Below are 538,601 nucleotides of genomic sequence, written 5' to 3'. Positions count from 1 at the left end.
CTTCTTCAACTTCAGCTTTCTGGAACAACCTTCCTTCCCATGTATTTTCTAAAAATTACAATCTACAGAAATTTAAGTCTAACGTTGATAAATGTTATCTGTCTTCTCAACCTTCATCCCATGCATGGTGCTAAGTACAATAGATTTTAATACCTTTTGCATTTGGTATTTTCATAGGAAAAAAAAAAAAAAGAGGTCCATGAAAATTATAAAAAAAAGTGGTGATAAGATGCATCCCTGTCTTATCCATGTTTAATATTAAATCATTTTACAATGCTTTCCTTCAATGCCTAATGCAAATTTGCCATTTTTATATAAAACTTTTTAAAATAAATCTGCTGATTTTATATAAAATCAGCAGATTTCTAGGTACTCCATTCATATGCTTTTTTGGGATCAACAAATCCTAAGGGCAGGTTCTTGTTATACTAAAAAAATATATATATGTAATCTGTCTTAGTGTGAATATTTAATCCTGGCATCCTCTGTTTGGCTTAGTACTATTCTTCCACAAAGGTACATTTATAAGTATTTCTAACCCTCTTCCCTAAGATATTTGTGTAGATTTAACCTCATACAGTAAGGAGTGAAATTCCTCTGTAATTTTCACTTGGTTGCTTTGTTTCCCTTTTTATATATGGTAAAGTAATGTCTTTGTCCAGTTTTATGGAATTTGTACTTTGGAAAGTGATGTTGGGATAATGTGATATGAGACCAATTAAATAAATTTAATTTGTTTCGTAAATTTCCTGCTTTATTTATTCTTTATTTATTTCCATGTCTAACATTCCATCTTCATTAAACATTGTTCCTAGATACATAAAATTAATAACCTGTTCCAATTTTTGGTTATTTAATCTTCACTTTCAAATTTTCTTTGGCTCTCTCAGTTTTGACTTTTTTTTTATAATTACTGTTCTATTTTTGCCACTGTGATACTATTTTCCCTACAGCTTTTGCCATTTCAGATCTATCACCTAAACTGCTGTTTCCATACATTTTTTCTAAGACCTTTTCTACCTCAGTAGTACAGATAGAATCCAAAATTTCTCCATTTCAGTTTTTTTCTTCTTTAGTAAAAGCTTCAGCACCTTCCTTTATCAAATCATCAGTTTATTTACTTCTTGCTTTTAAAAATCATTCTCTTCCCTTCTCTTTTTGCCCTTAACATATTTGGTTACCTTAGTTATAGTTTTCTCTCCCCCTCCATTCTGTGTGTTTTAACTAAGCACCACTCAGTGCATTTTATTAAAAGACTCACTGTAGAAAGACTCCTTGAACTGTAGCTTCTAGATAAATTAATTTAGAATTGTATAGTTTGTACAATAGCAATTTATAATTATATTTACATTTAATTTAGAATTGTAGTTTGTACAAAAGAAATTTAGAATTGTATTTACAATTAATTTAGAATTGTATAGTTTGAAGCAGCTATTCTGATATCTTATATCAACTAGTTCTTTTTTCAATTCTATTTCTTTGTTGTTTAAGCTTCTGACATTGATGATTAAAGTCAATTTCCTGAATCAGCACTTGCCAGTAGCCCTTGCTGACTCAAGAAATTGCAACGCTCATGCAAAGTATGTGTGAGCTTCTTAAGATTCAAAAGTTTTCAATAGTAAATTATGTCTATATTTTAAAAAAAAAATCCAAACTAAGAAACATTTTAGAGAGCAATCACAAGGCTTTTATGAGTACTAGGCTTGTCACAGTTGTACTATTATTCAGCTGGCTTTGTCTCTAGCATGCCTTGCTTTATATTTTTGAGAGGGCTGTTAAAATGACAACAATTATTGAGTGCAGTTTTAATTTTTGTCATTAAAATAACATTTATCACATCCAATTCCACTTGTGAAAGAACATTATAGAATTATGGCATTAGAAGAAATCAGTTATTCTATAATCCCTATGTAGAGGTCAGGAGTGAATTACGTACAATATTATTGTATGTATTTCACACCTGACTTTCAAATAATATTCTTAAACTAGAGAATATGCAGGAACAGTAGAGGCTGAAGGCTTTCACACCCCTCACCCTGTATTGGAGCTTCCTTCAGTTTAGTGGGAAGGAGCAGCAGTGCATAGCACACGCTTCTTGATTAGACCGGGGTTCGAGCCCGTCACCAACAAATATGGAGGATGCGGAAAGGTCAGGGAATGACCACCGCATATCCGGAGCAATATGGCCTTAGTTGCTAATGCTCCAAAAAAAAAAACCAAACAAACAAACCTTCAGTTTAGTCAACTTTACTTTTTTTTTTTTTTTTTTTTTATGTGAACCCCAAACACGAGAGGTATTAGAATCTATAGTACTTAGTACCGTGCTTGGGTTGGAGGTTGAGAAGACGAAAGAAGATATTTGTTGACATTGGACTTGAACTTCTGTAGATTGTAATTTTCAGGAAATAGGTATGAAGGAAGGTTGTTCCAGAAAACGGCAGTTGAATGAATAAACGAGGGAGATGAAAAGCTGGTTCTGTGAGTTTGAAGTTGAACAGTAAATGGATGTTGGCTGGTGGTGGCACGTGTTCGGACTGTTTTGAAAGAGAGAGCAGGAATTATAGAAGCCAATTCAGAAGAACAGTGCCCATGGAAGTATCTGTAGAAGAGGCATGCAGCAGAAACAGTACGTCTATGAGAAAGCAAGTGGAGAGACTCTGCTAGAGATTAATCATTAATTAACCTAACTGCCCTCTTCTGAATGGAATCAAGAAGCCTGAGAGAGGTTTTGGGGGCACCACCCCAGATGTGGGAACAATATTCCATGGCAGGGCGGATTTGCGATTTATACAGAGTGAGCAGCTGTTTGAAAGAAAAGTAACGCCGAGAAGGAAAGAGAAAACCAAGTTTTTTAGATGCAGAGGAAGCAATATTTGTAATGTGCTTGTGCCAAGAGAGATTAGAAGTCAGGGTAATCCCCAAAAGAGATATATCATTTTGCCTAGAAATCGGAGTGTCACTAAAGATAAGCTTAGGAGCAGAAGAATCCTTTTTGCGAGATATAAGACAAGACTGAGTTTTAGAAGGGTTGAAATCAACTAAGTTGTCTTTGCCCCACTGGAGAATTACCTGAAGATCGGCATTTAAGGAATTGGTGGCAGATTTTCAAGAAGTTGAAGCTGATTGAGCAGGACAAGGTTTCTCAAAATGGAAAGTGGAATGCAATGTGCTATCATCGGCAAAACTATGGATAGGATTTCCAATCAATGGAAGAAGGTCATTAATATACAAGAGGAAAAGAGTGGGGGGAAAGAACTGAACCTTGGGGGACACTGGCATTAGTGGAGAAGTTAGAAGACAGAGAGCCATCTACCATCAACCTCAGTGAGCGATCAGAGAGAAAACTGGATAACCAATTACTAAAACCAGTTGGCAAACCATAAGATGGAAGCTTGTTTAGAAGATCTTTATGCCAAACACGATCAAAAGCCTTTGAGATGTCAAGAGCAACTACTTGTGTTTCACCGAACCTTTCCATTGAATTAGTCCATAAATGGGTAACATAAGCCAGAATATCACCAGTGGATCGACACTGACGGAATCCATACTGGCAATCGTTGATCAGATGGAAGGTTTCTAGATAGTTTAAGAGTTGGCGATTAATTGATTTCTCCATTACTTTAGAAAGAGTAGAAGTAATTTCAATGGGAGGGATTTGTCACCCTTTTTAGGAACTGGCTGGATATGAGCAAATTTCCAAGCAGAAGGAAAAACACCTTTGGAATAAGAAAGTGAAAAAAGGTGGCAAAGAATAGGAGTAAGTTCAGGAGCACAGGTTTTGAGAACAAGCGGAGAAATACCATCAGGACCTGAAGCTTTCTTAGCGTCAAGATTCATCAAAATCCTTTTGATATCCTTTTGACGGAAGATCACAGGAGGCATTGAATGGAGTTTGTTGGGAATGGTGGGAGGTGTTTTACCAACATCATTAATACATGAGCTGGAAGAAAAATGGGATGCTAGCAGGTCAGCTTTATCCTTGGCTGAAATGACAACAGAACCATCTGGTTTGGACAGAGGTGGGAGCAGAGATTGGGAAAAGTTGCGGCCAATAGCTTTGGCAAGAGACCAGAATGCTGGCTACCCTTAGGGCAAGAAGCAAGTTTTCTACTCTTAGCCTGTTCAAACTCTAGTTTGGACTGATTAATAACTTTACAATTGTTGCGAGCTTTGGTGTAGGCAGAAAATGAAACTGAAGAATTAGAAACAAGCCAATTACGATATGCAACATTGTTCTCTTGAACAGCCTTAGCACATTTATTGGAAAACCAAAGTTTAGATAAAGAACGAGATTTTAAAGTGGAATGTGGGATAAAGGATTCCATTCCTGCAAGAATAATTTCACTGACACGATCTGAACAAACATTGACATCAGAAGTTTTGAAACAGTAATCCGACCAAGGAAAAGAAGAAAAGAAGTCTCGCAGGTCATCCCATTTTGCATTCTTGTAATGCCAAACAACACGAGGTTGGGAATAGTCATGAGATAAAGGTTCCATTGGAGAAGAGACAATCACCAAGTTGTTTTCTGAAGTGCCTAAAGGACCTCTCACTTCGACCGTGTACTTAGAAGGGTTGTTTGTGAGAAAAAGATCAAGCATATTGGCTGTATGATTAGGATTGTCCGGTATTCTTGTATGTAAATGAACAATCTGTGCAAGGTAATTAGTAATTGCAAAAGCTTCAGCGTCTTGACCTGCTGGGTTGGTGTGACTAGAAAACGGAAGCCAGCTGGAGTTGTGAACATTAAAATCACCAAGGAAAATTACGTCACTGTTAGGAAAGTTGGACTGGAGAAAGTCAAGTTGCAAAGAGAGGATGTCAAAGAGCTCCAAGTGATTAATGGAGTTGGGAGAATGGTAGAGACAACAGATGAATTTGACACAATGAGGTAGAGAGATTTTAAGCCAGAGAAGATCAAAGAGAGGAGATTCCAAATTGCCAAGTCTCTGACAGGGAATATCAGAACGGACATGTGCACAAGTACCACTTTTGAGGCGAAAGGAATCATACAGCGAATAATTTGGGCATCTGAGATGAGCAGTAGTTGAATCAATCGATAACTGAGATTCTGTCAGAAAAAGTACATAGGGTTTGGCAGACTGCAAGTGGAAATGGACATCGCTGAGATTAGAATTGAGACCACGTATATTTGTGAAATGAATTAAGAAGTGCCTTGGGAAGTTTAGATCTTTTCGCAGATAAGCTTGCTCTATTAGTTTGACAATTCATGGTGTATTCAATAGTAAGATAAAGTGGGTGGGACATGCTGTATGAAGTAATGAAATTTTTGGATATGGCATACACGTGGTAAGAATATACCCAGATCCTTCACATAACGTGGCCTCGACAATGCTCCCTGCATACACACTACTCGGACTCCCTCCAGTCACTATCTGGCAGAGTAGAGGTAGCAAGATTATACACTAGCTGATCCGGAAGCCTCCTAGAGAGTTGCCAATAGGTTCGGTCTGGTGTACTAACTAGCGGCCGGCCTGCGAACACCGTTTTAGAGCTGTACCCTCGAAATGTAAGGAATATTGGATCTCACCACGACGTTCATCATAACCTCAAAAGTCATCAGTCATACTGCATGATGGAAGAGATAGGGAAGGGTTGACCGGAACTTAGCTCTAGAGACTAAACATGGGTTCCACCACTTCAAGCCTCCAATAAGCAAAGTGGTGTTATTTCACCGGTTGATGAGTCATCTACCACCTAGTACTGCCTGGTAACATAGAGGGGCGGCGTTCCTCCATGTGGTGTGGGTGCCACACCTCGACCCCTGCTTACGTTGGTTCACACCTGGGTGGTCACCCACCATGTACTTGTGCATGGAGGTTATACCCAGGATTACTAACAGTCCCACCATCGTGAAGGTGCAAGCAGAGGATTTGGTTGTCACAGACCGTCTGGACTTCGCTGAAATCGGGTCCACTTGACTTGAGTGTCACCCGAATATCAGTTCCATCAGCGTTTTAGACTCCCAGGTAGCAAGTACATCTTGTCTTGCAAATCTGAGAGAATGTCTATGACAACCTCAAGGACCAATTGCTTTCTGTGCATTTCATTACAATATAGCGGTCTTTTCTAATCCATCTGGTGGAATATTTTACGTTAGCACATGATTGTGCCATCACTGTTTCAGACTTGGTTGTTATTGTAATGTTATTTTTAATGTATTGTGTATTCCTTGGTTCCTTTTTTGTTAAAATTTAATTTCATATTTTAGTAATTACTAAGAAATATTAAATTTATCCTCACTAGAGGCACTCTGTTTTTAGATATTTATATATTTTTTGAGCATTTTTTATCGCATTTTTGACAGCTTTGAGTGCTTCACTAGTCAGGACTCTGCTTCATAATCCCTCAATCCAGAATTGAGCCCACTCAACTCAGGCTTTTCTGGATTGGGGGATTACGAAGCACTCATTGTGCCTTCGGCTGCTGGGGCACCTTGTAGCTTTTTGTCTGAAGAGATGAGGCATCAGTGGCCAAATCCTCCTTCCCTCCAAGTATTTCCATATATTCTTCAATAGGCGATCTTCATTTTATTCTCTCTAAATTTTAATTTCAGTTTTTGACACCTTAGCCATTCAGAGAGACATATCGTCTTACTGGCATTCCAGAGTTTTCAATGCTGTCTTTCCTTCATTTATTTTTTGTTCATCTTAAACCTGCAGAGTTGACTCACTAGCTGTTTGGGTTTGCCTTATTTTCCAGTCATTCTGTCTGTATAGACAGACTTTATTCTACCACTCTAAAAATTTTTTTTCTGGCTGCATTTCTTGCATGGTTGGTGTCAACAAGAATATTGTATGTAAATCAGTTTTTTTTTTATTCCTAGCCTTTTTTGGTGTAAATCAAAAAGCTGGGAATAAAAAATTAGGATTGCATGTGTAGGTAGGTGTGCTGTCATCTTTGGAATACTGATAAGTTGAAACACTTGAAGTATTTTATGCACATAACTTTATAATATTACCTCTGCATATTTCTGTTTAAGAATATTGTTTCTGGATTTTTCATCTCATTGGAAATGTATCCCCCACCAATGCTGAGATATTTACCTGAGATATCTTTTGTTCATCGGCCCCTAACTCCTGTGATCAGTAAAGGTTACCTGTATGTCAATATTGAAAGTGAAAACAGAGTTGATTTTTTTTTGATATAAGTGGTATTGTCCATTCAGAAATAATCCCTCACTGTCAGATGTTTAAGCAGGCTCCTTATTTGGAAATCTTGATAGATAAGACATTCTTTTTGATTCAAAAGGAAGGAGCTTTGGCCTGAATGGATCTTCACAAAGACAATTTGCAAATGCAAAGTGCTTTCTGAAAGAATTTTTTTCATTGAAGAGTTGGGTTTTAAATAAAGCAATTTTAAAAGTGTTTTGAACAGTTGGAGCAGAAGTGTTTTGAATAAGGGGCAAGTTAATTTTGAGTTCAGATTATGTTTATTAAGTCTCATTATGTTGTGATTTCACTTTGCTTATCCCACTGTGCTGTCAGAACCATAATCTTAAATACAGTTTTTTCTAAAATTAGTCGCAGACTAGGAATTTCTTTAGAAATTCCTAGCCTATGAATATAGTAGAATAACTATATTTTACTATAGGGACTGATGTGGTGATATTCTAAACTTACACACAAAAAAAAGAGAGAGACACTAAATCACTTTGCAAATACAGCAAATTCCTGCCATCTTTTAAAAGATAGACTTGGTAAGGTGTAGTTCTGCTGCTGTGTACTAAGCCAATATAAAAATAAAATGAAATAAACTGAAACAAAGAAGACAAAACAGAGCAACACTCACCTCCAGCAGTGTAAATGCATGATCCCTGGCCAAGGAGATACTTGTCCACTTCCACTAAAGAATGATTACCACATTTTTATAAATTAATAAAAACTAAAACTGAAAATCACATGCACTACCTCCTCAGGGGAACTTTAGTGCTTTTGAACTCCAAAAAGGATCATATTTCAGTCATTGACAGCTATCCAGAAAAGTGCCAATGGATGTTCTTAAATATCTGTATGATCCTAACCAGATAATAAATAACAAATATAAATCAAACTTCAGAAGTAAAAAATGTGGCCACTGCTCTCTATAGGTTAAATAAGCAGGTATAACAACCTAAAATGCAAATTTAAACAAACTAAATAATAATAATTAAATTAAAACCAAGTGATCAATTAAATAGAATAGAAGTTGAGACAGAAAAAAATATAAATCAAAGAGAGAGAGAAGGTGGGAGGGCAATGTAATGAACCATGTTATTTTCATATCTAAAATCACTATACTTTACTATAGGAACTGACATGCAATGTTTTAATGTATTCTATCATTTGGTTTATGTTAATTAATCATTTGATTTTAATTTAGTTATGTTAAATCTGTTTATATCACTATAAAAGTGATTTAGAATTCAAAATGTAAAGCTACAATAGAATGAATGAAATAATCAGACAGCACTTTGGAAAACAAATAACTAGAGTAACTCATCTAAGGCTATGTACCATCACATTAAAAGCAGCTCTTATAAATCCGGCTTTGAAGCAAAGGGATAGACAAAGACTGGAAGCAGCACAGATAATTCTTACTATCCCTTTGGGGTATAATAAGGCTAGATTGAATGAAAAACAGAGAAATAAAAAAACAAAATGTAAAGAGTATAAGTAAATGAAAATTTTCGTACTAAGTACTATAGTACTTTGTCCCTATAGGTACTAAGTACTATAGTACTTAGTACTGTGCTTGAGTTGGAGGTTGAGAAGATGAAAGAAGATATTTGCTGACATTAGACTTGAACTTCTGTAGACTGTAATTTTCAGGTGCCTCCGTAGCCAGGTGGGAAGGAGCAACAGTGTGTAGCACACGCTTCTTGATTAGACCGGGGTTTGAGCCCGTCACCACCAAATACGGAGGATGCGGAAAGGTCAGGGAATGACCACCACATATGCCGGAGCAATATGGCCTTAGTTGCTAATGCTCCTAAAAACCAAATAACAAACAAACAAACAAACAAACTGTAATTTTCAGGAAATATGTATGAAGGTAGGTTGTTCCAGAAAACAGCAGTTGAATGAATAAACAAGGAAGATGAAAAATTGGTTCTGTGAGTTAGAAGTTGGACAGTAAATGGATGTCGGCTGGTGGCGGCATGTGTTCGGACTGTTTTCAAAGATAGCAGGAATTATAGAAGCCAATTCAGAAGAGCAGAGCCCATGGAAATATCTGTAGAAGAGGCATGCAGCAGAAACAGTATGTCTATGAGACAGCGAGTGGAGAGACTCTGTTAGAGATGAATCATTAATTAACCTAACTGCCCTCTTCTGAATGGAATCAAGAAGCCTGAGAGAGGTTTTGGGGGCACCACCCCAGATGTGAGAACAATATTCCATGGTAGGGCTGTTGTTGTTGTTGTTTGGTTTTTTAGGAGCATTAGCATCTAAGGCCATATTTCTCCAGGGATATGCGGTGGTCATTCCCTGACCTTTCTGCATCCTCCGTATTTGGTGGCTCACGGGCTCAAACTCCTGTCTAATCAAGAAGCATGTGCTACGCACTTCTGCTCCTGCCCACCTGGCTACAGAGGTGCCACCCATGGTAGGGCGGATTTGCGATTTGTACAGAGTGAACAGCTGTTTGGAAGAAAAGTAACGCCGAGAGCGAAAGAGAAAACCAAGTTTTTTAGATGCAGAGGAAGCAATATTTGTAATGTGCTTGTGCCAAGAGAGATTAAAAGTCAGGGTAATCCCCAAAAGAGGTATCATTTTGCCTAGAAATCGGAGTGTCACCAAACATAAGCATAGAAGCAGAAAATCTTTTTGCGAGATATAAGACAAGACTGAGTTTTAGAAGGATTGAAATGAACTAAGTTGTCTTTTCCCCACTGGAGGATTACCTGGTGATCGGCATTTAAGGAATTGGTAGAGATTTTCGAGAAGTTGAAGCTGATTAAGCAGGGCAAGGTTTCTCAAAATGGAAAGTGGAATGCAATGTGCTATCATCAGCAAAACTATGGATAGGATTTCCAATCAATGGAAGAAGGTCATTAATATACAAGAGGAAAAGAGTGGGGGAAAGAACTGAACCTTGGGGGACACCAGCATTAGTGGAGAAGTTAGAAGACAGAGAGCCATGTACCATCACCCTCAGGGAGCGACCAGAAAGAACTGGATAACCAATAACAAAAAACAGTTGGCAAGTCATAAGATGGAAGCTTGTTTAGAAGACCTTTATGCCAAACAAGATTGAAAGCCTTTGAGATGTCAAGAGCAACTGCTTGTGTTTCACCGAACTTGTCCATTGAATTTGTCCGTAAATGGGTAACATAAGCCAGAATATCACCAGTAGATCGGCACTGACAGAATCCATATTGGCGGTCGTTGATCAGACAGAAGTTTTCTAGGTAGTTTAAGAGTTGGAGGTTAATTGATATCTACATTACTTTAGAAAGAGTAGAAGTAATTTCAATGGGAGGGATTTGTCACCCTTTTTAGGAACTGGCTGGATATGAGCAAAATTCCGAGAAGAAGGAAAAACACCTTTGGAATAAGAAAGTGAAAAAAGGCGGCAAAGAATAGGAGTAAGTCAGGAGCACAGGTTTTGAGAACAAGTGGAGAAATACTATCAGGACCTGGAGCTGTCTTAGCATCAAGATTCGTCAAAATCCTTTTGACGGAGGACCACAGGAGGCATTGAATGGATCATGTTGGAAATGGTGGGAGGTGTTTTACTAAGATCATTAATACATGAGTTGGAAATAAAATGGGATGCTAGCAGGTCAGCTTTATCCTTGGCTGAAGTGACAATAGAACCATCTAGTTTTGACAGAGGTGGGAGCAGAGATGGGCAAAAGTTGCGGCCAATAGCTTTGGTAAGAGACCAGAATGCTCGACTACCATTAGGGCAAGAAGCAAGTACTCTTAGCCTGTTGAAAATCTAGTTTGGACTGATTACTAACTGCTTTACAATTGCTGCGAGCTTTGGTGTAGGCAGAAAATGAAACTGAAGAATTGGAAACAAGCCAATTATGATATGCAACATTCTTCTCCAGAACGGCCTTTGCACATTTATTGGAAAACCAAGGTTTAGATAAAGGACGAAATTTAAAGTAGAGTGGAATAAAAGATTCCATTCCTACAAGAATAATTTCACTGACACAATCTGAGCAAACGTTGACATCAGAAGTTTTGAAACAGTAATCAAACCAAGGAAAAGAAGAAAAATCTCGCAGGTCATCCCATTTTGCATTCTTGTAATGCCAAACAACATGAGGTTGGGAATAGCCATGAGATAAAGGCTCCATTGGAGAAGAGACAATCACCAAGTTGTGATCTGAGGTGCCTAATGGACCACTCACTTAGACTGTGTACTTAGAAGGTTGTTTGTGAGAAAAAGATCAAGTGTGTTGGCTGTATGATTAGGATTGTCCGGTATTCTTATAGGTAAATGAACAATCTATGCAAGGTCATTAGTAATTGCAAAAGCCTCAGCTTCTCGACCTGCTGGGTTGGTGTGACTAGAATACAGAAGCCAGCTGGAGTTGTGAACATTAAAATCACCGAGGAAAATTACCTCACTGTTAGGAAAGAGCTCCAAGTGATTAGTGGAGTTGGGAGAATGGTAGAGACAACAGATGAATTTGACAAAATTAGGTAGAGAGATTTGAAGCCAGAGAAGATCGAAAAGAGGAGATTCCAAATTGCCAAGTCTCTGACAAGGAATATTGGAATGGACATATGCACAAGTACCACCTTTGAGGCGAAAGGAATCATACAGCGAATAATTTGGGCAACTGAGATGAGCAGTAGTTGAATCAACTGATAACAGATTCTTTTAGAAAAAGCACATGGGGTTTGGCAGTCTGCAAGTGGAAATGGACATCGTTGAGATTAGATTTGAGACCACGTATATTTGTGAAATGAACTAGGAAGTGTTTGGGAGGTTTAGATCTTTTCGCAGATAAGCTTACTCTATTAGTTTGACAATTCATGGTGTATTCAATTGTTAGAAAAGGTGGGGAGGGGACATGTTGTATTAAGTAATGAAATTTTTGGATATGGCATACACATGGTAAGAATATACCCAGATCCTTGACATATCGTGGCCTCGACAATTCCTCCCGCGTACACTGCTCGGACTCCCTGCAGTCACTGTCTGGCAGAGTAGAGGTAGTAAGATTATATACTAGCTGATCCGGAATCCTCCTAAATTGCTACCAACAGGTCCGGTCCGGTGTACTAACTGGCAGCTGGCCTGCGAATGCCGTTTTAGAGTTGTATCCTCAAAATGTAAGGAAGATTGGATCTTGCCATGATGTCCATCATAACCTCAAAAGTCATCAGTCATACTGCATGATGGAAAAGAGATGGGGAAGGGTTGACCGGAACTTAGCTCTGGAGACTAAACATGGGTTCCACCACTTCAGGCCTCCAATAAGCAAAATGGTGGCATTGCACCGGTTGATGAGAGTCATCTGCCACCTAGTATTGCCTGGTAACACAGAGGGGTGGCATTCCTCCATGTGTTGTTGGCACCACACCTTGACCCTGCTTACATTGGTTCAGCAGATTAGAAGATTATCAGAAAACTCCCTTAACCATGTGCAAATAATGAATAAAAATATACTTCCACAACAAGTGCTAGATTATTAACCTATAGGAAGAAGAGACCATGGACAAACAAGAGAATGGAGAGACCAACTTCATCTCTAGAGCTAGAAACAGGCTTTTTTCTGAAGGCTAAGTACAGTGTTAAAAGAAGAAATCTGTTGATTATGATTTAGTTCATTGTTAATTTGCATAAATGCATTTGATTTAGATCTGTAAATTGACTGGCTGACATTGACTGGGTGGTGGCCATGACGTGCTTTCTATTTCTTAAGTTTGAGTTCTATTTATTATTCAATATCTGGTTCAAATCATATAGGAACAAGATTTGGCACTTTGCTGGATAACAGCAAAATACCAAAAGGAGGAATTTTCTGTACTTGTAATGTGGTTTAGTGTTTCCTGTTTTCACCAGTTGTGTTAACAACTGCTCAATCTGAATTATCATCACAGTATTTTTGTGTTTACTTCTCAAAGTAATGTTTCTTCCTGATGTACTTTTCCCAAAAATATATTTTACATTTTTTAATATAAAAATAGAAGTTATAAGATTATAAAAAAGCCATTCTTTTGTTTCTTAATTTTAGATATTTCTAAAGTTCAGGATAATGAAGTTGGTGATGGTACCACATCGGTAACAGTCCTGGCAAGTGAACTACTTAAAGAAGCTGAAAAATTGATTGCTATGAAACTTCATCCTCAGACTATAATTGCTGGTTGGAGAAAAGCAGTTGCTGAGGCAAAGGATGCCCTTACTGCTTTTGCAAAAGACAACAGGTATTGTGAATGTGCAGAAATATTTTTATACACATTCAAGATTGATGACAATGTGTTGTTGTTATCCTTGAAAAACATTATGTAGGAATGGATAAATTTCCGCCTGCTTTGAATAACTATTCTTATCTACACTTTATTTCTTGACTAACCATTAATACCATTCTAAAAATTTCTACTATTCTGTTTGGCAACTTAGTATCGCATCTCCATCCTGTGCCTATCTGCTCTCCACATACAGTAGCTTCTGTCTATACATGGAATTGTGAAAATTATTGATTTTGCTACAGGGGATTCCCAGATACTTGACTTGCTCTTTAATAGTACCTAAAATTTTTCTACCTTCCAGTATGACTCTCCCTTTGTACCTGATCATCTTCATGTTACGAGGGCTGTTAAATAAAGAATGATCATAATTTTTCATGAACAACCGTATTGCTTGCTATTTCTAGCTGAGCTGTGGAATTTAAGACTAAACCAAGCTGCTCACATAGCAACTGTGCAGTTGACAAGTGCACACGATGTGACCTTGGCAGTTGGTCAAGTTTATGCCTGTTTAGTTTCACCCATGTAACAATGGACGTGATATGCAAAGACAGTATGCTGCTCTCAAATTTTGTTTCCATCTCAAGAAAACATCTGCTGAAGCATATGAAATGTTAGAGGCTTATGGTGAATCTACACTTCTATATAGCACAGCTTGCAGGTGGTTTAGAATGTTTAAAGATGGACATAATTCAATCACAAAAATTTTGTTCCTGAAGCTCCAACCACTGCTCTTACTACAGAAACCATGAACACTGCTTCTGTAATCATGACAGAAGATTGTCATATAACAGTAAAGCAACTGGCAGAGATATTGAGAATTGTGTGAGAGATGTTGATCAGTAGGAAGCATGCATGGTATTCTCCATGGCCATTTGCATATGATGTGTTTGTGCACACTGTGTTCCTAGACTACTCATACCTCGGATACAGCAAGTTCGCATGGAGGTTTATCATGAGCTGCAATGGATGATTACTTAAGATGGTGAGGTTCTGCACAAGGTGATAATGGTGGATGAACATGGATTCATTATTTTTACCCAGAGAGTAAGTAACAAAGCTCTGTCTGTGGCATCACCAACACTGATAAAAGCAAAAGTTGTGGCTTCTGCACGAAAGGTTATGGTCATCTCTTTTTTGTCATTCAAGGAATGGTTTACCAGCATGTTTTGCCATGTCATATCGCTGTTACTGGACCTTACTACAGAACTGTACTGTAGTAAGGGTCAGGATCACTTTCATTGCAAATGACCACAACACAGGTGGGTGGATGTCACATCACGACAGTGCAAGATCTCACATTGCTCATACTGTCATCAGTACTTAGCTAGCATTAATATCAAGTGTTTCTCATCCGCTCTGTAGCCCTGACTTACGCCTGCCCCTACATTCTGTGATTTTTTTTTTATTTCCACAGTTAAAAAAGGAGCTATGAAAAAAACATTTCCATTCATCAGAAATTGTAAAGATGTTGGAGGCTATTCCCAAATGCATAACAAAAAATGGCTTCCACCGTGTTTTTGAAGAATGGCAGAAACATTGGAGTAAGTGCATTTCATCAATTGGGGATTACTTTGAAAAGTACCATCAAAATATGGATGATTAATGGTATGTTTGCAAAAAAAAATTATGATAATTTTTTATTGAATAGTTCTTGTTAGATAATTTTTTATTGAATACTCCTCATACATTCCCCTCACAGTTAATGAAATGCATGACTCCTTTACCCCTCAACACCAAGCAAAAGTGTGTTTAAACATTTCTTCTTGCCTAAATTTCTGAATATTTTTATAGTTTCTGAACTCTCTGTTCTCTTACCCTCGAATATACTGATAGAATATCCAGTTGATTTAGCCATTGTTCATTTATATTCCTGGCTTTCTAGAAATTCCTCTACAATATCTATTATCTCTATGAGGCCTTAGTTTTGCTGGAATTCTGAACTTAGAAACTTTTTACTTGAAGCAAAAATTCTTTAGAATCAAATTTAGGTCTCCATGCATTTGGAGTGGGGTGAGGGAGTATTCAGCTCTTCCTTAACTCTAACCTCCTCTCTGGTAAACATACCCTTGTCTCTTCTAAATCATTGTCAGCTGTACTGTACTCTGACCCTAGTATCTGATTAGACCATATCACAAAAGTTGATTGCCTTAATAGTGTCCTTAGTGGTCCAAATGTTTTTCCAAACCACTTCTTAGTTTCAGCTTTTCCATTTTGTCCAACCTGAGAATGTTAAAAGCCTTATTAATATATTAACTTTTTTAACTTTGTGAGCCCTCATAGCATACCTGGCTTTGTCATAAAACTTGCTAGTTAGCATTAGCATTAGTAGAGGCATTTGATGCAAGAAAGCAAGCTTATGCAGTATCAGCCAAAAAAAAAAAAAAACCCACTTCACCCCTCTGTTCGTTCAAAATACCTGTCCAGCTGAGCCTTAAACTTATTTAGGCTATCAACTTCCACTACAAGGGATGGAAATCTGTTCCACCAACCAACCACCCGCTGGCTAAAGGCAAATTTCCGCACGTCTATCCTACATCTGTCTTTCCTCAATTTGAATATATGCCCTCTCAGGTGATTATTCTGAGCTAGAGGAAGAATCCCATCAGCATTGAGCATGCTCAAACCATTCAAGGCTTTATACACCTCTATCAGATCACCTCGCTGGTGCCTATTCTCCAGACACTGTAATTTGCAAAACTTAAGCCTTTCTTCGTAAGAGCACCCCTTTGTTCCATTCACTAATCTTGTTGCCCTTCTCTGTACTCGTTCCAGCAGCTCTACATCCTTCTTGAAATGAGGCCTCCAGACCTGTATACAGTACTCTAGGTGTGGCCTGACCATTGCCTTATACAAGGGAATAATCACCTCCTTATCCCTGCTGGAAAAATTCCTGTATATCATTGACAATACTCCATGAGCTACTCTTGCAGCCCGTCTGCACTGCTCAGAGAACTTCATATCTGCCTGCACAACCACCCCCAAGTCCCTTTCATTCTCTACCACTGTCAGTGTAGTACCACAGAGTTGATACGTTGCTCTGGGGTTGCTGTTTCCCATGTGTAGTACTTTACATTTGTCAATGTTAAATTCATTTGCCACCTCTCAGCCCATCTGCTCAACTTTTCCAGATCCTGTTGCAGCAGCATAGTGTCAGTAGTGTCCTTGACAACCCTGCCAACCTTTGTATCGTCTGCAAACTTGGACATTAAGCTTGATATACCATCATCAATATCATTTATAAATACAGAAAACAATAATGGACCCAACACTGAGCCCTGAGGGAATCCACTAATAACATTAGTCCATATATTTTGCATCCTAGTGTCTCTATCTTCAACTGCTGTTTAAAGCTTTGGCCCTTTCTCTCCTCATAAAATATGTATAATGTCTTTCAAGTAACAAAAGTTAAAAACTCCTCCTTGCCTAAGATTTCAAGCCTGCGCTTCAATTCTAAAACTGATGCATAAAGCTGTACTGATCCTGCAAGCCAGATTCTCTGAAATTTATATCCCGATATATGTTATGGAAAGAAGGGGGCATCTGCAGTTACTCTTTGCATAATAACTTCTTTTAATGTGTTTGAACGTAAAGCTCAGCTAGATATAGTTTATATAGATGCATTTGATTCACATGGCACTAATTGACTATTTTTCCTACTTGAGAGCTTCTGTGGTATCACCGGCAATATTCTCTTTATTATTAGGGTCTTGATAATTAAGTGTACTCTGAATTTTTCCTATAAAGATGGTTTGTTAACCAAGTCTATCTTCACTGGCATACCTCCAGTTGGTACCCTGTCTATACTAATTTTTTTATTCCCTTATTCCCCCACTAGCTGTTCTTGCTATTCAATTTATCTTTTGTGTAGATGATCTCAAAATGTGGACCTTCTTACATCTTTTTTCTGGATCACTGTCTAACAATATATTAATCAATACATTTTTAAGGAACTGTTGCTGAATACTTTGTGGATTTTGGTCATAAAATTAATGTTCAGAAACTTGTTCATATCTCTTTTACCAAAAAAAAAAAAAAAAAAGAAAAGAAAAGGAGGATTTTTCCTTTCTTTCCATCTGTTAATTTCCAGCCTGTTCTGAGTCTGTCTGCAAAACCCCGGGGATTCATTTTTACTATAAAATGTTCTTCCATGTTAACCTGGATCAAATTAAATTCTGAGACAAAATGTGGTCCATATTGACAACCCTAATATTCTTCCATCATACTGATTTTGTGAATAACATATGGCTCTGAAATCTGGGCTTGTGCTCTAGTATTTAGCAAAAAAAGAAAAAGTGCTGTTATCAGTATACCATATCAAGATCTCATCTCTATATCAGTCTAGTTTGCCCTTCTCTTAACAGGGTTATTCAGTTAAAATCTCTTTTCACATTTAGCAAATGGTGCAATAATGTTGATCTTTCATCCTTGATTTGGATCAAGGTAGTATGTCATATCCTACCCTAGAAATACTAGAATAAGACCACCTTTGATTCCTATCATCTTAAAAATCATCTATGGAGCACTGACAAGATTTTGTCTATCTCCTTATTCCAGCTAATCAAACCTGAATATTGACATTAATCTACTTCTTATAGATAAAAAAAAAAAAAAAACATGAAGGTATTAAGAAAATTCTTTATACTGACCACAAAAATGATTCTTAATTAAAATGTTCTGGCTCTTATCTAAAAATAGTACGGTCGACTTAGTTATAACAAGCATCAAGGGACTGACAAAATTTCCTTGTTATAACCGTTACTCGCTATATCAGTGATAGCGGAGATGGAGAAACCCCTGGGGCTGTTAAACAATGAACACTATATCAGTGAAGAGTCAAATCTACCTCCAATTTTTTTTTAAATTCCCAATAACTTGATAAAAAGATAGATTCAAAAAACAAAAGAAATATTAGAGAGGAAAAAAGTATATAAAAAAGTATGTAAGTATATACCTACATATTATTTGTATTAATATGCTTGTATAAACTACAATACACTTAACATTAAGCACAATTTATTTGACTGTAATTTTAAAACCATACACTTAATACTAAACAATTTATTTCTCTGTAATTAAAAACAATACTATTTAATAATAAACACGATTTCAATTAGTCTTTATTTATGAATCTTAAAATTGATGTTTGTTTTAAAGCTTTCACTTTGATATTTCTTAAGTTTCCCATTAAAACACTCAACACGTTAAGTCTCAACTTGCCTCAGTTCCTTCAAAAAAATTGACTAATGTGTCCATTGCACCTTGAGCTTGTGAGATTGTCGGCACTGATTTTGATTCACTTTTAATTGTCACCATATCATCACAATCATCGTCATTATCGTCTTTGTTGAGCACAGCATCTACAATGTCTCTCTCTGCAGGAAGACCACCAGTTAATAAGTGTCATCGATGTTATCTGTATTAAAACCTACAACATTGTTACGTAGCCCCCATTCAGATAATGGTAAGTTTTCTTCGTTTCCATCTTCTTCATCTACAATTGAAATTTCATTTTAATTTAATTTTGATTTCTTGAAGCAATTTGATATGGTTGTCGAAGTAACATGTTCCACACATCATTCAATAAATTTGTAGCATCCAATATTGATATAGACTCAGTAAGTTTCTGTTCTCTTTGACTGATCAGATGTAGAACTAGAAATCTTTTATAAAATCCTCTCAAACTCTTGATTACACATATGTCCCTTGGTTATAAAGTTGATGTTGCATTGGGAGGCAGAAACACTAGCTTAATGTTGGACAAATTTTGAATCTGGGGATGTGCAGGACAGTTATCAACTAACAAAATATTTTTCTTCTTTTTTGAATAGCTCCTTATTCCAATCATTTAGGTATTGCTGAAAAATATCCAAAGTCATCCAAACATTTGCAGTGTAATCCACAGGAAGTTTCCTTATGTTTTTTAAACACTGAGGTTTTAATGATTTTCCGATAACAAACAGTTCTTTTTATCAGTTTCTGTCATATTTTGCATACGAGTATTGGCAAGCGAGCCTTTGATTTTTTTCACCAACACATTTTTCCCCTTTGAATTTAAATGTGTTGTCAGGTGTCAAATTATAAAAAAAAGTCCTGTTTCGTTGGTGTTGTAGTAGTAGTAGTAGTAGTAGTAGAGATATGTGATGCAAGAAAGCAAATGTATGAGCTTTTTTTTTTTTTTTTTTTTTTAGCATCACCTAAAAAAAAAAAAAACAATTTACACAACCATTCCCTCTAAAAGTTTGTCCAGTTCCTCCTTGAATTTATTTAAGCTATCAACTTCCACAACGACAGATGGAAGTCTGTTCCAGCAAGTAACTACCCGCTGGCTAAAGGCAAATTTCCGCACATCTATTCTACAACTGTCCTTCCTCAATTTGAATTTATGCCCCCTTAGGTCCGTAATCTGAGCAAGAGGAAGAATCCCATCAGCATTCAGCTTGCTCAACCCATTCAAGGCCTTATACACCTCAATCAGATCACCTCGCAGATGCCTTCTCTCCAGGCACTGCAATTTTCAGAACTTAAGCCTTTCTTGGTAAGAGCACCCCTTTGTTCCCCTCACCAATCTTGTCTTTCTTTGTTGCCCCACTCGTTCTAGCAACTCTACATCCTTCCTAAAATGAGGCCTCCAGACCTGTACACAGTACTCTAGATGTGGCCTGACCATTGCCCTGTATAATGGGATAATCACCCTCCCTGTCCCTGCTAGCAAAATTTCTATATATCATTGACAAGACTCCATGGCCTGCCCTGGCAACCCATCTGCTCTGCTCAGTGAACTTCATATTTGACTGCACAGTTACCCCCAGGTCTTTTTCCCTTTCCACTTCCCTGAGTGTAGTACCACACAGTTGGTATGTTTCTCTCGAGTTATTGCTACTCATATGCAGTATTTTGCATTTGTCAATGTTAAACTTCAGTTGCCACTTCTCAGCCCATTTGCCAAACTTATCTAGATCCAGTTGGAGTAGCATACTGTCTTTATTGTCATTAACAACCCTGCCAACCTTTGTATCAACTTAGACATTAATCCTAATATATCTTCATCAATATCATTGATGAATACACAAAAACAACAATGGGCCCAGCACCGAACCCTGGTGAACTCCACTAAAATTTTGTTTTTATTATTACCATTATGGCTAGTAAGTGTCCTCGTAGTTCTAGTGGAAGTGATGGTAAGCACTCAAGGAAATCGATTTTGCTTGAAATGAAAGTAGAGGAGCTTAAGCACTACAAACGAGGTGAGAGCACGGCACGCATTAAAATGCTCTAAGACTGAGCGAAAATACATTATGTACTATTTGTGATAGTGCTGATAAAATTAAAGAAAGTGTTAAGAGTGGTGTGCCCTTAACTGCATAAAAGTGGTCATATGATCGGTCAAGTTTGATGCAATGCATGGATGAGTGACCAAAATAAAAAAACACATTAACGTTAGCCTAGTGCAAGAGAAAGCTTGTAGACTTTATGATAATTTAAAAGAATGTGAGGATGGGGAAGTTAAACCCTTTTCAGCAAGTTCAGGATGATTTGTAAATTTTTGTCAATGGTATGATTTTCATAATGTGAAAATGTGTGGAGAAGCTGCATCATTTGATAAAAATGCTGCTGATGCGTTCCCTGCGAAACAAGCCGATCGTAGAGGGGGGGGAGTACATACCCAAACAAATATTCAACCTCAATGAAACAGGTTTATATTGGGGGGGGGGGAATGCTCAATCCCTTATAGTTCCATTGTTGAAAAGATTGTGCCTGGCTTTAAGGCAGCAAAAGATTGGCTAACATTTCTGTTTGGTGCTGATATAGAGGGTCATAAACTGAAACCTGTGTGCATTTATCACTGTCAAAACCCTCGTGTCCTTAAAGATTACGACATCTTATACAAGTTTTCTTTCCTCCCTGGGAAACTCATTTCACAGGGAGGAGGGCGTGCAGATAGTAAGGGAGGCCTTGCCCTCCCTCTGCTAGGGACGAGTACCTGGAGGCCTCATACAGAGAAGAAAAGAACAACAACAATAAAGCTTAGTGACAAGCTTGATATAATCCAAACTATTACATTAGGGTCACCTTGAAAGTTAATTCATATACCCATGTGTATTGTTTCTGTAAATTATGTGTGTTCTCTGGTTGATTTGCCTGTTTTGATGGGCGAAAAACCTCAGTTTCTGGGGGGAAAAACCTTACTATCTAGCCATGGAATGGAAAAAGCCCATAAAAGTTTCTCACGTCATTGACTGGATTTGAACCTGTGCCTTTTCCACCTGATGTGGAGAGGACGGTGACAATACTGGTGTCCTACCCACACAGACTAAACTTGAAATAATAAAGAAAATAGAATGGGGTGTAAGCAGGAGTACATTAATGGCAGAATATGACATTGGATTGCCAACATGTTTGTTTTTTATGTGCAGTTAATAAAATTACATTCTCAATCTCTCTATTTCTTATTTAGCTTCATTATTTCTCTATTAAATAAATTAAAAATAAAACTTTATAGGTAACAGAAAATTTTAAATAACGGCACCTTGAATCCCCGAATGTGCCGTTATTTTGAAAGTCTACTGTATTTTGAAGGAATGAAGAATTAATCTACATGATCTACATATCTGTTTATTTCTGGTTGGAAGTTGTGTACAAGGTATCTGACTTTTGGGGACTGACTTTGTACCTTGAAATTGTGGTGTTGTAGCAAGTTGACTTGTTGCAACGTTTCCAGTGACTCATCTGGACATGGTAATGCATTGAATTGGTGTTTTACATGTTTTATTCCATTTTAAATTGAATTATTTTAATGAGCAGCAAATTTGCATCAAATTTTGTTTCAATTAGAGAAATGCGCAAAATGTTAAAAATAGCTTTCAGAGAATGTGCTGTATTGTTGGAAGGCTTTTCAGTGGTTCACAAAGTATAAAGAGGGATTCTTGTCCATCAAAGATGAACAATAGCAACTGTGGCTACCCTTCAGCTTCAAAAACCAAGGATTCAATCACTTGTGTCTGTGATCTGATCAGAAGTGATTGGCATTAGTATTTAACTATCCATAAAGTGTTAGTGAAAATTAGTATTTCTTATGTTATTCAGTTTTAATACAGGATTGGGGGATGTGAAGCTTTTCTACTGAGTTTGTGCCTCACATTCTTGCTGATGATCATAGAGATCATAGTCTTCTTATGTGTCAGGATATTCATCAGCATTCTGTTGTTGACCCACAGTTTTTATCCTATCATTACTGGTGATGGATTGTATGGCTATGGCCTGGAAACAGCCTAGTTCTGACAATAGAGGACGCCATCAACAAGGCCCAAAAAAAGCAAGATAATCTCAATCAAATGTAGAAATCATGTGCATCGTATTTTTTCATTCACAGGGCATTGTTTATTATGAATTTATCCCTTACAGTCAAACAGTGAAGCAATAATACTACAAAACAGTTCTATAGACATTGTACAATGTTATTCAGATAAAATGGCCAGGAAAAGTGGGATTCAAGAATTCCTGTGATTCTCCCAAGTTTTTTTTAATCTCAAACCTCCTTGAAAGGTCACCAATTTGCAGAAATCAAGAAAATTGTTCAGAATGCAACACGGGAACTATTATCATTTCCAACAGAAGCCTATCGGGAATGCTTCCAGAAATAGTTGATGTTGGAATCAGTGTATGCAGTCAGGGAAGGAGATCCATCAGAATGGCTGGTAAGCTTCACCATTTCCCAAGTATTAGTTCAATCTGAATTTTTTGATCACATTTCATATGTCAAACCTTTAGCCATTCTGTTCTTTGTAAAAGTGAAGCTGCAATGACAACAGTTACAGATGAAGTGGTAGGGATATGCCACAAAACATCTGATTTCCATCTGTATATAATTTACAACATGAAATTAACAACTAGTTAGATATCACATAAGTTAAAAGTGTGTCATTCCTCCTTTCAGTATATTCATCCAGGTGTCTGTTCAGTCCTTTCTTAAATTTACATAACCTGTTTCACTTTACAAGATCAGGTAATTTTTTCCAACTGTTTAATGACCTTTTGGCTAAAAGAGCATTTTTATTTAATATCCAGTCTACAGTTATCCCTCCTTAATTTAATTACATATGTCCTAGTTTTTGCAACCTGCAACAGAAAAAAAAAAAAAAAAAAATATATATATATATATATATATATATATTTAATTTAAATCTTTCAAAGCCTTGAATACCCCAACCCCAATTTCTCCCATGAAGTATCATATAATTGTTTTTCTTAGTATAACTTCAGTTCTCTCTAATAATTGGCAATTTTTTTTTAATGTTTTAATAGTGATGATCCTGAAAAATTCAGGAAAGATTTACTCAACATTTCAAGAACAACATTAAGTTCAAAGATCCTATCACAGCACAAGGAATTTTTTGCCCAGCTTGCTGTCGATGCTGTTTTGAGGTTAAAAGGTTCTGGAAATCTTCAGGCTATTCAGGTTATTAAGAAATTAGGTGGCAGCCTGACAGATTCCTTCTTAGATGAAGGTGAGAAATAAATATTAACAATTATTTTTTAGTTAATATGCAAATATAATAATTAATCCTTTCAGTTTAGTAAGAGAACTATATTAAGGTACTACTTAAAACAATATACTAGCAATTGTTATATAGCAGTTGCAAGTAGTACATTGTTTCTATGCATAGATAAAAAAATTACTTTGTCACAAAAACATCAGACATCTCATATTTTAAAATAAATTTCCACAGATTACCTCAACCATGTCTTGAATAAATGGCACCCCCTCACAGAGGGAGAAGTATGTTGTTATTTATTTTTAATGAGCCATTACAGAGATTATTGCCCTTCTCTTAATGATATTGATTAGAGATTAATAGCAGTATACTTCTTTGTGGAGAAGTGATGTTTATTTGTAGTGTAAAACAGGAAATTTGCAGTGATTTGTTTCACAATTTGAGATGTCTGATACTCTTACGGCAAACCTTGTTTGATTTTTAGCTAAGCACAGAAATTATTCTTTAGCACCACTTGTATATAAGAGAATAGTTTAAATTTAGTAAATAAGATTTTCTAATACTATTAAAAATGTATACACAACACAATAAGTTTGACAAAACAGAATTAGACTTTTAGTATAGACACAGAATGTCAGCTTTTTTTTTATTTCCCTAAATTTTTTTTTAAGGTTTTCTGTTAGATAAAAAAGTAGGTGTAAATCAGCCTAAAAGAATTGAGAAGGCTAGAATTCTTATTTCTAATACTCCAATGGATGCTGATAAAATTAAAGTCTTTGGATCTCGTGTTCGAGTTGATTCTGTTGCAAAGGTTGCAGAACTGGAATTGGCTGAAAAGGAAAAAATGAAAGACAAGGTATGATTATTTTATTTCACTATTATTTATTTATCTTTACTTCCTATTATGGCAATTAACATTTTGTCTTGTCTAATTTGGTAACCACTAGTTCACAGGAAACTACTCCTATTTTGACAATTAACATTTTGTTCTGTCTAGTCTGATAACCACTAGGAAAGGAAAATTACAGTGTAAAATATGGATGGGAGGAGGGAGAGGGGGTTAGTTAATATGAAAAATTAAACATACAAAAAATTATGCTTAAGAAAGCTGTGGGGGTAGGGGTGTAGTTATCCCCAGTGCAAAAATCACTTTTCTCATACAAAAATTTAATGTTCATCCATAGCAGATCCTTCATGAATACCATTAAACCAGAGTATAGGTTTGAGTTGATAGCAGCTTGTGTAGTGAAGGTGTGTGTGTGGCATGGCCTTGGTTCAAAGATTGTAACAACACTTGTGTAACTTCTATAAAATATATTTAATTTTTATATTTCTTTTTGGTAAAGGTAGTAGTAGTGGCATGTGATGCAAGAAAGCAAGTGTATGAGCTTATGCAGCATCAGCCAAAAGAAAAAAAAAAAAAAAAAAATCACACCATTCCCTCCAAATGCATGTCCAGTTCCTCCTTAAATTTATTCAACCTATCAACTTCTACAATGACAGATGGAAGTTTGTTCCAGCAATTAACCACCCGCTGGCTAAAGGCAAATTTCCACACATCTATTCTACACCTGTCTTTTCTTAATTTGAATTTATGCCCCCTTAGGTTCGTAATCTGAACAAGTGGAAGGATCCCATTAGAATTCAGCATGCTCAACCCATTCAAGGCCTTATACACTTCAATCAGATCACCGCACAGGTGCCTAGTCTCCAGCCACTGCAATTTGCAGAACTTAAGCCTCTCTTGGTAAGAGGATCCCTTCATTCCCCTCACCAATCTTGTTGCCCTTCTCTGTACACGCTCAAGTAAATCTACATCCTTCCTAAAATGAGGCCTCCAGACCTGTACGCAGTATTCAAGGCGTGGCCTGACCATTGCCTTATACAGAGGGACAATCACCTCCTTCTCCCTGCTAGTAAAATTCCTATATATCATTGACAAAAACCCCATGATCTGCCCTGGCAGCCTGTCTGCATTGCTCAGAAAACTTCATATCTGACTGCACAATTACTCCCAGGTCTTTTTCATTTTCTACCACCTTAAGTTTAGTACCACACAGTTGGTACGTTTCTCTGGGGTTACTTCTACCCATATGCAGTACTTTGCATTTGTCAAGGTTAAACTTCAGTTGCCACTTCTTAGCCCATCTGCCCAAATTATCTAGATCCTGTTGCAGTAACTCACTGCCATTACTGTCAGGGTCTGAGGCTGTCTAACTAGGAGGAGTGCTTATGCCTCCTAAGCCAGCTATGTGGGCAACTGGGGTCCATATCCTCTAATATGGGACCAAACCAACTAAATTGGATATATTATAGGCTAAAATCTTATTACCATGGTGAAACAAAGCAACCAAGATTTGTATCATCTGAGATACCTGGTCAACAAGAACCCTCGGGAACCTTTAGCTGTGAAGTTAAAACAGAAGAGGGGGGTATTTTAGAAGAATGGAGTAAATACTTTGATATCAGGAAATCAGGACACAGTGCTACCTATGCTACTGGAACAGTCATGAAGATAGAAACTATCAATCTCAGAATCTTAAATGGTAAAGAAGTGATATTAGCAGAAGAACATGGTTGATGTAGTAGTAGTATGTGATTCAGGTATTACAGAAACAAAAGGATTAATACAAGAGAGCTGCAGCAAAGCAGTAATTATAAATTGATTTATAACAAAGAACTGTTTGGAAGAAAAATTAATTGGTTGGAAAGCATTATCCAGTAATATTAGCAAAATTTAAAATGGAAAATTAGGTGATGAAATTTGATTGTGCAATTTGATCAGTTTGAAGTGTCCAAAAAAAAAGATGAAATAGAAGAGCTCTTTAATATTATATAAATAATAGGAAATGATAATTACATCTACAGATATATTTTAGGAAAATTTGGAGAGAAAGGTACTCATAACAATAACGGTAAATGGTTGCTAGAATTTTGTGTATTTCATGCATCATTAATTAATTAATTAAAATCATACTTCATTAATTAAAAGCACAAAGATAGCCACAAGTTCATGTGTAGTGAGTAATAGAAAGAAGAAAAGCAGTTGAGTATATCATTATGGAAAAGAATCTTAAACAACTATTTGAACAAATCTGTATAGAGAATTTGAGATTGGAGGTGACCATCATTTTGTTAGTGCTAAAATAGGTATAAAAAAGTTTTAAAGTGGGCAAAATTCAAAATCTCTCAGATTTTCCAATGTTATTTAAATATAGAAACCTTCTTGCTCAAAAGTTAAATGGAATTTCTGATGTTAATATGACAGTGGTGATAGTACACTGGTGTGCAAAATTTAAGGACCAGTCAGGTTTTCACCTGTAGCTTCTCATAGGAGAAGTGGCCTGGATATGGGAAAAGCATACCAAAGGAACCTCGTGAGGTACAGAAATGATGAAGGAAACAACACCAACATAATGGAAACAAAACGGTACAAAGAGACTTTATTCAAAAATGGCAACATAGCACTGGCTGCCATGATACAGATGCATCACTGCCAAAGATGGAACAAAGGGAAGAGGTAATCCTCAGTAGGAGATATGGCCACCCCTAATGTCGATGCAGGCTTTGCACTGCCTGCCCATACTTAGAACAATGTTGTTGATAAGTTCTTGCAGTAACGTCGTCCATTCCTCTGTCAGTGCCATCTTCACATGGTGAACATTTTCTGGTGGGTGTGGATGTGCCACTAGGCATCTCCCCAGAGCATTCCATATGGGTTCAATGGGATTTAGATCGGTGAAACGGGCAGGCCAATCCATACAAACAATGTCCTCACTTTCCAAAAGCATATCAATAGCTGCAGTGCGATGGGGTGTGGCGTTATCATCTGTAAACACGAACTCGGGGCCAATGGTGCAGTACAGTAGCGTGCGCCGGTTACAGTATCGCCTTCCAATATCTGGAGTTGTGTATGTCCATCCAAGATAACACCTCTCCAGACGAGAACACCTCAATCGGCATATCGATCCATTTCAGTGATGTTTGCGGGGCGATACTGTGTGCCAACCACTTGCCAGATTAGCTGACGTCCAGAATCACTGGTGAGACTGAATCTACTCTCATCACTAAAGAGTACCTTAAGTAAAAATTTTGTGGTTGTAACCTTTAGAAATAGTGTAGGTCCATAAGTTTTGCACACCAGTGTAGTAGAGGCATGTGATGCAAGAAAGCGAGATTATTCAGCATCAGTAAAAAAAAAACCTATTTCACACACCCATTCCCTTTAAACATTTGTCCAGTTCCTCCTTGAATTTATTTAAGCTATCAACTTCCACGACAACAGATGGAAGTTTGTTCCAGCAATCAACTACCTGCTGGCTAAAGGCAAATTTCTGCACATCTATTCTATAACTGTTTTTCCTCAATTTGAATTTATGCCCCCTCAGGTTCGTAATCTGAGCAAGAGGAAGAATTCCATTAGAATTGAGCCTGCTCAACCCATTCAAGGCCTTATACACCTCAATCAGATCACCTCGCAGGTGCCTTATGCAAAGGGATAACACCTTTTGCCTACTAGCAAAATTCCTGTATATCATTGACAATACTCCATGACCTGCTCTGGCAGCCTGTCTGCACTGCTCAGAAAACTTCATATCTCAGTGCATAATTACTCCCAGGTCTTTTTCATTTTCTACCACCCTACGTGTAGTACTTTTCTCTGGGGTTACTTCTACTTTGCATTTGTCAATGTTAACCTTCAGTTGTCACTTATCAGCCCATCTGCCCAACTTTTTTAGGTCCTGCTGCAGTAGCACACTGCCATTACTGTCATTAACAACCCTGCCGACTTTTGTATCATCTGCAAAGTTTGACATTAAGCCTGATATACCTTCATCAATATCATTGATAAATATACAAAACAACAGTGGGTCCAACACTGAACCTTGGGGGATTTCACTAATAGCATTATTCCCCGAAGAGCCATTAGATGAAGAATGTCAAAAATTTAAGAGCACTTTATTAGAAGCTGCAAAAGATGTTTGGAGAGAAGATTTCTAACAACAGGAACTTCAGAATGCTATGGTGGACACAAAAATTTAAAGAGGCAGTAAGAGAAAAGAATAAATATTATGAGAAATTTTTAGCAAATAAATGTTATTGGAATATATAAAGAAAAAGGCAAGGGGTTTAAGAGGTGTGCTAAATAAAACCTTGGGAATATTTTGTCAACGGCATGGGAAAACAAGTAGGTGGAAAAGTGTTTTGGTATTTAATTAAAAAAACTTTAGAATAGGAGACAAAACTATAAGGTTATCTAAAGTGATAAAGGTGAAGTTAGATGAGAAGAGTATTTTAGAAGTATGGAGTAAATAGTTTGATACCATCTACACAAAGGAACTGAAGACACCACTGAAGAAGAGGGGGAAAAGGTTGAAATGGGGGAATTTGGACACACTCTTTATTAATGAGGTAGAAAAAGTTATAGACAAGGTTGGATGAAGACATTAATTATACCAATGCAGTAAATTCCTATTACAGCACTTTGAAATAGACCAGCCTGAGAAAATATTAGCACCAAAGCGTAATTTTGGATTCCCCACTTCACATCATGTGACCAGAAGAAAAGGGTTCTAAAAGTGAGAGTGTTATAATGGGAGTTTACTGTTTATGAAAAAGAGAACTGAAGCTGAATACAGAGATTACAGAATTTTTCTCCTTAGTTTACTAGTAAAAATCTATAAGTATTTTTAGATAAGATTAAAAGTTTGTTGATTGGAACCTTTGGGAAGAACAATTGGGTTTTAGGCCAAACAGGAAATGCCAAGTCAAATATTCACATCAAGACATGTTATAGAAAAGTCTTTTCCACTTGACAAAAACCTATATTTATGAATTTTGATCTTAAAATGGCATATGATGAAGTACCTTAAGATCTACTCTTTTAACTTTTAAAACAATATGGCACCAGGGAGAATTGTGTAGCAAAAATAAAAAAGTTTCTATAAAAGTGGCAAATCTGCAGTACTTGAAGTGTGTCAGGGCTGCATCTTCATCAGTAACTTTCATTCTTCTAATAAAAGAACGAAAAGTATTGACAAGTGTAATCTGAGAGAACATTAAAATATTAAGGAATCTAATCATGAATACTAATAGACTATCTCAGGAAGTATGATTTTGATCAGTGAATGATTAATCACATTAAACACCTTGAGATTTCAGTAATTACTTTCCACAGATTGAGTGCTTAATGAAACTTAGAGATTGGAAAGGTATTTATTGTCAGTTAATATGGCATAATAATAGGAATTTTTTTATTTGTGGATGCAGGAAAAGCCTAGCAGGATGCATCATTTGGCTGTTCTCATACTAATACTAAAAGTCTTGCAGAGAATGAGAAGATTGCTTGAGAAGCATTTTGAACCATTGCAGTAGGAAAGAAAACAAATTTTTCTAAATATCTGTTGGCATTTCATTATTTCATAGCTATGAGCTAATTCAGCAATCTAGTTCAATATCAGATATGAGGGTGACATACATTAACTAACTTTTAAAAAATATTAATACCAATCACAGGCTTTACTACAAAGAATAAAGGTTTATACACTTCTTCTTTTGAGAGAGAAAAAAAAATTGTATTTGTGGCTATATTTAATGCCTTGCCTTGCATATATGGTTTTTTTTGCTTTTCCACATATGAATGCTATACCAATTAACCTGATAGGAAAATGTGGTGATATTTTTGCTGCATCACTAAAACTAGTCCTGTCCAGATAGATCAAATTGTCAGAAACTAACAATTGACAGAATAATTTGTAATGGTTGAATTTTCTTTGTATGTATTGTATTATAGCAGAGGGTATATGAGTTGAAAATGAACACATTTCTTGGACTAGTCATGCACACACACACACACACACACACACACACACACACATGATTTGTGACTAGTGTAATGAGATGATTTCTTCAGAGTGTGAATTGAATAAAGGCTTCTCATAAGTTCAGGCTTCTCATAGGTTTAGAAGAATCATATGATGCAAGAAACCAAGCTTATACAGCATCAGCCAAAAAAAAACTCTTCCCATTTCACCTGTCCATTCACTCCAAATGTTTGTCTAGTTCTGCCTTGAATCTATTTAAGCTGTCAACTTTCACAATGACAGATGGAAGTTTGTTCTAGCCATCAACCATCTGCCGGCTAGAGGCAAATTTCCACACATTTATTCTACAAAGGAACTTTCTTTCCTCAATTTGAATTTATGTCCCCTCAGGTGATTAATCTGGAATTATTCTGGATTAATCTCCTTGAAGAATCCCATCAGCATTGAGCTTGCTCAAGCCATTCAAGGCCTTTTACACCTCCATCAGATCACCTCGCAGGTGCCTAGTCTGCAGATGCTGCAATTTGCAGAACTGAATCGTTTCTTGATTAGAGCACATCTTTCTCCCCCTCATCAATCTCGTTGCCCTTCTCTGTACTCTTTCCAGCAGCTCTGCATCCTTTCTAAAATGTAACTCAAGACCTGTACACAGTAATCAAGGTGTGGTCTGACCATTTCGTTATAGAAGGGGATAATCACCTCCTTATCCCTGCTAGAAAAATTCCTGTATATAATTGACAAGACACCCATGAGCTACTCTTGCACACTGTCTGCACTTCTCAGAAAACTTCATATCTGACTGCACAATTACCTCCAGATCTCTTTCATTCTCCACTACCCTGAGTTTAGTACCACACAGTCAATGTGTTTGGGGTTACTGTTACCCATATGCAGTACTTTACATTTGCCTATGTTAAACTTCAGTTGCCACCTCTCAGCCCATCTGCTCAACTTTTCTAGATCCTGTTACAGTAGCATACTGTCATCAGTATCATTAACAACCCTGCCAGCCTTCGTATCATCTGCAAACTTAGACATTAAGCCTGATATACCATCATCAATATCATTAATAAATACAGAAAATATCAATGTGCCCAACACTGAACCCCTCAGATCTCCACTGATGACGTTAGTCCACGAAGAGCAGTGTGTATTGATTACCTCTCTCTCTCTCTCTCTCTCTCTCTCTCTCTCTCTCTCTCTCTCTCTCTCTCTCTCTCTCTCTCTCTCTCTCTCTCTCTCTCTCTCCCCCCCCCCCTCCTACTCAACCATCCCTTTATCCATAGCAGCAATTTGCCCTTAATGCCATACTGCTCCAATTTGTACAGTAGTATTCCATGTGCAACAGTATCAAAAGTTTTCCTAAAATCCAAGTTTATGCATTCAATTCCTTTGTGACCACATCATAGTATCTAGTCAAATTGGTCTGACAAGACTTCCCCTTAACAAACTGATGCTGTGTCTGAACTATACAGGGTGATTCACTACCAGTGCGACAAACTTGCAGGAGGTGTAGGGGGCACAAAGACGAATCGAAATCACATAGCATTGCAGGGTCCGAAATGTCTTCGTCATGCAGTAGAGGACGTTGAACGGAAGGTCGCGTGAACAGCGATCCCGCTGGAAGTCAGCATTATTTGAACCGGTTCCCGAGGCAGTAGGATGGACGAGTATTCAAATGTTGAACGGGCTGACATGCACCTTGCGTATGGAGCTGCGGACTGTAACGGGCGCGCCGTTCTGCGCTTGTACCAGGAACGTTCATCATACAATTTTTGCACATGTGCACAGAAGATTACGTGAGACTGGTTGTTTCACGAGAGATACCATGAATCGAGAGTGAACGACGAGGACGCCAGACAATGGGGAGAATGTCCTACGTCTTGCAGAAGGCAATCTGAGTACAAGTACTCGAGCGATAGGCCAACGATTGGGTATTTCCCAATCCACTGTATGGAGGATACTGTCAACAAACCAAATGAGTTCATACCATCTGCAAAGCATCCAATCATTGGAGCCTGCAGATTATCCACTCCGGAGGACTTTTGCTACTTGGTTTCTTCAACAGAAACGGTTTGCAAATGCTGACTTCCAGCGGGATCGCTGTTCACACGACCTCCCGTTCAACGTCCTCTACCGCATGACGAAGGCATTTTGGACCCTGAAATGCTATGTGATTCTGATTCATCTTTGTGCCCCCTATACCTCCTGCAAGTTTTTAGCACTGGTAGTGAATCACCCTGTATAACTGCAGTCTTATCTAGATGATCCTGCAGTGCTTCTTTAACCAGTGACTCCATTATTTTCCCTGGAGCAGAAGTTAAACTAATAGGTCTCTAATTACTTATGTCACCTTTCGATCCCGCTTTGTGAATTGGGGTCACATTTTTGCATCTCCAGACCATGAGGAGATTCTCTGACTCTCATAATTATGGCTAAGGGTTTGCTTACTTCCTTTGCTGCCTCCTTTAATATAACTGGATAGATCCCACCCACCCCAGGTGCCTTTCTTATGTTTAACTTAAACAATTTCTCCTCCACTTTGCTCTCAGTTATTACAAAATCATTTAGCTTCCTGCCAGAGTTTGATAAACTCTGGCATTCCCCTCCTTGAATAACCCTTCATGCGTGAATGTAGATGCAAAATACCCATTCAGTTTGTTAGCTACCTGAGCAGGATCATGAACAGTCGAACCATCGATATCAAGTGGACCAATCTAATTCCTTCTAGAGTTTACATAGGTAAAGAAATCTTTGCTGTTTTTCTTTGCATCTTTTGCCAAAGATTTCTCATAATATGCCTTTGCCTGCCTAACCTCGTTTATGAATTGATTACAGACCAGCTTATATCTACCATAGGCTTCTGTGTCACCTTAAAATTTATATGCATCCCATGAATTTTTCTTTGCCATGAGTCTCATTAGTTCATTTGACAACCATTTAAGCCTAAATCTTGAACAATATTTCTTAGTTGTTATGAAAAGTCTAGTAGTTTCCAAGATTAATTTTTTGAATGCTTCTCATTTAGAATTTGCTGTTGGTAAAATCATCAGTTGATCCACTGTATAGAATCTAAAAACTCTGAGATCACAAAAACAAAAACCCTTCCCTTTACTCTTAATGGTTATTACATCTTTGAGTAAATCCCACAACAGCACACTGATCACTTACCACTCAGTGGTTCCTTTATCTGCAGATTTGCATGAAGAATCACTGCTGATAATCAGATCAAGAGTATTACTCCCTCTGGTTGCCTCTTGAACATGACATGCCACTTAGAAAACAATCATCCAATAAATCCACAAAAGCCTTGCTAGTGTGCGAGTGACCAATCCACAAGTTCCGGTCAATATCTGGGAAATTAAAATCCCCGTTATAAGACAGTCTGATTTACTGGCCCACTCTTTCTCTGTACAGTTGTTCATTTGCTTTACTAACGTTTGGTTTGGCTGTAATTTATTTCTTACAGACACCATCACTTTCTTTTAATGATTGTTTATATGCACCTGTGAAATGTTCCAGTTGATAGAACTTTTGTATCTTTCTAAATCCTGCTTTCGCTGATTTTGTTGTTTGAAATTTTAGAAAACAAAACCTTCTCAGGTTTTTTAATAGCAATAAACACATGAAATTCAGTAACCTTTGATTGTATGGACTGATAGGGCAAGAATATCTCTCGTGGAATATCTGTTTAGTCAAGTTTTTTTTGAGAAAATTTGTATCCCACATAACTGAAAATTTAAACAGATACTCTATGTATTAGATACACTGAAATAAAGTTAAGCAGTAAAAAATATGCTTTTATTTACCATGATTTTATTGGTTTATACATAGTATATATATAATTAAGAGAGGATGATTTACTGTTTGTCAGCATGAACTTACATATTTTACTTATATACTCTTATATATAAACTATTGTTACTCTTATATATAAACTTAAAAAGAAAATATGGTAAGTACTGTAATCCATTAAGAAAAGATATCAATCTTTTAAATATTGACACTGTTTAAATAGAATACAGAAAATCTAAAAGAAAGTTGGGCACCTGTCAGGTGGCCCACAAGCATTTTTCTACATTTTGAGTACCACCACCACTGCTGGTAAATGGATGCTTCACTTCCGTACACTGCTTGGCTGTTCATTTAATGAAATATATTTTTCATAGTTTGGCACCACCTGCCAACTGATGAGAACTAGTAAGCTTCAGAACAGCTGTCCTGGTGGTGTCTCAGATTTTAAAAGTTTGCTCCAATAAATATTATAATAGATTGAATTTTAAGTCAGTTTGGTTTTATTGTTACTCCTATCTCTTTCTGCCTTCTCTTCTTTTGCTAATTGTGTCTTCTGGAGAAGAGCGGCTTTATCAAGGAATAACCCTTGATTTCGTTATTTGTTCTTAATATTTATATATATTACTGTATTGATTTTTTTTTTTTTCTTTTTTTTTCGAGAGGAGTTTCTTCCTTGCCTAAATTGTCTTGTGTTTTGGACGCAGAGTTTTTGCGTCTTTTTCTGGAGACTTGTTTCAGGTTTTTGCCTGGCCGAGTGGGAGAGATGGACCTCCCCTCTCCCACTTCGAACTCTGTCCGGGTTGCCTGAAATGATTTTCTGTGTTAAATTGTATGTATTTTGTAAATACTGTAATTATCTTGTTAATATCATGGTGCTTTTGTTTGATTTGTTGTTTGCTCTCAGAATTGAGAGTAACTGATTTTATTGTGTTTTAAATCAGCAGTTAATCTTAAATGTTTATATTGTACATTACTTGTGTAGTTAGCTCATTATGTTGAAGAGACAGTTTTTCTCTTCTTGCGTTGTCTGTTTGGCTCTGAGGAGTGGGATGGACCTCTCCCTGCTCCCTCAGATCCAACCTTCAGTTGGCTGTTCTGGTTGAGTGAGATGATTTTCCTCTCTAGCCTGTCTTACTGCTGGCTGCTTTTCTTGCTGCTTGTGTTTTGATTTAATTTTGTTTTCCTGCGGGGCTGATTATTTGTTGTATTTTTCTTTCCTGCCTGATTGCTGCTGCAATCAGTTGGGTTTTTGCTAGTACCATATAGTTCTTAGTCTAGCATTTTTTGTTGTAAATGGGTTTTGGTTCTGAGGGGTGGGATGGACCTCTCCCCGCCCTCTCAGATCCAATTGCTTTGTTGGCAATTGACATCCTTTTTTTTTTTTTTTTTTTTTTTTTTTAATGCTTACCTATGCATTATTGTTAATTCTACGTGTCTTGTTATTTGAAACAAGTTTTGTTTTTCGCAGCTTGTGGTAGCAGCTTTGCACTTGCTGGTTATGTACATATGTTTATAGATTAGATTACTTGTGCAGAGACATCTTCTCTGCATATTAATTAATTATTGTTTAATACTTAACTTATTATTTTGATCTGTTGTACTTAGATTTAAATTTAGAATTGCTTTTGATTCGGTTAACTAATTTATTTGTACAGTATTTATTGGTTTTGCCTTTGGCATATATTTGCCTTGGGTGAGTTCTGTTTGTCTCTTTGTGTTTTGTATATATGTTTCTACATTTCTTCTGGATGACTATTTCTGTTAATTTCTTGGTTGACTAATTTTCAGCCAAGATTTTAATTACTTTGTAAATATTGTATATTTTACTCTCTGCTTATGCAGTGTAATTTGTTAATATGTTTACTGCTATGTTTCATATCGGTGACATAAGTATTTATTATTTATCTTAATTTATTCTTTTTTTTTTTAAGTGGCTATCTAATAGCCACTTGTACATTACCTATGTTCTTTCCTTGAGACTTTTCTTTTTCCCCTTGTCGGTGCAAGTTGGGCTTCCTTCCCGGCTTGGGGAATCTTTCTTTCAAATGTACAAGCCTTCAGGCTTCAAAATTTTACCTCTTCAAGCTCTCTCGCTTGTTAGATTTTCCAACTAGTGTTTTCCTCTTTCCTGTTTCTTCTTTTCCTGAGAGAGTGTTTTGCTCTCATTTCTTCTTCTACTTTCTTTTCTCCTACTTTATCCTCCCTATTCATTATTTACTATAACCGGGATTCCACTTGTTGGAATCCCACTAAGTGTAATTTAGATAGTTCCTGGAGCGCCTCCACGTGGCTAGGGATGGGAGTCGGGACGCAGGTAGCTTGCTCCCTGCCTCCCGGCTGCTAAGACTCCAGGGCCGGCAAACAACAACCATCACAACACACATATATACTTACACACACACACACTTACACACACTTGCCGGCTATAAATAACCTACAGATGCTACAGCGGTATATAGGGGTAACCCTGGAGGCCGCAATCAATACAAGAATACCTTGTCCCTTGTCCCTTGTCCCTACTCCTATGAATAAAGGGAATCATTGGGCAATTGTATAGTTGATTCACCATTTCAATTGATGCTATACAACTTAAAAAAAGATATTAGCAATTTAAGCAGAACCATAGATAATATTGTTTGTCTCTAAATTGAATATAAGCCTAAACTTAATGCCAGTTACTTGGACTTGGTGGGGGCTAGAATGATCCCATGATCCAAAATCGAATGTGTTTGTTATAGTTCAAAATAAAATGAAATGGATTTGACTTTTGCCCCACTCTATACATATTATTCATTTCTTGGCATATGTATTATATTTTATACATTTGTATTATATGTATTATATTTTATATATATATAGTCATATAAATTAGAATAAGGTTTAAAATACTAAAATAATGCCAGCAGTACGGCAAGACAAGAGCGAAAAAATAAAATTAAACCTAAATTCAAATCTAACAGGGAGGGAAGAGAAAGGTAAAAATATATTGCAACGGAAACTCTAAATTAATTTAGAAAATCTAATTATACCAATAATAATTCATTGAAATTTAAAGCCAATTAAATAGAAATTTAGCGGTGCCCCCTCTGATGGTCACCAGGTCCAAATTTATGTGAAATATCACCAAACAGAGATTTAAACCATTCACAATAAAACAAAACAAAACAAAACAAAAATAGAAAAAAAAAATAGACTGACCATTATGCCCCATCTCAACAGAGGACCACAAGGCCAATAATGGTCAGGGAATCGCTGCATTTTGAATGCTAAACAAATCGCCGCAAAGGCGAAATGATTGCAAGATCAGCCCGCCACACCGATCCCCAGATCGAACCGCCAATGCAGGGAATTGAACAGCAGTGGTCCTGATGCAGCGAAAATCAAAAACAGAACAGACAAGAGCACTCCAGTGCAAAGCCACACTACTGACAAAAATAAACTTAACCCGTTTATATAAACAAATAATAAACTATAGATGGCAGTACAGGTGCAGTGTTAGCAATTCGCCCAATACTATCATGTGACATAATTATATTTAAATAATGTTGGAAAAGAAGTATTACTTAATAAAAATAAAATGGACGGTACAGCACACATCAAAGGCAGCAAAAAGCATATTCCTCCACATGATGCTTGAAACATAGTCATATAAATTAGAATAAGGTTTAAAATACTAAAATAATGCCAGCAGTACGGCAAGACAAGAGCAAAAAAATAAAATTAAACCTAAATTCAAATCTAACAGGGAGGGAAGAGAAAGGTAACAAGAATAAAAATATATTGCAACGGAAACTCTAAATTAATTTAGAAAATCTAATTATTCGGAATAATAATTATTATTCGGTTTATATAAACGGGTTAAGTTTATTTTGTCAGTAGTGTGGCTTTGCACTGGAGTGCTCTTGTCTGTTCTATTTTTGATTTTCGCTGCATCAGGACCACCGCTGTTCAATTCCCTGCATTGGCGGTTCGATCTGGGGATCGGTGTGGCTGACTGATCTTGCGATCGTTTCGCCTTTGCGGCGATTTGTTTAGCATTCGAAATGCAGCGATTCCCTGACCATTATTGGCCTTGTGGTCCTCTGTTGAGATGGGGCATAATGGTCAGTCTATTTTTTTTTTCTTTTCTATTTTTGTTTTGTTTTGTTTTGTTTTATTGTGAATGGTTTAAATCTCTGTTTGGTGATATTTCACATAAATTTGGACCTGGTGCCCATCAGAGGGGGCACCGCTAAATTTCTATTTAATTGGCTTTAAATTTCAATGAATTATTATTCGTATAATTAGATTTTCTAAATTAATTTAGAGTTTCCGTTGCAATATATTTTTATTCTTGTTACCTTTCTCTTCCCTCCCTGTTAGATTTGAATTTAGGTTTAATTTTATTTTTTCGCTCGTCTTGCCGTACTGCTGGCATTATTTTAGTATTTTAAACCTTATTCTAATTTATATGACTATGTTTCAAGCATCATGTGGAGGAATGTGCTTTTTGCTGCCTTTGATGTGTGCTGTACCCTCCATTTTATTTTTAAGTAATACTTCTTTTCCAACATTATTTAAATATAATTATATATATATATATATATTTGAATAATGGCTATAAAGTTAAAATATGAAATAAGAAGATAAATAAATATATATATAATAGTCTTAATATAAAATGTTTTATATTAAGATTTTTTATATCAGTCAATATAATTTTTTTTATATATATATATATATATGCATACACACACACACACACACACACATATATATATATATATATATATATATACACACATATATATATTCATTTTGTAGGTGGACCTGATCTTGAAACATAATATAAATGTATTCATCAACAGACAACTTATATATAATTATCCAGAACAGTTGTTTGCCGATTCTGGTGTTATGGCAATAGAACATGCAGATTTTGATGGAATTGAAAGATTAGCTTTGGTAACTGGTAAGTGTACATCTTTTTTACTTAAGATACTTATTTTTTTATCATTAAAAAAAAAAATAAACAAACAAGTGAAATAAAATTATATTGTTTAGAAGTAAGAGTTATTTTCTTGGAGAAAATTGCAAGAAAGTTCAGAATTATACACTATTTCTGAACTATTTATTTCTTGCCCTTTTCCCTCAGGAATGGTACAGAATGATGCACTTTAAAATTTTATTCCTTATAGCATGATATTCGATTAGAGTAACATCAGTCTTAATATAAAAAAGAGCAAAAAAAAAAAAAAACTACTACTTTATGGACTTGGGGTCACAAAGTATGTGAAATTGAACTAAAACCAGACTTTATAGAAGATTAATACGTGTTGGCAAAAAAAATTGCATTTTATGCATGCACACAGAGCTGTAAAGATTTAAAATTATATTTGTCCAATAAAAAAATAACCAGTAATGCAGATTGCAACTTAACACATACATTAGGAATACTAAAATTCACAATTTTTAAGTATTTTTTCTAAGTTGTTAGGGTAGTACAGTGTGGCTGCAAGTTGGTTAAAAGTACATGTATCTGTGCCCTTTTATGCAAATTTATGAGCCTGCAAAATATGGGAAAAAGCCCAGTATAAAGTCATTGCCTTAATTGCGAAATTTCAATAATTATGTATGCATTTGCATTTTTATCTCTCTCTCTCTCTCTCTCTCTCTCTCTCTCTGCATTGTTTTCCTCACCAGCTTGTGTTATTTTAACAACAAATAATATTGCTTGTTTAATACTTATGTAATTTGAAGATCTGGACAAAATCATTTCAGTTTTAAAATAAAAATCAAAATGGTTAGTTTGTGAAATATGTGCTGCCGTGTGTATGTTAAGTGAGTGAGAGTGAGGTAACAATAAATGGACGAGGCTTTAAACTGATAGGTATTTGAAATTTTTTCATATTGCATTTGGCATTGTATACTTTGCAAATATAGATTTGAAATAGAGAGCAGAAAAGTAATCAGCTGAACCATGAGATCAGAAAAGCCTGGTATCAATTTTGATCTGACTGCTGCATGATATATTTAAGAAAATAAATGCTGGGCTGCTGAGCACTAGAACTGGGTTGCTAAGTTTAGTTTAGTTATTTGGTTTTTAGGAGCATTAGCAACTAAGGCCATATTGCTCTGAGGATATGCGGTGGTCATTCCCTAACCTTTCCGCATCCTCCGTGTTTTGTAGTCACGGGCTCGAACCCCGGTCTAATCAAGAAGCGTGTGCTATGCACTGCTGCTCCTGCCCACCTGGCTACGGAGGCACCTTGGGTTGCTAAGAACAGGTAAAAATGAACGATTAATGAAATGACAAAGGTAAACTGAGAAATCATCTATCTTGGAAGACTTGAAGGTGGGTATCTCAAACAAGATAGATTCTACTGACAAATATTTTGGTTGAATTTTCAGGATACTAAAGATCTCGAAATCATTGTCTTAATTTGGTATAAAATGTATCAAGTAATCTTCTGTGGTTGCTTTTTTTTAGACTTGCAAGTCTTGTAACAACTGACTTTGGTAATGACTACCTACATGGAAAAATTATTACTTTAACTTCATGACTCATTCTGTTTTATGTAGTCAGATTTATTGGATAAAGCATAAAATTTGCCAAGTTTTTATGGTTGATGTTTTTGGTATGTTAGAATAACATTGCTTTTATTAGCATTTAACTACTGGTAGTTTTTCATTTACAAAATAGATGCATTCTTAGAGAGTCTGATCTGAATTGAAATATTTTTCAATTGAATAAATTGTAAATACAGGATGCAGTCCTGTGCGATGGTATGTATCCTATAATTTGAAAATTAACATTTTTTGTTAATTTTCACAATCCAGACTCACTGGCATAATGGTAAGGATGCATGGATGGCATATTGGCACAAACTAAGGATTCTGGGTACCTTTCTAACTTTATTCAACTCAATTGCATGTATTCAGATTTTCCATGGGCCATTCCACTCTTGACCATACCACTATCTATGATCTATGCCATTCAGTTGCCTTATGGTCCAGACGTGGCAGTAAACCTTAGGCTGTGATCCTGTTAGCATTTGACTGGCGCACTTGAAATGCAAAGTTCATTTCGAAATGTAACTTTCTTTTTTTCTAAATTACTATCCTAACAGACTTTCAACATCGTTTTCTGTATAGCCTCCATTTTTTTTCAGACTAATATCTTCATTCCTTCCCATTGTTTCTACAGGTGTGCATTTCATTTCTTGTATATTGAAATCATCCCTGAATTCACACATTTAAGAAATTTCTTAATATAATTTTATGTTGTTTATATCGCTGTTACCTAATCATTGAGCAATCTTGCCACAATTAATGGAGAAGCAGGACAACTTACTAGTTTGGGATCAGTTCCTGCCATTAACATTAAAAAAAAAAAAAAAAAAAAAAGTAACATCAATAACTACTTTTAATGAGAGGAGGTGTTAATTTGGTAAAACTCTACTTGCATCCACATATACATCTACAAGTAGGATGATATATTTGTGAATTCCAATTTTATTCTGTTAATCTTAAAGGAAACAATATTAGATGCTTCCACTAGTTACCGTATTTCCCCATGTATAAGATGCACCTTTTTTCAAAAAATTTGGGGTCTAAAAACTGGGTGCGTCTTATACAGTGGTTGTAGATTTTTTTTACTTGCATTTCCTGCTTTTTCGCATTTACTGTCTTTGCGCTCATTGTTTCGCACTTGTTACCAGTATATTAGGTTACGTTTTGCCACGTTCTGCCCAGAAATGGCTCAGAAAAGATTTTCGTACAGTGAATTCAAGTTAAAAGTGATCCAGTTTGCAAAAGTGAATGGAAATCGTGCTGCTGAACGTAAGTTTGGTCCTCCTCCAACTGAGAAAACAATCCGAGACTGGCTATGGGAAGAAGCAACCCTACTGAAAATGCCACGGCAGAAGAAGGCCATTAGAGGCAAGTCGGCAAAAATGGCCTGATTTAGAGAGGGAATTGAAGATATGGATTGAGGAGCAAAGGGCAATTGGAATTCCTGTGTCCACAAAGATGGTTCAGCATGAGGCAAGAATTGTTGATGAAAAAGAAGGTACTGATTTCAAAGGAGGACGCAATTAGTGCTTCAGGTTCATGAAACGGAATGGACTAAGCATGCGTACACGCACCAGACTTACCCAAAAGATGCTTGAAAGCTATGAGCAGAAGGTCCTTGAATTTCATTGTTTTGTCATTCAATGTCGGACGACACATCAGTTTGAGTTGGGACAGATTGCAAATATGGACGAAGTCCCCCTTCAGTTTGATGTCCCAAGTAACAGAACTGTTGATAAGAAGGGGGTGAAAACTGTAACTGTGAAGACAAGTGGAAATGAAAAGAGCCGTTATACAGTTGTTCTAGCTTGTGCTGACGGAACCAAGCTACCTCCTATGCTGATTTTCAAACGCAAAACAATGCCAAAAGAAGATATTCCTCGAGGAGTGATTGTCCACGTTCATGACAAGGGTTGGATGGATTAGGATGGGATAAAGATCTGGTTTGAGAAAGTTTGGAGCAGGAGACCAGGTGGGCTCCTACGCAAACCTGCCCTATTGGTGCTTGATCAGTTCGGGCACACATAACAAAAAATACAAAGAAGATTGCTGCAGATCAAAAAACAAAACTTGCCGTCATACCTAGAGGCTTGACATCCCAGCTCCAACCACTTGATATTAGCATTAACAAACCCTTCAAAGCTGCTGTGAGAGACGAATGGAACCAATGGATGAAGTCTTCTGGGGACAATTTGACACCAGCAAGAAGAGTGAAGAAACCAACTATAGGAGAAGTTTGTACTTGGGTGAAAAGATCCTGGGATAATATCAAGATTGAGATTGTTGTCAAGTCATTTAAGAAGTGTGGCATTTCAAATGCCATAGACGGAACTGAGGACGAGGCAATATATGAAGACAGTGATTCGTCATCTGACACAGATGAGGACAAGCTAATGGATGGGAGTTTTGACAGTGATGAGTTGTATGAATTTTATGATGAATAAAACTTGAGTTCAATAATATGTAATACATTTTTTTTTTTTCAAATTTCGGGCCCCAAAATTAAGGTGCATCTTATACATGAGGAAATACGGTATGTCAGATTTTTTGTCAGTTTCAGATGCAAATGTTAAGGCCATGACATTATGTCATACTTAAAAAAAAGCTGCTGTAATAGTTAATAGTAATCCGTTCAGCAATACCCCACATAGCACTGATAATTGATACTGAAACTGTTCTGTGTTATGTGAAACCGTGCTGATTGAGGTATAATTATAATGGGTTTTAATTGAATATGTACCAGAGAAACAGTCTATAAACAAATTATAATAAATCTATAAACAATTTGCACTTGTTAGCCAATTAAAAGGATTTGAAATAAAAAATATTACAAAAATTTTATTACTGAAAAGGTAACATCATGAGAGATCAGAAAAAAAGTTTTATTGTTCATTTAGGTATTTCAATAATAAAGTCTGGTGAAGTCGTCTGTTCTTTTTCTTGGCGTACAAGTCTTTTTAGCATCGAATCCCATCTTGTAAAATTTGCTGTATCTTGATGCTATGTTCAACATCTGGATCTCCATTCATAATTGCCTCGCAGGCCATGTCAACCCTCCAAAAAACTTTCTCCAATTCTTCTGTTGAAAATTCTTTTAGTGCTACTTCAGTGTTATCCACTTCAGAATTGTTTTCCTCTTCTTCATATGCAGTTTGCTAGTCAATTTCAAGGAGAGTTGCATCTTCTAAGTCATTTGCATATGTGTCAATGCAGTCACGTACATTGGCAAAGTTTCCAAAGTGGCCAAAGTTTCAAATACCAAATCTTTTCCAATCTTCACATCTTCTGAAATTGTCTGAATTTGTGATTCAAAACCAGTGAAATCATTTACCAAATGGGGCAAAATATGCTTCCAAACAGAATGCCTGTTGTTGGCAGTGATTTCTAGCCAAGATGCAAATATTTTCAATTGTATTTAAAGGGATAAAAAATAAATTGTGAAATGAAAAGTTTGAAAAGCTATCAGATCATCTCATCAGGATGGAATTAAGAATGCTGAACACTGCTGCACGTTGCTGCTGACTGCCTGAGGGGTGCTATTGGTGCATGTGAGACAATAGTTGGCATTGCAGCATATATGTAGAGTACGTGTCTAGGCTACTGAATGAGTTTTAATATGTACAGTAAATTTTCAATTTAAACTTTATTGAAAACTGTTATAGTGAAACCCATGCTATTTGAAGCCGTGCTAAGCGAGGTATTGCTGTATTTGTTCTATTTCCCCTCATTCAGGGTGGGACAGGGAAATGGACAATTTTAAAAACTGGCTTTTTTAGTGACAGTGTGATGGGGAGAATTATAGCATAAACTGTATTTATAGTATTTATAAATACTATAAATTTAAAGTATTTATAAATTATTTATATTAATTTAAAGTATTTATAAAAAATATAGTATAAATACTATATATTTTTTTATATACAGATTTATACAAATTTAACTTTGTAAAATATAATTTAAAAAAAAAAATTGTTTGAATTGTAAAATTTAAAAAAAAAATGCAGTTCATTCAAATTATTAACAATTCCAAGTGGATGAAATGCCTCATTATTCAAAACTTCTTAATATTTATAAAAACACCTATGAATATAGATAAGTAATCAGAATATGGTAATTATATGTCCTTACCCAGATGAATTTTTCTGTGATAATTCACACTTCTCCAGTGCCTTGTAAGCCAAGGCTTTGAATATGAATTATTCCTTATTGACCTAAACTTCAATGAATTGTAGTGCTAAATAATAATTGATTAAACAGTTATCATTTTCATGTAAGGTGTCCTAAAACAAACTTTTTAAAATGTTTATGGACATTGGGGAGGTGGCTTATAAATACTAACAGATGTTAAAGGCAAAGTTAAAAGATAGAATAGGGATAGTGAGAATGCTTTCCTTGTTTTTAAATAGTAGTATTGTAAAGCTAAAATCTAAAGCTAAGAAAGACAAAAAAAATCTTAGAAATTAATTGCTTTACTTGGGCTCTTTGGGATTACAAACCTCTTGCCTACTAGTGAAGGCCACAACTGGTGATACCTAAATGGGATATTAAATAACTGGATGTGTATTACCATGAAAAACAAAAGGAAAATTTCATCAGAATATTTGTTAAGCTCATAATGATTAATTTCCTTGTGCTTAATTATCAACTAAAAACAGCAAAGCCCATAAAAAGTTGGAAGGTTTCACATTAATGAGGCATTTCCACATGTTTGAAATTATTTTTAAGTTTACTGAGACATCAGCATGAATGTACATTTAAATTAGTTGTTAGATTAACAAATTGTTCACACGAAACAGTAGCAATAAGAGTGGCTGCTGGGGTTAGATTTTCAAATAGAAACAGCAGTGACAATTTTAAGTAAAAACCGCTGTGTGCCTACATATATATTTCTTTTAAATTATGCAATGAGTCATCAGCATAATGTAATTAGTCTATTGTACTTATTTGATTTGTTGTATATGACATCCCTTATATAAACTTGCCATTAAAGGGCAGTTTCCATAAAAAATCTTTTGAAGATCTATGATAAAATTCTTTTTGATCTTCAGTAATAGTGAAACAACAAATATTCAGTGTTCTTTATGTTAAATATAGGTTTTTAATTAATTGGTATTAGTAATTAAAAAAATCAGAGTAAAATATTTTATAAAGTATATTATTTTTGTCTTTAAAGGTGGTGAGATAGTATCAACTTTTGGAAATCCTGAAAAGGTAAAATTGGGACATTGTGATCTTATTGAAGAAGTTATGATAGGAGAAGATAAACTCATAAAGTTTTCTGGTGTACCTCTTGGTGAGGCATGCTCTATCATAATCAGAGGTGCAACACAGCAGATTCTGGATGAGGCCGAAAGATCTTTGCATGATGCCCTTTGTGTTCTTTCTCAGACAGTGAAAGAAACACGTATTGTATTTGGAGGTGGTAGTGGCGAAATGTTGATGGCCAATGCAGTTACTCGATTAGCACAGCGAACTGCAGGAAAAGAGTCTCTTGCAATGGAATCATTTGCTACTGCTCTTCAGCAGGTTTGTAATACTATTCTGTTATTTAAATGATATAAATTAAGAGAAAAATATTTAATTCCATAAGTAGTTGTACAGTTAAATTAAGGTATCATAATAAATACTGTCACTAATTAATACAAAAAATTGCACATTGGGAACACTTTAAGGAAATCATATGGAAATAACTGCTATCTGTGTACAGCGGTCAATTTTTTTAGATAAAGTTGAAAAGACAGGATAGCATTTTAGATCATGGTGAGCAGCTAATCTTTGTCAGTGCCATTATTACTAAGGAATGTCAGACCAAGTTTTCTGTTATACTAAAAATCCTACACGTGTTAGAATTTAGGAATACTAACACATTTGGGAGAGATCTTAATGTATGAAACAATCCTCAAATGTTCCTTGCTCTTAAAGTGTTACATGAAAAGCACAGCCACAGTTTGGTGGATGTAATTTCTCTATAAGAAACTGTAAAAGATGGGAGGTGTTTTTCCCAAAAGTGAAAGCGAAGGGAATAAAAATACAAGAATTACAACCTACTCACATAATGCTGTGCAGTGGCAAAATGATTTTTGAAATCACTTACGAAAGTACACATTGCCTGCTGGGATAACCTTCTCTTGTTTGTGGCACGTGATTCTTTATTTCACCATATATAATATATAGTGAAATAAAGAAACAAAAAGAAATTTGTCAAGGGTCTCACTCATCAGAAACCAAAAGGTGCTGGCATCTGAAGGGACGTCATTTCAATAACCTCTAAACTTGTCAGTGGGTTGGGAAGACTCTGATCCTCTGCTTTTAGAGCAAACCACTAACAAAGTGAACACCCCTCCACACACACACACACACAGAGTACCTTCTAATCTGATTAATCTTTTGTTAGAGGCCACTATATTTTGGGATCATTGAAGAAATTCTGCTCATGCTCTCTTTTTCCCTTCAGCCTTCACTTGGCAAGTACTTTGTTAGTAGTTTTTATAGCATAGGGCAGGGGTGGCAAACCCGTGGCATGCATACAAATTTTTTGGGCATGCAGAATTCAGTGTCCCAAACAAATTTAAAACTTCATGCAGCGATTTGTTTGAAGTCAAAGTGGTGAGAAGAAATTGTGAAAAGAAATTACACCATATATTAAAATATATTTATAAAAGTATGGTTCTGTTCGTGAAAAATTTTTAAGAAAAAAATTTGTATATTTCACACATTTATTCAGATCATAAGTTATTGGTAAAGTTATGTGAGATACATTATCCACATTCAGTATTTAGTGTAGCCTCCTTCATTATCAATTACGGTTTGTACATGGTATGGAGATTGGAGATATTCATTAATTCTCATTAATATTTTAATTGCTATTTGCCCTTTACAGATTGTTTTAGAATGTCAGCTCAACCAGCAAAGAAACAAAAACATTCAAATGAAGAGGGGAGTAGCAGAGAATTTCAAGAACCTTGGAGTGAAAGATTTGGTATGATTAAGAAGGATAAAAAAGCATTATGTATTTTGTGTTCTGAAACATGAGGGTAGCTTTTTAAAATATTTAGCCAGTTTTGTGTTCTGGGCATGGGAGAGTAGTTTTTTAAAAGATTTGGCCAATTTTGGCACACACTCTTAAAAAGGTTCACCACCTGCTGGCATAGGGACACAGCCTTTTCAGATTTAAGGGTTATTGAAATTTTGTGCCCCTTGCTTGTCTTGGGATGCTGGTGCATTGTTCCTGATGAGATGGGACCCCAATAAATGAAATTATTTATTCCATCATATATTTTAATTGTATTAATTCTTTTTTTTTGGCATTTTAGTTTACAGATCCAGCAACTTGAAAGCATGTGCTGCAAAGGAGGCAAAGTCATCTCTATGGGAAGCGTTTACTTTTTTATATATATGTATACATCTTCGGTATATTCAAAGTCCTTGTGTGTGTGTGTGTGTGTGTGTGTGTGTGTGTGTGTGTGTGTGTGTGTGTGTGTGTGTGTGTGTGTGTGTGTGTGTGTGTGTGTGTGTGTGATATATATCATATAAGGCCTCTGTAGCCAAGTGGTCAGGAGCAGGAGTGCAATAGCGCACATTCATTGACTACACTGGGGTTCAAGTCCCTGATTACTAAATATGGTTGATCTGCCAACCTGCACTGGACCAGCTGGCAGATTATGATCCATTCCTTCAACATGACTTGTTGAGGAGGCATCTATCCTGCAGTGGATTGACAATGGCTGCAAATTTACTTTATATATATCATATATAAAGTTTATCTGCTGTTTGCCTCATTTTTCATGATTCAGTTGGGTACATTTAATTAAGCAAAGGAAATATTATATTTTCAAATTTTTTTCTGCATGTGACAAATAAATGCAGCAATTTATTTGTTCATATGAATTAGCAGCAGTTCAGTAGAATTCTTGATTAATAACTATTGTATTTATACATTATCTTTTTAATGTCTATTTTGTTACCATATTAAAATGCCTGTGCTTAAGTCTTGGTTCTGTTTCAGCACTTATACAGAAAAAACCCAAGAGTAAATGCTATTTTAAAGTAAGTCTCTGCCTTTTAAAAATGTAGAAGCAGATGGAAATGATATAAAGGGTGTGACCTGTTTTGTTAGTATGGTTCTGTTCATGATAAAAGCTTTGAATCTCCACTTTATCCATACTAATAATAGTTCCTTTAATATATTTACAAAATTTAATTTTTCTCAAATGTTAAAACATGGCTTACAAAAAAGAAAGGAAAAAAGGAAAACGTTCTGTTAACATTATAAAATGTGTGGACAAAAGGGTGGAGGAAATACTGTTTCAGGTAAATATCAGCATTCATAGCTATCTTCAAATCAGTGTTCGTTTAAGATTCCAGAACGTATCAATGTAGATAAATTATCAACCAATACCTAAGGTTTTTCTTGACTGCTAAAAAGTAGTAATGAAAAATTATTCTAATCTTGCAATATAATCAATGTGTTTATCATCAGATGGTTAAGTATTTATGCCCATTGCCATACTTTATGGATATCCTTGCACAAAAGTCATATATTCAGTATTTGTTGTCACCCTGTTTGGTAAAAATTTAAGTCCTTGCAATATAACCTGCCACATTTGTTTCATGGAGTGAGTTTATTGTGCTTTTTTATTTCTGTTGTTAATAGGCAACTGGAGAATTGTTTTAAAGCTATCGTGTGGAAAAGTGGCAGAAGCATTTTTTCACAGGACACTTTCGCAAGTGGAAAAGTGTCAGAGGCATATTATCACTATGACACTCCTCTCAGTGTATTGAATGGTGTGAAAGAGAGATTTATGTAATGAAGGAATAGGTTTAGAAGTGTGAATACAATTGCAGAAATACAGGATGAGTCGTGGCAAAGGGCTAGATGATTTTGAAAAGGCTTAAAATCACCAGATGCTACATCAGCAATTTCTTACTGCATGCAACAGCCACACTTTGAATGCCACCAAGTTATCTATAGCTGATGTAATGAAAAGATATAAGAAGAAAGAAGCTGATATAGGTGTATACATCCACCCAAACTTAAAACCAAAAGTTCCATATCGTATACTAACACCTTGGATAATTATATGGCACCCACACTTGCATTTATGTGGAAATGGACCCTCCATGTTCCAGCGTGATAATGTTTCATTCCATATGACAAGTAGAATAAAATCTGGTTTGAGGAAAAGGAAGTCCAACAACTCTCTTGGCCAGGAGCACATTTACAGTGAAGGAAAAATGGACATCTGCTACAAAGTGTTGGTTGAAAATGTTACACAATATCGATGTCATTGTGCCAAAGTTGATCCAACCTTGTCATTAAAAACTCATGTTTTTCATGGATAGTGTATTGGTACGTTATAATACCCTCGCGGTTGCATACTGTCTGGAAAAGGTGGGTTTAGGCCCCATCTAAATGGGAGGAATTCGTATGGAGTTTTTTCCCACATCATGTTCAAGTTAGGTGAGGGTTGCATGGTTCCCCCCACTCCCATGTAAATTCCAGTTTTTCATCAATCAAGTGAAATCAGTCATAGAACCTATGCAATTTATAAAACAATAATCATAATCAGTACCATGTGGCCTTAGTTTCCTTGGTTCAAAACAAACAACAGCAACTTTATCAATGCAACTGTGCATCCTTTTTAATCCTGTGTGTATTTGTTGCACAGGGTTGATTTAACTGTGCAAAACTAGCATTTTGTGCTTTGTCTACTCCATCCACACAGCTGCAACTCCTGATACTTGTTGAAAATTGCTTCTTTGAATTGGTAACAGAAAATTCTAGAAATGTTTGTTAATTATCACACTTGGGCGTGTACAGAGAAGGGCAACAAGATTGAAGAGTGGAATGAAGGGATCCTCCTACCAAGAGAGGCTTAAGTTCTGCAAATTGCTGCAGCTGGAGACTAGGCACCTATTAGGTGATCTGATTGAGGTGTACAAGGCCTTGAATGGGTTGAGCACGCTGAATTCTGATGGGATTTTTCCACTTGCTCAAATTACGAACCTAAGGGGGCATAAATTTAAATTGAGGAAAGACAGATGTAGAATAGATGTGCAGAAATTTGCCTTTAGCCAGCAGGTGGTTAATTGCTGGAACAAACTTCCATCTGTCATTGTGGAAGTTGATAGCTTAAATCAATTCAAGGAGGAACTGGACAAACATTTAGAGGGAATGGTTGTGTAAATTTTTTTTTTTTGACTGATTCTACATAAGCTCATTCACTTGCTTTCTTTCATCACATTCCTCTATTACTATTTACTATATGAAAATATGATGTAAAGTTAGCCATTACTGAATAACTTAAAATATTCCAAAATGAAAGAGTTTCATGTACTATCTTAATGTTTCATAATCTGATAATTGGATCACAAAATCCCTCCCCATATTGGAAGGGGGGAGTGATTACATTTACACTCTTCTTAGGTTTTATTTGTATTAATAAATGATTCTGATGTAAAAAAGTTAAGTTATTTTATCAGGTAACTTAAAAACTAAGAAATTAAATCTTTCAGCTAAGTTAAATCACTGAGTAAAATAGTTGCTTAAAGTTTATTTTGACTTGGATATTTGCAAATCGCAATTTCTTGGAAGTTTTTGCTGTATAGGTGATTAACCTGTAAGTCATTCACCTTGAAATTTTGTTTAATAGGCTGTGGGCTATTAAGAACAAAGTGGAAACCAACATGGTATTAAATTTTTCCTTTATAAAACTTTCTGTAAATTTGGAAAGCTACAGACAGAAATCAAAATCAGTATTTTGTATAACATTAGCATTAGTAGAGGCATACGATGCAAGAAAGCAAGCTTATGCAGCATCAACCAAAAAAACTCCCATTTCACCCCTCCATTCGTTCCAAATGCCTGTCCAGCTCAGCCTTAAATTTATTTAGGCTATTAGCTTCCACAACAAAAGATGGAAGCCTGTTCCACCAATCAACTACCTGCTGGCTAAAGGAAAATTTCCATACCTCTGTTCTACAATTATCTTTCCTCAATTTGAAACTGTGCCCCCTCAGGTTCTCTTAGTCTGAGCAAGAGGAAGAATCCCATCAGCATTCAGCTTGCTCAACCCATTCAAGGCCTTATACACCTCAATCATATCACCTCACAGGTGCCTACTCTCCAGGTGCTGCAATTTGCAGAACTTAAGCCTTTCTTGGTAAGAGCACCCCCTTTGTTCCCCCTCACCAATCTTGTTACCCTTCTTTGTACTCATTCTAGCAACTCTACATCCTTCCTAAAATGAGGCCTCCAGACCTGTACACAGTACTCTAGGTGTGGCCTGACCGTTGCCTTGTATAATGGGATAATCACCTCCCTGTCCCTCCTAGCAAAATTCCTATATATTATTGACAAGACTCCATGACCTGCCCTGGCAGCCCATCTGCATTGCTCAGTGAACTTCATATTTGACTGCCCAATTACCCCAGGTTTTTTTCACTTTCCAGTTCTCTGAGTGTAATACCACACATTTGGTACGTTTCTCTTCGGTTATTACTACACATATGCAGTACTTCGCATGTGGGTAGTAATAACATAAGTAGTAGTAATAGCTTGTATTGCATATTAAAATGTAAAATAATTTAAAATCACAATACAAAGGTATAAACCTTAAAATTCTAAAATCAACTTCTGGCTAAGAATTTTCCCCTCTCCCCTCCTCACTGCTTTCATTAGTAAAGGTAATCAGGACATGTAAGAGAATTAAAAAAATTTTAAAATTTCAAAGAATGCATATAATGTATTTACATTCATTTTAATGAAAAAAAGTTAGCTATTTTATCAGGTAACTTAAACTAAGAAATTAAAGCTTTCAGCTAAGTTAAATCACTGAGTGAAATAAAGTTGCTTAAAGTTTATTTTGACTTTGATATTTGCAAATCAATTTTCTTGGAAGTTTTTCTGCATAGGTAATTAATGTTTCATAATCTGATGATAATTGAATCACAAAATCCCTCCCCATATTGGACATATTGGAAGAGGGGGAGTGATTACATTTACACTCTATAAACAAATGCATATAATGTATTTACATTATATGCATTTGTTTATTTTATTTTTAAAAAAATTGTAATTTTTAATTCACTTTCAAGAAATATGTAAAATAATCTAATTGATGTCTTGAAAGAAATATGTTCAAAGTCAGTTTTTTCATGAATTTTCTGAGAATTTTTTCAACTCATGGCTAGGGGAAAATAACTTTTTTTTTGCAGGTTAGGAGGTATAAAATATATACTTGAGTGTATTTTATGTTTTCAGATACCTACCATTATTGCTGATAATGCTGGATATGATAGTGCCCAGTTAATTTCTGAATTACGAGCAGCACATGCTGAAGGGAAGCGTTCATATGGTCTTAGTAAGTACAGATTTTGGATTGAAAAATATTAAGCAGTTAAGTGATTTTAAAAAAGATTAATGTGTGTAATAAAGCTGAAATTTTTTGAAAATTTTACTTAAAAAAATTCAAACAAAAAATCCAGAAATCACTCTAAGGTCCTTTGCTTCTTCAGTTGCTATTGTCTTAGTTATTGTAAATCATATATGATCATGGGAAACTTTACTGTAACATGCCAAGTAGCATGTTTCCTGATGTGTATCAAACTAATACAGTGTTTTTCTGTTTTAACAACTGTTGTTCTAACTATACATCATATAAACTCAGTAAGCAAAATATATATATTCTTTTCTATTTTGGTGGCAGAAGCTACTTCATTCTTCATTTGTTTTTCCTTTGTGGGCTGGGAGTTCAGTATGTTGCTTACCTTGGGAAACTTTTCCATTGCTGTCAAAGCATTTGCTTTAAATTCAAAATTTAAGGGGCTTAGAATGCAATCAGTGAAAGATACATCATGGAAAAGTTTGATTAGATCAGTCAATCACAATTAGAAGCAAGCGATGAGTGATGCACTTAATTGCTATAATGGCAATGTTGCTTTTTGCCTCCATTGGAACGTTATATAATCTTTATCAGCAGTTGGTGAGCTATACACTTTATTGCTAGCAGAACTATTGTTTTAGGTTTTAGAAATCTGGCAACAGTTAAGTCCCAGTGTTGAGATGTGTATGTGAGGTTTGGTTTTCTGGAGAATCCCCCTCATATCCTTGTAAAGCAAGCCACTTTTGGTTCAGATCAAAACAAATTTTTGCTTTCTGCAGATTTAATTCAAACTTGTGATAAATTTAATATAGATTTGATAGCATCTCTGTTAACTTGTCATGTTTTTAAAAAAATTGATTTTATAATCATTTAATTTATTTTTTGTTTTATATTTTGTGTGGTCGATTACTTAAAAGTTGCCACTTAATTGATTAATTAAATATTACTATACTTAAAATAGAATTGTGAAAAAAATAATTCATTTGCTTTTTAAAATAACATGTTTTCCTTTTTAGGTATGGATGAAGGGAAGATTGATGATATGGAACAACTAGGCATTACAGAATCTTATATTGTCAAAAGACAAATGTTACTAAGTGCTGCCGAAGCTGCTGAAATGATTATTCGTGTTGATGACATTATCAAATCAGCTCCAAGAAAGCGTGTACCAGATCGTAGCCATTAAACAATTTTTGATTACTTTGTTCAGGAACAAACACAGTAAAAGAAAATCAAATTGATCTTTGGTACCTACTAGTATGGAAATAAAATGTTTTATTTTTGTTTGAAAATGATTTCATGTAGAATTTTGGCATACATTTTATTTACAGCATTGCTGGATGGCAAATTTTTAATTTATTGTGCCTTAGCAAAGCATAAACTTCATCATGCTTGTATTTGAGTCAAGTATGTTTTGAATAAGCATATTAATAAGTTTCTTATGAGCTGCAATGCCGCACCCTGCAGGTTCTATAAAGGTCATCACTGAATTGGACATTCCATATGTTCAAAAGTTTTTGTAATTTTTTTTAATGTTATATATATATATACACATATATATAAAATAAATGCTTTGTACTTGGAATTCTTGATGCTGTCTCTTGTATTGAGTTTTTTGGCATTGAGACTAGGGAAAAGATATACCCAAATATAAATTTGCATTCTTCCTAGAAATTGTAAGATGTGGGTTTGATAGAAACTTGTTCGAGGGCATTTGCCTCTGACAAATCAGGCAGTGGAGTTCAACATAAAGATATGCTGAACTTCATTGCCTGACTGGAGTCACCTGGCAACTATAAAACAGTATGCCGGTTCTAGTTCAGATAGTATTGGAGTCTGTTAGGCTGTAAATCATTCTCAACGAATTTGAGAATTATTTCCTGTCAGAATGGAAGGATTTTTTTTTTTGTTTGGCTGTAAGTTATAACTTTTCTTAAGTATTGTTGCTAACCACTGCTCTTCAGTACATGCAACTCACTGATGCTATGGTCTACCCTGCTGATAGACAAACATGGTGGGAGATGGTACAGTATTTCCAAAATTCTTTGCTCTGAACAAGTTTTTAAAGGACTTAACTATAGGTTTATCCTCATGTAGATTGGATATTTTATTATCAGTAATGTTAATTATCACTTACTATAATTGTAAACCTTATGACAGTATCTTACAGGATAAAAAAAAAAAAAGTGAAGATAATTCACCTAATTAGAAAATCTGATAAATGCCATTTTTGTTATGCAAATTTCAGTATGTTTTGGTATTTAAACAGCTGACTGCATAGTTGCATAATATTTAGAATTGTATTAAATGTGAAAATGTACTTGTTTAAAAGATATTGAGAAACTGATTGTGAATGGATTTCGTGTGTTCTAGTTACTTTAAAACTATTTTGAAGTAATTTTGAATAAGATATTGAGGAATGGAAAAAAAAAAACAGTTACAAATAGTTCTGTACTAGGAAAAGTTATAAATTTATGCATCATTTTAATTTAAATTTATTTGATACATTCTAATTGTGCAGGAGCTATGCAATGACCATCCATTGTTTCTGTGGGCAAACCAGTGGAAAATCAAATGGTTGTCTTGGTTAAACAGCCTCATTCTAATTGCTATTGTTGAACAAAGTTGAATTACTGCCTGTCAGGATTTGTGAACTTTTTTTTTTTACCCTAGATCGTGGCTAAGTTACTTGATCTCATAAGGATTGCATTTTTGCATTTTTTTTTTTTTTTTTTTTTGCATAGTGGGCAAGCCAACTAACTATAGAGTACTCACAAATTATGATGTTCTAGCCCTCCATGGTAGTTTAGTATGATACATTGCCAACTGCTGCTCATTTGGAGAGGTCTGGGTTCAATTCCCTTTTTATGGAGGAATTTTTAAATTCTTTCAGTTACCTTTCTTTCATTGAGGCTGTAGTTAACCAGTCTCAGGTGGAGGGAGTATAGGTTTTCCTAGTGAGATATTCCAGGTTTTTTAGCCCATATAACATGCAATTTTTCCCACAGAAGTACACATCTACATACAAACAGATGCACGCATACAACAAGCTGTGCTACTGTTAAACTAATAATAAAATAAATATGACATTGATGGATATGAGTGAGAGAGAGCTCAGGTATCATCCTTAGAATAATTCAAATTGATCTAGCCAAGATCAGGAGTAATGGCATTATCATTTACACTTGGAATAACTATACTAGAATACTTAGTGCTAATTTACTAAAAAAAAAAAATAAATTGAAAAATCTTCAGGGTGTTGCACTGCTGCTATCCAAAAGATTTTGACACTGCATTGAGATGGGAAGTTCTAGAGTGTTCCTGTGGCTGCTGCATAGTTAGATTTGCTAAAAACTTCATTATGTAAACCTTTTATACCAAAAGTGAAAATTAAAACAATTGACAAAATCCTCATCTTTCTTCCCCCCCTATGTCCACTTCTTCCTTTTGTGAAAAAAAAAGTTCATTCTCAAGCACAGACATAGGAAGAGGATACTTAAAAGCATTAAGTTGTTCACACAGACCCACACTGCTCTGTTAATCATGGGCCATATGTTTTTGCAGCATCTTTTACATTTAGTACACAGCAACTACCTTCAAACATCTTCGATACTCGTGCTGAATTGAAAGTTCTAATGCTATCCTCAAATATCCATAATTCTTAATTATCTGGTAACCTCCTGTTCCAACAGGAACTGTATAAACAAAAATTTACTGCCCATAATTCTTTTAGATCAAATATTGAATGCATATTTTGAAACCCAATTGCCATAAGAAATAATTTCAGACTAAAAACATTAATGTGTGCGCTGCATTTAAAATCAAGTTTTGGTTTAACCATAGTAGTGTATTTCAATGTTTCTCAAAATTTAGGTAACAGAACATATTGTGAAAATCTGTGGAAAAATACACAAATTTTGCAAATAGGTGGATTTTTAACGAATGCTATGAAGTTTGAGGCCCTCACAACTCATACAGCTTTGTGTATCATTGTGTTTGGTTATCATTGTTTGGTTATCAATGTTTGGTTATCATTGTGTTGTATCATGAATTAATCTGGTGACTTATCACTATATGAGTTTGCATTGTGTAACAGTGCAAAATGATATAGTAATAAGACTTGAATGAGCATCTGCTAAGTCCCTTGATACTAAAATGAGGGTGCCGTATCTCTTTTTTATTTTAGCATTAGCATTAGTAGAGGCATATGATGCAAGAAAGCAAGCTTATTCAGCATCAGCCAAAAAAAAAAAAAAAAAAACACACCACTCCCATTTCACCTCTCCGTTCGCTCGAAATACCTGTCCAGTTGAGCCTTAAATTTCTTTAGGCTATCAACTTCAACAAGTGATGGAAGTCGGTTCCACCAACCAACCACCCGCTGGCCAAAGGCAAATTTCCGCACATCTATCCGACATCCGTCCTTCCTCAATTTGAATTTATGCCCTCTGAGCTGATTATTCTGAGCAAGATGAAGAATCCCATTGGCATTGAGCATGCTCAAACCATTCAAAGCCTTATACGCCTCTATCAGATCACCTCGCCGGTGCCTAGTCTCCAGACTGTAATTTGCAAAACTTAAGCCTTTCTTCGTAAGAGCAACCCTTTGTTCCATTCACTAATCTTGTTGCCCTTCTCTGTACCCGTTCCAGCAGCTCTACATCCTTCTTGAAATGAGGCCTCCAGACCTGTATACAGTACTCAAGATGTGGCCTAACCATTGCCTTATACAAGGGAATAATCACCTCCTTATCCCTGCTAGAAAAATTCCTGTATATCATTGACAAGACACCATGAGCTACTCTTGCAGCTCGTCTGCACTGCTCAGAGAACTTCATATCTGCCTGCACAATTACCCCCAGGTCCTTTTCATTCTCCACCACTGTCAGTGTAGTACCGCAGAGTTGATACGTTGCTCTGGGGTTACTGTTTCCCATATGTAGTACTTTACATTTGTCAATGTTAAACTTCATTTGCCACCTCTCAGCCCATCTGTTCAACCTTTCCAGATCCTGTTGCAGCAGCATAGCGTCAGTGGTGTCCTTAACAACCCTGCCAACCTTTGTATCATCTGCAAACTTGGACATTAAACTTGATATCCCATCATCAATATCATTCATAAACACCGAAAACAACAACGGACCCAACACCGAACGGACCCAACAACGAACCCTGAGGAACTCCACTAATAACATTAGTCCACGTTATTCTGGATTTCCAGAATGGTACACAAGCAGTGGTTTTAATCTGTAATCTCTAGCCCCAAGAAGGACCTTGGCCCTATCTTTTGACACCTTGAAACCTAGCATTGTATTTTCCTCTTTGGCAATGTATGTTTGATCCGGCATTTTTTTCCAATAGAGAGCAGTATCATCGACGTTAAAAATTTGCTGCATTGAATAGTCTTGAATAATTTTTTCCAATGCATCACAAAATTTCTCTGCAGCAGCAGAATCTGCACTGGTGACTTCACATACTTTAACATTGTGGAAAAGTGTGCGATGCTTGAACCTATTAAACCACCCGTTGCTTGCCGCAAACTTTGGTTGGTGTTCGCCGTACTTAGCCTTAATATCTTGATAAATACTTGTTGCTTTTGCTTGAATGGTCGTTAGACTCAGGGGCACTCGCTTCTGAATCTGATTTTCCATCCATATTATTAACAGCTGTTCTATCTTCGATATAGCACCTGAACACTTTTGTGATCACTGTTGATTTTAAGTGCATTGATCCTTTACCATGTTCTTTTATACGCGCATTGTCCTTTAAATTGTATTCACTGTTGAAGCAGCGAGACCTAATTCCCTTGCAATAGATGACAAACTTTGTCCTGCTTCACAGTTAATCATTTTCATCTTCATTTCTAAATCTCAATTTTGTTTCGTTTCCTGGCACTACCACCATTTGCACTTTTTGTTGATCACTTTCCCTTCATCATTGTAATACGTAAATAGGAATGAAGAGAAGTTTCTGAAAATTTGTTTTATATATGATTGAAGATTTCAGTGAAGGGGAATACGTTTCGCAATAATAGCGTAAAAACTCACAATTGCAGTTATCAGTACTATCGCAAATGCAATAAGATCGAGTTAACTACCCGTTTATAATTAGATGCACTAACAGAAAAGCCCAATAAACTGGAAAGTGCAAATTGTTTTTCGTGACCTCCAGAAATGTGCTTTAGAAAAATACAGGCAGTTCTCGCTTTACGAGTTCTGGGTTTGAGTTTTTTTCCCAAGTATCAACAAAATCGAAAATATGAACATTAATTGCATTAATGTTCATATTTTAAACATTAAACATTGCATTAATGTTTATATTTTCGATTATTTGTGAATGTTTAACATTCATTAATGAATGTTAAACATTCACAAATACCGCATTCCAAACTACATGCGTAGCTATACAATACAGTGTACCACGCTTTATGATATTAATCAGTTCCAGAGACACCATCGTATCGTTAGAATATCGTAATGTGAACCCAATGACATTGTTATTTTGGTAATTCGTTTCAAGATCTCGAAAATTGAAATGTTCGCTGTATAACTAAGCTATTTATCTCTCTAACATGTCATTTTTAATGTGAGCGTGACAGTAAGGCCATATAAAAGGTCATGAGCGTGGTTTGTAAATTGTATTAATTACCAATTTAAATCATTAAAATGCACTACACTTTCATCGTTATCATATGTTCCGTTATAAGAATCAATTTTAACCGCCTTTGTGATATTTTTCTAAAGCACATTTCTGGAGGTCACGATCATAAAACAAAAACAATTTGCACTTTCCAGTTTATTGGGCTTTTCTGTTAGGGCATCTAATTATAAACAGGTAGTAAACTCGATCTTATTGCATTTGCGAAAATACCGATAGCTGGAATTGTGTTTTTTTTTTTTTTTTTTTTTGGGTTATTATGGTGAAATGTGTTTCCCCTTTAATGAAATCTTCAATCGTATAAATAAATTTTCAGAATCTTCTCTTCATTCCTTTTATTTTAAGCTATGTAAACTTGTTACTCCACACGAATCATGTTAGTTGCAATTTGTGTGTGCTGTTGAAAAATGCTTATGCATACAATCATGAAATTTATATAAGAGAAGATTATCTTGGAAACAAACGCCTCTTGAAGCATTTCTGAGGAAGATGACTCCTGTGAAACAAACCAACGAGTGCCGAGCCAATAATGAGTGATCAACGAGTGTGCATTTAGTTGATGATGATGAAGAATAAACATTCTTTAACATTTGTAAGTCGTAAATAATTTCTCTATTAATATAATTTGCTTGATTTTATAGGCCATGTTTTAATTTCTTTGGATAAATCAATCATTGTTTAAACATGATTGTTTTACCTAATTTCACTATAAAGCATTTAGGGCGTAAGCCTCAAGCTATGGAAAAGTCTAGACTATGTATAAGTATATTCGCACGCATCAATAATACATAGCCAAATCTAAATGAACAGAATATTAGCAAAGCGGCATCGTTTTAAGTTATATTTCATATTGTGAATACCTTCACAACGAGTTGCCATGATATTGCACTACTTCGAATAAGTAACGCTTCACCTCAGGAGAAGACTAATGTTACTTATTCTCAGATGGATACCACCACCCAGACGGCACCGTTTCAGGGCTATTTGGCCCTTCTTCGGTGGGTGGGTAGGTACCCGACTGATGCAATGATGGCAAAACAGTTATGAAGTATAACTCCACAATATGAGAGATGCCTGATGGTGTAAAATGATGCCGCTTTGCTAATATTCTGTTCATTCAGATTTGGCTATGTATTATTGATGCTTTTGCACTATACTTATACATAGTCTAACTAATTTCATTATTGAGAACGTAACCCCTATTTTTAACCTCATGTCTATGGGAAATTAATTTCCGCTTTACGAGCAAGTGCTAGGAACAAATTAACTCGTAAAGTCGAGAATCACCTGTATCACAGTCGTTCAAAATTGATTCTTATAATGGAACATGATAACGATGAAAGGGTAGTGCAATTTCCATTATAAATATGACCTTTAAAAGAGATAAATAACGAAATTTTCAATTTCCGAGGAATTGGAACGAATTACAAAAAAAAATAAATAAACAAACAGTGTGTTATTGGGTTCACATTACGATATTTTCACGATACCACCATTTATTTCTATGGGTGCAAAATACGTTTCTACTATTTTTTAAAGTTTGCAGTGGCCGGCAAAAATTTCCGTAAAGTTGAATTTCCGTAAGTCGCATATTGCGTAAGTCGGGGAGTTCCTGCACATTGTGGTAGTAGCCAAACAGATTTATCAGACAGAGACAGGACCCCCTTTAACGAATCTGTGATGTGATTGCTGCATTCCTGTTGAAATGTCTCTGTATTAATTCTTTAACCAGTAACTTCGCTATTTTCCCTGGAACAGAAATCAAGCTGACAGGTCTATAAATACTTCTCCATTTGATCCACTTTTATGAACAGGGGTAATGAAATAAGGATGTGCTCATAGTTATGGCTAAAGATTTACTTATCCATTTTGCTGGTTTTTTTTTTTAACACAACTGGATAGATTCCATTCACCCCAGGTGTCTTATTTATTTTAAGCTTCAACGATTTCGCTTCCACTTTCTTCTCAATCCATCCATCAGTATAACATTCACCAACGTATACATCAGTTCCTGTTGCACATCCTGTTCATATCAAAGAAGACTCTAAATGCAAAGTGTTAAGAGGTCAACTATGACCAGAATAAATGGGAAGCCTGTGGGAATTTCGAGATGATATGGTTTCTGTTGAGTTTTCAATCTGGTTTCACTGAGTTGTTTTACTTTTTCTGCCTCTGAGAGCATACAGAAGAGAATGGTCTGCCAAAATTGAGTTCCAGCATGGAACACAGTATAGTAAAAATCTATAAGCTAATATAAATTAATAAGCTAATATAAGATAAATCTAACTGGCTTTAAGAAACAGTTAGCTTTTTCTACCACTGCATATCAAGCTGGGACTAGGCAAACAATTTGTTAAAGCATTTGATTCTCAAGGTGAAACCTTCAAGCATATGCAATCTGTTTCCAAAACTGTCTGATTCAAAAAAGTGCCATATTCCATTCTCCACAAGTTGGATAAATGTTGGCTTTCCAGAACTGGAAGACAAAATGACTGATGTTGAGTAACATTTTTTGCCCATCGTTTTGTCTTGTAGTGAATCACTTTCTTTGTAATATTAGTGAAAATTACAAAGGACTAGTTGAAAAGTTGATTAAAAATTGAAAAAAAAATGGGTTGCAGAATGTCAATCAATTAGTTTTCATTACTTGCACTATCACTGGGATTTTGTTAGACCAAATCTCGATGATATTTAAGAGCATGAGGAGAACAAAAAAACCTGCATCACTTGTGACTTTTGCAAATAATGTGTTTTGTGCTGCATTGTGGGTTGCAGAAATATTCTAACTGCATTTGTTAGATGGGATATATAGCTGGAATTGTGTGAATGAATCTGTGAATGAAATCCAATAAAAAGACTCCACCTGATATACCTAATTGCCAAAAATATCTTCCCAAAGGGTAAAATGCGTAATTAATGGAAATATGAGAAATGACAGCCAAACATACATTTTATTGCATTTACGTGTACAAACTGAAATGACAACATAATAGTATTATGTACTATAAATCAGCAAAATAGGTCCTCAATATTTTGTTGTTGCTCCTCGAGGTGCAATTACAGCCTTACAACGATCTGGCATAGAGTTAATCAACTTCTGGATATATGGTTGCCCGATTTCGTGGTACCACACCCTTACAATGCTCTCCTACAGCTGAATCTTACTTGTTCGCTTCTGAGAAATTTTAGATGACATGTACCAGCAATTTTCAATAGGATTCAAATCTGTACTGTTGCCGGTTCAGTCCAACACCGTAATGCCAGCATTTCTGAGGTATGACTGCACTTTAAGGGAGAAAAACGAGGGAAAACATTGATGTAAGTATGTTTTATTTTGTGTAAGTATATTAGTGTAAGCCTTGTGAGACAAGAAGACAAACTCATCATTAAATCTAAATAGTATAAAACTTACCAATTTTGCTGTGTGGCAAGGTGCTGAGTCCTGTTGGAAAATGCAGTTTTGGATGTCTGTGTGGTGATCCCTAATAACGGATTTCAGGCACTCCTCCAAGATAGCAGTGTAGGTTTCTGCAGTTGCCGTTCCATTAATAAACCTAATTCGCCCCACCCCTTTGCTTGTTATGCATCTCCGGACCATCTGACCGGCGGGGAACTTTACAGTCGGTGCTATGCAGTCAGGATGGTATGCCTCCGATTTTCGTCTTCTGACGTATCGCTTCCCATCCGAGTCATGCAGCCTGAATTTCGATTCGTCAGAAAAGAAGACGGTGTCCCATTGCTATTTTGTCCATGAAACGCGTTTTCGCCCAATCAAGTCACTTCTTCCTCATTTGTTGGGTCAACAAAGGCTTTTTCTTGGCCCGATAGGCATGCAGACCACATTCCGAAAGCCGTCTTTGGATAGTTTGTGCACTTGTTTCAACACCAGAGGCCACCTCAAAGTCCAGTTTTAGATCAGGAGCACTAGCATGGTGATTATGAAGGCAGAGCGTTTCAAATATCGATCTTGGGAAGGCGTAGTCACTCTCTTACGGCCTGATCCAGGTCTTCTCTTCACATCACCGGTTTCACGCTTTAATTTCAGCACCCGGGATACTGTTGACTGGTGGCAGCCTATTTTATCAGTGATAAGCACGCGTAGAAAGCCCTTCCTGTGACATAGCAACAACTATGCCTTTTTTCTTGGTGTCAACTGAACATATGGAGCCATGCTTACACCTCTGCAAAACAGGATACTAATGAGCATCTATACCCTTCCCACGCCGGATTTATAGAAACGGCTGATGCAATACCTTTCAATTACTGTCTGATACAATAGAAGCGTTATCTGACGCAATACCTTTGCTTTGCGACAAACAAAACGACTGTAATCAATATCTTATACGCTTCACTACAATTGCTACTTTTTTTAAGGTGATGCAATTTTTTTGTCCGCCATGGTACCTCTTCTCCATCGTACAATCGATGGAGAAGAGGTACCATGGAATGCAGAAAGAAGTTATGATGGGCAAAAATATCTGGTTCTTGGTCTGGGATTATTACACTGACCAAAAGATGAAGATGCTCAAATGTTCATTTTTAAGGAAATTTTTTTGATTAACCCTGTGAGGGGTTTTTTAATTTATGATTTTTTTAGGTTTTTGGTTATTTGTAACAAAGTTAATGTTCTATAGAAGTTTAACATTATTAGTAAATCTGATGTGTTATTGCACATTTACTTTTCTTTCATTTCTGGACAAACTTAATATTTTTGAGCAAAAACTAAATCATATTCGGAATCAGCGTATCCATATTAGTATTGGTAAATGATTCAAGAAAGCAAGCTTATAAAGCATCAGCCAAAAAAAGAAAGAAAAAGAAAACCTTCCACCCTTCTAATAATTTATCTAGTTTTATTCCTTGAATTTATTTAAACTATCCACTTCCACAAGGGATGGAAGTTTGTTCTAACAATCAAGTGAAGGCATATATCCGCACATCATCTGCCCTGCAATCACCCTTCCTCAATTTGAATTTACACCCTCCTCATGTGAGTGGCCTGAGCAAGCAAGAGGAAGAATGTCATCAGCATTGAGATTGCTCATTTCATTAATTTTTTTTAACTTACAATTTATAAAGAAACATCAGTTAATGCAATAAACAGAACCTTTTTGAAAATTTCAGATTTCGTAATAATTTGTCTTTAATCAAAGAGAAATCACTCAATGGAATAAGTTACTGCTCAATTTGTAGAGGCAGTAGCTTATGTGGATTTAAAATTAGTGCAGTTTAAATGAAAACTTTTCCCTTCGATAGATATCGGAAGGGAAGCAGAATTTAGAATGTAATGGCACATTGAGCATTTTTTATGTTAAAGGCACTCCCAATAAGTGTTTATTAATTATTAATAAAAATAATTTATTAGTATTGGGAGTGTCCTTAAATATTTTGGTAATATACAGAGGTAAAACAAATAACATACGTAAATTTTTGTAATTGTCTTTGCCTATATGGCAAAGACAATTACAAAAAAAAAAAAAAAAAATACTATGATTTTGAGTTGGTAACCCTTATTTCATAGTAATAAATCAACAAAAGCAGAATCAGAGAAAGAGAGTTTTGTAATGTGTACCAAATTAAAATCCATCTCAGTAGTTTCTAATTCAAACCTACACGAGTTAACTCCTTTATCCTTTTTTTATTTACAGCAGCTGAAAATGGTCGCTATCAATGAAAACGTTTTTTACTGAACTTCGTTCTATTAACACCCCCATTCTATTTGTTACTTATCTAACTGATAATGGAAATCAGCAACAAGTTTTAACCGATAAAAGTGGCATTTTTCTTCCTAGTAGCTCAAAAGACGTATTAATTGCTCTAAAGTTGTTTGCAGTCAGCAGAAGCGATGTTGTATAAGGTGAGTGCTATAAAAAGTTGTGGTTCAGTTAACACACTTTGAAGTTAATGATAATATTGTATTCGGAGCCCAATTATGGTATATCTGGAAGACCGTTTCATTTTTCTCCCTTGTAGTTGGGCGCTGGCCATTTCAGCTTTTTTTTTTTATTTAGTTTAAATTGTTCACTTTTTATTTTTTTAAAACATAGTTAAAAGGAAAAAAATCTCTTAAGCGGTATTTTGAGAGAACCAAATCTGCCAAGAATTGGCAGATTTGGTTCTCTCAAAACTAATTGTGCAGGATAGGAACGTTGGCACAGAGAAAGAAAGGGGAGAAGGGAATCAGTTGCTCCCGTGCTAGAGAAGGGGGATCTGGAGAGGAAAAGCCGGCCTGATGAGGCTGTTATTTCTTGGGCCACATGGCCCGCGATGCCTCTGGTGATGAATGGATATTTTCTTTAGAGTCATAAGTTTTTTCCACACCCCAACGATATCGAAACTTTGTTAGGTCATGGAATGTTGAGGCGGCTGTAGCCGAGTGGTCAAACGCGAGGGTATAGTATACACTCGTTTGAGATGATCATGGTTCTAGTTAATATGACTACTAAATATGGTGATGCTTTGGTATTAATTGTGGTAAATGATGCAAGGAAGTAAGTCAAAAAAAAAAAAAAAAACTATCCACCTCTTCTGTCCACACTATCTAATAATTTTTGCAGTTAAATTTGTTCTAACAATCAGTTACTCTGTTTGAAAGCGATTTTTCACACATCTATCCTGAAACCATCCTTACTCAATTTAAATTTACCTCCCCTTATGTGTGTTGTTTGAGAAAAAGTAAGGATGCCATCAGCGTTTAGTTTACTCAATCTAACAACTTAAAGCCATAAACGTTTCAATCAGGTCTCCTCGTAGGTGCCTAATTTCCAGACGCTATAATTTTCAGTACTGAAATCTTTTAAGGTAAGCGAATCCTTTCTTTGTCCTTGACTAATTCTGTTGCTTTCCTCTGCACTCATTCCAAAAGATACACATCCTTCTTAAAATTAGGCTTCCAGACCTGTATGAAGTACTCATGATGCAGCTTACCTATCGCCTTGTAGAGCCGGATAATCATCCCCTTATACAGCGGGATAATCGTCTTGTTTCTGGCAGTCTATGCAGATAGCACACCAAGTGGAAATAGTCCGGGTTCGAATCCTGTTCAATGACCTGAGAAACTTTTAGTTTTTTGTAGTCCATGGTCCAGTTAGTCGGTCTCAGGCATGGATCGCAAGATCTCCCCCCCCCCGCAACCCTGGCAATCCGGTTTTTCGTCTAGAAAAACAGGCAAATCGACCAGAGAATGCATGCAATTTATGGCCTTAATACACATGGGCAGATAAGATAGTTTTCGGGAGGCCCTAATATGATAGTTTTTTTTTTTTGTCCCTAATGGCAAATTCCTGTGTACCGTCGACAGAACTCCATGAGCTATCTTAGAACCGGCACTGCTCGGAGAATTTGTCGAACTTTTACGCTTACCTCTGTCTTTTTTGTTCTTTACAACCTTGAATGTGGTACCATCCAACTGGTATGTTATTCTGAGATACTCCTACCCAAATACAGTACTTTTTGTCGTTCAGCGTTAAACTTAAATTGTCACTACTCATTCTTTCTGCCTAGTTACTCTAGGTCTTGTTGCAGTAGTCTACCACTAATTCCTGTCATCATCCCTGTCAACCTTTGTATCGTTATCAAACTTAGACATCAAACACCTTTGAGCCTGGGGCTGTCCCGCAGTACAGAAATAAAATTTATTTAATTGTCTAATTGCTATTCGTGAACAAAATTAGCCTCTCAGTGATAAGTGATGAAGGATTGTTTAGCATTTCTGCACTTAATGATTCGTACATGAAGCATTAGACTAAGGTAACAATTTATTAAACAAGTTTACTGTTAGTTTTTTCGTTAAGAACTTTTAGATTGTCAATTATAGACATCAACACAGAAACTTTTTGCCTTTCCTAAGCGCGTTTGAATATATATAATATACCTAGTTCCTGCTTATACAATCATTATATACAGTAGAACCCGGATAAGAAGTAAGGGAGTGGAGGTTTAGAATTTCTTACGAGGAAAAACTTCTTAGAACGGAAAATGATCTAAGGGTATGAAATATAATTACACAAATAAAAATGAAAAAGATACACATGCATAAGTAAAAGATCATTTTTAAGTACTATTTCAGAATTTATAAATATTTTACTCTGCCTATGGGAAACATTTTTAAACTGAGGATTTCTAATTGCGTAACATTCTCTTCATTAAACTCATTACTAAGTTGGAAAAATGGACTCCTTTGGAGTTGCAACATACCTTAAAAGGTCACAATTACAATAAGACACAGCAACAATCCACTAAGTAATTCAGAACTGTTCACAACCATCAGAACTTAACGCTTAACGTGGTCGACGTATCCAATTATCATATCAATGAAAACAATTGCAATATGTCACTTCACTTCCATTATATCAAAATGTTTATATTAATAAGGCGCTGAAAGCCTCAGACCCTGATATTGAACTACCATCGATAGTAGATTCTCGAATAGGCAACATTTACACCAGTAGATTCTTGGCGCCGGCCGATACCACCACCTCTGGCTTGTATCGGTCCAAAATAAGTTTTTTTTTTTTTTTTTTTTTTTTTTGATTTGGTAGTTGTTGGCGCATCGGCTGCTGTGGCCATATTGCACCTCCCAAGGTTTTTGCAGTACTTTGATCCAAGCCCGAGGCGAGAATCGAACCCGCGACCTTTGGGTTGCCGGGCAGGTACTTTACCCACTCGGCTAGCCCGGTCGGCCCAAAATAAGTAACAATCGTCTTCACCAGTGGAGAAGCATTGCTTAATGGAGGTAGTGCAATATCAGAGCAACTTGTTGTGAAGGCATTCACAATATAAGATGTCAAAAACTCTGCCATTTCACCTACTTCGATGGTTTACTACGAGCTATAATGATGCTTGGCATTAACTTGTTCGATTACCAAAATGTTAATATTGTTTTATATATTTTTAATATAAAAATAAAGAATTTCTATATTTTAAAAAACGTATTAAATGAGGAAACGTCATTATAATAATACACCGTGTATTCTTTATCACGTACTTTTTATGTAGGAATATGTATATATATATATATAATATCATATTAGATATTTCACACCTTTTTTTTGGCCTCGGCGTGGTCAGGTGGCGCCGGTCTAAATTTATTATTTATTGGCTTAAACTTTGGCTGTATTTGCCTCATATTTAATATTTTCTAAAATTTTTATATACATATTCTTTCCATTCTCCTTCCATTTCTTCTTCTTCTTCTGACTTCATTATTTATTTGTTTCTTCTCTCTTGTCCGCATTTTCCCCCATCATATCTTCTATTTTACTTATTATGTTCTTTATTGTGCGACGTGTTGTAGGATATTGCTTATGCAGTCATCTCTTTCTTTCCTTCTTTATTTAATCTTCTTCATATTATTTTTAGCTATATATATTTGTTCTTTAAAACAAATTTGTATTTTATTTTTTAAGAACGTGTATGCAGAACATAAGTTTTGTGCGATGATTCTGTTTCTGCATTCACTTACAAACTATTTCAGACTGAACCTTTACACATTTCGTCTTCCAAAATACACGACCGCCAAAAATGTATCCAGAACATCCCTGTTTCCATACTCCATTCGATCTTTCTGGATAAAAGTGACTTAGACTGGTATATGAGGAAGAGACGTGTGAGTTACCCAATTAAATGTTCCTGCCGTGGCAATTACATACAAGGGTCTATCGAAAACTTCAGAGACCAATATACATTGCCCTCCAAAAAGAGTATTCGGAAAACTTTTCATAGTTCGATCTTCCTGGATATACAAACAACTCAGACCGGTATATAAGGACGATATGTGATCCACGAGAGTTAGTTGTTCTCGTTTTGGCATGTGGAAACGAGCTGACTGATTTCGAGAAGGGTATTTTATTGGATGTCGTATTACTAGCATGTCAGTCGATTTGCGTAATTGATGAGAGCTTGCACCATCCGACGGTCGACGGATGGTGCAAGCTCTCATCAAAGTTGACCGTCGGTGATGTTATCATGAAATGGAAGCACCACCGTCCAGCAACGCATAGGAAGACAACGGAAGCTTACTCCACATGACCAGAGGATGCTCGAAAGGATAGTACGGCAGTCTCATCAGACGTTCTTGAAAAATATTAGCTAAGAATTTAAGGCACCAGTAGGGGTTGAAATCTGATTGGCTGGTTGCTGTATGTTTTAGGCGCATCATTTCTTTCAGAGAGTTAATACGGTATGGGAAGCCAAGTGAGCGACCTCGAGACACCTGCTTATTTCACCCTGCTTTAGTAACGGAATTGAAGGTTTATTTTTCATTTGGTTGTATTGATTGCTAAGTTTGTCATCATAAAAGAAAAATCCAACTAGAAAAAAGTGCGACTCTGTTGCTCAAAGCTTATGATGGCAATCTCAGCAAACCTCAACATATAGTTTCAGCAGCATGTGATCGGTGAACTCAAAATATTTAATGAATCTGAAAAATCCACCTTGTGAGCGGTTTATATTCTTAAAATCCTCCTATTTACACTCACCGATCACTAAATTATGACAACCAACTGATACCGTACTGGGTCACATTTCGCACAAATAACAGCCGCTATTTGACTAGGTATTAATCCCATTAGACTCCAAAGTAGGGATCTGCAGCCATGCTGCCTGCAACGCTATCCACAGAATCGGAACAGATGACAGTTGCGTGTCCATACGTCTCACTTCCCCGTCCGAAACATCCCACAGCTGTTCAGTTGGACCGAGGTCAGACGAATTTGTACGCCAATCAAGATTAGAAATATCTTCGCTGTGTTCCTCGAACAGCTCGTCTACACTGCGGGCCCGATGACACGGCGCATTATCGTCTTGGAACATGCCGTTTCTGTCCAGGAAAAAATGCAACGTAGCAGGGTGCACATGGTCTCCTAAGAGCTGCCGGTAGACCTCACCAGTGAAAGGTTGGTCCATGAGCACCAAGGGTCCTAGTTCTTGCCGGAAAAATATGCCATTATTAAGCAACCACTGCCACCTGCCTAGATATTGGGTACTATACACGATAGATCCATGGATTCGTGTTGTTTGCGCCACACACGAAGACGTCCATCGGCGTGTTGCGTCGGTTATTTGGACTCATTCGATTAGCACACTCGTTTCCAGTTCTCCAGTGTCCAACCAGCATGTTGTTGTTGTTGACACCACAGCATTCGCCGTTGACGACGATCAGTGGTGAGGAGAGGGTGAGTCATTTGTTGTTCAATCCCATATGTCTGAGTGTGGGGGCCTCATTCATTTGAGATATTATTTTTGTATTCCTCATATGTCTGCTTGGGTAGCACAGTGTATTGTCACTGTCCTCCACACTGAGTGGAAAATTCCTCGCATCATCCCGTCGATGATGCGAGGAATTTTAATGGTTTTTTTTTTTCACTCTGTTTCTGAGTCAGTCGGTCTCAGACAAAGACAGCAAGCTTTCCCCCCAGAAACTGGAGTTTTTTTCGTCCAGCGAAACAGGAAAATCGACAAGAAAACACACGCAATTTACAGATATAACACATATAAGAGCACATATAAGAAATCATAGGTGGCCCAAATATAATAGTTTGAGGGTTTTTTTTTTTTTTTTTTGCATTCCTCATATTGTATTGCGATGCTAACTGTCGCACAGTGACCTACCGTTGAGCCCGTACAACGCACTGCACCCTTCGCTCAATACAAATATCTACCTTGCGTAATCCTTTACTATTCTATTGGCAATAGGTGGTTTGTCGTTCAACACTATTCTTTGTACATCTTAACCACAGTGGAGCAACGGACAAGACGTGGGGTTTCCGATATGGAAACATCCCGACTCGTGAGCTCCACAATTATGCCCGTTTGAAACTCCGTGATATCTTTTTTTACTACATCTCATAACTGCTACTCTATCACTTTGACTTGCACGACCAGATGAAATTGCCACTGCTCTAGCAGTGGTAATTTTATACTGCGATCTATGCGGCATCTTCCATTACGGATGGGATGGTCATAATTCAGTGATCATTGAGTGTATACATTCCGTGTGTTTGTATGTATTTCACAGTATAAATTGACCGGGCAGTTGAAAATTATGTGTAGCTCATACTGCTATCTCCAAATTATAATTATTAATAATTTAATAATCCTCAAATGTAGAAATTGAGTCACAATTGCTATCCTTTCATACCATGATGGAATAAATTACTTTCCACTGTGGTTGAAACAAAAAAATTGTTCAATTTCAAATTATGAACTGTTTAATCACTTTTAGCTATGGAGAAAGTGTGAATGACTTGGGAATTTTCCCCCTTTTTTGACAGAGGTAGAAAAAGTTTGCGTCCTTGTGTTATTTAGCCATTCTAATATTAAGACGGGAGGAATTTTAATGGGCTTTTTCACCTGCAGCCGAGTTAGTCGGTTTCGCGTGAGTGTTGGTTTTTCCCCTCGGAAAACTCGAGTTTTTCATGCAACAAAACAAACAAATGGGCTATAGAATACACGCAGTTTATAAGTACAATGCGCCTCATAGCCTAATTGCTTTGGTGGAAAACACACAAATAATTCAAATATTTGATTTGCTTTTTTCCGATTTTCATGAAAAAAAATTAACGTACATCTTGTTTAGGACATTAAGACATTTTTATTTTTATTTATTAATTTACAAAACAAAACAGGCCTAGACACCCCATTAACGTTGCATGCATAAACGGCAATAAAATCAGTAAAAAAGTATATATATATATATAATAATAAAATAAATAAATAAATAAAATAAAAAGTACAATATACGAAATTAAAATACAGTTGAGTTGAATTTCGCATATATTGAATATTCTGCGGTCAATATGTGAAATTCTGAGTTTACATGAATAAAAACAAAAATCTAAAACTAAATATACATTTAAAGAACCTTAACCGGATAGAGATAGTTGATAAAGGAATTCAAATCTAAAAAGAATCTAAGGTATTATACTTAAAATTTTGTTTATTGGGCCTAAAGGCCCACAGTCTGTTTTAAATTCGATTATAAAGTGACTTATTTCTTTTACGTGTTGTAGGTATATGAAAACTTTATCAATTTCAATAAGAGTACAAGACCTTATGGAGAAGCCTGCATAATTAACTGAAACGTGGGGCATAAATGATCTTAATGCAGTTGAACACAACGCTAGTTCAATTTTAAGAGAGATTGTCGAGTATACTCGTGTTCACAGTATCCACTATGAATTTAAATTCAACAGTCAGCTACAATTAATATCATCTGTTCGCGTAGGAGAAACAAGGGCTGGAATAATATTACGATATAGGCAGCACATGCGGGTGGAAGTGGTAAAATTTCAGTGGATGATCAACGTGCCAACGTTGATCATCCACTAATTGCTACCAAAAGGTGTGTCAGTTAATCTGCTACTAAAAAGTTGGCAAGATTTTTAAAATGGAGTAGAATAAAGACAAAGTTATGCTAAAGTTTTATTTATACACAAAAGCATCATCCACTTAGAATTCATACCAGAAGCAAACCCGCGTAATAAAGAGTGTGTCTTAATCTGAGGGATGTGATCAAAGAAAAATGCTGGAGAATGGGATGAAAGGGAAAACTGATTTCTGGTTTTGTTGCAACTCAGTACACTACACACGGATCCACTTTGGTTGGATGGCACCTTATTAAAGGCAGAATAAAAGTGCTAAAGCACGACCTTACTCACGTGATCTCCAGTTTACGATATTTGCTGGAAGGTTGTCGTTTGAAAAATGCTACCGAAATGCAAGCTGCTTCAACGAAAACGTTTAAATTAGTCTTACAAAATGGCTTCCTAAATTTCTTCCAACAACTTTACAATTTTTAGCAGAAGTGACGTTTCCCTAGTTATAGATACGCTTTCAACCTTTCATTGCACTAGTCTCATAATTCTAAATGTCAACCTTAGATGTCAAAATATGAAATATTATAATATGAAAATTATACTTTCAAATATATGTCGAAATGTTGTAGAACCTTTCAGGGTGAACGTCCCATGGACTATGTAACCTTTTGCTCATGGGGTCTGCTTCACACCTTCGAATATATCCCATACCCTTCTAGCCAAAGGCTGTCCAAGGGGTGTCTTGCCAGCGGAGAAATAAACTGATAAAATAATAAATAAAATTATAATGTACTGTAAACATGGAACTAACAGACTTCTGTAAACAATAGATATGAGATCAACAAAGACAATTTCAGCCCATAATAGTAAATAATGATGGCTATAATTATAATTAAATATTTTGTTTCAGTAATGTAAAGCAGAAATTTCAAAAGAAAGTGTCTTACCAATGTTTTCTTTTTTGATTTCAGGAAAGCACAGTTCCGTCCATATTGATTTTGTTCTTGGGGATTGTCTGTGGCCAGCAGTTGTGTCCAGATAACAACAATTTAAAGGTGTGTAAATGCAGTAACTCCACTTTTGGTCTTCAGGTTAAATGTGATCAAGTTTCCTCCCTTCGAGAGCTATCAAAACCATTGAAACTATTTAAAAATAGGGACATTTCTTTACTCGAGATTACTAATTCAAAAATTGACTATTTGACTGCAACGTTCTTTGATGGTCTCGTTATTAAATCTCTTATTTTTAACGTCACCCAGATTACTTACATGGGAACATTCACCCAACCCCCTTTTATGGGCCTTGAGGATTATCTGGAAAATTTGAAATTCACCAACTGTTTTAACAATTACGATCGACCTCTTAACAGATTAGCCCTTTTACACCTAAACAAACTAGAAAGTTTGACCTTAGATTCGAATGCCTTCAGGGTAATTTCCAATGAGTGGTTTGAAAATGGACCTTACAATCTGAGAGAACTTTATATCACTGGAAATGCTATAGAAGAAGTAGGTGACGAGGTCTTCAGTTCACTGCCAGAACTGAAAATACTTGCTTTTACTGGAAACAAGATTGCGACCATTGATAGAGACATGTTTCCAAGGCCTTCTAAACTAACCATTTTAGATCTGAGGTAAGTACCCATTAATACTGTAGATAATTTATTATTATTTAATAATAATAATAATAATAATATTCATATAAAATATAATTTATATTTAATTATTTGTTTCATTTATTGTAATTAATGCAATAATTAATTACGAGAGTAGCTCAAAATGAAAACAGCAAAAGTTAAATAACAATATTTTTCAAAACAACTTATTTTTCGTTATACAGTAGTTTCTTCTTGTTGCAATGCGGGTCTTCCATTGCGAAAATAATTCCTGGATACCATCATAAAATTTTTTTTATCGCTTGTTAAGCTATCAAAAACGCCACTTCTTCGAATTTCTCATCGGTATGGGAGTTCTTTCAACTCTAACACCACTTTGAGCGATATAAAAAGATGAGTGATGTAGAGCCAAGTAAGAAGAATACGGAGGGGAAAAGTACTCTCCTGGGCGTCGGCGAGGGAGGCTGGTGCTTTAGGGCACCAGGCCATAATTCCAATTTCGGACCCTCTCAGGGTGAAAGGCTGGCCAGTCCAGTGAGGCTGTTTGTCTTATGGCCTGCGCTGGCTCTCTATGCTCTTAACTACATTAACGATGTTTTTGTAGTCAAGCCTCCACTTTTTTATTGGAATTGCAGGCTTCAGATGGCTCATAAACATATTTCAGTACGAAGTACTGAAATATGTTTATGAGCCATCTATTTATGAGCCATATGTTTATAAGTACTGTTAATAGTTGTCCATTTTTCATTAACTCTCCAAAATATATTCTATATTTATACGAAAATAAGATTAGCATCACCCTGTAGATAGTATCGTTTAGAGTTTCCTTGAGCAGCTGGAATAACGACACTCTTCCTGACTTGCTTGCTTTCAGGTTAAAGTAATGTGTCCACAGCACTTGCTTTATGTAAATTAGCGTTAGCAGTGGCAAATGATGCAAGAAAGTAAGCTTATACAGCACCAGCAAAAAAAAAAAAAAAAAAAAAAACGCACGAGACGGTTCGGTTTTTGAGTGAATACGTCAAAAAACCCATTTGACGCATTCACTTCCCTCAATAGTTTGTCTAGTTCTTCCTTGAATTTTTTAAATTATCAACTTCCACAACAACAGATGGAAGTGTGTTCCAACAATCAACCCTCCGCTGGCTAAAAGCAAACTTTCGCACATCTATTCTGCAACCGTCATTTCTCAATTTGAATTTGTGCCCCGTCATGAGTGTGGTCTGAGCAAGAGGAAGAATTCATTCAGCAATGAGCTTGCTCAATCCATTCAAAGAATTAAACACCTCAATCACCTCGCAGGTGCCTAGTCTCTAGACGCTGCAATTTGTACAATTGAAGCCTTTCTTGGTAAGAGCGCCCTTTGTTCCGCTTACCAATCTCGTTGCCCTTCTCTGTACTCCTTCCAGCAGCTCCATATGATTCCTAAAATGAGACCTCCAGGCCTGTATGCAGTCCTCAAGGCGTGACCTGACCAATGCCTTATACAAGGGGATAGTAACCTCCTTATCCCTGCTAGCAAAATTCTTGTATATCATTGACAAAACTCCATGAGTTGTCCTGGCAGCCTGTCTACATTGCAAAAAGAACTTCATATCTGACTGCACAATTACCCCCAGTACTTTTTCATTGTGACTTGATTACAGACAGATTTGATTACGCCTGATAATTTATATGCATTCCATGCATTTTTCTTCTCTGTTACAAGTCTGATTAGTTCATCTGACATTCATATTTCTGAGTTGATACAAAAAACCTAGTAGCCTCCATGATTAATTCTTTGAGCGTTTGCCATTTAGAATTTGCTGATGGTAATGTCATCAGTTAGTCTCACTGTATAGAATTTAAAAACTGTCTGAGACCACTGTAGTGATCTTTATGCAAGCAAAAACTCCTCTCTTTACCCCCGATGGTAGTTACATCTTTAAGTAAATCCCAAATCATTACGCTGTGATCATTACCACCCAGTGGTTCTTCTACCTGCAGATTCCTAATACAAGAATAATCACTGCTGATAATCAGATCAAGAATATTAGTCCTTCTTGTTGCCTTTTTAACGTGTTTCTCTAGAAAACAGTAATCCAATCATTGTTAAATATTCTTGTATTCTTAACTTCTCATACCACGAGTAAATAGCGGACAAGGTTCCGAAGTTGAATGAATGTGCTTGACTCAGTTTAGTGGGAGAAAAAAAAAAAAAGAAAAAAAAAGAAGGCACTTTTTCTGTACTGGTGTCTGTTATAACTGCAATCATCTTATTGCTCCTATAACAGAATACAGCGTCACCTGCTGATGCAAGATTAGCATTAGCATTAGCATCAGCATTAGCAAGGGCAAATGATGCAAGAAAGCAAGCTTATACAGCATCAGCCTAAAAATAAAACACACACACACACACATGCCCTTCTCATTTCACCCATCCACTCGCTCCAAATGTTTGTCTAGTTCTGCGTTGAATCTGTTTAGGCTATCAAATTCTACAACGACAGAGGGAAGTTTACTCCAGCAATCAACCACCCGCTGGCTAAAGGAAAACTTTCGCACATCTATCCTACAATTTGAATTTATGCCCTCTCAAGTGATTATTCTGAGCAAGAGAAAGAATCCCATCAGCATTGAGCATGCTCAAACCATTCAAGGCTTTATACACCTCAATCAGATCACCTCGCAGGTGCCTAGTCTCCAAACACTGTAATCTGCAAAACTTAAGCCTTTCTTCGTAAGAGCCTTACGAAGCCCTGCTTTGTTCCATTCACTAATCTTGTTGCCCTTCTCTGTACTTGTTCTAGCAGCTCTATATCCTTCTTAAAATGAGGTCTCCAGACCTGTATCCAGTACTCAAGGTGTGGCCTGACCATTGCCTTATACAAGGGGAAAATCACTTATCCTTGCTAGAAAAATTCCTGTATATCATTGACAAGACACCATGAGCTACTCTTGCAGACCGTCTGCACTGTTCAGAAAACTTCATATCTGCCTGCAAAATTACCTCCAGGTCCTTTTCACCCTTTATAACTGTCTATAACTGTCAGTGTAGTACCACACAGTTGATATGTTACTCTAGGATTACTGTTTCCCATATGCAGTACTTTACATTTGTCAATATTAAACTTCAGTTGCCACCTCTCAGCCCATCTTCTCAAATTTTCTAGTTCCTGTTGCAGCAGCGTACTACCATTAGTGTCATTAACATCCCTGCCGACCTTTGTATCGTCTGCTAACTTGGACATTAAGCCTGATATACCATAATCAATTTCATTGATGAATACGGAAAACAACAATGTACCCAACACTGAACCCTGGGGGACTCCACTAATAACATTAGTCCATGAAGAGCAGTGTCCATTGATTACCACTCTCTGTCTTCTCCCACTCAACCATCCATAGCAGCAATTTGTCTCCAATGTCATACTGCTCCAATTTGTGCAGCAGTCTTCCATGTGCAACAGTATCAAAAGCCTTTCTAAGATTCAAATATATGATATCAAAATTATTCTTTGCATCCAGTTCCTTTGTGACTACATCATAGTATACAATCAAATTGGTAAGACAAGACTTCCCCTTAACAAACCTATGTTGTATCCGAGCTATAACTGAAGTCTTGTGTAGATGATCCTGCAATGCTTCTTTAACCAGTGCCTCCATTAATTTCTCTGGAATGGAAGTTAAACTAACAGGTCTGTAATTATCTGTGTCTCTCCTTGAGCTTCTTTGTGGATTGGGGCCACATTTGCACATCTCAGTCCATGGGTACCTCCCCCGATTCCAAGGAAGCTCTCATAATTATGGCTAAGGGTTTGCTTACTTCCTTTGCTGCCTCCTTTAATATAACTGGATAGATTCCATCCACCCCAGGTGCCTTTCTTATGTTTATCTTCAACAATTTCTCTTCCACTTTACTTTCAGTTATTACAAGATTATCTAGCTTACTTCCAGAGTTTAATACACCTCGAATTCCCCTCCCTGAATAACTCTAATGTGTGAATATAGATGCAAAATATTCATTTAGTTTGTTAGCTACTTGAGCAGGATCATCAACAGTTGAACCATCGACATCAAGATGAATCGCTTCCGCGAAAAATGAATAAAGTTCAAGAGATTTCGTTTTGTTTGACGCGCAGAATCTCTTCCACTGGCATTACAAAACAATGTAATTAATTTCAAAGAATTTGGAATAAATTTATTTCAAAATAACAACAAAAACGGCCAATCTGCTTGTCGTGCGGTCTGACAAATCCGAAATAAGCCACTGCCCATCCACTCCTTCTTGAGATCGGCTAACTACAATTCCGATTGAATAGGAGCATAAGAGTCCATCCAGTCTAAGAAGGGACACGAACCGATACCTCTTCAAATGAGTGACATTACGGTGAAACGCACGGTTATGGATAACAACTCCAGTCACCTCTTGTAGCTCACAATATATCTGTATTTTGTGATTGTCCAGACCGTTGATTGTAAATAATGCTGTCTGTGTCCAAATGACATTAAGCTATAGATGGTAATAATAAAACACTCTTAAAACCTGTGAAATATTCTTTAGACTTTTATTACAAAATTGGTGCATTTAATTCACTTTAAATTGTTAATGTTCATCCGGTAAAACCTTTTTTTTCTCTTTTATTTATTGTTGTTGGATTAGTTTATTATCTTGCATTCCATCTCTCTTAGTCAATTTGGCTGTCCTAAGGAATATATGTACACCAAAAAAAAAAAAAAAAAAGAAAAGAAAGAGCCATTATTGCAAATATTGTTAGTCGACTTAAAGTGAAAGTTCTGTCGTCCCTGCTCAGCAAGATGACAGCCTTTAACACCAGGCACGATGCCAATTTCTGTTATTCAGACTTCCCCTTCAGTTAAGAATGCCGTGATGAAATCACGTTTAGAAATCAGACTGAATTTGTTGGAGCTTCGTCATATGAAAAGCAGTTTGTCACTACTAAAATTAACAGAGTTTATCCCTACTAAAATCAACAGTTTTAATGCTACAGCATTAAAACTGTTAATTTTAGTAGGGATAACAAAACTCGATTACATTCTGCCATACTCCCAGAAAATCTTCAGTCTTTCTTGGTGGAAGAAATTCCTTACTTAAAATCATTTTAGCTAAATACATCTGCATTCGTTGTGTCTGGCACAAAGTAAAGTCATCATCACCACTACCCTGCTAGAAATGCATTTTCAACACCATCTGGCTACTTGGAGACTTTAATCTTTCTTGAAGACATTCAGATGAAATTGTTCACCATATTTTCAGATTGTACTTGCGTGCCATTCAGTTTCATGCTACATGATACTTTTCTTCCATTCACTTTTATGTCGAGTTGAGATTGACTTCAAGTTTTTGAGAAATTCTTTACAGATAACAACCCTCTTGGGAACATTACATGAATATTACAGGTGGCCACCTGTAATATTCATACTGAGTACATGTTCGACAATAATACTAGGTGGATTTGGACGAGAGTCTTGGGGCAACGATAGAACAGAAACACAGATGACGATCATGATGATGACCCTCTTGGGAGATCTGCGCGGGTAGCACAGTGGTATCGTCACCGTCCTCCCCACACCGGTTGGAAAAGGCCTGGATTCGAATCCCGTTGACGACGCGAGGAACTTTAATGGGCGTGTTTCACTCCGTGGCTCAGTTAGTCGGTCTCGGGTGTAGATAGCAAGGCCCCCCCCCCAGAAACTGGGATTTTTCGTCCAGCAAAACAGACAAATACATCATAGAACACACGCAATTAACATATATAAGACACACAGCACGGCAGATGAATTTAATTATTCGGGTGGCCTAAAAATAAGTTTAGTTTTTTGGACCCTCTTGGGAGTGGAAGGCTTTTTCTTCTACTGCAGATTTTCCTTGACATATTAACCTGTTTCTCGAAACTTGTTACAAGACAGAATATTATAGAATGATGACGTCGTATTTTTGAGGTAATTAACCTTTGGGAATAACCCATATTACAACGAAAAATTGCTACAATTTTTACCTGGAAATTCACATAGAAATTGTTATTATTGAGTAATATCATGGAAATCTCTAGACAATCACTAGATCATGGTAATAGCTTATAGAAACGAAAATAGACTGTAGCTATCTTTGGGGAATCAATATTGATTTTATTATTATACGCACTTTGAGAGGTGTTATGTAATTTTCAGGAAAATTTAGGTAATGCGTGTGTAGTGCTGCATTTCAGGAGTGTCGAATTATTATTAATTTTGTATTATTTTTATTTAATTATTTTAAATAATTTATTTAAATCATTTAATTCTATTCTAAATAGATTAATTATGAGAGTTTTTGATGCAAAATTCAGTGAAAATCCGTTGAATATTACGATATATGTGATTATTATAATTAACAATAATTTTATCAATTATTAATTTATTAATAATTATTAAAGATAAATTGATTGCCTAATTCTACGGATACATTTATATTCCCGTTAAGTAGGATAACAAATATTTATTTTCTTTCTTTCGTTTTTGCAACGCATTACTCTCTGTTCCATCGGTTTGAATTGTTTTACTAATTCAATAGTCTAATTTATATTTTTTAGTACACAACTATCACTGTTTACATTATTATTTTGTTTATTCTGTTTTTCTTTAGCGATAATGACATTTCGTCCCTACCAAATAACATTTTTGAAGAAATGAGACTGCTAAAGAAAGTTTATTTGAATGGTAATGGAATTGCTGTCCTTGAAGAAAAACCTTGGATTGATCTGTGGCCCATCTTAAACGCCGTAGATCTCTCAGGTAATTCTGTTTTGTGTTTTTATAGTTTTGTATGATTTCATTGCTTTTCATTGCTGAAAAGACCTGGATTCGAGTGGCGTCATTGACGGGAGGAATTTTTATGCTCCTTTATCACAACGTGGCTGAGTTATTCGGTCTCAGACGATGGTAGCATGGTTTTTTTTCTCTCGAAAACTCGGGTTTTTCATCCAACAAAACAGAAAATCGACCTCAGAAGCAGAACACCTCAGACTTTATAGGCAGTACACGGAGCAATATGGCCTTTGTCGCTGATGCTCGTTAAACACTACTACAAAACCTTATTTTTATGTAATAAAATTCAGTTTTAATAATCAGCAAAAAATCTGCAAACTTTCAATCTACAACAAAATCTACTATTACTACTACTACACCTACTAAATATACTATTACTACTACTATATCTACTAAATCTATTGCTACTACAACAAATCTACAAGTAATAAAAGTGTTTTTATTTTATGGATTTATTATATATTAGAATTGACTCCTTGCTTAACTTTCACATCTACATGTGGACACATATGCACACCCAAACACATCTACAAACACATGGAGGGGGCCGTCATGCATCAACGGGTCCAAAAATGGCTCATTATAGGCATTTTGGACCTGTTGTCATACGAAAGCAGCAACAAGCAAGCAAACTGATAGTCTCTGGAATTTGTTGTCGGCCGTGAACTAACGTGGAATCCATTTGCTCACTTTGTGCAGATTTTTCAGTCAATGCAAGTGCAGACGAATGATTCATCACTCACGTTGAATCTTTCTGCAACCACCTGGCATGTCTAGCTTGAATCTGACTCAATGGTGAACTTCAGTTCATCGTTATCAATGGCGGTCAGTCGTCCCTCACGGGGTTGAGTCATCAAGTGATTTATTTTTGAGTTAAGTTTAAGTTTTTTTTAAATTCCTCCAGTCATCGACTAGACCGCTTTTAATAAACTAGATCATTTAATCTGTTTTTAACCTTTTTTTTTTCACCATAGAGACGGGAAAAACGAAATTCAAAAAAATACAAAAAATATGGAAACTCACACCACGTCTACCTTCAAAGAAATTCCACATCCATCATCGTATTCCATGTTATAATTAAATTCTATATTACTTCTATAAATACTGATTGATCTTCTATAGCAACTTAGGAGAATATCAACAACCCGAAATATTTTTTTAGGCACATTAGCATACATACATGCGTAATTGCCTTCGCCATGTCTGTACATCCGTCTGCATGTACTAACTCGGCTCCCAGTGGATGGATTTTCATGAAATTTATATTTCGCTCTTTTAGAACGATTTGTTGCCTTCCCAAATTTCATTAAAATCGGAACAAGATCATCTTGTTTAATTAAGATCATGCCAATTTAATTTTGGCTCTGTACTGTTTGTTCATACCAAATTCCATTTGATTTGATTAAGATTTTGTAGTAATAAAACTAAAAGTTAGGCGCTATCACTGTTTATAAATGTGATTCAAGGGCAGGGAACTGAAAACTGACTTGATAGTCAGGTGGGTGCACGGTAGCCTTACTAATTTACACGAAAGTATAATAAAGTGATTTCAGAGCGGTCATACGGTCATTAATAGAATGAACAGAAATAATTACTAAAAGCACCACGCATACAATATTAATGTCGCATGATACCACTGCCGAAGGCGCCTTAGTTTAATGTATATTAGAGAAATAATTATTACACAGGTTTGAGCTACGTGTGTGGACATGTTACTTGAAAAGAGCTCGCTGCTCACACTGTAGAGAATTTATAGCTAACAGATGCTTCATAAATAGCACTCAAGAGACCAAGAGATGGTGACAAATGTAACGTATTAGAGGGATAAACACAAGAGTGGGACGGCAGGCGCAGACCAGAAGGGAATGAAAGTAAACATAAAACATCACTACAGGTGGTAAAATAAAATCTAGGAAATTTTGAGGAGCTGAATAATTAGATCGCGAGAGTGGGAAAGAAGTTGAATTGGAACTAAGGTTTTCTTTCTCATCTGAGATGGAAATGGGGTCTCCGGAAGTATCCTGGTGATCTCTTGTTAGAGAATGTCTAAAGCTTCTTCTTAAATAAAAAAGGTGTGGTTACTGTGTTTGAAGCCTTGAAGTAATTCATCAGTTACACCGAGTATGAACTGTGGAAAATTAGTGCGTTAAAGAGTTAAAATTGGACCTTAAAAGTTCTTGTTTTTTCAGAGAATATCATGTGGGCTAAAGTATTTTTTAATGCAAAACAGAATTATGCAGAAATATTCTCATATGGGAATATTTATAAATAATATGTGTAACTTATTCTTGGCGTGTGTAATTTGAAACTTGATCGCAAAAAATCCTCTTCGTGCTAATAATATCAAAATGTTTTGATTAATTTTGGGCCTCCAGTCTGTTCTATGCTCATTAACATAGTATCTATCAAAAACATTCTGGTCACGTGTTCCAACTGCAGATGACGTGCACTTTGAAGTTTCTGCAATTTTCAAGGATACTCCTTCTCATCGATCATTATAAAATGTTACCCAACTACACCCGAACGTGAAACAAGATAAGTCGTTAGAGATTTTTTCCTCTTAGAGATTTTTAGAGCTGTAAGTACTAGAATACTTGTAGATAAAGGTATATTCCTTGGCGCTAGCAAGTGCAAAACAAAAACATAAAAAAAAAACAAAAAAAACCTAGATAAAATCATTAAAAGACACTTATAAAAGAATAATCCTACAATTTTTAAACTGGAGAGAGAGTAAACTAATTTCTAAATAAATACCATTTGGAATGTACAAAAAATCTTCCTCTGACAACTTCGATTGCTATGTGACTGGCAGGACTCAACGAGGGGTGGTCAAAAAATAGCTTTCGGGACGTAATTTTCTATTTGCGCCTGCGCTAAACATTCAAGTCAAAGAAAAAGCAATTAATAGAGCAGAAGAATATAAAATAATGAAATTACATAAATTATGAGTTCAATTAATAGTTTCCTAATTAATTAATTTGCATTATTAATTAATTGAAATATAAATTAATTGTTATTTACTTTTAATGTTTTATACCTTATTATGCACAAGAATAATAAGGAACCACTATGAAACCTTATTCGGTTAATGTATGCGTGTCACTTGACAATATGTTTAAATTTTAACTTTGCTCCACTTAAAACTGTTGTACTCTCGTGAGTAGCACAGTTGGTAGGATCACTGTCCTCCTCACTCCGGGTGGTAAACATCTGAGTTCCAGTCTTGTTGATGACGTGAGGAATTTTTATGGGTCTTTTCACAACGTGGCCGAGTTAGTCGGCCTCAGGCGTGGATAGCATGGTTTTTTCTCCCGGAAACTCGAATTTTTCGTCCAGCAAACACAAAATCGACCTTAGAATACACGCAATTTACTGACAATATACAAGGAGCAATATGGGCTTAGTCGCGTATGCTCCTAAAACCCAACAACAACTTAAAGCTGTACGTAAAAATTTGCAATTGAAACTTGATCGCAAATGCAAACATACTCTTCCTTCCTCTTCATACTAGTAGAATGTAATTAAACTGAGTGAAAGGTGGACTGATGTTTATAAGAACGTTTCAATTTATTGTCTTTGGTATAATGTTAATTAGAAGTTTTTTTTTTTTTTTTCGGAAAGTTGGTTCCAAAATAGCTCTTTCCTCTGTTTAGTTTTTATGTATTCTTTGCAGCCAGTGACCGTTTTAGTTGGTCTCAATCAAGGATTGCACAGTCCTCCCCACGGCCATTTTGGGTAGTACAGTTGGTATAATCATTGCCCTCCCCCCACACCAAGGGGAAAACACCTCTGTTCGAATCTCGTCACTGAGGGGAGGAATTTTTTTTTTTCGATCTTTTTCAAGCGTGGCTGAGTCAGTCAGTCGGTCTCAGGCGAGAATAGCATGGTTTATTCTCCTGGAAAAAGCAAGTCGATCACAGAACACACACACAATTTACAGTCATATTATATACAGCGCAAAATGGCCTAAGTTGCTGATGCGCCTAAAACTCTACAACAACATCCTCCACAGGCAACTCAACTTTTTCATCCTGCAAACGAGCAAACCAAGTTGGCTCTTTCAGCCAATTTGACAAGATTCGCTGAAAGTCAAAGAGCAATATCATTGATAGATAACAGTATAACAATGTTTGTAGGCTACTTCTGTGCTAAATTCACTGGCCAAAAAATTAGAATCTTTATTCAATATCTAGTAGGGCCACCTTTTGCCCGAATTACAGCCCGTACATATGGTGACATAGTCTGCGAAGTATCAGAGGAAATCTAGCTTCAGATTTTACCATTCTTCCATCATCGGTAGAGAACTGTGAAACCGAACTGCCCTTTCCAGCTCACCCCTAACGTTCTCAACTGGATTCAGATCTGGAGAATTAGGCAGCGAGCATAGATTTATTTATTTATTTATTTGTTCAAGTAAAGGAAAAGATATATAGAACAGTCAAATTAATTACAGCAGGCTAAGACAAATCTGTCCAAGATAAATGTTCTAAATAAATTTAGCATCCCTCCAAGCATGGCGCGGAGATGTCGGAAAGTTGTCGAGGAATAGGAGAAGGAGCGCAGGTTATCATCAAACACTGAAGCTTACGGAGAGGGGAAGTGACTTGAAACATCTGAAATGTTGGAAATCTTCCGATTGTTCCTCAAACCATTTAGATATAGTTTTTGCATGGTGGATAGGTGCGTTGTCGTCTTGAAAGAATCCATCACAATCCGAGTAAAAATGAAGCATTGTTGGGTGAAGTTGGCCTGATACGACAAAGGTACTGCACGTAACACGACCTTCTAACGGTATGAGTGGACCCAGTATCAATAAAACCTACCCCATACCGTGATGCCGCTTCCATGATGTGGACACCAGACAGCCTAGATGCATGACTTTACGAGGTTCATGCCACACTTTCACGCTACCACCGTCCAAAAAGTGTAAATCAAGACTCGTCAGACTATATGATCTTTTTATAGTGTTCAACAGTACTGTCTTGACGTTACCAGACCACTCTAGTCAAATATTTCAATTTTTCAGAAACGAATGGCTTTTGCATAGGCACAAATCCCAGGACGTTCAAATCCAGCTGCATACTTCGGTTGGAAATTGTTCTTTCTTGCCTAAATTAAAATTTTCAGTTATTTGCTACACACTGGCCATTCTATTCTGTTGCCCAATTCGCTTTAAATTTCAGTGGTCTCTTTCTTGGAGTACTGACTTTCTATCGCATTTCTTCCTTTTAGAGGTGCGTTTTTCTTTCGTCTTCCATTAATTGTATACTTTTGAAATGGTTGCTTTCGATACACCAGTGATTTCCTTTGTTTTACTTTATTTTGCTTTTCAGTGATTTCCACAACTGATTATTACTTCCGTCAATTGTGGTCCCTGCTAAACAAGCTCCAATAACAACACCTTTCTGAAAATTGGAAAGGTTTTCTCTACCTTTAACGGCTCTCAACTACACTGGTGTGCAAAACTTAAGGACCAAGACTATCTCTAAAGGTTACAACCACAAAATCAAACGAAACAGCCTGTGGCGATATTCATAACTATGGCCGTTCAGTAGAAAGCTGCATGCAAAAATTTGAATCGTGATGAGAGCGCTCACATAAACAGATAAAAGCAGCAGTTCAGCAGTTGTGTGCAAATTACCGAATGGTGAGCACGATTGTTACAGACGTTCGATTGGTTTCATACAGTGCTACAGACAACGAAATGGCCAGTAGACAACATCAGGGATAACCTTTACCCGGGGTCGAATAATTGGGAAGCTCGAGGAAGGTCGAAGTGCGAGGAGTGCGGCTGCAGAGTTCGGTATTGCCCATAGCATCGTCTCACGTGCATGGTCGGCCTCAGAACAACAGGTACAGCTGTTTGAAGGACTAGTGGTGGTCTCCACGAAAAACAACCCCCAATGATGACCGCTATATACTCCTACAGGCAAAGAAAGACCGACACCAGACAGCGGGATCCATTGCAAACCAGCTGCACAGGAGCACAGGACGCAGGATATCGCAGTTTACTGTGGCCAGGCAATCCACAAAGGTGAACTGTTTGTCCGATGGCCAGTACGCTGTGTCCCTTTAACACCTGCCCATCGGAGACACCGTTTATAGTGGTGCATCGAACACAAGGACTGGACAGCACGCAATGGGGTAAGGTACTCCTTACTGATCAGAATAGATTCAGTCTCAGCAGCGATTCTCGACGTCAACTAATCTGGCGAGAGGTTGGCACACGGTATCACCCGGCAAACATCACTGAAAGGGATCGATATGGCGGTCGAGCTGTTCTCGTCTGGGGAAGCGTTATCTTGGATGGGCGTACAAAACTCCAGATACTGTAAGGCTGCACTGTAACCGGTGCACGCTACTGTACTGAGGTAATTCTTCCCCATGTGCGTCTATTCCGAGGGGCCAATGGTGCCATTGGCCTCGAGTTCGTGTTTATGGATGATAACGCCACACCTCATCGCACTGCAGCTGTTGATATGCTTTTAGAAAGTGAGGACATTGTTCGTATGGATTGGCCTGCCCGTTTCACCCATCTAAATCCCATCGAACACATATGGAATGCTCTGAGGAGACGCCTAGCGGCACGTCCACACCCACCAGAAAATGTTTACCCGGTGAAGATGGCGCTGACAGAGGAATGGACGATGTTACCGCAAGAACTTATCAACAACATTGTTCTAAGTATGGACAGGCGGTGCAAAGCCTGCATCGACATTAGGGGTGGCTATACCTTCTACTGAGGATCACCTCTTCCCTTTGTTCCATCTTTGGCAGTGATGCATCTGTATCATGGCAGCCAGTGCTATGCTGTCATTTTTGAATAAAGTCCCTCTGTATCGTTTTGTTTCCGTTGTTGTGTAGGTGTTGTTTCCTTCATCATTTCTGTATATCACGAGGTTCCTTTGGTATGCTTTTCACATATCCAGGCCCCTCCTATGAGAAGCTGCAGGTGAAAACCTGACTGGTCCTTAAGTTTTGCACACCAGTGTATAAACAACTTTCCAGGACATCATTAATACTAATCACTTTATTGTTTTATAACTCCGGTTATGAATTGTATTATGACACTTTCCACATATTAGAACTGTGACTTTCAGTGTACATATTTTACACTGAAAGTCACAGTTCTAATTTGAGGATTTATTCAAATTTATTCAAATTAGAATTTATTCAAATCCTCAAAATAAACAATGTATTCTGTATTTTTCTGAACTTTCACTTTCCATTTTTTTTATCTGCCTCAAGCCTTATCAAAAACCGGTATAAAATGTGTTCAAAGTGATATAACTGAATCTCAATTGCCGTTTTGTTTTCACGTTCATAACCGTGCAGGGCCGATGGGGGCGGAAAACGACAAGCCTGGTAAGTAGGGCATAGGGACGCCAACGTCTGGAGATGCCGAAATTAAAATTTTTTTATTATAATAATATTTTATAAAAATATCTCAAGGGCGCTAAGTACATTTCTGCCTAGGGGCGCCGAAAACCCTAGGACCGCGTTTGTAACCAAGTTATTTACTATTAATATTTTCAACTGCTTGATAACACCTTTTATTATTGCCTCCATTATGATTGCCTATTTGACCTTCTCTTCTAACTGTACAGCTTTATGATTTGCAGAAAACCCCATCGTGTGCAATGCCAGCCTGAAGTGGGCGTATGTTGCGAAACAGCGTTTCAGGCCCGAGTTGAAGGGAAAATGTGCCAGTCCAGAAAAGTTGAAGGGAAAAGAGCTGAGTGACATGACAGAGAAGGACCTCAGTGCAGATTCCTGGTTCCTGTGGTGGTAATTTAATAATTTGTACCACTTTTATTATGAAATATTTGTAATATTTAAGGGCATAATAAACTGTGGAAATTATTGATATAAAAATTAGTGCAGTTATTTATTTATACATGCTACTTATATATACACGAAGTGTGATCAAAACATTCCCAGTAATACTACAATATGCACTGGCCGTCGTGGATAGCACAGTTGGATAGCACGGTGGAAAAGACCTGAGTTGGAATCCTGTCAATGATGCGAGGAATTTTTATGGGCCCTTTTCACAATGTGGCTGAGTTAGTCGGTCTCAAGTGAGGGTAATATGTTTTTCTCCCGGAAACTCAGGAAGTGAGCATTGTGTGTACTAAGAACATTTCGTCCAGCAAAACACACATACATAACACCCACACTTTTCACAGACATATTATATGGTGCAATATGCCTAAGTTGGTAATACGCCTAAAACCGTATAGCAACAACAATAACAACAAAGGAGACTCCAAGCTTATGCTGAAACTGCTCCCCAAAATGTTATTGGATATAAATTTAAGCATGTCCGGAAAGCAACCTGTTAAACTCAAAAGAAGCGTTTTAAGCTTTTAGCAGGTATGACTTTTAGCAGTTTTCAAAAGGCGTTGGTATCATCTCTCCACGTCTGATCCCACAACATAGACATCCACACCAGACGTTCCTGAAACCGCTATGATCTCTCCTCGTATATGCTCTTCCCTCATCACCGGCCACTATCAGAACTGAATGAACACCTAACTGGACATCTTCCGCGTTGGAATGGCGGCACTGAACTGATATATATCAAACTCAGACACTTCCCGTTGCACCTTCCCAACTTTGCAGCCTCCCTTGTTCTGCAAGCTGTCTTCCTTTCCCTGGCCTTCGGTGGGCTCCCAGACCAGGGTTGATTCCTACTTCTCCCTTCCTACCTCTTCTTTCCGCTGGAGGATGCCTTCTTTCCTCCTCCTCCTCCTTTTGCCTACTTTGACTCCACCACTTCTACTATCTTCCCCACTCTCTTCCCTTTTTTTTTTTTTTTGGTCTCCGTCCAGAAAGCTCGGGCGACCCTGGCGGAGATCAGCCAGAGTATCAAGGCAGCCTGGCTCACCTCCCAGTGGTGGTGGTGGTGGCGGGCAACGTAGAGTTACAATTGCCAACGACACCAACCAAAGTATAAAAGAAAACAAAGCAAGAATTTATAGGGACATAGGCACAAAATGGCAGGATATCTGGCAAACAACAACTAAGGGAAGAGACACCTTCACCTTCTTCCCACAAATATATCTGCGAGACAAATCCAGGAACTGGTGGACACCAAGCATGCATACTACTTTTCTAATCACAGGACATGGTAGTCTCAACTCCAAACTCCACAAATTAGGCCTAACTCTCTCCCCCCTTTGTCAATGCGGCGAAGAAGAAACAGTGAAACACCTCATACTTGACTGTTACCTCTACACAGATCTGAGACATCCCCTGCTATTGGGGACTAACGTAACTAACGCTGGAGAATTCCCACAACTGATAGCTGGGGCAGAATCGCTCAAACTTCTTTCAGCTTTTGCAGGAAAATTATTCAGGCGAAGGGCGGCCCTCCAGCAGGAAGTACAGAGAGACAGTAGGTAAATGGGAAAATGAAAAGAAGGAATGAAGTGGAAGGGACTCAACAGAACAAGAAAATAGGAAGTAACGCAGAACGGAAGCACAATTATACTGAACTGAATAAGAAGCAAAAGTAAGGACTCAAGAACAAGACATCCCACAGCCTAGGAGCAGCGGAGCACACATAACTGTGATGTAGCTTCCTTGAAATTAGTGACTAACACTGAACATGCCCTAAAGAACTGGGTCGATGTCATAGGCCACATAGTGTTTTCAGTATGTGCGTTTTTTTTTTTTTTTTTTTATTTATTAGTGAGGACCCTACCTTCATAGGACAGGACCGAGATCTACGAGAAGCTGAGCAATCGAGAATTTCACTTGGTTATAGCCCTACAGGACTGGGTCGAAGCCACTGGCAATAATCATGTTTCCCGTTAACTACCCTGCCACACTGGCTTGTCCGTCCTTCTACTCGCAAAACACACAATGAACTCATCTCCACACACTCTAGGACAGGATTGAGCCCTGCAAGAATGTGTGTCATGAATGCGGTGCTTCCCCTCAAGATGAAATTAAACCCTGTAGGACGAGCAAAGATAACTGTGAACTGTATAGCTATGATAATTATAAGATATTCTTAACTACCTTAGAACTGTTAAGTTGCTGTTGCGGTAGCGCTGTGGTTAAGGACACTGGTTGTGTCTTCGGCCGTAGTGTTGTTGCGACAGTGGCTGTTTTGCCAAGTATTTATATTGTCAACTGTAAAATTGTAGTAATTACTAACTTAGAAGTGTTCACTTTTGTTCAGGTTTGCTGTGGCTCCGGGGGTGCCGTGGTTGTGGTGCACTGGTTTGTGTCTGTCGCCGCGGCTCCGTCGTGGCTGCCGCAGGTGCATGGAATTGATTGTTACGCCGTGCCCTCTTCTGGCAGGATGGGCCCCTACAAGGGCCAATATTTGGTATAGATCATTGGACAACCTAAACATTGAACATGCTAAACTCACTAGAAACACCCACTACTTTACTGCTCCCCTTAACTAAATCTAAATTCATCCACACGCTATGTTTTAATCTCCTGACGAAACTTAACTTATTTTAAATTATTACCATATTGTATGTAAAACACACTAGAAACATTCACTCCATTAATTGATCCCCACTCAACTAAACCAACCCTATCCACACTTGATGATTTACTCTTTTATTGCTATATTTATCTCTATTTTAATATTATTGTATAAACATATAGAGGTTCAAGAACCTCCTTTTGTGAAAACCAGACTCCCTGGAGCGCCTCCACGTGGCTAGGGACGGGAGTCAGGACGCAAGATATATCTGTTCTTGCCTCCTGGCTGCAAAGTCTCCAGGTGCCGGCATACAACACTCAACAAAACAAACACTCAAACAAAAACCTCCCCATACACACACTCGCCGGCTTAAAAAAAAAACCTACAAGAATCATTGCGGCAATAGGGGAAACCCTGGAGGCTGCAGTAAACAAAAATACTTTGTACTTTGTACTAGGAATCCTGCAGCCAAGTAGCCAGAGACACAACAACAGAACATAACACAATACTGCATAAACCAGACACCACTTTTTTCTGGCTTATGCAGTAGTTCTGCATTTCATCACAGAGTACATACGGCGCAGATGTGGGAAACCACAGGTGGCGCCTAACCCTAAATACTATGCCACTATGCTCTCCATAATGGAAAAGTTACTGTATGGCGCGGTTTTTGGTGCATATTTTTTGGGGGAAGGAGTTAGTGGTGCACTTAAAACTGTTAGAACAATTGGAGACAAGAACACCAGAACGTTGTCAGGCATAGTTTTTTTTTTTTTTTCTGAATTAAGCAAACGAGAGATCCTTGATCTCTCGTTTCCAGATTCTAGATTCGTCTCGGTTTTAGACTTTTCGGACACCCTACAGGTTGTCCGAAAAGTCTATAACCAATGGGATTTATTCTACTTATGCATATTCTCATTTACAATATGGATTCAACGTGTCCACCCTGACTCGCCACGCATTTTCTCAGCGGGTGTACCATGTTTCTTTGGATTCTTCTCAGCATACTGGGATCAACAGCAGCACAAGCCTTCGTAATTTTCTCCCTAAGATGACAAAGATCTCTTATTTTTACAACATACACCTGTGCCTTCAGGAATCCCCAAAATGCAAAGTCCAGAGGATAAGGTAAGGTGATCGTAGTGACCAATCCATTAGTCCTCTCCTCCAAATCTATCGATGAAGAAATATGTCTAGCCAATGACACACTCCGATTGCTTAATGCGGAGGAGCGCCGTTATGCATGAACCATTTGGGTGGTTTGCCAATTAAATCAGGTTCTGGTGCCATTTCATCACTCAACATTTTCAAGTATTTTTTTTCGCTATCCACTGTTTTTTCGAAGAAGAACGGTCCGATGACACGTGGGTCCCATACACTGCACCACACCATACCTATCTTCACGCTATCATCCAGTGTTAATCGTCAATGCTTTTTTTCGCTTGTAAAGAAAAACATTTTTACCATTGGTTCCAGACTTTTAGGACATCCTGTATATTCCAGCAAGATGCCGCACCACTTCATTTCCATAAATGTAACTAGACCAGGGGTGGGCAACCTTTTTTGAATAAAAGGTCATATTCGGAAATAGTGGAAAGGCCACACCGATCCTTCGAACCACTACTTACGAAGTAAAACATACTTTATTATCAGTGTTAAATTTTATTACATATAAGTATAGAAAAGGCAAATAAATTTCAATAAGACATACATATTTACAATATTCTCATTATAATACATCCACTTACATTTTATATGAACACAAAATTTAAAAATATATAATTATAAAGATAATAAATTATTTTCTAAATTGTTATTCAAATGAAAATTTATAGCAATTATTTAACATTCTCTCTGTGATACAAGAATAATTAGAAAAAAACTGTACTATTGTAAAAAAATAATTTAATATGAGTTAACTAACGAGTTGAAGATTTGATGCTTTGGTGGTTGAGTTGTTTACCAAAAAAGATGTCTCGGCTGATTGCACATTTTTAATGAGCTAAACTCATCAGAATGCATTGGTTTCAGCCGAAACATCTTTTTTGATAATTAACTAATGAGATTTTTCGGTTTGTTTTTTTTTTATTAGATAACAACTGGATATTAGGCTCCATCTTAGTTGTACGCAACTTGAGTTGGTCTTCTAAATGAATATCAGATATCTGAGTAAGGTATGAAAAGGTTGATGGCAACAATACGTAGTTGCAAAGCAAGACAGCAGTCGACGAGCATGTTGACCTAAACGTGGGTATTCAACTGCATTTTTCCATATTTCAATAGGATCTTTTTTTGAATAAAAAAAAAGTCTTTATCTTATTATCTTCTCCTAATTCAATTAATTCCATCTGTAGTTCGGTTTTTTTAAATGAGGAAAATGTTCCCCAGATATTTCTGATTTAGAGAAAAGAGTTTTGTAAAAGATTAATTTTTTTCGAAATACCTGAATTTTTTGTCACATGTCATATATATGTCTTGTTTTTTCCCTCAAATAAACATTTCATTCATTTTGCTTTTCCATAATATCACACAAAAACGCAGCATTTCTACAAAATTCTTCATCTAATAAATCACATTTTTGTTGTTATTCCTCGTAAAATTTTTAAAATTGTTCTCGCAAAGCAAAAACTTTTACTAAAATTTGTCCTTTTGATAACCAGCGCACTTTACAATAATATGGCAAGACGACATTATATGTCTCATCATCCAATATAAGCATGCTTCGAAATTGGCGAAGTCTTAAAGCATTTACTCGAATAAAGTTAACAATTGCAATAATTTTGTCCAAAGTATTGCTCAATGTGGAGGATTTATCGCAAAGATTTTGTTGGTGTAATATAGTGGAACGAAATTAACTTTTCTAAATTGGGCTTTTCTTTTTTTAATAATGAAACGAATCCTTCTCGCTTTCCTCTCATGGAAGGTGCACCGTCCGTTCATACACTCACCAGGTTACCAAGGTTTAGTCCTCTCTCAAGACACATTTCTTTAAAGTTGTTAAAAATATCAATTCCACGAGTCCTTCCAGTGAGCGTACCCAAAGCCAGTAGTTCCTCGTAACAATGAAAATCTTCAGTTATAGCACGAATAAAATATAATATTTGAGCAGAGTCATTTCTATCAGTGGTTTCATCTAACGCTATTGAAAAAATACATCTTTAGAGTGAATTATTACCTGAAGTTGTTCTCCTACATTCTGAGCTAATTCGTGTTGTCTATTAGTTATAGTTTTTCTTGAGAGAGGTAATTGTTTGTATTTGTCAACTTTTTCCAGATCTAAACATCCTACTGCTTCAACAATACATTCTTTTATCATTTTCATGTCACTAAATGGTTTGCTTTTTTTCCCAAGTACTTGCGCTATTTTGTATGTAACATCGGTTGCAGAAGTTCCTTGCTTAATAAAAGCACCAAAAGCATTTTCCTGGTGCTGTTTTTCTTTCTTCATTTTTTGAAGTGCAGATTTAAGAGCTTCTCCTTCTAATTTTACGTATTTATGGTCCTTGTGAGATAGATAATGTTGATTTGCATTGTATTTTTTTAATGTTGTTAGTGCTGTATTACATATCAAACAAACCATTTTGTCTTTCACAGAAATAAGAAAATACTGCATCTTCCAATCTTCTTTAATGTTCTGTTTTCTTCATTCAACTTACTTTTAACTTTTTTGGACACGATGGGCAATCTAAAAATTAAGCAATTGTGAAATGAAACATAAGAAATTACAGGATTACAAAATTCAAGACAAGAATACATACGGTTGTCAAAATATTCACAGTTACAAATATGCACATAAAAGCAACAGATAAAAAATCACGATGTCACAATTTAAATTTTAAAATAAAAAACTATTTTCGTCAAATTATTAACTCTGTTAAAAAAATATATATATTTTTTAGCAAACTTAACAGAGGATTAGAATTTTTCTTTTATTAAATAGCTTTCGTTTTTTATCATTTGTGATACATAAAAACGATTTTTAAATAAATAGAAAAAGTTAAACATGATATATTTTACTTTTTGGATAAAAAAAATTGTATTTTCCTTTTTTTAATTATCTGAATAATGTTTCTATATTGTGAAAAAATATATAAAGCTTTTTATTATTAAAACGTTTTGAATATTTAATTTTAAAAAATAGTTTAAAAGTAGTAGGATTATTTAATGATTTTATTTCATCTTTGTGTGACAAAGGCCGCATATAAGATTTTGGAAGACCGCGGGTTGCCCACCCCTGAACCAGTCTTTTTAAGAATGTATTCACCAATAATCTCTTGGTCGGAGTTTTGATCTAAAATGGCCTTGTTGAAGCATCGATTTAAATCCATGCAACTTTTGGTTGCCAGTATTCAAAAACATTTACCTCACATAAATTCTAAAGCCTTAGAATTTATTAGAATCGAAATATGGTCTAGTGCGGATAGCAGTCGTTATAATCACCGTCCTTCCCACCACGGATGGAAAAGGCCCGATTTCGAATCCTGTCAGCGACACGAGTAACTATTATGGGTATCACTTTGTGGCCAAGTTAATAGGCGTCAGGCGTAGATGGCAAAGTTTTTCCTATTTGGAATTTCCAGCAGGATAGGCAAATCGATTAGAGAAATTCGAGGACATAATACACGTGATATATAAATTATTTCTTGGGTAGCCCTAATATGAGAGTTTAAAATTTAAATATGATTTAGGACAGAGATTTTCAAAATTGGTCCAGAGCAGTTTTTTAATGTTTTGTATTCCTTTGAGATAATAAATAAATGTCCATTTATGAAGTGTAAATTCATAATGGAAAGTTATTTTATTCTCATTCTGTACAATTTGCATATGTTCTTATTATTCAAAACAATTCATTGTCCTTGTTTGACGAAACTGAAGAAAGTAAATGGCTATTACTTCAAAGAATTACTTCGGTAAATTCTGGAAATTACTTCTTTCAGTTGCAATCTGACAATTATTTCTGTCATAGTCGTATAGGGATACCAATGTTCTTGGCGTTGAAAAGGGTTTCAAGCGTATCAGCGACTTAGGCCATATTGTGAGTATATATAAAGTCTAAATTACGGGTGGTCTGTGGTCAATTTGCCTCTTTTCTGAAGGAAAAACTCCAGTTGACGGGAGACAAAACCATGCTACCCTTTTCGGAGACCAACTCACTCAGCTACTCTGTGAAAAAGACCCATAAAAATTATTCGTGTCATTGACAGGATTCGAACTCATGTCTTTTTACACTTGGTGGGGGAGGAGGGTGATTCTACCAACTGTGCTACCGCGAGGACGGGGCACCAAAGAATGCTTGGCTCTTTGGAAATACGACCTTTTGGGTATACAGTTGTTGATGATTTCCCCATGAAATCACATCTCTAGTTCCCTTATTTTTTGTTCACTTTTCATTATTTTTAATGAGATGTCTGAGTTCACTTGTTTTTACATCCTTAGGTTGTCTTCTGCTTGAATACTGGCAGCAGTAGCTCCATTATACCAAAATGTTGTTGGGTACTTGTGACATTTATCTCTATAATTTTCTTATTTTCTATTAACAATTAATTAATTAAGAGCTCCATTACTTTTTTTATTTTTGATTTCATACAGGTAACAGTAGTTCTTGGTAAATATAGCACTTGCTGTAGTTCGTCAATGTGTACGTGGGTAAAATAGAATTTAATTTTTAAGTTAAAAATGACAATTGTTTTATAGAATAACCGTACACTGCAGCTTAAAGTATTTAATTGATGGAGCAAAACTCTAATAATGATAACGATCGAATATTTTTTTCAAGTTGTCCAGAATGGGCCTTTTGAAGTTTTCATAAATGTATACAAATTGTTTTTGATGCAATTTCTGCACAATATTTGGATCACTCCTCTTCGAAGGCAACTTTTATAGCGCTCGCTTAAAGCTAACTTATTCTCTGACTTTAGGACCATCTGTCAGAATACCTTTCAGCCTCACTTTTCCTCCAGGTGTCAGGTCTTTCTATTTCCATCGCTTCCTTGTTCTTTCTTTTATATTTCCAGCCCATCTTTTAAATGGCTACCAAGTGGCATATATCTCATTTTATGAATATTGGCTGCACAACTGCAAAACTTTCTTTCTTGACCGCGAGCGGTAATTGCACTCTGAGGATCAATATTCATTCACCATAAACGGAAGAAACACCTAACCCTCCAGTCCACTGTGGGTGATTGCTTCGTTAGCTAGAGTGATGTTTCTTCTGCACAGCGGTGACCCCGGCAGTAAATGAAACAGAACAGGTGGGGGTCACCTTGTGGATTACATCTGTAAATTGCTCGTGTTCTAATGATCAGTTTGTCTGTTTTGTGGGTAAAATGAAAGGAAGTTTTTGTACAGTAGAAAACTTTACTACCTCTACCTGTCTGAGATTGATTAACTCAGTAATTGGTGGAAAAGCTTGACTAATTTTCTGGTAGTTATTAATGGAAGCTGTAGATTTTCCATAACGTACAAATCAATACTAACTAAGCTAAATATGAAATTTCTTTTACCTTTTTTTGGTTATCTGCAGCGTCATCATGGCAGCTCGTCCGATGACAGCATATTATTCCTAATGAATGCATGTTTACGCTTAGTTTGAAATTTGATTTTTATTTCTTTATTATGACTTGCTGGGAAAACTTCAAAATAAATCTTATATAAGGTAGGTTTAATAGAACTCATTTGAAATGCGGAAAATTTGAAATGGAAGTAATAATAAGTGCCAATAGATATGTTGTCATTGAGGTCTTTGCAGTAGACTTAACATCAGTGTAAGAACTATATATATATACAGTGGCGAAACTACCATACCGACCCTTTCACATACGTGCTCGTATCAGTGGGAACTAGGTATTAACAGCAAAGTGATGTTCGAAGTCGCAGGGACTCAACTCGACTATAAAACTCTGCAAGAACCAAGAAACATTGAAGGTGATGCTGATCATTGCCTATGACAGGAAGGATGAGGCTGTCATTCTTTATTATGCCGTGCTAAGCAGTACTAAGGCCAATGTATGATCATTCCTGTATCATCGAAACTGGGAACAAAACTGCTTCGAAATGGAAGACATTTATTAGCCATTTTGTTCTTTGTTTTGCTAGCAATAAAAAATGCCATGGCGCGGTGCCTTTCAAGCACCTTCTGAATCGTGTTACTGGGAAATATAATCCACCGTACTCCACCTGACACGAGTTTCTGCGACTTCGAACTTAAAATAAAAATGAAAGAATTTCTCCTGCGCTTGCATTCTGAAAGCAATTAGGACATCAAACATACCAGCGATGAGCAAAACGAGTTATTTGGTTGAATCGACTCAGTCGAGTCATCACAGAAAAGTGGCTAGAGTCGCTTTCCATCGATCGTCTGTAACCTCTTTCGAGAAAATTCTTTCGAAAATTTGGTACTGAACTTACAAGCATGGAAATCTTCTTCAGACCAATTCAAAAAGCCAAGGATCTGTGATTTTCGTGTTTTAACAACAGGGCTGATATTCAAATGCGGTTCTACTTCAGTGCTTGATGCTCAATGATTTTCCATGTGAACAAAATGTGCCATAGTAGAATCAAATTCCTGCGAAATTGAGTTGGATTGGTTCGAAGATTTAAAGCTTAGGACGATGTGCGTAGTTGGATCTGGTCATTTTGTTGTATGTGGCTACTGGTCTGGTCAATGACACCAGTCATTAGATTATTAATGTCTCGAGTTATTGAAATCGATAAAAACTGCTCCTTAGATTGAACTTCTCGATTACCACTGTTATGAAGAAAGACTATACAGATGGGTGGTGATTGTATTGAAAATTAATTGATCAATAAGAAAAGTAATTAATCAATAATATAATAAATTGTTCTTTATAGTGCCTGTCTACCACTGCTTTTTTTCCTCAACCAACCCCTCATATGAATTCTACAGTAGGCAGCATACGCGTGTATATTCGCGCAGATTAAAACTTAACCTAACTTGATGTAATTTCAAAATATAATCTTGTTTTTTTCGAAAAATATACATTAATAATAATACTTTGAGTATTTACACTTTATTCCGTTTTTGAGTAAAGAGCATTTTGGAACATTCGATAGGTAAAATCGTTGTAACACCATATACTATATGGTTCAACAACAATTGAAAAAGGTTGAAAACACTAGTATGAAGTGTTTTTCAACCATGTTTTTCAACCGTAGCTGCAAGGCAAAGCGCTCTTTGACCACTTTGCCTTGCAGCTACAGTCCATACCACGAGCGGACTTTCATTCTACAAAACAGTTCTGAAAACTATATAAATTACACAAGTAACACACTAGTCCTTCTTTTCTTCACTTAAGAAAATTAGAATGATAGCAGTAACTAGCATTTAGGTAAACGCGCATAATCTACATCTAGAAGATCCAGATTAGTAAAACCGGATTAGAAGAAAGTATGTAATCAAGGAGACAGGGTATTTGTGTATCCGTGGCAATTATTCAGAACTGATATCCCTGCCCAAACTAATTATATCACATAAAACTATAATATTACATCACTAACCCTAACAACTGGGATTTACCATTGAGGATATGCATACCAACTCACAAAGGAATCCTTCTGCATGACAATGCTCGTCCACATTTGGTGAACTTAATCTGGAATTGTTGGAGCATCCTATTTATATCCCAGAACTCTTCCATTGCATTTCATTATCTGCCGTTCTCTCGAAAGACATTAAAGGTGAAATTAAATTAGGTGTGTATGTGTTAAGCGCCAAAGCAAATAAGGCAGTGAGGCATCAGTATATTGTTTCTGTAAATCGAGTGTATTTTTCTGTCGATTTGCTGTTCTCTGGACGTACTGTCCAGCGAACCCAAGTTTCGAGGATAAGACACCATGCTATCCGAGCTTGAGCCCAACTAACTCAGCTATGTTGTGCAAAAAAAAAAAAAAAAAAAGTCTGTAAGATTTGCTCGAGTACTGATGAGATTCCAACTCAGGCCGATTCCAGTCGAATACAGAAACCTGTATTTCCGGTTGCAGTATTTCAGATGGGTATATTATAGCTAATAGAATTGCCATTTGCTGAAGAATTGCCATTATCTATTTTGATAGACATCCCACTGCCTTTGCAGCAGTGGCTTTCGCAGAATGATGGTTGTAATTGAGATTTAAATCATTTAGCGTGGTCTTGTTGCATGGTGTGTTGGTATATTCTAATAATAATAAACTTTCTCCCTCTCTCTCTGATTTTTTAGATGGCCATGTTATCTTTATTTAATTTGCCTCGACGCCTTGCAGATTTTTCGGTATCCCTTTTATAAAACCCATGAGTTCCCAAATCAATAATTTCTCACCTCTTTCAATTAAACTTGAATACTCAGGTTCCGCCTTTCTGATCTCCTGTGGATTGTTGAGACTTTTTGCTCAGTAGGGGATGGTGATTACTCTGTGTTACCGTTCGATATCATGCAGACAGGAGAGAGAGAGAGAGAGAGAGAGAGAGAGAGAGAGAGAGAGAGAGAGAGAGCATGTTTTCCGAGAATCTAAAGGTGACGGCATTATCTTTAAGCTACAAAGCTACTTTATGTTATTGAATAATTTGTATTGAAAACTTTATGGAATTTGATTTTAACTGCCACAGATTTCCAAGGGTTGCTGTTTTTTATGCGTTACCTTTCACTCATTAACCACTATTGTTTTAGGTTTACAATCAGCTTTGTCATTTTCTCAGGTACAGCACATGCTCATATCTGAATTCATGGTTCTGGGATATCCTTGTTACTTCTTGAAATTCATACGATTTCCGCACGGTATGTGAATGTAAATATTGTGAATGTAGAGAAATTCGCTCAGGATTCCACGATGCTCAGGACAGCAACGAGGAAGAAAAAAATGCTTAAAACAATGTACGAAGGAACAACAACAAAAAAACATTCACCTTTAGAAGATAGAAGTTATTTTTTTACTTCGTATTTTTATATTTTAAATTATCTGATAGAATTTCGTATCTCTCGCAATATAAATAGGCTTCCTCTTATGTAAATTATGCTACAGGCATGAAATACAAGTTATATGCAATAGTTTCAATGCAGACAACTGTTTGCACGTGTTGCAGAGTGATGTTTAAATAGATTTATGGCCCGCGGACAACTGATACTAAATTAAATATAAAATTCGTTTTGAAGCAGTAAAACAAAACTATGCCATAAAGATATCTGAAATATGCATTTCGTGTTTCAGATAGTGCAAAACAAAAAAGAAAAAACACACGAATGAACAAGCAAAAGTAATAAATGGAAAGAAAGAGAAACTGATGGCGAGCATCACTTTTCTAGAATATTGTGTGGCAATCAACCCATTGTTTACAGCGGGTTGTGCGCTGTAATTTATGACAGTCTTCCCTCTGGAGTCTATTTAAGCCATCCAAGAAGGAAATTTATGAACCTGTTTGTTTGCCTTTTTTTCCCTTCTGTTCTTTCTCGGAGTAGCTGACTTAATTACAGATTGGTACACGACCGTGGGGGTGTCATGCCGAGAAGAGCGACATCCTTGGAGGTCAGCATCTTAGAGTCGTTTTCTGACGAGGCTTAAGGAAGATAAATGAGTCTCTACCTTTCACTTTTACTGACATTTTGCATTGTTTCGTTTGGCCTTTACATCCTTCAAAAAAGGTGAAATCGTTTAGAATGCATTTGACCACAGAACCCATGACGAAATGGCTGTTCCGTTGAAGAAAGACTGTTGGACATCGCGAAAGGTTCCACGAATCTCGCAGGTGTGACTTATCAGAGGATAGATTACTCGAATTTATCAAACTCTTTTAGCGAGCCAGGTGCTCTGATGGGTCATAAATCTAACCGTGCGCTGGAGCACTCTACGAAATTCACTCGTCTGACCAATAATACCAGAAGGACAACTTTTTGAATAGTTTTGAAACTTTTACTGACCGCAAGGACTAAACGAACATTTGACAATCATTGTCTTTGTTTATTGGAAACAGTAGCGAACTTCACGGTTAAAAATGCTTTTAGATAGAGAGTGGTTGAAATAAGTAGACCTTTAAACTATATACAAATCTAAAAGCTTCATTTTTCCAGTTCCATTTGCCTCTGGGAGTTAAACGCTGGTTCTTTTCCTTCCTTGTTTTTAATTTGTTAAAAACCTTTCACGGGTATCACGCGTGTCCAATTTCAGCGGTACAAACCCTTGACTTACATATTTCCCAGGAGGCATTCTACCGGATTGCAATCTCTAAGAACTTTTTGATGTAATGAGGATGTCGAAGAAAAGCTATTACGTAGAATGAACTGAAGCACAAATCGAAAATCAGTCCGCAGCCGCAGGGAGGGGGAGGGGAATTTTAAAAGAACTGGAAAATAAACGCGATCACTTCACCTCCTTAATATAAAAACTTTATAAAGCGTTTTGCCGCAGCGTCACAACTATATTCGTTTCCATAAGTTAAGCAACAGAATTCAATCTCGATACTTTTCTGATCCGCACTCACGATTTTCCTGCTGCTCAAAAGATATTGATTTTGTTTCATATCGTTTGATGTCATCTTAAATCTTTATTAAATATTCTTGTGTTTGCTACTTAACTTTCGGAGAGCATTTTTCTCTTTCTTTCTACACGGATAAGATATTAAAATACAGCAAAAGAAAATTGAGAACGAATTGAAACAGTTCTGTGGATAAACCAATATTTGTTCGAAAGCAACTTTTATGTTACTTTCAGAAATACTCGATGCTGTGAAAAGAGATCTTTCTGTTTCCACTTCTGGACAACTGCAAATCCGCTCTAGTCCACTTAAGGAGTTCAAAACTGACCAAATATCTACGAAGCGTCGTAGATGGAGAACGCCTCTCTGTCGGCTGTGCTTTCTGGAAGGATGTTGTAGTTTAGGAAGCGCAAGGAAAACCCGAAAACTTCGAGCTTTTCCTGCCACTTACGAAACACTATCGAAAGTGGACTCCTCTGAAGAACAGTTCAGCTTTCGGATTTCCAATAACTGACGTCACACTTAAGCCACGCAAATCCTATTTCGGTTTTCCAGAGTAATCTCGTCTGTCTCCACACCATTCCTGCACAATTCACTTTTCTTCGCCGACTTGTCAACTGTCTGTGAGCTTGCCGGTTATATTAGACGTTATATCTAAATTAGATCCACAGGAAGGGGCGACATCCTTTTCATCCTCTCCTTTTCTTTTCAGTAGGAAATAGGAAAGGCAATTAATTCAGTTCCGTGGAGAGATTTGGCAATATATATCACCCAATAGTACAATTTACGTATATACGAAGGTCATATTTTTCTTTTTTTCCTTTTATTGCTTTTTTTTTTCGGCTCACGTAAGAGGACCTCAGTCCCAATGGCAATATGCCTGGTGGTCAGCGAGATCGAAACTCGTGTGGAGAGTTTACACGACACTAATAAATATGGTTCCATTGTAAACAGTAATCACTCCAGTAAACTCTTCTGGAGACGTAGTACAATGTAAACAAAATCAGGATAATATTAGCGGCAGCCATCTTGTTTTAAAATGGTTGGTACTTAATCTCAATTAATCAATATTTTCAATAATCAAGTAAAATTAGATCATAGGCTTTAAGCTCATGAGAGCCCGTTTTAAGTAACTTTAATATCTGTCAACGATTTTTCAATCCATTTTCCATTCTCTATCCTTTATATACAGAATATCTTTAGTTGTATATACACACAGTCGAAGCTCTTTATAGTGACCCTCCAAGGGGAATAAGAACAGGGTCATTATAGCGAAAAAGACGTTACAGCGATAGTTCATAATATCAGAAAAATATAAAAGTTTGAATATTTAATGTAATTCTACTGACACCGTATAATCTAATTCAGAATTTATACTGAAGTATTAAATAAGAAAATGAATATTGTACATTTGTATTAATTGTACGGTGTAGTAAAAGTAATTTGTAAATTACGTAGCTAGAGTAATTACTGTATCCAATAGTACACATGTACAGTATTATTGTATCCAGTGGTACATGTGTACAGTGTCTGTACACATAACTCTGTTATGTGTGTATACGAAGTGTGGTAATATAAAGTCCTCAGACTGCTGCAATAAAAAGCACAAAAAAGTGAAATTGGTTTTATTTTTATTCCAAGAAATAACCACCTGATTGAATGCAATTATTACACTGTTCTAAAAGTTTCTGAAAAGAGTCAGCAAAGGCGTCCAAGGAAATGATGTTCAGTTCGGCGGTAAAGTTATTCTTTATGTCCTCAACATCTTGAAATCGCTTTCATTTGAGAAAAGCGATTTCTTAGGATTTCAAGACCTTAGGGAAGAAGAAGTCCAAGAAGACCTTGGGAAAGAAGAAGTCCATTGGTCGTAGATCAGAAGTGTAGGGCGGATGATGGTCTGTTCAATGCCATGTTTCATCAGAAATGTCTTCAAAACAAGTGCGAAATGGGCGGGGAAATTATCGTACAAAAAGAACCAGCTGCTGTTCTCTCGAATTGCGGCCTCACACGGGAAATGAGCTTCAATAGTCTTTGAAGCACCTGTACGCAGGTTTGCCTCTCTCTCTCTCTCTCTCTCTCTCTCTCTCTCTCTCTCTCTCTCTCTCTCTCTCTCTCTCTCTCTCTCTCTCTCTCTCTCCTCTTCATGTGCTGTGGCGGACTCCTTCGAGGTCCGCCACAGCACATGTTCAGTTGTGGCCCACCTCCCCGTGGTGTAGACGGACATTGGGCGGGCTTTCCAGGTGATCGCCTGCCTGGTGACAAAGAGGCCAGAAACAACTAAACAACACAACATAACAAAACATAACACTATACGCACATTTCTGGCCTTTTACAGAGTTCTGTATCCGTTACAGTGTACCAAGGTGGAGATGAACTGACGTTCAGGTGCCGTTCTACAGAAGATAATATACATGTCTACATGTCATGTCCCTTTCAGGTACAAATTCTTTGTGAATCATACTCTGTTTTTCAAAAAACATGATGAACATCATCTCGATCCTTGCACTTCTATAAATGGAACTCTTTGGGCCTTGGTGATGATTTTGAAGTCCACAAACACCCAACACTCACCTCCAGTGACAATACAATACAGTCGAGCAAATTAGGATTATCTTAACAAGTCCGGGTGAAGTTATTATTATTATTGTTATTATCTTTATGTTCTCCTAAGAGGCACCCGCTTACGGCTATTAACCAGAGGGTTAATAGCCGTAAAAGCCGTAAGCGGGTGTCTCTTAGGAGAATGTTCTTGGTGACAATTATATGAGACCAAGGCGTGACATCCAAGTTGGCATATAAAATAGCTCTTGAGATTGTAAATGGCTGCGTAGTGATCCTGTTTAAACATCTCAGCATCCAATACTCTAAACCCAGGAAGGCCTTGATGGTAGCATTTGGGGCAGAAGGCCAAATCTGAGATGCGTAGAGAGGGATGGGGATGACGCATCGTAAAATATATTGTTTAACCAGGTCAGGGTTCCTGATACCTACCAGCTCCTGTCGGGAGGTCCATAGTGCTGCGTAAGGTTTCTTTTTTACATGCCCGAAATGCGATGTGAAGTTTAGGTTTTCGTCCCATTTCAGACCAAGATCAGTACGTGTTCTGACTTTTTTTATCACGCTGCCATTCACGCTTATTGATATATGGTTCTTTATTATACTTTGTTGGTGAAAACCATTTGTGCTGTCTTGCGTTCATTTAGTCGGAGCTCCATGCAATTAAGGTATTCTTGCAACTCGGCGATTTTGGAGTTTGCTTCGTTGTTGCGTTGTAAGGATGTGTTTTGGTCGTTCGAGGTGATGAAAAATTTCAAGTCGTCTGCATATACGACAAATTGTTTTTGATTTTGGGTCAGGAAAGGATGCAGTGCTGTTGCAAAGAGCGTAGCAGAGAGGACACTACCTTGTGGGACTCCCCTGTTGACTCGGAAGGTCTCTTTGGAAATTCCATTTATGGCAGTGATGTGTCTCTCCCTCAAAGAAATCGTTATTATAGCTAATACGTGCCCAGTTATATGGAAATATTCCTTCAAGATGATAGTAATAGCCGAGTTGGAGATACTGTCAAAAGCGGATGCAACGTCTAAGAAGACAATATCTAATTGCTGTCTGAAGTTAAGGGCGTGTTGGATTCGAAATAGAGACTCCATGAGATTCGTGATAGTAAATCTTTGTGGGATCACTGAATGAAGGTACTCCGGTCTGTGCCCGAAGCAGTGATGGTTGATGGTATTTAAAATGGATTTCTGAAATATTTTTTGAAGCGAACATCCAATTGCAGTTGGCCTGTAGTTTTTGGCGGATTTAGGATTGTTCTTTTTTGGGAACCGGTTTAACGAAGTACGTATTCCATATCCTCAGAAAGTGGTTTTCAGTTAAAATTTTGTGGAAGATGTGAAGGAGCAGATCTATAATGTACACGCTGCCGATCTTAATCATGAAGAGCGGGAATTTATCAGGCCCAATTGTGGCTTTATTCCTGAGGCTATTCACAGCGGATTTAACGTCATCTCTAGCGATATTGATTTGAGACAGTTTAGCATAGACCCCTGTCTTCAGTTTGCTGATTGCTTCACGGATTTTCTCTGTGTTGGCTTCACTGTCAACTTGATTTTCTGCCAGAGGAGTTCTAAAGGTGGCTTGGGTCTATTCTGAGAAGATGTGCTCGGGCATTATATCGGTAAGCCTTTTCTTATTAGATATCCTGCTTCCTTTCTTTAAATGTGATCGCACCATGTCATGGTGAGCTTGACGTTTCAGTCGGATGAATCGTGCTCTAGCTTCTTTATATTGAATATAGTGTTCAGTTTTTTTCCATTTCCTGAAGAGTTTTTGATTGTTCTTGAAAGCATATTTTACTTGTGGACTAAACCAGGAATTTGCCCGATCTTAAATTTTAATGCGTTTTGATGCCCCCTCAAGAGCAATAAAATGTAATGTATCCGAAAGTGCTTCTAAGGCATCGTCTAAGGGGAGTTGGAAAAGATTTTGCCAGTTGAAATTCATGAGCCGTTTCAAAATTACGTCTGGTTTTATATACTTGGTTGAGAAGATAACATCAGTGTTGTTGTCCCACCTCCAGTTCTCTTTTTTGTTTACGTCTACAAGTTTGACTTCTTAGAATTGGATTGGATTGAAAGATTGGAAGGTTGGATTGGATTGAAAGAGAGATGTGATCAGAAGCGAAGCGAGTCGTACTGTCGGTTAATGTGATGTCTAGAGTATTATAGTATACCAGGTCAAGGCGCTGTGTGCCTCTTGTGGGGGGCGTTTCGAGTTGTTTCATCGAGAGGGTTTCCATAGTACCATTCAATTCGCTCTTTGCATCTTTGTGCTTAGGAAGAGGCATGTTCAAATCTCCCATCACGATAGATTCTACATTTGGGTTCAAGTTTTCGACGAGCCAAGTAAGGAGTATTTCTGATTTCGCTGTCATGGTTGGGTGGAAGGTATAGAATATAAATTTGTACATTCTTTGTACCTTCTCTGAAGGTTGCTGAGACGGCTTCAAAATTTTCCGAGTGCGACTCTTGGTTTTTAATTACAGAGAAATTATTCTAATAGAGTATCATTACTCCTCCTCCTCTTTTGTTTTCTCTTCCTCTTGTAACGCAATTAAAACCAAAATTGTCAGCCAGAGCATCTAGCTGTCTATTATTTCGAAGCCAGGTTTCTGTCAGGCAGATGAATTCATATTCCGAGCTTAATAGAAGGTTTTGCAAGGTGTGAAGTTTATTGACTATGCTGCGCACATTTTGAAGGAAAAGAGAGACTTGCATATTTTCTTTCGAGTCGGATGAGGAATTCCTTAATTGCTACCGCGCTACCCTAGTTGAAGGCCTCGAAGCACGTTCCCTGAAGCTTTTAACTAGGGTGCCACTGGGCCAAATGGTTTTGTCTAGTAATCGTGCTTCGCAATTAATAGGGCATGAGATAGCGAAGGAGGAACATGTCGGCTGTCTTGTTCGTACTTGTACTTCTACGTCGATACCCATCCCCTCTACGCACATTTCTTTGATGACGCTCGGTGCGATACTGGGTTCAATCCGCGAGACAAATAGCTTTCCTCTTGTTTGAACTGAGGTGATGTTGTATCTTTCTGCAAGACAAGGGTGATAATCAGATGGCTGGGATGTTGGAGGATGACCAGTAGGATCACCATTTGTCCGTATGGCATATAGTTGCTGATGGGCATTTAGGTGAGGGGGGGGATCCTTTTTAGTGGAATTTTGTGGAGCCGATTTTGTCGACAGAGAAACAACCTGAGCAAAAGTAGGTTTCTGTTTCATGTTTGCCTCTGATGGAGGGGTTGATTTCTTTTTAATGCGATCTTGGTTTTCTGAGGAAGTAGAGCTGGGGATAGCGATCGCTGGACCTTTTTCTCCTCCGTTGTGATTTAATGTGCGGGTTCTCCATCGGTTTTCCTCTTGCAGCTTTTGAAGTCTTCACATGATAACACTCTTCATTGCTTACGCTCGACTGTGAGGCTGTGCGACACAAATTTTGCACAGACCTTCCTTTTCCCTAAATCTTCATGCAGAATTTGACGAATCATCTCTTATTCATATTCAACCCATCAGCTGTCATTCTGAGGGTCAAAAGAGGATCTGTTGCTATAACTTCCCGGACTTTTTTGCAACTCTATCCTCATTTCGAGAAGTTAACGGATACCCGCTTCTTGGATCATCGCGAACATCGCCACGTCCATCTTCGAACCGTTCAAGAACTCAGGTCCGACTTAACGTTTCATCACCATAAAAAGTTTTTAACATTTCATACGTTTCTGTTTCAGATTTTCCCACTTGAAAGTACAATTTTGATATTTGTTCGTTGCCCGATTGCAAAATAGTGACACGGAATGTTAACATTATTAACGAAACCGGTTGTTACTTGTAATCTGTCAGCCTGCTTGACATTCATTTTTTTTCATTCATTTATTAATTACACACAATATACAGCTTCAAGATTATGTACATCAAAGGTACATAATCTTGAAGGTACATCTTCCTGGTATATACATGATTTATATACCAGGAAGCCAGCAGGAAAAAAAAAAAAAAAACACTAATAATCAATAGTCTGGATGGTAACTATAAACTTCAAAAATCACAGTTCGACTGAATATTTCCTCATTTGCTGTTCCACATGCGCTGGAACCTCTAAACCCAATAAAGGTACTGTCCAGCAAATGTCCAACTATACGCCATGGATAATAGAACCATTAGAGCACCAGACCCGACGCAATGAATCAGGTCCAGCATCCCAGATTTCAGAAGGAAGTATTCATTATCACTGCACAAAAGACAACTAACCAGAGTACCAGACCCAACACCATGAATCAGGTCCAGCAGTCCAGCTGCTAGCCAGAGGTAGAAACCAATAGTTGAACGCAACGTTCTCCAAAATCACAGAACCGACACAAGGAATCGGGTCCAACAAGAAACTCCATGAAGACAATCCCGTCACCAGGTTTGCTCTCAAAAAAAGGCTCTAATAACAGTTCTTCTTGCAAAAACAGCAGCTGAAAACTCCTGAAATGAATTAAAACAGTCACGATTTTCAATAAGCAAATGTACTGTATCACACGATAAGCCAGGAATATGTGCCATCAAAGTCTGCCTTTGGCCTTCATGCTCCCGACATAAAAAAATTACATGCATCCAAGTCTCCTGTTCGCCACATGTACAGAAAGGATGTCTCCAATCCTCTCTCATATAATTTGGCCCTACGTGAGCCATGTCCTGTTAACAAAATAGAAGTATATATAGAAGGCGCAAACCAAGATGCCACGGTTTTTGACAATGCATAGTTCACCTGGGGAATATATTTCCTCGTCACAGCTCTAACATCACTACTTTCCTGGTCTGCCATAAATCCATTAATTTATTCCCTATTCGTTGTTTTTATTCTTTAATATTATTCTCCAAATCGATTGTGATATCCAAAAATGTTAACAACATACCCTTTTTCAATTTGTACAAAAACCTCTGTAGACAATAAATAAATCCAATGGCATGGTACCAGCAATTACCTGTAGGGCGTTTGTAAACGCTGTTCTAGGTACTTTCAGTAAAGTTAATAACATAGAGCGTTAAAGCGATAAAAGTTTCGATCGAATCCTAGTTTTAGTTACCACAGACAACCAAGAAACAGCCGCATATGCCACTATCTGGAGAAAAATAGTCTTATTCAATCCCCACTCCTTACGAGAAATCTTAGCAATGGAGGCTGTAAAGTGTCTTACTTTTACATTCAGGTGTGAAACATGTGAAGCCTGCTTGACAGTCTCTCCACCCCTACTATCTGTTGGAAGAAGTTTGAACTAAAATACACCACATTCGTTTATTTTCAAACTCATTCAACACGACCGCAATAGCGTCAATCCTGGAACTTTATTGCCACACCTCGCATATATCAGGGCCTAACCATGAACAGGGAAATTAGTTTCAGACTTTAAAATAATCTATCAAAAGTTCGCAATTAGGTTGCCCTTGATAAAAGCGACGTACAAGTTTTAATTCTTTATGAGCGTCCTTCAACGAAACTCGTTCTCGACATCAATAGGTTCCTCCTCTTCCTCTTCATCACTACCAATTTCAGGTTCCATTACTTTTGCAATAAGTTTCTGTTCATTCGTGCATATCCTGAAACACGCGATATCTGAATCCACTTCGGCATAGTCTTCAAAATACGTGTTTCCAATTTTAGGCGATGACGCACATTCTCAAAAATTTCTTCACTATTATCAATCTGTTCTTCACGATTAATAGAGGAAGAAGCATGCTAAGCTTCGTTCGTTGCATCGTTCAAGACGACAAATTCAGCACGTCTGAAGCAGTCATCGATCACTTTTTCCTCAATAATCTCATCCTATGCCAAACCACATATCTCTTGCTGCTCGTCAATTTCGCATTGTGTTTTGCTTTCGAGGGGGCAGCACAATTGTGTTTAAGAATATTCTTCGAAAGTCTTATTTGGAAGCACTTAATTACATCTTGAGGAAGTGGCTGAAGAACTGATGTTATATTAAGTGGCAGGTACTCAACAGTCATTGCACGTAGATGCAATGGCTGTTGAGTACTTTGTAGATAACTTCACCACTTGGCAATGAGTGAAATTATCTACAAACAGCAAAATCTGTTCTGTTCTATCCGCTCAAGTAGCGATCTAAATCTTTGATCGTTAATTTTTGATGACATCCAAGAGCCTTTTGGCTTGCTATACGTAGTCGGCGCTGTCTTCAAATCTTTAAGGCATCGGGGCTTCTTGGATCTTCCAACGATTAAGAGGGCAAACGTTTCTGTTCTAGACATGTTTGCCGTTTGGAAAATGATAATCCATTGTTTTGCTTTAGATATTTTAAATTTCAGCATTGAAAGTGTCTTTCTGATCGTATGTCAACGAAATATTGTTTAAAAGATACTACTTCCATTCCTTCATAGCTTCATTGCTGCCCATTCGCCTCACATTTGTTTTGGAAGATAGCCTTTAAAGGAAGCATAACTAGTCCTAAATTTCTGGTCCATCCATCGGAAGACTTGAAATCCTCAACATTCCTTCGATGCAAACGATTCAGTCTTAATATTTAAAAGATTTCCGTCTGCGGAAACGTTTTTTGTACACTATTAGTCATTCCCAGAGTACCTTTTGAAGATCCGGGTATTTCATTGTAAATGCGGTCTTATAACGCATATAATTATTATCTACAGCATATGAAATCTTAATTTTGTTTACTATTGGGAAACCCACTTCGTAGGAGCCATATCGATAAACAAACATTTCATGCATCCAGAATGAACTTCTAGTCAAAGTTAATTTAATTAGGCCAACCGGTTATTTCTGACAACAGCCAGCTTGCAAGGCTCATCGTTAGGTTCAATGTATTAGCGTTCTTTCATCATGATATGCAAATATTGCAGTGAAAAAAAAAAAAAAACAAGATAGAGCGGCGAGAATTTTCGGGACATGTTAGAGAATCCGTTCATCCTTAAAGGTCTTTTCAATGAACGCAAAATAGGATTAAGTTTGTGGGAAATCGATCGGAGCCTCCTACAACATGGTCATTATAACGTGTTGGGACGTTAAAAAGAGGGACGCTATATAAAGAGTTCGACTGTATAAATAGATTTTTAAAATTTTTATTTCTTTTAGTTTTCTCCCTTTTATTTTTGACCCCATCATTTTTGTTAGCTTTCTCCTTTAAGGAGCGGGATTCTGCTGGCCACTACATCTATGTGCAGAAACAAGATTAGCTTGCTGGTACTGATTGGGCCCCCACTGGTACGGGACGTTATCCCTTGTAAAGGAATTTCTGGCACTCGTAGGACTTGCACTAATGCCTATGGGTGCAGTCCTAAGCATACGTTCATGATTCCAGAATGCAAATCGGCCCACTGTTCAACTCCATTCGGAGTTGAACAGTGGGCCGATTCAGAGTTGAACTTAGGTTCAGCAGTCGTCCTGCATAAGACACAACACATGTTCACATGTTCGTGTTTCTCCTCATGAGAGTTGATTGGCGATTAGAGACAGTTCATAATCGATTGTTGATAAGAAATCCTAAAAACATTGAAAATATTAATGCACTCAATGAAGAAATGTGTTTTTTTTCAACTGTGAGATTCTTTTCTTGAACTCCTCTCTTCATAACCTCGTAAAAAACAGTCCAAAAACTCATAACCTCTCCTTTCCTCTCCCTGAAAATTGTAATAATATAACGATGCTCCTTTTCTGGTCTTTTTTTCAGTTTCCAGGACCTTCACCCCATGTTAGGTGTAGATGAGCATTCATTACACTGATAGGTAGGTTTGCGTGCAGTTGCTCATCCGTAGATTCCCCGGAATGTACGATGGTTTCCGTTGCCCTGCTAGGTGCTGACGTCATTCGTTCGCAGTACATTAAACTTTTTCAGTTTTGTCCTATACATTAGGACTTTTGTGTTGTTTGACTACCTGTTTTATTGCTGGCTGTGGTTATTTAACTATGTTTTATAAGCGGTGGTTTAAGGTTTCTCTTTAATTTTCTACTGTTAACATTCTCGGATGAATTTTTTCAATAACCAGGAAAGAGATGAGACTGGACATCTTTCTACCAAATTTTCAGAGTTCATAAAATTTGGGAGAAAGATTTATCATAATAGAACTAGATAAGAGAAGTAAAATTTAAAAAAAAATGGATACCTAGAAAGTTTAGTTAATGAAACATTATTTCTCGGATGGAAAGAATAGCAGTTGTGGTTCCATATATTCATGATGTAGGAGAAAGGATAAAAGGCCAGGGAGAAATTTTCAAAGCTATTAGCAGAACTGGAACAGAACAGAGCAGTTTTTTTGTTTTAGTTCAATATTTTGAGGTAATCTCGTTTCTTTGAGCTGGAGTTGGGAAAGTAAAGAAAGCGCAAGAAGTTGATGGCATCCGGTTATGCTTAAAGAATCAGCTAAAGATGCCATTAAACTCTTATCTATAATAATGGAGGTGAACTGGGGTGAAGTTCCTGAAGGTTATAAATGTACAAAATTTTCTCCGTACACGAAGAGGAGGATTCTAAGACTAAAGGAATGGTTAACTGGTAGAAAACAAAGAACTTTATAAATGAATGAACCAGTATTGGTTCATTCATTTATGACGAATGGGAGTACTTATGGGCTGAATGCTAAGGCTGATGTCATTTTTAATTTCTTTAATGATATTTACGATGGTATAATGAGCTTCATGTGAATTTTGCCGATGTTATTAAGGTGGATTCGGGTTGCTAGCAACCAGAAGCAGGAAATGTTGCTATAACAAGACTTGGAGAAAATAGGCAATTATTTTAACTGCCTGGTCATAGCATTCTCAAGTTAATTTATCCTTGCACCAGCGGGCCCAATGTGTGCAGGTTGAACACGACACAGACACGACACGACATAGCTTCCTTCAGTTTCCTCCAGATACGCACCCTTCCGTCAGCTCGAAATAACTGGAAACGGGACTCATCGGATCAGAAGACCCGTTTCCAATCATCCAGGGTCCAATGCCGATGTTCTTTCGCCCAGTTGAGGCATAGAGTCCTGTTGTGTGGTGTTAGCAATGGGACTCTGGTGGGTCAGCGGCTCCCAAACCTATTGCGGCTAATGATCGCTTGATGGTCTTGGTGGAGACGTTTCTGGCACCTCTCTCGTTGAAGTCAGCAGTGATTTGTGCCACTGTCGCTCTCTGGTTGGCTGAAACAATGCGAGACATACGTCGACGACTATGTTCATCCACCACCTTTCTCCGCCCACAGCGCTGTCCACGATGAGGTATTATTCCGGAAATGGCGTATTCCCGATACACTCTTGATCATGTCGAACGGGGTTAGTGCAATTTCTGTAACACTTTCGCCACAGAGTGACCCATGCGTCGGGCACCCACTATCATCCCTCTTTCAAAGTCGGTTAACTCACCACGTTTATTCATACTGACATCGAATGACCGTTTACGTGAATGCAGTGTACCTATATACCTGCCAAGGGGTGGGGTGACAGCGTCGCGTTGCCCAGAAACCATGAATTCTGTCCTTTCAGTGTACAGCCGCAAGTAAAAAATAATGTAAGTAATTTCGAACAAGGTGTAATCTCAGAAATACCATTCAATTCACGTTTCAATATTAACAGTGCTGCACCCACTAATCTGACAAAGCGGATAAATTAATGTAACACGTGATTCAGTAGATTAACTACTATCCATTAGCGAGTGTCATTCTTGCATCGATATTATTAAAGGTTCAGACAGAATTTTAACTAGTTCAGTATGTAATTTATCGATTTAAATTATTTTACTACAGTTTTTTTTATTTTTCACTTACAAAATAGTTTGCGAGTGAAGCAATTGTAGAATGACAAGCATAAATCAATTCTGTGCCTATTAAATTTACATCTCTGTTGACAACATTAAAACTAGTGAAAGAGGACTCTTCACTTGTACCATCGTTTTTAATGAGTTTTCCACTGACGAGTATCCCAATTAATTGGACTTAGATTTGGTTGGCAGTAGACGTATGTGCTGACTATTAAAAAAAATTAATAAGATTTATCTTAACTTATCTCTTCTTTCTTCCTTTGAATATAAAGAAGAGGCACACACGCGTGCAAAATAAGAAAGATAGGATTAATCTAGCTGAAAAAATTGTTCTTTTTAATGCATTCCCTTGTTTTTTTTTACCTGCGAAACAAATTAATGGAAGTTTGTCAGTTGTGTAATTTCTGCGCATGTGTCTTACGCTCTGCTTTTGTTTTTAATATTAATCAGATTGTTTGCAAGATAGTGAAGTGTAGTGGCGAAACTACCATACCGCCATACGGGGAGGAGCAGAATTTCTGGTTACATCTTTGCAATAGCGTTTTTTTTATTTATTTTTTTATTATGAATGTACGTTTGACATTAAGCTGACACCAATTAGCAAAATTGGTTGAGAAGAACATGTAGACGTATAGTATTTTATGCAGGACGACTCCAGAATGTTAGTTCAACTCCACCTTGGTGTCCATTAGCAAGTATTATTTCTGTATCGATATTAATAAAGGTTCAGACTACTAGTTCTGTATGTAATTTTTCGATTTAGATGTAATGTTATGAAATGTGTAGTGTTATGCTTATGCAATGTGTGTTGTAAGGTTTTTTAGTTGTTTCTAGCCACTTTGCCACCAGGAAGGCGATCACCTGGAAAGCCTACTCAGTGCCGTTTATACAACAAGGAGGTGGGCCACACCTAAGTTTGAATTGTGGCTGACCTAGCTGTCTCGTACAGAATGCCCAGAGCGCGTTTGGAATAATTTTGTATGCATATATATATAAAAATTAATAAATTAATGTGTTTTATCAAAAGGGCAAATGAATTTCCACTGACTCATTGGAGAAATAGTCCATCACTGTTGTTTTACTTCTGAACATCTCTGTCTGGCCCAGAGAATGTTCAGCACAGTTAGTAGATTCGCCATCCTCCCCACACCAGGTGGAACAGACCTGAGTTCGAGTTCCGTTGATGACGTGAAGAATTTTTATGGGCCTTGTTGACAACGTGGCTCAGTTAGCAAATCTCAGGTGAGGGTATCGTGGTTTTTTCTCCCAGAAACTCGGGTTTTCAACCAGCAAACAGAAAATCGACTACTGAACACACGCAGTTTACAGAAGTATACACCGAGCAATATGGCCCTACTCGCTGATGCTCCTCAAGCCCTATTACCACCACCACCACCACAACAAACTCTCTGTCTAAAAACCTGTCCATCCAACTTCGTGGTGACTGAAACGAATTCTTACTAGTTCGCTGCTCGATTTGTGAACATTTTGATTCAACAAGTCAAAAGCACATGCTTTATATCTTGATTATTTGATGATGGTCATTGATAAGAGGTATTGCACGACAAAAGTCTACCTATGCCTCTTAAAACGAAAATTTTGAGTTGTCCTACTAAATATCGTAAACGGTACTCACGTATGTATTTTTGGAAACAGGCGGCCCTTTTTATGACACCCTCTACAGATAATTAAACTTATTAAGAGAGCTTGATCTAGTTGAACTTTGCAAAGGTTGAGATTTTTCCGGTTTAGTAGACTTATTTTGTCTTCCTTAAGGAGCCTATATTAATATGGCGTTAACGATCACGAAACATGGAACCCTGATTTCGTCCTCATAAGTTAATTTTCAAATTAAAAATGGTTGACTATTTTTTAAATGCAAAGTTTTAAATATTTAATATAAAATAATATAATAATAAATATTTAAAGAGTTAAGTCTTAATCGGTGTAATCTTCATGACAGAAAGAGATCTCGGGTTGGTAAATGAATGGTTTAATTGGAAATCAGAAAGAAGCCCCATTTCCTTTTATGAAAAATGAAATTATAAAATTACTCAAGAAATGAGGAATTTTCGCACCACGCTTGATATTTAGTCTGCCAAAGGGGAAACTCTTGCCAAAGGGGAAGCTTAGGCTTACACGATTTCGCTTCCTGACTTTGATGTGATGATGTTTCGTTGGCATTGGTGGGATCTTTTAGACGTGGATAACGAAGGCATGCACGTCATTAAGAAGCATCCCTTACATGACCAAATCAGAGGGTAGAGACGAGCTGTCGACATCATTACCTTAAGTGTTGCCAACGGTCCGTCGAGAACCGCTTGGCCATGGTGGAGCGATGGAAACAAAAATAAATCAACTTATTCAGAATTTCATCGATTCCATCATCAAAAATTAAAAAAAAATCTTCTGATAAAGAGAGAACCAACATATTAGGATACATGAAGTAGGCGGGATAAAGCAGACAGCTTTTTTTTTTCTTTTAATTGGAGTATCGCGATGTCTTTCAGGCCCTGAAGGCACAAATTATGACTGACATTGCAGACAAGATTATGGAAAGAAGCACTTATAAAAGAAAAATACTAATTGCAGGTTGTCACTGAACCAAAAAAAAAGCATAAAATTGGGAGGATGAGTTTCTGAAGAACAGCCAAAGTTGCAGTTCGATTTTCTTTTTTTAATATTCCTTTTGCATATGAGGGATCATGAGAGTGTTTAGGATAGATTCTTGGAAGGTCAGGGGTCATCGAAGACAAAGTGTTATCCGATTTTCTGAATAAAAAAATCAATACACTTAAATAAGTTATGGTTGCAATTTTATTTTTAAGGACTAGGATTTAGGTCTTATAAGTTTATTTCCTTAATTGATATTATTAACAAAATAAAATTAAATGAGGAAGAACAGCTGTTACGATGCATCTGATTAGCAGTAACTTTCAGTCCCTTAAGGTCGAAGAGAAATTGTAAAAAAAAAACGTAAAAAAAAAGCATCTAGGATGAATGGGATCTATCCAATCATATTAAAAAAATACCTTCTTTAATATGATTGGATAGATTCCATCCATCAAAGGAGTAGCTTTAATTCCATCCATCAAAGGTAGCAAAGGAGGTGAGCAAGCAATGTTTAGACATGATAATAAGAGCATCTTCGGATTCAGGGGAGGTCCCTGTGGACTAAAGATTTGCGAATATATCGCCAGTTCACAAAAGGGAAACAACAAGTGATATGAGTAATTACACACCTGTTTGCTTGACCCTTGTCCAGGAAAATAATGATAATGGAGTCACTGGTTAAAGAAATTATTTCTTTAAACAGTGACTCCATTATCATTATTTGGACTGAGTACTCTCAATGCTGATGGAATCTTTCCTCTCGCTCAGACTACATACATGAGGGGGCATAAATTCCAATTGAGGAAGGATGGTTGCAAGTTCGATGTGCGGAAATTTGCCTTCAGCGGGTCTTTGATTATTGAAACAAACTTCCATCTGTTGTTGTATAGGTGGGTAGTTACAAAAAAAAAAAAAAAAAAAAAAAGTCAAAGAAGTACTAGACAGACAATTAGAGGCGGGTGATACAGGAAGTGTTGGGCTCGTTTTCTTGCATCATCTGCCACTATTCATATTAATGAGTTATTCCATCAGTGAGTTTCCGTAGCTTTCACTACTTCCTGATCATCTGTTGAACTTTTTGCACAAATGCCTTAAATAATATAAAAGGGGAATTTGAAATAAAATACTGGTGCTCAATTTAGTGCATAATGTAAGACCTGTACCAAAGTATTTGAAGACTATCGTGTTTTAAAAAGACGAGTTGTAATGACAATATTTTTTTCTTTAATGAAAGAACAGAAGGCTCATGAAGTTTATTTTCTGGCAGGGTGTTGCGCATCATTAGGTTAAATTGCTTGGCATGGTGGTTGAGGCAGTGAGTTTAGTGAAGTTCAAAACGTAACTGGAAATAGTACCTTTTTGGGAAAGCGTGAGTGACTGAGGTTTTTTTTTTTTTTTTTGGCAGATGCAGAAAAAGTCTGCTTTCTTGCCATTATAAAACTGTACTAACTTCTTAAGGTACAGGACCACCTTTGGTCCCAATGACATTGTGTCCATTTCTTATTCAGTGCCGCCATTCAGAGACAGATCTAAATCCTCGATCAGCTTTAAATCTAGACTCTGAGCTGGCAAACAAATTCTTGGACTTCGTTTTCCTAAAACAGGTGTTTGCATTGCTCACTACATGAGATGGAACATTATCATGCTGGAACATGGAAGAGCTCTTCAAGAGAAAGTGAATCATCCACACGATTATACCAAATAACAACGCCAGCTTGAAAGCATGATTATGGACAGCTCATTTCCATAGAGCTGCCAGAATGCGGACACCACGGAATTATTGAAGTATTCAGTGTATGATTCGCATTAATGGGCTTTCGCGCTACAACTAACGGTCCTGGTCTGAACCACAAGAAAAAGTCCCACATTATTCTGAAGCTCAAATTATGAACTTCACTGTGGGCAAAATACTATATAAGACACATCTTACGTTGCCTCATGGTTCAAGAACGATGTCATACGTTAAGTTGATGGAAAATGTTACGTTGGTGTAATCGGATTTGTGAGCAACAACTCTCCCACAAAAACCCAGTTGTGCTCTTCCCTACAAACCGTAGATACACTTACGGGCCTCCTATGGACATGTGGAACATTTCCAAGGATGCCAATCGATTTTATTTCCGATTTCAGCGATTCCTTACCGTTTGTTTCTTAGGCGTTCTTCATTCTTTTGGCACATCTTTCATCTTTGCACTACATCTCCTACAGTTGGTTTTTTGAAGTTCAAACATGTAAGCTGTACGCAATGAAAGATTGCTGATATGGCAACAGACAATTAAGCCCCCTGTCCTATTCCTAACACTGTAATATCTCTTTTGTTGTCTACACGCTTTTAAATACTTTTATGTCTTCTTTTGCACGCACCCTTTGTTCTGATCACTACACTGGGAGGAAGTGTTCGAATATTTTGGTAGGTAGTACATATTAGCCACCTATAACTGCAACTACATTAATTCTTAAGGAGTTAAGCTACTTACGTGCTCCTGGGGATACCTAGAGCGCCAACGTAACCTCCGAAGACGTAATTCGATTTGCTTTCACAGTTCCTTCGCAGACCGTTTATTTGGGCCACTCCATTGTTCAACGAGAAGCTTAGCATAAACAGCCAAGTCAACTTAGGTCCCGAGGCATCAGTAAATTGTGTCTGTTTATTAAACCATTCATACCTTGGGTGCTCTTTAATAGAGAAATAATATAAAAATAAAATCTAGGGAGAAGTTTTATAATAAAAGGAAATAAAAGATCACTTTGATCTTCATTTCCTTCATTATTTGTACCTCGAAACCATATCTTATCCAGAAAACTGTACATACATCTTTCGTGCAGTATACGTACAGTTATCAGTTCCTGTTTTGCTCCACTTCCGTTCCGATGGGCACTGATAAAATGTACCATCAGAAGTACTAACTGGGTGTGCTTGGGTACGTCACTTCATAACACCGGATGCACAGCGATTGGGCAGTGTTCCTAACACCGTAATCGTCTAGATCAATAACAGCAGATTACCTGAGGAACTGATAGAGATAGATGAGAACTGATAAGCAGAAGGAGACAAAGGGACAGCTGACTGTCGGAATCTTTGTTTTATGAGTGATGAGAAGTAAAACTCAAACTATATGAAGGGACAGAAACGGCCAGGTTACCACGGTACTCCGCAAATTTCCCATGCAGCCTAGTCGATTCTAATGACGTCATGAATAACCGAGTAACAACACCTGGTTCGTTCCACGGAGCTGATCAGGCGTCTATCGATTCTTCTACTGGTGACTACCACTCTTTATCTCCCAACCTTAAATGCGTAATTAATCTAATGCTACTGTACCACCCCCGGGTCTCTCTATAGACTATTGTCCGACATGACAACCAATTAATTGAACATGCCGAGATTACTCTCCCTTATTCTTTGAATATAAAAGTATGTCGTTAAGATTTTCCATCTAATGGATGGTAGCCATATTGTTCATACGCTGCTCGTTATTGAAACTGGCCTGCCTAGAAGATAGATCGATCCTAATAGTGCGTGAAACCACTTACTCTTAGAATACGAGCGACTTTAATATTGCATATGCCCACCTCCCCCACGGACAACGATATTGTTCCTTATACATCGTGGCGACAAGTCAAAAAAGGCTGGACATCTCTTCACAGTTACTGTACTTGTTCTTTGAGATTGGTTATAGTATTGGTGGAGAGTCTGAGGATAGTGTCAACTTAACGTCAAAGTGCTTTCCAATACAATATACACTTAATGGCCAATTTTTTGCGTCTGCGGCACCATTCCAGTTGAATATTTCGATTTTTTTTTTCAGAAAGAAGTGGCATACGTATAGGTACATGATTATTAAATACCAGATTCTTCAGCACCCGTCGCAATTAGAAATGGACCTTTCTTTGCTTAAACTGAATTTTCAACGAGCACACCAGACCTTCCATTGTGATCACAATTCGCTTTAAATTCCTGCGATCTCATTCTTGTAGTACCGAGTTCTTTTTGGAGCTCCATTCACTGCTCATCACTTCTTCTTTCATCTTCCACTCACTGTGTACTTTTGAGATGGTTGCTTTTGATACACCAGTGATTTCCTTTGTTTTCTCAATTGTGACTAGTACTGAGCGTGCTCCAACGATAACATCTTTCTGAAAATGGAAGGACCACGTGTCTTTTCCATGTAAGAATCCCCAGGAAAGCGTACAGTATTTATCTGATCATGGAACTTGTGATCATACCATGTGATATTTTGGCCAATGAGCATATATCGTGTCAGTCGGCTCATGAACGGCTCCAGATCCAAGTGGTGGATATTAGTGTCTTCAGGTAGCCACCGTTTAGCATCTTTTCTACATTTCCTGAAGCATAACCCGTGTCAATGACAATTTATCATGGAAGTGGAGCAAACTTAGCGTGCAGTTCTTTCTTGTGGTTAACTACATATTGAGAATAGAAATAGGACTTCATCCGCTTTAATAAAAAAAAAAAAAAAAAATATCTTCCTCCTACTTTCATTCGTGGAATCAAACGCAAGCTGCGTGCCACAGCGAATGCGTACGCACTGAAAAAAGTCGATTTTTACAAGAGCTGAAGTGTCCAGGGTATAGCCTTGATTTTGGGATGCCTCTGTTGATTGATAAGCGCATATATTTGGTTCTTCGTTATCTCTGTTTTCACGCGAAACGCATGCGCAAATCATATATCCTTCAGCCATCCCCATAAATTTTCAAATACGAACTTGCCATAAAACTCCCATCTGTCAGCATCTACTTCCCGCAGTTAAAGCCGTGTCACCAATCCTTCAGAAGCTTCCCCGTTTTCCCAGAAGCTTGCCCAACTACCACCACGCTCATTAACGATTCAGAGGTAAGAACGAGTTCTGATGTCCACACCAAGACAGCGTGTCTTCGTCGATGCAAGTTAATCTAGAGGGCACTCGTGTTTACAAATGTCACTTAAAAGTCAACTTTGATCTGTCGCAACTGCGCGTTCTTTGACACGCAACCGATCAGTCTTTGCATTACTGCGTTCATTTGGAAACCACGAGTCCGCTTTTAATAAAACGAATATGTGGGAGGGTGGTGTTAAATTTGGAATCCTCTCTGATACTTGAGCATCTCTGCAAATTGTTTCTTAATAGTCGGCTCTCCGAATTTCCCAGACAAAGGTCGCTCTCGGTAGGCAGGTAGACTTACCTGTTGGCTGGCGAAATAGGTACGGATCGATGCACGCGAAATGGGGAGGCGTGGCTACCATGTGGCGTACGACGTGCACGTCCCTTAGGTATGTGAGCAGTCTTTCCTAGCACAGGTTGCACGGGTGCACGCACCCAAACACGTACTCATCGTCCTCACCCAAAGGGACCTTTTTTTCTGGGAGCGAAGATTGCGTATTCGTAGCGATTCACTCCTTCGCGAGGACATGCGCTGCGCGGCTATCAATCGAAGGACGGGAGGCCTTCGCAGTTCCTCTCCCATGATGCTTTTCGCGGCGTGGCGCTGAACCAAGAAGTCGTCTGTCCTGCGGGATAGTGTAAACGCCAGCAGAGGAATGGAGGATGGCGTCATTTAGCAGCGTTGGAGGCAGTTTCAGCAGACGTAGCACGTCTCGTAAGGGCAGTCACAGTGTAGAACCGGAGTCCGGGGAAAACAACGGATATGTGCAGGTGTTCGTGCGGCCGTTGGACGCTGGCAGCGGGGGTCACTTGTTGAAATGGCTCGGTGTGCCCAACTTCCACTACCTCGACAATAGAGTTATCTACGGGTCGGGTTCCTTGATCTGCGGCTGTGTGCTTTACGGATTCGTGGCGATCGACCTGACCTACATGTTCCACAAACTTGCGGCGTTGATCGTACCGCTGTTTTCAGTCGTCTGTGCCCATTTCTGGCTGACGCTCGGCTTACGAAAGTCCCTGACCCCGACCAAACTGTACGTGCTGTTCTGCGCCAGTATCGTAGGAGAATTCGTGAGCGGGTTCTTGCCGGACGGCAGCGGGAACGCTGTCGTCGACCTCTCGAGGGGCGTTTTGAGCGTCACGCCTCCCGTGAACGCTGTTCTGGTGTGTGTTGTGCACTCCGTGTGTGTCGGCTCTGGAGCCGTACTGTCATCGCTGCCGTATGATTTGAGTGCGACCGTCGTGTTCTTTTTCACCGGTGTCCGTCTCCTCGTGCTGCTGTGTCTGCCGGACGTTCCGGGCTGTCTGAGATTACTACTGACGTATGTGTGCGGCATCTGCGGCGTTCTGGCCGCCAAGTACACCGAGGCGTCCCTGGTGCCTCCGATCACCACCCTTATGACCCCCGACGGCAAGCTGTTGGCTGTCCGCCGGAGACGAACCTCGAACACTTCGGGGTTGCATTTCCTGTACAAGACCCGTCGAACTTCCTTGCCGACGCTGAGCATTCAGAGAACCCAGCAGGGAATCTGCATCCAGGTGAGCGCTATTACGTATTCCCTGAATTGTAGATGCCAATGTCTTGTCTCGTTTCTGTTTTCGCAGACAACGCGAATGTTCCAAAAGGTTGTAACACGTCCCACGTAGTTCTGAGCAGAACGCCCCCCCCCACCCCCAGTTAGAATTATGCCAGCGGAGAAATAAAGTGCCGGTGAGAAGATTCGCTCGTTTAAAATATCCAACGTTGGATTGTACACGTTTAGTGTTTTATTGCCACGGCAACGACATAACAACAACAACTGGATTTTATCGAAGCAGGCGGTGACATCCACACGCTTTCTATTATTTAATGTGGTCATCGTGATCTTTCGTTCCTTTTGAACTCAACCCACTTTTGAGGCCTCCCGCTGAAGAGAATACCTCGAATTTGCCAATCACGCCACGACCGCAGCATACCAAAGAGGTGTAATGGGGTTAAACCACCTACTCCACAGTCCTCGTTTTGAAATACTGTAATTTGGCACAAATTTTTGTTTATAACAATGGTAAAAGATCACGTGAACTTGCTTTAAAAGAGACTACACCTTACCCAGATTGCGTCAATAATCCAACCATAAATCCACCTGAGAAATACGAAACTTTTAGGATGTTATCGGAAAATGGGATGGAGCGCGTGATTCGGGGATCGGGATACCGAAACTGGTGTTTTTTTTTTTTTTTTATTTTAATAATCAACCAGTTTGCCCGAGCGCAAGCGTAGTATAACACGCGTTTAGATTGGGTGTGTTCACAAGTTGAAAAACCGGAAAAAACTTACGATTGGAGGAGACGTGGACCTGTACTCTCTTCACCTGAGATCGGCTAACTACAACCCCTGTTGAAGAGACTCTTCTTTAATCCTCATTGTATTGTATGACGGGACTCGAACCTACACCACTCCAAACGTGTGTCAAGTGGCAAACCCGCTATTGTCTAATAAAAAATTCTTTGTACTAATTTTTCTGTTTCATTCATAATTTAAGTACATTTTGGCTTTGATCTGTTCCACAGTCAGAATATTTGGAAGGAATCTCATACTTTGACTTTTCCCGATTTCAATGTGTTACACAAATACTTTTGTGCAACACACACATACACATAGAAACAAAGGTAAGACACAAGAATTTAGGCGAAATTTTCTCTCTAAATAACCACTCTTATACCAAGTGAATTTTTAACTTAGTTTATTTACCCTTATTGACTATATTTTCTATGAGTTATCTACGGGTCGGGTTCCTTGATCTGCGGCTGTGTGCTTTAAGGATTCGTGGCGATCGACTTGACCTACATGTTCCACAAACTTGCGGCGTTGATCGTACTTTCCGGAAACCTTATCAGAACCCATCATCAGACCATACTTGACCATAATCAAGGACAGAAAAACAAATTGTTATTAATTTATGCATTGCTACAAACTGATTGCATCCAAAATCTGAGAACAATTGCATTAGCGGGGCTCCGAAGAAAATTAGAACTCTCAGTGGAAAAACTTTGGTCCTTGAGAAGTCTTGAAGGGCGTTCAGGATCTTTCAGAAGTCTCCGATCATTGGTAATTCTATCAAATACAAAAAGCAAGAGCACAATCCATGCACGCTAAGAGGCAAACCTATCGATACTCTCTTATGGGGAGGCCTTTCCAGCTCAAAGAGAATTGTTACCAATTCAGGTGTCGATTGTTTTCTGGACTGGAATACGCTTTAAGGTTGGGCGGATCACACCTTCCTGGGGTTGGCTACCGACCCTCCCTGCTTGGACGGTGAATTTATCCCAGTAAATAATAACATTCCGCTTTATTTTATCACCCTTACCAAACAGGATCTTGTCTGCGCAAATAAACAACCTGTCAAGCAAATCCATTGTCGGACTCGATGGATTTCCTTTATTCATGCTACAAATTTGCAGTCCGTTCATAATAGATCCCCTCCTACTTACCTGCAATAGGATTCTCGCGCCTGCAACTATAACCATCAACATGGAAGCAGTATATTGCAAAGTCCATGGCAAAAAAAAAAAAAAAAAAAAAAAATCCAACTGGGAAAAAATACGAATCCAATAAGGAATACAGTCCAATCTCTATAGGATGTAATATGCTAAAAATCTTTGAGAAAGCCATCTTCAGACACATAAATGAGCACCACTTTGTCCACAGGCCCGGCTATCTACGCTGCGCTATAAAGAACAGATGCACGACCACAAACCTCCTCTAGACTTTCAGTAGGATCCAACATTCCCTCACCAATAGAGGACAAATTGATGTACTTTTTACTTTTCCTGGATATCAAAGCAGCATATGGCAGAATCTCCATCAATTCCCTACTTATAATCCTCAAGAACCTCTTCAGAATTACAGGCCCCATACGTGAGATTTTTAGACAGATACTCACGAAGACAAATCCTTGTGATGAATAATAACGATAGCTTCAAGTATATCGTAAACAGAGGCATACCTCAAGGGTATTCTGTCAGCATCTTTTTTTTTGCGGCAGGATTTGACCCCTTTATGTCTGCACAAAAACTTTATTTTGTGTGCAAGACGACCTCAAGATGTTCATCTCCTCACAACAGAGCCAGGACGCTGTATACATATCTTGTAGGCTGCAAAACGCCAGATAGCCTACAGCAAAACTATTGGCCTAGAATTAAGTCTCAGCAAGTCCTCTCAGATTACTTTTTCAAACGAAAAGGATAAAAATAACATCACAGTCTTCTTAGATGCCCTCCCTGTAAACAGAATCATGGATCACACAGATTTAGGAGTGACATGGGTTGGAAAACTCACCTTCCCGCGGCACTTCGCAAACACCAAGAAAAAGATCTTTGCAGCCCTCTGGAGAGCAAAGCAAGAACTTACTGGTGTTTACCATCCGAGCTTCATAACTCACTATGTCCTGAGATGCGTCTTTCCCGTTGCACTCTACGAATCTGTTATTTGGGCCTCTGCATCGTGTACTCGACTGAAGAACTTCCTTAGCATAGAATACGGGATCTTAGCGTGGCTAAACAGGACACTCAGAAAACCTTTCATAATCTCAAGACGTATCTTATACACCACTTTTAACAAGCCCCCCCCCCTCGGATTAATTATAATCAAGACCAACATCATCACCTTGGAAAAACGGCTTACATCTAGAATGTATGCACCAAACCTTTCGGAAAATATTTCTCTTCCTCATATCCTCAGGATAGCACACGGAACTGAGGCGATGCTGCTGCTGCTGTGCTCCAACTACGACCATGGATATTCCCGTCCAATACAGTCAATCTAGTGAACCGAATGGACATAGATATAAAGCAACTGTGTGCCAACAAGACCTACAAGACTGCCATTTTTCAACAAACTTACCGGCTGATGGGCTCCAGCTGATGGAAGACCTCTGGCAACTTCGATCATTGCTGGTGCCACATCCCCAGCATATCAGTATCTTATTTACTTTAGTTTAATCTTTATCTGTATAAAAGTTACAAGTTGTTGATAATTGTATATTTGTAGTAACGCATGAATTAATTAGTAATTAATTGTAACAATTTGGTTTTCTGTCCTTTAGTATGACCAAGTATGATCTGGTGATGGATTCCGACAAGGTTTCCGAAACGTTGCTTAATTTGTATGGTACACTTACTCAATAAGGCAAAATAAACTAATCTTTAAAAACGCATGGTATAAGAGCGGTTATTTAGAGAAAATTTTCATGGAAAATCACCAAGTAATGTCATTCCCGAATTATATTAGCTTAGGTGGAACTAAGTTTTGTAGTTCGTATAAGACATATATTCAGTTGGGTTTGTGGCCAAGACAATAGTTGCCAACCGTCATTAAAAGGATGCTGTGGTAGCTGGAAGTTTATGCCTTTTGAAATTATTCGAATTTGGAGAGAGCCCACTGACCACTTCGACGACCGCTACTTTTGATCGTGGTAATTTCAATGTATAAGAAGATCAAAGATTGGAGAAATGCTATGCATGGCATAGTCTATTGCTCAAATGCCACACGGTGAAGACCTACCAATCCTTAGAAGAGGCTTCAGTGATAGAAGACTAGCGAACAGGCTTCTGGCTGAGCCGAATCTCCACATTTCCTCAATCAACGAGAATTAGACCACCAAGTATAATGTAGAGAATTTATCGTTTAACAGAGTGGGATTTAGTGGATCATTTAGTGGATTTAGTGGATCAAGACATTGCTCAGCCTACAGGAAAAGGCATCTCGTTTTGTGTCTTTCGTAGTTACTGATTCATTGCGCCACTGCTTGGTTGTAAACTATTTTTGAATAATTTGGCATTGGTCTCAGAGTTGACGAATAGATGCCACTCTGCTAGATTGAGATCAAACTAGCAGAGCGGCATCTATTCGTCAACGTTGAGATCAATCTAGCAGAATGGCATCTGTTCATCCACAACTCAACAAAAATTCTGAACGCTGTCGAGCTACACGAAGGGAATAAATTTCCATCAATTTCATTGCTTTCTTATTTCCTATGAAGAAAGAGACTACGAAAATGAAACTATTTGTTGGAGATCTATGAAAGTCACACAAGGGATGTCTGTGACGACTTAAAGGTGCTACGATTCTTGATGGTTTATCTACTATTCTTGATGGTTTATAGAATTTGTTTGGTATAAAGATTTGTTCTCTTTCTGTCAAGTTAAATAAACCTTGATGATAAACACTGACATACAAATTTTATTTGTAAGAAAAACTGCCATATTCATAATTTGCATATTAAAAACTCAACGAAACTACAAGAAATTAAGATAAATAAAGCCGTTTATATATAATAAAATATAATGTATTAATAATGAACAGCTGCCAATTGCGCAGGTGCTATCAACAAAATGTACCTTGTTGGTGATGACGTTAATCAGTTCCTAGCGACTTTTGTCATGGATCAGTTAAAGAAGGAAATTAAACTTTAACCAGGAATTTTAACTCCATCATATGCTCGAATACACTAGTAAGTAAATAACGAGATCGTCATTTTCAGATACTTTCTCTGTGTTGTGCACTTCTGAGAAAACCTGTCATGTAAAATGCCATTATCTAATAAAATAGAAGCAACACCCGTGGCAAGGAAATGAACCTTTCTTTCTCTCTTGTACTTCATTTGATGCTGGGTCATATCAGCCATGGAGAGATGCCCGTACATTTATGTTATATTTTAGACATAAACACACAACCTTGGAAAATGTCTCGTGTAGACTGGGTTAATTATTCTGCTTTCGCAAAGGCTAATTAAGAACTTATCTTGGCAGTGGAAGCTTAATTATTGCATAGCTACAGAGTGTGTGTGTGTGGTTGCGCAGGGAGGGGAGAAGATGATCAACAAAACTACTTATCGAATTCGCAGATGATGCTAAACAGGGTGTACATCCTTCTCTTCGTAACCATATGTGCTCGAACTGTCTAAGACGAAGTTGGGCGCTCACCAGCGAAGGTTGAAAATTTATTTTCTCCAACCACATCTTTATATTCTGGATTGCATTTTAATCTTGGGGTTCCACACCTTTGTTCTGTGCCTTCCATAATTTCAAATGAAATCTCCTAATTACGTTAAGTACCAAGAATAATCAGTGGAAGAAAATTATTTTTGATCTCTTCTCTTTTTTTTATGATTTATAAATTTATTTTATATTTTAGGGCCACTTTTTTTTTCCCTCTTAGCTTCCATTATAGAAAGGAATCACTTTGGTAATTTTGCATCATTGACGGGATTCGAACTGAGCTCTTTCCCTCTCGGTGTGGGGAGGATGGTAATTATACCAACCGTGCTACTCACGATGGTACTTTGTACGTTATCAAGCCTACTTGTAACTGGCTTCTGGATATAAAATTTAATGAAATCCTGCTTTAATAAGCAGGAAACAAGACGATTTGGGTAACCATCCTATCGTCTTGTTTCCTAGATACAAGAACATTCCGACTGTGTTTTAAGCACTGTTTTATATACGAGAGTCATTCAAAGAGATCCTAAAAAGAGATCATAAGTCGCCAAATGACTTTTTCGATGTAGCCATCCAGGAAAGACACATTAGGAAAAATCTTATAATTTGGTCTGTATTAGTTACATATAAAATACAATATCTGTAATTTCTTAGCAGTGAAAATGGAACTTTTGAATGACCTTCGTATATCATTATATATTATGTAGTGGGGAGTTGGGGTATCATTGTCCCTCCGTATAAGACTGGTGAGATTGCATTTAAAATATTCTGTTCTGTTCTGGAGGGCACGCTTGAAGAAAGACCTAAAGCTTATGGAAAGGGTTCAAAGAAGGGTAACCACATTGGTAAACGGTACTAATCGATGCCATATGAAGAATGGGTTAGAAGGTGCAGACTACAAAGCTTGGCAAACTTGAATTTGGGGATGTAGATATAAGAACAACCTTGAAGAGAATCAATGAAATGAACGAGGGAAGTATATATCTTAGGGAGTAACAGAAGACTGGATCTCATAAGATTTACCTTCGGGCAGCGTGTTATAGATCACTGGGACAAATTAATCAACCACGTGGCTGTGTATGAGGCGGAGAGTTTGGCAAAGTTCAAAGTGGAACTGGTTTTGAACTTTGCCAAATGCTTTTCTGATGGAGAAAGTATGAAGAATTAGGGATATGATTTTTTTTCGACAGATGTGGAAAAAAAAACTTCTTTTCATCATTTAGTCATTCTAATACTAATGTCAAGGTATGTAGCCACTAGAACTAAGTAGTCAGTGTAACTACATAGTTACACAATCTGCACGCTCGAATTCACATTTACATTGACAAATGCAAAGTACTGCATATTGGTAGAAATAACCCCAGAGAAACGTACCAACTGTGTGGTACCTTTCTCTAAGGTGGTAGAAAATAAAAAGATCTGGGAGTAATTGTGGAGGCAGATATGAAGTTTTCTGAGCAATGTAGACAGGCTGCCAGAGCAGGTCATGGGAAAATTGTCAATGATATACAGGATTTTTGCTGGCAGGGAAAAGGAGGTGATTATCCTTTTGTATAAGGCAATGGTCTGGAGGCCTCATTTTAGGAAGGATGTAGACTTGCTTGAGCGTGTACAGAGAAGGGCAACAAGATTGGTGAAGGGAACGAAGGAGTCCTCTTACCAAGAAAGGCTTAAGTTCTGCAAATTGCAGCGTCTGGAGACTAGGCGCCTGCGAGGTGATCTTACTGAGGTGTATAAGGCCTTGAATGGGTTGAGCACGCTGAATGCTGATGAGATTCTTCCGCTTGCTCAGATTACGAACCTAAGGGGGCATAAATTCAAATTAAGAAAAGATAGATGTAGAATAGATGTGCGGAAATTTGCCTTTAGCCAGCGGGTGGTTAATTACCGGAACAAACTTTCATCTGCCGTTGTGGAAGTTGATATTCAAGGAGGAACTGGACAAATTTTAGAGGGAATTGATGTGTGAAATTGTTATTTTTTTATTTTTTATTATTATTATTTTTTATTTTGGATACGCTTGCTTTCTTGCATTACATGCCTCCATTACTACTATTGCTACTACTAATACCAAAAAAAACAAAACAAAAACGGTAATATCCTTATACCCTTTTTATCTTTCAAAACTGTTCGCATTCTCTTTGGCCAGTCTAGAATATAAAGAGAAAATTTATTTATTTATTTAAAATACGACGCCTTTTTACCATTAAATGGGTACCTTCCTTCTTTTTTATAAAACGAGAATCTCTTTCCTGTCTACTTCAAACCTATTGAAATTGTGATCATCTATTTGCTAGCTTCCATCCTTCCCGTCGTTTCCTTGTTCCAAATTCGCACTTTGTAATATATCTTGAGATATTAGCGACTCATATGTAGAAAATTAATTTTGATATTTAGACAAGAAATTTAATAATATTCCTACGATTTTAGGATGGTAAACACAGATCTGGCGCTCAAGCTTCTAACTCCCGATCTGAACTTAAATGTGAAAAAGTTAGGTGACATAATAACCTCTAAGTTGCGTTAAACGATGCAAATTTTTCATGACTTGGTAGAAAATATTTTTTGAATATTTTAGTGGCTTATTTACATAACAGTTAAAGTGCGATTTTGTCGATCACTAATTTGGTCATCAATAAATTGGACGTTTCAGTATTTCATGAATGAATCTGAAAAAAATGTAAATAATCTTTCCTCTTTGTACAAATATATGTGTGTAAATTTTTTAGGGACAATTTTCCCGGATATTCGAATTCTGAGAAACTGTAGAAGGGACTTAAAATCTTCTTTGACGCATTGGTATCAGTATTTTAACAAAAGAATACCGCAATAATGGAGCTCCTCAGTTTCCTGGACTGATTTTGCACATACTATATATTCTCATTGCATGCTGTACTCTTAGTCACGTGCTTTGGCACCTGCAACTCTGCCGCAGTGGAAGAAAAACATCACGCGAAAACGGAAAGAAAATCGCCAAAGAAATTCGGATTTCAAGATTTGTGAATTTCCTGCCACACAAATTTCTTACGATTGCGCAACACCTGGCACGGGTCCTACAGTTAAGGGCCAAATGAAGCACCGTCAATAGCACGAAGAACGAAGATAACCCACTTGCATACCGTCCGGCTTCTAAGCAACTAGATGCATTTATTTGCAACGGCCAACTAAGATCTAGTTGCTAGAAACAGCAGGTGGCGCTCGCTACACTCTTCCAATCTATTGAAATCTGTAATTGGAGTGGTATTAATGTGCTTCCGTGCATCTCAACGGATTAATGATCTCCATTACTGTAATTTGTTGTCAAAGCTGTAGCTTAAAAGCTATGCCGCTAGAGATCGCTGTTAGCTGTTACTTTAAATGAGATGCGTGCAATTTTTGTCCCACCTGCTGAATCGCTTTTTCCATATCCACGAGGACTGGATTCGTAGATTACGCCATCTGCGCTATCATATGCCTCACAACGTCTGTCAAATAATGTTTCTCATAAGATGTTAATAATAGTTGGCGAGAAAGATTGGTACCACACTGGTTGTGATGCAAATGTCCAATTTTGTGTAATGTGGTTTTTGCGAAATGAGCTTTTCTTACGACATTCACGAAGTTTTCAGGCTTTCTTCGAAATGAAAGATATGCAAAACGAACATTTACATTGTAACTTGAAACTCGGCCAAAGATTTTCGTTTATGGTTAGCTCCATTTGTCCGGTGTGTGTCAATAGATTACCGACAAAGGTACTTGGATTTCATTTCCCTTATTAGCGTTTTTTTCCATAACAACAAACATTTTGCTACATCACATCACAAAATTGATTTTTTGTAACACAGTATCCTGGATAATTTAAAAGTTTGCGATCCAAATGTCGATTAAAGTGAATTTTATTAATAAAATTTAGTAAAAATTGTTGCAGAGTTACAGAGGATGCAATCGGTAAGGAATTTTAAGTGAAACAGCAGTTTAGATTTCTTATTTCGTGATTAAGGAGGAAAAGAAGTGGGCATCAGCCAGAATAATGATACAGTACATTAAGAAACTCTCATCAACTGTTATCTTTTTATCAGAATTTTGTTATATTGCAGAATTATTCTGTTGCTTCTGGATATTTGAATAACCGTATTCTCCTGATCACAAGACGTTATGGTCTGAAGGCATGCTAAATGCACGTAGTGATGTTCTGTTTCTTTTTTCTCCTTTTCATTTTTTTTCGTTCTGTCTTTTTCCACCTTGTATGATCGTCATTTCTCTTCGTAATTTTAACCATACGAACCGCGATCGAGGGTAAGCGACTTGAAAAATAATATTCGAGAGTGGAAATGGTGAGAAACCACAAAGAAATTGATCCTCTATTATGTTTTTCATTCTCTTTCATCCATTTGATTGATTTATTGCCAATTGGTGCCATTTGATTAGTCAATAACTCACAGAACACATGCTCAGAACTGTGTGTATAGGAAATTTTAGTTATTGAAAACAAAATTTTATTTTTCGCTGCAAGCACCATTAGCCAGTGAATGCACAAATAAAACGTGCCACATTATCCGCACTGCTATTTCTGGGCACTGTTGTGGTTCACTGAAGAAAGTAGAAGTTGCCTTATAAACCGAAATACATATTTACGAAATAAAGAATTCTCTTTTGAGGTAAAAATATATATGCATTTTGATGCACTCGAAAAGATTCACATTTTACTGGTTGCTGCTAATAAAAAAATAATAAAATTGCAGGATATTTTTATGGTTGTCCTTGAGAGAAAGTAACAACATGTATTTGATTACTCCGCTCTTCTGCTTTCCACTTTCATATGGTGTTACTTTAGGTTTTGGATGACGTAAGAAATAAGAGACACCTAGTGGAATGTTTTGTTTATATAGCGAATAGTCATGTCCCAAATAAAGAATAACGTCTGTGTTTGTAGTGTTCTGATTTTATTGGTCTTTGAGTCCAGGGCTGTGCAAATGCAGGATGCATTGGACGCGCAGCACCAGGGATTCCCCGATCTAGGGAGCCCCAATCGAGGGAGCCATCAAAGTGTCAACATAAATAAACGGCCCCTTTGGCATCGGGTCCCCAAGAACTTTTCACGGCCTGATTTTGACCCTCTTGTAATCGCTTTATTTTCGGTTCTGATATCTCTTCTCCCCCAGTCCTCTAACCCTCCTTTTTCTTTATGGTAAAATACATTGGGTTTTTACAAAAAAAATTAATTGCTAACTTCACTTAAAATAATATAAGCTGGCAGGGCGGCAAACGTTTTTAGAACTTTAAAGGCAGACAGCGAACAACTCCTAAAGGCTGTCAAGAGGAAATCCAAGGGGCCTAAGGTACAGGAGCAATTGTCAGCGAGCGTATTGCATACAGAAAGCTCCACTAAAGGGAAGGAGGTACAAAAGAGATCATCTATTGCTCTCAAACCTTTTCTGGCGAAAGCTAATAAACAGTAACGGATGGACTAATGCCATGCGGAAAATGCTTGTTGGAACAACAAATCCCCGTACATGTTTGCTGTTTTTCATGAGGTGGAAGAACCTTTGTGCAGTGCCAACCCAGAGAACACTCTGGTTTTGCCTGCTCGTTGTAGCATGGCGTTGAATCGAAGTCTCTGTGTACCGTACAGAAAGAACGATATTATGACACCATCGATAGCTCTGTTTTGCCAATATACTGATGTCAGTTCGGGTTGCAGGGCCTTGCGTTTTTCACTAAAACAGCTCCTCCCCAAAGATTAATGTGTGATGGGTTTAGGGAAAATAATGTGATACTGAAGGATTAACTCGATAAGAACTGGAATAACGTGTGGAAGCCTATCTTGGAAAGCCAAGTAAAAAATGTTTTTGGGATAACGGAAAATATTTCAGATAATATAATTTTAAAAAATGAACTATTTATACTCGGTTCAGCTACACGAGGTCAAAGGAGTTTATAAGGTGCAGACAATAAGACTATTACCCTGTGTTGTAATCGTACCATATTAATTTGTCGCTAAAAAGAAAAGTGCCACGGAGAGTTTAAAGGTTAGAAAAAAAAAATTTAGGCTAATAAATTTGAAGTTCAATAATTGACCACTCACCCTGAGCTCTAAAATGATCCTTTTTTTGTTTTGATTATAAAAAATTAATTTTTAGCTTTTATATTGAATTTGAAAAGGTGATGTATTAATTATAATTTGCTAAACCCATTTAAAAATATCGAATAAAATAAATGAGAGAAACCAATAATAATAATACAGAAAGTTTTTACCACATTTTTTCAAAATTTCAAGGTCACTGACATTGAAACTGAGACACAACTTGAACGTCTGTATTTTTGTCAGTTCTTGTTTAGCCAACAAAATCAAAGCGTTAAGACGTTGCTGGCGTCTCACAGATGTCACATAGGAACGGGAGTTGCCTAGAAGAATGGTAGACACTTTTGCTCACCTGGAATCTGTTAAGCGGCAAACAAAAATTTAATGTCTGGAAATTCATTGAACATCGAAACGAAAACAGAAAGTATTCTATAACCAGTTAGAGAACATTGGTGGGCGAAAGGGAGGATTAGAAAAATAACAGAAAGATTTTAAAAAGTGACATCCGTCAGACACCATGCTAGCAAAGATAGGTTAATGATAGTGGCTAGTTAACGTGCGTATTCTGACTTGCATTTTACGTACAGTCCGCATTATACTGTTTATATTTCGATTTTCTGTTTGCTGAACGAAAAGCCCGAGTTTCCTACAAAGGGAAAAAACCCTGCTACTCTAGTCTGAGACTGACTAACTCGGCCATGTTGGGAAAAAGGTCCATAAAAATTCCTCACGTCATCCATGTTGGGAGGGCGGCTATTCTACCAACCGTACTACCCACGAGGGCTGAAAATTAGCATTGCGTTACTACCATGGATGGGTTGTAGGTTGCTAATGTGTTTTTCGAAGGCCTTTGATGCCTATTCTTTTCTAGTAGTACGGATGAGTTGGGAAGTGAGATAGATTAAAAAAACTTCTGAACACAGATCAGAAGAAAGAATGGTAAATGTAGAAATACCTATTTTGATTCTTGCGAGGCAGATGAAGTCTGTGCCATTCTAGTAGCCTAGGGAGACCTTGAGCATTAGACTTTTTAATTGAAATTGATGCTATAACCTCTTGAGGAACGAATAGAACATACATTGAAAATTTGATGTCTATCCGACTTTTCGTTATCGAGTAAAGCTCAAACAGAGATAATCGAATAGTTTTCAATAAAAATAAACAGATAAAATAAAAACGATATTTTTTCTTTTACATTCTCTATTTCCAATGTCTGTGTGACCCATTTTCCTTCTGGTTGACGAAACCGTTTTCTTCATTTATTTGTTTAATTTATGGTTTCTGAATCAACAAGTTTTCTCTGGCTTCCCAACTGCAAACCCATCTATAGCTCTATGCTGCTTGAAAAGACAGTAACAATAATCTTCCTAATCCTCGACTCATCCACGCTAATTAACTTGTACAGTTTCAGGAGTGTTCCATTAAATCAATCTCTTTGAAATGTGCAATTTTCAGATAATACGCTGACCAATCATAGTTGAAGTTGCTTTCTGGAACATCTACAACTACTGAATCGTTGCTACTACGTAATTACTTCTCCATGACTTCAAAGCCAACAGTTTTTTTTAAAAAAGTTTCCAACGGATCGATAGGTTTTAAAGACCAGATTTGAGTGGATGCTTTAGTTTTGTCTTTGCCGATAGTTTCGTATTCTTCTTACATAACAGATTAGTGGTATGGTTGTCTCCGCTTGGCATGTTTCAAGAATAATCTTGAAGATCCTTGGAAGTAGTGTACAGCCTAATGCATCGTGAAATACGAAAACCTTAAGAGTGCCTTAAAAATTCTTTGATCTTTCTTAAACTTAATGGCGCAAAATCGAAAAGGGGAATCTGTGCTACTACATTTTGAAAGATAACTCTTAAAATGTCTGCTTTGATTTCTTCTTCTAGGTAATTTTGAAAACCGTAATAGAACATCGTATTCAAAATAAATATTTTTAAGTCAGCATGATAAACTCGACATCAAAACTGCATGTACGTTATAAGAACATAAACTTGGTTGCACACGTCCCTTCTTTTAAACATGTGATTTCTTTTCGCATGCGTGCGTAGACAGTTGTTCATACTGATGTATTTTTCATATTTCTGTTGTTAAGTGATTTTAATTATTGATATTGGAGTGCTGGATATTTTCAGTTTCTGAACTTCTTTGATATTAATAAAAAATTGCAAAATTTCTCAGCAAATTAAAAGTTTGACTCAATACTGGAAGATTATCTGTTTATACTCCGATAGGTCTATAAAGAATCATCGTTTACAACAAGGAGTTCTTCGTTCTGGTCCTTGAGGATTGTCACAGACATTCTTCTAATAAATAGTTCTTCTTCTGCGTAAAAAGAACAAACTGTTTTCTTTTTCGTTCTTCGGATTACTTTTCTTCTACATTGAAAATTTTTCCTTCATCTATCGTGATGTCCCCAAAATCTTTCTAAAGCTCCTGGGCGCTATTCAAAAGAGGATAGTCAGGTGAATTAAAGTTTTTCCACTCCATAGCTCACAGACGTTCAGTTTCTGTTTCATGCATTTTTCTATAGATACATCTGTGGTTCTGCCAATGCCTTCAAAACCAGTCCGAACACGTACCTCAATTAGTGAACTTCCATTCACTGTCCAACTCCAAACCCACAGAACCAACTTTTCATCTTCTTCGTTTAAACCATCTACTTCTGTTTTTTCCCCTGGACAACTTTCCTGCATGTGTGTTTACCGAAAATTATAATCTACAGAAATTCAAGTCTAATGTCAACAAGCCTCTTCTGTATTCTCAACCCATTCATGGTATTAAGTATTACAAGTTCTAATACCTTTCGTGTTTGGGGTTTTCATGAAAAAGGGGAGAGGGCGTCAAGTGGGTACATGCACTTCTGTGCTGAACTAGATAAAATGGTTATTATATAACCGTTGGTTTCTTTTTGATTGTCTTTTTAACTGGCACAACTGAATCTCCTTTTTCAATTCCTGGTTCTGTAGTTCTTATCGTTTTTTTCCTATCCTTGGAGTTTCTTAAGACTACGCAACTATATTCTCTTTCCATTATGCTGCACTTTTAAAGGGCTGTGTTCTCAAAATATACGCAAAACTTTTAGTATTACTTTTCCAAGTAGTTCATTGCTTATCTAAACATTTCTCACATCAGTCAACAAGTTCTTAATGCTAAGAAAAAACTTTTTCAGCTGAAGCCACTTGAGCATCGTTTCTTTGACCTCGCCATCACCTGAAAATGGACATCTACGAGATAAATATTTTTCCAGAAGGTTAAAAAGGTGATAGTCTGAAAAAGCAAGGTTCGAATATACGGTGAATGATGAGAACTTCAGAATGAAGTTTATGAATCATTTTAAAGGTTAAAGCTGCTGAATGAGGTCGAGCATTGCCATGTAACAGCAGAACACCTGACAGAAAACCAGTGTTATTACAAATAACAGTTTAAGTTTCTCTTTTAAGATGGCATAATATCTTGCACTATTGACAGACTCTCCACATTCCTGATAACGTTCCAGACTAGGCCCGTTCAAATCCCAAAACAACGTCAACATGGCTTTGCTAGAATTCTCGTGTGCACCGCGATGAGGACAATTTAAAATAATTTAAACATCCGTTTATTTCAAATTAAAAAGTCTTAAAATTTCCTTATATTATAAAAAGTAAGTTAATTAACAAAATTTTAAAATTAATTATTTAAATATGAATATGTCTTATAACTGCATAAATTAGATTTTTAAATTGACTTCTTTACACATTATAAACGGAGTTTAACCTGTAATGTGTGTTGAATAAATTATTAAATAAAATTTTTAAAACATTTTTAAAATATTGACTTCTCTTATACAGCTAACACGAATAGAACGATAATAAACTTTTAAAAACTTAAATTTTTATAAGTACAATTTAATTTTAATTTATTAATGCGAACCAATGGTGGTTACCAACAGTGATTAAAATCACCGTCCATCCCACACCGGTTGAGAAGACCTGGGTTCGAATCCCGTCAATGACGCGAGTAATCTTCTATGTGCTTTTTTTCCCCACAACGTGGCCGAGTTTATCGGTCTCGGGCGAGGGTTGCGTGATTTCATCTCCTTGAAATTCTGGTTTTTCATTCAGCAAACCGACCGAAGGATACACACAATTACAGACGCAAACTGATCTCCTAGTCTTGCTTTCTTTGGCATTTAACGCAGTTAACTCAATATGTGTCATCTAAAATATATTCATATGCCGTTGTGTGATGGGAGTTCATGATTCACCATTAATGGTGTACATTCAACACTCTCCAGATATCCCTCTCTTGAACCATATTACTCGCGTTGATGTGAAAAGGTCGTATTTAAGACCTTGAGGTAATTTTGAATTAATAATAAGACAGCCTTTGCTCAGTCCTACATATGAATAGAAAAACTGGATTTCTGATATTTCCCATTAAGTGACGTTTTCATCTCCAAGAATTTGATTCCATTTGACGAATATTTTGCTGCTCTCTGGCATTTTGAGCAAACTTCCCTATTGTAATAACGAACCGGGTGTTTATGTGACCTCCGAGAGATGTGCCATATGGAGGCACTGCTAATGTAATACAGACGTGTTAGAGAGCATTGCATGCCGGTTAAATTGGAGTTTTACACAGGTAAACTTCGAGTGCAAGTTTAATCGATACCCTCTCTCTCTCTCTCTCTCTCTCTCTCTCTCTCTCTCTCTCTCTCTCTCTCTCGTTCTATCCACCCTACTGGTTATTATTAACACGACCACTACTACTCTGTATGCATGAACCCCGGTGAAATAATTAAAACCGCCATAGCCAATGTTGGGTTCAAATTTAACGTACTAATTTCCGTGTGTGAAGACCTTAATGATGTAGCTGGAGTGGAAAGGGCCCCAGTGCGTAAACTGAGACACAATACCCGAGAACTGTTAACATCGCTAGGATCAGTGGGCCGCTAGATGTCGCCACTCGTTGTAGTCGAAGCAGAGTGCTTTAATTGTGTTTTATCACGCGGTGTAGAATTTACTTATAATAATAGGATCCCGTTCGCTTTATTAAGACGTAGTCTGCAACTAAAAACAAAAGTCCCGGATTCGGGCCAGTGATAAAAATCCACGACTGCCGATACTCTCTTCTGTTGTGCTACTTTTAAACGAATAATCTTTTCAACAACCTCCGAAATTAAGCACGATCATCCCTTGGGCTATTAAGTGAGTCAGAAGATAAATCAGTCTTTTATTCAGCACCCAATTTCGCTTTTTTTTTTTGGCTTCGTTCTACAGGCGCAGTTTCGTGAGATGCTTTTTTTTTTTAAAGTTGCGATTTAAGTTGTCATTCACTCCCAGTGACGTTGTTCTGCTATCTGGCGTGTCACCAACAGGCCGTGAACTGAGCGAACAGTGCCAACAAATGTCATTCCCATGTGTCAATGGCTGTTGAGCACGTCATGCGGTGGTGGCATGCGTTGTATTCTCAACCTTGCCCCTGTCAGTGCCAGTAATCTGGATGGATGTGCTCGGGAAATGCCCGTAAATGCTGACAGCAAGAGCAATCAAATATCTCTTTAACCCCTGGCTTCAATGAAGGCCTGGAGAGAGAGAGATTCCTATGTATTACATCCATAGATTTTCTCCTATGTACCACAACTGTCTAAAACTATGGAGGAGTTTAATTTCGTTTTGAGGAGGAAGAAGAATTATATACATTAAGGGAATTCCAGGATATGGGCATCGTCATTGCGCTACTGTGATGATAAATAATTTGTTTCCGATTTTAGTTCTTTGAGGAAATCGGTAATTACGTGACTGTATCCTGCAACCTACATTCTGACGCATTCGGGAAGGTCAGTCGTGATGGGATAACACAGACCTTGCCCCAGTGACAAGCTCAAGTACAAGAAAAGCGATGTTAAAACCACTGATTTATGCCAAACTGTTCTTGAGTAAACAGTCATAGAAAAGAACTCATTTCAGTATTCTACGACAATAAGTCTTCCCTTATTTAGATTTCATCTCCAACTAAGCTTTATTTTTAATTACTTTTTTCAATAGAAAAGGGTATTCAAAATATAAAGTTAAAGTTTAATTTAATCCTTGAACTGAACAAAACAGAAATACCATCTGGAGGTAATAACCAGGCGAAATGAGACTGGAGTAGGGAATATTTCCTGATGAGATATTACTTTTCTTCTTTTCGACTGTTCATTCGAGTATATCATACTTGCGCATGAGCAGAATTCTTAGATGGAAAGATTAGCTGCCTGCAGAAGTCGTCTTCGCTTATCGCAAGCAATTAATGTCGACTGCTATGCTTCGAGGATAATTCTGCTCGTGGATTAGAGGAATGCGCCAAGTTGCCTATTCCTATTTAATTAGTGAATGCAGATAAAAGAAAGTGATTAAGCTACGATCTAGGTTCAGAGGATCTGTCTATTTTGGAGCCATGGTGACGTCATTAAGTTCCAGTTTTCGTAAGTTACCGCGTGGGTAGCGTTATCCACATTTCTACTATGACGAGATATGCACGATGAGATGCGATTTAACACCGGGCTGTTAATATTTCAAGGGAGAGTGAACATGGAACCCGAGAAAATCCAGTTGCCTGTAGAGCGTCGCCCGAGGTCACATCCTCTCGTTGCTCAAGTGCATCCGACGTGCTGGAAAATAATCCTTTTCATTTTGTGACGCTCACTCGCTTTGGCAGCTTAGACAGACCGATGATAATTGTCAGGAGTAGGGTACAGCTCGTGCGAATTCTATTGACTCAAAGTGCGTTACGTGAAAGCCGGGAAATAATCACTCGAGTTCACTGTTAGTGGATGTAATAAGCAGCGCTGTCGCACAGAGTAAATGCCAGACGTCTACTACACAGACTATCAAAAAGTGTTATTACCTAATCGATCCTTTTAAACAGAATTCTTGATCTCATGGACCACCTCGTACCTTTGGTGCTTCACTTGGACGTCGAGAAGTAACTGGACTCCTCACCGATGGACAAAAGTTGTCGATGCTCTGGGATTGCGGATGTTCCTGGAGACCGTTGAATTGTTCGTTTATTATTGCATTGATCACCTCAGATTGTGTACTCGAAGCTTAACGGATTCCATCATGAATCCGTTAAGCTTTGAGGTGGAAACAGTAACTAGCAGTTGGACTTTGAAGACTGAAGCACCAACAGTTTGAAAGATCGTTTCCTTGCCACACTTGTACAGGATGCTAGCCGCTTACTTATTCTAAAGACGCGATAGTGAAAACACGATTGATAACGAATTAACTAACAGGAAAAACGTAGATGCTTCTTTCTTGTCATTTGCGCCCTCAGTTAAGCAAAATAAAGTAAAATAAAAACTTTGCCACTTTTAGAAAAGTTTAGGAAATTAATTCTGCCAATATCCTTCGAATTGCTTACGGGCAGCGAGAGTAACCAATCTCATTTTGCGCTACTGGAACTAGCGGTGGAAGCTAAATAAACGTGGACATTTAGAGGCATGCCACTGCGCACAAAAGTAATTAAATGATCAGGTAATTACACGAGAATCGGTTAATTGGGATTTCCTTACGGGGAAACGACCTCCGTGGGAATGGTGTAGATTCCCTTTACGAACGGTTTGCCTTCGTAACATTCTCTTTATAGGACATTAAACAGAAGTAGTGTATCGGATTAGAAATGATGTTGAAGCCTCTCCTCCAGAAGAGTTTTGCAATGTTTCCTTAGAAAAATGATCGCAGATGCAGTGAAGTCAAACCTTAATTAAATTCAAATCGTTCAAAATTAATTAACGCTATTTTTATGCAGAGGGCGCCCGTAATTATAGTTGGACCGAAGAATCGCTTAGTTCCTTGAAGCCTTCGCAACAACAACATTAGATCAATCCCAGACGCGTTGGCATAGCAACGCAAAATGCCTATTATACGTATTGTTATAACCAAATCCATGTTCTTGTTATTATAGAAAGTTTCTTTACACCAGATGATCAATATAAGTCCGTGTTTTGTGCTGATGGATTTTGTCTTGGAAAATACGCAGAATTTAATTTTTGTTCCGATATCAAATACCCAAGTTTCGTTATCCGTCCCTAAACCATTTCTTTTCTGGTTTTATCATTGTTATTTTGATTCCACCACACTTCCTTGCATGCGTTTCTCTCCATCAACCAGAGACTCGCCAAATCCTCCTTTTTGCTTCTTCTTCTTCTACCTCTTCTGTTGCGCATTTCTCTTTGCAGAGGGCGAATCCACACAACGGGGATTTAGTTTTGTCCTATAGGCGACCCACTTTTATTTACGTTGTGAAATAGAGTTTAGTTTCGGTAGGCTTCTTTGCTTACCGTTCTTTTAGATTCAATTTATCGCGCTGTCAATCAACCCGGTTGTTTTTCATTTGTTTTCTTGGCGCATCTCAATTGTTTTTATATTTAAAGGAGGAAATCTAACACACAACAGCTATGGTACTTTGACTCGCCGGCACAGATTCTAATGGTACGCTTTCAAAAGAGCAAGTGGTTAGACCAGCACTTTAAAATGCAGTGACTTTTTTTTTTTTTTTAAAAAAGGGCCTCGCCTCGCAGCATCAATGCCATCTTTATACACCTAAAAGTTCTGTGGCAAACTTGATTCAATTTTTAAGTTACACTTCAATTTTGAGAAACACATTTAATGGGGTGATCCTGGGGTCATTGTATTTAGGATCCTTCAGCAATTAAAAAAATGATAGAATGATGGTTTAGTTTAAAGTGAGAAAAAGCAGATTTCTTTCCCCTCTTCTAATCCTCCCCAAGAAGCTGAAATGCGCTGTTCTCTGCCTTGAAACGCGAATATCTCTGCTTTGATCCTAAACGTCAATTATAATGTTATTTATCAAAACGATTATCTCTTCTTTTTCTTTTTTTTTTTTTTTGCATGTGTGCGTCCGTGTGTGTGTGTGTGTATGTGTGTGAAGATGCTTCTTAAATCCAATATCGTGTTATCGATCGAACTGCTGGTGGGTGTCTATATTAGGAAGCTTATTCTGGGATGCTGTTACCGGATATTTTCGCCACATTACGTCAGGACCAACTAGAGAACACTGGAATTGAATTTCGATTTTGAAATCGGAGATAAGTGACAGTGCTAAGCTTCGAGATCCATTCTCGCATAAAATATCTTGTTTATCTTTGTTTTCGGCTGACAGCTTTGCCTTTTTTTTATAAGAATGCATTTGTGTAAGAATCCATCTTCATCGATAGAATAAACATCACCTGCCGGGAATGTCGTAAAGACTTTTTGTTAAATGATTGTGTACATATCGTAACTCAAAACCTTTTCTGTTTTGCGAGAAAACAGGGGCAATGCATTCGATTTTATTCGCTTATGTTTTTTTTAAGTGCGCAGCCTTTGACAGAAGATATCAGTATCGCCCTCTATGTAGTATATATTTATACATACATATACGATCAATTTTCTTTTAGTTCTGTTATTTTATTTTCGAAAGTACTGGAACTTGTCATCTGATATGGGTCGAGGGAATCAGGCATTTTCCCATGCAATCGTTCTAAGGATTAGAACGATATAATAGTATGATGCACACTGAGTTGGTTTGCATTAGCAACACTCCCTCGAGTACGAATGGTCTGGGTTTGTGACGCTGGTGAAGGATCAAAGTCGGAAATGGCTCATATAAGATTATAGTTTGCACACTTGACGATCGGTTTTTGAGTGTCTGCGAGGGGTTCGATGATGAGATTCTTCCGACTACCAGCGTGGAATGAATGTTGGGGGAAAGACGTGCAGGTGCCAGTATCTGGACAACAGTCAACATAGCTAAGTGCCCCCGTTCTGTGGTGTCACGAGTCTACTGTGACTGGCTCAACAGCGGTTGAACAATCAGCCAAAGATTACACGTGGAACAGCCACGTGTGGTCGATGACCGTGGTGAATGTCTTGCGTCTCGTCTCGAAGCACAGCAGCGACGCAGCACACAACGTAGGGATAGCAAGACAAATATCCATATGGATTATGGTCGGACATTAGCTCGCATAAGCTATGGCACTAGACTTACAGGTGCATTCACTGCGAGATACAAGAAACTGCGCTTTGCATGGGCACTTCAGTAACAATACTGCACCACGGACTTGAGGAAATCTGTTGCCTGGTCTGGCGAATTCAGTTTCCAACTCTGTCATGTTGAAGAGTGTATCCACATTTGGAGAAAACAACATGAGACCAATGGCATTTGAATTCACTTTTGGCTTTCGGCAGGCTGGAGGCAGTGTTGTTATGGTTTAGGGGACTGTTTTGGGGGCATGTCCTGGGTCCTCTAACAACTGTTGATCAACGGCTTGATGGGAGGACTCTTACCTTTCTATCGTCACCGGCGAAGTACACCCCTTCATGATGACAGTGTATCCAGACAATTCCGGCGTCTGTTAACGAGACCATACGCCATGCCACAAGGCCTGGTAGGTTGTTTACTGCTTTCAGCAACGTGACAATGACTATGGTGGCCCATCTCCTTCGATCTAACCCCAAATGAGCGTGTTTGGGACTTACTACAAAAAGACATTCGATGCTACGACCATCCACCCGACAATGTGGTGCTCACTGGACACATTCTGCAACCCATGGGCAGCACTATTACAGGCTATCAGGCAATATACCTCGTGGAGTCTATTACAAGACGTGCTTGGGCTGCATTACAGACAAAAGGCAGCCCACATGGGGTTGGAAATGCAAAGCCAACACATTGTATTTTAATTTTGAGTCTTCAATGTTTTAAAAGTACCGCTTTGAAGATGGCGAACAACCAATTTTGTGAAGGTCTCTTAAGTCACATTCTCCTTCATTCTTCAAGTTCACAGAGTAATCATTGATATTCAAAGGAGTCAATGACTAATCCTTGAAGCGTACAACGTAATCGGATTAATACGTCTTATGATATATTGAACCACAAAAGTCTGGTAATGAATTCCTATGAGTTCCTGTTTTAAATATCCAACTGGAGAGAACCGTTTTGATTTTAGTTCATATATACTTGTGTATATAAAGTACATATATGGATATATGCTACTGAAAATAGTTTGCGAATTTAGATGAAATGTTTACGTCTTTAAAAGGATCTAGTGACATAAATTTAAATTGATAGGGGATAATTGTAGAATAGATGTCCGAAAGTTTTCTTTTAATCAAGAGTGATTAACTATTGAGATAAAGTCCAACTATTCTGGTGGAAGTTGGAATTTTGTCTAAATTCAAAGGACAAATTGGACAAATACCAGAATTTTATTGAAGTCATACGTGTTCCACCCTCTTCTTAAAAATTTACAAATTAAAGACAGGACGAATTCCAAGTACAATGCGTACATGATGTAAGTACAGAATACATACTCCAACCGAAATGTATAAAAGATTCCTAGGCTTACTTGAACATACTCATAAAATAAAAATAAATTGTCTATTGATATTCCGGGACAAGCACAGCGCTTAAAATTACCTTATTTACTATTTTGACAAGATGAGACTGAACAATTGACTGGAAGTTTCTTTTTTATGTGTGTTTTGTAGTCTTTGGTTTTTTTTTTAATTTACAGGAACGTCGATTATCCGAAGTAACTTGATTATCCGAAGTAACATTTTTATAATCACTTCTGATAATTGATTTGATTGAATGAAAATGGGGAGTCAGCTTTAAAATCGAATCCTCGTTAAATGTTATGCTTTACATAATGGAAACGCCAGTTTCTTTCATCTTCTGTTTCTTTTATTCAACCTTTCATCCAATTATTTGGTCAAATCTAAGAACGATGCCTTATTTATCTGACTTTACTCCTTACCTCCTAAGGCTACTTTCTGAAGCCGCTTTCTCTGTGGCAGCCTCCTGCTTTTCTTTATTGACCTTTTGGTTAGTGCACAATAAAATGTACTGCTACGGTGATACGATAAGGAATTCTAAGGAATGTCTCTTAAAGTCTTTTTGAATGGCTTTTTGTAGCATGTCCGAACGTTCGATATCATTACGCTGTCTGAAGTGTGACTGAAGTAACACAAACAATCTTTTTCTCTGCCTATTATCTCAGGATATAAACGCGTCTTTAATAATAGAACACTAAGAACAGATAGAGGAATATCAGTGACTCTTAAGAAAAAAATCTTAGTTCTTAAAGATCTCCGAAGACAATTTTGAATCGAAACCTGCAGTTTTAAAATTCAGAAATAATCCAAACGTTCATTGTAGGTTAGGTAAATTAGGTTGGATGCTAACTGCATCCTACTTCTTACTAATGTAGGAGGCTCTGAATCATCCTTTGCCATCGGCCGCGTTAATTAAAGAGATCTTAATTTGAGATCACGCCTCTCAAGTGCTCTTTCTCCTATTCATCGAATAGGAGAAAGAGCACTGAACGAATAAAACTGTCTAATTTCCTTGACGCCTAAAAATCCACATTTTTGTTATTCATATAACTGCAGAAGTCTTGCTCAGTTGTCATTAGTATTTGGCGATTTCCTCTCTTAACAAACTATAGCAAATTATTCCTCCTTAAAACCTCCGATCATGCTAGAGGTTCATTTTAATTAAAAAAAATTGCATATCATGAAAACATAGTGAAATACAGAAGGATCTTAAACCCAGCACGTAACACGATATCCAATGACCTGCATGTTGAAATCTGGGCTGATATTTATAATGCATACTGAAAATAACGCTTTTTTCTCATAAATTTGTAATCTTTATATGTCTCGATGGACGTTGTATACAACATCCAGCCCCTGTCAGTGCTTTTGTAATTGGGGAATTTACAAAAAGTGATTTCTATTGAATTTACATTCAAGGATTTTAATATAAATTATGTTATAAATAAATTCATTAAATTAACCTCTGTTGTGCATTACTTTTGGGATAACTCTCATATTTATTAACTTATCATAAATTGAAATCGTGTGCTGCCATGATGACATATTTTAGTGGCGTGAATACGATGAAACCAAAGGAAAACTAACCAAAAACTTCATGGCTATTAGAAACAAATTATCTTTAGTCACGTGAACGATATTATGATTTTCCATGCTTGCAGTGATCTTCATATCAGATGCTATTTATATAAATTTAAAAAAATATTTATACTTAGGAATAATTCGTCGATGTTTGGACTTGGATCCCTGTAGCCGAGTGGTCAGGGGCGAGAGTGCAATAACACACACTCTTTGAGTAGATCGGGGTTCAAACCCCTGACCGCTAAATACGGTTGATCTGCCAACCCGCACTGGACCAACGTGGCAGATTATGGCCCATTTCCCTCAACAGGAGGCTTCCATCCTGCAGTGGATTGATAGTGGCTGCAGTTTACCTTTTTTTTTTTATTTACCTACTGTATCAGTGGAAAGAAGCAAACTCTTGCTTCAACTCACCTTCACCACCTGAACTAGTAAAATATTCTTTATTTGTTTAATTTTATTATCTTTATTTTATTTTTATCGACATCATAAAATTGGCATTCACGGTCATTATTTACATTGTAAGCTACTGGATTTGAATAATATACGCCATTTTTAAAGTCTTCTCTGTCCTACAGACCGAATTATATATACAGTTAGTTGCTAGGAACAACGATGCTTCCAATCAATCCAATAATCCAGTCACTCCATTGAGCCTGTGGTAACAAACCCGCGACTATAGATATACGAGTGCTGTATATATCTCTTTTTCCATCTATCTGATTGCTCTTTATTTATCTATTTGTTCTTTCTCCTTATCTGCGTGTCTGTCCCTACAGTGTAATTATTTTTCAAGCGTCAACAGTGTTTCATGGCCGTATCTCTTATCAAGTTTAAAATTTCTCACGCAATATATATTACTTATTTGCGTTCGCATATCACTGGTGGAACGTACAGCAGTGTCCGTACTATCTCCTACGTACACTCTTGCGTAGTGGCATGCGGTGAAAATTAAGTAATTAAAAGAATCAGTGATAAAAAAGTCCCAAAACTTTGAGAAGGGCTTTCATAACTGCTTTTCCAACTGCTTATGTGTAAGGAAAAATGGGATCTATGGATTTCGAATTGAACCTAAAACCTCCCCACGAACTATCGAAACATGAGCTGAAAATTTCGTGAAGATTCGAATTTTCCATCTGGAATAATGCCTGAAACAGAAGAGATCACACTTACTCCAAATATAATTACGCGGTAATGTTGCACTAAGTCCATTCATTGTTCACAGATGGACTCAATAAAGTCGACTGTAATAAGTACGTATTGTCTAGCAAAGTAATCAGAATATGATATGTATACAATGAGTTGATGTTCGTTAAAATCAGTTAAAATATGGTTAAATTCTGACAAGTTTTAGAAAGTAAACGTTACACAGTTTCGTTATTATACAAGACGTGACAAAAAGAAAGTCCTCCTGAATAGCATGGTGCATATAATCACCTTTCTTCAAGGGTAGACACGGCCTGAGTGCATTTCCCGTAAATGACGCAAGAAAGGCATTTTTCACCACGTGGTGCAGATAATCGGTCCCTTAAACGATGGTTCCACTTTTTTTTTAATCGAGGAAACTCGAGTTTTACGTCAAGAAAGCAGCAAGCCGACCGAAGAATACACGCAATTATGGACACAATATAATGGGACCTCTTATCCTTAGTTACTTTGCGTCTAAGACATACCTAATCGATAAGACAAGAAATTACTAGAGTAAACAACCACAAACTTGCCACTCGGTTTATACAAACATGGCTTGTTCCGATTCCCATGTATGCCTCGACAATTTGGTCCTCTGCTTCCTTCACTAACATCAAAATATTTATGGTTATCGCCTACTGGATTTTAAGGTGGTTGAACCGTGTTAATGGTCACCCTTTCACCATCTTGAGATCTATAATATATGCAAACGTTGGTTTCACCCCCTGGAATCATTTTCTCATGGCAGAAAATCTACTCAATACCCACAATTGTGGGCTCTAGGTTCTCCTATGTCCTTTGCGATGACGTGTAAATTCTCCAAAGAATCTCAGCTGACCATGCGTAGAAGATTACACCTTCCAAACGTACAGCACCCTAAAGATTGACCCGCTCAAGTTCCGTGATGAGAAAGCGTACAGATCTCAGAAAATACAGGACATGTACACCACCTCATACAGCTGTAACAGTTTCCTAATTATCCCCTTCAAGATGGAATCTCCGGTCAATTCTACTTTGTTCCTATGCTAAGGAGAATTAATCTTCTTAAATTATTATTTGTATGTATGTATTATTATGTATATGTATGTTATTTGTATATATTAAGATAGTTCTTTGATAGTAGTTCCGAGTCATACTGTATTTATGTGACTAGAAAGTATTTGCTAGCTATAATTAGCTAGCAAATACTTTCCTGTCCACTCACTCTGATTCCAGGTATCACGGGTTCAAGGATCATTAAATTCCTTTTTTGGAGACAATAGAGTTAGCGCAATATTCATTTTTGCTCTCAGCATTCACAGTCCGAGCTAGTTGAGTATTAGGATCGTATTTAAAAGATCTGGTGACGAAAGCGTTGGTGTCAATCACTCATTCGATGTTTCTGCTAGTGGAGGCACCGTGTGGCGGACTTTTAATATGCTGTTCCTTTAACCACGATGAGCAGCGAACCTGTTGAGGTTCGTGATTCTACAGATCTTAAGCTCCTTTTGCTGACAGTACTATCTTTGGTAAGTCTTGGACTGGACTTGGATGCCTTAACCTGGATTTGAACACCTCAATCTGGACCTTGAATTGTCTTCTATATGTATGCGTATTCTTCTTTTCTACTTATTATTGTTATTACTTATTTTTTTTTGTCTTTTTAAGGGCATCTTCGGTTTCCCATCCTGCAATTCGGCAAGCAGAGGGGGGGGGATAGGTTGCAATTTTCTAAAGCGCGGTAGACGTAGCCGAGTGGTCAGGAGCGCAAGTGCAGTAGCACACACACTCTTTGAGTGGACTGGGGTTAAATCCCGTGACTGCTAAATACAATTAAAATTTGTATTGATTGATATATTGTAAACTCCACTGTTTACAATACAAACTGTTCGTCTACTACTACCACGTGCCAGAGTATAAACAAGAACATTAAATTAACAAAATTGTCAGGTACAGCTTCATACAATAAATAAATAAATAAAATAATACTGCACAAACATAACATTTCACACCACACATTCTCTTCAATTTATGGAGTTCTTTATCATCACAAAATACCACAGCCGAACTGAACTAGCGTTCCGGAGCCACCTTACATAAGATACCATACATGTCTACACGTTGAATTAGTATCTTAACTGTGATGGAATCGTTGTGTCTCTGTGAGCTGGGTGGAGGCCGGGGGGGGGGGGTTTCGTGGGATCTGCGGAGACGCTGCCAACTGTGATTCGATGTTATGGTGGTATTTTTGATTTCTAATTCCCCCATTTTAGAAACCAGAAAATCTTTGAGAACAGTGGCTTCGTTGTCGTGGGAGCTCTGATGCCCATATCTCCCCTCCATATAACATATAAAAAAAATTATAAATCTGGTGCATATACACCAGAATGACTGACTATAGTCTTCTATTCCCTCAACATGACTTGTTGAGGAGGCCTGCAACCTTTGCTATTAGGGAGAAGGACATCATTGTCCTTCTTTAAAAGGCAACGTTGGACTGAATCTGGAATATTGTATTCAGGTCTGAAGACCACATCTAAAGGAAAACAAACATAAAACTTCTCGAGAGGGTTCAAAGAAGGGCGACCAGATTGGTGACGAGTGCATAGCGATGCCCAAATGGAGAAAGACTTAGAAGGTTTGGACCGCAAAGTTCGACAGCTACACATCTAAGAGGAGATCTAATTGAAGTGTGTAAGGCACTGAAGGGATTGAGTAAAATGAATGATGATGGTTTGTCTCCCTCCCGCTTGGGGGAGGGAGACAAATGGATATAAATTCTCAGGGAACAACGGAAGATTGGATCTTCTCAAGTTTACCTACTAGCAGCGAGTTGTCGAAACTCTGGAATAAGTTACCTTCGAATGTAGCAAGGACAGTGAGTCTGAATAAATTCAAAGCGGAATTAGATGGTTACCTTGTGGGAATAAAAATAGCACAAATATTCCGCTTTTTTAATGTTTTAATATTATTTTATTAAATTTATTTACTTTTGGCTGATTGAATAAAAAGTTCGCTTCTTGGCATCATTTGGCCTTTCTAACAACTAATACTAACGTACTAATATGTATAAATTATGGAAGTGGAGGAAGTTGCAAAATCGTAATTGGTCTTACATGCTTCCTAGAAACCAACGAATCAGAATTTTCCTTGTCGAGTAATACCCAAACATCCGAAATACACTTCCATTTATGTATAAAGATAACTCGGAATTTTACAAAAATAAATTACCGAAGTTCTACTGGTTCGATTTTAATAATATTTGAGTTAGCTAACAAATCTCGGCAGTCGACCCAAAAGTAAATTTTCATGAAGATTCGTCCACTGAGAGAGCTGAGTTAGATGATTTGGTGAAGACACTAGGTACTTTACGAATTGTCCACGCTCCTGAAAAAAAGGTTGAGAATGCAGATTTATATTAGGCATCCTAAACGATTCCTTATCGCTCTACTCTCTAAACGCAAAGCGTTTAATTAAAAACAGAGATTGTATCTCCTGACCTAAAACTGACTTAAAACTATATATATATGCCTATGCGCCTATTCCATGTCCATCCGTCTGTCTGTCTGTTCGTCCGCATGTAACAGAGGGACTCCCAGTGAACAGATTTTCATGAAATTTTATATTTGAGTATTTTAAAAATAATAAATATATATATTATATGACGCACTGCGCACGCACATTAAACAACTTGTTATCTAACTACTGTCAGCAAATTTAAGTCATATGTTTTATAATGCATGATTATGGTTCTTTGATGGCATTTTTTTCTTAACTGTTCTATCTCTCTTTCTCTATCCCAATTCCTCTATATTTTATTCACTTTTTCTCTCGTTTGTTCCGTTTTCATTTGTTCATCTTTTCTTTCTGTTTCTGGTTCATTCGTTCTGTCTCTTTTTCTTTGCATGTCATAGAGTCTCATACTTTCCTTTGTACTGACATATTTCTCTAAAAAGGCGCGTGCCCGATATTGTTAAGCAGTGACCCAAGTTGCTCTCATTTAAAACTGCTACACCGGTAATGCAAGTTAACTGGCCTCCAAAACAGGAGCGAGTATCACGCGACCTATTAGATGAACAGAGTTCCCTCCCTTCGACAGCCAAAGGACTGTTCGTCTACTACAAACGCTACAGGTGTCAAGCAGACTACTCCGCGACATATCGTGACACGAGTTCTTTCAGGATTATTGGCTTGCTAATCTAATCTCCTCCCAGATAAAGCCATATGCTGAATGCCAAATGGAATTATCGTGTGTTGTGCGTCCTTATAAGGAAGCGAGAAAGATGGCGCCTTTCTTACATAAATGCTTGCGTGAATTACGAATGTTTTGCGTCATAAGATAATAAGATGTTTTATTGGTACCCCTTTGGAATGTCGCTTATGTTTTTACAGTTTCACTTTGAATGAGAATAAATTCTTTATCTCTGCTTTAAACACTGATAAATTGTATTTACCAGTCACTACATTCAGAATAAATCCAAAGAGGGTAAAAAGAAATAATAATAATTTCATGTTAGTCTATTTAACAATATTTATGTATAACTTGGCATGAAGGAATTAAGATAAATCTTAATCTTGCGCATATACGTTAGTTGAACAATTTATGAGGCATATTTTTTTTTCTTCGATCCGGGTATGATTCCTGAAAAAACAATTGACATATACTGCAAAGAAAACCTTGTACCATGTGAACGTAACAAACACATCTAGTAGACAAAACACATATTATAATCTTTAAACTGCTATTTGTCGTGTTAAATGTGGATCTATCCCATCCTACCAAAGTCATAGGATACTTGTAGTTATGAACAAAACATTAATTGAAATAAAATAACAGAGCGTGCCTACCTTTGGCTATAATGACTGCTTCCATGAGCTGTGAAGGACTTTCTACTCCTGGTAGAAAGCTGTAATATTTTGCACCGCTCCCTCCTTTAAAGTTTTCGTGAAGAAACTTACCAAGAAGGTCTTCTTGGTTATTCTTGTTCCAATTGAAATGGGTTGTGATCAATTCTGTGCTGGCTCCTGTAATGTCCATAAAATCGCCAAAATTTAGAGGACACAGAATTGTACAGATCATCAATGTAGGATGCAGCATTTATGATTCCATGTATCGCGACCAATATACCCACCTCATGCTACCATTAGGCTTTCTCCTCCCAACTTCACAAGAGATAGTAAAGATTTTCCAGACCTCTACCATGCCTAATCATCCATCATTCATCCACCGCACGTCCATCGGACTAAAAGAACAAGCTTATTTACTCTGTAACTAGCTTATTTGAGAGATTTGGGGTCTCTGACTAGTTTTTAAATACATTACTTTTAAATACAATTATTGATGGCTGTACAGAGATTTTCATTCGCAATGTTCTTGTGCACTTCAGGACTTTGCTGTCCACCTCAACAAATAACTATTTGTCCAATCTTCGATAAAGCTTTTCAGTTTTTCTCTTTTCGATCAAATGGTCCTTAGCTTTAGAGAATAGTCACGTCTGAGCTTCTAGATGACTCCATCGGTTGTCCTTAAACCAAAAATAGCAGTCTAACGAGCGTAATGTTAGGATCATTACATTGCTTGTTTGCTAAGAATGTTAAAAATGAATATTACTGTACAATTGTAATCTCGCGATGCTAACTACTCGACATCATGCTTCGGTACTTAGGTGGTCTCGATTAATGAGGCTTTACTTAGGCAGTTAATTTAATGCTCATTAAGAGAATTTCACTTAACCGCGTACCACCTACGTCTTAACTATTACTTAAGAACATTAATTGGTCTGGCGAAGCAAACAGACTTAACCCTTATTAATTTTTATTTCTTGAACTGTTATCTTGACTTAAATCTATTTTCGTAAGCTTTCTTTAACCTCTTAAAGTAGAAAGGGGAAAAATTTATAGATATTTTTCACTGCATTTATTTGCTGTAATAGGCACGTCTGTCTTTTCAAACTTCAATCGTTCTTAGATAAATATAAATTGTAAAATATAGTATAAATATAAATAGTTATCTCTGTAGAAAGAACTTAAGATTACGAATCAATTTTTCAATCCACCCGATGCAAGTTCAACTCATTGTTTTAACCAATCGCGTACATGCAATTGTTTTGAAGAAGTTATTCGCCACGTATTGCCCATAACGATATTTAAAAGCAACTGGGATATTTAAAAGACCACGTTACATCCACTTCGTCTAAATTAAACTTTTTCTTGCATATCCATACTAATGACTCATCTAGTGTACATAAGATAGGTTGGGCAGACTTCACGTAACGCATCAGTGAATCAATCCACGGAATCAAGAAAGAAATCTTATGAGGCTAGTTAGAAAGGATGGTTGGGTGAATGGAAGACATGTAGGAAAGCGATAGAGCGAAGTAATTAGGCTGACTCCACAGAAAAGAAGATTGGATGCGGCAGGATGAAATAGCTTCAGTTATTGAACATTCTATCAGGAAATATTAGATGCATATTTGCTCACGCATAAACTGTGACTTCCAAACACATCAGAAGTCTTTTGCCTCGATGCATCCACAGGTTAGTCTTCTTATGGAAGAACCACGCACCCGAGAAATATTTTAAAGAGACTTTTATTAAGATTTAAGGATCTTCAAAGATGCTTACTAGAAGGAATATCTATTAACAAGAAATTTCGGCACTTTTCTTATCTGCTTGCACAACATCGAGCCGTTATAATAATAATAAAAAGAACGAAATGATAATTTATCTTATCTGACAGACGATGGGGAGACATTTCCTACAGATCAAGGTTCTTCATCAGAACACGTTCTCAAATCTCAGTGCAATTGTCAGTATTTCTTTCTGTACTACGGCCTTCAATCCTAACGTGGGGATAGAGAGGAGGGGAGAGAGAGAGAGAATGTTGACAATGATTATCTCTGTTTTTCCCGCTTGGTTTGCTGTTACTTTGTTTATCGTTTTGCCCGTTCTGTATCATTAGTTTGAATTATTTTATCTCTGGATAGCTTTTTTCTTTATTATTATAAATCTAGCTTTAGACGCGCAAGTGCGTGTGTATGTATGAGTGTGCGTTAGAGAATTTTACAAATCAGATTTTAATTTATTAGTGCCACACGCAACATGGATTGGAAGTACCGTATTTTCGGAATATAAGACACATTTTTTTTCTGAAAAATTTTCAATGGTAGATAATCAAATAATATTTTGGTCCTCCATTACCAGCGAAGTATGACATAAGAATGCAGAAACAAGCTCATTCGAGATGGAGAAAATGAAACTGGATTGCTGTGAAGTCGTTCAGCAAGTGAGGGTCAAGCAAGCAAAATTATTTCTGGCATTTTGGCTATACACACCAAATCGATGGAGAACAAAAAAAGAGGAGAAACTAATTTTAGAGAAACAACGATTTTTGTAATCCTAGTCCTTCTCCATTCTAGCTCATCTTGAAATATATTCTACGTGTTTCAGAATAGTACAGGCCAGTCTGGTACTGAATCATATTCCGCAGATCTATTCCTAGAAGCCTAGTTTCGTAACTCAGAGGGTCATCATGAAGATTCATTTCCATACATTCCCAAAACAGGAAATTGTCGAAAATGTCAATGCGTCACTCCAACTAAAGTTAGCATTATGTTGGCTCGTGAACAACGGATCCACCATGTACAGTAGATGCACTCCCTGTCTCTCCTTCGAATTTTAAAACTTTGACATTCGTACAGACTTGTACCGGAATATCACAATAAGCCGACCGATCTCCATAACTGTTCTTGGCCTACAGTCATTTCCTGACAGTATCAGACTCATCCTCCTGGATTTCCAGTTAGCTACAGTTGACCTTGAATGATTCAAATGAATTGCAGCAATACGCAACAAGTGATTGATGGGACTTTCGATAATTACGCCTCTCTGAAGTGAGATCCCGTATTGACTGCTACTGATATCTGTGGTGACAGTTTTATGGTTGCTCCTACTTTGTATATACTGTACTTATTTCGCTGTTACTGTGATGTCCGGATCATTCTGGGAGTAAAGCAAGTTTACAAGGGGAAAGAAAAAGTTTTCCTCATCGCAGATTCCAATAAACATTCCAATAACCATTTGATGCAAGACCAAATCTAATATTGAAGTCACAGGGACTCGAGGCGCCATTTTGCGAAAAAAAAATCGGTATTTAAAAGGTTTAAAGCCCTGGGGCATGTAAAGAATTCCATGTCGATGACATTAAGCTTCACTCTAAACGTGATGTCATAGAAAAAGAAAAGATCATTAAGATACGCTGTCATCTGATTATCCTCAATTAATCAGTTATTCAAGGTCACAAACCTTGACCTTCTTGTTATCGCACTTCGAGAAGTTTCTCATTTGTGTCACTACGGTGATCACCATTATCTTTTCAAGTGCTGTAGAAAAGTTCTGGCAACTTCAGTTCTCGGGAAAATATCTGTAACATGTCGCTGATGGAGAGAGACTGATGACTAGACACCGGATTATAATCAAATGCATCTTTCAGCTTATTCATACGCTGATGCATATAAAGGCATGTCAGCAAATGTGTAATTTTAAAACAGGTTTAATTAATTTGCTTTTAAATTTAAAATTCTTTTTTGAAACATAAAAATTTAACCAAAAGATTCTTTCTCAAAATTTAAAAAACTGATTAAATGAATTTAAAGTTTTACTAGGACAAACATGGTTATGTCTCGAGAAACATGAACATTAATTATATCACGATTCAGATTAAATTAATTTAATTTAAAAGTTGGGTATCTTGGAGGTCAAGTAGAAAACTCTCACCTTTCTGAGTATAACCCTAATGTTGCATTTAATTGCTGCATTTAATACCCTGGTGTAATTAATGTTCTAATTTCTATAATAGTCCTTCAGTTTTTAATTAAAAAATTAATTTAAAAAGAAAACTTGATTGAATATCGAGTCGAAAATCCCTGATTTTCTAGATTATAAAGTTCTTGATAAAAAGTCAAAGCTGACAATGCACGATTTAAGACTGATCGAATACGACTATTAGAAATGTGGCCAAATCTTGGTTCGAACGATGATGACAAGGTCTATGTATTTGTCAGTAACCATGCATCCTATATATGGCGATGAAAGCAGCTCTTCGGGTTTTATTTTCCAGTCTTCTACACGTTACTTGTTTAATAAACAGCAATTGCGGAAGAGATGAGAGCTAATTATGGCCAAGTCAATAAACTTCCACTGTCAGAAAGATTTTCCTTAAGAGCCTTATGCATTCGGATTTACAGAGAAAGGCGGCTTGCTCTTCCCTTGTGCTGGAGCACTCTTTAACAAGTGGGGAACGTGGAAGCGGTTTTCTTTTACGCGCATAATTGCCATTCCATGAAATGCTGCAGCAATTTCCTGTTCTGAAGCAACTATTACATTTTCTTCTATCCATAAAGATTTGATGTTAATCGAGACTCGTTTTTCAATCTTATCTGCATCCATTTGAAAATTAAGGAGTCTCTGGGAAATAAGAAACCAAAACTAAAAGAAAAAGTTCAAGAGGCTGTTTTGGTCGTTTCTGAAGTTGCGAGAAAGAAAATATTAAGCAATCTAGAAAATGGTTTTGAAACACCGTGGATTTTTCTGTCAGAAAAAGAAATAGCGATCCCAGTGCCGGGACGAGGGTGTAGCATCCGAAGCTTAGGGTACAAAATTGAAAGGGATTCAAGAATTAAGGAACTTAATTCTTAAAGGATGCAAAGTTGGCCAAGAGACCATATTCTCCTGTACTATTTGACTTTTGTAAATAAAAACTAATTTTTAATTCAACTCGAGGTCATCACGTGGAGAACCACTAAATAAGATTTAAAATAAGGAAGTTTTCCATGTGATGTATTTTAATTAGCTTATTGCTCTACAATGGGCAGTTTGTGCAGTTAGATCCCATACGTTCCCATTAAATAAATAAAACATTTCAGATTTCATTATCGAAAATCGGCTTCAGGCCTAGGTTTTTGTGTTTGGGAGTAGGAGGTTTAAAACTTGATCACAAGGTACCGACTCAGTCCCACTGAGGAACACTACCTGGTGGTGTCTTCAGTATCATACAGTGTGGTCTGTCCAGTAGTATAGTTTGACCCTTCCCATGGTCAAGTTTTAGAACTCCTTCCAAACCCCAAACGCCTAGGCCTGAAGAACGATTTTGAATCGAAACGTAGCCAATTTTATTTAGTTACCGGGATTGGTTTGGGTCTAATAGTACCAATTGTCCTTTGTATACAAATAAACTATTTAAAAATACTTCGCGTGCAAAATTGTCTTATTTTACATCTTACTTAAAAGCTATTTTATTTAAATTATTTAATGTTCTTTAGAAATAAATAGTTATAAAGCTTCTTTTATTTTCTTTCTTGCAGGCGCTTCTCTTATAAAATAATTTAACAATTAATTCAAAACTCATTTTCTTGTTTCCACTTGAAACTTCTTTGACCTTTCGTCTGGCACGCCAGCATTTGGCAGTCAGTGCCTGCTAAGTTCGAAAAGAAATAATGCGTAGATCGGAGGCAAATTGGTGGAAACATTATTCATCAGCAAACATTATAGAAGATGGAAAAATTTTCGGAATGTTTAATCATCTTTCCTGTATTTAATATTTATCGTTGTTGATGATACTTCCGATATACAACGCATGGTATTTCAGATTTTTATTAACAATTTGACTCTGCTGATTGTATGTAGTATTTTTATTTTTTTTTTTTCGCTCATTCTAACAGAGCTAGCGATGGTTAGGAGTTTTCGCGAGTACTTGAGGATTTCCCATATAATTGGAATACATCAAGCACAATTTGCCATCTACTCAGATGGTACTCAAATAGATCAAATAGCCCGACGAGTGAATGGCGAGAGATATCTCAGATTCCAACTATTCGCGGCTTGTTTCATGTTCCAACTTGTTAGTTTAAGCTTCTGTGGTAACAATCTGTACATACTCAATATTTGCTCTTTGAAGAGCGGGATTTATTTCCATAGGGCCTTATCACCTGCCTTGTAAACATCACGAGAGCTCATTGTAAGAGTTGTTTGGATTTCAGGGGTAATTATGCAGAAATGGTCTCTCACCTTTGGATATTCATGATATTGAGTTGAAAACATGCCTATTTTTTGTGGACGGCGCCACTCAGTTATCGTTTCTAATCAATTTTTACATAGATATATTTTTTAATTTTCTTCAAAATTAAACACATTTCCTGGTAGACTTGAAAACTTTAAATTTAACGATCCTTCTTAAGGAGGTATAGTTTCAATTGGACTTTGTTTAGAAAGCTTCCTTTAGACTTTACTTGAAGTATCCTTTTAGATACTGATTCCATAAATATTCAAGTATGCTAGAATCCAGGTTTATGATTGGTTTCTGTATTTGGTCTCGATGTTTTCTCAACACTGCAGATCAGGTTGAGACCAAATCTCTCGATGTCCTTTTTGTTGGGAAGTTCATACAATGTTCTTGATATCCGCCATTTATGAAAGTTGAATACATTAGACGTTTTAGAACTTTTGGGAGTACAAATTGCGGCAGGTCACTTGGAGTGGCTGTGAAACACTACGCAAAATTATGGCGTGTCTATTACGTTTTAAAAAAAACACAAAAGATCTCTGTTTTATAACACGCAAGTCTTCCTGAGCACGTTAATGTAAGTACTTTCTGTTCTCATCAATGGTCGGTTGATTCGTACACGGAAGTTGACAAAAACGAATTTGGTTTCAGTTTGGCATCTTGTTTCACTGAGAAAGTAACGATTTGAACATTAACTGTAAACATGTTTCCTTATCGACCAGTTCGATAAGAAGTTGATGCCATAATCAATGAGGGACATTGCTTTTCATTTATTTATTTTACTGTCTGCAGCTTTATTACAGCAGTTACACGTTTTGAGATAAATCTGCAGCGAATCAGACCTTCAAATCCACGAAAGCATTTTTTATCTTGAATTTCTTATTCAACGGTTCTCTTTCTATCTCTCTCTGTACCTGTCATGCATACACGCGCACAGAGAATATAGCCCGAAGGTATTTTTTATTGGTCACGTCATTATTCAGCACATGATTTATGTTAAGGAAAATTTAAACTTTGTTTATAGAATATTGACGTATACAATCGGTAACACCATGGAAACAGTAGCGCGAACCTTCACTTCGGCTGAATGAGCCTTTTTCCTTATACTGAAGGCAAAGGTTTTACGTTTAATCTAAGGAAATGATAACTAAGTGGCACCATTCACAAATTTCAAATGGAGAACACAAAAAATAATTCAATTATTTGACAAAAAATAGGGACGGAAATTGCCCTGACCAAAATAATTGAATTGAGATTTGAATTTCTCAAAGTCAGAGACATTATGTCATTCCTAAGAAAGTTCGGGAAGTTCATCAATTGTGTATTGCACTAGAAAAGGCATGACGGCAATAAAAGCAAGAACAGTAATGGAAGAAAGGTGTACGTAGAACGTGACACCTCAAGTTAAGTAAAATACCCCGAACTTTGTAAAGTACAGCTAAGGAAGGATAGCAGTAAGAACATGAAAAGAAACTGTGTGGTGAAACTTGAATAGCAGAGCCTGCAAAAAGTAAATGAGATTAAGGAACTACCATGAAGCAGCATCAGTAATAAGTAAAGGATACGAAACTCGTTCTCTGCACGCTTGGATGATATGTTTGTTTACCCTAAATGACAAGCAAAGCGACGACTTTTTTTTTTTCTTTTGCATATTCTGACAAACACACTAAAAGGATTAATTACATCAATGCCCTTTTTGAAAAAAATCCCATTTTCCTTTGGAGTTGGAGGGTAGATTATTCAATCAATAGTCAGCCATTATTATTAGCAGTCCGAATTCAACAGATCCTATACGAATACATCCTTTATATCAGTGATTTTTAGGGATGGGAAGTTGTAATGATTATCTCATAATAAAATTATGCTACATATTAACTTTTTTAATAATGAACAGGAACCAGGGGTCGCAAAGGCAGAGAGGGATCCCTGAGAAAAGGTCGCGCAACCACATAACAGCAATGGCACTTTCTAGTGCTCGCTCTAATAATATACAGATACAAATAGATAATAGTGAAGGTGCCCTTGTGACCTTAATATTCTGAAATGCCTTCCGTTTGGCGGTGTTTTGGGTTGCCTCTAGTAAAGTAAGAAATAATTACTTCTTTTCGTGTTCTCGACTCCTCTAGGAAAAATTATATTGTTTTTAAAGTACTCCAGCTTTACCAATTACAGTTAACATTCCAGACCAGTTGACTGTTCCAAATGAAAATGGGATTTTTACAAAGGGGGAGATCCATTTGATATGTTATTCAGAGTATGAAAAAAAAACATCGATCCCTTTGCTTGTGCTATACGTGGGTCTAGTAGATGCATTCACGCTACAATTCCTCCTCTTTTTATCAACAAACTGTTGGTCTAAGAGACGCACTGCTCACGTAAGTAGTCGGTGCCACGAACTATATTGGTGAAAGGTATGTGGAAAGAGGATAGATAACGAATGACCTTCAACTACCCAAAGAATTTCTCTCCACTGTAGTCGTAATTATGAGTCTGAACTCCCCGATAATGCCATGTATGTCTTCATTTTTTCAAATATATATAATTTCAATTTTTCTTTGATCACCAGCATTAACTTTTTCGTTTTCCATATTAGTTTGGTTCAAATCTCAGCTTCCACTCACGAATTATGCCAAATGACACGATCTGATTGTTCACTTTGCTCTATACTCTTCACAGATTATAAGGTAATTCACAACTGCGTAATGAACAGATGGAGTCACCTAAAATATTACTATATATTATGAGTGGCAAGGGTGGTCATACAAATGTTACAGTTACGAAGTGTCGGGTTGGGTTGAGCTGTTTAGAATTTGCTCCTGCACAGCGGGGTATCAGTGCACCTTGTCTCATAAATTGCTCCATTCTGACTGGTACAATTACTGTGATTACTGTCCTACACGGTGTCGAGAATACCTGGGTTCGAATCTTGTCAAAAAAGGAGGAATTTTTATTATTACTTTTTTTAACTGCTTGGCCAAGTTAGTCGGTCTCGGGAGGAAGTAGCATAGTTTTCTCTTGGAAAGGTGGATGTTTCATCAAGCAAGGCTGGAAAATCAACAACAAAACACACAGCACAATGTACTTGCGCCTAATAGCCTCAGCTATATCGGCGTTTAACCAAAACCAAATACAAAACAAAAAAAGTCTCTTAAGTTGTCTGTGTTCTATGGTCGACCTGTTTATTGCAAGGACTGAAAAAGTTGAGTTTCCGGAAGAAACACGCATGCAACCATTGTCCAACTAACAAGGCCACAGTTAATAAAAAAATACTTCCCATCTGTCATTATGGGAAGAAATTCACATTAACTTTTAGAATTCTACATACTATACCTTCAGTTAAGAGAACTTCTCACGAATGTATAAAGCTGAAGTCTATTATTTATGCAATTTCATAAATAATTGATACAGTTTTTATAGCTGGACTCCTTCTCCTTCCTTAAATAGCTGGATCTGATAGTTAAACGGGCTCTGAATCCAGGCTCCAAGTTTAAATCACTACGAGGATGTTGCTGGTTTCGTTCAAACTTGCTTTCTCCACTCCCATGTAGAAGGCAAAAATTGACTTTTAACGGAAAGACCCCGTAATAATAAATAAAAAAGTCGTTTCTCTCTCTCTCTCTCTCTGTCTCTCTCTCTCTCTCTCTCTCTCTCTCTGTCCAGTTAGAAATCCTCTGGCGTTAATTGCTTTTGATATATCATGCTGTATTTTGCCGGAAAGAACATTAACTGGGTCATTGTTAATGTCAGAACACTACAGTCATTCAACTAATGGCTTGTAGTGGCTCTTGTGGTTGAAAGAGCCGTCAACAGGATATCAAATAACAATTTCAGGGTTCAATAAAGATTTTAGTATTACACTAGCAATACACGTAAAAGAAAGAAAAAGTTTTGTATTAAGCTGCGCAGTATAAATTTCAATTATACTGCACCAATTTCGATTATTTTTTTATCCACCCGTTTGTCAGATCATTTGCCATTTTAGTATATATTTCATTTCACTATGAGACAAGTATAAATAAAGGAAAAGTTTCTTTATAATTGTTTACCAAACAGGGATGTTAAGTACTATGATGTACTTATGATCGCCATATATTATCTTGATTACTTAATCTTTCTAAGAATGACAATTATTGGCTCTTGTGTTTGACCATCAGAAAACAATTTGAAATAAAATAGGGCTGTGAATAAAGTAGCTTGATTGTTTACTCGAATGTTCACCCACAAATCATAAGCTTATCACACATCAACATTTGTGATGTGCTTATCCCAAGATAAATTAGAAGTCAGATAATGTTGCCTGCAAATCTGATTGTCATCGAAGAGGAGGAGAGCAGCAATTTATTTTTTTTTCTTGAGAGAGAGAAGGAAATAAGAGATAAAGATTAAAGTTAACTAATTTCTTTTGGTCCCACTGGAGATCGGCATTTAAGAGTTGGTCGTTGATGGATTTCTCAATAATTTTAGAAAGAGTAGAGGCACGCGCAGTGGGATGATAATTGCAAGGAGGGATTTATCACCGATTTTAGGAACTGATTGATTACAAATTGTAAATTTATACGCAGTGAAAAACCAGAAAGTGAAAAAGGCGACACAGAACAGAAGCAAGCATTAAGGTGTTTAATGGGATGCGTTTGGTGTGGATGGAGGTGATTTGCCAAGATCGTCGATGCAAGAGTCAGAAAAAGTGTAGGATGTAGTCGGATTTATGTAATTCTTGTTTTGTTATTTTGAGTATTCATAATGTATTGAGAAGATAAGGTAAAGGTGGAGGGGGGAAATGTATGAATTAATAAAAATTTTGGATATGGGATAAGAATATACCCAGCTCCTTGACATTACGTTGGCCTCGATAGTGGCTTCCACATATATACTACTCGAGCTCCTTCCAGTCAATAGCTGGCAGCGAGATTATACACTGTCTGCGTGTTTCTTGTGAAATATTTAAATCCTTCGGTCGAAGGATTTTTCTACGCATGAAGCTAAACAAGACTTTTATTGCTTTCAGTGTGGTGGGAACTGACGTTGACGAGAGAATTGCCACTGACGTCAGCAGTTGTTTTGTGTTATTTCCGGTTTAAGCATGATCGATAGTATGCTGTAAAAGAGTGTTGGCAGAAGATAACACGAATTGCGTGTGTGGTTTTGGCCCGCGATGTTATGAGTTGTTATCGAGGCTCTTCTCATCAGCACTGGGATGTGTGGAAACATTTATGCGTGGAATAAACTCTAATTGCAGTCATTAAAATGTACCGACAAAGAAATTCCTTTCCGATGGACTCCATAAGAGTTTGAAGTCCGTAGACGGAGCACTTTAGTTAATGAAGTGCTTAACAGACGTGTGCTTTCTTTGACATAGCACAGCCAGAAGTTTTCTTTGACAATAGACTAGCTTTGGCAAACTTATATATTTACTTTTGCTTGCAGTTTTTCGGATAAAACGAACGAAATATCTTATTGAAACACACCTTGGGGAAGTCCGGTTTTTAAAATTTAGCAGTTTTTTTAAATCAATGGTCAGGCCATACCTTGAGTACTGCGTACAGGTCTGGAGGTCTCATTTTAGGAAGGAGGGGAAAGTCGTGAGGCCCTTGTCCTACACCGACTAAGTCGGCCAGGTTGTTGGAGAAAAAGTCCCTGCCTGATGGGTCATGCACCATTTATTCTTATAAAGTTTTCTATGCCTTTCGATTATCGAAAACAGTGGGGTTTGAAAGTAATATTTATTTATTTCTGAAATCAATTTTTTTTCATTATCACATTGCAATATCGTGTAAATAAAATTAAGGCTAAATATTCATTATACGTATTTCCTAATCAAATAAAAAAAAATAATTTTACACGGTTTTTCTAAGTTCCCGAAATCTGCCGATTTTTTAAAATCTTTTCTACTTATAGATTAAAATCTTGCCGAATTACCCACCCATGTGGTTGCAACCCTATCTACCTTCCTACGGAAATCACACCTCCCCATATCTGATTTAATTAATTTTCACTCTTCTTGGTGATATTCCGATCTGATTGCCATCTTTTATTTAAAGAAAGGAATCCGACAAATGCTGATAGCCTTTAATCTCCCATGGAATCAATTCAATCACCACCTGATTGAATGCGCTTATTACACCGTCCTAAAAGTTTCTGGAAAGAGTCAGAGAAGGCGAACAAAGAGATGGTGTTCAGTTCGGCGGTTACGATTTTCTTTATGTCCTCAACATCCTGAAATCTGTTTATTTATCCACAAAAAGCGGACCACCCCGGAATGGCTGTATGCCAGAAGAGTGTGTCATTTACAATCTGAGATACCACATGTACAATCTGCTACAAGCAGTACATACGGGCTCGACCCGAGATATTTGCGCAGAATATTTTATTTATTTTACAGAATTATACAAAAGGTTGAAGTAATATACAAAGTTTGAGAAATTATACATATACTCTGAAGTTAGACAAAATTATTTATAGAAAATCAACTGTTATCAGCTGATGAAAACGAGATGGACGTCTTCGCAGCTTATCTTCGCAGAATTATCCGATTGGATATCTAATTTATTGAAAATCTCAAGGCAGGAAACATAAGATTTTTAAGAGTTAACCGAAGAGGGCGGCAAGGGTCAGGATGATTGCTTCTTGCTTCTTTGGCCCGGAGATTAAAAATGGTACTGTTGGGGCATCTATTCACCACATTATGACCCTTGCTAAAAGTAAGTCTCTCTGTTTCTTAGGAGTGAAATCTGATTCCTTTGAGGACAATTTTCACCTAGGGAAAGACGAAGAAGCCGCTGGTGCTAGATTGGAAGAGTAAAGTTGATGGTTAAACCGTACAACGCTATGTTTTGTCAGAAATGTCTTCACAACAAGTGCAGAATGGACGGGACATTGTTGTGCAACAAGAACCAGTTGCCTTTCTCTCGAAATTTCGGCCTCACCCGGGAAATGCACTTCAGTAGTCTTTGAGTCGTTTGATCTTCTCCCTTTCAGGTATAAATTCCTTGTGAATCATACCCTGTTTATCAAAAACATGATCAACGTCGTTTTGATCCTGGAATTCTATAAACGAAACGTTTTTGGGCTTTGGTGATGATTTTGAACTCCACTGCATTCTCTGACGCTTCGCCTCTTCCTTTATACTGCACCGCCCAACACTCATTTCCAGTGACAATACAAATCAAGGAAATTAGGATTGGCTTGACAAGTCTGGTCTTAACAGTCTTACTCTCTTAGTTGCTTCCGCTCATCCGTGACTCTGTCTTCCATTTCCCTAAATCTTAATGCTGAATTTTGGCAAATCAGTCATCATTCTGAGGGTTAAACAGCAATCTTTTTCCACAATTTCCTGAACTTTTGCTATTCTGTCCTAATTTCGAGAGATTGAGGGACGCCCACTTCTTGGATCATCGCGAACATCCTCAGTTCCGTCTTGGAACCGCTTATACCATTCAAACGCACTAGTACGATTTAATGTTTCATCACCATAAACAGTTTTTAACATTTCATACGTTTATGATGCGGCTTTTCTCAGTTTAAAACAACATTTGATATTCGTTCATTGCTCCATTACAAAACCGTAACACGTAACGTTAACGCTGCTAACGAAACTAGTTGTTATTTGCAACCTGTCTGCCTACTAAACAATTTCTGTACCACCATCTATTGGAAGAAGTTTGAACTACAGCATACCGCTTCTGTTTACTGTTTATTTCAAACTCATCGAGTATAACCACAACAACACCAATCCAGGAACTTTATTGTTAAACCTCGTATATTATTCATTTGTTTTGCCGGAAGTATTGGGATCTTGCTAAAAAAAATTGGCACTTTTTGTTCCATAAAATGGCATGACCCAAATATATTAAATAAAAATAATGTATTATGTATTAGAACATTAGGAATCTTTGTAGCAAATTGAATCTCATGAATTTATAATCACAGCATGAAAAGATAATTTAAATTGTTCTAAGTATAACTAAAAATTGGGAAAACAACGGAATAATCTTTTAGGGATGAGTTTTCTCATTGTCCAAAAACCATAAATTTAATTAAGAAAGAAGAAGTTTGATCTTTATCATAGATTGAGAGTTCTAGAAGATTAACTGTGACTGTTTTTGCAATGTAGTAACGACCTTCCTAAACTGTAAATAAAAATGAACTTTTCAATGATAAAGGACTGTGCCAGACTCCAATCTTCCTAATGAATTATTTACTAACTTTTAAAATCTATTTCTAATCTTATTAAGAAAATTAAAAAAAAAGTTTTGTCCAGTTGGTATTTAACGTTGATGTCTTCAGTGGAAAGTTTCATTGAATTCGATTTTAATAATTGCAAAAGTGGACATTACCAATTCCTGCGACAAAAATCACAAAAAATCAAGCAAAGACTTGTTGGTAGAAAGAATAATCTTAGATTAAACATTACTTATAGTTTCATGTAGGAATGTTATTTGGGGATTTAATCAGTAAATTCCTTTTGAAAATCGAAATATCTTTCTCCATTAGTTCTGTAAAAATATATATAAAATTAGAAACGTTAAAAACGTTATTATTTCACTACTGCGTTTTTAAAATCTTGTTCTTTTGTGTAATAACCGAATTTGTTGTTTATTGAGTTCACGCGCTACACACAAAATTGCGCGTTGTTATATCGAAAAATTCAGATTAACCTTTCGAAAAAAAAAAAATCCTTAAACGAGTTTGAAAAATCTCTTTCCTGTTCTCTATTGCTTTTCAAAAGCGCAAAGTTTTCAAAGCAAACATAAGATTTTGCGCCTCCGAAACTTAAGAGCACTTAAGTTTCGAAGTTGGGATCATTTAGTGATTTCAATGGTGTGATTTAATCCCTCTTCAACTCCTTATAAATTTGGTCGACCTCATTATACACTTAACAAGAAAAACGTATTAGGGACGGCGTAGTAACACAGCAGATGGTACATTCTCACGGCGTTGTATTTAAAGGCGCGTAAAATTAAGGGGAGGGGTGGGGGAGTTATCTTCACATCGCTTATCGCTGGCAATAGTGGTCTGCCGAGACTTAGAATAACAGACTCAAATCGAGTTGCATTTTTCCCTTCTTTTTAAAAGTAAATTTCAAGAGCATGCAGATTGGTCAGAAGAATCGAAGGTCAGTTTAAGACTTTGAGAATTTCCTGTTTTCATTTTTAACATTCCGTGGATGAAATATAAATAGAGAAAGTAACTTAGTAAACGGGGTCTCACCATCCAGTGGGTTTGAACAACATAATGATAATAATAAACATTTTGGTGCATTTGATGTCAAAGGATGGACTGACATCGTCCAAGAAGCATTAAACGCTGTTCACGTAACAAACAGATGATGAAAAATGCTGACTGACATATATTTTCCCTTTAAATCGTACCGGAATGTTGGCATGCCCACATTAATGAACTTCTGCCACTCAAACCACCAAATCAAGACAGTTCCGCTTCCACTTGAATGGAAAATAGCGCTGAGCTGACGTTATCGAACTTGACATTTCGGAATCTGCCATCCATTACTTGAGTAACAGAAGCGCCCATTATGATCATGAGGGGGAGGAAAAGAACTGAATGTTTAAAAGAATTAAGAAATATGACCGGCATCATTTTACGTATTGGCACGTTTGTCGACGAAATATTCCAAAGAAATACATGTGTGATGACCCGACATAAGCCAATAGTGGTAGATAATGATTCCTAAAAGTTTTCACTTTGGTTTAAAAGCACCAGGGGGAGACAAAAGGAGAAATTTGACCACCGTGAAAATAATCCTTCTTAAGAAGACAAAGGTGACATTGCCGACTAGCTGTAATTCCCTCTCTTGACAGGTTGAGAGTTGGAAAGTGCGCCTGACACATATTACGTTGTCAAGACATCAGGTTGTCAGCAACAGCTGTGACTGTTACAAACGAGCATATCCTAAACCACAAAAAAAAAAGAGGAAAAGAAACAGAAAAAGAATAAGTTAAACAGCTACTAAAAGTAGCTGTTTCACTAACTGTTGTAAGGTGAAAAAGTGCGACATGAATATATTTTGAAAACATTGATATAGATTGCTAAACAGGCTACGCATGCGCGCAAAGTTCGTAATCTACTTATTTTGTCAGTTGGTGAAAATGTTATCTTTATTGACAACCCTTATTATTATTATTATTATTATTATTATGTATATAATCTTGGCGTTGTGTTTCCTGTAGTTCCTGGTATTAATTAACCTGGATGGCGAATATGAATTCTTCTGTCTCGGAGAAGGGCTTGCCGTTCGTGAGCCAAGCGTTGGAAGCCATTTTATCTATGATGGAGGTCATTGTGGTGTTTGTCATGGACTGCCTTCTTTCCCATCTATCTGTCTTTGTCAGTGGGTCTCCTTGTTGTTAAGGTTGAGTGTTGTGTGCCGTTTGTCTTATCTTTCTTTTTACTTAGTAGATTGGTGCTATGTTTTCCTGAAAGTAATACCACAGGTTCTTAATCGCCGCCTTCTCTTGTTCAATGAGGTTAGTCGGTCCGCTCTCTTCTTCTTTCCGTCGTCGACTCTTCGTCATCATTATCCTGGTCGATCTCATAATCTCTTCCAGTTCTATGTTGGTCCAATCTATAATCTCGAAGGAATTTATTAGTACTGGACTACATATGTGTTTATGGCTGAGACCATGTTCCCGCCATTCAACTTTGATTTCAGCAGGCTTCTTCCTCTCTGATGGTATTTCTCAGTCAGGCTGATTATGATCTCTTTGTGTTCTAACTGGTGGGCCTGCATCATTCCCAGATATTTGTAGGTCTCTCCTGTCATCGCTTCAATCTCTTCACCGGTCTTCAGCTGGTAGTTTCGACCGACTGGATGTGCTTGATGCAATCCACGAGCCTTGCATTTGTCTATGCCAAATTGCATTCCGTTGTCAGTACTGAACTCTCCGGAGTAGCTGTTGGAATTGATTCTCGGTTGCAGCATAGAGTTTGATGTCATCCATATACATCAGGCGAGAGAGGGTGTACAGGTTCTTCCTCCCTTCTTTTATGGTATATATCCGTACTTCCTGTTATTCAGCATGGGGGCAGTAGGTTGAGCGCTAGACAGAACTATAGCGAGATCAGGGCATCTCCGTGGAAGATTTCTCTTCTGATGGGATCGGTTTGGTCATGAGTTTGCGACCTTGATGGTGGTCCTCCATTTCGCCTTCGTTGCTCCTACGAAGTGTTTCGGTGTCGGATTGACTTTGTAGATCTTCAGTGTCTTTATTAGCCAACTATGGGGCACAGAGTCGAAGGTCCTACGGTAGTCGATGTAGGCTGTGTACTGGTTGCGGTGCTTCTTGTAGGCTTGCTCCATAACTGTAGCGTCAATGGTCAATTGTTCCTTGCGTCCTTTGATCGTCTGCTTACATCCTTTCTGTTGCTTAGCCATGGTGTTCTGGCTCTCCAAGTGGTCAGATATCTTCTTAGTTATGCAGCTGGTCAGGATCTTGAACATTGATGGGAGACAGGTGATTGGGCTGTACTTCGCCGGATTTGTGGTGTCCTTGTCCTTAGTTTTCGGATAGGTAGTTCCTTGCATCAGAGACTCTGGGATTGAATCAGGGTGCCTTATTATCTGGGTGAACTGCTCCACTATGTGCCTGTGTGTGTGCAGTTGAACTTCTTGTACCAGTAGTTGTGGATGTTATCTTTCCTGAGGTTCGCCAATTATGGGACTTCCTGATCGACTGTTGTTCCTCATCCTCCCAAATCTCCCATCCTGCCATCTGTTGTACGTGCTTGGTTTTCTTCCATTCTAGATCTATTGAGGTCGATCGGCCATTATAGCTAACTTTGTTGCTTCACAGGTTTCCCGAGGAGTATATACAGGTTTCCCGATAACTCCTCGAGTGCCTTCTGGTTGGGAGATCCGTTGCCTCCTCCTGTTATCCGATTTTTCTGTAGAAAGCTCTCTGTTTTTCATTAAATATCCTGTTGTCTGTTTTCCTTTGGACACTCCCGGTAACGGAAAAGTCTCTTGCTGAGTACCAAGAGTTTCTGCTTGAGGGTGTGTCAAGGTATTCTTCGATCTTCTGATTATGGTCTCGTATGTGCTGTGGATGTTGTTTTCCTTGAGGATGGTCTTCACTTTTCCGATCACTTACACCGTTAGTACTTGGTCAGTTGTCCTATCTTCACTCATTTCTTCTATCTTCTGATCTTCTGCTGTAGCTTTCTTTCCCAGGCTAGTGGTTCCTTCTTTACATTTTTTCCCTGTTGGTCTTTGATTTCCCTTCCATTCATTCTGGTGACTGCTACAACGCCACAGTAAATGCCTGTGCGGATGGTGTGTAGCGGTATTTCGTTATTATTGAGGTAATCTGGTATTATTCACCGAATTAGATGGTCTGCGACTTGCCACAGAGTTTTATTAGGGCTCTGCTTGGGTATGGGTAGTGTGGGTCGTTGTGGGGTCCATGTCCTCGAATTCTTTTAAGACCTTCTTCCAGTCTTCATCTATTGTGGATGGCGAGGTTGCTACTTCGGCTGCTCCGTGTTGTAGTTCTTGTACTTGGTGTTTCTCCTGTAGTGCTGGTTCCGTTGTGTCCGTATTCGTTATTCTTTATATAGTTGGTCGCTCACATCCTGATTGATCTTTTCCAAGATTGCAGGAGCTCTCAGATTCTTTCTGACGATGGTCCATCTCTGATCTGCTATTCGCTGTTCGGTGACCAGAACAGTCGGGAACCGTTCCAACCTTGGTGTGTAGTTTCGTTCTGTACATTGTCATTGTCTGTCTCTAGCTTCGTTACTTCGTAATATGCTCGCATGACGAATCTACTTATTTCGATGCTTCACTTCCTGCGTTAGCTTCTTTTTTCTTCCTGGGTGGTTACTAACGCAGTTGCACAGGAAGCGCTGCCAGTCGGTTGGGCTGGGTGGTCTTGCCGTTCAGTTGTGGTAACCATACAGGAGAAGTGCCACTTGCTTCACTTTCGTCCACGGGAGACTGCTTCTGGCTTTTCGAACTGACCCTCTGCCTGAGGACTGAACAGGAGTGACTTTATCCTGCGCCAGACATGATGTAGTATGTTCAATATTTCTACTTCTCATCTTCATATATGGATGAAGATGAGAAGTAGAAATAACTGATAGGTTTATACATTTCTTGAAGGATGCTAGTCCTGTAAGTTTTATCGGTGCAGAGAATCTCACTTCCAAGACTGTGAAAAGCCTATGGTGTTGGCGGGAAACCCTCTACAGGTTTCGCTGAGGATTGATTGATTTTGATTTGGTAGTTGTTGGCGCATCGGCTTCTGTGGCCATATTGCACCTCCCAAGGTTTTTGCAGTACTTTGATCCAAGCCTGAGGCGGGAATCGAACCCGCGACCTTTGGGTTGCCGGGCAGGTTCTTTACCCACTCGGCTAGCCCGGTCGGCTTTCGCTGAGGCAGGTTTGCCTTATAGGTCTGACTGCAGATCCTAGCATTATTCTTTTCCGATGCGAAAATGCGACGATTTATGATATATCCAGCGGGTCTGGTCTAACAATAAAGGGTTTAGAATAAAAATATTGGTTTTGTTGGGATTCAGCTTCGATGGTGTCCATAAAGGATTCCTCTGGCTGTTACTCTGGTTGAACTTTGCTCAACAGTCGGTATTCTCTTATTCTTTCCTAAGAAATCCTGTTAGAATAGCCCTCTCGCGTAGTACATTGGTTATAATCACAGTCGTCCCACATCGTGTGGAAAAGGCTTGAGTTCGAATCCCATCAAATGACACGAGGAATTTTCTGGGCTTTTTTCACATGATGGAGTTAGTCGGTCCAGGGGAGGATTGCATGGGGGTTTCTTCGAGAGACTCTTTCGTCCAGGAAACAGTAAAACGTCCCAAGAATACACGCAATTTCATCATACAATTATAATTACGCCTCACAGCCTTAGTTTCTTGGTGCTTAACAAAACAGCTTATCTAGCCTCTAAGAAGCACGCCCATGACCCTTTATTTCAATGATAGACGTCAATTCTTTATTTCTTTCTGTATATTAATTGATAAAAATTCACTTTTCCTTAAAGAGCAAATTAAAATGAAGCCGACATAGGGATTAAAATAATTGCATAATTGCAATAAAGAGGTAGTTCTGCTTACCAAGTGCTGTGACTAAAGTAGCATTCATTTAAATAGAGCCACTCCTCCAGTATCTTATCGAGTTGCGTCTTCACACATTTCTTGACAAAAAAGGTTGAACTCTCTAAAATCTCCGGTGCCGAAGGCGCGAATGCTTTGACCGCTTATTCTCGTATATTTGTAGCGTTACCATGGAGATACCATCATTTCTACTTCTCTGGCGCCGCAGAACTTCCCTGTCAGTAAACATGTTTTGGGGTTGTAAGAGGTGACGAGCAAAAAAAGAGGTGGGGAAGGGAGAGCTGTCTAAACAGCCCTTGCTATTTCGAGTTTTGTCAGAGGTTTATGACCTGAACGAATTTTGAAAATTCAGATGAAATCGGTATAACAGTGGAAACATCGCAGCGAGTCCCTTGAGAACAAGTTGATACACTTTCAGCATCAAATCTTCAACTAAACTGATATTTTTTTCCTATTAGATACCTGCTCAAACCCTATACCTTTAATAAATCTCATTTTGAATTGCTATAGAAAGGGGCGATAGACAAAACAGGAAAACGCCTAAATTTGTTTTCCTGTTTTGTGACAGACAAATGAAATGGTTCAGTAACTTTTCGAGCTTTTGAAGGCAAGTTTATCTGTTGATAAAAACATAAAATTGGCTCTTTCGAGGACAGGTGAGGTCTTTACTTTATTTGTAATAGTTTTGGAATATATACACTGAGTGATCACTGAATTATGACCACCCCTATGAAAACCGAATGCGATCCATTGACCACGTGAGGTACGAGAGTGCGAAGTTAGTCGACCTAAATAGCATAGATAAGGTGTCAGTGGTTCAGTAGGCGGTAAAATTCCGAGCGTGATGGGTAAAAGGAAAGATTTATCGGACTAAGTGTAAAGTGTAAAGTGTAAAGTGTATTGATGTCTAACGGCACCAGGGGTTTCTCCCATCTCCGCGTTGCTTTCATTGTAGGTGTACCAGTTCACTGGGAAGGCCAGAGATTTAAAAGTGTGTGGATTTTGTATATGTGTAGTGTTGTGTATCGTTGTTCATCTGGCCGTTTAGCCGCTGGACCCCTACTGAGGCCCAACGTTGTCCACACTTGGCCTCGTGGAGGCAGACCAGGTTACACAGAATGAAATTTTACTCTGGCAGGCCCTGCCACCTAGTTTCCTGAGATTTCAGTGGCTAGGGCCAAAAAAAAAAAAAGAAAAAAAAAAAAATAAATAAATAAATAAAACTCGGTAGGGGTGAGTGCTGGAATTAGAAAAGCCAATTGAGGTGTATGCGATTTAATTTGGACGAAGTTAAGTTTTTGCAGTTTGTGTGGGGTTATACGCTGGCGTATTAGGCAGAGTAGGGGGGAGACTGAAGGCTGGGGGGAAAAGACAGAAGTATGACAGACGATAGAGAAGACGACCCCAGGATTTTCAGTGAGGCAGGCCCAAGCCCCACCAGGAGAAGAATCAGGGTTGGCAGAGGTGGGAGGAGACAAGACTGTCTCCTCCTCCCCACCAGGGGAAAGGGAGTAAAGGTACCAGGCAAGGGAACCCGGTACTGATCGCCATCAGGCATTGACAGTTGTGAGCACGTGCGGGTCCAAGCGATCTGAACCGGATCTTCTTTGGTGTTCTTTTTCAATGTGGGAGTCAGATCCCAGTCGCAGGGTCATACATGAATCAAGTCCTGTGTCAGGTTGTCTCTGGTTCAGACGTAGGTCTTCCTGGTTGTCAGTTCTCTCGTGAACAAGGCTAAATGATGGTCATATTCGTGGGTTATTTGGTACAGTTTTCTTGTGTATTCCGGTTTTCTCTAGTCCTGGTTTTGGGATTCATCATCAGCTTCTGGGTGCTGTGCATGGTGGTTTGCTATAAGTGCTCGCCTTCTAGCAAAGAGTTTCTGTGCAAAAATGGTAAGGGCTTTGTATTCTTGTTCCGAGTCGAGAAGATGCTGTTCCATGTTCTGCGGGAAGTAGGTGATAGCAGTGGTGAGCCTGCATCGCAGGTCCTCATACTGGTCGCAGTCATACATGAGATGTTGCCATGTCTCCTCGTGGCCACAGAGGCAACGGGGATCCTCAGTGATTCGGAAGCTAGATAGTTTTGCATTAAATGGCCCGTGCCCTGTGAGGAGAAAGGTGACGTGGAGCCTTGGTTGAAACCAACTCGGGGGTTTTGGAAAGACTCTGTTAACGCTAGGGAGGAACTTCTTGGTGATTTCACCTTTAGCGGATTCTGTCTACCGATCCTGCCATTCCTGTCGGAGGTGGTCGAGAAGTCTGGTTTTTTCAAGTTTCCTGTTGTTGGCGAGATCCAACGTGAAGTTTACTATAGTGCATGGTATTTCTTTTGCCATATTATATGTCAGGGCGCATCTGATGATTTCCAAGCCCAGCGGGAGGACTCCGGCCAGAATCTGGAGTGCGTGCGTGCTGACTGTGGAGACAGCTCGTGTGATTGTCAGAATTATTGACCGCTGGATGCTGTCCAAGGTTCTTCTATTTACCACTGTGGTTACCTTTTTGTACCAAACTGGTGAAGCATATGTGATGACCGGGATGAAGGTAGATTTGTAGTAGAGGGACAGGGTCCGCTTGTTTAGCCCCCAGTCCCTCCTGGTCACTCTTGCAACCAATGCAGAATATTTCCGTATCTTTTGTTTAATGTACTTTAGATGGGGCTGAAAAGACAGATTTTTGTCAATGATGATTCCGAGATATTTGATTTCTGTAGCAAGTTTAATTGTGGTGCCTTGGATTTTCACTTGCGGTGGTCTGGCAAGGTCGAGTCTGCCCTTCAGGAGTACCGAGCAGGTCTTACTTGGAGAAATCCGCAGGCAATGGATTGTAGCCCAGTTTTGCAAAATTCCTATCGGACTTTGATAAAGGACAGATTGTGGGTGCTTGACGAGCTGGTGCTTCGATTTCCCAAACGGCTAAACTGATGGGGTGTTCGAGAGCCGCCGTAGTTAAAGTGCCCAAGACTGGTGTTAAAATGATCAAATAACGACCCGACGGCAAAACTGCAAAAGTCAGCGAAAGATTGATGTTAGAGGTGAGCGCCGGGTCCGACGACTCGTACAGGGGAACAGTCGCAGCACTATTGAAGAGTTGATTACCCAATACAACATGGGTCAACCCGGAACAATATCTGGCATGACCCTACGTCGCACACTCGCACGTATGGGCTATACCAGCAGACGACCCCTACGGCATCCTCCCCTAACAAAGATTCATCGACGTAAAAGACTCGCCTGGTGCAAAGATCATGCAAGTTGGACGTTAGAAGACTGGAAGAAGGTGTGCTGGTCGGATGAGTCACGTTATTTACCCCACACCGTGGATGGTCGTGTACGGATTTGGTGTCAACAACATAAGGCTCTTCATCTATCATGCATGGTATCAAAAGTGCAGCCCGATGGAGGCGGTTTTATGGTGTGGGGCATGTTTCACTGGCAGGAACTTGGACCCTTGGTGCATGTGGAACAACGTATCGGTGGTCTCTGCTTTGGTCAACTGCTTGCTGATCGTGTACACTCCGGTATGTTACACTTTTTCCCGAATGGCGATGGTGTCTTCCAAGATGACAATGCGCCGAGCCATCGGGCACTTCATGTGCAGGAATGGTTTGAGGAACACAGTTCTGACTTCCAGTATCGATTGGCCTCCGAACTCCGCCGATATCAATCCCGTAGAGCACTTGTGGGAGACACTATGGAAAGGCATATCAGGCGTCTGGATACACCAATCACTTCCATACCTGCATTGCTGATTGCATTACACACAGCTTTGGTTGGGCATACCACCCGAACGCTTGAGTCATCTTGTTGAATCAGTGCCACGTCGGATAGCTACTGCTGTACTGAGGGCAAAAGGAGGACTTATGAAGTATTAGGAAGGTAGTCATAATTTAGTGATCAATCAGTGTTTGTATATATATATATCGGTTGCCAAAAAAACTACATGCGCTTTTTTCCAAAGTAATATTTTAATAAAAAATCACGTGGAAGCCATTGTAGGTGGTGATTTTCGGTAGATGCATTTTGAAAGTAGAAGTGACACTGAGTCAGTTGACACCTAGTAAGTGTGATGAAGAACAAAGCTGCTCCGATTATAATTATTCAAGAACTTTATGAGTATAAAATGGGCATAGCTACAAAACAGTCCAGTATTTGGAGAATACAGTGGGTGGATGCACAGCCCAAAACTGATTCAAAAAACTAAAATTAGTTGATGAGTCGCTTCACGACGTACTCTGGGAGGGAGAGGACCGACCACCATTAATGACGACGAACTGAACGCCGCCATTGAGTCTTATTCAAGCCAAACATGGCAGATGTCCGCACAGGGATTCAACTGAACCGTTAAACTATGGATTTGCAATTCATGATTTCATTGTTCAGTCGAATCTCTTGAATCAACACATCGATTGGAAAGGGTTTAGAAACAAAGCAAATGAGCTACACGTAAACTCAAAACCGACAACGAACTCCAGAAACTATCAATTTGCTTGTCGCTGCATAGTCACAATAATAATCCATTTTTGGACCGGTTGTTGATGTGCCAAGAACAGTAGCTTGCATACAGCGACATCAATCGATCACATCATAGGTTAACAGCCTCTGAACCTTTTGCGTACATAGAAGCCCCGCTTATAGTGGTGCTGTACTAGTGGAATACAGATGGTATCATCCATTACGAACTTCTACCTCTAGCCGATCGATCAAAGGGGCAAATAAAGTGTTAATTTTATCGCAATTACTGTTTTCACTTTCCACGGTTATATTTCTTCCTTTTAATTAATTATTCTTTCAACCGGTTTGACGTTCGAGAATCTTAGAATATCAAAATATGTTGGCCATAATCAAAACGTTTTTAATAAATTAAAGCAACACCAGAAGGGTTAACGTCGTTCTATCATTGTAAGAAAAGAAAAATATTAACAACAACAACAACAGAAGACACCGCCCTTCTGGATTTTCCAGTCTCATGAATGAATCAAACATAACAGGTAAACAAAAAGACTGCACGAGGCCAAACTGGTTTCTAAATAGGATATGTGCTCCAACTAGGCTACTCCGCTTACCTTGCATGTGACGTAATGTGGGTGTGTCTGGGAGCGTCTGAAGATGATGAACTTATGTAAACATTTATGTGATACCTGAACTGCGATGAGAATCAGTTGCTAGGCAACATATTCTGTATATGTTGCAGCGTTCGAATAAATTGTGAGGGCTCTAAAAGAGAGATATATAATGGCACAGATATAAGAGAGAATTGTTAAGGCTTAATCTCTGTTCTCAACTAACTTTGGAAATTTTTGGAATAGACGTTGGTCCTTGTGTCAAGAAAATCCAAGCCAGCTCTCGACATTAAGATAAGAAACATTCCAAGTGGATGAATGACGCTTTTGTTGGTTTTTCCGTTATCTAACGTCTCCAGTGGTAGAGCAGCCATGCTCTTTACTGTGGAGACAAAAGTCTCTCTCCTTGCTCTCCAAGTCCTCGTGGTTTGGCGATGCCTGAGTGGTTTGTGTTAACACACGCAAGGCTACCTGGGTTTCTGATAAGTGGTAAGGACAACGTTATTGCGAATTAATTGCGTGGTGTAGCGCAGAAACGATAACAGGTCACGTGGGTGGACGAACTAATATACATTTCCTTCCGGTTTCGAAGAGCTTTATTAATTGCCTGACAATGAAGGTTAAAGAGGGTTGAGAATGTGCTGGCGGAGTATGCTAGATGAGAGAAAAGATTGATGGGCATTATATCCTCGCAGCTTAATTTTATTTGTAAAGATAGCAGAAGTATTTCAGTGCTTGGGGAAGGAAGATGGAACTGTTTATGTAGCCCACTCGGGAATGACATTAGAAGTTCTGTTCATCCAACTAATGAAAGTATTTAATTAAAACTCCATGGGTTATTACTGAGAAATAAAGTAAAACTTGGTGGAACAGTTGTTGTTTTCGTTAATGCGCGTATCTTTATCGTTGTGCAATTAAAATGTCATTATCTTCGTACAACAACAACGTAAGAGATGAAATATTAATGCTCATTATGTTTTTAAGCACTTCAGCCTATATGCATAAAGCGCCTATGGTGTTCACCATGTCGGTTAGTCTGTCTGTCAGCATGTAATTACTCCACTCTCATTGGACAGATTTTCATGAAATTTTATTTTTGGGAATTTGAAAGAGATTTGTCGAAAAATTATAAATTTAATTAAAATCGGATAAATAGAAATCTGACAGTTAATTTTTTTTGCCCCTTTTCGATTTGCCTCTTTGAGGGATGAAAGTCCGAGTTTCTAGGAGAAAAAACCATAAATCCTCGCCTGAGATCGTCTAACTTAGCCACGTTGTGGAAATGGACCATAAAAATTCTTCAAGCCATTGATGGGATTTGACTAGGGTCTTTTCCACCTTATTTTCCAGAGCCATGATCTCATGGCTCTAGAAAATAAGATTGGTCATTGAGAGAATAATGCTTCTCAAATAATAAAAATTATCCATTATTATTATCAATGAAATGTTGCTTAAAGTTGTGCTCCTTGTTTGTATTTGTAGCTCTTTATGTTTGATAACTCCAATAAGAAGAAATTTTAATATTCAATACTTTGTTTCCATCTGAATTGCTTTTATTTTGTCGAAATGGTATTCGGATTAAGGAAATATTCTACTCGTAATTAAATGACTGTTTAAAGAACCGTTTTTGGCAAATCCTTTCCACGCATCACTGATGTAATACATTATAAAGTCAATTGAACAAGCAAAGTACCACCGGCATCAAGTATAAAACTTCTATGGCTTTAATTTCTAATCGTAATTTGATATGACTGTGGAATCTGTGCAATCTCCGGAAGAAAGAGCGGTGCCTCTCTTTTCTAGAGCAAACTAATTAAGAGATTGCTCTTAATTAATTAATTAGTTAATTCTTGTCGTTTCAATACCGGATTTATCAGACTGAAAATATGTGGCACGATGCTAAAGTGTATTATGTACAATAGGGGTGTGAGTATCTTATGTTAGCGAATATTTAATTCCCGATCACATGAAATGTTTCAAATATTAATCTCTCTCTCTCTCTCTCTCTCTCTCTCTCTCTCTCTCTCTCTCTCTCTCTCTCTCTCTCTCGTTCCATCATATTTTCAAACTGTGTTGTTTACAACTAAACTGGCTGCTAAACTGCTTCATTATAATGTTCAGATTACATTTGGAAGAATTTATTCATTAAAAGATGACTTTTCTGCTATTATTCAAGTTTTAACGAATGAAGATATTGGGACTTACGTACAGTCATCGCGAAAATATTGATGTTTATTGAATAGACAATGATGCGTTAACTTCTTTCATTATATGAAAGAGGTTAACGCGTCTGAATATACACTGAGTGGACAGAATCATGGGATACCTACCCAGTAACAGGTAAGCCCACTTTTCGCCCCGATAAGGGCAGTCATATGACTAGGCATTGAGTCCACGAGTTCACAACAGCGTTCCACAGGTAATTCTATCCATGCTTGCTTGCTGCACCGCTGTCCATAATACCGTCGCATTCCTGGGTGCAGGATCCAAAGCTGAAACCTTTCCACAGCATCCCAAAGATGCTCCACAGAGTTTGTCAGGTGAACGGAGAGGCCATTCCATGGTGGTAAAATCTGCGGAATGCACTTCGAACCATGGTCTAATCGCCACGGCTCTGTGGGGAGACGTATTGTCCTTCTGGAAGAAGCCATTGCCCTGTGGGTGCACGATGACCATGAAGGGATGCAGATGGTCTGCAAGGATGGACACGTAACCCGAACCGTTCAGAGATGCTGCTAGATGTAACAGAGGTCCCAACATGTGCCAGTTGAACAAGCCCCAGACCATTACCGACAGTCAACCTGCTGAACAGTTCCTTGTAGACATGACGAGCATTGCTTCGTGCGGTTTCCTCCAAATACGCACTCTTCAGTCCGTTCGAAATAACTGGAAACGGGCCTCATCGGACCAGGAGACCCGCCTCCAATCATCCAAGGTCCAGTGCCGATGCTCTTTCGCCCAGTTGAGGCGTAGAGTCCTGTGTCGTGGTGTTAGCAATGGGACTCTGGTGGGTCGGCGACTCCCATAACCTATTGCGTCTAATGATTGCCTGATGGTCTTGGTAGAGACGTTTCTTGGAAGTCGGTGGTGATTTATGCCCGCTGTCACTCTCCGGTGTGATGAAACAATGCGAGACATACGTCGACAGCCACATTCATCCACCACCTTTCTCCGCTCACAGCTCTGTCCACGATGAGATGTTATTCCGGAAATGGCATATTCCCGATACATCTTGACACCGTCGAACGGAGGTAGTGCAATTTCTGTACCACCTCCGCGATAGAGTACCCATGCGTCGGGCACTCACTATCACCTCTCTTTCAAAGTCGGTTAACTCATGACGTTTATCCATAGTGACATCGAATAACCGTCTACGTGAATGCAGTGACGCAGTGTACCTATATATTGTTCTTGTTTATACTCCGGCACGACCACCAGGTCAATGGAGTTTACAATAAATCAATCAATACAAATGTTAATCGTATTTAGTAGTCACAGGCTTGAACCCCGGTCCACTCAACGAGCGTGTGCTACTGCACTCGCGCTCTTGACCACTCGGCTACGTCAGGCCTAAATATACCTGCCAAGCGGTGGGTTCATCCACTAGCGAGAGAGGTGACAGCGGCGCTTTGCCCAGGAACCAGGTTTCCCACGAATTCTGCCCTTTCAGTGTATTAACAATGTCTCATTAAACTTGAAAATACAATATTAAGTAGTAAGAGGTTTCAACTTACAGTAGTATTCCTATTTCGGGATATAAATTTGAATCCTTTTCTCTGTGATGAAGATCCTTAATTGTCAAATACTGTATCATCTTAAACAGCTTTGTCGCTGAACCTGACAATGTATTCTGTAGGAAGGAACATACAGATAATTTACATAACTGTAATACATTCACCCCACCCCTCCCATGTTTTCTCCCAATTACAAGATGGGAAAACCCTCCAAGACGACACATTAAAGGGACGCAAAAATTGATGCATATAGAATAGAGTTCAAAGTTCAGGTTAAAATGTCCAAGTCCAGGTTATAAATAACTGTCAAACTATTTCAAAGCCCACAGCGTCACAAGGTGAAAAAGACCTGAATTCTAATCCCTTCAAAGACGTGAGGAATTTTTATAGGCCTTTTCCATAACGTGTCTGAGTTAGTTGGTCTTAGACGTAGGTATCTTGGCTTTTCTCCCGGAAATGACCGTTCGACATCTGCAAAATTCCAAGGACCAGTAATGATCAGTCCGGAAGCTACAGATTTAAGGGACTGACCGTAGTAAAACTTAACATTAGATGGATACATATATATATGTATACTGTAGAATGGCTAAATGATGCAGGAAGCTGATCTTTTCTGAATCTTCAAAAAAATAATAATAATAAATAAATAAATAAAATAAATTCTTCAACCATTCATACTTTCTCCATCTCCAAGAAAATGAATATACATTTCCGCTTTGAACTTAACCAAACTGCCAACAAATTAACTGCCGCCTTTGGAAGGCAATTTGTTCTAGTTATCTGCCACATGCTATCTGAAGATAAACTTCTTGAGATCACTTATTTTACTGTTTCTTTTTCATGGTCTGTGCGTGCATGTAGTACTGTGGATATAATCACTGTCCTTTCCACTCCTCGTTAGAAAGGCTAACTTCGAATCCAGTCAATGACTCCAAAAATTTTTATGGGTCTTTTTCACAACCTGGCCGAGATAGACAAAGGCAATATCTTTTCTTTTTACTGCAAATCATCAGAAGAATACAATTGCAAATACAAAAAGATATAATTGTTTCTGTAATAGCAGAAATAATATTCTTCGTTCAATAAAAATGTATGCTCTTGCCGAAGAAGGAAACACATTCTGTCATTACTGGAAGCCCTAACGTATTAATTTAACCCGCCCTACATAGCAATAACTTTGTCGTAGACTTCCAGTCTATCACAACAGATTGGAAACCGAATTTATAAAATTACAATGCTGGATTCATGTTAATAATCTGCTGAGATGTTCAATACACGGGAACCTAAAAACGAAACAAAAAATACTAACATATTTCAAGGACTGGATGTGAAAATAGATTATTAACTATCTATTATTTTGTATTTTGGTTTTGGTATGATTATAGATTACAAAAACTAACCGTTTTTCACTAACCATAAGAATAATAATAAAAAATCCTAATTTTGTAGTCTTCCGTATATTCTATTGAATTAACTTTTTGTTTAAAATTTGGGATATTACTTAAATGATCGTGTTGTAAATGGATCAGTTGAATCAATAAATATTCCATCTACATAATATTTCATTTCTGTAAATTAGACAGACGTTTTAAATTGAATTTGGAAAATTTTCGATACTAATTCATGTAAATATTGTAAATAAAACAAATCTTTCAATAGATTGATTATTCACATAAAATTTTCTGGTCAATTCCGTCTATCAGAAATATCTAAGAAGTCAGTTTAATTTGAGTTAAGCAAATAGTTTCGAGTAAAGATTTCAATCGATTTTCTTGGAAAATCTGCGATATGTAATCAATATCAATGCTATATATAAATGAAGTAAGCAAAGTAAATGTTTTCTCTCAATAAGTGAAGCATGTTATCTTTAAAAAAGTGGACTGATTCTGAAATTTTGAGATACAGTATTAACAATACCAACGTTTTAAAATGAAAGAGGGCTCTATAAATTAAATGAAAGAAAACTTTAGTTCGGTTGGTTATTGATATTAGATATTTGAGTAGGACAGTCCGGTTGGGTAATTTCTTTGCCTGATAGTGTGAATTTGGTAAGAAAAATAAAAGAACCCTTTGAAAAAGCTTGATCGGAAAATGATTCTTCTTGCAGGGGTCTCACGTGGCATTACTTCCTCTCTGTTAACCAAAGAAAGAATAGGCCTTTCACGCCCACGTAGGTAGCACAGTTGGTAGGATCGACGTCCTCCCCAAACCGGGTGGAAAAGACCTGAATTCGAGTTGATGACGTGAGGAATTTTTATGGGACGTTTATCCCAAAGTGGTTGAGTTAGTGGGTCTCTGAGTTAGAGGGTAGCATATTTTTTTCTCCCAGAAACTCGGATTTTTCGTCCAGCAAAATAGAAAATCAACTTCAGAACCACGCAGTTTACAAACAGTACACATGGAGCAATATCGCCTTAGTCGTTGATTCTCCTAAAACCCTACTACAACACCAACTTGGGTCTTTCACAGGGCGGTTCCGGGTTCCATTGTATAAAGGGGATAAAACAATTAAAGGGGGAGCTATAACAGTATTCCGAGGAATCTTTAAGCTTAATGTAACAGTAAAAATAAAAATTCCACAAATTTTTTCAGGCCATGGAAAACAAAAAACAGACCACAGAATACTTTGACTCTTCATAGCTTATGGGTCAAAAACAAAACAAATCTAACAGGTGATGCATTTGTTGGAGAGTTTGCCTAAACAGTGATCAAATTGGGAAATCAAATCATTGCTTTTGAGAATCAATATGGAACTATTTCAATGCACACCAATGGGAAAATACTTGCAGTCTTTGCTACAAAGAGTTTTCTCAATTTACTGGCTTATTAGCATTTAAAATTCTCAATTTTATACATTAATGCAATCAAGTTTAAGATGCGAATCATCCAACAACAATCAAGGTCATCAGAAACATCAGATTCTTATCTTTTACGTTTTATTTAACTATGCCGTTCTAGAAATATTTTCCTTCTGTTTTAAAGCTGAATTGCTGCATGGAGGACACGTGCGCAATTTTGGAAAGGTTTCATCAAGGGATTCAGTTTCACAATAAATGAAAATCTAATTTTAAGTTTGCATAGATAATGTAATCATCTGTAGTTAATCATAAAAGGTGCATAAATACCACAGACCGACGTTCATTGTCAGTTGTTGGAATATTCGATATTGGAAAGCACTTTGGACTTGATAGCGACAAAATAATGTGACAAAAATCAAGTTCTTTGAATTTATGCTCGATTATTTTAATCTAAAAAAACAAGCAATCTGCGAAGAAAAATAATTGTCTTTCAAGGCCAACAGATTGTTTTGCAAGTAGAACTGTGGTAGTTGTTATTCTTACAAAGAAATTTTGGTTGCTATGTGTTAGTCTTTCTAATGGACGAATACATTTACGCACAGATATGAATTATAAATCAACAGAACAAGGAATACAGTTTCGTGGACTTTTAATGATCACTTGATTGATTGGTTAATTAAGTCTCTTCATTTAGAATAAAGGAAAAGTTATTTGATCAAGAGCATTGTGCACAAGATTCTTAGCGAAAGGGAAATTTTTGTCTTAGGCCAGCGAAATCTTTTGGGACTATAAAGGACCGTATCTTATCGATCGAATGGAACTTCGATATTAACAATACCATCAAAATATTATCTTTAATGTTTAATTTAATGATTCCATTCTGGCAATGTTTTCCATATATTTCTCTCTGCTTGTTTGAAAGCTAAATTACTGCCATCTGTTGGTAATACGTTGTATTTACGAAGACTGCATGCAGATAGTGCAAAAGCCTACAAGCCGTTAAGAAATGCATTAGCTCTTGCACGCTCTTCCTTCTTGCACTTACCCGTCAATGTACGAAAATCCCCACAGACCAGATAGCATGGGTTATTCTAGAAGAGTGGTTGTTAAGGAAACATAACTCATGCTCTCTAGCATCACCCAGGACGGAATTACTCCAGCGTGTTCCGAAAATATCAGTGGTTCTAACGGCATAGAAGAGTTATTGCTGCAAAGTCAAATAAAACTCGGACAATTCCACGAATTTTTGTTCGCAGATGTCGCTTTGTTGCATTCATCTGAGAGTTTTATAGCTGGTAAGATGAATGCTTACTTACCATCGAACATCAAAAAGGCTTTTTTTGCCCTTTGATGAATGAGTAAAGTCACGCAAGCTATAGCAAAGTCGAAAATCAGTGGGTATTTATTATACAAGTAAAAATTAATTAACTGAATGATCATGAATTCATTTCAACCTAAATTGTTTGTAGTCGATTTTTACTCTTCGTTGCAGTGAAATAAAAAAGTGAAATAGATAGTAAAATCCAAGGAATCGTAAACACAATTTTATTATTCACGTAATAATAACAATAATCAAAACCGCTACAATTTAAAATATTTTCTCGATTATCTAAATCGAACTATGTTATTTTATTTTTATTCAATAATTTCCAGCTAGTTACGTCACAATTTTAATCTCGATTTCGCTACTAGATGGCAGCAGGTTCGTAAGTTGTTTTCGATACAGTGAGTATTTTAAAATAGTTCAGTTATTTCTGCAACTGCAGCAGTTGTTCGTTCAAGAATATATATATTAAGTACACAAGTGCGAATCTAATAAAAAGCTAAAAAAAATTTTAATGTATTTGTGATATTTGATATAAGATTTATGATTTAATAAATAGTAGAAAAGGGCACCACTAACAATAATTTTTTTAAACGAAATCCTCAAACAAGAAAGGTATTAGAACCCCTATAGGCTGAGAAGATACTTGATCACATTAGACTTGAAATTTCTGTAGATTTTAGTTTATGGGTTTAAAAATAAAAGCGGACGAGATAAAGGGAAAACAAAGAAGAAGAGAAAAAGTTGGTTATGTGAGTTGAACAGTTAATGGATACGGATTTGTGGAACGTATTCGGACTGGTTTGGATGGGGATTACAGATGCTAGACTGGAGGGGGAATTACAGACGCCAGCTTTCTTTGAGACAGAAAGTGGAGAGACTTTGTAAGAGATGGGTCATTAATTGACCTGATTGCCCTTTTTTGAATAGAATCTAGAATCCAGAGAGAGAGAGAGAGAGAGAGAGAGAGAGAGAGAGAGAGAGAGGTTATGAAAACATTGCCCTAGATGTGGAAATATTATTCCATGGTAGGATGGAATTAAGATTTGTGCAGGGTGATTAGATGTTCTGAAGAAAAGTAACTCCTTCCGAGGGAAAAAAAAACAAACAAACAAACAAACAAAACCCAGTTTTTTGATGCAGAAGAAGCAATATTTTGATGTGCATATGCGAAAAGAGAGATTACAATTCAGGGTATCCCTAATAGAGCTATGTGATCTTGACTAGAAATCTGAGTGTCACCGAAGATAAGCAAGGGAGCAGTAGACTTTTATTGGAGAAATAAGACAGGACTGGGTTTTAGAAGGACTGAAGTTAACTAAGTTTTCTTCGCTCTAATGGAGAATTAGAGCGAAGAACTTAACCCTTTTTTTTTTGGGAACAACAGCATTAGTGGAGAAGTTAGAAGACAGAGTGCCGGCTGCATCAGAGAGAAAAGAGACTAGATACCCAGTTGGAAAAAACAGTAGGGAGACCATAAGACGCGAGCTTGTTTAGAAGACCTTTATGATGAACCGAATCACAAAACCTTAGAAATGCCATGAGTAACTGCTCGAGTTTCACCGAACTTTTCCATTGAACTTGTCCAAAGATGAGTAACGTAAGCCAGCCAATATATCACCAGTGAATTGACACTGACGGAATCTATACAGGCGATCATTAATCAGATGGAGGGTTTCGAGATGGTTTAAGAGTTAGTGATTAACGATTTCTCTATCACTTTGAAAAGAGTAGAGATAGGTGCAATTGAGTGTGATAGTTGGAAGGGAGGGCTTTTTTTCACCCTTTTTATTAATTACTCACAAAAGTCTTGCACCTTAATAATTGCTAATTTTTTTGGTGTATTGCATTTTGTATTATGGACTACTTATGTATTATCTCTGTTGTTCAATGTTTACATCTGCGTGCCTTAATTGATTATTACATTTATGAATTTAATATTTATGTTGGTGCGTTAATAGGAATCTTCTATTGCGCTTTTTAATATATATATATGAGCAATGCATATTTTTATGTTCTCTGCAAACTCCTCTGGCTTTTTCCATCCAGGATATGTATGGCTTGACATCTTGTAAATTGTTCCCGTACAAGTAAATACATATTTATTTACAAGTACAGAGACTGTCCTTCTCAGATGAGAATTTCAAAAAATTCACCAACTCTGTTATAGTAGTACAATACAATATTGTAGTCGCTTTATTAGTCTATGAACTCTGGATTATAGTAATATAATCCAGAGTTCATAGACTGAAAAATTTATGTTCCACATTGTGGAAAAGATTCCTGACTAAAAAACCTTTCTTGTGTCGCTTTAAACAGGAATAATGAAGCAAAAAGAGTTCTGTAAGAATCAATTCATTTGTATGTCATTTGGTGAGTTTTAAAAACAAACAAGTTTTTAAAATTACTATTTGAGTGCAGATGCCTATATTTTGTATTATAGGATCATGTATTACTGCTATTTCAGGTTTTCGATATCATTCTCTACATTTCAAATAGATGGCGCCACTTTATACGTCAGTCAGAACCATAACCAACTCTAAAAGATCCCGTTGTCTTTTTTCCCAGAAATGTTCCACAGATTTCGGATATTAATTCAGTTGAGTGTGTTTAGGAAGATTGATGGAGAGGATTATGTCAGTGTATTTATTAGAGAGGGCCCTTATAGAAAACTCTCGTTGAGAGACGTATAGAATTTAACTACGAAGTTTTCAAGCATAGAGCTTCTCCAGAGACCGATTAACTCGGCCAAAGTATAAAATAACCGGTAAAACTTCTCTTCTCGACCAGATTAGAGCCAAATCTTTCTACAGAGTGGAAAGACATGATCACAACGCAGGCTGCTGGCTGCGAGAGCTATCTTGTTAAACAAAAAAACACATTTATTTTCCAATAACGTCTTTCTGCTGAGACTATTTTGATTCAAAAAATCGCGGAATAAAGAAAAATTATGTTTTTATAAGCTCTAAGTTTATATTTTGATCGTAAAGAGTTCCATTTCTGGATCATGAAAGGGAAGCTTGTTCATCGTTTTCGTGTAAACACAGTTCCTCTGTGGTATTGATGGCGTATTGGCAGCTAGCAGAAAACCGTCTCGGTTTCATCACCAACTTCCATGGCAACCTTCAGTGTAGTCCTAGCAACGACACGACTGATCACCGTTATCCGATACGTGGTCTTATCCATAAGGAATAAACATAGCTAAAAATATTCAGCTGGAGAGAGAGAGAGAGAGAGAGAGAGAGAGAGAGAGAGAGAGAGAGAGAGAGAGAGAGAGAGAGAGAAGTGGGACGGAAGAAACTTTTCAAAGTTCCCTGCAGATTCAGACCTCGGTAAGTAAACAAAAAGTGAATTCGATTTAACTTCATTCATTCTTAATGACAGCAGCCTTCTAAGCTCTCCTATGTGACATTCCCATGAGCAGGTCGGTTTTAAGACGGAAACTCCAGGAAGCAGCAAATGCTGTTTTTTTTGTGATTGGGAAAGAAATTTTCTTTGGATTTTGCTATTTCGACGTCTTCTTCAATCATTCAAAATGTGTTTTAACGTACATCTGTTCTGCTAACAGCATTTCCTCTACTTTAATTCGTTCCAATTCAACTGGAAAGTTTGTTTTCGTATGGAGCACGAGATGTTTGACGTCAACGCCGATGGAACCATTGAACGCGAACCAGCTTTATTCTTAGATTAAAACGGTTATCGAAGGAATTTTCTAAAGATCACAATGGCTAATTTAACTTGTATAGACAATTAATTAAATAATAAATGTTAACATTTTACAAGTTATAAATCAGCACTTTGTCGAGAGGTAAATATTTCCTAAAAATCTTTCTTCTTCGATTTGGTTAAAGCAGGAACTGGACGATTGTGTTGAACCGGCTCATTACTCAAAGAAACAAAGACTTGTATGAGAAAAACAGAAAATAAAGAACCGCACACTCTTATCTGTACTTTATATACATCTTAGTTTATATCTTCACCCGTTTAGCAATAATCACCACTATGGTTTTGTTCCCAGAAAATCCACTCTTTCAAATATAGCCCCATTCTCTGATTTGCAGCTAAGCAATTTGGACAAAAGAAATCATATTCGAGGGCTGTTCAACAAAGAGTGATCATAATATTTTCCATAACATATCTTTATTAATAATCCAAATTTTGATGGTTCTTTTCAAAGTAGCCCCTATTTGATAAAATGCACTTACTTCAACGTTTCTGCCATTCTTCATAAACATGGTGGAAGCCATTTTTTAACATGCGTTTGAGAATTCTTCAAAAAGATGGTGGCAGCCATTTTTTCCACGTGTTTACAACTTCTTCTTACGACTGGAAACGTTTATCTCGTAACTCCTTCTTTAACTGTGGAAATAAAAAAAAAAAAAATGCAGGGTCCAAAGTCAGGGTTGTAGAGCGGTTGAGGAAAGGAACACATTTGACATTAATCCACCTACCTGCGTATAGTTGTGGTCGTTTGCAAAACTGTGATCCCACAAAGTGTGCAGTACAGTTCTGTGTAAGGTCCAGTAACAGTCATATGACGTGGCACAACATGCTGGTAAATCAGTCCTTGAATGTCAAAAATAGAGATGACCATAACCTTTCCTGCAGAAGCCCCAACTTTTCCTATTTTCGGTGTTCCGGATGACGTAGACTTCCAGAGCTTTGTTGCTTAATGATGCAAAATGATGAAGCGATGTCTCATCCGCCGTTATCACTTTGTGCAGAACCTCACCATCTTCAGTAACCATCAGTTTGCAGCTCCTGACAAATCCCCATGCGAACTTGTTGTTACTAAGGTGTGAGTAGGCTTGGAACCCACCGTGCACAAACGCGCGTCATATGCAAATGATCATGGAGAATACCGTGTGTGCTTCTACTGATATTCTCAACATCTCTTCCGGTTGCCCTACTGTTATACGATGATCTTCTCTCACCATTACAGAAGCAGTGTTTATGGTTTCTGTGGTGATAGCAGTGGTTGGAGCTGCAGGACTGCCGATTTTTGTGATTGAATCATGTCCATCTTTAAACATTCTAAACCACCTGCGAGCTGTACTGTATGGAAGCGTAGATTCACCATAAGCCTCTTTCAACTTTTCATGCGCTTCTCGTGATATTTTCTTGAGGCGTCACGTTCAAGGACTGAAGTGTTTTATTCCGATCTGATTCTTCATCTCTCCTGTCACATCAATTTCGCCAAATCTCAGGCTACCGAGCTTCTCGTTTACAATATCGTAAACTCTATTGTTGATTCCCCATCCTTTTTTGAACCCTATACCCCCTCACCCCTTCCTTTGAATTCTCGTCATAAAACGTATTCCTCACTGCCTGTCCCGTATTTCTCGTTTACTTGCTCGTTGTCTGTTCCGTTTGCTTCAGGTCGTAAATAAATCCCAAATCGATGATAAGCTTAATCGATGTACTTGTGAGAAATTGCTCTTCACTCTCTTTAAATAAGCCTGCAAACTGTATTTCAATTTCGGTGCGTTTCTGTAATTCTCAACATTCTTAACTGAGTTTCGTCCTTGTCTCTCCTGTGGGTGAGAAATATCAAAAATAAATAAATAAATAAATAGTTTATAAAGAACTTGGGTGTTTTTTTTCCCCTGCAGAATTCAGTATTTTAGAGAAAAAGAAAGCACCTCTCCACTGTACTTTTATCTTTTTTTTTTTTTTTCTCTTTGCTCTCTTTCATGTCTATATTTTCATAACTGTCGCTCTTCTTTGAAAGAGTCTTCTTCTAGTCTTCGTGCGTTTAATTTTCTCTGGTTCTGTTTTTTCTCTCCATGCTTCGCTTTCTTCCAGTCTTCTCTTGGATTTCGTGTTTCATTTCATTTCTCTTTCTGTGTCTGTTTCTCTCTCTGTACTATATATCCCTCTGTACTATTTATCCCTTTCTCTGTCATTGTCTCTCTCTCTTCTTCACTTGCTTTCTGTTTATGTCTCTTTCTTCTTTTTCCTTTTTTCACTCTTTCTTTCTCTATTTTTTCCTCTTTCTTATTCTGCCTTTCCCACTTTATTCCTCTTTCTTCCCCTTATCTTTCTTTCCGTTTCTCTCATTTCCTTTTTCTTTTTTACTTTTCTTTCTCCTCTTTCTGCCTTACTTTCCATTTTCTTTTGTTTTTCTCTTCATCTCAAATTTTTCCATTTTCTCTCATTCTCTCTCTCTGTACAGTATCCGTATTCGTTATCTCCTTTTTCTTTCGTTCTTTCTTCTATCTCTCTCTCTTTCTTTCATATTCATTCCACTTTCTCTCTCTCTCTTGCTTTGTCTTTATCTGTCTTCTTTTTTTATCTCTCTTTCATTCCCTTATCATTCTTTCTTTTTTAGTTTCCTTTCCTCTCTTTCTGCCTTAATTTCCCTTTTTCATTTCCCCTCAACTCCATTTTCTACTTTTTCTTTGTTGTTTTGTTTTTCTCTCACCTCCTCTTTTCTCCCTCTCTCTTATATTTCTATTTGTTCTTTCTTTCTTTCTCTGTTTATGTGTCTGTCTCTTTTATATTTCTTTCTTCTCTTTTTTTCATATTTGTATCTCTTCTTTCTCACTTTCTCGCTCTCCTTTATCTTTCTTCCCCATTCTCTTTTATTTTATTTTCTTTCCGCTTTCTCTCTTTTTTTCTTTCTTTCACTCAATCTCTGTTCCTCTCTTTTTCTTCCCCTCTCTCTATTTTTTTTTCGTTCATTTAGTCTCTCATTTTCTCTCTCTCTCTCTCTCTCTCTCTCTCTCTCTCTCTCTCTCTCTGTATCATTACACAGAAAGTAAGTGTACAAATGGAGGAAATAAGCATACTGATAAAGATAAAACAAAATCTGCTGTGTGCAGGTGCGTACGTGTGCGTGGATGGCTGCATTAAAATTGTTTTCCATCGCTGTGCCCCTCCTCCAAAGGAACCTGAACTAGCCAACTCAGTCGATGCTGATTGGGACGGACGTTGTAAGTGAGGGTGCTCTCATAATTCGATGCGCTTACATTACCCAAAACAAAAACCAAAACCACCAATCAGCAATTGAAGAAGAGAAGGAAAATGCATCTCGTGGTTCCTCCATCTGCGCTTCTGTTATGAAGAAGCAATAACAGAAGACAGGGACGTTCTTTCTTCAGCGCAAGTGGGAGTTTCTGGCTGATGAAAAGGCACAGTTTTGGAATAAGAAGTTAAGTGTAAAGCACCGCTCGCCTTCCCACTCGTCTAACATCGCACCACTCTGCGCTCACTCACCAAACGATAATCCCTTCGATGCCATCGGCGGAAAGACAGAAATCGCGAGCGCCATCTTTTATTTATTTTAAAATAAGTACGATTACGGAAAAGTCCCTCGAATCACTACGTTGCGTAGCAACCACCAATGCCTCCACTCGAATCTCGCAAATATATGGATTCCATCTTTCGGTGTATCGAAGCGCAAGAGATTTAAGCAAAATCCTCTTACAAACCGCTCGCTTTCCTGTCCAATTTGCGAGTTGCATCCCTCTCAGAAGGCAGATCCGGATATCTGTGGTTGTCCTTTAACCTCACGTTCCGGCCTCCTCTCTGGCAAGTTGATTAATATTTCTTCCTATTAAAACCATCAAATTACAGAGCACATTCTCCGACTTTTGGTAAAACGAGGTTCAAGGGTTCATTACGTTGCGGACCGTGTGTTTACGTAAAGTAGAATACGCTGTCGTTAACTGTTGCGGAATACAAGGGGAGAGGGAAGAACCCCGAATTCACCTCGATTATTCATTTTAACGAATTCTGTTGGTCGTCGACACCAGCGAGCCAAGAGGAAAGTCGGTGGCAGTTAAATTTCGGCTTGTGTCATCGGAGGGAGGGAGGGTAGACGCCGCTCAGCTAAACAGCCTTCAGCGTTTAATATCTAATTCCACTTAAATTAATGTCGCTTGCAACTACGGGTGCTAACTTTCAAGTTCTGTCTCACGCACATCGCCAACGAATGGATATAATTACTTTGTCGACAGCGTCCTTGATGTGATTCAAATTAACTTTCTCGTGTATTATGCGCGGCAATTGGCGGCTACTATAAAATTAATCGCGGCGCTGCTCGTGTCGTTTGCAATGCTGGTGACAAAAGACACTGCCTTACCAGAATATTAGCAAATCGGTTGCGTGAGTAATACTTAAAGTATTTAATCGTCGCTGATTAATGGTATCGAAATGAGTTTATTCGCTCGTTTGTTTATTCATTAAAATCCGAAGAACGTTTGAGACTGCAGTGTCCACTTCCTTATTGGCCAATACGAATCTGCTGTGGCTACTGATTACCGAGGCCATTTTCTTCCACAGGCAGCAACATTAGTCGATAGGGACACCTTAATCACCTTTGGCACCAGAGACGCCGGAAGGTTTACTTGCCAGTTCATTAGTGTACTGGCTCGGAGAGTTATTATCGCGTTAAAGACGTTGGGGAAACTGCGTTGTGTTGTTTGTTGTTAAGCGAACTTTCGATTTACTCGTTTAATGAGACGCGATGCTGTGATTGGTGAAGGACAAAAATGTATTTCTGAACTCATGGATAAAAACAGTTAATTTGTAAATTTTAAATTATATTCAGAAGTTGTAGAACGGTTATTTAATCAGAAGGCATTTTTTAAGAGAATGTCGTATAACATTAACGATCAAGATTTGCATCCATGCTTCGGTTAACGTCGCTGTTGCTGTTTTGAAAATAATTTTATTTCTATCAATAACGGAGCACTAGGCTTCCTACTGAGCGCCCACATAAATATTAATTAATAAATTTTAGCATCATGATATTCATCATATCTATCCGTCTGTCTGTTCGTCCGTCCACATATAACAACTCGATTCATGATATTTAGATATTTTTAGAAAGATTTTCCAGCTTACCCAAATTTTTATTAAAATTGAAAAAAATAGAAATGCGGAAATTATTATTTCTTTCTTTCATACATATCACATAGGCTATCCACATACTGGGTATTATAGCTGAAGTATCGCATATTATATTTGATGCAGTGCGCTCATTGAAGGAATAAATGGACAATATTACACTCATCGTGCAGCCTCGAGAAATTCTGACATAAGCCACCCTGATGGATATCAGAATAAGGAAAAATTTCGAATAGCACTGTATGTTAACTAAGTTTACTCTTCATTTGCTTACAAAATATTGCAAAAGTTTTGTTTTGTCATGAGAGTTGTAATGAAGTTTTTTTTTATAGATTTTTTTTTTTTTTGCATGCATCCGTCTTAATTTTTAAGTTATGCAATATTTCTTTGACTTGACTTTGAACGTCAAGATGCTATATTAGAATAAAAACAAAATAAAAATTCAAAATCTTAAGAAAATTTTCTTTATTCTTTCGCTCTGGTACCAAAAAAGGTTTTCTGGGTACTGCGATTTCATAGGTTTTATGGAACCAATACGTTACGTTTGTTTCTCCGAACAAACATATTTTAATGACTCACATTTTAGAAATTTTTATAACTCGTTTTTATTACATTTTTATGACTCTTTCTATTACATTTTTATGATTCATATTTTAGACTCATATTTTGATGCTTCACATTTTAGACTCATATTTTGATGCTTCACATTTTAGACATATTTTTAAGACTCATTTTTATTACATATTTTTATGACTCACATTTGATGACCCACACATATTTTTGACTCATTCTACTGCGATTTAGTGATCCGTATTGCAGATGTCTGAATTAGAGATGCTGGGAATGAATTTATTTAAAGTAAATTTGATTTTTTAAAATTTGACTTGGAATATGTCACGCGCAAAATTTCTAATATGGCTGCCGCCACAAAATATTGTCGAATACAACGATTACTTCCCTCATCCGCATTTCAGCTAATGTACAGTGTACAATCCAAAGCTAAATTACCAGCCAGAGAGCCAAAGGTCGGGTGAGTGCATCTAAAGACGCGTTAAGATGCTTTAAGAGTTGTACGAATCGGGTGTGCTCATTTGCGTGTCGTCCTTAAATGCTTTGAATTGTCCGACACTCCGGTCAGCATCCTCTCGTTGTTGTTGTGTGCATTCCTTCGCAACATTCTCAGTCGTATCCATGGTAACGATTAATTAATTTCCATTGGTGGAATGGGATGGAAATGGAAGTGAAAGGCGCCTGTGTTGTAGGAGAGTTTAAAGTCGTGGATTCATCGGAAGTTCATGGTCTCTAGACACTGCGCAAATTGTTCTTCTGATCACCACAATATTAAGAAATAAAGTATTAATTAAAGATCAGGCCAAGTACAGTCATAATGATAATTACTTCGAGATATAGGACTATCGTTAAAATTTTATATTAAAATCGCAGAGAATATTATTTGCGCTTCCTTATCATTTCATTGAGGCAGCACTCTCAGTGTTATATTTAAATTTCAATCATTTTAAGTGTTTCTTGAAAGATAGCCTACTTTAACGAGATCTTCTGAAGTAGAAAGCTCCAGTACTACCAAATGAAACACATTTATGCCCTCGTGGATAGCATAGTTGGTAGGATCGCCATCCTTCCCACACCGGGTGGAAAAGACTTGAGTTCGAGTCCCATCGATGACAGAAGCAATTGTTATGGGCCTTTTTCACAACGTTGCTGAGTTATTTGGTCTCAGGCGAGGATGACATGGTTTTTTCTCTCCCTGAAACTCCGGTTTTTCGTTCAGCAAACAGAAAATCGACCTCAGAACACAGGCAATATACACGGAGCAATATGGCCTTAGTTGCTGATGCTCCTAAAACCCTACTACAACAACATTTCTGCCTAAGGTCTTCTAAATTTCGATTTCCAAGAACTATCATTTATTATTTATAATTAGTCACTCGATAATTTCTTCCGTTTTAAGAGAGGGATTTGTGGACACTTGGGCTCTGATATTCTTGTAAAAGACTTCCTATAATCTTCTCCTTTACATCCAGATCTCTTATCCATTTCAGTCACATTAGTTTACTGCCTTTATCACTCTTTCCCAACGTTAAAAATCCTTCTGAACTTTTTAATCTTTCTTTAAATCTCAAAATTCTCCAAATCTACAATATACATTAAAGGTGATGACGGAAATCAAGAAAAATTACGCGGCTGTTATGAAATCGTAATCTAACCATCCTCTTTTGAAAAGAATCGAGAGTTTCAGAAATGTTTTTGAGTGTCATTTCAAATACTGTACTAGGATTAAATGTTGCTGGAAGTCGAAATTATGCCAGGAATGTCAGAGAAAATTGAATTTTCTGGATGTTATTGATTTGATACATTGAGTGATCACTGACTTATGACCACCTACCTAATACTTTGTAGGTCCTCCTTTTGCCCACAGTACAGCAGCAGCTATCCGACGTGGCATTGATTCAACAAGATGTTGGAAGCGTTCGGGAGGTATGGCCAGCCAAGCTGTTTGTAATGCGGTCAGCAATGCAAGTATGGAGGTGATTGGTGTATCCAGACGCCTGATATGCCTTTCCATAGTGTCCCACAAGTGTTCTATGGGATTGATATCGGTGGAGGTCGGAGGCCAATCGATATGCTGGAAATCAGAACTGTATTCCTCAAACCATTCCTGCACAACAAGTGCCCGATGGCTCGGTGCATTGTCATCTTGAAAGACACCATCGCCATTCGGGAAAAAGTGTAATATAGTGGGGTATACACAGTCAACAAGTAGTTGACGATAGCGGAGGGAGACCACTGATACATTGTTCCACATGCACTAGGAGTCCACGTTCCTACCAGTGAAACATGCCCCACACCATACAACCGCCTCTACCGGCCTGAACTTTTGATACCATGCATGATGGATGAACACCCTCATGTTGTTGACGCCAAATCCGTACACGACCATCCATGAAGTAAATAACGTGACTCATCCGACTAGCACACCTTCTTCCAGTGTTCTAACTTCCAACTTGCATGCTCTTTGGGCGCCTCCGTAGCCAGGTGGGAAGGAGCAGCAGTGTTAGTACAGGCTTCTTGATTAGATCAGGGTTCGAGCCCGTCACCACCAAATACGGAGGATGCGGAAAGGTCAGGGAATGACCACCGCATATCCCCGGAGCAATGTGGCCTTAGTTGCTAATGCTACTAAAAACCAAATAACAAACAACAACAAACAACAGCCGTTTGGGAAATCGAAGCACCCACAATCTGTCCTTTATCATATTCCGATGAAGTCTTCCTTTTACTCATCACCCTTTGAATTTTATTACCTGCTGAACCACTGACACTTTATCTATGCTACGTAGATCGACTAACTCCGCAGTCTCGTACCTCACGTGGTCAACGGGTCGCATTCAGTTTTCATAGGGGTGGTCATAATTCAGTGATCACTCAGTGTATGTTTACGACAATAAAGGTTAGAGATTAATTTCCTCAGCGTTCTCAATTTTATTTGGGTCGTATTATTTATATTTTCATTTGCTATTTGATGTTACTTTCCTTTTAAAGCTATACATCAAAGCTTGACCTTTTCCTTTAAATCCTTCTGTTCGTGCTACGTAATCCCCAAAATCTCTGAAAACTCCGATATTGTTTGTCCTCTGAACGCTACTTCCAGCTACTTATTTTTCCTCCAAATGTTTTATGGACCCAATTAATGTAATTCCATCTCTCATACAACGTTACAATACAATTTCTGATAAAGTATCCCATGTGATGTTTTCCTCTTAAAGCCCTATAGTAACAATAGTTAAGTGGAATGGATTCTCAGTTAAAAATGGAATTTCCCCACAGAGAGTTTGTTGACGTAAGGCGAGAAGATTTTCTTTCTGGTAAAGTCTATCGTATGAAGATAATCGATTCTCCAAACCTGATCATTAAAGCACTCTTTTCACAGATAACCAAAGGCAACGACTTCATTATCTTTTCGAAGGAAACGATGCGGATTTTAGCTGTCATGAAAAATCGATAACATGAATCTGAAAATACTAAGGTTATTGTACTTATTACTGTAACTAGTGGTTATATGCGTATCTCTAGACCCCTCCATTACTCTTTCTAGATTCGAATGAATCGGATCTGGAAAGAATAATAAAGGGGGTTCAGAACAGTTTTACGCAAAGATATGAGTAATTATTGGATGCTCAGCTGATCTTTCGCGCATAGGTTAATCCCCATCTTTGGTAAAAGGAAAAAAATCCTTGTTTGGAGGAGGAAGCTGCTGGGATAAACACAGATTTAGATAGTCCATTATTTTCTTTTACTTGATCTGTTTTAATAACCTGTTTAAATTCCAGTTGCCACAATCAAAGGAACCACTGTCCATCCGTTGCCCCAGGAACCACTGTCCAACCGTTCTTGGATTGGGCGGATAGAATCCATCGGCGTAAGCCTCATAATGTCTACACGCTCATTATGAGCATGCGAAGTCGATGTGATGAATACGTACGCAGTACAGGTTGCCACATTCCTTGCTGACCTTTGAACTGTTTCAAAAGTATTTTCCAAAATTCATTTCCTGTCTAACTCAATGGTTTTTCAATTTGCAACTCTACTCAAACATTTCCAGCTAGCTACCGCTGTGAATGTTTCAGTTAATTTAAAATCTCTTCAAATGAATTTGTAATCTAGGGAGCCAGAATAGATTATCAGCACTAAAAGGGCGCCATTATACCAATCAAACTATAATAGATTGAAAAATAGTGATGTTAATCAGCCAAAAAATCTTTTCAAAATAATCGTGCCAAATTAATATTTTATTCTTGTTGGGATTCGTCACTGGCAAGCAAGCGACTTCCTCGAAGCTCCCTCACAGTTGCAAAAAGAACCTAGAGGCCCCGAAGTATTAGAACACTAAAGATGTGCTTAAAAGTTCCATAAGGGACCTCCAAAGATGAATAAAGCGTGTAATATTCTCTGAACCGAATCCTTCTGTTGAGATAATAAGCCAAGCAGTTAAATTTTACAAGGAAAATATAAATAAACCATTTAACCTTAGAGAACCATTGTTCTTTCGGGTTTTATGCATTTATTCACCTGTTTACTGAAGTCTACAGCACTGTAGCGAGATAGTCCCCCACCGAACAGTCCCAACCTTATATGAGGAAGTAGATACGTTTGTACCCACGTGGCTATTCTCAGGTTCGATGCTACTGTAGCCATTAGAAGTTTAAAACGGAGACAATCATTTAGTTGGGCGACTCCGTGTCGCTGGTGTAGACTGTGCGTATGATCATTATTCTTAAGAGTGGGTAATTTGCAGGCCAAAACGATGACATTCAGTTTGCCACTGAGAGTTTGACCTTCCCCAGAAGCTCGGCAAAGTCCCACGCCACCCAGTAGCAGATTGTGCTACTGAATGGCTTGGTCGAATTACTTTTATGACGTCACTGGTGAAACCTGACCTTATAATAGAGAGTGATAGCTCCCAATAAGGAAACTGAATAAGGGAACTACTCTCTCTCTCTCTCTCTCTCTCCCTCTCTCTCTCTCTCTCTCTCTCTCTCTCTCTATATATATATATATATATATATATATATATATATATATATATATATATCAAGAATAATAGTATCTTTTGCAAATGCTTAACGTCTCAACATATACCTCAAAGTCGCAGATATTATTGCCTGTGCAAAGACACTTGATCAAAAAGATTAAACAACATTTATCAAGGACCTGAAAAGGGGGAGGGGAGAACAAATTACCACTAAGGACAGTTAGCTTTATTCGCGAGACCGATTATAATTTTATCATCATTTTCGGATTCCTTATAAGAGGGGTATCGAAAAGGACGATATTGAATCTTTGGTAAAAGAGATAAGTCTGTTCATCGCATTGAATTTTTTGCCTCTGCCTTATCAAAAACTGGTATGCATCCGTTTTTGGTGAGGCATATCCGGTGTATAAACATATACTGTTCTACAAGTTACATATATCTATATATAAGGTTACGTTTCTGAACAATAATAGTAAATTTATTAAAAATAGTAGCACTGATGTTCTAGGTTGGTTGGTACCTGGAGGATGAGAAGGAAATGAATTGGTTAGCCCATTGGTCAACCCATATTTGTTAACCCATTGATCAACCCATATTGGTTAACCCATTGGAAGTTGCCTACAAAGTAAGTTCATTGAAAAAAAAATAAAAGAAAACTGTCATAATAGGATTCCCTGAGAACAATCTCATCGACCCATGTACTATGTCCATAAATTGCGTGTCTTCTCTGATCAGATTATTGGACAAAAAACCCGAGTTTTCGGAAGAAAAAAAATTGCTGTCATCGCCTGAGACCGACTACCTCGGCCAAGGAGTGGGGAAAAAATAAAAGTTCCACGTGTCATAGACGCGATTTGAACCGATTTCTTTTTCATCTGGTGTTGGAAGGACGGTGATTATAACCCCTGTGCTACCTGCTAGGAGTGAGCTTACTGATAAGTGTGTTGGAGCTGTAGTTGATCAGTAAGTCCGGAAATGATATCATAGAGAATGATATCACATACGTTGGTAGCTGAACATGTTAACCGGAGATTATGATTGGGGAGGGGGGAGGTGATAAAAACATTAAACAGATGACGTTCAAGGAGCAGAATTTTGAGGAGTTTGATTAAGATAGATTTGAAGCCGTTGAAGTGAAGGTCCCTGAATTCCGTAGAATTTTCTTTTGCTGATCAAAACATTGTCGGGAATATTGTCAAAGGCACTAGAGATAAGATCCAATTGTTTACTACTATCTAGAGATTAGAGGGAAATTGCAAGTATTGGACGTGGTTAATGAATACCACCCTACCAGAGAGCAAATCACGTTCTTGTCGATCCATTAATAGTTTGAGATATATACAACGTCTGTGAATTACGGTGTAACAAATTTCCTGTTTATTTTCTAAAATGGACACAGAGGCTCAGAGAAGTTTACAAGGTATAGGAATATTATAGTATTTTGTGATGTGGGAATTCTAACACAACATAGACTGTATTTTTATGCTAATCACTCGCCTGTGGTCCACACAGCTGTTTTATATTTATTTATTTTTTGTTTACCATGAATATTTTTTAGATTTTTGTTTCTTTTTCTTTTGTTCCACGTTAATTTGCGCTTAATAATAAAAGAAAGCTGACATTTTTGATATTTTTTCAATTTTTGTTTTGATTTTTTGAGAATTGGATTGCTACCATTGGATTTAAAATTGCAATTCACAAGCTATTCCAGTTAGCCCAAAAATAAAGTTCATAACCCTTAGAGGGAATGGAACATTTTCTGGTTTTTGAGGGAAAACAAACCTAAATTTCTGCTTTTATCCTCTGACGATAATGAATTTCCTGCATATAGGCAATAATTATAATAAATTTGGCAGCTTCGTGCTTTGCAATTTCACATCTCTTTATTTCGATGATTTCTCTTATATTAATTACATCTCTACACACGATGCAAAAGAGGAGTTTACTGTCCAAACCACAACTACGAAGGCGCGGTTGAGTCCCTTGAACAAGCACTGTGCTGCCATCTACTGGCATTTGTACAACTCACACTTTGAGATTTATAGTGGTGCCGTACACAAATAAAATTCGATACTATATTAAAAAACAAACAAAAAAAAAAAAAACGCGCTTTATAAAAAATACGATTCTACTTAAACAAAAAAGAGAGGAAATATTGTTGCCTGTTCATTCGTAGTGCATCAAGGACGCAAGAACTGTAGATGTTTTAAAATGTAGTTGGGTCGCACGATAGTGATCTGTCGCTGGCTGTTAGGAAAAGACAGCAATTTCTCAGAAATGTAAGTGGAGAACGTGCGTGGAATGGAAATCGGAATGTGGAGATCTCAAAAATAACAACTTCGGACATCTCGGTGTTAATTAAATTGCAATTTTAACGTCCATATTTAGAATAAATGAACATTTTTGTGTGAGCATTGCTTGAAGGATTTAGTCCAAGGAGTAGATCACATTCTACTCGAATTCCAAAATTAAAGGGACCAGGAGTGGGGAGAAAAGCCAGTTTATAAGTAAAAAACAAGTGCTCCGCCTCTCTCAGGAATAGTTCTCTACATTTTTAATCTTCCTTAGCGCTGGACTTTATCACGATCATTTTAATGGAGCTATCATCTTTATTCTTCGTGGAAAACCGAAAAAAAAATCTCACAGTACTGTAAACCCTTTTGTTCACTCAACTATCTTCAATACTACAGTGAAAAACACATCGTAGACTTTAACAAACTCATTCATTGCCTCTTAACAGCATGGCGCCATCAGGAATAACAGAATTTTAGGAATAACAGGAATCAGGAATAACAGGAATTTTAGACAACGGAGACCAGTTGATGTCTTATTCCGATCTTACCAAATCATTTGACGACATATTCCAAGATCTTCTTGTCAAAAAACTTAGAATTCAGTAACGAAAAGCATACAGTTATATAACGGACCACCCTCAGAACATTTTACTTTGAAGAGTTCCCGAGACTCCAACCTGGGACCCATACTGTTCCTAATTTATAGAAATCATCCCGAATAGATAACTTCCTTTTTATTCACAGAGTAGTATTTACTGATAACGTTAAACTATAAAATTTCTAAATCTCTTGCTGATGCAGCAGTCCACTAACAGACACTTGAAGCATTTATAAATTTCTCAAATGAAATGGTTTATCAGGAAATGGTGACAAGTGCAAATGGTAGCTAGTTAATCTTTGGTCTGTTTAAGAAAGGACATTATAAAGAACTAGTACGCAATCAAACAAGCTACTTTGGGAGTTTTTGCTGTTAATGGTGCAGGCAAAACCTTCACTGATAATTATTCTACCAAGTCGTTTACAAAGCATTCGTACTCCCTAGCGTTGAATAGACGAATGTTTCTTAATGATGAAGTATACATCATTAGGAAACATTCAAAGGAAATTCATCGGCTACCGAATTAATTCTTGAGTTTAGACTCTCGAATTGACGAACTTCAAAGTACCCCATAAAAGGTCCTGTTGATATATGAACTTGAAAGAAATGCTTCTCTAGCTCAACTTTCATATACTATACTCAGCTCCAGCATACTTTTCTTATTATTAAGACTAACAGTAATTTTCCCTCGTGGGAGCACAGTTGGTAAGATCGCCGTCCTCCCTACACCGGGAGAAAAAACCTCAGTTTGAGTCCCGTCGATGACGTGAGGAATTTTTATGGACCTTTTTCACAACGTGGCTGAAGTAGTTGGTCTCAGGCGAGGGTAGCGTGGTTTTTATCCCGGAAACTCGGGTTTTTCTTCCAGCAAAACATAAAATCGACCTCAGAACACACAAAATGTACTGACAATATACACGGAGCACTATGGCCTTAGTCGCTGATGCTCCCAAAACCCTACAACAACAAGAAGACGTGTAACCATCCTGACTCTATTATAAGAAGCATCTCTTCTAGTGTTAATTTTGTTGATTAGACGTGTTCCCTATCAATTTTAACTCCTTGGATATTGAAATATTTATGCCTTAGTTCGAACGTGGACCGTTAAATGTTTTGCCATCCTTGTTCTTTAAGTCTGAAGAAGCCCTAAAAGAGAACGCGGGCTATTCAGCTATGATTTGATTTCAGAGTATACAAAAGGACTTTTGTTGTCATCTTCGACAGTAAGAAAAACGGCCATACAAACGATCACCATACAGACGAATCTGCGATCAGGGTTGTCTGTATGGCGAGAAAGAAGAATGCAAAATAATTGCGCATGGCTAAGTTGAGACTACCTGCGCATGGCTAGGTTGATACTATCTGCGCGTGGCTAGGTTGAGACTACCTGCGCGTGGCTAGGTTGAGACTATCTGCGCGTGGCTAGGTTGAGACTATCTGCGCGTGGGTAGGTGCAAACTATCAGTGCAAAGCTGGCTATTGGCATGGGAATAATTTTTTTTATAAAAATAAATAAAAGTAATAAAGTATTTAGCTATTAATTGTGCTAGTATAAAAAATGCAATTCTTTTTTATAAATTTTTATATGGTATAAAGGTAGGCCATAGTAGGATAAAGTCTGGACATTTGGATGACGTTAAGCCTTTCTTTTAATTTTATCACCAGAGTGCTGATGTAGTCAGAATCATAAGGCTTAAAGTCAGTCGCCATGTTAGAATAAAAATAAATTTACAATTTCGCACTTATAAAATAGGTTTTCTTAAATATAGTGAAAAATCTATCTTAAAGGCGAGTGAATATTTAAAGGGCCTTTCGATGATTTGAGACTTGAGAAGTAAGCGACTGCGGCTCTATAAATAGTAGTGGATGTGTAAAAAGTGAACTTGGCAAGGACACTTGTATTCACAAAAGCACAGTTTCAGTTCAATTCGCCCTGTTGGTTCATTTCATTTTTTATCCTATTCATCTCTTTACAGAAATAAAGATATTTGGATTAGGTAATAACTTTGGTTGCGGTATTCTAAAAGGTAATACTCTGATATAAATTATACCGGAATTTTTGATGGTTTTCCAGCTTCACGTCAAGTTATTACCACAGAAACTGGCCACATCAACGAGAATACCTTTCTTTAATGGTTAAAGCATTTCTCCAAGTACAAAATGCCAAGAAAACCTCATTGATTATGGAGGGATATTTATTAAATAGTTTCTCATCAATCATAGAATACTCCTAAGCAATTCAAACTGAACGTCTTGATGTACAGTACTTTCACATTCTCCAACATCTTGACTGTTGTTGTAGTAGAGTTTTAGGAGCACCAACAACTAAGGCCATATTGCTCTGTGTATATTATCTGTAAATCGTGTGTTCTGTTCTCGATTTTTTGTTTGCTGGACGAAAAATCCGAGTTTCCGGGAGAAAAAACATGCTACTATCATCTGAGACCGACTAACTCGGCCACGTTGTGAAAAGGGAAAAGGGCGCATAAAAATTCCAAAAAAAGGCCTACAGAACATCGACTCGAACTCAGGTCTTTTCCATCTGTTATGGGAAGGACGGCAATTCTACCAACTGTGCTACCCACAAGAGATTGACTATGCTGTCTTTAAACTGCTGAAATATTTTATCATTAGGAAACTTCAATATGAGTGTGCAACAATCATCTTTCTCTGTTCTCTAAGTGCCAATCTGGAGAAGCGTTTTCTACGGCTTTTTGTAAACTGCAGCAATATACAATGATGTTAAAGGTTTTGAATACGCTGAGATCAGTAAACTTAATCGTTCTATCAGTCCCGATGAAATGTTTGCTGCATTTGAGGCCATTGAACCAGAAGCTGCAAAGGTCTAACAACACTGATAACATTCACATAGTACAACTGTAGGATTTAACACAGACGATATTGATATGACAAGTTTACTGCCATCCGTGATGTATATAACGAATGCACGTGCAATTACGCACCTGCAGTAAACGAAAATGCAACTAAGAGTAGACAGAGACCTACAACGGTATCAGACCTAAATAAATCAGAAGAAAAATCCCTGGAAGGAAGAGCTTTTCTGGCTATAAAAGTAAATCCAGTTACCTGACATCCCCCAGAGAATTTTAACTTGGTAAAGCAACGAACAAAACACAAGAACAAAATTCTATTAAAAATGATAAAATAAAGCTGTATAGAGACAGTATCTGTTATTGTTTCTATTTCATGTACTGTAATAGTCAGAAAACTATTACAGCACATGATGGCCAAAACAGTTGTAGATTCTGTGGACATAATTAGGAATATTTGCATTCAAATGGGGATCGGATTCAATGCCAGTTTTGATTTATTGATATCATTTCTCTCGGGTTACATAGCAGTTATAATCTCCACACACCGGGTGGAGAAGGCCGGGATTCGAACTCCATCAATGATGCCAGAAACTTTTATGGACTTTTTTCACTCCGTGGCAGTTAGTTGGTCTCAGGGGAGGACAGCAAGGTCTGTTCTCCCGGAAACCCGAGTTTGTCTGTTTCCCAGAAAAGAAGGAAAATTCGCTCAGTGAACACACATGCAATCTGTGGACATAATACACATGGGTGGATGAGTTTGGTCTCGATAACTGCAAGGTGAATTTTTTTTTATTTTTTTAACCTGGTATCATGAATTTGTGTTGATGATGCAGCAAAGGCTCAAGAAACTTTCAAGTATGGAAAATTGTAATCATTTGCATGATTATTCACAAATAGAAATGAGTTCGATTTTAATTTAATTTAAGTGATCTAAGTAAATTTTTTGACAGTCCATTTCGAATACCAGTTTAATGTAACTGATCAAAATAAAATTCTGATCCCAACTTGGGAGTTAAATGGATTATTTTACATTTTACAATACAATCTTATGAAATTTTTTTTTGCAGACAAGCGCATAGTTTTCAGTGCTTTGTTTTAAAAATTTATAGTCCAATATGTACTCTTTCAAATAGTAAATAATCTCATGTACGCGAATATAGGTTAAAATTGTTTATAAGTACCGAGTCATCAAAATATCCAAAACTTATCCTAGATACACTAATCACTGAATTGTGACCTAATACAGCGTTGGGCCACCGTTCCCATGGACAGCAGCTGCTATTCGCCTAGCCATTGACTACACTAGATATCTGAAGACGACTATAGGGATCTGCAGCCATGTTGCCTGTAAGGCTTTCCACAGTGTTGGAGTAAATGACGGTTGCGTGTCCATACGCCTTACTTCGCGTTCAAAAACATCCCACAAATGTCCAATTGGACTAATGTCAGGCGAATTTGGAGGCTAATCAAGATGGATGATATCTTCACTGTGTTCCTCGAACCACTCATGCAGTGCGGGCCCAATGACACGGCGCATTGTCATCTTTGGAAGATTCCGTTTCTGTCCGGGATAAAATGCAACATCGCAGGGTGTACGTGGTTTCCTAAGAGCTTCCTGTAGACCTCACTAGTGAAGCGTTGCCTAAACATATCGAACTAAACTAGACCTCACCAGTGAAGCGTTGGTCCGTACGCAACATGATCCTAGTTCTTGCCAGCAAAACGTGCCCCATGTTAAGCAAACATTGCCACTTGCCTACGAGCTATGTGGCATAGTCCATTACCAGTGGGGTGGTCACATAAGCACCAAGGGAACACTAGGAAAACGTTTGTAAACTTCCTCGTGAATTACAACTAATTCATCTGTCCATGTGTATTATGTCCAAAAATTCGGATTTTTCTAGACGATAAACCCGAATGTGAATTCATTTAATGAATTGCATATTTGCGAAGTTTATTGCGAATATGAAATTTGAGTGGAAAACTGCATTTATTTTGCTATGTGACTAATTACAGATGGTTTTGTCAACAGAAAATAATGTTGGAAGCAGTGAAAAAAGAATAATGGGAAGAAGAGAGAAATAGAAAGGTAATAAAGAGTAAGTGTAATTAGTTAGAAATAACAAGAAGAAGAAGAAGAAAAATTATATAATACAAAATGAAATAATACTAAGCAAAAAGATATTGCCACATTAGTGTCACTTTTCAAGAGTGCAAGTAAAAGTGGCAATATCAAACCAAAAGGGGAAACAGTTCGGTTTCTCTGATTATATTATCACTGGTCGGCATCAATTTCTTCCCTGAAATAATTTCAACAGATTCTCGAAAAAAATATGTTCAGAAACTCAGGTATGTGCTTAAAAAGTTCTCATCACCCTCAGTTTTCAAATATCGTAGGTTAATGAAGAAAGCAAAGACCTGTCTTTAAGCTTCATTTCCTACATTCCCATTTAGACTCTTTTTCCAGAAAACTTGGGAGGAGCGGTCTCCGATGAACACGGTAAAAGATTTCACCAAGATATTTCTCAAATGGAAAAAAAGTACCAAGGAAAATGGAGTCCAAATATGTTGGCAGATTACTGTTGGAATCTCGTACGCGAGACACGAATGGACGCTTATAAAAGGCAAAACACGACAAAATAAGTGTTTTGTTATCAGATAAACATTTGTGTAAATAGAATAAGGTTAACAGACGCATCGTTCAATATGTAGCACTTTATGTAACATTTTATTAAAATATATTAAATCTTTTTGACTTTAATTCCTCCTCCCTTAAAATTGGTGGGTGAATTCAAACATGGCAACCATATTACAACATGGTTGCCATATTTGAATTCAGCTGGAGATCGTTTGACGTGCAATAAATTGAAATAAATCTCGAACTGTCATAAGAGGAATATTAGACCATTCTTCATGGAAGTACGTTTCAAGCTCCTTGAATAATGAAGGTGGAGAATTAAGCTTCTCACTTTCCTCTCCAAATATGCCCACAGTGACTCAATGACGTTTAAGTCTTGTGATTGTGCAGGCTATGAAAGATTATTAGCCTCAGTTTTATACTCATCAAACCAAGACTGAACAAATCTGGCCGTGTTAGTATTATATTATAATCTTGAAACATGGCATCGTTTGTGGGAAACAATGTTTATCACCATGGGATGAACCTGGTCACTCAGAATATCAGGTTAATCTGTGGTAGAAATTTGCCCACTCAGTGTGATGATAGAACCTAAAAAATACCAAAATTTTTGATCCTCCTACATAGTAAGCGGTTGCCACAAGAGAGTCAGGATGATGTGCTCCCTTTGTCATTTGCGAAGTGTAAACTCGCCCTGAGGACAGCACTGCTCTAAGCTTTTCTATCGGAACAAGATGTACCACATTAGAATGAACTTCCTTCGAAATTGAGCTGGTTTGTTCGTCTGTTTTGAAGTTTGGGACGATGTGCGTATTGAATCTGGCCTTTTGTGTTGTAACCGGAGTGTTAGTATATCCAGGGATAGCTCGTCTATATAGGTCACCATTGCCCAGAGTACCAAATAAACATTAGCATGCATCTACTCTTGAAGTTTAGAGGAAGCCCATTAAAGGGTTGACAGTAAATGTAGCTACTGCACTACCCAGTGACTCAACTCATTAAATAATGGATGACTCAAATCACTCATTCACTAGCCATCGCCGGCCCTGCCAGCGATAAGCCTTTATCCACCATTACAATCCCGCTATTTGTGTGGACCTCAGCTCCAAAATAAAACTCTGGAGCCAGAATAATATAAGATTCCTTTTTTCCCCTAATAGAAGCATTTATTTTATGTATTTGTTTATCACACATTGCTGATTTCCTCAATATAAAGTTGGAATTATTGGCCCTGGCAGTTATTTATCTGACATTTAGTCTTGATCGTGTGCACACACGTGGGGTCACTTAAAGACACACTTCGTAGGCACACTTTTAGAAATGATAGAGAGCATGCCCATCTCTATACGTGTCTTCAAAATGAGGTACACAGTTTCTTCTGTAAGTCGCTGAAATAAATATTTAGAGGTAGGAGGTAATTCCTCAAAAAATCTCGCATTCTCCCAAATAAATCTTGTTGAAACTGTACTGAAATATGTCTTGTTTCTTAACTCATTCTCGTATTGCTCCAATTGCTGCAACCATCAAGAAACCGATCATTCTTTTTCAATAGTTAAGGTTAGAGAGCCCTCCTTCAACTACATCTGTGTAGTTGAAGGAGGGCTCTCTGACCACGTGTTCTGTAGCGATCTGCAATTCTCTGGCAGCTGTCCAAAGGCCAGTAACCCTTTCGACGTCTGAATGCATGCTCTTGCTGCCAATTCAATGGTAGACAGATGTAACAAACGAAACGACCAGATACGAGATGTAAACAGATTTTCGGAATGTTAGAGCAAAACGTTATTATATAATATCGTGTTGCAGGCGACGCATGCGCGCTTATTTCTCCTTCGACAATATTGCATTCCGAACCACTATTCGATGTCTGTAAACCGATCCCGTTGCAGCTGAATGTAACTCGTTTTCCTGTCACCTTGAAGCAGAAGCAATTGTAAGCCGTTTGCAGATGTATCATCGCTGATATGTGCCGCTTCTTTCCAACTTACTGCTGACGTTTTCAATGGATCTACTGGGAATCGGCAAATAAGCAGCACCTTGATAGACGTCTTTCATTCCTTCCACTTTAAATGCCAGCTCAGATATACAGTTACGACCATAAAAATGCTCCTTCTGACAGCAGCTTCCCCTCATGACAAGGAACCTCTTTATGATCGTAATTCTACGGCGGATGCTGGAAGAGAAACACGCATGGGCGGACGTTATTCTGACACGCAGTGCCGATAAATCTCGACATGAGCGTATCCCCCAGATGGTCCCAAACTCGACATTCGTTTGGAAATGCTATTTCCGTGCCCATAAGGAGGTTCGTTAAGCTAACTCTTACACTGCCTGGAAATGAAATAAATTTATGAGCTCGCTGAAGGGTTATCAGATCAAACATAATGCCCTCTTAAGTCAGGCACATTTCGAACTTAAGAGTCCATTGTGTAATATCACTTTTTAAAGTATTATAATGGGAACGCCCAGTACGACTAATTTTCATGGCAGATTTGATTTAAAGGATTCAGTGAAGATGTTTAATTTGAATATTAAACTTGCGAGATCGAAAATTTCTGGTCAAAATCACCAGCTTCTTCTCCTGGTCTGTCTACTTAGTGTATTAAGTAGTGTTCTTTCGAAGCAACCAATAATCACTAATATAGAGATTCTACCATGTTGAAGGAGGCTGAAAAGGAGTGACCAAACCAATGGAGGACGAAGTGAACAACTATAGATTGGTCAATTTGACATCAGCATGGAAAGGTCGGAATCTATGGTCAAGGGCACATTACAGGAACATTTTTTTATTTGTTAAACTTGGCGGTCCACGCCAGCTTCACTGGCAACCCACTGTACATACAATACAGTTCAATAAGATAAAATAATACATTACATGTGCATGTGGGTAACTGTTCAACACCAAATCACATTATGTGAAGGAGATATCCATGACATTGACGTCATTGCATCACAAGGAAATACCATTGAATAGACTACACATGTCCTTGTAATGCGTAGTGAATTACGAGAACATCTGGAGAAGTAAATTACCCTAAATGAATTACATCGCGGCTTTCCAAAGGAAAAATCTTCTTTTATTGACTCGATGAACTACTAGGCCGTGGTCACACAAGAACTGAACGAAAGAAACAATGTTTTGACATTTTATACTTGGATTTCAGCAAAGCATTTGACAATCTCACAAGGGGTTGCTGCACAAGTTGGTGGGCGTTGAGATTACAGGGCAAAATCTTCAGGCGGATTGAAGTATAGCTGAAGGACAGGCAACTAAGTTTTGTTTTAAATGGTCAGCCTTATGGTCCTTTACTATCGGGATCTCTGAAGGTTCAGTATCAAGTCACTCTTGTTTCTAATTTTCTTGACTGATATCAACGAAGGAATAAAGATTGATGTTGAAATTTGAAGATGACATGATGGTCGGAAGGATGGTTAATGACATTCATTAGGATGACCTTCTTCGGAATGATTTTAACAGGTTTCGTGGATAATTGGAGAAAGAGCAGTTTTAATGCTGCCAAACATTAGGTTTTACATTTGAGATAAGACAATTCGGGAATGACCTAGGGCACATTACAGGAACATTTTTTTATTTGTTAAACTTGGCGGTCCACGCCAGCTTCACTGGCAACCCACTGTACATACAATACAGTTCAATAAGATAAAATAATACATTACATGTGCATGTGGGTAACTGTACACTAGATGGAGGTGGGGAGGGACAGAGCTGATAGTAAACAAGTGGGGGAGAGAGAGAGAGAGAGAGAGAGAGAGAGAGAGAGAGAGAGAGAGAGAGAGAGAGAGAGACCTGGATATTATAAATACAATCAGATTAGCATGTAATGTATACAGGTAGCCAGAAAGGCTTGCAGTTTGCCTTATTAGTGATTTACTGTATCATTGAATCTAGAAATTATAGAAGTTATAGCTCAGTTATACAAGTCAATGGTGAGGCCACGTTCAAAAATAAATAAATTTTCGTTATTCGCCAGATGGCCGAGTTCAGAAGAGTTTTTATATTCACTGTTATATCAACTGCAGGCAGATTTTTTGGTGCCACAGTTCACAGTGGCCCGTGCATTTTTCGTGACAGAATACAGGTTCGAACCTTCACCCACGGGTAGTACAGTGGTAATAATCATCATCCTCCGGAACCGGGTTGAAAAGGTCCATGTCCGAATCCCGTCAATGATGTAAGGAATTTTTATGAGCTTTTTCCATTTCGTTGCTGAGTTAGTGGGTCTTAGGCGAGTTTGCATAGTTTGTTCCCTCCCGGAAATTCGCATTTTTCTTTCAGCAAAACAGTCAAACCGATCAGAGAACACATGCAATTTACAGGCACCATTCACACGAATAGATGAAACTTTTTCGGGTGGCTCTAATATGACTTTTTTTAACCTCTAGACCATGGCCAGCCCAAACTGTGTTCGGTATGGAAGCCGCATCTGAAGAAACACATCGACCTGTTTGAAAGACGGGCGACTCATTCGGTAAAAATATCAAACAGACGTGTAAAGAAGATCTAAGGTTACAGAGTTTAGGAAACCACGTATTAAACGCGGATACGGTTGAAGTATATAGAGCAGGAGGTGGCAAGTGAAGTAATAGTAAAAAAATAATAAAGGAAAAATAGGCAATGCTTATAAAAGAGTATTTCAAAAAAATAGGAGATATAAACACAAACTATTCACAAAGGAGGATCAAAGGCTGACACAAGCAATTATAGACCTGTGAGTTTAACTTCTGTTCCAGGAAAATTAATGGAGGCACTAGTTAAAGAAGCACTGCAGGATCATTTAGACAAGACTTCAGTTATAGCTCGGACACAGCATGGTTTTGTTAAGGGGAAGTCTTGCCTGACCAATTAGATTGGATACTATGATGCAGTCACAAAGGAACTGGATGCAGGGAATAATTTTGATATTATATACTTGGATCTTAGAAAGGCTTTTGATACTGTTGCACATGGAAGACTGCTGCACAAATTGGAGCAGTGTGACATTGGAGGCAAATTGCTGCTGTGGATAAAGGGGTGGCTGAGGGAGAGAAGACAGAGAGTGGTAATCAATGGACACTGCTCGTCGTGGACTAATGTTATTAGTGGAGTCCCTCAGGGTTCAGTATTGGGTCCTTTATTGTTTTCTGTATTTATAAATGATATTGATGATGGTATATCAAGCTTAATGTCCAAGTTTGCAGACGATACAAAGGTTGGCAGGGTTGTCAAGGACACTACTGACACTATGCTGCTGCAACAGGATCTGGAAAGGTTGAGCAGATGGGCTGAGAGGTGGTAAATGAAGTTTAACATTGACAAATGTAAAGTAGTACACATGGGAAACAGCAACCCCAGAGCAACGTATCAACTCTGTGGTACTACACTGACAGTGGTAGAGAATGAAAGGGACCTGGGGGTGGTTGGGCAGGCAGATATGAAGTTCTCTGAGCAGTGCAGACGGGCTGCAAGAGTAGCTCATGGTGTATTGTCAATGATATATAGGAATTTTTCTAGCAGGGATAAGGAGGTGATTATTCCCTTGTATAAGGCAATGGTCAGGCCACACCTAGAGTACTGTATACAGGTCTGGAGGCCTCATTTCAAGAAGGATGTAGAGCTGCTGGAACGAGTACAGAGAAGGACAACAAGATTAGTGAATGGAACAAAGGGGTGCTCTTACGAAGAAAGGCTTAAGGTTTGCAAATTACAGTGTCTGGAGACTAGCCACCGGCGAGGTGATCTGATAGAGGTGTATAAAGCCTTGAATGGTTTGAGCATGCTCAATGCTGATGGGATTCTTCCTCTCGCTCAGAATAATCACCTGAGAGGGCATAAATTCAAATTGAGGAAAGACAGATGCAGGATAGACGTGCGGAAATTTGCCTTTAGCCAGCGGGTAGTTGGTTGGTGGAACAGACTTCCATCCCTTGTCGTGGAAGTTGATAGCCTAAATAAGTTTAAGGCTCAGCTGGACAGGTATTTCGAACAAACAGAGGGGTGAAGTGGAAGTGTTTTTTTTTTTTTTTTTTTTGGCTGATGCTGCATAAGCTTGCTTTCTTGCATCAAATGCCTCTACTAATGCTAATGCTATTGAGGAAAACTAAGAAGTGGACCTCAGGAGTTTCATGCATTGTCGACTATTGGAATAAACTGCATCCACAAAGTCAGGGTTAAAAGTTAGACGAAATTTAGGGGGTAGACGGATGAAGAGTTTCTGGTGGTAGGAAAAAGTATAATAAAAGTGAATATAGATTACATAGATTTTTTAAATACCTCACTTATTGCATCCTTTCTCCTTTATTAATATCAGCAGGATCGCTATCTCCTTTGTAACCATGTTTTGCTTCACCTTAATATAAATTGGGATTACAACTTGCAAACCTTAATTTTTTACTTTAGCATTAAATGTTCCATATATACAATTTGCTCGACTTTTTTTTCCTCATTGCAGTTCCATCTAATAAATGAAAAAGGTAGCAAAAAATATGAGGCACACGACGACATCTTATAAAAGCGTTAATAACATTACTCTCGGTCTTTCAAAAAACTCTGTTAGCGTTGGTTAATCTCAGTAGATGTTATGTTTGAACTTCAGGAGAACCGTAAGAAACAATTCCTTTATTAGAACACACAAGAGAAAACAATGAGGTGTAATATGGCTTTCCTTTGTTTCTTGGTGCATGATGCAATTATATCTCAAAACCTGGCTTGGTTTTTGTTAGAATTAGTTCATCGACATTTCGAACTAAGTCGATCTCATCAAGTCAGAGCGACTGCATTTCGCAAGTCCTTAGGTTAATGCTCACCTCCTCGTATACTATACTTTCTTAAGAAATTTTAAATTCTCGCTTAATTTATTCACTTTATTAATAAATCTCATTCAGTTCAATTCCTTTATTCCATTAGCTTAATGAATACTTAACTTCAGTTAAGTACTCATTATGGTTCGTGCGTGGTATTTTGATCACGACATTTATAATCATTTTAGGTTGATTTTAATAATAAAATTAACAATAAACACGTTTAGGATTTTAAATAAGTTGACAGCTTTAGAAGAGCTCATTTCTGTAAATATTGAGCACAAACAGTTGAAATCATATGCATCTGTAAACATTTATAGTAACCATCTTGATCCTGTGGTTTTGTCTGTTCTTATGAACAGCAAGATTTAAATTTCGTGGATAATGCAATGGTTTTAATCATCACAGCAGAACAAACTCGCCTTTGTCTTTGTAACGCGTTGCTCTGGTATTGTACCAATTTAAGGAGACACCTTTCGCAGAATTACAACTTTGGAAACAATTCGTATACCGCATGGTAGCTCACATCTTTTGTGTTGTCACCAGAGCCATTCTAATGCCTATACGTAGATATCTAATGCTATCTAATAAAGACCAATTAGTCCTGAAACAGGCTGTCATAGCAACGTGACTAATTAATTTTTTTTGGCGAGGTTATCTGTTTAAAGTAGTGCAATACCACGACAACTCATTGAAAGGGCAAGTTTGTTCTGATGTGAGAATTAAGACCAAAATCTATTGCAGTTTACTCCGGCTGGCCCCAGAAATTATTATTGATTAAAACTATTGCGCAAATTTAATTGAAACACATTAAAAGAAGCGTGTGTTTGCCTTTAAAAATATTCTAACAGTAAAAGTATTTCAGATTAATATATGCACTATTTCTGCATGGTAATTTTTCACGTGTACTCCAAACATATTATAAAACTGTATAAATATAAAAGGATACAAAATTACATAACATATTCGATTATAAAATATTATTTATAATAAAGATAATACTAATATAATATAAAATATTTATCTGTTATATATTTCATTACATTTTATTTTTTCTTACATTTCTGTTTTCTCTTTTTATCTGTTATATGTATATATATATATATCTTACATATTAGACAATTATAAAAACTGTCTTAGATTGATTTTCATTTTAATTAGCTTCATTCTAAGCTTTTATTTTATATATGCATATAAATAAAATATAAAATACGTTAAAATTAATTAAATAATTAATAAATCTTTACTTGAATAGATAAAATCCTTCATGTAATTTTACCTCTAACGACAAATCGATGACAGGGATTTCCAATAGTAATTATAGTTCATTGTGCTGTGGCAAGAATTCAAGGTCACTGTCAAACGCCCTCGTGGTTAGCACAGTTGGTAGAATCACCGTCCTCCCCAGACCGGGAGGAAAAGACCTGTTCAGGTCCCGTCGATTACGTGAGAAATTTTCATGGCCTTTTCATAAAGTGGCCAAGTTAGTCGGTCTCAGGGGAGGGTAGTATGGTTTTCTCTCCCGGAAACTTCGGTTTTTCGTCCAGCAAACAAAATCGACAACAGAACACGCAATTTACAGACACTATGTATGGAGCGATATGGTCTTAGTCGCTAATGCTCCTTAAACTCTACAACAACAAACTGTCAAACACAAAGGCTTAGGGGTATTTGCGCAAGAACAACAATAAACATTCGTAACAAACAGACAATTATTCTTAGAAATGAATGTAAGAGAAGACTCATAAAAGAGATGCAAGTAAGCACATAACTGCGTAGTATTACACCTTATTCTCCGGCATACTCTACACACAGGTGGCAGTTTTCCTTTACAGATGCGTTTTAAACACTGGCTTATATAATTAAGTTCAGGGCGAAAGCTGTCTTACACTAATTCTCAGTATTGCAGACAAATTGCGCACAAAAAAGCTGAAAGAGCATTTCATGCCACAGATTTCTTCGGAGGGTCAGGTGGAGCAGTTTCATCTCAAGGCCTTCTGTTTGGACTTCATTCTGTAGCTGAGGTCGATCTCGGGCGAAGATAGAATCGGTTTGACTAGAGAGAACGCGCAATTAACAGACATAATACACGTTGGTAGATGACGTAAGTCTTGAAAGGCCCCAATATGACAGCTTTACTTTATTTATTTTTGTTTCGATGTAGAGAGTGGGGGGGGGGGGGATTCAGCTTTGGTTGAGAAGTTTTCGCTTATAAGCCTTACAGTAAGTTTGCATCAAGCCACATGCTAATTTTGGAAAACAATCTTTGAATTCTTCTAGATTGGCATCATCCTTTCTGATGAATGCCGTAATATCACTACCATCATCACGAAAATCTCTGTGATATTTAATACTAATATTTAAATTTTGTAATGGTATCGGTAGTTTTACTATAAACATTGCCTGACATTTTTTACACAGCAAATCGTTAAACAATTTCAACCACAAATAATTTTTTCTTTTAGCGATGCAGTAAATAAAAAAATACAACAAAAAAATATTACTTATAGTAGCTGCTCGCTCTCAGTGCAATCTTGTATGGGAAGCGCCATTTTTTATTAATAAATTATTCGCTCCACTCGTGAAGAATTTTAAACTTGACTAAAAAACATTGTTACCACAGTTTATTAAATTGAAGCGAAATTATTCGACAATTGCTTGCTGTACTAAAAGATATTGTATTGTACCATAGTTCTGAAATGCAATAAGAGACAAACTCCTCCTATGAAAGATTCGTCTTTGCCTCTAACTTGAAGGAATATTGAGGTATAACGTTTTTGGGAAGGTAGCGACTTCAACATTGCACGAAACGAAGATATCTCAGACCTTCACAAAATACATTGCCTACCCCTTTCACTGTTCTGCTAGCTACCCGATACAAGCTAAGCTGTTCACTTATTCTTCGTTAGAAATACCAGAGGCCATAAAAGACTTCAAGAAAACAATCTAAAAGCTGTCTGTTTTCTTTCTAGTCCCAGAAGGCAGAGCAAAACCTCACGTAAATTTTATTTAGAAGCTACAGGCAGGGTAAATCGGAGCAATGACATTTGCTTTCCATTCCTATACCGAGACACAGTTAACTATTACTGCTGATAGTTTCGCGAAGCTCCAATAGGAGGCGCCTAACATATTTTACTGCAGTACCACGGAAGACGAGGCTGAAAACTAGAGTATCATTGACACGGAGTTAGATTTGAAAAGGTCCAAGTATTGAGTTACCTAAGATTTCGTTTTCTGTGAAACAAGATACGAATAAGACGCGATAATGGGTATCAGGAATCATATTTTATGTCTTGCCACTCTGTGTGGGGGTAAATCTAGCGTAACGACGCAGCATGTTTACACAGAGTTGGCAAGAATCGGTCCAGGAGCGTTTACCATATCATCTAACGTAGTGGTAGCTATTAGAGCTAACCGAGAACAAAGTTTTTCCATTATTCTCTTGTCCAGGAGATTTACAAGACAGGATTATAACGAAGAGACTCGATACATGGCTGCTGAAGGTATATCTTACTTTCCACGTCGAGTTCAGGTCTCGAATACTTGCGCCACAAGGAGAAAAATTGATTATCCATGTCCATTTGTCTAGTTAAATCATATTAAAGCTGTGTAATTCGTGGTAATTGTATATAAAGCCGTTGGAATGAATATTCAGAATGCAATAGATGCACGCTTTATTGAAGGCCTTGTTCCACATCGTTGATTCTAACCTGTGTTACTCTATATTCCACGCTTTGTTTATTTTTAGCACACTGAACGTTTCTGCTAGTTGAACTAATAGGCGACATATGTAACAGAGCTGATGCAGTTGCTAAGCAACCACTTAGCATCTCGATTTCCGAATTGGAATGAATTAATTAGCACCAAATGTTTTTATTTGGAAGGTAACTTTTAAATATTATAATGTCTAAATGAAGATGATTTATTTTTAAAAAATAGAATAATTTATTTTTAAGTACACCGTTTAAAAATTTGTATTTATGAAAATAAAATTGTATCTTGCATTTTCTAATCTAAATTATCAAAAATAAGTTTGGGCTATATAATAACTTCGCTACATTAATCTGTTTGAAGAGATATTTAATTTAAAGCTAAGGAAAAAAATAAATAAATAAAACCCGGCACAATCCGAAGCGAATACTAATTTTAAGTGCTACGTATTTCGAGGTTCCAAGAGGACCTTACCACTAAAAAAATCAACATTATCGTATTAGTTCGTTAATCTTATAAAGAAAAGATAATTAAATTTTGAATAAAAAAATACTGAGGATTAATTTGGAAACATATAAAAAGAGGATATCAAACAGAAGCAGACAGATGTGATCTATATTAAAAAACGGAATTATCTCTGTATAAAAGAAAAGAATTTCTAAGAGCGCATCTCCAGAAGGTATTAACTTTTTCAGATTCATTCATACGAACAGATAGACAGATATTATGATGATACGCAGTTCACTTTTTCATTTTGATTTACGCTTCAAGGAATAACTTAATGAATAAAATTATAAGCTATGTGAAATAATTCTACACCAGAGGAATAAGGGTAAAAATGATGTGTAATAAATTAAATATATGTAAACAAAAATATTATAATAAACAAACAAATTAGATTATACACAAATATTTACTTTACCCCATTCTATAAGAATTTAAATTCAAGATTGGTTAAGCGAAGATGCTCGCTATGTTCCTGTAGGGCATCATAACTGATGCAAGTGACGTTTTGTCTTGCTGATGACTCTCCACCAGTGACAAGTGGGATCTTTTAAATCGCAAATAGCCTTCCATTGTAAAAGGCAGTATTACCGTTGGAACCTAAGACAATGAAGCCCCGGTTTATAACCTAACCAATAACAGTTATGGGAAGGCAACTTAGGCTCTTTTTATCGTTCCTTCCAAGGACGCGCATTGTGTGCCTTTCAACAGCGCACAAAAGAGAAACATTGTCTTCAAAAGCGATGTGCCTTTGCTTTGTTTCGCTATCTTCTGTTGGCTAGATAGAGTTCCCTCATTTGATTTATTGCTACTTCTGAAGGTCTGTTTGCAGTGAGGATGTATCCACGTCTTCTTACAAACTGCAACCGAAAATCCTCTCTGATGTTCTTCCGAGATAAAAAGAAGAAAAGTGCATTAACTTTCTCCCGTTGGTTTTATCAGGGAAATTTTAAAAAAACTCTCAAAAAATATACACTATGGTAAATAAAGTAAGGTCGGGGAGAAGTTCGCTCAATTGGCTTTTACATCTGTTATTCACAGGAAGCGCTGAAAGCCACGTTCCAAAATCGAAAAGTCAATAAAGTTAATACGCTCAATAATAGAAGTAAATTTGCAATCCGGTATGGTTGAAAATTTTAGATAAGGGACGTACTTTAATTTAGATGTTATCCATTAAATGTTTAAATTATAAACATGGGTTTAATGCAGTTGGGAAAAATGACGTCACTAATGTACTGTCGGGTTGTTCTTAGCACTGCATTAGGAATTCCTTCAAGCAGGCTTTGGTAATTAAAGTGGAATATACCCGGGAATGCGTAGGGTGCAGGATTAGCTTAATTTTGATTCTCAGCGTGCCAACATACATAATGGAATACAATTAACACACGAGGACAGGCCCTTCTTCTTCTTCTTCTTCTTCTTCTTTTTTTTTTTAGCAAGGTAAATACTTCACTACTCGACTTTGTGCGCAATCGGTTGACTGGCTGATAGCAATGGAACTATCATTTTCTTTCTTGCACATGAATAAGGAAAATGAGTAAACAAAAATTATGTTTGTATTTATCTATCAGCTATTGTATATCTCTTCGCTCATTCCTCAGCGCAGAAATTTATCCCCCATATTCAAATTTTTCTCTTCTGTGAACTCTACAAACGTTACCGTAATGGATATTATTGTTTTTGATATTCGTGAAACATGTACTCAATGGTAACGTCAGTAAACATATATACTGAGTTGGCTTTGCATTAGCAACCTTAATGTAGGATGAATTGCTCTGTAACGCTGGTGAGGGCTCAAAGTCGTTGACGGCTGATATATGCTTGTAGTTCGCACACTTAGCGTTCAGTTTTTAAGTGTCTGCGAGGAAGAAAGGCTCGGCGTCGAGATCTTTCCGACTTCGAGTGTGGAAGGAATGTGGGAGCAAGATGTGCATGTGCCAGAATCTCGACAACAACCAACATGGTTAAATGCTCCCGTTATCCCGTTATGGATCAACAGAGGTCGAACAATCAGCCAAAGGTCATAAGTGGGGTAGCCACGTATGGTCAATGCCCGTGGTGAACGTCCTGTGTCTCGTCTCGTAACACAGCAGCGCCGCAACATAATGGCTCACTTAACCACCCAGTACAACGTATGAATAGTAACTTAGTAAGACTAATATCCACATGTCTTTTGAGTCGGACATTACCTCGTATAGGCCCTCGACGGCCGTTACTGGTACCCATGCTCAATGCGAGACACGAGAAACTGCACCTTGCATGGGCACGTTAGCACCAACATGTGGAAATCTGTCACCTACTATGGTGAATCCTGTTTCCAATTCTATCATGCTGACGGGCGTACCCGCATTTCGAGAAAACAACGTGAGGCATGACAACTGGATACACCGTTGGTGTTTGGCTGGAGGGGTTTGGTGTTATGATTTTGGAACCGTTTTCGTAGCATGCCCTAGGTCATCGCTAATCAACGTTTCATTCGGAAACCTACCTTTCTGTCGTCGCCGACCAAATACAAACCTTCATGATGACAACGTATCCAGACAAGGGGGTCTATCAACAAGACAACGCTCCATGCCAAAAGGCCCAGCAGATTGCTGGTTTCAGAAACATGACAATGAATTCCATGTTCTCCCATGGCCGCTCAGCTCATCCGAATCCAACCCAAATGCGAACTTTTTCCTCCTTCTCCCCTTTTTATCTGGGGGAAAAGCGAAGTGAAATAACAGTGATGTAACAAATGTAAAATGTAAATAAATAACTTGATAAGAGTGAATTTTGTTTTAAGTTTTCCTGCATACGTTGAAATATAAAAAAAGATTGTATTGCATTGTATTATTATTGCTTTTATTTGAGTTGTATTTATGATGTAATTTTTTTTATCGAAGTAGTCCTCTATTATTACATCATAAATATAAGCTGGTATTAAACTAATATACAGGGTATTTCAAAATTGTACAGAAGAAATGTAGGGCAATATTGTACAACTAAAAATAAGAAGTTCCTATAAACATATGTCTCAATAGTCTTTATTTCCTCTATATTAAACAATAATCATCAATTTTAAAATATAAAAAAAGAAAAACTCTAAAAGGAAATAAACCTGAAATAAACTTCTAAAAGGAAAACATCTAAGCAGCTGTTCAAAGTGGCCTCCATATTGTCCAATGGCATAACGAATCTCCGTATTCCTTTTCATATCCGATAGTTTAAGGACCATTCTTAAATGGCTCCAGCAGCTCCAAATGCTATTTCTCAATTCGCGTGGATTCACATGAAATCATAGAATACCCCACACAAAGTAATCTAATGGTGTGGTATCGGATAATCATTGATGGCCACTTCGACCAATTCATCGGTTATTGTGCTTCTTATTTAAAAAGTCAGAAACATAAGCTTGCCAAGGACATCACACGAAACATTAATGGTAAGCATGTTGATGAGTACTGACAATCGTATGTAGGTTTACTTCGACCTAGGTACGAGTGTTTCGAGAGTTGGCATTCCATTTCTTGTAAGACATGATTCATCTGTAACCAGAACATGGCTAAGAAACTGAAGATCTCTTGTACATTTTCAAAATGAACCACTAGCAAAATTATCTGCGTTTATTCATATCTTATGGCAACGATGCAGATGGAACATTTAAACGACCAGATATCCTATTTGTAGTTGTCATAGAAGATACTTGAACAGTATCTATTCCATTAAAACCATTACTCGTAATGGTTTCAGTGTACCTGTTCTCTCTCCAGAGCAACAAGTGTTTTACGACTTGGAACTCGAGGTGGAAATTTTTCTGCGTATCTGCGAACAGCAGCTAGATGTTTTATCATCATCAATTAAAAAAATCATCACTTAACTCGGATAAAATAAACAGATTTGTAGTGTCTTGCATAATATCAGCTTAACAAAAGCTATTGGAAACAATGTAGTAGTCGCCGTGGAACTTGAAATACCATTTTTAGACACGTTGACACTGTTAGTAGATGTACTTTGCCACACTGGTCACTCAACTAAGTAATTGGTATGATTCATATAGGAGAACAAAGCCTATTCATGTTGGAATTTGTACTTCTGTTTTCGAGTTCAAAGCCCATTTTTACACATTCATATTTTTATGACATAAATCCGAACATTAAAACAGTTCCCAGTTTTACACGATTTTGTTATTTATGATTAATGTTTAATATCTCGGAAATAAAGACTTTTGAGACATACAGGGTGTCCATAAAGTCCTTGTGTACTTTAAAACCGCAAGCACCTAGGTTCTATGCGAGCTAAAAACAATCCATGAAATACATGGAAAGGTAATTATTCTAATTTTTACGGTATGCAATCATAATATTGTTAAGATTCAACATAACCGCCATCATTATACAGTGTAGTACGATGTTTCAATTCCATAAACAAGTTCTGAAGTTGTGTTTCAGTACGCCATTAATTGATGTGTTATCCTGGTACAAAAATTGTTTAAAGAGCGAAGTTTTCGGTAGTAAACTACACTGGCCAAGCGATTGGTCCCCTCTGTCGATCCATCTGTTTGGAAAGACTTCGTTTAAAAATTATCGAACATTCCGAGCGAAGTCACAAGATGCTCCACCTTTGCTGAAAAACCGTATTTGACATCAATGATTAATTGTCTTAGTTCAAGAATAAAAGAATCCTGGCATTTCATGGACGAGAACATGAAAACGATTCCTTTAAAGTCACTACAGTCTAATGTCTGGTGGACCCTGGGAAAAACACGCATAGTGCATGTTTTTCTCAGAGCACACCAAACACTGACTTTAGGGGGAGTCTTTTACACATTCCCAGACTCTTGTGGTTTGTCTGCCTCCAAATACAGCAATTACAGCGATATCCTTGCCACTAATGTAAAATGTTGCTTGATCACTAAACATTAGATTATCAAGCGATAAGATTCCATTTTTTAAGGTTTTCGTTAAACTTGTGAAAGAAAGGTAATCTCCGATGGTAATCTCTTCCAGCATCGTTTGATGCGCTTGAATCTTGTAAGGTCGCAGTAATATTTAAGCAGTAAAATCTTATTTTACTATAGAATATGCTTCTACATTTGTCCCTGCAATTTTGAAACAGTCTGTATTTACAGCAACTGCCCTGAGTCTTTTAATGAATAACAATTAATTTAAAAAGCAATGGTTTATTGATATAGACTCGTGTCTTACTCCGTGTGGTTTAATGTATGGAAAAATTGAAAATGAAAGTCAAAATTAAAAATATAATAGAAAAATAAAAGAGGAAACTATTAATTTCAATTTCACACACTAAACTACACGGATTTAGAACAAAATTAGACTTCATATAATAAATAAGTCTTCACTTTTTTGCTTAATTCCGATAAACCCTAGTTATAAATGGTCTGAAACAATAAATGATAAAAAACTTGCTAAATTTTCTAAAGTTATGTAACCTCCATTTGTTATAGTGGAATGGGACAAACATGATCCAGTCCGCCCGCCCAGCCCCTGAATATTGTTCTAAGTTTTCAATAGGGTTTTTTTTTTTCCATTTTTCTAAGTGAAAAACGAACAAACAATCTTTCCCCAAATTGTCAGCAAAAAATCGCTGAAAATTCGGAGAAACTCTAAATATTAGTAGGGATTCGAACCACTCTTTTCTGTTTTCACTACAGGTGTTATTATTACATCTATGGACCATCTTGGTCGATTAAAAGGGTATACAGATCTCAATAGAGTAAAGCCTGTTTGTTACAGTCCGCTTGAATTTTTCGACCTTCAATAAAACAATGCATTTCACCATCTTTTTTTTTTTTTGATCACGTGACTTTGGCTGCTCATTCATCACACAAGCTGGGTTAAGGTCATACTATTTAGACCTCTGATAACGATTTGCACGGTGCTGGATCGTGGGGAGAGGCGTAACATATTTGACAACCATGTCAGCGAAACCGGCTATTCATTGACGCGATTTTCCCTCTGGACTAGCACTACTTGGAAAAGTCTCAGATTTGACCCAATTCCCATACAGGAAAGAGTTTCAGAATCCATTCCGCTTATAAGTCGCCGATTTCTATGAGTTATCTTAGCGGGAAGTGCTAGTCTTTGCAATCTATATTTTTTCTTTGTTTCCCGTATGACATTTTGCTTTTCTTGGAGCTTATTTATTTGCTTTTCCCTTTTCCTTTTATTGTTTCTCTTTGGATTTTTCTTCCGTTTGAACATCCTGTAACTGAAATTACTGCACACTAGGGTGCCACACACCTACAAAAAGACGAACGGAAGACAAACTATTCATAAACAGATTGGAAGAAGCACTGACAAGTGCTACATTGCTTGCAAAATCTGTGATTGGCGCCAGTAAATTTATTTTCATTCTCTTTAAGTTTACTAAACCTTCTAGTGAGATTTTCATCGCGAAAGTTGAAAACTCCCTCATCCAGTTAACTTCACAGCTCTTGTAAATCATTGCTCTTATGATAAAATATGTGGACTTCAGAGCTTGGAAACTATCCATCTCATAGGCCTTATATACTTCGACGAAGTCTCCTCTAAGGTGTTTAATTTCCAAGCGCTGAAGTCCACATATTAGAAGTCTTTGCTCATATGGACGTCCTTTGCCAATCTCACCTGGCACGTTTCCCATCTTTGGGGGCTTTTAAGAAGCTTGATGTCTTTTTTTCAGGTATGGTCTTCATACTTGGACACCGTATTCCAAATATAAACTTGCAATTGCCTTGTACAGTGGAATTAAATATAAATTAATTATGATCTCCTTATCTCTACATACAAATGCTCAATTAATCATCAATTGGAGACCACGAGCCTTCCTTCTTTCCTATCTACACTGCTCGGAGAACTTTATGTCAGCCCGTATCGTAACTTTCAAATCTCTTTCTTCCTGTACGTTTTTAATTCAACACAACTAAGCGTATAAGTTGTGTTGAGGTTACTTTTCCCCAAAGTAAGACCATACATTTGGTTGCATAACCTACCTTCATCTATCGGCGAAACATTGGCACTTTTCCAATCCAAAGTGATATCTCCCGAATCCAATGACGTTGCCATCTTAATGGTCTAATGCACTCCCTCCGTTTTCCCCACGCCGGGTGGAAAAGACCAGGGTTCGAATTCCATAAATGAAGCGAGGAATTTTTATGGACTTTTTAGTCGGTATCAGGCGAGGGTAGTAGCATGGCGATATCTGTAAAAAGTAAGAGATGAAAAGCATATATGAGTAATTATTATAAAATACTAAATTTATTGACCTTAGACGTGAGAGAATTTCCAATCCAATATTGGATTCAGTTGAATGCCAAAGCATTTGTTATTCTAGATTGCTATCAACTTGCTGAACATATTCAGTTGGAATTTTATGGTGTGTATTGTGGGGGAGGGGTGTAACCCATTCTTTCTTTTTTTCCCTTTTTATCTCCTTTATTTGGCTTATTTCTTTATTTTAAGGACGTTTTTTTCTTCCTCCCATCTTACGAAATAATATCACTAAACACAATCCGGCATTAAAATAAAGTAAGAGTGCTGGAGGAGTCTCAAATATTGAGACCTTACTCCGGTCCAAGTTCATTAAAGTTGGCGAGACGAGGTTCATATTCTTTTTATCGTTTTTTCTTTTTATGTAAAAGAGTTTCAAATACTGAGGCTGTACTTGAGTCCAAATTCATCAAAGTTTGCGAGATAAGGTTCATATTCTTTTTGGCGATTTTCTAATCATTGATCCTGAAATGCAAAGACGCATGCATGGCAGGATCTTATTCCGACACCTGTGACCTGTACAATTTCTGCGCACGGAGACGTACAGGTCACAACACGAGCCCACTGTCTTCCTCGCCCTTCATCAATTATTTCGCACAATGGTATATGGGGTGAGCGACTTTACAGATCTCGACTGATAAAGGGCCATCAAAAGAATCATTGTGTTATCTGAGGCTTAATTAATTTGTGAACAGCACGTGACTCCATCAGTTGTCATCCTTGGGAGTTGTCAGCTCGGTTCGTGTGAGGTCTTTTCTTTGTGCTGCACTTAAATGGATGCAAATTGCTTGTCATCTTGAATGAAGTGTTCGTCCTCTCCTTGAATCATCCGTTAAGCATCTGCTTCGAAACAGTTCTTTTTGTGACAGGGGAAAGTTGTCATCAAAGACAACTTATGCGGTACAGCCTCTCATATTTTAACTATAGTGACGAAGGAGCTGTGCGTTCTAGGATTTTATTTTTACACTTACTTGTACGGATTCTTTTTGCTGTTTTTCTGATCTGAAGCTGGCACAGACAACCTGAGCATAAATTTAATCTCTCTTTATCCTAGGACCTAACAGAGACATCCAGCAGATGTTAATATGGGAAATTGGAGCTGCTTCACATAATGATTTACCTCATAAATCAACTACGTGCCAACTTCAATTAATGAAACAGAGATAGTCATGACAGAATCATGCTAGTGAAACACCATTCGATTAAACATTCCAGTTTACTGGTTGGTTGTTTGATCGTTATAGGGTTTTAGGCGCATCCGCAACTTAGGCCATATTGCGTTGTCAATAACAATCATGTGTGTTCTGTGGTCAATTTACTGTTCTCTGGACGAAAAACCCGAGTTTCCACCCTTGGAATCAAGGAGGGCTGTCATGGTAACCACCGCACAAGTTTTATTGAAAATAAATTATCCTTAGGTCAGTGTATAAGAAATAATGGACATTAACGAACAAGGCAGATTTTTCACCCTCGGAGATGAGAATCGTGAATTGAATTTTTCACTTTTAAATGCTGAAATTGTTTCTAATTAGCTTCTTAAGTGAAATGACGACCTATTTACAGTTCAAATAAAACCACCTCCGACCAGTTAAGAAGATCAATAAGCAGCCAACCTGTTCGTTGCGTACTCTTTGTCCTCCAACTCCGCTTGAATATGTACAAAGGCTGTAAACGATTATTCACAAGCTGTAAAATCCACCTGCCACGTATTATTAGCGCTGTGGCACTTTATAACAAATAGGCTGTCAGAGAGTGATTGCATGCGTTGTAGGCCATCAGATCTCGTCTCTCACTCTCTTCCTGTTATATCCCCATCCCGCTTTTACGGCTCACGGCTCAAGTGTTTTGTTAACACCGTAATCTTTAGTCCCTTCCTGACCCACATGCCCGCTTTTTGACCGAAAACCCCATCATCCACTCATGTTTGTGTACGCTTTAGTCTGCGCGCGCACACACACGCATAAGGGTTTTTTAAATGAGGTTAATTGCAACATCACCTGCCGCCTGCAGGTTATCGATATCACGATGTGCGTATTTTTGTAGTCAACACCTGTCAGTATATGTTAGTACATTCACAGGACGTGTACGGTTATTTTAAAACCCGTAGGTTCTAATACTATATATTAATATAAGCCATAAAAGTTCTTTAAGCGCTCAAGCAAAGGGACTTCATAATACAGAGACGCCCTCGTAGGTACCGAGATGGATAAAGTTGTGGAAAAGGTTTGGGTTCGATTCCCGTCTCTATCCTGTTTCTTTTATATCGTAGCTGAATTATCCCGTCTCGATCGAAGTGTTTCTTCTAATGCAATCTCGGCTTTTCATCCCACAACAGCGTAAAGCCAACCATAGAATACAACCACCTTGCGTACAACATATACTGATGTCTCGTAGCCTTAGTCACCTCTACACACATTCTACAGAATATGTTCAACACACAGGAGACATAAAACTCGATGAATTGAGTCTTTACAGCTATCATATGTCAGACTGGTGACGTTAGGTCGTACACCAAATGCTGACTGGAGCTTAGCTATTTCATCCTAAGTTCGAGACTGGTGGTAGATGATCAAAGTTCTCGTTATCGTATTAACTAATGTTAGATATCGGATCTCCAAGGATCGTTTTGCAAATAAACTGCTTGTTGTCCGCAGTAATTGGCTGGCTCTCTGTATTAAAGCTCATCTCCAGTCAGTTAACGTGAACAGAAAAACTTATTTCTAAGAAACTTTGATTTCTTTATTTTAAGGAAGAGCCATTGACTCTACATTTCAATAATTACACACACATGCGCATCAAGGGGAAAAAAAGCTTCTAGACAAGTTTCTAGACGGGCATCTATAATCTAAGCGGACATTTTAAGTAGTCTCCATTTCACTCATCACCAATCGAAAATAACTTCCAAACAAGCGAGCTCTTTTAACATGTTCTGCTGATAATCATATCATGATATGTTCGCAAAATACTGCTCAGACCTACCACACTGAGGGGTTTCATAGATCTCTGGACGGGAGTGTAATGGAGAGAGGAATTTACAAACCGTCTAAGAAGTTCAGCAATATTATTATTTTTAATATATGGCGCCTCGAAAGAAAGAACCATTCCTCATGTTAAGATTGTATGACTGTATAATAAAATTGTTTTCAATTGTTTCTCTTATGCTCGACTCTCGTATAGCTCTTAATAATCTGTTCATAGTTTACTAAAGCAGTTTTTGAATATATATTTTTTCTCTATTTTTTTATCTTTTTTGACAGAAAAATGAAAAACGTGATACTCTCATATTACATATTAAAGGAACTAACCACCAAACACTTCATATTACTATGTCTGTTTACTGGAAGAAAAATCCGAGCTTCCGGGAGTTAAAAAAAAACATGCCACCATTGCCTGAGATCGACTAACTCAGCCACTTTATGAAAAAGTTCCATAAAGTTCCTCGCCTGATTGATGGGATTCGAAACCAGGCCTTTTCCCTCAGTGTGGGAGGATCATATTCACTGTGTTGCCCACATGGTCTTTGGCAGAGTCATGGTCATTGAAATCTGGGTACGTCTTTGACGAGTCTACGACTCCTTTTGAATTCAGCAACCGATTTCTTGATGGTTAGTAATGGATACTCGTCATGTAATATGTCCACCATGTCTTTGTGGATTCTCTTCTCCATCAGCCCGTTAGTAAACTCCTTCATACTTGTCTTTAGCCAAGAAATGTCTTTTAGTATATCAACAACATTTAAGATATTACTCTAGAAATTGAGGTACATTTTTATAAAAGTTTTGTAATTCAGTATAATCGTGTTCATTTTTAAATATAGAATCCCATTTATTCGAAACATTTGGGATTGAGGACATTTGGATAATCGATTTTAAATGCAATTAATCTACGTGTAGAAAGTAAGAGAAAAAAAAATAATGTGAGAAAATTACAGTAATCTGCGATTATTATATACACATTACACAGGTATTCTATGGATCCTTATACAACTTTAGAGTAATTCTGTTGTTTAAAAGATAGGGTTTTCTTCTTTCTCAAGATTCTGTATTTTCATCAAACATCTAAATTGATTCTCACTCAATTCCTTTTGGATTCGGCCCATCTCATAGTAGTGAGGGGAAGGGCATTGAACTCTTCGTTGGCTGTTGATTTCCGTGATGTATACAGAGTGTATCATAACATGTGGGACCCACTTCAGGCAGGGATTTAGGATCAAAAACAATTTTAAAAAGTTAATGTAAACATAGGTCTGATTTCACCTTGTTTCCGAGTTAGTTACAGCCATTTTTGTGTTCCAGCAACCATCTGCTTACGTTTACAGGAAGTGCTCAAAATGACGCTGTGCGCCTAAATGTAAGCCTGTAAACACTTCATCATAGACCTCCTCACCCGCTCAAAAGTTCCAGGTATCTATCGGATTTGTTGTTCTGATGCTGATGGGTCTACCACCATCTGAAACCCGTTTTATAAATGAACCAGTTTCTGCAAGACGTTCATGTATTCCTAATCAATCGTCATGTGCCAAATAAGGCCTTATTTGGCACATGACGATTAGGAAAGTTTTCTGCCTACAGACGTCTTGTCTCGGCTGCATTTCATCTAGCAAATCCATACATGAGATGCATGTCAGCCGTTTCTTGATTTGAATGCAAATTCACAGCAATTGCATAGTATCAAAACATTAATAACAAGCTGCAAATGCAGTTTCCTTGTCATTAGAACTAAATGGAATTACTCAAAGAACACTATGGGATCTTATTTGCATGACTACAGTAAGTTCCTCTATGAGATATCGAGCATTGTTTGTAAACAGTTGAATGGACCAGCTATGCAAACCTAATTTGTGGAAAAAATTGCTGGAACACAAAAATGGCTGTAACTCGGAAACAAGAGAAATCAGACCTATGTTCGCATGAACTTTTTAAAATTGTTTTTTGGTCTTAAATTCATCCCCGAAGTGGGTCCCCACATGTTACAATACACCCTGTATCTTCATCAGAACGTTCTACCTTCGTTTTCAATTTCTGTCTGATTCGAATTAGCGAAAGTATTTCCTCGTGTGCCAAAAAAAAGTGGTAGCCTGGGTTGTTACGAAAATAACCAAGAGTTAACTTGCACTTCTGCTTTGTCTCTAGTTTTGTAGATTAGTGTTAAAATGTTAAAAGAATTTATTGTAGAATTCGCTGAATTGTACAGAGAAAATGCCTGCTTTTTATGGAAAGTTAAATCGAAGAATTAATAAATAAAAATCGAAAGAAAAAGGAGTGTCAAAAAAAATAAGGAATTTGATGTATCTGTGTCAAAATCTCAAAGGGGGTGGGTAGATTATCCACGTCACTATTCTGATGTAATGCATAAAACTTTACTGGAAAAGATATCTACAAATTGGCTAGCACATAAATTAAAAGAAAAAGAATTAGAAAATTTTTTTTTCGCTTTCTTTTTTAAAATCCGAATTTTGAAAAAAATTCAGAGAATCGAAATTTCGGAAAACTGGTGTACAAATAGCTGGTAGGCCATAAATCTTTCACATGTCCCTTGTATATAAACAACTAAATATGCCATGCTCTGCATTTTTATCAACTTTCTTGAAGCGCTCTGTCCCACAAAAGTTAATCTTTTAATTCTTCCACTTCGTTTCATTTCAATAAAAGCAATGTTTGCATCGGCTATAAATCCGCATGGAGAATAAACTAATAATCCATCAGTTAGTGTGTCATTGTGCAAAATATTGCGCATACGTTCCATGGAAATGTCGAAGGCATCCACTGAAGATTGGAAAGATCACAACAATGGTGTTTCCAATAATACGGTCTTTGGGGAGGCGCACTATTAGCGCAGGGAGACTGGAAGCAGCTCATCAATAAGTTTTTAATCGACAGATTCATTTTAAAAACGGGGAAGGGAGTGCTTTAACCGATCGCAAGCTTTTCTCTGCGTGCACGCTGCTTACCTATGTGCGTGCGTGCGTTTTGCTAGCGCACACAAAGACACCCTACTCTCTCTTCAACGTTCATTCTGCACAAACTCGCAGGTGAGTCACGTGAGGGGAAAAAAAGAGACGCGCAGCAACAAATCTACCTACCCACTTCATTCGGCGCTCTTGGGACATTACGTAACCAGCTCGAGAGAGGGGAATAACCGTAGAGTGCGTATGTGTACGCTTTCCTCGCTTGTCCCAATCGTGTCCTTTGTTTTTTACGTGGTGTGGTCAGTGTGCAGTCGTAAACAGCGATGAGGCGTGTTCAGGGCTTGAAGAATAAACGCCACCTGATGAGGCGAAGGGCTAGCAGCGCGGAGAACTCGTGGGATCGTTCGTCCAGGTCCCTCAGCGGCTCCGAAGATGAAGATGAAGAGGAAACTGTGGTAAGTCGTATCGTAAAGTATTATTGAATTGGAGAACGTGCTCTTCTAACGTGAGGGGGAGAGGGAGTTTGCGTGATGAGGCTACGAAGCACGTTTTGGCTATATCTTGCGATATGTTCCGCTTCCACTGGAAACACCCTTCCTTAGCTACGTGAAAAAGTCACACGAAATAGTCTATTTTTATAATTTCCTAAATATAGTTGTGATTCTTATTGAGGGCTTTGCTGTAACTCTCCACGTATTCATAATTTAAAACGGAAATATACTTTAATTTGCTTTTAATGTATCCTATTTTCTGCAATAAACGACGCCCCATGAATAAATAAACATCCAGAGGTTGTAGATTGAAATAAATGAAATATTTTGGTACTAAATATCCATACATTTTTCATATTCAGAGTGAAAATGCCATAAATGTCATAAGATATCATATTTAAACTTATTTTCTATCGCTGTTAAATTTGCATTATCTTTTTGTAATTATTAAAGCCTTTACTTTTTTTCACACGAAAATTTTTAAAACTTCTTTTACTCGATGAAATGCTCCAATCCTTTAAATCCGACAATATTTGGCCTTTCATTAGACACGGAATCTATGACAACCACGCCCTAATTCGTGGATTATGCCTTGAGTTTCTTATAGCCAGTTTCCTAATACCCTAAACATACAAAAACTTGAGGAACAAGAATTTTTAGATTACGGAAAGTATAAATTGTACCCTGAATATATAACGCAATCTGCCACGGTCAGCAGTTTCCGAGGTTAAGCTGAAATATGTGAAGGGAAGGCATGTTGCATAATAAACATTGCATAAATTGTTAACAAGTGACTTTGAAGCTCCCTTAAGGAATTAGAGGCATACAAATAATCCGTGCCTATTCCAGTGAGCTATTTTCACGAATCATTTAAACATTTAGGCTACTTGTCGTTGAGTTTCAGTTACTAGGAAAAAAGTTCTTCAATGGAAGACTTCAGGTTTTATAACCTAAATTTTATTTTATGAAAACAACGAAAGAAAATTCCACACTTATCTTGAGCGAAAATCTGCTCTAAAATATTATGTCTAAGGCCGATTAACTAAACAAGGGGTAAAAGTCCTTTCAAAGGTTTTTTTCAATATTCCCTTGGCGTCACTATATTGTTCCTGTCCGTATAAAAATAAGAAGCGTGCCAAAAAGTCAAACAGACGGACAGTTTTTAAAACAAGTATTGAAAAGTTGTATCTATTTGAGGTACAGGTAACGTTTTTGATGTTAACTTCGATCAATTTATCTTTTCTTCAAGTCGGTGAGGCTAATAATTGGAAATTTAAAATTTGTCTTCAGGAAAATGTACGACTCTTTATGTCCGATTTCGATTTGGATGTACAAGCCAACAGAGTTTCGTTTATGATGACTCAGGTTATTCAAGAAACACTTTAGAACAATTTATATTTCTGAGCCTCGCAGAAAAAAAAGAAAGTTTTATATGTTTTGTATGGTTACAGAAAAATTGGACAACGAATGTATGCACCAAAAGTTTGGATAAAGGCAGATTTTAAGGAATGGTTTGGTTCTATATTCTTCTAGATCCCTTGATCTGATTGATTTCTTTTGTTGGACTACTGTAGAGTGCCTGTATACAAAATAAAGTCAAACAGCTTAGGGGAAGGTGAAAGAGAGAATTTGGACTGTAATCCAAACTAGCAAAGATTCCACGGGTTAACAGAGCACATTTCAAGCAGATCAAAGATTGCAGTTTGGTCAAGCAAATGACAATAAATAGATCTACGGGTCATATTTTAATTTCGCATGAATTTACTTACAATTTACAGCAGGCTTAATTTTATTGTAAAAATAACATGGCGTAACACAGTACTTTATATTGAATTTGCCTTCAAAATAACTGAAATGGCAAGCTTATGTTTCAAATCAACAATCAATATGGTAGAATGAAGAAGAACATTTGAAAGAATTTCTGGAAGCTGAAACGGCTGCGATTCTGGACTGGCGTATAATTGCACTCTTTGTGCTTTCCAATTCAACCGCTGTAATTTAAAAAAAGATGAGCGAATGGTTTATTGCTGATCAAGCGCCTCTGCCTAGTTGCCGTGTATAAAATAAACGATAAATATAAGTTGTTTACCTGAAAGAGGATTAAAGGCTCTAGCAGTTTAATTTCAATAAGGTGCAGTTTGATCATGAGACAATAAAAGCTTCGGGGCACAATAGAGAAGTTTACAGTTCCTCAGAGTGGAATCAGCTAAACTATTAGCATCATGGAGAGGAAAGCGATGCGCCTACAAGGCAAGACAACTGGAACCAGAAGATCAAGTGTAAGAGAGGCGTACAAAATCACTGGAATGACTTCACCCTCGAGACCCGCTACATTACTTTGGTAGGGAAGCAGTTTCTCTGATTTGTGGATCGAAGAAAGTTTTCGAGACGACATTAAGTTCATTTTCTTCTTACAGGGACAGCGAGATTTGGAGTCAGAAAGAGTAGATCTATTCTGGTGATTAGAGCAGGAAACACTATACATACGAAAGAAGCAATATTTCCAGAAAACACCCTTCATAGCGTTCTGGCGATATTGTTTCTTTCTATAAAATCTACTAAATGCTGTTTAAGCAACGTCTATCGAAATATTTCTAGTAATATGTCACGAAGAAAGGTTTAATTGTGATGCAAGCTGCCGAAGTTGCGATTTCTGTCTATTGGAGAGTACATATGTATGCATCAGAGTAATTTGTATGCAAGGCTTACAGAATTCTTTGTTCTAACGGAAATAACCAACCCCTGAATGCAGGTGGAAAGATAGAATTGCACTTCCGAAGTTACCAGTATAACGTAGTTGCACCTCTTTCACTGCTCACAGCTTGAATACACAACCTTGAATACACAACCTTCCAAAAAAATCAGAACACACGTCAGTTACCATTGATGTGACTTTCACTTGTTTCAAAAGCGTGTCGGTTTCCCTTTGGCCGCTATGACACGCTCCACTCCTCCTGCATAAGAGGAACCAGTTTAGCTAATAATGCGGGATGTGGTGGTTTGGCCCTTACCCAGTTTAGTTCCTCTTCATTCCATATGTTTCAAATCAAAACTGTGCGCCAGTCATTCGAACTTTTGTATGTTCATGTCCATGAACCATTGTCGAAAAGAGCCGATGGAATGGCACGGACATTGTCCTATTGATATTGTCCCTTCGAATCCTGTCAATGATGCGAAGAATTTTTCTGGGCTTTTTCCCAACTTGACTGAGTCAGTCGATCTCAGGAAATGGTTGCATCGTTTTCCTCCCGGAAAATCGGGTTTTTCATCCAGCAAGCTGACCAACCAGCACACGCAATACACGTACAGGCACAATACACTAAAACCTCATAGCCTTAGTTACTTTTGCGCTTATAAAAAAAAAAAAAAACACCTATTCGAGGAAGAACTAGAGAAACTATTGGAGGGTATGGATGGGAGCAGTGCCTTTTTTTTTTTTTTTGGTGATGCTATATAAACTTCCATCATTTGCCCCTGCTACTACTACTGAATATGTTACAGGAGTTCGATCCCCTGGAACATTTTTAAAATACAAGTATTAATTTCATTAACATTCGAATTCTAGAACTGCACGCTATTCCTGGCATAATTTCCATTTCTCATAACTTAATAGACATTCAAAATGAATGAGTCTAATCTTGTCCAAGTGAAGTCAGAAGTATTCAGATCTGTAGATCTCCTTTAGCGGTTTGTTTATTAACATTTAACGTTCACTAAGACTCCTTTTTTTTTGTTTCACATCTGTCTCTTCTTGGTGAACGGTAACTCAACGAATTGCCAACAACACACCGATCTTTCTTTCTTTATTTGTTCTTTTCTTCTGTCGTCCAGTTGTAGGTTCTGTTGTCATTATTATTATTATTATATTGAGCGTCCTTTAATTGCTGTCTGAGGAAGTGGGTATGTCCGTGCGCAAAACAGCCTTGGTGTCAGAGATCAGATTGTCCCGATAACCGGCTACAGTATCCTCGTATGTGAATGGTCGTTAGGAGGTCATTGCTCCCGATACTCTGTTGCACACTGTAAACTACTGCACTGTTGTAATTGCTATAACTTTTCTTATTCGAGTTTTCTTACATTGTTGTTTTTTTAAGGAAAAGTTCGTCGGCATAGCGAGTAATCTGAATGGTTTCTGAACTTTGCACTTTGTAATTTTTGGACTCATAAAAGGAAATGTAAACATACCCACGCGACCCACCTTAACGCAATTCTCGATGTCCGTGGTAATGCGGGTCACTGGTTATCTCTTGGCACACGGAGTAAGGAAACATCACCACCGTGAACTCGTCAACCTTGGGATTAAGAATCTGATCTTTAGACATCCTTAATAGATGCCAACACCGATAACCTTCTTTAAAACAACTTGTTTAGCGTTCGCACAGATTTATAACAACTCCTTCTGGGAAGGACTGTCACCAGTTTAATTCTTACATAACAGGTTAAGACGGGAGAAGTGTAGGCTGATTAGAAAGCCACATCTGCAATTCTGGGCGAAGTAACTCTGCAATTATTAGACCAAAAATGATAAGCATTTGGAAAATCAGTCTCTTATTTTATGGTTTGGTCATGAGGAGACTGCGAATTGTGTCTGTAAATTGCTCATGTTACAAGGTCGGTTTGTATATTTGCAGAATGGAAAACCTGAGAAAGAGGAATCTACAGTTCCACTTCAGAACGGCTTGAATTCCTATCATTATTGCCTTAATTCGAACCGAAACTATTCCAGTAGAGGGACTGACTGATTTGGTTATTATATGATTACATTTTTCAAGTTTTCGCCACAGGTGCAACGTTGCTTACCCTCGTGGGTAGCAGTCGCCATAATTACCGTCCACTCCGCAAAGGGTGGAAAATAGTTGAGTAGCTATCCCGTCAATGGCACGAGGAATTTTTATGGGCCTTTCTCACAGCTTGAGTTAGTCGGCCTCACGCGAGGGTACCATGGTTTTTTTCTCCCAGAAACTCGGGTTTGTCCAGCAAACAGCAAATCGATCCCAGAACATTTACAGACATAATGGCGCAATATGGTCAAAGTTCCGCTTATGCATATGCAGGAGACAGGTTTGCCTCAATTGTAGAATACGTCAGAGAGCAAGTACAGCTCAGTCTTTAGATTGACTTTTAAAATTACCAAAGTATAGACTAATTTTGGTAATACGATAGTAAACAAATGTATAAAAGGTAGTAATTATCATTCTTTGAACATATTACTGTCCTTTATTATGGGAGCAGTATTTCACAAACCACTAAATTAATTTATTTAAAAGGAGATCTGTAGATCTGTTTTTTTTTTCCATACTCTACACCCTGTAACGAGTGAATTTATTTACCAAAAAAATAATTTTCAAAGAAATCGCAAATCTCTATTGTCTCATTTGTAGATATCAAAGCGCAGACTCAACGAAAATTCATGACTAGTACAACACTCGTGTACCTTTTGTGGGGATAGCTCTATTTTGTGAATACAGTACAGTAACGTCACGTCAAGACTCCTAGGAAACTCTAAAAAAGAAAATGCCTAAGAACATCAGCATCACTGATGTTCTGCGCTATTATTAGCACCAACGATCACCCCTGTGTTGGCGTTCAATAACTTTAATATTGCATAGAATCAGCCTTATTTCTGCACGCTGCTGTCTCGATGTTTTTAGCATCCTATTTTTCTTGCAGCCCACGGTGCCACATAAAAAATCGTCAGCGTGTGTACATATTGGGTGTGTCCCCGACATAATGGAATGGGCATTGGGGGAGGGAATAACCGCACGGCGATTGCTTTGCTATTCATCTCTTCGTCAGCCGCTAAACAACTGCACGAGATAGTCATTATACTCCTACAGCTCATTATCTTAGCTGAATCCAGGTTCCAGTGACGTCAATTGCTTTTCCAGATGACATCCCTGTGGGGTGTCAGAGATACGTGGGTGTGTCAGCCGTGCCATATGTCACCTGTTGCTGTAGTTTAATTGAAGCGACTTTTTTTCTTTGCGTTAATACTCATTTAGTTCATTGAAAAGTGAAAAAATCCAGTCTCGTATCACTTAGTAGCGAACAAAAGTCGTATGTAATTTCATCATTTAGTCTTCGACACGAAGATCATATCGTGTTTCATAGCAAAACATGCGATTAAAATAAAATGGTTTTCTTTGAAGAATGCTTCTCAACACGGTTGGCATCTATTAACAGCATTGTTTAGGTCCATTTAGCAGAGAAAACATTTATTTATTATTATTATTTTTTTAATTTTCATTATTTACGAACCGCAATATCTAAAGTGGACAGTGGACCTTGGTTATTGCAACTTCTACCTAAACTGTTTCCTCCCCATCAGTTTTTGTGATCCCACCACCACTTGAAGGCCTTTGCCAGACATTAATATTTTATAAGGGCTTTGGGAGGGTACCTTTATTCACCAGATCGATGACAATCCAGGAGGGAAAAAGGGCAGATGTAATTCGCGTGTTTCGCTAATGTAATGAGGTCTTAGTGGCGCATGCTATCCCATACATTATGCCAATCAATGTATTAAACCACTACACCAAAACGGCTTAGCCAACTTCCATTTTTCGGGATCTTGGCAAGTATTTGTGGGTAGTGGCTGCCGAACAGAGATTCCAGTCTAGCGCTGCTCCAATTAGCGCTGAGAACTTTGTGAACATTTTAAGAAATCTGACTTGCTGTAGAAGTATGGGGTCTTTTGAGCGAAAGAAAATTCTCTTATTAATTATGTCAATTGTGATGAACTCGACAGAGTTTTATCGGCATATTTTTCATGGAAGAGTAATGAGATTCAAGTTTGTTTAAGGATTTATTTATGAGAGATATTTCCCCATATTTAATCTCGCATAAACAACAGCGGTATTAGTTCTTATCCTGATGAAAGCTCTCTATTTGATAGTCGTTATCCACTAATATAATATGATGAGTAATTTTGTACTTTTTATCATTTTCTTTACTTATCTGGGTCATAAGATAAAGCAGTACAGTAGGCACCCTGACAATGTACAGGGTGCCTACTGTACTGCTTTATGCAACCGTTTTACAAAAAACGGTTGCATAAAATTTATTTTCATAACTTTAACACTTTTAGTAATTATACCGGATGTTCGAATGACATTCCTTATAATCTTTTACACGACTCGATTCGTCCATCTAAGCTAAGGATTATTGTCCTGAATTGAGTGGAAACATCATATACAGGACGACCAAGTTAGCTGTACCACCAAGAAGTGGTGCAACTGCAACCAAAATGTTTTTTTAAGCAGAAAATAAAAACTCTGATGCACAGATTTGATCAGCCCCTAAACTGTTGTGGATTTTTTTTTTGACAGGAGAGGTCTGAATTGCTTATATATAGGTGTTTCTTAACATGTGGCCCGTTTTTTCAGGATCGATTCAGGACCTGATAACATCGAAAAAATTTCATATAAACATATAGCCAATTCTGAATAGTTACGTCTGTTTCAATAAAAAAATATGGCTATGGCGTTTTGAACGATAAAAATATAATAAATAAGAATAAGCAGACCCACACCTAGTAAACTGTTGCTTTACAGTCTTCATTGTCACACTGAAGTTGAACGAGCAATTATTCCTCCTCCCCAAACCCCAATCTTCAGAATATTTACACTGCGAATAATCGGTTATTGAGCAGCTTGCACTTTTCTGCTGCTCGAGTTGTGCGCAGGGATTTTAATTCCCCCCTCGCCCCGTCCCGTCCTTCAGACTCTCTCTCTCTGTCACGGCATTCTACACCTCGAGCTCCATGCACTTGATCAGTTGTCGACCCACCAGGGGATTGAACCATCTTGATCTGGTCTTCACATCGATGACTTCCATGGCAACTAAATCCCCTTTGAGGTTCAAGAGAACTTAATCCAGACATTTTATTCTGATCACGATATAATTCTGTTTACATTTTCCATCCAGAAAGGATATTTTAATGCTCCAGTTAAGATGAACACAAGAAGCATCGCGATTCCAAGGTTGGCAGCCTCAGCCATTCTATGGAAGGTTCTTGTCAGTTGTGACTTATCGTTAGCTGCTGTCCTTTTCGCCAGAATGCTTAATTGCGGAACTGTTCCGAGTCTAAAACCATAATACTGGTTTTAGACTCGGAACAGTTTCACCCATTCGAAGAGTTGGTGGTTTCCTGCACACTCATTCTAGCCTTCTAGGAAAAACTGGAGCTTTATAAGAAGTGGAAATTCTTGGGCGGTCTTACGGATAGATTCTCCTTTTCATAGTCGAGTGGGACCTTCAACGGACTGAAGCATGTTGCAATAAAGAACTATATGGAGGCTACTCTGAATGAAGACAAGTCACCCTGTAACTCGAAAATGGCTGACGTACCCATCATCTCGATATTGATCATATACTTGATGGTAGACTTTCAGATATACCTATCTCTTTCATCCGGCTTCGATCCATCGATATCATTTTTATTTCAAAGTCTCAGCTGATCAAAACAATGGATGTCTTTCAGCGACCGCTGATGGTCTCAATTCATCCTTAAAGCCTTAGCTTATCCTAAATGTCTCCTCAGCATCTATAACCGCATTCTAAAACAGTATTACTTCCCCCTCCCGTCAGCTGTAATTGTTACACAATGGACCTCTCCCAAATCATTCTGCCTCCGGAATCAACTGTGTCAAATCCACTGCATTCTGCGTGAAAGAACCATAATTCTCAGAAACGATCACTTTTGGACATCGATATCCATTACCGCCGGAGTTTCCTTAAGATGGTCTTCTCTTCAGTTTCATTTGTCACTAACATATATGATGTTTTCACGTATGCCAAGAATTGATCTTGGTGATGACCCATTCAGGAGAAAGGCTAATTGATCAAAATTTAATCGACCTGAATCTGTACAGATAATGTCTTCTGGAAAGCGCGATATTTGGCCGATTATATCACTGAATTAATACATAAATATTAACTCAAATCATTTTTTGTCTCCACTAATATCTGTCTCTCGACTTAAGTTGAGCTCAAGACATGCTCTTCTTTCAGGTAAGGCGATGTAAATAATGACTAGTTAATTAAATAAATGCTTCAAGCAGTAAAAAGAAATTTATTACGTATCCAGATAATGCAAAGAAGAATAGCGAACGTTTCGTGCTCATTTTTCTACAGCTCTTCTGTAGAAAAGTCATGAACAAGTAGCAGAGCCAGCACGGAAGAGTAGTTATACAAAAACCTTCCCAGAACGTGTGCTGTTCTTATATTTATGTTCAACTAGACACAGAATAAACATTAATTTATTACGTGGTAGTGTTTATTTAATTATTTTTCAGTTTACGAGATAGCTACCTTTTGTAAAGAATTACAAAGTGCAGGAAAATTACTTAACCTTCTCAGATTAGGCGTAAATCGACCAATAATCCGTTAGAGATTATTTGAGCCGATACTTATAAAGCGTACTGCAATGGTGAGGAGACGCTTAAAAGAAGAATGGATTGGAATAATTAAACAGTGAATTCAGATAATACAGTAACTTCTGGTGAGTATGGAAAAGATAGTAGCTTTGGATCGGTGCAGATTTAATAAATACATTAGTTGTACTATCTTCTGAGGTCTTCTGTTTCTTGGCCTCAAAGATAATAGGATTATTCTCATTAAGAATATTCCCCTAAAAGAAATGGTTTGCAACGTAGAAAAGATGGGGAAAAACGGAGAGAGAGAAAACAAGATGTCATTCCAAGAAGAAACGTCATTCCATTGTGAACTCTTATGAAGAGTTCAGAATGGAATGACGATTGATGTGTACGAATCGTTGGTTCGAGACAAACCTTCGATGAGTTGATGCGTGAAGACAGAGAAAGCTGGAGAGGACTCCGCTTTACGCCAAAGCACATGACAGCGTCCCATCTGCCGTGACGAAATCTTTATGGACGAGCTGTCACAAACGAACACTCCGAACACTTGCGACTGGAAATAGTCCGAAACAAACACAAAGCGAAGAAATATTTCCTGAAAACTCATCACGCCCCCCAACGGCCATGATAAGAAACATTCGTTTGTTGTCATGGCCGTTGGGGGATTATACTATCATGGACTTTTTTTCTTCTGCGTAAGTAAGTTTGCATTCTTACGTGAGTGTCCATCATTGGCCCGCGCTTACCATCTTCAGCCACCAGGGAGGTGAAGACATTAGTCACATGTCGTCATCAACGCTGCCGACTAGCCTTGAGGAACTCGCTGAAATTGACCACCGTGTTTTCATTAGCGTTGAGATATTGTTTACGTGCACACCCTTCACTACTGGTGCTTGCTGACAACAGTCTGAGTGTTCGGGGACTGTAAGTTGAAAAAAGGAGACCCGGCGGTGTGTCGACTACAGCGGTTTGTCACTTAATCTGTTTACCTTTTATGTGCTACAAACAAGGTGACTACAATTTAGGTCTCCAGTGTGCCTACACTTGATGTGTTTTCGGTGTCGAAGTGCGTGTAACTTGACGAGTCGTACATCGAAAGGAGCTCTTTGGTGATTTGTATAGGGACGAGTATCTCTTGGTAACAGACGATAATCATTCTTGAGTTCTGGAATACACATTTTCCTTTGTGTAAAATTTCTCTTCGATATGAAATTCCTGAAATTAGTGACTGGAGTGTTATTTACCCACTTGATCAACGTACAAGGATTGACAAATAAGATACAGAGCCTAGTCAATTTAAATCAGGTGTTAGAATGAAAAAAGCTTTCACTATTTATAAAAGTAATCGTTTTGAGCAGCTTCACACTTGGAGATCGGTCGTCGTACATCTGTTGAGAACATTTTTAAAACGCATTTGAACTGACCGCCACCAATTCTTTTGTCACGTTTCTTTTCATGTCCTCTACATCGTTATCCTTTTGATTATTAATTTGGGGAATAAGAAGTAGTCGGAGGAAATAGGTATGTCAGTGGAATAAGAGGGGTGAGGTAGCTTAGCTCCATAATCTCACACTTTTCTAAAACGTCTGATAATCAGCGCATAGTGCAGCTTACTGTGGTTGTGAAACAGGAACAACTCAATTTTTTTTTGTAACTGGGGCCTTATTCCATGAATTCTTTTAATGTTCTTTCATGAGTTCATTAATGATTCTTTGAAGTATCGTGTCCACTTAGACTGTTTTACACAAGTGGAGAGAAATCACGGAATACCTACCTAGTGACGGATAGGCCCATCTTTCGCCCTGTCCTGATTGTATTGAAGTAGATACATTAAAATCAGTGCTTTTATATTATACAAGGAACCCATCTAATAGGGCAAAAAATCCCGGTAAAATTCAGCAAGATTCAAAGTAAAATTCGGTAAGATTCAAACATCATGGGGAAGAAATGATGTTAGTCTTCTGACATCCATTTGTTAAAAATATTTTGTTTTCAGGAGGGAAGTTGGTATTGCTTACCCAACTAATTGGAGATTTAACACGCTGTCCCATAACAGCTAAAGATTACGGAATGTGCTTACCAGGGACACACAATTAGTGAATCCCCTCGTTAAACCAGCCCGCTCAATCTGCCAGCTGTGTTCACATCTCCCAGGAGCTGTCTAAGAAGGCCGATTAACCTTCTCTTTCACCTGCTGTTTATAGGAATTACGTTCCATTTATAGAACACCCAGTCGCTAATCTTTCTGTCTTCCAAAGATACATGGTTGGGGTCAATGCACGATCTAGTAGCGTTCCTGCAAAGAGCCGGTTACAAAACCTACCGGATACACATCTATTAAAGCAGCATCCTCATCTGTGTTCATAGTATTCATCATGTGTTGCACTTGACGTCCTTGAACTGGTCATTGCGTATTCCACAAATCCCTCGCGCTTCGAAAGCATTAGAGCAGCTCACTCGCACTCTCAGCGTTTCTTCGTGCAACTACGGACAGAGTTAAGAATCGGCAAATCAGCTTATCTTCATTGCTGCACCATAACGCAAGAACAGGTAGAAAGTGAAGATCAAATGATAGAGAGAAATAAATGCGATATGAGAGATTTAAATTTAGGAGATAAGCTTATTATATTGATTATTAAAACCAGACAGAGAGCAGAAAGATAATAAGAAGAGAAATGTAGAAAAGAAATTGATGGCCACGTAATTGCGAGTTAAAGTAGAAGACATTTTCAAATGATATTGAATACATTGGTTGGAAACCGTAGTAATGAATACAAGTTTCAGTTGCTATAGTTACGTAATCGTGGGAGCACAGAAATGAAAAATTTCCAGTCTCACATTGAGTATGACAGTAGGTATTTGCCAGCGTAAAAGATATGACGTGGCCAATTTCTGTTCGTAGTTCGTTAATGAAACGTGCCTCGCTGCGTTAAATGTTTGGATTTATAACCGATTCATATTTCTAGAGGGATTTTCCTAATCCATGTCGAGATGTCAGAAATTTGCTATCTGGTGCTAATTATATTGCGTTCAGCTGCGTGCAATATAATTTACATCTTGTCAAAGGACATGGTTCTTCGGCTTAAACTCTACTCAGTTTAAATTACTGTTGGACTGGATAAATCAGAATGGGCAAGGAGAATCATCGTAATCGTAAAAAATAATTCTTCTCGATTTTTCTGTCTGGAACCAAGAAGAGCTTTTGGGGCAATACAGTAGTTGCAATTACCTCAAGTGGAAAGATCTCAGTTCGAATCCACTCAATGAAGCTAGTAATTTTTATGGGCTTTTTCGCAAAGTGGCTGAGTTATTTTGTATCAGAGGATTACATGGATTTATCTCCCGGAAACTTGGCTTTTCTAAAATATTAATAGCATTTTAAGAAGATTACTATCAGACGATTATTTTTCTTTTCGATATTATGAAGGAAATTTTACTTGTGGTCTGTGCAAGAAAGTCGGAGAACAATTTTTATCCCATAATTGCCACTTATTCAAGGTCAGTGTTTCTGTGGTCCTAATTTTTAAATTCAATATATTTTTTGGGAAAGGAATGCGTTTATCCCAACTTATTCGGAAGACATTGTTAGACATCTCCAACCAAATCATCTCATATGTTTTGACAGCTGTCTGCTTCTTTAAGAATATTTCTTGGAGCTTCTCTTCACTGTTGGAAACAGAAAGTCGAGTGGGACAAGTTTTCTTAAAGAGACATGCAAAAATGCTATTTGGAAAAAAAATTTCGTCTCCAATGTGTGCACATCGCTTGCTTCATGTCTTTCATTATAACTAACGTTTGCATTCCAGGTCCTCCACTTTGATCGGATGAACGTAAGCTAAACTGATTAGAAAGTTGAGTTAGTTCAGGATCGTCCAAAGACACCAAGTGAAACGTGGGGCAATGGGTCAAAAATAGTGGCAGCAAAACTCTGGCCAAGTTTTTTTTCTAAGGTAGCAGTTTTTCCATTAAGAAAACACATTCAAATCTTTGTTGGCCCACCACTCATTAATCAAATGCAGTTCCTTGACTGGTGTAGGATCTAAGAAATGAAGCTAGGCTAGCTACCTCTCTCTTTCTCAAGTCATGCTCAGCCTTTTAAGAAAACACTGGGATTGTTTTCTTTTCTTAAAAATGGAATCTCTGCAGGGAATGCAAAAAGAATTTCTCCATCAACGCCGTCTCTTACTGCAGTCACTCATTGTTGTTGCCAACACTTATTTGATTCTCTTCGTAAAATATTTTATCGCTAGACTGTTAAAACTTATTTCCTGAAGTAAATTGCTGCCTGCAAAACTAATTGCAGTTAGTGTGCTGGAGATGGTGACGTATCGATAGTAGCAGTGCGCATGCTCTCTGCACACTAATCAACGCTTCATTTAGGAAACAGTCATCTGAATGGAATAGGAAAAAGTTACTGGGAAGCTCTCCACGCGGTCTTTCATCTCCTTCAACAATCCAAGGAGCAGGATTACACGTTCAATTTCTGCAGTGAGAGAGTTGTAGAAGGCGGGTCTTCTTGGTGAAAATTTGGCTATTTGGTCATTGTCTGAAGGAGGCAATTTGTAAACAGGGCCAATTCACGCTCGTATCTGCACATGCAAAGACACTAAACTACTGCTTGGTGCGCTGAGTCAACACTAATAGCATTATGGATTACATTTAAAGAGGACTTTTCGTAAGCAGCTCTTAGCTGGAAGTTTGCGATGTAATTATTACATCTGCTATTTGGTGGACGATACTGCTATACAGAAAATTACGATATCACTTTTATCCAGATTATATATAAAGGATGGGTTATTACGGAATTAAAGGCTGATCCTCAGGATGGAAAAATTCTTGCGCATGTCCACTTCCGATGAGATTTTCTTGTAGACACAAATCCGTCTTGTTTTACAAATTAAACAAGGCGAACTTATGGCTTAGATTCCTTTTTAAATTGTAAAATTTTCTTTTCTCACAAAATGGCTGCGTTTCGCAATACCTTTTTCGTGATGTTCGCAATGAATAGAACAGAACAAATTAGATTTCTTCACTTCCCGTCGCTAATTAACCTGTACATCACTGTACACTTTTGTATATTCAACCGAGTATTCGAGATGAAATATCTGATAACATAATTATTGTTGTTGGATTTTAGACGTATCAATGACTTAGACAATATTGAGCCATATATTACATCTGTAAAATTGCGGGTGTTCTTTGATCGATTTGCCTGTTTGCTGGACAAAATAAACCCCGGAATTTCCAGGAAAAAAAACCCCTCACCTGAGATCGAGTAACGCAGCCATGTTTCGAAAAAATCCCATAAAATTCCTCATGTCCTTGATGGGATTCGAAGTAAGGTCTTTTCCACCCGGTGTGGGGGAAGAGGGTGTTATAGGGACTGTGCTACCGTAAAGGTCCGATGAAATAGTGAACTCCCCATCTTAATATGAGCTTCAGATTAAAACAGCAACTGCACAAAATGTGGAAGCAGTCGCAAAGTGTTCAAGACAGGATAGCCTACTCTAGAGCCCGTGCAACATTCAACAAGCTGAAATCTCAAGAAATTAAGAATTATATGGACACCACCCTTCGTAGAGGAAAAACCCCCTACTTTGAACGGCCTTCTGATTTCCCCCTAAAACTTGAACCTGACCAGTGGCTAGACTTTATATCTAGATTTGCCTCGAAGTCGGAACAATGTGCTGATCTTGAGACACCAACAACTGAAAATCTGCAGTATCAATTTCCAGGGAACAGCTTATTGCTGCCATAAATTCTACACCGGCTTCTGCTAAGACAGGTGCAGATGAAATACGCCAATTCATTATTAAATGTCTTAGCCCATACATTTTGGGTCCCCTTCTAACTATTTTTAATGCTATTTTGTCAAGTAATTTCTTTCCCCAGCAGTGGAACATCTACCTTGTGAAGCCTAAACCAAAAATTCAATCTCCTACTCTTCTTAGCATTACCGGCCCATCTCAAACGCCTCAAGTCTTCTAAAACTCCTAGAGAAGGTACTTCTCCCCATTCTAACTAAACAACTTCTTCCACATCAGATTCATCAAATCCACTACTCTCTTCCTCATAGATCCACTGTAACTAATCTCTTAGCCACTACCAACTCTATCCTCTCTGCGTCTAAATCTCATGCAGAGCTTGCAGTCACCTATGTAGACCTCGAAGCAGATTTCGACTCAATAAACGTTCCTGCAATGCTGAAGCTACTTTCAGACCATTATCAAATCAAGGGAGACACTCTACAGTTCCTCACTTCACTCCTTCAAAATAGAATAATCCGGCTTACTGTCCACGGCCAAACATACGAGCGATGTGTCTCTTCAGGCGTGCCACAGGGTGGTGTCTTATCCGGCCTCTTATTTACAGCGCTTATCTCGCCGTTTGTTGAGTCCAGGCATGATACTCTATGTTATGCTGATGATATGAAACTCCTCACACTGATTTCTCCACATGATGGTCTTCTCATGATAACAGCATCAATTAACAATATACTCCTGGAATTTGCAAACTACCTCAACCAGTTCGGACTAAAAATAAATCCAGAAAAGTCTGAATTTATGATATTCTCATTAAAGAAAACGCCTTCCTATATTCAGCCAACACTATGCAATTCTCCTATTCCCATCGTCAAGAAACATACTGATTTGGGGGTTGTTTTTTATCCTAAGCTCTGCTTTGGTAACCACATGGAAAAGCTGCTCACCCAGGCAGCTCGACTCCGATGGATGGCCAAACAGCATTTGCATTATATTAATGAAGTAACGACCACCAGAAGATATATAAAAAGCACAGTATACTCTCCGCTTCTATATGCTGCAGAAGTATGGGCATCTGCTGCCCCTAGCACAATTCGGCCACTCTTTTCTACTGAGTTTTGGCTCTTAAAATGGGCCATACACAAACATAACCTTCCTCCACAGTTAAGGACAACTGAAATGGCCAGTTTGATAAAAATTCACCGGCATCCCACACTGATTGGGGTGAAATGCCATACCACAACAAATTATCACTGGCAAGATCTCGGCACAATCATTCTGGGACCTGTGCTCTTGGAGAGTCCCTTAGCCTTCCCTCAGAGCAACTCCAACTCTGTGCCCACATCTCAGCCGTCTCCACCTATCCGATAGGTTTCTGCCATTTCAGCCACTTTCATGTGCCCAGTCTTTGGATGCTGACCTTAATAAGTTTTCTTGTGATAGGGAGTACAGACGCCACACCGTTAAATTGTGCTTCCCTGTCCCTGATCCTTCTCCTTGAAGCTCGCCTTAATGCCGCAAGACAGCAATGCGACATGAAGATGGCTTACCAACCAACCTTGCAGTTTTCCACCTGTATATTCTTTGTACATTGTGATGTTTATAATTGTATTATACTTTGAGTGTTGAGCTGTATTTGCTTTTATTCGTTCACATATGCATTTTATATTTAATTTATTAATTTCTTTTTCTTACATATTGTACTATTACTGTTAACCCCTGGCTTTGTGGCCGTCAAGGGCTTATTGCAATGTATCCATTGCATTACTATTATTATTATTGCAATAAAGATTTCTAATAAATGCTGAACTGCCTTCTTTGCTCTCTGCTTTTAGATGCTGACCAAATATAACGTATACCTACTTTATTCCATTCTTTGGGAGTTGTATATAACTCTTATAATCTCTCTACGGACGAGTTAATTTGTCTCAGTCACGAGTTTTATTACTTTTTTCGGTAGGAAACTATTTTTTTATCCAGAAAACTTGGCAAACCGACCACAACACACACACACACACTGATTTACCATCACTATACTGACGTATCATGGTCTTAACTGTTGGTGCAAATTGTATACAGCAAAAGCGCTCAAGTTTTCTTTGAAATCGATAGCCCACAATATTTTTTGAGAGTCCTCTCTATTTGAAGATTCGTGACTATTTTGATGGCACAACTAGATGCCAGCTGCACGATTCTTTGGCTTTTAAACTCAATTCATATTCGTCAGCATGATTGTTTTTATGGAACAGACAGATGTCAACTTAGCGATTCATTGCACTGTAAACTTAATGCAAATTAGCTGTCAGCTTCGTGATTCGTTAGATTTTAAATGTTATTCATATTCGTCAGCATGACTGTGTATATGGAACAACCAGATGGCACCTGAACGATTCATTGCACTCTAAACTTATTACAGCTGAAATTTTACATATTCTACACCTACTTTTTGATTGCCACGTTTGTGAAACGATTACTTTATCTGCCTTTCTGGAGCGACAAAATACTGGTTGAAGCACGATATGAATACCAATGGATGAAAATCTAACCCAATCCTGGAAAATTAAAAGAAAATAAAAATAAAAGCAAACAGCTGAATACTATATCGAATGTTTGAATACGTGTGAGTTCTGTAGTATGTTTGTCGAACTAAAAAATCTGAGCTTCTTTGGGAGGGAGGGAGGGAGGGAGGGAGGGAGAGCCTTCTCCGGCCCTCTAAATGATGACTAACTTGATTATGAAGTGAAAATATCCCAGAAAATACCGAACAGTTTCTTAAAGACACAAAGGACCTATTGAAAAGGGTTTTCTTTTATCATTGTTTATAATTTAGGCTGTCTACTAGAATAACTATCATCGTTAAAGACGAAAACTTTATCGCCTTTTATAAATGTTCACTCTTATACTTTTGAATATTTAATCATCTGTTATAATATTAATAATCGTTTAAAAGACTTTATTGACATGGAACCCTCCAGTGAAAGAAAACAAGTGAATATGTAATAATTCTGAAGAGATTCCTGGAATAAGGTTTTGTTGAAAATGAGATACTCTAATAATCAAAAAGAAGTGACTGTTTCCTTATTTTATTATGGAAAATTCGAAAATCTCATGGAGGAACTTAATATTGATTATAACTACGAGAAAGATATTCTACAATTACAGGACATCTGTATAATCTACCTCTAAATATTCCTTGAGCGCAATTATTTCTCAAATGAAGAAGATTAAAAAAAAAAAAAAAAACAACCTCATATCAGGGCCACTAGAAGATTACTAGTTATGACTGGTAATCTTCTGGTGTTATGTCTGTAAATTGCGTTGGTTTTTTGGTCGGTTTGTTTGTTTTACTGGACAAAAGACCAGAGTTTACGAGGGGAATCTTTACCATTCTCTCCTGAGGCCGACTAGCTCAGCCACGGAGTGAAAAAAAGGCCGTAGAAGTTCTTCGTGCCATTGGCAAGTTCGAACTCAGGCCTTTTTCATGCCGCGTAGCGATTTCAGCGATTATAACCACTACTCTACCGGCGAAGACAAAGTGAAGAAGATATATCAAAGAAACAGCAGCGTAATATTTTCTTATAGAATTTATGGTTCTGGAAATCCATTTTGAGTTTTCAGATGTACACACCAGTAATGGAATCGGGTTCGAAATATTATGCTACGTTAGGTACAATTCATTAAATTGTACTAAGCGCGTATAACTTCAAGTCTTGAGAAAAACGTAACGTGGTATGGAGCTTTAGAAAATCAACTCCATGTTTTTCATCCTGGATATCCCATATGGGAACAGTTAACGCTATAGCAGTTGTTATCTGCTTTATCCCCATGGATTGTTTCGTTTTATCAAAAGGGAAAAGTCAGTCAGCAGCACTTCCAGTTACATTTTTTGTGTAGGAGTACTATAATCCTTTCTGGAAGTGGGACACTGTCCTCTGTAGTAGAGGTTCTGCTAGCTATAGTCATAGCGCTCTCAACAGATAGAAGTTCCAAGATTTGCTGTATCAGGTGTTTCATTGGCATCGTCTCTTTTTCATAATAGCTCCTGTTTGGTATTACGTACCAAGTACGAGCTATTCAGAAACTTAAATGTATATTTCCATATCCCTTAAATCTCATCATTGAAAGGTCACTGCATAGTTAGTTTGATAAGCGTTGATCTCTCCATTTCGGAGTTACAGTATGTGCGCGCACACACATACTTCAGTGACCAATGAGTGGGCGACACGGCTTATCGGACGAAAGTATTTTGCAATCGATAATCGTCTTTATTCTGCTACAGAGCGTCCGTTGCCGCTCTTGCGGATGTACACGGTACTTTCATTTCACTTTCCGACTATAGAGCGGTATCTCTTGTAACTAACCGCAAACATTGTTCAGCTGTATTTGAAAAGCAGCTCAATAAATTAGAAATCTTACGAAACTTCGAAGTATTTCCTGTACATAGGATAACCCACTGTGTTTCTGAAATGTTACTTCAGAAGAAGCGTCTTCGTAGATAGCAATGGATATTGTACTTAACTTTGGGCAAGAAGCTGAGATTTAAGTTTTAATTTATTTGACCAATCAAATCTGGTCTAAATTTCATTAAAACATTAGTTCCTTCCATAGTTAATAGAAGTAATTTGGACCATCGTGGGCAGCACCGTTTGGTATCATCACAGTCCTCTCCACACCGGGTGGAAAAGACTCGAGTTGAAGTCCTGTCAATAACGTGAGGAATTTTATGGGTCTTTCTCGCAAAGTGGCTGAGAGTTCAAATCAAACAGAACACGAATAATACGATTTTTTAAATAATGAAATATAATTAAACGCTAATAATTATAAATTTAATCACTTGTTGATCCAATCCACCGTATTGTCCTTTTTTTTGGAGAAGAAATCGGAATATTTTGATTATTAAAGGTGCAGATGAGTTGCCGTTCATAACAACGTTATTCATTTCTTTTGAGTAGTTGAAATATTTTTGGAATTCCTCCTCAGAGTCAGCAAATTTAATGAGAGTAGAGGGAAACTTCAGTCTTTGTGTTAATTTAACTTTTTTCTTTATTTTATTCTTCTTTTCTTTGACAATAGACACTTTGACACTTCAACTATAGATTTTTCCTTTTCGAAATGCTGTTAATTAATATTCTTTCCGTTTCTGTTGTTCAGAACATCTTGACACTTTTCATCGTTGATTCCATCTAAAATAAGAACACCATCGCTATTTTATAGTTTTTGCCACGAACTTACTACTGTACTCTGGTTTAAGTCATACCTTTTTTGAAGCTCCAGTTGTAAATAGCGCATTTTAGGTTATAATTTTTAAAATTGGTCATTGTATTTTCTCCTCTTGTCAGGATCGTAAAAAAACACCAACTATTGCAGCTGAGAATGACTTCCTGGGTTGTACGAGGGCCGTGGCACTGGAGTATAAGAAAACTTGACATTGGTTATCTGAAAATAAAAATTTCTTAATGTTTTCATTCGCATTTAATTTTTACTTCTGAAAATGAATTTACTTCGTTTACAAAGCGATTGTGAAACCATTCTTAAAGAATTTCGGAATTGTATGATTAAGTTCTTTTGCAGGAAAGATTTACTTTCTCGATAAAAACAAACATAGACAAAGAAGGCAGTCCGAATTAGTGAAGTTGGAATTGGTGAGCTTTTACCAAACGTAGAGGTAATAGAGGCAGGGGATGGGAACGGGAGGAAAGATGATGGATGTAAAGATAGAAGGTAAAATTGTACTGACAATGGATTTGCAAATTATGGTAGTGATATCTGTTACAGATTTTTGGGAGGATTAACGGAAAGTTGTGAACTATAGGAATGGGAATAAATTCTGATAAGATAAACGTTATGATGGTAGGAAGGAGTGAAAAGGAAATCGCTATTAAAATTGATGCTATGAGGGTGTTAGAAGTGGATAAATACAGATATCTTGATAGTCTGCTAATAAGTAATAGGAGTAGTAGTCAGGAAATTAGAACTAGAACTGTAATGGGTAAGATACCATTTGGAAAGGAGATATTTACAGGCAGAATGGATACGTTCCGGAAGTGGTTAGATAAATGCTTTGTATAGAGCCTCGTGCGTTGTAGGGCTGAGACATGCGCCCTGAGGAAGACGGAAGGAGAATAGCAGAAGAATTGAAGCTGTTGAGATCTGAGTGTGGAGGAGGCGCGAAAGGGCAAAATGGGCAGATTGGGTTAGGAATGAGGAAATACTGAGGAGAATTTGAAAAAAACTGAGGCATTATAAAGCCCACGAGGAAAAGAATTGGACGTGTAGCGAGGGGGAGAGCTTGTTAAGAAATACACTGAGTGATCACTGAATTATGACCACCCTTATTAAAAGTGAATGCAAACCGTTGACCACGTGAGGGTACGAGAGTGCGCAGTTAATCGACCTACGCAGCATAGATAAGGTGTCAGTGGTTCAGTAGGTAGTAAAATCCCGAGCGTGATTGGTAAAAGGAAGGGTTTATCGGACTTTGATAAAGGGCAGATTGTGGGTGCTCGACGGGCTGGTGCCTCGATTTCCCAAACGGCTGAACTGGTGGGGGTGTTCGAGAGCCGCCGTAGTTAAAGTGTACCAGGACTGTCGTCAAAATGATCAAACAACGACCCGACGGCAAAACTGCAAAGGTCAGCGAAAGGTTGATGTTAGAGGTGAGCGCCGGGTCCGACAACTTGTACAGGCGAACAGGCGCAGCACTGTTGAAGAGTTGACTACCCAATACAACATGGGCCAACTCGGAACAATATCTGGCATGACCATGAGTCGCACGCTCGCGCGTATGGGCTATACCAGCAAACGACCCCTACAACATCCTCTCCTAACCAAGGTTCATCGGCGTAAAAGACTCGCCTGGTGCAAAGCGGATGCAAGTTGGACGTTAGAAGACTGGAAGGTGTGCTGGTCGGATGAGTCACGTTATTTACTCCACACCGTGGATGGTCGTGTACGGATTTGGCGTCAACAACATGAGGCTCTTCATCCATCATTCATGGTATCAAAAGTGCAGGCCAGTGGAGGCGGTTGTATGGTGTGTGGCATGTTTCACTGGCAGGAACTTGGACCCCTGGTGCATGTGGAGCAACGTATCAGTGGTCTTCGCTATTGTCAATTGCTTGCTGACTGTGTACACCCCGCTATGTTACACTTTTTCCTGAATGGCAACGGTGTCTTTCAAGATGACAATGCACCAAACCATCGGGCACTTGTTTTGCAGGGATGGTTTGAGGAACACAGTTCTGACTTCCAGCATATCGATTGGCCTCCGAACTCCGCCGATATCAATCCAATAGAGCACTAGCGGGACACTGTGGAAAGGCATATCAGGCGTCTGGATACACCAATCACCGCCATACCCGCATTGCTGACCGCATTACACACACAGCCTGGTTGGCCCTACCTCCTCCTGAACGCTTCCGACATCTTGTTGAATCAATGCCACGTCGGATAGCTGCTGTACTGAGGGCAAAAGGAGGACCTACGAAGTATTAGGTAGGTGGTCATAATTCAGTGATCACTCAGTGTATATTTGAAATTAAAACCTGACTGAGAGGAAGATGGAAAAGTAGAATGTTAGATGATTTGATAGAAACTGATGGGTGTCGTAGGAACAGTTTCATCGAAGTTCTGGTTCTGGTGCCTGCAATGAGGAAAGGAATATATGATGATGGTTAAGATTTATTCCACATATTTCTAAGGAAAGTAGAGTTTCCTATTGAGTCATCTAAATGACTCAAACGGAGATGAGAATGCTAAATGAAAATAAATTTTGATAAGATAAAGTTATGATGGTGAAAAGGGGTGAAAAGGATATCGCTATTAAAATGGATAATGGGAGGATATTCCATACTAATTGAGAATAGTAATTCTCAATTAAGTATTGTTCTGTGAGGAATCTCTTGATTATGGATTGTAGAGCACCCGATCAGATTTCAGAATCATGAGTTAGAATTGGGCAGATACGGCAGATACAGAGTTTTAACTGATGCGTCTACAGAATCTGATGTCGGGTACACAGTTTTTTCAGTCAAGCTACCTTCAGAGAGAAAAAAATCGTGCGAGAAGTATCCTTGGGTACTTCTCCCACGATTTACCCGGGGAAGTTTTGGGTGAAATGAAAGCAATCACAACTCACCCTATATGCCCGTTTATTTGGTTAAAAGAAAATCAGAAAAAAACACATAGGAAATGGCTACTACCCGGAAGAATACATTGTGCAATCTGTGGTTAAACTCTATGTTAGTTGGAGGATGAGAGTTTGGCTTGTTCCACATGCTCAAACTATGGAAATTTAAACTCCAAGATTTCACTCATATTTTCTGCCACTGTTATCGTTTCTCCTATACACATTTTCATCTTTATTATCAATGTTCAGGAGAGGAACAAGAAACTTATTGTCTTCGAAGGTACGCCCAATGTCACACCCAACTATTCTCTCTCAATCCATGCGTAAACAGTCTGCCATTTATATAATAAAGAAAAACCTTTTCAACGATATTCCTCCCTCTTCGCAGTGAGAATGAATCAACACCACTAATAATCAGTCATCCGTGGTAGAACATCTTAGCACTTGCATAAACATTGACGCCTTTCTCCAATGTCAAACACTGATCACCCACACTTCAAGCCTATTTTAGCCTTCCGCTTTTACAATCCATCTGGAAACACACATGCTCAAATCGTTCTATTCCTCGTACTGGGACAGCACAATGCCTTCTTTGAAAGAGGTGTAATAATTTGTACAGTAAATCACAGGCTTTTAATTAGGCATTATTACTGAAAGCATATTCATAGTCCCTTTTGATTTGAATTAGTAATATTTTTAATTGTATCCCTTCTATTTCTAGGTACCTACACGTACCACCTGTTATCTATATTATTTTAATATCTGCTGTGTGCAGATGACTTTCTTTCTCGCTTAGTTATTACGAAGGAGTTTGGATATAATTTGATTTTATTCTGGAAAAGATTCTTGTAAGGAACAGTCTTGAACAGTCTAGATGCCAAGAAAGCACCTACCTATAGTATTTCTATAGATAGGTGCTTAACACTGTTTATAGTATTTTTCCACTTGTTCTCAAAACCTGTGCTCCTGAGCTTAATCTCCTATTCTCTGTCACCTTTTTACACATTCTTATTATACTGGCGTTTTTTCTTCTGCTTGGAAATTTGCTCTTATCCAATCAGTTCCTAAAGAGGGTGACAAATCCCTTCCATCCATCGTCCCACTGCTCTTACTTCAATCTTTCTAAAGTAAAGGAGATATCGATTAACCGCCAACTCCTAAGCTATCCAGAAACCTTCCATCTGATCAATGATCACCAGTACGGATTCCGTCAGTGTCGATCCACTGGTGATATTCTGGCTTATGTTACTCATTTATGGACAAATTCAATGCAATAGTTTGGTAAAACTTTAAGCAGTTACCTTTGGCATTTCAAAGGCATTTCACTGTGTTTGGCATAAAGGGCTTCTAAATAAGCTTCCATTTTATGGTTTGCCAACTATTTTTTTTGTAACTGGGCATCCAGTTTTCTCTATGACTGCTCACTGCAGGTGATGGCAGACGGCTTTCTGTCTTCTAACTTCTCCACTGATGCTGGCATTCCCCAAGGTTCAGTTGTTTCTCCCGCTCTCTTCCTATTGCATATTAATGACCTTCTTCCATTGACTGGAAATCCTATCTATAGTTTTGCTGATGATACCGCATTGCGTTCCACCTTGCCTTGCACAAACAGCTCCAACTTCTCGAATATTCATTACCAATTCCTTAAATGCTGATCTCCAGGTAATTCTCCAGTGGGGCCAAAGATACTTAGTTACTTTTAACCCTTCTAAAACTCAGTCCTATCTTAGATCTCGCAAAAAGGATTCTTCTGCTCCTATGCTTATCTTTGACGACATCAGATTTTCAGACAAGATTACATACACTGTGCTGCCACTTTCTTAGGTACACCTGCTGTGCACACAAATGGTTTTTCCCACAACGTTGCAAGTCTCATGACCACAGTTGTGGATATAAATGCAGCAGAACAACCTTTCTAGTATCAGTTAAGCGTACAAACTGTAGCAAGTATGGGGAAAAGGAGTGATCTAACGGACTTCGAACGTGGCATGGTATAAGTGCAAGACATGCTGCACAAAGCATCTCTGAAACGGCAGTTCTCCTGAACGTTTTACGCACCATAGTTTCAAGGGTGTATCGAGAATGGTGCAACGAACAGAAAACATCCTCTCAACGGCACTCCTGTGGAAGAAAATCGCTTGTTTATGAGAAAGGTCAGAGGAGGATGGCTAGAATACAACCTTGGTGCGCAGAACAAAATATCGCAACGGACCACTAGTCGCACTTTGTCGCGAATGGGCTACAACATTGCGTACCTTTGTTATCAATGAAGAACTTCCTGTGGGCACAGCAATACCAGCACTGGACTATCGAGGATTGGAAAACAGTTGCTTGGTCTGACGAGTTGAAGTTCCTGGTGCATCATGTTGATGGAAGGCTCAGAATTTGGCGAAAACAACATGAATCCATGGACCCGTCATGTCTGACGACTACTGTGCAAGGTGGTGGGGGCAGTGTTATGGTGTGGGGAATGTTTTCTTGTCACACGTTGGGTACATTGATACCCATAGATTCACGTCTGAATGCCACATCATACTTAAACATCGTTCTGACCAAGTGCATCTGTTCATGTTGACAGTTTATTCTCAGTCAGATGATTACTTCCAGCAGGATAATGCACCGGTGCACAAAGCCCGAATCACTATGGAATGGTTCCAGGAACATGACAATGACTTTTCTTTGCTGCAGTGGCCCGCTCAGTCCCTTGATCTTAATCCTATTGAACATCTTTGGGATGAGCTGGAAAGGACTGTTCGCTGCAGGCCTACACCTCCGTCGAATCTCAAGGAACTGTCTGCATTGTACTCTATTCCTGCACAACGTTTTCAGCATCTTGTTCAATCCATGCCTAGACGAATTCAGTCTACTTTTAAGGCTACAGGAGGCTCAACACGCTACTAGGTAGGTGTACCTAATAAAGTGGCAGCACAGTGTAGCTCTATTAGGGATTACCCTCACTTCTAATTTGTCTTGGTATAAGCACATCATAAATATTGCTTCCACTGCGCCCTCGTGGGTAACACAATTAGTAGGATCGCCGTTCTCCTCCACACCGTGTTGAAAAGACTTGAGCTCGAGTCCCTGAAATCGATTAACTCAACGTGGCTGAGTTAATCGGTCTCAGGCGAGGGTAGCATGGTTTTTCTCTCACGGAAACTCGGTTTTTTGGCCCAGCAAACAGAAAATCGACCTCAGAACACGTGCAATTTACAGTCATTATACACGGAGAAATATGGCCTTAGTCGCTGATGCTCCTAAAACCCAACAACAACGAGCTTCCTCTGCATCTAAAAAACTGGGTTTTTGCTTTCGCTCTTGGCGTTACTTTTTTTTCCAAAACAGCTACTCTGTGCAAACCTGAAATCTGTCCTACCAAGGAGTATTGCTCCCACATCTGCGGCGATGCCTTTATAACCTCTCTCAGGCTTCTAGACTCCACTCAAAAGAGGACAATTATTAGGTTAATTAATGATTCACTTACAAAACTCTCCACTCTCTGTCTCATAGACGTTCTGTTTCTGTTGCATGCCTTTTCTGTAGATACTTCCATGTACACTTTTCTTCCGAATTGGCTTTCATAATTCCCTCTCCCCTCTTCTAAACCAGTCCGAACATGTACTACAACTGGTCCGCATCCTTTTACTGTCCAACTTCAAACTCTCAGAACCAACATTTCTTCTTCCTCATTTATTCCTCCAACCTCCATTTTCTTGTGCAACCTCCTATCACACATATATCCCGAAAATTACAATATACAGAAATTAAGTTTAATGTCAACAAGTATCTTCTTTCATCTTTTAAACCTTCAATCCGCGCATAGTGCTAAGTTCTATTACCTTTCGTGTTTGGGGGTTTTCATAAAAAAATATGAAGAGACTGTAAACCCTAGTTACATGTTTTTGAAGATGATGTAAAGATTGGGAGAGTGGTTAATGATCAGTAACAATTTGCACTCGTTCACTATTACCTGGACAAGCATCTTGAATGGTCAGAGAAATGGCAGCTGTATTTTAATTCAACAAAATGCAACGTCATACACTTGGAAAATAACAACCCAAAATAACCTATGCTAATTAAAAATAGCAAGAGGAAAAAAGACATTGAGACCTTGAAAGAGTCCAAAGACGAGCAACTCGCATGGTGAGATTTGCAAAAGGAGACCCGCATTAGAGAAGACCTGATTGAGGTCTATAAGGGTCTGACAGGAGACAATGAAATGAAGGAAAGCGAAATTTTCGCTGTTTTAAAGGATTCCAGAACTAGGGGCCATAAATTCAAATTACGAGGGAATTGGTTCAGACTACATTGCAGGAAGATTTCTTTTAGCCAGCTAATTGTTGATTACTGGAACAAGTTACCTCTGCATGGAGGCTGACAATTTGAATAAATTCAAAAGTCAACTGAATGGTTATCTGCCTGAGGAGAGAAACATATAATTAGTCAATCTTTTTATATATTGTCGTTTATTTTTTATATTTTCCTTACAAGAATGCAATAACTTTATAATAGTACATATTTAATAAAATAAATAATAAGTTAGTTCTGTTTCTGAGATTTAAAGAAAAATATAGTTTTCACACACATGACCGATCTGATGGTAAGTAAGAGGACCTTCAGCAACTCCAGCAACGTGTGAAAATGCAAGACATACGAATAAGTACTAGTATTAGTAGTGGCATATAATGCAAGAAAGCAAGCTTAGAAAATATCGTCCAATAAAAAAAAAACTTCCCACATCATGTGCCCATCCTCTCCAGTAATTTGTCTAGTTCTTCCTTGAATTTATTCGAACTACTCACTTTCCGCAACACCAGATGGAAGTTTGTTTCAACAATCAGCAACCTTCTCTGCAACCATCCTTCCTCAATTTGAATTTATGCCCGTCATCTGTGTAGTCTGAGCAAGAAGAAGAAAAAGCCATCAGCACTGAGCTCGCTCAATCCACTCAAAGCCTTAAATACATCAGTCAAATCACCTCGCTGATGCATAGTCCCAAGAGGCTGCAATTTGCAGAACTGAAGCCTTTCTTGGTAAGGCCATCCTTTCGTCCCCTTTATCAATTCCCACTTCATAAAGTGAGGCCTCCAGATCTGTATGTTGTTGTTGTTGTAGGGTTTTAGGAGCATCAGAAACTAAAGTCATATTGTTCCATGTATCCTGTCTCTAAATTGCGTGTGTTCTGTGGTAGATCTAGTGTGCTGAACGAAAAACCAGTTTCCGGGAGAAAAAACCATGCTACCCTCGCCTGAGACGGACTAACTCAGTCACGTTGTGAAAAAAGCCGATAAAAATTCCTCACGTCATCAACGGGACTCGAACTCAGGTGTTTTCTCAGTGTCCTACTTCTCCACGTGTCCATTAATAACTGCTTTCTTCTGCTCCTGCTCAACCATCCCTTTATCCATAGTACTATCGTCTTCTTAATACGCAGGTCTGACAATTTCGGTCGAGAATATTAATGTAGTGTTCGAAGTCAAATCGGATAATAAAAAAAATTCAAGGAAAAATTGTATAAAAAGTGTATTTCCTCCATGGTTAAATTACAAGTAACATAAACAACTTGAGGCGTATTCTTTAGATGTCACCTGTGTTAAAAGCGCAGTTGATTTTTTAATTTTTAAAAATGTGCTTTGAAATCATATAGATTCCTCCCTATGAATTCCAAAAGAGCATCCAAAACCAATGAATATCAATATTTTTCTTTACTTTTTTATCGTTCTCCGAGTGTCTGTTTACTCGTGTCCTTGTTTTTGCAATTCCTATCAGTTCAAGGTCCAAATGTGCTTTTCGACTTATGAACCAAGATCAGTAGTAACGCGTAGACGAAATTTCCCTTATTTCATCTAATATTTATTTATCCTCCTGTCAGATTATGACTTTCCTTATTAAATAATGAAGGTTTCTTAGTACTCTTTCCTAATACCACTTACCAGAAGGCTTTATTTTTTAAACAAGTCAGTTAATGTACGCGTTGTATTACATTTCAGGCGCATTAGCAATTAGATTTACAAAACAACAACAACAATAACAAAAAAAAACAGCAAAAGGCAACGACTTTTATGCGCAAACCGAGAAATTTCATTTCTGCGCATCGTCACATTGTCCATTCATTCCTTCAGCAAGTGCATGGCAAGAAAAATAATAGCCAGTGCTTTTTTCTGAAATATACGGTATGTGAACATGTGATATGCGTAAAAAAAAAAATAATAATAAATTAAATTTTCCAGATTTCTATATTATTCCGATTTAAATGAAATTTAGGAAACATAGACAAATCACTGTAAATGAGTGAAGTATAAAATTTCATGAAAACCCATATACTGGGAGTCGAGTTATTGCATGCGGACGGACCGAAATATAATAATTGCTAGATTTCCAAATGATCTGATTTTAATAAAATTAAAAATTATAATCAATTCATTATTGATTCATTGAATAAATAATTAATTGATTTTAGTAAAATTCCAAAATAAAGCGAAATATAAAATTTCATGAAAATCCATGTACTGGGAGTCGAGTTATTACATGCGGACAGACGGACCAAAATATAATAATTGCTGGATTTCTATTGGTTAGATTTTAATAAAATTTGGGATAACTCCACAAATCTTTTTATAACAGGCAAATATAATGTGCGTGCTATCAACTAGAGACCAGCTTTTTTCCTCTCACAAATAAATTCTATCTTTTATAACAATCGAAAGATCGAAGAGAAATCGCGAAATCTCCATTTTGTTTGCATTTTAGTCACCTTGAGGGGGACGGAAGGAGGATAAGGAATCCATGGCATCACATTAATAGGGCACATCAGAATCAATGCTGACGTACACTGGAGATTGGAATCCAAAACTGTTCCAGCTTCTCTACTACGTAGGATCAGACTTATAGGGCCTATTACGTAGGCCCTATAAGACTGATCCTACTTTTATTTATTTTATATACTTTTATTTATTGTTTATATATTCGAATTTTCATCGATCGATCAGTCTTTTTACCCGCTCCTTATATTGTTTTCTCTCGCGCCAACTCTCAGTAAGAACAGCTAATAATTTTAGTACGAGTTTGAGGCGAACGAGGAGTGTTAGCGAGGGACCTTTGCGAATATCCCCTGGTAGAAAAATAACTTACAACCAGCACGTGCTCTAGCACTCTGTCAGTAACCTATCTAGGGCACACCTGTCTGAAAGCTGTAGTAGATGCAAATCTAAACAACTCCCAATGAAGCCAAAGTACCGTAGCAACCTGTTACTAGCTAACCTCTATTGGTCGATAGCGCATTTTACATGCTCCGGCCCGTGTTAATATAAGTCGACCAGGCTTTGTTCTTTTCACTCTCAGCTGAAATAAGTCAACTGAATTTATATATAAGTATATATATATATTTTTTATTTCTCGAGCTGTAAAAGAAAAATGAAAAAGTATTTTCCTAAGAATATTGGCAACGTCTGAATGGTCCTGTCTGCGCTTGCGTGAGATAGCTACTACGCGTGGCTAGCAAGACGTCAGTTTTCGTTCTAGTTCAGCTAGCATGCACACGTTAGCTCGCTGCGGCGAAAATGATTTGCGGAATACTGGTTTTAGTACGGATACCTCTTCTCTCTCTCTGTAGGCGACTACAAATTTCAGCTGTCGAAGATGCATTGACGTGCTGTTGGTGATATCAGCACATGTGGTGAGACCCCGCGATTTTTTTTTTTCTTTTGCTCCAGTTTATCGTAATTTGCCACTTTTTATCTTTTTCTTCTATAAATGCCAAACGACTTGTAAACTGAGTGAAAAAGTTTCGTCTGCTGATCGTTTAGTTAAAACAGTTTTACATTATGAAATGTAGGAGGCGTCTTAAAAAGGGATACAGAAACGGGATAAATGCTGCTACTGCAGGGGTGCGGCATTGACGGTGAACAACCCTGACGACTCGGTCGCCATGGGAAACGCATCAACAAGGGTAAGCATGTTCGGTTGTTCTAAAAATTGCAGTGTTTATTTAATTGTTTTTTGTTTTTTAATGAATATACGTTTGTGAATATTTATATTTTAATGTTAATAGGACCATCGTGTATTTGTAATGTATACAGGAATGCCCTTTCGCGTAGTTTAATACCAGGACTAGATCCACGTGCAGTAGACGCTATAATGCAGATAATTATGCAATTATAAGAGTGCTAATTCACTGCCGGTACATACCTGGTCATCTGAGCACGTAACAGTGGACAATATTTGTCTTGCTTATTAATTTTATATAATGCCCTAATGCCTGAGTACCCTAAATTGGAAGGAAATACGTATGCATCGTAATTACACTTATTTAATGAGTATAACTTGTAGGTCTAATAATAATAATGCATGCTAGCTGGTTAATCATAATAATTATATTTTTTATTAAAAATAAAAATAAAAATATACTTATTACAATTATCTGGAATGTGCCATTTTACATTCCATATCGTTGACTCCTAAACGACTCCAGGGACCACAAAATCTTTCACACCTTTAATTATATTAAAATAATAGAAATAATTCTAATTTATTCTTCATGGAAGTATTATTGGCATGGATTTGCGCAGATCTTATCCAAAGAAATATGCTTTATACCAACATCTATAAAAGCAAGACACATTCTTTTAAAAATTGTACTAAACTAATAAGCATGTTTATTATTCAAATTAGAATAAAACAAAATTTATTAAAAAATAAATACTGTGCTGGTGCCAGCTAAAACCTTACTCGGTTCCAATAATTCACTGTCGTTAATACAGCATCTACAACTCAATCTCCTTTTATTGATGACATTTTATCAGAGATAAATAATTGATATTCTTAGAGTACATGTTAGGGTCTTATCTTTTTTTTATTTTTTATCCCCCCTCCCAAGCATATAATCGATTTCCAGAGAGGTAAACATTGTCTTTTTATCTATTGATACACACTTGCTAAAGGGCAACTGGGTTGAATTATTATTGTAGAAAGATAAACTCTGTGATCGCTAAAGAATATTTTTCCCTCAAGCAGGTAATCAAGGTCGGAGGGGAATACTCGGAGTGGGTTTTTGGTTGGCAGTTGTCGAAATCCTCCTCCACCTTCTATCTCTTTATCTATCTATCTATCTCTTTCACCCACGTCATTTATAGGAGTCGTCCATTGCTGCCACTGACAGATTCCCCCATGTCGTTTGTCAGCATTTTGTAAAGTCCTGTCGTCCACCGAGCAGACTTAGGGGACGGGATAAAGGACGCTGTCAAGTGCACGAGACACACGAGGAAAAACAAAAGCTAGAAGAAAGACGCAAACACACCCTAAAGCCAAAGACAACGCCTTCATTCATAGCTTGAAGGACCGGAATAAAATACCAGCAGCAATGGAAGACAGGAAATGGGACAGAAACCCTTTTATTCATTACTAATGAATAAAGTGGTCTGTTAGATTTTGCTTAACCTTGTTTGTTCTTCAGACATCGCTCGCCTGTTGCACTTGGTCAACTTGGGCTGGGCTGATGTCTTTTTTTTTTTTTTTTTTTGTGACCGTACGCTTGTCCAGACTGCAGTTGTATCGAATGATAGTGCCACTGACAAGCAAGTTGCAACTTGAGAAGTATCTCTTTGTGTACGTTGGAAATACTTTTGTTTTTCTACCAGACATTCTATCGCCCTTTTTTTTTTCTTTTATTAATCTGCTTTTTCCTTTTCTTGGTACCGAAGGGTAGAAGCTGTTTTAGCCTTCACTGCCATTATTCGTGCGTTTGAACTCTTGCTGCTCGATGTCAAGGCAAACTGAGTTCTTTTCGAGTTAACCTTTCGCATTTATAGAATCTGCCTTCTGCAGTAACATTAATGGGTGAATTAGTTCTGGTAACGAAGTTAATTTTTTTTCCGTGACTAAAGTATTTAAGCGGATTTAGGGTATCCTTTCTTGTGCTTTCAGTTTGATGCGGAAACTGTCAGGTATGAGAAGCTTATCACGATGGAGCTACTTCCGTTGCTGAGTTATTGGCTAATTGTAATGAATATAATTAGTATTAGTAAGGCCAACTGATACAAGGTTGCGAGCATTTTCTGCATCAATAAAAAATAATAAAATAAAACAAAACATTCATACTATTCCCATTTCCACAAGGTAACCAACTAATTATTCTTTAAATTTAGATAGACTCGCTGCCTCTACCACGCTGGGAAGCAACTTATTCGAGTGTTCTACAACGTGATGCCCATAGATGAATCTTATGCTATCCAGTCTCCTATTATTTCTTGAGATTTTACATTTGTGTCCCTGGTTCATCTGTAACCTACGTGAACAACCTTTCCTCATTTATTTTACTCAACCCCTTCAACGTCTTATATTTCAATCAGATCTCCCCTTAGATATCTAGTTATCAAACTTTGCAGTCCACATCCCCTTAAGCCTTTCTGCCTTATGCTCTCATTAACATATGCGCATCAATTTTTATTCATCACTAACAGGTCGCCCTTCTTTGAACTCTCTCCAGAAGTTTTATGTCCTGTTTTAGGTGTCGTCTCCAGACCTAAATACAATATTCCAAGTGCAGTTTAACAATCTTCATGTATAGAGGGGTAATGAAGTATTTCTCCGTACTAGCAAAGGTCCTATAGATCATGGACAGGATATTATATGCCTTCCTAGCCCCCTGTTTATACTGCGTGTAAAATTTCTCTTCAGATCGAATCATAACAAGTAAATCATTTTAATCTTAAAAAAAGGCTTACTTCCCTTTAGTTTATAAAGCGACTCCAGATTACTGTACCACAAATTTTCAACCTTATGTGTAGATGAATATTGTCATTTTAGTTGCAATTTTCGACCGTATATGCAACCGATCTAAGTGTTTTTGAAAAAAAAAACATTGCCTGTCTGAGATTGTCAATCACTCTTTCAACCTTCAAACCACAAACAAACCTTGACAGCGTTCCTTAAAATCCCTTGTCAGCATCATTGATGAAAATTAGATATAGAAGGTGAGCCAACACTGACCCCGAGGGACTCCACTTGTTACATTGGTCCACCCTGAAGAGTGACCATTTACGACAACCGTCTCTTCTATTTTTTAGCTAACCCTATATCCAGTGTAGGATTTTTCGCGAAATTCCAATTTCTTCCATTTTATATAGAACTTTTCATGCGGAATGATATCAAAAACGTTTACTCTATGTATATAACGTCAAAACTGCTTTTTGCATCCAGCAGTTTAACAACTTCAATATAGTAATTTACTAGATTTGTCAGATGCCTATGAATTGCATCTTTAACCATAGACTTCACCAACTTCCATTCTACAGAAGTGACCTTCAGTGGCCGTATCTAGCTTCTCTTTAACAAACACCTCCTTTGTGGATTGGGAAGACATTGGCACTTCTCAAGTCCAAGGGGATCTCCCTAGATTCCAATTATGCTCTCATTAACATTCCGATGGTTTGATTAACACGTAGCCTTTTAAAGTATAACTGAATATATCTCTCCTTCCCCGGAGCTTTTCCCTCCTTTAACTTCAGTAGCTTTTCCAACAAACGCTTCTCTGAAATCATTATATTACTTATTTTACAGCAATCTGACTCTTTAATTTAATTTTATTTTATTTTTACCTGTCATTTATTCTTTCTTTCCAATCATAGTTTATTGCTATGAAGGCGAATTATATACACCAATAACTCTTTTGTAAATTGCCTAAATCTTGGCATATTATTTCCCTATAAGACGCATTACAAGAATGCTATCTACAAGTACTTTAGTAACTTATCGAACCACGTTAATATGAATCCCCTTTCAGTCAAATTCAAAACAAAGAACTCATCCTAGTAATTACATAGATCGAGCGCTTTTTTTCCCTTTACACTAGTTCCTTTATCTCCTTGCTTCTTACTTCCAGAACGCTGGAATTTATCTTACAATGGAATCCAGAAAACTTTCAGATATAAAAACTTCTGGTTAATGACCTCTAAAAGAGGCCAATTTGACCATTAAAAGTGGACACCATTGGACTGCCAAATTATTATACGTATAGATCATCTAGATAAAAGTAGGCCACTCTGAAATTGTGGAACTTGCCCTTCTGTACTGGTAGAATAACTTCGTGTGTCGATCGAAGTATATTACATCCTCGAAAAGACATGAGCTGATGTTGGTTCAAAGCCGTTAAAAGTCTGCATTTTTTCATCAGAATGTAATGTTGAAGAATAAATCAGATGCTACCTCTCAATAAATACTAAACATAATTTTCTGTAGGAGTCAACAGATCAAATCAAGACTTTTATTTTAAAAAATAAGCTTACGACAGAATGAACGAAGAACATTATTATACAAGGGACACTATTAAATACTTTGCTTTATTATCTCGCTTAAAAACACAAGATATTAATATAAATTGCGAGCTTTATTTATTTATTTGAAATTTCAGCTCACTAGAGGCCGCTACGATCTCTCTCAAAAATCAGACGCATATCTGAATCTCTTTTTTTAATAGCGAGATAAAAAGAAACAAAATAAATTAAGATGAATGTCATTTGTACTCTTCAAATCCACGGTTGCATTTCGATTCGAATTATACACACACGAAGGAAAAGAAATTGTTTATCTAAGTAAAACGAAATGGTTAATTATGAAGGTATGTTTAAAATAATTTGTGTTTATGAGCGAATTCTCTGTTATCAGGCAAATGTCTCTGCAGTTAATTGCTTCTATAAATAATATTCTCAGAATGCAGTATCTGCACAGAACGGTATTATATGGTATTTACTGACATGTACTGAATGGGCAAGCAGCAGTTTGGAAAAATAATTCGCAATTAATATCCTCTAAATAGAATTAATGCGCTATCCACTGCCAAGGAAAACCAAAACGCACGTTGCTGACTTCCAATTATTTTAGAAATGTTTCCTATTTTTAACGGTTAATGGCTGCTGCTAATCTCATCAGGGGTATCCACTGCTATTTGTATATTAGCTAAATAGCTTTTTTGTTAACTTAACGAATGTCTAAATGCTGCACAAAATACAGATCAGTTAACAGTGTAATGTGGTAGTTCGGCTTGCGTTTGATAGCTGTACTGACAGGAAATAGTCCCGTACAACTTATTCGTTCAACCGTATGTGACGTTCCCTTAACCGAAAATTTACTTCTTTGCACGTGCTGCCGTATGACGCATCGAAATTACACTGCAGTATTACGTCGTCGGGCCCATGCACGTGCGAGCTGCGATGCCAGCTAGCAGTCAGTATCGACCAACAAGAGTATTTGAACAGTGGTGTACTGAGACTGTTGTTTTTATGGTAATTGGAGTACACAGATTTGTACTGCGGGCCGGTGATACCTGAATTGTACACGGTGTATGATGCTTTAGTTTTTACTTCCAACAGAATCTATATACTGTAATATTTTATTTAGTTTTTTTTTATTTAAATAAGGGGGAATTTTTAAAATAAAATTACAGCGTAAAATAATCATAATTGTATATTTATGACTAACAAGTTAGGTAATGTTATCATTGCGTTGTGGAATTGGTGTAAATAAGTATGAAGAAAAGGATCAGAATAAATCGAGCTAAAGTAAATCCGAAAAAGAAGACCAGGATTGTTGTTCCAAATGTATTGCAGTGTTTCTTCAGAGGGGTGGAACTGGGATGGCTGTCTAAGGCCGGATTTCACAGGGCATAGTTGTTTCAGGACACCAAGGTCGCAGGGGTTCCTTGGAGCAACTGCGACCAATGAAATTACTATAAGGAATATATATTTTTTTTTACTTTTAAATGCATTTTATTTTATTAAATAAAAAATTTAATTAAATTGTTCTTTTCCATTATGGCGTCTAAATCTATTCGTAAATTAATTAGTGATATTTAGTGTACAGCAGAGGGGTATTCAGGTGCTTTTGAAAAGTCTAGTCAAAATTTGGGGCCATGATCTAGTGAGTATGGGGATGAAATAGGTCCGGAAATGTTCCCCTTTAGAGTATAACATGTTTTCTTTTATTCGTAGAGTGAAGATAAGTACGTCCGTCAATAAGTAAAGTGATGGGTAAATTGAACCATTTTCATATATAACTTAATTGTACATGTATTCAAATTTTGGGATGAATCCATCTACTCTTTCTGGATGGATAAAACTGTTCTTAAAGCAGTTGCTGTAGAGTTTTTATGTGCCGTATTTATTATATCTTTAAGTTTCGTGTGTTCTGTGCTCGATTTGCTTGTTTGCTAGACGAAAACTACCGAATTTCCTGGATAAAAACGATGTGTTTAGCTAAAATCGATTAGCTCAGCGATGTTGTGAAAAAGGCCCATAAAAATTCCTCGCGTCATTGACAGAATTCGAACTCAGGTCTTTCCCTCTGCTAGATATGAGGAGAATGGTACGTATATTAATTGTGCTACTCGCGTGGGCCAATTAAACTGTATTTAAACGGAAACGTGCCCCAGACTAAAGAAGCAAAGCAAGGTGCTGTGGCAAGGGGGAAAACCGAAAGGGGACGATCCTCCTACAAATCACGGCCTAACAAAATGTGCAACTTGTACAATGTTCGCCCACTTTCTGGAACAGGAGTTGATGCAGCCAAGGTGGATGTTTTTGTGTGTATTCAGTGCAGAGAATGTGAAGTAATTAGGCACAAACTGGGCATTCATAAGAGTTTGAAGAGTAGGCGGGTGCTCTTGAAGGAATTAAAATAGAAGCCCATCAAACTCTCAGCTGCCAAGCAAAACGCCAAAGCTCACTCTTCTGCATCAGACAACACAGCGGCAATCTCCAAGGCAGAATGCGCTGATCCTGCAGGAGGTAGTTATTGTCGATGACACTATTGTCAGGGAAACATATTGTGCAAGAAGGATAGGTGGAATAGGACCATCAATGTCTGCCAGGGACAAAAGCAGATAACGTTGTAGAGCAGAAATTGAAGAAATTTGTAAGAATTGGTACTAATGCATTCCATCATTTTTAAGAAGTATGACTGGCAGCTGATCAGAACCAACGCAATATGGTCTTTGACCTTAAAATAACAGTTAAAATATCGTTAGGCTTAAGTTCAAAAAAACACCCAGACAATTTTGAATGTCAAGTGAGAATTGATTGAGTGAATTGAGATGACTGAGTGAATGAGGTAATTATGGGCAGGACTTAATCTGTATAAACTTAACCTGTGCAAAAAAAAAAAAAACAAACAAACAAACAATGTCAATGTTAATGTCAGAATATATGTGCACTTTGGATATGTGTCTCAAGAAAACCTCATTAAAATTGGTTGTATCTACAGGTTATTATGTTAAATAGTAGTATGAATCGTTGGTCACGTGTATAAACTATGCGGTGCCCAAATGAATATTTGTGATCTTTTAAAAAATGTGACCTGTCATAGATGTTATATCCAGGGTGCTACTGATCTGGTCTGTGTCCAAGATGACGGATGAAACAGGGCAAATGTGTGAGAAAAAGAGGCAATTTTCTTTTTGTTTCTCCCACGAATATATGCAAAAATAGTGTTTGTGTGCATGTAAGTGTGACAGGTATGTGACTGACTGAGCATAAGAGATGTGTTTTGTTCACAGACTGGTCCCTCCCTCCTAACTTGACTGCAGTGGAGATAACATACCCAGAAAACCTCCCCTTGCTGTTCCCTTTTGGCAGCATGGCATGCAATTGCTGACACTAGTTTCAGCTAGTCTGGCCAGTGTCGGATTTTCAATGCAAAAATAACCTGATACCGACCTTTCCCCATAACACTATGCACACTTATCCCCCACATAGGGCGGTCTGATCCTATGACTGTACCTCCAATAATCAGGGCTTGCCCAACCCTCTCCCCACCTCCCATCCCAAACCTTTCGCCTGGTGGACTCTACAACCCTAATACTTTCACTGCTCTTAACAGGCTCCTCTCTGTGGAGGATGGGTTGCCTCTATTTTCTGAATTCCTGGTGGAAATCTTTTTACTATCCACCTCCTTTACCCTCGCTTATACCCCGTCGCTTACACTATCTCTCTCGTGCTCCTTTCCAACAAGAACTTTTGAATTGTTTAAGAGCCCCCTACCTCCCCTCCCTAGTAAGTTCAGGCAAAGAGACCAGATAAACAACATAACTCTAAACTGCACTGCATAAACCACATGTTACTCACACTATCTGGCCTTTACAGGGTACTGTATTCGACACAAGAGAACTCGAAGAGATCGCGAAGTTGTGGGAAACCACCGGTGCCTCTTGACCCTAAACACTATGTAGACTATCAATCGAGAATGTACTTCGTGGCAGTATAGTGGTTTCATCACTCGTTAGGAGAGGTCTGGGTTCAAATCAGTCGACCGATGGAAAAATTTATAAAGTCCTCTTCAATTGAGGCTGTATTTTTCCCTTTCTAGGCGGAGAGAGAGAGTAAGTAAGGTTTATCCCGTGAGTTATTTCCGATTTTTTATCTCCACCCCATGCTAATCAGCCCTAAAGCACAGTTCTACAGACACAGTGCACACTAGGGCTTGCATAAAACCGAGAAATTTCAAAACCGAGTTTAACCGAAGTTTACTCTTAAAACCGGTTTTAAAACCGATTTTCTCAGGCTTAGGGAAAATAATTAAAAGCTTATAACAGAGGTATTTATTTTATCTTGGGTAGATTGTACAAATCGTAATCAAATATTTTAAACAAAATCTATCACCTCTTATAGTAAAAAAATAAAAAAATTAAAATGCTCCAAAAAAGTAACCAGCTTGAGATTATACAAAATTACAAATTGTATTCAAATCCTTTGAATAAAAACTATCTTCTCGTATAGTAAACAAAAAAATTATAAGCCCTATAATAATAATAATAAATAAATAAAAATAATGTGAAAAAAAACAGCTTGGGAAAATTAATTTACTATTTATTGCTCAACTTTTTTCTGAAAATTATCCTTTAAAAAACACAGTATATTAAGCATTTTTCCTGATAGACTTACCTAATTTTTGTGTTAAAGAGACCAGAGATCGAAAACACCCTCTCAGATTGGACATTTGTTGGTTTAATGATCAGCTCTATAAACTCTCTCCAGCTTTTCACTTCTACTGCTAGTTGCCTCCAAAAGTTTAAATTCTTTGCTGATTTCCAATTCACTCAGATATTTTGAAGGCTCTTCAGTTAATCTCTTTATTACACTATCATACTCTCGCATGAGTGTATCTCCAACATCGGAACTAGACGAGTCTTTGTTTTCTTCTAAAAGAACAGTTCGTTTATTTTCAGTTTCTTCATTCAACGCTAAGACTCCTTCGGAATGTTTTGCAAATAATCTCTGATGAATCAATCTCTTCAGCATGTTTTTCAAAGCTTGCTTACTTGGAAAATGAAAGTTCTTGAACCTGAATCTTCTTTCCTAAACTTTTTGGGGTTGTGTAGATAGCTCAGCAAAGCCACAGTTTGGCAATTTCGTCTTGCATTGTAACGCTGCAAAAGGCTTTGGTGAAACTTTAAAGCAAATGGGTTTTCTGTTGTATCAAGCTTAGCAAGCAGAAATTCTATTGAAGACTCTGCTTTAAGTAAGTCTGTATCTTCTGAGGTTATAGCCTTCAGAATCATTTCAACTGGTCGCAAAGTTTCACGTAGTTATTCAAGTGTTTTCCAGTCATCGTCAGACACAGCTTCAGTTGACAGTACTGCACATAGAGCATTTGGAATGCAATTTTTCAATTTCAAAAATCTCTCAATCCTATAGAATGTGCTATCCCATCTAGTCTTGCAATCTAATATAAGTTTATATTCTTTCCCATTAAATTTTGCTTTAACAAAATTTTGTAATATGTCATTTTTGGTAGGCGATTTTCGAAAAAGCTTGCAAATTTTTTTGACTTTGTTAATAGTTTGTGCAATATTGGCCATCGGATTGAAGAAATAAATGAGCTCATCTGTAAAGTCGATTTGATAAAGCATGCCTTGCTGTCTTTCTTCAACTTCTTCATCATCACTACTTTCTTCATTATTTTCATTTCCTTCATTGTGTTTGGGATACTCAGAGACTGTGGCACCATAATTGATTGCTTTTTCATACAGTACATCTTTTTTTTTTATGAAACCCCCAAACACGAAAGGTGTCAAAACCTATAGTAATTAGTACCGTGCATGGGTTGAAGGAGCAGTATGGGGGAGGGGGATGCCGGAAACTTTGCTCTAGAGACTAAACATGGGTTTCACCACTTCAAGCCTCCAATAAGCAAAGTGGTGGTATTTCACCGGTTGATGAAAGTCATCTACCACATCTATAACTGACAGATGTATACAATGGGCTATACATTGTTGATGATTAGGCGTAATTTGCTTGCTAAACTTAATCATCATTGCTGCTCCATCGGTGGTGCAGGCAACAATATCCTCATCCAAGTTCAAACCAAATTCCTTCAAGTGTCCATTCACAATTTGCTCAGTTCTTCTGCTATCAAGTGAACCATTAATCTAAATAAGACCTAATGACCAATGATTGTCTTTTGAATGCACATTTATATTCATATACCTTTTATTTTGTATAGACGTATATTCGTCTAAAGTCAATGAATACCGTGCACCCAAAACCAATGAATTTTTGAAATGCTGAATGAGTTCTTCTTTAGTTTTATAATAATCCAGAACCATATTTTTAATTCCATTCACTGAGGCTGGTGGTAATTTATCGTATTTATTTCTCTGAAGATGAAGGCTTGATTGTATAAACTCACTCTTGGCAATTGAATTAACAGAAAATTCATCTAAAGCAGCTAATTTTGAAATCTCTTCTTCCATAGATTTTTTAACGATAAAGTTTTCTAATGTTCTTACCATTTGTACGGGAGGTTCACTGTTATCTTATTTAATGTCAATCTGATGCATTTTCTTTAAATGCAACATCAAAGATGATGTAGATCCTCCAGACGACTTCATTATCTTCTGACATTTCGAACATTGGGCTTCATCTTTGCTTTTTCGAGCAAAATAATTGCATACATTTAAGAGTAATAAATATTAATTAGTAGGAATTTATATCACCGACAATTTTAAATAAAAATATTGAAGATAACAAAGGCACAATACTATGCGTCACTCCCGCGAGCACTGAATGAAGAGTCTAATCGAGGCAAGTTTCAAAATTTTCACGAAAGAAATTTTTTATTTATTTACTCGCAATTTTTTCCCCAATTAAATCTATTGTATTTTCAAAATTACATAAAAGCTAAATTTGGTGAAGCTGCTTTTTGGAGAACATTTGATCGCAAATTTAATAGGAATAAAGAAGAAAAAAACTTTCTACGATTGAAATTTGATGCAATATTCAGCGAATCTGTTTCTAGTGGGTAACCATCAATAAGGCGCATTCCACAACTCACTCAGTCATAAATGAGTACACCTGCATCGAGCCATGATACAGGTGGGAAGATAAAAGGTACCCCTCCTAGATTTGGGCCACTAGCCCATGAGATTCGTACCTAAACATAAAATAAAATAAAATAAAAACCATGTTTAAAACAAAACAGTTGAACGATCCAGACAAACGAACAAACGAAAGAAAATGTGCGTAACAAAAAACTATATTCGAGGGCTAACTAAAAAAAATTCGAATCCGGTTTTAGAAGCTCGGTTTCGGTTTTAACAACTCAATATGAAAACCGAATTTAACCGGTTTATAAAACCGGTTTGCAAGCCCTAGTACACACATACGGATTTGGATAACGTCCAGGGACTGTTAAAATAATCGCTATTATTATTGTCTCGAAATAGTTCTCTTGGACAATGTTAGAATTCAGGAAAGAAGTTGAGAATAACAGTTAAAATGTGCAAATTTGATCAGAATATACGTGAATGTAATAAAATTTCTATCTTCTGTCTTCATTACTATACAAATAAGGCGTTAAGACTGCATGCATACAAGTAGTAAGGGTAATATTAAATGTCAGCGCGACCAGGAAATATTTGTCATAAGCATGCTCGATCGAATGGAAAATGACGAAGGTTTTCTCAGCCGTGAAATGTTGTTAGCTGAAGCTGTCTCTCATCTACCTGAGAAGGTGAATAGACAATGCGAGTGTCTGGCAGTCTCTTTCACGGCCCAGTGATTGGCCCATGCTTCTGAGCTGAGCAACACTGCTTATAAAGGTAAAACACTAGAAATTAACTAACTTCAATCCGATATCTTTATTCAAAAGGATGGATCGTTACCACAGTGGTGTTTGCAGCTGCCTGTTTCGTTTGACCATCGCATCCCAGATTAGTGAATCGGAAAGTGGGCTGATCCCGTGGCCATCAGAATTCCTGTTGTGACACAACACCAAGAACGTGGTTTACTGGACACCAGTAACAAACATTTTCCCAATGAATTGAAGACAGGGATTATCAGCTGAATTTCTGTCAAGAACCTAGTCTGAGATCGATTGATTCGTGGGTTATGAGCAACTCGTGGTTTGCAAGGGTCAACGTCACGTATCAATAAAACTGCTTTAGTTGTTTGTTCCATTGTTCCTAAACTCACCCAGCTCGTATAGCTTCTGCTCGGTAGCGCAGGACCTGTCACTCTTTTGGAAAAATCAATTCTCCATAAAGGTCTTTTATTATCGAAGTCTATATTTAGCTGGTCCCAGGACACAATATTCTGATGCTAAATGACCTTAGTTGATCCGCATTCACCTTAAACAACAGACTCGACTTTTAAATCGACTTGAGTAAGAATAGTGGTTACATCTTTACTCTGGATCGATTACAGTTTACAGTATAAAGGCTTTTGAGTATTCCAACGTGTTAAAGGTTTTTGCAAGTGTTTTCAATTGCAGTTCTCAATAACAGTCGAAACTGCCAGTGACAGACGGGGATCTTCGGGAGAATACAGTGGTTTCACTCGCCTCCTTTTGGAGAAGCTCGGTTTAACCCAGACCTTTTCCCAATCCACTTTAAGAGTTTATTTAGATGGTAACTGGAGGAATTCTTAAAAATATCTTCAACTGGGGCTGTAGTTAGTGGATTACAGGTGGAAGGATCAGGGTTTTCCCGTGATTTATTAGATTTTTGATTACAATATAACGTACAAATAGGCCTGAGCACAAACACACACTGGTAGAGAGAATACCCAAAACAAAAACATGTGAACTGGTTAACTGTGACCAAAGTTTTTGCCTAAATTAACCAAGCCATTGAGGATGTATACTTTTTGTGGTTGATTTATCTCAACTGGAACGATAACAAAGTAGATTGTCATAGATTCCAGAAGGTCTACGACATGATCAAGCACGATATGACCAGAAAGGTCACGTTTTATCGTTCTCTGTTTCAGTTTGCCGACTAGCAGAGAACCATCCTGCTAAGTTAAGGTATGTTTTTCAACCCCCCCCCCTCTCCAATATCCTACGATAAACTTGTTATGTGAAAATTGTCATATTTTTCAGCATTGAGCCTTGCCTTTCATCTCTGTTGTTATATGTCTTGGGGGGAGGGGCTAAAGAAACGAAACATTTAGAGTTAACTATCTCTGCAAAGCTTTTGGGGGATATTTCTATCAGCGTTGCCCACACTTGTAGGTAGAAGGAATTTGTTTTGTAGAGACGGGATACACTTAAACAAAGGTGATGCAAAAGTTTTTGCCAGTATTATTGAGGATACCTTAAAGGTTCAGAGAAACTGCTAGTTAGGTGGGGATGTGGGTAATACTGACACGCATTTATCTGATAATATTGGTCAAAGTAACTCTTGCACATACCTCAAGAGTTCTTATCTGTTACCCCAACTGGACATATTATCTATGTGTTCTGGGGGCAGAAACGTTTTAAGTGAGCGGGTAGTTAATGCCAGGGAAGAGAGCCTAAGAAACTTCAAGGGTTGTGTTAGGGTTGTTAAATATACAAGAACAGTAAGTCTTAATTGTTTATATAGCAATGTTAGAAGTGTCGTCAATAAAATGAGTGAATTCGAACTGCTGGTTAAAACAAGTAATGCGGACACAATAAGGCTTACGGAGACGTGGTGCCACCCGGAAATTGGAGATGATGAGTTTCATACGGCTTGTATAATGTATTTAGGAAGGATAGGGTAGATAGAAGGGGTGGTGGGGTAATGCCTCTTATCAGAAGCAGCCTGAGTACGACAATAGTTTTCCCAGATTCAGACGTTTTCACATGCTAGTATAAAATCTGTATGGTGTGAGATAATTGGAAACAAAGGTATAATGCTAGTAGGAGTAATCTACAGACCAGGTGATTGTGAAAATTATGACGAAAGCCTCTACATGCAAATGGAATGGGCAAGTAAGCGTCAATGTCTTGTTATGAGTGATTTCAATTTGCCTGTAATTGATTGGAGTAAATGGGAAGGAAACTCGACTTGGAGAACAGAATTTTTAAATCAACTAGACGACTGTTATTTCTATCAACATGTCAGGGAAAGTACTAGAGAAAAGAATCTCCTAGACCTCATCATCACACATGAATCAGATGGCATAACAGGGCTGACAGTAGAGGAACCAGTAGCAGGAAGTGATCACGGAGTTCTACGGTGGATGATTATGATGAGAGAGGTAGCAGCAGTAAAAGGCAAAGGAATGGGTTTTAATTTCAGAAAAGGAAATTACGATGCCTTACGGTACTATATGGCCTCTATTAACTGGGTAGATATCGTGCAGAAAATGAATACATTTTAACTGTGGTACGCTTTTAGAACATTAATCACAGATGCCTTGAATGCGTATATACCATTAAAAAAATACTCCACGAGGAGGGTTCCAAGTTGGATGAATAGTGAAGTTACCACATTACTTGAGCAGAAAAAGGTGGCATGGAAAGGGTACAGAGCAATAAAAAGTACTGAAGCCTATAAGAGCTACAAGATGATCTGTAATACAGATCATCTTTTCTCATAAACTGCCTTTGCCTGTCGAACCACAGAAAAGGTTCGACGGGCAAAGGCAGTTTATGAGAAATCACTAGCAAACAGAGCAAAGAGGGGGGGGGGGATAAGGAATTCTTCACATATATAAATGCGAAGAAGAGCAGGACAAACCAGGTGAGACCTTTACGTAAGGGAAAGGGGATAGTATTAAATACACCAGCTGCCGTTGCAGATGAACTCAACAGTAATTTTGCATCGATATTTAAAGAAGAAAAACCTTCTGTGGCAATAGGAAATTGTGGGAGCGAAGGCGAAAAATATGTAATTAATATTGAAATTTCGCTAGATTATTTAATGAAAAAACTTTCGAGCCTACAGACCAGTAAGGCTCCTGGAGTTGATGGAATATACCCTACAATCTTAAGGGAGGCGGCAAGTGAGTGCATTGAACCATTGAGGCTAATTATGCGAGTATCACTAGACTCTGGGGAGATTCCGTTGGATTGGAAAAGTGCAAATGTATCTCCCATAAATAAGGGTGGTTCTAAGAGTGAAGTGGGAAATTATTGACCTGTCAGTCTGACTTCAGTGGTAGGGAAAATCACGAAGGCAATGATCAAGGGTGGAATTAAGGACCATTTGGATAGAATTGAAATTCTCAAGGATACTCAGCATGGTTTTGTAAAGGGAAAATCATGTTTAACAAATCTGGTTCGCTATTTCGAAAGGGTCACTCACGAGCTGGATTTAGGGGAATAATTTCCACATTCTTTATTTAGATTTCAGGAAAGCTTTTGACTCAGTCCCACATGAGCGGTTGTTTTATAAGCTGGAACAGGTTGGAATCACTAGGAAAATCCTTAGATGGATAGCAGGATGGCTTCAGGCCAGGAGGCAAAGGGTTGTGATAAATGGCTATTCCTCAGATTGGGTTGATGTAAGAAGTGGAGTTCCCCAAGGATCAGTATTAGGACCACTGCTGTTTTTATTTTTCATAAACGACATCGATGAAGGGATAGATGGCGTGATGTCTAAATTTGCAGATGATGTTAAAATTGGTAGAGTAGTTAATGATCGCTGTCAAGCTGAGCTTCTTCAGAGAGACTTAGATAGACTTCAGGAATGGTCAGAAAAATGGCAGCTACGCTTCAATCCAACAAAGTGTAAGGTATTACACCTGGGAAACAGTAATCCCAAAATAACTTATTCACTTGGTGGAGTTCAACTAAACCCAGTACTGGAGAAAAGGGACTTGAATGTTAGGATACAGTCAGACATGAAATTCTCTAAGCATTGTAAACAGGTTGCAAGGAACGCCCATGGTGTCCTATCGATGATCTATCGAACTTTTGCAAGTAGAGATAGGAACGTGATAATTCCATTATATAAGGCTTTTGTTAGACCACACTTGGAACACTGTCCAAGTATGGAGACCGCCCCTAAAGAAAGACATCGAGCTTCTTGAAAGGGTGCAAAGACGGGTAACTCTCCTGGTGAGATCGGCAAAAGGGCGTCCTTATGAAGAAAGACTTCGAATATGTGGGTTGCAGAGTTTGGAAACTAGACACCTTAGAGGAGATTTGATTGAGGTGTTTAAGGCTCTGAGAGGCATCAGTAAAATGAATGAGGACGAAATTTTCAAGATTATAAATGATGCTAGAACTAGGGGACATAAATTCAAATTACTGGGGGAGATGTTTAGATTGGACTGCAGGAAGTTTTATTTTAGCCAGCGAGATATAAATTACTGGAATAAGTTGCCTACTGGGTGGTAGAGGCTGACAGTTTGGGGAAATTCAAAGGTCATTTGGATAGTACCTTCGGGTGAGGGAAGCGCATAGGATGATAGGCTTAATTTCCTTTTCTTTTATTAATTATTAGTTTGTTTTTTTTATCATTGTTTTATTCGTTTTTTTTTTTCTTTTTTTTTTTTTTTGGCTGGTGCAGCATAAGCCATAGTCTTTCTTGCACCATGCGGCCATTATTAATACTAATACTAATTAACATATACTAATATACCTCGATAATTATTTTTATTAATAAAAGCATCACATTACGAAACCTCTGCTGGTTTCCTGATCACATGAGCAACTAACTGCAATGGAATGGATGTGAAACAACTCTGAGAGACGATTGATCACGTCATAAGAGGACTGGATAAACAATCGTTCTTTTATAATGTCATCAACTATTTCGTACAATAATTTTATATCGTACATTGGGTGGGGGAGAATGAACGTGTTCGGTAAGGGGGGGGGGTCTTCTTATCGTGCGTTTGCTGAAATCAGACGGATAAGGGCATAGAAGCAGCACTGTGTACATGCATTTGGTTTCTTATCTGTATCCATTGAGACTGCGATAGCTTGAATAACCTTCGAAAGCACAAACATTAAGAGGTAGCAAAGTATGGTAACGCATTTCACACACGCATAAAATGATGACACATACACGCGCGCGTGCGACACCAAAAAATACAAAAAAACAAAAACAAAACTATTGCTAATCTTACATCGTATATGATTCTTTCATTATAATTAAGTTGTTAAAATGTCTCTTCCCTTATGACATGACTCTTCCGAAGTAAGTTACCAAATGCAGTTAAACATTTTTATTTACTGGTAACCACGGTTTGTCGCATTCTTCTTCAGAAAGCTAAATTTTGGCTAGCATTGAATAACTTTCACCCACTTTGCTGTAAAATAGGCTTTCGAATATACTGTAAAATCTTTGATTTATTGCCGAATAGCTAAGGAATAAACTCAATAAATAAGCATCAATCTTAAATAATCAATAAGGAAAATAAAGTCAAGAAACAATCTCTGACCTCGATGACAAAATCGAACACACCCTGAAAATAGCCTCTTTTCGGAAATCCCATATTTCCCCTCTTTGAGGTGGGCGGCAACAGGGAGAATGGAGCCAGGTCGAAATCAGGCCGAAGTGGCCAGATGGAAGAATGCAACTTGAAGTATTTAAACAGACTGTGAAACTAGTTCTGAAACAAGAAAAATATCTTTCGAAGACATGTTCTAGACTGTCCTAGTGTCACCTCCAAGCAAGATGACGCTGGTCCTGACAGTCCCTAATTGCGAGATGTCATAGAGGTTTTACAGCGCCGAAAGCTGGTTCAGAGCTTTCTGAACCTACATATAATATCCAAGCATACTGTTTACAGAAGGCTGTATGGGAAGGGACAATATCCTGGACAATATGGACAATATTATGGACAATATCCTGCTGTCTGTGTTCCCTTGACCCATATAAACAAAAGAGTCTGTTCGAACTGTTGCCAACAGCATATCGACTGGACAAGGAGTAATGGGACATGATACTCTTCACTGTTGGGTCAAAGTACTGTTTTAAATTTGGATTCTCTGTGCATTTTCATGTGTAGGGAAGGGAGAATCACATATTTTCCTTCTACCATCGCAAAAAGAAAGACATTTGGAGGTAGCAGTAGGGTTTAATTATACCTACGTGGTGCTCGAATCATTACCAGAAGCATTAGCCCATTGGTGACAATGACGCGATCTTGAGTTCACATCCTTTATTATGTTGCGTCTATAGATTACTTATCCAGCACTTTTAAATACCAGCACAGTTATGAGCTGGTCATGTATAATAATCTGACCATGCTTTTTTAATGTAATAAATAACAACGGATGAAAAACCCCAAGTTTTTTCATTATTTTGAACAATTGCATTTTAAGTTATGAAAGAAACTGAAATGAAACTATTCCTTATATTATGCAAAAATATCATTTTTGTTATAACAAAGTAAATGGAGCTTTCGAATGATTTAGGTATCTCGAAAACTATTCGGCAAGAATTGTTTTATTGCTTTATTGTCTCATAGCATTCCTTCTTCAACTGAATTTTTTTTAATAATTTAGAAATATGTACTTAGATGACTCGTTCAGTTTTTTTCAGGTGTTTCTATACCTGATGTGTCAAGGGGTATCGTTTTACTTAAAATTAGTTTAGATATGATTAAATCGGTTTATATAAATATTAAACAAACACCAAGTGCATTTTGTATTTTTCCTTAAAGGCCGTCTTTGAACCTGAATACACTGATAGGCGAAAATTAATTATGGTTCGCTTAATGTAAAAATGTTTAATTTTTTATTGAAGCTTACAGTGGGATTAACTTGAGCGTGCTTAGTCTTTTCTCTCGGCAGCAGAATGGTCTTTGTCTCTTCTATTTGTGGATTACTGTTTGACTATTAATAAGACTTTCACTTTGTGATTAAAATGATTTTCTTTTAAATATGCATGCTTGATCCACGCACACACTTCCGAGAGGTACTTCCCTTCTATTCTGAATTGGCCACATTGTTCCACTGCTGGAACAGTGTAGCCAATTCGGTTTAATCTGTGTTGCTTTGATCTATGCAAATGATTTTGTTTAGATCAAAGCAACACAGATTAAAGCGTAGTACTTTGATAGTCCTCTCCAATCTATGGTTGTATTTGAGCAGTTGCTTGAGCTCAATAGCAAGAAGGTTTCCTTCGATTCTGAAATAATGTTTCAAAATTTTAACCAGCTCAGTTCATAGTGTGTCAAAAGCAGCTTGTATGTCCAGGAATATATTAGATTTCAAGTTGTTTCTTAGCGTTTAGGGCTTTTTGGATTGCCCAGCTGGTCATTAAGAAATCAGACAGCATAGACCTCTTAGGAATAACAATATGGAGATGCTGTGGCCGTCCATTGAAACAGTGATCGACTAAGATGGGCTGGACCGTTTTTTTCAAAAACTTTTAGCAGCCAGCTAGATATGGAGATTGCTCAGTAGCCTTTCAGGCCATTCGGTTCGTTAGTTTTTAGTACTGGTAGGGAGTGATAGGCATTCCAAATTTTCAGTGTGATACCAGTCTCGAGAATGCCATTGAAGATGCTGTGCAACAGGTCGATCACATAGACACTGCAAATTTTCAGAACAAAAAGTGGAAATCCGTGGGGACCAACTGTAATAGTATTAATATAAACATTGTTAATATAAATGTATTAATATAAACGTTGACAAATAAGATAAAGCATTATATTGCATTATTATTATTATCGATTAATTATATTTTAAAAGTTTCTACGCTTATTTTGAAATTTTCATTTTTTAAATACATCGTTAACTTAACACGGAAAGGAATAAAAATATAAAGAATCATTTAATGAATATGAAATTTTAAAATAAATATGTGTGTGTATAAATAATTCGAACTTTTGTAGTTTATAAAAATATCTTTTGTCTCTTATTAATTTAGGGTCCCATTGGCCCCAAGTAGATTTTTACGGAGGACTCAAAGCTAGGACGGAATTTTAGTATTTGAGAATTCTGATCAGGGCTTCACGTACCTTTCAAGTACCTATGAATAAACAAAAAAATTATTTCACGTGGATAAAGTGTCTTCTCATTTTTTGAATACTTCTTCTCCTAATGTCCTTTAGTAACGTACAGATTTTCCGTTCATTTCAACACAATATTCATAGAGACAAAATTTTCAACGACCACATTGAATCTGTTGGGAAATTTCTGATGAAATTACTGCTGAGTAACTTCCATTGGGAGAGGGGCATAATTTTTCTTCCTGGAAACTCTGATTTTTTATCCCACAAAACAAGAGGACGTACCACAGACTCCATGCAGTTTATAGACACGATACACTAAAGCTTCATAGTTTTAGTTATCTCCAAATAATTGTAGACAATCCAACTCAATAACTGTCTAGGCCTTTGGAACAAAGTCTTTCCCACAGTCTTTGTAGAGAGAAGGAGGTGTCAACTCTACCTAGATAAATAATTTCATCTTAAATAATATATAAATTGCATATTAAAAGTTTAGTGTTCACTTCTCCTACCTTGATCCACTTTACTTATCATAAGATGGCGAATTCTTACATAGCATTTGCGAAACACCCTTCATCCTAAGTTTATGAAACTAAAAGAGTTCGACAGACACTTCTCGAATGAATTTTTCCAACCACTTGAACCAGTTCTAATCGATCTTGATTTACACTAGTTTAATTAAGCTTAGTATAGCGATTTCTTGTATCAAATAAATCATTGTTTATGAGCTCTACAATTGATTGTCAGTTGAGTGACTAATTGATTTTTATTTAAGTTGAGGCCGCTAAGTACATAAGACGCTTGTGTATTGTTTATAAATTGTGAAAAGCCCGGACTTCTAAAAGAAAGTAGAAACTATCAACGCCGCTTAAGAGACTGGCTAACTCGGCCACAGTGGAAAAAAGACTATTAATACTGTACTTACCTACTTTTTTTACACTGTGTGAAAGGGTGGATGATCATAACTGTTGTACTGCTCACAAGGATGTTGATTGTTTAATTGTATTGCACAACATTTTTAAATAATAACGATGTTGCATAACAATATTTTCCTCATTCCATCGAATCTCTATTTTGATTGTCAAATACAAAAGAGATTCTTAGCCATTTGACGTCTCAAAGAATACATCGTATAAAGTTACATTTATTGATTATTGAGATAGGTAGTAGTATCCTGAAGAAATTATCTACACGATGATCATTTATTCAATATTTTCTTTCTTTCTTCTTAATTTTTCCATTTCCTTTTCTGCTCCTCCAATCTATAATAGTTCTTGTTTTACTGAAGTTTCATATCAGGATTTACATTCTCACCCAGTGGTTATTGCGTAGTACATGGATATGTAGAGTAGAATCATAATCTAGGAAACGTAGGGACGCTGCCATAAATATCCTGTCGTCTATTTAAGTACAGTTGTCAAGAGCTGCATAGTTAGCATACCGACAACCATGCATGTGCTGGAAATACAGTGCCTAGCTGCTTAATGTGTTTAATTCTTCATTTCTACCACAAGGGATAAATAAATTGTTCTAAACTGTTCCTATGAATCTAACAAATCATGTGGTAAGACATATTTGGAGACTCAGCACAAAATACTTCCTTGCTTAGTTTTAAAACTACTGCTCCCAAAAATGGAGTCACATTGGCTTTGTTATTGGAAATACATTTCAAAAAATTCTGAATTGGAATCCCGTCAATGAAAAGGATCTTATTTGTATTCTTTTATGCTGTTCTGAGTGTTCTCCAACTTCTTCTTCTTACACAAAGACAATTCAATCCCAGAGTACTGATTTACTATTGAGACAAGACTACTGTTCTAAGCCTTGCTCGTGAGGAAGGTGTTCTGGACTTTTTCTTCTCGAAGTACTACATTTTGGGCTTTTTGTTCTTGGAATGTAATGTTTTCAAAGCTAATATTTCCTTGAATTTGGTGTTCTCTTGAAAAGAGAACACCAAATTCAAGGCAATTGCGTCTTCGACGCTATTGTATGATAATATTTAGTACTATTAGTTTGTTTGTCATTTTATTTTATTTCATCCACACTTTGAGACAACCATGGAAGCCGAAGAATCTATACAACGTCGCAATCCTCCTCCCACCTCCTATTTTGAATATACAAGGTGTTCAAAATGTTGAGATCTCAAGGTGGTTTGTCTTCTTGGGAATTTTTGGCTCATCTGTGTTTATTCAAATTGTAGTGTGTCAGTTTATAAGGTATTCTAGTACAAACGAAACGGTTTTGTAGTGTTTATTATGGCTGCATGAGTGTGTGTTTATGGGCCGGTTTAAATGCTATGAGGGCTGAAAAACCCAGAGTAAGTAAAGGCGTGGGAGAATCCTACTTCTTCCAATTGAAACTAACTGCAGTCTCAGTCGAACAATTTCTAACAATTTCTCCGGTCTTCGATGAAATTCGAATCCAGACCTCTCCAAACGAGTGCCAAGTACCGAAACTAATGCATTTTTACTAGAACTAGGTCTGTCTGTATGAGTAAAGAAAACCTCATGTTTCTGGCTTCATCTAAACAATCATATTGTGAGTGGGATAATTGACCTGGATACCTTATCCGAAAGGCCTCCGTAGGTCAGGAACGGGAGTGCAGTAGCACACGCTCTTTGAGTACACCTGGGTTCAAACCCCTGACTGCTAAATACGGTTGATCTCCAACTCGCACTGGACCAGCGTGGCAGATTATGGTCCATTTCCCTCAACATGAATTGTTGAGGAGGCTTTCATCCTGCAGTGGATTGATAATGGCTGCAGTTTACCTTTTTGTTTTTACCTTATCCGATATTGGGTCCTCTGGTTAAGCATTATTAACTCAAATGTTGTGGGATTTTTGATTGTAGAAATAAAGTGTGTTCATGGTTCGATTAGGATGTTTGCGGGCTAAAACACTTGACTATTTCAAGAGAAAGAAAAGATATTAAAATTTGATAAAGGCATGCGTATGCATACGTGTGGAAGAACGGTGATTATAATTACTGTGCTACCCGTTTGGACACAAAAGTTGATTTTATCAGTTAGGGAATAAACTTTATAGAAGAAGAACTTGATAATAGCGAAGTAATTAGAAAATGAAATTTTTCTTTAAAGCTGAAACCGCAAATCTCGAAAAAGAGAGTGACAGAATTTTTTTTTAATCGATCTATTAATTATTTTGGCTTATACATGTAGTGGTCGTTGAACAGAAACTGTTTTCTCAAGTTTTCATTACGAAGACTTATCAGATTTAAAATTGGTCGTCGAGATCCGTAATTACGAATCTCTGTTTACCGAAGAGCGATGGTCCAAACTCAAGCAATAACATCATCAATCGTTGTGATGGTATTTCTCCAGTGCTTGCAATGTAACTAAGTTATTTTCTGCTGTTCGTTTATTAGCAGAGATTCTAAATCGAGTCATTTGTAATAAGAGATATTCTAGACGTTGTTGCTTACAGATAGTTCCATAAAAGTTAATTATAGGAATATGCCAGGGTCACGCAACGCTGTCCAGACAAGACAGCTTCGTTTTTCATCAATTCAGACTTGTGTTCTTTAAATGAATATTGAAGAATGCAAAATAAGAGAGTGAACTAACACACTTGCCAATTATAATACGATTTTCTTCAGCACCTGCAATTGTCTTCAATAGTTTTTGTCACACGTCCTTTCTTGCATTATCACTAAAAAAATTTAATGTTTGCGTTTATTGAAAATCTATTTCCCCTTCCCCTCACATCGGCACCTTTTCTTCCGAAGTAATTTATGTGTATTGGAAACCATTTATCATCGGTGTATTGAAATTCGAGGCCACATACCATTACCCAACATGCATTACGATATCTGTTGTTGAATCAGACAAACATATCTTGAAGGTTTTTTTAGAGTGCAGGATGACGTTTTAAATTACCGCTGCTGCAGTTAATAGAAACACGAAATTGGTTCTGGAAGGTGATCTCCTGGGACCTCACACTTCGGTTTCATACTGACAGCTAGTTCATTATGCCTTTGATAACACGAATATTCCAGCTTTGGCATGATATCTTCGAAAATGCCAGACGGATAAGGAAAGAGGGAACGATTCTATTTGAACAATGCTCAGCCAACCATCCATCTGTAAGAATAATGATGCGTCTGAATGGAGGAATTACACGTGGGAGCATATACACATATATGCAAAATAAGATCCGTTTTACTAACTTAGAGCACTTGGGGGAGGGGGAGAGAACGAAAGAGATTTCAGTCTGATTACATATTTAGACAATTGTAGTAATACACTGTCCAAAACAAATATCACTTATGCAATTAATGAATTTGAAACTTTTTGATCCATCCTATGGCTGACAACAACCACCATCTTTACACTGATTCGCTCTCGTGGGTAGCACAGTTGGTATAATCACCGTCCTCCCCACACTGGGTGGAAAAGATCCGAGTTCGAATCCGATCATTGATGGGAGGAAGTTTTGTGGGTCTTTTTCTCAACGCGGCTGAGTTAGTCGGTCTCGGGCGACATAGTTTTTTTCTATCGGAAACTTGGGTTTTTCCTCCAGCAAGCAGAAAATCGACCACAGAACACCCAATTTACAGACGTATTATATACGATGCATTATGACCTAAGTTTCTGATGTGCCTTAAACCTGCGAAGGCCTTATTTTTGACCCAGATATATTTTCCAGAATTTTTTGCGCATACTTTTGAAATGTCTTGTATGTAAACACATGGAGTATATACATTTTCCATGTGAGAATATTTTCATACAAGATATTTCAAAAGTATGCGCAAAAAATTCTGGAAAGTATATCTGGGTAAAAAATAAGGCCTTCGCAGGTAGCACAGTTCTTATAACCCTACCCTCACATTGGATTCGAATCCCGTCTGTCTCCTGGAAATTCGAGGATTTCGTCCAGAACCGACCAAAGAATGTATGAAGTTGATTGACACAGTATACTGACGCCTCGTAGTCTTACTCTTAGCTGCTTTAGCCCTTAATACGCACTCACTCCCTTCAAAATAAAAAAAAAAAGTGTGTTTGATTCAGAACAATTAGGAGCTATGGAGTTGAATTTTAAAAGATGGTTAGCTTCGAATAGTACAATAATAATTAAAAAATAAAATGATATATCACAATAAGCAGATGGTGCCTAGTAGGAATAAACATTTTTTCTTACAAAGACTAGGAATAAAATCCATGAGGATATGATTCAAACATTAAATTACGATTATACACCACCCAGTACTTAACATTCACAATTGAGTTGCTGAATTTAAAAGAGGTTGTAAAGTTACCAATGATCAATCCAGATCTGAATGACCTGTGACTGTGCAAATTATATTAAATGTTGGTTCTATTCATGATCTGCTTTTGAAAAAACTTTGGACATATTCTGCGATCGATTTCATCATATTGTCCAGAATTGAGAACGAAAAAAATTTAGTAAAACAGATAACAAAACATTTGACTGCAGACCCCATATTTTCTTCTTCTGTAGGATGAAGGAGTTCAGTGAACAGTGCAAAGATAATTTTTTAGAAATTTTATCAGGACTCAAAACAAGTTTGTCAACCAATTGGTGACCATGGATTAAACAAAATGAAGCGTGGATTCATTACAGCGATCCAGGAACAAAACAACGGTCTGTGGAATGGCATCATAAAGAATCTCCTCTTCCCAAGAAATTTTGATGGGCGCTGTCAGTTATCAAGGTGATGGATTTTTTTAAAGCGAAGAATCTGGTATATATTCATAGATTCCCTTCAGAAGGTTAGATTCAATGCGAATGAGCGTTATTCTTTTTTGATAGTGAAATTTCATGAACAAACATCGTGGGCAACTCTCCAAAGGGATTCTCTTCTTGCATTAAATCCTCTCAGTCACATGAATCGGGTAACCATGCAGATGAAGTAATCGATGATTTGGGTTATGAATTGTTATGAAACCTACGCTAGTTTTTAGGACAAATGATATTATTTCTGCAGTCGAGGATCAGTTAGAAGGTGGAGAAGAGTTTGGACTTAAGGGAGAAAAGGAGAAAAAGCATGTATCAAGTTATCCCATAGAGATGATTATGCTGAATAAAAGCACATTCATTTCCAGATTTAGCTCCTGGCCCTGCTGCCGTGATGAGCATATATTAGGAATACATTGTAACAAATAATATAGACACTTACTAGCAATAAAGATTTCTTTACTCTTTCTATTGTATGCCAGAAGATTTCGACTTTGGCATTGCTTCTTGCTTTCTCCTGTCATCCCATTATCTTATAATGATCTTACATGGAAAATATCCATTTACTGTAAGTTGAAACTTTAAAAGGTTTATGAGTCGTTAATTAAGTTCAAGTAAGAGCACCCTAATATGACAATTTTGTAAACATGTTTCGCAAATACTTAATGGTTTCACCTTTCGGCAGTCTGTTTTCGTTATATTCTGTTATTTCCATCAACGTAAAACAGCAGAACAGAGGATTCGTTAGCTCAAGCAACGTTTTTCCAATCCTCTACTCTCCAGTGTTGATGTGTCTGGTCTCAGAAACATCAACACGTACCTTCTTGATTTTTGCAGACAGGATGGAACTATTTTCGGTCTTCACTTGTACGCCATCAGTGAAATGGTACGACAAGTTGTCATTTGGAAGTTCCTCTTTGGTTACCACAATTCTACTGGGTTATTGCTTAACTGACCGTATCCTTTTTGATGCTCTGCAGAAGTCTTGTCACTCTCCGTTGGCCTTTCTTATTAACGAGCTGTTTCTGACCACGGATTGCCATTGCCTGGATGTTATAGGACCAATATCAATACATCCAAGACACAGTCGTACGTGAGAGTTGCAGTGTTGCAGTTCTCACGTACGATTTAAGGCTTTTAAAGCAAACAAATGAAGAAGGGCTCCGTTTCATGAAAAAGAGTAGAAGGATCTAATAAAATAGCTACTTAGTGCATATGTGCCATTATGTATTTTCACTAAACTGATACTAACAGTATAATTACTATAATTTATTATCACTATACTGTATACACTGAAAGAGCACTGAATTATGACCGCCTACCTAACATTCAAACCCGTGACTGCTGAATACGGCACTGTTTCTTGTATTCTGTATATCTTGTAAACTCCTCTGACCGTTTGGTCGTCCCGGAGTATAAACAGAAAATTTATTTATTTATTATCCTGTCGGACCACCATTCGCACGGATAGCAGCCGCTATTCTCTTAGGCATTGACTCCACTAGATATCTGAACACATCCGTAGGGATCTGCAACCAAGCTGCGTGCAAAACCTTTTCCGTAAAATTAATATTACAATGTAGAATTATATGACAGTTGCGTATCCATATGCCTCACTTCCCGTTCCAGAACATCCTATAGGTGATCAATTGGATTGAGGTCGGGCGAATTTGGAGGCCCAATCAGTGGGTAATATATTTATTGTGGTCCTCGAAGCACTCGTGCACAGTGCTGGCTGAATGACACGGCCCATAGGCTGCACAAGAGCTGCCAGTAGACCTCACCAGTGAAACTTTGGTCCATACGTACCAAAGGTCCTAGTTCTTGCCAGCAAAACATGCCGTTATTAAGCAACCGCCACAACCTGCCTGGATAATGGGCACGATGCACGATGAGTAAATTAACTCGTGTTGCTTGCGCCAAACACGAAAGCGCCCATCGGCTTGTTGCATTTAAATTTTTTTTTTTTTTTTTTTTTTCATTTATTGAGTAAAGTGGTCCCTGGCCAAAAAATCTGGCAAATTCACCATATGTATAGACATGGTACAGCATATAAATAGTAGCAATATTCTTATATACATGAAACATTGTATATCATCAATCAATTCAATTATCACATGGCAAATCAACTATACTGTGTAATGGTCATCCACTCAGCTACAGCACAACGAGCTGGACAAGCAGGCTACAACAGAACCGATGAAGAGACACTGTCCACAGATGAACATCACGTCATAGAGACTAATCATCGTTGGTAACTTCCCAAAGATAAACAGTTCAAGGAACAGCCATCCACCAGCAGTCTGAGAGGTCCACAGAAGTTACTTATATTTGCACCAGGTATTTGGACTCCTCCAACCAGCACACTCGTTTCCAGTCCTTCAGTGTCCGACAAGCGTGTTGTTGACACCGTAGCATTCGCATTCGCCGACGATGGTCAACAGCGAGGAGAGGGTGTTTTCTGGGTCGTCTGCTGTGGAACCCCCGTACGTCTGAATGTGCTTGTGGCGCATCGTCATTTGGGATATTCATTCCTCATATTGTATTGCGATGTCAACTGTCGCACAGTGATCTGCCGTTCAGCCTGTACAACGCGCTGCACCCTTCACTCATCACGAAGTTCCACCTTGCGTAATCATTTACAGTTCTGTCGTTGGAAGGTGATTTGATCCGTTCGACATCATTCTTTATACACCTTAACCACAGTGGGCCGTGCACAACAGACAAGACGTGCCGTTTCTGATATGGAACCGCGAGCTCCCACAATCATGTCCTTTTGAAACTCCATGATATCTTTACTACCTCCCATAAATGCTACTTTATCACTTTGACTTGCACGACCACGTGCAAATTACCACTGCTCTAGAGTACGAAGCTGTTCGACTTTTTATACTGCGAACTGTTCAGCATAGTCCATTATGTATGGGGTCGTCGTAATTCAGTGATCACTGAGTGTATGTTTAAAGTAAATTAGTCATTACTTACTTGCTAACGAAAGATAAAAAAACAAGGATGTGGGTCTAGAAACTGGGGCCAAACTTTCTTCTCCTTATTCAGTCTGAAAAGAAAATAAACAGAAAAGTTTCCTATTAAAATAAGAAACTTTTGTTTTTGTATGGATTCAGTCCAATTATAGGGACGTTTGTTTGGATGTAGCAACGGTAGACTATATGGGCATCTACGTTCTTCACGTAAATATTTTCAATATGGACTTGAAGTTCTTTGGTCTTTCAATTTATTTTAAGAAAAATTTCCCAACCAACTTTCTTTTTCTACCATCCGAGCTTAATGACAACTGAACAAACAAAGGTTTATATCATCGTTCCAGCCTATCTTATACACGTCAGTAGAGCTGATGATACCACAGTCGTTAAATAAATATTGGCCAACGTGTTAGTAAAACTACTTTCTGAATTAGATTTTTATAGCACACTGAAGTTCGGGAAGATAAACACCAAAAATTTCAGCCTGCTTGCTAAATGGAACAATATTCTGCAATTTTTATTCGTGGGCAGAATATATATTAAAAAAAAAAAAAAAAAAAAAAGAATCCAGGTCATTCAGAATTAGAGCAAATATTATGTACGCTACTGTATGTATACAGAATTCGCTATTCGTTTACTCTGAAATTTTAAGCTAAAGAAAAGTACCCAAAAAAGTGTGGGTAATTAAAATCCTAATTCTGAAAATATTTGGAAATGATTTCAAAGTTTCAGTAGAGTTAGGTTCCTGAAATAAATTTACCCCAAATATTAGTTGATGCACTAATTTTCGCATATTTTAAACACTGCTTGGCCACTTTATTAGGACCAAAAGCTAAATAACACGTTGCATCACCGTTAGCCCGAATCAGTGTTCCCAGACCACCAGACATTGGGTTAACAAAGGGTTGAAAAGTGACACGAAGAACAATGGGCTATTCATGGAGGGAAAAAACTGTCCTTAATTCCTGGAGTTACAGTAGCAGAGGATTATGTTGCTGAATAGATCTTTCCAGCTCATCCTACAGATGTTCAATGGGGCTGAGATGCAATTAGGCTGACCATTGCAATTTCTCGAAGTCTTCTTCGCTTCCCTCAAACCATTTTTTCGCACATTTCCTGCTTTGGTTGGTTGCATTATCATCTTGAAAGTACTCTTGTCCATAGAAGTAAACATCCAACGATGTCAGATGTGCACTTCTCCGATTTATATATTTTTGCATATTCGCAAATATCTATGGGCCTAATAAAGTGGCCAGGTAGTGTATATTACGTATATAGGCAATAGCTTTGACAAGTTAATCTGCATACTACTCCGGTATTGTTGATTTGCAGCCTGTAATTTTCTGTAAATACCTATTAAAACATGTTCCAGAGATTACGTAGGCTTTAATGGAAGAGAAGGAGAAGCTGGTTGGATGAAATTTCAGCTGGATTATGAATGATGGCGAATGTCATACATGTTCTAAAAGGTTTATAGGAGAGTAGCATAATTACCAAGACACCTATTTCCTCTCGCACATCGGCAACTTCATGAGAAGTCATTTATTTATCGAAAACTATTCTCAATGGCGTACTGAAAAATTCTTACATTATTTCTCGACATTCGTTGAGACATTCCAGATGACATGATTTGCGATTGCCTCGTAAATATGTCTCAAATGATTTACTTGATGGAGATAAGAGATATTATAGTATAGTGGGGGATTATTGTTCTGTTTGTAATTGAGTTTGTAATGAAGTTGAGTAATGTTTCTGTAATGTTATATAATACTTGGCTGGTTGGTTCATTAGCCAGAGATTGTTTACAGAATCGATTGGGGTGGATAGGTAAATACGTGGTTTGTCAAGTTGTGGATTATGATGTACAGCTTTTGTAAGGGCAGGATTGTAAATCTTCTCTTACAAGAATCATTACATTATCACTGGGATAACGTAAGAGATTTTTATTTCTGCGTAAAAAAAAATCGGTCTTCGTTTCGAAATATTTTCTGTCTAGTCCATTATATTTTTTATTGTCTAATTTAAAATTTTATGTAAATCCATCAACTGGAGACGGAGGGAATATGAAATAATATTTCCCAGATTTCTATTGGTCTAAATTGAATTAAATTCTGGGTGTCTCGACAGATCTTTATACAAGAGCTAAATGTTAATGAAAATCCATCCACTGGGAGTCGAGTTATTACATGCGGACGGACAGACAAAAAATAATAATTGATGGAATTTTATTAGTCCGATTTTTATGAAACTTGGAATGGCTCGTTAAATTTTTCTAAAAGAGTAAATGTAAAGTTTTATAGAAATCCATTTACTACGAGTCGAGTTGTTACATGCGGACAGACAGATGGATGGATATGGTGAAGACAGTAGGCGCTTTACACATATAACGTGCTAAAAGCGATCTATTTGTTCATTCGGATATTGAAAACGGATTTGAATGAAGTATTCATGTGGGCTACAGTGTTGAATGCACCAATTTCTATGGAGTCTTGATACTTAAGGCAAAATTATATCATCATTAACTTGGATCCTGGTGCTGCTACTTAATTTATTCCCAATTATTAAAGGACCACTCATTTTTCCAACCTTCTTTGGTAAGGCTGGAGGAGTCCATACTGTATGCTGTTTTACTAAGAGCGATCAATCGAACATTTGGCCCGAAGAAGGGTTCCATAGAGAACCCGAAACGTAGACTACAAAGTTTTAGTAAAATGAGAGTGTTGGGTGAAGGGTTGTGTTTCGTATTTTAATGTTCTTAAAGTTAGAATAATTACTCTGTTGGTGTATATCACACAAGGTTTTCGTCTTTAAGAATACTTTTGAATTATATTTCAAACAATAGTGAAAGTCTTCATTAACTTTCCATCACACGGAGTGATAGAAGCTTGTGAATCTTCTGAAGAATTTCAACGTTTCCCCGAGTGTATTTTTTTCACATAATATATAAAAAAAGTTACAAACTTTTTCGCAGAATTCGCGCACTTGAGAACGAATTCAGCCACAAGTTCGACCGCAACATCAATACAAGTCCGCCTTGCGTATTCTCGAAGAAAAGATAAGTGATTTAAGGTAACACATTCAAGACAGATTCTCATTAAGTGCTTTGGGCTTGTTGCTGTTTTTTTCCCTAACTTGTGTCGAGCAGCAAACTCGACAAGAACTTGCATTAAAATTCACAGAGGGAAACTTCCAACTCGTGCACCGTGTTAGCGATCTCCTTATTCACATACGTGACTTCCTACTTAGGCATACAGAAACAAGTCTCGAAGGAGATTTTTTTTTTAATTTCCTACGCTTACGAAGAGAACCAAGCAGCAACTGCTTGATCACTGATAAAACTACTTAGTGGTAAGCGAAGCAAATCGATGAGCATTCAGCTGTTTTCTTATCTGAAAAGAGTTTATTTGTAAATATAAGAGTGGATAAAGCGACAGCCAGTTGGTAGCTCGGTATATTCGATGGTTCAGGCCTTTCTGCACCATTTCTGACCAGGCTTCATCAGCTATTTACAACTTTATATCCGAAAGACAGACTATTTCCTGTCTTTATAAGAAAACGAACCCGACAATAAATAAAGTAGGGTTTTGTTTCAAGCTTTGTTCTCTTAAAGATCATAATAAAATAAATTAATGCTTTAACACTCCGCGCTATAAATCGGCGCATTTAAACCACTGAACTGTGATGAAAATGTTAAGTGGAAGCGTCATTCCTGGTGGGGGAACTAGATGGGCTAATGCCTCCCAAAGACCGATGCCCCCCCCCCTCCTCTACTTGCAATCCTCGCGGCACCACTGTTTAAATATGTAAGTACAGAAATTTCAAAGAGAGAGAGCTGAGGTTCAATAGGCTAATGGATTTCTTTTCAAACTCCTTCACTACTAAAACTTTTTCAGTGTATTGATTGGTTTTCAGCACTTTGAGCGTGTACTGTTGGAGGCTGCAAACAGTTTGACACCCTTCAGCTGTTCTGCTTCTGGCGAGATCGCAAATTGGGAGGTTTTAGCGCAAACCTACCAGAAAGAAATGGGGAAAAAAAGCATAGATGGGATAATATAAACAGAAACAAAGTTGGGCGATTATTGAAAGAACAAAACGTTTAACGCGTTGATTGTTTTTAATTAGTTTAGTGTCGATAGCAGTAATTAAAAGTTATTTTATTTTTGCATCTAATCCAACTTTCACTTTATAGTGAAACTCTATCTGAGGATATAATTTTTGTCACAAATCTGGAAATTATATAGATTCTGGAAGTTAAAATGTACTTTAGCAGTTGGAATTTTCTCTTAACCACTTAAAACAACGATGGCTGCCTATGCTATTGCATAAGGAGCTGGCAGTTACTCTTTGTGTATTGGTATTCAAATTTATGAGTTTTTTTCAGCTGGGGACTTGTCAGATCTTGTTGGTGAGGTTAAGATTGATACAGAAATGTGTTTTTGGGGTATCGCAAAGCCTTTATTGTCATTTTATCGGCCCTGGACCTCATCAAAAGATGGACAGCGAATGAAATGAATGAAAAATGCAATCGCATATGCGAATATCAAAATATAGCGATAACTTACATAGAATGTATGCGAGAGCGCTTATTTCAGCCTCCAAGATCTGTTAACATTAATTCCACTAGTTTCCTTTTGATCCTCCCCCAGCTGGTTATTTATTCAGACGAGTCCCCATTTATCAGCGGTTTATTGACACCAGCTAATGGGTAGTGTCACATGATATATTTGCACAGCGATGCATTAAACAGAAATGAATTTCAGTGACATCTTTCGCTTACCATTATTTTGATTAGTGAACTGATTAATTCTGTCCGTTTGTTTTTATTCTTTGAAGATGTTATGAATTATCTTGAGAATATAACAACAACATAAAAATATTTCGCCACAGTATTTGCGAAGATAAGATATCGTCATCAGATTCCATACAACTACAGATATCAGAATTTACTCAGTTTATCAACTCCTTCAAGGAAATCGCAACGTGATGTCAATGATGAATCAAGGAAAAAAATAACAACAAATAACAATCTCTGTTTTTTGTTAAGTCTTAATGCTACCGCTCTTTTTTTTTAAGATAATTAAGGAGAAAACTCATAAATTAAAAATATATCAAGACTACTTCACAAACTGGTGGATAAATAATTATTTCGATTTATCTGGTCGCTTTGAACTTGCCTAGTTTGGCTAATGGCTTGGAGGGAAATTCCCTCACTCATTTATTAACAAACAGAGGACCCTGTTTCATTTTGACATCCCTAGGGTAGTTACCATATTGTACACAAATGAGATTTTTTGAACTTCGGTATTTTTGACATATTCAGAATTCTTTAATTTATCCGTGGCAATTGTTCATGCGGATAATTAGCTTGGTCAGTGCTTTGTTTTTTTTTAATCTATTTTGTATTTAATCCACGTTATTGTAAATTAAATGCATTCTGAAAATGGCTGTGGTTTGAAAACCGAAAGGATCCAATTGGAGGGGGGAAAAATAGATTTTTCTTTATATACCCAAGATTAAGCGTGTCCATTTAAAGATATTAATTATATGAGTTGTTCAATTCGATATCACTTAATAGAATATATAAATGACTGCATCGTCAGTATTTAGTATAATTTATAAAAATAAATAATTCCTGAAGCAATTTGGCAAATTGTTATCTGTTCCTCAGAACATGCTAAGTTTCATTTTAAAGCCAAACAGACTCATCTTGACTAATTAAGTACAGTTTAATTAAAGTTGAAAGAAAATCCATATCTAATTACCAGCAAAATGTCTTGAAAAGACATTTTAATTGAAGTGCATTCTGTTAGAACGGAAAAAAACATTGGTTACCTACTCCTAAAGGAGAATCTCTGTGACTGCTAGCGTTCTAAGGACTGTGTAATTAAACTTAAACTTCATAAATACGCAACTGGGTGTGGAGGGAAGGAAAGAGTGAATATCTCAAACTTCGCTCCACACAACAGTAAAAACATCCTTATGATGATTTATGATTATTATGCTCAATTATAACGCTAATTCTGGGGACATTGGATCCATATTTAATGTCATTTTCGAAATAACCGGATTTCTCAGACACGTTTGTCTTTCAGGGACGGCCTTGGACGTCAGAGGTGACGCAAAGGATTACTCTTTATCCCAATGTTGCTTTTTTTTATTTATTTTGCCTTCTACATGGTTTCGTAATAGCTAAGTCTTTTATTAAGGAGGTTTTATTTCCAACTGTTTATAACAGTATTTTGATTTTCCTTTAATATCACAGTGAAATGCCAATTCGTGAGTAAGATTGATACGGAGTAGGATAATGAAAGAGAATGAGATTAAATTCAAATAGTATGAACTTTTAAGCGCAATATCTTTATATACACGGAACAAATTATTAGGCCTATATTCAATAGTATCGGACTAACCCTCCTCGCAACGTTTATTTCACATAAACTTTGGTTAGTCCATAAAGATCATAGCTGAAAACCATATTCTTAAAACTGCATTTTGAATAATGATAATTACACCTGGAAACGAAGATTTATACTTTCCAACAGATATGCTGAAAAGAAGGCAGTATGGAGTATGATCGCTCGTGAAGTCTGAGTCGCATACTTAATATGAATCTGCTCAATACAAAGCAGCAAATACTATTCTCCACAATAGCCGTTTTCGATTCATGGAGGAGTCTCTGTGGTAACCGACAGCTTGCAATTCATCACTCTAGGACATCACGTACGTGTTTCATGGGATTTAAATCCAGTGATCTTGGACACGCTATTCTGTCTTTGGTGCTCCTGCACTAACTCAAAACATGCGTAATTACCCAAAAATGCAAACGTGTGGTCAGACGCAACCTAAAACAAGTTAGCTAATGTCGCTGTGCCTTACATTTCTAGCGGGTTAGCAAATGGCAATTTATAATTTATTACTAAAAAAGAAACGCTTTAATTAATTAATATTAGCAGTAGTAGAGGCATATGATGGAAGAAAGCAAGCTTAGACAACGTCAGACAAAAAAAAAAAATAATAATTAAATAAAATAAAAACCCTTCCCATTTCACCAATCCATTCGCTCCAAATGTTTATCTAGTTCTACCTTGTTATTTAAGCTACCAACTTCCACAACGACAGATGGAAATCTCTTCCACCAATCGACTACCCGCTGGCTAAAGGCAAACTTCCGCACATCTATCCTCATCTGTCTTTCCTCAATTTGAATTTATGTCCCCTCAGGCGAATAACCTGGACAAAAGGAATAATCCCATCAGCATTGAGCTTGCTCAAACCATCTAAGGCCTTAAACGCCTGAATCAGATCACCTAACAGGTGCCTAGTCTCCGAAGCTGCAATTTTCAGAACTTAAGCCTTTTTTCGTAAGAGCAACCCTTTGTTCCCCTCACCAATCTCGTTGCCCTTCTCTATATTCGTTACAGCAGCTCTACATCCTTCCTGAAATGAGGCCGCCAGACCTATATCCAGTACTTAAGGTGTACTGTACCAATGCCATATACGAGGGGATAATCACCTCCTTATCCCTTCTAGGAAAATTCCTGTATATCATTGACAAGACACCATGAGCTACTCTTGCAGACCGTCTGCACTGCTCAGAAAACTTCATATCTGCCTGCACAATTATTCCCAGGTCTTTTTCATTCTCCACTACGCTAAGAGTAGTCCCACACAGTTAATATGTTACTCTGGGGTTGCTGCTTCCCATATGCAGTACTTTACATTTGTCAATGTTAAACTTCAATTACCACCTCTCAGCCTATCTGCTCAATTTCTCTAGATCCTGTTGCAGTAGCGTACTGTCATTAGTGTCATTAACAACCCTGCCAGCCTTCGTATCATCTGTAAACTTGGACATTAAGCCTGATATATACCTTCATCAGTATCATTAATAAGTACAGAAAACAACAATGGGCCCAACGCTGAACCCTGGTCCGCTGAACGCTGAACGCTGAACCCTGGTCCGCTGAACGCTGAACGCTGAACACTGCTCCAATTTGTACAGTATTTTTCCATGTGCAACAGTATCGGAAGCTTTCTTAAGATCCAAGTATATGATATCAAAATTATTTTTTGCATCCAGTTCCTTTGTGACCACATCGTAGTATCCAATCAAGTTGGTCAGACATGACTTTCCCTTAACAAATCCATGCTGTGTCTGAATTATAACTGAAGTCTTGTCTAGATGATCCTGCAGTGCTTCTTTAACCAGTGCCTCCGTTAATTTCCCGGAACAGAAGTTAAACTAACGGGTCTGTAATTACTTGTGTTATCCTTTGATCCCCCCCCCCTCCACTTATGAATTGAGGATACATTTGCGCATCTCCAGTCTATCGGGTCCTTCCGTGAGTCCAAGGAAGCTCTCATAATTATGGTTAAGGGTTTTCTTACTTTTTATGCGCGAACTGAGAAAATTTCCTTTCTGTGTTTCCGTCCCACAGTCCATTCATTGCTGCAACCAGTGCATGGCAACAAGCATTATATCTAGTGCTTCAGCTACAATGTAAGGTATATGTGGTGCGTGATAGTCTAGGTCGTATGTACGGAAAAATAAATAAGGATTGCCTGATTTCTATTGGTCTGATTTTAATTAAATTTGCGTTGCCTCCAAAAAGTTTTCTAAAAAATTTAACTACAAAATTGCATGAAAAACCATCCACTGGGAGTCGAGGAAGATAGAAATAAATATTGGTCCGATTTTAATAAAATTTGTGATGGCTCGATAAATTTTTTGAAAAGGTCAAATATAAATTTCTATAAAAATCCGTCCACTAAGATCCGAGTTGTTATAATGAGACAGACGGAGGAACATCGTGAAGACAATAGGTGCATTTAAGGTATTCCCTGAGCATCATGACGCGTAGGTAAACCGTGTTATTTGAGGATAATAGAGCACTCAAACCCACGTTGGTATAATTATGTTTATTTACTAATTGGAAATATGTACATAATGCAGTAAAACTTTTGGTAGTATTTTCTTACCACTTTTTCAGTGACAGATGGCTTTGCAATGTCACCGTCACAAAAGGTCACTTAAGTCTCAGGAAGTTATCAACAATTTCTTGTGACGTAAGTGACCTTTTTGCAAAGATAGCTGTCGTTGAAGAGGTGGTGAGAAAATACCACCAAACGTTGGACTTCATTATGCTACTGGTCTGTACATATTTCCAATTCGGAAATAATCAGTTATTCTAAGTTTATTTTAATAAAAACATGCTGTGAATATCAAAGAAGAAAGAGAAAATATAATCATGCAATTAACAAAAATAAAAAGTAATGCAAAAATAGAACTGGGTGGACAAATGATAAGAGATGCATGATTAAAGTTTCAAAAAAGAAATTAGAGCAGCTAGTTTCCCCGATGGAAAATATAAGAAATTAGAACAAACAGGAAACATTGGTAACTCGTGGAAATATGAAGTAATATACTAGGACAACTCATTTTGCGAACTTCTCTGAGAATAAATGTTCCTTTTAATAATAGCTGGGAGTTACGTGGTTTTTATCCATCAATTCAATTACAGTCCAGGTTGTAATTGAATTGCGATGTAGGAAGTACGAGGGCCATATCCACAGAGCCGTAGCATTTATGGCCTGTTGATGGGATTCGGCAAGAAACCAGAAAGGTCAGAAACAATTTAGTGTAGAAATTGAGCTTGTATTCTTTATGAGTTTAAGCAAACATGTTTTGTTAATAATTTCTCGTGGTACAATAGTGTCATTTATTATTATTATATACACTTAGTGATCACTGAATTGTGACCACCCACAAAATACCGTGTTGAGCCACCGTCTGCATGGATAACATACGCTATTCGACTAGGCATTGGCTCCACTAGAAGTCTGAAGATGTCGTTAGGGATCTGTAGCCATACTGCCTGCAAGACTTTTCCCAGTTGGAAGAGCTGACGGTTGCGTTGCTATATGCCTCACTTTCCGTCCCAAAACAACCCACAAGTGTTCAATTAGATTGCGATCAGGCGAATTTGGAGGCTAATCAAGATAGGTGATATCTTCACTATATTCCTCGAATCACTCGTGCACAGTGCGGGCCCGACGACAAGGTGAATTATCGTGTCCTCACCAACCAGTGAAACTTTTTTCCATACGAACCAGGAGTTCTAGTTCTTGCCAACAAAACATGCTCCATATTAAGCAATCACCGCTTTCCCACTTCGCTTGTTCGAGCTTTCAGAGTTCTTGAGTGTGGTAAATCATGTAAGCTCGTTCGAAACAGAAGAATCTTTAAAACACACACTAATATGTTTTTTTTTTTTTTTAAATGCATTTTTAAACATAAATCGTCTTTAGTAATGTTCGGTTTGATACCATGGATGTCTTACAAATAGAATCATCCAGCAATAGAACGCGTTGTTTTTAAATGCCAATGTGCAATAGAAGGTTTCAAGGAAATGCAATTCCATGAACTGTTGCATTTCAGGGAATAACATAAGTTTCGCTCCGATGATCATGCCGGGAAAGCCGCTTAAGGCCATTAAGGTCACCTCGTCTATCCTCGTGTTTTACTTGTTTATCCTAAGTGAACACAATAAGAACGACTGTCAGAGGAAAGGAAGTGAGAACGGCCTTACTCATTATTCAGAAATTCTCTATGGAAACCAGGTGAAGCACATAAACTCGTTCATGGAAGGCATTGCCAGTACCGTCATCCAACAGCGAGTTATTTGCGCTTTCTCGCTTAATCAGCGAGAAACCTTAGAAAAGCAGAGGAATCAAATGAGTGTCATATGCGATGAATAACACAAAGTTTTTGTACTCTTATTAGACGTAATTGTTGATCAAATGTTCTTCAATAATTGCCCAAAGAGCGCACAGCCAGTATGACGTCTTCAAGAATCAGACTTAATTACTTAGTAAGAGTAACGATTAGTAGTAATAGGAGTAACTCTTGGACAATTTTTCGGATGTCTGTCTTTACTTAGAGATAATCTCTAGAACAAAAAGAATCGTAGAATGAGATGAGTAATTAAGGCGAGTGGAGTGGGTGTAGCAATTTCATTCCTGCATTCATTTTAAGAAAAAAAAATAGAAAATTATATTTTTACTTAAATTCCACGAAATGAAGTAGAATATTGGGTAGAACATGCATTATATGATCAGAAGTATTCGGATACTCCTCCACGAATTATTTGTACTGTGCTAGACGTCCCGCGCCTAGCACAGTACACAAGATTAGTATATTGAGCTCAGACATACAAATATCAATGAATACATCCTCAGTACGTCTGCCATCCATAGGGACTTCCATAGTCATGAGCAGAGCAGCTTCATAAGCCCAATAACACGGTCATCAGTGGGAAATGATGTTTGGTGTGGTGGAGTGTTTAATATTCATGGACTCCAGAATAGTGGCAGAAGATATTATGGATGGAACGAATCTCGCTACACGATGTTTCATTTAGATGAACGTGACTAGGTGTGGAGATTGCCCAGGAAACGCTTCCTGTCCATTGTATTGACCATTAAGTTTGGTGGAGGAGTTGATGGTATGGGTATTTCAGCTGGTACGGACTTTGTCCATTGGTGGTGGTGCCTGAAACCATACAGTCCATGACTTATTTGGACGTTTGTGAGTACAAGTTGGAATGACTGGCTCTGAGCTTTGATAAGAATTCGCGATTCAAAGCACTTTTCGAAACTGACGTATTTTTTTTATCTAAATAGGAACCGTCTTTTATCCAAAAGAATTTCCAACTTAATTAGGTAAAATAAAATTTATTTTCTTTTAGATAAAAAATACCTTCTCTAGCCAAAGGTAGGAGGAGAGAAACTCTCTAGGAATTCAGCGATTTTCTATTTAATATAAAGTTTAATTTGATAAATTTGTTGTATACATTGAATCATTATTTACAAGTCTAAAGGTGTTTCGATAGGCATTTCCGCCCTTCTTTGTGGTGTTCTAGTAAACGATGTTTCTTATAGAGTAGCGTAGTACCACAAGGCCATTCTCTTCAGAAGGTTTATTCCACAATGTTAAGGGCAGGAGGAGAACACTTTTCAAATAATAAAAACACGTCGCAGCCGTTGTATCCAATATACATCGAGTTGTTGTCGTAACCAGAGAAGCCCCGAAGACATATTCAGTTCGTCACTGCTGTTAACGAAGGTGACAGCACTTTCATAAAGCCTTCAGAATGATGTTACTTCAGAGTCATTTCTTTACAGAAGAAAGTGCTCATTATGTGAGAAAGTGACAAACAAAGTATGAAATTGCTCGGAGCTGTTCCTGCCGATAAAAATGGAAGAAAAAAAGTCGTTTCTGCTTATATTTTGACACTTTTTATCACTCAATAAATTTGAAAGTAGAATGGAATGGGATTTTTGTCGCTTATAAACTCGAGTGTAAAGTCGAATAAAATTAAGTGCGTTATTTGATTGATTTAAAATTATAATTTAGATAATTTAACATTTAATATTGTATCTATCTTCTCTATTTACTAGTAATAAGGCTGAGCATTCCGAATACGCATGATGAATGTAGTTGGAATCATTTATTTCTCTTTTGGGAGATTGCCCAATCAATTAATTGTGCAACCCCTCCCTCCAACAGGGAACCAGAATCTATTCCTTAACTCCTGAGTAATGATGCAAATTTTTCCCTCTACTTTGGAGAAGTTTTAAAAATAAACAACGTATTGTTTATTTAAATAATGTTCGGTTTATTTATTCAAATCGTTGTTTATATAAACAACGATTTGAATTTATGAAATTAAGTACAACTTTTGTAATTAAAAAGCAAGTTCCAAGCTAGTCTCAAGAATTTCCCTCACTGAGATGATTGTGAAGAAAAGTGAAATTCCAGTGATTACATCCAAGGAGGTTCACTCAGTTATCATCAAGTTAGATACTGATAAACTTAAAACAAGTGAGGATGTGCAGGAAGAGGTTCTGAAGTCAGATAAACAGGAACTGGATAAGGTTAAAGTACAGAGAATAAGGACGAAAAGGGACAGAGGTGTAGTAATAGAAGCTGAATCTAGGATGGATATTCAGAAGGTTACTGATTGGGAATGAGCGTGAAGTTGCCCAGAAGACAAGGGATTTATCATTTAGGACGTTGACGAAGGAGTAGGAAAAGAGAAGATGGTCGATCAATTTTGGGAGAAGAATGCTTTAGAACTAGCTGGAAAGAAGGAAGAGTTTATGGAGGGAATGTATGTGCAGTCAGTGAATAACGCTGCGAATAAACAATTTAAGATCGGATAATTGAGGTAGAAGAGTTTAGAAGGACGTTAGTTTAAAATGGCAGAGAATTCATTTACTAGAGTTCCTATAGGATGAGAGAAATCACACTTGTAACTAAGTGTTTTAAGTGCTTAGCGTATGGACGCATTCTAAAAATTGTCAAGGCAGGACCGTGTGTGTGTGTGGGGGGGGGGGGCACTGTGAAGGGGAAGGATATCTACACTGCCCTACCAATATGCACACTGGGCTTCGAACAGACAATTGCAAAAGAAGGCATGCAAGATGACACGTTCAACAGAATTGATGACCTCAACAAATTCTAGACGCCGATTAACATGGTGTAAGGAGCGCGAATCCTGGACTGTAGAGCAGTGGAAAAAACTTTCCTATGGACAGACGAGTCGAAGTTCGCACTCTAATAGTCTGGTGGCCGTTCCTGGGTGTGGCGAATGCCATGAGAATAGTTCCTTCCTGATTGTATCCTCCCAACAATGAACTAACTAAGTGGAGGGAGTGTCATGGTATGGGGCTCCTTTCATGGTTTGGCTTGGGCCCATTAGTCGCTATCGAAAAAACTATGAATGCTGTGCAATACCAGGACAGCCTGGACAATTATGCACTTCCAACATTATGGCAATACTTCGGGGAAGGCCCATACCTGTATCAACATGCCATGCCATACTGCTCGGGTCGTAACAGAGTGGTTTGAGGACATGGGTTTGGAAAAGATTGATTGGCCAGCCCAGAGAGGACGATCTGAACCCTATCGAGCATCTTTGGGATGTATTAGATCGCCCAAAGAACAAGGCCGAACTGGTGACTGCGTTAAAGACCGAATGGAGGAAAATATCACCTGAAATTTTTAAAAATCTGGTTGAGAGTATGCCGCGAAGATTGAAGGCCGTCGTAAAAGCAAAAGGTTTCAGCACAAAATATTAAATGATACAATAAAAGCTATTTTTTGTGTCTAAAGGGCAGGTATCCGGATATTAATGGTAGGGCAGTGTATTGTATATAAGAATGTCTTCTTAAATAAGAAATGCTGACATGTATTAATTGTAAACGAAAGTATATATAGGAGGGGTGACCATTCTATAAGGAGCAGTGACTGTCCAGAATATAGAAGATTTTTAGAAATCTCCTGTATTTATGAAGCAGAGAGTTAATTATGGATAGAAGGCAAGATAATAGGATGAAAGAATTAAGAATTCCACAGATTAATGGCCAGCGCTGTTATCAGGTGGCTTTGCAAATGGCAGAAAGGTCAGAGAAGAAGCAGGTGGATGTCCTCCTAGTACAGGAGCCCTACATAGTGGGTGGCCTAATAAAAGGGTATATATTGAAATTGATTGCGCAGCATGATCAAGGGTGTCAGGCTGCAGCAATTATGTGTAATAAGAAATTGGTATGTGTTTACTTGCTCTAACATTTTCAAACAGGATATGTGTGGAAATAATGGGCTCAATTGGGTAAGGTGTATTTTGTGAGTATTTCAAAGAGAAACCACAGAAATCTTTGGATTATATAGCTAAGGTATGTGAAAGATTGTGAAATAGACATATTGTTTATAGAGATGGATGTGAATGCAAAGTCGGTGTTGTGGATTAATGAGGAGACAGATGGAAGAGGAGAATTATCTGAAGAATGTTTCCTAGCTAATAGACTGTAAATTATAAATACAATGGACCAAATTAGTACTTTTCATCCACTTTAGGACAGTCTAATGTTGATGCAACTGTCTCTAGTCCATCCATAAGTGAAGGAATGCAGAATTGGTGATTTGCTGGATACTTGGTCAACTAGTGACCACAGGGTAATATTGTTTGAAATACAGGAAAGTTTGAACAGAGAGATAAGTGATGTGGGTAATTTAGAAAGGTTTGTAATCTCCTCTGCTGACTGGGTGAAGTTTGTACAAGTAGTAAAGTAAGATTTAACTGAAGAAGATGGAACTGCAGTCTGGCATCTGGAAAGGCACAGGTGTTACAAGATATATTATTTATAATGCATCGTGTAGATTAACGAGAAGAAGAAACCACTGTAGTAGGGTTTCACTGCCGTGGTGTAACAGTGAACTTACTGGCTATAGAAACAAAGTAATAAAGGCCAGAAGGAAGTATTTCTCCACCATTACCCAGAAGGCGTAATGGTGGAGAAATAACGGAGATTTATAAGGTGCAATATATGCAAGTAAAAAAGATGTATGAAAGGTAAGATTTTATAAACAAAAGTCTTGGCGAGACTGTTAAAACGGAGGGAAATCGAAATGTATGGAGTTTGCCTTTTAAGATATTCATGAATAAATTGAAAGTTGAAAGGGTACAACACACTATCAGGCTGACTGGATCTAGGGAAACCTCTGGCTGGAAATATACGATGCAGGCTATTATTGAAGAGCTCTTTCAAGTTGGAAGAAGAGAGTGAACAACAAAGGTTGGTGAGATTGGAGAATGAAAATTATAATATTGAAGAAATGGAACTCGATTTTACTATTCTTGAATTGAAGGAGGCTATCAATAAATTTGAGAACAAAAAGGCGCCAGGAATAGATGGAATAGTGATTGAGACAGTAAAAGATTTTGCTAATAAATGGCCCGAAATTTTATTAAATACAGTTGTTTAATAGCTATTGCGTGAGGGAGTCTTTCCTGTTACATGGAAGATTAGTAAAAGTAAAAGTTTTATTTAAAAAGGAGGATAAGGGTCCGCAGGAAGTAAGATTTTTTAGACCGGTAGCTTTGTTATCTGTTATAGGAAAAGTTTTGGGAAGATTTGTTAAGAACAGATTAGAAAAGTGATATGAAAAGATGAAGTTGGCGTCAGAAAGTAAATATGGCTTTAAAAGTGGCAGATCTACTGAAGATGTTATGTTTGATGTAATAAATAAGGTACAATTGGCTATGGAAAAGTATGTCGCGGGATTTTTATCGATGGCAAAATTGAGAAAGATGGGTTGTCCAGGTATCACATCACCTCCATGAACCTTGTTATCCTCGCTCAGCTGCTGTCCGGAAAACTGAACTCACCTCACATCTGAGATATCATCTCCAGACCGTCAGATCGAAATAGATTCCAGACCAACTTTTCCCATACAGATCTAGGCTGCGTAGCATGTCCTTCCTGGACAGTATGTTTCCACTTAGCTCCATCGAAATGTTTAATAGGTTATCCATAGACTTTGAGAAGCTGTGCAAGGACAAAACGTACAGATCTTCCGCTCTTGCAGATATGTATGCCCTCGTCAAGCTCTAGGTGGATTTCTTGGCGATGCTGCTCTATCCACGTTTTGCTGTATCTTTATGTTCATATATATTTACCAGAGAAACTGTTTAAGGCCATGTTTGTATCTGGACTCTGTACACAAACTGCATTTGTCTGTCATTATGTATTTAATTTCTTCATGTAATTCGTGTCCTCTAGCTGGATAGCTGTAAAGGGACATTTCTTTGAAAATAAACTGATATTAATAATAAACTGATTAGTAATTGGATATGCCACTGAGGTTCGATATCTTGGCCTGGTGTTTGATGAGAGGTTGAGCTTCTTGTCGCATGCAAAATATCTAAGAATAAAAATAAAGATAGTGTATTCAAACGTGAAGAGGATTGAAAGGAATGAATGGGGAAAATAATAGAGATAAACAAATACTTAAACAAATAAGTATTTGTTTATCCCTATGATAACATATGCGTGTGAGGCGTAGGGCCCGGCGAAATTACTCTAGAAAATTAGATCTAAAGGAGGAAAGAAAGAGGTTTAATCTAGAGTTTAAAAAGATATAGCAGGTACATTGGAGTGGTCCGGTAAGGGCCGGCTTGCATATATGATGATGCCAGACGTTTATGTTATGCAAAAGGCTGGCCCGACTTGGGTTTACATACAACTATGATTGTAACACGACATGGACTGAGGATCAGGCTTCAGCAGTTTAGATTGATTCAGGATCAGTTTTGTTCTTGTGGGAGTGTGGAGGATAGTGTGCATGTTTTACTGTATTGCGAGAACTATGGTCAGCATAGGGAGGAGCTGTTCCGACAGGTTGGAGTTCTCTTACTAGAAGAGTTGCCGAGGCTTTTCTTAACTAGGGAACATTTTTGTGCGTTTGTACAATATGTACATAAGGTATTTGAGATTCGTGTATATTATTTATTGAAAGTGTATATGTGTTTTTATGAGTTGTAGATAGGATTTTATTGTAAATAGGGTTTTAGAAGTAAATAACGTATACAATGTTTATACTGTATATAGTGATATTTGTAAATAAATTAATAAATAAATTTAATAAATAAATTTTCTATTTATACACGGGGACGACCAAACGGTCAGAGGAGTTCACAAAATAGACAATACAAGAAACAGCACCGTATTTAGCAGTTACGGGCTTTATCCCCGGTCACTCATGGCACGTGTACTTATGCACCCGCGTGCCTTACCACTCGGCTACGGCGGCCTATTCGTAGTAATTTATTTTTTAGAAGGACAGTGTAAATATATATATAAGGAGATATTCACTGTGAATACTTGATATAGAAGCATTAAATGAGGCGTGAATATGTGAGATAATAGAATCCCACCTCCTAGTGGCAGGGGCGGTAGCTTCAACACAATACTTGATTTATCAGGTGGTGGTGGAAGCTAAGAGTTTCTTAAATAATGTCTAATTTTAGCATTATTAGCTTTTAGGCTCGGGGAACTCTTTTTGTGTCCTTAAATATGATGATGATGTTCCCTAGTCCGGTTGTCCACCATCCGATTTATTTTCCCCAAAATTCAGAATCTTACGTTTAGAAGGATTAAGCTTCAGTTGGCAAGTTTTTCATTTTTTGATTTTCGTATATATCCTGATTAGTGAGGGTACACAGGAAGATCAGAAAATGAGAAACAAGACGTATCCCAATACCGAACCTTGCGGAACACCACTTGCTACATTAGTGCCCAATTTAAAGAATACTGATTGATTACCACCATCTCCTTTCACTCAGCCAGCCTCTGATCCACTTGAGGATCTTCCCGGTAATATCAGCTCACTCCAGTTTACACAATAACCTCTTTCTCTCTCCCTCTCTCTCATGGGAGGGAAACGAAAGCAAATCAAAAACTTTACTAAAATCTAGATATACAATATCGAAATTGTTACAGCATCTAAATGCTTTATGACTCAATCATAGAAATTAACCAGGTTTGTCAAGTAAGACAACCCTTAACAAACCCATGCTGTGATCCATTTAGGATTTCATTCTTATCGAGATATTTCTATACTGTATCTTAATTACTGATTTCGTTATCTTACCCACTAAAGAAGTCAAATCACCGGTCTGTAGTTACTGATTTCCAACTTAGCCACTCCATTATAATTGTGTGAGACATTTGCCCTTTTCCAATCCGAGAAAATCTCCTTGTATCCCATTTTCGTTATTCCCTTGTTCCCATCGCTGTTTTCTTCGGCGATTTCTTATTTGGTTCAGAACTTACAAGTTCTCATACGTGGTACTGCAATATCTGGAGTGATCTGGGTTCGAGTCCCGTCATTAACGTGAGGAATTGGACTTTTTCGCAACGTGGCTGAGTTAATCGGTCTCAGGCGAGGGTAGCATGGCTTTTTCTCCCGGAAACGCGGGTTTTTTGTCCAGAAAACAGAAAATCGACTTCAAACTCACGCAATTTACAGACAGTATACATGGAGCAATATGGCCTTAGTTGCTGATGCTTCTAGAACACTACTACTACTACTACTACTACTAAGAGAATTTCGGCCTCATTAGGTACACTACGAGTATTTCTTCACAAAATATTCTCCATAAAAGTGGAGCGAAGAGACGTTTATTTGATTAGCATAATAAAGGGTATCTGAATTCTTGGAATCTTAATTATGATGATTATAAGATGATTATGACGATTTTTAGCATATGGTGAAACAATCAGAGTAATTGCTGTTATAACATCATTATACAGTCAAGGAACTGTGTTGATGGTTATTTAATTATTAGCAAGAACACCGAATAGTTTTCCTTATTATGCAATAAAAGCCACAAAGCCATCCAACCAGTACATGCAACGAAAACGATACGAAGGGTAACTTTTATAATGTAGCCGGAGAAATAAATTTCAATGGAATTTAGACATTGAGATTCCAACTCAGTTTGCATGCTTCCACGGTTATTATTCTGGTTTTGTAACCTGTATTCTCAAAAGGAAAAGGACATCGTAAGTGTTCAAAATCTTATGACATCACACATGATATCACTTTACATGACCTTGAGTATTACCTTGACATGTATATTTTCACTCCGAGGGAAAAGGACGTACAAATCTCTTTGAAATGTCAGTGCATTTAGCAAACTAAGTTTTGTTACAGAGGCAGAATTTTAACGAGAATATGATTAAAAGAAATGGCATGTGATTTCTGAAATTGAGTGAGTTCCTTCTCTGTAAACACGTCTTCTTAACAGAACTAACAAAGTGGGCAGTGTTTGATGTTGCGTCCTCGTGGGTACTCAAGTGGACAGCTTCGAGATAATATGATTCCCAAACAGTTTAACAATGTTAACGATGTAAATTTGTTAGAGAATGTTTTAAAATCCAAAAGAGTCCCACCCTTTACGGCAGAATTTTACTTTAGAATGAAAAGGAAGCCTGCCTCAAGCCTGATGCAAGGTTTTCTTTGCCCACATGTGATTTACTCCATTTGACCCCTACTAAACTGCAACATAAAGTGCTTCAATACCAATTATCATCCACTTCCAGTGGCACACGAATTGCAATAAGAAACGTTGCATAATCGGAAATAACAAGATCATTAGAGTTGGATGACTTCTTTATCATCTTTCTGGGTCTCAACAACATTTTCATCAATCTTCTTATATCTAATCCCTTTGTTATAGACAAGGAGCCGCTTTGGAATTTGTTCATCGTCTTCACTAACACTGTACGGTTGATGGTCCTTTACTCGGAGATCTGATTCGTCCATAGTTCCAGTAACGCAACATATAAATTGCCTTTGTTCTCGTAAAAAGTACTTAACTGATAACTTCCGTCCTCTTAAGTGAATGGACATTTTGATCAGTCCCACGCCATTTTGGCAACAGCTAGAATTTATTAAAGAGAATTATAGTAATATATCCCCTGCAGTGACAAGGTTTCGCTTCTTTGATAAGGAAACGATTTATCGCCTTCTGGTAGCGATGTGGTGAACTAATCATATTGCAAATTATCTGTAATCTTCAAATTCACTACAACACTTATTCTTCAATTATTCACACTTCAATTCAGCAACGCTTTACCACAGAATGCCTCTTTTAAACTGTTTTATAACACAACACAATGCCTCTTTTAGCTTATTTTGTGTTTTTACAATAAAATGCCTCTTTTCAGGTGCCTTCGCTAGCTTCTTCTACTCCACATCTTCGAATTATCGAGCGCCTGGAATGCTCCGTGTACTGAACACGGTAAAGCATACAAAAAACAGAATCATATGAAAAATGTTTGTGATTAGAAGTTTAAATGAAATTGTATTGATTTACTTGTTATGCTGAAGAACTTCAAGGTTCCGTCCTTTCAGCCATTCTCATTCGCTCTGCATTAATAATATTCTCCTATTCATTGTGAATTCTATCCGTAGTTGGCTGTTGTTTGTAAGCCTTCATTACCAGTTCTTAGTCATCCATAAAAAATAAATAAAAGTCTTCAGATATCGTATACGGTTACCTCAGGTAGGGGTCTTGTCAGCGGCACTGGAACCTTTCTTCACTCTGTCTCCAGACTTCATTTATTATGCAGACAACATAAAATTTTTCATAATCTCGAAAGATGCTGAGCAGATTCCCTGCTTGCAAAAAGGAAAATCACAAAATAATAATATCAGATGCTTCAAAATTACTTTAAACTCAATTGAACTGTTACTTAACTCAATCAAATTAATCTTGTTTTTATTTTATTTTCTCACTACCCAACTGATAGTGACAAAGAAAAAGAAAAACAACATTGATATCCGTATAGGCGGCGCCCTAGTGAAGAAAGTTTCCTTTCACATGGAGACTGTGTATGATATTATGATGGCCAAGACATACGCAGCCATGTAGACGATTAGGCAGGAGCTAAATCGCATATCGGACCCCCCCCCCACCTCAATGACACGATACATCCAAAGATTCTTCTTTTTTTATCCCATTTTATGCTTTTGTTACTTGGTCCTCAGCTTCGTTAGCACAGTTCAGCAGATGCCGTGGACCTCAGGATCGCATACTGGATTCTGAGACGTTAATCGGCTAATTGGACGATCGTTCACATTCTCCAGATCAATTGTCCACTCCCACTACGGCCTAAACTCCATCGAAAATACAAATGACAGCTGAAAATATCTACCTTCCAGCAAAACTCATCACAAGGATGATAGACGCACCCTGATTTCAATTGTCATTAAATGCTCAAACTTGGCGGACCGAGAACAAAGATTCACAAGATTTTCACTTCGGATTACTGTCAGTAATTTAGTATGTCTCAAAAACATGATCCCATCTAATATAATCAATTAGTCCTGGAATGCTCCCCACAAATTTTGCAAATAATAACAGCTACAGGAAACTCGCACTCAAGAGTACTTACCAATTCGTTGGTATATAGCGCGGCAACTGGTTCCCATTTCGGACAGGAGAGAAATAATAGCGGTGATCAGTTTATCATAAAAATGTAGTATTCTCCTGACAAATCCTCAGTGTTACGAGCATGCTGAAGCACTCATTGTACTTTAGGAAATGATTTGTGGTAGCGATAATCGCATCACAACCATGGTTTTCTCTATGACAACAAAGCTACCTCTTAGCTTTTGCATTTAGCGTTACTTTAACTTACATGGATCCTCCCTGACTACTCTACCAAAAAGCGAGTAGTCGGGGAGGATCCATGTAAGTTAAAGTAACGCTGAGTGCAAAAGCTAGGCCTCTTTCTGTACATAGAATTATGCATTAAATTAATGAATTTCTCAACGTTTTTCTATCTCCTTTTTAGGGAAATTCTTCCCATATTCCTCGCCAACTTTGCTCTTATCAAACTGCTACTAAATGCCAACTTCAATCCACTTATTAAAAGAAAACCATTTTATTTACACATAAACGAATTAAATAAATAACAATAAAAAAAGAGAAAATATCATAAATAAAACTATAAGAAATTAAATGTACTCTTGGTTAGTTTCTGCTACCACCTCTTCTCGCAGATAAAATGAAAGATGGAAAAATGTAGCAATAAGAATCGTTTAAGCATCCGCGGTTTTATATTCTTCGAAGTTGTACTTCAAGGAGAAAATAGACTGTTTAAGACTTATTTCAGTAAAGGAGTTTTCACTTCTTTTGTACTTCGTCACGGCTACGCGTTTTAAGGTCATGAGAAATTGAGTTGAGTTGAACCATTTGGGCTTGATTTTCTTACGAAGGCTCTGATATCCGAACAGAAATTGAATTAATTCTCTCTCTCCTCCCTCTTCCCGCTTCTGATATTCGTTTTGTCCGTTACTGACACTCGCATGAACTCCGTACCCATGGCAACGATTTTTCGCGCTTCTTTGGACTTACAGCACCCCCTTTCAAACAGTTCCTTGAATGCCACTCAAGTGTATACACAGCGGAAACTATTTCTTCGCTTCGTCATGAATATTCAGTACCGAGATCAAAGCGGACACACAGACCTGGAGTTTTAACTCTTCTGAAGACAACTGACTTGCTGTACTACGCCTTTTGTAAACGTTGAAAGAGAGAACTTTGCGTATGCTGGAAGTACATCTCTTAGGGGAAATTACGTAAAATGATGTAGTTGTTACTATCTTTAGAAGTGCTATGCAATATTTATTCAACATTTATTACACTTTTGGAGGTAAACTTCGCTTCCTGTTGTGTTTCTGACCGTGGCACGTTCAATTTATTTCAGGGTCCCAGCTCCAATGTAGATGTCGCTCTGTTAGCAGAAGCTCACGGACTAGTGACGGACATGTTAGCAGATCCTTGTTTACCACCTCAAGTGATCGGAGGCCTCAGGGCCTTAGCTACTCTCTTAGGACCACCAAATCATGTGCCGGTGCACCCTCGACCACGACCAAGTGGAGCCAGTGTCTCCCTCGCCGATTTCAACTCTGGATCCGATACGGAAGAGATTCCCTATACTGGGGAAAGGCCTTCAGCCTTACCAAAAGTAAATCCAGTTTTGTTTTCTTCTTCTTCATTGTTTTTTTATTGATTAAAGTGTAGTATGGGACTATTTCCACTAGAGTGGGAACGGGGATGAGTCAATATTCATCATTCTGATCAAAGTTCTGGGAATGATACGCAACAGTGTTGTGTTTTCAAATATATGCTATAATGCCCTTTCCTTTTTTGGAGAGTCTGTGTTGCTTAATATTGCGGCTATGACTTCTGTTGTCACGTATAGTAAATTTTTAAATACATTGTATTGCCAAAAATATCCAAACACGCTTAGGATTTCGGGAAGCATGAACTATACCCATCTAAGTGTCAGGAGTAGACACAACAGCAACTGCGATCACGCCAGACGTCAGCTGATCAACAAAATGCAGTAGAGGGGTCGAGACGTTGAGCTTAGTGAATTTTAAAGGGGATCATCGTAGGATTCAATTAACAATAAATCTCTTTGCGACATTGCAGCAAAACTATCAGTAACTCAACCAATGTGTTGAATGTGGAACTGTGATGATGGAATTTCATGGCACATTGGAAACTTAGGCCACGAGACTCCAAGCCCAAAGGAGGAATGGAACAAAATACCTTCTTCCTGGCTCTCGGGTAGAACAGTTGATAGAATCGCCAAACTTCCCAAACCGGATGGAAAAGCCCTGAGTTAGAATCCCGTCGATGACGCGGGGAATTTTTATGGGTCTTTTTTTCAACATGGCTGAGTTAGTTGGTCGTCTCAGGTGAGGTGCTATAGTTTTTCTCCCGGAAATTAGGCTTTTTATCCAGAAAACAGGAAAATTGATCATAGAATACACGCAGTTTACAGACATAATATGTACGGTGCAATATGGCCTAGTCACTGATGCGCCAAAAAAACTCTACTGCAACACAACAACAACAACCACAACCGTCTTCCTCCTATTACAAAAGTTGGTTTGGAGTCTAGCAATGAGATGAGACACAGTGTGTAATTAAGATAAGGTTGGCCGACACATTATTAATTATCATATCGATAAATGATCTTTGAAACATGCAGGTGTTTGGTTCCTTTTGTTGATATCCACCAAATGCAACTAGACACCTACACGTGTCTGGTTACAAAATATATTTTATATACTTTTGTATACAAAAGTATATAAAATATAAGGACAAAAATTTTAATGGTGTTTGCAGTAAACAAATAAATACTCTTTTATTTATTGAAAACTGCAACATTTCTTTTGAGTTTACAGAAATGAAAGTGAGGAGGTAAGAACGTGCTTGAGCTGGGACCGTCTGACGTATTTGTCTCAGTGGAACTCGTTTAGGTCGGCATCCAAGATTGTATGAGGAGGAGATTTTGTGCAGGAAGGAACTGATCATATAGATGCACTCTTCAGTGGATCTAGCACTTCTACAGAGTTGCTGTAACCTCCAGCAAGCGAATTCTCGAGTTCTGGAGAAGGGTAGTCTTCCTCGGCGTGTTTATAGTACTTATGGAGTCCAACTGGTGTAAGCAGCTTTAGTGATCTGGGCAAAGCAACTTTAGGTTAAAGGACGTTAGATTATAACTGTGATTTTATTTTATATTACACTTAAATAGTGTCTGTTTTCTTATCGACACCAGGTATTAGTAACTTGTTGTAAAAAGTTTTCCAGGACAGGCCTGTTCCAAGTCAGATCAGGCGGATAGCTTTCGGATTTTTAAAACTGTAATCATTCAAAAAGTAAAAAGTTAGCAAAATGTTTTAATGCTATACCAATATTAGTTTGGCCACTGATATCAATCTATGCTAGTTCCAATAAAATTATTAATAAAACTGTGCACTAATTTAGATGGCCCTAAAAATCTGTGTTTTTCCGTTATATGTTTAGGCTTAGGGATAATAAAACATGAGTGAGCACAAAATTTGAAGGCAGAGAATAACCAAATAAGCTTTTTCGAGGAAAATTCGACATTGTTCTCACGCGATATCGATAAAAACATAAATAAATGAGAAAAAAGGGAAAGCACAAAGGGTTCAAATATGATGACCCAATTCTCACCACGGATTCAAGCAGTATCAAAAATATGACAGTTCAAGAACCTATATGCAAAGGAATGTAATAAAATGGATAATTCTCAAAGAAATTTCCGTGGTAAAAGGCTCACGGCTTTAATTGCATGAAGGGATGGGGGTGGGGTTATGATAGACTTACGTATTTTTTGAGATTTGTTAACCAAAGTTATTATTATATGGTATTTGACACCACTGCATTAGGGGAAACGTTTAAGGGAATTTATATTGGAGACAACAAACACCTCGTTCCAGCTGAGAAGTACCAAAAAGAAAGATGCCAAAAGGAACGATTAGAGTGATGAAAGATTTCACTGATAAAAGAAAAAGGATGGATACAGCCTATCCTGTACACTGTTTCATGCTATAACTATAAGCAGATTTGTAATTAAACCACTGAAAGGGTTTTTCAGAATGGGAAAGACTTGCAAAAGCCACGGATGAGAAATCGTTGGCAAAGGGAGTTAAGAATGGGAAGAAAAAGAGTTATATTCATATGGATGCAAAGAAACAGAAAGAAAATTCATCAAGCCTCTTGCAAGTACAAAGTGGTGGTCGAAAATGCAACGGAAATGGTAGCCGAGTTGAACAAAGTATTTTGCAAGTACTATTCAAGACGTAAATGACAATCAGCTGGAAGCAACACAAATTCAAAAATATTTGCACTGAATTGTAATGAATCTCTTAAAAAAGTCAAGTTTTGTTCCTCCAAAGCGAACCCTCTCTACTAAAAAATTAAATTTATAAAAACGTTATTCTATTTAAGGACTCCTTGAGCAAAGTACTTTTTTTCAGCTGTTTGAGATTAGAGAAAAATATATCTTCAACGCACACATGAGGTTTATTTGGAAAGGTAACATTTTGAAACAAACTTGCCTCAAGAAATATTCGACTTTTTATGCAATTCCTGCAAGTTCACGATGTGTGAGCATTCAGTCGAAATGCATTTCCGATGTGCTGTACCATTATACGAGACTGCGAAACAAATCTGTAGAAATGAGGAGAAAACCGAACGCTTTCTGATGATTGGTGAGAACAGACAGGTGAACGGCTTATGCGGAGAGAGAGGAAGGTTAAGTGATATAGCAGAACAGGCCGGAATGAGTGAAAACAAGCGGTGATAGCGGAAATATTGTGTATACAGTGAATGTTTTATCTTGGATAGATAAGAAAAGTGCTTCTTCTTCTCCTCTTGCATTACAACCACCTCTCTCTCTCCAGAAATCCGCTACACGCAATAAAAAAACTGCTTTCGAATATGCCGAGGAGAAAGAGTGGTGAGTCGGTTCGGTAAGGTGAATCCAAAGGCAGCTAAGGCCACAAGGATATATACGAGTATATTGCGTCTGTTAATTGTATGTGGGAAGAAAAACTACAGTAGTTTCAGGGACGGAAGTTCCTACACGTTCACCTCCCCCTAAGATGAGCTATTTCAGTCAGTGAAAAGATCTTAAGAAATCCTTCCAGTTAGCATTTGAAGTGAAACCACATGCAAGCTGTATAATGCCAGATGTCGGGAAATATCGGAGGAAGGGGATTCAGTTCTGTACCATTTAGCTCAGTTTAAAGTTGTTTAACTATCAATTGGGTTGTGGAATCCTTCTTACAAGGGATCCTTTGAATTTTCGAAATCTCAATCTTACTTTTATAATAATTCGCGCGAAGAATTTCAGATACATTTCGGATTCCGTATAATAATCAAAAAGGTTGTGCAAAAATGGATTTATATACTTTTAAAGCGAATAATTCATACGTAGACTCTTGAATAGTGCCAATCATCGATGTATGGTTGACGCTATTCATCGCTTCAATTACTGACCATTGTTAAATACAAGATGCATTTATAACTCTAAAGATACATTTTGGTGACATCAGTGAGATTCATTTCGTGTGGTGTCTAAGAACATTTTTCTCAATTGCAGCGATTTCGACGGAACTTGCCGCCCAGTTTGTTGCGACGCATGTCCACTAGCACGTGGACCACCACTACGTCTGCAACCGGATTGCCTACTCTTGAACCAGAGCCTTGCAGAAAACGAAGCACAAGTTTCCGTCATCCTCCCGAATCGGGTCAACACTCCGTATCACCAAGCACTGGCGGAACTACACCTGTAGGCGGTGTTAGCCCACAAAGTCGATCTGTTTCTCCAAGGTAAGAGTATATTTTAATTGTCTGGATAGATGTAGGTGAAAACATTTTTGTGCCCATTCAATGACTACAGCTTTCTGTCATGTTGGGGAGGGATAAAGAAAGAATGAAGCAAAAGAGAGTGGATTAATTGGATTATTTGTACCTTAACGACACAATGCATTGCTACGAGTATATAGGCTAAGTCACGAAAATATTTTCGATGAGGAATCCATCTCAAGAACGCAAGTGTAACAGCTGCTTCAAGATAGAACTATCCTTGAAGGATGATCCTCGTGTTGCTTAGCTGTGAAGAGCTGCTGAGGACAATTTTTCCAATTGATGTAACATTCGTGGTCAAGAGCTCAGTGTGTGGGTGTGGGTGTGTGCCCGCGCGCGTATCTGGCTTCACAAAATCTCACAGTCAGCCCTTCTCTATTTCTTTCTTTCTTAGATAAAAATAATCCTCAAGAGATTGAAGTTCAGCCCAGTAAAGGAGGGAAAGAAGAGTACAAGATGCTGCGATGACAGCACAGAAGACGATTACCGAGTAATGCCTTCATCAGATATAACGATGACAGAAATGAACAGTAGCAGAAAATGCATACTTCAAAGGAGAAGTGGTGTAAAGTTGTTATTTAAAATGAATAGATACTGCAGTTCGAAAAACTCCTTCAATTCCATTCTAAATTAGGAGCAACAAAACCCGTACCTTTGGAGTATACCCAGCGCGAGTTTTCCGTCCTTAATGTAAAAGTACTAACCAGAAGCATGCAACTCCTTAGTGATGTAGACATGCTTCTCACAAAAGCCGCCAGACTGAGATGGTTATGCAAGCAGCATCTGCAAAATGTAACAGACAAATCCACCATGTTCAGATACACTGCAAAAATAGTTTATTCCCCCACTTCTCTATGCTGCAGAGATTTGGGCATCTGCATCTCCCTCTACCACCAAACCAGTGTTCTCCTCCGAGTACTGGCTCCTCAAGCGGGCTTGCCACAAGCTCAACCTACCTCCCCAGTTCCCCACCACTGTGGCTAACACGCTCGACATCCCAAGGCTCACGTGGCTCCTTGATGAAAGGAGATTCGTCATTACTGTCAAGCTCATGACTGGTCTCATCTCCTCTCCCTCCTTCTGGAACAACTGTGCGTGGAGGATCCCAGTAGCACATCTGCGAGTAAATGCGCAGCTATGCCCTCTTCGAACACGCCTTCACCTGTCGGACCGGTTCCTTCCTCAGCAGTGTTAGCACGCTTCCAGAATCTAGATGTCTTCAACAAGTTTAGTCAGGATCGACAATATAGAAAAAGAATACTCCATGGTGGGTGGCCAAGGTCACCACTATTATAATCTGACCCTGATCAATGCATTTTATTACTCAATTCAATTCAATGTATGTAATTATGCAATCCAAAGTATATTCTCAAGTTATGTATTTTATAACTAAAGGTGTTGTACTCACTTGATGTCTAGTTTACTCAATTATTTCATTATTTTTTCCCTAATACTTTACTAGCTTATTCATCATTACTTTATCCTTTTGGTTTATTCAGGCAATCAGGTCTTTATACTACTTTGTTAACCCCTAGCCACTGTGCCATTACGGGAAGTTGCAACTACACGATTATGCAATCATCATCTGTGCGTTGCAATAAAGATTTCTCTCTGATGGCTGAATTACCGGATCTTACTCGATTCAATAATACAAGTAAACTTTTATAGGATTCTATAGATAATATTTGAGATATATTTGCCATTTAGAAGAATGCTGAGATGTATTTTTAAGATTTTTAGTACAACAATCACCATGCTGTCTTAAATATTTGGGACAAAGTACACCATCAGCAGTTTGAGACCTGTCATTTTCTTTGCCAGCATATAAAAACAAAGTCTGTTGAATATTTTTCTGTTGTGTCTGTAGCACTTCGGGTCAGGGACACAGATTCTTGGACCACTGGATGGCTGATCGGCCATCAATTACCAAAGCTATTGCGAAACAACTTTATCACATATTCATGGGCTAATGACTTCGATAGAAACTCCGGTTTGCCTGGAAAATGTTACATGGCCTCGGTTATCGATAGATAGCTGAACAAGACGCCAGACAGCTGCTATCTGTGCAAATAAACCTTTAATGTCCACCGGCGCTGCTTTCGCTAAAAAAGGAAGTCGATTTTTTTGCGAACAATAAAAATTGAATTGCCCCACAAAGAAAAAACCGCATGCAGTTTATCTTGTATGACCTACGACTTCTTGGAATGATTCGTATTTAGTTAAGTTTCCTTGAAGGTTTTCCTTCCATTGTCTCAGGTCACGGTTCTAGCCCTGCATTTTGTTTTATTTTGTGTATAGCTCTATTAAATGTTTACTTGATGGAGATAGATTGAAACAGGAAGAGAGAGAAGAGTGAATGGAACTGTGAAATTTTAGCGAAATTTTTTTGTCCATCGATAAATAAATAAATAAAACACGAAGAATTTCATAATAATATAAATTGAATTTTGTTGGTATAAGTTGTTTAAAGAATAACTCATTTTATAAACGTTCAATTAAAATCGGGAAAAATAGAGTAGAGAGAGAGAGAGGTCCGATCGAGCTGGCTTAACATCTCGAGATAAAGAGCAGCTCAATCAAACAGAAGCAGATGTAAGGTACAGATGAGTCATTGCTGATTAGTCCTGCTTGTCATAATTTTTTCTGGTATGTCCGGTCAACAGCGAATTTGTTCATGTCGGCGTCAAGTGCCTGAGTTTGCTTGAGCATCTTCTGAGGGAGGAACTTGTCCGAGAGATGGAATCGTGCTGAACGCGGGTAAAGCTCGGAATTGGCCCTTAGGGAAGCAGGGGGAATCCTCCAGCCACAGGTATCCCAGAATGAAGGTGTTGCAATTGTGCCTGTTATAATCTTGACTGTTGCTTTTTATATTTAGCTTTTGTCATCCTCGAATGCTTAGGTAGAGATCCGAAAATTTCTAGTAATGAGTGACAATTCGTTATTAGAATGGCAGTGATTGTCAATCCATTTTTCTAGCAATCGTAAACTTGTGCGAAACAATCAGCGAAGCCATTTTTCACCAAGGCCATTTCAGAAATTGTTTTACCATTAGAAAAAATTGCACTGTGTGAGGTCAGGTGGGTAAAGTGGATGCAGTGCTGTTTAACCAGAATGGAGAACTGCTCAAGTCCATTGCAAAGCAGCAAAATCTAGTGCATTGGAGTCCATTTCTTCAATCTTTTATTTCTGATCGCCTTTCAGACGTTGAAACAGTTCCAAACACAGTCTAATTTTTGTTCTTTAATCACAATTAGGCTTCCAATAGAAATTCAAGGCTTTTTTTTTTAAAAGAAAATTTCCACATTTCCACCATCACTTTATTTTTGCTCCAGTCCCTTCACAATTTCGACAGGAAGGCTGTTTTCACTGTTTTATCGAATCCTCCCCACATTCTTGTAGCAATGGACCCTTTTCCAATGGGTCTTCTTTAATTGAACACAAAATTGTACGTTGGCAGTCCACTCACTCCCATATTTTTAGTTGCTAGTTCAAAAATCCAAAATACTACACCTCACTGAGGCTACCCACCAACTTGTACGCAGATCAGAACCTGCATACTAGATGTAGACAAGCGCATCGAATATGATTTGAACGAGTCAATCGATGAGCTTGTATTAATTCACGACCTACATATTGGAATAAAAAGTCATTATAATACGCAAGTTGTGAATTAAAGGACAGGGTAGGTCACTGTGGAATAGATTATCGTACTTATGTATTCTGAGCCTTTGGACTCATAATTTTGAAAGAATTTTTTCTTCAAGAAAGTGAAAATATTTTGTTTACAAGAATATTATATTTATTTACAATGACCGAGTTCGTACTTATCTAACTTTTCTCATTTATTGTTATTTTAGCCGGCCCCCGTCTAACATCCCCAGTGTGCCATTCCCCTGCACTAAAGGACGATCCTACTCCACTACCTCAATCCCAGCCAGTGCTCTCAGTTCCCTGAGTCGTCGGCACTCCCGTGGCCGAAAAACCGTGTGTAGCCTTCATCCACTAACCTCTGCGGACATAGCTTCCCTGCACGCGGCACACGACACCGCCCAGGACGACGATATCCAGACCGAATGTGAAAATCAAGAGGACCAAGATGGCGGGGATGGAGACACCGAGAACACAGAAGACGAATCCCGAGAGAGTGAATGTCTGCAACCTCTGCCTCCGTTACCGTGCATCCGCAGGGTCAACATCACATCGGATTACGAGAGCAGCAACGATTCGCCCAGCGGGAGTGACAACAACGATGCTGTTACCACCGTCGACGAATCCTTAGTGAGTGCTGTGGTGCAGTCTCGGATTCGTCAACCCAGGTCGTTAGCCATTCAGACCACGAGCCAGATGGACACCTCCAGGTGTAGTCTGTGCGGTGCACGCACAAGGCATGGGATCGCGATAGAGGGAAGTCGAACGCCGCAGTACAGTCCCGACCAGGATGAACTAACTCCAACAGTTCCGGACACAAAAGAAGTAAGATTTCAATTTCTCTGTAAAATTTGAATTCTTTTATTTGTCTGACATTTTTAGAATTAAATCTCCGATTCTCTCGAATTTTTTGTCCGATGGAATATTGAAAAAATGTGCAATTTTCCTCTTAATTCTAAAATTGTTCTCTTTCAGGGGTTCACGAATCATGAAACTTCTGCACACGCTACATAAAGTTAATCTTATTAATATATAATGATTGCTTCTTTATTTTCATGATGGTTTATTGTATGAAGAAGCTCATGTTCTTAAAATTAATGGCGTATAATGAAATGAAATTTGCTTTCTTTTAATATCATTCTTGAGTGGCATGTTTTTTAAGATATAATATCTATTGTCATAGGTTGTAAATGAACTCAGAGCTAGTAATAAGACGCTGAGAAAGTAGTAGAGAATCGTGCCAAGAAACGTATGCTTTGAATACGCTATAGTGCCAAAAGTATCTGAACAGCCCTGTGATTTTTTAAAAATGAACCATAACTACGTGTCAGGAATAGTCGTGGGTATAAAAGTAACTATGCGCACGAAGGAATTTAACAGATCATAGTGTACATAGTGTTAGGGTAAGGCTTAACCAATGGTTCCCAACAACTGCGCCATCGATGTTTGTGTTGTTTTCGATAATGTGTTGTCCAATCTGTGAAGTTTGGCAGAAGTGTTGTCACCGGTTGGGATTATTTATCTTGGTTTGTGTTTACCATGAACTACAACCATTGATTGTAGTTCTTGAAACAATGAATGCCTTGCTGTACATTTTGGACAATTCCACTCTTCCTACACGTGTGAGGAGGCTACGTTTCTGTTTCAGCATGACAGCACATCGTGTCATAATGCACAATCTCCCTTAACTTGGTTAGAAGACATGGATCGGCAAAAACTTCACGGGCTTTATCAAAACCCCAACCGTAACCCCATTGAATACCTTTGGAATGAAATGGAATATGGGCTTAGGGCCATGCCAACGCCTACAATCACTAGCTGTATTAGCTGCTGTGTTGAAAGAGAGATGGACCAATGTGCAGCCTGCTATTATTACAAACTGATTTGGAGATTACGGATGAGGATGTAGTGTGTAATAATGGCCAAAGGAGGGCCGACTAGAATACATTTTTTTTTCTAATTCAGAACGAAGTGTCCATTTTCTTAAATTTCAGGTAGTAAACATTCTTCTGTTTAAAATATCGCCTATAACCCATGAAATGAAGAGAACAAATCTTTCTAAACAAAATTTCTCATTTAGAAGGCCAAATATATTGACCAATTGACACATATTACCATCATCCAGTTTGCATGTGAAGTCACAGTGGACTAAGTTCTGTTCAAGTTAATTAGTTTCTGCCGAATTCATATATCTTGTAGTCATGGAAACAAATCTATATCAGTCTTTCATCATCGAGAAAAAAATTTCATCTTGACTTCAAAGAAACGCGTTGAAAATAAAAGTCGTTTCTTTGCTGTATAAAAATATCATACTTTACTTGCTGTGACGCAAATTAAATAAGAAAAACTGTGAATATATTTTTCTCGTAGTGTATTTTTTCTACTTTAAGAGAGGAAAGGAAACCTTCCGAGATGGGAATCGAGAACCGATGTGTCTATAAATTCATAATCCAATATGGATTATCGTTTACCTCTAATCTATCATCATGCGACCTGTTGGACCAAAGCACTTGCTCGGAGCGCAGCCATATATTATAGCAATGGACGATACTGGCATAAATTATTTACACCTCTTTCCCTTAGAGTCTTTGAGCTCCAACGCTTTCCTAATTCCCAGTGATGTACGGTGATATCGGAGAAGATAAATCGAGGCACACGTCTAGTAAATAAGAGAATACGTTCACTTCACCTTTGGCTCCCCTAAATTATTCACCAGCGAACCTTACATAGGCATTAAACAAACAGACTTATGGGTTAGCTGGGTGGTTTCACATCTTTTGTCATTTCCCGATCCAGAACTTCCTTTAGCATTTTTCTGTTTTTGCGCGTTGTTGACTTGAAGCGTTTCGAGGTTGTTAAATTTTTAAAGATGATTTAAAGATGTTTCTGGTAAGAATACACAGCGCGACAAGAAAGCAATAAGACTGAAAGAAAAGGGAAAAATATGCAGAAGGAAATGTGTTTATTAACTGTTCCCTAAAGTCCCCGAAAGACCGAATATACCTATTATAGCGTTCGTATAAACTTTGAAAAGACTTGAAAAACTCGTCTGCTTGATGGTATTCAGTTCTGCCTTCTTCTGAATGTCAACGATTATGTCAAGTCAACCCTTTCAATTTTAGCTTAGGATCCAGAAAAAAGATTGCTGGAACCAGATCAGGGAAATATGGGAGGGAGGAGGTAACTTGGTACTGCAGCACCTTTTTTTGGCTAAAAATCTATTTAGATTTATCACTGTGTGAGCTGACGAGTTGTCATTCAATAGTCGCCAACCAGAATGTTCCAAATCTGGCCTCATTCCCTTGATTCCCAACAACAAGCATTTAAATACCTGTAGGTAGTATGCACTATTGGCATTATGGATTATCCCCTTAGAATTGATCAATGTGATCAGCATGGTTTTGACGTGTGGTTTCTGAAAATGAACTTTTATTGTTCATGGTAAGTGAGTGATTGCTATTCTGCACTCTGTCTTTTTGTTTCAGAATCGTTCTGGTAATACTCGCTGTCATTAATTATTGAGTTCATAAACAAGACTTATCATCAGCTGTTTGCACAAAATCTTTGCAGGCCTCCAGTCGTTTGACTTTTTCCTCATCACGCTAATGTCGGCACATGGTATAGCTCATATAGGGCTCGTCCTGAACGATAGTTTCACTCCGCCATGCTACTCTGTGATGATACACAGAACTCTATAAAATGACAGAAAACAGGTAGTGCTATGTTTGTGCAGTGTGTATGTGTTGTTGTGCTGTTTAATTGTTTCTGGCCACTTTGCTACCAGGAAGCAGCGATCACGAAAAAGGCTGCTCTCTGGTATCCTCCCACACCATGAGGAGGTGGGCCACAATTATTCAACGTGCTGTCCAAGATGGACAAAAAACTCACATTCTCATGCATTAGTGTAATTCCTATGGGTGACAACAGATCGCACATCGCTAAGAGGAGCAAAGAAGGGTTCAACTCAGATGTGCCAGCGCTCCACCACATCCAAATGTAACAGTACATTCTTGTACCCTTATATACAGAATCACACTCCTACATACTAGGATAGAATAAATTGAAAAGAAAAAGAAAAGTGCAAAGCAGGACAATACAACATAAAACGATCCCGTGCTAAACAGATGTTTAGTGTCAGCATTCTGCAACGATGCGTAGTTAGCAAGTGCAGATGGAAGCCAATAGGCATTCTTCCAAAACATCCTGAAGATTTTCTCCTTGATGAGTAGCAGTTGGTCTTGAGTTCATCAGAACGGGCCCAAGACAGACTCAGTAGGTTATGTAGACCGTGTTACGTAGACACTTCACTGCGACACTAGCAGCCTGTCGCGGAATTATACTCATATTGGATATTTTTATTTCATTCCAGTCTTTTTTCAGTAATTTTTTTTCTCTAACTTTCATGCAGAATACAGGAATATATTCTGATACGCAATAGAAAGGAGTAAAGGAATATGTTACCTATCCTACATCGTTGGCCCTCGTGGGTAGCACAGTTAGTAGAACACCCCCCCCTCACACTGGATGGAAAAGACCCCAGTTCGAGTCCCATCAACAACGTGTGGAATTTTTATGGACCTTTTTAGCAACGTGGCTGAGTTATTCGGTCTCCAGCGAAGGTAGCATGGTTTTTCTCCCGGAAACTCAGGTTTTTCGTCCAGCAAACAGAAAATCGATCACAGAACACGAATTTACAGACCTTATATACAGAGCAATATGGCCTTAGTCACTTAGGCTCGTAAAACCCTACAAGAACAACCTACACAGTTGGAATTTTAGGATATAATCCTTCCGGGATTGGCTGCACTATTTTAATCTTTCTGTTTTCGTACATTATTTCTTAGTTTGTTTTCATCCTATGTTATTACTGCAATTTTTCTGGGCTTTTATCCTTAGCCAATAGGCACATAATAAGCTTTAAAAAAAAAGAAGAAAAAATTATAATCTTACTGTTTACTGTTTATGAATTCGCCTTGGTGAATGTCGACTTTTTCCAACCCTCTGATAGCTGTAGTAATCATCTTCCCTTTAGATTTAATATACTCTTTGCTACCGCGAAGTTCAAAGCTTTTAAATCCTTCAAGAAAGAGTTTGTGAATATTTTTGGGTAACGACAGAGAAAACAGTTATAAAACCTTGATGGAAATTTTTATTGTAAGCCTATTTCGGTTGAAATACGTGTTTAAAAATACACTTCCTCAATGCCTATTTGGACTTTTTCGTATATAACCTTGGACCGGTTAGTGATGAACACAGTGACGGTTTTTGATCAAGATATTGCTACTATGGAAAAACATTACCAAAGAAGCCGAGGCACGTGTCCTAGAAAACTATTGCTGGACATTTTCATAGAAGCTATTAATCATTACAAAAGAAAATGCAAATGACAAAAAATTGACTGCATTTTTAAAACGTTAAGCGCAACTTGCATTCCTTTTTAAATCTATGAATGTTAGGCAATATCTGACTTCATATTGGGATTTAGCTGGTCAAGCGCTTGTGAGTTCTCCCCACACTGGGTGGAAGAGTTCGAATCCCGTCAATGAATTTTTAAGGATATTTTTCATGCTTACTTTCTGTTATATGGGTGAATTAGTGGGTCTTAGGCAAGGATAGCATGGTGTTTCGTCCAGCAAACAGCAAATTGACCACAGCATTTACAGACAGTATACATGGAAGAATATGGCCTAAGTCGCTGATGCTTCTAAAACCCTACTACAACAGAGCATCTTCCCATCTTCTTCTTTTTCTTCTTGGTGTTGCCTATGAGACTCCAAATTATTATTGTCATTGAGTTCCAAGTTACTCAAGAGTCAACTCCATAATCATTGAGTTCCAAGTTAATTTAGCTTAATTATGCTCATCCCCTTGACCTTTATTGGTCACAATTTAGAGAAAGCTATATTGAATGTAAGGACCCATCCAGAGAACGTTAAGACACTGACATAATCCAGATATTCTGTATCTAAATATTCTCAACATTCCGCCATCTACCAGAAAGTAAGCGAAATCTTGTTAACGATGTTGCTGTTTATAAATATTTTGTTAAATGGTTATTCTGCGATGCCAAACAATCCTGGATTTTGCACTCCTAAATATATTTCTTTATTTTGCAATTGAAAATTAAAAATAAATATGGAACACTTTAGAAACGTAATTAAATATCTCAGTATTATTATTGTTTTATCTAGCTTTTAACTGGTCCAGACCATAATTAATCTTCTTTTTCTTGCTTTCTTCATTTTATTTCATTTTTCAATTGCATTTCTTTCATAAAGACTGTTTGATGGCCACAAACGACAGAACAAAGAGTAATTGTAACCAAAACTCTTTTATATTGACTTCACTTGGTATTTGTTTTTTGCTATCGATCCACTGTCGGTCATCATTACATCTTTTATACTAGACATTGCACGGTGTGTGTGCTTGTGTGTGTACTGACACACACACACACACACAGCTACCTTAGAATTTCGATTATCCGGAATAATGAAGAGTGAGATCGGTTAATCAAAAACAGGGAAAATATAGAGCGTGGAAAATCATAGAAAATTAAAAACCTGTTCAATATTAAATTTTCAGTTTATACTTTGCGATAACCATAAAAGGTCAGAAAGATTTGTAATCATAGTGATTTCGAACTGCTACGGGCTGGATTGATGGATTGATGCATTCGTCATCGTACTACAGCTAACATCGCTTCCAAATGAACGGTGAGTGTGCAAGACGAACTAGCTGGATGTCCACTCACTGACAAGCAAAGGATACGGTCAATTACTTTCATAACGGATGTCGATACGCAATTAAAGTTCTGAAACAGACAGTGAGTGATTTTCATGCCGAGATGAAGAAGCCAATCAAAGGTAAACGAATTAGGAAAGCGCAGCACACTGTGAACAGTGGATCACACTGCCTCCACTTTTCAATATGGACAGGCTGCTGTTGGTACCAGACACTTCCTTATGTGTGAAATCGAATTGCAGAGGAAGCCAGAGTTTACTCTGAGAGAGTGAAACTAAAATAAATAAAGCTCGTTTTAAAGAACTCTCTCAGATTTCCTGGATATTGTAAGGCATCTCTCTCTCTCTCTCTGTTTTCTCCAGAACAAATATCTTCTTTATTTCAGGTTGTAAGCTGTATCCACATGCATTACAAAACAGTAATATTTAGTTCTAAGTACCATGCTGGTGACACCAATGAAAATGGAATTTCCGGTGGATAAAAGTCAGCAGGACGCACACCACCGGCCTAGTGACAAAATTTATTCTCATTAGCATTCACTCCACTCTTCATCTCGAAAATATCCTTCCTATTTATTATTATAATATAAAAAATATCAAAAATCAATAAAAGTACATACAACAGGCCAAGACCGAATATTTAGAAGAATGCTTCTGAATACATTTAGCATCTTTTTTTTTTCTTTTTTTTTTATGAAAACTCCAAACACGAGAGGTATTAGAACCTATAGTACTTAGTACCGTGCTTGGGTTGGAGGTTGAGAAGACGAAAGAAGATATTTGTTGACATTGCACTTGAACTTCTGTAGATTGTAATTTCCAGGAAATACGTATGAAGGAAGGTTGTTCCAGAAAACGGCAGTTGAATGAATAAATGAGGAAGATGAAAAGTTGGTTCTGTGGGTTTGAAGTTGGACAGCAAATGGATGTTGGCTGGTGGCGGCACGTGTTCGGACTGTTTTGAAAGAGAGAGCGGGAATTATAGAAGCTAATTCAGAAGAACAGTGTCCATGGAAGTATCTGTAGAAGAGGCATGCAACAGAAACATTACGTCTATGAGACAGCGAGTGCAGAGACTCTGTTAGAGATGAATCATTAATTAACCTAACTGCCCTCTTCTGAATGGAATCAAGAAGCCTGAGAGAGGTTTTGGGGGCACCGCCCCAGATGTGGGAACAATATTCCATGATAGGACGGATTTACGATTTTTACAGAGTGAACAGCTGTTTGGAAGAAAAGTAACGTCGAGAGCAAAAGAGAAAACCAAGTTTTTTAGATGCAGAGGAAGCAATCTCTTCCAAGGCGTATGGAAAAGTACCATAAAAACTCCAGATCGAATCTCTGATGCATAGAGAGCCACCAGTACTAAACAAGTTTGAGCAAATTCAATGACAAGTTTTTTTTTTATTTCTGAAACCCACTAGCAGCTGTCGTGTTGATGATCCGACCAATAAAAGCCACTGCTTGCTTTAATTCGTTTTGGTTACTAATATTGTTATAGGCCAAAAACTGCAAAGTATAACAAACACCTTATTAAATTCATGGAACGTTGATAGAAATTTTATTCATATTTGTGGGACGCATTCAAGATTCAAAATGGCCCAAATTAGCGGTCTCGGAAACTCGAGTTTTTCATCTTATAAAACTGCAAACCGACCACAGAATATAAAAATTACAGCTACAATACTCTGACGTTTCATCGTATTGACCTATGTTTTTGCCGCAGACAACTCGAAAGACATGATGTCGTTATTCCATGTTACCATCAAAAGCAAATGCTGATCACTTTGGATTGAAGTAAGAAAATGAAAGGCATTTTTATATACAGGAAATATTCATAAAATAATCAAAGTACCAAAATACGAAACATTCTTTTTAAGACCTCAAAGTACTCTCCACCGACGATACTGATTCAAAGGCTGCTTTAGAGATCCTCTTGAAAACACCCAGAACCGTATTAATAATCCCAGATCCAATCAAAAATGACCTTCGCGAAGTTGTTTTGAGTCAGATATAGAACTCAAATCGGATGGAGCCTATATCTGGTGAGTAGGGCTGACATCTCATCAAGTCAGTTCTATTTCTCCAATTTGTCCAATTTGACAAAGATGGGAAGTGGCACTGTCGTAACATCGAGTCCATCCTGATCCGGTGTATTGTGGATTTCTTTTTCTTGATTTTCTTGCTGAAATTATCTTTTGATGATCAACATAATATTGTCTATTGACTTGTTGGTTCATTTTCCGATAATTTTTCTTCTATTTTGAAGTCCTCCTAGAGAGAGAGAGTGGATTCACGCTGCTAATTTTCCTTTCCTTCCAAAAACCATTTATAACACGTGAAGGTTTACGGCCATGTTAGAGAATCTTTCGTAAAGCCTGCCTATATCATGGTATAAGTTTCAATCTCTGTTTTAAGCGAACATAAAATTTAAATGCAGATATCGTTTCTCGATATACCATCGACAACATCAGTTGCGGATACATATTATAAATAAATGCATACCAACATCGTAGAAGTTGCCAACTAAAGCGTCCAATTAGAAAAGATCTATTTCTAGAACTGGATAGGGGTGAACTTTTACTGAATTTGGAGCGTAAAACATGATCGTACTTGCATCACAGTTATATATATATATATATATCACATGGGAAAAGGACCACCTTCTGCTGACAGCTGTTTGATTGGTAAGTAAACATCGATCTCTCTACCTTCTGAGAATCCTTCATAACATGTCTTCTTTTGAAGGACCACGGTTGTAGGTGATTGTAAATGATGTAAATATTCCCACATACGCAATAACTGTAAACCTTGTTGTGAATAATTGTACAATTATTAACAGCCGATGGTTATCACGGATGATTGATTATTAGAGTCGTCCCTGTAAGGCACCAGACCAATAAATAAACTGGTTACTCGGGCAACAGGTGACTGTACTATAGCAACAAAAGACGCGATAGATAGATGGATACAATATAGCTACTGACTGTTCCATTCTTTCCACACCAATCGGAAAGAACGTGACCTAAAAACAAAAATGAAGTTGATCACAAACAAAAAAGAAGTTCTCTTGTCCCTAAATGCGCAAGGATACAAAAGAATGCTACTTTAGTTACTGACCTGTTTCATTCGCCTTGGTTAGCAGCGTTAGGGGTAAACCAAAAGGCACAAATTATAATATAAATGAATGTAGTGCTATGTGGGGGTGTAGCAATATAGGTTACGGTTCAACTAGTATCACATGTCCTGCCTGGTCTAATAAACGATTAAGCTAATCATTGCAAAATTCATAGTAAAGAATAATTTCTCTTATCTGTGTGGTCACCCTAGAGTATAAACAGAAAATTTAATCAAATAAACAAACGTTTTAATTTTTTCCCCTGTTTATCTTTTGTTTACTCGAAGAAATTTCATTCTTTATTTTTATATCTGGAAACGGAGAGATCTAGGAAGATTTGTATAAACCAATGGAGAGTTTTGGAACTTTTATTTGTATATAGTATTTGGACCAGGTCAATTCAAATTCATATAGTGTGAATTTGAATTGACCTGTTCCAAATATTTTACTCTTCTTGTTTGTTTGTGGCTTTGTTTTCTTGCCAAAGCATCTAAGGCTATGAATTGCCTGTGTTCTATTGGCCCGTTTTCCTGGATAAAAAGCGAAGGCGTTTCATAGGTAAAATGACAAACAGTGCAGCCTACACCCTAGACCGACTACTCTGCTTCAGGGTCGTCTTTATCCCTGGAATACTCGCAACTTTTGAGAGGGCCTCGTTTTCATATTTGTAACATCGTTCATAAAGAGGTCTCTACTCTGTTAGCGAGTATGCAGTTTATGAAAATTTTCAATAAAGTATTATTATTACTATTTTAATAATAATAATAATAATAATAATAATAATAATAGATATTAAAACTTATACGGGTATATAAAAGGAATCCATAAAATACCAGAATGATTTTATTTGTGGGGCATTCGGAGGATGAATGGGGAAGAAGGCCAAAGGAGTCCTGACAGACATCTTTTGTAAATGTAATTTCTTTTTATCTTTGAAATACATATTTTGTGACTAAGTGTCCTCTCCTCTCCAAGCTTACCTTTTTGACCATCGTTAAACTAGCTAGCCCGCTTGACTTCCAACTACAGTATCTACTTTTTTGGAGCTCCCATCTTTGTTTATCTGATGGCGAATCTGGATCCAATAAGATTATTAAGTATCTTCAGTTTAATTTTAGTCATCAGGAAGAATGGATATAAAAAATTTGTTTAGCTTTGAGGCTGCCAATACGCCACATCATTAAATTTAATCTTTTATGATGACCGATGCCCTAAGAGTTAAAAAAGCGTAGCTTTTATCTTCCAATGTGTTATTAACCTTCCTGGACGTTGTTTAAGTGAAGACTCCACCTTCCATATATGCGGCAAAGATTTCAAGCACCTGTACATGTATTGAAAGTACTGGCACATTGCCAGAGTCCATTTCTTTTTCTTTTTTTTTCATGTTGCCTGTAAATACAGTGTCGTTATTTGGTGGGAAGCCAACGGAAATGCGTAAGATACCAGACAACGGACAAAAATATTGATGGACTGTGCGTGTCGCGGGCACTTCCACCCGGTAGGGAACTATATCACCTCACAAAGTAAACGATAAAATTCCTTTTTTGAAGAGTCGTGCTCCCCAGAGGCAACACAAATATCCTTTAGTTCTCTTTACATCGGCCGCCTTCCGTCATAAACTTCTCTGCTGGAGAGGTCGACTCCTGTGCTTGACATGGTCGTGTGAACTGTTGCTGCTGCTGTTGCTGCAGTAAGCCTACACCTGCAGCAACCGAAACATTACCTTAAATCACAAACTGTCATCTCCAAGAAAACATGCACACAAAATATACCAGTTAACTAACCACGATGTCCACATATCTTTTTGTATCCTACTTTGTTCTGTCCATTTTTGATTAGCAGAAGTATTAATCTGAAATAACACTTTCATTACTAATTGGTTTTTATTAATTTCCGTTAAATATAAAAAAATACAAAGCCAACTCAAGAACTGAACTTCATTTTAAGACGTTTTCTTCCCTCCTAGGCATCGAACCACTTCAATCTGTTTCTCTATCTATTCTCAGCGCGAAAAACAAGTTCTCAGGTTCTGTGAGGGAACTATATCACCTCACAGACGTAAACGTTAAAATTCCTTTTTTTTTGAAGAGTCATGCTTCCAGCAGACAACAAGAAAAACCTTTTCGAATGCGTACTTGCATATTTGACATTTCTCTTTGATCCAGACTGGAAAAATCAGTCTGGATCAAAGGGAAATATCTTAGAATTTAGACAGATATTTTGACATTCTATTTTGTTAATACAAGTAGATATAAAATGAAGTTGGTGTGTTGTTTGTGTTGGTAGTTATGCTTAATTACGTTATACACCCATAGTTCCGTATAAATTGTGCACTAGGGGAAATGTAAGAGTTTTATCCAGAGTTTTTTTCTCGGAGTATTCGTTGGTCTGTATGTAACAGCTCGAATCCCACTGGACAGATTTTGTTTAAAATTTGAAATTTTTAGAAATATTTGTCGGGTCATCCCGAAAATAATTAAAATCGGATAAACAGAAATTGGGCAATTTCTTTTTTCAGAAACTTTCTAGTTATCTCTCTACGTATATGGAAATATATTTCGAATGTTTGGATATTACTGGATAAGGAAAAGTCTGATCGATACCAAATTTTTAGTATATGTTCTATTAAAGAAGGGAAAAATCTAATCGAAACCAAAGTTTATTTTAATCCCTGGGAAGGGTTCAGACCTTATAGCCCTTCCCTCAGTTTTTTCCTTCATAAATCTGTATATTTTTATAAATCACATTATATTTAAGATGTTCGAGCATTTTCTTGAGAAGCAAAAAAGTTTGATTTTTATTTCCAGTATTTTAAAATAAAATCTCTTAAAAACTTAAAAGTCTTTTTTAAAAAATCCATCACTTAATTAGGATATGACCTTTCAAATTTCGCGAAGATATATTAGCTTCTTTCCCATGTGAGCTGTCCCCCCTTAAGAATAGCTATTACCAAAATCTCACCTCAAACTATCCATTACTTGAACATCTCGTCCTGAAGTTTTTGAAACACTTCTTGAGACCAGTATAGAAGTTTTAAACAGCGTACCTCAGTAGTTTTGAACTACTGAGATATGCTGTTTGAAAAGCGACTAGAGGGCAAGAAAAATGGACGATCATTCCATATACTTACATGCCTTCAATTTCTTCGCAGCCTTCAAATAACAGTCCATTTTTCTTTCCCTCTAGTGGAAATATTTAACATTATTCTAGATTCAATTTTATGGAGAACAAGATAAAAGAATAAATTGCACTGTTCTATTGTTGAGAATAATATAGATTATTGGTGGTCATGAAAAAAAAAAAAAAAAAAAGTTTATTTTATGTCTTTGAACTTGTGCTCATTCAGTAACATTGGTTGGCTTAGCGTGTATACATTTATGGCATGCAGAGAAGATGGATTTAAAGGGGCACCTCTATTACTCTGACAGATTTGTGCAATAGCATATTGCACATTACGCAAATTCAATAGCATTTGCGTAATGTGCAAATGAAATAAGTTTTCTTTTTGCGTGTCTTCAGATTTATTGAACTTTCAAAATGGCATCTTTCTCCATATAGAAACAGTTTTATTCCGAATAACTATCGTTTTGGTTTCATCTTTTTTAAAATCCTTGATCAATATATTATTTATTCGCATATATGTCCGCTTCTTCTTGATTTGCTTTTTTTGTGGAGAAAAAAATGGTGTCTCGTTTTGGAAAACAAGGTTGTAAATATCCGAAGAAGTTGAGTATGGATACTATCCCATATATGATAAATCAGCGCTTCCTCTTCCCTTGGGATTATCACTCACATTTATTAATTTCATCTTTATTATAAGCTGCTTTTAAGTATAACTTTTAACCAATATACAAACATATTTCTTATATAATAACTTTCGATATATTCGTACAACTATCTTAAGTCGTGTTACGTCACAGCCACGTTGCTAGGCAACTGTTTGCTTTAAGTAATAAAGCACAGGCAGATGTGTAGGCTTTAATCATATTATTATTACTCGAAGGCGTTGTTTACTTACCTTTTTTTGCTCTTTATCTTATCAAACAGTTTAGGAAAGATCACTAATACATCGCTAAATTGCTGATCACTGGGAAAAGTTTATATTAACTAAGAAATATTAAATAAATAAATTTTAATTAGAAATTACGTAACTGACTCTGAAGTGTAATGGTTTCTTGATCTCTTATGAATGTTTCGGAAGTTTCTCTGAAATATATTTTTCTCTAAGATCAGTGGGTTTACATTAATGTGGTAAAGCTGGTGGCAGCTGACTCCCACTCGACCACTCAACGCTGCGCAACAGCTACTTGTCTATAAATATGACAAAAGCCATGCCATGATGTGTACTGGCTGAAATTCTAGAAAAAATTGGCCCTACTAGATTTCTAATTTTTTTGGCCAGTGAGTGTAGCACAAAATTATCACATTAGAGGCCTAATGGTAGTGAATACAGTGAAAATATGAATAAATATTGAGATACTGAAAAATAAAGAGAAAAACCAGGACTAGTAGGTAGATTCCATAAAATATTTATAATAAAATGAAAAAGCTAAGGCACAAATACGTTAAATATTAATAACATGCCAGAACGCGTTTTTAGACATCAAACATACTAATCCCGAGACAAATTTATAAAGATTGCAGTCGTTTAATGTGTTCCGTCGATACAGATTGAAAATGTCGGCTCTGCTTTCGGATTATGCACCACCAAATGACTGCACGTTGTTCAACAACGTACTTCGTTTTCTTGGTCTGAAGGAGTTAAATCCCCTCGAGATTCACAGACGAATATTAGAACAGTACCGCGAAAACCTGTATTAAGCTTAGAAAGATATACAAGTGATTGGAAAGATTCAAGAGTGGTCTACCAATGGGCATTTTTCGAATAGCCTTCATCCACCAGGAATCGAGTCTTTTCCACGCGGTGTGGGCGGATTGTGAAGTCATTGCGCATTCCCAGCGCACAAAGTATTGTCTTCATTTAAATGATAATTGAGTCCTTCCTCCAGCGATTTTCTACTTTATACGATATTAATATTTATTATTTCATTTTTATGGCAAGGTAAAATATATAGATACCATAAACTGTAATTATTGTTAGACAATATATGGACTTCTTGAATTAGCAAATTGAAGATTTATCTGGTTATCTAGAAGCTCAAAGTAGGTTCGAATCCTTCCAACGACTGAAGGTCGTTTCACCTTGGGTTATGTTTATCCAGTCTCAGGCTTGGGGTTTTGTACATGTTTTCTAGATGTTTCAATCCTGGAAACATGAAACCAGTGTACTTGTGCAGAGACTTATTCTGCTTTTCTGCAGAATGACTATACCAATCTGGATTGTCGTTTATATTGTTTTTTTTTTTTTTGTACAATAAACTAAATATACTCAGTCGTTCAGAGTCTAAACAAGGCCATGGAACTTATGAAATTAGCATCACGTTTCACTAACACATTTCTCTTCAGTATGAATACGTGACAAATTTCTCAGTCAACAACTCTCACTACGTAGTACTTATACAACCAGTTAATCAGTGTATAACCTACCTGTAATTAAAATCACAGTAACGAAATAAACAGCTCAAATTCTTATGTTATCAAGGAAACTCTTTTTTTCCTTGATAGCGTGACTTTCCGCCTAAATTAAGGAACCCTAGAGACTGTTTCTTTAATTTAGGCGGAATACTTGTTAAAAATGAAGAGATTGTTATTGCGACTTGTCTTTCCTCTATAGGATCGTATAAACCGGCAAACTCTCTACACTTACTAGAAGAAATCAATATTCACGTGCTGTCTGCTGAAAAAGAGTTCCACATTCTTCAGGCCAAATGTATACAAATAAAGTATTCCAGTTTCAACATAGATAAATCTAATTAAATTCAAAAGAATGAATGTCACTTAGTTTATTAGTGTTTAAAGTTCTTAAAAGTATTACTGACTTTGTCACTAAAAATCTTTAAAGCAACCACATATGTTTTTTATAATAATGAATATAACTAGCTGTTTGTTTGTTTTCGGTTTTTAGGAGCATTAGCAACTAAGGCCATATTGCTCCTGGATATGCGGTGGTCACTCCCTGACCTTTCCGCATCCTCCGTATTTGGTGGTGACGGGCTCGAACCCCGGTCTAATCAAGAAGCGTGTGCTACGCACTGCTGCTCCTTCCCACCTGGCTACGGAGGCGCCAATATAACTAGCAGATAAAATAAAAAGACTTTGGAGAGAAACATTTTCACTTGGAGAATTTAAGACAGTTTCTTGGCATTTGATCGGTCTCTTCTTAAGGTCACACGTTGAAGACAATAGACTCTTCAGTGATGGTGAAGAGGCAGCCAGCACTGTCCCATTCGCTGTTGAAATGACCGAAACATTCTGGTCTGCGATGGTGGAGTTCGAGCAGAATTCTGCTCTGCAACTTTCTTCGTAGGCTCCACTTGAGATGTGCTGATATGTCCAAAGGAGACACTTCATTCATACCTTCCACAGGTACCTAGTCTCCAGATGCAACAATTCGCAGAACTGAAGTCCTTCTTGTTAAGAATATCCTTTCGTGTTCTTGACCAATTTGGTTGCTCTGGAAGTGAGGTTTCTAGACTTCGCTGTATACAATATTGAAGATGTGGCTTAACCATTACCGTGTCCAACTAGATAATAACCTTTGTCCATACTGAAAAACATCAGGTATATCGTTGACAAATCCCATGGGCTGTCACAGCAGCCTATCTGAATTGCATAAACAACTTTGTCAAACTATATACGAGTCCACGTTAGTTCGGTGCATGACAGCTTGCTGTATTTGGCATTTTGTTGTATGACAGTTCAGTAAAAGCTAATTTGGAGGGTGCGGGAATTCGGTGTACGACAAAGCAAAGCCAAAAAAATTCAAACTTTTAATATGTTTTGCTGTAAATGACTAATTTGATGATCATGATGACATGGTCGTTGATTTTTGATAGCGTGTGTACTATCGAACTTCCTTTTTTAAAGCTCATTCTACAGTAGAATTTCTAGGAGATCCTATACCACAGAGAGGTTGAAGGTTGGTAAACAGAAGAAATTTGTTCAAACTTTACTTTCACCTCTGTAACTTGTATTTTTAAGGAATATATTTTTAGGAAATTGATATGGAGGTAAGTTATTTCTGAAACCAAAAGTAAAGATCATTAATGGATGCCATGCCAGTTAACGGGCTGTGGTAGACTAGCCATGGATGGATACTAAATTAGTGTATAGAGTAGCCATGTATGGATTAAGGACAGAGGGGCTTCGAGAGGGGAGCAGCGGACCATCTTCCCTTGGGCCCAGCTTCTCCTACAGAGTAAAGCGTCATGGTCGAATAAGGCGTTTATCTCAGAGGTCCATGCTAGTCCTCGACGCCCTCTAATTAAGGATTGGTAAGTCGGCCGTCACTTGATTAGTATGAGGGAGTTAAGGGGGTGTTTAGTTTTTCGATAAAGTATTATTAAAGCTATGAGGCGTCTGTATATAATGGCTTTAAATTACACGTACTCCGTTGTCGATTTTCCTTGTTTTTTTGATAAAAGATCTGATTTACCCGGGAAGAACTGGTTTCTGCGTCAACAAGTCTCTCATCGCTCAACAGAGCGATGAGAGACTTATTAAAACAGCATGGTTGAGTGATGGGAAAACTGGAAGCACAGAATGAATAAATTATATCTATACTATTTTTTTCCATTTCTCCATTATCCATTTCTAAATGACCAAAGTTTCTTTTGATTTCCCAAACCTTTTACTTAGTTTCTTAATTTCTAATCTCTATGTGTGATACATTGAATTCTCATAAATACACCGAAATTTCTTACTCTCCAAATTGAGAATTATGTCAATTGGATATCTTATATCCAATTGACATAATCCTCACTCAAAAATTAAAATCTCCCATAACAAGATATTCGGTTTGCTTAAAAACCTAAAGGGGAAAAAACCCTTGACAGCGATCCGTCTACCCACCTCCCCTTCAAACCGTGCTAAACCAAGACCAAGGCTGAACTTCTTAACTCATGAAAGTCATCTTATCAATGCTTGTGAGATCTTTGCGTCGGTGACTGAAAGTAATGGGCTTTACCTCTGAATGTTACATTACCGAAATGTAAATTACTTTCTATATATATTTGCATATAAATTATTTTTGCCTTCGATTAAATATACATAAAATTTAATAGAATACTTGTGCCCATAACAGTGAAAGTGAGGTAGACTGAGTTAAGTGTGTGTTGATGGTTGAGTTAAAATTCATACTGTTATAACTTTTTTGAGAGATATCAATTCTGTTGGTTTATTTTTCTGTTTTTAGGGTCATAATTTGTAAATTTTGCATTATTAATATACAGTGTATTGCTAAAAGTAATCTGACACCTATATGTTTCAAAGAACCTTTTATTGATATAATATTTAATAACTTGTCGATCCACCTTTGGCCTTTTATCAACTATACCGTCTTCTCTAGACAACCAATTTAGTACAAGAAGGCGGTATTTTAGCACATTCCTTCTTTAAAACATTAGTCAATTCAGCTATTTACTGCGAGCGGAGTGACCTAGTCCCTGAAGCCAAAGTTCCGTTTCATCCAGAAGTATTTAGTGGAATTAAGGCGGAGTTCTTTGCAAGTCACAAGCTTTTGCTCACCTGTGTCTTCAGGTTCAGCCACTAACGGCTGTTAGTGTGACCTGGTGCCCTGCCATGCTGAATTCATCCAGAATGTCAATCTACTTTATGGAATTCATTGTTCCAGGAACAATGAATTCGATACGAAGGGTTGGGGTTATGCATTAGACAAGTTAACATTGTGCAATGCGTACTGTGATGTTTAGTTTGTGTGATGGAGCATTCGGTAAAATCCATGCAAGGCGGCTCCCTGTATATAATCTTTGTGTTAATATCAGTTCGTGTGAACTACTGATTGACGGTATTGTGAATGTGGACTGACGGAATCGACATATCATTCTCCCGAGTACCTTCCGATCTTTACTTACCAATTTCTAGTCTTCTAGAACGTTTTCTGGTAACATGGCGTTTCCATTTAATTACATCAGCCACTGTCGAGCCAGGATTTTTGTTGTTGATGTAGAGTTTAGGAGCATCAGCGACTAAGGCTATATGCCTCCCTGTATATATTGTCTATAAATTATGTGTTATGAGGTATTTTCTGTTTTTCTGGAAGAAAAACCCGAGTTTCCGGGAGGAAAAACCGTGCTACCCTCGGCTGAGACCGACTAAATCAGCCATGTTGTGCAAAAGGCCCGAACTCAAATCTTTCCAACCGATGTAAGGATGATGGCGATCCTAATCCTACTAAATTGTGCTACCTACGATGGCCAGGGCCTTGCAGTTTTGCTTTGTTTTCCCGAATACATTGAATGCTAAAATGGCATCCTATGATGACACTGGATGATATGAAATCGTTACTCCTCATTTTCATTTTTAACTTCGGAAAAGGAAAGAAGTCGACCAAATTTGATTAATGGGGTGGTGGGGAGGCGTTTTGTTGAGTTCAATAACCTCTTTTTTTCGAAATAAATCTTCGAACAATTAACGCGGAATGCGGATTTTTGTGCAACAAAAATCAGTTCTTGTTTTCATGAAGTCTAGCATGAATCTTTGCAGTAGTCATATTCAGAAGTGATGGAACGATTGTTGAAAAGAATTCGATGGCTCTGACCAGACTTCCATAGAAAAAAAGAACTTTTTTTATTGCATGAAAATGCAAGAGTGCTCAATCCGCATTAATTGTTGAAGATTTCTTTCGAAAAAAGGAAGGAGGTTACTGAGATTACCTGTTCGTGGCCTTCCTATTAACCAAACTGGACTCCAGCTGACTTCTTTCTCTTTTCGAAGTTAAAAATGAAGATGAATGGGAAACGATTTCAAATAATGAAAAACATCCCATGACCAACCATCTCCAGGAGATAACTTTGAAGGAATTTCAAGTCTAGTCTTCAATGACTAAAAGAGAGATGTAACAAGAGTATGGGGTTTCCTGGGGATTATTTGGAATTTTTTTGTAATAAATTGTTTTTCTAAACATTTTTTAAGATTTTTTATCTCATGACTTTTTAGGAGCAGCGTAATCATGTTGAAACCGAAGTCAGATTCACGTTAATACAGAACTGAAAGTATATTTTTTCAGCTCTATTATCGATAGTTCGCATCTTTTCATTTCGTGATTTATTTCTGTAGCAGTAAACCTCTTTTATCTTCACTTACCAATGAATTAGCAAGACGACTTTTACGAAAAACGCCTGGAGTTATTATGTAATGTGAAGCCATCATCAAATTAACCGAAGACTTAGCGACAACTCCAGCTCCTTTCGTTCGCTAATTACAAACAGCATGTGTTTGCGACTTTCTATTTGTCTTACCACCTTTCGATTAAAATACTTGTAATTACTCGTTACTAAAATGCATTTAGAAACATTTCAAAGGCAAGAAATCTCTGCGATTCCTTTAGCTTTATTAATCCATTTCTATTGCGTGTTGTTTAATCATTGTAGTTAACCACCAACGACGTCGTGTGTTAACCATTAAACGAAAGAGCTCAGCGAGACCGGTTTTGATATCCGTTGGAAGTTTGCCATACCAAACACTCGGCAGTAGTTTCTTTAAAGTTTCTTCGAGCAGGAGGCAAGACTTTGAGTGGTTTCATCAATTACCCAGAAAAAAAAAAAGAAGAAAAAAGAAAAATAGCTCCTAGAATTTCGAAATGACGATCTTGGTGGTCTTTTCTAATACATCTGTCTGTTCCCAAACGTACACACTTTGTACAAATGTGAGTTATGCTTGGCCAATGGCGTAAAGTCCCTTCTTTGAAGTAAATTAAAGTTGCCCGTTTGAATCTTGTTTAAAAAAGAAATGATTTAAATTCGTAAAGCTAGTTTTAATTATACACGTGCAGTTAGAAGGTCATTGCTTTTAGCTTTGAGAATTGTACGAAGTCAACAAAAATAACTCGATTCTGAAGTCGAAACTGGTTTCGTCTTTCTTTGAGGCCGAAAGGCTTCCATGATGATTACTGAATCCTAAGGGACGCGCACAGAAAGGCGCTCAGTAATAAATTTGATTAAAATACACTCAGATCCTCCCACGCAGAAACTTCAGCACGGTTTTCAACCATTCGAATGTCTGTCTTTCTTTGCGTTCATCAATTGAAATTGTAAGTGTAGATTGCCTGTGGTTAAAATGAAATGCCGAAGAAACGTAAACACGCTGAATGCACCCAATAAAAGGGTGAATAATAAAAGAAATTTTAAAAATAAATTCATATTATGAAATGAAATTAGAACTTCTTCCTGCTTTAGAATTAATGCGTATTAATTTCATAAGAAGTACATGAAAAAAACCATCATGGCTTCTTCGATGTTTTTGTTTAAGCCTACATAAAATTTCCTCCCATTCTGGCGAAAAGTATCCTTTTGCTTTGGCCAGCAGTGAGTAAAAAATCGAACTCTTCTCAGCACGGTAGAGATAAGTGACTGCCATAACTATTTTGCAGCTCTTGAGGTCAGGGTAGCCTTTTGGTGTCCCTACGTACTCTTCATTCCAAGGCCTCACTGCGTTATATTAAACATATTTAAATTTCCCCGCGTTAAATGTAATTTAAATTTAAATTTAAGTATAATTTTAAAGAAATTCGAAAGCATTTATGTAAATTTTGTCATTAAGAACACTTATTCCAGACTAACTTACTGGCAATATGAAGTTTGATGACATTTTTATTGATTTTGCGTACAGAAAAATCAGAAGAAAGAATTTATCTCGTAAATCAGTATTTAAAAATTGGCTGGTAGGATTTTTGCATTCTATTTGAATCATATTTTTTCGGGTAGTTGTTTTTTTTCTTTGCCCCTAGGTACAGTGCCAAAAATTCGTGGCTAATGGAAAAGAAGACCCTGCTTGACGGATTTTCAGTGTTTTGAAATGAAATTTGCTCAGTCAGAGTTTATCTTTTATTTCGAAACAAACGTTTATCGACTTAAAAAGACTGTGTAGTTAAAATATTTTTAAAAAATCGGGTGAAAATACCAGTAAGGAAAATCCAAAGGGAACTAAAATTTTGTATTGGTCTTCCTGTTACTTTTTAAGCGGAACTTTTTTTACTTTTTCCACACGATAGAACTACTTAATAACCGGCGATGTCTTTGGATTCCTTGTTGAATTGGACCTAATCACAAAGACTGGCGGTTAATCCTAATTTTACGGATCTCCTACCTTGTAAAATTAGAATCAACTGCCAAATCGTTCCAGATTATTGATGATGGATTCAGAAAAGAATCAAGAAAGGCCGCTAGTTGTTAAAACGTTCTGTGTATGATTTAATGCTTTTCTACAATAAAATTCGCTTGATAACAACAATTCACGTAGTTATTAGATGTTGGACTAATTAAATTTTATTTACATTTAATTAGTCAACATACAATTTTCAACAAAAATAAATCCGAAACGCAACTAATTTTAATATTATTTAGTATTATTAGTATCAGTAGCAAATAATGCAAGAAAGCAAGCTTAGATTCAGCTAAAAAAATCCATTTCACCTGTCCATCTGCTCCAATAACTTGTCTAGTTCTTCCTGTAATTTATTCAAACTACCCATTTTCACAACAACAGATGGAAGTTCGTTTGAACAATCAACCAGCGGGTGGTTGATTGTTGAAACAAAGGAAAACTTCCACACATCTATCCTGCAACCATCCTTCCTCAATTTGAATTTATATCCCCTCATGTGCATAGTCTGAGCAAGAGGAAGAACGCAAACTGCACTGAGCTTGCTCAATCTATTCAAATCCTTAAGCGCCTAAGTCAGATCACCTCGCAGGTGCCTTGTTTTCCAGACGCTGTAATTTGCAGAAATTTTATATATTTATCGGAACTGTTTGGGTATCATTTCATAGTACCATTTTATCAATACCAATAAACTAATCAGATATTTCGCGTAGTTATAAAAGGTCTTATTATTATTTTTCTAAACATAAATGGCAATTAAATTCATATTTTTTTAAATTTTCAAAAGTTATCTTTCTCAACAAAAACTCCACCTCTCATTTCAATTACATCACGTTCGTTGAAGTAGAAGTCCCTCTCCTTAATTCCATCAATGCCACGAAGGCTTTCTTATCATCATAGTGCTTCATTCATGCAAACAGCACGTCTCTTATAAACGGCATTAAGAAACTCCCAATTTCTCCTCCCCCTCACTTCTTTTCAGAAGTACCCAGAAGCCTCCTCCCTCATGCGTGTCTGTTCTGGCAAGTGGCCAACAGTGGCAAGGACGACCGAAACCGATTTCTCCATAAACCTCTTCCTCCTGAAACGTCATGAATCACCAAAATATTGCTAATAACCTTAAGATCGTACAAGAATGAAAGGACAGCCGTTTTGCATAATTGTCGGGTTCATAAAAGCGCATCTGTTGTTATTCAAAGTTGTTATTCAAAGTAAGAAAGGTCACTAGTTATCCTGGATGACAGGCCTTCACACGAAAGAATTGCATTGATTGCGAAAGGTTAAGTGAACGCTGACAATCTGAAGGGAAGAAGGGAGCATTTAGGTGCAATGAATCTTGTTAATAACATCTTTCTGAGACAGCAATCGTCCATTAGATATGGCAAAAGATTTTTTGAAAGAAAGTTTTAATGAGTTTCATTTCGAGTCTTTAATTATTTCTCTTGTTTGAATCGATTTCGTTTGGTAATAACTAATATCGACGATGGAATGAACCAGCGCTTCCTGGTGGCATTTTAAATTGTTAATTTCTTTATTGGTCCATTTATAATGTTGCTTGTCGAATCTTACGAGATCGCGTGACAGAGATACCATATATTCCTAAACAACAAACTTATAATTTGTTTCCAGCGGACCAGCCTATAAGCAAATCAACTTTATAAATAAGCAACCCTTCTGGAAGCTTCGGCAGAGAATTCTTACTTTTAGCACGCGCGCGCGTGCGCAAAGAAAATTTTTTCTTGCTTTATATATCTATACAGAGAAAGAATGCAATTTTCTTTCGATCCAGATATTACCAGCATTCGGGGAGGAGGGGAGGCGTTCATATTTTATGAATACATATTCAGAATTTTTTTTTCTCCACTCAGACCATTTTGAGGACCGTGTTCAAAAGAATGCAATTTTGTATCGAATGTTCTCACTATTCTAGGAAGTCAAGATATTTTTATCTGTCAAGCATACACCTGTTCAGAATTTCTTTCACTCTCTCTTTCTCTCGTTTCCTTTTATCCAACTTTATCTTTTAAGGTAATCTGAAATTGCTTTCGTTTTTCAGAAAAGTTTTCAGTACACTTTCTCTACCACGTAGCTGATAATTTCATTCAAATTTCACCAGGGAATTTATATTCCTAAATCTTGTTCAGTCTTTTAGCGTTGTCTGTTTTTTTTTTTTTTTTTAATATAATATATTTTATGACATTCATAGTATCCCTAAACAGGTTGAGAAGCAAGAAGGAACTTATTGAGATTAGAAATTGAATAACAAATTTCACGGAAGGTTTATATTTTGGGAGTAAAGGGATGTTATCTACCCTTATACTTGCTCTAATGGATTTAAAAGAAAACGAAGGAAGGAACAATACCTATAGAAATATCGAGAGAAAAGGCACGCAGCTGAAATTTAATATCGGTGTGTGATGAGGAGTGGAGGGATTCGGTGAGAGAAGTTGATGATTAATTTAATCGTTCGTTTCTGCATTGAGCTGAACATTTTAGAGAGGTTTCAGTGGAATTGTCCCAGATATGAGATAGAATTCTGAAAAGGTATTTTTTGTAATACTAACAATTGTCCACAATTAAAGATTATTCTACTAAAGTGTGTATGACGATATTTTAACAGAGACAGAGAGATGATGATGGTGATGATGAGAGAGAAATGATGATGATAGAGATGATGATGATGATGAGAGGTGATGAGAGATGATGAGAGAGATTATGATGATGATGATGATGAGAGATAGAGAGATGAATTACACGTAACGTTGCTATTCATAGAAAGTGCTCGAGGTACTGAGGCGGATGGTTATTTGTATAAGTTTATCATAAGACAATGGAATAATAACACGCCTCATTCTGTTTAGTGGGACAACACACTCCACTCTAAATAGGCGAATTTCATGGAATCTAAAGATTAACCTGCCTTACATCTTCAGATTTGGGATTATTTATTCGTACTCAGAATGTATTTATTTATAGTTCTGCTAATCATCCTACGCGCATTATAAAAACATTTGATATAGTAAGGATACATAAAGAAATCTTTTTTTTTTCCTTCTCAAATGTCAGTTCTGACTGTATTAACAAAGCGGCAGTCCAATTGCATGAAATTGAATAAATACATCAAGCGTTTTGCTACAGTTGAAATCGGAGCTCCTTTTAAGGATGTTTCCGCTCAAGATACTGTAATAAATTCTTTTACTTGCCATTTCCTCCGTTGCTATGGAGACTCTACTCAGTGTACAAAAGAAGTCATTTAAGTTGTAACCAACAATAAAACACGGCTAAGGTTAACCTATTGGATTCTAAACTACTATTACCTACGTGTAACACGAGGCAGGAAGACGGATATTCGTGATATCGCTCTCTCTCTCTCTCTTTTATTCGCTCCACTTCCCCTCTCCCCTCCATCTACCCACTCAAAATGATTCGATATTCTTGTATCTCCAAGAATAAATTCTAATTTTGGACCAATTAAAGTTGGACGGATGGATGGTTTCTTTCCTTTATAGTCTTCACGAAGTGTAACTTCAAATATGATACCAATGCATCTCATTCGATTATATCTATCGCTAAATAGATAGTTTTTTGTTATCTGTTATGTTTTTAATTTAAATTCTGATAAAAAAGAAAAAGAAAAAACAGCAAATAGCAACAACTTTCGTGCGCCAAACGAGAACATTTTTTTTCTGCGCATCCGCCATATTGCCCATTCATTCCTCCAATCAGCGCATGACAACAAACATACTATCTAATGTGCTTCAGCATGTATGGATAGCCCATGTGATATGTACGAAAATAATAATAATAAATGTGGAATTTCTATTGGTCTGATTTTAATGAAATTTAGAGCCCAATACGAAAATTCATCTACTAGGAGTCGAATTATTAGATGAGGAGGGAACAAAAGGTATAATAATTTCAGGATTTCTATTTGTCAGATTTTAATGATGGGACAGTCTCAAATATTTTACAAAGGCCCAAATATAACATTTCATGAAAATCCATTCATCGGGAGCTGAGTTATTAAATGTGGACGGACAGGTAGATGGACATTATGCATATATGTTAACTGTCTAAAAAGAAATAATAATTACCGGATTTCTACTGGTCCAAATCATTTAATTCGGGATGCCCAAAAAATTTTTGTAAAAGAGCCAAATGCACAATTGCGTGCGGACGAGCAAAAAAATAATAAATAAATAATAGTGAAGAACTGCAGCTATGGTAAACTTTGATCGACGTCTACGAATGGACTTGAATGCATCAGGATCACATAGTGAATCATTTTTCACTTTTTTCTTCCATTTCTTAGGTGTTAATGACACCAAACTCGCCAATGCTGAAGGAAATACATCAAAAAATATAAGATTCAAAGCTCTTGCTTCTCTTTTTATATGAATGACTTTGCAGTCAAAAGCTTTGGTTTCTTTTATTTCTTCCAAAAATGATTTAAAAACGGTTTTATCAAAAATGTAGAGTTATAAAGCTATAAACTGTTCATTTGTTTGAAAAACTGCGAATTCATTTTGTTCCAAATTCCTTCAGAACACAAATAAACGTTAAAGCAGTAAAACACGCGGTTAGAGATACTATTTACATAGACATGATTGTCTACCCCGCCCCTTCCTTTGCGTGCTGCTGCTGTTGTGAGCGAATGCGTGTCTTCACCCTGCTTGGAAAGTCTAGGTTCCTTTCATCACTGAAGAAACATATTGGATCTTAATAACGTTTATAAAGGACATTACGTACATCGAGTGGGCGACTTTAAACTATCGCTAACTATACACTATTTACGCTGCCCTACCATTAATACCTACACCTACCTTTAGACAAAAAAAGAGCTTTTATTGTGTCATTTAATATTTTTGCTGAAACCTTTTACTTTTATGACGGCTTTCAATCTTCTCAACCAGCTTGTTAAAAATGTCAGGTGATATGTTCCTCCTCTCGGCCACCAGCTCGGCCTTGTTCTTTGGGTGATCTCGACGTGCACGTACCTGACGATTCAGTGCATCCCAAAGATGCTCAATGGGGTTTAGACTGATCAGGAATCTGGGGGTGGCCAATCCAACTTTTCCACATCCATGTCCTCAAACCACTCTGTTACGACCACGAGCAGTATGGCATAGCGCGTTGTCTTGCTAATACAGGTATGGACCTTACCCGAAGTATTGCCATAATGTTGGAAGGGCATAATTGTCCAGGATGTCCTGATATTGCACACTATTCATGTTTTGTCGATAACGACTAATGGGCCCAAGCCAAACCATGAAAGTAGCCCCATACCATGACATTGCCTCCACCAAACTTCATTGTCGAGAGGATACAATCAGAAGAAACTGTTCCCCCTGGCATTTGCCACACCCAGGAACGGCCATCAGACTGGTAGAGTGCGAACCTCGACTCGTCTATCCATTGAATTCGCGCTCCTTACACCACGTTAATAGGCATCTAGCATTTGTTGAGGTGATCGATTCTGTTGAACTGTTGAGGTAATTCTGTTGACCGAGTCATCTTGCATGCCCGCTTTTACAATTGTCTGCTCGAAGCCCAGTGTGCATATTTATAGTAGGTTGTGTGACGTGTTGCATGCATAGGACCTGTTTCCCCATTCATGGAGGGTGGGGGGTGTCCGGGTATTAATGGTAGGGCAGTGTAGTCGCTGTTCTCCCTATATCGGGTGGAGAAAGCCTGAGTTCGAATTCCGTTAATGTCGCGAGGAATTTTTATGGGCTTTTTTTAACAAGATGGCTGAGTTATGAAAAAAAGTTGGAGAGATGTCGCTTTTCAATTGGTCTATTTCCAGGGTGTTTGTGCTGATGGTTGGCTACACTGAATCACCCTCGGCGAGATTATTATTTAAAAATCGTAATATTTCATTAACTTGGTTTCCCAGCTAAGTCAACAGGTGATCTCTTGGTTTACAACCACTGTTAATTCTCTATCATTATTGAGGATAAATGGCTGTGAATTCGGTCTGTATTCTAATTTGTAAAATGGCATCGTTTGAAATTAATAAATAGATTTTCTGTTAAATACGCCCAGATGGCCCCATAAGACGAAAGCAGTTTCACCACTACAACAGTTTTCACAATTTAACCGTATTTTGTGGCATCACGTGATTTTGCGTGCTTCGTGCATGGATATTAATGATAGAGCAGTGTATAGTTCGCGATAAGTGCATATTCTTTAATTTTTATGGATCCTTTTTAGGTTTGAGCTCAGTTAACCACTTTTAATAGATATTGAGAGTTTTTAGGAGTTCCCATAAACAAAAAAAATCAATCCTGGAAGGCGCTGAATCTCGTGTCAACGAGCTTTGGTTTAATCATATAGAATACATCAGATTCAGCGCCTTCCAGGATTCATTTTATTCTAAAGGATTAAACCAAAACTCATCGACATTTGGCTTGTACTTAATGAGTGCGAGTGCTCCGAAGTTATTTTTAATGGCTCCAAAAATTAATTTTTTAATTATCATTTCTGCATTTCATTATTATATTTTTTCTTATCACACAATTTATTCTTTTTTTTTTATTAGCGTTAGTATTATAAAAGCTGAATGAATAAAGGAAGCGCACTTAAATACCACTCAACACTTAGGTTTATTATTTATCATCTTGGAAGTACCATCTCACGATACTACTCTTGGATCATTCACGAATCAACATTACTGTTCTAATATTTTTAATGGATATGTTCCAATAATTTCGTTTTGTAATACACTTCCGAAATTCCATTTCCATTTCCAGGTTTTTTTTAATTTATTTCCAGAAGCTCAGGTTTTTCGTTCCACAAAATAGAGAAACCAACCATAAAATACACGCAATTTGAAGACAAGATAGATTGTATCTCATGGAAATTACCTCGGCGCAAATTTTAAACAACCCTATCTGGCGTCAAAGTTGTTAAAAGATATGGGTGTGGTCGACTTAAAGATTATTTAAAGAAATTAGATAAAAGAAAGAACGAAAAGTTGATAGCGATTCTCTTCAAACACGAATAGTTTGGATTCTACAACCAGTAGGTCTCTACTTTTACATTTCTCAAAGAATTATTCTTAAGAAGATATATTTATATGGAAGTCATTTAGACAGCGCACCCATGTTAACCTTCAGCCACAAATTAATGGATAGTGTCCGTTACGATTATGCCAAAAAAAAAGAGCTTATATGAGCTCTAATGCAATCTTATAATTACACGAAGACCAAAGCGTGCTTTTCAACTTATATTTACTCCTTTCGAAATGAGTTTAAGAACAGCAAATTCTCTCTCTTCATCCCACAAATGAAATCTGTTCAATACCTCGCGAACTTCATCAATCAAAACTCTGTCGTGAGGGTTTAAGTTGCAGAGACATTAAACTAAATAAACGGAGACAACCCGTCTTTTCAAAACACGAGAGACCGATTTAGATTTGTGCACGCGATACTATTTGTTTTGTCGTCAGCCTAAATGGCGCGTGTTGGATTTGTTTTTATTTATCTATAGAACTTACAATAGTTTAATAAAAAGTAATAAGAACTGTTTTTTTGTCCATAAAAAGTAACTGAAGAATAAAAAAGTTTTTAGTATCTCAAAGAAAATGTTTATTCAGATCTTCAAGGAGTGGCTTTGTTTGTTTGTTCATAGTACCGTAAAAAAAACAGTTCAAATTGAAAGTCAAATCTACCGAGAGTCACTGATAAACCTGAGAGGAGTGTGTTCTTCTATGCAAGACTTTATTTTGTTACCAGTAGAGTGCACGGCTATTTAATCGGTTCAATTTAAGTAAACATTTTTAAAAAGCACTTGATTATGTTGTTCAATATATTTAGTCAATGAGTGGCATCGATTCCCTCTTGAAGGTCGAATCTCATATTCTACTTCGATCTTCCTGGTATTTGATTAGCTAATCTTCATAAGCCAAATAGAATTGTTTACATCAATATTTTCACGAATAGAAAGTTCGTAAATCTGTAAAAATCCTTGCTTTATCTAAAGTCAAAAGAAACATTTCATTTGGCCATCTCCAAATGGTCTCTGTTAATAATATGGTATTTTTGGATGTCCCGAAATAAACTCACACACTACAAGTACTAATCAGCAGTTATGATCACCATCCTGCCACAAATGTCCTGTGGAAAATGTCTAGATTTGAATCTCGTCAATGACTCAGAGATCTTTTAAGACCTTTCTTTAATAATGTGGCTGAGTGAATCAATCTTGGACGAAGGCATCAAGATTTTTTCTTCGAAAAACTCCTAGTTTAGCAAAACAGGAAAAGCGACTACAGAATGCACCAGTTTACACATAAATCACGCTTGGAGTGTTTGAATTACCGCTCGAGTGACCAGGAATAAATTTAAAATGTTTATTTGTTTTGTTCTTTACACTTAACGATTAGTCAAGAACACAAAAGAATTCTCTTACCATAAAGACTCCAGTTGTGCAAATTGCAGCGCTTAGAAGCTAGTCACTTGTGAGGAGACTTTAAAGCTTTAAACGAATTGTGTAAACTAAATGCTGATGGAACTCTACCTTTCCTTAGACAACGGACATGAAGGGATAAATTGAAAAAGAATGGTTGCAAGATACATGTGCAAAAATTTTCTTTCTTTTTAAGGAAAGATTAGACATATTATTATTATAGGAGACGGACAGGTGATTTTTTGTTATTTAAACTTGGAACAGAATCCCTTTTTATTGCGCCACGATACCATCATTTGACTCTTAATACGAGAAAGTATTGTGATAAGTATTAGCTAATTTCTTCATCTCCCGAGGCTCTAAAGGACTAAGTATATCACGTGGCTTACTCCCCACCCATTCCCAGTTGGAAGAAGCTTAACTTTAAATGTTTATTTTCTGTATTAATCTTTAAATCCAATATTTTTATAGAATAGTTTATTCTCTGTGCGTTTTATGCAATTTTGATTCTTATTCCTAACTTAAAAAGCTGTCTTCTTTCAATAGCTTCAGTCACCCGTAAAAGATGAAGAATTTTCCGGAATAATGGTCGACGGAGAAAGATATGATCTCGACGATTTAGCAACCGATCCCTTGCTGGACCGAATTAACGAATGGGATTATCCCATTTTCGAACTCCAGGATCAAGCCAAGGATCGCATTCTTAGTCAGGTAGAGTCAAGTAGTTGAATATTAAAATAATATTAAAAAATACATTCAACCTTAAATATATTTGTAAATACACAACCAAAAATATTTTAAATATGAAACCAAAAGCAATTTATACTCAAAATAGCATTTTCTTGTGTAGATGTACGAAATAGAATTGGGCTTCCATCTAAAACCGAAAATGTTCAAGTTGTTATTCGCTTTAATGCTCCTAATATACAGCCATTCAAAATATTGCATCTTCAATTGTACGTATATTCTTAACATGTTCTGATTGCTTCCTATATTTCCGGAATTCTTTTCAATATTCAGTACTCTTTCAATTTTTCTATATTTGTAAGTTGAAATAAGTTTTGGGTTTGATCTTCGGGTTAAGAGCAGAATCTTCCAAAGAATAAAACCAGACAGACGCCTTGGTCTACACTGCTAAGAGGGAACCTACGCTGACCAGTTTTTCTGTTATCAGCGAAAGAAAGAAAGATATTTACCACACATACCGTTTAATAACACTCATCTTCAGTCGATCAAAAAATTTGGAATTGAATCGTCCAAATGGTTACCATTTACAATACTACGAATCTAAGTGATAGATGGAATTCATCTGTTATGTCTATTGTTCTGACAATAATCTAGTGCATAACAAGCTAGAGAGAGAGAGAGAGAGATCTTTGGGGGGAACCTTTGAAATTATCAGTTTAGATTTCTGAAAAGGCAATAACAAAGAATATCTGCAAATCTTCCCCAAAAAAGTCTAATCGACAAGATTGTGAGCGCAATCTTGACTTTAATAAATGCAGAAAAATGTTCTACAGATGATTATTTACTACTTCTTAAAGAGGAATTGGATAAGAAGTATTTTACTTAGGTATGCACTGAAATCTACTGGACAAACATAACTTTAATAATCAAAAAGATTATTAAAGTGGCTCTTGATTCACCTCCATTCACTGAATCAGTGACGTTGTTCTATCTCCCTACATTTCATTCACAAAATATGCATAAAAAATTGGTGAAACTCATTTTATGACCCCCGATATAATTTCCTACATAAATTTAATTAAGTCAAAAAATTGAATTTCCCCTTTAAAAAATTTTTAGAGGTTTTAATCTGATCCTAAAGCCCTTGCCTTTTACAGTGTGGTATGTTTGCTGATTTAATGAAAGTTGCTGACGCACTTTTATGATTTGAAAGATGAGATATCTGTTTGGACTTAAGAAGAAAAAACATGTCCTCCATCATTATGTTATGATCTTTATGGTTTTGAAGCTGGGACCGTAAAACAGAAAGATAATCGAAGATTGATATCAGCCGAAATGAGATTTATGATGAAAACACCAAACTGAGCGTCAGAAAGAGAAATGAAGAAAATTTGGGAAGAGTGATAAAGAAAATAAAATACTGAAGATAAAAGGGATTTAATACTTAGAAAGAATGAAACATGATGGATGTCCCCAAAACTCTCCAATACAGAATAAAAGAAAAAGGTGGCTGACCAGTGAAGACATCATATCCAACCATAAGTCGCCATAAGTCTTTGATTTGTTCGCAAGACAAAGTAAATGTTTTTAACATTGGTCTTGAATTTTATCAGAAAATCCACGCGGAGGAAGATTTTTCTATGAAAGATAGACTAAAGAAAAATAAAAGTTGATTTACAAATAGAGGAAAGTTAATTGCCCGGGTTGAATCACCTCCTTGTTGGACCACCCAGAAGTTCCATAAAATTTATAGTTTCAGTAGCCAATGGTAACGAGTGTGTGTTGTTTTTGACCGCCAAGGTTCGTATATGTTCAATTATACGATAAAGAAGAAACTTCGTTATATACAGAAAAATTAGCTTTGATCAGTTTTGAACAGACTTGATCTAATTTTAATTTTATTTGTTATTGTAACAACCGTTTAACAAAATTGAAACAACAAGATTTAACTCGAACAGTTCAGTAACTGATTATTGCAAGTTGTCATTGCTATATTAATTTTCCTTGTAAAGTGTGATAGCGCTGTTTTATTTTATTTTAATAAAAGGAAATTGTTAAATATTAAACCTTCGAAAATTATTTACCGTAAATAAATGACAATTTAGGTTATTATAATAATTGAGTTAGTTTGAGATAAGCTAGTTGAATGCATCACACCGAGTGGCCACTTTATTACGTACACCTACCTATTAGGGAATGTCCTCTTTTAGCCTTTAGAACAGCCTGGATTCGTCATAGCACAGACGAATCAAGTCAAAAGCTTGCCACAAGGATGTTGATCATGCTGACTCTCAGTTTTTTCCCACAGTTTTTGCAAATTACCAAGTACAGGGTCTCTACTTCGAGAAGCATGTTCCACCTCATCCCATAGGTGTAGGTGCTCGATTGGGTGGAGATGTGGTGATTGGAGAGGCCACCGCAATAGATGCAGTTCACTTTCTGATGGGGGAAAAAATAACACGTGGCATCCAAATATTGCTTTAGTGTTATCAAGGAATGTGCAACACGAAAACACTATGTCATTCCACTGCCACCGCCAGCCTTGTTGACACCTGGACTCATGTTCAGACCAAACAAGGCTTTTTTCAATTTTAAACTGTCCAATGATTGTATTGTTAAGCCCAATGTATTACCTTTATTTATTTTCTTTTTGCTGACAGGAGTGGAATGCAATTCGGTTGTTGACTTCCATATCTGATCCATGACTGGGTATCAGTTGTACGTATATCTTATGTTAAAACTCCAGCAGGGCTGCATTTTCCGGTTTTTATTTTATTTTTTAATATTTCGTCTTGCCCATTCTCGCTCTGAATTGGACACATGCATTTGCCTATGGGCTTTATATCGCGTGATATGAACACATGCTAAAGGAGTTTTCAGTTTCAGTTTATTAAGCTTTATTTTACCCCCTGTACAGCTGGTTGACTAGAAGGATGTACATAGAATTATAATTGAAAATACATTAATTAAAATATTTAAATTTTTTAAAATATTATATTAAAAAGGACAATAGATAGCATTTGACAATGTGCTTGCCTGGAGTTGAGACAGCATATTTACAAGAGGGAGAAAACTTACATTTGAACTTACATTTACATATATACAGAGAATTAATTAAGTTTACATAAATTCAATCAACTAAATGACAGCCAAAGTCTTGAACTTCAGAGAATTTTATGCGTCTGTCGAAGGCATGTGATGGACTGGTAGGTGAAGTGACTTGATCGTGTTTGTCGAGTTTCACTGGAGATCGTTTCTTCGATGCAGGTCTTCCAGGATATTCTTCCTGTATTTCTTAATTATTACCAAGAAAATAGTTTGTTGGGTTTAATTTGCAGATTGTTGAAATGTTCCATAATGTTTGCAGGGAACATATCTCTAAGGCGGGCAAAGTTGGTAAGAGTCGACCAAACCGTTGTTTATGTCGCTCTCTTGGATGGGTACTTGAGGCTAAGATTATGTCTTGCACGTTGGGAGAATCAATCCTATTAGTTAACAGTTTCACAAGAGTGATGAGGTTCTTTTCCAGAATTTTGATCTTCCATGGTGTCATGTTCATGTTCGCATGTAGAATAGATCTAGAGATGGTCAACAATCTCAGAACCCAATATTCGATTGCCAGGTATTTCTTTACAATACTTGATGGGGCTGAGGACCATAACTCAGACGCGTATAAAGCGATGTATTTCACCTTTCAATGTATTTGCATACTAGGGACGTGTTCTGGCAACCAACAAGCTCCTGCCGGATCGCCCAGAAGGCTGCATATGTTTTCCTTTTTGTATATATGAAATGGTCCTGGAAAGTAAGGTTTTCGTCCCAGGTGAGACCAAGGACTGTATCAGTTGAAACCTTTGTGACCTTATTGCCTTATATATTAGAGCTTGGATATCATTTTTGATCCGCTTCTCGGTTAAAGATATATGGAGGACTTTTCCTGATTTAGTTGAAGCCCTGCCCTATCTAAGTAGCCAAAAAGTTGATTAATTTGTGTAGTAGTGTTTTGATTTGAGGAGTGTTTATGACACTCTTTCAACACGTCGTTATGTTAGTAAAGGAATTACTGAGTGTTTCGTTTGATTAAAATGGTACAAGCACTTAATAATGCGGCCACTCAATTTATGTTTGATCAATGAATTTATTTCAGTATATTTTGAAAACGTACTCGTGGGTCGTTTTTTGCCTTTATTTGAGAGAGTAATTTCTGGTAACAACTCCCCCCCCCCTTTTCCAAAAAAAATATTGCTATATACCTTAAATATGGCCCGAAATATTTTTTCTTGGTAATAATTAAGAAAAACTTCAACTTTTTTCTTAATAATGTCAACAGTTTACCCTTTATCTTTTTTAATAAATTCCTTCGATATAAAATATTTTACTTTCACTTTTGGCAACTTAGGTTTGAATTGAAAAACATTCAACATGTTTTTTTAATGTTGATTTATTTCGAAAATAAAACATAAAATACTTGTTAAACCTGAATTTTTTAGCGTAAATTTGTTTATTATACAAAATATTAGTCTTCCACTTTTATTTTTGCTAATAACCAGTTAGAATTTAGCACAAGACTAACAGTGGTGTTCCAATCTAAGAAACCTACTGATCCAATCTGGGCACCTAACTTTTGCATATACTGAATATCATACGTGTGGTATTCAAGTCTATATTTTAAATTGATCGAACATACCCTACAGGTGTTGAACCGAAAGATTGACACTTACTAGATTTGAGAATTGATGATATGCTGTTCTTTATATCAATATGAAATCGTTTAAACATCGGAAAAATTATTTTCATTATCGTTTTAATAATGATTCAAAAACAAGCTTTTAAAAACTCATATCGCGAAGGAGTTCAGGAAAGAAAAGCACGTTTAATTAAAGTTGAAGTGGGTGAACACCGACAGTAACTTGTGTCGTGCAGGGAGATGTAACAGAACCACTGTAATCCTCAAGAGAATTTTACTAAATGTACAGTGTTTATCACAGCGATTAACTCTGTCCTTTTTCATCATACAGCCGGATACACAACGAATCATGATGACACCTACGCCACACCCACACTGCGTCAGTGCTGTTCAGGCGTTACAAGAACTAACAAACGTACAAACATCTTCACTTGTCAGTGGTTTCTCAGACTCATTCTTCGTCATCCATTAAATCTGACATTTATTTCAAACCAAGATGATTCTAAGCGCCACAACTATAACCAACCCACATATGCAGTATGAAAAAATACTACATTTCTAATAACTGGTGTGTTTGGTGTACAGTTGGTCCAATTTTTCTCTGGAGAAACCCTCGGCATAGAAGTTTAAGACTATGAACTTTACCACTCAGCTGGAGTTGCTAAACAACGTTGCATAGAGTCAGAAAGATCTTGTAATAGCTGCGTAAGCCTAATTAAAGTGATTTCAGAAATAAAAATTAAATAATGTACTTTAATATTAAAACAGATATGTAATTTTTGCCATCGCGGTGAGCAGGAGAGTTTGAAACTCTCCTTGTGCCATCTTTTATGTACGACATTCATTTCTAGATCCTTATATTCCCACTGGGAAGTCTGAAATGAATTTGAAGACTGGTACTCGCATATTGCGATAAATTTCCCCGCATTTTTGAAAGTTTTAAATCATCTGCATTTTTGCCATCGTGAACACCAAGAAAGTCTTCGGCTACATAAAAAATAACAAACTTAACAGGCTACATTCCATTGCTTTTCATTCTTCAACTGCAGAGGAAGAAAGAATTAGCTTAATGAAGGCGAGTTCAAAAACCCGAAGTTCATTAAGATAATACTTCATTCCAGTGGGAGTAAATAATTAGTTTATGTTAATTAAAGTGTCTTCACTTACCCGCCAGACAGGATCTGTAATTTATAGAAAGTATTTATGTTTGATTAAGCAGGTAAATATAATTGATGATTTGTATATAAAAAAAAACGTTTACCCAAGAAAAATAATTAATTTCCTTTTTGTTTCAGTATTTTGCATTTCTCAACGTTATATTGCTCCAATATTTTAGAATAATAAATGCAGAAAGAGTGCGAACTCTCAAATCAAATTTTCTCTGTCTGCTTTTCTGGTGTCTTTCCATAAGAAAAATCGTAAAGCATTAAATGGATCTCTTGCTGAAGTCTTTAATGGATGTTTGTAGAATTGATATTTTTATTTTAAAATTGTGACATCGGGTTCTTGTTCAAGTGTTATCGACCAAATTCCTACCGAAATTTTCTTTGTTTATTTTATAGATGTGCTATCGTGTCTTCCTGGAAGTTGGGTTATTTGAAGCCTTCAGAATTCCTTTACAAGAGTTTTTAAATTACTTTAACGAGCTAGAAAATGGGTACAGAGAAAAACCCTGTAAGTTGCTTAATCTCTTTTTCCAGATTGGATCTGGATTAATGGTGTTAATTTTAATATTATGATCTCTTCATTGTCAATTTTCGTTTTGATTTTTATATAATAAGATTCTTTTTTGTGATTCTAGGAAAATTTCTATTTATATATTTAAAAACTGTAATATCTTATTCCATTTTTTTGAAAATATAATAATGCGTTCATTTTCGAGAAATTATTATTATTTATTCGGGAAGACAGTGATGGTTTCCCGAATATAGAAATGCATACAAAATGTAAGGAGATACTTCGTGCCAATTTGAAAGGGTTCATGCCTAACTTTTGAGCTCTGAGAAGTCCGAAATATCAGCTGTTATTCTGAATCTTTAAATGAAACGACGAGTTGAATCCAACAATTTGTTATATGGATTAACTTTTAAATACCCTTTCAGAAAATGGGAAGGTAAAAGTGAAAGATATCATGGCAGAGTGCCAATAAGAAGATCAAGTTAATGGTGAAGAAATTGTTCTTATATCTACACCTGCCCACAAAGTGTATAGTTATAAATGTCCTGTTTATGCCCCAACATCGCGCCTAGGATTAGAGGAGCTTACAACTACACCTAGATAGCTTGGACGAATTCTACAACGTGCAAAGAATGGATACTTCTTTCTGGAAGTACAATAACGTTAAGATTAAATATCTATCTCTTAACGTAACTTCATGGTTCATTCTCTTCTCCGGGATTCATCAATAATGGTAAAATGTGCTACCGTAAATTTGTGCTAGCTGCCTCCTCACAAAAGTTTACCAAACTGTTTCTTTGTTAGAAGCAAAGTTAGTCACTGTTCTGTGATTTATAAAACCATGGAGGATTACCAAAGTTTTCACTCTATTACTGAAATGCTGTTACCCCAAGGAAGTTAGGTGGAGGAAAGGGGGGAAGGACATTACCTCAGTCTTCTCTTTTTTTTGCCTTATTGATTTATTATATGTTAGAATTGACATACTTTTTAACCCTCACTTTTACATGTGGGCACGTACGAATACATACAAACACAAGGGGTGGGGAAAAGCATCGTACATTTTAATGATTTTTGATTCAAGTATCTTCATTCATCTCAACTTTCAATCCATGCATGGTAATGAGTGTTGTATGTTCTAATGCCATTCATGTTTGGGGTTTCATAAAAATAAAAGGTTGTCCACCGATCTCAGACTTTTTTTAAAGTGTAGAAGAGTACTTTTTCTCAGGATGCATTAAAGTTTCAGCAAAGATGTGCGGAGATATCAGCAGTGGATAATAATGAGGCAAATGATCATCAGTCGCGAAGTTTTTATGGCTCACCCATAGATCGTAAAATTAAAATATCATTTGGAATAAATATCCTTATATATTTAGTTAATACTTGAAGAAACAGTTTTAACTATTGTCTTGGTAATTAAAAAAAAATTCTAAGAACGGATTTTATTCAAAATATTCGAGATTTATATCCCTTCGGAGACGAGAGAAATGCAAACAAGCAGCAAGTGGAAAAATCTCTATATGATATTGATGAAGGCACGTCAGGCTTAATGTCTAAGTTTGCAGATGAGAATAAGGTTGGCAGGGTCGTTAATCAGAATAATCAACGAGTTCTACAGCGAGATCTAGACAAATTGGGGTGCTCTTACCAGGAAAGGCTTCGGTTCTGCAAACTGCAACGCCTGGAGAGATGGCCGAGAAGTGGCAATTGAAGTAAGTTTACACTTACCTCAATTGCCACTTGACAAATACTTCATATGGGGGGAGCAGCAATACCAGATTAACGTACCAGATGGGTGATACCACACTTGGGACAGCGGGGAATGAAAAAGGTCATGGGGCTAATTATGCAGTCAGATATAAAGTTCTCTGAGCTGTACAGACAGGCTGCCGAGATAGCTCATGAGATGTTTTCAATTATATGTAAGAATTTTGCCAGCAGGTATGAAATTATTAACCGATAGTATAAAGCAATGGTCAGGCCACATTTTGAGCACTGTATATAGGTCTGGAAGCCTCATTTTAGCAAGAACGGGGATCTGTTGGAACGGTTGCAGAGAAGAGCAACGAGATTAATGAGAGGAACAAAAGGGTGCTCTTACCAGGAAAGGCTTCGGTTCTGCAAACTGCAACGCCTGGAGAGTAGGCGCTTGTGAAGACATCTGATTGAGGTGTTTCAGGTTTTGAATGGATTGAGTGAGCTCAATGTTGATGGCATTCTTCCTGTTGCTGAGACTGCACATGGAGCATAAATTCAAATCGAGAAAGAATGGTTGTAGATAGGTCGCATGTGGAGAAATTTGCCTTCAACCAGGTGGTTGATTGCTGGAACAAACTCCCATCTGGTGTTATAGATGTGGGGAGTTGGAATTAATTCAAGGAAGAACTAGACAAACTGTTAAAATGGATGGAAATATGATATAGAAAGTGTTATCTTTTTTTGGCTGATACTGTATAAGCTTTCTTTCTTGCATCTTTTGCCACTATTAAAACTAATACCAATACTTTCGCCGAAAATCCAGAATTTTTATCATAATATATTTCTAACGAATTTCCGAATGTACTTTTATATATATTTATTATATTCCATGTCTTCTAATGGTTAATTTAATTCATTTTACAGATCATAATCGCATGCATGCAGCCGATGTGCTCCATGGTGTTTACTACCTCACTTCTCATCCTATTCCCGGATTCGCACAAATCCCTTCGGAATCCTCGGATTCTCCATTGTATAAAACAGCAGGTAGTTTACAATTTCAACTGTATATCGAATGCATATGAAAAAATGGTCTTTATAACATATACTAAGCTATTGATTATGTTGTTCATTGTATATTTTTTTATTAATGTGAAAATTGAAAAGAGAATGAATTTTGGTGAAATCGGGATTAGAGATTACAGTTAAAAATTTCACGAGTTCAAAACTATGTCAGAGGTGTCGATCCATTTGAGCTAAAAAATACCTGGCATAATTCATGGCGATGAACCCAACTCCCTCTGAGATTGACTGCCTACAACCCCGGTTAAAGATGTCCTTAAGAATTTCTCCAGTCTCTTCGATGGTTCAGAACACTGACATTTCGAAACAAATAGCAAGTGGCAAAACTGTTATACCAATACTAATAACGACAGGGATTAGTACACGAGTATCAACAAAGAGTACTTACCAGTTTCCATAGGTAGCTCGTTCTCAACAAACCAACTTCCCCAAAGAAGTATGACCATTTCATCTCCCTTTCAATTTCCAGTAATATCTCTCAGAGTACGCTGTAATTCTAGTCTTAGCCAAGAACAACCCGTAACCTGCTACTTCTGGACTCAGATGACTCTTACTACGACTAAGTTCCAGAATATTTTGAGTCCAATGTCTATCTAAGAGAACTGAGGCATAATCTTAGGGTATCCTTCCTATAAAAATTCAACAGTGGTCCTCCTTTTCTATCAAACAAAGTTCCCATTATCTTGCTGAGTTCGGCATATTTGGGAGTGTCCGGGGTTAGGACTTGGAGAAGGTTGTTATTTCTCCATATATTTAAAGATTTCAAAAACCGAATACAGTTACTGCTCGACGATAGAATATTTAGCAGAACTCTATTCCAAGGGGGGTATCTGAGGATAAATTAATGTTCCCGCTGAAACATAAGTCTGAGGGTGTTTTCACAGTAATATATTGTTTATAAATCAATACGAAATAATAGTTTTCTATCCACTTAACAGCTACTATTAACTACTAACCACAACAATTCTAGCCCAGCCAGAAAAGCCAAAGTTCATCTTACTAGTATAAAGTGATGTATTTTAATGGGGATTCAGATGTGTGCTGTACTGAATTGGCGAATCTCTCTGTGCGGTAATTATGTCACTAAGTATAATGTAGTACATCATTGAGAAAAGTCCACTTAAACTTAATAATGGGTAAAGCCTAAGACATAACAACAGTTCTCAACTGCGTACAAAGATCTGAGATAAACTGAGATGTAATGGCATTGTAAAACAGACAAAGAATTATAAGCGTAGTACGTAATTGCCTTAAAGTGGATACAAACAGATAATTATTGCATTTAAACTCTTGGTAATGAGCTGCTTACGAAAATATAGCAGTCGCGTGGAGAACGATGAAATTATCCTTTAATGTGGCAACTAGAATTGTACATTTGCTAACCTTGTAGTAAATTTGGTACCCTCCCTTAAGATTGTTTTAAGAATTTAAAAACAAACATTTTAAATTTATAAATAAAGATTATGGAATTAACTCCCTCTGCCATTTCTCTTGTAGAAGCTAGCAGTTATAACAACACCCCAGTTCACAGAAAGAGTTTCATCGCTGAAGATACATACGGCATCATGGGAGCTAACTTTCCAGCTCTAGAATTAATGGCATTGTATGCATCGGCAGCAATGCACGATTATGACCATCCTGGAAGGACAAATGCATTCTTGGTATCAACATATGCTACACAGGTCAGTGTATGAATATTTTATAATCTCTATGTTTTGTTTGAACAATATTACTTTAGAAATTAGCAGTTTGTGAAGAATATCCTTCAATGGTTTACGTTTATACAATTTAAATTATTGAGAATTCCTGAAACAATTTTGGTTTTAATTTTGAATACAAAATTGTAAGATTTTTGGCATCTGCAGAATGTTAAGTACATATTTCGTGCTCTAATGGAATAAAAGGAACAACTAGTCAAGAAGAATGATACATGATCTGGAACGAAATGTTGGAAGAATAGATAACGCCTGGGTTTTATCCATATTGAAAAAAATTAAGTTGTAATTCAGCGTCTATACTGCTCACGCGTATTGTACAAATTATTTCGTTTCAATATTTATCCTCATAAACTTTATTCTTGTACCATCTCCTTATATAATTCTTATTGCAGGCTATTCTGTACAATGACCGATCCGTATTAGAAAACCATCACGCTGCCGCAGCTTGGAACTTATTCCTGTCGAGACCCGAATGCAACTGGTTGTACCATCTCGATAAGGCTGAGTTCAAACGTTTTCGCTTCCTTGTTATTGAGTGCATTTTGGCTACTGACTTAAAGAGGCACTTCGAGATTCTAGCAGAGTTTAATGCTAAGGTAAGTTATGTCGTTCGTTTTGATACTTTCTTGGAGTTCTTGTTGAATTTTTGTTATTAGACTGTTTTGCAAATTTAGAATTAAAATCACACTTATCAGTGTGTACACTGATAGTGTGAGTTTAATCCACCTGTACCAGTTTTCTGGTACAGATGATTTAAAATCCATCAGTAGGTGCGCTGACCACCTGTATCAGTTTTCTAGTACAGGCAGTCAGCGCACCTACTGTTGTAATAATTATAATTACTTCGTCACTCTACTCTCACCAAGTGTAATATAATGGCCCCTCTGTTACGTTTCTGAAACCATTTTCGATTTATTTCGTTGCATATCTAAGTCATGACGAGTCTAAAGGCAACATTAAACATTGCAAGTCGGATTGAGAAAGAGTTCTGCCGCGATGGTTTGAATCAAAACATTCTAGTTTATGTGTTGACGTCAATATCAGTTACAATTGTCGCTGGATAGGGCGAGCATCTGTCCTGAATGCAAATATAGACATATTCATCGATGAAACCAGAACCTACTTTAATTTCTCCTCATCTTTTCTAATTATAGGATTATCTACAATTCCTACCCTTCTATTGTTATTGTGGTACAAGGGCGAGTTATGTAACTAATCTGAGTTGCATAATTGACCCCTACGACCACAAAACCCATTGAAAAAAAAAAGAAATAGTAAGTTCAAGTTTAAATGATCGAGTGAATACCTTCTGGAGGTTCTCGTAAGAAAATCATAATCTTGAGCGTTCAGCGAAATACGGAGTGATTAAACTCGAGATAAATATTGAAATTTATTCAACCCGATGTTGGACACCAGAGAAGCGTGTCGTGATCACAGTAACGTATCCGTAAAATGAAGATATAAAAAATGGACGAGAGCGATGTAGTGGACTATGACACAAGGGACTTACTGGCAGATTTCACGGTCCAGGCAACGTCCCCTGAATTAATATGCTAATAAAGACGTGTTCCTGAGTAAGGCGAGTTGACAGCTGAGGTCGCTTCCAGCACTGTTATGGAACCCCGAACGGATGTCCTGAAGGTAGCGTTTTTCTGAGATAGCAACCAACTAGACGTACGAGTCCATGAAGTATGAGTTCTTGTATTTTTGGGAGATGGGAACGAGAAAGACGCGAAAGTGAATGCCAAGGAATTGGAAGATTTTAGTAATCAGGCGGTGTGAAGAGAAAGAGTAATAAAAGAAGATTGAAAAATCACTGAGACATTGGCATGTGAAGCGTGTTTTTTCTTATAATAATGGGCAATTCAAATTTCAGCTGTTTGAAATGTTCTGGATTACAGAGCAACTGTAATTAATCCTGGAATTTCCGATCTGATGTCAAAATAGTCCTCAGACCAGCATCTTTTCTTCGTGAATAAATGCTACTGAGGCAAGGATCGGGCCATTAAATGTAGGGTTCCTTCGTAGAGATGACGGACTAAATGTTTGATGACATCATTAATAATAAATGGTGCGTTTGGGAGATGGAGAAAGAAATGAGTTTGCCATGTTAATGTTTTCTTTATCCGTATCATTCAATTAAAAGTCTGTTTCCCTCCTTGTAGGCTAACGATGATGATGCCCCTGGGATCGACTGGTTATTAGAGGCAGATCGCCTTTTGGTAATGGAGATGTGCATTAAGCTCGCTGATATAAATGGGCCCTGCAAAAGGCATGACATTCATGTACAGTGGACCAATAGGATAGCCGAAGAATTTTATGAGCAGGTAAGAAATAGCTTTTTCTCTGCCTTTTTTTAAAAAGAAATGAACGTTAAAAAATAATACCATAATAGTAAATTATTTGGAAAATTCGTGAAGACATTTCAAGACATTTCGAGTAATATTCGTGAAGACATTTCAAGCGATACATGGCGAAAAGTTGGCAACAACTTTGGTTAATTTATATTGTACTTAACACAACTTTATGTTTTATGTTTCTTTTTTAAATATTTAAAATACATAAAACGTAATTTTATAATTCCATTTTACTATTTTTGCGTTATAGAAATTGTAAAATGTGCACCCGAATGTCATTTTTCCTTCGATCTTCCTCCGTTTATCTTTTATGCACGTAACTTCTATTGATTAATTGGGCAATAATTGACGAATTTATTATTTTTTTATAAACATTGCCATCTTTAAATAACACTAGCCACTGTAATCTTTTACCGTATTTTTGTTTACCACGAAAAACAAATTTTAAAAAAATGTAAAATTGAAACTTTCTTTACACAAGAGTGAAAACATTTGATAACATCAAATGATGAGGGTGAAAACTCTGATGACATCCTCTTGTAGAATGATGTTGTCGAATATTGAGTAGAATGTAAGTGCATTTATGCTTACTTTTTTTATTATTATAATTAAAGTTTTGTAATATTAAATGAAGTCTCCTATGCCCACTAACAAGTGTGAGGTTTTGTCCGCGCAACTATAAACGAATCGCCATTTCTTCTTCAGTAATGTCTCTCTTGTCTTCTTCCCACTTCAAACTTTCACACGTCCGCCTGGCAGAGGGTTTATTTCTTAACGCTCTTTGTTAGCTAAGCCCTCATTAAATTACCTATTAGCTACCCTCTCACAAATCTCGAAGCGAGTTCGTTAATGTCACAACGGACGTTTTCTGTTCATAAAGAGCTCACCTCCTCAATTTCCTCGCTATCCTGGACGGCGCTCTATGACGTGTAATCCGTCGCGTTCTCTGGGGTATTGTTATTGTCATATTCACTCGACACTCTTGCGGTCGTCTAACACGGGGCCATACTGCGACAAACATAACCTGAAAATTTATCTTCAAACTTTCTTCCAGTGCCGGTCCCAATTAGGACATATCTTCTGATAAAGCAAGAGGAATTGCCCAAAAGCGTACTCTTTTATAAATCTGGTGTCCAAGCAGCGCAGAAGAATTTGTTCAAGTTTTCGTCTTCGGAATTAAAACAACCGCAAGATAACGCGTCTTTATTGCTCAATAATTAATGATTGAAACTTTATGACTGTGGTCTGCGTGTTCTAATATATGATGTTTTGGAGTTAATGCATGAATTAGAGATTGGAGTTCGGAGCATTCTCTTAATAATGCTTTTTAATAAACGTGTTCTTTCAGTTCATTTTATGAAATTTTTTGTCTTCGTACATCTAGCAAGGAATTTGGAAAAATCTTTACTTTTTGTGTTGTATATTATTTGCGAAACAACTCATTGGAGATGATCATTCGGTGACCTCGGAATTAGTTATTACTGGATAGAATAAATTCCCAATGAATGATCCTCTGCTAAATTAAAATATACTCTAGCACTGTAAAACTAACTTTGCTCTGTATCTTTACAAAATGCATCCTCTGGTGGATATTGAATCGAGTCACAAATGTATAATCTCGAATCGGAGAAGAAGACAAGGGTTTGGTAGAGGACAAGAAACATTTAAGCCTAATTTTACGTAGCTCGTTGCAGAATACATTTTAAAAAATATCGTGATTTTTTTTATATGATTAATTATCATATACAGGAATGGCCAAAAGTCGGGCTCCATTTAAGTTCCCCTGAAAAGTTTAGAAACATTATAACAAACACTAAACTTTTATTATTTAACAAACCCAAAAAGTCTTTATGGTCATACACAATGGTTATGTTAATCTTCAAAGAACGTAAACATGTGATTGGATTAGGCGAATTCTTCAGCCATCACTGTTTTTTACAGTAGGTTCATCATGGTACGTTATTTCCTGGAAGAGACAATGATCTTTTAAATAGGTCCACATAAAAAAAAAGCCGGAGTTAATCCTGGTGACCTGGCATTCAATAGGGCTATAGCACCTAATCCACATGTCTGGTGATTTTTCATTTTTGAATTTCCTAACTTCAAGAAAATGTGGTGCAGGAGATCCATCCTGAAAGAGTTTTTAATTCCCTTTTCAGTTTGGATATTAGAAATTTCAGTGACCCAATAGGCACAACTGTATCCGATAACGTGTCCATTGATCTCGAAAACTGCCTCAACCTACCACAAGATTTCATTGGACAAATATTTATTATTTTCGCTCTTGTGGAGAAAATTTTCTGCAAATTCAACTTTCCTATCTGGATCAACATCCTAATTAAGTGCGTGATTTTAATGTAAACCTTGTATTTTATTTATTTATTCAGTTGATTGCAAGTTACAATTGCCTCTTGTAGTTCTTTTGAATTTTTTTGAGAGAAGAATTATCCTGACCTTGGTTAACACTTTAATATGATTTTTAAGGCTTAAGTTCTGAAAATTGTAGCGTCTGGAGACTAGGCACCTGCGAGGTGATCTGATTGAGGTGTATAAGGCCTTGAATGGATTGAGCAGGCTCAATCCTGATGGGATTCTTCCTCTTCTCAGATTACGAACCTGAAGGGACATCAATTCAAATTGAGGAAAGACAGTTGTAGAATAGATGTGCGGAAGTTTGCCTTTAGCCAGCGGGTGGTTGATTGCTGGAACAAACTTCCATCTGATGTTGTGGAAGTTGATAACTTAAATAAATTCAAGAAAAACATTTGGAACGAATGAATGGGAAAAATGGGATTTTTTTTTTTTTTGGCTGATGCTTTATAAGCTTGCTTTCTTGCATCATATGCCTCTAATGAAAAAACTCAGAATATTAAATTGTGTTACAGAATATCATAGATCTTATTTTTTTTCCTTCCCAACTGAACTGCAAATTAAATCGGAATTTTTAATGCTTACAGGGAGATGAAGAAGCCGCTTTAGGTCTACCAATATCACCGTTCATGGATCGCAGATATCCGCAGCTAGCAAAATTACAAGAATCTTTTATTAATCATTTGGTGGCGCCGCTGTGCAATGCCTATGGTGAAGCTGCACTTCTACCCGGTCAGTGGGTTGAATGCTCAGAGAGTGAAGAAGAAGAAGGTTTGTTACTTTCTGTATTAATAGATCATTTTTGTAATAGAAAATTTTAACGATATAAATGATTGAAAATGTATCTTCAGCTGTCGAAAACAAGTAAATCATAAGATACAGGAAATTTTGAGAAATGGAGAAATGTAATTTAAATATTTCACAAGGAAAATGAAATCATTTCACTGTCCCCATTTTCTTTTCACAAGGAAAACGAGGATAATAAGATGGGGAATATGAGGCACGCATCCTGTGATCTCTTCATTTTCCTTATCTTACTGTGGGTAGCAGTCAACATCCACACACATATATTTACGCATAAACATGACCTACTCATTCTATGAATGCTTATTAAAATTATCAATATTTTCTTAAAGTTCCTCAAGTTAATGCAGATTGTTTTCAAAAACGCGTTTCTTGTAGCTCTTGCCAAGCGGGATCCCACTGCTAAAAGGAATACCTTTCGACAGTCCTGGATATTCCTTGTGAATGGGATCAGCCTTGATCTGAATCCCAATAGGCATTCTTCTCAGTTACTACCAGTTAAAAACTAGATGTTGCCATGAAAAAAGCAATCAGAAAATGGTGGATAAGTGGCATAAGAAACATTCCAAAGAAATTGTTTTTGAATCAGTCACGATCTTAACCATTCTAGTATCTCAAAGGAAGAGGAGAGGGCTTTCTTTGATGCTTTGGAGAAAAATGGACAAGTTCGTTCTGTATTCTACACAAATGCCTGACCAACGTCTCTGAGTTGTCTCGATCTTCCACTACTTCGCGTTTCCTTAGCAACCAGTTTTCACGGCAGCCTAAACCTAAAAAAATCAGCATATATAAAAAAAAAAAAAAACACGTGAACTTAAAAATCAGCAAAACACAAGTGGCCAACCGCCACTTGTGTTTTGCTGATTTTTTGTTTACTTTACTTATTTCAGGATTTCAAAGTATTTATTACTTATTTAAGGTTAAAATATATTGAATCTGTTAATATGAAGCCAATTTGACAAATGATTCAATTTATGCTTCAATTATTCCTCATTCCTGATTCAACCAATTTATAGACGAATTGCACACATTTCACACATTTCTCCAAATTTAAGTTATTATAGAAGTGTCACATGTCTGTATCTGGATTCTAGCTTCTCTGGAACCTTGTTTCGGTTGTAATATAACCTGAGCGATAAAAACTTGTGAGTATAACACCTCGAAATTCCATATAATATGTGATTATTGCTATACTTCTCAAAAGCTATATTTCTCAAGTTTACAAAACTTTCTCTATTCTTACACGAATAAATAAAACTCGCGATCTTCTGAGTTTTGTACCATGCCGTATCAAGAATATATTGACCAAACTTAGCTTGTAGAAACGTGTATAAACTGTATACATAGATATAAGGAAGTAAAGTGCTTCTTTTACATGTTTGATGTAAATAAAATTGAAATTAAAGCCTGAAACTGAATTTTAAAATTTTCTTGACAGTTGTTACCGACTTAGAACAGACGGAAACTTCTGACAGCAGAGACACAGAAGATGAGCTGGCAGACAGTGATAACAGCACCCCAACTGGTAGGAGATTCTTCTTCTTCTTCTTACTCCTTTGACCACTTTTATGCCTTTGTTAATCCTCAATAGTTTATTCACCATACAACCCCAGGGGCTCACATCTGGTGAGTATGGGCTTGGCATACCCAGGGTCCTGAGCTGGATATCATCATTCTTCTCTTCCTTGGTGATTCCCTTTTATCTCTCTCTCTCTCTCTCTCTCTCTCTCTGTTGGGGTAGTTCAGAATTTTTTTTTTTTTTTTTGGCTGGTGCAGCATAAGCCTCAGGCTTTCTTGCACCATATGGCATAATAATAATAATAATAATAATAATATTAGCCAGTATATCTTGAACACTTCCCTATAGCACGTTGGTATTCTGGCTTCTTCAAATGGTCTGCAATATTGGGTAGCGTTCTGTAGTGGTCTAGCTGTTCTTGGCCTACTTGAACAAGCACAAAAGAGTGCAACTCTAATCAGTTGTTATTTAGCTACCCCGCGTTCAACTGTAGCCATCTTGATGCGTATTGTGCTGCCACCTATTGAAGTAAAAAGGAGGGAGTTGGTTACTTTATTAGAACACATTTCGCTGTTTTCAACATCTTTTATTTTCAAGAAAGAATGTTTTCGGTTATTAATTTCGAGACTATTTGCGGATTTCTTCTACGTCTTAAGTCAGCAGTTGGGTAACCCAGTTCTATAGTGTTTATAGATGAAATTTAGTATTACAATCGATTTATTTGCCAAATTTCCATTAATGGGAAAATGTCTTCTCATTCCCCTTTTACAGCATTCTGCACTATTTGATTTAAATATTTACAGTGACAGCGAAAAAGTTTCAGAGAGGTACCGATCATTGATGATTCTCTAGCAAAGAACACACTTTTATATATTATTTAGCATTTGCAATAACAGCTGTCGAAAGAGTCGCTTCAATAAATTCTAGAAAATTGGGACTAAAAATCAAATCAAATTAAAATTAAACATAAGCAATTAATGCATACTTTGTGCAAAATTCCTAGGTTCGAATTGTGTTCCGAAGTGGGGAATTTTATGGGTTCTTTTCAATCTGGCCGATATTCCACAATCATAGTCATCTTAGGCTAAAATTCAAAATAATAATTCGATGGTACGTTGAGTTACTTGACTGACATATCCAATTCGCATTGCTGCATCTTTCTCTCTTTTCCAAAATGCAGAAAGCACTATTTCAGTAATTCAGTTTTGAATTAAGCTTTAAGCAGTTTAAAGAAATCGAAATAAATATTTTTGATCATTTTTTAAACAGTTACCAGACGGCGTTCCAGCAGCCAGTTGAAACCACGAAAAGTCAGCTGTCTTCAAACTAACCATTTACAAGAAAACTACGAATATTGGGTCGATATTTTAAAGGAGGAATCGAGAATGGATCAAACGCTGTCCAGTGAAGAGGATCAAACTCCTACAGTCAATGAAGATACCAGGTTAACTCCAGAGGAGATGGAGACAATCCAAGAAGAAGACGGACAGTTGTCTCCTAGGCAGTCACCTCCGGTTAGTAACTGTTTTAAATTTCAGTATTTAAATACTAAATCCCTCTTAATAATATTAGTTGATTCGTTTGTGTTAATTTCGAAAATATAATTTAACTTAAACGGAAATTTTTAAAGTTTAAAAATTAAATTTGAAAGGTTGGTTTGCTAAATTTAACTAACTAATAATTATTGAATTTTTATTAATGAAATATTTAAATTTATTTTATCGATTTTAACTATTTAATTTTGAGTATTCTCTAAACTAAACCTAACCGTAGAAACTTTAATATTCAGAGAAGGTAGTTTTGCCATTTGACGTTTTCTTTCGTATCTTTATTTTTTTATTTTAGAAAGAGGGATGTTGAAGAACTGTGTACCTGCGAGTATCTGCATATCAGTCGAAGAAATCTACCGAGGGAGAATCGAATGTGACTTGTCAACGTGAGCTGAGACGTCATTCTGTTTATACCGATGATCTCTAAACTTGAAGGACATTTTAATATTGTTAAGCTTGGAAAAAACAACAACAAAAAAGTTTGCTTCTTCCACAGTTTCGGATCTCAAATGGAAGATGGCACTACTGTCGTGGGCATCGACCACTTCCTCAACTGAAAATAGTAGGAATGGTCCTTTTACGTGATAAAATAAACAATGAAGACTGTTGTAGATGCACATGAAGCGATACTGTGCCTATTCAAGTCGTGGAAAGGTGGTTGCAATATCTGCATATCTAGTCAGTAACAGGAAGAAATTTCATTATACAAAACTTTCTATTGAGCAGACCGAAGTGCTTCTAGTAAGTGGAAGAGAAATAATGAGCATTTTGATATATTTCTTACAACAGAATTCGAAAGACTACTACCAAGGAATATTCCCTGTTCTAAAACTAGTGTTACAGTTATTTAAATTTACAAATTTTTAAATTATTCTTCGTAGGAATGTAGTGATCCAACTATGAACAAAGGTTTGTAGTGCATTAGTCACACAAATGGAGCCTTATTTATCTATTTCATAATTTTCTTCCTTGAGCTTAAAACTGAACATTCAACAACATATCACTAAATAGAAAGTGAACTGCTCTATTTATAAAATGCAGATAATCTGTCGATGGGTCACGACATATCAGTAAGAGTCTTATAGGTACGTGCCCACAGGTATTATATGAAATTCATTTTTTCCATCTGTCAATGCTCGTAGATTAATCATATCATTTCAAAAGAAATTCAATGCAATTATTATGGATTTTCAAGGCCTCTGTTTGGTATCTGTACTTCTAACATGGAAGTGCATTAAGAAATTGTAATGACTGCTAATGTCACGAAGCACTAAATAAGTATATTCATTTTGTTTTCACGATATGGAAGTTCCAGACACTTAATAGTATTAGTTAGTGGCATGTTTCACCTTTCAGATCATTTTCTTGTCTTTTGTGCATAATAGGTGCAAAGAGAATACTGAACTTTCATTTGAGGTGTGTTTTCGTATTGAGGAGAGCTTCCATCTTATTTTTAATTGTCTAATTGAGTACTCAGATGGAATTGAACAAGTTCACGGCAAACCAATGGATAAACCATACTTAACTCCAATTGCTTCTCTGATGATGTGACGTGTCTATCGTGTTTATACAGCAAACACTTTGTATATGGTTTGTAATAAAATGGTTCGTTGCTATTTATTCTTGCCTTACTGAAGGATAAACCTTTACCTTTCGAACATTGTGGCAGGGTCTTTAGGTTGATGACAGGGTATTGTGTCATTTATAGTCCATGTTGACATAATATTCTCACAGGCTCTAGGAGATATAAGAAGCCTGTCTGAATCTCTTCATTCTTGAGATTAGCCCTGCTCCAAGTGGGGACAATGGATGTCCTGCACAGTGGCGCCGTCTAAGATAAAATGGGCACTCTCCAGCAGTTATTGTGTAAAGCGCTTACATCAACCAAAGGTCGTCATATCTGTGTTAATATGTACATTTCAGTGCTGCGTATCACACACACACACACACATAACCATACATACATTTGTGTACATAAGTTCTGTTCGTGCCATATGGAAATCGGCCATTTTTGCAATTCCTTAACTTCTCTCTCTCTCTCTCTCTCAGCACTCTTATTCCACCACTGCACACAATTCTGACAGCTAAATAAAGTTTGCGTATGAATGAAATTTTTCCCTGGGAACCAAGAAAGGAATTACCATTCCTTCGTAGCCTTGCCAGGGCATCCATAAATGAACCCGCTTCCCCCCCCCCCCCATTTCTACTTGAATCTCTACTTATTTTCCATCATTTATCGCCTTACCCCCCTTTCGAAGTTAAAATCAAGCAATGTACAATCTTGATACTCATTTGAAATGTTGCGATAAAAGTTATATAATAAAGATTTCTACGAAGGATATTTTAAATAAAATTTAATATCAAAATCACGGAAATATTTTTAAATAAGCTATCATTGCCTTTGGGAGTAAACGGCGTCTAGCAGCATATATCCTGCTTTTTCGCAAGCTAATTATATCACACGTCCCAATAAAATTCGAAAAGGATTTATTAGGTTGTATCCTGCAAGAGCGCCTTCTACTCGCGATAGCTTCCTGTGTATCTGATCAATTCAGATCGCAGAGGACGCTGCTTGTGCATATCATGGTTGACATTTTCCCAAATCATACTTATTATCCTATAACAAGGTATTCTTGATTTCTGTATTTGTATTTACCGAGTGAAGCTTTGCTCAGGGGACCTTGTTGATTCTTAGCACAGTGTTTGTTAGTCATTGGATATATGTATTTCCTTCGGTCACCCAACCAACATGCTTGCTCCATGTGACTCGTGGCATGTTGTATTGTGTGGACTTCCTCATGATTAATTGTATACATCTTTGTTCTTTATCTAAACTTGTGTATAACTTAAATAAAACGCATTCCCAGTTTAAAATAGTTTTTGTTGTTGTTTTATTGTGAATCACAACGGCCTTACCACGGTAATCTTTTGCAACTTAAAAAATTATATACTTCTTTATTAGGATGATTAAATTAAATAAATATTTTAATATGGCTGCTTTAAAGAAAACTATTTTCCCTTAAATTCAGTGATGAGCTTTTGATTTCAAAAGCGTATCACTTCAAGACCTATTTAGGTCTTCAAGTACTTCTAAAAATCCAGTAATATTTATATATTGTGGTTTTCCTTTTTTTAAAGGTAGGCGGCGGTAGTTGCTACCAGCATTACTGTTACAGAAGAATCTAAACTACAGCGTGTTGGTTTTTTTTAACTATATTGTGATATTCTAGATGAAATAATGTAAATATATTAGATGATTAATTAAAAATCAAGCTGCCATGTTTTTACAAAACGCACTCTGAATTCTCATTTAATCAGTTTTAAACTCAGGAGACTACTGGAGATTTGCACCATTTTGTTATAAAATCAAAAGGATTTAACGCTAATATAAAGTCTAATCTCACAAACGCCAAGCTCTCCACTACGTAAGCTTATAAAAATGCACGAAATTAATTTTGTTTTTCTGTTTGTTTTTTTAACTGAAAATTGTGATTAATGATCCGAATGTTTTTAATTCATAAAATATTGTGATTAAAGCACAAAGCAATAAGTAGAGCGTGTTAGTATGTTGATATACAAATATTTTACACATGTTTGTCGCAAAATGAGATCTAATCCAAAATGAGAACAGTAATTCAAAAAAAAAAAACATTAGCAAAATACTTTTATCAACAAAGTGGCATTTTAAAAATGTATTAATTAACTATAAGAGATACCTTCGCGATTATTCATCATTTGGGAAAGGATTAATAAATGTCACACTAATATATCTCGTGATATATCAGTGTTCAATAAAAAATACCTTAAGCTGTGGTGATGTAATAGATTGCCATTATTAATCCTCTCTAAAAAAACCTAAAAGTTCAGTCATTAATATTTATTATTAATTATTAATAAATTATTAATAAGTATCATGGATCTTATGTGAAGGAAATAACATGGGAGTTAAACTATGTATATATAGAATAAAACACTAAGCTTCAGACCTAATAATTTATGCAAGATGTGTTTAAAACATGTTGGGGATTGAACTAACGTTTGGTAAATGATGAGACTTACCAACTATTCTTATTTATTTCCCTCTAAGAGTTATAGTGTTGCATTCTGAATAATTTCCTCAGTCGTTGCATATCTGTGACCTTCCAAGTGGACTTAAAGCTTGGGAAACAAAAAGGGAAAAAAAAAATTACAGAGTAAATCCGATGAGTATGACGGATGAGAAGACCTAAGTGGAGTAGTTCGAAAGAAATTATTGAATTGAAAGCGCCGATTGTGCAAGAGCGTTATCATTATGAAAGTGCCAATTTCCTGAAGCCCATTATTTCTGGTTTTCTCTGAACAGCACCGCACAATCGCCATAGAGCTGTTTTGTAGTGATTCACTGCTTGACTATCGTCAAATTCATGAAGATATTCAAAATTCCTGTGAGTCAAAAAATATGATAGACATGATTTTCGCATTAGATCTAGATTATCCTGCTTTTTTAGTCTTTGCAAAAGACGGAGTCTTCCATCGAGAAGGATGAGCTTTTCTGGATCACAGCCATATTCCTCGGTCACCCCCCCCCACACGATTCGTTACCAATGATAATGGAAGAAAGCGTGGATCACCAGCAGCATGATGTCACGCTCATCCTCAACGTGCTGCTGCTGATCTTCAACGTGGATTAGCAGCAGCACTTTGAAGATTGAGGATAACCTTGATATGCAAGGCCTTGCCACTCTGTGATCATCAGTGAGGAGCGGAGGCGCAAATTTGGCTGAAATGCGTCGCATTCTCAAACCATGCGTTATAACTGACCGACATGTCTCGTAAGAAATATCAATTTTACTGTATTAAAACTTCGCGTGTAGTTAAAGATCGATCACTTTTGATCAGATCATGAACATAAGCGATTGAATAATTGCTTTTTGAAGTTGATGGGTCACCAGACCGAATATCATCTTTCAAATTCGCCACTCAGTAAAATCACTTGTTTTAAATTGGGACCAAATACAAAAGACACTAATTCAAGTCTTAGTGCAGATAAATGAGTAATTCATGCGTTACTGTCTAGATGAGTCACCAAACATGTAGATAATGTAGATGACTACATCCACATTTATAGAAATCCGTGTACTGTTATGTATATGATCCAATTTTATACAAATTGGATCTTATTTTTAAGGCAGACTAGTAACAAAAATTTTGAAGAGTGGATAAAACAGGAAGCCTTAGTTTCTGGAGGACTACCCTTTCTGCAAACATTTAAGCAATAATAAAAAAAAAAACAGTCTTAATAATTAAGAAAGGAATAACATCAATTCTTACAGTACTCATCATTTGATGCATTATTAATGAATAAACGAGAACGTTGTTTACCCCATGGCTTTGAGACAGCCATAGGAAATGCATCGAATATTATTAACAAAGTTGAAAGTGTTTCATAAATTATCTATTATAAATATAACTTCATAAAATCCGATAAACGGCTTGATTTTATCAGAAAAAGAAATTGGTATTTGTATTTCAATCCCTGCGAAGTAGTTTTATTGTTAAACTACGGGACTCGTATACCCGAACTCACTGGAAAGCGAGACTGTTAAAAACGCGATCCCCAAATTAAAACCATGGAGATTTCTTGAATAGGTTAAATTTTCAACAAATTTTCGCTCAACGAGGTAAACTGATAAATTACGAATTTATCGATATGGTTTTAACAGCTGCCTGGTAAATCTGGCTCCTTTCATCTTTAGCGCAAAGAATATAACGTGAGCCAAGAACGTAATCAGGATAAGTTTAATTGTCCTGATTATCAGAATTAAGGGCGGGGACATTAAAAGAAAGTCGAAATGTGGGACTATCCCCAGAACCCGAGACATGTAGTGATTAAAGTATATAGTACCTGAACGCTTCCAGAAGTTGAAATTTCAATTAAATTCCCAAATATATCCCTATCTTGAGCATTCGAATTCTACTTTTGAGAGCTTATGATATAGAAGCTCTAAATGCACCATCTGGATTCTTTCTTTTACTCTTTTGTAAACACTTTCTTCTGTGATGGAATAAAAAGCTTGTCAAGCGATGGAAACAAACGTGTAGAAATGAAATTAATTCACTGAAAAATAATGTATTCCCATTTTCTGGAATAAATTTTTTGAAGCAATTCAGAAATAATAACTGATATTGCTATCATAGATGTAAGTGTTTCAAATACCCAGTTAATAAACTTCTAAAACCAAAGAAAGCTGGAGCAATACGATAAAATGTGTAGATAAAAAAAAAAAAAAAAAAACCAGGCTTACAAAGTATAACAAAAAAAGAACTGTTAGGAAATCAATATGTATGTTAAAGCTCTGTGATAATATTTTTAGAGTTTTCCTTGAAGTTTTTGTTCTGTTTTTTTATCCCGGAAAAGTGTGTACTTAATAAATTTATAAATGACTGAATCTAATTCTCCATCGGGATATCAAAGTGTGCAAAACACGTACCCGAGAATTTGTCTGAGGGAGGGGAATCTTGAGCATCTGGGCAACCCCACAATCTGCCTCTATAATCTATTTCTTCCCGTACGTCTAAGTTCGTAAGCAACATTAATCTCCAATCAAGTGAACATAGACAGATGCAAGTGTCCCAAGGGATGTCGCAAAATGTTTATTTTACTCCTTGCACGTTCATTTACGTCACTGCAAATGTATCTTAAGTAAACACGGGTGCCTAAGAGAACTCTGGTTGCTGCCTTTTACGTACACTGCTAGTATTGAGAATAGGATACATATTAATTATGGATAGACTGCAGAGTTTGGTATGTGTCATCTTTTAATGATGTCATTTTACTCTGCCAAAATGTATTTAATACTTAATATCAAACTTGTTCTCTCATATCAGAGAACTGCGCCTTTGTTTATGAGAGCGACCAGTTTAGTTACATGTCTTTCTCAAACCAGAACTGAAAAGAGACATAAAATTGCTAATAAATAAACAGAATGTACTAGGGGCTGAAGTTTCACTGAAGGTGGTTTACCATACTTTATTATTTATTATATTTTAGTAGTTCGTTTCAGTTATACTAGATATGAATCAGATTTCCAAAGTAAATATGCTATTTTCTTGCAGTATTCCGATATGTTACACATAGAACAATTAAGAGTAGTTTCAAACAGCACCTGTGATATTTCAGCACTTAGAATTTCTTAGAATAACTAGAAGACATTCAAATATCCTTTACCACGATGCCAAAGTAGCGAATCTAACATTAATTAACATTAACTTTGATTAACGTCTATATATTTAACCTGTTTATCAAAATGCAGTGTGATATGTGTCTCTGGTAATCATGGCCAGCCAAGAAGGAATAATATATGAATAAAAAACATTCCAAAATTTGAAAAAAAAGGCCAAAAAATGTATTTTGAAACCGTGTTAGTATTAGAACACATTGCTTTTGCTAAAAAGAAACAATCATACTTTTCCCGTCGTCAAAAAAAGGCTATCCAGGTCTGCTTTGAACTTGAACTTTACCAAACTCCGCTTAGTTCACATTTGGTTGGTAATTTATTCAAATGATCTATATCACGCTGCTCGAGGGTATGCTTCACCATATCCCGCCCTCTGTTACTCCTAAGATGTCATGTTTATGTTCCTCCCAATCATTGTTATTATCTCTCCTGCCGGTGAAAAGGTATCTCCCTCGTTCATTTTACTGATCCCTTCAAGAATCATATGTTTTAATTTCTGATTCCCAAATTTCTTTAAAGATTTAACAATGGTATTATTGAGTAAAGGGAAACACCTATTTCATAAAAAAAATTAATTAGTTTATCATTCTGCTAGAAGAGAGGCTGCAATATCTCCTTCACATATCACAAGAGTCCACTAAACCATAGTGGTCTCTTGTGACATATGAGGGAGACCACTAAACCATAGGATGATTATGTTTCTGGAACGAATTTTGAAATCCGTCATCATTGTAAAGTGAATCCAGACATGTGGTTTGATTTCGCTAAGCGTGAGAGATACTCCAACCTCTCTTCTCCTATAACAATAAAATACGTGTACTTTTTAAAGTAAAATCGGTGTTTCCCTTATTTGATGGTTCTAACCCGAAACATCAGTTGAAAAATATTTAATTTTCATGGAATGCATTTCGCTCTCTCTCTTCATATGAATCCACTTGGACTGTTAATCCTACAGCTCTCTAGCTATCACACTATCAGCATACGTATTTCAACTTAATTTTTCTCTAAATATAAACAACCATGAAAGTGGAGTGACCCCAAATTTCATCATTCTTATAAAAGTTTCAAACTTATGTTATAATGATGATAATGAGAATCAATATGTATTTGCAAATAAATAAACAAGAAAACATAAAAACGGATGAAAAATTTTATTATATTTATATAAATAAAATATCAATATTATATATTTCATTAGAGACGTGATCTTTTCTATAAAAGCTATGACAAAATTAACAGTGTTATGTACACATCACAGACTGAACAGCGCACATAAGTGTAGCTGGAATACAAAATGAGAGTGCTTGCGTGTTTAACATTTATAGTTAATAAATATTTTAAACAAAGGCATTAAAAAATAAAATTGACGTATTGGACAGTGAAATATAACTCTGGTTGTGCACTGGTATGCAATTTATTGCTTATTTATAGACTAGTTAATTCACGATGTATTCTTGCCTCCTCCTTTTATTCTAGACTCCTTCATACGTAACTCTCTAAGTCAGCAGAGCATAACAGGAAGGAATCTGCTTTGGTTTTTAAGAAATCCTTAGCATCAATCTGCTGGGTTGTATCAGGTTCGTTAGCGGATAAAGTCCTCCGCAAGGCACCCTGAAATTAAAAAAAGACGCAAACATTAAACATTGTCGAATTTAGAACACAGAATTCTATTAATAAAATGTAAGCCTTAAAGAATTTTATGCTTTGAATCTATTCATTCAGTTTTAAAAAATAAATGAATCATTTTATTTTGGATAGAATACTTATTCGTGCATTAATGAATATCATACTTAATTTACTACTACGTATTTACTATCAGTTTTACTATTAATCCTTAACGATGTCAATTTAAAATGGATGATTCAAGTGATACTTAGATTTAATTGATACTTACCAGGCATGTTAGCAGAATTGATTCAATATTTGTTCTTGTCTTATCGTCCTTGCATTGCTTCATTAAACTCCAGATTTCTAGAAGAAGAAAAAAAGGTAAATAATTAAAAACTATCTAATACGAAACTAGAATAAATAAAATAGCTTTTAATATTTATTATACTTTATATTTGATTTTATAAGACACAATAAATACTCCTTTTTAGTATTTAATAACTGGTGTATGTTTAATATTTAATTTTATTTTAATTAATTAAATTCTGTGGCCGAATATCAACTTTTAATAGTAAGTAGGTGGTTAAACACTAAATTACAATTAATTTACAATAAAACAGGCTTAATTCATACATAATATAATAAAAACAGCTTCTATCGTCGGGTTTATCGAAAGCGTTAATAAACGACTTTGTATATTAAGCTAAATATTTAAGAAATAATTAAATTCATTTATTAAACCTCATTAATCTTAATTCTTAATATTGAATACTGTAATAAGGTTCTTACCATTATTTTCTGCCACCAGGGCTGCAGCGTCAATGTTTTCGCACAGACGAGTTAAGGCCAGAGCACATTTTTGTTGAATTCTATGATATAATTCTTCCTCTGTAATATTGTGGGGCTTGGAAGAACGGGCTTGAAGAAAATTGAGTAGCAGCTGAACTCCTCGAAGTTCTATTAAGGCTTTTCGACATTCAGGATATGAAGCCAAATTGGTCAGGATGGTAACCACCTACAAAGTACAAAATTGGCATTTATAAATATCGATATTTAGATAGATCACTCATTATTACATAGCATTCTACTTCTACAGAATATTCATTATTATCAGTGCAACCATACATATTAATTAATCTTTTCTTTTGATTATAATTAAGTTTATTTATTTATTTTTTAATTTTATCTATCGCAATGCATACATATTCATGCCACACACTTCTTAAATCTCAGTGAGTATATAGTATTAGTCTTTAACTCTCTCTCTCACATTTTAAGAAATCTTATTGTATTAAAGTATTTTATTATACTTACTTGATCTATAATAAGCGGCGAGTCTGTTTTATTATTCGAACACCATTCAGCTAATTCACCAATAACATTATGTTGAAGAAACAGATCACCCATCTGGGAGCCAAGGAAAGACATATTGGCTAGAGTTGCAGTGGCTAAAACAAATGCTTTGCTGGATTTTGTATTTTTTGCCAGTTCTGAAAAGAGAAATAAAATGGTTTGCGAATTTAATTCTTGAAATTCATTTCTATTGAAATATGTAGTTAATAAAGGATATATTATTATTATTATTCAATTAATATATTAATATTAATATATATTATATGTTAGATTTATATAATGAATATTTAATCATTAAATTATCTATTTAAAATGATTTAGAGAATTTATTATGAGGATTTTATCTTCGATTTCAGGCTTTCTTTGCTTAATTTTAACATAGGTAATAATATTATTTATCTAATATTACTCTTACATAAATTATTAATATAAAACTATATTATTCGTTGGGTTTTTTTATCACTCGATAAATTCAGACATAATATTACTATCGGTTAATCACTTAATCTAGTAATAGACGAGATCTAGTAATAATAGGAGAGAACTTTAACGTAGTAATAAGTAAAGCAATAACTCAAAGTCATTAATTATTATGAAAACGTATTTAAAAACCTAGTTGATCAATTTTATTAGAATATCTCTAAGATTATCTCGCACACTTCAAAAATGTAACGAGAGGTTTGATTTCGATTTTAGGCAACGAAGTAAGATTACAGAAAACTTTTTAAACATTAATCCTTTAACACTAGCAAACTGTAATTTATTAATTGCTCTTATAAAGTACACTTACCCAACACGGATTTCACTAGCTGGCATGAGTATCCATTTATTCCCCTCAAGATGTCGCCACTGTTCTCTGCACACGAGACCATGATCTGTGCTAGAATACCAACTGCTATAATTTGAATTTCTTCAGCTCGTTCTTCGGATAGTATTTTAGATATGTAACCAATTCCTCCACACTGCAAAATAAATAAGAGTAAGGACTTCGTTAATTTTAGGACTGCATTAAAGAAAACATTTTTTCTATATTTGCAAATGATTAAATTATTAGTTTTCACAAATGTTTAACTTCGCTCTGGTAATTGTAATAATTTTTCACTTTTTAAAGAAATAAATTAAAACTTTTCTCTTATGAGTAGCTTATTTACTTCCATCTAATGGATAGATAGTTTTCTGTTAATTAATTTACTGTCTAACTCATAAACCGATGACTTACAATTAAATAATTTAATACGTATTGTAACTTACCATTTCAAACCGTTCTTTCGCTGACTGCATTGTGCACAACACTGCCAATGATCTCAGGATAAACAAGCGAATCGAGTGACATTTGTCCTTCATAGTTAAATCTAGGAGAACTTGGATGCCTCCAGCCTATATAAAAAAAAACAAAAAAACACTTAAGTATGCAGCATCAGTGTTTCAAATAATATGCATCAGTTATTACTAAATCTGTGTTAGATTTATATAATGAATATTTAATCATCAAATTATCTATTTAGAATAATTTAGAGAATTTATTATGAGGATTTTATCTTCGATTTCAGGCTTTCTTTGCTTAATTTTAGTATACATTATACAAAGATGGTAACAATTTAATTTTAGATTTATATAACAGATACGCATTTCGTATACTCAGTGCTAGATATAATTGCTAAGCAGTGGTGTGTATTTATATAAGGAGCAGAACGTACCTTTATAATCAGGTCACACATAAATTCTCCTGCAAGAGATAATTCTGTCAGAGTTATAATGGCAGCTTTTATAGACGATTCGGTTGAATTTTCTTTAGTTGAGTTCACAATTACCTGAAAACAAAATATAAATAAATTAATTTTATCTTGGGTAGAGAAATCAATGGTTAAATATATACGTATATTTTTCATATCTAACCTGTGTATAATATTTTTTAGAAAATTACAATTAGCTTTTATGATTAGAAGCTTCAATTTTGGTTAATTCTGTACATACAGTTTATTACACAGTTATAGCTAACTACGTGCTTCAATCAAACACAACTTACCGATATTTCTTGGCTAATCAGATACTCCATGACCTCATGCAACACTTCGCCTAATGCTTTCAGAACACTCATTAAATCATCCTTCCTAGTTCCGCTAATAATATCATCTTTATGGCTGAAATTAAATATAAACATTATTAGGCTTACTTCAGCACTGTTTAAATAGTTTATACTGATCAATTTAAATCATATTCTAATCTGTATTAAATGATATTCCAATTTTGCCTCTCATTACAATTATATTTTATTAAAACACCAATTTCATATTTTACCCAAATTTTAACCAAATAAACTGTTCAATATTAGTTTACTGAAAATTAAATAATTTACCTTAAATCAATATATTGTTAATGTATTATTAAAATTAAGCTGGAATTAGCAGATTATTAAAATTGACCACTCTTTATTGATACTTACTTTGAGACAATTTCCTCTAACTTGTTACTGGAATCTGTTACTTGGTTTTTAACCTGAAAAGATAGAAAATATATTTTTAAATTTTTATTTATTAAAAAACATGAATAAACATATCAAAATATGTAAAATTAGTGGTAATTTTAGATTACGTTAATCCAGAGATGACTAGATCATTAAAATTTAACCTATATCCTAAATAATAGTCAGTAACGAATTTAAAAAGGTAACTTTAAGCTGAAGTAATTAGTTTTCATGTTAATTACCTTTATTGTGGTGCAATCCGTTGGGTCTTTGAATATTTCATGGTCTTTGAGAACCTCGCCGACATCACCACACAAACTGATGGCGCTGGTACAAAAATCTTCCCACTGACTATTATCCATTTGCTTTAACAAGCAACCAAATTTATGAACAATTTTTTCCGCTCTTCTTTCCAAACGATGGATGGTATCTAAATTGAAAAATAAAATAATAGATGCTAAACAAACCACAACTGGTTTTCTTACCTTTATTAAGAATTACTGTACTCAAAAAATAAATTTATACTTAGTGATTTAAAAGCTTCAAAATTTGTTAGATGTATACATGCAAAATGTAAAAACAAATTGTTCGACGAATTTAATATCAAACAGGAAAGTTTTAAATTTTGACTTACCTCTCGCTTTACCAACCGCTGCAGTAACTTCGCAATCAACACCGATTTCTTCTTTGGAAATCTTTTCATCTGTCTCGCAGTTGGCATACAAATTTGACAGTACGTTGGTAGAATATTCATCGATGACTAATGCCGACTCCAAGTTCATTTGTTGACTATCGCTTTTTCCATCGCCTTGTTCATTACTGGATTCATTTTGAACAGAGTCTGAATTTTCGCTAAGGATATCTGCTAGCAGTTGCTTCTCTTGGTGTTTGACACTACTTTTAGAATTTCTCGCCGATAAATGATCCCTGTTTTCTTTCTTTAGTTGATTTTCTTCAAGGCGATGAGCAGAATTGTTCGAAGCGACTCTTTGATTAGAATTAAGTGGAATCGAAGGTGGTCTATAAGGTGGAGGTAGTTGACTAGACATAGCGACTACTGACTCTTCACTTGTAGACGCTGAAGATCGAATATACGTTAAATCAGGAGAAAATCGAACTGATTTTGAATTGCTTTTATTCTCCTTATCACGAGCTGGGCTCTTTTTTGGCGCTTTGGTTACAGGGCACCTTGGAATGCTGCAAGAATCTCTCTTATTATCAGCATCACATTGTCCATAGGATCCAGGTAGCTTATGCTTACAAGACATGGCAGCAGGATGAGAAAGGCGAGCATCGTAACCTTGGTTATGTTCATGAACACCATGGCCATGCAAACGACATTTATAACTAGTTATCAAAGGCTTCTGGGCAAAGTCTTTGCTGTCGCTTTTTGCCATATCTACAAAGTTGACTTTCTTGCAGTAAGTTTCTTTATAGAGGGATCCTTTGAATGTACAGTCCGACTTAAGGATTTGATTACACTTCTGACTAGATGAGGGGACGGCTCCATGACATGGACAGACGGCAGATGTCGATAATGCAGTTGACATGGTTGCTGATCGAGATGGGTGACCTCTACATATTCTTTGGCCTCTGTTATTCAATGATAAACCCTTCTTTTGATAGTCTTCTTCAATTAAGTACTGAAATAAAACGAAAGGTAGGTTAAACTTCAGTTATAAAATAATAGTATATAAATTGAAGTAAAGTACGATGATGAAAAATTAGTTTTCAAATTAATACGTAATAACTTAGTAGGTAGTCAGCGAGCAATAAGTACAGATAAAATGTTAATTTTATTCTCTTCTAGATTAAATTAAGAAATTATTGTTTTACGATATTAAACACGAAAAAAAAAGCGAGTTTAGTTCGCGTTTTAAACGCTAAATTAACAAGTTTAGTTTGAATTTTAAACATTCCAACATCCAACCAGAGAGGATATTAGCAATCACGAACGAAATTTAACTGATAGCAAGAGACGAAGAAATCGCAGAGTAAAAAGTTCCGATCCTGAATAACAAAATTTGCTAAGAATTATTTCATTCCTACTGCAATAAAGTGAAAGAAAAAACCTTACCAGTGATCCTGGTATGCAACTGCTTGCTTTTTGACCCATCGTATCCGACCTGCGCCAAAACTAAGTAACAAGAGAAATCCTGCGTGCAATCACAGCTCTAGCGAGAGACCAAACGACTCATTCAGACACTAGCTGTCGTCTGCTACTCCGTACGGCCGCCTTCACCTTTTTGAAGCTTCTGTTCTCCCCCATCGCTTTTCCCCCCTCCTGAAAACCTCAATGCAAGTGCCTGTTCTTTCCTCCCTCCATCCGAAATATCAGCTGCAGACGGATTACAAATGCCGTAGCACGCGACCATCTGCTACACGGCGCGTGCCGCACGTGTGCCCTCGACAAAAGGTGCAGGCGACTGTTGTTCAGTGGCATACGTGTGACGACCGATCAATGAATAATAGGCACGGCACGCGCCACATGTCATCCTTTGATGGTAGTACACACACACACTAACACTCGCACGTACTGTTCCAGCAGCCGCGTTTAGCTTGGGGGCACTGACGGAACACCCGTCTTCACCTCCTCCATCCTCCCTACGGATGGCGGCCACTTCAGGAGGCAGCTACTTCCGGCACAAACAAAACAACCCTCCTTTCGCTTCCCCTTCTGTTCCCCCCTTAACCAGAGAAGGAACCACAAAGACATCTCGCGCTCTCTGATACGAAATGTGATTTTTGGATCAAATTTCTGTGGAAACAGACGAAATCGGGGAAACATATCCCTCCGTGGGTCTGAAACAATTTCAGATTAAACTGTTTCTTTTCGGCATCCGTTTGCCGAAATATAGTATTGATTGCCCCCTTCCCTTCCTCTTAGTGTTTCCCCCAGTCTTCCTTGGAAAGCTAGCAGGCAGCTGGCGGGACAGATGGCATTCAGTAACATCACATGTACACTTATATCTGCAAGAAGCGAAGCATATGCAAGCTTATTGGCCCGTGCAGGGAAATTAGAATCGTTCTGTACATAAAAAAATGGCAACTGGATAAAGTTTGTTCGCTGCCACGTGCCGATACCACCTCCTACGTGTGTGATGACTTAAATGTTAGATAATGGAGTGTCTACAGGACAGCCACAAATTGGCTACCAGTGTGTGTGAGTGTGTCTGTGTGCGTGTGTTTTCAGAATCTTTTAATTGAAAGAAATTGAAATGTCGGACAAGAAGGAAATGGTTTTGACCAATCAACTTGGAGAATGTGAAGGGATGAAAAGCCCATTTTTTGGTAGAAAACCGAATAGCCTCTTTGGTTAGGAAAAGGAAAGGAGAAAAACTTAGTTTAGTCAAATGAGTTGAATCAGCAACTGATAAGATATCACCAAATAAATTACTATGCTGAAGGCTTGGGACTTGCTTGAAAAAAAAATTTAAATATAGTAGAATCCCAGTTATCTGAAATGGTTTACAAGAATCTTTTTTGCGTGAATCTTTTTGAAATAATCGGGACCGAGTGTATTTAGGATAGTCGATATTTTTTCTAGATAATCGATCTCAAATGCACTTTATATACATAAAAAAGGGAAGGAAGAAAGAATTAATGAGAAAAAATTACAACAGTTGGTATTTTTGATTTATACATTACGTAGACTACATACTTATACAACTTTGAAATAATTTCCAATGTTTTTCTGCTCGAAAGATGTAATCTTTTTGTCCCTGCAAGCTTCTGTATTTTTCTTCAAACACATAACTGGTTCGCATTCAATTCTTTTTGCATTCGGCTCATCTAGTAGCGATCTGAATAGCATTAAATGGTACCTTGGAAACCACCATCCAGTGAATGGCTTCACTGGATGGTGGTTTGCACACAGAAAGAAAATTACAAACGTATATATTTGTTTATAGTTCTTAGCTAGGATTGTTGACGATTTCTCTCAGCAAATCCATGCTTCAATTGTGCATGCATTGCTTTTGCATTATTATGCGCAATTTCCCTGAAGATATACTTAATATTTGGACTCAAAACATTCTTAATATTCGTTATGTGTGGAAATATTTGGTCCACAATGCCCTCTCCTTGCAGCAAAATAAAAACTATCCTCAACAGCGTAGTGTGAAAGAAGAAATCTTTAGTTTACTTAACAAATCCAAGCAGATTCACTATTTGCAAATTTATACTGTACTTTGGGAACTTGTAGAAACCGCTTCTAGATCTATTCTTTTGATCCTGGTATAGTTTTTGTTACTTAAGAAGAAGTTCATAAACTCTTATCCATGAGCACACCCATGCATTTTAATAGCACTCATTTTCTTGGAGATGTTCTGTTTGCCATACAGCCTTCAAAGAAAATAGATGCTCAAGAAAGCTGAAGGTATGTACGGAACAACGAAAATAATGCATATAAAAGGAGACGATGAAAGAAAAAAGTTTCCAAACTTTAGATGCAAAGAAACAACAGAATCTGTTCCATTGGAATCGATAACTGTATTTTAGATTCAGTTCAGATTTATAAATATAATTGATGATAAAAGTTGGATCTCTGCATTATAAGTTTGCTTTATTTTAAAATTTATTCATCTTTTAAGAAATAAGTTTATTTTTGCGGATTTTAAAGTAAATCTATGAAAAAAGAATGCCATGTGTTGGAAACTGTTTTATCTGCGTTTAGGTTGGTTAAAAAGTAAACTAGCCAAACCGGAAGAAACCTTCATGGAAAAGATTCTAATCTCAATAAATAATCAAATAATGAATGCCATAATCAAATAGTAAACATTGTACACGTGGACATAAATATTGCATTGATTATAATATTTATTCTTTAATTCTAATTTCATTTGCAAGCTTGATAAACTTCAATTATGAGGGCGAATTCTTACATTTGTCTAGAATATAAGCCCGCATTGCCTTGAAATAAGGTCACATTGCTTATATCCCTGTCTGCTTCTAGTCTACAGTCATGATAGTCTACAGGCTGGTTTTTAATAATACCTCCATAGCAAGTTATGAAGAAAATGCTTTTGTTAATTTTCCATTTTTATTTTATATCAAATAACAGCTTAAATGCACAGCAGGTAGATTAAGTTACGATTATGACAAAAGAAAGAAAAACATTGAAAACAATTAATTAATCGAAGAAATAGTATGGCCCTTAAAAAGAACTGGTTTCTGTTCCTTTTTCCGTTTTCCTGACTAAATGAAAAAGTCAGGTTATTTTACTTAACTCAGTAAGATACCCAAACTCATCTCGTTTAAAGACTTAAGGGATAGGTCCATTAAGGGATTTCAATGGACGGGAAACATTTCTGATCAAATTCCTTCAAAGATGCTGGAACTAAATTGGTGAACTTAATAGCAATTCCAAACACTGACTTAGGGTGGCCTTGGTATGTAAAGGAGATTATAAATTGACAAGGGACTGTCTGCAATCTTATCTCTGAGTATCTTATTATTAAAACATGTGGATCCCCAGAGAATATTAATTTTGAAAACTCTAAAAAATTAAAAACAAAACTAGAAAAAATTAATACGTTCCAATTATAGAATTCCGGTATATGACGTGCTGCAACATTACATAATCACTTCGCTTTCAATCGCACTGAAGGATTACCTGATCAGCACAAATAAAGCACCTTACAGCGAATAGCATTAGAATCTCATTAAGAGCAGTAGACTATAAAAAAACGGAAGGAAAATCACGAAGCAACCAACTATGTAACACGAATCCAATGGAGCAGAAATCATGCACGATGTATCTTTTAAATAAGCACTGAACCAATAGGGTAATGATTTGAAATTGCAGAGAACTGCAATGCTTTAGAAGGGTATAAATACGATTGCGATATTACAACGTTTTTAACAGAACAGCGTGATGTAGAACTACTCTGTCAGGTGAGAGATACGCCCTGTTTGAAAAATGTTCACTTAGCTTACCACATCAATGCTGGCACTATGATAGCTTGAGAACTCAGCCAAATTAGATCAACCAGATTCTCCTTTTTATCAAGGACGGCCGAAGTTATCTGAGAGATTCCATTGTAGGACACAGACTTCAAATATAGAAGTCTATGTCCGACAATGTGTCTGTGTCTGGGTCCTATATACATCAATTACTTTTTTACCCAAATTTGCGTCTTATAATCTAGACAAAACAGCAATTCTTTGGAGCTGTCGTCCGTCTACATATAAAAACTCGGCTACCAATCGACTGATTTTCATGAAAATGCATATTTGTATCTTACAGAAATATTTCTCCAACCATACCAAATTTCATTAAAATTGGACCATTCTAGCAGAATATTTTAATCTACTTTAGCATTAATAAAAAGGTTTTTTTGTATGGAAGGATTGCAGTGTTATCAGCACTTCGCCAATCGTTTCAAGAGCGCTTACACATTTATTTATTTAAGTCTATTTATAAACAACACAGTGTTTGTTCCTTCTAAACCTATACCTCGATCCATTACATTTTGTTAAGAGCGAGAAATCAATGCCCATTTTCTGGTAGGAAGCCTCGCATCAACAGAAAAATCTACCCCTGTGACACACGCAGTCTTAATTTAATGTTCCACGATCTGTAGAGGAATCAAACCCCAGCAATGACTTAATAAAACGAAGGTAACTACTTCGCCAAGTTCTTGATTTTGTTGGCAACGTATCTGTAAGATGGGAATTGCTCAAGAAATGCTGGAATAGCACCTACAAGTTTCTTAGCAACGCAAAGAGACGGATATAATACTCAGTCATGTGTGATGGGTGATTTGTTCGGCATCACTTAACTATGGATTGCCCTTTCATGAGTAATAGTTTGCGTTGCTCTTGCTGTCAGAACTCTCTTCACTATCCTTTTGCACAGTATTGAAGCCATAGAAACGAATATTTAGAAGAAGAACGCAATGCATTTAATGGTAAGGATTTTTTGTATTCGTTTCTGTTAAAAAAATATGATAACCAACATATGATAACCATCGTCTAACATTGATTCATTAAGAATCTATCAGTATTTCAGACATTTGTCAATACTTTTGATAGGTAGTGTTCTTCTCATTTATGTAAATTAAAAATTTTATTGTTTTAGGTAAGGAATAATAGTGCATGTATTATAACTACTAAATGATATAAGGCTTTTCCTGTATCTGCCAAAAATATCGCTGATTAAGTAATGTTACCATCGTTCAGGGTCAATCGATTGTTCCTTAATCAATTTTGGGATTGTGTTCGGTTACGTGTTCAGCGGAAGTTGCGACAGGTTCGAACAATTTCTGAGTTTGTTTATTTTTAATGTTATTCTTATTAGTGTGTCTGTTCTTAATAAATTTCAGCAGCTTCCTGTTGCATAGTTTGGTTTGAACTTCTTTCGCAAGGCTTAAATTGTCTGATAAACTGCAAATCTGTTTGTCTCGGAATTTTTCGATCGATGCTGCTAATGAAGTTACTAATTGTGTTTAGATGGTGTACCGTTTAAGGACAAGGGCCTTTTTATTGCCCATAATTTGCCCATAATTTTTGCTCTCTCTCAAAACACAATACGATAACACCATCCATATGATAAGAGTGAAGAATCCATGAAAAATGCATTACCTTATATTAGTTTTTAGCTTTAGATCTAACAACATAATGGAAGCAACCTGCAAATGGTGAAATATTTGTAGAAAGCTGGATCCAAGGCTGCACTTGTAAATGCTGGACTCGTGAAGAATAAGCAGATACTGTACGCATACTGAACGAGCAGTACTGAACGAGATGCTCTTTCTTACCACAGCGAATATTCTATTGCCAAAGGAAAGATTTATAAATTAGATTTTTAAAATTCGTATACTTCTTTAATAAATATATTTTGATGAATAATATTAGTATTTGCTTGAAGTATTCGGGACTACCTAGTTTCTCTTAATTTTCAATCTTAATTTTTTGTGTGATTTTGTTTTGTTTGCGAAATTTTTGTTTGCCTATATTCCCATATAGAAAGCCTGATATTTCACCTTTAAATTCTGTAACCCTTGTATGAGACGGGCTAATTGAACCACAATGAAAAAATCCCATAAAAGTTTTTCCAGCGAGATGGAAGTCGAATTCAGAAAAGCGATCTTGTTCACTGATGTTAGCTGCGAGTGCCGAATGTAGTGAATTAATGGAATCATTGGGTGGCTAAAATGTAGCGAAGTCACGTTTTGCATGACCACATGCGGGTATGTAAGGCCAATAGGATATCTTCCAGAATTTGGGTGGTGCCATGCAGGTAAGCGTTATCTGTAGGACACTGAATAACCCAGGATATTAGCCAAAGTATAATATAGTGCACAGTGTTCTTAAACAATCGTTATTTGTTTCCGCCCAGTACATAGTAACTTTTGACGCTCCCTTTGAAATTAAAATCTATGTCGAAAATAGCAACTAACATTCGAATAATGCACTTGAGTTTTAACAATTCTTTTCTGTAATTATTTAGAAAAGATAGATAATTATGATTACGACAAATAATTAATACTTATTTGTATATTGTTCAAGTGTGAGTCCAGTTTTCATATTTATTTATTTAAGAGGCAGAATTACAGTGGCATAAGACAGGCAATATTATTAGTATTAGTAGTGGCAAATGATGCAAGAAACCAAGCTTACACAGCACCAGCCAAAAAAAAAAAAAAAAAAAAACCATTCCTCCACATTCACCCGTCCATCTCCTCCAATAGTTTTCTAGTTCTTCTTTGAATATATTTAAGCTATCCACTTCTACAATACTAACTGGAAATTTTTTCCAATAATCAAAGACTCGCCAGCTGAAAGCAAACTTATGAGCATCTGTCCTGCAACCATTCTTCCTCAGTTTGAATTTAGATCCTCTCATGTGCGAAGTCTGAGCAAGAGAAAGGATTCCATCAACACTGAGCCTACTCAATCTTTTTAAAGCCTTAAACATCACAATCCGATCTCCTCAGAGGTGCTCAGTTTACAAACGCTAAAATTTATAGAACTGAAGACTTTCTTATTAACAGTATTCGCTAATTTTGTTTCTCTTGTCTGCATCTGTTTCAACAGATCCACATTCTTCCTAAATTAAGGCCTCCAGACCTGGTTGTAGTATTCAGGATGTGGCCTAACCATTTCTTTATACTTATGATAATCATCTCCTTATCCCCGCTACTAAAATTCATATATGTCATTGAGAAAACCTCATTAGCTGTCTTGACAACCTGTCTGCACTGCTCAGAGAACTTCAGATCTGACCACAGTTACCCCACAGATCTTTTTTCATTCTCCACTAGTAGCAATAATTCCAGATTAACTAAGATTACTGGTCTCCGTGTACAGTGCGTTGTGTTTATCAATTTTAAAATTCGAATGTCATGTCTCAGCCCATCTGCCTAATTTTTCTAGATCTTGTTGTAATAGCATATCTTGATTACTGCCATTAACCACTTCACCAATCTTCGCAGATTTAGACATTAAGCCAGATATGCCTTCATCAATATCATTATTGAATACAGAATACAATAATGGGCACAGCCCTGAATCCTGGGGAGGTTTCCAGTAAGAATATTTTTATCCAAGGAGAGTAGTGACAATTGATAACAACTCTGTCTTCGACCACTGAACGGTTTACGCATGTGCAACGGAAGTGATTACTATAATATCCGGATTTGTTCTTGATTTCCGATACATTACGTGTCTAGTTACTGCTGTTGCTTAGTACAGTTGGTATAGTTGCAAGTATCGTTACTCAGTAAAAAAAAATGTGCAGTGTCTGTACTAATCAGACTGTTTCAGAGTAAAGGAATAACCCTTTTCTAATTCGTGATTTTAATATTTTCTTTATTTGTTTTTAATGGTTGTAGTGGCACGGATTTCTAGAAACATTATAATAGTTTCATTTTTATTGATGACTTTCTCTCAGAAATTGTGTAGAGCCAAGTTAAACTGTTTTATACTGCTTGATTTTAATGTTTTCTTTCTGTCTACTTCCACATTTTTATGTACACATTTTCGCTCTACATCAATAAACAACGCTGAACAGCTACATCCTTAATTATTCGGTTATATATGTTATCAGTCTTCTATTATCGTTGTCAATTAAAGCTGTGTCCCGAAGTGATCATAATAAGCGGCGTCCATTATAAATTTTGGCTGCACTTGCTGTTTGGCATCCAAAAAAAAGTCATAAATAGACAGACAGGCAGATATATTCTTGTTCTTCAAGAGGAGTGTTTCCATTTACAATGGGTTTCCTCAGCCTACAAGTTATTTTTGGTAGGTATTTTTTCCCGCTACAAAGTGCCTTTCAAGGTGTCTTGGTCATGCACAACCTCGGGCTGTCAGGCACTCCCATACTCCTTCCATCCATGTCTTCCTAGGTTTTCCTCCTCCTTCTTCCTGGAGGTATCCATTCCAGGATAGCCCTTGGATATCTGGTTTCTTGCTTCCGTTTTACATGGCCATATCATGTTAAACGCTTTTCTTCGATAGTATCAATAATATTCTTTTTCACTTCCATTTTCTCTCTTATGTCTTCATTCCGTTTTTTTGTCTCTTCTAGAAGTTCTTGCTGAACGTCTCCAAAAATCTATTTCTGTGGAGAGCAATTTGTTTTCCCCTCGCCTATTCAACGTCCAGGTTTCCTCTCCATACAATAAAAGGCTTTGTACAATCGTTTGAAATATAAGTTTCTTTGTTTTATTTAGAATATTTCTGCTCCATAGAACAGAATTTAGCATGCTGATAGCCTTTCTGCCATCTGCAATTCTCTTATTGATCTCTGCTTGGGATGATCCGTCGCTTTGTGAGATTGATCCAAATATTTGAATTTATCAGACACATATATTACTTAGTAATATATCTGCTTGTCTGTAAATTATATGTTAGATAGTCATATATAATTTAATATATTACTATGAAAAATTTGTCTCGGTAATATATTAAATTATACCAGAATATCAGAAAGTCAACGAGCATCTTGAAAAGTCCCAAAGAAGGGCAACGAGTCTAATGAGATTGGTAAAAGAATAACCCCATTATGCAGAGAGAGAGAGAGAGAGAGAGAGTGAGAGATTTCAAATATGAGCCCACAAAGTTTGGTAGCTACATACCTTAGAAGGGATCTGATTGAGGTTTATTTTACTTTACGCGATTTGGGGTTTACGCACCCCTCCTTTGAACGTAACCCCTGCGTATGATGCGGTACTGCTGCACTACCCACTAACCCAAGTCAAAACGTTCGGCAGCCAAACTACTGAGTCCTGTGCGAATATTGGACAAGCCCATATAAAAACAAGTTATTTATTTATTAAAGAAAATGTTTATATTACATTAAAATATGCTAAATTAGCTGATGTTTGATCAGCTTATACTAAATATATAAACTGATCAAACAAATATAAAAATACTAATATTAATAGCCTCATTGTGCTTCTGTTTTTGGCACCCTTTAAAGAATAACGCCCCGGGCAAGGGCCCCTGCTAGCTCGTACCTTAATGCGGCACTACGTGCATCATGTAACCAGTAAGAATATTAATTAATACTAATAAAGTAATATCAAAAAAGTAGAGTATAGGGTATATTCCCTTTTAAAAAATCGGCTCCGAATACATATTGGAGTTCTCGTCCAAAATACATAACTGTATTCTTTAATTTATCTACAGGTATTTTGTCTAAGTGGTTTCTAATCCTTCTCTGCCTTCGGGCTTCAGAAGATTAGAATGATTTCCAGTAACTAATCCTTCTCTGGCTAACAAAATTTCTTCGAGCTGGTCGGTAATTTTCATTTTGTTATTTAAATACAGGATCATCGTGACCCCCGTGCATCCAAGACCATCCACAGACTTCGATTGAAGTTTACCATAGCTGCATTTTTATCTACAACAGTAACTTACTTCTTCTAGATATTGTAAACTTAATAAATTCAGTTGTTCTATTTGTTTTTGTCTTTTTTAATGTACCAAACAGCTCATGAAAATGGTAATTGCTTTTGATGAAACCGATTAACAGGAAACAGAGTTACTTTTCTTTAACAAAATCCCAACCATAACACGAGCATCACATTCTACACAGAAACCACAGAGTCAGTTTCTATAGCAACAACAATCGACAAAGATGGCTACTGGTGTCAACTGTGTCCAAAACAACCATATTTAATTACGATTGTTTTTATTTTAAAGTGTGTAGCATCGATGAAAATCCAAATGGGTTGATGAATTTTTATTTGCGCATCGCTAATAAGTTAAACGAGACTCTAGAGGGTTATTTGCTTCCATTATTAAAAACAAAAACGTTCTTGTTTTGCAACTGAATGGAAATTCATAAAATTAGAATTCAGTAGCACAATAAATTGTTCGTAGTAAAATGTATTGTAGCAACAGGCGGGCTCCAACTTCTACGTGTTCCTCTACGTAGCGCCTGGAACGGGCGTGACAGCTGGTTTTGATAGCGTGTCGTCCGCAGGAAGACGGCTGTAGAATCGGAAGTGCCTTCTGGAAATAAAGGAGATGCAGAAAAAAAAAGAAAGTAACCGAAAACGAGTCAGCTGCCAACAGTAACGAGTTCTCTCTCTCTCTCTCTCTCTCTTTTGATAATTGGAGATGACTTCGAGGAAGTTGAAATATGACTTAGAAGTAATTAAATAGCTGGGTTTTTTTTGCCACGTGTATTTTATTGGACTTCCTTATTGCAAAAGCAAACATAAACAGTTGGGAGATTTTTTTTTTTATACTTATTTAAAATATGAAAAGTTCCGTGTGTAGAGCATAAGAATTTTAGTGTTTCTGTAAATTATGTCAATTATTTAAGGATACAAAATAGCTCATCTTGTAAATTATATGTTTGTGCACGCCTGGTGTGCCTGACTACAAAATATCTGTACTAAAAAATTTTCTTTCGTGGCAAAGAAAGTTAATAATTGAATAGAAAAAATGATTTTTCTACATACATTATAATGACTTTACAGATGTTAGAAAATATTTTTAATAATATTAATTAATTAATTAATTGATAAATATTATAATGAATGGATAATGGATAAATGAATGGATGGATGGATAAATGAATTAATAAATATTTATAATAACGTTATAAATAATTGATCATGCTGTATTAGAATAAAATATAGATAAGAAATAATAGATTAATAAGTAAAGCATAATAAAATAATTAAATATATAATTAATATTTGAAATCTGGAAAAAATCGAAATATGCAACTTTTATAGATTCGGCTTTATTTAATTTTACATTATAATTATTTTATTTTTATTTTTTGGGGAGGGAGAATGCATTTGATTTATTTATGTCATTTGGCCTTGCTAACATTAATATTAAATTTAAATCGCAAAATAAATTTTAGATTGAAATAAATTAAAAAATTAATTAATTATTTTCATTTTTTTCCTTCTTATTTTTTTAAAGAAAAAACTTAATTTAAACTGCAGTCGAGTAGATATAAATAATAATAGCTTGTAAAACGAACCTAAATCAAGGTTCAACGACCCAACCTAACCAGGTCCATATGTTGTGTGTGCAGCTAATTTTGTCAGGTGGTAAGTTATGACAAGCGTGGGTGGGCTGGCGTTGAGAGTGCGTGTCTGTTCTGGCGTTAGTATTCTGTACTGCCCTCCCCCTTGAAAACAGAACAAAAAAAAAAGCAATGAAAGATGTCTAAAATGATGTATGATTTGAAGACACTACTTCTTGAATATTGCAAGCTCTTCAGAATCCCGAAGTCTCTACTCATTGCCATAATGAGTACAGTATTTTCTTTCTGTTCTTCATATTAGTGTTTTAACGCATTAATTTTAAGTTTTTTAGATATTAGTCTCCCCAAAGATAGTACTATATTTTTAGAAATAAACGAAACAGCTTAAAGTAGGACATTACGATATTTATGTTTATATCTGAACGCACAGGACAGAAAAATGCTAAGCCTAACCAAAGGGGCGTCTTATAAGTATCCTTGTCATTTGATTAAAATTATAATGTACAATTTATATAGAGCACAGTATACTGCACAAATACACACTACACATGCTACTTTTTATACAATTATAATAGAAATCGCTGTGTACTCTATAATATCGTAGATAAATCATGCGCAGTAACTGCCTATTCAGCTACTACAGGTAATCCAGTAACAAATTTCGATATACATGCATGTAGAGAATTATTATTGAGATAATCAATTAAAACAACTCCACGAAAAAGTCTCATCCAGAAACTTGAAGCAAAATTTCACTAGGTATTCATTTAGTAAGGTCCATGATGTCCCCTTGTTCCTCAAATAAATTAAACTAAATATTTGAAGTTTTTTATTTCCAAATAACGTACTGTAATACTGCTGTCTTCTTCAAAATGATCCTCAAAGTTCTTCGAAAGGATAGGAAATGTAGGTCCTAGGTATTTTAAGAAATAAGATAATTTATGTTTCTCCAGTTGTAGGCTACGTGATAAATAGAACTCATTAGTCAGGCATTTTTACATTAATCACTCTCCCATTTTGAATTATAAAAATCCATCGGAAAAACTTATGGAAGCTGAGCTTGCTTTCTTCAATTGGATTATTGCAAGAATGGACTATGTTAATTTTATAATATTTTTTTCTCGTGTGATAAGTTGTTCAATAAATAAATATGTACTATAATATGTTAAGTATGAAAAATACGAGGGCTGCTCAATAAAGAATGATTCATAACCTTTTCCACAACGTACCTTTCTTAATCATCCATATTTTGATGATCTTTGATGAAATAAATAAATAAATAAATTCTTTATTGCTAATAAGTACAGGACGTGTACTAGAGACAATAATACTCGACATGGCCAGGAGTTTTACTTTATAAATGAAATTAACTGGCAAAAAGGAAAAAATTACCGTTACATGTAAATTATGAGTTACAAACATGTAAATTATAATAATGAAAAATGAGGACTAAACGTCATATGGAGGAAATTATCCCAGTTCCACAGATGGAATCCACTCGAGGAGCATGTGACGGTATTTGTAGTCGGTAGCTAATTTCTGAAGGTCGACTCCAAGACGGAGCAGTGCCTGAATTTTGGGGAGTGCCTGGGCAGGTAGGAACCGACTACACAGTTTCAACCGGTTGTATTTGAGGATTAGTGTGGGCTCTGACCTCAAGGATGGCGTAAGATTGTGCCACTGACAGAAATCCCAGATGTTTAGGGCGTTTATCACTCCTGTGTACATTTTTTACTGAAGTCATTAAACGCCTGCTGTCAATTAACCTTGGGAGCCTGGGTACATTTAGCTGCTCAGCCATGTCAGTTGTTCTCAATTGAGGGGGTCGGCGATGCTTATTTGTGGCCCATTTTAGGGTCCAGTATTCACACGAGAACACCGGTTTTTGAAGTGAGGGCGACGCAGATGCCCAAATTTCAGCAGCGTATAAAATAGCCGGATAAACAGTGGCTTGAAGATATCTGGTAGTGGTTGCGGCATCGTTGGAATGAAGTAAGTGTTGTTTCGCTCTCCAGCGTAGGGTGTTAAAACGCTTCCGGAGGTATTCTGTGTGAACATTAAATTTCAGCTTCGGATCAAAATAGACACCGAGATCTTTATGGCAGGTAACCACTGGAATTAGAGTACCTAAAACTAAAGGTTGAATTATTATTGGTTGCTATTTCAATGAGTAAGTCATTATTGCAGATTTTGACGGGTTAAGGTTTAATCCAAACATCTTCAAGTAAGTTGAAAGAGTGGTCAAGTTCTCTGTGATGGAAAACGTAATTGCCATTGGGTTTGCAGACGGTGGGATTAAGGTAAGAAACTTTATATCGTCGGCATATATTAGAGCATCATCACGAGGACTCATGAAAGGAATCAGAATGGCTGAGAAGAGAAGGCTAGACAGGACACCTCCTTGTGGGACTCCTGCATTGATTTTTCTTGTAAAGTGGGTTTTCTTCAAAGTGAGGTGGACACGTCTGTTCCTCAATAAGGCGGCGAGGAAAGCTAGAAGGTCTCCATTAATCCTGAAGAAGAATTGCAGGAGTCTGAGAAGGGCTGTGACGTCTAGGCTGTCAAAAGCAGCTTCAATGTCAGCGTATACTATAGCTAATTCAGATTTAGTTTCGAAGGCTTGAAGAATTGATGTCTGTGCGGCCATGAGGTTTGTTATGGTGGATCTATTTTCAACTGCGAAATGGAACTGTTTCGGCTTCTGTGGCATCAGCTGTTTGTTTAATGCTGGAAGGAGTACCTTTTCTAGAAGTTTGAGGAGGATGGAAGAAGTTGAGATTGGTCTGAAATCTTTTAGGCTTGTTGGTGCTTTGATCTTAGGCAGTGGCCTCACAGAGTATTCATTCCACTGAGCAGGGAAAACTCGTGTGGAAAAAATAGAGTTGTAGATTGAGACTAATGCATCTAGGATATAGGGGCTAAGGCATTTAATTATGAAATGAGGTATCTTATCACGGCCTGCGGTACTAGATGGACGCAGGGAGTTAATAGCATATATCAGTTGCTGTCTTACTGCAACGTTTCTGCCATTTTCCAAAACAAATGATGGAAATCATTTTGTGACATGCGTTTGAGAATCATCTCTGAAGTCTTTACAACTTCTGCGGACGACTGGAAACGTTTTCCTCCAAGCTACTTCTTTAATTTTACAAACTAAAAAATCGCTGAATGCAGTTTCAGAGCTGTAGAGAGGGTGAGGAACACATGACATTAATGCTGGCTAAGTCCATTTTTACATAGGCGAAACTCAACAGGCATAAACTTGATTGATCGAACGCCAAGTTCACACCGTGCTCAAGAATCAACTACGCAGTTGCTATGGGATGGCATCTTGGTTTGGTATTAAATTCCGCAGCTCAGCTAGAAATAGCAAGCAATACGGTTGTACATGAAAATTATGGTCATTGTTTTATTGAACAACCCTCGTATTTTAATAGATATTTTGCTTAACTTGATGTGCACTGCAAAATCACATAAAAACTCTTCTAGCGAAATTACTGTCCTCTGTAAACTGGCGAATTAATAAATAGATAAATGTGTCTATTTGCATGTTGAACTGGCTGAAAAATCCAGAATAATTGATGGATAAAAACGGTAGGGATGGTTTAATTTTTTTGCTGCTCATTGGCAAGGTCCATACGCCAGTATCGATTTAGAGGACAGAGGTGCAGTGCTCTTCAAGAAGACGGCAACAGATTTCCGATTATGGATATCCTGCGTATATTCTGGCGTACAGACAATTGTTCTTCCACTTCGTTGTTTAGCACAGACAGTTCCAACAACTTGACAAAACCTAGTACAAAATTAACTATTAACTAAGCAGACAACGCTGCTGGAAGGTAATCGAATAAACTGAAACAGTTCTAACGTTGGCAGCAACAACAATGCCAAGGAATTACGTTTCTAAATAAAACTTTGGGTTTCTTAAATAAACATTAAAGAATCTCAGACAATCAACGTTACTTCATTTCTCTAACTCTAAAACCAAACAGAAATTTGACCTCAGAAAACACGCAATTTACAGACAGTATGCACGTTTTCTTATATTTCAATGTCTGGTTTTGTCTCTTCGTAATGGAAAATTAGATATTTTGTTTTTAAATTTTTGTCACAGTACTATTCTCAATTTACGTTGAGAATAGTACTGTGGATAGTAATTTCGTTGTAACAGAAAACTAATTTTCTATTAAAACGAAATTACAATTATTATTAAGTCTATTTCGTTAAATCTAAAACGTATGTTAGTGAGGAGCAAAATATAATTGACTTCCAAGTATAAAATTCGAATGGGGGATTACTTTTTTTTTTTCACAAAAGTCTTTCTGCAGGTCATACAGATTAATTAACAATATTGAAAGGAAACGTAATTGCATCTTCTACCAGCCCTCGTGGGTAGCACAGTTGGTAGGATCACTACCCCCCCCCACCCCACGAAGTGGAAATAACCCGAGTTCGCGTCTCGTTGATGAAGGGAGGAATTTTTATTGGCATTTTTCACAACGTGGGTGAGTTAGTAGGTCTCAGGCGAGGGTAGCATGGTTTTTTCTCCCGGAAACTCGGGTTTTTCGTCCAGCAAACAGAAAATTGACCTCAGAACACACGCAATTTACAGACTATATACACGGAGCAATATGGCCTTAGTCGCTGATGCTCCTAAAACCAACAACAACAGCTTCTTCTAGGATGTGACTATTTCCGGAATTAATTTTAAAGTAAATTGTTAAAGCAAGACGTAAGATACCCATTCTTAATAACAGTATTATTATAAGAATTAGAAGTAGTAATTATTATTATTAGTAGTAGTAGTAGTATTTGTAGTAGTAGTTATTAGAAGTAGTAATATAAGAATTTATTTTTAGAATTTATGAGTCCAGGAGGGTGAATAGTTACGATTTCAGTACAGTGAGGCACTAGTGCACCTGCCTCGGTGTAAAGAACCGTGGGGTAAGGTGGGCAAATGCCTGGAGGGCTTTCTACGAAATTTTTCACTTAGGAAAACAAAAGTACGAACTGACACGTAGAACGGTTTCGAAAATATGGCAATTACGTAGAACGTATGGGACCCACACTCCGACAAATGCAAAGCAGCTATAGCCGAGAGGGGATAGTAAAATAAAATATACTTTTAGAGAATAGTAAGTTAAATAAACAATTTTTAAATAATAATGGTTTTTTTATAAGTTAAGTCAAATTAATGAAAGTCAGCGAAGGAATCTCCAAACTAGGTGGCAGTAATCACAGTGTACTGACGTGGGATTTACTTAAAGATTTAATTACCATCAGGGGTAAAGGAAAGGGTTTTTGCTTCCGTAAAGGTGAGTACAGTGGTCTCTGACAGTTTTTAAATTCTGTACAGTGGGATCAACTGACGATGTTACCAACAGTAAATTCTAAGTTGGAAGCATTCAAGGAATTAATCGTGGAAACTACTAAAAGTGTCATACCTATTAAGAAATATTGTTCAAGGTTTAGGCCTAAATGGTTGTCAAATGAACTGATGAGACTCGTAACAGAGAAGAAAAATGCATGGGATGCATATAAATTATCAAGCGACTCAGAAGCCTATGACAGATATAAGTTAATCTGTAATAAGGTCACAAAGGAGGTTCGGCAGGCGAAGGCAGATTACGAGAAATCCTTGGCAAAAGATGCAAAGAAAAACAGCAAAGGATTTCTTTACTTATATAAACTCTAAAAGGAAGGGGATGAATCTGATTGGTCCACTTGACATCGATGGTTCGACTGTTGATGATCCTGCTCAGACAGCAAACAAACTGAATGAGTATTTTGCATCTACATTCACACGTGAGGAATTATTAAGGTTCGAAAATGGCAGAAGGTTATCAAATTGTAGCAAGATACTTAACGATTTTGTAATAGCTGAGAGCAAAGTGGAGGAGAAATTGTTGAAGTTAAACATAAGAAAAGCACCTGGGGTGGATGGGATCTATCCAGTTATATTAAAGGAGGCGGCAAAGCAACTAAGCAAACCCTTAGCCATAATTATGAGAGCATCCTCGGACTCAGGGGAGGCCCCCACGGACTGGAGATGTGCAAATGTATCCCCAATTCACAAAGGGAGATCGAAGGGTGACACGAGTAATTACAGACCAGTTAGTTTAACTTCTGTTCCGGGTAAAATAATGGAGTCACTGGTTAAAGATGCATTGCAGGATCATCTAGACAAGATTGCAGCAATAATTCAGACACAGCATGGGTTTGTTAAGGGAAAGTCTTGTCTGACAAATTTGATAGGATAGTATGATGTGGTTACAAAGGAACTGGATGCAAAAAATAATTTTGATATCATATACTTGGATTTCAGGAAAGCTTTTGACATTGTTGCGCATGGAAGACTACTGTACAAATTGGAGCAGAATGGTATTAAGGGCAAGTTGCTACAATGGATAAAAGGATGGTTAAGTGGAAGAAGACAGAGGGTGGTAATCAATGGGTGCTGCTCTTCTTGGACTAATGTTATTAGTGGAGTCCCACAGGGTTCGGTGTTAGGTCCACTGTTGTTTTGTATATTTATCAATGATATTGATGAAGGTATATCAGGCTTAATGTCGAAGTTTGCATATGATACAAAGGTTGGCAGGGTTGTTAATGACAGTAATGGCAGTCTGCTACTGCAACAGGAGCTAGATAATTTGGGCAGATGGGCTAAGAAGTGGCAACTGAAGTTTAACCTTGACAAATGCAAAGTACTGCATATGGGTAGAAGTAACCCCAGAGAAATGTACCAACTGTGTGGTACTACACTTAAGGTGGTAAAAAATGAAAAAGACCTGGGAGTAATTGTGCAGGCAGATATGAAGTTTTCTGAGCAATGCAGACAGGCTACCAGGGCAGGTCATGGGGTTTTGTCAATGATATATAGGAATTTTGTTAACAGGGAAAAGGAGGTGATTGTCCCTCTGTATAAGGCAATGGTCAGGCCACGCCTTGAGTACTGCGTACAGGTCTGGAGACCTCATTTTAGGAAGGATGTAGATTTACTTGAGCGTGTACAGAGAAGGGCAACAAGATTGGTGAGGGGAATGAAGGGATCCTCTTATCAAGAGAGGCTTAAGTTCTGCAAATTGCAGTGGCTGGAGACTAGGCACCTGCGCGGTGATCTGATTGAGGTGTATAAGGCCTTGAATGGGTTGAGCACGCTGAATTCTGATGGGATCCTTCCACTTGTTCAGATTACGAACCTAAGGGGGCGTAAATTCAAATTAAGAAAAGACAGATGTAGATTAGATGTGCGGAAATTTGCCTTTAGCCAGCGGGTGGTTAATTGCTGGAACAAACTTCCATCTGTCGTTGTGGAAGTTGATAGGTTGAATAAATTTAAGGAGGAACTGGACAGGTATTTGGAGGGAATGGTGTGATTTTTTTTTTTTTTTTTTTTTTTTCGGCTGATGCTGCATAAGCTCATACATTTGCTTTCTTGCATCACATGCCACTACTACTACTACTACTACTACTACTACCCAGGGGGCGCTTATAATTTAAAATGATAAATTTAATCAGTAGCATTAGTATAAAAACTAGAGGGCGCTAATTATTATTTATGACCGTTAATCAATACAGCTTTACTCAATCCCTTTTTTCTGCCTGCACGTGGACCATCCGGATACCTTGTACGTTATAGTATTGGTTTATAATAAGTTGTTGTTTTTTTTTTCTTTCACTCCAGTGCATCATTTACAAAGTATCGAAGCCATTGACATTCAGTTTAGATGTACAAAATTTAAAATATAAAATGTTGCAAATGTAAATTTTAATAAGTTAGTAAAATATTGTGCCTCCATAAACCATGGTCATGTTGTGGCTTTTTGATAAGATAATATCTACCTTGGTTAATGATTATTTATTTATATATTCTTTCTATCTTTTCTATACTTGTAATTCATTTAAACTCATTATATTCATTCATTTTACTTAACTCACTGCGCATTATAATACACAAAAAGGCCATTATTATTTAAAATTGTTTACTAAATTTATTATTCTCTAAAAGTGTATTATATATATTTTTAATAAGATGCACAAAAATATAAATGATATCTCTTTGAGAAGAATACGATTTTAATCGTATGTAATATCATTTAAAATATATTCAATATCACACACAAATGATACTGAATATATATTAATATGCACATATCTGCATATTGACTATACATGAGCATATTGTACATATTTTAATTATATTCTAATAATTGTTAATACTACTGTTAGTAAAAGCCAAAATATATGTAAGGAACCAAGCTTTTGATGCATCAGCCAAGGAGTGGAGGGGAGAGAAAACTCATATATGGAACCTACACTACCTTACAAAAAGTATTCAGCAATGGTGCGAACGAGATACAGTAGATTACCAATTATCCGTGGTAGATGGAAAATAACTTTGCCCGGATAAACCGCAAAATAAAAGAAACACTCGAATGTGATAAAACATAGTGCGAGTGGCCAATGTTAATTTCGAAGCATCGTCTTGTCAGCGAGAGCGGCATGTCCATGTTGTTCCGTATATTCGAGCAGAGATCCATTAAAGTTGACACTTGAACATATTTTTGTGTTTATTGATGAGCCGAAGCTTTTGTTCAATAGAAGGAATAAATCTTTTTCGTTTTAAACGGATACACTATACACTGCAGTAAATGACGTTCATTAGTCAACGTCAATACCCACGCTCGATATGGATGCAGATTCAAAAAAATAAAATAATAATAAAAATAAAATAAAAATCTCGGAGAAAGATGTTAAAAATTAATCGTGCAGTAGTAAAACTGAAGGATTGCTGGAATATGACTTCATGTGAGCTAGTAGACGAAAAGCAAAAGTGGGCATGCTGTTTTTGTGAAACTGAAGGGTCTATTGAGTCGACGCAAGGAACTTATAATATTTCAAAGAGGTGGAATCATCAGAGCCCTTATCAGAAATTTATTATCGCCTGCGATAACCACACCTTTGAAGTACATCGGCTACGTTAGCAAAGCCAACGTAGCCGATGTACTGAAAACATGATGGGAGCGATGAATGTGCACACAAACAGTCAGGTAAGCTAAAAAGTGACGAATAGGAAACGCCGATCTCCGAAGAAATGAAAGCTGTCGACGTCTTTGGAAAACGTTTCGTTGGAGCTTCGGATGTCCACGGGAGGCTTTCTTGGTAAAGCTGTTACTGGTTCACAAGCGCTACATCAAGCCAAAGAGCATCAGACATCGTTTATAGTGGTACCTTGACCATCATTTTCGTATCATGGATCAGTAGAAACAGGTCCAATGAGGCAACAAGTCACACGATACAGTCTTATATGAGACGATCGAGTGTGGGTATTGAGGTTGACTAAAGAACGTCATTTACTGTGGTGTATTCTGCTTACAATGAAGTTCAGAGGAGACAAGATTGATGTGGGGGCTGCCTTTCATGGTTTCGGCTCGGATGATCGGATATAGTGGCAAAAACCATCAATGTCTAATCGCACACTGACATCCTCAAGAATTCCTTGATGCCCATACTCTGGCAGTTCTATGGAAATGGGTCCCTCATGTTCCGTCCTGATAATACATGATAAAAAAATTCGATTCTAAATTCAAATTATTATTATTTTAATAGTATCTGAGCATCTCAGTCTGTTCTTTCTGATAATTATAAAAAAAAAAAAAATTACACTCAATAATATGAATAACGAATATCATCAACAATACTCACTTTTTGATGCAACTTTTAAAATCAAAATAATAGGGCCATGCAGTTCTTCGTCCCCAAACTTTTTCGCACACCATTTTCGATGTAAAAAGAATCAACTGCATAATTTTTGTGTAATTTAATCAGCAAATAACAAAACTAAGTAGTGGCTGAAAGTGCACGCACGGCTAAGGTAGAAAACTTTTCCAGACCATATGAAGTGGCTGCTGTAACGAAAAGTAGTCGATGCTAAAGGAGCCCCTTCTCATTCCTTCCCACTAAACAATCAACCAATTATCTGTCAGATCAATACAGTGAAAACAAAGATGGGATGGTTTTAGCTATCAGAAAGCGCGACAGTAACCGCGTGCAATTACGTACAGATCGCGTGCGTAACTCTATGCACGAAGCACGCAAATCACGTGATGCCATAAAATACGGTTAAATTATGAAAACTGTTGTAGTGGTGAAACTGCTTTCGTCTTATGAGGCCATCTGGGAGTATTTAACAGAAAATCTATTTATTAATTTCTGACGATGCATTTTACAAATTAGAATACAGACCGATTTCACAACCATTTATCCTCAATAATGAAAGAGAATTAACAGTGGTTGCAAACCAAGAGATCACCTGTTGACTCAGCTCGGAAACCAAGTTAATGAAATATTTAAGATTTTTAAATACTAATCTCGCCGAGGGAGATTCAGTGTAGCCAACCTTCAGCACAGACTCCCTGGAAATAGAACAATTGAAAAGCGACATCTCTCCAACTTTTTTTCATAACTCAGCCATCTTGTTAAAAAAGCCCATAAAAATTTCTCGTCACACGCCTCCATGGATGGGGAAAGAGGTCCTATGCATGCAACACGTCACAGAACCTGCTATAAATATGCGCGCTGGACTTCGAACAGACAATTGCAAAAGTGGGCATGCAAGACGATACATTCAACAGAATTAATCACCTCAACAAATGCTAGACGCTAATTAACGTGGTGTAAGGAGCGCAAATCCTGAACTGTCGAGCAATGGAAAAGAGTCCTATGGACAGACGAATCGAGGTTCGCACTCTACCAGTCTAATGGCCGTTCCTGGGTGTGGCGAATGCTAGGGGCACAATTCCTTCCCGATTGTATCCTCCCAACAAAGGTTTGGCGTAGGCAGTGTCATGATATGGGGCTCCTTTCATGTTTTGGCTTGGGCCCATTAGTCGTTACCGACAAAACCATGAATGCTGTGCAATACCAGGTCATCCAGCACAATTATGCAGTTCCAACATTATGGCAATATTTCGGGGAAGGCCCATACCTGTATCAGCAAGATAACGCGGCATGCTTCTCGGGTCGTAACAGAATGGTTTGAGGACATCGGTGTGGAAAAGTTGGATTGGCCAGCCCGGAGTGCTGATCTGAACCCTATTGAGAATCTTTGTGATGTATTGGATCGTCGGGTACGTGCACGTCGAGGTCGCCCAAAGAACAAGACCGAAGTGATGGCTGCTTTAAAGGCCGAGTGGAGGAACATATCACCTGACATTTATAAAAAGCTGGTTGAGAGTATGCGGCGAAGATTGAAGGCCGTCTTAAACGCAAAAGGTTTCAGCACAAAATATTAAATGACACAATTAGATAGTATGAATCAGAGCTGTAATACTCAATATGTTCTACGTATTATATTGAGGTAAACTCCTCTTATTAATTTACTAATAAATGACACAATAAAAGCTCTCTTTTTTTGTCTAAAGGCAGGTGTCCGAATATTAATGGTAGGGTAGTGTATATCCACTGTGCTACCGCAAGGGCATAAACGTACGAAACTAAACAACCACTATAGATAGCAACTGCCCTAAAGTGGTGTTAGAATGTGTGACCGATAAAATGTATGCATTACAAAAGCTATTTCTACTAGTCGAATTCGACAAAATAGGCCTAGTCGAAACATTGCTCATGAAACATAAACAACTTGGGGTTCTCGTCCAGGCAAGTCTTCCACTCCTTTGGAATTGCAGAAATAGTAGGAGGGAGGAGGGTGAGGAGTTGCCTATATCCAAGTAGGTCACAATGAACAAAGAAGAATAAAGCGGAATCAGTTTGAAAGCATATGTATGAGCTTTGAAGACATATGAGTCAACAACCACCATAGACAGCAACTATACCAATGTAATATTTCAATTATTATTTTAATTACCAAAGCTTTTGTCTACAAACATTCTAGAGTACCTTTCATCTGACGACAATGAATAATAAAACCATAGTTCTTCTTGGGAAGCTGCTAGAATTATATCAAATGTCCCTACTCTCATGGCCCTTGTGAGTAGCACAGTGGTAAAATCGCCAATCCTCCCCACATCGGGTGGAAAAGACCTGATTTCGAATCCCATCGATGACGTGAGAATTTCTATGGGCCTTCTTCACATGGTGGCTGAGTTAGTCAGTCTTAGGCGAGGGTAGCATAGTTTTTTGTCCCGTGGTTTTCGTCTGGCAAACGTTAAATCGCAAACGTTGGTCCTTGAAGTTATCACAGACATTCTCTCAGATATGCCAGACAAGCTGTACTTGCTACCTGGGAGTCTAACCCAATTTCGGCGAAGTCCGGACGGTCTGTGACAGCCAAATCCTCTGCTTGCACCTTCACGATGGTGGGACTGTTAGTAATCTTGGGTATAACCTCCATGCACAAGTACATGGTGGGTGACCACCCAGGTGTGAACCAACGTAAGCAGGGGTCGAGGTGTGGCGCCCACACCACACCACATGGAGGAACGCCGCCCCTCTATGTTACCAGGCAGTACTAGGTGGTAGATGACCCTCATCAACCGGTGAAATACCACCACATTGCTTATTGGAGGCTTGAAGTGGTGGAAACCATGTTTAGTTTCTAGAGCTAAGTTCCGGTCAACCCTTCCCTATCTCTTCCATCATGCAGTATGATTGATGACTTTTGAGGTTATGATGAACGTCGTGGCGAGATCCAATATTCCTTACATTTCGAGGGTACAGCTCTAAAACGGTGTTCGCAGGCCGGCCGCTAGTTAGTACACCGGACCGAACCTATTGGTAACTCTCTAGGAGGCTTCCGGATCAGCTAGTGTATAATCTTGCTACCTCTACTCTGCCAGGTAGTGACTGGAGGGAGTCCGAGTAGTGTGTATGCGGGGAGCATTGTCGAGGCCACGTTATGTCAAGGATCTGGGTATATTCTTACCACGTGTACGTCATATCCAAAAATTTCATTACTTCATACAGCATGTCCCACCCACTTTTTCTTACTATTGAATACACCATGAATTGTCAAAATAATAGAGCAAGCTTATCTGCGAAAAGATCTAAACCTCCCAAGCACTTCCTAATTCATTTCACAAATATACGTGGTCTCAATTCTAATCCCAATGATGTCCATTTCCACTTGCAGTCTGCCAAACCCCATGCACTTTTTCTGACAGAATCTCAGTTATCGGTTGATTCAACTACTGCTCACCTCAGATGCCCAAATTATTCGCTGTGTGATTCCTTTCGCCTCAAAGGTGGTACTTGTGCATATGTCCGTTCTGATATTCCCTGTCAGACACTTGGAAAATTGGAATCTCCTCTCTTTGATCTTCTCTGGCTTACAATCTCGCTACCTCATTGTGTAAAATTCATCTGTTGTCTCTACCGTTCTCCCAACTCCACTAATCACTTGGAGCTCTTTGACTTCCTCTGTTTGCAACTTGACTTTCTCCAGTCCAACTTTCCTAACAGTGAGGTAATTTTCCTTGGTGATTTTAATGTTCACAACTCCAGCTGGCTTCAGTTTTCTAGTCACACCGACCCAGCAGGTCGAGGTGCTGAGGCTTTTGCAATTACTAATGACTTAGCACAGATTGTTCATTTACCTACAAGAATACCGGACAATCCTAATCATACAGCCAATACGCTTGATCTTTTTCTCACAAACAACCCTTCTAAGTACACAGTTGAAGTGAGAGGTCCTTTAGGCACTTCAGATCACAACTTGGTGATTGTCTCTTCTCCAATGGAACCTTTATCTCATGGCTATTCCCAACCTCGTGCTGTTTGGCATTACAAGAATGCAAAATGGGATGACCTGCGAGACTTCTTTTCTTCTTTTCCTTGGTCGGATTACTGTTTCAAAACTTCTGATGTCAACGTTTGTTCAGATCGTGTCAGTGAAATTATTCTTGCAGGAATAGAATCCTTTATCCCACACTCCACTTTAAAATCTCGTCCTTTATCTAAACCTTGGTTTTCCAATAAATGTGCTAAGGCTGTTCAAGAGAAGAATGTTGCATATCGTAATTGGCTTGTTTCTAATTCTTCAGTTTCATTTTCTGCCTACACCAAAGCTCGCAACAATTGTAAAGCAGTTATTAATCAGTCCAAACTAGAGTTTGAACAGGCTAAGAGTAGAAAACTTGCTTCTTGCCCTAATGGTAGCCGAGCATTCTGGTCTCTTGCCAAAGCTATTGGCCGCAACTTTTGCCAATATCTGCTCCCACCTATGTCCAAACCAGATGGTTCTGTTGTCACTTCAGCCAAGGATAAAGCCGACCTGCTAGCATCCCATTTTTCTTCCAGCTCATGTATTAATGATCATGGTAAAACACCTCCCACCATTCCCAACACGCTCCATTCAATGCCTCCTGTGGTCTTCCGTCAAAAGGATATCAGAAGGATTTTGATGAATCTTGATGCTAAGAAAGCTCCAGGTCCCGATGGTATTTCTCCACTTGTTCTCAAAACCTGTGCTCCTGAACTTACTCCTATTCTTTGCCGCCTTTTTTCACTTTCTTATGCCAAAGGTTTCTTTCCTTCTGCTTGGAAATTTGCTCTCATATCCAGCCAGTTCCTAAAAAGGGTGACAAATCTCTCCCATCCAATTATCGTCCCATTGCAATTACTTCTACTTTTTCTAAAGTAATGGAGAAATCAATTAACCGCCAACTCTTAAACTACCTAGAAACCTTCCGTCTGATCAATGATCGCCAGTATGGACTCCATCAGTGTCGATCCACTAGTGATATTCTGGCTTATGTTAACCATTTATGGACTAATTCAATGGAAAGGTTCGGTGAAACACAGGTAGTTGCTCTTGACATTTCAAAGGCTTTTGATCGTGTTTGGCATAAAGGTCTTCTAAACAAGCTTCCATCTTATGGTTTGCCAACAGTTTTTTATAATTGGTGATCCAGTTTTCTCTCTGATCGCTCACTGAGGGTGATGGTAGATGGCTCTCTGTCTTCTAACTTCTCCACTAATGCCGGTGTTCCCCAAGGTTCAGTTCTTTTCCCCACTCTTTTCCTCCTGTATATTAATGACCTTCTTCCATTAACTGGAAATCCAATCCATAGTTTTGCCGATGATAGCACATTGCATTCCACTTTCCAATTTGAGAAACCTTGTCCTGCTCAATCAGCTTCAACTTCTCGAAAATCTGCTACCAATTCCTTAAATGCCAATCTTGAGGTAATTCTCCAGTGGGGCAAAGACAACTTAGTTGATTTCAACCCTTCTAAAACTCAGCCTTGTCTTATATCTCGCAAAAAGGATTCTTCTGCTCCTATGCTTATCTTTAGTGACACTCCGATTTCTAGGCAAAATGATATATCTCTTTTGGGGATTACCCTGACTTCTAATCTCTCTTGGCACAAGCACATTACAAACATTACTTCCTCTGCATCTAAAAAAACTTGGTTTTCTCTTTCTGTCTCGGCGCTACTTTTCTTCCAAACAGCTGCTCACTCTGTATAAATCGCAAATCTGCCCTGCCATGGAATATTGTTCCCACATCTGGGGTGGTGCCCCCAAAACCTCTCTCAGACTTCTTGATTCCATTCAAAAGAGGACAGTTAGGTTAATTAATGATACATCTCTAACAGTCTCTCCACTCGCTTTCTCATAGACGTACTGTTTCTGCTGCATGCCTCTTCTACAGATACTTGCATGGGCACTGTTCTTCTGAATTGGCTTCTATAATTCCCGCTCTCTCTTTCAAAACAGTCCGAACACGTGCCGCCACCAGCCAACATCCATTTACTGTCCAACTTCAAACCCACAGAACCAACTTTTCATCTTCCTCATTTATTCATTCAACTGCCGTTTTCTGGAACAACCTTCCTTCATTCATATTTCCTGAAAATTACAATCTACAGAAGTTCAAGTCGAATGTCAACAAATATCTTCTTTCGTCTTCTCAACCTCCAACCCAAGCACGGTACTAAGTACTATAGGTTCTAATATCTCTCGTGTTTGGGGTTCACATAAAAAAAAAAAAAAAAAATCGACCACAGAACACATGCGATTTACAGACAGTATATGGGAATATGGCCTTAGTTGCTGATGCTCCTAAAAACCTTATTACGACAACAACTACCCCCGTGATGGGAAACTTTAGCTTTTTTTTCTACGTAGACTAGCTGAAGAAAAAAAGAAATAGGCTTTATCCTGGTAATCTTTGACCTAATACATCGAGCCGACACCACCAACCGGAGTAGGTCAACAATTAGATATACTCTACCATAAACGTCAGAAACTGAAACGGAGTTCCATGCACCTAGATAAGAAAATAAAACCTTAACACAAACAAACAAAATTTTCTCTACAAAGTTGATCAAATCTGAGAGCATCCTCAATGGCCCGATAATTTATGATTGGAACACTTTATTTCACAAATCCATTAGAAAAGCATAATGAATTAATGAGTCGTATGTATCAACCAATTTGTGTTAACTCTCGAGTCAGCTTGAGAATTGGCTCAAATGTGGACATAAATTGTTAGCGATGGTGCGTCTAAAAAGATTTGCATCACAAAGAGAACACACGTATAGTTCAAGGGGAATCTAAGCAGACATTTGCCCGCAGGCAAAAGGCTCCGAAGATGGAAAAAAAAGGAAAGAATCTACTGATCTAACTACAAAAATAAAAATGTCAACTTTCTCAGACAAAAAAAGAAAAACGTTCTTGGAGCGGACAGTAAGGAAACAAAAGAAATCTTACCGGTTTTAAAGAAATCTTACGGAAGTTGAAAGAGATTATCTGTCACTGCTAGTAAACGTAGATAGCAAACATGAAGAGCTCATCAACTAAAGATGAGCTCCACTATTTATAATAAAGATCTGAGATATTTGCATAGCAAATCTATTAGTCCAATTATTCAATAAAAGTTTGAGATTACAAAGGTCTGGAATTAACATTATGTAAAGTTTGAGAATACAAATCAATTGTAGTCATCCTTTCCTTATTCAAGCTAATTGCAAAAACTGTCTCTACTACTTTGGCAAGGAACATTGCTTTGGTGAGAGACTTCCGCACAGTCATCAGCAAGAGATCAATAATCACTAATTTTTAGACACGTTAATCCAAATTCAATGCGCCGCCCAATATTAATTTAAGCTAGACAGGACATTCTTCGATAAAAGGAGCCTACGAAAACCTCACTATGTCATCTTTCATCCACATTTTGAAATCCTTTTTCAACGCAGATGGAGCCCTGCTGTATATTCTCGGGAGCATCTTTCAACCCAAACATCTGATTAACACTCATCTAGACGACTATTCTTTATTCGGTATATATTCTATATTCTATTCTATAGTGTACAATTATTCTTTATCTGGTGTCCCAACGGAAATACTGTCAGCTATCCTCTTTGCTGAACACTGGAGCCGCTCCTATCAACCTATACAAGTTATCTGACATACACTGATTACCTAAAATTCTTAGTCATATCAAAATGTGAAGAAGATAGCGTATATATAACAAAAATGCCACCGGAGAGTTATTTACATGCCACAGGACTTGTGTTAAACCTGAACAAATCCGCACAAATTTATTTTTCTAACAACAGAAAGATGTCATAAATGTGGTTGTCCACGGCGAACAAATAAAAAGAGTGAACTCCAATAAAGATTTACAGGGCTTGTGTAGGAGGGCCACCTCACCTTCCAAAAACACATTGAGCACACGAAGGTCAGCTCATTTATAGCCACAAAGAAGATAAAAATAGGAGAGTTTTGTGCAGGGTCTGCAACCTTTTTTGAGTGAAGAGCCACTTTTGATCTAATTTAAAAAGGAAAAAAAAAGACAATCCGAAGAGCCGCACCTCGGCTCAAGCTGATAGGAGGAGGGTGGGTGAGTTTTTTTAAGAAATAGAATAGAGTGGGAAGGTGTTTTATTAAAAAATATATATATTTTGAAATGTTATTTATTAATACTGAAAAAACGTAACAAGCATCCAATTAGGTAAGAATTAATGTGGCTTTTCCTGCTGAACTTCTTGAGCGAGTCTCAAGGCGAGTATGTCGTAATTTTCATCTTGGTGAGACACACTGAGAGACTCGCATTGTTCAGACGGTTTCTTGATTTATTTTTAATATAGTCCATGTTCAAAAATATTTCCCCGCAGAAATTCGTCGAACCAAAAACTGAGAGAAGTCCAAAAGCAAATATTTTCAAATTTACATACATGTCCGATAAGCTACTCCACGCATCGAACGCAATTTGGTCTTGCTTTTGCAACTCATCTATCGCCGTCTATTTGTGTAGAATTGCAAGGGCAGCTTTTTGCCTCTCCAAATCCTCAATTTCAGTTTTAAGGCATTTTAGCCTTGCACTCCACATGTCCTTAATTTTTAAGTTCTCTTTAAAATTTTTCTTCATATGAGCTAAAAGTTAAAGAGCCGCAGTTACATGCTCAAAGAGCCACATGCGGCTGGCGAGCCGCAGGTTGCCGACCCCTGGTTTAGGGAATAACATGATCCTAAAATGACAACGCCATATAATCTGAAAAGCAGAATATTCTTTGTCATTTTAGGTCAACATTTTGTCTATAACGCCGCACGCTTCAGCTTTTCCATTGTATCAGAAAAGACTGCTGACGCAGGAACAATGGATCCTGTGCTGGATTAACTGCATTGCAAGCAGAACCTTTATGAATCACAAGAAGCATGCTATATACAAACTTGAATTTCACGCCATGGAGACAACAAATCCCCGAAAGAAACTTGCATAACTCGATCAATGGATTTTTATGGGCTTTCCATAAGGCAGAGAATATATAATGACCCTAGCTCAATTATCTACAAAAAGAAAAAAAAAAACAATACTACATGTAAACTGACACTGGTTCAAAACATCAGCATTTTAAGGGAAAAATAAAAGCAATGATTCATGACCTCTCCATAGTAACTGGTATGCTCATCTATTTAGGAATAATTTCCCTATGGAAAATCATTTCGGTCCTAAAGTATTCATACTGTACTGACACTCAGTACATTTTTATTTTTTTTATTTTTTTCGTTTAGCATGAGTGCTCTTTGAATAAGAGCGTTTTCAATTTCTTTGATACTCCATGCGAAGTTTGAAAAAAAAAAAAAAAGTCCTCGTGTTCGTTATACTCTCTTCTCATTATGGAGAGAAAGACACAATTACCTCTTTAAATATTACCACAGTTACAAACTCATTTCGTTAATTATCTTCTGCAGTTGGAATTCTACTGCGGATCGATCCAAGCTACAAAAAAAAAGTGTAAACTGAATACGATTAAAAGCGGAGGTGCTTCATTCGAGCAATACTTGAACCTAAGGAACTCATTCGAGATGAAACGAGTAATTCATTGAAGCCTTTTCAAGCGAAGTAAGGTTAATCGCACTCAGAGTGGTGTAGGGTTTTCACAGGTTTTGTCCAAGGTGTTCTTTCTGCAAATAGAAAAAGAAAAGAAAAGAAAAGAAAAGAAAAGAAAAAAGATGTATTGGTTTTTATCGATATACGGTATTATAACAAATGTAAGTTGATCAATTTATAATGCACCCTTCGAAATTTCCCTGATGTTCTGGGTTGACTTATATTTGATTTAAATAGAATAAATAAATAAAATTAGTTTAAAACTACAACTAGAAGCATTAAAGAGCTACATACCTTTAGATACAATATTAATCAAAAATCAGGATTTGATTTATATTGTTTGTAGAGGCGAAATGAAGATGGAAGGTCAGCTGCTCCCAAGCCCGGTCATTGCGGAGGAAGACCCGAAATTAGGGACCCTAATTTCGAGCAGTTCGGGCCATTGAGGCTATTTTCCCCATGGCCTGGGCCAGCACGGCCTCAGGGCCATCTGGCTTCCGATACCCCTGAGAATATCGATCTCCTTATATGTCATACATTGTAAAAATGAAGCCCTTCACGTAGGAGTACTTGTTACCTTATTTTTTAAACGCCCTGGTATATATTTTAAAAAAAATTCAATCATTTTGACAAAACTGAAGAGAGATTAACATATAACATATTCATGCACCTGTGAATAATGAACTATTCTTAACGCTTGTGTACAACAGAAATAAACGCACAAGATTTGAAATAAATACAAAAATGTCTAAATGTGAAAGCCCACGAAAACTACAAGGATATTCTACCGACAATGGCTGATTGATCATTAGATGATTGATTATGTCGTAACTGGCAAAGTCTGGTCACAAGACAATGCCATCTACAAACGATGCCTTCAAACCCACGTACGAAGCCATACAATGTCACGAACACAGTTATGAAAGAAGGAAGATGGCTGAATTAAACAAAGTAATAATTAATGAAAGAATTTAAAAAATTACGTTGAAATAAAATTGAAACTAATGTACCACTAGCCATCTGTTTAATTACGCAACTTCCATAAATCATCTGGTTAAACATTCCTATCCACGTATAAATTGCATTGCAGTTTCTGCTGTCATTTGTAGCAGTATTTAAATTTGATACATCAAACTCGAGATTGTGTACCTGCCACGGTGGTTGCGAGGGGAAGTGCTTGGCACAAAGGGGCTTCAAAGTGGAAATGGATAGATGGAAATGGATTTTTAGCAATAAGAAAAGTATGGATGACTTGGAAATTTTTTCTTTTTTTTTTTTTTTGACAAATGCAGAAAAAGTCCACTTCCTTGCATCATTTAGCCGTTCTAATACTAATACTAATTCAATCTCATCTCCACTTTTCCCTGTCTCTAGTACCTTCCTCTACCCCTAGAGATCCATCAGCTTCTATCAAATAGTAGTAATGGCAAATGATGCAAGAAAGCTAACTTATATAGCATCAGCCAAAAAAAAAAAAAAAAAAAAAAACTCCACAGTTCACCCACCCGTACCTTGCAAGAATTTGTCTAGTACTTCCACTTCCACAAAAACAGATGAAAGCTTGTTTCAACAATTAACCACCTTGCTGAAGGCAAACTTCCGCACATCTATCCTGCAACCATCCTTCCTCAACTCGAACTTCATGTGTGTAGTTTCGGTATGAGGAAGAATGCCATTCACACTCAGCTTACTCAATCCATTCAAGGTTTTAAACACCTCAGATCTCCCCCTGCAGGTGCCTAGCCTCGAGACGCTGAAATTTGCAGAACTGAAGCCTTTCTAGGTAAGAATACCATTTTGTTCTCTTCACCAATCTGGTTGCCCTTCTCTGCATCCGTTCCAGCAGATCTATATCCTTCCTAAAATGAGGCCTCCGGACCTGTATACAGTACTATAGATTCCGCCTAACCATGGCCTTATACAAAGGAATAATCACCTCCTTATCCCTGCTTTTGGCGCCTCCGTAGCCAGGTGGGAAGGAGCAGCAGTGCGTAGCACACGCTTCTTGATTACACCGGGGTTCGAGCCCGTCACCACCAAATACGGAGGATGCGGAAAGGTCAGGGAATGACCACCGCATATCCCGGAGCAATATGGCCTTAGTTGCTAATGCTCCTAAAAACCAAAATAACAACAACAACATCCCTGCTAGCAAAGATCCTGTATATCATTAACAAAACCTCGTGAACTGTCCTGAAAGCATGCCTGCACTGCTCAGAGACTGGATAATTACCTCTAGGTCTTTTTCATTCTCCACTGTCCTGAGCGTAGTACCATACAGTTGATAAATCATCGAACTTTCCAATTCCTCTTCTTCCTTCTTTGGATATTTTTGCCCATTAGCTTTCCTTTACTGACATCTCTTAATGAATCCACCTCCCCCCTCTCAGCACATGCCTCCATTTTTTTCCCTTTATTTTACTTTTACCTTTATTATCTGTTTTCTCCTCCAATCATCAGTATCTCCTCATTTATAACCCTCCCTGTCCATTTCACCCTTTCAAGTCACCTCAATATCATTCAAATCTTCAGTTTTTCTAATATCTTCCTTCCTTCCTTCATTAGTGCTCATGTCTCGACTCCATAAAAGCATGAAAAAAATTTGATTAACCTTTTCTTTAATTTAATGTCCATTCCCACTGTAAATATCCGCTTGCTCTGCTACGATTCTAGTTCTAATTTCCTGACTACTTCTCCTGTTAACAGACTGTTGAGATATCTATATTTATTCACTTCTCATATCCTCTTATTATCAGTTTTAATAACTGTTTCCTTTCGCTTCTTTCAATCATCATTACCTTATCAAAATTTATTCTCATTTTATTTCTTTCAAAACTTTCCTTAAGTCTTCCCACAAAATTTGTAATCCTCATCTATATCAGTTCCATATCATCTGCAAATCTCGTTGTCTGTATAATTGTACCTCCTATCTTTATACCAACGTTCTCCATTTCTCTTTCCGTCCCCCTTCAGCCCTCAGAACAGATTCTTCTTGGCATGGACACAATTGAGGTGTCGAAAGCGTGCTACAGAGATGCCAGTCCATGTCGACTTAATTACTTCTCACAGCTGTTGCAAGTTCGACGGCTGTGGATCCGTACGCTGAGCTGGCTCCACCTCAGGTGCTCAGTTGGATTGAGGTCGGATAATTGGAGAGGCTACTGCATTAAGCTTGACTTCACTATGATGTTCTTAGGACCAATTTTGTACAATTCTGATCTTGTGACTTGGTGCATTATCCCATTAGAAGAACCCATCCATAGATGGATACACTGCAGCCATGAAGGGATGCGCCTACCAGGTAACAATTGACAAATAACCTGTTCATCCAAATATTGCTCCACTGGTATGAAGTGAGCCCGATGTGTACCTCGAAAACACTTCCCCACACCATTACACTACCATCACAATCGCCTGCGTTGATGACACCCAGCAGAATGGATCCATGGACCCATATTCTGGTCTTCTCACCATAACAGTATATCATGAAACAGGAATGTAGCATAGCTTGGTCACCGGCTGCGATAACCCACCAGTGATAATGTACGACGAGTTATGTGTTCTAAAATACCTCTTTTACTCTATTATACTCAATCAAATTTTAACTGATTATTACTTGCGCAAGTTTTTTCAGCTTCCATTAGCCTCTCGCATCAACAAGCTCTTTCAACCACAGGATTTTATTGGCTGGATTTGTCTATTGGATGGATCTCGCTACGCCCGAAAGACAGTCACATGTAGCAACTCCAAAAGAGTTGCAGTTTGATACACTGGCTTTTCTGGCTCCGATTACCATACCACGTTTGGAGTCACTTAAAAATCTTAATCTCTCGAGTTGTCCATTCTCGAACACGTGATGCTGTTACTGAAAGAGGGCCCTATTTCATGAAAAGTGTAGGCGTACCTAATTAAAATGACTACTTGGTGTAGTTATGCCTCTAGAATGTAATAAAGGAAACATAAAATGAAGGGTTCAGTTAAGCAACCTAATTATCGTATATATTTGATATTTTCACGTGCAGACTAAAATTATATTCGGGTTGCCCAGCCTTACTTCTTGAAATATCTACAAAGACCGAGACATGGCAGTCGTGTCTCACTGTGGTGAGACACGACTGCCAAGTCAGAATATGTAAAAATGAGTAGCTTTCACAAATAAATAATTCATACATAATGTTGATTCATGTACTTTAGGCACCGTTAAAGTATTTACATACAAAAGGATCATTCAGAAAAGTTTCCATTGAATATTGGAAACGTACTGCACGTAAAACATGAGAAATAGCGCACCTTTTATGTGTGGTCAATGAATGTTTCTTGTCATAATAAACTTGGGCAATAACAGCAAATATACCATATGTTGACAGCTTATTTCCAAGCCAGAATATTTCGCGCTGTCATCGGCCCGGTTAGTGACGGCTTTGTAGCTCCTTTTGTGTGGACATTATTGTTTCAGCCCAGGAAACAGGTGGAAAACGGAAGCAAGTCTTTATGTCAGGCACGACAGGGCAAAATATCCCACTGTGCAACTGCTGACTAATGCTAGATTACGCGTGTTGTGTGATTGTTCAGTGGTGACGTCATTGAGAAGAGTTATGTCAGTGGAGCCAGACAAAAAGTGATACGAAATGGCCGTTGCTGATGCATAATATTTTACTCGATGACAGTTGTGTGTGTGTGTGTGTGTGTGTGTGTTGAACAGAGAAAGAGTTAAAGTGTGACGTCATGTTTAACATGCGTAGTCCTTTTAGGCAACTATTGACTTTTATCCAATATTGATGTGGAACGTGACTTTTCGTTTTTGATTGACCATGAAAGGTGACGTGTGATCAGCTACTAGAAAATCTTTTTTTTAAATAAAGCGGTTCACATTACACAGCCAAAATTTATAAAGGTAATTACAAAGATGTATATTCTTCGAATATTTCCATTTTTTTTTATATTTTAACTAGTAGTTTTTTTATTTATTTATTTTAAAGTTACTAAAGGCCAACATCAATAAAATACAAGCAGTAAAATTCATATAATAAGCGATAAAACTTTTAATATAGTTAAGGAAAAACGTTACGTGGTTATTTTCCATTAAGTTTATTACTAAATATAATATCACTCTTATACCACGTGAAATTAATAATATAGTTAAGCTATTCGCCTAAACTATACATTAATGTAACGTTTCAGGTATCTTGCAGATACCCATCATCAGACACACTGTGTTCAAATTTGTAACCCTTTCTATTTTTGTTCCCCTAACAGCACGGTCTGATGATGGGTATCGGTAAGATATCTGAAACGTTATCTTAATGTATAGTAGTTTAGGCGAATAGCTTAATAAACTATATTATTGATTTCATGTGGTATAAGACTGGCATTATATTTAGTAATAATCTTAATGATAAAACTTTTATTACAGTGGGATGAGAGGTGAAGCTACAGTTTAGTGTTGATCTTGCGCAAGAAGTTGGACTAGTTTTATTAATTTCCTCGTAGTTCATAAGGCCAAGATAACAGACTAGATGTTAACGTACACATGATGCGACCATAAGATAGTGAGACTACGACTTTTTTTTTAATAAAGATATCTTTATTTATCTTTACAAGACATTAGGAAGAAGATAATAAAGACATATCTGGTTAGCAACAGAGACATGGATTCTAACAAAGAGAGACAAAAAGAGACTTGAGACCTTCGAGATGTGGTGCTGGCGCAGGATGGAAAAAATTAAATGGGCTAAAAAGTGTCAAATGTGGAAGCATTAAGACATGTCCAAGAACAAAGTAAAATTTTAGGTATATTAAGATCAACTAGACTAAAATGGTGGGCCAGTGATTCGACATGGTGAATTGCTTCTGGATGCAATGGAGGGAAAACGCCCTAACTAAAAAATACCTTCATCGGGACGTTGCTGGGTGAAGCAGGACTTCAAAACTTTGAGGAACTAAAACAAACGGCACAGGAGAGATAAAGATGGCAACAGCTCATCAGAGGATGACCAGTCACAAGACTGAATAACTGATGTTGATGATCTTTATTGGTATAAATCAATAAACTGCTTTATTCTAGAACTCTCCTTTCGAAATACCCTTCGGCACAAAGTTAAAATTTCCTTTTAATAGTCCAATAAAAGGAATTCCCCGCTCGTCAGCCGAAGACAACGGCCCACACCCATCACCGTCTTTAATGACATCGATTAAGAAGTCTCTCTTTTCACAAATTGGTCTTTTCAGGCTGCGCGATCTCTCTCTTTCTCACCGGCTAGAAAAAATTAAATGTTGTACATTATGAGCCGGTGCATTGTAGTACCAAAGAATCAACTTTCTAGCCAAGAATAAAGCTATTAAAACCCATGAGAGTTTTATCTTAGGTAATTCACAAAAAAATTGAAGAAATTTAGAAGAAACACTTTAACGTTTAAAGAAATAAAAAATGTGCCACAATTCAAGCAAACAAAACTCACTTTGCTGCTCAAAAGATCTAGATATTTACAACTTAAGACACAGTGCATAATATACTTCAGAAAAGTAAAAAGTGATACGCTTGTTACGTTTTTTATTTAATTTTAAAAGTCTAAAAGTATAAAATTTTAACAGCCATGGACTTAGATTAATTTAAGATTTCATATTTCTTATGTTATAGCAGCAATAAATTGCTGCATTGTGCTTTATTAGTGACATGTCTCGAACCCACACTTTTTTTGCATTGAGACAATGTTTCAATTAAAAAGGCACCTGGGTCTGTCTCTCTTACTTCTAGGTTTAGGCTGTTTGTTATCTTTTATTTTATTTATTTATTTTTTTTGTCTTCTTTCAGCTTAATTTTGATAACTACTGCTTTTTACTTCAACGGGACAGCTGTTCCCAGTCCTCGGTTTAGTGAAAAAACGTCATTGGTGTACGTCTGAAACGATAGTGAGCCAATTTTATTCAGAAAAAAAAAAAAGAAAAGAAAGAAACAGTTGTATCTGTGTAAAACGGTGAACTGAACGAGGGCAGCTTGTGTGGTGTCTCCTCATGCTGCAACCGTTGTGTTATTATTCTATTTTTATTTTTTCAAATAAAATCGGTTTACGATTGTTTCAGAGAAGTACACCGATGACGATTTTAGACTAAACTGTCGACGGAAAATAATTTTCCTATTGAAAACAATGTCGTTGATTAGGGAAAAAGAAATCTAAATATCACTTTTAACATGAAATTCAAAGTTTAATTCAAATACGATAAAAAAAAAACTAAATCACAAAATAAGCAATGTATGTCCTGACGCCATTTAATTGAAACTCTCCTTGATTAGTTTTTCTAGCTCTTCCCTGAATCCATTTACGCTACAAACTTCCACAACAACAGATGGAAGTTTGTTCCAGCAATCAACCACTCGCTGGCTAAAGGCAAATTTCCGAACATCTATTTTGCAACTCTTTCCTCAATTTGAATTTATGTCCCCTCAGGTGCGTAATCTGAGCAAGAGGAAGAATCCCATCAGCATTGAACTTGCGCGAACCATTCAAAGCCTTAAACACCTCAATCAGATCACCTTGGAGGAACCTGGTTTCCAGATGCTGCAATTTGCAGAACTTAAGCCTTTAATAAAATGTACATAATTAAATTTCCTCATCTAGGTGAACAATAAGATTGAGAAAAAAAAAACAAAAAAAAAACGGAGACCGATTAACTCGGCCACAGCATGAAAATGTCTGTAAAAGATCCTTTTAGGAATTTAGAACGTTATCCCCCATTTCACTATTTATCCTGTGAGTAATTTTAATACTGCACGTTACATTTGAATTCTAATTTTAGGGAGCACGTAGTTTCCTTAGTTGGAATTTTTAATTGGATGCACCAAGTTCGAGCGTTATGTATCGGCGCAATGTTTTGATCTGGGCATTATTGAGACTTTATTGTTAATACAAAGGAGAGGATTCCTCTTGCCTGACAGCACAATCGCGTCCCATCTCTCACTGCCTAATCCTGTAACTCGCACCCTCTGTCGGCGTGCAATTAAGTCCATTGTTTTTAAGCGAGGCGTCATCTGCACAGTTCCGTAGTTAGTAATCTTCTAGTCAAGTGGGAAGCTATTTGGTAAGTTGTGAACGAAGGAAAATTAGCCTTTCAATGACGTCGGCAGTATATTAATCCTTCGCAGAGACCCTCGCTTAATCTCTTGATAAAGTGCCAACTGTCCTGTTGGAATGCTTTATTGCTTTGCATCAGGTAACGAAGTAGTCTTGGCTTTAGGAATTCATTTATCTTCGAATTAGCCAAGTAAAGGCCAAGGCTCGAAAGTGTATGAAAGAGGGAGACATAGGAGGGGAAGTAGAGAGTGAGAGAAAGATACAGAGACACTGGGAAAACAGAAAGAAGGAAACAGGGGATATTTTGCTTTTAACAATGCGATATCGCTTTGGTTCATTTATGGATTGATACCTTACTTTCATTAACATATTCACGGTGTATTTAGTGATTAAGTTAGTGGTTTTCAAATTGTGGAGCGTAATACTCTGGGATAGATTTTTTGGGAGGGCCAAAAATCATTTATAAATTTGGTTGTAAAAGTGAACGAATGAAATGACCTAAAAATTAATACAAAATCACTTTTGATGTGAATAAAACATTTGGTTCTTCTTAACTGAAGTAATTCAAGATGACTAAATTTATTTAAGCATCTCAGTCTTGCTACATCACGATGTTAGCGAGCGATAAGTTGAAGCTGGTTTGTGACATTCAGAGGTTTTCAGGAGTGCAGACCATTTGTTATATTTAAAAGTAATAATCGATGTCATCATATCATTAAACGATTAATTGTGGTAAATCATTATCATCATCTTCAGTCATTATCGATCCACTGCATGATGAAGGCCCCCCCCCTGCTGCTGTCTTGTGCTTTCTGTTGCCATTGTGCACCAGCAAATTTCATAATTTCATCGATCCACCCCAATCTTTGGTCTTTTTCTTGGGTGTTTAGATGGAACAAACCTACCCATTTCTATTTTAAGCATTTTATTCTTTCAGTGTTCTTTGTTCTTTCTGATATTACAGACCTTGGTTTGTTGGCGAATCCATGCACATGTTTTTCGGTCTCCTTTAGTTATGTTCAAAATTCGGCGCTCCATACTTCTCTGTATTACCTTCAATATTTGTAAAGCTTTGACATTCGATGTCCATGTTTCATAACCATATGTTAGGACAGTAAGGATACATTGATCAAAAACTTTTCGTTTGAGACAGAGTGGCAAGTTTTTCTTGAAGACGATATTAAGCTTTCCAAATGCTTGCCATACCAGTTTTATGCGCCGTTCAATTTCCATCTGTTGAAATCTCTTGTCCAAGGTAAATATTCCTTTCCACTTCTTCTATTTCTTACCCATCGGCCATGACTTTCTTTGGTCTGGTAAATTTGTTGAACATAACCTGTGTTTTCTTGATATTCATCTTCAAACCAAACTTCCTTTCATGCTGCAGTTCTTCCGGATCATTGGCAAAGAGAATGATATCATCTGCAAATTAGGTTTAATCGTGATAATTATAAAGTGCACCAGCAAATAAATAACTATAAGAATGTAGATCTCAATTTTTCATAAATACTAATTAAGGACTCTTTCAATTCGGGTTGAAATGAACAATGACTTTTACAATGCAAGGCGATGTATCCTTTGAGAACTATCAATACAGTTAAATTTATTTGTTTTAGCTCATTGGTGCATGAATATATAAGTGATATTTCCGTATTGTAATTATATCTTAATTTAAAATTCATTTACAGTAACTATGGCTTTTACTTATAAAGTCCGAGAAAGTCAAACAAGAGGATACAGTAGCACACGCATTGATGTTGCGCGGTTTACCTCACGTGATTGCTAAATACGGCGATTTTGTATTCTGTGCATCTAATAAACTCCTCTGATCGAATCTGACCTTCTCGAAGTATGAACACAAAATGTATTTATTTATTAAAATCAGTGCACAAATTTATTTGAGTGAGTGCGTCTGTAATATTATTACTAGTTTGAACACTCTCCAACGTTTAAATCACTTTTATCTACTGGATTTTTAAATTATCAGTGAAATTAGCATACTTTTCAGTTTAACAACAACAAATTGTTAATGTTGTTGTTGTTGTTTAAACAACATTAACAACTTTAACAATTAAAATCCGTTTATCAACAATAATAACCAAAAAATTCGTTTTGTTTGTTTCGTTTGGCATTTTATGAAAACACGAGGATTTTAATCCTTGCATTCCGAAAAATGTTGTTGTTGTTGTTTCAACAACATTAACAACTGTAACATTAAAATCGGTCAGTTTATCAATAATAATAACAAAAAAATCGTTTTGTTTGGCATTTTTTGAAAACATGAGGATTTTAATTCTTGCATTTCCAAAAATGTTGTTGTTGTTGTTTCAACAACGTTAAAATCGGTCAGTTTATCAACAATAATAACCAAAAAATTCGCTTTATTTGTTTCGGTTGGAATTTTTTGAAAAAAAAAAAAAATCAAGGAAATGAGTGTGCTTTTCAGTCCGAACAATAACAACAACTGAGAGCATCAACAAAATTAGATATTTGTGAATAACTTAATAACTATTAACTTGATAACTTAATAATTCTTGCATTCCCAAAATCTGTTTCTTTTTGAGAGCATCAACAAAATTAGTTTTTTCTCAATAACTTAATAATTCGTGGACCATAAAAATGAACTCCCAAGAAACTTTGCAAAATCGGCCATAAATTGCAGTGTGCCTTTTATACGCGTTCCCCGTTGTGATATTTTTCGTGTGTTTAACAGCTCACGCATGGTTCTGTGAGCTTACATAACACTACTTAAAGTCGTATAGCCTTTAACACTTTTTTACTTCCTGCATGCGCACTCACTCGACTATTTCAATAGATGATCAGGCAAAGGTTCTTTCGCTCTCTGTCTGTATTCTTCCTGTGCATTATTCAAATCCTTCCTCTATTTGTTCCTTCCCGTGACCTCTTTGTGTATGTTCGTGTTTTTCTCCCGTCTTCTTTGTGCTCCCAATAAACCGGTGCCCAGGTGAACGAAACACGACAAATTCGTCCGAGTGCAACAGGCTGCGCTGAACGCTTCAACAAAATAGGATATGGCGTCATAACCTCCGATTGTTTATGCTGCTCTGCATCTTGTTCGATCGTTCATGCATAGAGAAATGCTTTTCGTTCTGCCCTCTTCCCTCAAAGGAATAATAAATGATTCTGCCAGAAGGATATCTTGAAATAGATATCTGCAGAACGCCAACAGGAAAAGCGATAACCGATCGAATCATCTGTCACCAGATTTGCAATTCAAATTACGCGGTTGGGGTAAGTGTACGTGAGGATGGAGCCGCATAGTCGACTACTGGACGTAATGGCGGAAATTATGATGTGGAGCGGGGATAATACAAGAGTGGGGGATAGAAAGCCTCCCTCAATAATGACTCGTTCAGTTGAATCACTTCTGTTTCCTTCTTATTTTCAATTTCCTCTGCCAGCTTTTGAATGTTCTCAACAAATTGTACGTGACATTCGTTTAACAATTACAATAGTTCCAGAAAGGAAGATGCTGGATACATAAACACATCAACTTTGCCAACTATTAGATTTTCCAGATCTTATTTTGTATTAAGGACCTACATTATTTTATTAGTCATCCAAAATAGCAATTCCGTACATGACAACAATGTCTCAATGCAGGTGTCCCAATACAAGTGTGCCATCCATATTGCTCTTTAATAAATAAATAATAATAATAATAATAATGCCCCAATACGGGCTATCCTGTACGATCTTGCTCTAAAATAATTTAAATAATAGTAGTCTCGATACAGATGGCTTCATCCACATCTTGCTTCTTCAGGCTACCACCTTTTTTTCATCATACGCGGTCAAAAATAATGTGGAATCTAAAAGTAATGTTGAAGACTCTGTGGTAGTAGTCTGTAAAAAAGGGTCAGAAGAAAAGGAAGGCAAAACGGAAGTTGACTATAAACGTAAGGAGAATTTCAGAAATTCAGAAAAGCCTCTCAAATTTGAGGAGAAACAAGGTGCTGGAGCATCTGAACATGAGGAGATGACAGTACTGGACAGAAAATGAGAAGATGTGGTTTCTAGGGTTGCTCTTGAAGGCAGCCATCTGTCCAGCTACGATAAGACTCAAAATGAGGCTGGAATTTTTACTAGAGACCTGAAAGACACCAAAAATTTGGGGAATTCTGGCTGTATGAAACTTGTGAGCATAAATTGCAGTACAGATTGCAGTTCGAATTCTGTTAACAATCGATATCCAGGTGTAGTTAGAAATACCTGGAGTATGGCCCATAGACGACTGTTTCAATCGGAAGAGGAGAGAACTCTTGATAAGGTATACTCTTGTCGGCCTTTGAACCGGACAGAATTTTTAAGAGAAAAGAACACGTGTTCTTGTTTCTGGATGGCGTAAAGTCATTGAAGTAGGGGATTATGGATACAAAAAAATGCATATGTGTAACCCGCCTCTATAGATGAGTTTCAATTTTTATTTTTCCAATGAATTTTAAACGAAATGTTACATTACTTTTTGGGTGACCTCATATAGACAGATTGGCTGGTTGGGAGTGAGCACATGATCACTCCCAACACAGAAATAGCACATGATCTTTATCATGTGCTATTTCTGTGTATCAAATACTCCTAAGTTACATAGGATCATCGTAACTGAAAACTTTGTGACCCTAAGCTTTAACATGTATGAGGCCCTTCCCCCTCCACCAAATAATAAATTTAAAATTTTTAAATTGGGAATAAATTAAATGGGCTGTACAATTAAACAGACTTCGATAGGCATGTAATATGTGTTATAAAAAGGCAAGTTTTAGGGCAGAATTTAGGGCCCCTTGTAATGTGAGGCCCTAAGCTGTAACTTGATTAGTTTATATGTAAATCCGGCCCTGGTATGGAATGAGGAACTCCAATGTCTGGATAAAATGGTAAAAGATATTTCAATCTCATTTTTCAATATCCTTTTCTTTTAAATAAAAAAAAGGGAACTTACAATATTTGTTTTTGTTGATCTTCCAAAATGTATTTTGGTGCACTCAATATAAAAATATGCAAACTTTTTGACCTTTCCATTCCTGTCTTTGAGAGCATCTTTTAAACATACCCAACTTTAGCGATTTATTGGAATGCTGTATTCAAATTCAAGTAAACGAAAACAGAATAAACTGTTTTAGTTTATTTTAATATCCAGCTTAAATATTACTGCAGACTATTGCTAGGATTTAATTAAGATTTAATTAAATCTTAAATTAGGAATATAAAATTTAGTGAGTGAATACTTATACAGTGTTTAGTGTTTGCGATTCTTTCTACAAAACTGGAAATAGTTTTGAACAAAGTAACGAGAGATGGATGGCTAGACATCGGCAGACTTTAATATATACATTAATTATATAAGACACAATTTTTTTTTTTTTTCTGAAACTTGTCTAAAAGTAAACCGGAGAATCCGGAGATTTATTTTTTATTTCATTTTCTTTAAATAAAATAAAATAAAAATTCTGTTTATACTTCGGGACCGCCACATAGGGTGTACAGTTCCAGCTATTAAACCTAAACCTATTTTGTTCGGTTCCCCTACTGCCATTCTAAAGGACTAGCTGCCTCTATTACCCCCCACCTCCACCCCGAACCTTGGCGTTTGGATAAGAAGAAATTGCGGGAAGAATAACGCCACATTCAAAACAGACGGCGTACTTCGTGAGGAGACCTGAGGAGAAAAGGGGGAGGGGATCTCTTCTAGCTTTAAGAAGTCAGCTGGCTAGTGAAGTGACTTACAGCCGAAAATAAAAGGCATTTCAAAACAAAGAAAATGGGTTTCCAGCCGCTCGTAGCTTCAACTTGGCATTTTCTAGTTATCCTGCCAACTGAAGCAGACATAAAAAAAAAAAAAAAAAGCTTCGTTAAACGTTAGATATACAAATAATAAAATAAATTTCTGTTTATACTCCGGGACGACCAAACGGTCAGAGGAGTTCACAAGATAGATAGAATACAAGAAACAGCACCGTATTCAGTAGTCACGGTTCAAAGACCCACTGTTCTTTGCACTTCTGGAACCCTCACTGTACAACTTTGATCAGCAAATAGAAATATCATTGCAAATGAAATTCATCCAGTACCTTTATAGACGCAATCCTATGTTCTATTGCCAACTCTTCTGTCCGAATTTGTACTCCTACTTCAAGCTGCAATCTTTGGAAGTATAGCGAACTGTCCTGGACCTTAAGCTGCTGTATTATATATTCTCTGGATCACCTGCCAGATCCCTATGTCATTTTAATATTCATGCATCGGCGGCAGCCTGGACAAAAAATTATCTTCCACATCAATAGATTGAGATTAGTGATATCCAAGAACTCCTATAAAAGAACTATGGCGCTTATGAACTAGCGCAATTTGGATTCTTCTTTGGACAGAAAAGTGCTTCAGAGGGCTGTAACCGGTGACGGCTTCTTATATTTGATATTTCTTGCGATATTTTCATGATTGTGAACGTTCCATCATTGTGCATATTGTGTTATTTTTATTGTATAATGTACTTTTAACTTTATTGATTTAAATATAACTTAATGTTTATAACCTTAGGAATCTGAACGTATTGAATCTGCTTTGCTTTACAGATTAAATTTAATATACATTACATACCAGTAGTATGTAGTGTATTTAAGAAGAAGAATTACCAGTTACGCTTGCGATTATTCATGTGCGTGAATCGTTTGTGGATTAATTCTGGTTAAGAATCTGTAGAATTAAACATGTACTATTTTAGATCTTTCGTCCAATGTCCTTAGGCTAAATCAACCATTCGGAACTTCGCATATATCGCCACGTACATAATGGCCAAGTGCGCTACTCTGGTTGAAAGTAAATTTTCGCGAGTCTCATTTCATCACACTCACCTCGGCGTATTTCGCTAATTGCATCTGAAGCAGTAACTCAATGGCAGTATCTTCTAATAACGTTGTGTCAAATGCTCACTGTTAGAAGCACCACAGTCGACACGTATCAGAAGGGAAACGACTTCAGCATCATTATGAGCCATTTCACTGCATTTCGAACGAGGAGAGGCGAGAGAAACCACTTAGAATCCTTCCAGGTTTGTTTCATTCCACTAATATATTCTGTCAGCCACTCCCGACCCGCTGAATAGATTTCCATGTATCTGTCTTGCCTCATTCTTAATGGAGACAGACGTTTTCAGAGACAGAATGGCTAAGAGCGCGCGTGTATACCAACAACCAAAAATATTTCACTTTCCTTTTTAAAACGCTCTTCGTTATTCGAAGAACTACACCACAGTGGACGTAAATCTCTCTATTTTATGCAAATGCTTTTAAGAAAGCTCTGAAATATTCTTTGAGTTGAATTAATATTAACTAATAATGATAATCGTGTATCACTCAAATAATATGGGAGTTATGCCTGTTAAAAAAGCGCTATTTTAATGTTTCTGAATATGTACCTGCGTCTAGTAAATTAAATTTAAATAAAATAAATTTTCACTTCAATACTCATAAGTAACGTAAAGAATCCAACTTTTTTGTTAAATAAATCATAGCGAGATAGTTTACTGAATTCAAACCAATCTGCCATTTTTGTTATGCAAAGTGGTAACGACCATCCCGATCATCGTGTTAAAGACCCTACATAACAGCCTATAATAATAATAATAATAATAATAATAATAATAATAATAATAATAATAAGACAAGGACAATGATGACCAAGAGCCGCCAACACCACTCGAATTCAGCCGCGGAGGCACTGCAAATAGTTGGGAAAGAAGGAGGAAGGGGCCTGATAAACCTCATCGAGCAAGAAAACAGCGATAGCTAACCTGAAAGATTACTTCCAGAAAAACACAGCAGCACTCTACCAGGCCATAAGGTGAATAGACGAGCTGCATACCCCACTCAACCTAGGCGAGGAGACCCTTCCTACCCAGACGGAACAAACGAAGCTAGAAAGGTTGGCAAAGAAGACGTTCTGTGGCAGACAATACAATGACCTCCATCAAAAAGATCACATAGATAAAATGCCTTCCAATGCATGGCTCACGAGCTGGACGCTCTTCCCCGAGACTGAAGGATTCATGCTCGCCATCCAAGGCCAGAAAATCAACACCAGGAACGACAGAAAATACATCACCAAAGAGCCCGGAGTATCAGATGACACATGTTGACGATGCCACATGGCCTCAGAAATGATCGAATACATCATCGCGTACGAGACCAACCAACAAGCTGTATTGGGACCGCGCCAAAATAACGGATAAGACAGTCCCGCACAACAGACGGGACATACCTCTTGTCGACAAGGAAGAAAAGGCTGCCTGTCTGATGGACATAGCGGTACCCAACACTGGCAACCTGGAGAAAATCCATGGAGAAAAAATCAGGAAGTACACGAATCTAAGACAGGAGATCAAAGAGATGTGGCATATGCAACAAGTAACGACCATCCCGATCATCGTGTCAAAGACCCTACATAACAGCCTAGAAGCAATAGGAATCCCAGAGAACACCTACAAGGAATTCCAGAAAGTCTCAATCCTGGACACCTGTAGGATAGTAACACTAGACATAAAAAAAAAAAAAAAAAAACCTGTGCACTTGGTACCAATACTTCTCACGGGATGGAAATCCCCCTCAGGGAGAAATAATATAATAATAAATAGGTACAACGAAGAATTTTTAAAACTGCAGCTTCTAATATAGAATATGAATTTTAATATTATTATAGATGATAATGCTGATTTAAAAAATTCGGTTTTTAAAGCGTGAAGTTGTCTGCCTCCATAAGAGACTCTTATGAAGATGGGATCTATCTTCATACGAAATTATGGATTGGTAACACATTCTTAATTAAGCACACATAATCGGCAACGCTTCCATCTGAGAAGAAAGTGTTGCCGATTATGTGTGCTTATTTAACTCTGCATCACTCTAGAACTTGCGGCCCGAAGTGCCTTTATGTGACCAAAACATATGAAAATGAGAAGGTACAAGATCAGACAGTGTGGTGGATGCGGTATAGTTAATTTTCAACTGCGTTCATTCCGGTGTTGGATTAGCAACATGGTTGTTTGCATTATCTCTGCAGCGTAACGTTTTTGATTATTTAACCACGCTCCCCACCACGGATATTATTCAATTTATCAAACTCAGATCTGCTGATGCGATGGTCTTTCTGAACAAATTTCCGATAACGCTGACTCAGCTGTCTATTGGCTGGATACTGTACTATACGTGCGTGTTATGATAAATTTCACTTTAACAACTTTAGACAGTAAAAATCCAATGGCAATTCGCAGTTCAGTTCATCAGCGGTACAACTGAAAGAGTGTCTGCTATTTTGAAAAGTGGCTTTCACCTCTAATACTTATAACTTTGTGTAAAGAAACGTATGTGTTGAAGCATATAACAGTAAGAATAAAATAGGTACTTACGTCCGTGAAATATGAAAATTCTTATTTATTGAGCTACTCCATATAATAGGAATTGATGTAGACATATTTATAATACTTAGAAGATCGTCAAATCGAATTTTTGATGTTCTTTCATATACGTAACTATGAAATGTTGTCGTGTGTGTTCTGTGGTTTTTGAAAGGTGTTTGGTAATTTTCTATCATTGAGGTTTACTGTGGTCCAACTACACAACACTAATTATGATATATGAGTTTCTTTCAGAAGTTTCCAAACCCTTGAAAGAAACAGAAAAGAATTATGAGACCTCTGGAACTGAAGAAACTGCAGATTTACAACCAAACTACAGACATCTCACAACTATTTATGTGCTTAGACATGAAACATCGTTCTGTTACTGTTTTTGGCATTGAAAAAAAAAAAATGTTATATTTCACCACCATATGAAAATTCACGAGCTTTCTAAATAAGTGCAACCCTTTTTTGATAGGAGTGGGGAGAGGGAGGAATTCAGGAATTGAAATTTAACGCTCATCATACACATCACACTGAAGAGTGTCTGAATTCTAGCTGTTTAGTGCTGCCATCTTGTGTAAAATTGTTACATTATGTATTTCTTTTCCTTTTTCTTTCTTTTGGTGAAATTTCGAGCTACATTTAAATTCAACATTATTAAATATTATTATTTTCTACATTAGAAATGTAATTATTTATTGTTAAATTAATTATTAAAATTTATGAACTAGCTAGTTAGGTGTGCAGTTATACAAAAAAAAAAAAAAAGCTACAATAACTAAACCAAAGTTATTTCAAAAATTTCATATTTTTTTTTTTTCTTTTTTTTTTTTTTTTTTTTTATATATCATCTAAACGTATTGTCAGTCTTCGATCTTAGATTTACCTAAAAGAGGCAATAATTTCGAGCAATAGTTCAAATCCTCAATATTTATTTCAAATATCGTACAAAATCCCTTTTTTAGATCCATGTATGTTGTTATTATTTTTATTTATTAATAAGTAACTTATTTAATAATAAATAAATAGCAATAAACATCATAATAATACTCATAGATAATCATAATATTTATTTCAAATTAAAATATATATGTATTCATTTATAGATGTTTTTTTTTTTGCTTTCGCATTTGTATAATAAAACAAAATGATTTACTATTTAATTATAATGAAATTAATTATGATTAATTTAATATTAAAAATTATTTATAATTTAAATTTTACTGATTTAAAATTTATAAAATATTAAATTAGGATATACTAATATAATTTAATATATATATATATACTAAATTTAGTATATGTACAAATTATATACTTTATAATTAAAATTTTTAATAAAATTGATACTGATATTAAAATCTAGTTGTTTACCTTTTTGTTTTCTTCTTTAGATTAATGTATTATATAGGTGTATAAATAAAAAAATAAGTAAAATCTTATAAATATAAAAGTATTTTAAACGAATTTATGGTGGCCCGCGTATACTCTTAAATTTTGTAAAGAAAATATATTCTTTTATTTAAGTCAAGCCTTTCGCTCTTGTTTCTTGTTTTCTCTAGTTGATCTTCGTCTATATATTTTTCTTTTATATTTATAAAACAGTTCTTCTAGATTTTTTTAAAGAAAACTTATGGAAAATATTATTCTAATTAGAAAATTATTATAGAAAATTTCCTTGAATAAATCTTTAAATTAAATAAAAACACTTTTTTTTTATGTCAAAACGTTCAAGAACCGGCTCCACAACAGAATTACTTCTTGAATAATTTAAGAAATATTTTCCTAAATTTAAATGCTATTAAAAAAAATTATAAATTTTATTACAAGCACGGGGCTGAGTGCAATCATCGGCGATACTCGCTTCAAGCCGGCCCTTCCCCCCAAAAATGTAATTTAGTAACGTCATGAACAGGTAAGCTTTTTTCAGGGAAAGGGTAACATATTAAAAATAATAATAAATATATATAAAACTAAATTATGGATCGATTATGGCGCCCTCTTACAGCGTGTTGACATCAGAGAAATGTCATCAGTAAATTCAACAATTAGGTGGAAATGTCGGTGGTCATCCTTCGGGTAATGTCAAACTGATTCAATCTCGCTGAAGATTAATCTTTTAATAACAGTAACTGTTATTAAAACGTTAAACATTTTGCACTAAGAACTAACAAGAACTTCTAGGTACAAAGAAGTTACATGTCGATTTACATTTGTGCTTCTTTTCCTAGATGATATCAAAAATTCTCTTGTGACATCTAAAAACACAATGTCTGAGTAGTTCAGGATACAAATACAGAGTTATGTACATCGCATGTTCCACATCTATGAGGTACCACAAAAAACAGGGTAAAAACTGCTTGTAGCAGTTCTTTTGTTTTTTAAGAAAAGTGGCACGCATACACGCAAACATGGTGGCCATACAATAAGCTAGTTTTCCATAATAATAATAGGGGCAAAAAAGATTGGTAAATTGTGACTTTTCTGAACAAAAGAAACATGATGTCACAGGTGCTTTCCGATAGAATGTTGTCAAACACGTCCTTCCTTTACGGACGTGGAGTGGAACTTAAAAACAACACTTTTCCCAGCAATAAAATTAGTTTCAAAACTTACTCTGGTTTCTTTTGAAACCTGGCGAATTTTTTCTAGGAATTTACTCCTATGTGATTCAGTTGACCTCGGGCACATGTAACTGGATTTTCTACTGCGAATCCCCGATAATGCTTTAACAAAAATTAAGATTAGAGTTGCGCCCTAACCTTAATGCTTTACCATGCATTAAGCCAAAGCGCAGGTCTCATAAAATGAGCTGATTGGTAAAACAATCTGTTTAGAAAGGTTCTTGATGTTGTTATTGGGTTTCAGACACATCAGTCACTTATGCCATATCGCGTTTTATATAATGTCTGTAAATTGCGTGCGTTCTGTGGTAGATTTTCTGTTTGTTTAACGAAAAATACACGTTTCTAGGATAAAAAAAATGGCACCCTCATCTGAGACCGTCGAACTCGGCTACGTTATGAAAACTTCTCATAAAATTCCTCGCATCATTGACAGGATTCGAAACTTAGGTCTTTTCCACTCGCTGTGCGAAAGAGGGCGATTATACCAGCGTACCCAAGAGGGTAGGTGCATAGTGTAATGTGAGATCCTAAAAATGAATCCTAAAACTTTACTGATTTTAATTCTCATTTTCCTACTCAGAATAGCAGAAGATTCTTCGTACGAATCAGGACCTCGTGAGACAGTTGTACTTTGATAATTAATATTTCGACTCATTTAATTTTGAAACGAAATAAATGTATTCTTGTTCAATACATTCATTTTCGAAAATACAAATGTTGAAGACTATATTTTAAATCTCGAAGAATATTTAGAGCTTGAAGAGCTTTACAGCTTAATATAATTTGGAAATGACGCTACGTAGTGATTATCTATGTATTGATTTTGAACCATTCTCTTACCACGTGGATAATATAGAGTTAATTTATTAAGTGCTTTTGACCTAATTCCGAAACTTATTACAAAGGTCGTTAAAGAGTCCTTGCTGGATCCCATCATCAGACCATACATAATTGCACTTCATGCGATTTTATATTTGTGCCCTCTGGTTCTTGCCTAACTCAACCGTGAGAATATTCCCCTTTCGTTCACTTTACTAATCCCCTTCAAAGCCTTATTTATGTGGTGTAATCAAAGATCCTTTCACTTATCATGCAAGAGGTAACACGTCGAAAGTTGTGTATGGGGTTTTTAGAGCAGAACGCCCATTAGAACTGATAGTGCTGAAGACTGCCGATGAAAAAATCTAGATGCTAAATGCGACTGGAAAATTTAGTATAATTTGAACAAAGATTACATTCGCAAATTTATTTATTATTATTATTTTATGAGAACAGCATAGGTGCATACAGTGGGACAGGAGCGGATTAAAGTCGGTTGAGGCCTCGGGCGCAGAAGAAAATATTGGGTCCCTTAAAAAAAAAAAAAAAAAGAGAGAGACAGGGAAAATAAAAATACATGTTAACCATTTTTTAAATAAATAAAAAATATTATGTACTATTAATGTTTTATTTCCAATAAAATTTGAATATAATATATGTATAATATAATTAATAATAGCATAATAATAATCACAAAGTTTTGAACTAATATGTTCAACTAATTTGTTGAGGTTTTGCGTGGGCCCTTCAGAAGTCGGGGCCCAGGCGTTAAATCCGCCTCTGCAGTGGGATGATATCCGCATATCTTTGTGAAACTCTGTTCAATGAACCTTATGAAAATCAAATACATTGTGACGGAGAAATAGCTCAAACCATCTTTAGGAGGTGCTGACGTAAACGCCTGACTTTAAAATTTACACGTTTTAAATGCGCATCCTATAGGACATATTTCAGTTCTGGATCTGATAAATCAGGACAAGAACTGTCCGTTTTTATGAGCTCATGTAGACGTTCACTACGGCGTAGACCTCAATACTTTAGGACTTAATCCTGACTTATCCTGTGGAGTCAAGGGAGGGTACGTTTGAGTTGCCAGTGGTTTGAGCATAATCGCTAAATATGGCATTGTAATGTTCTTTTATTCTCTATCTTGTTGTTACCTAAGAGTGTAAACAGAAAAGTTATATACTTATAGTCTTTTAAACTGGATTCCGTGGAATCCTAGAGTTTGTGAAAAGATCACCATTTTTTTTTTTTTTTTAAGAAAGAGGGGCAAGTAACTTAGAATGAAGTCTGATATGAAGATTTTTAAGATATACTGATGATGTTTTAATAGGATTAAGAAATACCCAAAGACTCGGAACTGTCTAAAGCAGCGAAACCCTGGGTTCTGCAAATGTTCCATTAAGTTTTATTGTTGATTTTTTATTTGATTAGTAAATATCTATTACTGTTTTTTTTTTATTGATAATTATTTCTGTTTTGAAAGATATTATGGTTCAGCGAAAAGCCAAAAAAAGTTTTAAAATCCCTGGATTAGCAGACCGAATTATCTGTGCCATGCTACCCAGGTTTAGTTTAAAATAGATCACTTATATGTGATCTATTTACAAATGAATTTTATGTATTTGTGTTTTATTTCTAATGTTAGTATCCAGTGTAACTAAATGTTCTCGGAATTTTTTTCATACTACTAAGGAAAACTTCAAAATAGAAGCTAAAACGTCTAATTATCTTCAGGGCTTCAAAATGTATTCTTTATGTGCTATAACAGAAGTAAATAGCTCCTTAAGGTGATTATACACACTACCCTATGCTGGAAGGTTTATGGTAGGAAAAGGCAGGCTGGTAGAAGTCAGTTTTTCACCTCATAACCAAAGCAAAGTTTCCAGGCAGTTTCGTCATTTTTCGTATTGCTCAATTGTCCGAATAGGCGTTAGTTTGATCGGGTGTGAGGTCATTAAACAAAGACCTTTTTTGTATGGTGTGTTCTTCAAGAAGTACACTTAATTTTTTTTTTTTTTTTTTTAAGTATAACACAACGCTTTAATCGTTTTCTCATCCTTTTTAACAGGAAAATGACAATCCCTTGATATCCTAGAAGTCTGTCAACCGATAGTTTTATTTCTGCTTTTCTTTATGGAGACGTGATTTGGTGCTATTTCATGCTTTGTTAATTGGGTCAAAATCGTGGAACCGGCTTTTATCACGAATCACGAAGTTGAACAGGAAATCACCGGCCTCGGCAACATATAGTTGAAATAACTACAATGGCACGCATGCGTGTCTTTCTGAGTTTAATCTTAAGAAAGTGGAGAAACTTAACAGAAGCAGACATTTCGATATTCGAAGGTCACTGTCATCTCCTGTTCGACATGATGTCTTAAGCCAAGATAAGCTGTAGTTTCCCTGATCCTGCATCAAAGAGGCCTGCCGGGTTCTCTCGATGATTGCCTTAATTAACTTTGTGCTCGTCTCGTTTATTGAAAATCATTACGGTGATTTTTGGCAAACTGTAGACAAAAAAGTACTGTGCCTGATAGGAAATGTTCGCGTTTCCGTCTTTAAAGTGTTTCACTCCTACTCCCTTCTGACACCTATGCAGGCATCGCTGTACAAACGACAAAATCCTTTATGGATGCCTGCAACTGAGTTGTTCATTTTCACGAAGGGTTGAACCATTGTACGTTGTAAAAAGGAAATTTGGTTAATGGCCAATTTGTCATAGAAAAACTAGGGAAAGGCATGTGCCAAGCTTGAAATTAATTTGGAAAGGAAAAAGTATCACTACTGGTCTTTTACGCCGCATCTACAATCGCAGACTGGGTACAAACATGTAATCCGATTATGCTCATTACAATTGATACGACCCTTGTATTTCCTGAAGCTAAGATTGAAAATTTAACGCTGTAAAATCTGTGAATGACTTTTACATTTTAATTTGTATTTAAAGTACTGTACCTCAGTGATGTAAAACAGATAATTTCTGAATACCGGACACATAAAGCAGGTAAAGGAAGGGAGGTGGAAGGTATAAATAGATGCACATGATGAAGAAAATTATGCAAATGCTTTCAAATATTTGGCTAACAAAATAATGTCAACCACTTCTAGTCAACAAAAAAAAAAAAAAAAAAAAGGAAAGAAGAAAAGCGATGGAGAGGGGAAGGGGCAACAACATCTAAGCTTAAAGTGTGCCAGGGAGCCAAAAATAGGCTGGGAACAGCTAGCTAAAATATCAGTTACAGCTGAAATATGAACGAAAATGCTTCATGCTTGAGCTGAAGATTTATGGTGGCCTGATAAACGATCATAAAGAACTACTGTTTATTCAGGTGAGGATAAAGTTAATAAAAACCACAAAGAAACAGCCAAATAAAAATAAACAACAAAGTTGAAATATATCGTAATACTTATTAAATAACCAACGTTCGAGACTTTGCATTTTTCTGATTATCGAAAGGAATGAGAGGTCCGCGATTTACCAAATAGGCATCATAGGTGCCTATTTGGTAAATTCAGGAGAACCGATAAATTAATAATAATAAAAATTAGGAGAAGAAAATAATAATAAAAACCATTAGGAGAAAAAAAATATATAATAATAATAATAAATATATATTTTTTAATTTAAAAATATATTTTTTTTATTCTGACCAGCACCACTGACTTTTTTTTTAACCAACACTATTGACTTCCCCCTCCCCTCTGGAATGGACCCCAGAGGATCCTGGCCCACCTTCTGGCAACACTACGTGGCTCAAAGTCTCTTTTGAGACAGTAAGTGCTCTACTGGGACTGGTTCCTTCCCGTGGTGTGGAATTTTCGGTGTGTTTATTTATTTATCTAATATCCATAATCATCTCTCCAGGTGACTGATGCTTCTGGGTAGCCAAGTGGTCAGAACACAACAACAGAATATGCACACTTCTCACACAAACCTATATCAATAACATTTCTAGCCCTTTTATAGTGAGTCTGTTCTTCACAGAGACACAAAGCGAAGTTGAACAGACTTCCACGTGTCGCCCTAATTTGAATTTTGGTATGAACATGTCCATACCAAAATTCAAATATGACGGGAAGGAAGTATCCCAGTGGCAGCCAAAAATTTAAACTGAAAGAAGGAAGACTAGCAGAAACTTCAAAATGTCAAAAACTCTCTTATTATTATTATTATTATACGCATATCACAGCGGAAACTGAAAACTCTGATGGTTAAATCAGGAAGATAAGGAAAAGAACTGCGATAGCCAAGAAAATATAGATAATGAAAACGACAACAGAAGAGATAAAGAAGATTATGAGAATTAGGACACTCCCAAACAGGAAACGAAGAAGCAGAAGGAAGATGAAAGTAATAGTAAGGAAAAACACACTTTGTACAGTCAACAGAGCGCACACGAAAGTTAGCAGAAGCTTCATTTTGATGAATTCGTTGACTTCGATAAGTACCGTGATTTTTCATTATGGCCTCTTATGATGAGCAATAATTTCATTCAAAACTGTTTAAAGAAAGACAATTAATTTTTCCGAAATCATGATCCCAATAATATTCACAGAGAACAGACGCAGCCCTACGGTTTTTGGTGCCCCAGGCAGAAATGCATTTGGCGCCCTTGAAATACTTTTATTAAATATTATTATAATAAAAATTCTGAATTTCTAAACGTTGGCACCCCTATGCCCTGCTTACTAGGTTTAACGTGTTCTGCCGGCTATGATCTACAGTGAAGACTTGGATAGGCGTCGAGATAGTCAGAAAAGTGGCAGTTATGTTTTAGTGAAGCAAAATTCATTTGGGAAATAGCAACCCTCAAAATAAAAGTCAGTTTGAGCATATAAAAAGTGCTTGGTAGATTGGTTTGGGGTCGAGTGGTCGAAAGACCCAACTTGGCAAGAAACTTTTTCTGAAAGCGAAAGCTGCTTTATGTAATGGAATTTCTATAGTGTGATTGATTGTTCAACATAACCTCAGGGGCTCACATCTGGTGAGTATGGGCTTGGCACACCCAGGGTCCTGAGCTGGATATCATCATTCTTCTCTTTCTTGGTGATTTCTCTCTCTCTCTCTCTCTCTCTCTCTCTCGCTCATTCTCTCTGCCTGGTGCAGCAAAAGCCTCAGGCTTCCTTGCGCCATATGGCTAATAATGATAATGATATACATAATTACCCTTGGATGCAAAACATAACACGATGCCAAAATCTTCATCTGTTTGCGCCTCTATTATAAGAAGATAAAATGAGGCGCAAAAATGTACCTTTAGTAAGCGCTGCCTGCAAAAATCAAATTACACCCTCATCTTTATGAGATTGTCGGAAACTGTTTTTTTTTCATCACATTTTCAGTCATGTGATGTTCACTTTAAAGACGGGCATTATAACTTCAATGCCAAATATTGGAGACTCAGCCCTCTCAATATTATTATTATTATTTATTAGTTGTAGTAAAATAAAATAAATAAATTTTCTGTTTATACTCCGGGTCGACCACATGGTCAGGGTAGTTGTCACATATGATGCAAGAAAGCAAGCTTATAAAGCATCACCTGGAAAAAAAAAATCCACATCACCTGCTAATCCCCACAATTAGTTTTTTAGTTCTTCCTCGAATTTATTGGAGATGCCCACTTTCACAACACCGGATGAAGTTTGTTCTAACAACCAACTGCCCGCTGGCTAAAATCAAACCTCCGCACATCTATCCTGCAACCATCCTTGCTCAATTTGAATTCATGACCCCTCAAGTGCACAGTCTGAGCAAGAGGAAGAATACCATATCAAGAGCAAGTTGAATGCTGATGGCATTGAGCAAGACGCTGCAATTTTTCCATACTGACATTCTCCAGAAGCTGCAATTTACAGAACTAAAGCCTGTCTTGGTGAGACTAACCTATCGTACCTTTCACTAATATAATGCCCTTCTCTGCACCCGTTCCAGCAGATTTACATCCGTCCTAAAACGAGTCTCCGACCTGTATGCAGTATTCAAGATGTAGCTTAACCATTGCCTTACACAACGGAATAATAACTTCCTTATCACTGCTAGCAAAGTTCCTGTATATCGTAGACAAAGCCCCATGAGCTGTTCTAGCAGTATGTTTACATTGCTCAGAGAATTTCATATCTGATTACACTACTAGGCTTTTTCATTTTCTACTACCCTGAGGGTAGTATGGCACAGATGGTACGTTAATCTGGGATTACTGCTATCCATTTGCTAATGTTAAATTTCAACTGCTATTTCTCAGCCAGTCTGCCTAATTTTTCAGATCTTGTTGCAGTAGTTTACCCTGATTACTGCTATTAACCACCTTAGCCACACTGGCAACCTTTGTATCGTCTGCAAACATTCATTGGCATGCAGTCAAAGAGGGTGGATGCATTTTGAGTGGTTCCTGCGTGCTAACAGAAGGCAAAACATCAGGTGGCTGGTAGAAAAAAAAATTTGTCTAAATTTTATTTGTTCATTTAAATTTCGTAGTATATTGTAAATTTAAATTCCATAACATATTGTAAGTTAAAATTTTGTAATCTTTCTTAAGTTCAAATATTACCAAAATAATGGTTGTTACAAGATACACTTACAGTACAAAGACAAGGACATCGTGACTCCGATGAAAATGCTCACAGGCATTTTCATCGAGTCGCGAATTTTCATGTGAGTCACGAACTCAGACCTTATACAGTAATCTAAGTTCGAAGGTCGACCTAGCAGACAAACCAAGCTCAACTAACTATTGCTTTCTTTGTACCTGATGTAAGGAGTGTACCGATCTCAAATTAGAACTTGTTGCATTACGTGAAGAATTTGAATCACTGAAAAAACGGGTGCTTGCCCTAGAAACAAATATAACTCCGAGCTCGTCAGGGACTCAATGATCGGCTAAGTGATGCACCCTCCACCTCGAATCGGATCCCAGAAAAGAATAATGAAGTGCATACTTCTCTGGTTGAAGGAGATTTAGTTTTATAGATAGATCCGGTGGATCACAACCAGGGTGTGTTTGCCAAGAGCAACAATAATTGATGATGTTACCAACAGATTATCAGATTTTTCAGGGGGTAAAGAGAGCAGATTCATGTGGGGACTAACGATATTAAATGAACACCACCTGGCCATTTTTTGGCTAAGTATAGGAACATGCCAAAAAAATGGAGGAGGGGTGAATTTTATCACCATAGCCTGCACTTGACGGTAGAACAAATCTATTTTATAGAGATGCACCACCTTCGTTCATTTGAACAAAGATGGAGCAAGGATTTTTGCCAGTACCATTGTATATACCCAAGCCCGTGCAAAGCTGGTAATAGGCCCAGGCCAGATGGGAAATATAGGCCCCATTTCAAACTGCTCATTAAGTATTTTTGTAATTAGTGCTAAATACATATGATTTATGTATGGGTATATACATGTACATGTAGTGCACATGATGTACTTACAAGTAACAGAACAGAATAAAAGAACTAGAACGATTTATAAAAAAGGTAATGGCAAGCAATTTTATTCAAAATGTATATAAGACAATAGAGTACTGTAAGATGTAAAATCTTACAAATATAATATTTTGTGGAGAAGTGATATTAGTTTAAAGTAAAACTTATAATATAGCAATATGGGGAAGCGAACCTTACAGCCAAGGGATTAAATTAGACAACGTCTATACAAGGGGAGCGGTAAGTGAAAAGCTATTAGCAACCTACGGACACTTCGACTCCCAGCTCACACAGGCAAATCAAAACAATAGAAACTAGTAGCAACGGCTATTAGAAAAAGGTGTCAACTCTGGTAAACAATAGCGGGGTGGACCATGTGCTGTCGGGACATTTCTTTAATCGGTTACAACTGGACAGTAAAATACGGAACAATGCTGGGAATTAGATGGAAGTCTGGCTCTGGCCGACAGTGATGGCAAGTTTTATAGATCGTGGGAAATTAGTCTGCTACAGTGTAACTATAAGCGACTGACTTCAAAGGTACTGACAGCCTGAGAAAGTTTGCAGACTTCTTAAAATGAGAAGTTGGATCGAGCAACAAGGAATCAGCTTGAGAAAATTTAAATTAGCGAATAAGAAGAGAGAGAAAGTTGATAAATTGAGTAAGATTGGTTAAACTAAAAACTAGGGCGTTTTGGACATATGTAGGCGGTACAGAAATTGAGATGAACAAAAAGAGAGAACTGGAGTGGAAGTGGGTGAGTCTGCGAGGTTTCCTTTTTGAGAAGGTGCTTTTAACAAGGTGGAAAAACAAAAATAAAGGGAAAGTAAAAGGATGGAGTGATAAAAATCAGCGAAGGCGTAAGTTCTTAGGAAAGGAGGAAGTCCCTTTTGATGAAGGCACCGAGTTGTGATGTCCCAGACAGGAGGAAGCAGATCCTGTATCGAAGCTAACAGGTGGTGAAGGCAAAGTGCTAGCCGATTAGACAGAACGAAGCCTAAAAATTAGTAGCTCAACGAGAAGGAAGAAAGCAGCGAATGGATGGTAGCCCGAATAAGGTGGAGAAAGAACGCCAGTCCCAGTGCAGCAAAGAGTTCCTAAAAAATCATCTGTAGCAAATTCAGGTGAAAGCAGATGAAGGAGATCGACAGTGAGCCAAAAATGGAAGTTTGAAACCACCCCGGAAGGCAAAGGAAAGAAAAAAGATAATAGTAAGTACTGTAAGTTAACAAGGACTCTTAGTGAAACAGTATAGTGATTAATTAATGAAAAACAGAGATAGCACTAGAAGTAAATTGATAGATAAATTATCCCTTAAGTAAATTATATATATACCAACAGAATTAATTAATTCAAAAGGGTTATTGTAAAATGCAAGAGAAACGGAAGATAAGTAATAGATTAAATTGTTGTTCAAATGATTACAATATGTTAGAAGGATAATAAAGTTTATAGTGAGAATCTTTGAATGTTTTAAGGATAGGTAATTGAATATAGCGTTTGTATTAATGAAGAATTGTTGGTCCAACTGAAATAACAAATAGAGACTTTAGGAAAATTAAGATTGGTCTTCAGTTATTGTAACAGAATGATGAGAACACAGAGTATAATGATGAAAATAGCATATTGATTGTTAATATAAGAATAATATTTGCAAGGTATCCTATATTTAACTTTGTATGCATATTACATGTTTTTTTTATTCAATTGCATATTATGTTGTATATATAAGTGTAAATAAACTATGTTATGTTATATATTAATGTGTGTGAATTTGTTATTCCTGAACACTCAGCCTTTCCGAAGGGAATTATACACAATTGAGAAGTTCCCACGAATCTGGAATTCTCCTAGGAAGTAAAGTCAGATACGTAAGTGGGGGAAATAAGAATAAAGTGGACAAACTCATAATAGGGAACAAAACAAAACGAAATAAAAATAAAAGAAATAAAATAAAACAATAAATAAACAATCATTCTCTAATTCCACCCCCCACAGTACACTACGGTAATAAGAAGCAGTAAATACATTAGTACATTCATGTTTATTCTGTATTCGGAATTTCAGATCAGAAATAGTCATCACTGCTTCACATTCAGAAATGCTTTCCGTGCTTTTCTTTGGACAAATTCATCTATTACACCAGAAAAATCAAGCAACTTTGCCTTATCACTGTTGATGTTTAAAATTGCTAATCCATTCAAACGTTTTTGCACCATTGTGGACCGAAAGTATGATTTAATTCGTTTTAAGACACTGAAGCTCCTCTCATTAGAGGCCACTGTTGCTAGAAATGACAGAAAAATGCACAACGCGATGAGGACATTTGGGAAAACATTGAATATATATATATACCATAAATTTTCTTCTGTATCACAGCATCAAACTTAGTTATCGGAGCTGAAACTGTTTAGCATTTTGTAACACCTCATTCTCATCTAACTGCTTAAAGTGCCACAAATGTCCCTGACTGCAGAAAAGCAACGTGAAAGACCATTGATAACAAAGTCAATTATGGTGAAGAACACAGTCACCCTGAAGTAATTATCGGCATCCTTTTGAGTTGGGTACCCCATGCGAGTAGCAAAACTATCTGACACACCAATATAGATTGACACATGCCGTGCTTCTTTAAGTATATCATTCCATTTCTCTCTCAGTTTCAGGATATCTGCCCGTAGTTGATCAATCTTGTCCCTTTCTACATCTAATGTGGCATCACGAGATTTTATTACCAAGTTGACCTCATGGATCATTGTGAGAACTTTAATCCAAATGGCTGATATCAGTGCACATTCAAAGGTATCCAAGTATTTTTTGATACCCTGAAGATCAGACACACTCTGCCGTCAAATTAGTAACTTCACTCAGCTCTACCACTGCAGTTTTAACACTATCCAAATGTCGCGTAATTGGTCTTACACAGTCAATTCTCGCTGACCATCTTGTTTTTGACATTTTATGCAGTGAGACAGGAAGGTGTTCTTTCACCTTCCTGTCTCACTACATAAAGTGAGATAGGAAGTATTTCCTGTCTTTCCTTTCAATATTTCCCACCGATGGGGACTTGAACTGAAGACAACGGGAGCACTAGTTTAGCAAAAATTGTGACTCCTTTGCTAAGGGTGGTTTTATTAAACATAAGATAATACATTTCTAATTTTTGGTTTCAACACCACAGGATTTTACAGATGTTACAAGTTACAGGATATTACAAAAGGTGTTCAAAATGCTGTCCTTGCATCCTACGCAGCTTTGTAGTCTTCTCTGCATTGAGTTGCGTATCCTCTCAGGCATTCCTGGGTCATTTCTGATTTGGTGAAAGGCTCCTTCAACCCTTCAACAGAAGTGTACACCAAGCTTTTTACATGACCCTAGATACAAAAATCCATAGGATTTAAGTTTACAAGCCCATCTCTACCTATTCACTGTTGACCATACCTTCTAGTTAGATACACAGTCACAACTCGAGCAAAATGTGCCGGTGCACCATCATGCATAAACCACATGTTCTGCCGTTGCTGAAGTGGAACATTGTCATTATCAACGAGGTCTGGAAGAACATTCTGAAGGAACTGAAGGTAGATGTAATCAATTACGGGTGACCCTAATAAATAATTTTTATTCTTTCTAACAGTCTGCGTGGAGAGCACAGTGGTATCGTCACCGCCCTCCTCACACCGGGTGGAAAAGGACCGGGTTCGAATCCCGTCGATGACGCGAGGAACTTTAATGGGCTTTTTTCACACCGTGGCTCAGTTAGTCGGTCTCAGATGTAAATATCAAGGTTTTTTTCCCCCAGAAACTGGAGTTTTTTCGTCCAATAAAACAGGCAAACAACACACGCAATTTACAGACATAATACATATACGGGCATATGTAAGAAATTATGGGTGGCTCTAATATAATATAATAATTTGAAATATTCTTTCTAACACCCTTTCCTCAACATCAGGTGCTATGCTTCTGGGCCTACCTGCTCGTACTATATGTGCGAAGCGTCCATGTTCTCTAAGGCTTTAATGTACCCTTATGAATGTATGCTTGTTGGGCTACCTTAGGCGGGGAAATGCTTCTTGGTACAAACGTGCAGCCTCGAGCGCACTGCCGTTGGCTTTACCATACGTGAAGTGCACGTCCGCATACTCTTCGTTGCTGTAACCACTTTCCATATTGACTATCCTTTGACAAGTACTAGTATGCCTGCTACGTCTCAGAACATTGAGAGAGAGGGGAAATGGAGAGAATGAGCGTGACCTAACCTAAACAAACAAGTCAGTGGTGGATCCCAACTAGAAATGTGCAATATCTCGAAAATGATTCACTTAAGAACCCATGTTTACTAGGCTTTTTTTTGCATATTGTAATCTGTATAGTTCACCTTTAAATTATTGATCATCACTTTTGAAACACCCTGTACAAACTGGAAGCAAATTGGGATTAATGGTAACATTCTTCATTGGGCTGGCTAAAAGACAAGGTACAGAGCATAGTGAAAAATGGACGTACCTCAGGATTGTTCAGTATAGAAAGTGGAGTCTCTCAGTGATTAGTGTTAGAGTCACATTTGTTACTTATTTTCCTTAATGACATTGATGAGGAAGTGCAAGGGAGGTTGTCAAAGTTTGCCAATGCTTTAAAGGTAAGATAAAACCGCCCTTACCTTTAAATGGTCTAAAAAAATGGCAAATGATCTTTAACGCTTCTGAATGTAAGGGTTTACACCTACGGGACAGAAATCCAGGAGTTATTTAGGGAGTTACTTAAGTTAAGAGGTGTGAAGTGAAAAAATGATTCAGTATGAAAAGACTTAGGGGTTACAATTCAGACAGAAGTAAACAGACGATTATGAAGGCACATGGTGTCCTGTCTATGATACATAAGATTTCGCAAGTAGAAAAAAGGATGTCATCAATATTATTTATATTAGAGATCACATTTAGAATATTGAGTTAGCGGCTTAAAGAAAGACATAGAGTTTTCTTTCTAGAAAGAGTTCGAAAAAGTGTGGCAAAAAGGGTGAGAAGTGCTTATCGATATCCACGAGAAGAACTGTTGGAAGGTGCAGATTGCAAAGCTCGGTAGCCACACATCTTGGTGGGGACCTGATTAAAGTATATAAGGCTTTAAGAGAATCAGTAAAATTAACGAAGAAGAAGATATACTTTCATTGGCAGAAGAGAGAAGAACAAGGAGATACAAATACAAAATTTTAGGGAGTAACAGAAGGCCAGATCTCATGAAGTTTATTTTCAGGTAGCATATTGTAGCTTATTAGAATAAGTTGCTATCAAGTGATTATACTTACTATCAAGTGATTGAACTTGATAGTATAAAGGCTTAGGAGTTACGATTTCGTCTAACGGTTTCTTTATTTCTCCTGTAAATAACGTTATTCATAGAGGTTACAGAAAATTTACTTTGTAATTCTACAGAATTAGCTATAATTTGGTCTCCATGCTCAGACAAGGAGATATCATATTTAAAAAAAAAAAAGATTCATCATTCAGTTCTGAAATAAATGCTGTCTTGATGAAGGGCCACTTACATAAAAGGAGATTCGATGACTTTATACAGAAATTCAAATTTCAGCGGCTGTCTTAAAGAAGTATGATATTTTGATATACAGTATTTTCTTTTTTTTTTTTTCTTCTTCTTCTTCTTTTTTTTAATTTTAAATAGAGCTTTGAATAATAAAACCTAACAATAAGTTTGAGCAATTATTTGCTCCTAGTAATTGTGAAGGGGGGGGGATAGCATTTTAAAATAGTATTCAATTTACACCTCTGACCTTTAATGCATGGCAGGGGGTCACACGCTATTCTTAGAAAATCAGCGATATCCTTTTGGTTGACGAAATGCGGAAGGAAATAAAAATACAGTATAACAAACCGAACCTTCTGATTTATCCAATTTACTACCTACAAACTTTATTTTGTCACCCACACGTCAGATGATCGGCTAAGCATACAATGGTTTTGTTGATGTCTTTTACGCCCATATTGCATATGTGCTACCATAGCTAACAGGATTAGAAGTACCTTCCGCTTCTGCAATGGAATCGTTTCCATTGGATGATTTAACGATATGGATGGATGGATGTGGTAATTTTCCGTTCTGAAAACGTTTCTCTAAATGCCATTACACTGTTTATTAATTGCTATTGCTATTCTAAGAACGAAAAGCTGACTCACGTTCAACGGGAAATAAGAGTAACTGACCTGTGTTTTTTAATTTTCTGAGAAACCAGACAAACAGGTAGAGTGAGGCGTTTCTCAAAAGAAGGAGTGATCATGAGTCACTTGACATCTGACAGTAGTTCTTACAATACAATTCACCTGTCAGCTTAAGGATATTGGCGAGGTGAGTTGGAAGAGCTGATAAACATATGAGAGATATATGAAGGGCAACCAGAGAGAAATTGCTTGATGTAAAATGGTGTCTTTGACATCGTTTATTTTACATAGAACGCTTTGATTCGGTCAGTAGCGTAACTGACCAAGGCCGTGCTGATAATTCACAGAGACGATTTCCTACTCCTAGGACCGTGCCTGAGTCGAAAATTATAAATATATAAATAAGATTTTATTGATTATAAACTGAAAATGTAGAGAAATTGTAAGTTTTCTGTTTGGAGGAGTGAACATTTCTATTTACTATTGAATAGAATACTTGGTTAAGCAAAGCTCTTCAAAACATTTAATTTAATTCTCGTATCTCAAGAAAATACGCTATTCGAATAACTAAAACTACATAAGTAACTTTTACGGGCTTTTTTGCACACTGTGACTGAGCTAGCTGGTTTCAAGCGAAGATAGTAAGTGTTTTCAGGAAACTCAGTTTTTTTTCTTCCAGCAAAACAGGCAAACCAACCAGAGTACACGGGCAAGGTACACAACACAAAAATTGTATACTCTACTCTCGGGTAAGATGTAACTTAAAACCTTATTTATTTATTATTATTATTATTATTATTATTATTATTATTATTATTATTATTATTATTATTATTTATGTGTACTTTTTCTACTACATTAAGAATAAGTTAAATCTTAGAACAAAAGTAACCTTATATTATACATTAGTGGACTCCCAACTCAATTATTTAGTAAATATATGGGCACGAGCAAATAAAACAGAAATAAGGGCAATAGACAACTTAATGAATAGGATTCTGAAACTTTTAATGGGGACAAACTCTTGGAATGACCTGAATAAGAGAAGGCAATTTTTGTTGAAACATAAAATATTGTATCCAGTTCAAAAACTAAAGTTAAATCTATTCTTAAAAAATCTTAACACTATTTTTGAAGAGTCGAATCTGCAAAGAAATGTCTCACATAATTTAAGGAACCCAAAAGCAATTACTTTGCCTCACCCTAGGATACTAAATAGATTTGGAGATAGGCACACAATGAATGTAATAAACAACTTGTTGGCTAGCATTGATTTCAGGCTCAGGAGAAGTTATCCCATCTCCAAATTAAAATTCCTAATAAGAAAATTCTTGATACTCAATGACACAGTAGATTAGAATTGATATGCAGATAAACTACCTCTGTTTACAGTGTGGAATATACTATGTGTAGTGACTTCATAGTCTTTTCTGTAAGATAACAAATTTGTACAAAACTTGTAAAGGAAGAACTACAACTTGTTGTCAAGAAATTTACTTTTCTTAACAAGTTCATTTATTGTAAACGAATTCTCTTGATAAATAAAATTGTATTGTATTGTATTGTATTGTATTATTATATCTCATAAGAGATTCTTTATATCAATCATTACTGGGCATCGCAGAAGCTCATTCTAATCAAAATAAGTATTGTAACTCTGGCCAAACGCATTCCCTCGTTAACTTGCTCTAAACACTTTCAATGAAAGACAACATAAACCATATTGCACCATTGTATATTATGTACAACATAAACCATATTGCACCATTGCATATTATATCTGTACAAGTGTGGGTTCAAGAGCTGATTTGCAGGTTGTGCAGGCTTAAAAACCAAGAATAACTCATGGTGAAAAACCTTAGTTCCTCCACTTGAGATCAACTGGCTACAGCTTCCATTGAAGAGGACGTTAGAAATGAAACTTTAAAGGACTTCTTGTCATAGAAATCAAACCCAGACCCAAAGCAGTGAAAATTCAGAGGACAAGAAATTTTGTAAATAAGATCTACTCTTAAGCGTGAGCATTTCAGTACTTCATGTACGCTCTCTTGAAACTTAGTTCTTGGGTTTTACTTGTACACCCTCCTATTTGATTAAATATTACTGTTTTAGCGTCCAAATGTTAGTTAATAAAAGTTGAAAATCCTTGGCATTCTGCCGTGAGGATATTGCTAGTGTGTACTACAGATATAATTTGTGTATTGTACATACTTGCAATAAAAAGTTTAATAAAAAATTCGTCTTTACGTGATCTTTTAAAAAAAATGTTGCTAATTTAAAATTGTAATTGTTTTGAGTTAGTAGACAGTTTTCTGAAAATTTTTAACAATATAATTTGTTTATAGTTTGAACTGATAAAAACTCAGGCTAAGAAAGGAAACGAATATATGAAGGTGGAGTTTTAAAATATTAATATTAATTAATTTATTTCCGAAATGATCTAAGGAAGCAAGTTGTTTGTACAATATCTACAAAAAAAAAAAAAAAAAAAAAACACATTTTCCCCAATTCAACTCTAACGATGAGCGATGCACTGGCCAAAGGTGAACCTCATGAGATCTAGTCTTCTGTTGCGGCCCAAAATTTTATATATGTAGCCATCCCCCATTTTGTTTTCACCCGACATCGTGCACATATCTCCCTCATTAATTTTATATTTATATTTATATAAAATATTTATGAATTTATAAATCTTTATATTTGTTTATAGGAAATATTTATTCGTTTATATAAAATATTTATAAATTTATATTCGTTATGTTTTTTTTTTTTTTTTTTTATGTAAACCCCAAAAACGAGAGGTATTAGAACCTATAGTACTTAGTACCGTGCTTGGGTCGGAGGTTGAGAAGACGAAAGAAGAAGATATTTGTTGACACTGGACTTGAACTTCTGCACACTGTAATTTTCACGAAATACGTACGAAGGAAGGTTGTTCCAGAAAAACGGCAGTTGAATGAATAAACGAGGAAGATGAAAATTTGGTTCTGTGAGTTTGAAGTTGGACAGTAAATGGATGTTGGCTGGTGGCGGCACGTGTTCGGACTGTTTTGAAAGAGAGAGCGGGAATTATAGAAGCCAGTTCAGAAGAACAGTTCCCATGGGAGTATCTGTAGAAGAGGCATGCAGCAGAAACAGTACGTCTATGAGAGAGCGAGTGGAAAGACTCTGTTAGAGATGAATCATTAATTAACCTAACTTCCCTCTTCTGAATGGAATCAAGAAGCCTGAGAGAGGTTTTGGAGCACCACCCCAGATGTGGGACCAATATTCCATGGTAGGGGGGATTTGCGATTGATACAGAGTGAGCAGCTGTTTAGAAGAAAAGTAACGCCGGGAGTGAAAGAGAAAACCAAGTTTTTTAGATGAAGAGGAAGCAATATTTGTAATGTGCTTGTGCCAAGAGAGATTAGAAGTCAGGGTAATCCGCAAAAGAGATATATCATTTTGCCTAGAAATCGGAGTGTCACTAAAGATAAGCATAGGAGCAGAAGAATCCTTTTTGCGAGATTAGCATTAGCATTAGCATTAGTAGAGGCATTTGATGCAAGAAAGCAAGCTTATGCAGCATCAGCCAAAATAATAAAATAAAATAAATAAAAAAATAACCACTTCCACTTCACCCCTCTGTTCGTTCGAAATACCTGTCCAGCTAAGCCTTAAACGTATTTAGGCTATCAACTTCCACGACAAGGGATGGAAGTCTGTTCCACCAACCAACCACCCGCTTGCTAAAGGCAAATTTCCTCACGTCTATCCTACGTCTGTCTTTCCTCAATTTGAATTTATGCCCTCTCAGGTGATTTTTCTGAGCTAGAGGAAGAATCCCATCAGCATTGAGCATGCTAAAACCATTCAAGGCTTTATACACCTCAATCAGATCACCTCGCTGGTGCCTAGTCTCCAGACACTGTAATTCGCAAAACTTAAGCCTTTCTTCCTAAGAGCACCCCTTTGTTCCCTTCACCAATCTCGTTGCCCTTCTCTGTACTCCTTCCAGCATCCCTACATCCTTCTTGAAATGAGGCCTCCAGACCTGTATACAGTACTCTAGGTGTGGCCTGACCATTGCCTTATACAAGGGAATAATCACCTCCTTATCCCTGCTAGAAAAATTCCTATATATCATCGACAATACGCCATGAGCTACTCTTGCAGCCCGTCTGCACTGCTCAGAGAACTTCATATCTGCCTGCACAACCACCCCCAGGTCCTTTTCATTCTCTACCACTGTCAATGTAGTACCGCAGAGTTGATACGTTGCTCTGGGGTTGCTGTTTCCCATATGTAGTACTTTACATTTGTCAATGTTAAACTTCATTTGTCACCTCTCAGCCCATCTGCTCAACCTTTCCAGATCCTGTTGCAGTAGCATAGTGTCAATAGTGTCCTTGACAACCCTGCCAACCTTCGTATCGTCTGCAAACTTGGACATTAAGCTTGATATACCATCATCAATATCATTTATAAATACAGAAAACAATAATGGACCCAATACTGAACCCTGAGGGACTCCACTAATAACATTAGTCCACGATGAGCAGTGTCCATTGATTACCACTCTCTGTCTTCTCCCCCTCAACCACCCCTTTATCCATAGCAGCAATTTGCCACCAATGCCACACTGCTCCAATTTGTGCAGCAGTCTTCCATGTGCAACAGTATCAAAAGCCTTTCTAAGATCCAAGTATATAATATCAAAGTTGTTCCCTGCATACAGTTCTTTTATGACTGCATCATAGTATCCAATCAAATTGGTCAGGCAAGACTTCCCCTTAACAAACCCATGCTGCGTCTGAGCTATAATTGAAGTCTTGTCTAGATGACCCTGCAGTGCTTCTTTAACCAGTGCCTCCACTAATTTTCCGTGAACAGAAGTTAAACTAACAGGTCTATAATTACTTGTGTCGCCTTTTGATCCTCCTTTGTGAATTGGGATCACCTTTGCACATCTCCAGTCCATGGGTGCTTCCCCTGAATCCAAGGAAGCTCTCATAATTATGGCTAAGGGTTTGCTTACTTCCTTTGCTGCTTCCTTTAATATAACTGGATAGATCCCATCCACCCCAGGTGCCTTTCTTGTATTTATCTTCAACAATTTCTCCTCCACTTTACTCTCAGTTATTACAAGATTCTCTAGCTTACTGCCAGAGTTGAATACACCTCTGGCATTCCCCTCGCTGAATAACTCCTCATGTGTGAATGTCGATGCAAAATATTCATTTAGTTTGTTAGCTACCTGAGCAGGATCATCAACAGTTGACCCATCGATATCAAGTGGACCAATCTGATTTATGCCCTTCCTTCTAGAGTTTACATAAGTAAAGAACTCTTTGCTGTTTTTCTTTGCATCCCTTGCCAAAGATTTCTCGTAATCTGCCTTCGCCTGCCTAACCTCCTTTGTAACTTGGTTACAGATCAACTTGTATCTATCATAGGCTTCTGTGTCACGTGTTAATTTGTATGTATCCCATGCATTTTTCTTCTCTGCCATATGTCTCATTAGTTCATCTAAGATAAGACTGAGTTTTAAAAGGATTGAAATCAACTAAGTTGTCTTTGCCCCACTGGAGAATTACCTGAAGATCGAAATTTAAGGAATTGGTAGCAGATTTTCGAGAAATTGAAGCTGATTGAGCAGGACAAGGTTTCTCAAAATGGAAAGTTGAATGCAATGTGCTATCATCGGCAAAACTATGGATAGGATTTCCAGTCAATGGAAGAAGGTCATTAATATACAAGAGGAAAAGACTGGGGGAAAGAACTGAACCTTGGGGGACATCGGCTTTAGTGGAGAAGTTAGAAGACAGAGAGCCATCTACCATCACCCTCAGTGATCGATCAGAGAGAAAACTGGATAACCAATTACTAAAAACAGTTGGCAAACCATAAGATGGAAACTTGTTTAGAAGACCTTTATGCCAAACACGATCGAAAGCCTTTGAGATGTCAAGAGCAATTACTTGTGTTTCACCGAACCTTTCCATTGTTTTAGTCCATAAATGTGTAACATAAGTCAGAATATCGCCAGTGGATCGACATTGACGGAATGCATTCTGGCGATCATTGATCAGACGGAAGGTTTCTAGGTAGTTTAAGAGTTGGCGGTTAATTGATTTCTGAATTACTTTAGAAAGAGTAGAAGTAATTGCAATGGGACGATAATTGGATAGGAGGGATTTGTCACCCTTTTTGGGAACTGGCTGGATATGAGCAAATTTCCAAGCAGAAGGAAAAACACCTTTGGAATAAGAAAGTAAAAAAAAGCGGCAAAGAATAGGAGTAAGTTCAGGAGCACAGGTTTTGAGAACAAGCCGAAAAATACCATCGGGACCTCGAGCTTTCTTAGCATCAAGATTCCTCAAAATCCTTCTGACATTCTTTTGACGGAAGACCACAGGAGGCATGAATGGAGCGTGTTGGGAATGGTGGTAGGTGTTTTACCAAGATCATTAATACATGAGTTGGAAGAAAAATGGGATGCTAGCAGGTCAGCTTTATCCTTGGCCCAAATGACAACAGAACCATCTGGTTTGGACAGAGGTGAGGGCAGAGATGGGCAAAAGTTGCGGCCAATAGCTTTAGCAAGAGACCAGAATGCTCGGCTACCATTAGGGCAAGAGGCAAGTTTTCTACTCTTAGCCTGTTCAAACTCTAGTTTGGACTGATTAATAACTGCTTTACAATTGTTGCGAGCTTTGGTGTAGGCAGAAAATGAAACTGGAGAATTAGAAACAAGCCAATTACGATATGCAACATTCTTCTCTTGTACAGCCTTAGAACATTTATTGGAAAACCAAGGTTTAGATAAAGGACGAGATTTTAAGGTGGAGTGTTGGATAAAGGAATTCCATTCCTGCAAGGATAATTTCACTAGTTAGGAATGTTCTCATATATATTTATTTATTGCGCCTATTGTCGACACTATGTCTGTCCGCATGTAACAAATCGACTCCCAGTGGACGGATTTTCGTTAATTTTATATTTAACGAAAATATAAGAACCTTTTAGAAGTGTTTTTCGAACCATTAAAAATATCACTAAAATCGAAAAAAAAGAAATCCGGCAATTATTATTTATTTTTTCCATACAATTTGCATTTAAAAAAGAAATTCATAGATTAAATGTAGTTTTAATGCGGTATTGTTAGCTTCAGACACTCCGTGCACACTTCTCTAAGAGTCGCCAACGCAATGGAGAAATACATATAGAGAGCGAAAAGAGAATTAAAATATATATATATATACTGTATACTGTATATATATATATATAGTATACGGGAAGAGAGTAATCAATATTATACAGTTGTAATTAATTAAACTAAGCAAAATTTAGAGAATGTAAAACTAATTTTATTACGTGTTCTGTAAAGTTATAATTTAACAAATAATTGATAAGGAGTTAACTATATTAAAAAAAAAAAAATGTTGAGGAAATCTGGTAAAACATGAAAAAATCAATTCTGGGAACTTCTGAAGAAAGTCTTGGATATAAACCTATAAAAAATAAAAACTGGCTAAGAACTTGGAATGAGGAATTGAAACAAACAATCAATGAGAAAAAAAAAACAGACCTATAAACTGTTTCTACAAACTAAAGACCTACACCTACACATAAAATATAAAAAGCTTAGAGCAGAAGTCAGAAAACTAACCAGAAGATTCCGACGAGATGACTGGGATAAATTTGTTAAATCTTTAGAACGTGATATCACGGGCCCACAGAGAAAAGGTTTTAAAATTTTTAAGAAATTATAACTAGACATAAATGATCAAATAAAAACCAACTCCATCTCCCAAGCAGAATGGAAGCAACACTATTCCAAACTATGGTTTAATCCAGGCACTAGGGAATTGGAAGATGAATCTGTGGTAACCAAAGATGAAGAAAATATAACAATAGAAGAACTAGAGTTAATATTACAAAAATCAAAAAACCGAAAAAGCCCAGGCATAGACAATTTGAATGTAGAACTATTTAAATATGGGGGCACCTTACTAAAAAACTCACTACTAAAATTATCTAACATCATATGGCATAAGCAACAGATACCCAAAGATTGGGAAACAGGAATAGTAATCAATTTACACAAAAAAGACTCCAGAAATAACCCTAACAACTACAGAGGGATAACACTGCTGTCAACTGCTGCAAAGCTATACTCTAATATACTAAAGAATAAACTTAATAAATACAGTGAACAATTCTTAGAAGAAGAACAATGTGGGTTCAGAAAAGGGAGAAGCACAATAGATGCCATTTTCTCACTACAACAAATTTTCTGCTTTTTATTAATTATGAAAAAGCATATGACAATGTAAACCGGGAAAAACGTTGGCAGATTCTATGTGAAGCAAATATCCCAACCCAACTCGGGAAAGCGAACCAAAGCCTATATAAAAACTGTTGTATGTCTGTATAAAATATTCTAATGACCAACTATCAGACTCAATTAACACCAATAAAGGAGTGAAACAAGGATGTGGACTATCACCAAATTTCTTTAATATCTACATCAATAAAATTCTTCAAGAATGGAAACAAACAATTAACAACGGAATACAGTTGGACAACAGGAATAAAATCCAAACTATATTATATGCTGATGATCAAGTTATAATTGCAAAATCCGAAGATGAACTACAGATAGCAGCAAATGAATAGGTAAAAAGTACTAGATGAAAATCTCCACCTCAAAAACAAAATCAATGGGATTATGTGGAAAAAATATACAAAGAGTCAAAATTGTTATTGATGATAAAATAACAGAACAAATATCTGACTTCACCTATTTAGGAAATTTAATATCAAATGAAGGGAAAGACATCTACACTAAACTACAAAAATAAAATAAAATGAATGGAACGATTAAACACCACTTCGGAAAACAAATGACAACTGAAACAAAATTACGACTGCACAACATCACTTCAAAACCAGCCCTCTTCTACAGCTGTGAGACTTGGGTCATAAATAAGAAATATCCACACAAACTAGAAGCAGCACAAATGAAATTTTTAAGACCATTATTAGGCTTTACAAGACTAGAACATCAAAGAAATATAGATATCCGCGAGAAATTAAAAGTAGCTAACATAGCAAATTACATAAAACGGTATCAGGAAAAATGGATCAGCTACATAGAAAGAATGAACCCAGACCGGATCCCAAAATTAGTCTTTAACTACAAACCTACAGGCAAGAGAGATATTGGTCGACCAAGACAACGATGGCGAGATCAAAACCACTTCCAAGAGCTACAACGGAACAAGTCTTAAAAGACCTAAGCCGGACCAAGTTCACGATGATGATGAAAAAAAACAAAAAAACCGGACTTGTCTGAAACGTAACGACCTGCATATATTAACTAACTTGTTTTGACTATAACTTTATTCAAACTACTCACTTTCCAAATGTAGGTCGAGTTTATTCCAACGGCCAATTACTTTCGAAGGCAAATGAAAGGTCCGTAACTCAGTAGTCAAATGAGAGAGGTACAGTAATAAACGCGTTTTGAGTTAACCTTGGTTCTAGCCCACGTGGTAGCATTCAATAGTATAATATTCAATACACGGTGCTGGTTTTTTTTTTTTTTTTTTTTTTATCCCCCATTTGTAAACTTTTCTAACTCTATGTGGTCTCCCCGAAATATAAACAGAATTTTATTTTACTTTTTTTATTATTCTGAAACCATCAACGTCTTTTTCTTTTCTTTCTTCTTCTTTTTTTTTTTTTTTTTTTTTTTTACAATTTAAATTTATGTCCCCTTTTTGTGTGTGCAAGTACTGGGAAGAAGCGAAGATGCCATTAGCATTTGGTTTATTCAACCGTTTAAAAATACGTAAACATTTCAGTTAGGACTCTTCGCAAATACCGTTTTTTAAAAACGTTGCAAATTTGCAAAACCTCAACCTTTATTTGTAAAAATATCCTTTTGTATTACCACCTACTGAAGGAAAATTGTTATTACTCCGGTGTATAAGTCGACGTTTGAAACATTAAAAAAAATATTAATGGCCACTTACACGACGGGTAGAAAATTGTAAACTTGAATGAATGGCATGTGGTTAGAGTCAGAAAACTATGCATTAATATCAATATACTGTATTTACAATATATTACCTATACACATTGTTGCTCCCCTTTGATTTCGTGGCCATCTATATAAAAGGGTCCTTCTTTTCGTGGCCTTCTGTATACTGTATACCCTTACCACTTTCTTTACAGTTTAATGTGCAGTGTAATAAAATGTCGCAAAGTTTTAAAATAACGAGTGGAAATAATTGAATTAGAAAGCAAGCAGTGGTTTTGACTGTATAACACCATCACCAATATGTGAGATGAGAAGGATGACTTTAAAAAATGTGAGGTTGACTTATACCCTGGAATATACGGTAATCTCGTTGATGTGAACCCTCTTCAGTAGTTCTATGTTTTTCCTAAAATCAGCTTTCCCAACGTGTATATGTGGCCTGACTCAGTGGCGAAACTTCCATACCGCCAGGTCTGTCACTTGTTGCTAAAGAAGACCGTTAGTGAGAGAAAAAATCCAGCATTCGCAGTTTCGCTACCAGCCTGACCTTTGTACAATGGAATAATAATTATTTATTTTTGATCTGAAAACATCTTTGGCAGCACTGAAGTAAAACCGATTGGTAACGAAAATGCGAGACAGAAATGACGTCACTCATAGATGACGCTAACTCGGTCACTAACATTGGTTCGGTAGAGTAAGTACAGGTCGTGAGCATAAAACGTTACATTGTTCAAAACTTCAGTTCTAGCTGTTCGATTTTAAAAATTTAAACGGTTCTGATTTTATTTCGTCGTCTACTAACAAATTGTGAAAAGTGTTGAAATTCAATCTCAACTGTACGTTTCCTAAGAATATTTTCACATAAAATTAAACATCTTTCATGCGTACAGGGTACACACGCTTTTTTAAAATTATTTTTTTATTTAATTCATTTGAAGTTACACTTTGCCACAGAATAGTGGTATGTGTTGGTGGAGTATGGTGACTACGGAAAACATCCTATGTCGCAAACTGGCAGTGTTACCTTGATTTATAAGATCCCCTTATTTACAGTATGACGTCATCGGTGATGTAAAGTTCGTTCCACGAAAAAAAACAGGGGGAGACCATTAAAATTAAGATGACTTTCTTGCAACGTAAGCAATCATTGTAGATTTTAGTGGTTTTTCCCTATGCGTTTTCAGAGAACAATGAGAAGTATGTAGGTTAGGTACAGCGGTGTATCTACACGGGTGGCGCTACGTCTGAAGTCAAACATAGCGAACGCCAACGTCTCAAGAGACGTAAAAGATATGTACTAATATTTTTCGAAGAAATAAATAAGAGTGCTGAAAAAAAAATTAATTAAAAAGTGTTTAAAAATATCTAAACATTAATTATTTTATTAATAATTCCAAAAGTCTATTATTAACTATACTTGTGCATAGTTAACAAAAGAATATTGTATATCCCCTGTAACAGTCTATGTATCATTATAAACTGCAACGTGCCATCAACGTCCTTAGCTTAGCAACGTTTTCTGTACAGGAAAGAATGCAAGAAGACTGACACAAAAGAAAATGACTGACTACTTTGTTGAAACGAAGATTACAGTATCAGTAAGTATTCGTAACTGTGGTAAAATAAATTTGTTACGTCACAATAATAGCACAAATAATACTCCATTATATGTAATAAATAATATTCAAGTCCTGAATTAATTTTGTTTCATCTTTTTTTTTTTTTATTATTTCTTAAATGCTCATTCTTCAAAATTCAGAGAGTCCATAATTTATTTTTATTTATTTATTTTGCCTTTTTCACTATTTTGCTTGTCTCGGAACTAATTCAGCTCTATGTGTAGCGGGTTTCTCACATGCCATTCATTTAGAGAGGTCTGGGTTCAAATTCTGCAGAAAATTTTTAAAGACTTCCTTTAATGAGCCTGTATTCAGTTTTCAGTCCATCTTCTAATGGGGAATGGGAAAATAGAAGAAAGGTGATAAAGAGGAAGAAAAAGAAGACAATGGATTAATAGACTAGAACAATTGACTAAAAGACTAGAAGAGATCAGAAACTTTTGATCAAGCATGGTTGAGAACCTCCAGTTATTGTTGCTGTTGTTGTTATAGGGTTCTAAGCGCATCATCGACTTAGATCATATGGTGCAGTATATATTTATGTCTGTATGCGTATGTGTTCTGTAGTCGATTTGCCTGTTTGCTGGACGATATCCCCGAGTTTCCGAGAGAAAAATCGTGGAATCTCCTCTGAGACTGACTAATTCAGCTATATTATGAAAATAGCCCATAAAAATTACTCGCATCATTGCTGGGCCTTTTCCCACGAGGTCAGGCCCTTTTGCATCCGTATCACCTACACCATAAGATGATACTCCACTGCATAATATGCTGACGCCTCATAGCTTTAGTTGTTTTGGTGCATAACACACATCAACATCAACACCAAAATTCAAGATCCTTCAATATGCAACGAACAATGTGATTTTGTGTTATGCAGTTTTGTGCTTATATTTTTAATAAAGTTATCCATTTAACAATCTCATTACTGTGGTTTGTATTGTGTTTGATGATATACTCCCTAGTACATTAAAGACTTTCATTCTATCAGAAAAAGAGAGATTGACTGCATTACAGCAATGAGTGTCTAATCAAATAGCAACAAAATGGGACTTTCTATACAGGCAACTTTTACAGAGCTTCATGCACTGTGTGATATCCAGTATCCGATCAAAAGTCATGAGACACTTGTAATAATTGCAAAATATACAAAAAGTAATTGCAAAAAAATTAATGGCTTGTTGTCCTACTTTTGGGCGTAATGTTTACTGCAATGCCTTGTGGAAGATTTTCTAATAATTTCTCTAGAAACCTAGTGGTATTGTGTTCCACTACTGTTTAAAAGCATTTTTTAGCTTTTTGCCTTGCCCTTATTTTTCATTTCACGCCATCCCAGATGTGTTAGTTGGGTCGAGGTCAGATCTCTGTACTGATCATTGGAATCTTTCGATGTTATTTTCTCCAAGCCATGTGTCCACAATGTTTTTTTTTGTGATACGAAGCATTTTCATGTTTAAAGGTGTACGAATCACATCCATAAAATTTCCTCAATGTACAGCACACAGAATTGTCCAAAAACAGACTACAACTCCTCCTTCTAAATTTACACTTGGGACAACGCAGTCAACTGGAAACATTCTCTGAGATTCTTACATACAGAAACCTGTTTATGAAAAGAGAGTGTAGTGTGATTTATTGATCCAATTAGTTCAAATCTATTGGTAGAACTGATTTATATTGAGTCACAGCCCAGGTTTTTGTAGTTGCATCCCACCAATTGACGTTGTGCATTTATATTTATTATCAAATTCTTATGGGCTACAGTTCTTCTGTTAAAATGCAGGTCTCCATGTGTTTTGAAAACACTTCTATATTTGTGTGTGATCACATTCCACTCCCAATAGGATCTGATGGCAAATTGATGTAACAAGCTTTCAAGAGAAATCAATTACTACTAGTCACTGTTCCATTTCTGTTTGAGAGTTTCTTAGGGTCAATGTTACCTATGAACTTGCATTTCTTCTATATGTTGCCAAATATCATCTTGGAAATGTTTAATCCACCAATATTAACACACAAAGACATTGTCTCCATATGATATCCAACTATCGTTAGTTTCTGAACTTATATCGTGCGTTCATTGTTGTAATACACGTTTTAACTGAATTCCAGGCTAATCGCTGATCACTTTTATTAGATAAATATTTGCATATTTCGTACAAGCACATAATTTCTTGCAGAAGTGAGGCCATTTCTTTGTGAATAGTACATGTGCGAGCTTTTATGGAATATAAACTTAATATGCTTGTGATATTGACTAATATGTCACTCCAATATTCGACCGTTCAGATAATGCAGTGCGATATTTGTATGTGCAATTTGCATATGCCAGTAAGCAAATTTACATGTCATATGGAATGAAAACTGCTGAATATTTCAGAAGTGAAATCCTTATTCCTTCTCCTAGAGAGAAAGAGAGCCTTTAAATATTGGGAAAGGCAGTGCTATGGAAGAGGCAGTTGAGAGACATAATGTCCAATGCGTATGTGGACATTATGTCCACATATGCATACTCAATCCATTCATTTCCCTCTCAGAGCCAGCAAGCAGATCAGAGAATCAAATGCTGTACACAATTTACGACAGAAGAAATACATTGACGCTTCATAGTCTTAGTTGCTTTAGAACAAAACAAATAACAACAAAAACAAGCAATTGGAATTCTTTACTCACTAAAAATGATTACAGCGATTAGTGTTTTGATTTATATAGCAAATACGCAAAGCGGACCATGGAACCGGCGTCATTTCCTCAAATTGCCAAGGGCGGATATAGGATGAGGCTTTTGGTAAGAGGGTGAACCTTTTAATGAGTGGCTGGGTTATTGCTTATCAAAATTACATACCGGGTTCCCTTGACTCTACTTCTTAATAAAAAAAAATAAATAAAAAAAAAAGAGAAAAAAAAAGAATTTCGCTTAAATATTATTTATTTTTGATAATTAAAAAATTTGATATATTAATAAATTCTTAGAAATGTAAAAAATGAATTACAGTATATAATTTATATTCCCTCCATACGTGTATTGAACTGAAATATGAAGGCTATAAAAATGAAATCTTCGTTGTAGTTTTTTTTTTTTTTTTTAATTTTAATTTTACCTAGCCGATCGCTTAGTTTACTTACATGGAGGGCCGGATTTAAACTTATTGTAACCCTAAGCTATAAGATGTATGAGATCCTTCTTTCCTACAGTTCACCTGTGACAATATTTAATTATTTTTTTTTTTTTAAGATGGAGCAAGGCCTCCTTGTAACGCGAGGCCCTCGGCTGTAGCTTGTTTAGCTTATATGTAAATCCGGCTCTGCCTACACGGTTGAATCTGCGCCCTTTCGTAAGCGTATTGTCATTCGTTTGAAATTATCCGGATTCGAATCTCGTCGGAGGCCGCAGCAGTGGCGGATTTCCGCGCAGGCGCACGAGGCGCGCGCCTGGGGCCTCTTAAATAGAGGGGGCCTCAAATCCCAGGTCTAAAAAAAATAAAATTGTTTCATTTTTAATTTTTACACTCATCATTATTACCGTTACTGAATAAAACTATAATTTAATATGAGAAGTTAGTAAACTCTTATGCGAATATCCCTACATATTATATGAAATATCTATGCGAACTAAGTGAATCTGATGTAGAATACGTATTATCATTAATGCTTAGTTGTGCCATTTTTTCATTTAAACATTAGTTAAAATATATGAAAGAATTGCGCAACCAAAATGATTAAAACCGCAACACCAAATCTAGAGCGCCTGCTATAGTAAAAACGTTCGTGTAGAATGCACACTGTAGTGGTACCGAAAATATTTAGAGGGGGGGGCCTCAAAATTGAATTGCACCTGGGGCCTCTCAAGTGCTAAATCCGCCACTGGGCCGCAGGTATCCTTAAAAGCCTTTTCAACTGGCTTCAGTCGTCAAACTCAGAACTTTGCCCATCTCAGGCGCAGAAAATATGATTTTTCTCCGTCTTTTTTTGCCCATCACAACACACATCGACCTGCGAATACATACACTGGTGTGCAAAACTTAGGTCAGGTTTTCACATGTAGCTTCTCATAGAAGTGGCCTGGATATGGGAAACGCATACCAAAGGAACCTCGTGAGATACAGAAATGATGAAGGAAACAACGCCGACACAACAACGGAAACAAAACGGTACCGAGGGACTTTATTCAAAAATGGCAACATAGCACTGGCTGCCATGATACAGATGCATCACTGCCAAAGATGGAACAAAGGGAAGAGGTGGTCCTCAGTAGGAGATATGGCCACCACCTAATGTCGATGCAGGCTTTGCACCGTCTGTCCATACTTAGAACAATGTTGCTGATAAGTTCTTGCGGTAACATCGTCCGTTCCTCTGTCAGTGCCATCGTCAGCTGGTGAACATTTTCTGGTGGGTGTGGACATGCCGCTAGGCATGTCCACACCCACCAGAAAATTTTACCCGAGAGCGTCCCATGTGTGTGCGATGGGATTTAGATCGGTAGAACGGGCAGGCTAATCCATACGAACAACGTTCTCACTTTCAAAAAGCACATCAATAGCTGCAGTGCGATGGGGTGTGGCATTATCATCCATAAACACGAACTCGGGGCCAATGGCACCTCGGAACAGGCACACACGGAGAAGGATTACCTCAGTACAGCAGCGTGCACCGGCTACAATACTGCCTTCCAGTATCTGGAGTTGTGTACGCCCATCCAAGATAACGCCTCCCCAGACGAGAAAACCTCGACCGCCATATCGATCCCTTTCAATGATATTTGAGGGATGATACCGTGTGCTGATCTCTCGCCAGATTAGCTGACGTCCAGAATCGCTGCTGAGACTGAATCTACTCTCATCAGTAAAGAGTATCTTATCCCATGGCGCGCTGTCCAGTCCTTGTGTTCGATGCTCCACTGCTAACGGTGTCTCCGATGGGCAGGTGTTAAAGGGAAATAGCGTACTGGCCGTTGGGAAAACAGTCCACCTGTGTGGAGTCACCCGGCCACAGTAAATCGCGATATCTTGCGTCCTGTGTAGCTGGTTTGCAATGGATCCCCTGTCTGATGTCGGTCCTTCTTTGCCTGTAGGAGTATATAGCGGTCATCATTGGGCGTTGTTTTTCGGGACAACCACCACTGGTCCTTCGAACCAGTCGATTCAGAGTAGATTCAGGTCCTTCGAACCAGTCGAAGGACCACGCACGTGAGACGACACTATGGGCGATACCGAAGTCTGCAGCCACATTCCGCGCACTTCGACTTTCCTCGAGCTTCCCAATTATTTGACCCCGGGTAAAGTCATCCAGATGTTGTCTACTGACCATTTCGTTGTCTGTAGCACTGTATGAAACCAATCGAACGTCTGTAACAAACGTGCTCACCATTCGGTAATTTGCATATAACTGCTGAACTGCTGCTTTTTTCTGTTTATGTGTGCCCTCTCATCACGATTCAAATTTTTGCATGTGCACCAGCTTTTTACTGAACGGCCACAGTTATGCAAATCGGCTCAGGCTCTTTCGTTTGATTTTATGGTTGTAACCTTTAGAAATAGTGTTGGTCCTTATGTTTTGCACACCAGTGCATGTATATATAGTAGCTATAATACAGTCTGTCCCAGAAGTCACTATCTATTTGGCTAAAAAAGATGAATTTCATAAAAATGCCCAAATGACAAGATTATAAGCATATTTTTCTACCAAATATAGGTATTTACATTGTTCTACAACTTTTCATAATTTATTATTATTTTTTTCTTTCCAGACCCAAATTATACGTATAATATTGCCATTAAAACTTTTTTTTTTTTTTAATTCGCCTAATAGAAGTGCCTAATAATGACTTTTGGCACACCCTGTATAATAATATACATAGCGTGATATAGAAGCCTTGGGTGCTCCTGCTGAATAATTAGAAAATAATTTGAAAATATATTGATAATACCTTACATTATGTAATACTGTATGATCTAGAATGGTAATAAATTATTTTTCAGGTTTCTCCATGCAATAACGGTAATGGTTTTAGCCCTCCTCTATATATAGCTTAAGGTAAAAATTCGTGATATTGTTGTGAGGCTAAGCTTAGCGATTGCAGTTCCCTCTGAAGGAGAGTTTGTCTGTACAGCACAATGCGAGCAGCATCTTCCGGTTGTTCCTCGACATCACTTAGCAAAGCATCGTTGGGTTAGCTGGTATCTGTGAATGTATTTATTAACTGTCGTTTTCTTTCAGTAACTGTTTTACATATTTCTCTAGTTATAAGCTCATATATATGAGTAACAGGAATAATGATCCCGGAAGATAAGTGTAAAACAAACGGACTTGTCGGTAAGTAAGATAACGTAAAAAAAAAAAAAAAAAAAGTGACTCAGCCCAAGTACATCTTCATTTTTGTGTTGCTTTGTTTTGTTTTCTGGAGAATTGCAACTTACGCTAGCTTTTATTGTGCAGCGTTTTTTTTTTTTTTTTTTTTTTTTTTTTTTGTTATTTTATGCATAGAATTAAATGGGGAAGTTAGTTCCTATTATGATCGTTAACTTCTAAATGTGAAGTTTGTTGAACGAGCAGTTAGTTCTTAACACTAAAAAAAGAGGGGTGTCTGTGGTTTTGGGATAACGTGCGTAACCATCAGTATGCACACTTCCCTAGTCATTCCTTGTAATGAATATTCCATCAACAGCACACTCTTAATACAATTAATTTGAATTATTACAATTTGAAAATGGAAGAAGGTTATCAAATTGTAGCAGTGTGCTTAATGATTTTGTAATAACTGAGAGCAAAGTGGAGGAGAAATTGTTGAAGTTAAACATAAGAAAGGCACCTGGGGTGGATGGGATCTATCCAGTTATTTTAAAGGAGGCGGCAAAGCAACTAAGCAAACCCTTAGCCATAATTATGAGAGCATCCTTGGACTCACGGGAGGTTCCCACGGACTGGAGATGTGCAAATGTGTCCCCAATTCACAAAGGTGGATCGAAGGGTGACACGAGTAATTACAGACCAGTTAGTTTAACTTCTGTTCCGGGTAAAATAATGGAGTCACTGGTTAAAGATGCATTGCAGGATCATCTAGACAAGACTGCAGCAGTAATTCAAACACAGCATGGGTTTGTTAAGGGAAAGTCTTGTCTGACAAATTTGATTGGTTATTATGATGTGGTCACAAAGGAACTGGATGCAAAAAATAATTTTGATATCATATACTTGGATTTCAGGAAAGCTTTTGACACTGTTGCGCATGGAAGGCTACTGTACAAATTGGAGCAGAATGGTATTAAGGGTAAGTTGCTACAATGGATAAAAGGATGGTTAAGTGGGAGAAGACAGAGGGTGGTAATCAATGGGTGCTGCTCTTCGTGGACTAATGTTATTAGTGGAGTCCCACAGGGTTCGGTGTTGGGTCCACTGTTGTTTTGTGTATTTATCAATGATATTGATGAAGGTATATCAGGCTTAATGTCGAAGTTTGCAGATGACACAAAGGTTGGCAGGGTTGTTAATGACAGTAATGGCAGTGTGCTACTGCAACAGGATCTAGATAATTTGGGCAGATGGGCTAAGAAGTGGCAACTGAAGTTCAACCTTGACAAATGCAAAGTACTGCATATGGGTAGAAGTAACCCCAGAGAAACGTACCAACTGTGTGGTACTACACTTAAGGTGGTAGAAAATGAAAAAGACCTGGGAGTAATTGTGCAGTCAGATATGAAGTTTTCTGAGCAGTGCAGACAGGCTGCTAGGGTGGGTCATGGGGTTTTGTCAATGATATATAGGAATTTTGCTAGCAGGGAAAAGGAGGTGATTGTCCCTCTGTATAAGGCAATGGTCAGGCCACGCCTTGAGTACTGCGTACAGGTCTGGAGGCCTCATTTTAGGAAGGATGTAGATTTGCTTGAGCATGTACAGAGAAGAGCAACACGATTGGTGAGGGGAATGAAGGGATTCTCTTACCAAGAGAGGCTTAAGTTCTGCAAATTGCAGTGGCTGGAGACTAGGCACCTGCGCGGTGATCTGATTGAGGTGTATAAGGCCTTGAATGGGTTCAGCACGCTGAATTCTGATGGGATCCTTCCACTTGTTCAGATTACCAACCTACGGGGACATAAGTTCAAATTAAGAAAGGACAGATGTAGAATAGATGTGGAAATTTGCCTTTAGCCAGCGGGCGGTTAATTGCTGGAACAAACTTCCATCTGTCGTTGTAGAAGTTGATAGGTTAAATAAATTTAAGGAGGAACTGGACAGGCATTTGGAGGGAATGGTGTGATTATTTTTTTTTATTTTTTTTTTGGCTGATGCTGCATAAGCTCCTACACTTGCTTTCTTGCATCATGTGCCACTACTACTACTACTACTACAACATTTTTTAAATTTTTAACTAACAAAATAATCAAAAGCATTAAAGTATACTAAAATTTTAAGCTCATATTCATTAATTTTAAGATATTTTTAAAAATTATGAAAATCTTATGATTTATAGACCTTGTACAAATTTGGACTGATATTAATCTGGTTTTTCTCATATTATTATATTTTAAATTTGGGAATAAAATCATACCCTCCCATATACCCTTCCCCCAAGTTTTCTCCAAATGATGTTACATTGTTTTCTGCCTCTAACAGTACCACTGGATGGAATGCATTATTATTTTTTTGGAATTAGCTGGAATGTACAAACATTGCTCATTCAGCATCCATAATTTTCTCCTCCCCCATCTACTCTGAAGGATGAATGGGTGGGAATATGAATTACAAGAATTTCATACAGTGAAAAGTGGGATAAATTATGTAAATCATTAATAAAATACATTTTTAAATGCAACAAAAAAAAACTAAAAAATAATCATTTTATAATAAAAAAAAAATGAAAAGATAGATAACTGTTTCTTTTAGGAATGCAACTGATGGGGCATTAAAGACAGCAGTTTATTTTTATATGCCATTTTCATTTAGTGTGAAATGAACTGTTGCAATGATTAGTTCTCATTTCACAAAACATAGGAATTTTTTTTTTTTTAATTAATCAATAAACTCATATGTTGTGAGCAAATGTTTAAATGCCAAGAGTGTTAGTTGCTGTCATTATTGTGCCATAAATATAATACTTTTGGGGTGGGGGTATCTACTAAATTCTAAGGACCTGAGATTCCTGAGCGGCTGCTTACTTCACTTACAATCAGATACACCATTTATGCTTAAATATTCCACAGAAATCAGTGGCAGATGTAAGCATAAATTAAATGGAGTATCTGATGTTTCTTACCTGCCCTTCTGTATATCTGGCCAATGTATGCTATATCACACTGATAGGTTATCTTGTAAATAGCAACTTTGGGCATAGGTGGGGGAAACTAAAGGGGGTTTTAGCAGTGCCTTAAGTTTACAGAGGTGCCCATATAGTACTACCTTCTTTATAGACTCCTTGAATGCCATGACACACACAAGAGACAATTTCAAAATCAGACCTGATTAGCTTACATTATTTAAGAAACACATCATGAAAAGAAATACTACCAAAAAAAAAAATCAGTCAGGCAATCATCCTCCCCTCCAACAAATCTGGGGTAGTTAAGATTGCCAGGTGTCTGTCTGGTTTTCACCTGTACGGTTAAGTATTTGCACTTGCTGTTCAGTAAGAAAATTCAGAAAATACTGGACATGTCAATGTCCTGTATTTGTCCAATTTGTTTCTGTAAATTTTGTAAGTTGTATATTTTGTAGCCATTGTTGTTGTTTAAGTAGGAATCTTTCATCAATCTTTATTATTTTTTGTATAGCCAGAATAATGAAATTTCAACTTTTCAATGAAATCTGCCCTTGTGGGTAGCCCAGTTGGTACAATCGCCATCCTCTCCACACCAGGTGGAAAAGACCAGAGTTTGTCCCATTGATGATACGAGGAATTTTTATGAGCCTTTTTGACAACACGGCTGAGCCAATCGGTCTCAGGCAATGGTAGCATGGTTTTTCTCCTGGAAACTCTGGTTTTCCTTCCAGCAAACAGGAAAATTGACTTCAGAACACGTGTAATTTACAGACAACATATACGGGACCAAATGGCCTTAGTTGCTGATGCTCCTAAAAAAACCCTCAACAAAAATTTCAATTTCTATGGACAGATGAACATGACAATTTTTACATCAAATTTGTACAAAGTACTTTTTTTTTTTTTTTTTTTTGTTCTCTTAGTTCTCTAAGGTAGTCTCTTAGTTGTTCAGATGTGAATGTTTTTTATAAAAAAAATTTATAAAAGCTGTGAATCAATAAACTATAAGTTTTTGATTATTGTATTGAATAAAGTTTTTTAGTTTCATCATAGTTTATATTAGTATTTCTTACTGTAATCTATTCATTTCAATAATTTTTTTTTTTTTTTTTGTATATGTGCCAAACTTCCTTGTGGGTGGCCAGTATTTTTTTTTTTTTTTTTTTTTTTTTAGAAACTATTGAGCAAGCCTATCTACTTTGAGGTAATTGCCACAAATGTGCAAAATTTGAAGTTGTAAATAAAACTAGAAACTATGGATGTGTACAGCCAACAGCTGTGCAGTTTTTCTGAGGTCATCAGACAACCCCAAGTGCTATACCAAAGCAGCAGGCAGCCAAGGATGATATCAGTTTCTGCAAGACATCTGTACTTAAATCCACCAGGTTAGCTGAATGGGAGATGAGAGGCCACTTCAACACGTTACCTTCAGCCAACAAAAAGCTTTTGTTAATTACAATAAATTTCCTACAAATCTCCTTTAAATAAAATAAATTTCCTTTAAATCAGCATAGTTGTAAGGACAATTGGTGCTAACCAGTTGAATCAGCCTTATATATTTATTTATAATTTTTGTATAACTCAAAAAAAGGAAAACTGTAGAATTGCACTATCAGCATGTAGTACACCTTTTTTTTTTTGGAATTAAAAAACAACAATAAAAAAAAACAAATGAATTACTTTTATAAGCTTTTAATATTTGATTTTATAATAGCATTATGAAATTTAAACAGTTCAACTAGTTTTATGATATAGTTATTTATATAGAATCAGTTTGGAAATGTCCAGGGTTGATGCAGTTAGTATACACAGAACTCGTCCCTCTGTTTATTTTAAGATTACACAGTACTACAATTTTTTTCCCCAAAAACATTCTTTATGAAGTAACTTGAGTATTTGATTTCTCTTTTGAAATTTAAGATTGTTAAGTAGTGAGGCGACATGCTTCTCTTGGTGGTTGTGGCTGATAAGATACAGGTTCCTATCCAGTATCTTTCCCAATTCTTCTTATTATTAGTAGTAGTGGCATATGATGCAAGAAAGCAAGCTTATAAAGCATCAGCAAAAAAAAAAAAAAAAAACCCTCCCATATCACCTGTACATCCCCTCCAATAATTTGTTTAGTTTTTCCCTGAATGAATCCAAACTGTTCATGTCCACAACACCATACAGGTCTGGTGGCCTCACTTTAGGTAGGATGTAGTTCTGCTGGAATGATTGTAGAAAAGGGCAACCAGATTGGTGAAGGGGAACAAAAGCGTACTCTTACCAAGAAAGGCTTCACTTTTGCAAATTGCAGCATCTGAAGACTATGCACCTGAGGAGACATCTGTTGTGTTTAAGGCCTTCAATTGATTGAGTAAGCTAAATGTTGATAGCCTTCTTCCTCTTTCTGAGACTACACATATGATGGGACATAAATTCAAGTTGAGGAAGGATGGTTGTAGGATAGATGTGCAGAAGTTGCCATCATTCAGTGGCTGGTTGATTATTGGAACAAACTTCCATCTGTTGTTGTTGAAGTGAGTGGTTTGAATAAATTCAAGGAAGACCTAGCCAAATTCTTAGAGGATATGAATGGGTGAAGTGTGTGTGTTTTTCTCCCCCCCCCCTTTTGGCTGATGCTTTATAAGCTTGCTTGCTTGCATCATTTGCCACTAATAGTACCAGATGGAATTCTGTTCCAACAATCAACCACCCTCTGGTTGAAGGCAAATTGCCACACATCTGTCTGCAGCCATCTTTCCTCAATTTGAATTTATGCCTGTCATGTGTAGTCTGAGAAACAGGAGGAATGCCATCAGCATTGAGCTTGCTCAAATCCATTTAAAGCCTTAACCACCTCAATCAGATCACTTCACAGGTGTCTGGTCTCTAGAATACTGCAGTTTGCAGAACTGAAGCCTAACTTGATAAGACCACCCTTTTGTTACCTTCACCAATCTCATTTCCCTTGTCTGCACTCATTCCAGCACATGTGTAACCCCCATTCATGCTCAGAGAACTTTATATCTGACTGCACAATTATCCCAGAGCACTACCCTGAGTGTGGTACCACACAGTTGGTATGTTAATCAGAGATTACTGCTACTGCCCATATGCTGTACCTTGCATTTGTCAATATTAAACTTCAATTGCCATTTCTCAGCCCACCTGCCTAATTTTTTAGATGTTGTTTCAACAGCTTACCTTGATTACTGTGATTAACCACTGCTGCTTTTGTATCATCTGCAAACTTAAACATTAAGCCTGATATACCTTCATCAGTATCATTTAATAAATATAGAAAACAACAATCATCCAAACACTGAACCTTAAGGGACTCCAATAATAACATAGTCCATGAAGAGCAGTGTCCATAATAATTTCTCTATCTTTTCCCACCTAACCATCTATCCACTAGAGCAGAAACTTCTTATGCCACACTGCGCCAATTTGTATAGCAGTATTATGTGTAGTATCAAAAGCTTTCCTAAAATCCAAGTATATGATATCAAAATTATTTTTCATGTCTAGTTCCTTTGTTATTGCATCATAAATCCAATCAGATTGCTCAGACAAAAGTGCCCCTTAACAAATCCATATTGCAGTGTTCTAGTGTACTGAAATATAACAGTCCTGTCTAGATGTTCTGCATTACTTCTTTAACCAGTAACTCCATTATTTTTTCTAGAACAGAAGTTAAACTAACAGGTCTATAATTACTCATGTTACCCTTTGATTCTCCCCCCCTTTGTGAATTGGGGATACATTTGCATATCTACATTCCATAGGGACTTCTCTTGAATCCAAAGATCCTTTTGTAATTATGGCTAAGGATTTGTTTAACCTCCTTTGATGAACATCTGGCATTTCCCTCCTTAAGGAACTTCTCATGCTTGACTGTAGAAGCAAAATACCCATTCAGTTTGTGAGAAACCTGGGCAGGATCACCATTGACATCAAGTGGACCCTTCTTTCTACTGTTAATATAAGTAAAGTCTTTTCTGCTTTTCTTGACATTCTTTGCCAGAGACCTTATTTGCTGTAGCTTGCCTAATCTCCTTTGAGACTTGTTTACAGACTAGTTTATATCTAACATAGTCTTCTGTATCCCCTGATAATTTATATGCATGCCATGCATTTTTCCTCTCTGCCACAATTCTCATCAGTTCATCTGATATTCATTTAGGTCTAGGCCTGGAACAGTATTTCTTAGTTGGTATGAAAAGCCTAGTAGCTTCTATGATTATTTCTCTGAATGCTTCCCATTTAGAATTTGCTGTTGGTAACATCATCAATTAATCCTGCTGTATAGGATTTAAAAACTGTTTGAGACCACTGTAGTCACCCTTATATAAGCAGGAGCCCTTCCATTTACCCTTGGCAGGAGTTATGTCTTTAAGTAAATCCTACCTCATGACACTGTGAATATTGCCACCCAGATGGTCTTTATGTGTAGGTTCTTAATACATGAAGAATCTTGTACTCTTTCAGTCTATCACCCAGGAAGACCTAAATAAATTTTTGAAAACTTGTGAATTTTTTTGTTATGCTATCCATGAGAACAACTTATGATTTCAAGCTTTTGAAAGTAGCATTTTGTTGTTTTATAATTAGTTTTTTTTTTTTTTTTATATTCATGAGCTTCATACTGGCTGTCTTTAATATTCAAAGCTTGAGTGCAGATGTGAGCTTTATAAGTTGCACAATCAATGCACATCTGTTGCTTATGAGACTGTGTGAGGCGCCTCCGTAGCCAGGTGGGAAGGAGCAGCAGTGAGTAGCACATGCTTCTTGATTAGACCGGGGTTCGAGCCGTCGCCACCAAATACAGAGGATGCGGAAAGGTCAGGGAATGACCACCGCATATCCCCGGAGCAATATGGTCTTAGTTGCTAATGCTCCTAAAAACCAAATAACAACAACAATATGAGACTGTTTTTTAGTATTTGGTTAAAACATTACTTTGTGTAACCATTTTGAAATAAAAAATTGTTCTACTCCAACAACCATTAAAACTATACAGAAATGAGAGCTTGGTAATATTCTTTTATAGCATGGAATCAATTATTTGTTGTATGTATTAGTTATTCTTAAATAATAGTATTCCACTTATCTCATATAGGGTTAGCTTCTCTTTTATGTAACATATCATATGCACGAATAGCGTTTTCAAATAAATTAATGTAAAATAATAATTTGGAATGATTTGAAATTTTATCACAGACAGAAAAAAATAAATATATAGAAATAATATTTAGCAAAAGCTGATAGAATTTAGTATTAACATTGGCAAATGATGCAAAGAAGCAAACTTTTACAGTATGAGCAAAAAAAAAAAAAAAATTCACATCACTTTTTCAATCCTACTAATAATGTCTTGTTTCATCTTTAAATTTATTCAAACTTCCACACTTACAAGATGGAAGGTTGTTCCAGCAATCTGCTGGCTGAAAAATTTCCATTATGCAATCAACCTTCCTCAATTTAAATTTATGCCCTCTCACTTGTGTTGTATGAGCAATGGAAAAGATTCCATCAGCATTTAGCTTATTCAATCCATTCAAAGCCATAAACAGATGCTGCAGTTTGCTAACTAACACATTTCTTGATAAGAGTACTCTTTTGTTCCCCTCACTAACCTTGTTTCCTTTCTCTGCACCCATTCCAACAGATCTACATCCTTTCTAAAATGAGGCTTCCAGACCTGTATACATTATTCAAGATGTCGCCTAACCATTGCCTTATATAACAGTATAATCACCTCCTTATCCCTTCTGTAAAATTCCTGCATATCATTCACAAAATCTAGATAGGTCATGTTAACTTTCAAATGCCACTTTTCAGCCCATATACCTAATTTTTCTAGGTCTAGTGGCAGTGGCATACCATGTTACTGTCATTAACCACCCTACCAACCTTTGTGTCATCTGTAGACTTTAAGCTTGATACAGCAGATACTATGTATCATAGCTGCACTTCCAGTTGCTGCATTTCCAGTTGCTTACAGTAGATAACTTCTGATTTTTGTATTTGAAATAGCTTTAGAAGCATATAGAAGAACATTCTTCTGTTAAGATATCTTCTCACATTTCTACTCATTCTGTTCTATTTCTGCTCATTCTTCTGTGTTATTACTTCTCTGTTTATCAGTAGTGCTTTCCATATTGGCTTGTTATGAAGGGGAGAACAGAATTTTGAATACAGTGTTTTTTTTTTTTTTTTTTTTTTTTTATAAATTAATCCCAAATTATGAGAGGGTGTTGAAATTTATACTATTTTAATATTGCAATTTAAATGGGTTGAGAGTTGTAAAACCAGGAGAAATTTACAAGCATCAGACTCTTAACTTTTTAGGTTGTATTTTCAGGGAATGCATATAAAAGTTGTTCCTAAGAGTGAAAGCATTGAGGAATAAATCTATGAAGAATAGAAAATGTTAGTTTGGTGATGGAGTTGAACATGTGAATGGATGCTAACCAATTTAGAAGAAATTGGTGGAATTACAGGGTTTAAAAGAATACAGTCATCAGAAGAAAAAAAAAAAAAAAAAGAAATGAAAAGACATGCCAGAAACCGTCTCTGTAATATGAAGGAGAAAGAGGGGGGGAAAGCAGTGGTTCACCGATTGAGATTGCTGTTTTATGAAAACCATTTAGGATTTTACAGAGCTTTTCAGGCGAATAAGAACAGTATTTTGTCATAGCTGCATTAGGATTTGTGCAGTATCAGAAGGAATAATTCAGAAGAAATTAGCACTAGAAATGAAAGAGAAAACCTGTTTGTGTACGTACCAAAGAAGGTTAAGGTTCATTCTAAGTAGAGAAAGCTCATCTTGTCTAAAAATGCAGTTATGTTCTGATCAGTATAGCTGATGCAGTGTTTTATTTTTATTTTTTAATACAACAGAATTAGGTTTTAAAATGATTGAAGTAAACTAGGGAATTCAGCAGATGTTTTAAAGTATTTTGGATGTTTTTGCAGTATAGAATTTGACAAAGAAAAGTTGCCTTTTAGTAATATGTTACCACTAGTGGCAAAACCGATATTACTTGGTTGCTGCTAGTGGTAAAAAATGCCTCTGTATCTATTCCAGCTGTGCGTTTTGTTACGTCCTAGACCAGTTACTTTTGGTAATAGCAGAGGTCTGCTTACTTTTGGCCTTTTGCTATCTGGACCTTGAAACTGTAGGATGATAAAGGTTGGTTGATTATTCTGATCTGGATTGATTGAGTTGGAGACCATGAATGTGTTGGTTCTTGGGGAGGGACTACACAGGAATTGGAGAAGTGATGGCAGAGATTTTCTGCCACCTTCCTTACTACAAGCTGAAGTAATTGGCTTAAATCTGCTGCTAGTGGGACAGGGTATTGCATGTGATTGGGGGCTTTTACTATCTTGGTGAATTGGTGATGATTTCTGTTAAGGAAGGGCACCTAATATTCTTGGAGAGGGCCAGTGGATGGGGGGGGGAAATGGCATCCTTTCATGAGATTTTCAGTCATCAATTCCTTCCCTGTTCATCATGATAGCAGCAACCAACCAAGCAGAGCAAGCAACTCTTGTGATGTCATTGCCCTACTTTGCTAGCTGCAGGTTTATGCTGATTGTTTTATACTGTAGTGAGAAGGGCAATTGCAAATAACTCAACCCCAGTCAATTTGGTTCTTTGGTTCCAAGGTAGTTTCCTGTCATGTCCATCATACACATGAGTTCTCTCCCCCTCCCCCGTGAACTGTAGTCCAGATAACATAATCAACCAGCACTTCTGTTCTCCTGCAGCTTGACTCAGCTCCAGATAACAGAATGATAAAAGTAAGTGAACCACTATCATTTCCAGAAAGAGCGAGTTTAGGATGTAACAAAAGACCCCCTTACCTTTAGACACCAACAAAGAACTGAAAGATGGCTCACAGCATATGCCATGCTCTCCAAATTGGTTTTGTTTTATTTTAACTTGTGTTGTTTTTTTACATTGATCGCAGCTATCAAAATTTAATTATAAGCTCCCGAACAGTTATTATTATACAAGAATTTAATATTAAAATCTTACGAATCATGCAATGCAACTTTTTCTGTTTTATTATTATCTATCTTGTGTTCTGATGTGCCCTTCAACACCTACATCAAAAATACAATTTAACCTTCCAGTGCTAGTATGGTGTTTTACAGATTCAAATTTTAAAAATTTTTCTATTATTTTTTTTCCAAGTTAAAAATGAAATCAAATCCTCCTATGTACTTTTGCCCTCCAGTATTCTTGAACTTGTTGGTTATACAGTATTTTCTGTTTTCGTTTCCATATCCATGACTTACGAGAGATTAATTTTTTGATATTTAATAGATGCCATGCTAGCAAAAGTGTATCTTTCATCTAGCAAGCATTTCCCAAACTTTTTTGCTCGTAGACCACTTTTGGCTTCAAAAAATAACCACAGATCCTCACATTCTAGCTCACTTAAATATGGAGTGTCTGGATGATAGGTATCCAAAATTAAAAATTTATATTTCAGAACTTATTTATGTTTACAATCTACCTTTTTCAGACTGATACAAAAATTAACTGAATAATAAACTGTCACTATTTGATTATACAATCAATCATGCCTCATAGGTTACTAGTGCGAAGAACGGTGTTGTTTTTTTTGTCTCACCAAGTTAGGAGTGATTGTGGACAACTGAATTCTCGTCGGGTGTGACATGCAGTCTATAACATTATCCCAAGGGATCCGTGCAGCACAGTTCGGAAACCACTGATCTAGACAATTCTTTCCCATGTGGTATCTGTGAGAAGCCAGTAACAGGTGTTCTAAGCTTGTTGTAGACTTTGGTTTCACAGGCTAAATACAAACAGCTGACAAAAATACAGAGATTCTTGTTGCATTTGGTAGATGCCATGTGAGTGTCTGTTTTAGTACGGGGTAGTGAGTGACCTTGAAATTCTAAAAAATACAGTAAAACTTTATTATTGGTCTCTCATTTATTTTTATTCAATATTTTTTAACTGAGTTTGGTCTCGCCTAAGATTAGGCACGTTATGGCCTAGTTGCCTTTGGACTGTTAAACCTAAAGAAACAACAACAGTTGTGTTTAGCAAATGATAATTAAAAGATTATCATTTTCAATTCAGTAAAAAGGTAAAAATTAATTTCTTAAAATTAAAACACAAAGGAGTGTCTCACAGATGTTACATGATACATCTTAATTAAATTGAGCATGTGAGTGAAGGAAGGATAATACATAGTTAATTAATATTCAGTCAATTGATAGAATTTATAAGAATTCACAAAATATCATCAGACAAGGCCAGTGCTGACCTACATCTATTATGTGACCATATGCTCTATTAAAGAAGTAAAGCATCCAAAACTGAATTGAGAGTTGGTATCTGATATGACTGCATTAAACCAAAAGTGTTTGATAGTATAAACCAGAGCTGTGATGCTCACATTGAGGTTAAACTTCTCTTATTCTTTTACAAACAAAAAGTGTGTAAATTGAGAAGTGACCATAAATTGAATAAGTAGTTAAATTTGGAAATGTTAATGATATTGAGTGACTGTTGGTGAGAACAATGGATAGTAGATGACTGTTATATAAGTGCTTTTGGCAGGAACTGCTCTTTGATCAATAGTGGATAAGTCTCTCTCTCTCTCACACACACACACACACACACACACACACACACACACACACACACACACACACACACACACACACACACACACACACACACACACACACACACACACAGTAAAATGTGTGATATGTGTTGAATTGCTCCACCGATCAATAATTTTGTAAACTCTGAGCCAGATGATCCAGAATATAGTAAAACCTTACTTTAATGGACTGGGACTGATTTTTTTCATTAACATTGATATATATATATATCCGATAATTCAAAATAAAACAACATAAAACATAAGCCAGTAGTATGGCAAAAATGTAGAGCGAAAAATTAACATAACGTAAAAATAAACAAACAGGGAGGGGGAAGTAAAGGTAAGATATAAACAGTAGCCGATAGTCCCTTATATAATTTAGCACTTTAATTCCAATTAATAAAACCGGTATAAAATTTAAAATAATGCCAATTTTAATATGATTTAGCGGTACCCCCCCTTGAAGGTACCAGTTCCGAAAAACGTGAAATATCACCAAAGGGTTAAAAGAACTACTGAAAGAAAAACAAAATATCAAAATAATAGACTGACCACTATGCCCCATATCGACAGAGGACCATGAGGCCAATAATGGTCATGGAATCGCTGCATTTCAATCGCTATACAAATCATCGCAAAGGCGAAAAGATCGAAGAACCAAACCCCACATTTATCCTCCTTTTATTTTGAATTATCGGATATATCTGGGCTTCATGTAGAGGAGGTGCATTTTGCTGCCTCTAATGATAGCTTAATATTTATTTTCTTATTTTATGTTAAACTTTTAAGCCATTATTTAAATATATATATTCATATATATATTTAAATAATATATATATGAATATATATTATTTAAATATATATATTCATATATATATTTAAATAATATATATATGAATATATATTATTTAAATATATATTCATATATATATTTAAATAATATATATATATGAATATATATTATTTAAATATATATTCATATATATATTATTTAAATAATGGCTTAAAAGTTTAGAATATATATATATATAGTTGCTAGAATATTATCCTGTACTATAAAAATTAAAAAAGCATTAAATGTTTTAATTTGTAATATTTCACGTTATACTTATTGTGTGGAGCAGAAGAGCTCAAAATTTTGGAGTTTCCGCTGCCACTATACATGGCAGTGAAAACTCCAACTAAAGTTTACTCAGGGTGATGGTGAAGAAAAGCCCGGCTTCTGTACTCTTCTTTGATGTGAAAATAGTCTAGTGGATGGTAAATACCATTAGATTGAGGCAGTTGCATCACTAGATCCCAATAATGTACTGTTGCCAGTAAGTTACAGTAATGTTACTTTCATCATTAAGTTATCAATTTTGAAGACTAAATGCACAAGGCATAATATGTTATGGATTGAGATTAACTATATAATATTGGCGTAAATACATCATAGTTTACCTATAAATTTAATTACATAAGTAGTGTAACTGCATCGTTTGATTATATCTCATATTGTGGCTACCTTCACAACGAGATACGGCGCCTCTGTAGCCAGGTGGGAAGGAGCAACAGTGCGTAGCACATGCTTCTTGATTAGACCAGGGTTCGAGCCCATCACCACCAAATACGGAGGATGCGGAAAGGTCAGGGAATGACCACCGCATATCCCGGAGCAATATGGCCTTAGTTGCTAATGCTCCTAAAAACAAAACAACAACAACAAACAACGAGATACCGGGTATTGCACTACTTTAAATAAATAACGCTTCTTTAGTAGAGGAGACTACTGTTATTTTTTGTCAGTGGGTATCACCGCCCAGATGCCTTTTGGAGCTTGTTGGCTCACTCATCAGTGGGCGGGCAGGTACTTTGCAACTGTGATGGCATGTCTGTATTAGCAGGGTACCTGCCTGCCCACTGATGAGTTAGCCAACGAGCTCCAAGAGGCATCTGGGTGGTGGTACCCACTGACAATAATAACAGTAGTCTCCTCTACTAAAGAAGCATTATTTATTTGAACTAGTGCAATACCTGGTATCTCGTTGTGAAGGTAGCCACAATATGAGATATAATCAAACTATGCCGTTACACTACTTATGTAGTTAAATTTATGAGTAAACTATGGTGTATTTACACCAATATTATATAGTTAAGTTATCAATGAAAGCCTGGTTTGGTGGATGCTGTTTGTTATTTCCAAACCCTGAGATCTACAATTAAATTGAGATCCATTGTGATGATTTACTGTAGGATTTATAAAAATAGAATTTGTATAGGAGATAAAGATAGGATTTACATTAAGGATTTAGTTTAAAAATAGTCAGTTAATGGCTGTATAAGCTATACAGGGAGTTTCAGTTAAACGTTTCAGAACTTCTAAGAGGGGTAGGGTACATCCTGACAACTCGAAATCATATAGCAATGTGGGGTCGGAAATGCTTTCCTGAAGCGGTGTTGTACACAGAAACACCATAAAGAAAAGAGACCGTAAGTGAGAAATCGTTTTAATAATACATGAAAAGAAGCAAAAGGTACATGGATTAAAGTAAGTGTTCGAAGTTTCTTCCACGGGCTACAATGCACGCCTCACATCTCCGACGCATGGACATCCGAACATTCTGGAATACTCCAGGCGAATTTCGAATTTCTTCGGCAGCTACTGCGATTCTTGCAACCAGCTCCTCAGCATTGTCAACAGGGGTGTCATAAACTAGCGATTTCATATGACCCCAGAAATAAAAATCAAGACATGATAGGTCGGGTGACCGAGCAGGCCAACGCACGAGACCACCACGTCCGATCCACTGTTGACCAAATGTGACATCCAGGTAGTTACGAACATCTCCGCTATAATGGGCAGGGGCTCCATCGTGTTGGAACCACATTGTCTTTTGCGTCGATGCAGAAATCTGTTCATCTCTCAAAAGTTGTGGCAGTACTTGCTGCAGAAAGATCAAGTAGATAGGTCCGGTTAGACGACACGATAACAGGTAAGGTCCGATGAGGTGATCTCCCATAATACCGGCCCATACATTGACCGAAAATCGAATCTGTGCTGCACGACGTCGTATTGCATGCGGGTTCTCGACCGCCCAGATATGGTCGTTATGCGTGTTGAAAATTCCTTCCCTTGTGAAGGAATTTTCACGGTCATATGAAATCGCTAGTTTATGACACCCCTGTTGACAATGCTGAGGAGCTGGTTGCAAGAATCGCAGTAGCTGCCGAAGAAATTCGAAATTCGCCTGGAGTATTCCAGAATGTTCGGATGTCCATGCGTCGGAGATGTGAGGCGTGCATTGTAGCCCGTGGAAGAAACTTCGAACACTTACTTTAATCCATGTACCTTTTGCTTCTTTTCATGTATTATTAAAACGATTTCTCACTTACGGTCTCTTTTCTTTATGGTGCTTCTGTGTACAACACCGCTTCAGGAAAGCATTTCCGACCCCACATTGCTATATGATTTCGAGTTGTCAGGATGTACTCTACCCCTCTTAGAAGTTCTGAAACATTTAACTGAAACACCCTGTATAATGCTAAATGGGAGACATAAGGCTCTGAGAAGGGGTTAGTAAAATGAATGGATGAAGAATTTTCACCATATAAAGAATTATAAAATTGGGGCCATAAATTTAAATTTCAGAGGAAGAGGTTTAGACTGGGTTGTAGGAATTTTTTTAATTTTTTTTTTTTTTTTTTTTTTTTTTTTAGCCAGTCAGTTGTTAATTACTGGAACAAGTTGCTTCCACAGGTAGTTGAGGCTTGACAATTTGAAGAAATTCAAAGGTCAAATGGATAGATCCCTATGTGAGAAGGGTAGTGCATAATATGTATTTTCTTATCTACTTTTTTTTTTTCTGGCAAGTGCAGCAAAAGACTGGCTTCCTTGCACTATATGGCCAATACTAATAAATAATCAGAAAATAATTCGATAAAGGAATAGATAACACTGTAAATTTGCAGTTTTGAAGGAAAATTTAAGTTTTTATTAGTGTCTAGAAAAGCAACATTTCTTGCTTTCTTCAATACTTATGCTGCAGGAAGTATCTTGAGTATCTTGCTATATGTTTTATTTTTAAGATAGAAAGAAGAAATCATTATTTAAAATGATGGTATGAATTGTTCATAGTATTTTAGGTCATTTGGAGTATTTTCCATTTGGTTATCAAGACATAGAAAAGTGAAAAGTATCTCCAGTTAGCTTGCTTAAGATCGCTAGCATTTTGCTTTGCCACGTGTAACTGCTGAAAGAACTTGGATTGTGATGCACACTCCTAACATTAAAATCTTACAGTGACAGTATTCAATCCTACTTGTAGGGATGCCAATTTTGTATCTCGATCTGCAGAAGTTGAATTTAGTTGCTGCAATAATTAAGTTATTGCAACAACTAAATTGAATAGTGCCAAGTTAACAGTGAGCTGTCTATTTTTTATTTATTATATATATTTTTATTTATTTATTTTTGTGGCAATCTGACTATGGAATATGAATAATGTGGCCATCTACTTTATCCAGTATTGCGTCCAACCCGATCGTGTTATATTTCTTATACAGTCTTTCTTGGGTGATTTTCTATCCCTCCCTCTCCTTCCCCAGGGACCTCCCAGAGGATGAGGATTTCACACTTCTATTCTTTATGCATCATTCTGGTAATGATGTCCAGTTTAGCAATGAAGTCCCTCATGCAGGGAGAAAATAATTGTCAGTCCCATTGTCAAGATTGATCCTTTGTAATTGTAGCTGCCTTTATGTATTTAGGTAATTAATGCTGTTAATTATTAGCAGAATTTTCATTCAGGTTTAAAAATTTAAATCTGAATGAAAATATGAGCACACAAGTGTGTATATTTTCAGAATTTAAATTGGCAGAGAACATGAGTGATTCTGCTTTCTTAGTCTAGTTTTCCTAGTCTGCTTTCCTAATTAAATCTAGTCCAATATTACTGGCTGCAGTAATATTGGACTAGATTTAATTTATGGTATTTAAGATCAGTTATAAAAAACAAAATGTAAAATTGCTTTTTTGTATGGTCCATCACTTGCTAATTTTTTACTTAGCAGTTCTTATTCTCAGAAATGTAAATTGCAAGGCCTGAATTGATATATATTTGTGCAATATAAATTTATGATTTAAATTCTTTTAATTCCCTGCGGACTGGAATTTTATTTTTTACAAGGGATATTCGAAACGTTTGTGGCCTGTGTATGAAAGGGTAGTGGTACAGTGTTAAATATTTCTGTACTTCATGTATAACACTTCAAATTGTGACCCGCCAAGTTTCATGCAGTTTCAATAACATCTTTTTTTAATTACAGATCCTGAAGTTGACAAAGTTGTGTGAATGAGGAAAGATGGACAAAATCAGCCACCGTGCAGTCATCCAATATTTGTGGAAAAAGGGACTAATATCAAAGGTTATTAATGAGGATACATTACAACATTAGGGGAGGATGTCCCTTCCTATTCCATGGTAAAGAAATGGGTAACAGAATTTAAATGAGGGAGGGAGAGCCTGGAAGATGACCTACAGTGTGGAAGATCTACAACATCTATTACTCCAGAAGTTGTTGATGGTGTGCACGATCTGGTGATAAATGATCGATGAGTGACAGTTTAGTACATTGCTGGCATCTTAGGCATCTCATCTGAATGTGTGTATCATATAACAAGAGAGGTTCTCACTATGAAAAAGATGTCAGCATGATGGATCCCAAAGTTGTTGACAGCAGATCAAAAATGCACAAGAGTTGTCAAGTCAAGTGAACATTTGCAAAATCCATCGAATTTTCATGCAGATCCAGCAAATTTCCTTGCAAGGTTTGTGACCGTGGATGAGATGTGGGTCCATCACTTTCAGCCAGAGACAAAGAAGCAGTGCAAATAGTGGAAACACAGCTCTTCTCCCCTCCAGAGAAAGCCAAATTGATTCTTTTTGCTTGCTGGGTAATGGCATTGGTTTTTTGGGATGCTGATGGAGTGTTGCTAGTGGAGTACCCTCAGAAAGGCTAGACAGTCACAGAGATATATTATGCAGACCTTGTGAGGTGTTTTAGTGTCTCACAAGGTCTGCATAATATGTCTCACAATGCACCTGCTCACAAGTTTGTCATTGCCATGACTGAGGCTTCGAAATCTTGGACCACTCCCCATATTCATCACTTCTAGCATATCAGACTTTCACCTATTTCCTAATTCGAAAACATAGCTGGCTGGCATCCATTTTCCCACTGACAGTGATGTCATTGCTGCAGTGGATTCATTCCTGCAGGCCCAAAAAAAAAATTTTCTTTTTAGCTGGAATCAAAGCATTGCAGCATCAGTGGCAAAAATGTATTGACTCAAAAGGGGATTGTGTTGAAAAGTAACACCTTACCAGATTTCTCAATTAAACCCTTCATACTCAGGCCACAAACTTTTCAAATGCCCCTCATATGTAGTGAATTTAAATTCTTAACTACAGTGAAGTAAGCAGATTTTTTGAAATAATAGATTACATGATGTTACTTGATAGAGATTTTATTTTCAAGTGAAAAAGATTGTTGTAGTAAGTGTTGAGAGAAAGATTCACTGATAGTAAATTTTGAAGCCTATGAATCCTCTAATATGACTTATAAAAATCATAGGAGTTATTTGCTGAAAGATATCTCTCTAAAATGTCATGAAGAAAGGAGTAATTAATGTTAACAAGATATTGTAAAATATCATCGAGAATGTAGAACAAAAATCAGAAATAATAATCTAGGACTGTAAATTCTGATAAATCGTAAAGTTGCAAATGGATGTTATTAGGAAAACTGGAAGAATTTGTGTGGACTAAAACATTTTTTATTCACTGACTTAGGTGGTATTAGAAAACCTTGCATTCTTTTTTTAGATTTTAAACCATACAAAAGCTGATTTAAACAGCATTCTTCACAATGGATTTGAAAGAAGACTGTGAATATTTGGAAGAAGACACAGATAATGAAAGCTACCGTGATGCATTTAGCAGACGGGTTTCTCGTAGTAAGTTTTATTTTAAGCTCATGGATGTGTGTAAATTGATATTTGCACATTGCACATAATGGTAATGCATCATCAGCATGTTGAGACAGGTTGTGCATAGCATATTGGACTTAGTATTTTTTTTTTTTTTTATGCTGTAGTTTGATTAATGGCATGGCTTATTCTGCATTTATTGCATGTTTATTTTTTTTGCAATGTTTAATACTAGGAATAAAACCGAATATTTTGATCTGTGCAGTGTAAAATATACCATTAATCTTACCATAAATAAATAATAATGACAACTATAAATGCAGGATGTAGTAAGAAAGTTACACATAATTAAAAACACCTTAAATCTAATTTAAGGTAAAAACTTAAGAATTAAACTTTGTTTTTATATACCAATTTGAGAATGTTATGGAAATTCTCAAATTGGTATGTCATATTGGTATTTATGAAAGTTATAGAAAATTTATTTTGCACCTAATGGTGAAACTAGTTGAAGCTGGATGTCAACATCTTGATATGCCAGTGTTTTGTGTCAGTTGGCTAGATGAAGTTTTTATGAAAAGGCATTGCCAAACTTTTCAGTGATAATGTGTAGAATTGTATTAGCTTTTTATACTGTATTATTTTTTTTATTGTTTCCTATATCTTTTTTTTTTATTTATTTTTTATTTTTTTCTTCAGTATTCACAAATGTGTTCCTTTATCAGTTAGTTCATGGATTAACTTTATCAGTTAATTGGTCCTTGAAAATTGTGTACTTAGTATTTCTAATTATTTGTAAAGTGATTTTATTCATCAACAATTGTTTGATGTCATATGTTGTAATCCCTAATTGAAGTGATATAAAAAAGAATGGCCTAATTAAGCAGGTGAGTGGGATTTTTTTTTTTTATCTTCATATGCAAGATCCTTGTATTATACTTAGTTGGATTTGTGTACAGTTGTGTGCTTATAAAATGAGCACACAACCGTATACAAATACATAAATTACTAAAATCTGTGCATGTACAGATATTCATGTATAGTAAGTGTCTTGAACAGTTTCTCAAATAATAGCCTCTCTGAAATATTTAGAAAATGGATGGAGAGATGTGCCAAATATATTGAACTATATGATTCATCCCATAAAGGAGCAACCATCAGAAGCTCAGTAAAACAATGTTTTATGTTTTTAATTTTAATTTATCTCACATTTGTTGTTGTAAAAACAGAGGAGAAGTTTGTCACAGATTGCCAAGTTCCCTCCCTAAGGGAGGAAACTCGTGCAATGTATTTTGTAATGCTAAATGAAGTTGTGTTCAGTGGATTTGTTATTTGCCTTAACATGTGTTAGGAAGGTGGAATTGGGCATACTCCATTGCTCATAAAAGTAGTGATATGTTTTGCACTAGAAAAGATACATAACCAAGAATCTCAGTAGTTTCTTAAAACATGTTGCGTTATTGCATTATATAACTTTTCCTTTTTTTTATAGCATTTCATAATCTAATTTTAGCTATCTGAGAGAGGGATGATAAATGATTTACCATAATTAGAAAATTATACAAAAATAACAAACACTGTTGATTATAAGCCCATCAGAATGCAGAATTAGTACTTTTAATCTTCTCAAACTCTCTGCAGGGACTTATTTGATTATAAATGTTTCAGGTAAATCTGGTGAATTACTGAAACACATTCATGCCTCAAAAGTGTAAAAATCACCCCAACAAATTCTTCTGTATGTTCCGCTCTTTTCTAACTAAATCACAATGGTATCTGGTGAATTACTGAAACACCTTCATGCTTCAAAAGTGTAAAAATCACCCCAAAAAATTCTTTCTGTATGTTCCACTCTTTTCTAACTAAATCACAATGGTAGACACTTTGATGCATATTTTGAAAATTTACCAGTTATACTTTGGCTGCCCTCTAAGTGACCAGAATAAGGTGTGGGTGCCATGTTATTTGCACTGCTTGTTCTAATGAATTACATGACTGGTTGAACAAAAGTTCCCATGATATGGAGGGAGCCAAAAGACAAATGGTGATTGTCGCCATCAATCAGTCTTTTGGTATTGAAAATTGACTGCTTCCAAATCTTCCTCTTTCATTGATTCGAAAATTGACTACTTCCAAATAATGCCAGCAGGTGGTACCATGTAGGCATTTAGTGTTGCTAGCAGGCATCAATAACACTGGTCAACAAAATGAAACTTTTTTTTTTTTTTTTTTGTTTTCATCAAAGTTATAAGAAAATCTTTTCTAAACAAGTTTTGCATACTGATTTCGAATATGTTCTCGGTTTTTTCCTAGCATGTATAGTTTTCATAATATAATTGCTGATAGTAACAGTAGAAGTTAAGACAATTTCAATACTAAACACAGTGAGACTGGTTACAATTACATTTTTAACACTTTTAGGGTTTACAGTTAATTAATACACTTTACACACACAATTAAAATAATACAATATGCTACTTAAAAAATGTGTATTTTAAAAATATTATGTGGATAATTTCCTTTGGTACGCTTTGTCTGGAACATTGCAGTACAACATCCAGCAGTAGTCTGTTAATATACTTCCATTCAAAAAACCTCAGTGAAGATTTTTCAGTGACTCTTTATGGAATCGTTCTGCCTGCTTGTCACACTCACCGTGCCAAGGTGCTTTATGGAAATTTTCATGAATGATGATCACTCATGAAAAAAAAGCATATAATTTAAATATATTTTGGATTTAAAATCCAAGATATATCCAATTTTTTGATAAGGATTTTTAAAGAATTTTACCATTATTTAAGGCATTTTTTTGATGAATACCTTTTTTGAAGAACAGAAGGAAATAAGCAAAAATGAGATATCATTATTAACATCTTACTTAAATCCTTACTTTTACTAGAAATATGTTTAGACACAATGTTTATCTGATTTATTTATTTGCTATTTTTATATATTCACTATTCTTCGTGTGGTTGGTCTGCAATTGGCTTCAAAGTGAAAGGCTATATGATACAGTTTGGACAAAAACTAAACATGCATATATTTTTATGTATGAAATCACCAAACTGTCAGTAAAAGCAAGGCATCTTAAGGAAAAGTAAAAATAACTTAAATCACATATGCTGTCATTGCTAATACAGAAGAAATTTGTTTTGCGTGTAAATATAAATATAATTTGAACCAAACTATATAATGTTCTTACTAGATGATCAGATATCAAAAGTTGTTTGTTTTATAATTCAGCATTATCAAAGGATAAAATTGTCATACAGGTTGTTTGGTTTTGAAATGATTAGTCTGTCAACAATTTTTCTTAAAAAGAATAGAAGTTCTTGAATTACTTGGGGCCTCTCACTGCAATTTTTTATTGCGTTACCACTTATTGATATTTTCTCAAGGAAGGGTAAAAAAGTACATCCTCTCTAAAGACTTCAAAAATGCCATTAGTTGTGGATAGCCTTCACAGATAGTGAATTCTGTATTATATCTGTTCTATCCATATAAATACTAGTTTTTTAAAATTTTAATAAGTGAAATATACCTTTTGTTGCTTATTTTTCAGGGATAACCAAACTGTGTAAAATACTGTTCCCTATTTTAGTTTATCAGTCTTTTTTTACTCTGAATAGAAAATGTGGAGTTGCATTTTATTATGCATATGAGGAGAGCATAAGTCTAAGACCTGCAGCAATGGCACAGTTCTTTAAATATTTTTTCCCAGCTATTTTAATTTATTTTTTGCAGATATTAAGATTTTAATGTAGCTATTTATTACATCTACATTAAAATTGTTAAAAAAAAATAATATTTTATAATTATATCTTGTAATTTATTTATGTTTTTAAATCTAGATACAGTTTTTCTTGAAAGTTTAGGCATGCAATTCTCAATAAAATAATTGCAACTGATCAAAAGTAATACAGAAACTCACACACAGACCTGTTTGAGTGTTCCTAATTGTTACAATTTTGTTTCTTGAAATTTGGGAAAAGATCTAATTAAATTTGTGCAGTATTACTTATTACACAGTACTAATTTACATGGTTTCATTAGGTTTTAATTCTCTGCATTATTTGTATAATTTATACAATATTTTACAAATTTTTCATTAGGTTTTTATTTCTGTATACTCATTATAAATTAAGCTTATATGTTGACTTTTCAGTACATCTTTGAATTATCATTATTAGCATTTTATTTAACTCCTCACCTTTATTGGACTTCTTCAAGAGCAGCAGTCTATAAATCTTAGTTTCCTTTTTCCTGTTCCCCCTCCTAAGTGATTAGGAAATATGATATGCCTGGGAGCACAGTAGAAGTAGAGTTAGTCATGTGACATAGCAGACATCTAAAGTTACTTTTACTTAAGGCATTATCATTATGACAGTTACTAAGGAAAAACAGTTAATGGTCACATTTAAGTCTTGAGAGGAAGGAATCTGTATAGAATGAAACCTATTAAACAAAGTATGTAGTAAACAGGATAGGATAAATAAATGTGGTAAGTTAAATAGTTAAATGTATATATATAACTTAGTGGTGCAAATTATTTTATGAAATTTTATTATGGGAATTTGCATCTTAAAAAAAAAAAAAAAAAAAAAACAACAGTGTAATTTACTCTATTGTGCATATAGGAATAAGATGTTGTTGCCTCCATTTTTTAATTAGCTTTATCACCATTTAAAAAGCATCAATATTTTTATATTTATATCATTGGCACTCATAAATTTTGCAGTACATCCAGTGTTTATTGAACTCTTTTTAATCAGTAGTTTGTTCAACATCTTATAGAAATGGATATTATTTATTTATTTCTATATTTTTGATAAATGCAGAATTAAGTTAAATTTATTCAGTTTTATTTTGTATAATAATTAACCAAAAAAAGTTTCTATTTTAGCTCCCAATATGTTAGCCATAAAATAAGTTTAGAAGGTGTGCTGATTGCAATTGTTTTTCATTATTAAAAATCATAAATAAAAAAACAAATAAAACTTATAAACAGAGCTACATTCTAATTATTAAAAAATTAGGACACTGGATCAATCAAGTAGTAATTATAATAAGTTCTTATTATTTTTAAGTTAGGAACCTCTTTTCATTTTATAAAAACATAGAAGACTGAAATGTATGTTAATTATTTTTTTTTAAGCAGTAGTTCATCGGTACCAGCAGACCTGATATCATTCACCTATTTGGTGTATACAAACCAGTTAGGCATTTTCATTTCTTAATGACCTCTCTAGTAGCTATGTTCACATCACTCAGCAATTTTTATGACATGCTTTGTGAACATGGAGTGACCTTGTGACTCACATTTCTTGTTCTGTTTGTTGCAGCCTTTTGTTGAAAACTTTTACACTCAGTTGCAGGGTTTGTCCATATTTTTAGAATTATATGTGTATTTATGGTGTTTATTTTACTTGCGCAAGTTGTATTACTTTTTCCTGGCATTTCTATTGATTAGTTTGGCGACAGAATTTTTAATTCATATTACATACCAAAATAAAAGTTGTAGAATGCTTTGAGTTTACATAGTATATAAAAATTCTATTTTGGTATGTAGTTTTAATTGTTGTTGTTCTTCAAGTATGTTGAAGTTTTGGCTTGAATCCTGTGTTTAAGGATATGAAGATTTCCCTCTTAGGTATCATTTTCAAAAAGTAAGATTAATGAGTTGTCATTTTAATGTATTATAGAAAGCAAACTAACTCCAGTGATGTTTGTATTGCATTGTCATAAATCAGGTATGGTTTGTGCCTTTTAATTTGCACACAAATGACTATAATTTAGGTGAACTTTATAATAATTTTTTTTGTTGATACTGCTTGACTATTTTGCATGGATCATTTCAATGTTACTAATCAAAATTAGTATTTGTAGATTGACAATAGTACTATATACTACATAAATAGAAGGTAATTAGTATTTATAGACTGATAACAATACTATATAGTACTTAAATAGAAGTTAATTTAGATTTTTTTTTTTCAGCATCTGGAATTACCATCTATCATAGTGCAGAAAACTTAGAAGGTGGTGATACTCTTGAAGCTCAGCAAGGAACATTTACTCAGAAGTTAATGCCAATTAGTGAGAGTAATTCCAATATCCATTCATCTAGTCATGAGTTATATAATATTGACAAGTGCTCAATTAAGAAACCTGAAGTAGTGGATACATCATCCTCAATGTTTTCTTTTGTAAGTTTATTTTTTATATGTCCAAAAATTTCTATTATTATTTATGCATATTATTCTTGTGCTTCTAGGTATTAAGTAAATATGCTATATTGAGAAAAAATTTTTTTTTTTTTTTTTTTTTTTTTTTTTATCTGTAGAGAAACATATTTCCACCATGTAGTGCAAAGTGGAGCTGTTTTTTTTATATACCAACAGTTTCATCCATTGATATGGAATTAAGCTCATGCTTAAAACCATAATGTGCAGGGCTTAGAAAATTCTTTATTTGTCTGTATTATTATTATTATTATTTTTTTAAATTCTTTATATTCTCACTGTTTTGATGGACTTGATTCTGGAAAGAACTGGATCTACATTGCTCAGAGAACTTCATATCTGACTGCACAGTTATCCCCCTCCCCAGGTATTTTTCATTTTTTACTTTCTTGAGTGTATTACCACACAATTAGTATGTTAATCTGGGTTTACTGCTACCCATATGCAGTACCTTGGCTTTGTCAATGTGAAACTTCAACTGCCATTTCTCAGCCCATTGACCTAATTTTCCTGGATCTTGTTGCAGCAAACCTTTTGTATCAAACCAGCTCACCCAGCAAACCTTTGTATCATTTGCAAACTTAGACATTAAGCCTGATATACCTTTATCAATATCATTAATAAATATTGAAAACAATGGGCAAGCACTGAATCTAGGGGACTTCACTAATAACATTAGTCCATGAAGAGCAGTGCCTATTGATAACCACTCTCTGTCTTCTCCCACTCACGCATCCCTTTATACATAGCAGTAACTTTCCCTTAATGCCACACTGCTCCAATTTGTACAGCAGTCTTTTATGTGCCACAGTATCAAAAGCCCTCCTGAAATCCAATTAAATGATATCAGAATTATTTTTTACATCCAGTTCCTTTGTTACCACATCATAATATCCAATCAGATTGGTCAGACAAGATTGCCCCTTAACAAATCCATCCTGTGATTGCAGTATAGTTTCATTCCTATCTAGATGGACTTGCAGTACTTCTTTAACCAGTGACTCCATTATTTTCTCACAAACAGACATTAAACTAATAGGTCTGTCAAACAGTCAGTCCTCTTCCCAAATTGCTCTGGTAATTGATAAGAACCTATGTATATATAGTATTTTTAGTAATTTCTGATTAATATCATCCATAAAAATCACTGATAAAAGAAAAAGTCATCGTCTGAGTAATTCTGTTGACAGAATTACTCAGATGATGTTAAAAGTGAGGTGAAAAGTGATAATATTTAATGAGGGAAGATTGTTGAAGTAATTTTAGACTATTGTATACTTGATTGTATGTTATAGATTGGTTAAATGTGCAGTTTGCATTTATATTTGTAAAAAATTTCATATGGCACCTTTGGTCAGGTGTATTAAAGTACCCTTTATTATATCATTGTTTCTGTGGGAAAATTGGTTTTAACTTGATAATTTTGATTTTTGGCACCTTTTTTATAGGGACATAACCTGCCTTAAGTCTGATAGAACTAATGGTTAGAACTAATGTGATCCCATCTTACTGTTGAAATGGCAAAATTATGCAAGGAAACAAGGCTTTTATATCATCTGTTATCAAAATAAAAATAAAAGAATGATAGTATGTAATAACTGTAAAGATATGAATATTTCTTTTATATGTAGTGGAGACTGGGACTACTGTCTAAGCAGTTGAACTCTGTGCCATAATGAAAATAATTCATTGAATATATATAGGAGTTATTATTATTGCTATTTTAACAAAATAATTACACAATACAAATTTATTCTCCTTACACAATATATATTTGACTAATGCATAATTAGTAAGAAATAAAAAATATTCAAATAAAATGTAAAGTATGATCAAAAAGGTCAGGGATGAACTAATATTTGGGAAATGATGAAGCTTATCAGCTATTCAGAAGGCTCTCTTTCGAAGTAGTCTGCTTGACACTGTATAAACCACTTTCAATGCATCTACAACTTTTGGAAGCATTCCCAATAGGCTTTTGGAATTGCAAATAGCTACTGCATTGCTTTCAGAATAAGTTCTTCAGTTTTTGCTAATCTGTCAAATTTGAATGGGGATTTAAGCTTGGGGAAGGAAAAAAAAATTAGAGGGAGCTAAATTTGGTGAATATGGTAGATGAGTGACCACGGTGATGGAGTGCTTCACCTGATATTCTTGAATGAAAAGTGCCAAATGTTTTGTGTTGGAATTTTATTTGAAATTGAAAAGAAATCATGACTCAGACCAGCGCAGCAAAGCAAAAGGCTCAAACTAATAGAAGTGCTGTGGCTCAGGAGAGAACTGAGGGAGGCAGTTGTCCTCTGAATAACAGCCTTTTGAAATGCACCGTTTTTGATGTTTGTAGAGCAGTCAGGAATGGGACATGATATTGCCAAGGGAAATGTACGTAATGTAAGGAGTTTGAGGAAATCAGGCAACAACTCAGGGTTGTTATGGGCCTATACGACAGCTTGAAGGATAGGGTGGATGCCTTCGAAGGATTTAAATTGAGGGGCCCATCAAGTTCTCAGTTGCCCACATCAATGCCAGAGCTTGCACTTGAACTTTGTGCAACACAGTGGCAACCCCCAAGGCAGAATGCTCTGATCTCAAAGGAACTAGTTGTTGTCAGTGACTCTATTATCAAGGAAACAGGGAACATATTGTGCAAAAAGGATAGGTGGAACAGGACCAGGGTATGTCTGCCAGGGGCAAAGGTTGATGATGTTGTAGAGCATATATTATCTTTTAACGGCACAAAGGGTGATATTGTTGTACACATTGGCACTAATGATATTAAGAGTAGGAGACCGGTGAAATTACTTAACAAATACAGGTCAAAGTTGAAAAAAACTGTGAGTTAGGGTTGAATTTGAAAGCTTCTGCAATCCTGCCCAGACACAATAAGAGGGAGTATATGATGAGAGCCTTGTCGATCAATTCGGCCCTGGTGATTGCGCAAGGCTCAAGGGGTAGAATTTTTCTCACCCTGGTCTATGCTTGTTAACAGGAGAGACTGCTTCTACAGGGATGGGATACATTTAAATAGAAAGGGTGCAAGAATATTTGCCGATGCTATAGAGGCAGAGTTAGGTGGATCAGAAAACTGCTACCTTGTGGAGATACACTGAATAAGAGATTAACAGTAGCCGTTGGTAGAGGTGAAAGTGATTTTTGCACTACTTCTATTGAAATGCAATTGAGCAGCAGCCTGGAAAGCAAGGCAATGGGGATTTCCAGGACTGCTGGGAGTCATAGCGGAACAAGTAAATACATGGGCTGTGTTAAGGTAAGTAAGAGTAGAAACAGGTGCCATGTATACTTGCATGTACACCAATACTATTAGTATAGTTAATAAATTTGATGAGCTTGAAGTGCTGGTCTACTCATCAAAGGCAGATATTGTTGGTATATCAGAGACGTGGTGTCACACAGACATAAGCATTGCAGGATTGGGTACAATGTGTACAGAAAGGATAGACAGGACAGGAAGGGAGGAGGAGTTATGCTATTAAGAAACACATAAAATCTAAGAAAGTGCATCCAGTTGATGTTGGTGAACAATGCAATGTTGAGTCTGTTTGGTGTGACATAGGCACTGGGAAAGGAAAATGAGAGTAGGTGTAGGTTATAGGCCTAATGAATCTGATGAGTATAATGAACAATTGTGCAGAGAAATAGTGGGCCAGTGAATCAGAGTGTCTTATAATGGGGGATTTTAATTTCCCAGAGATTGACTGGAATTTGTGGGTTCGTCACTGACACACTGGCAAGGCTTTTGTGGATTTATTGGATGACAGCAGCATGTTCGGGAGGCAACTAGAGGGAGTAACTCTTGATCTGATTATCAGTAGTGATTCTTCATGCATTAAGAATCTGCAGATAAAGGAACCACTAGGTGGCAGTGATCACAAGGTGCTGAAGTGGGATTTACTCAAAGAGGTGACTATGGTAGTCTGAGACAGTATTTAAATTCTATATGGTGAGACCAACTAATGATGTTACTAACAGCAAATTCAAAATGGAAAGCATTCAAAGAATTAATCTTGGAAGCTACTAGGCTTTTCATACTAACTAAGAAATATTGTTCAAGGTTTAGGCCTAAATGGATGTCACAGAACTAATTAGACATGTGGCAGAGAAGAAAAATGCATGGGATAAATATAAATTAACAGGTGACACAGAAGCCTATGATAGATATAAGCTGGTATGTAACCAAGTCACAAAGGAGGTTAGGCAGGCAAAGGAAGATTACGAGAAATATTTAGCAAAGGATGTAAAGAAAAACAGCAAAGAGTTCTTTACTTATGTATAATCTAGAAGGAAGGGGATGAATCAGATTGGTTCACTTAATATCGATGGTTCAACTGTTGATGATCCTGTTCAGGTAGCTAACAAACTAAATGAATATTTTGCATCTACAATTCACACGTGAGGAGTTATTCAGGGAGGGGAATGCCAGAGGTGTTTAAACTCTGGCAGTAAGCTAGATAATCTTGTAATAACTGAGAGTAAAGTGGAGGAGAAATTGTTGAAGATAAATACAAGAAAGGCACCTGGGGTGGATGGGATCTATCCAGTTATATTGAAGCAGCAAAGGAAGTAAGCAAACCCTTAGCCATAATTATGAGAGCTTCCTTGGATTCAGGGGAAGCACCCATGGACTGGAGATGTGCAAATGTGACCCCAATTCACAAAGGAGGATCAAAAGGCGACACAAGTAATTATAGACCTGTTAGTTTAACTTCTGTTCCAGGGAAATTAATGGAGGCACTGGTTAAAGAAGCATTGCAGGATCATCTAGACAAGACTTCAGTTATCGTAGTAGTAGTAGTGGCATGTGATGCAAGAAAGCAAGTGTATGAGCTTATGCCCATTCAAGGCCTTATACACCTCAATCAGATCACCGCGCAGGTGCCTAGTCTCCAGCAACTGCAATTTGCAGAACTTAAGCATCTCTTGTTAAGAGGATCCCTTCATTCCCCTCACCAATCTTGTTGCCCTTCTCTGAACACACTCAAGCAAATCTACATCCTTCCTAAAATGAGGCCTCCACACCTGTATGCAATACTCAAGGCATGTCCTGACCATTGCCTTATACAGAGAGACAATCACCTCCTTTTCCCTGCTAGCAAAATTCCTATATATCATTGACAAAACCCCATGACCTGCCCTGGCAGCCTGTCTGCATTGCTCAGAAAACTTCATATCTGACTGCACAGTTATTCCCAAGTCTTTTTCATTTTCTACCACCTTAAGTGTAGTACCACAGAGTTGGAATGTTTCTCTGGGGTTACTTCTACCCATATGCAGTACTTTGCATTTGTCAAGGTTAAACTTCAGTTGCCACTTCTCAGCTCATCTGCCCAAATTTTTTAGATCCTGTTGCAATAGCACACTGCCATTACTGTCATTAACAACCCTGCCAACCTTTATATCATCTGCAAACTTCGACATTAAGCCTGATATACCTTCATCAATATCATTGATAAATGTACAAAACAACAGTGAACCCAACACCGAACCCTGTGGGACTCCACTAATAACATTAGTCCACGAAGAGCAGCACCCATTGATTACCACCCTGTCTTCTCCCACTCAACCATCCTTTTATCCATTGTAGCAATTTACCCTTAATACTATTCTGCTCCAATTTGTACACTAGTCTTCTATACGCAACAGTGTCAAAAGCTTTCCTGAATTCCAAGTATATGATATAAAAATTATTTTTTGCATCCATTTCCTTTGTAACCACATCATAATAACCAATCAAATTTGTCACACAAGACTTTCCCTTAACAAACCCATGCTGTGTCTGAATTATTGCTGCAATCTTGTCTAGATGATCCTGCAATGCATCTTTAACCAATGACTCCATTATTTTACCCTGAACAGAAGTTAAACTAACTGGTTTGTAATTACTCATGTCACCCTTCAATCCCCCTTTGTGAATTGGGGATACATTTGCACATCTCCAGTCTGTGGGGACCTCCCCTGAGTCCAAGGATGCTCTCATAATTATGGCTAATGGTTTGCTTAGTTGCTTTGCCACCTCCTTTAATATAACTGGATAGATCCCATCCACCCCAGGTGCTTTTCTTATGTTTAACTTCAACAATTTCTCCTCCACTTTGCTCTCAGTTATTACAAACTCATTAAACACCCTGCTACAATTTGATAACCTTCTGCCATTTTCAAACCATAACTCCTCATGTGTGAATGTAGATGCAAAATACTCATTCAGTTTGTTTGCTACCTTAGCAGGATCATCAACAGTCGAACCATCGATATCAAGTGGACCAATCAGATTCATCCCCTTCCTTTTACAGTTTATATAAGTAAAGAAATCCTTGCTGTGTTTCTTAGCATCCTTTGCCAAAGATTTCTTATAATCTGTCTTCGCCTGTCTAACCTCCTTTGTGACCTGATTACAGACTAGCCTATATCTGCCATAGGCTTCTGAATTGCTTGATAATTTATATGCATCCCATGCATTTTTATCCTCTGTCACGAGTCTCATTAGTTCATTTGATAACTATTTAGGCCTAAACCTTGAACAATATTTCTTAATAGGTATGAAACTTTTAGTAGCTTCCACGATTAATTCCTTGAATGCTTCCCACTTAGAATTTACTGTTGGTAACATCGTCAGTTGATTCCACTGTACAGAATTTAAAAACTGTCTGAGACACTGTTCTCACCTTTACGGAAGCAAAAACCCTTTCCTTTACTCCTGATGGTAATTATATCTTTAAGTAAATCTCACATCAGTACACTGTGATCACTGCTACCTAGTGGTTCCTTTATCTGCAAATTCTTAATACATGAATGATCACTGCTGATAACCAGATCAAGAGTATTACCCTCTCTGGTTGCCTCTCGAACATGCTGCTGCAGAAAACAATCATCCAATAAATCCACAAAAGTCTCACTAGTGTGTGAGTGACCAACCCACAAGTTCCAGTCAATATCTGGGAAGTTAAAATCCCCCCCATTATAAGGCATTCTGATTAATTATTAGCATTAGCATTAGCATTAGTAGAGGCATTTGATGCAAGAAAGCAAGCTTATGCAGCATCAGCCAAAAAAAAAAAAAAAAAAGTAACATAAATAAATAAAAATAACCACTTCCACTTCACCCCTCTGTTCGTTCGAAATACCTGTCCAGCTGAGCCTTAAACTTATTTAGGCTATCAACTTCCACGACAAGGGATGGAAGTCTGTTCCACCCACCAACGACCCGCTGGCTAAAGGCAAATTTCCGCACATCTATCCTACATCTGTCTTTCCTCAATTTGAATTTATGCCCTCTCAGGTGATTTTTCTGAGCTAGAGGAAGAATTCCATCAGCATTGAGCATGCTCAAACCATTCAAGGCTTTGTACACCTCTATCAGATCACCCCGCTGGTACCTAGTTTCCAGACACTGTAATTTGCAAAACTTAAGCCTTTCTTCGTAAGAGAACCCCTTTGTCCCATTCACCAATCTAGTTGCCCTTCTCTGTACTCGTTCCAGCAGCTCTACATCCTTCCTGAAATGAGGCCTCCAGGCCTGTATACAGTACTCTAGGTGTGGCCTGACCATTGCCTTATACAAGGGAATAATCACCTCCTTATCCCTGCTAGAAAAATTCCTATATATCATTGACAATACACCATGAGCTACTCTTGCAGCTCGTCTGCACTGCTCAGAGAACTTCATATCTGCCTGCACCACCACCCCCAGGTCCCTTTCATTCTCTACCACTGTCAGTGTAGTACCACAGAGTTGATACGTTGCTCTGGGGTTGCTGTTTCCCATATGTAGTACTTTACATTTGTCAATGTTAAACTTCATTTGCCACCTCGAAGCCCATCTGCTCAACCTTTCCAAATCCTGTTGCAGCAGCATAGTGTCAGTAGTGTCCTTGACAACCCTGCCAACCTTCGTATCGTCTGCAAACTTGGACATTAAGCCTGATATACCATCATCAATATCATTTATAAATACAGAAAACAATAAAGGCCCCAATACTGAACCCTGAGGGACTCCACTAATAACATTAGTCCACGATGAGCAGTGTCCATTGATTACCACTCTCTGTCTTCTCCCCCTCAACCACCCCTTTATCCATAGCAGCAACTTGCCTCCAATGCCACACTGCTCCAATTTGTGCAGCAGTCTTCCATGTGCAACAGTATCAAAAGCCTTTCTAAGATCCAAGTATATAATATCAAAGTTATTCCCTGCATCCAGTTCTTTTGTGACTGCATCATAGTATCCAATCAAATTGGTCAGGCAAGACTTCCCCTTAACAAAACCATGCTGTGTCCTAGCTATAACTGAAGTCTTGTCTAGATGATCCTGCAGTGCTTCTTTCACCAGTGCCTCCATTAATTTTCCGGGAACAGAAGTTAAACTCACAGGTCTATAATTACTTGTGTCAGCCTTTGATCCCCCTTTGTGAATTGGGGTCACATTTGCACATCTCCAGTCAATGGGTACCTCCCCTGAGTCCAAGGAAGCTCTCATAATTATGGCTAAGGGTTTGCTTACCTCCTTTGCTGCCTCCTTTAATATAACTGGATAGATCCCATCCACCCCAGGTGCCTTTCTTGTGTTTATCTTCAACAATTTCTCCTCCACTTTGCTCTCAGTTATTACAAGATTCTCTAGCTTACTGCTAGAGTTGAATACACCTCTGGCATTCCCCTCGCTGAATAACTCCTCATGTGTGAATGTCGATGCAAAATATTCATTTAGTTTGTTAGCTACCCGAGCAGGGTCATCAACAGTTGACCCATCGATCTCAAGTGGACCAATCTGATTCATCCCCTTCCTTCTAGAGTTTACATAAGTAAAGAACTCTTTGCTGTTTTTCTTCGCATCCCTTGCCAAGGATCTCTCGTAATCTGCCTTCGCCTGCCTAACCTCCTTTGTAACTTGGTTACAGATCAACTTGTATCTATCATAGGCTTCCATGTCACCCATTAATTTATATGTATCCCATGCATTTTTCTTCTCTGCCACATGTCTCATTAGTTCATCTGACAACCATTTAGGCCTAAACCTTGAACAATATTTCTTAGTTGGTATGTAAAGCCTAGTAGCTTCCACAATAAGTTCTTTGAATGCTTCCCATTTTGAATTTGCTGTTGGCAATATCATCAGTTGATCCCACTGTATAGAATTTAAATACTGTCTCAGTCCATTGTAGTCGCCTTTACGAAAGCAATACCCCTTCCCTTTACCCCTAATGGTAGTTACCTCTTTGAGTAACTCCCACTTCAGCACACTGTGATCACTGCCACCAAGTGGTTCATTTATCTGCAGATTCTTAATGCATGAAGAATCACTACTGATAATCAAATCAAGAGTATTACTCCCTCTAGTTGCCTCCCGAACATGCTGATGTAGAAAACAATCATCCAATAAATCCACAAAAGCCTTGCTACTGTGTGAGTGACCAGCCCCCAAATTCCAGTCAATATCTGGGAAATTAAAATCCCCCATTATAAGACTCTCTGATTTACTGGCCCACTCTATTTCTCCGAACAGTTTCTTATTATACTCATCAGAGTCATTAGGCCTATAGCACACTCCTACTCTCAATTTTGATCTCCCAATGCTTATGTCACACCAAACTGACTCGACACTGCACTGTCCAGCGATGTCGACTGGCTTCACTTCCTTGGATTTTATGTGTTTTTTAACTAATAGCATAACCCCTCCTCCCTTCCTATCCTGTCTATCCTTTCTGTAGACATTGTACTCCCCAAATTCCAGTTCTGCATTTCTTATATCTGTGTGACACCACGTCTCTGAAATCCCCACAATATCTGCCTTTGATGTTTTGAGCAATACCTCAAATTCATCAAATTTATTTACTAAACTCCTAGCATTGGTGTACACACAAGTATACATGCACCTGTTCTTTTTCTTAGCTACCCTAACACAACCCATGTGTTTACTTGTACCCCAATGATTCCCAGCAGTCTCTGAAATATCCTGCATCTTATTTTCCAGGCTGCGGCTCATTCCAATAGAAGCAGTGCAAGAATCACTTTCACCTCTGCCAGTGGCTACTGTTAATCTATTAGTCCTTGTATCCCCCCAATCTAGCAGTTTTCCGACCCACCTAACATTGCCTCGATAGCATCAGCAAACATTCTTGCACCCTTTCTATTTAAGTGTATCCCATCCCTGTAGAAGCAGTCTCTCCTGTTAACAAGTACAGACCAGGCTGAAAAAAATTCTACCCCTTGAGCCCTGCACAATCTTTCCAGGGCCGAATTGATTGACAGGGCTCTCATCATATACTCCCTCCTATCGTGTCTGGGCAGAATTGCAGACACTTTCAATTTCAACCCTAATTCACGGCTTTTTTTCATCAGTGACCTGTACTTGTCAAGTAATTCCGCCGGTCTCCTACTCTTAATGTCATTAGTGCCAACGTGTACAACTATATCACCTTTTGTGCCCTTAAAAGATGATATCCGCTCTACAACGTCATCAACTTTTGCCCCTGGCAGACATACCCTGGTCCTATTCCACCTATCCTTTTTACAAAGCATGTTTCCCGTTTCCCTGACAATAGAGTCACCAACAACTACTAGTTCCTTTGGGACCAGCGCATTCTGCCTTGGGGGTTGCCGCTGTGTTCCGCGATGACCAAGTGCAAGCTCTGGCATTGGTGTGGGCAGCTGAGAGCTTGATGGGCCCCTCACTTGTAATCCTTCGAGGGCATCCACCCTATCCTTCAAGCTCTCAATTATCCCACTTTATTTCTCTGTACAATTGTTCATTGTACTCATTCGAGTCATTAGGCCTATAACAACACACTCCTACTCTTATTTTTGCTTTCGCAGTGCTTATGTCACACCAAACTGACTGAACAGTGCACTGTTCATCTATATCAACTGGATGCATTTCTTTTGATTTTCTTTTTCTTAATTAACAGCATGACACCTCCTCCCTGTCTATCCTTTCTGTACACACTGTACTCCCCAAATTCCAATTCTGCATTCCTAATATCAGTGTGACACCATGTCTCCGATATCCCAAAAATATCCACCTTTGATGTCTTGACCAACACTTCAAATTCATCAAATTTATTTACTATACTTCTAGCATTGGTATACATGCACCTATTCCTAGTTACCCTGACACATCCCATATACCCACCTGTTTCACGATGATTGCCATCAGTCCCTGAAACCCCCATCACCCCTTGCTCCAGGTCGCTACTTATTTTAATAGATGTTGTGCAAGAATCACCTTCATCTCTGCCTGTGGCTACTTTTAACCTTTTATTCTGTGAATCCCCCCAAGCTAGCAGTTTTCCGACCCACCTAACACTGCCTCTATAGCATCAGCAAATATTCTTGCACCATTTCTATTTAAGTGTATCCCATCCCTGTAGAAGCAGTCTCTCCTGTTAACAAGCACAGACCATGCTGAAAAAAATTCTATCCCTTGAGCCTTGCACATTCCCTCCAGGGCCGAATTGATTGACAAGGCTCTCATCATGTATTCCCCTCTATCGTGTCTGGGCAGAATTGCAGACACTTTCAAATTTAACCCTAACTCATGACTTTTTTGCAACATTGAGCTGTATTTGTTAAGTAAATCTGCAGATCTCCTACTCTTAATGTCATTGGTGCCAACATGTACAACAATATCACCTTTTGTTCCCTTAAAAGATGATATATGCTTTACAACGTCATCAACTTTTGCTCCTGGCAGACATACCCTGGTTCTGTTCCATCTATCCTTTTTACACAATTTATTCCCTGTCTCCCTGACAATAGAGTAACCAACAATAACTAGTTCCTTTGGGACCAGCGCATTCTGCCTTGGAGATTGCCACTGTGTTTTCTGATGCCCAGGAGTGAGCTCTGGCATTGAGTTGGGCAGCTGAGAGCTTGACAGGTCCTCATATTAATTTCTTCGAGGGCATCTACCCTACACCTCAAGCTCTCATAGACTCCCAGTAGAACGTTGTGTTGATGCCTAATTTCTAGACACTCTCTGCACCTGGCACACACACAAAGACATCCTCCTATAGCTCGGACACGGCATGGTTTGTTAAGGGGAAGTGTTGTCTGACCAATTTGATTGGATACTATGATGTAATTACAAAGGAACTGGATGCAAAGGATAATTTCAATATCATATATTTGGATCTTAGAACAACTTTTGCACATGGAAGACTGCTGCACAAATTGGAACAGTGTGGCATTGGAGGCAAATTGCTGCTATGGATAAAGTGATGGTTGAGTGGGAGAAGACAGAGTAGTAATCATTGGACACTGCTCTTCATGGACTAATGTTATTAGTGGTGTCCCCCAGGGTTCAGTGTTGGGTCCATTGTTGTTTTCTGTATTCCTTAATGATATTGATGATGGTATATCAGGCTTAATGTCGAAGTTTGCAGACAATATGAAGGTCGGCAGGGTTGTTAATGGCACTAATGATAGTACTCTGCTGCAGCAGGATCTAGAAAAGTTGAGCAGATGGGCTGAGAAGTGGTAACTGAAGTTTAACATTGAGAAATGTAAAGTACTGCATATGGGAAGCAGTAACCCCAGAGTAACGTATCAACTGTGTGGTACTGCACTGACAGTGGTAGAGAGTGAAAAGGACTTGGAGATAATTGTGCAAGCAGATATGAAGTTTTCTGAGTAGTGCAGATGGTCTGCAAGAGTAGCTCATGGTGTCTTGTCAATGATATACAGGAATTTTTCTAGTACGGATAAGGAGGTGATTATCCACATGTATAAGGCAATGGTCAGGCCACACCTTGACTACTGTATACAGGTCTGGAGACCTCATTTTAAGAAGATTCATTGCTGTTGGAATGAGTACAAAGAAGGGTAACAAGATTAGTGAATGGAACAAAGGGTTGCTTTTACGAAGAAAGGCTTAAGTTTTGCAATTTACAGTATCTGGAGACTAGGCACCTGCGAGGTGATCTGATTGAGGTGTATAAATTCTTGAATGGTTTGAGCATGCTCAATGCTGGTGGGAGTCTTGCTGTTTCTCAGAATAATTGCCCGAGAGGGCATAAATTCATATTGAGGAAAGACAGTTGTAGTATAGATGTGTGGAAGTTTGCCTTTATCCAGCGGGTGGTTGATTGCTGGAACAAACTTCTATCTGGTGTTGTAGAAGTTGATAGCTTAAACAGATTCAAGGCAGAACTAGACAAACATTTGGGGTGAGTGAATGGGTGAAATGAGAAGGGTGTATGTGTGTGTTTTTTTTTTTTTTATGGCTAGTGCTATAAAAGCTTGCTTTCTTGCGTCATGTGCCCTTATTAATGTTAATGTGCAGAGCATTGTCATGATGCAAGTGCCAAGTCCCCAAAGTCCTCTTTTCTCTGAGTTTTGTTCCAAACAACATTGTGCAATCAGTGTAGAACAGTCTTGTAGTATTCCTAGTTCACTATTTGACCATGCAGACCAAATTCATAACGAACAATGCCCTGTGAGCCGAAATGTTTTTTTGGCTCGCGGGGCATCTTCGCAATTTTAGCATTAACATTAGTAGAGGCATATGATGCAAGAAAGATAAAACTTATACAGCATCAGCCAAAAAAAAAAAAAACCTTCCCATTTTGAGATTGTCCTGCTTTTTTTTTTTTTTTTTTTCACGCCTTGGAGAAGATAGAGCCTTCCTTTGTTACTGGTCATAGCCGTACACCCACTATTCATCACCAGCAGGATGTAAAAAACAAAGTGTGGGTCAGCAGCAGCATGTTGATGAAGATCCTGATGTGCTAGAACTTGCTAGTCTCTATGGTGATCATTGAGGATATGAAGATCAAACTTTGCTGAAACATGTTGATTTCCCAAATCTTATGTTAAAATTGATTTACATGTCCCATAAGGAATACCAATTTTTAGCAACTTTACAGATAGTCAAACATCAGTCACTCCTGACCAGACCATGAATACAATTGATTGAATCAATGGTTTTACAAGTTAAAAGGCAACCACAGTGAGGATCATCTTCAAGTATCTCTCTTGAAACTTTGTTAACCACTTAAGTCTTTGAATTATGCATAATTTTATCTTCAAAAGTTCTGTTGCACCTTCCTTACTCATTTGAAACATCATTTGTTGCAAATTTGCTGTGTTGCTCACTAAAATCACTCATTTTAAAATATGATAAAACACCTGTCAATACAGACTAATTCAGACTGTCTGCAGATAAACAGTTTATTCATGTTTAGATGAGTTACCAAATATGTGGCAGGTTGCAACTCACTATGACACTGTAATTTCAAGAAAAAAGTAATTTCCTAAAATTTTTGATTGCACCTTTAATATGGAAAATAATTTTTTTGTCTAATTTAAATATAAAAAAGAACTTGCCAAAACAATAAAGCACACTGATGGTCTCTTTCAAAGGTAACTGAGTTATTGTTGAGCCCCCAGACTTCTCACCTCTCTGTTTAACATAAACCACAGAAAAGTCAAATGGAAGGTAGTGGTGAGCAGTAATCAAGCTTAAAGACATTTTGCAGAATTAGCAAAATATTATCTTCTAGATTGAGCAAGTTCTATTAAGAAATACATTTAAATTATTCACACAGAAACTGTCTTTAGATTATAGATATTACATTCAGATACTTGATAATGAGTTTCTTAAGGTTGGAGCCTGCTAAGGATGAAGTGTGACTATTAAAAACAATTCACTAAAGTGTGCGTGCTTGCACACACACACACACATACAAACAAAAAGCACTATAATTGAATAACAGTATGTAACTGAGGAAAAAACTGACTCGAGTAAATCCTACAAAGGTCTTTGAGATAACAGAAGAGGAGAAAAAGCAGTATGTACTGGAACTTAAGAACAAGTTTGAGCTTCTGCAGACGGCTCAGGACCAAGATATCGATGAGGAATATTACAACTTTCTGAAAGTGATAAAGCCCAAGAAACCTTTAGGGAAAAAGAAATCCAAAGAAGAAAAAATTAGTCAAGAAACACTTGTTATGATGAACCGAAGGTGACAAATGAAGAGCAAGAACTGACAAGGAGAAAATTGAGTATACTGAGTTATGCAAAACCATTAGAAAGAGACTCAGAGAGGACATAAGAAAATTTAACACAAGAAAAGTAGAACAAGCATTAAGGGAAAACAAAGGACTTAAATCAGCAGCCATGAGCAGTAATACAGAAAGACAAATGATACTGAAACTGAAGAATAGTGATGGTGTACTTATTAATAGCAGAGAAGGCATAATTCAAATAGCAGAAGACTACTATAGAGAATTATACAAGGAGCGAGGGAATGATGCCAGCAGTGGGGAAGATGGATCGCATAGCGACACATACGACATACCCGATATTCTTCCTGATGAGGTAGAACGTGCATTGAAGAATCAGAAAGCCCCAGGGGAAGATGAAGTTACTGTAGAGTTGTTAAAATTGGGAGGAAGAGACATAACACAGAAACTGGCAAGGCGCTTCACAAAGTACATTAGAAAAGGTGTGATGCCTAAGCAGTGGAATAATACAATCAGTTTTGCTGCATAAGAAAGGAGATAAATTGGAAATTATAGACCAATTAGCTTGTTTTCCCACATCTACAAGTTGTTCACAAGGGTCATTACTAACAGATTAGAAAGAATACTTGATGAGAATAAACCGAAAGAGCAAGCTGGCTTTAGGATAGGATTCTCAACTATGGATCACCTTCATGTAATATCTCAGCTAATGGAGAAAGCAAATTAATATAAAACACCATTATGCCTGGCATTTGTGGATTAAGAAAAGGCATTTGACTCCATACAGCATAAGGCAATGTTTCAGGCACTGGAAAAACAAGCATAGATACCCCATATACTATGAATTTGAAGAAAATATATGAGAACGCTACCTCCTTTATTAGACTAGACAAAGACAGTAGTATATTTAAAATCGAGAAAGGAGTTCGACAAGGAAACAATATCTCCGAAGCTGTTTACTGCTCCCCTTGAGGAAGCTTTCAGAAGATTAGACTGGTCGCAGAAAGGAGTCAATGTGAATGGAGAGTACATAAACCATTTACGATTTGCAAATGACATTGTGGTCGGTCATAAGCCACGATTCCAAAGAATTAGAGGAAAATCTTAATCAGTTATGCACAATTAGTAAGGATTTTGGACTAAAGATGAATATGGCTAAAACAAAAGTAATGATGAACAAGAATGCCACAGAAAGGGACATAATTATTGAAGGAGCAGTAATTGAAAAGGTGGAGTCATATACTTAGCTGGGGCAAGTTATTAGCTGTAATAATGATAAATGCCGATCAGGCTAGCCGGGTGGGTAAAGTGCTTGCCTAGCAACCCAAAGGTTGCGGGTTTGAATCCCGCCTCGGGCTTGGATCAAAGTACTGCAAAAACCTTGGGAGGTGCATTATGGCCACAGAAGCCGATGCGCCAACAACTACCAAATAAAAAAAAAATAAATAAATAAAATAAAATAATGATAAATGGCTAGAAGTCAAGAGAAGAATAAATTTTGGATGGATAGCATTCAGGAAATATAGTCACATACTGAAGAGCAGTATCCCAGTTTGTCAGAAATGTAAAATAATGAACTAATGTATACTCCCCACCATGACTTATGGAAGTGAAACTTGGGCACTCACCAAAACTATGGAAGAGAAGCTGAGAACTACACAGTGAAGAATGGAACAAATTATATTGGGAATCAGACTGTTAGATAAGAAGAGAAACACATGGATTAGGCAGCAAACTCAAGTAAAGGACATTCTCATCAAAACTAAAGAATTAAAATGGTCTTGGGCAGGACACATAGCTCGAAGACATCATGACAGATGGACTAAGAAAATAACAGAATGGTACCCAAGAGGAGCTAGAAGAAAACCTGGAGGACAAAGGCAGAGATGGATAGATGAAATTCATGAGTTTGTGGGTGGTAAATGGATGGCCAGTGCTCAAAACAGAAGGAACTGGAAAGTTGCTGGAGAGGCCTTCATCCTGCATTGGATTGAAATGTTAGATGTTGTGTGGGATTATTGAGTTATTGGGATACCTTTATAAATAATTTAACCATTTAATGTTTACTTATTACTAATAAACTAATTAGTAATTACTAATAAACTGATTTTTTCTCAATACTTAAATGGAGTAAAGTGTTATTCTTATAATTTAAATTCCTGCTTATGACTTGCAAATGAAATGTTTATAGTTATTTTATTCTTTTCAGCATATGTATACTATATATGATTTATAGGTAAGCTGTAAGAAAATTCTTTAAGTTTAGGTGGACCATGTAATTAAAAAGATTGAGAAACACCACAGTATAATACATTAGCAGTTTCGTATGCAGTATGCATTTTTTTAAATCAACATTTCCATTATCTATTTGCCTCCCCACAGGTTGCATTTATATTTTATGTTAGTTAGCTAAGGCTATACTCTGTTATGATCTCTGTTATATTAAAAAATTATATATTTTTTTTTATTTTAGGAATCTGCAGTGTACTTTGATGATGGACTTCGACGTATTGACTTTATTTTAACGTATTCAGTATCTTCTAATGATGTAAAAGAAGGTCATGCAGAAGCAAGGCGAGTATATGAAGAAAACCTGAAAATTGAGGGTCTGGAATTAGAACATGTACTTAAGGTATAATATACTGCATCTTTTTATATCTGAAATTTAAGATAGAATAAAACTTCAAAATCTTTAAAAATTTTAATTTTGGAGAAATTATTTTAAAATGCTATTCAAAAATCTACATACCCTCCTAATTCATTAAAGTATTTAGAATTAGATCCTGTATTTTGTGTTAAATTTTTTTTCATAAATTATCATCTAAGTACCACCTATAGATGAATGCTTTAATATGATTATTTTATTTTCAGGAAGAACTGGAAGTTGTTTTTGTCAAAATACATGCCCCATGGGAGGTACTAAGCCGTTATGGAGAAATTTTGAAATTTAAAATGCCAATGAAAGAGGTAAACAATAAAATGCATAAACTGTGTTTTCTTTAGTTAGTTCCAGTTTTGATGTGCCAAACAGTCTCTTTGCTATTGGTGATTAGCATCTGTTCAGTACATCTTGATGCTATGGTGAGATTGAATAAACATCTCATAAAAGTATTTCTTGTATGCATTAGATTATTAGATTTGAAATAAAAGTTTCATAAAGCATCTTTTAAAACATTTTTGAGAATAGTGAATATGTTTTTTTTTTTTTTTTTTCAACATAAGTTTGACCATCCTAAATAAAATGGCCATAGAAGCATCATATAGAGAAGGCATAGTTAGCCGACTGGTTTAGCATTTTCAGATAGATGGAAGTCATGCTAATTTATGCAATGTTCTGATATATTATAGATGAAACTTGAAATGCTTGTGATTAGTATTCTTAAAGCAAAATATGATGATCCCTTAAGCATATTAAATAGTGCTGACCTTGTATTGCCTCATTGCATCTGTTCTGCTCACAGTAATTATCTTTCTGAAGGTATCTGAAAACTGCAAATCCACAAATGGTGAGGTTAACGACTCCTATGGAAAAGGATGTTGGTTAGGTGTTATGACTTGCAAGATATTTTTGTATAAAATGTATCTTATTACTGTACTAATATATTTTCTAAGTATTGACTGATCATTGATTTTTCCAGGTGTATACAGAATAGAAATTTAGAGGTTGTTGTATAAATGTAATGCATGCAAAATCTCTCTCTTTGTAAGGAATGAAAGGTACATCGTGCTCCTCAGCAGTGGAGAAATCAGACTGCCAAACTTTTAAAGAAATCTAAAAGCCTTTTCATGTAGAGTTTTCCCACCCCTAAGAATGTTACCATAATTTTTCATCTATAAATCTTCATTTTTCTATTGGATATTCTTTACTTTATTGAAATCCTTTAAAAATATACAGAAGAACTTGTGGTTTATGGCTTTGCCTTTCACTGATTGGCTAATCTCATGGCTAAGTTTTTGGGACCCTGTTTTCCAGATTGGATTATTAGCTCTTTCCAAGATGTCCATCATAAAACAAAAAGACAGGACTCTCGCTCTATGATAGAAGAGATGGGCTAAGGCGTTGGAGGCCAAATGTGGTTTTTGCTACTTCAAGCCTCCATTAAGCAAAGGGGTGATGTTGCACTAGGCAGTGTGATTCATCTACCACCTGGTATTGCTTAGCTGTCACAGAGGTTCAACCATTTCTCTATGTAATGTGAATGCTGCACTCCAGTAGGCTCTTCATAAAACACTTGGTGGGTCCTTATGATATCTGTAAGTTTTGAGCAGGTGATTATAACATGCAGTTATGACTGCATTAGTTTCTTTGCCAAGTTGGAGGATTATGAGGAATGCCCCAACAGCATCCTCTAGGAAAAACAAAGCACGTGTCACTATGTCACATGAATCAAACCCATATTCCACTCGTCATGCTCTTCTTCATGACACGAAAATGAGATTTCTGTGGATTCACTGCTCATTTCATTCTTGATCCATGCTCTTTTGAGGAATTAATGGCACAAGGATCTTGTAGCATTATGGTAGTGCAGCACTACAGGTTGGTATCTTGGATCAAATTCACTGCATTAGCAACAGGAAGTAGAAAAGGTTATATTCGTGTGTATTTGTGCTAATGATAGTCATCCTGTACATGGTGGCACAAACTTGAATTATACAATTTTGCAGATCTAATGTCTGAGATCTTTAATGCATGCCTAATATTGGAATATAAAGTCTCAAATCCTGGAAGTTATTTTAAAATTACCCTGTAATTTATATAATATGTAAGTTAATAGCATACGAGCTAATAGCATTCAATTTATTTACAAGTAGCAATTATTACTGACTGACTTCAGAGTTCTGCTCTGAAAGTCAATGAATAATATGATATGAACTATTTCCTAGTAGATGGTTTTGGAATGGTGGACTTCATTTCATGGTTCTTTTCCCCATGTAAAGCATGGGATGTATATTTTACCACTAGTCTTAACGAGCTGAAATAATTACTCATACTGTGGAAAAAGTTGCCCCTAAATGTGTGCCAGCTCCTACGAGTCCGGCTAACATATTAATGTCCTTTGAGTAATGAAGAGCACTTATGCAGAAGTTTAATATTGGTGTTGATAAATGATTCAAGAACAATGCTTTTTCTCCATCGTTCCCTCCCCTGTAAGTATGTCCCTCTGCAGAAGCCATAACTAATATTGTCTTTATTTTACTCTTGGTTTTAATCTTTTGAGCATGTTTAGTATTCTTATAAAATGCAGTTTCCAACCCACCTATGATATTCAAGGTCAGGCTTTGCTTTAGACAATGGAATAAATGCCTCTTTGTCTCTGCCACAATTTCCTATATTATTGACAGAATCCTCCAATAAAGATTTGAGAGTTGTGTGTGCTGCTCTACTGCAACTACAAACTCTTAACATGATAATATTGATACCATTAATTTTGAAGTGTAATGATTCTTTTTTAGGCACATGGTATAGTGGTGTATTTTTTTTTTTTTTAACTATCCCTATAAATCTTGTGTGCTTGTGATTCTGCTTAGTAAATCTAGAAAGGTCATAGATTAGTTAGTTTTTAAGAAATAAACTAAGAATAATTCTTGAGTGGTATTAAAGTAGTCTCTTCTGTTGTTTTCTTCACTTTCCTGCATATGACGGTGTGTCTCCGTAGCCAGGTGGCAGTGCTACGCACTGCTGCCCCTGCTTCTTGATTAGACAGGGTTCTAGCCCATGACCACCAAATATGGAGGAATGCGGAAGGTCAAGAAATGACCACCACAGATCCCCGGAGCAATATGGCCTTAGTTGCTAATGCTCCTAAAAACCAAACAACAACAGCAACAGCATGTGACGCATATAGTAAGTAATTAACTTAGGACTTTCTAAGTAATAATAGAATTTCTGAGTAGACGCTTATCTTCTTGAACAGCTTCCACAATCTAGGAGGGATTTTGGAATATCATATCATTTTTAAAATCTAAATCACATTGGAAATGTACAACTAAAATCATGTTGTCAAATAGCTGAGATACAGTGTACTGTTTAAATTGCCTTACTCTACATAAATTTTACCATGCTTACATCTATACAGTATATATATATATATACAATGTTCAAAACAAGTATGGGCAGCAGTACAAAGTTTGTATATAGATGCCAATGAGCCTCCACTAAATCTCAGGAGAAAAGTATTGCTTCTTAGCTATGCAGCCAAATTACATACCAACTGTGTGGTACTACACTTAAGGTGGTAGAAAATGAAAAAGACCTGGGAGTAATTGTGCAGTCAGATATGAAGTTTTCTGAGCAATGCAGACAGGCTGCCAGGGCAGGTCATGGGGTTTTGTCAATGATATATAGGAATTTTGCTAGTAGGGAGAAGGATGTGATTGTCCCTCTGTATAAGGCAATGGTCAGGCCACGCCTTGAGTACTGCTACAGGAAGCGTACATGTCTGGAGGCCTCATTTTAGGAAGGATGTAGATTTACTTGAGCGTGTACAGAGAAGGGCAACAAGATTGGTGAGGGGAATGAAGGGATCCTCTTACCAAGAGAGGCTTAAGTTCTGCAAATTGCAGTGGCTGGAGACTAGGCACCTGCGCAGTGATCTGATTGAGGTGTATAAGGCCTTGAATGGGTTGAGCACACTGAATTCTGATGGGATCCTTCCACTTGTTCAGATTACGAACCTAAGGGGGCATAAATTCAAATTAAGAAAAGACAGATATAGAATAGATGTGCGGAAATTTGCCTTTAGCCAGCGGGTGGTTAATTGCTGGAACAAACTTCCATCTGTCATTGTGGAAGTTGATAGGTTGAATAAATTTAAGGAGGAACTGGACAGGCATTTGGAGGGAATGGTGTGTGTTTTTTTTTTTTTTTTTTTTGGCTGATGCTGCATAAGCTCATACACTTGCTTTCTTGCATCACATGCCACTACTACTACTACGTAGCCTCCCTTCTCACCTCATCTGGACATATCTCTTTGAACCTCAGTGGGTAAACTTATACAGAAACAAAGTCCAATGAAAATAAACCTGCAGGTATCTGGCTACAAGAGTTAACAGAAGAATTGGGTGTCTATCTTGGAAATATATCTCAAGCTGCAGATGCAGTACAAGCACCATAGGCAATGTATACACCTCTTTGCGCTAACTAGTTTCTTCAGTGGAGAAAACACTCCCTATCGAACAACAATCTTAGACAGTTACATGCCACTCATGCATTGGCCAATGCTCGCAGTCTCCAAATATATACAGATGGCTCCAAAACTGATATATCCATAGGAGCTAGAGTAATCAGTCCACTGTTTCTGTCCAGTTACCACTTGAATGCAGTGTTTTTACTGCTGAACTGTATGCAATCAAAATGGCTTTAAATGTGCTTAACGATCCTCTAAACACCCAAATCATAATATACACAGACTCTTTAAGTGCTGTGAATGCCCTATGGAATAAATAAAAAAATTTCCATCCACTTATCCCACAAATAAGATTTCAGTTATATCACCTCAGTGAAAATAAGCAAACTGTCATCTTTTGCTTGGATACCCAGCCATGTTGGAATTCCAGGAAACGAGCATGCAGATGAAGCAGCAAAACACTGTACTTGCTTCAATTACATCCCAGTTCCATATTCTGACTACAAATCAATCATACGGCAGATATGTACTGAGATATGGTCTGAAATGTGGCCAAACAGGTAACAAGCTCCTTCAAATAAAACAGAATCCACAACTATGGAGATCCAGTTCGCGATTAAACAGGCAGGAAGAGGTTATGCTTGCAAGAGCATGAATTGGCCATACACATCTAACACACCTATTTTTACTGCTAGGTGAAGATCCTCCACTTTGCTCGCATTGTAGTACCATACTTACCGTGAAGCATATTATCATTGAGTGTCCACATTACCATTCAGCTAGATTTGCATGTTTCAGATCTCTACTAAATTCACAAAAAGCACTGCAACTAAGACATATACTTGGAGATGATGCCAATTTATCAGAATTGTTTATTTATCTAAAAATGATCAATGTATACAACCACCTCTAGACCCATCTATAATGTCTTGATGAATTTTTGAAAGTAACAGGTGCAATTTGGCCATAGTAGCTCTTGTGCCAATAAATCCCACTACAACAACAAGTATGGGCAGTAAGAGAAAAATCAGCATTTAGTTTATCTAATATAAATTTACATTTTTTTTCAGGAAGTTGCTATAATACAATATTAAAATTATTCATTACTTATTTTGCATATTGAATAATTTTTTTTATTTTGTTATTGCCTGAAGTTGAAATAAATTTCTAAGCATATTTATTTTTCCTGTAGATATGTTGTCATGAAGGAAAAGTCTTCTCACGTACAGTAAGCATGCTTGTGTTGTTTTACTAACTAAATATTTAATACCGTCTGTAATGGGTTGATGTGCAAATTTAAAAAAATTAATAAGCATCTCTTTACAAGCCTATGAAAGTATGTCAACCTTACCTATGCAGTTTCACTTTGTTTGTAAAGCAGTGGTCCCTAACCCGTACACACTGGTAGCCACTGTTTTATTTGATGAAAAGGCAATAAGCATCAAAAAAGAAGCCTTACTTGTTTAGTACCTGTAAGTAAGTCAGCTTTTCAATGTGAAAACCTAATAATCAAACATTATTAGAAAACAGTATGTAAACTGTTTCTTTTAAACTGATAATTTATAATTATTAATTAGTAAAATCTCCAAAGACAAGATATGCCTATCTTCAATTTCTTGTAGATTTCTAGAATTTTTTGGACAGATACTTTTAATTATTAAAACAAAAATAATTTATAAAAAATTAATCAATAGCAATGGCAACAGGAAAGTCATTTAAAAGATGCTAGTGTGCCTAGGATTGGTGACCATTGCTACAAAGCAAGGGTTCCCAACCTTTTTTAATTTACTGCCTATTAAAAAAGTACAATTTTTTTTGTATCATAATTTAACTTTTTTGTAGTAGATTAAATGCTAATTTTGGTTTTGTTATTATACAACTTTTTAGCAGTGTACATGTTACCACTGATACACATACCAAAGGTTGGGAAGTACTGCTATAAAGCATAACATTACAAATAATCCTAATAATTTGAGTGAAGTTGTTCTTAACCAAATTAATGTACTAATGGTTGCTATTTTGTGATTTGGTTTTAATCTGATAAAGTTATAATCCTGTAAAATAAATTTACTTGTTTTTCTTGTGAACAATATTGTTCACAAGAAAAGCAAGAAATATTTTGCATGAAGGTAAAGTGTTTATACTGTTGATTTTTGTATACTCCTACCATGCATTGCATATTTGATTTGTTATGAGTGAGTTTACAAATTCTTTAGGAAAAAATTGGGACCAATTCTGTACTATGCATGAAATGCTTTACCCTTTTCATAAATGAATTATGTAATATTCATTAACTTTGTGTAAAACAGAAAGTGGCCTGAGCCTTTTAAAATCTTAGGTAAAACAAAAAGATCCCATCTTTATTTTTCAGAGATATATCTTTAATTGGGCCATTATTAGATCTTGAAATCCTATATTATTTGTTTAATCAGACCATTATTTTTATAATATTACAAGTTATTAACGGCTTGAAATTTTAGATTAATCTGATATGTATTAAATTGACGCGGCTAATTTTTATGCATTTTTTTTCTTTTTGAGTTTTATCCTGTTTCATTTAATTATTTTACAGTGAATGCTTTTTTATTGCCATCAGTTATGAAATATTTTTCATATCCAGCCATTAATGTAATTTCCTTATGTGTGCAAATATATGCTTACATATTTATGCATGCACAATATATATACATGCATTTCTTTGTTTTCTGATATATTTGGATAACTTTTGGAAAATGCCTTGGGATTGAGTATACACCTTTTATAGCAATTTTCAGACATCCAAAATTTAAGTAGTAAGAAAGTCATTTTGTTCCATGGCATGTCATAAAAATATTTTTAATACCATTTTTCATTTATTAGAAAGATATTTCTGCATGTTATTTAGTTTAAGTTATTAAAAAATTGGTTTCTAATTGTTTTGCAAAACATTCCATCCAACATAATGTTTGAATTGCATGTTGTACCTATGTGAAGTTAGAATCTATTTATTACTAATAGTCTAAAAATCATATCTTACATTTTGTAGATATTTTCTCCTCCACCTCTTTAGTGATTATAGTCTTGTTGTTATGGCATTGCAAAAACAAAAGACCAAACTGACAATTTGTCAGTTTGGTCTTTTGTGGTGTAACAACAAGATAACAATTACTAAAGAAGTGGAGGAGAAAATATCCACAAAATGTGTGATTTTTAGACCCTCTTAGTAATAAATATATTCTAAACTTTACATAAGTGAAGTACTTTCATTTCAAATATTTTTCCATGTAATTTTACAATCTTAAGTAAAAATTACCCGCATACCTGACATGAAAAAATGCTCCATGAATTCATAATTATATCAGCGTTGTGTGCTTTTCAAAAATTGAATAGGACGTGAATTGCTAAATAATTTCTAGTCATGTGATATACATTTCTTTAAAATGGAGGCTTTTACTTTTCTGATACCATAAATGATATTTTGATCATTTCATTTATTTTAAAATATTATCTTCATCTTGTGCATGATGCAAACATGTTGTTTTATTATTGCACAGAAAAAAAAAAAAATACATGTGTTATTTCTGGAAAAATATACAATGTAATGGAAATGCACCTTTAACCCTCTGCCACTTACATCTCTAAATGAATTTCAGTTACTAATCTCATGTAACATATATTAAAGCTCTTTTTGGATATTGTTAAAAAAAATAACTTTCAACTTTAATCCCCTGTTACTGTGCCAACTAGGCTGCCCCCCCCCCCATGGTAGCATAGTTGGCATAGTATATTACCACCTGCCATTTGTTTGGAGAGGTCTGTGTTTGATTTCTGTTAATCACTGGAGTCCTTTTCATTTGAGCCTGTAGTTGGTTGATCTCAAGTGGAGAGTGTACTGTTTTTCCCTGTGAGTTATTCCAGATTTTTTGAGTCCAAACAATGTGCAAATTGGCCCATGAATTCATACACTTCTACAGTTATGAGCACATATTTGGGGCTGTTAATATCAATAATATCATTTATTCATATTATCATTATATTCATAAATAATCTGCAGTGGGGTATACCAATCATTCTTTTGGTATACCCCACTGCAGATTTTCATGCTGAAGTGAAATTTTCAAAAAAAAAAGAAAAAAAAAAAAAGTGGACTGAATTATAGAGTGCCATAGGTACAAGGGTACTGCCTTTACTCCTCCAAAAAGTATTACTTTTAGTCCTAAAATACTGTGATCATTTATTGAAATTTGGTGGAGATATGGTATTTACATGGGGGGGGGCAATGATCTCACTTCCAAATTCAGAGAAATAAAAGAAAAATAATGCATTTGTCAGATGCCTTGCTAGTGACAGACAGTTCCTGGTGGAATGGTATAAAACTTGGTTTACTGTACTGTCTTTCAAATTTCATTGAATGCACTTGACAAGTTGGTTTTTTAATTTGATTTGGACCCATTCTCTTTTTTCCATTAGTTGTGCAGTGCCCAGCATGAAGGCAGTGGTCATTAATGTGCATTTAGCTTTTCCTCCAAAAGTGTCCTCATAATCTTGATGTAATTGAGATCAGTTGATTGGACAGGCCATTCAGGTCAAGGGAGAGATTTTTTCCTCTTCCATTTGTACATCATCTGATGCTAACTGTAATCAGTCACAATGGAAAGAAAATCAATTTGCCTTATGAGATTCAGTTCACAACAGAAAATATTGCCCACACCATTACAGAATTTTTTTCAATTCTCAATTGCTAGCATAGACTAGGAACTCTGAGTAATAGTTTGTTCAGAAATATAGCAATGTGGGTTAGAATGAACATGAATTGAAGAGACAGTCTTCTGTGAACTCAACAGTTATATCACAACATAACTTTAGAAAAACCAACTTGGTGGATTATGATAGTTATTGTCAGTTACAGTTTAAAGAACTGTGACTAACTGTCATAGTTTAATACAGTTACTCAGTACAGCAAAGTATATCAGATGTTTAACTCAGATGTTTCTCCCCAGTGGTAACAAAAAAAAAAAAAAAAAGAGGAAATTTAACACAGCAAATAGAAAGGAAATTTATATACAGATGACACTTGTAGGTAATGGTTAGATTTATTTATTTTTATTAAGTGTACAAATTCTTCCACAGAGTATGCAGACTAAGATAAATGTCATATCCTAAATGGTATGCTATGTGCCATTAAACACTTATTTTTTGAATAAAAATGTTGATGCAACCTTAAAAACTAAACAGCATCCAAAAAGTTATTCCAAATAGACAGTAATGCTTGGAATCATGAAAAAAGGGAAGAACTGAAAATATCAAAGCTTGAAAACATAAGCAAATGATGATGTCCTCTCCTAAGTCAGAATATATAAAATGGCCTATAAATATAAAATTAAATAAGATATATAACATATGGAGGCAAGAGGTGATAAAATTCAGGAATTACAGTTGTATACATTTTTCACTCTACTATTAATTTTGAAAGAATATTTAGGAAAGCACAGATGAAAGTACCCACTTGCTGGCCGAGACTATTTTGTTTCTTTTGTAGTAGATACTTTTGAAGGGTGCAAACATTTTTATAAAATGAAATGAAATGGAAGGAAAATAAAATGAAAAGTTGCTAAAAGAGAATTCCACTGACTTGTTGAGCCATTCATGAATTCCTTTCCCTTCATTATTGTGAACGCCAAATGTGGAATAAAGAAGGAATATTTTTAAATATATCACTGCATATATAATGAATATATTTTAACCTAACTCTGTAGGCCTTCAGTTGTGCATACCAATGAAATAGAAAAGAGTTGCTGTTTCAGTTAAGCTGTTGAAGCAAACAAACAGAAAAACAATAACACACAGTTCTCCAATCCATAACAGCACAAAGACATTGATCAGAACCAGTGGTACAAGTCAGTGGAATTATCTTTTAGTAACTTTTCATTTTATTTTTCTTCTATTTCATTTCATTTTATAAAAATTTTATAAAATGAAATAAACATTTGAACAAGTAGGAGAGGAATGTTGGTTATTGCAAGACCTGTGTTCTCTGATGTGATCTGCTTATTTAAATATTTATCTTGGCAATGGTAGCATAGCCAGTGTTGGAAATCTGGAGGTGATTTGTAGTGCTTTAATGTTGTCTCATTCAGAACCATCCTGGTTCTGAATGAGACAACATTCTCATTCAGAATCAGGATGGTTCTGAATGAGATTTTCCATCCGGGATAACAGTAGGAGGCTGGTGTATGAAAGAATCATAATGTTGGGTGAATTATAGCCATGTTGCTCTTGTGCTAATAAGCAAAAACAATAATCAGGTAAAAAAGAGGAAGCGATAAAAGTAGGAAGAGGAACGGATACGATTCCTGGGATTGAGATACATCTAGGGATGGAAAATTCACCCCATTTATGTTAATGACAGATTCTGTGGTAAACTGGATATAATATGATTCTAAGAATTGCTTTGTCCTGAGATTATTTCCTATAGTTATGATCCTGGAATTATTTTGGTTGCAGCAGTGTCTTTTGGAAATTGAGTGGTTGGCCATAGCATTCTTTCTTTCATTGATTTTTTTAGTATTAGTAGTGATAAATAATGCAAGAAGCAAGCTTGTATAGCTCCAGCAAAAAAAAAAAAAAACCCCTCCCACATCACCTGTCCATTCCCTCCAATAGTTTTTCAAGTTCTTCCTTGAATTTATTCAAACTAACCAGTTCCACAAACTTTTTCACATCTATTCTGCAAACATCCTTCCTCAATTTGAATTTATGTCCCCTCATGTATGTAGTCTGAAAAAGAAGAAGAATCCCATCAGCATAGCTCATTCAATCCATTCAAACCCTTAAACACCTCAATCAGATCATCACCTTACAGGAGCCTAGTCAGCAAACACTGCAATTTACAAAACTGAAGCCTTTTTTGGTAAGAGTACTCCTTTGTTCCCCTCACCAGTCTCATTGCCCTTCTTTGCACCCATTCCAGCAGCTCTACATTCTTCCAGTTGGAGATTGGATTTTTTTTTAAACATATATGCAATATTTTTGAGGGGAGTAGAAATTTCATCATGCTATCATAAATTAATTTTAATTTATTGAATTTAAATCTTAATTTTAATATCCTATGGTGTGTGTGTGTTTTTACTTATTTGTTTATTTTTTATATTAGGTTCCAGAATTTGATATAGCCAAATACTATGAAGGTCAAAAACCAGCTGGTTTGACTCAGTCAGTCAGTGATCTTTTTCATCCAAACTCCGCTATCTTCCGGTGGAAAGATAAACGTTTCACCACTGTCTACACTAGAGATAAAGAATACTTGTAAATATTATAAGAACTTTTTCTTTACTAAATTAGTCTATTCATTTGATTAAAAAATATATTTATATATGAGCATGCACAAAAATGAACACTTATTGTTATGCCTTCTCTATTTTTGTTTCATAAAAACCTGATTCTTTTATTTTGCAATAATAAACAGTTTGTGTACACTGGTTGAGGAATATTAACCATCATGATAATTTTATTATTTATTGGAAAATGGAAGCCTATTAAAAGTTAAGGCTATCAAAGAATATTATTGCATATTCTTTTAAAAGAGATGCATTCGTCGAAACATATAATAAATTTATTAGATTTCATTTTAATGTATGGAAAGCATCACAGTTGGTTTGGTAGTAATAATGCATGGCCTTTCAACTGTAAGCTAATGTTCAATTCCCCATCTTTCAAATATGAAAATTTTCCTAGTAATATTCTTCATAAGTTTGTACTGGGCTATGTTTTATTCACTTCCCAAAGTGACTATTAACCACCATCATCATAATCATCATCATCCATTTTCAATCCACTGCAGGATGAAGGCCTCTCCAGCAACTTTCCAGTTCCTTCTGTTTTGTGCAATGGCCACCCATTTGCTACCCACAAACTCATGAATATCATCTGTCCATCTCTGTCGTTGTCTTCCAGGTTTTCTTCTAGCTCCTCTTGGGTGCCATTCTGTTATTCTCTTAGTCCATCTGTCATCATGTCTTTGAGCTATGTTTTCTGCCTAAGACCATTTTAATTCTTTAGTTTTTATAAGAATGTCCTTTATTTGAGTTTGCTGCCTAATCAATGTTTCTCTTCTTATCTAATAGTCTGATTCCCAATATAATTCATTCCATTCTTCGCTGTGCAGTTCTCAGCTTCTCTTCCATTCTTTTGGTGAGGGGTCCAAGTTTCACTTTCATAAGTCATGGTGGGTAGTATACATTGATTCATTATTTTACGTTTCAGACAAATTGGGATATTGCTCCTCAGTATGTGACTATATTTCCTGAATGCTATCCATCCAAAATTTATTCTTCTCTTGACTTCCAGCCATTTATCATTATTACAGCTCATGACTTGTCCCTGATAAGTATATGACTCCACCTTCAATCATTATATCCCTTTCTGTGGCTTACTTTTGTTTTAGCCATGTTCATCTTTAGTCCAAAATTCTTACTAACTCTGCATAACTGATTAAGATTTTCCTCTAATTCTTTGGGATCATGGCTTATGACCACAATGTCATCTGCAAATCGTAAATGGTGTAGGTACTCTCCATTCACATTGACTCCTTTCTGCGACCAGTCTAATCTTCTGAAAGCTTCCTCAAGGGCAGCAGTAAACAGCTTTGGAGATATTGTGTCTCCTTGTCGAACTCCTTAATTTTAAATTTACTACTGTCTTTGTCTAGTTTAACAAAGGAGGTAGCGTTCTCATATATTTTCTTCAGAATCATAATATATGGGGTATCTATGCCTTGTCTTTCCAGTTCCCGAAACATTGCCTTATGCTGTATGGAGTCAAATGCCTTTTCATAATCCACAAATGCCAGGCATCCTTTCTTATGCAGCAAAACTATGACTACATTATTTCACTCCTTATTTTTTATCATTTTTATTATTATTTTTTTTGTTAGTTGTTGGCGCATTGGCTTCTGTGGCCATAATGCATCTCCCAAAGTTTTTGCATTTTCTACTCTGATCCAAGCCCAAGGCGGGATTCGAACCCATGACTTACCTCTCTATCTGGAAGTTGTCAAGAGGGGTCTCTTCCAGCGCCTGAAGAAGGGAATCCCAACTCAGTTGTTAAACCTGCAATTGAACCATGCAAATGACCCTAAGAAGGAAAGAAGAAAAATTGCAGACCACCTACAAAACCTCTGGCAAGAAACATGGGACACAATGCCTAAAGGAGCAATCACTAAAAGGTTTATTCCCTCAATTAGTCTGACTTCCCCAAAGCTTCCTCCCTGGTACTCGCCTGGATTGCAAGTCACCTTCCTGCTTATAGGCCATGGACCGTTCCAGCAAAAATTAACAGCCATGGGAATAGAAAATAACCCATATTGCCACTGTGGTGAAGTGGAGTCCTGGGAACACCTTATGTACGAGTGTCTCACTTACGACAACGCCAGACTTCAATTCCTCACAGAGATTCAAGGAAACCCCCGCAATCAGGAGTCAACTTTACTTCAAGAAGAGGCCACATACCTAGCCTTAACACGCTACGCCCAGGCTGTTTTCAATTGTAGAAGAGCAAGACTTGCGGAACTCAGAGCAGAACAGAATAACGTGCCACCCCTGCGATCCCCTACTGGGATAGGATAATGCAATTTACCCTGGGTGCAGGATACTCACAGGAGCACCTGCTCCTGTAATTTTCAACTCCCTTCTCCATCCTCTTCCTTATAGTGGACTGCCTTCCCTCTTTGGTCCACTCCAACTACTGTTCCCCACTTTTGACCTCTTCTTCTTCTCTTACTCCCCCCCCCTCCCCCCATATGCTCTCGTATCTTTTTATTTTATTTATTTTTATTTATTTATTTTATTTTATTATTTTTTTTTTTTACAGCCTCAACTTTTTTTTATTTTCACTCTTTTTTATTTTTTTATTTTATTATAATTTTTTTTTTTTTTTTTTTATTATAATTTTTTTTTTTTTTTTTTTTTTTTTTTTTTATGGCTTCTGTCAGGTAGCTTAGGCAACCCTGGCAGAGGCAGCCAGAGTATAATGGACAGCCTGGCTCACCTCCCAGTGGTTGTGGCGGGCAACGTGGAGTCCCAGTAGGGGCCCCGCGGCCAAGCAGCCAGACACAACAACAGAATAAAGCACAATACTACATTAACCAGACATTACACTTTTTTTCTGGCTGTGCAGTAGTTCTGCATTTCATCACAGAGTACATATGGTGCAGATGTGGGAAACCACCGGTGGCGCCTGAACCTAAATACTTTGCCACTATGCCACTGACCTTTGGGTAGCCGGGCAGCACTTTACCCACCCGGCTAGCCCGGTCGGCTTCACTCCTTAGGCATCACACCTTTTCTAATGCATTTTGTGAAGAGTCTTGCCAATTTTTGTGCCATGTCTCTTCCTCCCAATTTTAACAACTCTACAGTAACTTCATCTTCCCCTGGGACTTTCTGATTCTTCATTTTCTTCAATGCATGTTCTACCTCATCAGGAAGGATATTGGGTATATCATATGTGTTACTAATTTGCGATCCATCTTCCCCACTGCTAGCATCATTCCCTCGCTCCTTGTATAATTCTCTATAGTAGTCTTCTGCTATTTGAATTATGCCTTCTCTGCTATTGATAAGTATACCATCGCTATTCTTAAGTTTCACTATTATTTGTCTTCCTGTATTACTGCTCATGGCTGCTGATTTAAGTCCTTTGTTTTCCCTTAATACTTGTCCTACTTTTCTTGTGTTAAATCTTCTTATATTCTCTCTGAGTCTCTTTCTAATGGCTTTGCTAAGTGATGACAAGTGACATGACATCATGACAAGTGTTTCTTGACTAATTTTTTCTTCTTTGGATTTCTTTTTACCTATAGATTTCTTGGGCTTTATCACTTTCAGAAAGTTGTAATATTCCTCTTCGATATCTTGGTTCTGAGCCGTCTGCAGAAGAAGCTCAAACTTGTTCTTAAGTTCCAGTACATACTGCTTTTTCTCCTCTTCTGTTATATCTCAAAGACCTTCATATTATGTACTCGAGTCAGTTTTTTCCCTTTCTTTTCTTACATCTATATTAAGTGTGCATCTTACCATTCTCTGATCGTTTCCAACATTTACCTTGTTCAGGACAGTAACGTCATTCATGATATATCTTCTGTTAGTGAGGATGAAGTCGATTTCATTAGTTGTTAATCCATTTGAGCTCTTCCATGTCCACTTTCTGTTCACCCTTTTCTTGAAAAAAGTGTTCATTACTGACAATCCTCGAGATTCTGCAAATTCCACGTCTTTCACCAATTCCAAAGTTTCCTATAGTTCCCCTTTCTGTACTGTTTTGTCTCTTTCCAACCTTAGCATTGAAGTCCCCCATAATGATATTGTAGTGGGTTTTCTGCTCATCTAGAAGACTCAATTTCAGTGTACATTTCTTCAACCTCTTCTTCATCATGGCTCAATGTTGGTGCATAAATCATTATAACCTTTAGTTCTTAGAAATCCTGAGTAGTAGTCTTGACACCCTTGGTGATGCACTTTTGAAATCCAAAATGTTGTTTTTTATATCTTTATGGACCAGAAAGCCAACTCCATCTTCACTCCTTTCACTGTTTCCATTGGTGTACAGCAGATTTCCACTTGATAAGCTTAAAAGTGATTCATTTCTTCTTGTTTCAGCCAAATCTATGATATTCCAATTCACGTTTTCTAATTCCTTTTCCAGCTCTAATATCCTGTCCTCACTGATGAGCGATCTTACGTTGTAACAGGCCAAGTTCAGTTTCTGTGCTTGGCACCTGGTCGTACCCAGAGATTCTTATCACCCTCTGCTTTCACTCTGATCCTCTCACTGCCATAAGAGGGGTTTGGTCTTTTTCTCTTCACGCTGACCAGGCGTCTTGAAGAGAACCACTCTACACATTCGTTGCCACCTAGGTGATGTAACAGCACTTACCATTGAGGTGTGCATGAGTGGATTTTAGGGAGGCAGGCAGGCCAACCAGACTTCTCCTAAATCTTCTGAGATAGAAAGATATTGGTTTCATCAGTGTTTTAGACTGAGTGTCTGATAACACACAGAATACCTGTTCCCCTCTAAGCTTCGCCTATTAACCATATATTCCCAAATATGGTTAAAAATTAAAATTTGGAAAAAGACAATTTTAATAAAATATTATTTGCTTTAGTTTTTAATACTACTTATCAAAGTGTTTCAGATTTGAATTAAAAATATTTGGTAACAGTATTATTATAGAACTCAAATCAAGCCATGGTTGTGACGTTTCCTTCAAAAGTGCTGCGATTTTTCTCTACACAAACAGGAATTCCAACTGTTCAGAATATTCAATTTTTACTAAGCAGCCTGAATCCGACTTACTGTTTTGTGTTGTTGGGTATATCTTGATATTGGTTGTAGATAAGCTGGTCAGGAAGCATATCTGAAGGTAAAACATTAAAGCTTAATGATTTCCTGAAGGAAATCATCAAGCTTTAATCATTATGCAGCAATTAAAAACATCCACTTTATTTTGATTGTGGGAGGGGTGGGTCTGCCACTGCTTAGGCAATATCTCCATGCTGCACAATCAGTTGTTGTTTTGGTTTTTTAGGAGCATTAGCAACTAAGGCCATATTGCTCCAGGAATATGCGGTGGTCATTCCCTTGACCTTTCCGCATCCTCCGTATTTGGTGGTGACTGGCTCGAACCGCGGTCTAATCAAGAAGTGTGTGCTACGCACTGCTGCTCCTTCTCACCTGGCTACGGAGGCACCTACAATCAGTTGTAATGATCTGTTTTGGTGAGTGACCATTCCAAGAAGTAAATTTGCCAATTTTCAAGTGGTTTTCTGGATCTGCTCATTTTCCTAAACATGAATAGATAATGGATTTCCAGATTTGGGAGGTTAAACTACATAAAAAGGGAAAATGAGTGGGATGTCAGGATCAAATTTTGACACTGGGATAAATTTTCAAAAAGTTATAGGAACATAATTAGCAACTATTTATAATTTGTCAATCTGGAAAAAAGCATATGACAAAGTTTCTAGAAACCTGCTCTTTAAAATTTTATAAAAATATAGCATTAAGGATAATATATTAAGAGATACAAAAGTTTGTTTAAAAATGGAAAATCTGCAGTGAGAATTTGAAGTAAGTATTGAAAAATGGTTCAGGTTAAACTTTTAGCAAAGCAGGGTTGCACCTTTTTGCCACTTTTTTATGATTTTCATGAACCATTTAATAAAGAATGTTAGTTACTGACAAAGTTTATGGTAGGAAAAATAAAAATTATATCATTATTATATGTGGATGATATTGTGCTATTAAATAGTATCCTGCAAAATCTTCAAGAATCTGAATTCTCTATTGCAAAAAAAAATAAAATTTTTTGAGAATTTGACTTGAAAATTAATTGCAGAAAAACAAAAATTATGAAAGTTCAGGGAGATAGATAAGGAAAATTTAGATTGTCGACTAAATAACTAAAAATTGGAACTAAGTTAGTAATTGTCTATATGCATTGCATTTGCAGCAGTCTCAAATGGAGATAAAAGATTATACATGGAATTAAACAACTAAATAAGTAAAGTAGGAGCCAGTTGAATATATTTATATAGAAATTACCCAAAAAACCATTAGCATTAGTAGAGGCATATAATGCAAGAAAGCAAGCTTACATAGCATCAGCCAAAAAAACCCTTCCTGTTTCACCCATCCATTCACTCCAAACATTTGTCTAGTTCAACCTTGAATGTATTTAAGCTGTCAACTTCCACAATGACAGATGGAAGTTTGTTCCAGCAATCAATCACTGCTGGCTAAAGGCATATTTCTGACATCTATTCTACAACTGTCTTTCATCAATTTGAATTTACCCCCTCTCAGGTGCAGAATCTGAGCAAGAGGAAGAATCCCATCAGCATTGAGCTTACTCAAACCATTCAAAACCTTATACACCTCAATCAGATCACCTTGCAGGTGCCCAGTCTTCAGACTCTTCAATTTGCAGAACTTAAGCCTTTCTTGGTAACAGCAACCCTTTGTTCCACTCACTAATCTCATTTCCCTTCTTTGTACTTGTTCTAGCAGCTCTACATCTTTCTTAAAATGAGGCCTCCAGACCTGTATGCACATACTCAAGGTGTGACCTGACTGCCATATAAAAGGGGATGATCACCTCCTCATCCTTGCTAGCAAAATTCCTATCTATTATTGACAAGACCCCATGAGCTACTCATGCAGCCTGTTTGCAGTGCTAAGATAACTTATATTTAACTGCACAATTACCTGTAGGTCTTTTTCATTCTCCACCACCCTGAGTCTAGTACTGCATAGTTGGTATGTTACTCTAGGATTACCACTACCCATATGCAGCACTTTGCATTTGTCAATGTTAAACTTCAGTTGGCACCTCTCAGCTCATCTGCTCAACTTTTCAAGATCCTGTTGTAGTAGTGTACTGTCCTTAACAACCCTACCAACCTTTATATTGTCTGCAAACTTGAACATTAAGCCTGATATACCTTCATCAATATCATGATAAATACAGAAAACAAC

General features: G+C 37.0%; 4 protein-coding genes across 5 annotated transcripts in view; 3 read left to right on the top strand and 1 right to left on the bottom strand.

Annotated features, from left to right (window-relative positions):
* The window catches only part of CCT2 (chaperonin containing TCP1 subunit 2), a 72,761-nt gene extending 17,986 nt beyond the window's left edge, over positions 1-54,775 (top strand). The window contains exons 4-10 of the mRNA XM_090381934.1: positions 13,202-13,391; positions 23,739-23,941; positions 24,601-24,785; positions 39,352-39,499; positions 46,274-46,626; positions 53,363-53,462; positions 54,500-54,775. Coding sequence (XP_090238060.1) covers positions 13,202-13,391; positions 23,739-23,941; positions 24,601-24,785; positions 39,352-39,499; positions 46,274-46,626; positions 53,363-53,462; positions 54,500-54,669 — 1,349 coding nt within the window. The 3' untranslated portion in view covers positions 54,670-54,775. The remainder of the gene's footprint in view (positions 1-13,201; positions 13,392-23,738; positions 23,942-24,600; positions 24,786-39,351; positions 39,500-46,273; positions 46,627-53,362; positions 53,463-54,499) is intronic.
* Positions 54,776-124,176: 69,401 nt separating this feature from the next.
* LOC150080428 (cGMP-inhibited 3',5'-cyclic phosphodiesterase 3A-like) lies at positions 124,177-380,479 on the top strand. Of its 2 annotated transcripts, none has more exons than XM_090381597.1 (14): positions 124,177-125,142; positions 319,481-319,741; positions 323,699-323,928; positions 327,822-328,437; positions 358,666-358,830; positions 365,056-365,167; positions 367,793-367,915; positions 369,449-369,633; positions 370,062-370,265; positions 371,835-371,996; positions 374,984-375,167; positions 376,639-376,725; positions 377,989-378,233; positions 378,565-380,479. In XM_090381597.1, the coding sequence occupies exons 1-14, from the start codon at positions 124,267-124,269 to the stop codon at positions 378,577-378,579; spliced, it is 3,465 nt and encodes a 1,154-aa protein (XP_090237723.1). In that variant the 5' UTR covers positions 124,177-124,266; the 3' UTR covers positions 378,580-380,479. The 2 variants fall into 2 exon arrangements, with proteins under 2 accessions (XP_090237723.1, XP_090237725.1); XM_090381599.1 differs by lacking the exon at positions 124,177-125,142 and adding an exon at positions 267,268-267,462.
* Positions 380,480-386,968: 6,489 nt separating this feature from the next.
* LOC150080427 (protein inscuteable homolog) lies at positions 386,969-391,218 on the bottom strand. Its single transcript, XM_090380690.1, has 10 exons — positions 391,213-391,218; positions 390,891-390,943; positions 390,474-390,588; positions 390,145-390,258; positions 389,699-389,824; positions 389,238-389,409; positions 388,409-388,584; positions 387,884-388,109; positions 387,381-387,457; positions 386,969-387,097 (listed from the first exon to the last, which is right to left on the bottom strand). Exons 1-10 carry the CDS (start codon positions 391,216-391,218, stop codon positions 386,969-386,971), a joined length of 1,194 nt encoding a protein of 397 aa, XP_090236816.1.
* Positions 391,219-476,071: 84,853 nt separating this feature from the next.
* LOC150080426 (anoctamin-5-like) overlaps positions 476,072-538,601 on the top strand; it is a 251,979-nt gene continuing 189,449 nt past the window's right edge. The window contains exons 1-7 of the mRNA XM_090381897.1: positions 476,072-476,184; positions 495,639-495,769; positions 501,740-501,948; positions 519,434-519,592; positions 519,832-519,927; positions 525,280-525,315; positions 531,220-531,371. Of these exons, the coding sequence (XP_090238023.1) occupies positions 495,682-495,769; positions 501,740-501,948; positions 519,434-519,592; positions 519,832-519,927; positions 525,280-525,315; positions 531,220-531,371 (740 nt within the window). The 5' untranslated portion in view covers positions 476,072-476,184; positions 495,639-495,681. The remainder of the gene's footprint in view (positions 476,185-495,638; positions 495,770-501,739; positions 501,949-519,433; positions 519,593-519,831; positions 519,928-525,279; positions 525,316-531,219; positions 531,372-538,601) is intronic.

This window comes from Mastigoproctus giganteus, chromosome 9 (genome assembly GCF_048544385.1).
Source record: "Mastigoproctus giganteus isolate SK-2022 chromosome 9, ASM4854438v1, whole genome shotgun sequence".
Lineage (NCBI taxonomy): Eukaryota > Metazoa > Arthropoda > Arachnida > Uropygi > Thelyphonidae > Mastigoproctus > Mastigoproctus giganteus.
This window is presented reverse-complemented; position numbering and strand designations above follow the sequence as displayed.

What these genes read in the sequence shown, in the direction of transcription:
- LOC150080428 (XM_090381597.1), top strand. Translation starts at nt 124,267, where the DNA reads ATGGCGTCATTTAGCAGCGTTGGAGGCAGTTTCAGCAGACGTAGCACG. An exon ending in CAGTTCCGGACACAAAAGAA is followed by an intron (nt 328,438 to 358,665) that starts GTAAGATTTCAA and finishes TTCTTTCAATAG; the next exon opens with CTTCAGTCACCCGTAAAAGA. An exon ending in CCGAAGAATTTTATGAGCAG is followed by an intron (nt 371,997 to 374,983) that starts GTAAGAAATAGC and finishes TAATGCTTACAG; the next exon opens with GGAGATGAAGAAGCCGCTTT.
- LOC150080427 (XM_090380690.1), bottom strand. An exon ending in TGATTAGCCAAGAAATATCG is followed by an intron (nt 390,259 to 390,473) that starts GTAAGTTGTGTT and finishes TTTTGTTTTCAG; the next exon opens with GTAATTGTGAACTCAACTAA. An exon ending in CGAAAGAACGGTTTGAAATG is followed by an intron (nt 389,410 to 389,698) that starts GTAAGTTACAAT and finishes TTTATTTTGCAG; the next exon opens with TGTGGAGGAATTGGTTACAT.